The sequence below is a fragment of the Cervus canadensis genome, chromosome 21 (genome assembly GCF_019320065.1).
Source record: "Cervus canadensis isolate Bull #8, Minnesota chromosome 21, ASM1932006v1, whole genome shotgun sequence".
NCBI classification, from domain to species: Eukaryota; Metazoa; Chordata; class Mammalia; order Artiodactyla; family Cervidae; genus Cervus; species Cervus canadensis.
In genome coordinates, this window is record NC_057406.1 from 10,782,088 (window position 1) to 11,279,190 (window position 497,103).

The 497,103-nt window shown below is 52.2% G+C and overlaps 2 protein-coding genes, 1 non-coding gene and 1 pseudogene across 22 annotated transcripts; 1 reads left to right on the top strand and 3 right to left on the bottom strand.

The window, feature by feature from the left end:
• Positions 1-12,606: 12,606 nt before the first annotated feature.
• Positions 12,607-462,329, bottom strand: CACNA1C (calcium voltage-gated channel subunit alpha1 C). Of its 17 annotated transcripts, none has more exons than XM_043441741.1 (48): positions 461,980-462,329; positions 349,393-349,714; positions 345,585-345,690; positions 157,272-157,411; positions 153,605-153,744; positions 137,564-137,722; positions 130,107-130,303; positions 124,096-124,199; positions 117,252-117,424; positions 100,811-100,901; positions 95,118-95,144; positions 86,640-86,800; positions 85,597-85,822; positions 77,588-77,795; positions 76,589-76,709; positions 75,203-75,317; positions 74,385-74,505; positions 73,985-74,054; positions 71,571-71,703; positions 69,083-69,212; positions 68,020-68,079; positions 64,150-64,256; positions 63,220-63,307; positions 62,599-62,706; positions 60,566-60,618; positions 60,138-60,284; positions 58,559-58,760; positions 57,308-57,466; positions 56,735-56,845; positions 49,216-49,299; positions 48,688-48,771; positions 38,203-38,235; positions 35,596-35,724; positions 34,178-34,243; positions 33,492-33,583; positions 29,513-29,678; positions 28,899-29,026; positions 28,174-28,270; positions 27,745-27,847; positions 24,625-24,726; positions 23,292-23,419; positions 22,823-22,957; positions 21,056-21,408; positions 19,183-19,311; positions 17,138-17,244; positions 16,788-16,891; positions 15,166-15,495; positions 12,607-14,342 (listed from the first exon to the last, which is right to left on the bottom strand). In XM_043441741.1, exons 1-48 carry the CDS (start codon positions 462,113-462,115, stop codon positions 14,040-14,042), a joined length of 6,588 nt encoding a protein of 2,195 aa, XP_043297676.1. In that variant the 5' UTR covers positions 462,116-462,329; the 3' UTR covers positions 12,607-14,039. The 17 variants fall into 17 exon arrangements, with proteins under 17 accessions (XP_043297676.1, XP_043297678.1, XP_043297677.1 ...); XM_043441743.1 differs by lacking the exon at positions 124,096-124,199 and adding an exon at positions 123,767-123,870 and having other exon boundaries at positions 130,107-130,291; positions 461,980-462,328; XM_043441742.1 differs by lacking the exon at positions 124,096-124,199 and adding an exon at positions 123,767-123,870 and having other exon boundaries at positions 48,694-48,771; positions 461,980-462,328.
• Positions 18,693-18,764, bottom strand: TRNAC-GCA. Its single transcript has one exon. It is a non-coding gene; the product is annotated as a tRNA-Cys (tRNA).
• On the bottom strand, positions 23,365-23,570 carry LOC122424141 (annotated as a pseudogene).
• DCP1B (decapping mRNA 1B) lies at positions 439,704-481,647 on the top strand. 4 transcript variants are annotated; one of them, XM_043441759.1, is made up of 10 exons: positions 439,704-439,889; positions 443,422-443,462; positions 445,423-445,550; positions 465,630-465,696; positions 467,925-468,060; positions 474,736-474,864; positions 476,422-477,189; positions 479,083-479,334; positions 481,102-481,312; positions 481,418-481,647. In XM_043441759.1, exons 1-10 carry the CDS (start codon positions 439,746-439,748, stop codon positions 481,420-481,422), a joined length of 1,881 nt encoding a protein of 626 aa, XP_043297694.1. In that variant the 5' UTR covers positions 439,704-439,745; the 3' UTR covers positions 481,423-481,647. The 4 variants fall into 4 exon arrangements, with proteins under 4 accessions (XP_043297694.1, XP_043297695.1, XP_043297696.1 ...); XM_043441760.1 differs by having other exon boundaries at positions 479,086-479,334; XM_043441761.1 differs by lacking the exon at positions 481,102-481,312 and having other exon boundaries at positions 439,705-439,889.
• The last annotated feature ends 15,456 nt before the right edge of the window (positions 481,648-497,103 follow it).

Sequence of the window (497,103 nt, forward strand, 5' to 3'; positions counted from 1 at the left end):
CTGGTCAACAGCCAGGAGGCCATCGTTTCACGGTGACAATGATCAGGAGTAAGTGGTGAAAATAATGCAAGGACAGCACTTTTAAAAAATTACTTTTAATTGGAGGATTTACAATGTTGTGTTGGTGTCTGCCATATAGCAGTGTGGATTAGCCATAGATATACATCTGAGCCTCCCTCCCACCCCTCTTGGTGGTCACAGACACCAGACCGAGCTTCCGTGTCATGCAGCAACTTCCCACTAGCTGGCTATTTTGCATACGGTAGTGTATATGATACAGTGATACTTCTCACCTTCCCCCCGACCCCGCTGTGTCCACAGGCCTGTTCTCTACCTATGTCTCCATCGTGTGCTGTGTGCTTTGCTAAGTCACTCCAGTCGTGTCCTCCAGGTCACTTACAGGAAAGAATTATCTATCACAGCCCACACCAGAGAAAATGTGCGTTGCATCCCCTACAAGAAATCACCTGGGGCTTCCCTGGAGGCTCAGTGGTAAAGAATCCACCTGCCAGTACAGGGAACACGGGTTCCGGTCCTTGATCCAGGGAGATCCTACATGCCTCGGAGCAGCTGAGCCTGTGTGCTATAACTACTGAGCTTGTGTTCTAGAGCCTGGGAGCTGCAATTGCTGAGCCCGCATGCCACAACTACCCAAGCCTGCCTGTCCCAGAGCCCATGCTCCACAAGACAAGCCACCGAAATGAGAAGCCTGCACACTGCAGTGAAGAGTAGCCCCCCGCTCACCCCAACCAAAGAAAAGCCCATGCAGCAACAAAGACCCAGCACAGTCAAAAATAAATAAATACACATTTTATTTAAAGAAACCACCCTGGCAGCTCGTCAACAGAACCCAGCCAGGGAGACCTGAACTCTCACTTTTCTCCAAAAGACTTCCATTCAAGACAACCCGTCCCAACTTCCTCCCTTTTCTTTGTAAATGTTTCATTTCTCTCCGGATTTGCCCATGGCTTTTTGCTATATAGCTTGCTTCTTCTGAATTCCATTTCCTTTGCTATTCCTGAATAAATCCACCTTTGCAGGAAAAATGATTCTTTTATTGCTTAGGTCTGTGTTACCGAATTGTTCCCTGAGTCTAAATGAGTGATTTTCCTGTGGGTCGGTTTCAGTGATACAGCTAGAAAAAGTTGTACTTTCTAAAGAGTTTACGATGATGTTTCCATACACTTCCCACTTGACCCAATTTAATTGTTCTGATAGAAAAAGATATAAAAATGATTTTGTTTACAACATAGCTGTTTAAATTCAGCACAACAACTCCAACTAAATTTGAAGTGAAAGTGAAAGTATTACTTGCTCAGTCATGTCTGACTCTTTGAGACCCCATGGACTGTAGCCCACCAGGCTCCTCTGTCCATGGAATTCTCCAGGCAAGAATACTGGAGCGGATTGCTGTTTCCTTCTCCAGGGGATCTTCCTGATCCAGGGATTGAACCCAGGTCTCCTGCATTGCAGGCAGATTCTTTACCACCTGAGCCACACAAGACAGAAGCTAAATTTAGCAAATTGCTAAATATATTGTTCACATTTTATGAAACAAATTGAAAGATGGAGAAAGATTACATGAGAGGAGAGGCCTGTCAAATTCTACAGATAATTAGCTTTCAGTTCTGAGAGGCGAATGAAGAGATGCATGGGGCTTCCTAGCCTAAATCACTCATCTTCTTAGCGCAGGGATTTTCTAGAATCCTGCTCATCAGAATGTGGCAAGGAATGTCAGAACCGTTCTTGGTTGTTGTTCAGTCGCTCAGTTGTGTCTGACTCTCTGTGACCCCATGGACTTCGTCACTCCAGGCTCCCTTGTCCTCCACTATTTTTTTCTTGGAGGTATGTTTTTAGCAGGGATGAAAATTGCTACTTTCCTGTTTGTATTTTTAAGAGGAATTAGAATTAGAGCCAGAGAGAGCTGTTGAAAAGAAATAAAAGGCAGTTAGCCACAGGGATTATTAAGCTGAAGTCTGTGGGTCAGTCAGTTCAGTTGCTCAATTGTGTCTGACTCTTTGTGACCCCATAGACTGCAACACGCCAGGCTTCCCTGTCCATCACCAACTCCTAGAGTTTGCTCAAACTAATGTCCATCAAGTTGGTGATGCCATCCAACCATCTCATCCTCTGTCATCCCCTTCTCCTCCTGCCTTCAATCTTTCCCAGCATCAGGGTCTTTTCCAATGAGTTTGTTCTTCGCACCAGGTGGCCAAAGTATTGGAGTTTCAGCTTCAGCATCAGTCCTTCCAATGAATATTCAGTACTGATTTCCTTTAGGATGGACTGGTTTGATCTCCTTGCAGTCCAAGGGACTCTCAAGAGTCTTTTCCAACACCACAGTTCAAAAACGTCCATTCTTCAGCACTCAGCTTTCTTTATAGTCCAACTCTCACATCCATATATGACTGCTGGAAAAGCCATAGCTTTGACTAGATGGACCTTTCTTGGCAGAGTAATGTCTCTGCTTTTTAATATGCTGTCTAGGTTGGTCATAGCTTTTCTTCCAAGGAGCAAGCATCTTTTAATTTCTTGGCTGCAGTCACCATCTGCAGTCATTTTGGAGCCCAAGAAAATAAAGTCTCTTACTGTTTCCATTGTTTCTCCATCTATTTGCCATGAAGTGATGGAACTGGATGCCATGATCTTTGTTTTCTGAATGATGAGTTTTAAGCCAGCTTTTTCACTCTCCTCTTTAACTTTCATCAGGAGGCTCTTTAGTTCTTCGCTTTCTGCCGTAAGGGTGGTGTCATCTGCATATCTGAGGTTATTGATATTTCTCCCAGCAATCTTGATTCCAGCTTGTGCTTCATCCAGCCCAGCGTTTCTCATGATGTACTCTGAATATAAGTTAAATAATCAGGGTGACAATATACAGCCTTGACGTACTCCTTTCCCTATTTGGAACCAGTCCTTTGTTCCATGTCTGATTCTAACTGTTACTTCTTGTCCTGCATACAGGTTTCTCAGGAGGCAGGTAAGGTGGTCTGGTATTCCCATCTCTTGAAGAATTTTTCACAGTTTGTTGTGATCCACACAGTCAAAGGCTTTAGCATAGTCAATGAAGCAGAAGTAGATGTTTTTCTGGAATTTTCTTGCTTTTTCTATGATCCAACGAATGTTGGCAGTTTGATCTCTGGTTTCTCTGTCTTTTCTAAATCTAGCTTGAACATCTGAAAGTTCTTGGTTCATGTACTGTTGAAGCCTACGTAGCTTGGAGAATTTTGAGCATTACTTTGCTAGCGTGAAGACTGTGGGTAGGCTCTGCAAAGTCTGTAAACTCTTGGAGATGATTTGCAAAATGTTTATTTATGAGTGTACTTTTCCCTGGATAGATTTCATCAGAACCTTGAAGGAGTTTTGGTGATTACAAAACCAAATCAAACCATTGCCCAGTGAAACCACAGCACAGATTTAGTTTAATCTTTCCACTTAATGTTAAGTAAACTGAGGCTCTCAGAGAGTCCATCCCTGCCTGAGGTCAGAGAGAGTCAGGGCAGAGCCCAGGGAGCGAGGGTGGGGCATGTGGTGAGCTCGGGAAAAGAATTAAATGCTCTGTCCTCTTGGATTGGGGTTCCCTGTGCAGGGAATCCCCACCTCCAGGAATAATGATTAAATTTATGGCTTTAAAAGGGAACCTTGAAATTTGAAGGAAGAGAGGAGAGGGATGTAGATGGTGGAACAGAAGTCATGTTGGGCAAGATGAATCAGAAGAATCAGAAGGGATTCCCATGAAGCTGAGGTGTGGTGAGGTTGTAGAACTCTGTGAAAGTGATTGTCAGCAATGAGCAGCAGTGTGCTCAACGAGAGGGAAGTAGTGTAAATTCATTTGCAGAGTACTTCTGAATCAAAATCTTACTGCGATGAGGACTTCCCTGGTGGTCCAGTGGTTAAGATCATGTGCTTCCCCTGCAGAGAGAGCGGGTTCGATCCCTGGAACTAACATCCTGCATCTAGCATGGCTAGATAAGTGAATAAATAATAACCTTAAAAAAAATCCTACCGGCTTTTTCATGGAAATTGACAAGCTGATTCTAAACTTTGGGTGGAAACTCAAAGGACCGAGACTCCCCAACGCCATTTTGGAAAAGAATAAAGCTCAGTCTTTGCTAACCCCTTGTCATGTTTGCATTTCTGGTGTCAGTGCACATGGCTGTGTGTCTTGGAAACATTGAAAAATTGTAGATATGATGTTTGCCCCCAGATATTTCAACAAGCATCTCCTAAGAAGAAGGGCGGCTTACCTAAACATTATGCATTTGTTAATTTATTTTTTCATAATGGCTTTATTACACAGAAGAAAATGAACAAGAACCCCCTAACGTTCAGTTCCTGTTCAAATTCCCCAAATTGTGCCCCAAGTGTTTTCACAGTTGCTTTTCTCAAACTAGGGCTCAATGAAGTTTGACAACGCATGAGGTGATGTCACCTCTTTCAATTGAGAACATTTCCCTGGCTGGTTTTGTTTTAAAATGATATTGAATATTCCACACTTTCTATTTGTCTGGCAGTTTCTTGGTGGTGTCTATGCATGACTTTTTTTATTCCCCGCACTTCCTGTAGACAGGGAGTGAGGTCTGAAGGCTCAGTTTGATTTAGGTGAAACGTTTCGGCAAGAGCACCTTCCAGGTGATGCTGTGTATTTCACAGGCCATCACACCAGGAGGCTACGAGGTCAGCTGCCCTATTACTTGATTTCCTTTGGATAACTCTGTAGAGATCTACTGACATACTGTGTACGATGTACTTGTTTAAAGGATCCAGGCTATGAAACCATCACCGTGGTTTGTCTCCCTCCTGTCCCTGTGGAGTCCAGTCACCTGGTGACCAGCAGAGAAGCAAGACTTTTAATTTCATCAACCCTTGTCAGGTCCCCAGGCCCACCCCTGCCCAAGGCTCTAGACTCAGAAAGACCCAGGGTGGAGGACTTGAGAGGCTTCTGCTGAGCTGTGAAGGCACAGCCCCAGTGGGGTCGGGGGACAGAAGTCAGACCTCAAGGGGGAAATCTTTGTTGGGGAGTTGGGGTCCCTCGGAAAGCAAGTCCTGGGGTGCTGGCTGGAGGAGGCAGAGTGACCCTCAGGGCAAGGCTGAGTGGAGCTCAGCACCGCCCCGGCAACCTGTGTTCTGTACTCAGATCCAGGTGCTCATTCAGTTCCTTGGAGCCCATTTCTGGGTTTGCACAGAGCAGGTTGACGGATGAGCCCGGGGAGTCTGAGACCCAGGTGAGAGGGGAGGGGGGAACCCTGCTTGCTCAGTGAAGACACAAGGTCCAGCCTGGCCAGGTTCCACTGCCACAACCACCTGTGGGGTGGTGACGTGGGTTTTATAGACCTGCAAACAAGCCTGCAGAGATGATGTGATTTACCCCAGGCCATAGCTCTGTGTGCACAAGGATTATGTATAAATAATCAGGTGGTTTTTTTTTTTTAAACTGAGATGTAGTTGATTTACAATATTGTATCAGTTGCAGGTGTACAACATAGTGATTCAATACATTAATAGATTACACTCAGTTTAAAGTTATTACAGCAAAATGACTAATTCCTTGTGTGTAAAATATTCTTGTAGCTTATCTACTTTATACATAGTAGTTTGTTCCTCTTCCTCCCCAACACCTACTTTGCCCCTCTCCTCTTTCCTTTCCCCTGGTAACCACTGATTTGTTCTCTGTATCTGTGGATCTGTTTTTGTTTGTTCCTGAACCAGACTTGGGTCTACCTGCCCGGGCGCAGTAAAGCCAATCTTCCAGGCCCTCATGGGTCGTGGTAAAAGAACAGTGTTTAATGCAAGGTGTGCAATGTGGGGACAGGTGGGGAGAACGGGCCACTCAGGCTCAGAAGACTTGGCCTCGCCTTTGCTTCCAGGGAAGGGTTTAAAAAGGCAACATTAGAGGAGAGGGTTGCAGAGGCCTGAGAGTCCATGAAGCCCATCTACCTGGCAAGCTGCATGGAGATGGGGAGAGAGATGGAGGTGCATGGAATGAGGGCTTAGTTCTGTTCACGACGTGGAAGCAGGAAGCAGCAAGTGCAGGGGAGTGTCAGGTGTCCCTGTCCCCTCACAGGCCCAATTCAGTTCAGTCACTTAGTCGTGTCCGACTCTTTGCGACCCCATGGACCGCAGCATGACAGGCCTCCCTGTCCATCACCAGCTCCTGGAGTCCACCCAAACTCATGTCCTTTGAGCCGGTGATGCCATCCAACTATCTCATCCTCTGTCATCCCCTTCTCCTCCTGCCTTCAATCTTTCCCAGCATCAGTGTCTTTTCAAATGAGTCAGCTCTTCGCATCAGGTGGCCAAAGTATTGGAGTTACAGCTTCAACATCAGGCCTTCCAATGAACAAGGCCCAACTCATACCTAGTTCTTTGGGCAATCAGATCAATAACCACATCTGCCTTGTGGGGAGAAAGGAAGAAGTGGGCAGAAGCAGGCCTGATGAGGGGGAGAGGCCGGAGTCCAGCCAGACCTGCACACTGACCCTGGAAAGCAGAGCAGTGGGGAGGCCATCCACCCATGAGAGCCGCTCACAGGCTGACTACTCCCAGGGTGGGCCCTGGCTCCCTCACTCCACTCAAGGAGGCATTCATAACCCAAGCAGAACAGATTCATCACAGGCCAAGTCTCCAGCTCTCTCAGCTGATCGGAAGCATCATTTACAAGCTTTGGCACGCACTTTGTCATTGCTGGTTGCTTGACCTTGTTGCTGACCGTGACCGGAGGGGCAGCTCCGGGGGGGTGCCCGCCCAGCTCCTCCTCCAGGAGCTGGACAAGCAATGTCTATTCGAGTCCTTCTCCTTCCTTGAGCCTGGACTCCAGAGCTCGGGGTACGGGGTCGGGGGTGGGTGGGGGGCCTCGGGGGTGGGGCTCCAGCAGAGGAGTTGGGAGAGCAGTGATGACTGTCATTCCCGGAATGGACTCAATTGTCCATGAGGCTGATCTGTAACTTTTTCCAACTAAGATGTTGTTTCTGGGACTGATTAGTTTTACACAGGGAATTATGAGGGTTGGTCTGAATCAGTTTAATAATAAAAAAGAAGCTTGCATGTTTATAGGGCTTCCCTCAGAGCTCAGTTGGTAAAGAATCTGCCTGCAATGTAGGAGACCCTGGCTTGATTCCTGGGTCTTGGTGGGGAAGAACCACTGGAGAAGGGATGGGCTACCCACTCCAGTATTCTTGGGCTTCCCTTGTGGCCTTGCTAGTATAGAATCCACCTGCAATGTGAGAGACCTGGGTTTGATCCCTGGGTTGGGAAGATCCCCTGGAGTAGGGAAAGGCTACCCACTTCAGTATTTTGGTCTGGAGAATTCCATGGACTATATAGTCCATGGATTCGCAAAGAGTCGGACACAACTGTGCGGCTTTCACTTTCACTTTGCATCCTTATAACCTTCAAAGTAATTTAAAATAAAGGTTTTTTGGGCCGGCCTTGCAGCTTATGGGGCCTTAGTTTCCTGATAGGAAGTGAACCTGCACTGTCCATAGTGAGAGCACAGAGTCCTAACCACTGGACTGTTGGGGACCCAGAGGACTTGATATACAGGACCTCCTCCACCCACCACCCCGTCCCCTTCCCTCCACTCTCCCTGTCCTTTCTTCATTCAAAACCAATTCTGTGCCTTTTTCTATATGATGGTGGGTAGAGGAGAAGCATCTGGATTTTGTGGGTCAACCATTTAATTTCCCCTCTTCTGTCCCTTTTCAACCTTTGACCACTAACTGAAAGGAAGATATGGGGGATGCGATGAGTTACTGCAATGAGGTTGGAGACCATGCCCGGGGTCAGAGTCCCTGAGTTTCCCCTTTGGGGATTAGACGTCAGTGGAGGGTTAAGTACGGTTCTGCAAGTCCAGGAAACGGTCGAGGAGGCGAGAAGGGCAAGATGACCAAGCCAACGAGGACATTGTTAAGAAATTTATTTGCAATTCTTGTTTTTTGTGTTTTTTTTGTTTTGTTTTTTAAATAACATCATTCCTTAGGTAAAAATGCAATCTTACAGGAATATACACAGCGTCTCACAGAGATGGCCCTGAAGCTCTTCTCGACGCCCTGGCCTTTCTCGAGGTGAGAAAGGACACGGGCGAGGCCGCTGACTCGGGTGACGATGGTTACAAACTGTACAACAGTATTTACAACACGAGAGGGCCCGCAGGGAGGTGTGGGGGGCATGGGGGGGTACGCTGACTGTCTGACAGCCAGCATGATTCCGTGGGTGGGGGGTTGGGGGGGACTCCGAGCCGGGACGAGAGGAGCAGAGGGGCTGTGTCTGGACCCTCCCGGATGGAGGACCTTGGCTGGGAGGCTTGAGGGGCATCCAAATAAAACAGGAAAGTAGCATCTGGTGCTTCACCAGCGGGAGCCTGCCACCCTCACTCTCAGTGTATATGTTTTCCATGGGTGGTTCTCACCGCCACATCACAGACTGGTCCAGACCTGCTCACCTTGGACATCTCAGCCTCTGAGCAGAGCTTCCTTGCACAGGGCTCTGGAATAATGGGGATACGGAGGGGAAAAAGCAGGAAGCAGGTCATCAGGTGGGAGGTCAAGGCCGGATTCTGAGGGTGGGGGGATGCATTTGATACAGGCAGGCCCCCCAGGGCCTCATGCCTGGGGCTCAGGGCCACCTCGTGAGGGAGACCATGGCACTGGGCTGTTCGCTTACAAGCCATCTCCCTTGTCCCAGGTTCTGTTTCCCTTTCAAGCCTTGGCGTGGCTTCTCCACGGTGGAGGTGTTGGGTGGGGAGCTTGCACGCTGGGACCCATCTACGCACAGGAGCCTCCCCCACCCGGCCCCGCTCCTGGAATCGGGACCCGCAGGAGCTGGGAGTGGGTGACAGAGGCCAGACCCCGTCTTCCTCATCCTGGCCCACAGACCCAAGGGCACCGAGGACGGTGGCATGGGAGCCTCGGGGCCGCGTGTTGAACAGGCACCACTGCACCCAGACATGACCTGCAGACAACGACCCCCCAACACGACAGCGTCTACCCCACAGCTGCTCTGATGTGACCTCGGAGAAAACTGTTTCTCACGCACAAGCGATCCCAAGTGGCACACTGTTGTTAATTCACGCGGACTCAGTGTCCTGCTACCTTTCTGAGAGCCGAATCCGAGTTAGACCACTTGTTCTGAAAACTGGGGACCTGAACGCCCCACAAAGGGCTGCCCCCGCACTGCAGGAGGCTGCGGGCCCGCCTGAACTCTCCTGTCACCTGGTGAACCAAGCAGGGCCTGGGTGTCCCTGATTCCCTGCAGAAAGGGAGCCTCCGGGGACAATCCCACCTTGGGCTCTGCCCTGACGCTCCAGCCATTGGCCCACCTCAGCCTCACAGCACATCCTGCATGTCCGGGAGCAGCCGCCCAGGAGGGGGCTCTGCTGACACTCCAGGCGGCCCCCCGGGCACCTTCCACCCATCCCTTGGCCTATTGTGGACCAAGTCTCCTGAGTTCACGGCAGGAAAACTTCGATTTTAGGAGTGGTGGAATGTTCTTGATGAAAGGCAACGACATTTAGTTTATAGTCACTCCAAAGGGCACCTTTTCCCCGGGTTGGGGGGCACCCCCGCCTCTCTCCGTGGCCAGTGCTCAGCCTTCTGAGAGGAGGATCAGCTTGGGAGGGCCAGCGCTGCCCGTCAGGTGTGTGTGCATGTGAGTGTGCGTGCCCATGCGTGCACGTGCAGGTGAGTGCGTGTGTACATGAGCATGTGTAGATGTGTGCATGGGCATGCCTCAAGTATCTCCCTGACAACAGGAAACCTGGCAGAAACCCATTTACCTGATAGTTCGCTCTCTGGCCCCAAAAGGCAGCGCTTTGTTGCTTTGACATAAAAATAAATAAATAAATAAAGACACAAAGAAACTACGTCAGAATCGGCTCGTGGCGGGGAGGCCCCTCTCACCCAACCGGGGGAGGAAGGAAAACGGGGGTTGGGGTGGGGGGGCACCGGGAGAGGGAGGGAGGTCCCCCTGACGGTACAGCCGCTGGGAAAGCTGGACACTGGCTTCCCGGGGTGACCTCAGGTCGCCTCTCCCCGTGCCCCCCGCCTTCAGAGCCCATGGCCCACGTGTGGGAGGGGGTTCTGCAGAGGAGGGGGCCGGAGGGGCAGACACCACACATGTCTGGAGGGTGGTTCAGCTGGGAAATAAGCTGGAGCGGAATTTTATTTTTTCTTCTTCTGAAGCAGATCTTGGGGTCTTGGCCCCTCTACTGTCCCTGCCAAGGCGGGAGATCACCACAGATGTTTCCATGAAAAGAAGCCGCAGACACAGGGGTCAAACAGGCCCTGGGTCCCCATTTCCCTTCGGATCTGTGCTGGCGCTCGCCGCAGACCAGAGCTCTGGTCGGAGTGACAGGGGGGCCTGGAAGGTGGACACCAGGTCGCACTTCCCTGGCCGTTTCTGCCTCTCAGACATGACATGCCTGTCCCTGCAGGTTCCACGGGGAGTCGGGGAGAGGCCACCACTATCCTTAGCCACATCTGTGATGAGGTGTGACGAGGCTGCCGGCACTGACCCTCCCCCCCTCCTCCACCTCCTCCCTATGCTGCTCTAAGTCCCTTCTGTTTCCTGGCCTTTGGGGTGGGGGCACATGCTATCACCCACCCCCTGGAAAACAGCCTCACCCCATGACCTCCAAGCTTTCCCTTCCAGGGGCTCCTTTTCCTCAGAAAGACACTTCGTTGGCCTTGGAGGGCGAGGTGCTCTTAGCTGATCGCTGGGGAGATGGTCTGAGGGGAGGATGGTGGGGAGGACGTGATGGGCAGCTCCTGGTGACCCCCAGAGCTTGGAAGCCGGAGCGCAGAGGAAGATAAAGACGGTGTGCACAAGACTCTGGGGTCCAGCCAGACTGAGAAGATGAGGGAAGCGACTTGAACAAAGAGCCTCTGAACCAAAGCAGAGAAAAATGTATGAATTGAGCTGAAATCTGGGGGATAAAATCACCCTTTCTTCCCCAAGACCAAAAAGAACTTTCAAGGAGGGGGTGGGAAGGAGACAAGCTCCTGAGTAACTGTAAGAGCAAGGTGGAAACAAGAGGTTGCCTGTTGGGGGACAAACACAAGCCAGGTTCATGAACCCTGGACCCAAACTCTTCAGGCGTGTAGGGTCCTCAGCCACTATGGCTTTTCTCCGGCCACCCAAGGGTTTCAGAAGACCCGACGGCTCTGCTTCTGAGACGGCTCTAAGTCAGGTGCAGAGATGGAGACCACGCTGTGGACGAGGCTCAGGAGGACAGGTGTCACTTGTCCGTCCCGCGCTAGCCGGGCCTGCGCGCAGGCCCAGGGAGACCCTTCCCTGGACAGGTCTTCCCGACAGACGAGCAGGCAGTGAGGAGGCCTGTGGTGCGAGATGGGGTGAGGGTGCCCTTGGCAGAGCCCAGCACGAGCTGGCCAGTGGGACTTGGTGACACAGATGGCAAGTGCAAAAGAGAAACGAAAGGCAGTATGAGGCGGCCACGTGTGTGCAGGTGTGTGGGGGAGGTCCGCTGAGAGCCCATATTTCTAACCAGGGGCCAAACGGACAGCGGGAACCAGGCACCATGGCCGAAAGGCTCTGTTCTCCACTGAAGCTAACATCTTAGTGGCTGAGGCAGACAGAGGGAAAGCGGACAAAGGACTTGAACGAAATGTCTAGAAGACCACGGTGGCACCGAGAAGGAGCCGGAGATGGGAAGGGCTGGGCCTGGAGCAACAGGGTGCAGCCTGCTGTCCCCAGACTGTGTTCACTGGGGGCTGAGCATCAGTCCATCACAGGAAAATCAGTCCATCACAGCAAAGCTCATCTTTACGGAGGAATGGGCTGCTCACACGAGTCAGTGCCGAGAGGGGCTGAGTGAGCCTGGGATCGGAGGTGACTCAACAGGGAGGGTCTAGATGAATGCTTGGATCCTGTTTCCCCAAACTGGTCACGTTTCAACGATCACTGCTGGAATCTAATTGAGGATTCAGCACCCAACAGAGATGCCCCCACCCAGGGCCTCTGGTCCCACCCTCACCATCAGCTCCCCACGCACTACCCTCGATCCTGGTCCCTCCACGGTCCATGACGGCGGACCCTGGAGGAGACCCTGAAGGTGCAGAAGCGAGCCGGATGCACTTGGCTTTGGACAGACGAGATGTCAACCTGCTGCCTGGCTCCAGCCCCTGCTGTCTAGCTGAGGACGCCCTCTCCTCCACTCTCCTGGTCAGGGGACACATTCCTAAGGAACGCTTGTGCTGGGGCATGCCTAACAGTGAGGTGAGCCACCTCTCCTGGGGGAGGGGCCCCTATGCCTGCCTGTGATGGAAGAGGCTGGTCAGGGCACCCCACAACCCCTCACGGTGCGGGGCTGTCCCTGGAGAAATCCCAAATCCAAGAACCGGGGCAGAGCGGACAGATTGAGGGTGGAATAGACGAGTCCTGGTCTCTCAAAGCAAGATATGGATACACCTACACCCAGGCTGGGGAAAGTGGAGGCAAATGGAAGCGAACACAAGATATGCAAAACAGCGATGCCCAAGCCTGCGTGGGACCCACACGGGTGGTGCCAGCACTCGTCACACAACCGAGAGGAAGAACTGTCCCGTTTCCCAGCTACACGTAGAAAAGCACTTAAGAGCTCAAAGGTAAGGCTTGTCACACTCCAAATACAAAATGATTTACTTACATGCAGCAAATATACAAGAAGTGAATTCAAAAACAAACTTAATTCATTATATTCGCTTGGCACAATTGCAATTCAGTTTTAAAAAAATATTTGTAAAATACTGAGACTGACCTGAATTCAAGTATAACGGTCTCTTCAGCAGAAACACCATCAACGCAGTGAAACGTCACATAGAACAAATCGAAGCGAAAAGCCTTCTGAGTTTCTCCCTTAAATTTCTGTGTGGTTTTTTTAAATACAGTTTTAATGCCAACACAACTCACAATTGTATTTTTAAAATGAATATTATTGCATTGTTTTTGCATATCTTGTGGGACAGAAAATGCAGTTACTGATTCCCGTTTCAGAAGCGGAGACAGTGGTTTGTTTTTGCTTTCAAACGGCCCCAGATTCAGGCCTCCCCACAGCTGAGCCTGAAGGGGACCTGCGGGAGGCCTGGTGGCTGCAGACTAGCCCCCACCACACACACACTACCCGCCGCACACACGGCACACACACTCGCAGAGACCCCGGGCACCCACTACTATACACGCTTGTGCAAGACCCTACACCTTTAAATTAGGAAACCAAACCAAAAAAAATCTTGTCACTACCTGCGGAAATTATAACAAATTATTGGGTGTATATGATGGCTGACAAAACCCTCCTACGGCGGCTCAGCTGAATCCTCCGTAGAAAAAGAAACCGACCACTAAATAACACAACAAAACCAAATCCAATCTACATTTACAAAAGTGAAGACAGTAAGGTGCGTGGCTGCAAAACTTTGTAAACACTCATCTTTCTCCCCTCCCCCTGGGAAAACAAAATTATATATTAAAAAAAAAAAAAAAACCCAAATGAAAACTGCAACATGCTGTCAAGAAAAATGTCAAATCCCAAAACAAAAGCGCGCTGGACAGTCACCACCGGTCTTGTCCCGGCGGCACGCCCGCTCCCCTGGCCCCATGACTGTGGCCTGGCAGGAAGGGTCCAGACACAGGTGGTGTGGGTGGCCATGGCCGGCCTCCTCCTCCCCAGGGGCGGGCCGGGTCCTCTTTCCTTCTGTGGACGCACAGGGCCCTGGCTCTATGGGGACAGTGAGGCTCATACAGAATATGTGCAAAATGAGTTTTTTACAAGCAAAGTTGAAAGACACCCGTTTAGCATAGGGTCCTTTGGGTGAGGGCTGGGGAGCCAAGGCGGACCCCTCCCTGGTGCCCGCGCCCCCGCCCCCACCGCCCCCCGCCGGACACGGACTGCGGCTGCTTCTCTCCTGGCCACCGACTTGGTCTTGTCCCCACGAAATGAATGAAGACGCTGTTCCGGTTAACTCCAGGCCGCGAGAACAGTGAGGCACTTCTGAAACGAACCCATTAGGAACATTGAGACAAATAAAAAGCCGGCGTCTCCGGCCCGGCTGCTACAGGCCGCTGGCGAAGGCCCTGCTGTCCCGGGGCTCCTCTGTGCCCTGGCGGGGCTCGGCGCTGGGCGCCCAGGCTGCGTCCTCCACGCCCCCCGCTCGGTCCGGCCCCGGGTCCCTGCAGTTTGCACATGGGAGCAGGGTGCCGTTGGGGCTCTGCCCGGCACCCCCGCTGAGGATGTCGTCAGCCGCGCTCTCCATCTCCTCGATGGTCATGTCGCAGGCGTCGGCCAGCTCCTGCGTGGTGGCCTCGAGGAACCTGGGGTCCTGAGCAAACTGCCCCAATCCTTCCGAGATCAAGACCTGGGGGACAGGGACCAGGGACGTTACTCTGAGTCCAGCTCTTCCCTGTGGGGCTGGCGCAGGGGCTTCCGAGGGGTCACGTGGGGAAGAGAGAGTGTGTGTGTATGCGTATATGTGTGTGCACATGGGTGTATATGTATGCATGTGCCTCATGCCAGGAAGGAGTGTGACAGAGTGCCCCCAGGACACTTGGGTGTGCAGGCCTGAGGGGAGACCTCTGGCGGGGGGCACCATCGTCAAATGCAGGCAGGCTGCATGCGTGGAGGAAGCAGGGGCCCTGGTCCTCCCCCAGTATCCTCCCCTGGAGGTGCCCTGAGCCCCGAAGTGACTCTTCCCAGGAAACCTTCAGGCTCCTCTGGTGACACCTGGCCCAATACCCCTGGATGCATTTTGGGGCTGACGATCCTGGGACAGTGTGGTGTGTGGTGTGTGTGTATGGGTGTGTGTGGTGTATGTGCGTGTGTAGAACACATCTGGCACCTGCCCGTTTGTCCTGAAGCACCTGCCCCCTTCTTGGTAGCCTCAGGGATGCAGCAGGTGAGCCTAGGAGACCCCCTCCTGTCCAGTCTGCTCCCCACGTGCCTGGTCCCCTCCTCCCGCTCCGAGTTCCCTCACGGCCCCCTCCCCGCAGGGCTCCTCTGGTCTCCTGGCTGGTGTGACTGCTCTTCCTCAGCCGGCTGGGCACGCACATGGATTGGAGACCTGAGTGAGTGTCTTTCTGGCCAAGAGACTTGATGTTCCATGTGCTGGGGAGAACCAGAGTCCCCTCTGTTCTGCCTGAACCCCCCACCGCCCAGCCCTCGGGCAGTACCCAAGCACTCACCGCCTCCACCAGGCTGCTGGCACTGCCGTGGAACGGCCGGCCCTGGGGCCCTGCCGGGCTGGGCACAGTGAGTGACACGGGCCGGGCCCTCCGGGGGGTGCCGCTGACCCCGCAGGGGGTGGGCTCCCCGACGTGGGGGTCGCAGTGGATGGATGGGAAGCTGCTGGTGAGCTTGTCGCTGGACTCGGCCCCCTCCAGCCGCAGGGTAGGCACGGGCCGCGGAGGCCAGGCCGGGCCAGGTGTGGCAGGGGGCGTGAGGCGTGGTGGGGGGAGGGTCCCGGGGGGATGGCTTCTCTGCAGGAGGGGGCTCAGGCCCGCCACTGCCAGCGCCTGTGGACAGGATGGGAGAGTGTGAGCCCTGTCCCTGTCTCTGACCCTTCCCGGCGCTTGCACCCTCGAGGTCACACACCCAGACCCAGAGCTCGTCTCAGCTACCCTAACAGACCTTGTGACCATCAGTCAGCCGGGATCCTTCTCCCCTGAGCTAAGAAGGCCAAGGCCCGGTGGGCTTACGGTCATCTTCCCTCTAGTCCCAGCCCTGCCCCCGTTAGCTGTGTATTCTCTCCACCAGCTCTGACGTGATGGGCCATGGGGAGCGACCCTGCCTGGAGGGGAGGCCCAGCCCGAGGGCCAGAGAGGGGAGCGTGGCCCACGGGTCGGAGGGGAGCACGAAAGCAGAACAGGAGGATGCAAAGAGAGGGAGGGTCTTCCTTCGGGCACCATCAGCAGAGACGGAGGGACCAGCTCCTAGGAATCCCTCAGCAGTGCACGTGGTGTCTCCCAGCCTGCCGGCCTCCCCTCCCTGGGGCCCCCAGAGAGCTGGTGACATTCCAGAAAGCCCCATGGAGACCACGTGTCCTCCGGTGACAGCACTCAGGCTGAGCAAAACCTGAGCAGAAGTGCCCTCACCCAGGCAGAGCTGCTCTGCCTTTTGTGCTGGCTATAAGCCCTGATGGGCACCGAACACCTTTGGGATAAAAAAGCCATTTGAAGTAAAAGCCCATGATAAGGAAGTGTAATCAAGGAGATGAGAAGGTGGGGGAGAGTCCAGTTTAGACCCTGATTTGCCTGGAGGAGAGAGACCGGCCTCGGGGATTGTTCAGCTGCTGGAAACCTCTGTCGGACCTAAGGTCCTAAGAGGAACTTGAAGCTGGGGTCTTGGGTTTCACCCCCTCATTTGGCGTCACTCAGGCCAAGAGCCAGTTCAACTACTGAATCTGCCTGGACCTGCTCTCCTGACATATCTTTGCCCTGACCACGCTGCTGGAAGGTCCTTTGGTTATTTCCATATTTCACAGATGGAATTTTGTGCTGCTCAATGTCCAGGCTCTAGCTACGAACAACAGTTAGTTCTGGGAGGGGAACAGCTGGCCACTGGAGGGAGATGAGAGCTGCTGGTCCTTCCACCCTCCCAGGGGCTCTCCAGGACCGCTTGGGTGTCCTGCCTCGGGGTACACGGTCCTCGGGTGCACAGAGCCCTTCCCCAGGGGCTATTCGGGCAGGGTAGGGGACGCAGCAGCGGTGTGGGACAGGAAGGGGCGACTGGGGGTCCGGAGGTCTGCTCCTCTTCACAGGGAAGCCAGCCCGTGGGGGAAGGGTAGCCTGTCTCCAGGTGGGGCTACCTGATGGTGAACCAGGTGCAAAGGCAGGACTGTCTTCTGAGAGACGTCTCCCCCGGGATTCTTCTGTCGCTTCAGACATTCAAGGTGGAAGGAGGCCCTTCGACCTGCACACAAGTGATGACTCAGCATGGAAAGAGGACGTGGCTGCGACAGCTCACACCCAGGGACGGGCGAGGATGTGCCCCCGCCAGAAATGTAGCATTAGCACACATCCAGCCTCAGGCCAGCTCCACCCTGGGGCCCATGCGGGAGGCCATCGCAGCCAGGCCTTGACATTCCTTGGTCACCCCTGCGTGCCTTGTCATCACCGGGGAGGGGGTGACCGCCTCTAGAGAAGGGGGTGGGGTTACCTAGGGAGGCGGAGCGCAGGAAGCCCCTCTTTGGGGACAGACGGACGTCCCTCCTGTCCTCTTCGGGGGGAGTCAGCTGCCGATTCTCATCGTCCTGGTAGGAGAGCCTGGAACAGAGGACTTGAGACAGTCACCCCAGGACGTCTGCTTCTCTCAGTGAGGGGACCCCTGATGCTGCTTTCTGCAGGCCACGGGGCAGCAGAAGCTCCCGGCTCCTCTCGTCTGTTCCCTGTGTGCTCCCCACGCCTCTGACGCTGGCAGGTGTGGACAAGTTGGTCACTGTTGTTGAGAAAGCTGGAACACAGTTCTGGACTCCTCCATGGTCACAGATGGGTGCTGTCTATGCAGCCCCTCCCAGGATGAGCCTAAGCTTGTACCTCCCCACACTCTCCCGGCCTGCCCACCTTGGTCAGCGGGAGCACAAACGTGTGGTCATTGGTGACAGATGGCTGGGGGACCTTGGGGTGTCTAGTCAGTCAATGGCTCCTGGACTTTCTGATGGGGACTCAGTGGGAAACGGCTCCTCCTGGCCTGGGGTGCACAATGGCCACATGCGAGGGCCGGACTCAGACCCCCAGGCTCTGTGCCTGCATCTACTGCGCCCGCGAGATGCTGCTCTGCCTGGGCCGAGGCCATGCCCCTGAAAACAGCCGCTGTGGGCCCTAGGCTGACTGCACAGGCCCTAGTGGGGCTGCCTGGGCACTCAGCCTTCCTGTCGCCAACGAGGCCGCCACCTGTGCTCTCAGGGCAGAGGCTGTCCTCCTGGTGCGCTGACCACGAGCCAGGAAGGTGCTGGATAAAACCCACCAGATGTGCCTCTTACCGTCAGCGCGGTCACCCTCCTGTTACACTGTCTTACTGTTCAGGTTGTCCCCAGTCCTATAGACCCAGCTTCTGGGTGACCCTGAGCCTCTCTGAATGTCTCACCCACACCTGGCAGTGGCCTGTGAGCACCGAGCGTGCACGGAGGGCACAGATGATGGTGAGTGGCCACGTAGTAATCCCTTCTCAGAACGTCAGAAGCCAGGAGGGCTAGCAGTTCCCCGTGATGAAGCGTTTCTCTCAGGAAAGCGTCTAACACAGCTTCAGCTTGGTGAACGCAGCTCACAGTCACAGGTTATTAATCGAGTTATGAGACTTGGCAACAAAGCTTCACAAAACAGTGCTGCCTTTGTGACGCTGGCCACGCTACTTCATGCTGTCCTGTCCTGTCCTTTCTTTTTTTATTTTTTATTTTTTCTGTGCTTTCTTTTAGGAGTGCTGGTTGTAACTGACTAAGCAAATGTCACAGCCCCCTCACAGGTCCGGATCTGCAGTTTAAAAACCTTTCCCTTGAACTGGCTCTGGTGGAGTTCTCAGTTACGGCTGCCAACGGCGCCCTCTGCTGTCAGCTTTATTATATGCAGTTTCAGGAGTAGAAAGTGAAAGTGAAAGTGAAGTCGCTCAGCACCCTCTGACTCTGAGAACCCAAAGACTAGCCTACAGGCTTCTCCGTCCATAGGATTTTCCAGGCAAGCGTACCGGAGTGGGTTGCCATTTCCTTCTCCAGGGGATCTTCCCAAGCCAGGGATCGAACCCGGGTCTCCTGCATTGCAGGCAGACGCTTTACCCTCTGAGCCACCAGGGAAGTCACTTAAATGTATGAAGTGAAGTGTTAGTCGCTCAGTTGTGTCCAACTCTGCAACCCCATGGACTCCCCTGTCCATGGGAGTCTCCAGGCAAGAATATTAGAGTGGGCTGCCATTCCCTTCTCCAGGGGATCTTCCCAACCCAGGGATCAAACCTGGGTCTACTGCATGGCAGGCAGATTCTTTACCGTCTGAGTCAGTCAAGGTATGCATGTGTGTATCTATTGAGCTTCACTGTAAACTATATTTACGATGTCTGGTCGCAGTCAAAAAAGCTTAGGGAAACAACATTTAGATGTGTCCCTGGAAGCATCATTTCTCAAGCAAGCATCAGGCTAACCAGAGTGGGGGCTTCCCTCCTCTTTGCAGCTGCCGGAGGAGGAGTCGGGGCCCCTCCCCAGGGAGGGACAAGCTTACATCTCCGTGGAGACCAGGCTGGGCTCGCGGCTATGCTCTGCGTCCTCGTCCAGGCGCATGGCACAGGTCTCGTCTCCAGGGGCCTCTTCCTGACACAGCATGGCTATCGGGCTGTCCCGGGAGGGGCACCTGAAGTGTCCAGGGTGGAGACAAAGGTCAGCAGCTGCCAGCCCCTCCCCTCCCCCAGCAGGTAAGGGTCCACACAACCACTGACGGACCCAGAAGTGTTCCCATTAGGGTTCCACGTGGGGGAGGGGCCTCGGGATTAGGATCCAAGGAGATCTGAGTTCTGAGCTGGTCAGTTTCTCCCAGCACAAGTCACGTTGCCCACCCATGCCTCAGCATCCCCACCAGCACAACTGTCTGTCTGTGTGGCTTTGGTTGTGACAAGTGAAGCAGTCGATGACATGGTGCTTTGGAAGGTGAGGTGGTCAGATCTTACACAAGGGCTGGGGCAGGGGCAGGGAAGGGGCTGTCCCTCCTGCTGCTGTAGACAGTAGGGCCTGGGGGCACTTGCTGGGAGCTTCCTGGGGTCATAGCTGACATGCCTTGAGTTTGATGTTGACTCTTAGAGCCAACCATGGAGAAGAGGCCTCACAAAGGGGCTTGCTCCTCTGAGCAGAGGGGCGTGAGCCCGAGTACCCTGAGCAGGAGCCCCCCTGAGCTGAGACCCTTCACACCAGAATGTGCCCTGGGCTGAGCTCTCCCTGGGCCTTGGGCTTCTGTTCATTTGGTCATGTGGTCTCCAGCCCCCTTTCCCGTTGCATCCATCTTTCTCCCTACAGGTCCTGAGAGTTAGGGTCCCTTTATGCTCAGACTCACTGGGAATCTGGGAGTCATCTCTGCTCATCCTCTCAGAATTGAGCACGGGTCACTGTCCAGCTCTGACCTGGGGCCCATCAGTCACTCAGGGAGGGTCTGGGCGGTTCTCAGGGGAGGCCCTGACCTCCCCTGGAGGGGGTGCCCTCCCCCAGGTGAAGGACACATGAGATGGGAAGGCTCTCGCTGGCATGGAGGGTAGGGAGAGGGCATGGTGGGGCACACGGGGTGAGCTGGGGGTGGAGAGTCACAGCAGGCGGGCAGCACACCCTGGGGGCAGAGCTGGCCCGACACCCACTCAGCGCTGAGCTGCAAGGGGAGGGATGTGGCCCAGGGCTGGGGCCTTGGTTAACTCAGGCGTGGTGGTGAAGGGGGCACGGACACCAAGGCGGGGAGCCTGCTTCTGGAAGGGACGAAGGCTTCTCAGGACACTGGTTGGGGGTTAGAGGTCACTTCTGGGCCCGAGCTCCTGCTGGCACTGCTGTCCTGCTCGGGTGAAGCAGCCAGATCCCCCGGCAGTGGAACCCAGAGCTGCCAATGTAAATGCTGCCCGAGGCCCAGAGTGTGGGGTGGGCACCACCAGCCCAGCACATCCCAGCTGGGGGTCCTGGCTCACCGGGGAGCAGAGAGTGGAAGGAGAGAAAGGCGGGGGGCTGGAGATGCTGGCAGGATGGCCAGGAATCGCCCCAATCTGGAGCAGAGCCGGCGAGCACTCCAGCAAAGGGCCTCCTGCCTCCAGAAGAGGGGCCCGTCCCATCCCGGTTGGCCCCAAGGCCAGATTTGGGCAGAGACTTGAGGAGGGCCCGGGGGCCGGAGACTGCTGTGTCTGCAGGATGCGAACATCTCAGGGGTCGGGCCAGGGCTCCTCTGCCCCGTCTAGAGGCGGGCACCTCAGGACATGTGCTGGCCAGTGGGGCCGCGGTGCCTCCCTGAGCATCCACCTGCCCCCTGGCCAGGGTCCCGGCAGCAGCAGTGGTCCACCCCAGCTTGAGGGCTGAGAGGTGGGTCTCTGGCCAAACGCTGCTCCCCGAGTCCCTCTGTGCCCCCTGCTTACCTCTGGGAGCTGTGCCTCCACGCGGCCTCCTGCACCCGGATGGCAGGGGACAAGGGGGGCCCGCGGGCCTCCAAGGTGCTGACAGCACCGGAGTGGACAGCGGGGTGGGGGCGGCGGCCCAGGGCGGTGTTGTTGGCGTTGTTGATGTTGGCGTTGGAGCCCGTGGATGAGTAGCTGCTGGGGGTGAAGGTGGAATCCACCAGCTTCTCGTGGGAGGGGGACTCGGTGTCCCCCTGGCTGTTGCCTGCCTTACTGATGTGCAGGGGGCGCTGGGTGGTGAAGGTCTGGGGGAAGGCGCCCCGGCCGTCACTGGGGTAGTAGCCCACGTGGTTGCCGAACAGGCCGCCAGCCCTCTGCGGGGGAAGAGAGACAGAGAGAGGGCGCTCGGTGAAGGCGCTGGCCCGCGGGGGAGGGAGGGAGCTCAACCGTGCTGGGCAGCACCCAGCCGACCCAGTCTCTCGCCCACGGGCCTGGCGGCTTGGAAGGGCCCAGGCAGTCCCCTGAGACCCCTGGGGGAACCACAGATGGAGGGGTGACAGGACCTCGTTCCAGGACCAATGGGATGGGGGGCAGGCGCAGCGACTGTCTGGAATGGAGACCCTTCCCTGGGGCGGGCAGGCTCGTGGGAGCCGAGAGAGGGAGAAAGGGGCCAGAAGGTGCCAAGGGGATTGACAGACAAGGACCCGGCTGGCTCAGTGAGCTGGAAACTGCGCTGGCCAAGTGGTTCTGAGAATCACCACAGCAAGTACACCAACCAAGGCCTCCTTCCCTGGAGAGTCTTAGATTTCAAATTTGGAGTCCGTGTTTCTCCCAGCTTCCCTCCCTGTCCTGGGCAAGGAGCCTCTGCCAGGCTGGGGTCTCTCAGGTCACGCTGACATGCTAGCATGTCCCTGAGCCATTCAGTGAGGGACGCTTCACAGTGATGGGGAGGAGAATGGCAAGGACAGGACGGCCTCCGGGTCCGGGCCCCTCTCACCCCGTGTTCCTGCCACCTGGGAGCCTGGCGGGGCTGGGAGGGCAGGGTGAGCAGCTTTGGCTTAGATCTGGGCGGCAGTGTCTCATTCGCTGTAGGATTTTTAGCCGAGTGCCTCGGGGTTCGTGAAGAGGTCTGGGTACAAGGGCCTCAGAATCCCAGTGGGCTCTAGTTTTCATGGTTAGTACTGCTGGGAGCCTCAGTATCCAGCAAGGTGGGGGGCCGGAGGGGATGCTTGGGACTGGAGACCTCATGGTCCAAGTCCAGATCGCCACTGGCTTCCAGGTACCTGCTGCCTGATACTGCACGTCTTCTGATTTTTGCAAGAGAGGCTGGAAGTCTAGATTTTTTGAATGAGCCATGTGTTCAAAGGTTGGCAGACAAGATAGGCCTGTGGCTTAAATGTGGCCCCAAGGCCACCACTTTGCAATGTGTAACGAAGAAGCGTCTCCTCAGAACCACTTCCTAGGGAAAATGGCTTCTTGCTCCTCCAGGGGATGCTCTGTGAGCTTGAGAAGGACTAGGCTTTGATGGAGGCTGAGGGAGCGGGGTGGGGAGAGCTGAGGGGAGTGGCAGGGGTGGGGTGGGGAAAGTTGAGAGGAATGGCAGGGGTGGGGTGGGGAGAGCTGGGAGGAGAGGCGAGGGGAGGGGAGGGGAGAGGGATGGGAGAACTCGGGGGACAGGGCTGGTTCTACCAAAGACCCAGGGCTTTTTCCTCGGGTTCAGGACACTCACCCTCCTGCCCCAAACCCAGCTTATGGAGGCTGTAGACTGCGGCCAGAGTGCCCACCTACCCTGAAGATGTCATCTTCCGAGGCTGCGGACACCGCCTCCTTCATGGCCTTGTCCAGCTCCTCCTCGGCGGTCAGGTCCCCAGAGATGGCCCGGCGGATCTCGGGCCCCAGGTCGTGCAGGGTGCGCAGGCCAGCCTGGGCCAAGGGGACAGGGCGTGAGGGCCCAGGCGCCCACCCGCCCCGCCCCCACCTTTCCCTCTGCTTCTCCCCAAGGAGGCCAGCTCCGGGGGTCCACAGGGGGCGGAGGCACGTTGGGAGGCAGTCTCAGAGACGTCAGCAGACCCCCCAGCCCTTCCCCCCACTCCGCCAGCTCAGGGGGGCTGAGAGTCCAGGACAGCGGGTGCAGGAGGCAGGGAAGGAGGGAAGGGTCCCCCTGCAAGCTCAGAATTTCAGGAAGGGACCCGTGGGAGCTTGGGGCCTGGTGGAGGTGGGAGGAGGTGCCAGGCCTCCAGGGTCAAGGGCCCCTCACCTGCAGGGACAGGGCGTTCCTCTGGGAGGGCTTGCCCACCAGGCCTTGCTCTTTGCGCTTCTTGAACTTCCGGAAATACTCTTGGATCAGGAAAGTAGCGTAAAACTTGCCCACCGTGACCTCGTCATCTGAGAGCCAAGGGAGGACAGGGTTGGAGGTAAATGGGGGCTTGGACCCTGTCCGAGTGTCCTCAGCTTCTTAGGTTTTCTCAGTTTAACTTTTTTAAACTGATAAGAACAGATACAACACTTGATCTTAGTCAAAAGGTTGAGAAGCAATCAATTTAATTTTTTTGAGAAGACACTCTCCACGCACATGGTTGAAAAAGACAAAAATATACAAAAAGACCTGTGTACAGTGAAGGGTAGCCCTTCCACTCCCGTTTCCTTTCAGATAACCTTTCTCATTCATTTCCTGAGTATTTTCCCAGAGATTCTTTATGCAAATACTTTCTGCACGTAAGCAAATATATTCTTGCATGCATGCTCAGTTGCTTCAGTTGTGTCTAATTCTTTGTGGTCCTACGGACTGTAGCCCACCAGGCTCCTCTGTCTATGGGACTCTCCAGGCAAGAATACTGGAGTGGATAACCATTCCCTTCTCCAGGGGATCTTCCCAACCCAGAGATCATACCTGAGTCTCCTGCAGTTCTTACATTGCAAGGAGAGTCTTTACTGCTGAGCCACCAGGGAAGCCCCAAATATATTATTATCCTCTCCATTCTCACAGAAAAATTAGCATATCATCAAAATGATTTCCCACCTTGCTTTTAAAACCTAACTGAGCTTGTTAACTGACTATTCTGTGATCCCGAAGCTCCAGGTGCCCACAGCTTTGGGCACAATTGACCCTGAGCATTTATTCATTGAAAAAGTTTGATTATATTGAGTCAGCCAGGAAGTTTGCTTGGGCTTTTCTGAAGGAGCATCTTACAGAAAAATCTGGATGAACTTTTCAGCCAATCCCACAATATATTTTGTATTAAAGTGTTATATTTTAGTAATTGAATATGCAGGACAGCTAGACAGGGTCATCAAGGAGGAACAAACAGGGGTCCCGGGGGCTCATAACCTGCCTCAGGAGGAATAAAAGAGGGGATCCCGGGGTTCTTCCTCCAGGGCCCTGTCATTCCCACAGCACCCAGCCGGGTGGGTTATAGGAAAGCCTCTACCTTGCAGTTTGCTTGAAGTTCTCCCAAACCTGCAGGGATCCAGGGGCCTGCCTGGCTTCCCCAGTGACCTCAGGCTAGGACCAGGCTCCAGTCGGAAGAGGCAGGTCTCCCGCAGCCTGAATGTGGGACCTGCATGTGCCCAGGGCAGCGGGGGGTACTCACCTCCTGCGGGCGGCACCACTTGGTCCAGCAGCTTCATGCTGGTGCGTTTCCAGATCTTCTTGATGATGGCCCGCAGCTCCTCATTGGCCTGTTCCAGGTTCCCTGTGGGGGGGGACACAGGCTGACTGGCAGCTGTCCCCAGGGCGTCCGGTGGGCTGGGCTGGTCCCTGTGCGGGAGCCCACTTGGCTGCCCGAGGGCTCTGCCCAGCGGCCCTGAACGTGGGTTCTGTCTCTTCCTCTGCAGGTTCCCGCAGCCCACCTCCGTGCCCTCTTGGCCAGCTCTCCCCTGCTCCCTACCTACCGCTTGGCAGCCGGGGTGACCCTGCATCTCACTTGCGGCTTCTTCTCGTGGGGGCTGCCAGGGCCAGACTGAGCCCAATGGCGACCTGCCAGGAGGGCCATCGGGAGGAAGAGTGGTCCCCCTGCAGACCCGCGAGAGTGTCCATACCCGGGGGCCTCTGAGTCGAAGGCCTCTGTTGGGTCTCCTCCTGCGGAGGCAGCCAAACCTCGTGTGGAGCAGAAACCAGGAGACGGGGTCCTGAGATAGGGGGCCCCTAGGGGTCTACTTTCTCAGAGAGCTGAGGCCCGCAGCTGTCAGAGGGTACTGGGAAGCTGGCTGGGGCCAGCACACCCTGGCTCCCACCCACCACCACCAGTGCACATTCCCTGCATGGCCCCAGGACTGAACACGGGGTCTCACCCTGCGATCAGGTGATGTGATAAGGTACATGGGCCCTGAGGACAGGGGGGTTGTTCGGGGGGCCTGGGCTCACCCCAGGAGCCCTTCACAAGGGGGGCGCTCTCGGGTACAAACTCCTAGCTATAAAACACACACGCCCTGGGGATGTCAAGCACAGCATGGGAACTGCAGCAATATCGGGTTGTGTATCTGCAAGTTGCTTAGACAGGATCTTAAAAGTCCCCATCACAAGAAAAAGATTGTAACCTTGTGAGGTGATGAGTATTGTCTAGATGTGTGGTGGTTGTTTTGCAATATAAACAAATAACAGGATCGTTGTCTTGTTCACCTGAAACTAACGTAATGTTATATGTCACTTAGGCCTCAGCAAAAAACAGCACACAACAAAAAACAAACAAAACTCATGTGTGAAGTGGGCCAAAGACAAGGGAGGCCTCCTTGATTGCGTGGAGCTCGGGGCTGCAGCGGCCCAGCTGCAGCCGGTCTCAGTCTGTGGGGAGTGAGTCTTCTGACAGACAGCCTGAGTGGGCTGGAAGGGGAATCTCCCCTGAGCCCTGGGAAGAGGACGCGTCCTGGCCAACAGGTTGCTTTTGGCCTGGAGGCCCCTGAGCAGAGAAGCCGCTGCCTCGCGGCTGCACTCCAGACCTCCCGAGAGGGCGCCCACAGTGGCTGGGGTGACGTGACTCGGCAGCGGGAGAGCAGGATGGGATGAGACGCCAGCCCTTTGCTGGTGGCTGAATTTTCTTTAATTCCTGGCTTGACTAGCTCCCACGTGGCCAGCTTCTCTCTTGGTCTCAGAGTGCATTCCTTGGGATGGGCCGTGCGTGTCTGGCTCGTCGGCTGTGGACCTGCTTCAGTCTGACGAGTATCTTGATGATGCTGACTCTGGGCTTCAGGCATCGGTGTTTTGCATTCTTCCACAGGATTAAAATGTATGTGCTCACTTTACATCAAGCCTTCAGGACCACAGCATGCTCCTTTCAAGAGTCTTCATTTCTTCCCTCCTTGGAAAAACAAACCTTCCCTCTTGGACAGAATTGTAATCACAGTCATTGTGGAAAGTTTGGGAAAGGGAAGAAGGTAAAAGAAGTGAACAGAAGTCACGGCCGGGTCCAACACTTGTGGCAACCACAGCTAACGTGTCAGCAAGCTTCCTTTTGAGCTCCTCTGGTCACACACACATGTATATACCCAATATGCATCTGTTCCAGTCTTTTGTCAGCAGAAACAGGACTGTTCATGCTTATTCCAACTTGACTTGTGGCCTTGGCCACTCTTCAGCCTGAGTTTCTTTTTATTGAGCAGCCAAACTTGAACTACTAAGAGTTTTTCTTTTTTTTTAATATTAGCTCCTAATTTTGACATGGGTCTTGATGACCCTATTCTTGTTCTTCATCATGGGTATTTCTGTCATTTTGTGGGGGGATTTAGTTGAGGGAAGGCACCTCTTGGCTTGTCCACTGAACTGAATGCCACACATCACCGCCTGCTTGTTTCACAAAGAAACTGAGGTGGAGAGAGTGTCGTGTGTGATCACAGTCTAGCCCCCTTGTCCTCCCGTCCAGGGCTCCTCTGGGAGATGGGGTGGGCAGCCTGAGACTCAGATCCAAAGGTCTGAAGGGAAAAACGACACCTCCGGGTTTTCTCTAGTGACTGTGCTGCTGGGTTTCAGACTTTGCTCAGGTGACCCATGCATGCGGCTGGCACGGGATGCAGACTCAGCGTTCAGGGCAGGTGCTGGGACTCCGTCTCAAGCATGCCCCAGCTCCAAGAGTTGCTGCAGGAGGCTGGGAGCAGCTGCAGCTCCCTAGGTGCACCTCTGCCCTCCCAGAGCAGTTTTGACACCAATCAGCCACGGAGACGGCGGGTCAGCACAGCCTGGCTGCTCCTGGCCACGGGCTGCTGCGGTACAAACCAGAAGACGGTCCCTGCCTCCAAGTGACGTGGCCCCGAACAAGTGCAGGGGGCTCTGACCCCACCTGCCGGCTGGCTGGGCACCTGTATGTGGGCTGGCCCTTGCTGACCTGGACCACGGCCACGTCCACTGTGACCCCTTCCTGACGAGACAAGGGTTTACTCTGCAGGGAAAGCTGAACATCTGAGATCCACCTGCAGCCGGTAAAGCCCCACGGTGCAGAGGCTCGGCCCGCTTCAGGAAGCGCTCACCTCCTGCCGTCTGAGCTTCACCTGAAGGGTCACTGGGAGAGTCTCTAAAAGTTACAGGCAAGGAGGCCACTCAAGGAACAAAGGCCGCCTGAGCAGGCCTGGTCCTGCTGATGTCCCCGGGGCAGGGGGGTGGAGGAGGATCACGCTGGGCTGCAGCTCTGACACCCCAAGGGCGGGAGGCCCTGGGACACCGCAGGCGCCGAACTCTGCTCTGGCTGGTCCACTAGGGCTCCCGGACACCCCCATGACCTTACCTTCCGTCTTGATTCTCAGGGCCGTCCGGACCAGGGCAAACAGCGTGGCGTTGAACATGACGGTCCCGTCGCTGTTCAGGGGCATGTTCATGGAGACTAGGCGCTGGGGAGGGGGCGCAGCAGTCAGCACAGCCACCGGTTCTCGAAGGACCCGCCTGTGGAACCCCTGAGGTACCTCCAAGGCAGGAGGATGTGGGAGTGGGGTGGGGGGAGCCTCAAAACATGTGTGCACGTCAACCCACTGTTCCTTCACTGTCTGAGGCCGTATATGCAGCAGGAAGGAGCCCCAGCGCCTGCTTTGGCTCAGTCCTTTCTTTAGGCTCATGAAGACTACCCTCATCCCCGCAGAGGCTCACTGGCCTGCCAGGGGTACCCGGAGGTGTCTCGGCCCCCATGCTGTGTCTCCCATGAGCCCAGTCCATCTCTTACTTTGCAAGCCACGCGGTGAGGGCACAGCTTCCCAAAACCCAGCGGGGGCTGAATCCGTCGGAGCAGGGTCACCACATCCAGGTGTTTGATGCGTCCCCTGGAAGAGGCAGGAGAGGAGGAAAGGTCAGGGGGAAGGCCTAGGCCAGCAGCCCAGGATGCCTGTGACCAAGGGTGGGGTCTCCTGTGGGAGGAACTCTCCACAGCTGGACCCTAGTGATCAAACTGGTGCCGAGCTGTAGAATTGGGTGGTAAAACTCCAAAAACAATCTACACGTTTAGATTTCTAAGGAGCAATTTTCCATCAGTGCTATATTTCAATAGGCAATGAAAGGTGGAAGGGATTTTAGCAGGCAATGAAATTCTCAGTATTTACTGCTGCTTTTATCAACCAACCATCTGACCATCTCACACTTTCCTGAGAGTCAACCAAACATGATGGCTGGACTGATGGAGTGTGGCAGGGATACAGCCAGGCCCTGCCCGGCCCAGAAGTCCTGACTCAAGTACATACTGGTTGCTGCAACACCAGGACCGCCTGCCTGTTCAACGGAAAATAGCTGACATGGTCTTGACTCAGCCTAAGGCGTCCTATTGCTGGCCCTTGACCCTTGGCCCTGGTGTCCTGTGCAGGTCAGGATTTGCAGTGGGTCCGCCCAGTGCTAACCCATCTCGACCCTCTTTCCCACATGTGGGCTGGGGGCTCGGGTTTCCCCCTGGGCACTCACTTGGCTTCGGGGTCATACTCCGCCCAGATTCTCTTAAACTCGTCCAGGTGGTGGGGACCCAGGATGGACCAGTCCCTTGTCAGGTAGTCAAAGTTGTCCATGATGACTGCCACGAAGAGGTTGATGATCTGCAGAGGATGGGCACGGAGAGCTGCCTCAGTGGCCCTTCCTGCATGTGGGGCTGTCAGGGCCACGCGCTCGGAGGCCAGCTCTCCTGAAAGGCCAGCCACATGGCACCATGGAAACACTGGCTCCCGGGACATGGCTCTCTTGACTGAGGACCTGACCAGCTCCCCTCAGTGAGGCAGTGTGAACCCCACTGTGGACTGGCAGCTTCCCCTCACACCCAGCTGCCTGGCGGGGCTGCCAAGGACAGGGGACACTGTCCACCACCCTTCCCTCGCTCCTCATCAAAGTGCCAGAGATGCTGAGGTGGCCTCCTGTCCTCGGGGAGGAAGGCAGGAGCCAAGAATGGGCGAGAAGGGTATGGCTGAGCTCACCAGGCCCAGTTCCTGCCCCTTCCAGCGTGTTGGACTGTTCCGGAGACGCAGCCTTGCCAGCCCGGCCAGGACCGCACGCCCAGCACCCGAGGCCGCCGGCCCCACCCCGCTCACCAGGAAGGCGCAGAGCATGTAGAAGCTGATGAAGTAGAACACGGCAAAGCTGCTGCCGCAGGGCGTCTCCCCCTCCGTGCTGTTGCCCGGCTCTGACTCGGGGGCGCACTTCTTGCCGGGCATGCAGGCCAGCATGATGTCCTGCCAGGCCTCCCCGGTGGCGCACCTGCGAGAGACCACGCCCAGAGTGGCTCACACAGCCCTCCTCCTGGGGGAACCACTAAATTGGGTCTGGGGCTTCTCAGTCCCCCAGCGCTGGAGTATCCACAGAATATGAAGACATACAACACTGCACGCCTGAAAGTTTTCTGGGAAAGGGAACAGATCGCATCTCTTCTGAAAAGCCCCTCTTTCTGCAATCCCTGATAAGTGCTGAGATTTAGCCATCTGGATGCATTTTAGTTCTGGTTCAGTCACCCTGTGTAGCGGGTGCCCTGTATTCCATTTAAGCCCAAGTGATGAGGCTTTTCCTTCCTGCGCTGCCACCAGGGAGCCTGCAGCCGCCACGCAGGGCCTTTGTGGGAGCCGGCTTCCAGGTGGACTCGCCAGTGGACAGCAGGTGGGTCCTCCCGATGCTTGACCCTGCTTGTTATCCAAGCGTCCGTCCGATTCAGGCTCTGGCATTAGGCAGGAGAGACACCACGGCTCTACAAATGTGCCAGCTCTTTCCTCAGCTTCACTGGGGCGTGACAGACAAGCCAGACTGTGAGTTGGAGTGCAGATCACAACGATCTGATGTGCGTGCCCATCAGAAAGGGCTCCTCCCCCCTAATAACACACCCATCCCCTGGCAGGTTTATCTTTTATTGTTGGTGAGAACATTTAAGTTCTACTGTCTTAGCAAGTTTCAGTGATACGATCCGAGTCATCAACTACAGTCACCATTTTACAGGTTGGCCCTTAGACCTCACTCATCTGACAGCTGAGAGTTTGTGCTTTTTACTAGCCCCTCCCCCATCCCTCCCCCCAACCCCCCGCCCCCCACCCGCCCCCGGCCCCTCCATTCCTTCCTCTTCTTTTCTGAGTTTAGATGTGTCAACTCTTGGTATTAGTGAATTTTAAAAAATATCGTTTATGCGATGGGTGTGAAATAAAAATTTACTGCTGTTTTAATTTGGTTTTAAGATGATGAGAAATTTTATTTCATGTGCTGAAACAGCAGGTGTTTGCCATCTGCCTCCTGGGCTATCTGTCTTTCTGTTCATTTGTGGCATCTTCATACATTCTTTATACGAATCCTCTGTCAGTTACACACCTTGCAAGCAATGTCTTCCATTCTGTGGCTCGTTCCCAGCTCCACTAATGGTGTATTATAAAGAATAGAAGTTTTAAATTTCAGTGTGGTCAAATTGTTATTTTTCTTTAGTTTTTTGCTTTTTTGCATCATGTCTGAAAAATCCTGCTGTATTCTAGGTTGTAAAAATATTCTTCTATATGTTCTAAAAGGTCCAAAATTTTGCTTTTCATAATAATTTCATAATAACCCTTACTATGAAATTTATTTTGGGGTTCCATAGGAGATAGAAATATGCTTTATCTTCTTCTGTCCAGGTAACCAAATTAAAAAAAAAAATTACGTATTTATTATTGGTTGCGCTGGGAGAAAGTGAAAAGCAAGGGAATTCCAGGAAACATCTACTTCTGCTTCATTGACTATGCTAAAGCCTTTGACTGTGTGGATCACAACAAACTGGAAAATTCTGAAAGAGATGGGAATACCAGACCACCTTACCTGCCTCCCGAGAAACTTGTATGCAGGGCAAGAAGCACCAGTTGGAACCGGACATGGAACAAAGGACTGGTTCCAAATTGGGAAAGGAGTATGTCAAGTGTGTATACTGTCACCCTGCTTATTTAACTTATATACAGAGTACATCAAGTGAAATGCCAGGCTGGATGAATCACAAGCTAGAATCAAGATTTCCGGGAGAAACATCAACAACCTCAGATATGCAGGTGATACCACCTAATGACAGAAAGCCAAGAGGAACTAAAGAGCCTCTCAATGAGGGTGAAAGAGGAGCGAGAAAAAGCTGGTTTAAAACTCAACATTGAAAAAACTAAGATCATGGCATCTGGTCCCATCACTTCATGACAAACAGAAGGGGAAAAGTGGAAGCAGTGACAAGATTTTATTTTTTTCAGCTCCAAAATCACTGCAGATGGTGACTGCAGCCATGAAATTAAAAGATGCTTGCTCCTTGAAAGAAAAGCTATGACAAACCTAGACAGCATATTAAAAAGCAGAGACATTACTTTGCCAACAAAGGTCCATGTAGTCAAAGCTGTTATGCTTTTTCCAGTAGTCATGTACGGATGTCAGAGTTGGACCATAAAGAAGGCTTAGTGCTGAATAAGTGATGCTTTTGAACTTTGGTGTCAGAGAAGACTCTTGAGAGTCCCGTGGATAGCAGGGAGATCAAACCAGTCAATCCTAAAGGAAATCAGTCCTGAATGTTCATTGGAAGGACTGATGCTGAAGCTGAAACTCCAATACTTTGGCCACCTGATGTGAAGAACTGACTCATTGGAAAAGACCCTGATGCTGAGAAAGATTGAGGGCAAGAGGAGAGGGGGAGGGCAGAGGATGAGATGGTGGGATGCCATCACGGACTCAATGGATAGGAGTTTGAGCAAACTCTGGAAGATGGTGAAGGGCAGGGAAGCCTGACGTGCTGCAGTCCATGGGGTCGCAAAGAATCTGACATGACTGAGCGACTGAACGACAACAATGATTTTGACCAAGTACCTCCTGTAAGTGGAATCGTACAGGAAACCTGGCCTTTTATGACTTGTTTCACTGAGCATCATGGCCTCAAGGTTCGTCTGTGTCATAGCAGGAGTCAGAACTTCCTTCCTTTTTAAGGCTGAATCACGTTCCACTGTGTTGTAACCACATTGTGCTCATCCATTCTTCTCTCGAAAGACCTGCAGTTGCTGACAAGCTGTAGCTACTGTGAATGCTGCTGCCATGAAGATAAGAGTGCAGATATCTCTTTGATACCGTGCTTTCGATTCTTTTAGCTATTAGTATATACTCACATGTGGAACTGCTGGGTCATACGGAATTTTTAATCTATTTTTGATATTTTGAGGAACCATCATACTGTTCCTCCACAGTGGCTGTTGTCATTTTACATTCTCACTAGTATTGCACAGATGTTCCAATATCTCCACCCCCTCAGCAGGACTTGTCCTCTCATAGTAGCCATCCTGATGGTGTGGGATGGTGTCTCACTGTAGTTTTAATTTGCATATCTCTGATGATTCGTGATGTTGAACATTTTCCATGTGCTCATTGGTCATTCACATATCTTCTTTGGAGCAATACTCAACTTCTCTGCTCATTTTTAAGTTGGACTGTTTCTCGTTGTCTTCGGCAATCCACTTCTTTGGCATTTAATTCTGTTTCTTCTCGAATTCTTACCCTCTGGTTTACTGTTCTCGTCTTATTGCATGGGATAAAACTTGTAGTATCGTGTTGAGACAGTGATGGTGTATGAGCTCATCTGTTGTATTTATGGATTAGCTACTGCCCGATATGGATGGAATGTTTGTGTCCCCTCAGAATTCGCATGTAGCAGCCCCAAACATCAGTGTGACAGTGCTGGCAGGCACTTAGGTTAAGAACAGGTCGTTGGGCTGGGGGTGTGTGGTGAGAGCAGCATCTTTATAACAGGAAAGAGACGTGCTCGCCTCTCTCCCCACGGAGCGGGGACACAGGGATCAGGACATTGTCTGCAGCCCAGGAAGAGGCTCCCACCAGGATGGGAATCATTGGTAACCCTGACCTTGAACTTCCAGCCTCCAGAAATGTGAGGAAAAAACGCCTGATGTTTGTACCTCTCCAACCGTCCGTGGCATTTGTTATGGCAGGATGCCCAGACAAGAACATTATCTGTACATGAAAGAGGTTGTCTTCCTTTTTAAAATATTTATTTATTTGGCTGCATCAGGCCTTGGCTGTCAGAAAACCCACCTGAAGAGGAGCAGCACAGCCTGGGGGAAGGTCTGGAAGTTGTTGTTCCTGTTGATCTCTGTCGTGTCATTCAGGGCAATTTTCCCAAACACCTGGCAGGGGAGAGGATGGGGTCAGTGAGCCATGGACACAGTGGTCGTGGTTCCCACCGAGCATCCAATGGTCTTTTCAGGGGTCACAGCTGACCCTGGACAGACTGGCTCATAAGCTGAACAAAGTCCCCTTTGGGACCCAGAGGGCCTCATGGGGGCAGGCACCTGCTGCCTTGTCCAGCCCCCATCCCAACCCCCCACTTTGGGCAAACATTCAAGAATAGCACCCCCAGCCCTTGGGAGGGGCCCTGGGAGAGCAGGTAGAGGCGGAGACCACGACTCTGTGTCCGCACAGGGGCAAGGCTCACTGGCCTTCCTCTTTCTCTTTTGGCTGCAGATTCTTGACAACATTTTCTTTTCTCTTAAAATAAAACTTCATTGAGGAATAATTAACAATTCATTGTGTAACTTGGGGGAGTTTCTCTCTATAGAGAGTGGAATCCAGGCTGGGGGCCACGGGGAGAGAGGGTCTCTTAGCTGTGCACCCACAGGACACCATGTGGGTGGGAGGAGAAGTGACACTTCCGGTGACCTCTTTGACCCCAGAAGGGGGGCATCAGGGGAAGTGGGTTGGAGGCTAGAAGCCCGTCCTACCTGCATCCCGATCACGGCGTAGATGAAAAACAGCATCACGATCAGGAGGGCCACATAGGGTAGGGCCTGCGGGACGTGCATGTGTGAGGCCGGTGGCGGGACCCCTCTCTGCGGCAGCATTTCTGCAGCCACCAGCTGCTGCCAGGCTCAGGGGGCACTTCCAGAAGCCCCACGGATGTTTTGGGTACTGAGGGGAGCCTGAGTCTGGTTTTGACCCCACCCCTCCCCATGGTTTCAGGCACCTGAGAGCTGGGGCGAGGGACCCAAAAAACTGGGCGCTGAGCTTGAGACAGCATGATGCTCCCTCGGCAGAAAAAATCTAGAGTGAGCACAAAGCCCTCCCGCCACCCACCTGTCCTCATGCAGCTGGAGGGCCGGGGGCATACCCACCAGACCCCACCACAGCTGTAAGCTGTTCCCCAGGTGGAGCAAAGGCAGGAACAAGGGGCCCTAAACAAGACAAGACCCTAGCTCAAGCCTGCTTCCTGGGCGGGCTTAACCTCTCTGAGCCTCAGTGTCCTTACCTGAGAAATGGGAGGAGGAGTAGTGACCTCAGGGATTTGGGGGTCTGGCTGACTTAAGGCTCACAAAATGCTCAGGTAGCACTGGCCTGTGGCTGGTCCCTGCATCTTACTTGCTCAGTGTCCCTGCCTCCTCCTGGGGAGGCCTTGGGCTTTCAGAGCATGGACAGAGCCCACACACCTCCAGGTGGTGCCTCAGGCCCATGGAGTGTCCATCCACCTTCAGGCCTGCTCCTCAGCCCCCTTCCCAGCCCAGAAACTTGGGGGTGGGTGAGTTTGTGAGGCCTGCAGTCACCTGCGGCTCTTGGATGCTGGGGTAGGCCCAGGCCTGACCCCCACTGAGACCACTCAGATCCCTGGAGCAGATGGCTGGGAGGGGGTGGGGAGGCACCTGTCCTGGTGGGTGGGGTGGAGTGCCCCGACAGCCCAGCCTCTTCCTCTGGCTGCAACTTCAGTCCTACACGTTTGGGTCAGGACCCACCCTGATCTTGTCCCTGGGCCCCTCCACACTGGGGATCTCTGTCTCAGGAAACCTGCAGTCAGGAGTTTCAGGTACAGGGGTCACTACACCAGCGTCTTCAGGAAGTTCGGGGACCTAACAACTGTGCTTCTTCCAACCTCAGACATGTATGAGACTCGTTAGAGAGGACAGGGCCAGGGCCAGCTATCCCACTTTTACGAGGAAGTGACTCTTGGGAACAGAGATCAACCCTGCAGTTGGCAGCCCTGAGGCCCCTTGGGGACACCAGGTCCTAGGGGGTCTGGTGAAGTCTGTAAGTGGGTGTGATGAGCAGACCCTGCTGGACCGCCTCTGGGAGGGGGTGACTGCCCCATGCTGACGCTAAGCTGGGAGCACCGTCTGGGAGGATCTGGGGTGGGGTGGGCAGGGCTGGCTACCTGGAAGGACTTGATGAAGGTCCACAGCAGTGTCCGGATGCCCTCCCCGCGGCTCAGCAGCTTGACCAGACGCATGACCCGGAAGAGGCGGAAGAAGGTGATGGAGATGCGAGAATTCTCCTCCGCGTTCTGGGGCCGTTAACACAGCAGTTACCAGGCGGGTGGGCGGGCGAGGCTGCTCGGCACGGCCCGGGGTGGGGGTAGAGGCGAGCGGGGTGGTGGGCTGCACTAGACTCTCAGGCGCCCAGGGGTGGGCGGGTCAGCCCCTGGCCTTGGCAGCGCCCAGCAGTGCCCTGGCCCCGATCGTCTTCCCCAGCACCCCTAATCTTCCCCACCTCCTTGGGGGGGGGGTGATTCTGTAGGAATTCCATCTGCTTTGAGATCTAGGCTGAGAACCACCCCAGGGGCCCCAGCCTCCCTCCTGCCCAGCCCGGCTCAGGGTGCTTCATTCCCAGTGGGACCGGCTCTCTGCCAGGTGGCACTGGGGTCCTGGTGGGTGGGTGGGCTGTCCACAGAGGGGTCTTGCTCCCTGGCTGCCCAGACTCAGCACTCTAGGTGTCATCTCCCCCACTTTCCACGGCCCCCCCGCCCAGGCTGCAGGCCGCCCCAGGGTGTTGGTGCTGGGACCAGGCCTGGCTGCCCCCCTACTGCCCTCCACCCACCTCGGACCTGGGTTTTAGGCTGCAGACCTGAAGGGTGGGGGGCACGGGCTGGGTGGGCCAGGGCAGAAAGAGTGAGCCCTGGATGAGTCCGGCCTGGGTGTGAGGGGACCAAGGGGCCCTGTTCAGGGTGTCCTGGAGGGGGCGGGAGCCAGAGCCGGCAGGCACCTGGCCAGGTCTAGGGACAAGACTGGCTGCCCTGTCACCGTCTGCCTCCAGACCTCAGGGCACTCAGCACAGACAGACCCCTGACCCCCCACCGCCCCCCCCCCGCCCACATGGGACAGAGAGCTGGGGGTGCTGGCCCCGGGAGCTGGCTCGCTCCCAGCCCTAGTACAGCCCCCAGCCCTGTGGCACCGGGAGAGAAGGGACCTTTGGGCTTCCTGTTACTGCTCCTGCCGCAGGGCCCCTGCTTGGAGGCGTCTCTGGGTTGTCGCTGGGCCCTGTGTGGCCCCCGCTTCTCAACTCCCAGCTCCTTTGGCTTTACTTCTAACCGTCTCCAGATCAGATAGGGTCTGACAACAACCATGAAAATCCCACCAGCACGGGAGCCCTCACGTCCCCTGTGTCTAACCCTGCAGCTGCTCCAGGGGCATCTCCTTTCACCTCCAACACAACAGGACACCCCCAAGGGGCACGTTTTTGCACGTACCAGCACACCCTGCTCTGCCGAGGCACACCTGCTCTTCTCTTTCTGAACCAAAGCTGCTCTCCAGGCAGGGCCGGGCTGGGAGGAGCTGGCAGCAGGCCGCCCCCCACCCCCAACCAACACAGGAAACCACCTGCCTGTGTGGTTTGAAGTCTTTGATGCCCTTCCTCTTTGCATTTCTATCATCTGTGTACCGACTTGAAGTTCTACTTTCTCTCCTTAAAAGGAGATTGTGCCCACCAGAGGAAGGTGCAGAGGAGGCTCAGGGCTTTGTAACTCAGCCGTCGGCCCCCCGCGACGCTCGGGAGGAGAGGAAGAAGAAAGCACCAACTCACATGGAGCCTCAGCTGTGCGGCGAGTTTGGGAAGTGGGTGCCGCAGGGGCATCAACATCTGACTTGTTAAACAGCCAAACTCGAGCTTGCAGCCTGAGTGGTCCTGGGTGCCCAACGCTGCAGGTGCCCAATGCTCTACTGACCAGGCGAGGGGGCAGGACGCCCAGGGTCAGCTCTTCCAGCCATGGGCATGGGCTTTGTCAGGGTCTTTGTTAAGACCCACCCTGGGTCTTGCCTCATCTGCTCACTTCGGGGCCTGGGGAATCAACCTGCACTCCAGTCCTTCTACAAACTCACAATCGTTCCACGTACGAAGTCTCACTGCAGTCTCCTGGAGACAGCTGTTCCAAGGTGACTTCAAGGTCACTCAGAGTGGCTGCTCTCTCACTTTAGCCAAAGACTCCTGCCGCAGGAGTGGACCTGACCATACGGTCTGCCTCAGGGACGCAGGCGTGTGGCTCAGTTCTGATGCCTCTCATAGGTAAGGATCCCACCTTAACCTCTTGCTGGGGCCTTGATCAGAGATCCCAGGAGCTGGTGACCAGGAGGGACCCACTGCCTCTCCACCTCCACTACATCACCTCTCCTTCCTCTTTCCCAGGGGCCTCGCCATGGCACCGGCTGGTGTCCTGTGCAAGCCCCACATCAGATTAAGGTTGGAGATGCCAACGAGCAGGGTCCTCAGGATGTTTAACAGGAACTGGCCCTCTGGTCTGATTCTCTCCCAGTGGCTTTTCAGACGGTCAAGGTCGCAGTGAACTGCCACCCATAGGAAAGCTCACGGACGAAACATCACACCAACAGCACTGACAGCTCACAGACCAGGCAGGCAAGGCGCATGGCAGACACGGGTGGGTGACATGCACTGGGGCCCGGCTCCGAGACGCCGGGGGTTGGGGGGCAGTGGGGACGTTAGGGGTGGGGGTCACAGAAGCTGAGAGCGTGGTCTGGAGGCTCGGTCTTACCATAAAGGGAGAGCATTGGGTATGTTCAGCTGGCTTTAAAGAAAGGCAGACAGAGATAAGCTGTAATGAGTCTCCCACGAAGAGGCCCGCGTTCCAGGTCTCGGCGACACAGGAGCAACCCAGTGGCAGCAGAGGGCAGGAGGGCCAGGCGCGGGGCCCAGGCCTGGCAGGCGCGTGGCGTGACCGGCACCAGCTCCCACTCAGCCAGGCTCTCGGGTGTTCTGCCCGGAACCATCTCTGGTGGCAGACTAATTCACACTCGTTATCACTGAGGTCTTCTGGATTTTGAAGGTGGATTTTGTGTGTTTTTAATCAGCCCTGTGTCCTGAGACAGCCTCCAGGGGCTGGCACTGCACACACTTACCCAGCACTGCCAGCGGAAGCTGAAAGGCCTTGCCTGTGCCCCGGCCACTTTCGGCCCACAGGTATTTGAGCAATGGAGCCCCGGGGTGGTGACCCTCCAGGTTCCGGGGAGGACCGAGGTTTGGGTACCCCCTGTGCGGTAGGGCCAGCCTTCGAGCTGAGGTTCCTGGTCCCCGGGTGTGGACCGTGGTCACAGGCATGAGATAACGAGTGTGGACTTGGTTTTTAAATTTGAAAGCCCTGCACACAATTGAGGACATTAGTGTTAATGCCCTGGGAAGCTGTCCTCACAGGTCTGACCGGGGACTCGTTTGGGGGCTGGGGACTGGCCGCAGGCGAGCATTCCCGGCAGCCCAGAGCTGCACCCGGGGAGGCACCCTGCCCTTTGGCCCCTGGACAGTCCTGGCGCCCAGAGCCGCCGACTCCACCTTCACCCCACCTCCACAGCCGCCCTCCACTGTCAGAGGGTTGCTCCTGTGTTTAGTTCTCAAGGTACAAACAAGGACAACGTATAATAGGGCTTCTGAAGGACGGAATTGTGCACAACCAGACATTTGCTCGCAGGCTGAAAATTCTTCTTTGGTAATAGATTTCTCAGCAAATTCCTTTTTTCCCAAAGCAAGTTGGGAGGTGTCCTTTTTGCGGACTGGTGGGGACACAGGGTGAGGAACGGGAGGAGGAGGGAAGAGAGAGGACGCCTCTCTGGTCACTTATGGACCACAGTCGAGAGCCGTCCCTGCTCCCTGAGGGGCACTGGCTGCCAGGTCCACCCATGTGCCTGGAGGGGGCGCGTGTCTAGGACGTGGCCAGCAGGCCAGGACAGAACATGGAGACGACACAGACACACATGCACACACATGCACGCAGGAAGCTTCCGGTTGGTCAGGGGCCTGTGCCCTGCATGAACACCTAGGAGCTCCGTGTTTCAGGGGTTCTGTGGGCAAGGGCACAAGGCCTCCATACACACTTAGGGCTGGGGCTTTGGCTATTGCTTCCATCTGGGATGTGCCCTGAAAACGACCAGAGCTGCCCGTACTCCTAACATCCCTGGGTAGAAGCTTGAAGTCTTCTGGTCAACCCCATCCTGAATGGGACCAGAAGGGCTGACTCAGAGGGCCCACCTGGGTCACCTGGCCCAGCCCAATGAGCCTTGGCCAAGACAGAACTAAAACTACTTATTTTATTTCTTAAACACTCAGTATTCTTCCTTTGGGATTTTAATGTTTTTTCAAGCGCAACTTTTTTGTTCTTTATTTGCCTGTGCTGCCCAGAACGTGGGACCTTAGTTTCCTGACCAGGGATCAGATCCGTGTCCCCTGCAGGACGCCGGGGGCTGAACTGGGGAGCCCCGTTTGTGCTGGCAGTCATGCAGGGAGTGGCTGGAGCCTCAGGAGCCTCACTATTGTTCATCTGCAGCCCGACGGCCCGCCACGTGCTGCTACCTGCAGAACTCACACTACACGGGGCTGACTGCAAGATCATCAGGACTGTTTTATCTTCCTTGGGAGGAATAGTCATTCAAGCAGACAACCAACAAGAGGAGTTCATGGAAGATAAATGAACAGAGTCAGTTTGTCAGGAGCACTCACAACAACACAAAGTCCCGTATGTGGGCGGTGCGGGGTGGGGGAGACAGATACACAGAGACAGAGATGGACACAGAGAGCCTGAAAGGTGGAGAAGAAATAGACTCAAGGAAACGAATAAGCAGAAGCAAGAAGTGACAAGAGAGAGTGAGTGCTTTGGGGGCGTGGTCAGTGTTTTGGGGCCAGAAATCGGTCCCCTCACTTCCTCCATGAGCTCAGGGAATTGTCGAGGTCCCTCTGCTGTGGATGGTCTTTGGCTGAGCCGGCTGCTGGGGACTAGCATCACCCACTGACTGGAGGGCTGGCCATGTGGCCCAATAGGGCTGTGCCCTGCCTGCTTCCTTTTGTCCAGTCCTGATTTAGGGCAAAGGAGGGGAGTTGTGGGGCTTCCCTGGTGGCACTAGAGATAAAGCATCCACCTGCCAATGTAGGAGACCTAAGAGATGCCGGTTTGATCTCTAGGTCGGGAAGATCCCCTGGAGGAAGAAATGGCTACCCACTCCGGTATTCTTGCCTGGAGAACCCCATGGATAGCGGAGCCTGGTGGGCTACAGTCCACGGGGTCGCAGAGTCGGACACGACTGAAGCTACAGAGCACGCATGCATGGGGGTTGTACGTGGAGAGAAAAACTAAGAATGGGGCAGGAGAGGGAAGGACATGAGATGGGGAACACATGCACACCCATGGCTGATTCATGTCAACGTATGGCAAAACCCACTACAATGTTGTAAAGTAATTAGCTTCCAATTAAAATAATTAAAAAAGAAAAAAGGAAATGAGATGACAGAAAGGGGAAGGGTCTCGGTCAGAAGGCTCACTCGGTCAGAGCAAGCGGGTCCCCGCTGGGTCCTGGCTGTCGGGATGTGGGACAGCTAACATGGCCAGGCTGAGAACCCCCTCCAGGGGGCCTCTCGGCTCAGGCCTGAGGGAAGGATCTTCCTCCAGGTCTCGGCTTTGGGACACTCTCTGCCCCCACCCTGGAGGCCTCATCAACTTGCTGCCCAGCACGTGGATCTCGTCCCGCAGGTGGAGGCTGGGCTCAGGAAGCGGCTCCCTGTGTCCGACTGGACTGCGGCTTCCCGGGGCCCCGCTCACGGCTGGCGAGCAGGGCGCAACCTCTCGGGGCCAGCTTCACTTACAAGCGGAGGAGAAAGTGCCCTTCGGGACAGTGGGAGGCCAAGGTCCATCTTCTCACTAGGGGTCCTGCTCCTGAAGGCCTTACGTCCACGCTCAAAGCACTTCTGTAGGTCCAGCCTCACTTCCGTTCTTTTAAAGGCAGTGTTACTTCCCGGCAGGCAGCTTCCTGAGTCAATACCGCCCTCTGTGACCAGTGTTTTGGGAACAAGGCGCCTTGGTGGCTTGTTGGGGGTATTGGGTGGGGGTGGTGCTGAGGAGGGGAGGGGCTCGAAGGGGCTCCAGGAGCTGGGGTGGGGGGTGGGGGCGGCACAGGAAGGTGGCAAGGATCATGGTTCCCTCCTCGGCTTGGCCCGAGACCACCAGTCTGATTTAATTGACCTCAGAAGCAACCCAGGCCAGGCAGACCACTGCCATCTGGACACTGACGTCTGTTCTGGCCCCTCGGCCGTGGTGGGGGCAGGGAAGCTGGGCGGGGAGCCAGGCGTGGGCTGCGGGTTGGGTGGAGGGAGGGAGGCTCTGACTCAGCCCGAGGGGGTGGGCTTGCAGCAGATGTTTTGACTTAGGACGTGGCAAAGGGGGAGCCAGGGAGGGTAGTCGTTGGAAGCCAGGCCCATGGGTCTGTGGTTAAAAGACCGCTGGTTCCAGGAGCCAGGTGGGTAGCGCCCACCTGGGGTCCCAGCGTGCACCCTGGAAACTCCGAGCCGAGTCCTGTCCCATCCATGTCCCCTCCGCCCACTTTCTCCCCCGGTCCAGGAGGCAGTGTGTGTGTGTGGGGGAGCTCCATACTTGCTGTGCCCTTTGGCCTCCAAGCCCCACTGGCCCACAGTCCCGGCGTCCGAGCATCCCCACATGAGGGTTCTGACTCCATGGCCCCTGATCTCCACATGTGGACCTGCCAGGAGGTGTCCAGCCCCGAGGCGAGTTGTTGCTCTTGGTCAGGTGGCTTCCTTGTCCCTACAGGTGACTAAGGACACCTGTGTTCCTGACGAAGGACCTGGGCCTCCCAACACTTCCTGTCAGCAGGGGAGGGAGGTTGGGGGTGCTGGCTGAATCCCCGGAAGCTTCCACGGATTTCCTTCTGGAAAAAGAATTCCAGACTTGAGGGACAGAGGAGGAGGAGGTGCCGTGTTGGGAGGGGCCAGGCAGCTGGGCCACAGACATGGACAGCTGGGGCCCGGGGCCTCCTCTGGTCACATCGTGGGGTCCAAGGCATCTCCCAGAGCAAGGGGGTTGTCCTGAGCCAGAGTCCTCATGCCTGGATGGCTGTGTCCCCCTTCCAAATGGTGGAGTGGCTTCATCCTCGATTCCTGTGCACAGCAAATGGGTCCCTGGACCATGGACACCTCTTCCTAAAGGTGCCAAAATCTCCCCTTCGTGCTCAGGTGAAGCCCCAAATCTGGCGCTCTCCCTGACCCCCCGCCCTGCTCGTCCTGCCCAGGGACCCTCAGGGGCGTCGCCTCACTTCTCTCAGGCCTTCGTTGTTCCTGTTCAGTCACTCAGTCGTGTCTGACTCTTTGTGACCCCATGGACTGCAGCACGCCAGGCTTCTCTGTCCTTCACCATCTCCCAGAGCTTGCTCAAACTCGTGTCCATTGAGTTGGTGATGCCATCCAACCATCTCATCCCCTGTCGTCCCCTTTTCCTCCCGCCCTCAATCTTTCCTAGTATCAGTGTCTTTTCCAATGAGGTGGATCAGGTGGTCAAAGTATTGGAGCTTCAGCATCAGTCCTTCCAAAGAATATTCAGGGTTGACTTCCTTTAGGATTGACTAGTTTGATCTTGCTGTCCAAGAGGCTCTCAAGAGTTTTCTCCAGCACCACAATTTGAAAGCATTAATTCTTCAGCGTTCAGTCTTCTTTAGGTTCCAACTCTCACATCTATACATGACTACTGGAAAAACCATAGCTTCGACTATACGCACCTTTGTCCGTAAAGTGATGTCTCTACTTTTTAATACCCTGTCTAGGTTTGTCATAGCTTTTCTTCCAAGTAGCAGTGTATTTTAATTTCTTTCAATTTTTAGGTATTTGCTTTGTTTAGATTCACCTCTTCACTACAGCTCATCTTCAGAGAACAGCACCTGTCTTCTCCACTCCCCACCTTCTGATCCCCTCACTTGGTACTTCTCATCTTTCACATACCGTTGAGACTTCCTGGCTTTCTGCGCCTGATCAGCCCCTGGCCCTAGAATGCTGGCTCTTGAGGGTGGGCTTTTGTTTGGTCCACGATGGATCCCAAGTGCCCGGCACACAGAAGGCAATGATGGTTCCTAGGAAGCCCATCTCCCTAGGGGGCACCAGAGCCCAGCAGAGGCGGGAGGACGATACTGTTGAAGAGAAGGGGGTGAATCTGAACCTGGGGAGTATCTAGAGGGATGAAGACAGCATCTGGTGATTTCAGGAAAAAGAGTCAAAGATGAGGAGTTACAGGTGAAGAGCCTCCAGAAATCCTAAGGCTGGAATGGAACGTTCATCCGAAAAGGGAGGTCTGGTGAAGAAAGTAGGACTAGAAAACTCAAGGTGGGTGGGTGGAGCTAGAGCAGTACCCAGGAAAGTCCTGGCGCCGAGCTCTTTCCTCCCCCAGGGAGCACCAGGCCCCAAGCTGCTGGCGGCAGGAGGCAGAACCTGCAGTAGAGGGCCCTGCTCGGGAATGAAGTGCCGCTGCTCCTGTAACTGGACCCCATGATCCTGGCTGCCATCTGGGTGCAGGGTCATGTCCCTGCTTATGGGCCAGGCTCGTCTGGCTTGAGTTACAGGCAGTGGTCAGTGAGCTTGCCTTGATCTGGCCACACCCATTAACCAAGAGTCCAGTGTCTCTGGGAACAAGGGCTGTGAGTCTGTGATTGGCAGGTGTGTGGGCAGGAAGCTTGGAAAGAATGTCCTTGGCTTGGTGCCACAATCTCTCCCCTTCAACAGTGCTCTCCAGTGTAGGCCAGGCTCTACACGAATGCTCTTAGCTGCGCTTCAAACCCTGGCCAGTAATACCATGCTCCCCAAACCGTGGAGGAGCAGTGTTAGGACTCCAGCACTTGGTCTGACCTGCGTCCAGCCCTTTCCTCTGGCCCCTGCCTGGGGTGACAAGGTGCGTCTCCTAACTGCATGTGTGGGAGGGAAGGGAAACAGTGGGGGCTGCATGGAGGGTCTCCAGCTCCCGCTTTGCTCTCCATCACAGGCGCTGTCCCCGTTCTATCTCCGGACCACCCTCCCCATGACTTCTGACAGACTCCTCCATCTATGGAGTGAGAAGCATCTCCACGTGGGCGAAGGGAGCCTGGGAGGAGCTGAGGGGCTTCCAGCCGGAAGGGGCACTGGCCTGTAACTTCTTGTTTTGAAAATAAAAAACCTCCTATGGTTCTTTAGGATATAAACCATGGAACATATGGGCTGAGCCAATCCTGGCCAGCAGGAGGCCACGCACGAGAAGGGGATGTGAGATTCACATGTTAACAAAGGGCACTGTGGACTGGACAGAAAGCAGCACTAGCCCCAGGTGTGGGAAGCCAGCCACCCTGGGAGGGCTGGGCTCCAGTCGAGGGGTGGGAAAGGCACTGACAGGCTATACCTTCACCTGTGCTCAACCTCACCTGTGCCCCAGCCTCACCTGGTGCCCTCACCTGTGTCATACCTTTACCTATGCCCCGTCTTCACCTGTGCCCTGCCCTCAGCTATGCCATACCCTCGCCTGTGCCCTGGCCGGTGGGGGTGATCACCCTTGACTGTTAGGCTCATGGGGGATGGACTCCAGAGCTGGAGGCCATGGCAAATTGTAAATGGAAGCCGTTGTACAGATGGAGGTTCTGCATGTGATGCCAATCACCAGTCCTGGGGTTCTGCACCACCCCAACCGCCAATTTTTGGGGGAGAAATTTTATATTCTGGAAATGTTTCCTTTGTCTTTGCTTTTTGTTTAAAAAGAGCAGTCAGTTCAGTCACTCAGTCGTGTCTGACTCTGTGACCCCATGGACTGCAGCACATCAGGCTTCCCTGTCCTTCACTATTTCCCTGAGTTTGCTCAAACTCATGTCCATTGAGTCGGTGATGCCATCCAACCATCTCATCCACTGTTGTCCCCTTTTCCTCCTGTGTTCAATCTTACCCAGCACCACAGTCTTTTCCAATGAGTCAGTACTTCACATTAGGTGGCCAAAGTATTGGAGCTTCAGCTTTAGCATCAGTCCTTCAGGATGATGAATATTCAGGACTGATTTCCTTTAGGATTGACTGGTTTGATCTCCTTCCTGTCCAAGGACTCTCAAGATTCTTCTTCAGCACCACAGTTCAAAAGCATCAATTCTTCCACGCTCAGCTTTTTTTATGGTCCAACTTTCACCTCCATACACGACTACCAGAAAAACCATAGCTTTGACTAGACAGACCTTTGTCAGTAAAGTAGTCTCTGCTTTTTAATATGCTGTCTAGGTCTGTCATAGCTTTTCTTCCAAGGAGCAAGCATCTTTTAATTTCATGGCTGCAGTCACCATCTGCAGTGATTTTGGAGGAAATAAAGTCTCTCACTGCTTCCACTGTTTCCCCATCTATTTGCCATGAAGTGATGGGACCGGATGCCATGATCTTAAGTTTTTTGAATGTTGAATTTTAAGCCCGTTTTTTCACTCTCCTCTTTCACTTCGATCAAGAGGCTTTTTAGCTCTTCTTTGCTTTCTGCCATAAAGGTGGTATCATCTGTACATCTGAGGTTATTGATATTTCTCCGGGCAATCTTGATTCCAGCTTGTCCTTCATCCAGCCCAGCATTTCACATGATATAAGTTAAATAAGCAAGATGACAATATGCAGCCTTGACATACTCCTTTCCCAATTTGGAACCAGTCCATTGTTCCACATTCAGTTCTAACTGCTGCTTCTTGACCTGCATACAGATTTCTTAGGAGGCAGGTCAGGTGGTCTGGTATTCCCATCTCTTTAAGAATGTTCCACAGTTTGTTGTGATCCACACAGTCAAAGGCTTTGGTCTAGTCAGTGAGGCAGAAGTAGATGTTTTTCTGGAATTCTCTTTTCTATGATCCAACAGATGTCAGCAATTTGATCTCTGGTTTCCCTGCCTTTTCTAAATCCAGCTTGAACATTTGGAAATTCTCAGTTCATGTACTGTTGAAGCCTCACTTGGAGAATTTTGAGCATTACTTTGCTAGCGTGTGAGATGAGTGCAATTGTGTGGTAGTTTGAGCATTCTCTGGCATTGCCTTTCTTTGGGATTGGAATGAAAACTCACCTTTTCCAGTCTTGTGGCCACTGCTGAGTTTTCCAAGTTTGCTGGCATATCGAGTGCAGGACTTTCACAGCATCATATTTTAGGATTTGAAATAGTTCAGCTGGAATTCCATCACCTCCGCTAGCTTTGTTTGTAGTGACGCTTCCTAAGGACCACTGACTTCGTACGCCAGGCTGTCTGGCTCTAGGGGAGTGATCACACCATCATGGTTATCTGGGTCATGAAGATCTTTTTTGTATAGTTCTTCTGTGTATTCTTATCACCTCTTCTTAATATCTTCAGCTTCTGTTAGGTCCATACCGTTTCTGTCCTTTATTGTGCTCATCTTTGCGTGAAATGCTCCTTTGGTAGCTCTAATTTTCTTGAACAGATATCTAGTCTTTCCCATTCTATTGTTTTCCTCTAGTTCTTTGCATTGATCACTTGGGAAGGCTTTTTTTCTCTCCTTGCTAGTTTTTGGAATTCTGCATTCAGATGGATATATCTTTCCTGTTCTCTTTTGCCTTTCATTTTTGTGTGTGTAAATGCATGTGCACAGAAAAAAAACAGCAGGCTGAGTGATGACGTGGGCCTGGCCACAGTGGCCGTCTGGCCTAACCCCAGAAGACCCTGGGACTGGGTGTGTCTTGTGCACTCAGGGGTCTGTCTACTGTTACCTTCCTGCCCTTGGTTCCTGCACAGGCCCCCACAGAGATCCCTCCTCCAGAGGCAGGCCCACTCTGACCTCCCCTCATCTCCCCCAAGAGGGCCCCTTGGTCTGAGCACAGGGCCCTGGTCAGGGATATGAATGTGCAGGAATCCGAGAGCCCCTGGGGTACAACCTGGGGCCACACGGAGGTGCGGGGAGTGGTGCGAGGGAGAAGCAGCCTCGGTTGGGGGGAGCTCAGTTTCCTTGTGCTCCAATGATTTACTGGATAAGGTCAAGGGAGTGCGTGTGCATGGGAGTTTACACACACACACACACACACACACACACATCACAAGACAAAGACGACCCCAGGGGATCCCTGAGACAGAGGGGCAACCAAATCTGAGCAATGGGTCAAGCAGGAAGGGGTGAGGTTGACAGTAGGACGTAACGGCCTCCTCCCAGCATCCATCCCCTGGAAGGGGCAGACAGGCTTCTGATGCGGAATCAGGACAAGAAGTAATGTCAGTTCAATGACTGGCAGCCAGCTTTGGGGTGGAGGGGTGGGTAAGGACTGGGGTAGAGGGGCTGACGGTCATGGGGGGTTTCTGACACCTTAGATCAGAACCCTTCAGCATCTGCTCTGAGCTGTCACTCAATGGTTCAGTGCATCAACATTTGTGCAAACATTATCAAGTCTCTTAACCAATGAAAAACCATGACAAGGAACTAAACCACACATGTTAAAGACCAGCCACAAGAGGGCTTGCCTACAGATAGAGAGAGAAGGTTGGGCATGCTGGGGACAGACGAGCGTGTGCAGGGGTTGAAGACTGTCTAGGAGGGGCCGCTCCCAGGAGCAGGTGCAGGAGGCCCTAGAGCCAGGCTGGGGGGGGGTGGCGGTGTGGCCAGGCAGAGCCAGGCAGGGGCAAGGCTGGTCCTCAGGGCAGGTTCATGTGGGGCCAGGTGCTCCACAGTAAGCAGAAGGGGGTTGGTGGTGGGTAAGAGCCCTCTCCAGAGAAGAGGGATAACAAGCTGTTCTCCCAGTGAGGGGCCCTTCCAGCGTGAATACGGGGCGGGGTGGGCTGAGAGGGCTGGCCAAGTGGGAACCTCTGCCCGCCCGGGGTTCCTTGGGAGAGACCTTTCCTGGATGCTGGAGCAGGAAGGGGCTGGGTCCCTGCCCTGGCAGCTGCCCAGGGGTTGTAAACAGCCTTCCATCGTCTTACTCCGGGCTCTCGGGGCTGCGTCCTCCTAGACAGTGTGCATCATGCCAGGCTGATTATAAAGAGGAGAGGAAAGGATGCAGGAGTCAAAACTCAGAAGGAGAGGAGGGCCTAACTTGTTCCAAATGTTAAAAAAAGAGAATAAAGAAATTTCAAAATAAAGCAACAAGAAAAAAAATCCTTTAAACCAATTTAAACAAACAAATGAGAATAACGAAGTGGAAATGAGCTGGGAGGAGGAGAGGAGGCGAAGGAGAGCGATGGGGGTGAGCGTGAGGCAGGCACGGCGTCACAGGGCGGGACGCCGGTACTTACGTTTACCTCGGTGATGGCTATATCAACAATGCTACCCACAACAATCAAGGCGTCAAATGTGTTCCATGCATCACAGAAATAGTGCTGCATGGGCAGAGGAGCCGAGGGAGGGAGGGAGAGAAAAACCAGCGACAAAGGAAACAAAACAAAAGGAAGAGGAAAATGAAAACAAAACAAAACAAAGCATGAAAGAAAGGAGAGAAGAGAAAAAAATGAGAAAAGAAAGAGGTTATGTGGGCATACTGGACCCCTTACCACTCCACAGTTCTGGAGGTGCATGCCTGCACCTGTTGCTCACGGAGCCTGACAAAAGTGGGTTAGTCGGGGGCCGGGCGGGCGTCCGGGAGGAGCGGGAGCCTTTGCCCGGCCCGGCTGAGTGGGGACAGTGGGGGGCTCACGTCCCCCAGGACGGCGGCAGGTGCGAGAGAAAGCATGACTGGAGCGGGTAAAACAGGAAACCAAAAAATAAACCGAAGGAGGTGAAGAGAGAAGGGGGCACGGAGGCGTCCTGGGCAGAGTCATACTCACATTCGTCTCACTGAGAATGACGTCAATTACGCTGCCAATTACGATCAGGAAGTCAAAGACATTCCAGGGGTCACTAAAGTAGCCCTACACGGGGCGGCAGGACGGGAGTGAAAAGGAAGGTTAGACAGACAGGCACAGAGCCCGCGGGGCCGCCGGCACTGCTGGAGTCCGAGCCCAGGAGGGGCGGCCGGCCCACCCCACACCTGCCTTCCCGGGTGCCCCTCCTCAGACCCGGCCCCTGGCCACCCTTCCTGCATCCCCAGCACCCCCCAGGCCTCTGACTTGTCCGAGGGCTGCCTGCAGGGATGGAGGTGACACGGAACAGGGCCCTTGAGGCGTGATCTGGGAATCACAAGCAGCATCGGTGTGGTCCAGGTGGGTGGCCAGGCCCTTGGGCTCGGTGATGACTCAGGTGAAGCTCACGATGACGAGGGGACCACGTCATCAGAGCAGCATCTACAACCAGGTCACCCTCCTGCCAGCCCCAGACCGGCATTAGCCCTGGATTTGCCTCTGTCCAGAGGCTTTCCTCATTTCAAGGGGACGGAGGCTGGGTCAGGCCCAAAGTCTGGAAGTGTGTGTGGGGGGGGCCTGGACTGCATCTCCGAAGCCCCTTCCCCAGCATCATCACTGTGACCAGCATCCTGCTGAGACGCCCTGAGAGAACAGGGCTCTCACAGCCTTTCCTGCAGGCAGGGTGGGGGCCTGGGGCAGAGGCCTCTTGGGAGGAGCACACGGGCCATGATGCCTGGTGCCTGGCAGGGAGCAGGGTGCTGAACCCACCCCCTTGTCCTGCACATGTGGATTTTGCCTGTCTTACACTGTATTTGGGGAAGGGAACAGATGCATGTTTTTGAAACATTTCTGGAAGCATGTGGATGACTGTCTCCGTTTCCGTGAGAAGTCCTGGGTGGGCAGACTCTCTGCAAAGACAGGACGGGCCCTCTCAGAGTGGAGGGGTCAGGGAGTGATGCTCCGGGACACACGGATGCACACTCGCGGTTCAGGAGCCGGGGAGCTGGGCGGCTGCTCTCCCGGGGAGTGGAGTGGGGAGGTTCAGCACCAGGGGAACACGTCTACTTTAAGAGAGGACATCTGCCCCTTTGGTCCTTCCAGGGAAGCCCCCACCTCTAAGCGTCTCCCAGGCCCCTCTCCCCAGCCCTCCTGGGGTGGCCAACTCTCTGTGTTCCTGACTCTTAGGAGCCAGGTGTCTTCTGTTCTCCCATTTCTCCCGGCTCTATCCTGCTCCCCGACCCCTCACTTCCCAACCGTGCCCCCTTTCAGCTGGGTCACAAGACATGCTATACAGGCCGTGACTCTCAGTGTGGAGGTCAGGTCACAGGGCCTTCTCAGTTCCCAAGCATTTCTGCCCATGTAAGCAGAAATGCCACCTCTGGACAACCGGCAGGGAGCAGAGGTTGGCTTAGGGCATGGGGGAAGTGAGGGTCACTTGGAACCCTGGCCATCTTGTCAGCTTCCTCGAGTGTTTCTCTGAATATGACAGGGCCCCTGGGGCCGAGAGAGACTTGCTCTCCCATTTGAGCTGTGAGCATGAAAGAACCCTTCCAGGGTGCTCATAGGGCATTTCAGACACATGGGGAGCGCCAGTTTTGAGGGCAGGGGACAGAGTGAGGACCCCAAACGAATGACAAATGTGCATCTGTTCAACATCAGTTTTGGAAATCACTGGGGAGCTGTCTCCAGGGTGGGAAATGGTTTCAGGAGGGAAGGGGTAGGGGGTTCAGGCAGAGAGAGGATGGAAGCAGGAACCAGAGAAGAGTCCAGGACGTCCTGCATCCAGCCTAGAAAACCCAGCAACAGAGCGTTATTGGGGCCAAGGGGAGGAGGAGAGAGGGTGGCGGGTGTCTTGCTCGCAGGGAAGGCTGGAGTCTCCGGTTCACCAGAGGGACCTGGAACAGACAGGTGGGTCACCTGGGTCCGCGGTGCGGCTGAGGGGAGAGACAAGGGAGGAAGGCAGGCGGAAGCAGTGGACAGGAGGTTAACAGCAGGCGAGAACGGGGCAGGAGCCAGGCCCTGGGACCCTGCGACCCGCCCCCACTAAAGCATCGCCTGTCACCCCTGCTCTCTGGTTGCAGAGTGACCAGGCCGCCCCCCTCGGAGGCTCCTTCTGCTCACGCCCTCGCCCTCTGCAGGCTGTGCTGCTGGGGCCTTCGGTGGACCTCTCTGACCTGTGGGTCCAGGGCCTCCACTGGCTGCAGAGCCCACCAGTTCCCGCCCAGAGGAGGTTTACACATGGCCCGAGTGGGGTGGAGGTGACAGGGTTCCTTTAAGATGCCAGCTCCTTCTGACCCGTCCACCCCCCATTCTATCAATCTTCCAAGCTGGACCATGGACACGGCTTGATTCAGCGGTCAGCCCCTCCTCCCACCCGTTCCACACCCACCCCAGAAACAGCTGACACCCTCCAGGAGGTCAGTGGTTGCCAGGACACACCTGCCAATCCCCAGGTGGACAGGACCTGTTTGCTGGAAATCTCGGGTGACACAGGTTTGCGGGGTGATGCAGGAAGCAGACTGGGAAAATACTACAGACTTTCAGGAAGTCTGGCTGGCCGGAGCCAGGTCACACACCCGTTCTCTTCTTGGTGGAAGTCAGGGTCAGGAAAAGGGTTTCCGGGCTCTCCCTGACCTGGTGAACCAAACCTCTCAAGGTCCAGCTCCTCAGAGCCAGGAAGGGCTGGTCATCGGGGGGATAGAGCTTTGGGCTGGAAGCCTTCTCTAAGACTGCAGGGTGAGTGGACACCCAGCCTTGGGAGGCCTTGGGTGTGTCCCTGGGGTAGACGGGCCAGCATCTGCCAGGAACTCTCTCTTCTCCTGAGTGCACCAACCCTCTGCTTGCTGGCTTATGGACCAAACCAGCCCTGGCTTCAGCCCATCATTTCTGGGAAGGAGAGCCTGCCGCCCCAGCATCCCATGATGCACTGCACCCGCGTGAGAATTCAGACTTCTCCTCTCTCGGATCATCTGTGCCCCAATTCACTTCATGCGTGGAGCTGTTCCAAGCTGAAGGAGGCGGTGTAGTGTGTGAGCCCTGGAGGCAGGATGTCTGGGTTCGAGTCCTCTCTCTGCCACTTCCTGGCTGGATGACCCTGAGCAATGACCGCACCTCTCTGTGCTGAGGTTTCCCCACCTCTGACGACCTTCCAGTGATGGTGGGGGCAAGGTGGGACACAGGTGAGCCCTGCTCCTGCAGGAAGCCCAGTGCATCCAGCGACTATCAGGGTTGCTGCAGCTAGTCTGCCCCTCCCAGGGAGGCCTGATGCACAGGGTCAGTTTTGGGGGTGGGGCTGGGCATTGGGGAAGGCAGAGTCCAGGACTGTGGGAGGAGGAGAGGGAAGGTGAAGCAACAGAACCCCAAGCTCCTTCAGGGGATCTCATCTTGAATCCTAGTGAGGACTGAGGAGGCAGGATCTAAAATGCAGGGGGAGACGGTGTGTGCTTGACCAGGGAAGGGAGACCAGGTGAGTCAGAGCTCAGCTGGACTGAGCCTGGGAGGCGGTGCCCCTGGTCCTGGAAGCTCTGGTCTTTCCTGGGCTCCAGGTCGTGGGTCTGGGAGATGGGAACTGGGCGCAGCTGGGAACCGCCACCTCGCAGAGATAATGTCAACTGTACGCGGCGTCACGATGTCCTCAGACATCACGGTGATCGGGGGCTGCTGGTGTCGAGTGGGGTGGCCTGGCTGGCACACAGCTGCTCCCCATCCAGCTTCCCACCTCCCCGCCAGCTCTACCCTATGACCTGCCCTTTGAGAGGCTGGCGCCTCCCAGCACAGACAGCATGGGATAGAGGTGGGGCAGAGGGCAGCAGGAGGCAGGTGAGACCCACGGTGGGTGGTGGTGACCCTCCAAGTTGTTCGAGGAATGCACACTTTGGACATCTGCTCTGGTTTTTCTTTGGAGTTAAGCTTTTTCTCCCCAGCAAAGTTTCAAAGGCCTTCACTCTCTCATCTCACCGACATATGATGAGTGCTCCGGGGATCTGGAGGTGAGCTCGGTGTGGGCAGAGTACAAGCACCCGCAGCCTCCCCTGATGGTATGGGACGGGATGGGAAGCAGCTGGGCTCCTCTGGGGTCTCGGGAGAGTCTTCCCCTGCTCTGTTGGCACTTGGGTCCACAGCAGGACTCCACTGCAGAACCACCCAGGATGAGGGTTTGAGGGGACCTGCCCGAATCTGCGGCTTTCCACGTGGTGCTAGTGGTAAAGAATCCACCTGCCAATGCAGGAGTTGCAAGAGACTCAGATTTGATCCCTGGGCTTGGAAGATCCCCTGGAGGAGAGTATGGCAACCCACTTTAGTATTCAAGCTTGGAAAATTTCATGGACAAAGGAGCCTGGCAGGCTACAGTCCGTGGGGTCACAAAGACTCAGACACAACTGAAGCGAGTTGGCACACACACATTCCTAGCTATTGGATATTTTTCAGTGCTTATCATCAAGTGTATCTTAAAAGTTTTTTTCTGTCTTTGCTGATAAATTTCCATTCATAAGAGGACATTCCAGCTACTCAATGAACTTCAGATCTTTCTAACCAAAGCCTTTTCATGCTGACCAGTTCAGTCCTGCACAGTCTCAAAGGGCCCAGGGACCACTGGGAATGTCCAGGGCAGTTCTCCTGCTTGGGGGAGAAATCCCCTGGCCACTAGGTGTTCAGGACACGCCTGTCACCTGTCCCACTCTTCAGACAGACAGGGACGAGATCTACTTGAATTGACTTAATTTCTCAAAGTGGTGAGCAGAACAGATGAAAATGAAGACCAGAAACATCAGTTGCCACGAGGACACAGAATGAACAAGACCAGACTACAAATCGACCCACTGACCAACCAACCACAGAGACCAAGCGATGGGGAAGGAAGCCCAGCAGGCCAGCCTCAGACACCCCCGCATCCCTGTTTTCTGACCGCCCTTCCTCAGCTGACGCTCACAGGTACAGACACGCAACACAGACATGCGGTCACGTTAGGAGCCCTGGTTGTGGGGCGGAGCCAGCTCAGTATTTCCATCAGAGCGGCAGACACTTTCTGGTTTGGTTTTCTGCCTGGAAATGTTGGCGATGCTTCCGGAATCTGTTCCTTAATGAGAGATTCCCAGGTGGAGCAGTGGTAAAGAAACCACCTGCCAATGCAGGAGACGCAGATTTGATTCCTGGGTTAGGAAAATCCCCTGGAGAAGGAAATGGCAACCCACTCCAGTATTCCTGCCTGGGAAATCCTATGGATGGAGGAACCTGGCAGGCTATAGGCCATGAAGTTGCAAACAGTTGGGCATGACTGAGTGACTAACACTTTGACTTTTTCCCTTTCTCTTTAAGCACAGACAGACTCTTCTGCGTGTGAAATGCAGATGCCCAAGGTGGTTGTCTTACTTCTTTGGAAACGTTACTCTGATTTTACCCTATCTTCTCACGACAGAAAGGAAGATGTACAGGAGGGCGCTTTATGGTCTGAGCACCCTAACTGGCTACTTCCCAGGTAACTGGCTTGTTCCTCGGTCTGCAGGATTCAGGGACAGTGTTCTCTGGGCTTAGGCCCATGCAATGTCACTGCCACTCGCTCCTTAAGGCAGGTCTGTCTTGTGCATCCCCTGAGCCCTGAAGCCCGACTCAGGAAGACCCCACAGGACTGTGCAGCAGCACCTGACTTCGTCAGAAACACGTCTGACTCAACGCAGAGTGACTCAGGCCTTTGAACTATTTAACCCGCACATCTCATGAGACTGGAGAAGACCATGCCAGTTCCCTCCTGGAAACTGTCATCTGAGTTGGAGGCTCAGCCCAGCGATGGCCCGGCCCACCAGCCTCCCTGGGGTGTGCTGCTGTGGGCTCTGAGCCCGCCGGCCCCCTGGCCATGTGGCTTGGGACAGGGCCCCACAGAAGATGGCCAGGGACATTCTGTGGTCTTCTCTGCCCCTAAATGGGACTGGGCTTGGAAGGGAAAGTGAAAAGAGCCTATTTGCTGCCCTGGAGGAGGTGGGAAAGCACCATGATTATCACCAAAGGACATTCATTAGGGTCTCATTCTGTGCATTCAGCCTGGGTTCCAGACTCTGGACTCTCAGGTCCCTCTGGCGAGGGAGGCTTGGTGCAGTGAGAACACGGGCTGTCTTGTCTTTGAAGCCCTCAAGGGGTTCCCTCCTTCTGCAAAGTCCTCAGCAGAACATATGGTGGAGGAAGATGCTTGCTAATGGCTTGGTGTGGAGGGAATTACATCGACTACAAAGTCAAACACGCTGGATTCTATTCCCAGTCCTGCCACTTAATAATGGTGTAATTAACACAACACTTAATTGCTCTGAGTTCCACTCCCCTCTTCTCTAAGATGAGGAGATAATACCTATCTCAGAGAGGTGTCTTGAGGATTCCATGCAACGAGGTGTGTGCAGCACCGCAGGTTACTGACAAATGTTGGTGGAACATTAATTCAGAGAAGACAACGAGGATCCTGTCACTAAACAGGGATCCGACCGACAGCCCTGGGGCATGCCTCCTGGCCCCACAAGTTCTGCAGCAGGTGAGCATCTGAATGGAAGTGAAATACAGGGCCAGGGATGTGCAGTCCCCGCACCCCAGCCCCCGCACCGCCCCGGTTGACCTGTGTTATATCTAGAAAAACCAGTAAAAGTGGGGACAAGAAGGTTTGGAAACCTGTCCTGCATTACCCTCTTAGACCCCTTCTCACTGCGCCCCCTCTCCAAAGCTGTGTAGCAGCTGGAAGCCTCTGAGCCCCCAGGACACCCCATCTAGGGCAGCTGTGAAGTCCGGGCAGTGGACATGGTGATGCTGAGCTGTCTACAGAGAGAGAGATGGGAGCTGCTCAAACCCAGTCACCTTGCGTCCTCGAGGCCGTGTGTGTGTGTGGGGGGGGGGGAGGGTCCGGTCAGTGGCAAAGGACACAGATGATCCAAGAAGCAGGGGCCAACCCGCCCTGTCCTGCCTCACTCAGCTCTAATCTCTCCCAATGTTTTTTTTTTTTTTTTCCCTAAAAGCTGCTTATAGGTAGCTGCGCAGACATTTGTAAGTCTGTCCTGTGCTGGAGGGTATGGGCAGTGACTGCAGCCCTGAGGTGGGGAACCAGAGGCCCCCCGGATGCACTAACGCCCAGCCCTGAGCAAACGCGGCCCTGCCTGAGCCCCTGCAGCAAGGCTCTTAGTCTGTGCAGCGTGCAGTGCCCACGTGAGAACAGACCCCGGGTGGGTCTGGGGGGGCTGGGCCTGGTGAGGTTTGGTTTCCAGTCTCTTCTAGAGGATGTGCCAGGGCAAGGGCAACTCTGCCTCCCGCGGAAGCAGGCTGGCTCAGGCACGTCCCTGCTCCCCGTGTCCAGACCTCAGGTCACTCCAGGGACTGAGAGTTTGCTTCAAGGAGTTGGCCTGGCGCGAGCCCTGAAGGCTCCTGGGCTGCAGTGGTCATCGCCAGGAGGATCCAGTCCCTGGCCAACACTGCCCCCCACCGACCCAAGCCCGCCCCCGGCGCTGTGGACCAAGGTCCGTCCCAGAGGGCCTACCTTGGGCTTGAAGGCGATGAGCTTCAGGACCATCTCCACCGTGAAAAGGCCAGTGAAGAGCATATTGAGAATGTTCATGGCGATTTTGAACAGACAGCTCTGACCGTAGTGCTGGGGGTGGGGGGTGAGGGCGGAGGCGCTGTGAAATGAGGCGGGGGCTCCCTGCTCCCAGCCACACCCTCAAAAGAGACCTTCCTGAACGCAGCCCGGGGGCCGGCCACACCTGCGGGAGCCAGGTGGGCTCAAGAAGCCCTGCGGGTCCTTCCCCTCTTTGTCGTTGCCACAAATGCAGGCGGGCATAGCCTGGGCCCTGCTCTCACTGGGGTCAGCTCTGCGTGGCCTCCTGGCCTCAGGTGGGCTCCACACAGCTGGCATCACGGACGATCAACGCCATTGCAAGGTCACCTGTGCTCCACCGCCCTCTATCTCACAGCCCAGGGTCCTGGCATTCTGACCCCTCGGGAAGGTGCCCCTCCTGCCCGACTCGGCCGGTGAAATGGCAACACCTCCCATCCCCGTTCCGCCCCCCACCCCGCCCCGACCCAGGCACCCCGGCCGGCCCGCAGAACTGACCTGCATGGCCAGGCAGATGGTGTTGAGCAGAATGAGGACGAACATCAGGTACTCGAAGTAGGTGGAGTTGACCACGTACCACACCTTGTACTGGTGCTGGTTTTTTGGGATGTACCTCCGCAGGGGCCGGGCCTTGAGGGCGTACTCCACACACTGCCGCTAGGGTAGACGGGAGGGGTTAGTAACCCGGATGTTGGGGGTACTCCACACACTGTCGCTTGGGTAGACGGGAGGGTTAGTAACCCGGATGATAGGGGTACTCCACACACTGCCGCTAGGGTAGACGGGAGGGGTTAGTAACCCGGATGTTGGGGGTACTCCACACACTGCCGCTTAGGTAGACAGGAGGGGTTAGTAACCCGGATGTTGGGGGTACTCCACGCACTGCCGCTAGGGTAGACGGGAGGGTTAGTAACCCGGATGATAGGGGTACGCCACACACTGACGCTAGGGTAGACGGGAGGGGTTAGTAACCCGGATGTTGGGGGTACTCCACGCACTGCCGCTTGGGTAGACGGGAGGGGTTTCACAGTTTGAAGCAGCTATTACTTGGACGTTTTTTTGAGGTTCTATCATTCCCCTAAGGAGGGAGACTCCTCTCTGGTTGGTCCCCATCAGGATGTAGTTGAGGGGGCCCTGTCTCCTTCCTTCCCTTTCAGGGATGGTTGGTAAACGCTTGCTGACTGACTGACAGTCCGTCTTCTGGGATATTTCCAGCCATAGACTCTCTTGGAGGCCCGTGTCTCCGCGATTCTCCTTTCCCATCCTGAGTCAGTTGTCTTAGCTACCAGTGTCCACAGACCAGAAGTCATAGCTCGCGGCCAAGGGGTGGGATCCTGGGTTGACTAGACTCCGGTTACCTCTGCGCTGTGCCCGGACCCCAGCGGGTGTGCCGGGGCTCACCCAAGCCCTCCTCTCTCCTCCAGCCTCCACTTACAGCCTCTAAACCCGACCAGTCTATTTGCTCCATCTCTACTGTCATCAACCTGGTAATACACAAGTGTCTAAGTACCGCTCCTCTACACTAACTGGCTTCCCTCTTCCCTGGCTTCCTTACCATGCGACGTCCACACAGCAGCCAGAATGGTGAGTCTAGAGCCAAGGTGTGGACCAGGGGTCCAGAGAGCCTGCCAGGGGCTTGGGGGGAGTTCCTTTCCTAAGCAGAGCTCGGGTTCTCTGCAGAAGGGGTACTTTCACAGGCTTCAGCCTCCTGACCACCCGGCCTCTCACCCTCTGGGGGGTGGGGGCTACCTGGTTCTTGTCCAGCTCGCAGTTCTTGTACTCTTGCTCCCCCTGCTCCTGGAAGGTGACAATGACGAAACCCACGAAGATGTTCATCATGAAGAAGGCAATGATGATGATGTAGATGATGAAGAAGACGGAGATCTCCACGCGGTAGTTGTATATGGGACCCTTGTCCTCTGTGTGAGAGTCGATGGACCGGTACAGCAACCTGGAGGCGGGGAAACAGGCCCGCACAGGGCCAGGGAGCTGGTTCAGGCCCCAGCTCTGTCTCTTACTACTGTGTGGCTCGGGCAAATCACTCAACCTCTCTGAGCATCAGATTCCTTATCTGCAAAGTGTGAACAGTAGTTCCAGATTTTCCTACCTGGCAGGACAGTTGATATAATGAATATGAAGGTGTTTTGAAACTGGTAAGAACCGTCTAATGTAATGTGAGTCATGGGCATTGATTTAAAAAGCTGGAGATATTGGTAAATATTAATACTGCTTTGTTGTTTCTCAGCAGAGACTCGGAGAATGTTGCAGTGAACATGAGATCAATCTGAGGACAGATATTCATTTAGATAAAAGCACCCAATATAAACGCCCAGGCTCACTCAGATCATCAGCAGTGGTTTGGTTTACACTCAGGTAGCCTGTGTCTAGGCTTCCTAGGTGGTGCTAGTGGTAAAGAACCTGCCTGCCAATGCAGTAGATGTAAGAGACTTGGGTTCGATCCCTTGGTTGGGAAGGTCCCCTGGAGAAGAGAATACACCAGTATTCTTGCCGGGAGAATCCCATTGACAGAGGAGCTTGGTGGGTTATGGTCCATAGGGTCTCAAAGAGTTGGACACAACTGAAGTGACTTATCACGCGTGGCCTTCAGCTTGTTCTAGAAACACCCTCACCACCTAGGGAGGATGGAGATAAACATGGTTTCTTTTTTTTTTTTTTTTTATTTTTTTATTAGTTGGAGGCTAATTACTTCACAACATTTCAGTGGGTTTTGTCATACATTGATATGAATCAGCCATAGATTTACACTTATTCCCCATCCCGATCCCCCCTCCCATCTCCCTCTCCACCCGATTCCTCTGGGTCTTCCCAGTGCACCAGGCCGGAGCACTTGTCTCATGCATCCCACCTGGGCTGGTGATCTGTTTCACCATAGATAGTATACATGCTGTTCTTTTGAAACATCCCACCCTCACCTTCTCCCACAGAGTTCAAAAGTCTGTTCTGTATTTCTGTGTCTCTTTTTCTGTTTTGCATATAGGGTTATCATTACCATCTTTCTAAATTCCATATATATGTGTTAGTATGCTGTAATGTTCTTTATCTTTCTGGCTTACTTCACTCTGTATAAGGGGCTCCAGTTTCATCCATCTCATTAGGACTGGTTCAAATGAATTCTTTTTAATGGCTGAGTAAAATTCCATGGTGTATATGTACCACAGCTTCCTTATCCATTCATCTGCTGATGGGCATCTAGGTTGCTTCCATGTCCTGGCTATTATAAACAGTGCTGCGATGAACATTGGGGTTAAACATGGTTTCTGAAAGGAGTGTGGACACCAGTGAGACTGGCCAGGGTCTGCGTACTTACTCTGGCCACCCCTCGAAGGTGGAGACGGTGAACAGGGCCATCATGGCAGCCAGGACATTGTCGAAGTCGAACTTGCTGTTCTCCCAGCTGCGGGGCTGAATGATGGGGTGGTCCACCTCCCCATCCTTGTATGTGATGTAGTTCCCCCTGTGGAAGGGAGGCGGTTCATTCTGGGGTCTCCCATCTCCCCACCACCTGTGACTCCTGGCTTGGGGGCAGGATGGGATGGCTGAGCTTAAACCCACAGTTCTGGCCACTGAGCAGACCTCAGGGATAGATGATCTCATGTGCTATGTCAACTGGACCAGACAACCCATGGGTAAAATCCAGCTGCCACTGCTGTTGGAGGAAGAACGGGGCACCCCTTCTCTCAGGACAAGTCTCACCCACCCAGAGTCAGCCAGCCGGACTGTCCCCGCCACACTCACTTGCATTCAGCCTCTGTCTGTTTGGAACTGTCCGAACAGGTGTAGAGCTTGCCCTGGAAGGCGGAAGAGCACAGTGATGGAGAGGTTTCTGAATCGAGGAGTCGGTCAAAAACTGTCTAGTGATTATATCTGCAGCCGGCTCTGTGCTGGAGTCTTGGGACAGAAGAGTGAGGAGAGCAGAGCCCAGACAGAAAATGCGCCGTGCTGCGGGGACCCCATCACAGGGAACCCAGGGGTGAAGCAGAGCTCGGGAGGCAGGTCTGGTGAGGGAGGAGGATGGCTGGACTTAGGTTGAAAACTTGGTGGGGAAAGGGGGGCCCGTGTGCATGGTGGGGGCAGAGCTTCAGGTGGAGAAGAGCAGAGAGAGAAGGACTGGGGCCGGAAAGGGAGGACCAGGGACGCGGCCTCTCTGAGGGCCTGCCAGGCACAGGGTGAGAACCTGGCAAACCACGGTTCTGCAGCCACCTGGGTGGGGGACTCATGCTGCTGGTCACGGGAGCCCCGCAGGTCTAGGTGGGTGACCACACAGAGGGGTCAGGGATGACAGTCCCTCTGCCTTTCTCTAGCAGGGAGGGCAGGGCTGAGGGCCGCCATGCTCGGAGGGCCGGGTGGTGATGGAGCGGCACTACCTACACTCTGGCCTCCTCCGGGCTGGGAACTAGCCCTGCTCTGGACTGGGAACTAGTTAGGACCACTCTGGTCTGGGAACTAGTTAGTCCTGCTCTGGTCTGGGAACTAGTTAGTCCTCCCCTGGGTTGGGAACTAGCCCTGCTCTGGTCTGGAACTAGTAAGTCCTCCTCCAGGCTGGGAACTAGTCCTCCTCTGGGCTGGGAACTAGCCCTGCTCTGGTCTGGAACTAGTAAGTCCTCCTCCAGGCTGGGAACTAGTCCTCCTCCGGGCTGGGAACTAGCCCTGCTCTGGACTGGGAACTAGTTAGCCCTGCTCTGGGAACTAGTTAGTCCCACTCTGGTCTGGGAACTAGTTAGTCCTCCCCTGGGCTGGGAACTAGCCCTGCTCTGGTTTGGACCTAGTAAGTCATTCTCCAGGTTGGGAACTAGTCCTCCTCTGGGATGTGAACTAGCCCTGCTCTGGTCTGGGAACTAGTTGGTCCTCCTCTGGGCTGAGAATTAGTCCTCCTCTGGACTGGGAACTAGCCCTGCTCTGGTCTGGAACTAGTAAGTTCTCCTCCAGGTTGGGAACTAGTCCTCCTCCAGGCTGGGAACTAGCCCTACTCTGGCCTGGGAACTAGTTAGTCCTCCTCTGGGCTGGGAATTAGTCCTTCTCCAGGCTGGGATCTAGCCCTGCCCTTGTCTGGGAACTAGGCCTCCTCCAGGCTGGGAACTAGTTTTCCTCTGGGCTGGGAACTAGTTAGTCCTCCTCTGAGCTGGAAACTAGTCCTCCTCTGGGCTGGAAACTAGTCCTCCTCTGGGCTGGGAACTAGTTAGTCCTGCTCTGGTCTGGGAACCAGCCCTCTCCAGTCTGGCAACTAGTCTTCCTCCAGGCTGAGAACTAGTCCTTCTCTGGTCTGAGAACTAGTTAGTCCTTCTCTGGTTTGGGAAGTAGTCCTCTTCATGTCTGAGAACTAGTACTTCTCTGGTCTGGGAACTAGTCAGTCCTCCTTGAGTCTGGGAACTAGTTAATCTTCCTCGGGTTTGGGAACTAGTTCTTTTCTGGTCTGAAAACCTGTTAGTCCTCCTGGGATTTGGGAACTAGTCCCCCTTGTATCTGGGAACTAGTTAGTTCTCCTTGGGTTTGGGAACTAGTTAGCCTTTGGGTCTGGAAGCTAGTTAGTCCTCCTGGGATCTGGGGACTAGTTAGTCCTCCCCAGGTCTGGGAACTAGCTCTGCTCTGGTCTGGGAACTAGTTAGTCCTCCTTGGGTCTGAAAGACAGGAGGGGCGGTGGAGTAGCCGCGTCCCATCCCAGGGAGACCCAGCACTCTCCCCACCGTGTCCCCTGTGGCTACTCCCATCCGTGTCCCTGGGAGCTGACAGGTGGGAAGAACACGGGGCTGCAGATCTGGCTGAGACCCCACCTTGAAGAGCTGGACCCCAATGCAGGCGAACATGAACTGGAGCAGCGTGGTGACGATCACAATGTTCCCGATGGTGCGGATGGCCACGAACACACACTGCACGACGTGCTGTGGGGGGAGGCAGGGGGGTCAGGGCCTGGCCTTGGCTGAGTTCCCCCGTGTCACGGCCCTCTCTGAGGGGCAGGGGCAGCCCTTCACTATGGGCTGGGGGTGGTGGGGATCAGACTCAAAGGGGCAAAGCGTGCTCCCAGCTCACAGGGTGATGGAGCCTGGGGGGCCCATATCCCGCTGGGTGACCCGGGGACCAAAGCCCCACTAACACCCCATACTCTGGGGCAGCAATTCAGGGGCCTCATCACTGCATGGGGCCCAAGGTTGTATGTGGTCTCCTTCTGCAAAAGCTTTGCTGAGAAGCTGGGATTGTGAACGGCGGCCTCTACTGGGGCTCCATGCATCTCGGAACCAGGACATGAAGTGGTGCTGAGGTGCTGGTAGGAGGGTCCTGGTTCCAACCCAGAGGCCCTGCCATTGTCTCCGCCTTCTGCCCACCCATCACCTCACATGGACCCCTGGCTGAAGCTTGCTGGGCTGGGGCCCCCCGCTCAGGCCTGGTCGACTCACCTTCAGCCCCTTGGCCCTGTTGATGGCCCTCAGTGGCCGGAGCACCCTCAGGACTCGCAGGATCTTCACCACGTTGATGGCACTGGACCTGGGGGAATGGATGGTGGGGTGAACCACTCCTGTTCCTGGGCCCGCAGGAGAGGGGAGAGCATGGGAGTCCTGGAGAAAGTCTCCCACCGGCAGGGACCTGGAGCTATCCTGGGAGCCGGGGACTTGGTGAGCAAATCACGGGAAAAGAATTTACCACTTGTTAGCATTACAATGTGCTGCTCTGGGGCGTTTACCCAGCCAAGGGGATGTAGAGAGGCAGAGCTCCACCAGACTCTGGCCATGGAGGATACACTTCCTAACTGTTCAGAGCCCCAGTTTCTTTATCTGTAAAACGGGGCAGTGGTCACCTCATGAGCTTGTTGCAAGGATCAAAAGAGAAAATGCACATGAACCATTTGGCATCCCATGCAGCGCCTGTTGTAATCTGAACCTGTGGTGGTTTTTCATATCATGGACTTGAAGAAATACTGTATGAATGGCGGGGCTTCGGCGGGGGAGGCACCTGGTCCCCGGTGGCCGCCCACCACATCCCTTTGTGCACAGGACATTCAGGCCTGGAGGAACGGCTCTGACACCACAGACTCTGCACACCTGGGGCTCCAGGGCCAGGCCCCCTGGAGGACAGGCCACGGTCGTCCTCCAGGGGCACACAGGGCCTCGCCCTGGGGGATGGGGGTCACTCTGAAGTGTCCCCCACACTCGCCTGCTAGTTACCTTCCGAAGGTGTCTAACCTCCTTGGGCCCACAGCCGCCAGGGAGGCCCTGCCCTGGTCCCAGCGCCCTCACGCTGCTGCGGACACAGGCAGGCTTCTCCCTCACGGCCCTCTCCGACCCTCTCCCTTGCCCCGTGCCTCTCCCAGGCCCTCGGGCCCCACTCACTGGATGCCGAAGGAGATGAGGGACACGCTGACCACCAGCAGGTCCAGGATGTTGAAGTAGTTGCGGCAGAAGGAGCCCTTGTGCAGGAAGGCCCCGTAGGCTGTCATCTGGGGGCGCAGGGATCAGGGTGTGAGCAGTTCCCGGGCTCCAAAGACCCTTCACCCCACCCTTCCCCCCACAGCACTCCCAGAAGGGCCCAGATGAAGAACCAGGAGGTGATGGAGGGCTGAGGCAGGCAGCAAAGGAGGAGACGCTGTGCCTGGAGAGTCCACTGCCAGTGACGCAAAGCCCAGAGGCTCCGGCCCAGGACGTGCCTGCCACCTTCAGTCCTGTATCTGCAGCCCTTTCAAGGGCCCCCACCCCCATCACGTTTCTGTGACTGCAGCCCCGTGAGGCCCCTTGCTGATGCTCCCTGGGCTGAGCTCCGTGTTCTTGGGGTCCCATGCCGTTTCCAAACTCTCTCCACCTCAGGGCCCCCAGGAGATGGGCATCTGGGGAGGTGGGGGCTCGCCCAGTCGAGGACCAGCCCCTTGGCTTCCCAGAACTTCCCTGGTTTAGCGCCAGGTGACCCCTCAGGCTCGGGCAAGCTCTAGCGCCCAGTGAGAAATTCTATGAGAAATTCTACCAGGAATGCTGGCGACCAGCATCTATCCCTTCCCGGGCCTCACAAGTGCTGCTGGTCTGCACCCAGGATTTGAGCTCCACTCCACCATCCGGTTCTGGAGCTGTGTGTCCAGAGGGGCTGTGGGCACTGCCATGTGAGCACAGCTCTGGAGCCTGGCCGCCTGAGTTCAAAACCCACCCACCACGCTCTGAGTGCCTGGAGCTGGTTACTCAACTTCCCTGTGTTTTGTCAGAGAAACAAGGTGATGACAACCTCTTCCCTGGAGGGTTGTAAGTGCCCTTGGGAGTTATAGGTAAAGCCCTTTAGACATAATCCTGCAGATGGCAAGCTCTGCAGGGAAGCTTCACTGCAGAGGACTGGACTCAGCAGAGAGCTATGACTGGAACTCTGGGTTCGTCCTGTGATGGGGGTGCTCAGAGTCCCCCTCTGTAGAGGCAGCTACAGAACCACACAAAAACCCCTTGCAGACTAAGAAGGGACCACTTTGGGGATGATGACTGTCATGGGTTTGCTGTCTCCCACCTTCCTCAGAGCCCTGTCCTTGCTCTAGGAACTCCTGTCCAGTCTCGTTGACATGAACTAAGGGCCAGTGGATTTCCAGGTGAAGAGCTGAAAGGCCATGACCATGAACGACAGCCAGAGGGGAAAATCTGGAGCTGACGGCTTAGAGCCTGGGAGCAGCTCCCCGGTTGCCTGGAAGCCCAATTTATTTCTTTGGAATCAGAGCATGCCCAGGGCAGCTTGTTCACAGAGTGATTCAAGAGCAAACACAGGGGAAATGGGCAAAAATAGCTCTTGCAACCTAATTCTTCCCACTGATCTCCTGCAGGAGGGGGTCACAGGGGACTCAGACACCTGTGTCCTGCAACAGTTTGCAGAAGTGGGTAGATTATATAAAAGATTGCAGGGGAATTCAGCTGGAGATGTGTCCCAAAGGCCTGTAATCTTGGGGTGGGGGGGGCTTCCTTGTCTCTCAGTGTAGGTCTGGGCCCCCGAGAGCAGACCAGGGTGGCTCCATGGTTCATGTTAACTGAGAGGCTCTGAGCCCAGAAGGCTGGCTTGTGTGTGTGTGTGCAGGGCAGCTGCCCAGGCAGGGCCAGAGGAAGAGTGGCCACAGGAGAAAGGGCAAGTGGACACTGGAAAAATGGGGCATTTACTTGAGAGTTCACTGTGGGGTCCAGTACAGGGCCCCCTCTACCCTGTCTGCTGACTGCCACACACTCCTGCTCCCGAAGTCCTAACCTTTACCCAGGAAAAGCCTTGCTGGGGAGAGAAAAGGATCAAACTCTGAGCTGGGAGTGCAGGATGCCCCTCCGTCCAGCCAGCACCTCTCCAGTCAGCAATATTGCTCATTAAACACATCTTATCTTTTGTAATTTCTGCTTGTGGGTCCTGGGTCCATCTCCCTCCTCTAGGTGACAGATCTAGGCATCATTCAGTCCAACTGTCTTGGCCTCAGAAGCCTTTCTTTGGAAGGCTAAACATGCCCAGACCTTTCAGCTGTCTCTGACCCTGGACACCTCTCCTGCACGACAGTGGCCTCTGCCAGGCAGGATGCTGGGCCTGCAGGTGAGGCAGAGGGACCCTGGGGGAGGAGGTGCAGGCAGTGTTCTGGGGCCAGGCTCGACCTAGAGCACAGTCAGCGTAAAAGTGGGCAGAAGAAGGAGCAGGTGGGCGGGACGGAGGACCTCCCAGGAGCTGGCAACCTTGGAGGAAGAGGCGCTCTGGGCAGGGTCTGAGACTCAGGAGAGCCTGGTGTTTATGTGCCTCCCTGGGCCTGGAGTCCACGGAAGGGTCTCCATGTAGCCGGGCAGCCAGGTCCCTCTCCCTACCCCCGGGGGTCAGAGAGAAAACCCGAGGAACACTTCTGGTTTCCTCTTGTTAATGCCTGGTTAGCTGGAACCAGAGGGTCTGGACACAGAAGGCACAAGAAAGTGTCCGCTCAGGCTGAAGCTGGACGTGACAGGCTGTCCCCACCCATAGGAGCTCAGAAAGGAGGGCCTGGGGCTTCGTGTGCAGGGTGGGAGGAGCCTGGAGCCTGGGGGAGGGTGCCCGGGGTGGTCTCCTGGTGGGAGGCACCGTGCAGAAGCAACTTGCTGACTGCGGTCAGGGTGAGCCCCAGGCTCTGAGACCGAAGAGTGGGCATACACACTCCCCTGACTTGGAACTTGCCCCCGAGGCTCAGGTGGCCTGCGGAGCTTGGAAATCTTAACAGAGTGGATGTAAGTAATATATTGTGCTGTGCTAAGTCACTCAGTCATGTCTGACTCTTTGCGACCCCAAGGAGCCCGTAGCCAGGCTCCTCTGTCCATAGGATTCCCCAGCAAGAATCTTGGAGTGGGTGGCCATTCCCTTCTCCAGGTATCTTCCCAATCCAGGGATTGAACCTGTGTCTCTTACGTCTCTTGCATTATGGCAGGCGGGTTCTTTACCTCCAGTGCCACCTGGGGAGCCCCACTGATTGTATATTAATGGAAACAATAATAAAGCTTGGGGCAAACCCCTGTCATCCTGAGGCTGCTCGGAGGCGGGCTCTACTGTGTTGGGGTCAAAAGATGGGAGTGCGTGTAGACTCTCAGCCCCGCACTGAGCCTTGGAGGACATGGCCACCTCCTCCAGGCCTGGGCAGGGGCGAAGGGGCAAGCTTTGGCGGGGGTGTAATCCAGGGGTCAGAGGTGTGTGCAGGGGTCTGTCCAGAGACCTCGGTTGGAACATTGGCACTGGCCTGTGTTGACAAAGGGCATCCCGAGGGCACAGGCAGGGGGCCTCTTGACGCCCTGGGCTTTGCCATTTTCCAACTCTTGTTTTTCGTGTGGCGTTCCCTCTGGGCAGGATAGGGGGAGGGTTCCTGCCGGGGTCAGGCATGGCTCGCAGAGATGGTGGGGGGGCAGGCGGTGGTGGGGAGTGCCTGGTATCAGCCAGCATCAGTGCCCAAACTGCACAGGCACAAAGTCAGGGGCCCCAGTTCCTCCAGCTTCAGGCTTGAGAGTAAAACCAGAGTGAAGGAGACCAGAGAGAAGAGGCAATGCAGAGAGAGGAGGCAGAGGCCTTGCTGCGTGCATTACCTTGAGGATAATTTCTAAGGTAAAGATACTAGTGAAGACATAGTCTGCGTTGCCTAGGATCTGAAAGACAAGCACAGCGGATTAGTGGCTCCGAGTGATGGACAGCAGCAGAGTGTGCATTAGCGACAGAGCAGCAGAGCCAGTGGGGAAGGACAGGAGAGGAGCAGAGGGCAGGGTTACCTTCAGGGCAATCTCAATGGTGAAAATGGTAGTGAAAACAATGTCAAAATAAAACAGAATCTGCAAAACAAAGAGAAACAGGGTGGGGATGGGGGAATGGAGCAACAGGATGGGAGCAAGGTCGCCAGCAGGGAGTCGCACCCCAAATCATGCAGTCTTTCCAAGGGAGACCAGAGGCATTGACACAGCCCAGGGTCCTGAAGGCCCAGATCTGTGAGCCGGCTCCCAGAGCCGACTCAGCGGGTCCTGGGTCCGGTTGGGTGCTTTTCTCATTAATTCAATTTACTTACAAACCAAAATCAGACCATGGGATACGTGTCTCAAAGACAGAGTGGGGTTTGCTTTCTTTGCACAAACATGCATATTGCTTAATTCACATCAGGGGATGAGCCAGTCTCTCACGTTCTGGGACCCTACTCTGGCTGTCCCCCTCAGGGTGTGGCGGGCACACCCCAGGCTGGGGACAGGCTTGGGGTTCACGCTTCACTCTGTCTCAGATAATGGGTCAGAGTGAGGGCCTTCCCAGGAAGAAAGCTCTGGGCCACCTGGGCTGCAGGACCACCGACTGGCTCGCAGGGGTCTGGCTTTAAGGTGGTGGACTCCTCGCTTCACGCCCGCCTGGTTAGGATCTGACATTGTTTCAAGGCTTTGGGATATGGCAGGTCCTACTCTAGTCTTTGATTGTAATTCACCAGAGCCTGAGGCAAGCTCCAAATTCAACTTCAACTCTGCAGAGGGTCAGCGAGGTCCTCCTTAGGCGGGTGGTCTCATCAGAGTGCCATCTGCCACTGATCCCCAGGGACAGGATGGGCCAGTTCCCGGGAGGCGGAGCCCCTGGGGAGCATCTGTGGGCAGTAGGGTCTGACGTCGGGGTGACGTCGGGGTCAGGCCGACCTGAGCTAAGGGTCCTATGATGGGTTTGCACCAAAGCTGTCATCTCTTAGGGAGATGTCTGCTGTGCCTCTGACCGTGAGATTCGGGGCAGACTCTGGATTGAAGGACAGGGTCAGGCAGCCAGGGGGGTCACGTCGCGGGGGCAGGGTGCGAGGGACGGGGTGCGTACGTGGTTCCTGAAGGAGGTGTGCTGCACGGGGTCCTCAGCGGCCAGGGAGATGCTGCTGAGCAGGATGAAGAAGAGGATCAGGTTGGTGAAAATGGAGTCATTGACGATACGATGGCACTGGAGGCGGAACCTGCGGGGGCAGGGGGAGGGGGGCTGTCACACGGGGTGGGGTCTCTGCTCCTTCTTGGTGTGCAGACGGGCGGGGCGTGGGCCCTTCAGCCCGAGCCATCCCGCCGCAGGGGAGACACAGCCCTGCACTCAGCCCCACTGTGCCCCCCGCCACGGGGCCTCGGGGTTACGTCTGACCCTTCAGGAACCTCTGCATCTTCATGTACTGCTGTGACATCATTCACGAGCTTTCATCTGGGGACTCGGCTCCCCATCATTAAAAATACTGACTTCATAAGATCTACCTTACATGTGTCCGTACGGGGAGCAGCAGAGCCGCCCAGAGCGTGGATGATGCCAGGCTGGTTAAGCCCCGACTCCAAGGAGATTGTCTGCCGCAGCAGTAATTCAATCCTGAACCTCAGCGCAGTGACAGAGGCCAACAGCCCTGACCCTGGGGGCGCTCACAGTGGATCCTCGGATGCCAAGGGTGTCTTATGTGCTGTCTCCTCTTGACGGGGTACTATCTCATCTTACAGATGAAAACACGGAAGCCCGGAAGGATAGTCTTGCCCACTTTGGAGTGCGTGTTTGTGCGGGGTGGGGAGTGGGGTGGCTCAGGGCTTGAACCAGGCCTTCAGACCTCTGCTTCTGGCATTGGTTGACTAACCAACTCTGAGAGACCTTCCTGATGCAGAAGCACCAAATCCTGGAAAGGACGAGCTCTCCAAGACCATTCTGGTTTCATGAGAGCTAGGAAAGTCTGCAGTGATACCCTCCTCCCTCAAGCCAATCCGCTGAGCTGGGGTCTGCTGGACATGCCTGGGCTGGGCAGAGGTGCCTGAGGACAGAGGCCAGTGGCGGCCCCTCTGTGAGGAATCTTTAAGCCAGCTCGAGGTGGGCCAGAGGACCGGGGACCCCTAGGCTGAGCCACGCACACATCTGGAAGAAAGCTTCTCAGTCCTTCAGGTCCCCGGGAATCTTCCCAATTAAGATGGAGTATTGAGGTCACAAAGATCACTGAACACTCAAGAAAATAAGCCACTAAGTTGGCAACTCAGAAGAAACTCAAATAAATGATTTAGACCTCTCCCCAGAGACTCTGTATACTGGAAATATTAGATACCGATGATAGAACAACTGTATTTGAAATATTTAATGGGATAAAAGACTTGACCACAGAGATGATGAATTAACAAGAAACTCAGATGTAGATGGATCTGGAAAACAAAGCAATACGTGGAACTGTCTGACATGAAAAAAATATATAACCTGATATAAAAACTGGTTTACACAGTAACAGAATTGAAGAGAGAATTAAGAATTTGGAAGATATACCCAAAGAATGACCCAGAATTTGAACCGAGAGACTAGGAGATGAAAGTTATGAAGACATGCACGCGTGAGAGGGGAAGGACAGAATATGCAGGCCTATCAGGTGTCCACTTGGACCAGCCTGAGAGAAGGAAGACCAGGCAATGTGTAAACAGACTCTCCTGCAACTCTCCCAGAAGTAGCTGTTCTTATCCTAATCCTTAACATTATTCAAGAACTGACAAAAAAATATAAATCCATAGACTTAGGAGACATAATATATTCCAAGCAGGATAAATGGAGAGAAACATGTGGTAGTGAACATGTACAACCCCAGAGACCATGGATGATGTTAAAAGAGTGAGATAAGGGGCAGAACCCTACAGAGAAACAAGAGCGGGAATTCCGACTGAATGTGGAGTGACACGTCTAAGATGCCGAGGGCCACAACCTGTCCGCCTGAAAGTGTGCACACAGCACAGCTGTCTTTCAAGAACAAGAAATGAAAGCAATTACAGATAAACAGAGGTCAAATGAAGTTACCATTAAAGGACTTCTAAAGAATATACTTCAGGAGGAAAGAAAATGATTCCTGAAAGATGGACCAAGATACACGAAAATCAAACAAATAGAACGGTAAGTGGTATGTAAATCCAAACACAACCTGTCTACCAGGTAATCATATCTAATTTGTTAGGTTGGAAATAAAGGTCAGGATCAAATTACTTATCAACCACAACACCTAAGGTGGGTGAGCTGGGAGAAGTTAATGCAGTCTAGCTGTTTACTTCCTTCAATTTTTTCAGAAGGTTTAGGATCTTGTTTAACTTTAGGGGTTGTTAAGTTAAATGTAATCACCAACAGAGTAGAAACAGAGTTTACCTATTTCAAACAATGGAAAGAAAAACAAAACACAGGTCTTCTGATTCATAAGCCATGACTCTCTCCTCTAAACCCACGCCTGTTTATCCAAGTTGTGGGGCGCACTGGGGCGGGGGCTGGACGACGCTGATGCCTGCTGGGCTGGCATCACAGAGAGAGTGGAGCACCGCCCCTGTCCACACACCTGTTGCTGGGGCTGAAGATGAAGAAGGCGCTGGCTTCCGGCATGGGCACCGCCTTCTCCTTCAGGTGCAGCTCAGAGAGGGGGCGCGGGCGGGGGCCCACTGGCATCTCGGGCTCCTCCTCATCCTCTTCTCCTGCAGGGAAAAAGCACCGTCCTAAATAGCTCCACGGCTCCCACTTATTTTTACCACCATGCTGCCCACTTCCAGACACCTTCCTACGGACAGGAATCCGACATCATCGGTATCTCTGGAAACGCAGGGGACCAACTAGGACGGCCAGCTCTCTCCCGTGGGCACCTCTGGGGCTCATCTCTGCTGGAGGAAGCCTCCTGGCAGCACAGGAGACCGGGCTGTGAGTTGGGTGACCAGCTCAACTCCTGTCCTGCTTTTTAAACAGAAATCCCCACATCCTGGGAAACCCTCAGGGCCCTGCAGATTGGGGTGGCTGGTCGTCCTAGTGGTCAGACACCAGAAAGGCAACCAGGTGAGATGGGGGCATGGCCAGGTGTCCTCAGCTGGCTGGCCGCAGGCCAGGGGAAAGGGCGGGTGGCCTTTAGGGCTGCCCCACCTGCTTGTGTCCCACCCCCTCCATTTCTCTTGCTCTGGCCTCCCTGGGCTTCTCCGCAGACAGGTGTGTCCATAACTTGAAGGCAGGGCATGGTTTTATGATTTCCCTGACATCAGCTTTCTGGTTGGTTTGCTTTCTTGCTTCTTGTCTGCCTCCCGCTGAATGTGGGCCCCCCACAACAGCAGCTTATCTGCCCCCATGGCTGAGCCCCCAGTGCCTGTCCAGGGCAAGGAACACTGTAGGTGCTTTATAAGCAGCGATTAAATCAATGAGTGGATGTCTCCCTGGTTTCATCCAGCTCTGTATCCATGACAACCGAATGGTCCAGAAGTCACTTCTTTCCTCTCCAACTCCCGGAACTGCAGACCTAGTGCAGACCACCCTGCTCCATGAAGCCGCTACCTCACTGCTCACCCCCTAGAGTCCCCGCAACAGCCCAGGCCTCCCTCACAGCATCTGGACTGAGCTACATGTTCCCTGGGGTCATCACATTTCTTTCTCATGTGCAGTTATTAATTTTAAGTCCTGAGTGACTCTTCAAGAACATCTGTATGTTCACACGCATACATGAATCAAGCAGATAAAAGCCCATCTCAGCACAAAGCTTTCCTCCTGAGTGAGGCGATGTTTCTGAAATGTGCTGTGTACAGAGCTGGGGGCTCCGCCGACCTTGAACTCTGGAGATTAAACTTCGGGGGGGAGGCCTGACAGGCCCCTGCTGGGCAGTGTGGTCACTTCATGGGGACTAGGAACCGGCACCTCCTGCAGGGGGTCCCGTGATGAACAAAACCTTCTTAACATCAGTTAGCTCCCTGCCCATATTCAGTTTTTCCTGACTGCCTCAAAAATATCATTTTAAAGTTTATTTGCTCATTCAGGATCAAGAAAAGACCCGCCTACTGCATTCAGTGGCTATTTCTGGTGTGTCTTTGAAATTCTGTAATGGTTTCTGCCCCAGGGGCTTTAAAGGCTTCAAAAGGCTCGATGCCGGCTCAGGGACACCTTTCCGCCCTCCGTTCTGTCTGAGCCCCAGGAAGCCAAGTCCTCTTTCCCAGCGGACAGACTGTGGAGGGACAGGAGAAAAGAGGCTGGGCGCAGTCCAGCTTCTGAGGGAGCCATGCCCCCACACAGACCAGTCTGCGCAGGGATCCGGGTCGGCGAGACCTGTAGTGCCGTGATGGTCTGTTGTGACTTTGAGCTTGAAGCAGGTGATGATACCCACAATTTTCGGCAGAAGGAGGTCAGGCTAGGCTCACGCAGGGTGTGGTGTCCTGATGCAGGGGACTGGCTCCTGAGGGTGGATGGGCTCCTGACGAGAGACCCTCTCCAGGGGCCTGCCTGCCAGTTTGCGGATCAGACCGCAGACGGGACACTCTTGTTGCGGGAGACCCGACAGCGTCGTGCAGAGCCGTGAGCAGGCGTCTGCAGCGGAGCCCTGCTGTGTTCAGCACCCCCTCCCGGGAGTGGGCAGGACAGATTTGGGATTTACTATTATTATTAACCAAGCAAGATGCTGCGACATATGTTATCCTAATAAGTTATGTAACTTAATAGCGATTTTACAACATAGGCTATAATAAACCTTACATGTATATGGAATCCAGCTTCCAAAAGGCCCAAAGGCACTGTGCCAATACAATGTGTTCAGTCTTCTGTTATTATTATCACAGTGATAATTGAGCAAAGTTTTCCCCCAGAGGATAAACGGTGATGCTGCAGCTGAGTTGGGGGATCGAGTGAGGCCCCCGCTTGTGGGGAAACTGGGACCAACACACAGCTTTAGAGCCAGGTGTTCACCCCCATTCTCCTCCACCACCTCCCCCAGGCCAGGCAGCGGGCTGGTACCTGTGGTTTCCTGGTTGGGGTAGGAACTCTTGTCCTCATTCTCGTTGGGCTGGAGGTCATCCATGTTGATCTAGGCAGCCAAGGGAGAGAAGGAGGGTCCGGTTAGATAAGATCCATGGTTTAGAGGCCTCCAGGAGTCTTGAAATTGCCCCCAAGTCTAGGCTGAACTGTCCCTTTGTACATGACCCTTAGAACACCAGCAGAAGGCTGGCCTTCCTTCTCTGCACTCCCACCCAGCACTGCTGTCCACCCGCCCTGGCTCTGTCCCCCTCCTCTGGCCTCTATGTCCCCCTCCCCCTCGGTGTCTAGCTTCTGGGCAGAGCAGCCCACCCAGCACGGCTGTCTCCCTCCCTCTCCCTACCCTCTCCCCACCCCGGCTCCTGGGCAGAGCAGCCTGTACCTTGGTGGCGGGTGGGGACTCTCCATCTGCTGTGATGGATTTCAGCTCGATTTTCTCCTCCTTGGTCTCCTCCACGGCTGGCTTCTCTACCAACTCTTGCTTCTTCTCTGGGCTGGCGGTCCTGGCAGGTCAGCAGGAGAGAAGAGCAAGGGATGTTGACCAGAGTAATAGGGTGCTGCCCTTGTGGTCCCTTGGGGTCCAGACCGCCGGGGCCTGGGACCACCTGTCTTCTGGGGGCCCTGCTGTGTGGCTCAATCCTTGGGGCACTGGGCCTCCCCCTGGCTCTGTCCTCCCCGGGTCTCTGCCCCCGCTCGGCTCTGTCTAGCACTCAGCTGAATGCCCAGCTTCTCCCCGACTTAGCCTCTGTCTAATTCAAAGGTTCCTGAGAACCTGCTCAGTATCCGGCACAGGTGTGGCCCAGACCCACGGACGAGGACGGCGTGGGGTCCTGTCTTGTCTGTTCATCAGCAGAGATGAGCTACAGAACAGTGAGGAGGCATCATCTTTCCAGGTTCTCCTCCGACTGGCTGCCCTCCCATCCCATCCTCTGCTCCCATCATCTGTCATGACCCTCTTCTCAAAAGAGAGTCCCCCAACTCCTGGACCGTGGGGAAACACGACACCTCCCCAGGGATGTAATTCATGGTGCTCCTCACTTAGAGCGATGTCCAGGAGTAGGGGAGAGGCCCAGCTCACTGTAGGGGCCCCCACCTAACCCCGTCTAGAAGGACAGCCGGGCAGGCCCAGCCTCTCCTGAGCACTGACGGGAACAGCATCTGGGAGCCAGGCCGCGCTTGGCCCAGGAGCCTCGCAGTTACCTGGCCAGCTTCTTCCTCTCCTTCTCCTCTTCCTCCTCCTTCTGGGCAGATGTGAGGCTCTCAGCGTCAGCCAGGTTGTCCACGGCAATGGCCAAGAACACGTTCAGTAGGATATCTGTTTGTGTCCATTCTTAAAGAAAATGACCCTTGGACTTGGGGTGGTGGGTGGGCACAGGGGCCGGGCCAGGACAGGACATGCAGGGGCGGAGTTCCCCACGGGGAGGGGTTCCAAGCCCACTGAGCCCCCGTTCCCCTCTGCACCGCCCTCCTAGCTTCCTGGGGTTTCCTGGGGGATCCAGAGCAGTTGGGCTCGCAGGCCGGGTCTGGGGTTGGAAGGCAGGGAGCCCAGCCTTGCTCTAATTGCTGGGTTTCGATGCTGCTTCCCACAGAGACGACTGCCTGTAAGTGACACTGTAAACAGCGCTGCCTCCAGCGGGTCATGGCACTGGGCGGTCATTACCACCACCAGGAGGTGCCTGCTCGCCCTGCCCACTCCCACCATGACTTTGTTCAGACAGAGGCCCCAGGAGGGTCAGCCGGGCTTCTGACTGAGTGGAGTCTGCCGTTTCTTCTCCCCCGCCCCCGACACAGATGCATGTACCGTGGGTCAGAGAACCGGATCAGAGCCAGTCCAGTCTAGAGGTTAACGCCGGTCAGGCCCCCTCCACCCCAGGCCCCGGGTGGCTCTGGTTCACACGGGGAGCTGAGGGACCCCGCTCCCAAGGGCAGGCGCTGGGCGTGCAGTACCCAGTTCAACCTCACTCGGCCTGCTAGGTTGGAGGTGCTGCCATTTCCACCCTGTTTCCAGGACACTAGGTGGACAGCCCTGGGTGTGTCTGAGGCTGAGAGCTGACCTCTGAGTCCAGATCATCTATAATTCTACTTTACAAGCCTCTCTGCACAGAACCCCGGGGGACACGACACGGGGGAGCTGCCTGCAGTGGGGGACCTGGGAAGCTGCCCATGGCCTGTCTGATCTGCCTGTGGCTAACATCCCCCTGAGCAGTTTCAGAGGGAGGGCAACAGGTGAAGGTCACTTCCGGGGTGAGGCTTTTCCTCCTTCAGCAGGGCCCCTGGCCAGGGCAGCAGATGCCTCACGATGAGGTCCGAGTGGGCAGCTGCAAGGCCAACACCAGTGGGCATTGCCCACCTGGACCTCGGCAGCTCAGGGGGATGGACTCACATCTCCCCTGGCCCCGGCTCCAGGTTCCCATCCCGACTTGCCTGTACCACTAAGGTGGTCTGGGCTGGACACGTGCCTTTTCCTTCTCTGGGGAAGGGTGGCCCTGGGTCCCCCCTGGTCAGGACCCACTGGTCGCACCTACTGGCATTGAGCTACAAGTTAGGGGGGCAACAGGGGTCGGGGGAGGCAGGCGCAAAGGATACAATTTCCACAGATGAAGAGGATGATGAAGTAAATACAGACTAACATCCCTGGAAAAGAGGGGCCGCCATAAGCCATGATCCCATCATACATCACCGAATTCCAGTCCTCCCCGGTCAGGATCTGAATGACATAGTCCCACCAATGAGGGACACAGCGTTAGACCAACAGCAAGCCCGAAGCTCCCCTGCCCGGCCCCCTGCTATATAGAAACCTCTGACACCTCTCTCCTCTCCCCGCCTCCTGCCACCCGATCTCCTCCCGGGGCTCTGAGCTGTGATCCTGCAGGTCCAGCCCTCTTCTTTGAGTGCGTGGCCACTGGCACAAATGATTGATCGACTGTAAGCACTTCCTGGGATAAACACCTCCTACAGTCCAGGCCCAGTGCTCAGCGGCCACCGTTAGTCCACCCTAAGGCTAAGGCATCAAGGTGACCACGTTCACTGAGGACCCACGTGGTCCCCCAGGCTTCCCCAAACATGAGGACTTTGGGTACCATCTATAAGATTTTGGCAACATCCACGTTATCGTTCAATTTAATCTGTAAACTGATCTCCCTTTAAACTTCAGTGCTACTTGAACTTGGCCCCAAGCCAACAGATCTACAAAAGTCACAAATTTGATGGTGGTCGTATTTTCCTGGGGGCAACCTCCCCTCCTCTTTCCTCTCCAGCAAGAGCCGTCTGCCCTCTTTTGTGGATATTTTGGGCTTTCATGTAGAATATGTTTGAATAAAGGTTTCCACGGCTAAGAAACAGATTTTTAAGCCACTGAGTTGGATCTTCTTTTTTTCCCCCCAGGGGTCCATTGGACAGTGAAATTCCGTGGGGCTTGGGGGTGGGAGCTTAAGACTCTCCTGGGCTCCCGTGACCGACCTGGTCTGGCTTTGGCTGCCCCGTGGGAGTGGGAAGCCCCTTCCTCTCTGCTCCCCCCATCCCCAGGCACCTGCTTCCTGCGCCCCTCCCCACCCCGGCCATGATCCGGCAGAGAAGGGTCCATACCTGAAACACGGTGAGGAGGGACTGCGGGAAGTTGTCAAAGGTGCTCCTCCGGGTCTGCATCTCATCAAAGTTGAACTTCCCCCCAAAGAGCTGCATCCCCAGGAGGGAGAAGATGATGATGAAGAGGAACAGCAGCAGCAGCAATGAGGCGATGGAGCGAACTGAGTTCAGCAGGGACGCCACCAGGTTGCTCAGGGAGTTCCAGTATCTGCGGACGAGGGGGCATTAGCGTCCTCACCTCCCTCCACCTGCCACACCCGCCAGGGGCTTCGAGACCAACTGCAGCTCCCTGCTCTTTGCCCATCCCTTGGGGCAGCGTGGTGGTGGGACTGGGCCGGCCAGCTCTCAATTGGAGTGTGAGTGACTCAGTTCAGGGCCCAGGCTCAGCAGCCTGGCTCCGACCCAGCTCTGCACATGCCTTTGGGCAAGTTGCTCAACCTCCCTTCTTTCTTTCTTCTCCCCAGCTGAAGAAATAGGGGCAGTGACAGCTTGCACTTCATTGTGTTATTGGGAGGATTACAGGTGATAAGGATTTTTTAAAAGCTCAGCCCTCAGGCAACGAAATAAAAAAATAAACAAGTGAGACAACATCAAACTAAAAACTTCTGACAGTAAACTCTCAGCAAAGTGAAAAACCTACAAAATGGGAAAAAAATATTTGCAAACCATATATCTGATAAGAGATTAAGATACGAAGACATATTCTTCAACATATATGAAGAATGCATACAACTCAACAGCAAAAAACAAAGAACATCCCAAATAATCCAATGAAAAAATGAACAGAAGGCCTAAATAGACTTTTCTCCAAAGAAGACATCCAGATTGCTAACAGACATGTTAAAAGATGCTCACCATCACTAATCATTAGGAAAATGCAAATCAAAACCACAAGGTATCACCTCACCCCTTTAGAACGCCTATCATCAAAAAGACAAGAGACAAGTGTTGTCGAGAACATGGAGAAAAGGGAACGCTTGTGCACTGTTGGTGGGAATAATGTAAACTGGTGCAGCCACTGTGAAAAACAAAATGAAGCTTCCTCAAGAAAATTAAAAATAGAACTACCACACGACCCAGCAATTCTGCTTCTGGGAATATATCCAAACGATATGTCCATTGCAACATTATTCACAATAGCCAAGATGCGGAGACAACCTAAGTGTCCATGAACGGATAAATGGATAAAGAAAATGCGGTATACATTATCTACAATGGGATATTACTTAGCCATAAAGAAGAAGGAAATGTTGCTATTTGCAACAACGCGGATGAACCTTGAAGGTATTATGCTAAGTGAAGGAAGTCAGACAGAGAAACACAAATACCATACGATCTCATTTATATGTGGAATCTAGAAAATACAAAAACAAAACCAAACAAGACCCCTCACGAAACTTACAGAAAAAGAGATCAGATTTGTGGTTACCGGAGGCAAGGTGGTGGTGGGAGGTGGAATTGGATGAAGCTGGTCAAAAGGTACCAACTTCCAGTTTCAAATTCCTAGCATTTATTTAGTTATAGATAAATAAATGCTAGGCATGTAACATACAACACAATGACAGTAGCCAACACTGCTGTATATGAAAGCTGTCAGAGTAAATCCTAGGAGTTCTCAACATAAGGATTTTTTTTCTTTTTATTGAATACACTATATCTCTATGAGATGGTAGATGTTAACTAAACCTATCATTTTACAATATATGTAAGACAGATCATCATGCTGTACACCTTAAACCGAGATACTGACATATGTCAATTATTTCTCAATTAAACTAGAAAAAAAATAAATTCCAACTCAAAAAAAAAACAAAACCCTCAGTATAGTGCCTGGCACACAGGTGATAAAGGTTAGTAATTATTGTTATCACTATTGATCTTGAGACAAAAAGACACAATTAAAAATTTTCTTTTTCCAGAATGTAGCCTTCCATCCAGCCCAGGCACGAGTGGGGTCCCCATCAGGTGAGGGTGGGCAGGGTGGCTCGTGGATAAGAGAGGGTGCATGGCTCATTGCAGTTTCCCAGATTCACCCTATTCAAAGAGTTGGTTCTTTTAAAAACCTGTCTTCTAGAGGTTATGATTCAGAAGCTGTGGTTGGGGCCCAGAAACCTGTTTTTCATAAGGATCCCAGAGGATTCTGGTAAATAGCCAAGCTTAAAAAACCCTGAGTTGCGACCACCCTACCCCACCCCATCCCTCCTGCACCCCTCCAGCCTGTGGCTGGCTGTAAACACAGATGCCTTCATCGTGGGGACGGACGGGGAGGGGGAAAACCCTCTCCTGGAAAAGGGGGTGGGACACGAATGGTTGGAAGGGCTCAGAGACCTGGGACAGGGTTGGTTCAGGTGCAGCAAAAGGGACACAGCCTCCAGCTGGGCACATGCCAGGACACAGCCTCTTGTATCTCCCAGTGCTATCCCCGCCCGGCCACCTTTCAGGTCACAACCTCAATCTCCTCCACTTAAGATATTCCCAGGTTATCACTGAGACAGACAGGGAATTGTTTCTGTTGCTCAAGACAGTGACATGCAAGCCACCCCCACTGCAGCCTGGCAGCTGCACCCCGGCCGGACCCCTCTCTCCATGGAGCGGCTTCGTATTAAGTGACAAAAGCAGACGGGCCAGCAGTTTGCACGTAAACATGACCTTCTCCCCAACCTGGAATCTCTCCTGCTCCTTTCTCCTTCAGACAGCTTTTCTCCACTCTGCTCTGCCTGCCAGCCACATGCCCTCTGTTTGCAGAAGATTAAGATACATTTCTGGAGAAGGAAATGGCAACCTACCCCAGTATTCTTCCCTGGAGCATCCCATGGACAGAGGAGCCCGGTGGGCTACAGTCCATGGGGTCACAAAGAGTCGGATACAACTCGGCAACTAAACAACAACAACAATGTACAGTTATTTGCACTTGCTCTCTAAATGCTCACACGTCTTCCTCATCTGTCTCACCAAATAGGCTTGAGTCCGTGAGGGCAGAGGCTTTCCTTCCACCTGCTCTGTCTCTGTCCTCGGGTGATTTCTGGCCAGCCCTGCATGTGTGATGGCCTCCTAGTCAGCTAGAGGCTGTACTGACCGTTCTGCTTGAAGCGAGGGAGTCAGAGAATCTTTATGGGCTAGAACACCTGCCCTGCTTACATTTAAAGTTCCCAAAGCTGCCTGGAGGGACGTGCTGAGGAGGCACCACTTTCTAAATGCCGATTCCCAAGCATCACCTGGAACCATGAGACCATTGACGTGAGGGGACCAGTGCCTGACAGCAAGGCGGTGTTTAGGAACCAGAACTCTGGAGCATGTTTGTAACAAGAATACCCAGCTGTATCAGCCGGTGGTGGGGAGGGGAGGTTAAGGTCATGTGGGTTAAGGTCACAGAACCCCTAAACTGCACAGAATATTCTGTGCAGAAAGACAATAGCCATAAACATCAGCGCCTTAGTTTTCTGGAGGCCCATGGACATGAGGGGAATAGACTGAGGCTAGTCTATCTAGCCCCACTCCAGTACTCTTGCCTGGAAAATCCCATGGATGGAGGAGCCTGGTAGGCTGCGGTCCATGGGGTCGCACAGAGTCGGACACGACTGAAGTGACTTAGCAGCAGCAGCAGCAGCAGTCTATCTAGGCTAGCCTGATAGACTTAGGCTAGTCTATTCTAGCCTCTGAGCGCTGAGACTCAGAGCTGTAAGCTGGCCAGGGACCCAGGGGCGCCAGCCTAGCAGGCCCCAGACCCGAGAGAGAAAAGTCACTGAGTTGGGGAGGAGGGCTGGCTGGGGAGCCAGATCAGGGCCTTGGCTGTGGGGGGCGGAGGCTGTGAGGGAGAGCAGGTTGTATCACCTGTCATGGGCCAAGAGCTGATCTGGGAATGTGTGGTGGAGGAAGCCTGGAGGGGCTGAAAGGGTGGGCAGAGCCTCCGGCCAGAAGGGAGAACCCTCTTATCCTGCTCCTCGTGTCCCCAGGGGCGCCCAGTCGTCTCAATTGATGGGGGGGTGGTTCTCTGCACGACATGCTGGTGTGATGGGGCCCCCATGGCCCATCCCATCACAGTAAAGCACAGCTGTGTCTCTGGCCCAGGGTCGCCCTTCAGGCCTCCTCACCCCTTCAGCAGCTCCTGGCACCTGCCACCCAGGCCAGCGTCTCACCTGCCCTGCCCCCCCTGCCCCCTCCAGCTGCCACCCCGAGGCCCAGGTGAGGAAACATAAATGTATCACAGCCAGTGCTCCTAGGACAGCAATAAATCACAGCACACCGAAAACATCTGATCCACTGACGTTAAAGGAAGGAGAGAGGAAAACAGGAATGAATGAACGAATGAGTGAGCGAGCTCAGTGATTCAGGTAAGACCATCACCGAGGGAGCAGGTGTTCATGGCCCCGACGTCTCCCCATGGATTCCTCCATAACATAAGGTCTGAGGCTCCCGACCTTCCACAGCCAGACCGCGTGTCACACTGGTACATGTCGGGAGGACAGACTGTGGTTCCCAGACACGTGTGGGGGGAGGTGGGCGAATTGGGACAGGGGGTTAAAAGGGAGAAACCTCCAGTTATAAAATAGAGTCTTGGGGATGTGGTGCCCAAGGACCAACTCAGCAGGGGTCGAATCCTGGTTCCCTAAGACTCACCAGAGCCTGGAGGGACGCTGAGGCTGAACCCAGCATTTGCTGGGCCAGGAGGCGGCAAATAGGATTGCAGACCGTGGAAGTCAGGGTCTGGGATGGCCTGGGCCCAGGGTGGAAACTGCTGGTTTAGTTTCTCCTGTTCCCCATCCTGCACTTCATCTGGGGGCCGAGACTCTACAGTCAAACCCACCTGGATAACAAACTCAAAGGCCTGGTGTTCCCTGTTTGCTTTAGAGGCCTCGGTCATGCAGGGGCAGACCCGCATGGGCCCGTGGCCTGCTCACACTGGCAGGGCAGCCTGCCTTGACCGTGGGACTGGGGAGGTGCTCCCTGAGCCTCTCAGAGTCCCCTGGCCGGCCCTGTGGTCGTGTCGGGGTGAGGCAGGGAGCGCAGCGTCATCCTCACCTGTCTCCTTAATCCCAGAAAACCAGCACCTTCCTCACTGATGGCCGGCTCGTGGGCCCCCAGCCTGGGAAGTGGGTGGACATCAAAGTCACCTTTGTAACAGGGGCCCACAACAAGCGCAGAGCCTCCCTGGGTCCCTGGGAAGAGTCGGGGCTGGGAGATGGCAGAGGAGGGCGATCTGTGGCTCACGGCCAGACTGACAGGGACACGGAGAGCTCAGAGACTGGAGGGTTTGAGCTTCGGGCTGTGGGGCCCCTGTGGTCAGGATTCACCAGTGGGGCTGTCAGTGCTGTCAGCCTGGTCTCACCTCTCAGGGCCTGGGGAGGGAGTTTCAGGAGCAAGGGAAGGATTCAGGGCTTCAAAGGGAAAATGGCAATGGCTGGAGGGATGGTGGTGCACTTAAAGACCAAGTGTTTAAAAAATGGGATGCAATTAGTAAATGGGAATCACATCCAGATCTAATCAAACCAAAGCTCCTCTTCCTTCCCACAGAGCAAATGTCAGGCTGACAAACAGCAGACAAACTAGATATTAAAACCATGCAACACTTAGAACCCCACAGAGGCCCGAAGCAGGAGAAAGGACCTCAAACCTCCTGTGGCTGGAAGGCCCTGGTCATTCACTCAAAGATAAAGACAACCCTCAGAATGGGAGAAAATAACAGCAAATGAAACAACTGACAAAGGATTAATTTCCAAAATATATAAGCAGTTCATACAATTCATACCAGAAAAACAAGCAAACTAATCAAAAAGTGAGCAAAAGACCTAAATGGGCATTTCTTCAAAGAAGACATTCAGATGACTGATAAACACAAGAAAAGACACTCAACATCGCTCATTATTAGAGAAATGCAAATCGAACCTACAATGAGATATCACTTTATACTGGTCAGAATAGCCATCACCAAAAAAAATCTACAAACAATAATGCTGGAGAGGGTGTGGAAAAAAGGGAACCCTCTTGTACTGTCAGTGGGAATGTAAACTGATGTAGCCACTATGGAAGACAGTATGAGATTCCTTAAGAAAAACTATTCCTTAAGAGTAAAACTATCGTACAACCCAGCAATCCCACTGCTAGGTGTATACCCTGAGGAAATCAGAACTGAAAAAGACACATGCACTCCAATGTTCATTGCAGGTCTATTTACAATAGTTAGGACAAGGAAGCAACCTAGATGTCCATCAACAGATGAATGGATAAAGAAACTGTGGTACATATATACACAGTGCAAATATAAGCCGTAAAAAGGAACACTTTTGAGTTAGTTCTGATGAGATGGCTGAACCTAGAGCCTATTATACAGAGTGAAGTAAGTCAGAAAGACAAATATCGTGTATTAACACATATATATGGAATCTAGAAAACAGCAGTGAGGAACCCATGTGCAGGGCAGCAACAGGGACACAGACTAGAGAAGAGACTGTGGACACAGTGGGGGAAGGAGAGGGTGGGACGAATGGAGAGAGTAACATGGAAACGTCTACATTATGTACGTAAAATTAGAGAGCCAACGGGAATTTTCTGTATGACTCAGGGAACTCAAACCGGGGCTCTGCAACAACCTAGCCGGGTGGGATGGGGTGGGAGGTGGGAGGGAGGTTTAAGAGGCAGGGGACATATGTACACCTATGGCTGATTCATGGTGATGTATGGCAGAAACCAATATAATATTATAAAGTAATTATCTTTCAATTAAAAGATAAATTTTTAAAAAGGGAAGAAGAAGGGAAAAATCAATTTAAAAACTTGGCTGGATTCATGTTAGGTCTTCATCATTACGAGTTTTCTCAGTTGAGAGCCATCAGAAGTACCATCTTAATGGGGTCGGGGCTACAGTCTAGAGAAGTGAATGCCAAGAAAAGATCACGATTTCCAGTTATACACGAAGGTTCATAATTTTAGATGAGAAAGAGGACAGTGGATGGCTGCAGAAAATCAGGCCAGAGTGTCTCAAAGTGAGGTTATCAGAGCCATGGCTCAGAACACCCTGGGGGTTTCTGGTCAAAATCTCTAGGTTTGGGGAGATCCTTAATGAGCTCCTTTGAGGAGGACAACTTGGTTTGAGAATCACAATCACTGGTCCAGAAAACACTGTTAAAAATAGCATCTCCAAGAGATTTTCAAAGAAGAGGGAGAAACAGACTTGTTTGAGGGACAGCCAGGCTGACCTGTCTCAGGGGACCTCCAGGCACACTCCCAGACCCTATTTTAGGCACATTCTGGTCTCTGGAACATATTGGGGACGAGGTTCAGAAGCGGGCATGGGATCCCCCACAGCTAGTCTCTCTGGCGTCTCCCAGAAGCCCCCAGAGGGTTTGGAGACTGGAAAACAGGAAGACAATGACCTTTGCCAAAGGAACTTCTAATTAGATGATGAAATTGTTCTGTTCACAGACATTTTGGGGATCTGAAAATTCCTGTGGACCGGCTTTGGGAAGCTTGAGGATAAAGACAGATTTAAAATGGTTTCTTGGCAGTAGTTTCAGATTAGAAATAGATAAATTGTTGATAAAAATAGAATGAACACTAAGATGCTATGACAATACCTGGGAGCAAGAATTCTTTTCTATAGGAATTAAAAAAAAAAAAAAACAACCCAAAAAACAAAGACAAAACCCCAAGCAGGTGGGGTTTTGAGAACTACTTAAAAGGCACCTGAAATGCCACATTAAAAATAGCTTTGGGCAAACCCCAGGAGGAGCAAGCAGAATCACTCAAAAATCCTTTAAGTCCTGTCTCTGGAGATGGACAAGAGAGTTTAGAAAGTAGAGAAACTGGAATCCTTACGCATTGAAAAACTAAGATCATGGCATCCGGTCCCATTACTTCATGGCAAATAGATGGGGGAAAAGTGGAAACAGTGACAGACTTCATTTTCCTGGGCTCCAAAATCACTGTGGTGGGCGACGGCAGCCGCGAAATTAAAAGACGCTTGCTCCTTGGAAGAAAAGCTTCCAAGGAGGGGAGAGGAGGGCGGCACGCACCTTGTGATCTTAAATATCCGCAGGAGGCGCACGCAGCGCAGCACGGAGATGCCCAGGGGTGACATGATCTTGGTCTCCACCAGGATGGTCTCCAGGATGCCGCCGCACACAATGAAGCAGTCGAAGCGGTTGAAGAGCGACACGAAGTAGGCCTGCAGGCCCAGGCTGTACATCTTCAGCAGCATCTCCGCCGTGAACAGGGCCAGCAGCGCCTTGTTGGCTGTGTCTGCAGGGGCCGCACGGGGCGGGGCAGAGGAGGTGAGGGTGGGGGGGGTCCCTGCAGGGACACCCCATGCTGGGTCCCACACATGGCCCTCCCTCTGCGACTCATCTAGTTACAACCTCAGCACACATCCAGCGACAACCCCCTACCCCCCGAGTCCCCCACCCCACCACAGCGGCTCTCCAGGCAGCCCAGCTGCTGTCATGCCCATTTTCCAGACACAAGAAGTGAGGTTCGAGGGGCTGCCGCCTGTCTGCTCAGACCCACTAGCCAAGAGCGGGAGCCGGGGTCCTTGTCTGCCCTCGTCACTGGGAGGAGATGGGTCTGCCCAGGTTCCGGGAGACACCTCGGGGTCCAGGCTGGGTCTGCCTGGCCCTCAGGTTAGTACCCCAGCGAGGGGTGGTGGGACTGACAGCCGTGGAGGACAGGTCCCTGGGCCCAGGCCACCCTCGTCCTCTCCCTGGCTTTGTGCTCACTGCCCCTCGCAGGTGCGGGCCAGCACACCTGGAGGCCGGGCTGTGGCAATCCACTGGGGGCAACGGGTGGGCAGTTAAGGATCTGACAGAGCCCAACAAGCCACTGTTCCTGACGTGGTCTCCTGGACCCAGTGGTGACCGCCAGGACAGGTGGACAGCATCGCTGGCCTGGCGGGTCCCGTCTATGTACAGTGAGTTGGTGTGTTTTACTGGCTGGTGAGCTGCCAGGCTCTGGTGTGGCCAGGGTGACCCACTGCCCCCTCGTCCCTGGCCCTGCTCCCCTTGCCCACCCCCAGGAGAGAGCCCCATCAGCCTGAGTAACAGGAGGGCTGGCGGCCTCTCACCTTGGACTTCCGTGAGCCAGTGGGGCTGGTTGTAGTGCTCGGAGGCGATGGTGAGTGTGTTGAGGAAAACCAGGAAGATGACCAGCCAGTAGAAGATGCTGGACTTCACGGCCGCGCGGCACTTCCTTCTGCAGAACCGATTCCACCTGCGCCAGTAGCGGCTGGAAGGGGCAGAGGAGGGGGACGGGAGGGGGCAGCTGTGAGTTCAGGTCCCGCGCTGGACACCTCCCTCCCCTGAGCTGGCCCAGCCTCACCAAGGGCCGAGGGACCAGCATCCCACCGCAGTCACCGGCTCGTGGCTGACAGTGTGGCCTCAGCAGGGGGTGGGGGAAGGGTGTCCTGCTCCTCTGGGACCATGGCCCCCTTGTCTGTGACCCCAAGCAGGGTCAGCCTTGTGTGAGGGTCTCGCCTGATGCTGAAGGGAGGTATCCTATTTTCATAACAATGGCATCACTAGAAACAGAGCTGCAAATATAACTAGTAGTGATGATAGCACTAGGACTAGTAATGGCTATCACTAGTGAACCCCACGTCTGCCTGGTTCCATATCAGGCACTTCTCATGCCTTTTCTGAGTCTTTAAACAACTTTGCAGAGAAGGCATTGTCCTGATTTTCAGAAGAAAGCCAAGGGTCCTTGAGGTTGGGTGCCTGGACTGATATCGGCTGGGGACAGAGTCAGTGGTGTTACCCGCCCACCACCCCCTGCCCAGGTGCCCAGCACTTGCCTAGCCGCCTTGTCTATGGGGGTGGGAAGAGTCAGCAACAGAGCTTCTTGCCTTCACGGAGGGCTCTGTTGGACAATGGGCAGAACCCCCATATCTAACATGAGTTCACGGCACTCATGAAGTCCTGAAAACTCATCCATGGGCCATGGGACACTGGCCCCCGTGGCCTCTGGTTAGAGACTTTCATCAAACCTGGCTGTGCATTGAATCACATGGGGAAACTTAATAACAAAAACCCACCGGTATTCAGGCACCAACTCTAAACCAGTTAAATCTGATTGTCTGGGGGTATTTTTAAATACCCCCCAGACGCTGCTGGGCTTCCCAGGTGGTGTTAGTGGTAAAGAATCCGCCTACCAATGCAGAAGATGCAAGAGGCTTGGGTTTGATCTCTAGGTTCGGAAGATCCCCTGGAGGAGGAGATGGCAACTCACTCCAGTATTCTTGCCTGGGAAATCCCACGGACAGAAGAACCCGGTGGGCTACAGTTTGTGGGGCCGCAGAGCCAGACACGACTGAAGTGACACAGCACACCCAAATACCACTGCTGTTTGTTAAGATTCTGGATGGTTCTCTTATGTAACCACAGATGACAACCATGGAGCTGGAAGATCCCAAGGAAACACTCGCATTTTATAACTTTGGTGGATGGGTTTATAGCTTGTCCCCAATTTCATCCTCAATACTGAGAAAATATGCAGCTATATTTGGTAATTCTGTCGGCCAAACATTTAACAAATGCCCACACCGTGAGAGGAGGGAAGGGAAGGGAGTGCAGGGGAGACTGTGGGGCCCTGCCTCGAGAGGGGATCTGGGTCTAGAAACCAAACAGCCAACAAAACAGCCATGCGGTCAAGGGTCAGCTCAGGGTAGGGATGCTCAGCAGGCCGTTGGGATAGAGATGAGGAAGGCCACAGCTTCACTCATGCAAAGACGACAATGAGCTGACTGATTTTGGAGGCAAGTTAGCAGGCCTTTGACCCTGGCCTCGAATGCAGGGGAGAGAGCAAGGGTGGGGGGCATAGGCCCAGTCACCAGCGTGGGCCCCCTGCAGAGGAATGCCTGGAGATACTTGCAGGTCGTGTCTGCAGGAACACCCACTGGCGGCTGAGGACAGAGTCCCTACTTATGGACAGAAAGGGGGCACCGGACGCCTGCACTCATATCTACACAATGTCCTAGGTCTCCATTGTCCAGACTCTGCTGTTAGGACCCTCCACCCACCCCAGATGGCCTTCGGGAGAGCTTGACTTTGTCTGTATTTCTACTCTGTTATTTCTGTGGCTATGGTCTGTGGGAAATCCTACTGCCATGCCTTCTGGAATCTGTTCTGAGACTAGGAAGGGGGGCACATCTAAGGAGGCCTGGCTGCCCGGGAGCTGCAGGAGAACCTGGCCTGTGGCCTGCAGAGCAGGGAAGGGAAGGAAGGGTTCTGACCTGACCCCGCCCTCCATCACCTGGGGGGCAGGGACGCCACCTCCAGGGAGCACCAAGCCTTGGCAGGGACGATGGCTGCTACTGGGGGAGGGTCACCACATGGAGAAGAAATGCCCGGAGGTCAGAAAAATGATGGTTCCCAAGTGCGCTGTGGGCCTTCCGTTCCCCTGGACGGACAGTCAGGGAAGAGCAGGGGTGGGGTGGAGCGGGACAAGGCGATGGGGTGGCCTCTGGTCGGGGTGGGGGGCGGCCTCTGGGTGCTGGACTTCTCTGGCCAGGGTGAGACTCCACTTGTCTCCTGGGACTGAGGTGGGTAATACTATAGACAAAGTTGGGAGACATTTTTTCCCCCTGAAAAACAAATTTTCAAGACAAACTCATGTCTAATCTTAAGTAGCGTCAAGGTGGCTCAGTGGTAAAGAAACTGCATGCCAATGCAAGAGACACAGGAGATATGAGTTAAACCCCTGGGTCGGGAAGATCCCCTGAAGAAGGAAATGGTAGTATTTCCAGTATTCTTGCCTGGGAAATCCCATGGACGGAGGACCCTTGGCGGGCTGCAGTCCATGGGGTTGCAAAGAGTCAGACATGACTGACTGAGCACGCATACATGAACGACGCACAAACGGACCCTTACCACAGGCACTTGCCATCTACCTCTGCAAAGATTAAATCATGTGCTACTGCAGTTGCTGACCTTCAGCACCCCTGCAAAGAGTTCTCTGTGGAGAGCAGAAATGAGGCCCTCTGTGCTTTGGAAAAAGCTGGCAGGACTGGTCGTGAGAGAGTTGGATATTTTCAGGAGATGGTTTTATGAGCTCACGTCTTACATCTCCTTAAAGCTAGAAAAACACTAAAATCCTTCATGGTGATGCCTGCTCCTCGTGACTAGCAGTGACCTACAGATGACTAGCAGAAACCTGCAAAAAATGTGTGCTTGATTGTATGAACTCCACCCTCACCAAAATCACATATATACTGACCTTCCCCCTGCCTCTTTGGAGCAGTTCTCAGTGCTAGCTGAGATGCTGTCTCCCAGGCTATAGTCCTCACTTTGTCCCCAATACAACTTAACTCTCACTTTGTGTAATTTTTAAAGTGGGCAATAGTTTACATTGTAGTTGCAAAGAATGTGTTTTGAATAGAGGCAATCTCATTTACAGAAATCACCCATAACTGATTCAGAGGCTAATGGAATTGTGGCTGCTTTCTTCCGGGGTTTGGAGGAACTAACTCCACCTCTGTCTCATGCTGATGAAAGCTTGACTAAGTTCTGTTCCCAAGTCTGGGACTGGTGGATACAGGTGCCACGTGCTGGGGGCCTGTCCTGGGGGTCTGGAGATGTTCTGGTGGATCCCTGGTAGCCACTGTGACTGACGGTCAGGGTGGTACCCGTGGAATCGTGTGCTCGCGTGACAGCCACTCAGGAGAGCCACGTGGGCTTGGGCTGGGGTGGGGGTGGAGTAATTACTACCCAGAGAAAGTATTTAAAGATAATTACACACCTCCCACTCTTCAAAATATAGCTTTGCTTGACAACTGGTTTCCTGGCAACGCTTCCTACTGTATAATAAACGTAATAGTTTATTAGAACGTGTAAGTTTATTTGTGTGTTTACATGCGCACAGAGAATATAGAGATTAAATGATAAAGCAAGGAGGAGGAATTCACCTGCTATTCACGTTCCCTCAGTTCCCTGGCAAAGTCATTTCCTCTAGAAGTGGAACTTTCTGGACACAGACCCAGAGGGCATGGTGGGCTTGGTCGTATCCTCTCTCACATCTCACCCGTCCATTCGTGGTCCCACCAGACAACTCTGCTTGACATGGTTGTCCCCCCACCAAGCCTCCTTTTTGGGGTCCCGCCCTTGCTTCAGGGCTTGATGGGGGGCCCACCTTCCCCATGATGCACTTTTCTAGGTGTCTCAGCCTTGGAGCTCCAGACACACTGTCTATGTTACTCACTTGGCTACACACTCAAGAGGCATTTGTTAAGCATCTATCCCAGTTGGGTTCTACATATTCAGCAGTTAACACACAGACAGGAAGCTCACGTGGTTGACGGACCCCAAGGGAGCTGGGTGCCAGGTGGGCTTAGTAGGTGCCTCAGGGGAAGGCCTCCCAGCCTGCCGTGGGCAGCCAGCCAGGTTCCACAGAGGACACGATGCCCCTTTCCTGTAAGTCAGTATGTTTAACGTGAGGTTCCTGCCTCTCCACCGAGATCGAGATCGCAAGGTCCTGAGATTGAGGGGTGGAGTCCTGCCCTTTGTGATGGATCCGTAGCCCCCCTGCCCCCCACGCCCCCACAGCAGGAACACTGGGTGGGCAGGCAGGTAGGGCAGCAGAGACAAGCTGTGCACAGACTTGCTCACTGCCTGTGTGGACAACGCTTAAGACCCCAGGGCTGGGGTCAGGAGAAGAGGGGGTGGTGACCCTGGAAGAATCTGCCTGGCACAGAATTCTGGACAAGCATCTAGAACAGGAGACACAAAATGGTGGACACTTGGGGCTCTTTCCAGAGACAAGAGTGGAGAATAAGCAACCCAGAAAACCCCTACATTTAATTGTTTTATACAAAAGTAACCTAAAAATGGGCAATTAGGATGGGCAAATTTGGGCATGTGCCTTGTTGCTGAGGGGATAGCAGAGGTAAGGGGGAACTTGTGGACACATTTCTCTGAAAATGGGACAGGTTTCCAAACATCAGACTCCGAGGGGTTCCCCTCAGACTCCGAGGGGTTCCTCTCAGACCCCTGAGGGGTTCCCCTCAGACCCAGAGGGATTCCCCTCAGACCCCTGAGGGGTTCACCTCAGACCCTGAAGGGCTCACTTCAGACCCCCGTGTCTCCCAGATCCAACCCTAGCACATTGCCTGGTTAATCCCTTCAAACTGAGAAGACCTCAGAACATTTTGTTCCATAACTGCTGAAGTCCTATTCTGAGCCCCAAATGTCACAAAATTCCTTATTATAACTAATTCCTCAAAGTAGCGACTTGGCTTACCAAGAAAATACTCTAATATTGCCCAAATATTGTTAAGTCCATTAATTTGCCAGAATTTCCCTAAGACCTCTGCTCTAATATTTCTTTTAAAAATCCTGTGATTTTGTATCTTTGTCTTGCAAGTAGAATAGGCCATTTGTAGGTCAGATTCTACTATGTGTCATTGTTAAACTGAGAAAATGATCGAGAAATTTTTTTTTTAAACTCAAATTTTAGATTCTCTACTGGAGTAAAACAGGCTTTTCCCTGTTTAGGAGGTTACTTCTGAGTTGTGGAAATTCTCTCCCCTTCTTCCCCTTTGTTACTGTATTTCTCCTGCATCTCCTACTCCATTTCAGTTGCCACCGTCAGACAGACAGAGGCTGTGAGGAGGCAGTTTTCCCACGTCTGCTCCACAGAGGCTGCTCAGGGTTGACCTTGGTGATTCGGTGGCATTTTCAGTCCATTGCCAGCTTTGCTATTCCCTCAACAGACCCAGCATCAGCCTGTAAGATGTAGATGAGGTAGCTCCCATCTGACCCTGTAGGGTCACAATATCTGGTGTAGGAGCCACTGGCCATATGTGGCTACTGTGCACGGGGCCAGTCCAAATTGGATGTGCAGTCAGTGTAAAGGGCACACTGGACTTAGAAGATTTAGTAGAAAAATTAATATAAATTAATATATCATTAATTTAAAGTACTAATTACATTTTGAAATGATGTTTTAGATGCATTGGCTTAAATACAAATATATTATGATTAATTTCACCTGCTCCTTTTCACTTTCTAACATGGCTGCTAGAGAGTTTTAGAAAGGGTGGAAGTGGCTGGCATTGTGTTTCTGCTCAGTAGCTGTGCCGTGGACACCTCCCCTGACCCCAGACACAGTCAAGAAGAAACAGTTTTGGAACCCTAGGCAGGACCTCATCACAGGGTGCTGCCTGGGTCCCGGGCATGGGTCCAGACTCGGCCATGCATGAGCCACTTGGCCACACATGAGTCACATGGCCCCGTGCCCCTTGGGGCACAATACTCTTCTGAACATGGATTTCTTGATGGTGTCAACCGACTGTGAATAAGCCTTTGGGGATGAATATAGAGCCTTCTCTCTGTATTTCTGCTGCATCTTGAGTCGTAGCTTCTGGGGGAGGAGCCCTTCCTAGAGGGGCATCCAGGACAAGCAGGTGAGCTTTGTCTCAAAGCCAGGCAGAGCCTAGGGGTGTGGGGCCCCTGTGTCCCCTCTTCTCCAGGAGCATGGCCTACACCCTTGAGCACTGGACACAGAATGCCCTCTGTCTCCTGGGCCATCTCCCTGCGTGGAGGCTTTGGAACTGTCAGAACACAAAGTGCTTTCTGAGCTTTGACTGGGAAACAGAACTTCGCTTTGAGTTTGTGTCAAGCCTAATGCTGTTCTGGGGCAGGACAACCCATCCATCCCTCCCCAAGAGATACCTGCCGCCCCTCCAGGGCAGGACAGCCCATCTGTCCTTCCCCAAGAGGTACCCACTGCCCCTCAAGATGCCGGAGAAGCAGTGAGATCTGAGTATTATGGAGAGAAAGGATTTGTTACATTCTCAAGCTCTCTCCTGTGACAGGACCTGGGCCTGGGAGACTTGAAAGTGAAAGTGAAATTGCTCAGTTGTGTCCGACTCTTTGCGACCCCATGGACTGTAGCCCACCAGGCTCCTCCATCCATGGAATTTTCCAGGCAAGAGTACTGGGATGGGTTGCCATTTCCTTCCCCAGAGGATCTTCCTGGCCCGGGGATCGAACCCGGGTCTCCCACATTGCAGGCAGATGCTTTACCGTCTGAGCCACCAGGGATCTATTTTAGGGAGACTTGACTTCAGGCTTTTTATGTAAAGGAGGTCTCAGCTTGAGAGGAAGTGGAAGGAGACAAAGCCTGTGTTTTCCAGCCCCAGTGGAACAGGGAGCAGAAGGTGGGAGAGGAGAGGGTCCCTCACCAGCGACCCAGAGCCAAGTGTTAGAAACACCAGGATAGTCATAGGGAGACTGGGACACCGGGGCTGGAGATGCCTCTCCTGGCTGGGGCACGGGGTCTGTGGGTGCCTGGGGGGCACCAGCTTTCAACTAGAGCTCTACCCAGGCAAGTGCAGGTGGTGATGTGTGGCAGGAGCGTGGGCCAGCGCCTGGTTCCCGCGGCCCATCCATGGGTTCAAAGAGCCTGGGGCCAGAGAACAGAGTCCTCACTGAGCCCCTGTGTATTTCCGAGATCTTGAAGTCCTAACCCCGCTTGTCCACCCTGGAGAGGAGGTGGGCAGAGGGAAGAAGAGGGACTAAACATTCAGCCTCAGGGACTTGGGCTGCGCTGCTTGGCTGGACTGAAATCTAATGCTGTTTCTGCTCCTGTTGGGGTTTCCCAGGTGGCTCAGATGGTAAAGAACCTGCCTGCAATGCAGGAGACGTGGGTTCGATCCCTGGGTTGGGAAGGTCCCCTGGAGGAGTGCATGGCAACCCACTCCAGTATTCTTGCTTGGAGAATCCCACAGACAGAGGAGCCTGGCAGGCTACAGTCTATGGGGTCGCACAGATTCAGACACGACTGGAGCAACTTAACACACACGCACGCATGTGCCAGCTACGCAGCAGGTGAGACTGGGACAGCAAGATTAGATGGATTACAAAACATAGTCGATGTTTTCTGGCTTGTGCAAGCTTTGTGAGAGTAAATTTCCAGGCCCATCCTCACACCCGACATAATCAGGGGACGGCCTGCGCCAGTTGGGTGCTCAGCTTGGCTCCATGCAAACCACACTCTGGAAGCTCATGGAGCGTATTGGGGTTGCAGGAACGCACATGGTGAGGGTGGTGACAGAGGTCTGAACGGAGCGATGCGGGGAGGGAGGGGGGTCTACAGAAGGTGTCGAGATGCGGTGACAGCCGAGCTTCCTAACGGAGCCCAGGTTCTGCAGGGGGCCGGGACGCCATGATTCGGGTGGAAGAAGGGCTCCACGCAGAAGCCTCGAAGTGTAAGAGACAGGATGGGGGACACAGGCAGTGGGGCTGGAGGGGCGGACGGCCCTGCGGAAGGCTCTGAGGCAGCGCTGATGGAACCCGCATGCCCTCACCTCACCAAGTCCTGTAAACGTGGCCAAAAGCGGCAGAGAGCGGTGCGTGGCACTTATCTCAACTGGACTTCATCTTACAAGGGAGGGAGACACAGCGTCTCACAACCTCCCGGGCTGGTGCAGCCACAAACACTAACACAAACACTAAGTCACCAGACCCTGAGACCCCCTCGGCCGCCCCCTCACTCAGCCCCGACCCGGGGGGCCCCCCAGGGCCCATCAGGAGACGAGCGTCCCACTCACCTGAACTTCGACTTGGAGATCCGGTGGCTGAAAGGGAAAGAGGAGACGTTAGCAGATGACATACGTTTACCTCGATTCTCAGATGCTCCCGGGTGACCACGCGGGCGCTGGAAGAAGCAGCTTTGGGGAGAGAGCTCTGCGGTCAGCACCTCCTGGCGCTCGAGGGTTTGAAGCCGAGACACAGGGCCGGCCCAGCCCGCGAACCTATGAATCGAGCGTCTTCTAAGTGGAGACACGGTCCCCAGAGCTCAGCGCTCTGTCCTCAGACCATCAGCCGGGCTGACCACAGGTTGGGGCCTCTCTCTGAGGACTGTGGTGGAGGACAAGAGCCCCTGCTGCAGACACGGCCTTTGGCAGCTGGACATCAGGTGGAGACGGGCTGGCTGAGACCCAGCGCCCTGAGAACAGAAGGCTGAGGGCTGAGCCTGGGCCTGAGGAAACGGCTGGGCTCCTGAGCACAATCCCTCATGCTGACGGTGGTGTGCGGCCCTGAAGACCTGGGCCCTCGTGGGTAGGAGCACGGCGGCTGTGACTCGAGGGTCACTGTGGTGGGGGGTGGGTCAGGAACCTTCCAGGAGGCCCTGAGGCCCGTGGGAGGGTGGTGGGGGCAGAGAGTGTGCAGGCAGTTGAGATTGATCGGTCAAAGGCTGAGTTTCAGGATGGCCCAGGTATCTGGGGAGTGAGTGCTGGTCAGGCCATGGGTTGGGGGATGCAGACGGCCCGACCAGTTCAGCGCTAAGTGAGCTCTGCTGCGAAGCAAAAAAACAACCCCTCTTGTTATGTTTCATTAAAAAAAAAACTAAACCAGAAGATGTGACAGGTGGCAGAGCCATTGTGCATGAGATAATTATATCTCCTGGGCCGGAGAACCTGAGCCAAGAGCCTTTACTGCTCCAAACTGCCAGCTAATGACTGATCCCACTGAAGATGCTGGCCAGGGTGCAGGGTCTAGTCACACGGCCCGAGGGCAAGGCTGGGGTGCAGGGTGCAACCACACACCACATGGCCTGAGGGCGAGGCCGGAGCCCTGTTTAATGGGGAAGCAAAAGTCGTCCAGCTGTGCTGGGCGGTGGTCGGTCAGGGGTCCCTCCTCCAGTCCGGCCTGGCTCGCTGTGCAGCTGAACCCTCGCTGTGGACACCAGCCAGGGTGGGTGGCTGTCAGCCTGGCCACTCTGCCAAAGTGCCCAGAGATCCCAGGGGTCCTCTTGGGGGCTGTACAGTGCAGACCACACGCCCTCCCTGTAAGGCTCCCTTTCAGGCCAATGGATCATAAGCAAAAGAGAGTTCTTAAAGGGCCCTGTCGGGGGCAGCTGAGGTCAGAGTGTCCATGTCTCCCAAGGCAGTGACTCTGGGACTTGGGTGAGGGCGACCCAGGGCTCCTGTTGGAGACGAGTCCCCAGGTAAGCGAGGCCACTGGTTGTGGCTCCTTCCTGGGTGTTCTGGAACGTTCTAAGGAGGAGGACATGGACGGGACTTTCTCTCCCCCAGGGTCACACGTCCTGATGTGGGACCCTGAATGCCACACTGAAGCCTGACTGCTGCTCTTGGGTCATGAGCATCGTTCCACAGGCTCTCTGGATCCATAGCTTTCACCCCCTTTAAGCACCGAATACTTGAGCCCCTCAGGTAAGAGGGGGTCCTTGGGGGCAGGTGTCTGGAGACAAAGGAGACCCCAGATCTTGGGGAGCCAAGGACCTCAAGCTCCCCATGCAGGAGGGTCAGCGTGCTTCACGGAACCAGAGGGACCTGGTCTCCGCTGTCCTCGAGTCCTGGGCAGTGACCACTGGCTCTGGGTTTGGAGAACTGGTTATCTTGCTGGTGGGCAGGCGAGTGGGGCACCTGTGGGCACCGTGCCTGCCCCTCACCCTGTTCTCTGGCCATGTGTTGGGTGCTGCCTTCTCATGGGCTTCAAGCCCTCAGTCCCATCAAGTCTGCAGACACTGGAGGCCCCAGAGCTCCAGACCCCGCTGGGGACCACCTGTTCAGACGGCGTCGGGCTCCCCCGGTCCCTGCTCTGCGAGGATGATTCCCATCCCGTATTTTACGTGGACTCCTGAGGAGTGGCAGGTGGAGAACAGAGGAATCACACCTAAGATCACACGCAGCCCAGTGGGTTGGGCCTGAAGCCCAGCTGCCTCCTCTGTTCAGGCCTCCAAGACACACCTACCTCCCCAGGGGCCGAAAGCAAGAGACACGTTCAGAACTCCCTCTGCTTCCCTCAGTCACTCAGTTTGCATTTGTCATTCTTGGTCAAATATTTGAACTTCTTGGGAGCTCCTTCCACAGTTAACCTTTCACCGTAGTAGAGTCTGGAGCCCTGGACGCCTGCCCGCTGCTGTGTTTGGAACTGTCCTTGCCCCAATCCTCCCAATCTGCCTGAGCATCATTCGGAAGGGCTGCTGGCCTCTCCTGGGTGACGCTCGTCTCCTTGACTCCGCACACGGCTGGTGCAGCCAGAGGGGCCAGGCCCAGACCCCCTCTTCACAGAGCCTTGCCTCAAAGACTGCAGTTGGACTGGCTTCTCTGCATGTCTGGCCAGAGGCCCCTTCCCTCTGCTCTTCCCCGGAGCCTGATCAACCCCCGCTGGGTCCTCCCCATCACCTAGTCCCCACCCAGCCCCCTGGTGCTCTGGTGCTGGAGAATACTCTTGAGAGTCTCTTGGCCAGCAAGGAGATCCAACCAGTCAATGCTAAAGGAAATCAGTCCTGAATATTCACTGGAAGGACTGACGCCGAAGCTAAAGCTCCAATACTTTGGCCACCTGATGTGAAGAGATGACTCATTGGAAAAGACCCTATCGCAGGGAAAGATTGAAGGCAGGAGGAGAAGGGGGCAACAGAGGACAAGATGGTTGGATGGCATCACTGACTCAATGGAGATGAGTTAGAGCAAGCTCTGGGAGATGGTGAGGGACAGGGAAGCCTGGTGTGCTGCAGTCCATGGGGTCGAAAAGAGTCAGACACAACTGAGCGACTGAACAACAACCCCCCAGGCCAACGCCACAGCCGCCGGGCCCTGTGTCACGTCTATGTCGCCCTCAGCACGATGCAGACTCCGGGCATGCTCAGCCAACCTCATGCTGGCCGCTCTACTGTCTGCTCTCCGTGGGTCCCACTGCACAGACCCCACTCGAGGCTGATGCTTTTGGCATCAGTCTCCCTGTGGCGTCCACTGGGCCCCGAGGTCTCGGCCTCCTCTCGGGGCCTCTCCAGCTTTTACCTCCTGTGCCGTCCGGGACCCCTGAGCTCATGCCTGTGGCAAGGCGCACATCATTCGTGGTGTCAGAGCTGGAAGCCTGTTTCTGATTCTTCCTTCTTGCAGATCTGTGGGCTTTGAGACCAAAGGGACCTTGCACGCCACCTGGGCTGGGGCCTGCAGTTTAACACAGTGCAGCCTGCTTCTCTCACGGCCACTCTCCCGCAGAAATTGCCTTCCGAACGCTTATCCCAAATCACAGTGACACCCAGGGTCACTTCCACACCAGGCTGTGAGTTCCAGCGGGGTGGTGTCACCATGGTCTCAGGCTCCGTGTCCCCGTGGCCTGGCACCGAGTGGGCGTGCTGCCCAGATGGGGTACAAACAAAGAGCTCAGGCTGGACATCCCTCCTCCAGTGGCCTCCGGGCCCGTGCTGGCTGGTCTCCTGGCACCTCTCCATCTGTTTCATTTACTTGCTCTTTTACTTCTAAAAAAAGTGTCTAGACACTTCCCAGCCTTCAGCCCCGGCCTTCCACCCGGGTGAACAGCCTTGGTGTCAGTGCCATGTAACCACATCTTTCATTTCTAAACTGAGGCCTCTAGCAGCCCAGAGTAGAACCCTGGCTCCCACACCTTGCAGCCCCGCCGGTGACTTCAGTGTCCATATCTTTTCTGTCTTCAGACTCAATGGATGGCTCCCTCCTCTCATCCCCTCCCCTGCTTGCCTGCCCCCTCCCCACAAAACATCACCTTGCAGTCCCTTTCTGTCTGCCCCATCCCCTTGGAACCATCTTCAGCCAGGCCTCTCACGACACAGAAATCCCCATCCTGCTACTCAGGCTGTTTGTTCTCAGCTTCAGATGTGCTGGCATCTCCCTGCTCATCTCGCTTGGCCTCAGCCCCTGGCGTTAACGCTGCGTCCCCACCAGGAACGCTGATGGTCTTCTCCCATGGCTGTCTGAAGCTGCTGGGGAAAGATGGCAGTCTATGTAGGACACACTATAATCCTGGTGCTGAGGCCAGGCATTTTATCTGCACACAGTAGGGGCACAAACACGGGTGTTTGTGGGGACCGCCGTTCATTCCTGCCAAGTCCTGGCAGCTTGTATGGCATGTCCTGAAGATGTTAGCCCCCTCTGTGGGGACAGGCTTGTGGGTGCCAAGCGCCCTGGTCTCCCTCGGCCTGTCACCTGGGCCCAGAGCCAGAGGGTAACGTCCTCATCACCTTCCCTCCGTCCCTTTGGGGACCTGCCATTCACCTTCTCAACTGTGGCGGGCCAGGCCTATGTCCACAATCCTGAGAGATTGCTTGTGCTGTTCTAACAGGAGGGAAGAGGGGAGGGTTCACCCTGCTGCTTTGAACGTAATTAGCCCCGTATTTTAACAACAGTTTGACAATAACTGCTTCCTCACATCGCTGGGACTCAGCAGCATAGATTCCCTGGTGCTGCTGTGGGGAGGAGTGATGGCAAGGCCCGTGTACCCCGAAAATCGTCTGTTCCTGCTCCCCACTTGCTTGAAGGCTGGCCCGGCTCAGATGAGAGGCACCCACAAGGGGACTGCCTCGCGAGGGCAGGGGTCACCCAGATACAAAGGCATTTCAGGGGCACAGGTCAACGAGGACGCTGTTCCCACTATGGAGCAACTTAGACACTCAGCCGACGTGGGGCTGGTCCTCCTCCAAGCCCTTCGCCTGCTGTTCCTTTTTGTTTCCAGGGTGAGTCTTACATCCCTGGGAACAGGGGCAAGCAGCCCCCACTTCCCAACGTGCAGCCTGGCAGGTGCAGGAGGCCCCACCCTCAGGGTCAGCCGGACTCCCGATGGAACCCAGCTTACAGTATGTGGACTCTGCTTTTTGAGACTCTGAGAATGGAACCCAGCAGTGTGCTTATTTTTAGCAGTTAAGCCATTTTCCTTTCATTTCTTGCTGGGGGACATCTCCTAGGGCCTGCTGGTGCCCATTTTTAGGATGGAGCTTAGAGGTGATGGTGTCCCTCCACACACCTGGCCCAGCCCCGGAGCCAAGTCTGCTCAGGAAACCGGGGGCTGGGGCTCGTGTTAGGGGAGGTGGCCGCTTGCCCGGCTGGCACTGGTGAACTTTCATAGCTGAGTTTGCATGGCAGACAACTGTGCTCCCTTCCCCGGGTAGATAACTCAGAGCTGTAAGTAAGACCACCACTCCCAGAGTATTTTCTTGCCAGTTTGCCTATCCCCTGGGTCACATTTATCAGAAATGAAAGGGTGCTTAGCAGGACCCAGGGACCCTCACAAAGCTGATCTGAAGAAATGGGGTGAGGGGCTGGGAAGAAACAGACTTCAAGGCCCCCTCAACACATGTATGTCCCCATCCCCAAAGAGATACACACTCTGTTTCCCTGATGGGATGGAAAGGGGCTCAAAATCCAAAGTCCAACTCCTGGGACGTGAAGAGCAGCCCCCAGCCAGGGCCGTGCTCACCTCTCCCTGGACCACAGGCCCCACTCCCCAGACTACTTACGCCAGCCTGGCCCCGCAGCTCTCTCCCTCGATGTCCCCTCCAGCCACGTTTTCGGTGTTGACAGACTCGGTCTCACTGGTGGGCATGCTCACTGCAGGGTCATGGAGGGAAGGAGAGAGGGGTTAGTCTGCAGCCCAGCCAGGACGGGAGCCCTGGCAGTGCCTGGCAGTCTGCGGTCCTGACTCACACACCTGCTGCCTGTCTGCGGTGCCCCTCGCCACCCAGGACACTCTAAGGGGGACACTAACTCCCTCCCCCACTCAGTCCCTCCTCTACCATCAATCCCATGCGCTTGGAAAAGCCACTCCCACTTTCCCTTTTGCATCCATTCCTCCAGATAAAAAGATGAGCTGTCACGACAATATTTTATTTTTCTTATTTCTTTCCAGCCCCCTATGCTAAGGGGCTTCGTCCCCAGCTTAGGGTCCAGCCTGTCCATGGAAAGGGTGTCTTTGACAAGGGTGTGGGCTGCTCGATGGATCAGAGGAGGGTCTGCCCCTCGGCCTGAGTCCTGCTCACTGGGTTGATTCCATCCAGAACAGAGCCTGAAACAACTCATGGGGAGCAGCTGCGTCCAGCGCCACATTCAGGACTCAGCTCAGCCCTGCAGACGTGGGAATGAGAAGCCTCCATGCCAGACCCACCAAACGACAGTGAGACACAGCCTGAAGACACATGTAGGGATACCACCTCCCCACAGTATCTCGGCGGGCCGGCCTGGGACACAGTCCATTCGACTCCACGATGGCCGACCCACCCGGTCTGTCTCCAGTTTCCTCTGAGGTGGTGGGGCTGGATTTCCAGGGCGACTGGAATCTTCTAGCTTGGAGTCCAGGTCAGCGGCTTAGAAGAAGAGACTTCGTTTATTGTTCAGTCGCTCAGTGTCCGATTCTTTGCATCCTCGTGGACTGCAACACACCAGGCTTCCCTGTCCTTCACTGTCTCCAGGAGTTTGCTAACTCATGTCTATGGGGTCAGTGATGCCATCCAACCATCTCATCCTCTTTCTTCTATTACGATTTTTTATTCCAAATAAAAGTATATCCCCAAAGAATTCTTCTCCTTCTTTTCCAGCTTCTCTGACCCTTCTAACATGCCACACAATGTCCTTATCTTTCCCGTCCTTGTTCTCTAGCATGGCCTCCACATCCTTGGTCCTGGCTCAGCTCTGTTTGCAGCGTGGCACCCTCAACCGGGGCAGGTCAGGAGCCCCAGTGGCCACAGAACCTGCGCTGGTGGGGGTGGGACATCTGGGGACGTGGAACAGGGACCAGTACCCGGGGGTCTGCCACCAGAACAGAGCATGCCATCCGGATAAGTCTCCTGGTTGGGTGGGGGATGTTGCTGGATGTGGCTTTTCCTTAGTTTCTTTCCTTTTGAATGAAGTCAAGGGCAGGTGAGAGAGACTCATTCCCAGAACGTGAAGACACAGCCTGAAAGCCTGCGACTCCGTAAGCCTGACTGTCCTGTATCCACCCTTGAGTCCTTTTCCACAAACTCGGGTGTAAACAAATCCAGACGTCATTGCAAGGGAGTCGCCCAGTCTTCTGGTCACAGGACAGGGAGGTGAGGCCCAGGGCAGGGCCAGGTGCTAACTCACACAGTGGTTAGGGGCTTGGACTGGAGCACAGGGATCTCGGCCCCTGCGCTGTGCTCAGCTTGACGGCCCCCGGGCTACACACCAGATGAGATGGGATTCCGACAGCCGGGCAGGCTCTGGGGCATCACAGAGTGTGGGGTGCAGTCACCCGGTGATGCTGGATCTCACTGTCTACAGCTGCACTGAGAGTGACCTTAACCTTGGCCAGTGATCTTCAAAGGAAAGGCCCTCTCGGGGCTCAGCCGCTGCAGTTGTCATGTTCACTGACTTTACAGGCTGGAAGGGGCAGTGAGGTGGTGGATTTGGGTGGGACAGGCCACCCTCCCTTTGCACGCACATGCACACGCACACACACACACACACACACACACTCCCCAGGAGAAGCAGGCTCCCGCCCTGCCCTGTGGGCACCAGCACATGTTTACATGCATGTGGTGTGGGGGACGTCACCATGGGTTTCTGGGGGCGATTAGACCAAGCAACCAAGAAACTCTCCTTCCTTCTGATCAAGCAGACACACCAGATGCCTTCTTTCACAGATAAGACATCAGAGTCAAAAATCAGGAATAAGACATGGGCAGAGCTCAGGTCAGCTGTGGGGAAAGAAAGAAATGGGACTCGGAGCCCACACGGGACGCAGGGCTCACTTCCGAAAACAAAACTGAAGAAATGGTAAAAAGCAATAAACCAAAACATGTAAGAACACTTAACAAAACAGAACCCAAACCCCAGATCACATGAACTTATGACACAGGACCACAGATCCTGGGGAGAAGGAAGGACTCCCACAGAAGTGTCGTCTGCAGATGGGGGTGACTTTGAGGAGAGGGCTTCCCAGGCAGGACCACCTCATGTCTGCTTGTTAGTGGGAATTCTGAAGACTAGATCATGAGAAGAAATGGATCAGGATTCTTTTCAACATATGTAAAGGAGTCCACCCCAAATAGACTTATTTTCACAATATAAAGCTTAAAACAACTTTGATGGACCTGGAGGACATTATGCTTGGTGAAATAAGTCAGAGAAAGACAAATACTGTATGTTAGCACTTATACATGGGATTTAAAAAATAAATGAATGGATATAACAAGGAGATCAAACTAGTCAATCCTAAAGGAAATCAGTCCTGAATGTTCATTTGAAGGACTGATGCTGAAGCTGAAGCTCTAGTACTTTGGCCACCTGATGCGAAGAATTGACTCATTGGAAAAGACTCTGATACTGGGAAAGATTGAAGGCAGGAGGAGAAGGGGATGACAGAGGATGAGATGGTTAGATGGCATCACCGATCGATGGACACGAGTTTGAGCAAGCTCTGGGAGTTGGTGATGGACAGGGAAGCCTGGTGTGCTGCAGTCCATGGGGTCACAAAGAGTCAGACACGACTGAGTGAGTGAACTGAACTGAACAAGGGCAAGGGAGTAAGGGACTTCCCAGGTGATAGTTAGTGGTAAAGAACCTGCCTCCAATGTAGGAGATGTAAGAGATGCGGGTTTGATCCCTGGGTTGGGGAGATCCCCTGGAGGAAGGCAAGGCAACCCACTCCAGTATTCTTGTCTGGAGAATCCCATAGAGAGAGGAGTCTGGTGGGCTACAGTCCATAGGGTCACACAGAGTTGGACATGACTGAAGTGACTTAGCACGTATGCATGGATTCTTTTTCAGGTCCTAATGGTATTGGTTGTGTGATTACAGCAGGCATTTGGTATCTTTGGGGGTTTCAGGGCTGCTCCCCTGGGCTGGTGTCTTGGGGTTTGTCCTTCAGCTGCTCCTCCACCCGGGATCCGGGAGGCTGACCTTTGCAGATAGCCTGAAGGACAGTGCCAGCAGAGGCCGTTTGGGGCTGTCACCCCTGGTGCCTGCATCTTTGTGAGCCTCCTCTTAAACTGCCCAGTTGTCGGAATCCATTTGCTGTCAGGACCTGACCCACATGCCTCTGGGCGCGGGCCGGGTGAGCAGTGTGAACCCACTGATGGGGGAGATTTGCTGTCCAGGTGAGAGTGGGTGGAGCAGGGGACGCTGGCCTGAGTCCAGGGCCTTCCTGGCTCTGTCAGGCAGCATCCAGGGCAGCTGAACTCTGGTAACCCTGCAGGCTGACTTCCTGGGAGGCACCAGGGAGCCAGGGCATCACTGGGGGCATGGCTTGAGCCCCCGACAGAACGGGACAGGCATCCTGGGTGGGGTTACTGCCTCAGGACCCTCTTGGGGTGGGGGGAACCATATCACATTTCATTTGGTTTCCTTTTCTCCTGCAGGAAAAGTAACTCAAGAGTTAGTCCTCACTTCTTCTCTGTAGCTGGGGAGGTCCAACCTATGGCCACTCATGGTCAGAGGCTGTGGGGTATAGGAGCCTCCTCCCAGTCTCTGCCCAGCTCAGGCTCCTGGGAGCCTCCCTGGCATTGCACTGTGGGTCTAGAAATCGCCAGTGCTACCCTAGCCTTGGCCAGGCCATGGGACCATTCCAACTAGGTTACATGATAATCTGGGGCTCATGGTCTTCGTCTCTTACAGGAATAAATTGACCAGAGGCTGAGCTGACAGTCTCTTCCAAGACAAAGAAAGAGACGGGGCAGGAGAGGAAAAGCAGATTGCAGACAAAAGAGTGAAGAGTTGGGGAGAGAGAAGGTAACGGTGCCAGTTGCAGGGCCTGTCTGGGTGGAAGGTCACGCCGCCCCCAGAGCCTCCTCGGCAGCGTCCTGAGTGCCCGGGCCCCACAGGGCCGCCTCCCCAGAAGCAGTTAAGACCTGGCTGATTCTAAGCCATCGGAAAGTAAATATAAAACAGGATTAAATATTAAGAAGCCAAACAAAGTGGCCTTATTAAAAAGGCACAGTGTAAGCACGACATGCTGTCGCAATAATTATTATTACCGCCATAAACCGGAGGAGGCAGAAACGCCCTCCCTTGGTCTGCAGCCGCCATCCGGAGGAGAAAACCAGGTCGCTGTGCTCCCAGCAGGCCATAAACATCCGGCGCTCCCAAGCAGAAAATCTCTCCCCACGGTCACGGCGCCATTGCGGCGGCCACCTCAGTTAGGACGGGGCAGCGGGACCATGCAGCTGCACCAGACGGAGGGCTGCACTTGGGCACCCGGCTTCTCGTCCCACCTGCCCCACCATCCTGAGGGGTGAAGGGGCCAAGTTGGGCATCTCCAGGCCCTGGGGACACTGGGCAAATAGGAGGGGCTGGACACCTCCCCCCCGCCCCCGAGGGACACAGCTCACTGCCACCCTTGGGGGTGAGAGAGGTGGTGATGGGTACCCTTCTGTGCAGGACGCCTCTGGAAACCAGCTGTTTTAGGCACAAAACTATTTTTAGGCTGGAGACAACGTTCTAGATTCCAAGGCCAGGCTCAGCAGAGGGTCACCCGTGTGGAGTGACATATGAGGGACAGAGAATGGCCGTGTCCCTGGTCCCTCTCCAGTCTAGCCCCAGCCCAGCTGGACGGTGTCTACCATGTCATCCCTCTGTTTTAGGGTCTTGGATTTTCTCAGGACAGAGGGTAGTAAGGCCAGGATCATAACAGCTCTACTGCAGTGTCCTTATAACAGCTCGGGCTTCCATCACCTGCGACCTGCCAGCGACACACCAGACCTAACTCAAGCCTCAGAACAACTCTGTGAGAGAGTATATCAATTGCCCTATTACATGCTCCCATTTCATAGATCAGGAAACTGAGGCTGAGAGGATGAAGCGGCTTATCCAAAGTGAGCAGAGCAGCTCATGAGATCCGGGACTTGAACCCCAGCCTGTGTCAAGCCAAGTCTACCCTCATGCACATCAGACAAGTTCATGAAGCCCTTCCCGATCAGGAGAGAAGAGGCCTGTGGATGTGCTAGGGTCACTGGGAGGAGTAGAAGGTGGGCATAGGGTATGGGTGGGGGGTCCCGGGAGAAGTCAGGTACTGTGCAACCCTGCCCACGGTGCTGCTGGGTCTGAGCCTGGGCCCTGGAGCCAGTGGCTTGAGTTTGAACCCTGGCTCTGCACTTTGGGGGCTTCCCTTGTAACTCAGCTGGTAAAGAATCAGCCTGGAATGCAGGAGACCTGCGTTTGATCCCTGGGTTCGGAAGATCTCCTGGACAAGGGAACGGCTACCCACTCCAGTATTCTGGCCTGGAGAATTCCATGGACTGTATAGTCCATGGGGTCACAAAGAGTCGGACATGGCTGAGTGACTTTCACTCTCACTTTGCACTTTGGAGCTCTGAGACCTGGGGTTTGTTACGTCCCTCCTCTGTGGTTTGGTTTCCCTGCCGAAGCCTACATGTATTGCTAGAAGGGCAGAGCAGCCCTTCCTTTGACAGTGGAGACCAGTGAGGTACAGAGAGGATCAGTGACTCGCCCAAGGTCACACAGCTAATTAGAGCTGGAGGTCTGGTCCCTTTCCCACCAGCCAGCACTGCCTCCTTTTCTTCCCAGCCCTTTACTCACATCATAGAGGGGCCGAAAGCCCACCGTGGTCATCCTGGCCAAGCACAGGCTTGCCCTAGCTCCCTCCTGAAGGTCCGGGTCTCACACTTGTGCCCTGAGTGTGCTGTCCACAGGGGCCTGCAGAGCTCAGGGTGTGCTTTCTCTCTCTCTCTTTCTTCTTGGGCTCCATCTTCTTCCCTATTTTCTGCTGCTCATGATAACTTTGGCCTGAGTCAGATTCCCCAGGGAGGCCCTACGGGGGTCCAGCAAGATCCTGAAGGCTGTGGGCACCCACGGTGGGGCTGTCCTGATGAGAGAACGGCTTCTTTAAGAGGTTTCAGCCTTGACTTCCCCTCAGCAGGAGAGCAGATTCCAGTCTTAAACTGCAGGCGTTTATGGGAAGTGAGTCACTTAAGCTCCCAAACCTGCGGTGCCTCAAGCCCCATAACTCCCTGAATGAGTCTGCGGGCAGCGGTCAGCGCATCCATCAGCCACCCCCGCCCGCCACGTCCTCCACTTCAATTGATCGTGCAGCTCTCCCTGCTGGTGCTTGTCAGGTTCTTCTGCATCCTGGTTCTCCCGATGCTTTAATCGTCCACATCTTTCTCAGCAAGACCACTCCAGAACCTGCTCTAGACCGGAGGCCTTGCTCCCCTCCTTCACTGGCCAGGCCCTGTCAGGACCACATCCATAGGGGGCAGCCAGAGGTCGAGTTCAGAGACAGGGAAGGGCTGAGCCCACATTCTGTGCAGACCCTGGGATGGTTTAGTGTTGACAAGGTGGTTAGGGGATATAGTCTCTGTCTCCAAACCTGCGACATCCATTTCTGGGGCTGCCTGAAATGATCCTTTTGGGAAAATGACCTAAACCTCAGTTTTCTCATCTGAAAAACAACGGAGACAATATGGGGCTTTCCTGGTGGCTCAGTGGTAAAGAATCTGCCTGCCAATGCAGGAGACAAGGGTTTGAGCCCTGGTTTGGGAAGACCCCACACACTAAGAAGCAACGAAGCCCGCGCACCACACTATTGAGCCCACTGCTGAAGCCCACGTGCCCGAGAGCCCATGCTTTGCAACAAGGGAAGCCTCCCCACTGAGAAGCTGTAGCACTGCAATGAAGAGCAGCCCTTACTTGCTGCAACTAGAGAAAAGCCCGCAGAGCAACGAAGACCCAGCTCAGCCAAAAATTAATCAAACTGAAAAAAAAAAACCCCAAAAAACAGAGACCACAATATGGATCTTGGAGGGTTAAGTGAAGATTAAAGGTAACATGGGTTAGAGTAATACTTCTCTGTGTGCGCGTATTGCCCAGACACCAGATGGACTTATTGGGGATGAAAAAGCAAAAATGCAGGCCTAAGAGAAGGACTTCAGGACCAGCTGCTCTGATCTGAACGGTCACCTGGAGTCTGAGTGCTGGTTGGTGATGGTGGACGTGTTCTCAGCCACTCCCCTAGGAGGGCTGCAGACACCACGTTCCCTTGGGGCCCTGGTTGTCAAGGTGGTCAGACCTTCATGAATATTCATGATGTCCCTACTGGGCAAGAACAGTCACCTACCCTGACAGGGTCCCTGCCCTGGAAATGCTTAACAGCTTGTGAGAAGACACTTTGTAAAAACCTTGAACTGTTATTACACGCACGAAAAAAAAAAAAAAAAGATTCAAGCAGGACTCGAGAAAAGAGCTTTGCTCTTCTCCTTTGGTGCCCCCCCTTAATTCTCCTTTTTAACCTTCAACTGCAGGGTCTGCCAGAGACTGGGTTCTATTCTCCCCACCTGCTCTCTGCCATGCCAGAGAGGCTGTGAGCACACCTGACTGCCTGGTGGTCCACCAAGCCATACTCTGGACACTTCTGTTGGGTCAGGATGACATCACACTGGCCGTGGACCCTTCGGGATGGCCCTGCTACAGAGAGAGGTCTGCAGCTCATTGGAAAGAATTTCTGCATCTACGAAGCAGGGAGACTAGTAGCAGAGTGATACGGGGCCTCAGTTCCAGTTTGCTTTTAAATAGATTTGGGGCTAAACATATTTTTTAATAGGCAACAATTGAGTTAGTCTAATGAGAAATGTCATCTCCTACTGCTGCCAGGGAAGCAAGCCACTTCCATTAGAAGTAATGCTTCCTGGATAGATTAAGGCATGGAAAATCATCTTGGGTCGTCAACAATTCCCTCCAGTTTCACTGATCTGATTAGACTTAGCAACGGAAAGAGGAATTTACAAATTAGAAGCTGTTCTCTATTTATTACCAAAATGGCTGCTTTCCACTCCGCCCAGGAGACGCAGCTGAGATCTCATTAAGTCTCTGCTTGTGATAACATTTAGTCCATAAATCTCCATCTCTACCAGTGAATGAAATGAGCATTATGCCCAAGAACACACGATGGATGAAATCAAACCTCTGCCCCTTGGAAGGGAGTTGACCTTTTCAAGCATTAAATGTATTCAGCTTTCCGGCCCTAAAGAAACAGCTGGGAACTTACTCTGGGTCCTCTCTTAACCCTTTCTCAACTGCCTGTGCAGACAGCCAGCTGGCCTCACTGAGAGAGAAATAAAATAAAGATATTTCTGTCACTTCTCTGAATGTATTTGAAGAAGAAAGGGGAGAAGCGGTTGGTACATGAAGAAAAACATTGAGGAGGTCTGTTCTCTTGCAGAAGTCAGAGAGAAGTATTGACAGACAAGAAACGGAAGATGACAAATTAATTGGTGTGTCTGATTCATTCCGTGGCCTCTGCGGGGCCAGATATCTGGTCCTGTCTGGTTTTAGCCTGACACAGTGACAAGGCGGGTCCAGGTCACCTGTTCCCAATGGTGGACTTTCACAGATTTCCAGGCCTCCCACCCCTTTTCCATATTCACTGCTGGTTGATCCGCCAGGCTCTGTGACAGTTCTGGGGATGTGAACCTCCCCTCTCACTACAGGTGCGCAGTCCAGCAGGGGGGAAGATGGATAGACAGGTATAACAGGTCGTGTACATCAGTGTCACCAGGCAGGCATAGAGCAGGCACCTGGGGTCAAAAAGGGGGGTAAGGAGAGGAGGGGGAAGGGTGGAAGGGGAGGGGCGCCCGAGGAGGGCTCAGAGTGGGGCGTTCGTAAGGAAGATGGTGGAGCTGGGTTCTCCAGGTGAGGGGGGACAGAGGATGCCAGGCACCAGGAAGATCTTTGGAAGAATCAGCTTGCTTTCAGGGTTCAGGGGAATTCTATGGGAGATCCAGAGCAAATTTCAGGAATCTGAAATCAACTCATGTCCTCTGGGGTCTGATGGAGTGGAGGTTTGTCTAAACTCCCAGGGCTAAAGCTGACATGTGTCAGCCTCGAGCCACAGAAACCACACCTGATCCTGGAACGGGTCTGTGATCACTCACCTAGAGCTAGACATCCTGGAATGTGAAGTCAAGTGGGCCTTAGGAAGCATCACTACAAAGCTAGTGGAGGTGATGGAATTCCAGTTGAACTATTTCAAATCCTAAAAGATGATGCTGTGAAAGTGCTGCACTCAATATGCCAGAAAATTTGGAAAACTCAGCAGTGGCCACAGGACTGGAAAAGGTCAGTTTTCATTCCAATCCCAAAGAAAGGCAATGCCAAAGAATGCTCAAACTACCATACAAAGGCACTCACATCACACGCTAGTAAAGTAATGCTCAAAATTCTCCAAGCCAGGCTTCAGCAATACGTGAACCATGAACTTCCAGATGTTCAAGCTGGTTTTAGAAAAGGCAGAGGAACAAGAGATCAAATTGCCAACATCCATTGGATCATCGAAAAAACAAGAGAGTTCCAGAAAAACATCTATTTCTGCTTTATTGACTATGCCAAAGCCTTTGACTGTGTGGATCATAGTAAACTGTGGAAAATTCTGAAAGAGATGGGAATACCAGACCACCTGACTTGCCTCTTGAGAAACCTGTATGTAGGTCAGGAGGCAACAGAACTGGACATGGAACAGACTGGTTCCAAATAGGAAAAGGAGTATGTCAAAGCTGTATATTGTCACCCTGCTTATTTAACTTATATGCAGAGTACATCATGAGAAACGCTGGGCTGGGGGAAGCAGAAGCTGGAATCGAGATTGCCGGGAGAAATATCAATAACCTCAGATATGCAGATGACACCACCCTTATGGCAGAAAGTGAAGAAGAACTAAACAGCCTCTTGATGAAAGTGAAAGAGGAGAGTGAAAAAGTTGGCTTAAAGCTCAACATTCAGAAAACTAAGATTATGGCATCCAGTTCCATCACTTCATGGCAAATAGATGGGGAAACAGTGGAAACAGTGGCTGACTTTATTTTTCTGGGCTCCAAAATCACTGCAGATGGTAACTGCAGCCATGAACTTAAAAGACGCTTACTCCTTGGAAGGAAAGTTATGACCAATCTAGACAGCATATTAAAAAGCAGAGACATTACTTTGTCAACAAAGGTCCATCTAGTCAAGGCTATGGTTTTTCCAGGGGTCATGTATGGATGTGAGAGTTGGACTATAAAGTAAGCTGAGCACTGAAGAATTGATGTTTTTGAACTGTGGTGTTGGAGAAGACTCTTGAGAGTCCCTTGGACTGCAAGGAGATCCAACCAGTCCATCCTAAAGGAGATCAGTTCTGGGTGTTCATTGGTAAGATTGATGTTGAAGCTGAAACTCTAATACTGTGGCCACCTGATGTGAAGAGCTAACTCATTTGAAAAGACCCTGGTGCTGGGAAAGATTGAGGGCAGGAGGAGAAGGGGACAACAGAGGATGAGATGGTTGGATGGCATCACCGACTCAGTGGACATGGGTTTGGGTGGACTCTGGGAGTTGGTGATGGACAGGGAGGCCTGGTGTGCTGTGGTTCATGGGGTTGCAAGGAGTCGGACACGACTGAGTGACTGAACCGAATTGAACTGATCTGACTCCCCCCTTTTACAGACAAAGAAACCGAGATGGGCAAAGTGCCCATTGGCCACCGGGTAGGACCTGGGAGTCTGGTGACCTGTGGGTCTCAACTCCTGTTCAGTCTACAACACAACACACCACCACAACTGTGCAGACCGTAAGCTCCAGCCTCCAGTCAGGTGAGAGCTGGCTGTGTTCACATTTCTGATCTAATCAAGGGACAACTTAAACTGATAGAATCCATCCAGTAAGGGAGTAGTGGCAGCTACAACTAATGGAAATGATTTTATACCACCTAAGAGGCTCAAGAAGAAGCTCTACAAGTCTAACTGAAGCCTGGTGCCCTCTGGTGAAAACCTTGGATACCCCGCCTGACTATCAGCTGCCCAATCACTGCAGAACGGCGGAGGGAGCCGAGGGCAAGAGGGCCAGGACCCTCACTGCTGGCCTGACTTTCCACACCAAGAAGATGTGCCCCCTGCTCCCAGGTGGAAGCTCGATCTTTCTCTTCGTGTCTGCTGGGGCACAGCAAGCGACCCACCAAGCTTCTCGTCGTAGCTGGAGCAAGTGTTGAATATCAGCAAATACAATGAGACTGTAATTCTGAATGTCCCTGTCGAGAAAGGGTCCTCAGTTTCTTCTTGCCTGTGTATGTGGTGTGGGGACGTGTGTGTGTATCCATGCGCCTGATGTGTGTGTGTACCCCTGGTGTGTGTGTGAGTGTGTGTGTGTGTACATGCTTTTATTTTCAGAGAATTTTGTTGACACAGTGACTGACGTGATGCTGGATATCGTTATCCTATCTCATGAGTCACTGACATGAGATGTAAGAGTTGACTGGCTGATTTGAAGCTTGGAATTGAGAAGGTAAACAAAGGCTTTCCCCCTTAAAACTGGCCTGTCAAGCATATAATGAGGGCTTTTCACCTCATCAGCCAGCTGTTGAGAGCAGATCTATTATCTCACCCCCGAGTAGAGGCACAGACTAGTTTCGGTGCAGCCGGAACCATTGCTTACCAGCTTCTGGCCTGCGTTTTTGTTTCCTCTTGACCTCTAACCTTGGGGGGTTTGTGTGCCTGTACCTGGCACATTCTGAAGCCCCCTCAGCACGACTTCGGGTCTGTGTGTCAAAACTAACATTATGCTTAGCAAGTCAGTTTTAGAATACGAATTTAGTGACCATCAATGGCTCCTGTGACTAGATATTGAAAAATATCTTAATATCCTTATTTTTTGTTAAAAACCCCTAACACTGAAGAATCTTATGAAAACTGAAATGTATATCTTTTGAGAGGATAAACCTTTCATCAAAGCTCTGTCCAGTGGAAGTCCCCTGCAGACCTCTTTGCTGGGAGTGAGTTCGGTCAGTCGGATGGACTCACATGAATCACATCTAAATTACAAAGGATGTATACTTTTATGAATTTCAGGAAGCGGCTTTCTTTCTTGCCCTGCTACCACCTGGGATGTCGTTGGAAACAGGACAGTCCACTGTCCCCCACCTCCCTGGATGACCTTCACGGAACACTGTCTTCTTAGGGCCATACTCTGAGAACAGCGTGCTCTCACCGTACACTGGATGGGGCCCCCAGGGGCCCCTCCGCCGCTCCCAGACTGGGCCCGACAGCAGAGCAGCCAGACTGCTCCCTGGCTCATGGGCTGCCCTTGGAGACACCCCTGCCCATGTCCTTGTTCCTACCAGATTCCCGAGTGCGGTTCTGCACATGAGAAGATGGGCCCCCAGCACCCGCCCAGGGGAGTCGTTCCCAGCAGCTGGAAGGATCCGTGAATCAGCCTAACCGCGCGGCCCAGGGATCGGACGCTGGTGCTCACTGCGGGACTCAGCTTGTGCCTGACGCCTTGCCTCACCGGCCGAGTGAGCTGTTTCCCCACAGCCCTAAGGCAGAGTTAGAACTGGCTAAAGGTGCTGGGCCGGAGAGGCGTCTGCTCTCCCCGCGGGGTGTAGGGTTAGTATGGCCTCTAACATGGGCACTTAGGGGCCAGAGTAAGAAGGGAATCGAGGAGAAAAACACTTGCTAATGTCCCTCTGGCCGTCTGACCAGAACTCTTTCTCGTCATTCCAGGTGTGCAGCGGCTGTGAGAACAAGTACGTCCAAGGAACACACCATTTGTTTTCATCGAAATGTAAAAAAAGCTCAAATAATGATGCACGTGCTTTGGACATGTGTACAGTGTGGACCAGTGATGTTCAGCTCCCTGCTTTCGAGCCCCACTGGGCCCTTCTGAGGGCAGCCTCTGCTCCTGGAAGCCCTCCAATCTCTGTGTTTCAACAATACACAATCCAGACTTGGCAGGGCGGGTGGAAGCCACGCAGCTCTGCTGCTGCACGGGGACTGCAGAGGGGCTCCTGGGAGCAGTGCTGAATACACGGAATACATATTTAATCGGCTTGTCTGTGTGGAAACTCGGTCGTTCGATTCCACGGTCTGTCTGTCTTTTCCACGCTCATCGCACTAATGTCTGTCTTCGAGGGCTGGGGCTGCATTTAAATGGTCTGAACAGCGTGAAAGAGAGATTCCCACATGCACAAATAATTAATCCATGCATTTTTGATCTTGAGGAGGAGAAAGAAAGAAGAGAAGGATTCCGGTCCCATGAAGGCTGTGTCCCCAGGGTCTGAAGCAGCGTGTGGCGCAGAGCGGACCTTTAATCGGGAGATGGATGGATGGGTGTGAGGGAGGATGAATGAACTCAGAATATTGTAACGTATTTTTTATATAATTTACTGGCCACCTTATCGACTCTGATTACTTAGAGAAACACCTCAAACAATGCACTTTCTCTCTGTTGCCTTCCCTAACCCTACTCCTTCTACGACCTCAGTGGTGTCCGTAGCTTTTCCTCCACAAATGTATACCTGGGCTCCTCGTGGGTGTGCTCAGCCACCAGGCGATAACGTGTCACTGAGCAGTTTCCTGGCTGGAGTCACGGCTGTATCACCATTGTCAGACACCTGGCATCTCCTAAGTGCCGCTGGGGTTGCCGGCTGGGGCGAAGGCAGAAGTGGCCAGAGCCACTGGTCAAGACTGACAATATCTTTTATCTTTTTTCTGAATAGACTAGTTAGTCTTTGAGCTGAAGCGAACTGGCAGATACACTGTACTATAATCTTTTAGCAATTTCAAAGGCAAATTTCAGCTACTTTGATGGAAACATATAGTAGCATCTCTCCCCTTGTATTTGCTTCAAAGGGCAAACTATGAAGTTCTGAAGATCAGAATATAATTTCTGAGCACGGGCCTGCCTTTTCTTCAAATCCATTAGGTGGCCAGCTCCTTAACAACCCAGTCTTGTCCACTGTGCTCTTGATCGGACTTTCCTGAAGCCCCCACCTCCGGATGAACCTTCTGGCTCCAGCCCCAGGCATCGCACGTTCAGTTCCTCAAGTGTTTCTATTCCACCCTTTGTCTTGCTTTTTAAGATGCTCATTCCCTGGTGCCCCAACCCCCGGACTGCCCCACCACCACCTCCATGATGGAAGCAGGCAGGCCCTGCACTGTCCTCCTCCTGGGACAAGGCTGAAGACAGAAGCAGACCCAGGCCCCGAGGAAAGAGCCTGGGGGAGGGGCAGCAGCTTCCAGGCTGAGCTCATCCGTATTTGGGCTCATGAGGGTCCTGAGAGAGACTCTGTCCACCAGGGTGGGCGGTTCATCGTGTGCTCCCCAAAGCTGGGTCAGAAATGGGGGTGGGGGGCTTGTGCACTCGATCTGCTCCAGCAGCAGAGACTCCTCCATCTGGGCAGGACAGGCGGCAGCATACTCATCCTTGGAGGAGAGGGGATCACTGCGTCTCTGGACGGCCCGCAGTGTTGGGTGGGCTGCAGACACACATGTACCTATGAACATGCAAGAAATCCGCCCCCGCCATCCGTCATGAACTGAGCACCGTCCTGACCAGGGAGCAGACTGGGGCCCAGAGCCGACTCCTGTGCTTGGCGGCAGGGGTCCCCTCGGCTTCCAGGCCAGCTCACTCATTCACGCACCGCTCGGCACCATGGACCACCCCCTTGTCCACGATCCGTCAGCAAGACTGCTGGGCGTCTTCCCAGGAAGACCCTTGGCTGCGTTGCTGCTCCCTGTTCTAATCCATCCCAGGCCTTCAGCCTTCCAGCCTGCTGAACTCCCAGCAGAGCGTGAAGTCCTCCTTGGGTTGTTGAATCATGTTGTTACCAGCCCCTGGCAGGGCATGTTCTAATTCTGTGTTTGTACCTTGAGCAGAGTCACCAGAAAGGGCATCATTGGAGGATGTGTTCCACCTGCGTCTGAGATGAGGGAAGGCGGGCCGCTCCTTGCTCACAGCCGTGTCCTCTGCCCTCTCCCTCCACCCACCTCTCTTCCCGGATTGCCACCGAGAACTCAGGCACCAACAAGCAGGAACAGCCAGAAACCAGCCGGGAAGCGTGGACACAGCCAGCACAATGTACGCCCACACACACGGCCAGGGTATCCACACACTGTGTCAGGACACACGTGCACACACGCATCCTGTGCCTTCCTGGCCTCCAGAAGGATGCAGTGATGGACACCCTGCCTCCCCATCGGTCCCCAGAGCCCAGCGGGTCTCCCTTCTCCCTTTCGGCCCCCAAGCCTCTTTGGTTCCCCGCCCTTACCTGCCTGACCCACGCAGCAAGCTGTTTAACCTTATGGATTCCTTGGTCAGAAACGACCTTATTCAAATGTGTGAAACATGACGGAAGGACACCCACAGGAGGAAAGCATGGTCGGGGTCAGAGAGATGGGGGTCAGAGGAGACACAGGGCAGTTAGGGCCACGTTCACCCCACAACCCAGGTACTGGGGGCTGAACAGAGCACAGAGCCCCACCCTGGAGCCACCAGATCTGAGGAGGCGTCAGGAGCCTGCATTTCTAGCAAGTCCCCCAGTGACGCTGGTGCTGCTGGTCCCCGGCCCACATTTCAGAACCACTGGGTGTGTCCCATGAGCCTGAATTTCTGCGATTCATCATCTCCTCGACACTTGCGAGTCAATACCATCCATCACTCTCATTACCATCCCAGCAAAAGCCTGGCCAACAAGCTGCCATGGGAAACCCCAGAGAAAGGGATTGGGATCCATTTCTAAAACCTGATGCTGTTCTGCCAAATTCCTTGGGGTTTCCTCAGCCTTCCAGTTTAGCACCTCCCTGGAGCTTTGAATCGAACCTCCTCGAGGGAAACCTTTGGCTCTTTTCCCTGAGAGAGCACAGTGGTGCTTGGAAAGGGGCAGGGGCACCCTTTCCAGGTGGTGGAGGTGGAGCTGGTCCCTTTTGAACAAGCCCAGAGTAGGATGCCCGCCCCTCCGCCCAGGGAGCCCGGCTGGGAGAAGGACGTCAGATTAAAAACAAAGAACCCCACCAAGCAAAGTGTCTCCGGACCAGAGGCTCCAGCAGGACCGGGAGGCTCTGCTGCACCCGTGGGACTGACCTCTGAGCACCAAGAAGGATGCACCCGCGAGGCAGGGGTGGGCCACCTCTGCTCCCTGAGCACCCCCTCTTGGGCCCAGCCCCCAGTCCCTCACGGGAGGCTGCTCACTGTTTCGGGGCTTCTCCTCGTCCAGGCCCTCGTCCTCATTCTCGGGGTCGATGTCCTCGGCCTGCGTGATCCAGTCCAGGTAGCCCTTCAGGTCCTCCTCCAGCTGCTGCTTCTCTCGCAGCTTCTGGAAGTCGCCCCGGGCCTTGGCCTTCTCTCGCTCTTTGGAGAACTCTCTGGTGAGAGACGCCAAGTGGGCAGGGCAGGAGAGACGGGGCAAGAGGAACAAAGGGTTAGCTGCATCGCACAGGAAGCCCACCGCCGGCCCCCACTTGCATGGACCCCTGTCCCAGGTTTGATCTGCTCTCATAAAATGGCTGGGTGGGACGTCCTCACCTGGGACATGAGGAGCAGATAGACCAAACTCATGTCCCCTTTTTGTGGGCTGTGATTGCAAGCTGCCTCTCATGACAGACGTCCCCCAATGACCTGAAAGGCCTTCTAAACAGTAGCCAGTGGGGACCCCCACTACAGCCCCGGGAGACGAGGAGCTGGAGTCTAGCTGAAGCCCCCCCCAACCCACCCCACCGGCTCTGCCAACCCAGGTGCTTCCTCAGGGGCTCAAGGTTGGCCCTGGTGGGGTGTATATACTACAGAAATCGTCAAATGTTACAAATCAGGGCTCTGCCCCTCAAAGAGCCCATGTTATACGTGGCTGGTATAGTCACTGAGGTCAGGCCCAGGAGAGCTCACCTCTCTACCCCTTCTCATTTCTAGGGCATGTTCTGCTGGTTCAGCAAGCCTGGAGGGTTTCTAATCTAGAGAAAGTTCTTTCCCACATGAAGGAGACCAAAGAGGGCTCCAAACACAAGAAAATGTCCTGTGGCTGCCCTTTGGGTTAAAAAAGAAATCTAATCAGAATGGGAAAATGCATAAAGTCAAGACGATATAAAAGTTAAATGGGGCATTCAGTCTCAAGCAATAATGAGTAGAAGCTAAAATTGGGTTGGGATTTGCTGGAAGAAGGACCTATTGAAGAATTTTGGAGAGTGTCTACCTCTTTCCTGTTTTCTGTGACTCTGTCCTTATTTTCTCTGTGATTTTGAATTCACTTTCTGAGCCAGGAGGGGCTGGTGGCCAAGAAGGGGGTCAAGGAGGCTGGGTCTCACTATTGAAGCAAGTCTGTGCCTTTTCTAAATAAATAGCCATGCATGCCTCAGTCTGTGGTACTCGGGACCCCTGGGGTATGTGTGGACGCACTGGGCATTTCAGCTTCTTCCTAGAGACACGATTCCTCCTTCCCTTAGTGGGGGAGGCGCAGTTCAGGGTGGGAGGCTGTAGAGTCCACCTGAAGGGATTCTGCAGGAGCAGACACTCCACAGGCAGGCGTCATGGAAGGCAGGGCACACAGGTGAGCCAGGGGGCAGGACGACTCAGCTCCGGAGCCCCCACACCCACTGTCCAAGGTCTGCATTCACTGCCGGAGCTCAGCTTTCACTCTTTACCATCGGGGGTAGGGCCGGGACGGTCTGGGGACATTTCCGTTGGGAGATGTGGGCTCCGAGTTCTTGCCAACTGCCGCTTTGATGATGCTCTGATTGGGACAGGATGTTCTCCTTCACTCTGATTGAATCCAATTCCAGTCTGATTGAACTTGCTCTTCCTGGGCTTCCTGCCAGCTGCCCGGCACCTCCCCTACCTTCCAGGGGGGAAAAGGAGCTGGGCTGCCCACTGACCACGTGGAGGGAGGCCTCAGCTCCTGCTGATGGGGAGGGGACTGGAGAGAGGCCCCAGCCCTCCGCACCCACCACTCCTCTTGGGCTTGTGGGCTCGCTGCCTGGAGTCACTTCACAGAGCGCCCCTCCAAGACTCCAACTCCAGGCCCCCTTGATCATCCTCCCACCCCGCCCCCCACCTTTGGGAGCTGTGTTCCTTGTGCAGTGGGCTTGGGGTGCAGGGGACTGAGTAGCTAAGGTTCTCCTCCTGGAGCCGGGAGCTGACCCAGTCATGCATGGTGACATCTGCTCCGCAGATTGGAAGCTTGCCATCCACATCCGAGACCCCTGGGAACCACATAGACACCCCCAGGAGACGAGGAAATGAGGTTTACTGGGGGTGAGGGGGGTGAGGAGAAGCAGTATGGCCAGGTCCTCATGGGGTTTAGGGCACATGGAAGGGCGGGGGCTCCCCCTCCAGACCCCACGCTATAGGGGACCTGCAGGGCAGAAGCACCTGTCTCTTCATCTCCTTTCTGATGTCTCACGCTGCTGTGTCAGTCACGGGGTGTCTGTCTGAAGGCAGGGGCACGTCCTGTGCCGGCAGTGGCTGATGGCACAGATGTGGTGCAGAGCCCATTCTGGGTGTGCGGTTTGCACAGCTCCCAGTGGTGCATGTGGAAGGTCTCTTGGTGCCATGGCTGGGGCTCCAGGCCCCGTGATGACCGGTGTAGCCGCTCCTCATCACCCACAGACTCTGCGTCTGCAGACCTGTCTCCTCCCTAAGCCTTATTAGTCATGCCATCCATGGCGAGAGTTTGTGGTCACTGCAGACACGCAGAAAGACAGGATCCGGGGTCATGATCCCAGCCGAGGTGAGACAAGGGGCTGCCACCTTCTGGGTGCAGCTCATACTGCAAACGAGGGCCTTTTTACAGCCCATTTGATGCCATGTCTCCAGCATTTTGTACTTTTTGTTGGTGATTTTTCTGATTAAACGGCCTCCAAGCATGAAGCTGCTATGCGGTCTATGACCCTATGTGCTCGAGGGCTGGGAGGTGCCTCTGGGGAATGTTCAAGTGTCTGATGAGCTCCATCCAGGCCTGAGTTATAAGCTGTAGGCTGAGAATGCGGTGTGAACGAACCAATACTATGCCTTAAACAAGATGCCTTCACATAGATGCACATACACAATAACTTGTGTCCTGATGACAAGGCTGTGTCCAGAGGCTCACAGGAACCTAACCCGCTATTTCCCCCAAAGAACAGAGTTCAGTGTTCATGAATTCAGTGTTGGACCAACCCTGCCGGAAGTCGTGAGCATCGCCCCTACTCCAGTTGCGAGGCAGCTTGTCTGGCACTTCTGCTGCTTCTTGACGTGGGTCTTAACTGTGGCTGGTGGTCAGGGCTGTTTCCATGTCACAACATGCCCGTTGTACCCTCAGGCCCTCTGCCTCATCTCCAGGGGGAACGAGGGCTGGGTGCCCATTGTCTAAGAGATCCCATGCCCCTTATCACCTGAAGACATATGTCTTCTCTATTTGCAACAACTTAAAACCACAAAGTGACCAGAATCCAGGGTCCAGTGACTTTCACTCGATTGCAACTTCTAGCACAGTTTCCAGAATCTTGTGGTCGTGATCACTGTTCTAATGGGCAGGAGGTGAGATATCTGGAGGTTCCAAGACTTGTGAGGATCAACAGGCAACGAACGTGGAAGCATTTTGAAAAGATCCACAAGATGGATAGCTACATGGATCCATCTGGCCTCAGCAGGAATAGGTTTCCAGACAAAGGATGCCCAACCCTCCAGTGACCAAAATCTCTGACTTCCATGCTTAAAATGGAGGCTTTCCATAGTTGCTCTCCTGCCTTCCTGAGCAGGAGACCCCAAGCACCCTGAGCCCTTCCTCCATGACTGCAGGGAGGAATATATAAGGATGAGTTACCCTGCTGGGCTCTGAAAGGACAATACCCTTAATTGATGGACGCGGGGTCACAGCCACCAGCTCCAAACATTTTGAGATGACAGTGCTGCATGTGGGGAGCTCTGTTCTCCTTCAAGGGCTGTTACATTTACCAGCTGCTGGCCCCCAGCTCAGGACCGCCTGAGGCCCTCAGGGCAGGGATTCTCCAGCTTCCTCCAGGACCCCTGGTCCTCGGTCTGGTCCCCCCCATCTGCCCACAGGTGACCTCTCCCCCCTGCATCTTGGCCATAATTTGGAGTCATGGGATTAACGAGGCTGATGGGCTTGGAGACAGTGGAGTGTGGGGGATGGGAGCAAAGGTCGTGGGTCCACATGTGGGGGTTTAATCCTGATCCTCCAGGCCCCACCTGTGAGAACTGGGGAGGTTTCCACATATAAACCTCACTTTTCTTCTCTGTGGAGTGGACATGTGCTCTGCATCAGCTCTCGGGGCAGCGTGGGCAGCACGTGAGCGGATCCACCAAGGACGCCAAGCCCGAAGCCTGCTGACGAACTCCTCACAACAGACACCAACCCGAGAAGGGGCTTCGCGGCGAGCCCCTGGACATTTCCAAGTATTCCGGAAGGTTGGCCACAGGGCAAGCAGGCATAAGGTTGTGATCCTGGGGGAATGGTGGGGGAAATACCACAGCGCTGTCCTGACTGGTCAAGACGGGGTCACTGCCGCACGTGCTCAGTCAACAGCGGCCTGGTTCTGGGCTTCTCCTTGGGCAGCCAGCCCTCTGGCTGGGCCAGGAAGGGGAGCTGCTCGCCTGCAGACACTCTGCGTCCAGGCAAAGTGGGTGTCTGGGACCTAGGAAGCTTGGGAGGTGCAGCAGTGTTGGGCGGCTGGGGTGGGGAGGGGTCTGGGGAGACGGATCGAGGGCTGAGCTCCCAGGAGAGGAGCGGATCTGGGTTCTAGAATTCCGTGGACCCGCCCACTCACTCAGACTCAGCTGGGCTGAGACCCATCCTTTAAGACCACTCTGCCTGCCCGCAGCACTGCCACCATCTGACTCCGCTCTGACCTCTGGGGAGGAGTACCCCTCGGGGGGCCGAGCATGACCAGGCAGACCCCTGCTCGAGGGGGCTTCGTGGTCGACGCCTCAGCCTCCACTGCAGATTTCCAGGGGAACTTCACTGCTCAGACCTGCTCCTAATCTCTGGGGGAGGATGTGGAGCCACGTTTATCAAGGTTGAGACGCTGGCACGTCACAGGCCCAGCTCACTCAACATTTGTCTGTGGGCAGTGATGGGAAGATGGGAGCAGGGCAGGGCCTTGTGCAGACACTGACCAGTGAGGGGACCCCTACAAGCCCCACGGCTCCTCAGGGGCCCTTCCCTCGTCCCTGGAAGCAGAGGGCAGCACGTCTAACCTGGGATGAGCCGCTCAGTTGTCCAGCTCTGACAGCACCAAGCCAACAGCCAGCCCTGTGCGGACAGCACTGCCGTAGGGATGGCGCCGCTGCTGAGCGCCTGCTGCCCGCCGAGGCGCTGACGTAAACGACCACATGCCGCCATCACAGTGACCGAGGGGCTGGGGTTACGATCCCCGTTTTGTCAGCTGGGTGAGCAACATTTAAGAACCTCCTGCCTCCAGGAAGGCCAGTGCTGGAGCAGCTACATTTCTGCCCTGAGAGGTGATGAGTTTGACTTTTCCCACCCTCTCCCTGACGACCCCCTATAAACAGGCCATTTTCTTGTGTTGGACACAAAATGGAAACCCTTCCACCCTCCAGGCAGCTGACATGGGCACCCACTGTCCTGTGCATCACTGTCATACTGATGGAGGGTGCTGGTCCCCCCGCTATGTGGCCAGGGAGACGGGGCCTCTGATGGCCTTCCTGTTGGGGAGGGGAGAGGTCAGGGTGGACCCTGTCCCTTCCCCACTTCCAGGGCCGACCCTGACACTCCTATGGGGCCTTGGACTGTGGCAGGAGACGGGGGATGTCCTCCTCCTTGGCCGACTCTCCCCGACACACACATCCCCAGAGACGGAGGAAAGGCTGTGAAGCAGCGGCCCCTCCCCCACGTGTTGCAGGAGCAGAGAGTCACGGGAGCCTTCAGGGGTGGCCTTGGCGTGGCTGGCTTGGGCTTGGAAAGAAGAAAGGGGGCCGAGGAGATGTCCAGTGGGGCTGTGGGGCAGGGGTGGCTGCCCAGGGCTCCTTGGGCCCCGCCACCTGCTGCCTTGACCGCTTTTTAACTTTATCTGTACCAAGGCCGAAATTAGGAGGGCTTCCTACTTGGAGCTGAGCAGAAAAAGTTGAAGGAAAACATGCTCAGTCTCCTCTGTCCTCCTGTAATCGGGAGCTTTAAACAGCCGAGTGCTCTTCCTTCCCAAGGCGGACACAGACAGGGGCAGCCCAGGCTGCGATCAGAGCCAAGGAGAAGGGGAATCTTGGTCTATTTGGTTTATTTGCATTTTAGCTCAAACTCCTGGCCCAGTCAGCATGGGTAAAGAGGGCCTGAGTCTTCACTGCCAGTGATCCTGGACGGAGGCTGGACAGAGATAGCCCAGGTGCCCGTCTGCTAGGCTGCTACGAGGGCCAGAGCAGACGGCCCACAAATCTTCCTCCAATTCCTCTGCCAAACCAAGGGGCCCAGATGCTCCCGAGGTCCCCAGAGAAGTGTCCTGCCCACCTGGACAGTCCAGCCTGGTGTGGGCAGGGCTGGCAGGAGACAGGTGGGCCCGGGTACCTCTCACTGTAGCCCAAACCAGGGGGGCTCTTCCCTGTGCCTCTGACCTCTGTCCAGCCAGGCCAAGGACATTCACTTTAAGGCTCCCGGGCTGGCCCATGTCCCAGGTTCATCAGAGCCAGAATAGAGCCAGGAAGAGCAGAAAGAGTAAAACAAGGTAAATGGAAAAGTCGAGACCTTCTTGCTTGGTCCTGCTTACCCGCTAAGGACACCGAGAACCAAGTTAAGAACAAAGAATGAACCTATGATGATTAATGTGACAAAATAGATCCAGGGCCAGTCCCTTCCCACGGCATCATTGACCTGGAAGAATGGGGTCAGAGTTAGTGCAGCTCTGGGAGCAGCCGAGCATGGCCCGCCACCCTGGGCCTCCGGGTCACCAGAGGCCAAGTGGCCTGCCCAGCCAGCGGTCCGCACGTGCGGCTGAAGTGAGACAGTTTCTGTTCTCCTGGGCCTGGTGACGGGTACACGGGGCCTGGGGCCTTGCTCAGCTGCGTCATGACGAGGACACAGAAACACTCAGCTTACCCGCTCAACACACCAAGAACCAGATTTAGAACGAAGAAGGATCCGAAGATGACCAGACTGACAAAATACACCCAGGGTAACTCGTAGCCCATAGCGTCCTGCATCTGGAAAGACCAAGGACAGTGAGGAGAGAGAGAAGCAGGAGTGAGTTCACAGCGAGGAGGCAGGGAGGCCAAGACGGAGGAAAAGAGGCCGGGAGGGAGGAGCAGAGATTCGGGGGAAACCACTGTCGCCCAGCACCACCTTGACTCTAACACCCGGTGACCTTGACCTGAGCGGGAAGGACCTTGGTGGCTCTGCCTCCAGGCAGGTGGGGATCTCGCTTGGCTGTCTCTGCCCTTTTATTTTCAGGGGAACAGAATTTCCCTCCAATATTTTCTATTCACTCGTCTAAGAAGCTGGGTCACCTCCAAGGTGCTTTCTTCCCTAGGAGATGGTTTCCGCTCACTTGGGTTTATGTGGTCACTGTGGCTGGCACCCTGGCCTCAGCTCTCGCAGACAAGCAGGGTTGGCGGCTTTGGGGTCGCATGGGGAGACGCCTTCCTCAGGGAGTGACCCAGGGGCCTGGGTGGATGAGTGCTGACCACGCTGTGTCAATGGCTTCAGAGGCCATGGGCCGGGAGGACGGTGGTTCGGGGTTGGTGCTCAGGGAGCAGCTCTAGCAAACATGGGCCAGCGGAGATGCCATGGGAGGTTTACACCACTGGGGTTCCAAAATCCCGCAGGGCACAGGCTTCCCGAACGACCTGCATCTGTGGTTCTCCAGGGGAGGCCCCAGGGCCAGCAATATCACCCTCCCTGGGCACCTGGGGCCTAGTTTGGAACCCTCGGCCTTACACCCACACTGGGGGCGCCTGACGTCCCAGGTTCTCACAAGCCCTGGGTGCATCCGATGTGTCTTAGGCTTGAGACCCGCTGGTCCACAGCCCAGCCTTCAAAGCAAGGACAGGACAGAGGCTGTGACTCTCTGCATCCTCTTGCACCCCCACCTTAGCTCTGGGCCCCCTGCTCTGGGGCGGCCTGGGCGCCAACACACGTGCGGGCGGCCCTGAAGTAGGGCAGTGCGGGAGCAGGAGACGGATGGCTTCAGTCAGCCCGCGTGGAGCTATTCAGGAGAGAAGAATAAATACAGCCGATTTTAAAGAATGACCCAGATTGCTGACACCCTTACTTAGAGGTGAAAAGGGACAGGTCTGCTCAGACACTAAAGCCAGCCGTTCTCTGGGGCCCTATTGGGTGGGCATGCAGAGAGGCCCCCGGGGTCCACCACCTGCAGCCCCTCAGCCAGGACCTCACCAGTAAGCAGGCTTTGCTGAAACACATTCCTCCCCTCCCCCCACATCTAATTCTTGGAGGGAACCACACCTCCATCCTTCAAATCCAACATCACGTTTCCCCAGGAAGAAAACACAGGAGGACTGTTGACTCCAACCCCATCTTCTGGGGGCCTCTCTCCACCCCAGCTGACTCCAGGGACCTTTCAGGTCTGGTGCCCCCTCCAAGGCATTGCGGTCCCCAAGGGCTGGGCAGTTTGGGGGGCGTGGGAGGCTGTCACCTGTCATCACAGGTGGGAGGTGCAGCCTTTAAAATCATAGTGCATTACAGGGACTGTTATCGGTGGGCGGGGTCGGCTCTGCCCTGAAAGCCAGTGCCCAGGGCGGTGGCCGGATGAAACCCTGACCTGTGCCACCTTGTCTGTGGGACACGGGGTCCACCCGCAGGTCACTGGGGGAGCAGCAAGTCGGGGGACCATCTCACCTGACCCCTCCTGCCCCTCTGTGCCTGCTCGGGCACCAGGAATGCCCAGGTGGTGTGGGATCTGCCGTAGGCCCACCACTCCCAGAGGCCGACAAAACCAGCTTCTCCGGGACTCGGCCGGGACCCCGCACTGAGTGGGGCGTGGAGTGGAGGCCTGTGGACCTTGTTGTCCCAGGTGGGCCTCTGGTACTTGGTGAGGCCACAGGGGGCTGGGCTGGCTCTTGGACGTGTGCGGAGCCCAGAGCCCAGTTCTGTCCAGTCTCCAAACTGGTGTAAAGCTGGCTTTTCCTTCCCTCTTGCTCCCCACTCAGTGAAACTGACGGGCCAGCGAAACCCCACCTCCTCCAGGAAGCCCTCCCTGCTCTCGCGGGGTCCTGAGTGGGAGCCACATTTCTCTGTGTCCACGTCTCTCCAATTAGACCCAAACTCCTCGAGTGCAGGCCTGGGGGCCCTGTAAATGCTCACTAAATGTGTGTTCAATTGAATTACTGAGTAATAAGAACTTGCCTAATGCCAGCAAAATGAATAAAACAAAACCTAATAAGTAAACAAATTATAGCTTTGAGAGATGAGAATTCCCCTTCTTAATATGTTTATAAACCAGGAGTGTATTGTTTAGGTAATAGATTCTCTGTTTAAAGCTGCGTGGGTGCTGAGTAGTAATGCCCAACCTAGGGCAGACTCGGGGTTCAGGGCTGGGGGTACCGGGGACCCCGACACCTTCTCTACCTCATCCCTGTTAGAGCCAGGTGCTGTCTCTGGGTGACGAGGACTCTTCTCCACTTTTCACCCTGAGTGGCTCTCTGTCATTGGTAGAGCTCAACTCCCCAGCTCTGCTCGCTGGACACCTTTAAGGCAGGGAGAAGAGGTGGAGATGGAACGGGAGAGAATAGGGTCAAACACCCAATGTCACCTGCTTGGAGGCAAAAGACCTTCCTCATAAACCAGGGATATTTCAGCAGCGCCAAGGCCAGCGATCAGTGGCCATGGTGCGTACATGTATGTGTGTGCATGTGCACTCGCGTGTGTATGTATATATATGTGTGTGCATATGTGTATGCATGCATGAGTGTGTATCTATGGGTATATGTGTGTGCATGTGCGAGCATATAAGTGTGTGTATGCACATACATGCATGCATATGTGTGTATGTGTGTGCATTATGTGTGTGAGTGCATGTATGTGAGGAATGTCCTCCCAGTGTGTCCACACATGTGAGTGTGGAGCTGACAACTGACTTATGCAAAGTTAAAACCTTATGCTTTCGTTCCTGCTGGAGCCAAACTGAGGCAGAAGCTCCCAAAGACACATCTTCCCTTTTTGTGATTTCTCATGAGGGAGTCCTTTTAATTTTAGTTTTAAGCTGAATCTCTAATTCTTAAAAATCAGCAGAAGAACTGGTCAGGGAGAAACCAACTGGGGAAAACAGGAGGTGTCAGGAAGTGGGAGGGGATGAGAGCTGGTGGAGGAGGTGAGGCCAGGACACAGGCCAGATGGCTGTCCTGTGTCACACGGGAAGCAGAGTCTGGGGGCCCGGGCAGAGGGCCTCATGGGCAGAGGTCAACAGAGTCCCCATCATGGACAGTTGCTGAGGCACTGAGATTCCTGAAGTGCAGGGTGCCTGAAATCCTGCTCGGAGCCCTGCCTGGGGCTCAGGGGACACTCATGCCTCCCTGCAGGTGCCCTGTGCCCCCCACTCCATGGACACAGGGCGTGGGGACCTCTGGGAGCTCCTGCAAGGGCTGGGGCTGGGCCCTCAGTGTCTGTCCCTCAGGTGGACCCTCAGCGTCTGTCCCCTGGCCGACCCTCGGCGTCTGTCCCCCGGCTGGACCCTTGGCGTCTGTCCCCCGGCCGACCCTCGGCATCTGTCCCCCGGCTGGACCCTCGGCGTCTGTCCCCCGGCTGTACTGGGTGGGGGAGCGGGCCCTTCCCTGCTCAGAGAGCTCCATGTTTTATAGGAAAGCAAACAGGGTGTGAGAGCCTGTGGGTTTTTGGAGAAGGAGCCTGAGGAGAGGAAGGAGGAGCAACCAGAGAGGGTACAGAAGCAGAGGAGAGTGAGCAGGCAGGCGCTCTGGGCTAGGAGGGGCCTCCCTCAAAATACCCACCAGGAGGTTCTCTTTCGTCTTCAGGGGTGTGTGTGTGTGTGTGTGTGTAGGTGCACACACATGCACATGTGTGCCCGCACACAGACACACATGCACACACAGCTCGGTCACTTAGGAAGGTGCTGGAAGGGTCAGGGGAAGGCCAACAGGGCTGGGGTCTGTCCCCACCTCTGACACCGCCATGCCCTGCCCGAGCTCATCACCACCTCCCCCCACTGAAGGGGGGCGAGGGGGAAAGCACAACACAGCTGTTGAAAATTGCTGGTTGCCGGGCGAGCTCCTCTCAACCCCCACTCTGGCTGTCACTGTGACAGCACCTCCTTGGACCACATCTGGCTGGGGGGGTGGGAAGCGGGAGGGAGGGCTGAAGGAGGATCACAAAAACACATCAGGCCATCAGCAAAGTAAATTATACCTATTCCCCCACCCCCACCCACCCACCCACTGCCGTCCTGCCCTCAATTTGATGCCATGGGAGGTGTTTCCATGGCAACGTAGGGCCTGGGTTTGGAGCTCGTATGATGAGGCCCCAGAGCCCAGTCCCACACGACCACCTGTCCTGTGATGCCCGTTGGCAGAGGACATCTCTGTCTTTGGCTGGCCAGAGGGACCCACCCAAGGTAGAAGGACTCCTTAGGGCCACTTTTGAATTCTATCTGCTTTGCTAAAAGAAATTAAATTTGCGCGGATAGAGTAAGCTCATCTCCCTTTGTCTCACAAATTATTCAAAGCCAAGTTCTTACTGAGTATGAGCCTGGGAGAGGTGTGCCAATGTTTATCTCGGTTGGATGGAAAGGTGATTAGATCTGTGTCTTTCCTGAGAGTGTTGCTGCATGACCACTCTACCAGGCTCCACGGCAACACCATTGTTAAGTGCAGTCTAGCTGGTTTCCCTGCTCTGAGTTGGATGTAATTGTGTCTGAATCCTAAGGACCCCAGGAACCCCCTATCAAGCAGGGAACACTGAATATCATTGGTGGGGTTCAAGGCACGTGGGCAAGTTTAAACTGGTTCTATGAAGAGAGGTGCACGTTTCATGGCAGTGCAGGGTCTCAGTCTGCCCCCAGAAACTGGGAGAAGCGGGCTTCTGAATTGTTGAAAACAGTTTAGCAGCCACAATGCCCAGAATGTGCAGAGCATCTCTGAGAGGTTCCAGAACTCCTCCTCCTGGTCTGGGGCGGGGGTGGACACCTCTCCTGGCTCTGGTTCTTCCCAGCCTGGCAGCCTGGCATCCCTTCCTCCCCAAACAGCCTCTTAGACTGTTTTCAAGGCAGCCAAATCCACTTGATTATTTGCAAAACTCTGGGTGCGATGGTATTCTCAAGCCCGACAACAAGCATTTTCCGCCCAAACGCTGGAGTGCAGTGCTGGGCTCTGGCAAGTCAGTTCTCACGTGGAAGTAAGAGATCCTACAAAGAATGACATTTTCTGGGGTTTTTATAAATAATGGACTTGACTGCCAGGATGAAGACAGATCAAATATGGTATGTTTGCCTGTGGGGCAGGCTGCATGAAAACCTGCCCCTCGACAGCTCGGATGCTGGCAAAGTCGTGTTGGCTACTGGCTGATAAAAGGGCATCTTTAAGGTAAAAGGAGATTTACTGATGATTGGTTGGCACTTGAGAAGTGACATTTCTGAATATGCATCACATGACCAGCAGAGCATTCTGTCAGCAGTGAAGAGGCTGGTTATGCGTTTGTCTGATGGACTATCTGATATAATGAGGGAAGATCAAACACTAGAGGTAAAACACAATAGAATGCCGTGATGCTGCACAATTCAATAAAAATGCTTTCCTCTCTGAAGACCAGGCCTGAGTTTTCTCTTTAGCCCTAGAAATTGAACGTGTGCCCTCCCACTCCCTTGGGGACATGGGCAGGACATGTACGGGGCGGGAGAAGCCCTACAAGAGGACCCTTGTGTCGGGTCGGCCGTAGCCCCACTGGGCTGTGTGCCAGCGCTTCCCATTGTGGAGGACAAATGAGAGGTGACACTTTTCTTGGGCTGGTGAGCAGAGGGAGGCTCATGGGCTTTGTTTCTCAGGCAAGACCTGGAAGAAATCAAGGTCCTCACTCCTCCTGGCGTGCGTGTGACTGCGCGGCCCTGGAAGGCGGATGCTGTCCGCCCCGCCTGCCCCAGCACGTACCCAGTAGAGGACGTCGGTCCAGCCCTCCATGGTGATGCACTGGAACACAGTCAGCATGGCGAAGGCGAAGTTGTCGAAGTTGGTGATGCCGTGTTTGGGCCCATCCCAGCCTGGCTTGCACACCGTGCCGTTCTGGCACTGCCGCCCGTGGCCCGTCTCCAGGGCACAGGGCGAGGGGTCGTCTTCTGCTGGGACATCTCAAGTGGCCAGGGGAAGAGATAAGGAGGCGGGGGTAGGGGAGAGGGATGGGCAGAGAAAGAAGAGAGAAGTTAGAAAAACAGTGGGTGGGATGGCAAAGGACCCAGCGGCGACAGCGCAGAGCACAGTCACACCAACGCCCCAAACACAAGCGAACACACACGGCGCTAGGTGCTCATTCAGGCTGCCGTCAATTCAGAAGGTCAGTGCTTTCAGCTGAGTGTTGTAAAACTGTATTTAACCTGGATTGACTTCAAAGACAGAGGAGAGGCTGCCCGTCAAACGGCCAAGAAAAAATATGACTATGAGGCGACCACTCTGAGTAAAAACATCCTGGAACGCAGAGGGGGAGGCCTTGACTTCTGTTTTTGGTGCTCAAGTATCTGCAGACATTTCTGCGGGAATGCCGGAGTTTAGGGCAAGGGCATTGTGGGTTTTTTAAAAAAATTATTGGGTAGGCCAGAAAGTTCCCTCTGGTTTTTCCATAGGATATTATGGAACTTTTTGGCCAACCCAACAATTTTTATTAGGGTATAGTTGCTTTACACTGCTGTGTTAATTTCTGCGATACAGCAAAGAGAATCAGCCATATGTATACATATATCCCCTTTTGTGGATTCCTTCCCATATACGTCACCACAGAGCACTAAGTTCTCATTAGTTATCTACTATATACATAGTATTCATAGTGTGCATGTCAATCATTCTCAATCTCCCAATTCATCCCACCTGCCCAGTATGTTTTTTAAAAATTTTATTTATTTTTAACTGAAGGATAATTGATTTGTAATATTGCATGTTTTCTGCCATGTATCAACATGAATCAGCCATAGGCATACGTGTGTCCCCTCCCTCTTGAACCTCCCTCCCACCTCCCACCCCATATCACTACTCTGCGTTGTCATCGAGCCCCAGTTTGAGCTCCCGGTGTCACACAGAAAATTCCCACAGGCCATCTATTTTACACACGCTAGTGTCTATGTTTACCTGCTACTCTCTCCATTTGTCCTGCCCTCTGCTTCCTCTCCTGTATCCACAAGTCTGTCTCTATGTCGGCATTTCCACCACTGCCCTGCAAATAGGTTCATCAGTACCATCTTTCTAGATCCCATGTAGATATGTGTTAATATATGATATTTGTTTTCCTCTTTCTGACTTACTTCACTCTGTATAATAGGCTCTAGGTTCATCCACCTCATTAGAACTGACTCAAAATGCATTCTTTTTTATGGTTGAGTAATATTCCATTGTATATATGTACCACAGCGTCTTTATCTATTCATCTAGGTTTCTTCCATGATCTAGCTATTGTAAATAGTGTGGCAATGAACTTTGGGGTACATGTGTCTTTTTCAATTACAGTTTTCTCAGGATCCCTCAGTATTGTTGATGGGAAGGTTCTTTCATGTAATTGGCCAGAGATCCTGCTCAGTGGCACTTCCTGACTCCCCACAGGTCCATGTAGCATGTAACATGATGCTTCACTAGGGAGGCAGATCACTCTACAGCGGAGGATGCCTTCTTGATGAAGGACAGAGAACAAATTCTGATGGCGAAAAGTACCCCCTACAGAGCATTATCCCAGACCTAGGGAACAACGCCACTGCAGTATTTTGCGTGGTCGTGTCACGTGGAACCTTGCCTCCTGCCCTTTGCTCCAGCGTCTTCAGGAGAGAAAAAACGTCTGGACCTCTACTCAGGACAGAGTGGCCACGGGGGATGTGAAGAATGCTCTCCCATATGGAGCCCTCTTGGCTTTTCCAGGAAACAGCTTAACATCTCCCATGGCCGCAGGCTGTGCTCAGGCTAATTCCATGCTCCAGGAAGAGGTGCTGGGAAATCAGTGAGTTACGCTATTTTTCATGCAGAGGTCATTGGTGGATTGAACTAGACTTGGCTGAGCTGAGAATTTCCATTTTGGTAAAATACTGAGAGTCTTGGTCCCAGTTGCAAGAGGTAATGGCATGGAATTTGCAGAACTCTGAGAAATTAAGAGCATCATCTTGGGCTTGTAGAAAGAAACAGGGATAACAGAACGGACCTACGTTCTAGCAAACAACTCAAATGGCAGCGAGGATGTGCCCCCAGAGAGAAAGTTTGCTTGTCGTCCTTCATTCGGAGACTCCAGGCCAGCAGGGTCCTCTCTGGTTTCTGGCAGATCCAAATAATTGGGGGTGAGGACTTCGATGTCGAAGCTATTGGTTGCTGGGCTGCTTCTCAGTCTGTGGCTTCAGATTACAGCTTTTCACTCCCCAGAGGATGACAGCAGAGGCATACTAATCCTAAGTCTTCACTAAGGGTGACCCTTTGGGGCGTGAATTGAGCTGTGCGGTTGGAGACACACGCCGGCCTGTGTCGTCTTGGCTTTTTGCCTTTCTCTCTCTTTTCAAACAGCTTCATCAAAACATAATTTACATGCTGGACAAGTCATCAGTGAGCATGGACAGCTCAGTTATTTTTAGTAAATTTATAGAGCCGTCCAGCCGTTACTATAACCCATTTGGAAACGCTTCCACCACCCCAAATTTCTGAGCCCTATCTGCAGTCAGCCCCCGGCAGTCACACCTGCCGTCTCTCTACGGATCTGCCTGCCTTGCAATTTCATGTGGATGGAATCACACTAGGTGGCTTTGGGGGTCCATATTTTTTCACAAGGCACCATGTTTCATGGTCTGTTCCTTTCCATGGACGTACAGGTCACTGTGGGTTTATCCGCTCGCCTGGTGATGGACAGCTGGCTGGCCGGCTTCCACAGGCTGGGGCCTCTGTGAGCAGAGCAGCTTCCTGGCTTGTTCCAGGCCTGGTGCTCCAGGTCAGGTGTGTGTGCAATGACCCAAGGGATCCCTGGTCCCTGAATCATATGGGGGACGACAGTGTCTGCACCATTTCCTACCCTGGGGTCTGGCCCCCAGGAGACCCCCTTCATGGAAAGGAACTTCGGTCTGTTTTTGGTGACTTCTGAACTTTTGAAATCTTTGCAAATTTGGATGTGAGGTTAAGTAATGGGAGGCTGTAAGACGGTGGAACCTGAAAAGTGAGCCTCAGACCTAAGGAATACATAAGAAAGTGGATGACAAGCACCTAGAAATTGAGAGTAAGTGGACTGGAAACCCAGGAACCAAACAGATAGTAAATTTTATTGGGTTCACTGGTCTAGTGATGGCTTTCTGGGATGATGTGTTCAGTCATTGTGACAAAAGTGCTGGGAAGATGAAAGATAAGACAAAAGAGAAGGTGAACAACATAGACGGAAACTTGGGTTTCTTTTTCTTGGGTCTTGCTCTCAAGTGCAGTAAAGATGCTGCTAATCTTTGCACTGTGACCCCTGATCTGATAGCTTTCCTTGCATCCCAATTCCTCAGAACTGAAATGAGGAAAAGGTGAAGGCTGCTAGAGTGGGTTCCGAGTGTCCTCAAGGGAGGAGCATGGATCTCGGGGCTTTATAAATGGATGCTGGAAAGAAAACAGCACCCAGGGGATGCAATCTCATTAATAAATGAGATAGGACCAGATTCAGAAAGTCGGTCTGCAGGATCAAGTGCCTCTCTGCTATCCTGAATCGGTCTTGAACAACAATAAAAAAAGATTCGAGAACAATTAAGGAGCAATAACAATCTGGTAAAAATAGGTGCCTATAAAAAGCACTAAAGGGAACACTTGGAAAATGTGAACACACACAGATCAGCAGGTCCTGGCAACGTGCCCTTGAGGGTGAGGGGAAATTAGTCTAAACGTGAAGACATGTTGGGTTTTCTGCAGAGCTGTGGATTCCCAGAGAGGAAGGTGGGAGTGTGAAGTTGGAGAAAAAGCTGAAGCCATGAGGGCTCCCCATTTCAAAGCAGAAGTGAGAGAGGAGGGGTCATTCTGGAAAGTTCCAAATTAAGTCTGTGGCAGAAGAATAGAGGTGAAGATGAGAGAGATTTTGGAAGTGTGGTTAATACCAGCAGGAGCCGGGACTCTGGGAGAACGCCAGCAAGGGGCTCCAGGGGGAAATGACCAAAGACAAAACCAGTTACTTTCTGAGGCCCCAAATCTGAGCAGTGAATAGAAAGGAAGTGATTTCACGTCTGGGTTTCGGCCAACCAGCTCTCTTCCAGTCTCAGGGGTAATTATTGCGCTTGGGAGAGCGATTCAGAATGACCTGGCTCGAGCGCCACCAAACAGATGGGACAACCAGAGACAAAAAGGATGGACATATGGTGATGTGTCTGTTGAGGAACAAGGAAGGCGCCTTGCAGATGCCTCCAGAATCGGGGAACGTGTGTCTCCAAAGGCTGCGTCTTCAGGGACTGGAAGGGGCAGCCCACGGGTGGAACAACAGTCTACCGGCAGCCCAGAGCTTTCTGGTGTGGATTCGACACCCAAGGTTTCCCATGTCTACACGCTCACAAAGCTGTCTCAAGTATAAAAATCACCGGATGTAAAATCCCTTAAGAAAACCAAGACAAGGACATTCAGGCACTTTAGCATAATCTAAATTTGCAGAAAAATTCAGGAATTCAACCCAAAGTCTACAATGAAAAAAAGACACCCATTCCAAAGGTGATGCCAACGTCTCCAAAGCAAAGGGGGACTGGGGTCAAAGGTTGCAGGCTTGGGCCCTCCACCCTCTGGCTGTGCTCTGTGTGTCCAGGTTCCCGTATGTGTCCCTCCCTGTCAGCGCTGGTCACCGTGTGGGTGGAAGGAGCCCTCACCACTGTGGGATGAGGGTCCCTGGACCAGCCCAGGATTTGGTGCAGGACGCTGAGTGAATTGACTCTGCAGTCAGTGTCCTGGGCGCCCTCCCCATGGGGGGCTGGCTCCACTCACGGAGAGGCCCCCTTCCCGCGGGGCTGGCAGGGCTCCTCCCTCGGGGGCATGTCCCCGGAGTCCGTCCTTGGGCTCCCCAGCTGACTGTGTTTCTGCGGCGGGGGCTGATTCTTTTCCGAACCCGACGGCGGGGGAGATAAACCATCAGGTAAATAACCTGGGTGTTTTCTGGAAAGAAGCAGGCACATTTCCTGGTCTGTTTACCCTCAGGAATGGACAGCAGTGTGTTCCCAGACTGGCCATCCAACCGGCCAGGCCAGTCCTGCCGTCCCCTGAGAGCAGAGGGGCCACTGGAGGTCTCGGCAGGCCTACGGCTGTCTCGTCCAACACAGAGGAGCCACGGCCTGGGCTGTCACACCCAGCATTTACTGGCCATTTGAGACCACTGATGGCCTGACCACAAAGTCAGAGGCTTCCAGGCGGTGCTGGTGCAGCCCCACAGGATCCTGCTGCCCTCAGGAAACCCGCCTTGGCTGGTCCCCAAGCTTTGGGGCAGAAACCTCTGGGCGGGGGTGGGGGAGGGAGGTGTGTGAGCATCTCCCTCAGCTCAGGGAGCACAGTCGTGTGGGAGCAGGTTGCTTAGTGGGAATCTCACCATGCCCCCGCCCCCTCCTTGCTCAAGTGAGCCCAATCATTGCTCAGCTGATGGGGTCTTCTAGACCTGACATCCCCACGCCGGCCTGAGAAATCTGGGTCAGACGGGTCATGACCATTTCAATAGGACGGCATGAACTCTATATGTCCTACACTCGCTCTCAGGCAGGTCTTAGGATGAGCCCTAAGGAAGCTGCACAATCAACATTAAATGTATTGGTTCAGGGCAGCTACAGATGGAGCCCAACAAAAAGAAGGCTTTGAATTAAAGGGGGAGAACATTACTCACTGTGATGTTGGGTATTTCTTTAAGCAAGGCTGAAAATCTCAGAATTTTAGCTAAAGTCAAGACCCAATTCCTTCAATTTTAAAAGTTTTTTTTTTTTTTTAAAAAGAACATGACAGTTTATTTTATATAATCATGACCCAGGAAATGCTCTCTACAGTGAAAAAACAGTCTCCTCTTAGACTCACCATCAAGAAAGTTAAAACAATTGTGTGAATCTCTGACTGTAGGTTCACAGTTTGGGGGTTTCGTTTTGGCTGTGGCCACGTACAAAGACCCAGTCAATCTATTAAGTCTAACCAGACCACACAGATCAGGGGGTCTGCTTTGGTTTCTGAATGTGAGTAACTCATGTCACTCCCTCCACTGAATGTTCCTGCCACACCCCAGGGCAAGGGGCTCAGGTTTAATTTATTGCCTGGGTTGAGGGGAGTGAGACGCGATGGACATGGAGGGGACAGAGGTTTCCTTCAAGGCTTCAGAGGATGCTCCCCTTTCTTTCCCAAGATGCCAAAAAACTAAGGCGGAAGATCTTGTTTGAAAAAAGTCACACATATCAAACATGGCTCACTCCTTTGCAGAGTATATTGTTTTAAATAATCTTTTGTGCTAAACTACTTTGTCTGTTTAAAAGCCTTGTCAATTTCTATTTAAATGTTTTTTTAATTTTAAAGTCCAGCTGAGATGTTAGGAGCTAAAGACAGCAGTCTGTGGAGTGTCTGTGAAGCCCAAACTTCAGTCCTACCAGGGGTGAACTCAGTGAGCAGCATGGCTGGTTAAACACACTGGCTTATGGGAGGGATGTGGAGAGCCACACCTCCCGGAGGAAAGGAGTTTTGTCACAGGCCGTCCTCCTCACTTGGACCGGGGGCCCCCAGACGGGAGGTAGAAACACTGAGGCAGAGGAGCCAGGTCACCCCAGAGGTGAGAAGGACGCAAGGTTGTGAGCCTACCGGCTGAGGGCGGGGCTTCCTCCCATGGGCGGGGCTTCCTCCAGAGGGCGGGGCTTCCTCCCATGGGCGGGGCTTCCTCCCAAGGGCGGGGCTTTCTCCCGAAGGAACAGTTGATGATCAGCCACATGAGGGGCAAGGGCAGAGTCACCAACTAAGCTCTGATTCTTAAAAAATTCAGCGTTGGCTAAGCGCCTTGTTTAGAGAGTGCTTATCAGTGCCAGACAGGGCTTCCCTGGTGGCTCAGATGGTAAAGAATCTGCCTGCAGTGCAGGAGACATGGGTTCGATCCCTGGGTTGGGAAGATGCCTTGGAGAAGGAAATGGCTATTCACTCCAATATTCTTGCCTGGAGAAGTCCATGGACAGAGGAGCCTGGTGGGCTTCAGTCCATGGGTTCTCAAAGAGTAGGACATGACTGAAGTGACTAACACACACACATACACACAGGGCAGTGATGGACAAAGCTTATGTTTAGCTATTTTAACAGAGACTCATTTTAGTAAACACAGAAGTTAGACCCCAGAGAGAAAATAAAATCCCTGCCTCTCTTGGCAGAGGAAACGCGGATGCCAGAAGGCAGGGCTCCCCAGCGGCCAGGAGGGATGGCGCCTCCCTTACCTGCAATGCCCTCCTGGTTGTAGCAGGTCTTGTGCATCTTGCCCATGAAGAGCTCCAGGCCGATGATGGCGTAGATGATGATGACAAAGAGCACGAGCAGGGCGATGTGCAGCAGGGGCACCATGGCCTTGATGATGGAGTTCAGGACCACCTGGAGACCTGCAATGACAAAGGTCATGCTATCAACCCCGCTGCCTGAAGCTCATGCCATTTGCTCAGCCTTGCCTCCCATGAGCGTCTTGCCGCCCAGTTTCAGGTGAGGAAACCGAGGCTCCAGGTTGCGCAGTCAGAGTGACGCCTGGTGGGGTGCGGGAGTGGATCCAGGTGGGCCTGATTGCAAACCTCCCCAGGAGCCACATCCAAACGACAGGACAGGCAGACACTGTCCTTCTAAGGGCCTCTCAACTGGGGAGGAGAGTGATCCTAGCGATAGAGGTGGAGTTGTCTTAGCGTACTTCAGCATGGTTAGAGGGGGAGTTCTGGTTTGCATGTGTCACCTCAACGAATGGGTTCTGAAGTCCCCTGATCCTTTCAGAGAAAAAAGAGTAAGTAAAAGGCTTCTTTCACAATAGGTCTTGTCAGCACCCAGGGGTTTCAGGCCTATGCTGCTGTCTTACAGGGAGAAGGACCCCTTGCTTATAAGCTGAACCGTAAATATCATCCCCGAATGTTCCTCGTTCAAAGAAGAGGCTGCACATGTTCATTTGTAAATGGTGGTTGCCGGCAAGCCCCCGAGACCTCCCCCAGGTCCCAGGAGGCCTTCTGTCAACAGGGGGACACCATCTCCACATCCAGGACAGAAGTGGGGGAAGGGCTGGCTCCCTGCCTCTCGTCCAGGCTGGTTGTGTGGAGGGTCACACAGACGCCAGGACCCCCACCTCTGAGTCACCCCCACCTGTTAGTCTCAGACCCACCCACCAGCCGGGGACCACCTTCCTCCTCTCCTGCACTGAGGGTGTCACCCCTCTGCCCCCACTGCCCTTGGCACTGGTGCCCGAAGGCTGGGCACTCCCTCCCTGTGCCCTGAGGGGGTCCCTGAGGCTTCATGACCTGGAGGAGAGGGGTTCACAAGTCTAATTGGGAGGACTCACCCCAGCCATTAAGCGAGCTGGGGAGAGGAAGCAAAACAAGAGAAAAGCCGGAATAATTTCACCTGCGAATTAATGAGAGGGCTTCGCAGCCTCCCAGTAGAGCACGATGCTTTCCGATCCGCGTGACTCTGTTAATTAGCAGGTTGTACACACTGCACGCAGGTGTGCAGAGCCTCGGAGGAAGCTGACAGCCGAGCTGCACACTGGCTTTTGGGGTGACTGCTGGGGGCATCCCCGGAGGAGGCTGTTCAGGCCACGAGGAGAACGTGGCAGAGAATAGGGGGACACAGGATGGGGAGGGTCCTCCTGCCATACAAGGCCCCTCCCTCTCTGGACTCCTGATCCAACAGTGCTTCTTTCAGACTCAGACCTGCCATCCTTCCTCCCGCTCCAGGACCATTATCTGCACTGTTCCCTCGGCCTGGACACTTTCCAATAACTCCCTCAGCTTATCCTTCTGCTCTCGGCCCAAGGCCCACCCCACCCCTCCCGCCTGCCCCACCCCGGGAGACACCTCCTTTCATCTAGGTTTTGTTGGAAACTACTCCTTTCCTTTGGAGCTGAGTCTCCATTTGCAGTCACATGTTCATTAAGTGGCTTTTAAATGTTTATACCCGCCTCCCACGTTGGGCTGAGCTTTGTGAATATGGGGACTGTGGGCCCCTGGCCCTTTCATCGCTGAGACTTTGCTTGATGCTGAGCACATGTGGCCTAAGACAGCCAAGCACAGGCTGCTGCTGCCGTCACCAAGCTCTGGGGGCTTTGCTGTCACCAAGTCTGGCACTGGGAGCTCTGCAAATGGACAGGCGAGCCCCCAGGGCCTGCAGGACTGGCTGTGAAGGTGCCTAGAAGAAGTCACGCCCGTTCTGCCCACCGTCGGGGCCGTAGAATTCCTGACCGATGCTATGCTCCCACCCATCCCTGTCAGGGTGGTGGGTACTCCCCTCCCCAAGCACCAAGATCAGACCTGGGCCTCCAACCGTACCAAGTCCTGCCAGTTCGCTTTTGCAGGACTTTAGACAAGTGTAAGTAACTGTTACTACATAAATAATCCATGTTCATCATGAAGGAGATGGGCAATGCTTATGATAGAGAAATGAGAAAACAAAAGGAAGGGGGAAGAAAAAATAACTCGTTTGTGGTCCCACCCCCGGAGGGAGACACTCCCAGCCTCTTGGGGTGCATATTGGACACTGTGGCCACTGGATTGGTCACTCAGCTTGCTGTCTCCACATTACAACTGGGATGCTCGTTCCAAAGCACACACGCAAAGTGTCTTCTGACGCACTGTTACCCACGTTCTCCAGCTGATGGCCCCTGACTCCGGCCCACACCGCACTTTCCAGCCTCAGCCTCCCTATGTCAGCATGTGTTCTTCCCCCCGTGGACGCTGCTCCCTGCCTGACGCGCAGCCCCAGCCGCCCGTCCTCTCATCTGTGCTCCTCGGTGTGCGGCAGGCTCATTGCACAGGCTGCTTTCAGAAGTCATGCTGTTCATTCAAGTATCTCCTGGAGACACCGAGGGGTGTCATTGGGAAAAGACGAGACCCGTGGAGTGGGAAGCACACAGGCACAGAGGGGGCTGTCCATGACCTTCACAGGATTTAACCTGCTGTTCTGAAGAAGGAGAGTGGTGGAATTCAGCATGACCACAGGAATGGAGCCAGGGCCAACCAGGAAGTCAACACAAATAGACTGTCCAAGAAACAGACCTAAGGTGGAGCGGGATGCTCCGAGAGGCAGAGAGCCTCCCATCCCCAGAGGGATGCAAGCAGTGACTAGATGAGCTCATGGAGGAGGAGCCTTGGTGGGGATTCAGCCAGTGGATGAAGAGTGACTCCAGGGTACCGAAACTCCCAGCCCTCATCGACGTGGAATGAAGACTTGCTGGGGCAGGAAGATGACCCCAATCCCCCTGGCACAACCAGGGAAGTAGGTACTGTCAGTAACTATATCTTACAGAGGAGAAGAGTGAGTTCCAGAGAGGTTAAGCATCACAGCTGGTGGAGAGGCACAGGGCTCAGTGCTGGTGGCCTGACTCTAGGCCAGGGGCTGCACGACTGGGCCCAGTGCCTCCATGTGCCCTGGCCCATGCCCTTCAGCGTCAAAGACCCACATCTGTGAAGCAATAGCACACGCTCGTGACATCTTCTGGGAAGGCGGGGGCCTCGCGCTGCTTCCAGGGGGCCCCACTGCCTCTGAGGCCAGGCTAGCAAAGGCTTCAAGCCCCTGCCCTCCATCTCACCACCGGCAGCAGCCAGGATGGGGTGTACAGGTGCCACCAAGGCCCCTCTCTCAGTGCCCCTCTCTGCAGCGCCTCCGCACATAACTGGCTCTCAAGACCTGAGTCTGAACAGCTTCTCCTAGGAACCAGCTCATAGCTATCTTCACAACAGGCCCCTCCTGCTTCCAATCCAACCTGGAAAACTCAGCAACATCTCTGCACCCCAGTGCCTTCCTTGGATGGGCCAGTGAGCAGGGTCTCTGAGAAGGCATGGGTCCAGACGAGCCTGGAAAGCACCTCGAGGACACGAGACCATGAAGGGCCCCATGGACACGATTACATGACGTCACTACGGGCCACACGCATGGTGAATATGTGCTCTTGGCCCTAAATCAGGACGTGAGACCTGACAGACACACGTGGACTTATGGGGACAGCAGGAATGTGGAGCAGACAGCTCCATCTGGCACACAACATACAACCTGGGAGTCCAGTCCCCCATTTGCAGTTTGTGTGGGTGGCCTCCTCGTGAGGGATGAACCACCTACCCCCACCCCCACCCCAGGAAGCCCAGCCGCCAGCTTTCCAGGGAGATGGGACTCTAACGAGCAGCTTTGCTGGATGCTGGGCTCAGGTGAGGATGGAGAAGAAGCTGAGCTGCATGCACTGCCTTTCCTCTTCTCCTTCCATGCTGTCGTGAGGCCCAGACCACTGTCTTCATTCCTGCTGAGGACAACTTCAGACTTCCAGCTTAGGGAAGATGTAGAGGGTCTGAGTATGCAAAGCATGGTATTTTCCCTTAGAAGATTGAGAGGAGCCATTGATTATGGAAACCAGCCACAGCATCTTCCTTCAAGACCATGTTGACACTGGCCTGGAGGTGTTGGCTATAGGTGATGCTTGGCCCACGATGATGAGTGGCTGAGGCCAGAGCAGGCTCTTCTGATTCATCAGGTCAGGAGCCTCTTGTCCAGCCATGCTCCAGTGAGGAGATGTTTTGTGGGGGCCCTAGGGGTGATGGCAGGTTGGGGGGTGGCTATGACTCCATGAGTCAGATCCCAGAAAAGAGGACCATGAGACCTGGGGGCCGAACTGCATATGCAGGTGTGTCTGAAGCAGACCCAGGTCACCTGGCATAAAGGGGAGGGTTGGGGTGGGTGGAGAAACCATTGAAGACCCCAACTCAGAGGTCTCTGCTGATGTTGTTTGATTTCATCATTCAGAGTGGACCTAGAGCTTCTTGGCTGGCAGCTACAAAGGCACATTTACATCCCAACTATTCAGATTCAATGGTGCCTACCAAGCTGTGGGAAAGCAACAGAAATCACCAGGAGACCTGATTGAAGCTCCAAAGGGAGTGATGCTGAGGATCACTGAATAGGGGGAGGTCTGGGCTTAGCACTGGGTGGCAGGTACAGGCTTCTCATGGATGGACCAAAGTTGGCTGGAATGGGAGAACTCTGGGGTCACCACACTCAATGCCTTTGTTTTCACTCAAAGTCATTTGTTGAGCTATGTTCCATGAGTCACCTGCTGCCCCAGGGATGGGGGCAGGTGGTCAGTATGAGGCCTAGAGGCCTCGCCCTCAAAGAGCTTATAAAGAAGCCAAACATGGATCAAATAACCACTTAATCAACATGGACTCACAAGATACTTAAGTGTTTTCAAGGAAAAGACAGGGTGTCATGAAGGTCCCACCCACTCCCATGGCCAGAGGGCAGAGGAGATGTCTTCGGGCAGTGACACATGAGCTGGAGGTTGAGCTGGAGGTTGAGCATGAGGGGAAGAGGACCCAGCTGGGTGGGTCCAGCAGAGGGGTCTGCATGTCCCACATGGAAGATGGCCTGCCTGGGTATACAGAGACCCCAGCTCCCTCATCTGCCAGCCTCATGCTCTCCTGGGTTTTGTTTTGCTTCTTAGAAAAATTCCTGGAAGATTTGGGAATCCAGTTACTAATTCTGTTGGAATTGTGAGGAAGCAGAAGTCACTTTCAGAGAAAATTATTTGGGCTGCACCCAAGGAAGGCCTCCTGACGACAGACATCCGATGTCATATCTGCTTGTCCCTATTAGCATGTGTGGCTGTGACTATCATCTGTGTCATCAAAACCAACATCATCATCATCATTGATGATCACCATCATGATCAATATCAGCACCATCATCACTGTCATCATCACCTTTAATATCATCATCATCATCACCATCACCTTTAATATCACCATCATCACCAACATCATCACCTTCAATATTATCACCATGATCACCATTATCATCATCACCACCATCAGCATCAACATCACCATCATCACCACCACCATCATCATCACTGTCATCATCACCTTTAATATCATCATCATCACCATCATCACCATCATCACCTACAGTATCATCACCATCATCACCATCATCATCATGACTTTCAATATCATTATCATCACATCATCACTGTCATCATCACCTTCAATATCATCATCACCATCACCTTTAATATCACCATCATCACCAACATCATCACCTTCAATATTATCACCATGATCACCATTATCATCATCACCACCATCAGCATCAACATCACCATCATCACCACCACCATCATCATCACTGTCATCATCACCTTTAATATCATCATCATCACCATCATCACCATCATCACCTACAGTATCATCACCATCATCACCATCATCATCATGACTTTCAGTATCATTATCATCACATCATCACTGTCATCATCACCTTTAATATCGTCATCACCACCTTCAATATTATCACCATCATCACATCACCACCTTCAATATCATCATCATCACCTTCAATATCATCTTCATCACCATCACCTTTAATATCACCATCATCACCTTCAATATTATCACCATCATCACCATTATCATCATCACCACCATCACCATCATCACCACCACCACCATCATCACTGTCATCATCACCTTTAACATCACTGTCAGCACCATCATCATCATCATCACCATCGTCACCATCAACATCAACATCAAGCTGAGATCACTGCCCTTATTTCTGATCTACAGCAACAAGTTTGTACTAGCTAGAAACTGGAGCCATGATGAATCTCACAGATCATGTTTTGTGGCTTCACTTGGCTAATGAAGCAATGGACACTTTTTAATGGCCTAATATGGTTAGTGGCTTTCAAAAGCAAATAGATTTAAAACTAGAGAGGCAATAGTTCTCTCTTGGGTTAAGGGGTAAGCCTGTCACCCAGAGGTTCAAGGGTGCCTGATGAAGGAAGGAAGAGCTCTTGCATGGATGGCTCCCTTCAGTCTCTAGCTTCATTATTTTTTTGCATGTTCTTATTAAAATGTCTTTACTCATTAGAGATTTTCATTTACTTTTAATTTAACCTTTCCATCTTAATAAATTTCTGCATCCCACAAGTGCTTCAGTAAGCGTGAAAGGAGGGTTTTGACCTGGAAGAGGGATAGTGGGTCCTCTGCTGCCTAATAAATTACAAACTATAAGAGTAATTAAAATATCAACCTTCACGTTGAATTGTTTGTATTAGAAAAATGAGCTGGAAAGAGGAGCTCAAAGGAAAGCTATTTTAAAAATTCTGATATTAAGAGAAAGTAAATATGGCTAAATGGAGGCTACAGAAATAGCTCCAGTTTCCTGAGGACCCAGCTTGTGCTGAGCACCATGCTAAGTGCTCTACACACATCATTTCACTGAATCTCCGTCTTGAGCAAGATAAATGAGCTGAGGCTTGGGTAACAGTGATGAATCTTCCAAGACGACACACCTGGAGCTGGAGTTAAAAACCAAGCCAACGTGGGGACTTCCCTGGTTGTCCAGTGGTTAAGAACACACCTTGTAATGCAGCGGACGTGGGTTCAATCCCTGGTTGGGGAACTAAGATCCCACATGCCCCAGGGAAGAGCCCACACAACCAAAAATGAAATAAAATAGAATTAAAAGAAACAAGCCAACTGGACTGCAGACTCTCCACTATCAGCTGCTGTCTGTGCAAAATCAGCCAATGTTCCTTATGAAAGTCTGACCGCGTGCCGAGGCAGGTGGTGGCCCCACATGGGGCCTCAAAATCCTTCTCAAAAGTGAATCTCTCATGACAACACTGATCAATGGGAAGTGACTGGATCAAGATTTGCTGCCCTGTATACGCTGCCTTCCTGCAGGTGATGACTGTCTCTGCCACAGGAAACCTACAATGCAGGCTTCTCTTGGCACCTGCCAGTGACAGATGCCTGGGCCTGCACTTTTTCTTCTGTTTTAAACATTTTGGGGAAAAATTGTGAGATATACAAATAGAAAAGTATAAAACAGAAAGATGTTACCATGTACAATTTATCACAAAATGAAGCCATGTAACTGTCACTCCAATCAAGGAATGGAACATCGCCAGTTCTGTGAAGCCTCGATCATGCTCCTCCAGGTAGTAGCTCCTCCTCCATCAAGTTTAACCACTATATTATACTTCAATAACAAGTTAAAATGTACTTCACCATGTTAGTAAACAAAATCCTGAGTCTATCAGTAAATGTAGAAAAAAACCACTCTGGTGGTTAAGCAGTTAAGACTCCATGCTCCCAGTGCAGGTGGCATAGGTTCAAACCCTGGCTGGGGAACTAGGATCCTGCATGCTGCATGGCGAGTGACCAAAAAATAAAATAAAATTAAAAAAAAAAAACTCTTGAAACAGCCCATCCAAAATTATACAAAAAATTTAAAAAATCACAAAATTCAGCATTTATTCCCTAATCTTTCACATTCTCTGTATTTTCCATTCTTTTGATTCTCTGTGCTTTATTCTCCAGATTTCCCTCTGAGTTCACCACAATTCAATAATTCCTTTTTCCGTCTGCCAAATCTTTCAATCAATTAACTGCATTTTCATATTTGCTACCGTATTCTTCATTTCTAAATCTTACATTCAGTTCAATTCCATATTTTCTGATTCTCTGGAAAATCACTGACCTTGTCTTTGATCTCTTTGCATACAGTAAATGTGGTTATTTTCAAGTCAATATCTGATAATTCCAATATCCAGATCCCATGTGTGTCTGTTTCCATTGTTTATAGCTTCTTCTCCTTTTCATTCACATTGTCTTGTCTCATTGTGGACCTAGTTATTTTGTAGGTTGGGCTAGACTCTATTTTTGCAAAACTGATCTTTCAGAAAATTTGGAGAACTCTGATGATGTTATCTTTCTCCAGAGATGATTCCTATTTGTTTTTGTCAGACATCTTTTCCAAGTTTTAGAAAAGAGAAGATTTAGAGTATTTTGCCCAACAATTTCTAATTGTCCCCAGCAGGACAGTTAATCCAAATGACCCCGCCTGCCACTTCAGAAAGCAAAAGTGACCTGTGCTTCCTCAGGAAGAAACTCCCTGGGGAGGTCCCCTCATTATAGGTTTCCTTACTTCCTCCATCCCAGAACCAGGTCACTGGGGAAATCTTTGACTATATGGATGTATTCTTAAGGGTTGGGAAATCTCTGACAGTCAAATTCTCCTAGTGCTGGACCCTGGACAGGGCTTTTTGGAGTGAAGTTCCTAGAGACTGGCTGTGTGTGGAGTGACATGCTTGATAACAGGATTAAACAAGGGGGAAATCATGGTTGGGCTATGGTTGCTCCTTCTCTCAGAAAGGTGTAGAAGATGTGGGTTTCGGGAAAATTGAAGTGTCTCCAAGACTTTGGCGGCAAGTGAGATATATTGTTGAGTTATCAAGTTGGATGGATCCCTAGGGAGCCCTGAGAGCTCACTAACTCTTCTCCCATCAAACACCATTGCACCAGGCAACCCACAGCTTCTTCCTAGCTGTCCTTATGTGGAGTTTAATAAAGAACCAGGCCTGTTTATTGCTGACAGCTTATGGTTGTCATGAATTAACAGCACAAATTAACCTTTCTATGTATGTTCTTAGGATTCTAGACTGACTTATTTCCCATTTGGCTCAAATCACTAATGAATCAATAGAGATCTTGGCATGGATCAGACTTTCTATAGGGGGAAAATCTCCAAACATATGCTCAGTGGTTTTGTTTTAGAGATTTCAGACTTACTGGAAACCAAATGCTAGGCTATTTTCTCTCCTCCACTAATAGCTGTGTGACCTTGACAGTCATGTTAATTTCTTGGGTCTAGGTTTCAACATTGTTAACATGAGGATATTGGATGAGAAAGCTGTCTTTGGCTCTAAATTTTGATGGGTTGTTATTTTCCAAATATCTTAAGAAAGATTCTAATACCTTTTCCTTCCTTCAACCACTACTGTTGCTTATACACAGTAAGTCTTCAATAAATGTGTGAAAAATAAATTAACATATACCTTGTAAATATAATATAGTATTATATTATGTCAGAAATAATATATATATAGCTTATATAACATATATGATTTACATCTGATAACATTCTAGCTATTCATTTTATGATTTAAAAGTCAAGTGCACTTCCATTTCCAAAAGGAGGAACTGGTACCAGACGAGCCCTTTCACCATAATCATTAAAAAACTGGACAAAAATATAAGAGGCAACTGTTTCCCACAAGTGGACATGAAGTATCTCAGGCTTGTGATCCCCAAGAGAATGGAAACTCGGAGGTGAAAACAGTAATCACTCTGGTTCTCTGACTGGGAATAGTTTCCTGACTGCAGTGGAAAGAGCAGACAGACTACTGCAGTCCCACTGGTCTGAGAATCTGGGCAGCTCTGGTGGGACAGAAGAAAGGAGACACCAAGGCAGACAGGGGCCCCAGAAGTTTGTGTAGGGGTCCCCTGTGTGTCCATGCTCCTGCCAGAGTGGAAAAATCAAGTTAATATTTCATTAAGACCCTGAGCAATCAACTGAATCATCAGAAAGGGTACATCTTAGGAGCCAGGACCTTACCCTGGAGTAAGATGCCCTCTCGACACATCCTGACAAGATCACACTCAACTGTGACAAGACCTGAAGGGGAAATGAGTTGGGAAGTGAGGAGCCTGGGCTTTTGCCTGATATTGACCAACAAGTACAGAACTACAAGTTCATGGCAGGGCTGCCAGTAACTGAACTGTCTGCTGAAGGGTCAACACTCTTAGGAAGGTGGATGAATCCAGGTCTTTATGACATATGACTCACGATTCCAGTATTCAGAACAAAACCACCAGATACATAAAGAAATGGGAAAATGTGACATATAACCCAGAAAAAAACAGTCAGAGGGGATTGAAAATGAGATTGCTCAGATGTTGGATTTAGCAGACAAAGATTTTAGAACAAATTGAAGACTGTTTAAAGAGTTAAAGGACAACATATTAAGAGGATGAAAGGAGTATATGGTTCTAAAGAGAGAACAGAGAGGGAATTTCACAGATAAATGGAAACTATAAAAAGGAACCAAATGGAGATTCTCTGACTCATTAAATAGGCTTAATGAAGATGGAAGTAGAAGAGGGAAAAGTAATGAACTGGAAGAAAAATTGATAGAAAAATTTCAACCTGTGGACACAGAAAAAGACTGAAGAAAACCAAAGAAAGCCTCAGAGACCAATGAGATAACAGAAAATGGCCAAACATAAGTATAATTGGAGTTACAGACACAAACGAGTGAGATTGGAGTGAGGGAAAATATTTGAGGAAATAATGGTCAAAAACTTCCCAAACTTGTTGACATCCAATTTATGGATGAATCTGAGCTGCTCAGACAACTCTAAGCAGAGCAAATATACAGTGAAGCCCTTCACAGTCCAGTGGTGAAAACCAAAGATAGAGAGAAAATCTAGAAACAGTCAAGAAAGAAGAAACATATATACAGGGAACCATGGTGAGAATATCAGTGACTCAGAGAAAACTGAGACCAAGAGAAAGTGGAACAACATCTCTAACATGAAAGAAAAAGCTGTCAACCAAGAATTATATATCCAGTGGAAATATTCTTCAAGAAGAGGAAGGGCTGAAGACACCTTCAGATAATGAAAACTGAGATAATTCATCAGCAGCAGACCTCTTTCACAGAAATACCATAGACATGTCCTTCAGAGTGACGGGAAATGACACCAGAAGGAAATGTAGATCTACAGAAAGGATTAGACAGTCTCAGAAATGGTAAATAGGTGGGCAAATATAAAAGCTTTTACATTTTTACTTTTTCTCATAATTTACTTAAAAGACAACTTACTAAAGCAGGAAATATTAACACAGGGTGGGATTTATAATGCTCATGTAAGTAGAAGATGAGATGGTTGGGTGGCATCACTGATTAAATGGACACTAACTCGGGCAAACTTCAGGAGATAGTGAAGGACATGGAAGCCTGGTGTACTGCAGTCCATGGGGCTGTGAAGAGTCAGACATGACTTGGCAACTGAACAAGAAGTAGAAAATGTATAATGCTCACACAGGGGAGAGAGTTGTGTTAGTGAAAGTGTACTATGCTAAGGCTCTAACATTTGTGATTGTACATTTAACATGTGTGAGTTTTACTGAATATAAATAATGCTTCAATAAAGTGGATTTTAAAAAGTTAAGTATGGAAGTATCCCCTTCCTTCCATTGGTCCCATTTGGAGCCTGAGTTCAGCAGACAGGGAGTTGGACCCATAGAAATACCAGGAGCTAAAATTTGCTAATGCGTCTTACACACTGACCACAATTATAAATGCTCTGCAAGCCCTTGAGTATTTAATCCTCACAACCGCTCCTTGACATAAGTGCAATTTTAACCCCCATTATTGATCAATCAGGATGCAGAGGCACACAGCTTACAGGTGTGGCTCCGGGGACTTAAGCCTAAGGAGTGGGACCTCAATGCCGGCATCCATGGCCACTCATCGTCTGGAGCTAGCCAGAGGGAACAGACCCGGTGTCACAGGTGTTTGGGCTCATGTTCTTCAAATCGATCACTTCACGGGACACTGACTTCACTGTCTCTTCATCTCCGCTCCCCTCATTTTTCTTTCCAGCATTTATGGGTCACTTGTAAGTGTAAGTGGCCTTTACTATGACCATTATTTTAAATCAGGTGACAGTCACCTTACTGCTGGCTGTAATTTCAGGTTTGCGATTTCTACAGAAGGGCCAGGCATTAAAGAGAATCAATGACAGGGCTTCTGGACTTTAGGAAGCTCTGTCTCCAGTGTGACTGACACCATCCACCGCAGTCCTGGGCACAAGGCCAGGGTTTGGGGAACTGCCCTGTCTGGACTGATGGCCATCATGATGGGAGCCCCCGAGGGTCATTCCCTGCCTGGGACTCAGCCTAGAATTAGTGATTCCAGAGAAGTTCTCAGCTCACTGCTGTTCTCTGTCACTGAGGCACAGGACGATACTGCTCAGAATTTCAGGACTGAGACAATTTAAACCTCTTGTTTCCCAGGGCGAAAACTGCAGGTCAGAGATTAAAGGGCAGGTCACATCGCTGACCAGACTCAGCTCCCTGGTGTCCGCACTGCAGGCCCTTCGTGCTCCCACTCTCCTGAGGCCCTCACGGAGAAGAGGACCACTTCTCCTCAGCCCATGTGGCCAGGGCTCAGGGACCACTGAAAGGCAAATACACCAACACCTGAAATATCACTTGTGCCCATCTCAAGAGCCAGGTGGGCACCTGTGGCCAGTTGTGTCTCCCCCAGTGGCAGAGGCCGGTTTGCTGTAGGGGATGACCCTGCCGTTGAAAACGGCCTGAGTCCATCTCCATTCATGGCTCTGGGAGAAACACTTGGGCTGCATATGCCTGCCTGTAAATTAGGGCTAAAGCCCTGTCTTCCTGGACCACTGGGCCGACCAACCCACCAATGAAGCTCTTGGAGGCCAAGATCCTGACTCAGACACCCAACTCTGCATTTAGCAGGTGGTAACCCGGACATCTGTCACCACCTGCGTTTTGTGCTCAAATCGAAAAGGGACATTTTCCTCCTGGGGGAGTCTGTGCATCTCAGTAAACAGGTTAAGTTTCTTGGTCCCTATAAATTTTTAAGCTTCTTCAGGTAGAGCATAAATAGTCATGACTTCCCTGGTTTGGTCGCTTGTGTCACTGATAGTAACTTATCCATCAGACTCCACTGCAGCATGCCTGGAGCAGAGTGGACAAGCCTCAGCTACACAGCATGTCCTGAGAGTGTCCTGATGTCTACAACCACAGCAAGACCCACCCCTGATCCTCCGCCTCCTTGTGCATGTTTCCAGGGCCACAGTTATCCTATCTCTTCGTCCTGAGGTCCCAGATGCCCCTCCTTACCTACGCTTCAAGGCCTCTCCTCCTCCTCCAAGGAGTGACACCTCCTCCAGGAAGTCTCTCCTGATTACTATCTGCACTCCCCAGAGTATGGAGTCCCCCAGAGCACACTGGCCACAGAACTCATCTGCTTTTTTTTTTGCACATCTCTATTTTTGCTCTACACCATCATTTCTAAGAACATTTTTTCTTTGACACTTCAGTCTCTCTGAGAATACTCTTAGTGTCTGACTCACCTCTGTATCTGTTGTGAGGCTAGAAAAGTCCTCTATGAAGTAAGTACTCGGTGGGTTTTGTTGAACAAATTAATAAATGACTCATGGGCTTGTACCCTCACCACCATCTCTCACCCTCCGTATCTGTGATCCTGAGATTCCATGGCATTTAATACATGTATGGACACAGAGAGTAACGGTAACTTCGTGGGCGTGGGCTTTCAGGTCCCGCAAACCACCCAGTCAGCATATTTGCCATAGAAACAGCACCTGCATGTTCAGCTACACAGTGCACAGTTGCCATGAAGATCGAATAACACAGAAGAAAAAGCCCTTCAGAAACACTAAAGAAGGCGCCCGGGAAGGAAGGTCTTTAGCCCTGGTGTCGTTTGGGGGTGTTAGGGTTCTGCCCCCACCATGTGGAGCCTGTGCTCGGCCACGAGGGGCCAGTCCCCCCACAAAGACTGACCTGGCGTTTTGTAGACAATAGTGGGTGACAAGAATATAGTAGTGAATGATATAAAACCTGGTTGTTCTCATGAGGTGAGGGGTGTGAAGTAAATAAACCAGGGAAGAGGGTGGAGGGTGAAGCAGGGGAAGAAAGCAGAGATGGACGGAGGACACAGCAGTGGGACAGGCCCCTGAGAAGGTGCTGTTTCTGTGGACACCAAGGGGCTGAGGCCAGCTGGGGGGCATCCAGATGGAAGTCCTGCCACGAGAGTCCTGTGACAGACTCACTGTCACCCGCCTTCTCATTCCCTGAGCTAGGCCTATTGAGTGATGGCTGATCGATCATGAAAACCCCATAATTTCAGCTTTGCTAAAAGGTCTTGGGTCTCAGCCGTCAGGTACACTTTCCATTCCTAGTGCCAGTGGTTAAGGCCAGGCAGAGGAAATCTGCTTACCTGTGCTGTGTGACCACATCTACACTCCCTCTGAGTTAACACAGGCCACCACTGCCCAGGGTCCCCCACTCCTGCCATCGCCCATCTAGGGAGTGCCCCCGCCCTGAGTAGAGACGGGACAGGCGCCGTGCAGGCGTCAGAGAGTGTGGGGCATGTCTGGGCTTCCAGGGGCTTACAAGGTAACTGCAGAGGCAGGTACGAGGGTAAATTGTCGAAGACATTGGGGGTTACGTGCTTGGAACTCCTTACAGGAAGTCGTGCATGTGGCGGGGAGAGCTGGTCTGAGTCACGAACGTGGTCCCCCACTGTGGCCAGTTCAATTAATCTAGGGGATGTTCCCACCATTGTGTGCAGGTGCGGCAGGGACTGGACAGGTTAATACAAGGTCCCCGTGTCCCCACAATTTTGCATCCAGGCAGGTTTCACCTGCCAAGCAGGACAACGTCACCAGGTTGGTGGCAATGCAGGTGTAAAGGTGAGGGGTGCAGAGCGCCCCCTGCCTTCCTGGCCTGGCCCTATCTCCAAGCTAGTCTGGCTGCAGCCTGGTTTGGGGACCCCCTCTGCCTTGAGTTAGAGGCCAGAAGCTGAGTGGATTGTGACACATCCCAGCACCTACATCCTATCTTAGGTTCAGGGACCACCAGTGAACAAGGAGTGGAAGGACTTCTCAGAAAGTGGACTGAGCCTGCAGCAGGTTGGGCTGGGCTTTGCTGGAGTGGATGCTGGGAGCCCGACCTTCTGTGTGCAGGGCTGGGGGCTGCTCTGCAACGGGGTGGGGTGGGGGGTTCCTGCAGGATCGGGGATGGGGAGCCAACCCTGGCCCATCCCCTGATGGACAGTCTCTCCCACGCCCATCTGCCCAACTCAGGCCAGCACCCTCCATCCTCAGGGAAAACTAGCTCTCGCTTCAATAGGCGGCAGGTCCAAAAATAGGGCTTCTGAGGCTGGAGACACCCCACGTGACATGAAAGGAGGAGAGGTTGGGAGAGGTGGCAAAATGGGACTTTTTGAACATCCACTGATGCTTTTCTGATTGTTCTTTGAAAAAAAATACAGACGGTAGAGATAATCCTGTCAGCTCTGTGCCCTGAGAGCCTGGGGGATTAGCTCTCTGCTCTTCTGCTGCAAATGTGTTTGAATTCCCAGCCCAGGGGGCCTGGGGTGGGGGCCGGGCTGCGCAGATGGCCACAGGCTCTTCTCTGTGCAGCTGTCTCAGCCAGGGGGCACGTGAGCAGGAGCCATGGTGGGTTTTAATGGACTCACATCAGAGCTGGGGTCTTTACAGCAAAGGGACCCATTCAAGGAAACCCTCCATTTATAGGAAACCAGATTCCTTGGCAACTCAGGATGGGTGAGCAGGAACAGGGGAGAGGTCACATGGCTGAACGGATGAGCTACTTACTCGGGACCCCGGACACCAATCGCAGGGGCCGCAGCACACGGAACGCCCTCAGCGCCTTCACGTCGAATCCAGCACCCTTCCCTCCCAGGGCGTTGGCCCCATCGGCTTTGGTCGCTTGCTCTAAGATTGCGCTGAAAAGCCTGGAATAGAAGGAGAGAGGGAACATCAGGATGTCCTGCTTGCCTGGCGGGGCTCCAACTTCTCCAGGGATGCCAGGCAGTGGGATTTGCAGGTGGCTCCAGTCAGGAAAGTCTGGGTGTGCTGGAGGGTCTGACTCTCATCAGATGACAGTACCTCAAGGCAGGTCCCGCTTGCCTGGAGAGGTCTGACAGAGGCCCTGGCAGCCCGGTGCCGGCATCAAGCTGGGTTTTCTGGCATCAGCAGTGTGGGCAGAGCGTCAGGAAGGCGGGGGCTGCTGCCAGGGCCCGTCCCTCCTCGGTGCCCTCTGCCCCCCACGATGTCCAGGCTTGTGTGCCCGGGAACCACATTCCCGCCTGACAAGCCTCTGTCTTTGACCTGAACCTGGGCAGAAACAAAGGGTCCTACGGAAATTGACGCAGTGCCTCAGGTACAAGGATGGGAGACTGGCTTGGAAGCCGCAGGGCCCCCTGGGACCCTGGCAGCAGGTGTGTCTGGTGGACTGACGGGGACAAGGTTGACAGAGGGCGGTGAGACGGGGCATGAGCGGCTTCCCTTCGGTCTGTTTTGTGCTTGGGGGCCCTGAGTAGGCTGTCTGCACAGTGGGGGCTGCAGCCAGAAGTTCTGACGAGTTGCCCGGACCAAGTCTGACATCCTTCTTGCTCTAGGGTTCCTTCACCCCAGCTTGGCAGCTGGACGGTTCCCCGTGTTAACTGGCGACGCCTGTGATCCAGGCAGGGGTGGCCAGGGTTGGGGGGAGCCGGGTCCTTTCTCCACAGAGAAGTCTTCTTTCTACTGAAACTGAGGAAAACAGTCTGCATGTCTGTTGAACAACATCCCCAATCTAAACCAGATTTGGTGCTTAGAATTTCCTGGAAGAAAGGAACACGCTTATTGATGTACAAGATGTCCACAAATATTATTCACGGAGGGAATTGGAGACTGAACAGCCTTCCCCTTTGTCAACCCTGAAGGGGTAGAAAGTTTGGGACTGGGTCTGGAAGGTATCCGCTCACGGAGGCCGTGTGCTGCTCCTCATTCAGACACCGTGGAGGCGAAAACACTGCTTCGTGCTCCCCGCCATCCAGGGCTGGGAGCACATGAGGATGCTTGTGGGGGGCTATCTCCAGGCGTTCCCCCCCCCGGAGTGTGCCTGTCAGTTCCTTAGCCCAACATTCGAGACTGGACAACAGTCTCTGGAGGGCCCATGAGCTGAGAGGCAGGGCCCATACTGGAAGGGAGATGGAGACACAGTGAAGACCCTTGAGGCTGGAGTAGATGGTCAGAGTGGGTGCATCTACTGAGGGCTCTAGGATGCCCAGTAGGGGCAGGGAGGACTGCTGGGTGGGACGGGGTGGGGAAGGCTCCGCAGGCACCTGGTGGAGGTGGGGGGGTGTAGCTCACAGAGACTCTGAAGTTCAGCAGCTGTGTCCCCACTGTTTCTAGGAGATACTTCCACTTCCACTTCCAAAAGGAATGGGTCTCGTGGCGGGTGGGCACATCCAGGTAAAGGGTTGGGAAGGGGGGGAGTGGAGGGTGGGCATGGCAGAAGAGAGGTGATTGGTCCATGCCCTTCGTGGGGGGCGTGTGCCACATTTTGAGTTAGAAGGATGGGCCAAGATCGAGACTGGATGGAGAACCCTGAAGACTTAGCAACTCGGGGAGGAGAAACCAGGTCCCAAGTGTGCGATCAGTGGGAAAAAGACAGAGGGCCTTGGTGGACCACAGGTGGACCACAGGTGGGCCGGGGCTGGCTTCGTGGCCTCCGTGTTGTGAAGTCAGCTGGAGGCACTTCTGCAAGGGTGCCAAGTCTGGATGCCTCTCTCCCTTCCTCAGTCTGACAGCCTGGCCTGGGCAGATGGGATTGGGATCTGGGCTGACCTGTGAGCCGTCCACTCTGCAGGAGGAGCAGAGTCCACACAAGCAGAGACGCAGCAGGGACCCTGTCCAAGGTCTGCCCATGTCTCCTGCCCCCACCCCACGCACAGGTGAAGGCCGCGGATGGGACAGAACATGGCACAGACCAAGGCCAGTCCATCCTGCAGACAGGAGAAGACACAGCTCCTCTCCCTGCGAGGCCTCTCTCCTCTGCTGGCCCCAGAAGCACCGTGTCTCGGTCCTGGCTCTTCCTGCGAGTCTGTGAAAGGTTCCCAGGAGACTCAGGGCTCAAGGAAGACGCTGAATTGAAAAGGATGCAGACGTGTGAGGAACAACCGCCCTAAAGACCTTTGCCGTGGTTTGCTGAGTCAGTTCAAGGCACTCGTCGGTCACTCTGTTCACCCAGTGTGAACAGGACCTCTTGCAGAGCTGCTTCCTCACCCGACATCCACATGTGGCTAACAGTTCAGGAGCTTCCATGTCCCTCGTGTCTCCAGTGTCCCTTATGTTACTGCAAAGTGCGTCACGCATCAGCCAGGCAAAAAGCACAGCGGTGAAAACCCTAACACCGCTCAGACACTTGCAAGAAGCCATCCAGACTCCCGGAGACAGGGTCTCGCTCCCACGTGGCCCTGACTTGCTTCGTCGCTTCCTGCGGGAGAGGCCAGATGCCCATGGGCTCCGAGCAGGGTGTTCTCTGGGGAAGCCACCAAAGCAGCATCAGCCCCGGGTTGGCTGGAATGGTCCCCTAGATAAGAGCCCATTGGCACGCGGACCTGACCCCGGAGGCCGTGGGGCTGGAGAGGGCATGAGCGCCAGGTGGGTTTGACGTAGCGCCAGGTCAGCCCCGAGGCGTGGGGACCCTGCCCTGCATGGATGGATGAGTGGCAGGAGCTTGGTCAACAGTACCTGCGTCTCCAGCAGTGCGTGCGGGTTTGTTTGTACCAACATTTGACAAAGACCCTTCCCCAAAGTTACTGACGCCCCGACAAGGAGATCACAGCCCCAAGGCTTCCTGCAGATGCTGGTGCTGCTCTGCTTCTGAGCGTAGGTGGTGCCCGTCCTTCTCCTACACTTCTCCCCTACTCTTCTCCCGAGAAGTGCGTCTGGTCCCATCCCCTGGCCCTTCCTAGTCCTGTTTTCCTCTCGCCCATCAGTCCCGGGCAGCCACTGAATGAGGACCCTCAGTTGCAGGTAGGGGTCTTGGCCCCCGTGTGCCAGCCACCCCTCCCTCACAGTGGCTGCAGGGTCACGTCCAGCCCAAACACACCTGCTCTGCCTCACCTTGGGGGAGGCATCCAGGAACACAGGCCAGGTGAGGCTGGAGATGGAATAAAAGACCTAAAATTGAGGCTTCTCCTTGGCTGCAGAGAGGACCCTGGACTCCAGCAGAAACCCTCGATTCACCTGTGTGTGTGTGTGTGTGTGTGTGTGTGTGTGTGCAGGTATGGGCGTGCAGGTGGGAGTAGCACCGGACTATTCCAGGTAACAGCTCCCCTCCCTTTGCAGAGAGTCTGAATCCAGAGGGATTTTAAATAGATCCTCTGGTCTGGCCTGAAGCCCAGGGCCCTTGTGACCAAAGCAAAAAGACGCAGGTATGTGCGGAAGGGAAGGGGCCGAGGTGGCTGGCGGTGTGGGAGTTCGTACTCACCCGACAACCACGATGATAAAGTCTAGTAAGTTCCAGCCGTTGCGGAGGTAAGCATTGGGGTGAAAGAGGAGTCCGTAGGCTATGACTTTTAAAAATGCTTCCACAGTAAAAATGATGAGAAAGAGATACTCCACCCGCTCCTAGGAAACACAAGTAAAGAGAGAAGGTCATCAGACGGCGGGGGGGGGGGGGGTGTCTGGAAAGTTCTGACCCCACAGGTCAAAAGCCAGTAGAGAAGGGGCCCCTCTGTGGTTGGATCAGGGGGACGCTGGGAGGGACCCCTGTCACATCCCCAACCCCACAGTCTATTCCACAGGCACACTCAGATCCACTAGTCTTCTAGTCTTAAAATGCAGAAATTAGGGTGGTGGGAAAACTGCACACCTTTGAGAAATCTTAATCAATGAACACCTGCTTGAACTTCTCAGGAGAGAACTCAGGATGAGAGAGCTGAGGGTGGAGTTGGAAGTGCAGAGAAAGTGCCACAGTTCTGAGTCACAAACCCAGAAGCTATAGCCCAGTCTCCTGAAACCCAGAACTGGAGTCTGGGAACCTCCACTGGTCAGGAGACAGAGGCAGCTGCCCACGTGCTCTGACCTTTCCTTTAGAAAACAAAACTCTTTGTCCAAAGACCGAGACCAGGTCAGCAGGAGCCCCAGCATTCCCAGGATGGGGTGAGCACTGGATGGGGGTGGGGTGGGGTGCTCCTCCTCCCTCTCCACCCACTAAGAGAGCCCTGCTGTGGATGAGGCTCTGTTACAGGAGTCTACACTTGGTTTGGCTCCAGCCGACTCGGGGTTGATTCACCATCTCCCTCCACTCTCCGCCCCAGCAGCTGCTCTCCAGCGTGGAGCTGTCATGACCCCACCGGGCGGAGGCTGCCCATGGCCTTCACACATGGATGCTTGCTCTACAGGAGCCTTGGCCTCTAGGAGTCATCTGCTCAGACCTCAGACCCACTGCCCCTCCTTGTGGGTCAGGAGGAGCTCATTGAAGACCCTCAGGTCCCACCCACACTGTGGATGGGGCATCCCGGGAGGACACACCATCTGCAGCCCACCCAGCTGGTGAATTGCTGGCTCACCACAACCCCACCCCTTCAAGCACATCTTCCTCATCCCTGAGACACTGAGCCAGTGGTGGCCTTCTGAGCCCAGATCAGGGTTTGGGGATGCAAAGTTAAAAAGGGCAGAACCCTGGGCCCCATCCAGACAGACTGGAGGAGATCTGGCCGTGGGATCTGACCCAGCCTCCTCAGCACATGGGCCACTGGTCCTCAACTCCAGGTGCCCCAGAGGCTTCTGGGAAAGGTCTCAAATGTGCGCTTCCAGGTGCCAAGGCCAGGAGACCCCTTCTGGACTCAAGGCCGAGCTGCTGGTGTCAGATGCATGCGGGGCGGGCTCAGAGGGGAGCTGGGCTCACGGGGCAGCAGGACAAGTGGGTCCTGGAGAGTTTGTTGTCAGAGGAGAGCTGGGGCTTGGCTCCATCCACTGAAGACAGCCTCGGCCTGAGACAACGCGTCCATGTCACGGAAACTGTCTCCAGGCAGGAGTGACGGCATCCTGTGTACAACCACGGGGTCTGAGAGACAAAGGAACTCAGAGATGATCTGAGCTACCTCGCTGCTGGAGAGACTGGGACACTGAGAAGGTGAGGCCTGGGAGGCACACGCCTGGGACCCAGGACCTGCTGGACTTCCTGACCCAAGGCCCGAGGTCCATTCATCTCTCTGCCTCCCTGGTCTCGCTTATCCTCTAAGACACAAGAGGGACAAGACCGCTCAGGTTTAAGGGCCTGAGCCAGAGCTGAAAAGGGCCCAGAAATCAGGAAGATGGATCTGGAAAAGAACCCAGGGAAGAGGCAGGTGCCAGACGCCAAGAAGCTCAGGCACAGTGATCTGTGTGGTGGGTGAGAGTGTGTGAATGTGTGTGTGAGTGTGTCAGTGTGCATGTGGCACTGCTCTTGTGAGCAGCGCTGTGTTCCCCCGACGTTAGAGGTATGAGAGTCCTTACAGAATTCATTCCAACCCCCTCTTCAAAACCAAAAAACAAACAAGAAAGCGTAAGCAAGTGAAACAGCTTGGTCATCCTTTCAAAACACCATATGTTGCCATAGAAACATCCGGGGGTGGAGAACGGCATGGCTGAGGAAGCTGATGCCTTGGCGCCTCTGGGCCTGTGAGTTCACAACTCCTTGCGGCCTCCTCAGGCCTGAGTCCTGGGCATCACTGTGCCCTGAGGCTATGCTGAGGTTCAGCAGGGACCCTCTATTTCTTTGACCTCCAGAACTGGTTGAAATGTGTGCAGACCCACTAAAAACAAGCACAGAGCCCTGAGTATCCACCTGTGATGCTGAGAATGTGCCCCAGCCTATGCGGGGTGCACAGGGGCTTCCTGATCTGTGCCGAGGGAGTCCAGGTACCCAGGAAAGGCTGACATCCCAAGTGGGGGAAGCAGGAGGGCTTGGTCCCCTCCCACAGCTGTGGAGCCCACCAGGGCAGTGATGCCTAGGCCCAGCCATCCTGTCACTGCTTCCTCAGCTGTGAGGGTCTGGGCGGAGCCAGGGGATTAGTTCCCAGCTCCTGTTCTCCCCACCTGGATGGGGAAATAGCTCCCTAAACATTGTATTCACCGTCCCTGTATTATGCTGCTGCTCTGACTTGTGGATATAAACCCTATGGTAGATGGGACAATGAATGCTGGGGCCACAGAGACCCTGGATGCAAGCCGCCTCTACCTGCTGGCCTCCCTGCCCCCACCCCCCCACTGACTCCAGCAGACACCGCTCAGCCATCACTGTGAACTCACCTGCTGACCCACATCACGACCTCAGCATCCTTCTCAACACAACGACCATCTGTCTATTGGTGCCGACTTACAACCTGTCCCCTCCCTGCTGGATGCACAGAGTGGCCATACAGTTTACCATCCAAACAAGGGCAGTTTTGAGAGTGAAAGAGAGCCTGTGACTAATTCATGGGGACACAGTGTATGGGGGTTATCCCAGATGAGTTAGAGGCTGTGGTCACCCTAATTCTACCTCAGTGAGGCTCCTAAAGCACCCACCCACTCCTTGTAGGTAAACCCACCTGAGAAAGCTTGAGAGTGTCTTCCTACAGGACGGCCTGGGTGGGGGATGGGGGGGACTTGGGGAAGGAGAGGGAGTCTTGGTGAGGAAGGACAAAGCCTGCCTGGTCACAGACTTGTCTGCAGAGGTGCCATCACCACTGGGTTGTTCCCCTCCCCCGCCCCGTGGTCCCTGACACCACCCCCCTGCTCTGGTAGCACCAGCCCATCACCTTCCCACGAAAGCCCGTGTCTGCTCCCCAACCCACCTCTGCCTCACAGAGAATAATCGTTTCTACAGTAGTTTAATGAGTCAGTTACGAACACATTTGGGTGTCTTATGGAGGCAGAATCACCTTGTTTACTCCTTGGTAATTAAATCGGCTACATTTCATTTCTGTTTGGGGAGATTTATGGGCATTTTCTGTTTCTAGGTGGCAAAATTGAAAAATGAGTCTAATTACTGATGGATTTCCCCCAAGAAGAGAAGCAGAGAGCAGTATTTCACTCACTGCCAAGTTCACTGCGTCTTAGCACAAGGATGGAGGATGATGGGAAGGCTAGGGACCATCCAAGACAAGTGAGCAGAGAGGACGGCAGTGCAGACACTCAGGGAGGGGGGCCCTCTCTTCTAACGGCGGGGACTTGGCCACTAGCTGCTCTGGTTGGGCCGTAGAAACCTGACCGGTCCTCTCAGACAACCCCCTTTCCTAAGGGGAACCCCATTCGTCCCTCAATAAACCAGTTGCAACTATGGGCTTTTTAGAGGCTGTGACACTTCAGGTGAAAAGGTCTGACCGGGTATGTCCTCTCAGTTGCTTTGTGACTTTAGCCAAGTAAGTCTTTTATTCTTTGCCTTCACATGTTCTCATTTACAAAGCAGAGTTTTCAAGTTACTGAATTGCTGGGTTGATTGAAAATATTAAAAATATTACCATCACAATATGTTTTATAAACATGTATAAGTTCCCTGAAAAGGGTTTTGCTCAGCTTTACATTTTCTGGCCTTTGAGTTGGGAGGATGAGAAAAGTAATATGGGCATTTTATTTAAAGGCAATAGGGACTCTCTAGGGGTCCAGGGGCTAAGACTCGGTGCTCCCAGTGCAGGGGGTCCGGGTTCGATCCCTGGTCGGGAACTAGATTCCACATGCAGTGACTAAGACCTGGTGGGGTCAAATAAAAAACTAAATGTTAATATTTGATAAAGGCAATGAAAGTGTCTTCTAGGAATTTAAACTCCGTCACCAGATACAGTTTACGTTTTTGGCTATTGGGCCATTTTTAGTCTAATTCAGGATCTGGCTGAAATGAGAGTGTTTCCTACACTTTGGTAGCAGAGGGGACCGAGGTCTGAGGGCACACGCCTCGCTCTGGAGCTGCTCAGAGTCCCCTACCCTCACATTCCATCCTCACAATGACTGTCAGAAACGGTGTATTTTCTGCAGGTGAGAAGGCCCTGGGGCTCAGCGGATCCAGGCCGGGGGTCTCGCTCTGAGTTCCATGGAAGGCTGGCTCTGCTTGGCGCCCCCAGCAGAGGCTTGATGGGGAGCAGGCCATGTCCACCTGCCAGACCTTGTGCGTTCTCGAGAAGCAGTCACCTTGCTCTGCGTTTATGGGCCACACCAAGGGCCTTGGCTGTCAGGCCCCGCAGTGACCCTCTCCTCCATGTGGTCCAGCCCACACCCACCTCAGTGCTGAGACCCCAACTAGGTTGAGAGGCCTCTGTTCGGGGGGGCATGCTGCTTCTCTGGGCCTCAGTTTTCTAATCTGTGAAATGAACGCCTCTTCCTTCCTCTGCCGGGCTATGAGAATTCATAGAGAGTTCAGTGTCTCGTGCATACGTGTTTCCCAGGAGTCCATAGACCACAAGGGGTTCCAGGGCGGGGTCAGGGGTAACGTATCCCTCAGGTCGGTGACCTCAGAGCAGCTACCTCTGTAGCTGGTGGAGCCAGATGGTCACCCCAGCTTTCTGGGAAGCCTCCAAGCCCAAATAACTGCAGTGGGTGCCTGGAGCATCCATACCCCTCATTCCACAGGGCCTTTTCAAGGAGATGAGATTTTTAACTTAATCAGGACCCTCTGCTCCATGGGAGGGCGATCCACTAGCAGGGGTCAGCATCTCTGATTAGCAGCAGCAACTGCCTGAACTCCTTGATGCCGAATCACAGGTCACCAGAGGATGGGGGTGGGGGATGAGCCCGGGTCCTGGCTTTGAAGGCTGGGCTGAGGCCACCTGCGCTGACCTCTTGGGGAACCTGGGCCCTGTCCAGAGATGAGGTTAACTAGGGCTGGGACAGGCCCAGGGATGAGCACGTCAGTGTTTTATGGAAACGACTGGACCCCAGGTTCAGGCAGGTATAGACATGCTGGTGGAGCAGGAGTTCTCAAAAAGGGAGGTGCAGCTTCTGTGTGGACAGGATGACTGTCCTGGAAGATCAGGAGTGTGCAGAACCTGGGTTTGAGTCCAGTCTCTGTTCTCTCTGGCTGTGTGGGCTCCGGTCCATCCCTTAGTCTCTCTGATCCCCAGGGTCCTCATTCACAAAGAGTGAAGCCAGTGATGCTCTTCAGAGGGTTGTGATGAAGACGGGTGGAGTCTGGTGTGTGGCCCTGAATCTCACAGCAGGTGCCAGGTAAGCACGGCTGCCTTCCCCTGCTCCATGTGGACACCGGCCAGACTCCCACCTGTCCGCCCGCCTTGTTGTGTTAGGTGAGGCTCAGGGCATGGTGTTGGGAGCCCTGCCTCTGAAGGGAGACCACCTGGTTTTATATCCAAGTTCTGCCGTAGAGATCAGAGCAGAAATAAATGAAACAGGGAATTAAAAAATCATAGAAAAGATCAATGAAATTAAGAGCTGATTCTTTGAAGAGATAAAATTCATAAACCTTTAGCCAGACTCTTTGGGAAAAAAACAGAGAGGGCTCAAATGAATAAAGTCAGAAATGAAAGAGAAGTTACAACACACACCACAGAAATACAAAGGATCATTAAGACATGACTATGACTGAGTATGCACCAATAAAATGGAAAACCTAAAAGTGGAAAAATTCCTAGAAATATATAATGTCCCAAGACTGAACCAGGGAAAGATAGAAAATATGAACAGACCAATTACCAGAAATGAAATTGACCAATTACCAAAACAAAGGTCCAGGACCAGATGGCTTCACAGGTGAATTCTACTAAACATTTAGAGAACAGTTAACACCCATCCTTCTGAAACTGTTCCAAAAAATTGCAGAGGAAGGAATGCTTCCAAAATCATTCTGTGAGGCCACCATCACCCTGATACCAAAGCCAAAGACAGCACGAAAGATGGAAATTGCAGGCCAATATCACCGATGGACATAGATAAAAAATCATTAACAAACTATTAGCTAACTGAATCCAACAACACATTTAAAGAATCACAAACCATTGTCAGAGCTTCCCAGGTGGCGCTAGAGGTAAAGAATCTGCCTGCCCATGCAGGAGACGTAAGAGACACGGATTCTATCCCTGGATTGGGAAGATCCCCTGGAGGAGGGCATGTATTCTTGCCTCTGCCAACACTGGAATACTGCCATTCCAGTATTCTTGCCTGGGGAATCCCATGGATGGAGGAGCCTGGTGGGCTACTGTCCCTGGGGTCACAAAGAGTTGGATATGACTGAGCGACTAAACAACAACAAAAACAACATCCTACTGAACAGTGGAAAGCTAGAGACATTTCCTTAAGACAAGGATGCCCACTTGCCACATTTATTCAACATAGTATTGGAAGTCCTAGCTACAGCAATCAGAGACGATAAAGTAGTAAAAGGAATCCAAATTGGAAAAGGGAGAATTAAAACTGTCACTGTTTGCAGACGACATGATACTATACATAGAAAATCTTAAAGCCACCGCCAAAAAACGACTGGAACTCATCAATGAATTCAGAAAAGCTGGAGGATACAAAATTAATATACAGAAATATATTCGTAACTTGGAGTATAACCTTCAAAAATTATGAATCACTATGTTGTACTCCTGAAACTAACATAATATTGTAAATAAGCCATGTTCTGTGCTGTGCTAAGTCACTCAGTCAAGTCCAACTCTTTGTGACCCCATGGACTGCAGCCTGTCAGGCTTCCTCTGTCCATAGGATTCTTCAGGCAAGAATACTGGAGTGGGTTGCCATGCCTTCCTCCAGGGGATCTTCCCAACCCAGGGATTGAACCCAAGTCTCTCGTATTGCAGGCAGATTCTTTATTGTCTGAGCCACCAGGGAAGCCCAGACCTCAATTTAAAAAGTAAAATAAAAATTTTCAACAGTGCTAGAGAGGAAAACTGGAAGATGGAAAGGAGGAAAAAGGTAGAATAGCCAGGAAGAGAAGATGCACAAGAGCAGGAAAGAAGTGTGATGTCGTTGGAATCGGTTTACACCCAGAACGAGGTCTTGGGGTAAGGTTCCTGAAGTTATGCCCATGAAGCCCGGGGTCTGTCCTCAGAGACCCTGCATGTAGTGGGAGCCCCCGACGGTGCACAAAGGGGGAAGTGTCCAACAGGCCTGGCAGAAAGGGCCTGCAGGGCGTGAGGCTTGGATCCTCTGGGAAGAGCTGACCATTTCTCTACCTTCTGTGCAGAAAGCAAGCCAGTGACCTGGACCCTCTGTCTGACTGCAGCCAGGTTCCCACTGACCTCTGGCCCCTGTGGCTGGAAGTCCCCATGTGACTCCAGGGTGGCTGCACCCAGCCAGAGTTCAGAGCACCAGCAGCCTCTGGCCTGATGCCCTCCCCTGAGTCACTGCTCCCTGCTGCCACCCTCTCCCACCCCTACCCCACGGGCCAGGGTCTGGGGGGGACAGGATCTCTGGGCTGGGCCAGAATCAAACAGCCCGTGGATGGGTCAGACGTCTGGCCTCAGGGACCCGAGTTCTGATGCAGTCCACAGACATTCAGCACCTTGGGGCCTGCAACTGAAGAAGCAGCGCCCTGGTCAGAGTAGCCAAGTGGTGGGTAGGGTCAGAAGGGACAGAGGCCCTCACAGCACGACGAGGTCTGCATGAGGCCGTTATACCAGTGAGCTTGCGTGCCCCTTCCCAACACCAGCCAGAGGCAAAGGGCACCTTGGTCTCTCCCAGGATCCAGGCCAGACACTGCGCCCCCGGACCGTGTGGCGTCTGTGATCTGGGAAAAGTGATGAACGTCTGTCTAGAGGACCGGGCTTTCCTCTGAGACGGCGGGTCCAGGTGGAGCTCCCACTCAACACTCGCGCATCCTGGGTGGCATCTATACCCAGGGAACTCACCCGGCACAGGGGGCGGGCGCCTTCCCCAGCGTTCACATCTCAGGAAATATCTGCTCCCAGGTGCTGGCTCACCAGAGCCCTGGACGGTGAATCAGTCCTTTTACAGGAGACACTGAAGGGGTAAGGACAGTAGGAGGCGGCTGGAGCAGCCACCATATGTGGATGCCCTCAGTTAATATGCTCCCGTCCCAGGGGCCTGGTCTCAGATACCACCTTCACCACAGGTGAGGAGCCCGAGGATCAGAGAAGTCAAGCAGCCTGTCCAGGATCCACAGGCTGCCGACGCCCGGCCCAAGGCTTGAACTCTGACTGTCCAGTTTGGCTGCATGGCCTGAGGCAGGGAGCGCGGTCTTGTGTTCCTCACAGTCTCCACTGAAACTCCGATATTCAAATAATGGCCGAACCAGCAGGATGTGGGAGCATTGCAGATGGAGGGAGGGAGCCCTTCTCTAGCCCGGGGCAGGCGTGGCAGGATGGGACCATGTGGCGTGGGACCTGGGAGAGGCGACGGCACTGCCATCTCCAGCCCGAAGCAGTGGTCAAGGCGCAGACCCAGCAGTTGCGGTCCCGCCGTGAGTGGTTCCAGGACTGCGGGCTTCGGAGCAGCGGCAGAGCATCTGTCAGAGCTGAGCTGACACACGTCCATGCCAATAAATGAACATTTCCATCTCAGGTGGCTCCATTTGACAGGCGCCATCAATTCACACAGCAACTTATGTAGCCAAGGGGAAAGGTGTGGGGGGCATGGGCGGGGTTGGGGGAGGATGGGGGCCAGCCTCAGCCTGTCAGGTTGTATTCACTCATTTTATAATCACTCACTCATTCATTCAGTCATTTACGCAGTCACTCATTCCCTCCCTCACTCATTCGTTCATGCAGTCACTTACTCATTCCCTCACTCATTCATTCATGCAGCCACTCAGTCCTTCACGCATTCACTCACTCATTCATTCAGTCATTCATTCATTCACTCACTCACTCATTCTCCAGAAGAGCCTAGGTGGCTGCAGGAGCTGGCCTGTGTGACAGAATGTCTCTTTCCCCCAGCCTCTTAGCTTGTTTAATAAAGGTCACCTACATTTTGAGTTGTTAGATTTGGGCAAAACTGCACGTTTCTCAGTCTTTCCTCGGTGCCGTCCCATCTTACCCACCTCGTGACACCGTTGTGTAGAAGTGTGTGCTGGGTCACAGTTGGCAGATTAGAGACCCCTGGATCAAACACTCTCTTTTCCTTCAAAATAGTCCCTCCATCTGGCTTCAGCAGTTTGAAAACACAGGAAATCCGTTTGCTAGGCATCTGTTGTATCTACTTGTTTACACATTGATCAAGGTACTTATCCCGCGGTTCAAAGAGATGAGATGGTTTACCGAGCGCTCGCTGAGGGCTGGAGGTGACTGAACTGAGACGACCTGATCAGTAGGAGAGCTGGGGCCTGGAGCCCACAGCAGAGCATACCCAGCGCTCCCACCCAGGGGTTCCGGTCACTGCCGGTCTCCTCGATGCACCCTCGCCTTCCTCTGTCTCCCACCTGCTGGGCGTCTGCCCTCATTCCCCACCCCTCAGAAAACACAGGGAGACCCGAGAGGCACTGACATGGGGGGCAGCAAAGGACAGGGCATCCTCACAGGGTCATGTCTTGGGAGACACACCTGTGTCGAGTGTGCACACTCATGCACACACACACATGCATGCATGCATGCACGCACGTAGGCAGGGTCGAGGTGCTTTGTACTCCAGGCTGCTCTATTCCCTTTCCCTTTAATTGTTTGGTTTTGGCTTCTTCTGCACAAAGTGATTCATGGAAATCAGGGTCCTTGGAAGTGAAACATCACCATGAACCTCCCGGATCTATCGCCTTGAAATTCCTGGATCTCTTCCTTGAAAACTTCCTAAACCCATATACCTGGGTGGTGTGGGATGGAGGCTAGTTCTCCACCCTTTCCTGCGGGGGATGATGGGAGGCTGGGGTCTTGTTCCCAGAGCTGGGGTGGGGAGCAGGGGGCGGCTGACATGATGCCCTGCAGGGGCTGAGGTGATGCAGATCCAGCAAGACCACGGGCGCCATGACCAGCCAGGCCACCTGCTCCATGGAGGGACCAGTCCCTCTGGCTGACTCTAATAGGAGCAGGACACTGGGTCCTGCCATCCCAGGCTGGAAGCTACAAATGACCGGAGCCTAAGAGAGGCTGGTACTGCCAGCCTGCTGGGCCCTGGCGGCCGGCAGGTGACCATGATTCATCCCCACCTGACAGACGTTGCTCCTGTGTTTGCCTTTCCGTCTCCCCGAGCCGCCCAGCTCATCCATCTCTACTCCGCGTCCCCACTCCTGCCCTGTTTCCTCTCTCGCCTTATTTCTTCCCTCACCCTGATGGGGATTTGGGCACAGCCGTGGTTGGCTCTTTCTGCCCCGGCAATGCCTTAGCTCTTTTCTCCATATCAGGGGAGCACAGGTGACATGCTTTGCCCAGGTGAGCACTCAGGAAGGAAGGAAGGAAGGAAGGAAGGAGTAGAGGGGGTTGTGGGAGACGGAAAGGAAGAGGCCAAAGAGGACGTGTGATGAAGGCACCTGGCTTCAAGGGAGAAGGACAAAAGTCACTTAGAACTTGTGTATTGCTCCAAGCACAGCTGTCAACAGAGACAAAAAACTATAGGGACAAACTCCACACAGGTGTCTTGATTGAAATTCTGCACCTACTGTCCAATTACCTACTGTCCAGCAGGTAATTGTCAGGGACACGTTTGCCTCACCCCCCAGGTCGGACAACAACTTTAATTCAACAACAAGGAGTGGACTGAACATGGAGCTGGTCTCACAGGAAGGGCCTGTAGGGACGGATGGCCCAATTCTTCTTCTCTCACTTTAACGATGAGGAGTCTAAGGCTCTGGAGAATTGAATGACTAGCCAGGGAGTCGTGAAACTAGGACTAAACCCAGATACCCCAATCTAAAGGCCAGTGCCTCGGGTGCCACACCAGGGTGTTTGCTCCCAGGAGGGTTTTAAAAGCCAGCCATCATGATGAAGAAGAAAGGGCAAATGCAGCCCAAGCATATTTGATCATACGTGCTGATAAAGTGTGGATGGGACAGCAGGCATGAGCTGAGGAAAGCCATGATTAGGACAAGATGAGAAATGTCCGCACACAAAGAATAAACTAACTTTATGATCGTGAATGGGCACTCGTTAAATGCACCGGGGATTAGCGTTACTGAGCCTGGGGCAACGGAAACGATGGGCAGTGAAATGCTATGATGAATGACACTGGGCGGCTTCTCTGCTGCTCTGGAAATGTTTAGAAATGTTAACAGGCGATTGCAGAAGTATGAATCCTTGAACAGAAGACGCTGTCAGCCCTAGTTTTATACACTGTGTGGAAATGAGGGAGACTCACTGGCTGGCAGCAGAAATGAAACATGGGCAGAACTTGCTCCATAAAATAAAGTGACCTGGAGATTTCTGCTTCTGGAAAGATGGAGCAGACATATTTTCCCCATTCCTCCCACAAAGTGCAAATAAAATCCACAGACACTACAAACAAAGCAAACACAAGATGACTATAAGAGGAAGACAAGGAGGTGCATTGACAAGGAGCCTCAGCACTCAAGGAAAGGCACATAGGTGAGTTCCCTAGGTTTCTGGGCAAAAGAGAAATGCCAACGGGGTGCAGACAAACCAACGCATTCATGACTGAGGTCAGCTCTTTTAGCCAAGGGCCCAGGAAAGGGGCAGCCTAGCAAGACAAACTTCACTCCACATTGCAATAAAATACGCATAGCATAAAATTTACCATTTCAGCCATTTTAAAGGGCACCGTTATGTGGCAAGCCAGCAATAACACAAGATTCTAAATAACAACCAGGATGTCCAGTTTGCTCTCAAAATCACTCACCACACCAAGAACCAGGAAAATGTCAACTTGAACAAGAAAAAAAACAATCAACATATACCACCACTGAGATGACCCAGATGTTAGAATTATCTGGCAAGGATTTTACAGGAGCCATCATAAAACTGCTTCAACAAGCAATTTACAAACATGCTTGAAGCAATGAAATAATGAAAAAATAGAAAGTCTCAGGAAAGAAACAGAACACCTCAGCCAAAAAACAGGAAATTTTAGACTTGAAAACAGTAATGAATGAAATTTAAAAACTCACTGAATGGGCTCAATAGCAGAATGGAAACAACAGAGAAAAGACTCAGTGAATTTGAAGATAGAACAGAAATGACCCAATGTGAAAAACAGACAGACAATAGTCTTTTAAAGTGTAGAGTCTCAGAGTCCCGTTGGACCATAACAAGAGATCAAACATCCATGTCACAGCAGACCTCTCTGTCCTGCCGCTGAAAGCTTCTGTGAATCTATGGATATTTAAAGTAAATATATCTTAAAAGCATAAAGTGACTTGGCTCAGTTGAAACATGTCCTTCCCCCAGTTTTCCCAATATCCCACAGGGAGCAGAAGTCCTCCTCCAAGGAACACGGACCAGGCGGTCTGGCTGTCAGGTGGGCACACGGAGGCAGGGGTGCCCCAACAAGGCAGCTCCCCTGGGCAGTTGACTGTGTGATGCCGGATGCCTGTGGTCAGCTGAGCCCTGCACCAGCTGCAGGAGGCGCTAGGCACGTGGATGGCACGATGGATCCCTCGCCGCAGTCCTGGAGCTCAACTCCTCCCAGGCTCTCCTCAATCTTTCACACCCGGCTCTTTGCAGAGAACAGCCACCAAAGAACCAGCCGCAAACATGCGTTCTTTCACAGTAACCCCCCTGGCTTTGCTTCTTCACTCCACAAGCAGCCAGTCCCCAGAAGCTGACAAGGTGCCCGTTTATCTCAGTGTGGTTCGTCCACTTAATCTTCTGGAACTCAGGGACCCTTCTCCTTCCCTCCGACCACATAGGCAGAGGCCACGCCCGGCAGGCCGGACCCCCAGGTGAAGGGGAATCTTGGCTTCCGACTGAGCTGCTAATCATCAGGGCTGCACAGGGCTGACTGTCCCCCATTTAATCCTGCCTAGAAAATACTGGGCTTCCCAGGTAGCTCAGTGGTAAAGAAATCTGCCAACGCAGCAGATGTGGGTTCCATCCCTGGGTTGGGAAGATCCCCTGGAGTAGGAAGTGGCAGTATTCTTGCCTGGAGAAGTTCATGGACAGAAGAGCCTGATGGGGCCACAGTCCGCACTGGTTGCAAAGAGTTGGATGCTACTGAGTATGGCACAGTAAGCACAGAAAATACTAGGTGTAAATACACGGCACCCCTTGCATGAGAAACACCTGCCAAGTGGAACCTTTCTGACCCGGGGAGGGTGACCTTCACCTCGAGACAAGGAACACTTAGAAGGCTGGATTGAGGGCGTGGAACAAAGGACACATGCTCCACCCAGCAAGACGGGGAGGCTCACCCATGAGCACCTCTGCTTGACACGAGGAAGGGGTAACAAGGTGTGTTCTTGAGGTAACAAGGTGTGTTTAAGACAGGGGGTGCTGTGTATTTACAACTAGGATTTTCTATGCTGTGCAGTGCTCAGTCACTAAGTTGTGTCCGACTCTTTGCAACCCCATGGACTGTGGCCACCCAGGACAGTTATGAAGCGCCATGGATGGAGGATGGAGACTGTATTTCCTGGGTGATTTAATTACTGTCCTTGCTGGGGGCCTAGGAGTGACTCTCAGCCTTTCCATCGTGAGCCCCAGAAACAATGGTGGCATTTCCATGACGACCAGTGGGAGGAGGAGGGCATGCTCAAGGTCAACCAGAAGTGACCGGCCCAGGTTCCCCTGTGTCCCGGGTCCTGCCTGGACCAAGCCCCCAGGTATGCCCTGGTAACTGGCCAGGAAGTTCTGACCAGAGGACTTAAGGAGTTAAGTGTTTCCCCAGCAGAACCGGGCAGCTCTGAGAAAGCCCTGGGGCACTGGGGTGGGGCCGTGTTTACCTGTGGTCTTCACAGGGGTTGGGGGAGTACCCCAGGCTGACGCCGGGACATCTACCTGGGACTCGCCAGGCAGGTGGGGGAGGCACCGATGAGCTAGGGCCATCAGCTTGCTCAGCGTATCTCTGTATGTCTGTTATTTGCGGTACTTGTCCTAATCATATAGTGTCAGTGCATCTATAAATTATCTTGTCTCTCAGCAGCTGCCAGGAGTGATGAAAGCTGTCACTTAATCAAAAAAGCTTAAATTAATTAAAGGGGGAAAAAAAAGGGAAGAGAAAGGAGAGCAGCCTTGGAGCGGCTATTCTAGGCCCTGCGGAGCTTTGAGGCAATGCCAGCTTAGGAGCTGCTGCTCCGTCACCAAGGTCTCCATCCCTGCCTGCTGGGGCTCGGGGATGCCTCTGTCTGCAGCCCATCCTCGCCCCTGACAGAGCAGTCAACAAAACCCACCCAGCTGGGTAGCTGTGGGGCAAGACCAGAGGTTCATAACACCAGATGTCTATTTGGCCTGGACTTGTGTCTGCTTCAACTTGATTTTTTGGGGTGAAATGCTGATCAGAAAGGAGTCAAGGGTGTGGAAACCAGGCTGACCTCCAGAGAACTGGGGAAGACTGGCCTGTGCCCCGTCACTACATCCTGCCCCTGTGCGTCTGTGCTGTCGCCTGGGTACCCAAGTTCCCTCCCCTCTCCCCACAAGGCCACTCTAATCCCCCCAACTGTGAGACCCTCAGGATTTGCCTGTCCCTTTCATCTCTCATCCATTTTAGAAAACTAAGCAAAACACCACCAAACAACCTTGCTTCTAACTAGGGATCAAATGGGCAGGAAAAAAATCAAATGAACTTATTATTCACTGGGTACCATGATTGATAATGGCTTAAATCATGTCTCAAAGAGTAAGTCATTGAAGGGAGCAAAATCCTGGTGATGCGGTAGGTGCTGCAGAACCTGGCTGCTGCCCCTGACACCAGAACTCCGAGGGTTCCAGTGACCCTGGGACCACCGAAGCTGAGCGTCTGCAGTTCACGACAACAGCAGTGTGACGTTTTCAGATTTACAAAATGACTTTGCATGTGAAGCAGTCAGAGCCAACGTTAACATCCCCATTTCCCAGATGGGACCCTGAGGCTCAGAGAGGTTAGATGCCTTGCTGAAGGTCACACAGCAGTGCATGGCGGAGTGAGGTCTGGAGAGCCAAGGCCTTTGTTTTCTGTCTCCACACAGCCTGCCAGGCCACCGCCCACCTTCTCCTCCAGCGGATTGGCACCTGACTCTGGTCCGAGGAGCACATGGCAGAGTCCCTTCAACCCGGCTCTGGGACCTGCAGTCCCACCCAGCCGGCCATGCTCAGTACTCTCCCCTCCCCCATCCTCATCCTTAAAGGGCTTGGAGCCCTGCCAGCCGATAAGATGTGTGTGTGTGTGTGTGTGTGTGAGTCGTTCAGTCGTGTCCGACTCTTTGCAGCCTCATGGACCGTAACCTGCCAGGCTCTGCCCATGGAATTCTTCACTAAAGAATACTGGAGTGGGTAGCCTTTCCCTTCTCCAGGGGATCTTCCTGACCAGGGATTGAACCCAGGTCTCCCACACTGCAGGCAGATTCTTTACTATCTGAGCCACCAGGAAGCCCAAGCCGACAAGACAAATAGCCAGAAAGGTCTGGTGCCGTCGGGGTGATTATCCAGCTTTGGTGAAATCACGGGCCCAGGCGAGAAATGGAGCAGGAGGTGCTGGCACTTGGGGTCGACATGGCCCTCCTGTCATCCCGGTGCAGTGACAGCTCGAGTTCCTGCCCTGCTGGCGTCACAGAGGACAGGCTTGCGCTCAGCTCGGCCACGATGCTCCGGGCAGGGGCCTCAGACCACCCCCAGCAGGCTCACACCAAGTCTGGAGCCCGCTCTAATTAACGGGAAGCCAGGTGACACTCTGTTCCCTTCCTCGGCTTTATGGGGACACTCGGAATTTCCAGAAGGCGAGGACATGGTGTAAGGGCCCATCTGTGCTGCCAGGCTTGCAGCTTCATTAACAAACACTCAGTGCTCTCCGTGTGCCAGGCACATACTCAGTTAATACCTGCTCTGTGGGTGTTATCTCATGGAATCCTCATTACCAGCCTGCAAATGCTCCTGTGCCCTTTCTAAAGACAGGAAAACAGAGGCACAGGGAGGGTACCTAAGTTACCATGGAAACCAGGCTGGAGGCTCCTGAGTCTTTCCTGCCCGTCCTTCAGACACGCCACCCCCAGGCAGTGATCAGGGCAGAGACCCTGCTTGCTCCCTGACTGCTGGCCCCAGAACCTTCTACTCCTGCCTCATTCTCCCCAGGGGTCCAAGGGGGGTCATCCGTCCAGAGGCTGATCCGATGATCCAATGAGGCCATAGACGAAAACATGTCTGTTACCACAGGTGTGTCATGAACACAGGCACATTTTATGTCTGTTGCCTTCAAAGACATGGCTTCGGGCACTTGGCAGAGTGCGAGCCAGCTGGGGCTCTTGGTCTCAGGTAACTGGGGTGGGGGGAGGCAGGTCGACTTCAGGTGAGGGCAACAGGGCTGCAGGTGCACCCCCCACCCCCCAGACTCCCATGCTGACCTCTGAGGTTGTCTGTAACTCTGGCAGTTCAGGCCCCATTCTTGGGTGCCCAGGCTCCTGGTGTTTCAAAAACAAAGACCCGACGAGCCTGTTTATTCTTCTTCTGGGTAGGAAAACTCTCCACCAAGACGTCCAAATATGGAAGCAACTGCTATTTAGCCCCGGGGGGTTCTCATTCGGGTCCCTCCTTAGTGGGCGGCTGTGAACATCTTGGGATTCTAAGTAAAACGCTGTGTGCGTGTGCATGGGTGCGCTTTTCTGAAAGAAAGTGAGTATTTGTTAGTCATGTCCGACTCTTTGAGACCCCGTGGACTGTAGCCCGACGGCTCCTCTGTCCATGGAATTTCCCAGGCAAGAATATTGGAGTTGGTTGCCATGCCCTCCTCTAGGGGATTGAACCCGGTTCTCATGCACTGCAGGCAGAGCCTCTTTACCATCTGAGCCACCAGGGAAACACTTTTCTGGGGAGAGTCCAAAGCTTTCAGCAGATACGAAAAGAGGTTTGCGAACCCCAGAGAGCTAAGAACTGCTAACAGGCTGGATGACTGGAGAGGGAGACACACACAGGCATGGGAGTTTCCAGAAACACTGCAGCAGACTCCCCAGGCCACCAGCCGGACCTCTAAGGGACCGGATTCCTGGGTTTGGGAATCCTTCAACAGCCTGGTTTTATGAAGTGTTTGCGTACTTCCGAATGGCGTGGCCCCGCCAAGCCTGGCCCCGCGCCTTCGGAAAACCACTAATGAAACAGTGAAGAGAGGGAGAGGCCCAGCTTCCTGCCAGAGCTCTCGGCCAGGAGGAGGCTGCTGTGCAGCTGCAGGCGGGGGGCAGCTGGGTCCCCAGGAAATTTAGTAGGTGGTGACAGGGAAGGCCGGGTGACAACAACTCCGCCCCTTCGCAGGGGCCCGAGGTCTCCGGAGCCTCGGCTGGGCCGTGGAGGACCACAGGCTGGGCAGCCAGCCACTGCTTCGCGGATCAAAGCTCGGCACAGTCTGGGCCACAGACCCCAAAGGGCCAGCCCCACTCCACCGTCCTGCTGGGCAGCCTCTCGGCCCTCCAACCGCAGACGGAAAACAACCGATTCTGGACAGATTGTATCCTCGGGCCTGCAGCAGCATGAGCTTTGTTGATGAGATGCTCAGGAGGGCTACGCGGCCCTGGTTCCACATTCCGCCTCTTCTGGGTGTTTCCCTGTCAGAGGCTTGGAGTACACGCGTGTGTCACTGAAACGTGCATGACTGGGCACAGGCAGAACCACAGGGCAGAGCCAGCACCCTAGACCCGAGGCACCCGCTTCCTAGAAGCTCCATGCATTCGACTCAATGGCCGGAACGAGCCACTCATGCCCTTCCCATGTCAGCCGCACCCTCAACTGGCCCCAGCCATCACGCTCAGGCTTCCCTGGTGGCTCAGAGGGTAAAGAATCTGCCTACAACGCGGGAGACCCTGGTCCGATCCCTGGGCCTGGAAGATCCCCTGGAGAAGGGAAAGGCAACCCGCCCCAGTATTCTTGCCTGGAGAATCCCATGGACAGAGGAGCCTGGGGGGCTACAGTCCATGTGGTCGCATAGAGTCAGACAGGACTGAGTGGTTAACACAATTGTCGTGCTCAAGTCCAGAGTCAGGGAGCCAACCTTGGCTGGGCACCCAGGGAATTAGAAGAGAATCTACAGACCAGGTAATCTTGACAGATTGCTCTTGAGCCTCTGTCTGTTCATTTAAAAACTCAGGACACTAAAACCTGATCCTGGCTCCTAAGGATTAAATAAGACAAGGCACATCGGAGCCCAGCACACTCTAAACACCCGGTAAAAGGCATATCTGAATATAAACAGGGGCTGCAGCTCAGCTCTGGTGTCAGAGATCAGAAGCTCAGGGATGCAGACAGGTGTCCCGCCCTGTAGGGTACACAGGAAACCTCAGGGAGGGAGGGAGGAACCAGGTCAGCCCTGGAACTCTGAAGAACCTGCTCTCCAAGGGCTGGGGACCCAGTCACTCTCCCTGTAACTACCACATGCGGCCACCAGGGGCGCCTGGATTCCCTCCATCTTTCTTAGGGGTCCTGGAAAAACACGTTTCCCTTTTTTTCAGCTAAAATAAGGCTGGAGATTTTCATATGAAAATTTCCCTAGGAAACTAAGAAGAAAAGAAAACAAATACAGAATGCAAACATACAGAATTAGACGAGTTGACAGTGCGGAACTTGGATCCTGATTGAAGTAAAGTCTGATCACACCACTGTGTAGGTGCAGCCTGTGACCAGTTTCCCAGTTGCAGAAAAGACCAACCATGCAGGCTCCTGCTGCATTCCTCTGGGTGGGGGGGCCCTTCCCCTGCCCCAACTCTCTACTCTTGGAGCCTTTCCTGCCCACTCCTCCCATTTGCATTGCATCTCTCAATCCCAGGGGGTACCAGCCTGGTTTTACAGTATTGGAAACACTTCATATTCACATATGCAGTAGGGCAGTGACACTTCCTTGGTGGTTCAGAGGTAAAGAATCCACCTGCCAGTGCAGGAGACTTGAGTTTGATTCCTGGGTCAGGAAGATCTCCTGGAGAAAGAAATAGCAACCCATTCCAGCATTCTTGCCTGGGAAACCCCATGGACAGAGGAGTCTGGTGGGCTACAATCCATGGGATCGCAAAGAGTCAGACACAACTGAGCATGCACTCACAGGGCGATAATATCATTCCCACCAAGGAAGGAAGATTGCTGTTTTCTCCAAGCAAAATAAAATCTACTGACTTTATAGTTCAGTGAAATGTCCGATGTCTAAAGCTGTCCTGCGCAGTGGTGTTCCAGCTTATCACCTCTGCCCTTGAAAATCAGGCACAAGGAGTGAAGCCATGTTTTATTTTATTAATCCCACTTATTTTTTCCAAGCCTGAGATTCTTTTTTTAAAAAAATAATTTTATTTCTTTCTTTGTATATTTTTGGTTGTGCTGGGTCTTCACTGCTGCGTGGGCTTTTCTCTAGTTGTGGTGCCTGGGTGTCTCACCTCGGTGGCTTCTCCTGTTGCCGAGCACGAAGCCCAGAGACACTGAAGCCTGTGTTTCGACAGCCAAGCTCAGCCAGGCTCACCTTGCGGGTCAGGCAACAGCTCCTGGGCTCTCACCAGAGGAGCCCTGCGGAGTAGAAGGACAGCCTGGATCCTGTAGGACCTGCCATGCTCAGCTTCCTGAGCAGACCTGGGGGGGCCTCTTTTCCAGGGGAATTCAGAGAGGCAGCCCCTGCTCCGAAGAGCTGTCGGGATGACAGAGAGCCAGGACCCACTGAGATTTAACCCCGAGGAATGAGGGAAGCCGGCATCTCCTGCACTCAATGCTGGGCAGTTGAGACACAGCACCTCCCTGCACCCCAGCCCTGCAGAGTGAGTGCTCCCACCAGCCTCTAGACTGGACACGGCAGGTGGCCCCAACTGCACCTGGCAAGGCCCGAGGTGAGGCCCCACAGCTCCTTCCGCTCATGCCTGTCCAGGGTCACAGGCGGGTTGACACAGAGCTGGGAGATGAGGGTTCCAGCAGCTGGAAGCCCCACCCCTCGATGCCAGGGCCTTCCTGGAGGCACAGGCGCTGGGGCCCGGACAGCTGGGGAGGTGCCCGCCATCAAAGGTCAGAGCTGGGAGCCAGGGGCCCCTTACCTCCTGCTTGGCTGGCCCCCTGCCCAGGCTGCTGTGGGCCCAGTGGCCCCCACTGAGGGGCCCTGGTCTGGGGCCCCTGCTATTCCAGGGAGCTCGAGTTTCTGCGGAAGATGAAGCTGCAGCCTCTGCTTTCAGGCTTCAAGGACGGCCGCACCTGCATGGCTGCTAACTCTGAGGTGAGGCGGGGCTGAGGCCCTGCGTCGTCGGGGGCAGGGGGCGGCGATTAGCTCGAGTCAGGGGTCACCGAGGACCCTTTACTAGTGTGAGGCCTGTCCAGGAGTGAAATCAGACTAGTGGAGGAGGCCAGGTGGACACAAAGAAAAGCTCCCCATGAGTGCAAGCAGGCAGGGTGGGACCCGCCCTTGAGAACACCACCCGCCCTTGAGAACACCACCCGCCTTTGAGAACAATCCACAGTGTGTTCCCCTCTCCCGGTAAAGGGTGACGCGTCAGGCACAACCCAGAGCCACCTCCTACCTGGGCACCCCCCACAGGCGCCCCCCAGCTCCCCTGCAGCCTCAGCACAGCCAACAGCAGAAAGGACCTTTTAAAACACAAAGCATCTTGGAGACAAAATCACCCACAGGTGGGCTCCCGCAGCAGGACAGGGGAGAAAGGCTTAGAGAGAAACAGGCTGCGTGCTCTGCACCCAGACAACGGCAGTCTCTTGACAGAAACACCCAAGAAGCCCGCAGGTCAGCTGCTTTCTCGTCCCTGCAGCTGACAAGGTCTGCTTGGAGGTGACCAGACAGGCGGGCAGCCGGCAGGCCCCGGCGCTTTCTGAGTAGAATGGAAGCAGCTACGTTGCCCAATTTTTCTAATGAGCACATAACCAGAAAAGAATTAGAAGAATTAAGTTCCTGTGCATGAACAAAGGCTAATTATCAGATGAAAATAGCTTGACGGTAACAATAATCCACATATTTACATATTTTCTCTCTTTCTCATTTAACATCACGGAGCAATTTATTTTAGGTCTATGTTTGGGGATGATGTCGGCTTTACAATGAAAAGAATTCCTCAGCATTTGTGAGAAGACCATCCTCTGGTTTTCTTCACTTTAGAATTGACTTTTGGGAACCAGATAACACTGAGGCCACGTGAAATTCTAAACGCAAGACTGGGGAGGTGACTGGACAGGGGAGGCCCAGAGCTGCATTTTGTCTGTGTCATCCAACATGGAGGCCGTGAGCCATGTGGCTGCTCAGCACTTGATATACGCCTACTGAGACCGAAGAACTTGAGTTTTCATTTTATTTAATTTTAGTCAATTTTAATGCAAGTGGCCACTTCAGGCTAGTGACTAAGGCCCTGGCCAGCACAGGTCTGCAGGCAGAAGTAAGTCTGTGTGACACTGAAGAGCCCAGAGGGGGCGTTCTTTAAGAATTTACTGTGATACACAGCCACTATGGAAGATAGTATGGAGATTCCTTAAAAAACTAGGAATAAAACCACCCTATGACCCAGCAATCCCACTCCAAGGTATACACCCTGAGGAAACCAAAATTGAAAAAGACACATGTACCCCAGTGTTCACTGCAGCACTATTTACAATAGCTAGATCACGGAAGCAATCTAGACGTCCATCGACAGATAACTGGATAAATAAGTTGTGGTACATACATACAATGGAATACTGCTCAGTCATAAAAAGGAACACTTTTGAGTCAGTTCTAATGAGATGGATGAACCTAGAGCCTATTATTCATAGTGAAGCAAGTTACTCTTGCTTCAAAAGAGAAATATAAACATTGTATACTGACACATATATGTGGAATCTAGAAAGATGGTACTAGTGAATTAATTTTCAGGGCAGCAATGGAGAAACAGACATAGAGAACAGACCTATGGACATGGGGGGAGGGGAGGTGGGACGGGGTGAGATGTATGGAGAGAGTAACATGGAAATTTACAATACCACGTGCAAAATAGATAGCCAATGGGAATTTGCTATATGACTCAGGGAACTCAAACAGAGGCTCTGTGACAATCTAGAAGGGTAGGATGGGGAGGGAGATGGGAGGGAGGTTTGGGAGGGAGGAGACATGGGCATACCTATGACTGACTCTTGTTGATGGATGACAGAAAATCACAAAATTCTGTAAAGCAATTATCCTTCAGTTAAAAAAATAAAGTGGCAAAAAAAAAAAAAAAAAAAAAAGAATTCACTGTGAAAATGGACTTCCTCAAGACTCTGATAACCTGAAAAGAAAAGCTGTTCATTCATTCCTGGCTCAACCTCGAACTCCAAACCCCCTTTTTGCCTCCTGGTGTCTTCAAGGAGTAGATCATTTACTCACCTTCTCCTGACCACTCTGGCCTGGTATCTTCCCAGTCACTGTATTAAAACTGCTCTTTAAAGACCCCGGGGGCCCTCAATTTTGACACCTGGTGGTCTCACCTCAGTCACCCAGGAGTCATGGGGCGTCTTCTTTGGCAGCCCTCCTCTCTGTGGGGTGACACAGTCCCCAAATCCTCTCATTTCCACATTTGTCCCAACTAATCTACATATTAATCACTATGTACTAATCACTATGAACAAAGTTAGTGGATGTGATGGAATTCCAGTTGAGCTATTTCAAATCCTGAAAGATGATGCTCTGAAAGTCCTACACTCAATATATCAGCGCATCTGGAAAACTCAGCAGTGGCCACAGGACTGCAAAAGGTGTTTTCATTCCAATCCCCAAAAAAGGCAATGCCAAAGAATGCTCAAACTACTGCACAATTGCACTCATCTCACACACTAGCAAAATAATACTCAAAATTCTCCAAGCCAAGCTTCAACAGTACGTGAACTGTGAACTTCCAGATGTTCAAGCTGGATTTAGAAAAGGCAGAGGAACCAGAGATCAAATTGCCACCATCTGCTGGATCTTCAAAAAAGCAAGAGAGTTCCAGAAAAATATCTACTTCTGCCTTATTGACTATGCCAAAGCCTTTGACTGTGTGGATCACAACAAACTGTGGAAAATTCTGAAAGAGATGGAAATACCAGACCACCAGACTTGCCCCCTGAGAAATCTGTATGCAGGTCAAGAAGCAACAGTTAGAACTGGACATGGAACAACCGACTGGTTCCAAATCGGGAAAGGAGTATGTCAAGGCTGTATATTGTCACTATGCTTATTTAACTTACATGCAGAGTACATCATGAGAAATGATGGACGGGCTGAATCACAAGCTGGAATCAAGATTGCTGGGAGAAATATCAATAACCTCAGATATGTGGATGACACCACCCTTATGGCAGAAAGTGAAGAAGAACAAAAGAGCCTCTTGATGAAAGTGAAAGAAGATAGTGAAAAAATTGGCTTATAACTCAACATTCAGAAAACTAAGATTATGGCATCTGGTCCCATCACTTCATGGCAAACAGATGGGGAAACAATGGAAACAGTGACAGACTTTATTTTTTTGGGCTCCAAAATCACTGCAGATGGTGACTGCAGCCACGAAATTAAAAGATGCTTGCTCCCTGGAAGAAAAGTTATGACCAACTTAGATAGCATATTAAAAAGGAGAGACATTACTTTGCCAACAAAGTCCATTTAGTTAAAGCTATGGTTTTTCCAGTAGTCATGTATGGATGTGAGAGTTGGACTATAAAGAAAGCTGAGCGCTAAAGCATTGATGCTTTTGAACTGTGGTGTTGGACTCTTGAGAGTCCTTTGGACAGCAAGGAGATCCAACCAGTCCATCCTAAAGGAAATCAGTCCTGAATGTTCATTGGAAGGACTAATGTTGAAGCTGAAACTCCAAAATTTTGTCCACCTGATGTGAAGAGCTGATTCATTTGAAAAGACCCTGATGCTGGGAAAGATTGAAGGTGGGAGGAGAAGGGGATGACAGAGGATGAGATGGTTGGATGGCATCACTGACTCAGTGGACATGAGTTTGAGTAAACTCCAGGAGTTGAAGATGGACAGGGAGACCTGGCGTGCTGCAGTCCATGGGGTCACAAAGAGTCGGACATGACTGAGCGACTGAACTGAATTGAATCTCCTCTTCAACCCCATCATTTATCTGTGCATGAAGCATCAGTATTCTCAGCATCAGTCCTCCCCTCAGCCCCAGACACCTCCAGGAATGACAGCAAACGAATGGAACCCCTTTTTCCTGATCCCCCAGAGCACCTGCACGGCTCTCAGCTTCCACAGGATCTCCAAGGCTCATCCCTTCTCCTCCCATTCATGCTCTTGGCATGGCCTGAGTTCAGGTCAGGTGTGTGTGTGCAAAAGGTCTCCCCGTAGCCTCCCTGCCTCAGCCCCTTCCCACTTGGCCCTCTCCTGACCCTCAGGATACTACCCCACTCGAGATCTTACACCTGTCTGGGAGGAGGTCACAAAGGCACAGAATCAATGATGACCCCAAAGGCCAAGGCTCCCTAGCAGGCCTCCTGCCCCCTCCCCTGCTACATATTGTGCTCAGGTCACACATGCTCTGCTGACCTTGTGTTTCCCTGTGTCCACAACCCTCCCCAGAGTTATCCTGGCTGCTCTTCAAAGCCAACTCTGGAGCCGCCTCCTCTGATGCTCGAGCCCTCCAAGCCCATCCCTTCTGCTTCTCCCCAAAGCACTTTGTTCCCAAAGCCGTTCCTTATCAAAACTGAAACAGTCCTACCGAACGGAATCACAGCCAACTGTATTTGTGTCTCTCTTCCCCAACAGTCAGCCAAGCATGGCTCTCCTTCAGCTTTGGTTTCAGGACCCGGAGCAAAGGCTCTCCTGCAGAAAACGTTCAGTGAGCATCTCGTGATGCTAAACTTCAGCAGAAAAGACTCTCTTGGGTCCTGTCTGTCGTAGTTGTCACGTGTGGGGATGGCCAGCTCAGGACTGTCCCAGTTTGCTCCAGTTACCCGGGCGTCCTCTTTGGTTACATCCCCTTTCATTCCTGCAAGAACCCCTGTTTAAATAATGAATTCTATGCTCACCTTAATTATTAGACCTGAGCTGTGATCATTTACCTAGAAATCTTACAGAAGATCTGTTTATCAAGAGTCTAGACATTGGACTGCCTAGAAGTGAGGTGATGGGTAGGTGCCCTCCCGACTTCTATTCCTGTATGTAACAAGGTTCCAGGATTCTGTGGTTTCCAGAAGTATCCTTGAGAGGAGCCCTAATAAAAATGCAGCCACTTTAAATTTCCTCCGCCTAGGAACAGGAGGCAACACAGGCGGTTTTCTGTAAACTCTGATAAAGGAGAACTAAGAATGCCGGGATCTACGTGCTTCTGTGCTGACCACAGGGAACCTGCCTGGAAAAGAAAGGTCAGGGTAGGGGGGAATGGAGGGACTCGGGCGGGACAGGAGCGGTGCAAACACCCGGAACCAACGATGCCCCGGGAGGCAGGGGCGGGAGGCTTGCTGCTATAAACCTGTCAAGGAGAAGAAGGATGAAGGCCCAAGGTGTGGACAGTTGGGAGGCAACGGGGCACCTGCAGACACAGTCCTGGGTGAGAGGAGGCCCAAGGAGGAGGTGCCTGTGACGACTCTGAACGTCTATCGGGTTAGACACAGCGTCACAGGGACACACAGCATCGATCCTGTGAAAGGTCACCCTGCTCATGCATGGGCAGGCTCAAGACCTTTCTTGTTGCTCAAAGTTAAGCCAGCTTTCCTCTCCTACTAAGAAACAAACCAGCCTGGACCCCGCAGGGCCCTCTGCACTCATCCTTCTTTCCTCCTGTCTTCTAAGACAACATTCCCCCGACCACCTAGTGTGGCAAGTTCTGGGCCTGCTCACCACCCCACGGACACTCCTGCCAGGCTCGCCAGGGACCAGCATGTCCTGCGTCTGGGGGCCGCCTCAGTCCTCCCCCCGCTGGCCTCTCCTGCAAGCAAGGACGGGGCGCTCTGCTCACGGTCACCCTCCAAACATATGCCCTGGCTACCACCCTCCATGTCTCCCATTCTCTGTGTCCCCCTCTGGTCCCTAGGTCCCACCTCTGTCACCAGCTCTGCCCGCACTGGCCGCGTAGGAAATGCGGGTGTCCTGAGACATGTCTAACTGCACTCAGGCTCGCTGGACGACCTTTGCTCCCGCGTCTCAGTCACCACCGTCGAGCTGATGACCCCATTTATATCCCCCACCCATCACATTCCAGATCTGAAAATCTAGCTGCCTCCCTGGGGAACATGGGGCTTGCTGTGGACATGGCCCACGCCAGAGACCCAGAGACGAAGCCAAAGACGATCAGCGTCCCCGCCTCTCCAGCTGGACCCTTCACACCTCCCCCTCCCCAACCTGGTCATCGTGCCCCACAACTCTGCTCCCCGGACCTGTCCCCTCTGTCCACCCCAGAGAGTCCTTGATTCCTCATCAATAGGACAAGCAGACGGGCCCCCAGCAAGAGGAAGGAAGGGGCCAGAGTGATTGAAGAGACCAAGGGAGGCAGGACGGCTAGTTTGCAGTTGTCGAACTTGTGGAGGTCCTCAAGGGTGGGCTGAGGTCCCCATGCTGGGGGGACCTCTTGTGACCTCCCGGGACCCTGCACAGGGACCTGAGATTTCCTGCTCATCAGCATCGGTGGCAGAAGGGAGGCCGGGCACTGAGTTGCTCGTCAATTTAGGTTTCCTGCTCCTTAGGGGCTCTCCAAAGAGGTGGGACTTGAAGTGACAGAAGGACTTGACCGCGCCACCCCCTCCCCACCAGCCCCTCTTCCCGCTGCCCTCCAGCCACCCAGCAGTGGGCTGTCATGTCCCTGCTGCTCTGGGAAGCCACGGGGCAAAGGGCAGTTGGCTGTGTTTTTGGTTCCCTGGGTTCTGACGTGGTTTGAGTGCCGTGCTCTCCCTAGGAAGTCCTGGGAAAAAGGCAGTTTCCCTGCCCTGGCCGATCCTGAGTCCTTTCTTGGGATGACGGGTTGTTGCTATTAACACGGTCACCACAGACGAGGCGGCGACAACCCCCATTGCATTCTGTCTCACCCGCCGGCTTCCTGTCGTCTGGGAATGCAGGCCTCCTATTTATAATCGCATGGGTTCATTCCGGAGTCGAGGCTGAGCCCCCACCCCACCCGGGAGGGATGTGAGGACACCAGGACTTAGAAACTGGGACGTAAGGGTGCCTTCCTGCCACCTGGCGGGTCCCCTGTCCCCTGGGAACCCCCAGGATACACACGACACAGAGATCATGTGAAAGTTCCAGTGTGGCCTCCAGACCCCAGTTCACCCTTTTCCCCAAGCCCCCGTGGGCTGCAGGGAGCGTGTGCCCATGGTAATGGCCATGCTCATTGGAGGCTGATGAGCCAGGCACCACTTTTATGGGAAGAGACTGAGGGACAGGAGGTTAAACAACCTGCCAGGGTCACGGTTAGTCAGTGATGGGGCTGGGCTGTGAGTCCTCATCACAAACCCGCTTCAGCAGGCCCTGGGGTCCATCGGCGACACTGCCTCCTCCCTCTCCTGCTCTGAGCTCTGAGCCTGGTGATTAATACCAGAGAATCCGCCCCCCCAACCCCGGCCCTGGGGGCTTCCAAGGGGTGGCTAACACAGATCTCTAGATGTTTCACGAGTTCTGCTCTAAGTCACTGCCCACAGATGCAGGTTCCTCTTCAACACCTACGGGTGATTTCCTTATTTAATGAGGACGTAAAGATTGTCCAGGGCATAAGCCTGGGATCTGCTAAGTGAGGGCCCCTTATTATGGGGTACAAGGCTGGTTTTCGCTCGCCCTGCTCCTGCCCTGATGCTCACACCTGCTCAGGATTCCCCCAGAGCAGAAACCAGACAGCAGCCTTGGACTGAAGGGTGAGTTCTCCATGCAGGGCTTGTAACCTTTCTTGTGCTCCAGGTGCCTTTGGCACTTCTAAGGAAACCTGCAGACCCCTTCTCAAGATAACATTTTAAAGTGGAAATAAAGGATGGCAAAGAAAACTGATGATGTTGAAACATAGTTATCAAAAATAGTTAGAAGACACATGTGCAATGTAAAAGTATATGTGACTTTTTGTTTATGTATTAAATAACAAAACCAACTGGACCACCAGAATTTTGACTCAGTGATGAGGAAAGAAACCCACCCTTTTGTGGTATTGCAACTATCCTGATGGGAGAGGAACATGTCCACACTTTTAAACGGTGGACGAAGTCACAGACACTGCTGATCCTATTGTGGTTTGTTGCCTGTATTCACAAAGGAATAACATGATAACACTCGGGAAGAAGTCTGTGAAGACAAAGGTCTCCCATCCGAGTTCACGGACCCTCTGGAACTCCACCTGCAGACTTTTTGAGCCCCAGGTAAAGAGCTGGTGACGGGAGGAGGCAAGGGTTTGGGAAACTGCAGGGAGTGCCTATCTGCACTTGGAGGCAGACCTCACGTCCAGAGAGCCCTGTGGTCCTGGCGGTCCTGGGAATCAGCCTCACAGAATCTTCCCAGATGCTCTGATGCTCAAATAAAGCTGCTTCTATTTTCTCCCAGGACACCCTCAAGTGCTCTAGGAGATTTTCTCAAGCATTCCCAATAGCCAAACCCATTATTACTAATTTATTAGTGAAATTTCCGATGAGACAGGCTGCTGACAGCTTGACAGGATCTGCTGACCTGGGTGGATGCTGCAGGACACAGCCCCTGGAGATGGGTGGGAGTTAGAGGTGGCAGCCTGGTTGGTGGTGGGGGGCTCAGGTTCTAATTGCAAGGCTGACCTGAGTGGTCCCCAGAGCTGACCCAGGGCTGAGAGTAACCTCGGGGTCTTGCATCATGGACCACTGTGGTGAGGGGGAGCCAGCTTCTGAGAGCTGGGGCAGGTGAGGTGGGGATACCGGGCCCCCAAGGGGGACTGTTGCTGGAAGCAGGGGGTCAGTACTTTAAGGCAGTTAATTGGCAGGAAATTGAGCCAAGTGACCACCACCCACAACCTGTGCTCCAAGATCCTCCACCAGAGAAGCAAGTCGGATGCTGGCAGCCTCTGCTCAGGGGCCTCAGCCTCTGGTCCAGGGGCGTCTTTGAGAATCAGAGGCAAGAGTGGACTTTCACCTGGAAAGACCCAGAAACCATTCTCATTCTGCACACAGTTTCAGGAGCTTCCAGGGCCCTCTGACCTGAGCCCACCTGTCCCCAGTCTCAGACTGGAGACCTGCAGGGCCACCCCACAGCCGTGGGCTGCCAGGCTGAGGGCTGGTCATGTTCCCGCAGGACATAGAGGCAGACAGCCAAGCCACGGGAAACTGGTCAGGACTGTCCCAGGCCTGGCTCTGGAAAAGGAAACTCTTCCAGGTGTCCTTGGGGGAGGCAGACGGTCACAGACACCATCCATCTTCCTTGTTGTAATGGGGACACTGCCTTCCTGCCCCAAGTGGGGCTCCCCAAGAGCCAGCCCTGTTATTTCAGGCTTCGTCTCTACATGAGCAATAAATGCAGAGAGCCTGGGCCTGGGCAACTTAATTGGTACCATCATGGCTTTAATTCTAAGCTGCTTCGTGCCAGCGCCAGCCCAGAACTAGCCTTTGTGATTTCCACTTGGACGGAGCCCTCTGTAGGGAGGGCTGTCCTCGTGCAGAAAAGGGGCAGTGTGTGTCCTGGGCTGAAGGTCCGGCAGGTGAGGCTGCTGCTTGAAGGGGCTTCTCAGCGTGGTGCCCCCGCCCCAGGCATCCGGATCTCAGCTGGAAGGGTTGGGTGTGAACATGGGTGCTGCCAGCACCCCAGGGGAACAGGAGGCATGGGGGACCTGCCCGACAGTGCTGGTTGTGTTCTCCAGCGATGGATGGGCAAGGAGAACACTGGGAATCTAACCCACCAATTAGGGGATGCTTACTAACGAGGTTGGACTCCCCAGGTGGTGCTAGGGGTGAAGAACCTGACTGCCAATGCAGGAGACTTAAGAGACGCAGGTTCAATTCCTGGGTCGAGCGGATCCCCTGGAGGAGGGCATGGCAACCCACTCCAGTATTCTTGCCTGGGAAATCCCATGGACAGAGGAGCCTAGCGGGCTACAGTCCGTGGAGTTGCACAGACTCAGACACTGAAGCATCTTAGCATGCTGCACACATTAATGAGGTTGGTGGAAGGCTCTCGGGATGGGGGGGGATCAGTGAGGGTCAGCAGACGGAGCATCAGTTACTGGACAACCCTCATCTGTGCTCCCGTCTTCTGGAGACAAGATTTGAGTCACAAGACCATTGTCTGTGCAGTGCTGTTCCATAACCACTCTTCCCACTTTGTGCTGGTTAAGGGACGGGGGCTTGTGCGCTGGAGTCCAAGGGTGACAGCGAGTGACACTCTGCAGAGCTGACACAGCACACAGCTCACCTCCCCCCGGCTCAGGCTCTGATGGGGAAAGTGCCAGGGCCACCTGACCACTGACTGACCGGAGCATTGCCAGATGGGGGCGTCGGGGACAAGCCTCGTGGATGCTAGGGGCCACGCCCAGCCTCCCTTCCTGGTGGATCCGAGGTGTGACCCTGGCGAGCCGTCACCTTGCAGCCCTGCTTTTCTCACCCACCACGCGTAGGATGGCCTGGGCCACCTCTAGGACCCACGCATTCCCGCACTCGCAGGCTGAGGAGAAGCCCTGCCTCCCGCCTCCCTCAACACTGTGCATCCCTCACCCCAGCCCCTGGGAGAGTAAAATTCTCAAGGTCAAACGCTTTTCCCACTTGTGCGAACACGTGGGAGGGGTGGGGACAGTCGCTCCCGACTCCTCTAAAGGCTGCAGGAGCTAAATAAAGACTTCTGATCATCAGCCCAGGACAACCTATCATCACACTCCGCGGACAAATTGTACTGCGTGTCAGAGCACATGGGAGACGCACGCTAATTCACCAGTCAGGACCCAGAAAATTGTAGAGTACGGGCACCTCTGCCGCTCCTCGCGTCCTGCTAGGCTGGCCCGCCCTCCATCTGCTTAAAAGGACACGCCTGCCAAAGAGAAGCCCTGGATGGAGGCTGTGGTTTAAAAAAAGCACTTTGTGAAGACCCCAGTTGAATAGGCACAGCTCCGTGACATTTATACGTAAATAACCAAAAGAGGAAAACGATGTTTTCCTTGCCTGGTCTCGTGGGGTTCCCCAGCATTCTAGAGGCAACCACAAAACCCCTAAGTTCATGTAGTGAACACAGAACTGACCAAGAAGACATGAAACTGACCAGAGGCCTGAAGGCTGGAAAAGAAACTGACCCAACAGACAAATCCAAGAACAGCCCACTTGCAGGCTCCCTAGCTCTCCTAATGCTGGTGGTGGTGGCAGGGGGCATCCTGCCCATGGGAGGGGTTTTCATCATGTTATGTTATGGTTATTTAGAATCACCAGGGCAGGATGGCCACAAAAAGCAGACCGACTTTTCACCTGTGTACTATTACTGTTGAAATCTTGGTGCGCGATTATCACTCGCAGCCCGCTGCCTAGATTGTTCAGCCCTGTACACATTGGTCAGCCTAAGTGTGCCTGAGTTTAACAGCCTGAGGGGCCACAGGGGGTGTCCTCCAGCCTGGGATGTCCTGTGGGAAAGAGCTTGTAAAGGCCTGCAGGCGGGAGAGGCCGTGGGGGTTTCTGAACCTGTCCCCCCTACCAGGCTCATGGCACTGGGTCCCTTCCACCTGTGGGGCTGGCACCCTCAGGGCACCCAGAGCCCTTCTCGCAGGCTGGTTTCTACTTTCCCGACTGTGTTTCTCCCTCTAGGATCGTCCACCAGACCCGGTGCTTCACTCCTTCTGCAGAGTCACTAACCCACTGCGATGCTCAGCTGCACAGTTCCTAGTCTCATTGTTACAACTGGAAAGAACGCAAGTGCAGAGACTGGCAGATGCTATCAATGAATGTTGGCTGCCTGGAGGTCACAGCCCAGCTCAGCCAAGGACCGCCCCGCCCCACCTTCTTCTCGGCTCAGACCAGGACACCCAGCCAGTTAGGCGCCCCGGCCCCTGAGCTTAGACGCTTGTCTGGAGGCTCCCAGATGGTCTCTTGGCCAGGGTCCCCCAAGGAGGAGAGCTCCAGACCCTGTTCTGAGGGCGGTGTGGAGAGGCGGAAAGGCAGACACCTTGTTCTGCATCCTTCCTCCTGCACGGGGGCTGCGAGACCCTGGGTGCTCATGGCGTTACATGAACCTCACTTTGCTCAGCGGTGACGTGGGGGACACGGCCTCTCTCGTGGGTGTGAGCTCAGGACCACAGACAGTGCTCGGGGCACGGAGCCGGGATGTAATTTTCCAGTCATTCCTAGCTGTCTCCCCACAATCAGAAGGGCACTTAGAATGATACAGATGATAAATGACATAAAACCCTAATTCCCTTGAGTCGGAGCCTGGGGAGCGGGGTCAGAAGGTGCTGGGCAGGGTTATTCCTGGAGGCCGCCTGGAGGCTGCGTGCAGGTCGGGGCCCTGCGGTCAGCACCAGGCTCATCTGCCCCTGTCCCCCTGCTGTCCTCACCCTGCGTGGGGCTCCCTGAGCCTCGGGCACGGCCACAGCCACGTCCCATCTCAATGGCTCTGCTGAGAACGCCCCCAACTTGCCAGGGTGAACTGGACTCAGATAGAAGGGGGGCGCTGAAGGGCACCTGCGGGGTCCCCCAGGCCGCGTCATTCCTCCTCTTGTTGGCTGGGCCCCAGGCCCCTCCTCAAGCAGCACACCAGCTGGGGAGTGGCCCCCCTAATTGTTACCTGGGCTGCCAGGCACAGGCCCCACCAGCGCCCAGTGTGTGAGAGCCGGGGCAGCAGGGGGCCCCGCAGAAAAGGCCAGGTGAGTCCTGCGACTGCTGTCACCCATCTCCAGGGAGGCGGGCAGGCTGCAGGCAGGGGTACCTGGGGCACCCTCTCCTGGGGATGGCATAGCCCAGAGCACAGGATCCCAGTGGACCCTGGCTCTGCCCAGCGTTTGGTGGTCGGCCCAGCCCTCCTTGGGTCTCCCCACAAGTGGACGCATGCACTGCCTGAGTGGGGTGCTTGTGACCTGCAAACCACCCTCGAGCACAGGAAGGGGGCAAAGGCTCTCCTCCATCACACCCATGTCCTTGGGCAGAGGCAAGAGGAACATGGGCTGGGGAGTGACTTGGAGAAAGTGAGTCTGACTCTGTCACCTGCTGAACTACTACCCACGGCTCCCACAGTTGTCCCCCACAGTCCTCTCCCCAGGGTACACGGCCCACTGCCTGCCTTCCAGTGTACATGGCCCACCGCCTGCCTCCCACTGTACATGACCCATCACCATCCTCCCAGTGTACACAGCCCACCACGATCTTCCCAGTGTACACGGCCCACCACTTCCCTCCCAGTGTACACAGCCCACCGCCTGCCTCCCAGTGTACACGGCCCACCGCCTGCCTCCTACTCCCACCACCATCCTCCCAGTGTACACGGCCCACCACTTCCCTCCCAGTGTACACAGCCCACCACCTGCCTCCCAGTGTACACGGCCCACCGCCTGCCTCCTACTGTACATGACCCACCACCATCCTCCCAGTGTACACAGCCCACCACGATCTTCCCAGTGTACACGGCCCACCACTTCCCTCCCAGTGTACACAGCCCACCACGATCCTCCCAGTGTACACAGCCCACCACTTCCCTCCATGTACGCAGCCCACCACTGCCCCCAGTGTACACGGCCCACCGCCTGCTCCTACTGTACATGACCCACCAACATCCTCCAGGTACACAGCCCACCACGTCTTCCCAGTGTACACGGCCCACCACTTCCCTCCCAGTGTACAAGCCCAACCACGATCCTCCCAGTGTACACAGCCCACCACTTCCCGTCCCAATGTAACGCGCCACCACCTGCTCCCGTGTACACGGCCCACCGCCTGCTCCTATGTACATGACCCACCACCATCCTCCCAGTGTACACGGCCCAACCACTTCCCTCCCAGTGTACATGGCCAGCAACTGCCTCCCAGTGTACATGGCCACCGCCTGCCTCCCAGTGTACACGGCCCCACTGCCAGTCTCCAGGCTCTGCCCGGGTCACCCTTTCTGCAGCTCATCCCAGGACAGGCTCCTTCCTGCCACCAGGCTCATGGTCACTGAAGAAATCCCACCCCCATCACATCACGCTATTTTATTTACATTCCTGGTATTTCCGTCGCTCACTGTCTGTTATGATGAAGGTAGATGCCAGGAGAGAAGAAGCCCCTTTCTGTTACTCAGGATGAGCGCAGAGCTGGCCCGTGAGACTAATAGATAGACAGTGACAGGCTTGTCACTGAAGCGGGAAGCGCGATGCACTCAGGTGAACGGTGGGGTCATAGACCCGCCCCCGCTGAAAGCCTCTAGAAAACAGCGGGTGTCCTTCCCATGGGGCAGGGTCTGGGCTAACGTCCCACGTTGCCCTCCACGTGCCCCAGGCCAGGTCCCCATGCCCCGCAGGCCAGGTCCCCATGCCCCGCAGGCCAGGACCACATGTCATTTCTTCGAAGGACAAGCCAGGAGGGCCCTCAGATGACTCGCTGTCTCTTCCAGGCTATTTCTCCGTCAGGGGTTCACGCTGCTCACAGGCCTCTGGGGCCTGCTCAGCACTGTGAGCACATGTCCCACATGGGTCTCTGTGGCTAATGGGACTGTCCCCTGCAGCATGCAGGCCTGGTGGACACTGCGCCAAGGGCGGCTGGTCCTAGAAGGGGGATAGGAATGGAGCCTCCACGTACACCTTCATCTGATGAAACCATTAAAGTAATATAACAGTGCATTGTTTAGGTTAAAGAAAGTGCATGTCTAACTGTCATTATTTTGGTGACATGTTGGAAGGAGGGCAGGTGGGAAGGACTGGGTGGGTCGTGGGGAAATGGGATGTTTTTCAGTTCTGCTCGTGTCCCCTCCCAGATTAACGCCAGATCACAGAAGCTACCACTGGGGGAATCTGCCAGCCTCTTAAGGTAAGAAGTCAACCTTACGTTGCTATAGGAACCGGATTCCTCCCGGCGCCATGGCAACCGACTCCAGAGAGTGTTGGGCACACAGTTTGCACTCACTCCACCTCAGAGCTGGGAAGAGGGCAGCAGAGGCAGGAGAGGGAGGGGTGGGCGGGTCCTTCCTAAACCAGTAAGCGGCCAGCTCAGCTCAGTGAGGCTCCCTTCAAACTGAGAAGATCACGGAAGTTAGGCACCTCCATCTGAATGGTTCAGAGACACTGGGGCACCCTTAGACTTCTGGGACTCGTCTTTGGTTTTCCACGTTGTAAACTGTCTGTTGAAATCACAGTGAGGTGTCACTGAGGAAGGTATCCTCCTTGGGCAAAGAAGACAACCAACGAACCAACAAAACAAACCCAGAAACTCACCGCAGGCCATTCTGAGGCCAAAGACCATTTCCTTCTGAATTTCCATCATGAGATTCTAAGTGACAATTAACTGCCCCCACCCCATCCCCAAATATGAGCAGCTGAAAATGGATAGAAAGAAATTGCAGGCCCTGCTTCCTTAGTGACTTAACGACCTGGATCAAGTTACCTGGTCAGGTGATGGAGCTGTCTTGCCACCGGTCCTAACAGCTTGTAATTTAATTCCATGAACGTCAACAGTACAGCCCAAGGTTGTAGGTAAGAGAGTCGGCACCTGGCATGTGCCTTCCACATGCTATGGGTTCACGGTTGCTGGCCTTCTACGCCATCAAGTCACAGGCTCAGTAAAACCTCCTGATGCCTTGCTGTTGACCTAAAGCAGTGGCTCTCCCAGCATGACCTGGACCAGCACTTCAGCATCACCAGGAGCTTGTCAGGAATGCAGAATCCCAGGCCTCCCCCCCAGACTGTCCCCATCAGAAATGGGGTGAGGCCTGGTCTGTCCTGGCAAGCTCCTCACCACCTCCTGCTCAGCCCAGGTTGAGAACCTCTGACCTCACAGCTGCCTCACCTCGACGCAGCAGACCCAACCGGCACCCAAGGCTGCTTCTTACAGCGCAGCTCCTAGCCTATGGGCAACGGATGCTCTGGTTTCTTTTCTCTTTAAATGCAATCGTTAATCAGTCCCCCTCCATTTCTATTTTTTGAGTCTGAACACAGAAGTTTGCATTTCTAATAATAAATTTATCTCATTAGTTTTGGTCCAGAACATTTACTCAAGCTATTGAATGTATTTTTGTGTCATACAGAAAATGTGATATTATGCATTTATATTTTCCTTTTAAATTTTGTTATTATGCTGTCCATATGTTTTATATCCTACTATTAATGTAAAATGAGCATCTTGACTTGTAAGCTTTAAAAACATATTTTTATTAGCCCATCACATGAATTATAACACCATTTATTTAAACACTCCCCCTTTGATCTTAGGTTATTTTCAAATTTTTTGCTGTTATACATAATGCTGTAATGAACATTGCACATAAATATAAATCTTTCCATAATTATTTTCTAGCCTAGATTCCTAGGAGGAAAACAATTGGTAAAAGCCTAGGAACATTTCAAAGGCCTTAATATGTATTACCAAACTGTTTCTAGAAAGGCTATACATTTTCCTATTTCTACAATAGTATATAAGAGTTCATGTCACCAAAACTTTTGCTAATATCTTGTTTTTTAAATAAATCTTTGTTAACAAGTGAAAAATGGTATCTTGTTTTAACATGCAATTCTTTTTTTTACCAGTGAAGCTGATTTTTAAAATATATGTGTTGATGAGCATGCAGTTTATGTTTGTTTAAACATAAAGTTTATGCAGTTTAAACATAAAATAAATCGTTTATGCCCTCTGTCCAGTTTTCTAACGGAGGTGTGAATGTTTATGTTACTGATTTCTAAAGCTCTCCTTCTAAAACAGAAATATTAACTATGCTCTATCATTTTTTAAAAAAATAAATATTTTCTCAGTTTGTTTTTGTCTTCTTAAGTTTTCTGTCATTTTTCTGTGTGTAAAAGTTTTATATTTTTATGAGTTGAATCTTCTAATCTTTTACTTTGTGTTTTCTCCTATTACTTTGTGTTTTCTCCTATTACTTTGGTATTTTACAAGTCCTCTCTAACTGTGAGATCAGTTAATTATTCTCATTTTCCCCTAGTTTTGATGGATGATTATTATTTTATATGTATTAGTAACTCTTTAATTCATAGTAGTTTGTTTTGGCTAAATGCGTAAGGTAGGCATTTGTGTGTGTGCACTCAGTCACTTCAGTCGTGTCTGACTCTTTGCAACCCCATGGACTGTAGCCTACCAGGCTCCTCTGTCCATGGGATTTTCCAGACAAGAATACTGGAGTGGGTTGCCAGGCCTTCCTTCAGGGGATCTTCACAACCCAGGGATTGCAGGTCTGCATTGCAGGAAACTGCAATGCAGGCAGTTTCTTGACCACTAAGCCACCACACGTGAATTCTTTTCAAGCTAACTGAATAGAGGAGCAGGTCTCTTTTTCTGGCGCATGGTATCTGCCACACTGAAGATACAGCAGGATGGTGCAAACTTTCTTCTGTCTCTGAACCAATGCGCTGTTTTAGGGTTCTGGCCTTCTGACATTTAAATGCTGCTACTGCATACAAGGTTATTTTGGACACATTTCTTTCCAAAACTCTCCTTCTGTACACCAGCAAATATCATGACTAGACTTTGTTTCTAGATGTTTGGTTTCACTGCTGTGTCTACTGGTTCCTTTAGGCATAAGACTTGTCTAACTACAGGGATAGATACGTTGTCTCGTACAAGAAACAACCCTCTCCTCACTGGAATTCTCATGTTTTTCTGCCCATTTATCCTCCCAATCAGTACTTCTGCCAAGTATCCTTCTTCTTCCCAGTTCCCTCCCCTGCAAAAAAAAAAAAAGAAATTACCCTGGGCTGTTGATTGGATTTAAAGTTATGAATTAATTTGGAAAGAGTTGGCATCTGCACAGTATTCAGTCTTTCCTATAGAAATATGACTCATTTTTATTTATTCAAACTGTCCTTCTATGTCTTTCAGTTAACTTTAATTATGTCATGTATTCTGATGCATTTAATTTTGGGTACATAAAAAAGACACTGATTTTTGAAAATATTTATGTCATATCCAGCCACTTTTCTGAGTGCCTTTAAGTTCTTACCATTTCCAGTTAGATTTTCTAAGACTATAAGCACATTGTTTGCAAATTCTGACAATTTTCTCTCTTCTTTTCCACTTCCCACTCTGCCGCATCTCTAGGGTTTCCATGGGGATGATTGTCACTGGTTCCAGTCCCTGTCCTCCCTTGGTTCTTGATTTTAAGGAAAGGCCTCCTGGTCTTCACCATTTAAGTGTTTGTTGTTGGTTTGAGATTATTGTTGTTCAGTTGTGTCTGACTCTTTGCAAACCCATGGACTGCAGCACACCAGGCTCCCTTATCCTTTACTATCTCCCAGAGCTTGCTCAAACTCATGTCCATTGAGTTTGTGATACCATCCAGCCGTCCCATCCTGTAATCCCCTTCTCCTCCTGCCTTCAACTTTGTTCTTTATCACATTAGAAATCATTCTATTTTTAGCATGTGTTATGTTTTGAGAAACATATTGGATCTTATCACATGTGGCATTAGTTTTTAGTTGATTTACTGATATGACATACTATAGTAATAAATTTCCCAATATCATATAGTCCTTAGGCTCTTTGGTTATATCCCAGCTAATTGTGAATCCACTGGATTCAATTACTTTTCATCTGTGTCCATCTGTAAGACTCATAAATGTGTGTGTGTGAGACGTCTTTGTTAGAACAATGTTACTTTTACTAAATAAGATTTTAACTTTAATCTTTTTATGCTTTTTGGAACAACTTCTCTAAAATTGAAGTTTGTATTTTTCCAGAAAATTGCCATGGAGCAATTTCTGAGCATTCATTCTTTTAACCTTGACATCTCTTTGTATATGTTATGTTTCATTATTAATTTTATTTTCTCTTTTTCATTTCTAATCTTTCCAGAGGTCACCTAGTTTTTACTTCCTAGCCCTGACTCCCTGACATATTTATCAAGTCTGCTGTTAAGACTGTTTCCTAAATTAACTAACATTAATTTTATTCTAGCCTTTCTGCATCACTTTGCTTTTTACTGTGTGTCTTGTGCAGAATATGATTGAGTTTTGGTTTTTAACTTAAATCTGAGAATCTTAGACTTTTAATAATAAGCACTTAACCTACTTACATATTTTACCATAGTTGATAGGTCTGTCCCCCTACTTTTGCTGTTTTATGTTTCTGGATATTTTTGTGCATGTTTATTTTCTCATTTTTTATTTCATAGACTATATTTTAGCCTCAATATTTTGAAAGTAGAAAACCTGATTTTTAACTTTTGTTTTTATTATATGCCTATGCTACAGAAACTTCTATAATTTAAGAAGTCCAAAAGAAAACCAAAGCTCATGGTGCCCCTCTTTAAGACAAATATATTTAATGTATTTCAAATGCTTCTGGCACCCACTATTTCCTTGTCATTATTAATTTAATCTTGTATCATATATACAGTTTCTTATCATGTGATTATTTCTCAATATAGTATTTAAAAATAACTTCTAATTTCTATTTTGTAACCAGAGTTAGCATAGTTTTTTTTATTAATAATATTAACAGTATTGATAAAAGCTATAATGTATTGGGTACTTGCTATGTGTCAGGAACCACATAAGGCACTTAACCGACTTTTCCTACATAATTCTATAGAAATCCCATTTTCAGTGAAGTTCATAAATGTTAAATAACTGTTGACAGCCCCACAGTCAACACGAGGCAGAGCTGGGATTCATCTGCTGGTCTCCAATCCCGAGCTTATGCTCTTCATTATTGCTCACTGACTTGGCTTCATCAGATTCAGTTCACCACTGGTCCCTCTTATACCACCCCGAGTCCTTGATTCTGATTCATTCAGGAAACATTAAGGATTAATTGACTCACTATCCCAGGAAGACAGGAATGGTGTGTTTTCAGAGACCTTGTATCATCACATCTTTATAACATCTTTCTGTATTAATTACATCTTATTTAACAATCCAGTTCTTTGGGGCCTGTCAGGCAGCTCACATGTGGAACTCAGGCCAGGAATATGCCTCTCAATCCACCTGTTCTCGTGGTGAGAAGTCCACTTGTTCTTTGATGTGTGTTCTTTATTGATCTGTAATCTACAATGTGATTATTGCTGAGTCATGTCCAACTCTTTGTGACCCCATTGACTGCAGCACGCCAGGCTCCTATGTCCTTCACTGTCTCCCTGAGTTTGCTCAAATGCATGTCCATCGAGTCGGTGATGCCATCCAACCATCTCTTTCTCTACCGCCCCTTTTCCTCCTGCCTTCAATCTTTCCCAGCACTGGGGTCTTTTCCAATGAGTCGGCTCTTCGCATCAGGTGGCCAAAGTACTGGAGCTTCAGCTTCAGCATCAGTGCCTCCAATGAATATTCAAGGCTGATCTCTTTTAGGATTGACTGGTTTGATCTACAGTGTGATTGCCAATTTAAAACTCATTGGCATACTTATGGATGTTTTTTACTTGGAAGTTCTAAGGAAGCGCATCAAGCAGGTTTGGTCTGCTGTAATGTTAAGAAGCCAGTGGATCTTCTAAACACTTTTTTTCTATTCATGGCATCATTTATCTCTCCCAACTTTGCATCTTCCACAAATTGGACATATCCATTTTGCAGTATCAGTGTAGACTATTGATCAGGTACAAGCCCCTGGCATTGAATTACAGACTTCACTCCAGACTGACATCCATCTATTAACCCGCATTCTTTGATCAGAGTTTGCCAATTGATTATAAACCTATCTCTCTACATTTTTCACAAAGAAATCATGATAGATGTTACTAACTGCCTTATTGGAACCAATGCTATCTTAAGAATCCCTTTGAGCCAAGCCTAGTAACCCCACACAAAAAGAAAATCCTAAAATTACAGATTTCTTCCGAAAACACAGATGTGCCCTCTCCCAGGGAATCTGTTCCAAGTGTCTGCCAGGGAGTAGATTAAGCTCACTCTTGCTAAGCCTCTGGACCTCAGAAAATAAAAATGTCACCTCTCTGGTGCCTGCAGCTGTGCCATCGACTCACTGAGCTCACAGCAGAAGCTCTAAGGAAACAGGAAGAGATTCGTCCAATCTTTAGGGGAGGACCGGTTGAGACAGACGTGACCCCTTTAAAAGGGGCCAATCCTGAATGTGCGCCTGCCCAGCTCCTCCGTGTCATCCCTGCTGTGTTCTGGCCGGGGCATCCTCACTGTGGAAGGCTGAGCACCCCATCATCGCTGCAGGAGCCCCCACGGGTGTCTGCATTTCTCCAAGTCTCTGCTGGACTGGCTCCTCCCAAACCAGCATCCCTTCCAGAGACTCACGGTGTCACAAGACCGCTCTCTTCTCTGCACTCGTTGGAGCATCCCTTCCCGACATCCGTGGGCTGCGTTGTGCAGGCCCGTCTCTCCTGAGGGGAGCGGGAGCCAGAGACCACCGGCCATTCCCGCCGTGATGGTCTCACACCAGCCCTTCGTCCTTGCTCAGAGTCCACCACGGCCATCTGGCCCCACTCTCCTTTCTCTCTGAGGCTGAAACTCCAGGAATTCATGGTGGGAGGACATTAAACGCTCTGCTTTTGAACAGAATGATTCTTCTAGCAGAAGCAAGCCTATTCTCCTGTGCATCTATTTTATGAACTGTAGTAAAGAAATCATTATGCAGACCTTTGTGTACATGGGCAGACTGTGGAGCGTTCCCACCACATAACTCATGTTCTTTCCTCGCTGTTCCTCGCTAAGCTTGCATGGGGCCTCCATGCTCGGGTTCATGGGTTTACAAAACACTGCGGAACTCACTTCCATAGTCACTCCAACCGCTCCCACTGAGACGCACCTTGACCAACCCTCAATGCCCAGGCTTGAGGCACTGACCAGTCGTGCCTGTGAACGCTGCATCACCCCCCTTTGCATGAACATTTCTTACATGCGTTACTCTACCATAGATCTAACATCATTATTCTTAGGCATTCACCTAGAGACCTTCAGAATCACACCAATTATGGGAGGAAAAAGAGCTAAAAGGGGCCGTCTGCCTTCACTCTGATTTCACCTCTGACTGAGGTCTGAGGACTCACCCTGGAAGCACAGACTCTGGGGCGGGGGCTGGGACAGCTGGCTGACGAGTCAGGGTTGGCCTTAGAAGAGGCCAGGACTGGTCTGCACTCTCTGCTGACCCAGCTCTCAGTGCCCCGGGCCCTGTGTGGCCGGACTGCCAGCAGGCAGAGGGGCTGGCTGCTGTCAGCACCCTCTGCCCCTCTGCCCACCCCTTCAGTGGCCGCTCCCAGGAACACACAGACCCTATTTATCCGCATGACTCCCTAGCCTCGTCACCTGGAAACCCAGGAGGTTGATGAGTCCCCCAGGGTCGAGAGCCCTCAGAGTATTGTCTGCGACCTCCTACATACACATCACGGTCCTTCTTACTTAGAGGTCGCCTCCAGAAGGAAGGGACCCCAGAGGCCAGGAGAGTAGGGGTGGACCTGATGGATACTGGACGAGCGCAGTGGAAGGGAGAGGAGAGGGGGTCACATCTCCTCTGACAGCTCTCACGGGTCCTGTGAGCACCGGTTGGTGATTTGTGCAGAACGGGCCTCGGCACTAGAGAGCCGGCTCACAAGAACGTGGGTTTTAGAAAACCAGGGGTATAGGAGTGAGACAGAGGCACAGGGTCAGATCATTCCCATGTTTCCTGAGATCCTGCGAGCTCATCATCGGAGCAGCCAGGGGGACTTCCAGGAGAGCTGGAGGCCTTCCAAGGTGGCTTGTACCCTAGTCCCATAGGAAGTCCTGGGGACAGATGGGGCTGGGAGTCAGCCAGTGAAGGGGCACGACCTGGAGGTGAGAAGTTGGGTGGCTCCTGGACTGAGGGCTGCAGCCCCTGGGGAGCTGAGGTGTGAAAAGAAAGGGTTTTAAGAGCTCGGCTCCCCCTGGAAGGAGACAGATCATCTCAGCGCCTGACACCTGCTCCCCAGCCATGACCACATGTGACTAACAGCATCTTCCACCACTGGGAGTGTTTTCAGGAAGGAACCTCTTTTATGCAGAGGTTTCCTGAGGGTGAGAAATCATCTCTTACCAACCGGTTCACACCTGGGGAGGAGGGAGCACCCCCCCCCCATTCAAGTCTGCCTGGGCGGGTGACGTGCCCTGGCGAGCCGCCTGGCCCCAGTCACCCCTTCCGTCTGCCCATCACATCATCTGAGCCACAGGAGGGAGAGAAGGGCCAGAGGCTGGACACAGGTCACATGGAAACAAACACGCTTAACCTGTGACACGCCACCTTCTCAAGAACAGGTAGAGTGCCCAACACATACTCCTCACAAAGCACCGTAAGACCGGAGTTTACCTTCCAGAAGGCAGCAGTCCAGCTGGGGAGGACTCGGGAACACTCACACACACACACATGTTCTCTCACACACATACTCACACACTCTCTCACACACACACACCAGGAGGAGACTAAATTAAGCCCTGAATGGGGCCATCTTGGAATACACTCAGTGACGTGTCAAGGAACATCAGGAATAATGTGGATGTTTCCATGGAAGAGGAAGGATGTCAGTGGGCCATGAAGACAGAGGGATCCAGAGGACGAGGGAGGGGTGGGAACTCAGGCTCTGATCACCCAGACCCCGAGCCCGCACCACGACCAGAGACACGCACGTGCTCCATGCTCGGCCCAGATGTGACACTAAATGCCCCCAGCCAGCCTGCAGTGTCCTGTCCTCAGGTCCCCACCCCCAGAGCAAGTGCAGTGCCTGGCCGGATGCACACACACACACACACATACACACTCAGAGTCACCACTCTGAACACCCACACTGAGCAGACACTCAATAAGACACCTAGAATGTAGGACTTCTAGACCTATGAACAGTCTGTGAGAGAGATGACTATTCTAATTTACGAGTGAGGAAATGAAGACTGGGTCAAGGTAACGGTTAATCAGGCAGAGCTGGCTGTCACACCTTGTCCGTGTCCTTTTCTGTGCTGTCATGTCGAAGGTCTACTGCTCGAGAGTTCAGCCACAACATTGCTATCCAGACCGTCCGTTGTCCTGACCTTCACTCTGACCATATAATCCAGCTCACTTGCAACCCATGTGTGACCATCAGGGCTTGATTCAACTGCATAAATGAAATAATAATAATAGTAACTTTATTTTTCCTCCCAGTAAAGCCATTTTCTAAAGGGAGGTGGGCGGGGATGGCAGTTGCACAGCCATCAAGACCCAGGCTCTCACCGTTCTGCTTCACTGACCCCAAGGCTTGGCTTCCATCTTATGGTCTAATGTGGCTGCCAGATCTCCAGCCATTATGACTGCATTCCAGGAAGCAGGAAGGAGGAAGAAGGGAAGAAAAGGGGCTCACCTCTCCCCTGTAAAGAATGTTCATTAAATTATAGCATACAGTTTTTCTCTCTCATTGGCAAGAAATCGTCACCAAGCCTACAGGACATGGAAAAAGTCTAGTCCTTTTAGCTTATGTAGCAATGTGCCCAGATGGAAAGAAGGCTTCAGTTACTAAGGAGGAAGACTAGATCAAGTGCTGGGGCAGACAACTTGAAATTTTTTTATACTACAGTTCTATAAGTATCAGGGTGTGGTAAGTTTCCAACAGCTCAGAAGCAAAGTTAATAATTTCTCCTGGAGCCTTTCCTTCTGTTCTTCCCTCCCTCTCTCCCTCCCTCCTTCCTTCCCTCCCTCCCTGCCTCCCTTTCTAATACCTCTGTGGTCTGGAACTCAGCAGGGATAAAGCAAATAAGGCCACGAAACAAGGATCCCTCAACATTCCTAATTCTCCCCACAAACAGCAAGCTTTGAGTCCAGGCTCCACATCTAAAACACACCAAAAAACTGTTCCAAGGCCAAAGACCAGGCAAGCTATGTAGCTGGTACACAGCCGCCAAGCGCAGGAGAGCTTGCCAGTGGTCAGTGTGGCAAGTGGGAGGCTGCCAAGTGGCTAAGCCAAAGGACACTGGCCCGTGGTGTATCTTCCTACTCGTCCCAACTCCCAAGACGAGTGACACAAAGAGAAACATCACTGAATTTAAAATGCTCCTCTATGAACTTCCCAACAGTCTAAGTTCTCTCCAAGCATGGCAGTTCCTCAAACGGCCAGCAGGGGCAGAAAGGAGGGAGGAGGGGCTGGAGGCCCAGCTTGGTGGCTCTAGGAGCAGAGACTGGACTTCAGGCTCGTTCCCCTACTGCCCACCTCGAGCATCTTTCCTTGTCTGCTGGGCAAGGGGAGCCAGCTGACTGCCAGCCCCCAGACCCTAGCCCTCCACAGACGCCATGCCTATTACTGGGTCACCTGTCAGCCTGCTCTCTTCCCAGGACACCCCGACACCCGCTGTCCCTCCCCCAGCCCATCCCTCACATGCACGCTTTCTTTCAAATGCTGTCCAAGCCCCTCCCCCCGGCCCTCCCCACTTGTCTTTGTTCCCAGTTCTTCCCTTGAACAGTTTGTGTCTTGTGAGATTAGAAAAAAAAAAATCCATGCTCCAAAAGAATTCGAAGGCTATTTTGACAGGATTAATTTAAGAAACCTCCCTGCAGCTTCCCAGCGATCCAGAAAGAGGGCAGGTTGCTCAAGAAAGTCTAAGGGATGGGACTGCAAGGACAACTCCATCATCTCCATGGCAACACACCCCAAAAGTTTCTGGGCGCTTGCTAATAAACAAGAAGGCAGGTCTACGGGGCTAGCCCACCAGTGAGTCAGGAAGGACTGCCCAAGCAGCAGGTCCCAGGGGTGGGACCCAGGGCAGGTGGGGACGCAAGGACTCAGCCACGGAGCCAGAGGGAAGGAGAGATGCGAGAGGCAGGAGGGTCATCCGTAACCCTGGTGACCGCGACACCACTCGCCAGCAGCACCGAGCCCCTCTGGAGTGGACGTTTAGGGGTGCAGCACTTTCTCGAGGCTACGACAGGAAAAATCAACCGTTGGGTGGAAGGAGAAGAAGTGACGGCTTAGAAGTCAGGGAAGACCTATTTCTCCTGAGGATGGTGGGGCAGGACAGCTGCCCAGGGAGGAGAGGGCAGCAGATGAGGCTAGGAAACATGGAAGGGTTTACCTGGCAGCCTCCAGGGGCCAGAAGGATGGTCACCCTCCACCTGTCCCAGAGGGGGCTGGGCGCTTTGCTGAGGAAGCTGGGAGGTAGGCATCAGGCTCTAAACTATTCCCAAGAGGTGGCCTCACCAAGCCGCCAGGTGGGCGAGGGTGTCGCTCATTCCCCTACCTACCCGCCCACCCCCCGTGGTCGCCCCGAAGGTGCAGCTTCCAGAAACTTTCCCTTAATTTAGCTCTTCTCTCTTTCTGAACACTTTCCTACATGCTATTTTGGTCTTCCCGGCGAAACTGGCGTTTCTCAGTTTTACATTCCTAAGTCTTTGGGTGTTGAACGTGGAGACTGCACACGGCGTGTTCCTGGGACAGCTTCTCCCTCGTCAGATGTGGCTCTGAGAATCTGAGCCTTGATCTGTGGGTCCAGTAAATGGAAAGGGCTGTAATGAGATCTGAGACAGATGATGTAATTACGAGCCAAGAAATGTCAGCTGGATACGAGTGGCTCTCTCTCTGCACTGGCTGAAGATGAGGGAAAGACAGACAGACAGGGGCGGGGAGGAGGGAGCCCCCCCAGCCCCATCGACTGCAGAGGGTTAGGACGACCCCTGCCCCACTGCGCGTGGTGGCTCCTCCTTTTCACCCTCCCATGAAGCCGGGCAGCTTGTGGGAAAGCCCCAGGTGGCATCACCTGCCACCTTGGCTCATGGGCACGTGTTCATCCGTGCACACGCGGGTGTGGACATCTCAGGTGTGACTAGGGTAACGTCCGCGGGGGCCGTGCAGTGTTTAGTTGTGTTTCCTTCTTAAGGAGAAAAAAACACAGGCTGCCTCCTTCCTCCTCCCTTTGGCTCAGCCCCCAATCGCGGCCAGGCAGCTAACTTGGTTTGCTGGCCTCTCTGCTCCCTGGTGAGTCGCTAGAGCAGCTGGAGGGGCTGGCCCACCTTGAGAGGAGGAAAGAACCTCTCCAGACACAAACATGCCAAGCTGAACAGGCCCCAACTTAGGCACAGCCTTCACACGGCCAAGAAAAGAAGACGGCTTTATTTGCCTCCCGGGTGGGGACACGCCGCCCCTGCTTTCAGGGTAGTTCCACGCGCTGATGTATACTTTTATCAGAAATACCAGCTGCCTTGGAGCAGGTACTTCTTTGGTAATTTTAGGTCCTCTCAGCCCAGGGAAGGGAGCTGGGAACAGCAGGATCTTCCAGACAGAACGGAGAAGCTGATCTTACAGGAAGGAAAGCTCCTGTTCCAGTCTTGTCCATTTTGGGTTCTAGTCAGTGAGGAAAAGGGATCTTATCTCACAGATGCTTAAACACCCGGCCAGATGGCCTCGTGTTCTCCAGACCCCACAGACAGGACGGCAGGATGGGTAGAAGCTGAGGTGTTAAGAAGGAAGGTGGGGAAGGGGCAGGTCTCTCTGCGTTAGGTTCAGCACTGACTGGGTTCTCGGTCCCTCTAAGCACAGTTCTGTGCCCCCCACATCTGGTAAGGACCACCCCATGCGGCTGCATCCCTGGCTAGTGGCTGTGCTTGCTCTTCTGTAGTCATGCTGGGCTCATCCAAGTTCAGGCAGGGGGCCTGGAGACACCCCACCACCACTCCGAGATGCTGGAGGAGGCACAAGGGGTCTGCTCTGCTTTCCCTGCTTGGCCGGGTCAGGCAAGGGGGGCAGAGACGTGAGGGCTGCAGCCCTGGGGGGCCGCGCCCCTGCCCAGCTCTGCTCCAGCCCGGCGGGCCTCCTCACACCCACCATCCAGGCCTGCCATCCAGCCCTGCGTCTGCTTCATCTCTCTTCCCTTCAAATCCTGCTGTGGCGCTTCCTCCCGGAAGCCCTCCAGACCAGACCACTGGAGGCCGTCAGCATATCCAGGGGCAGATGGTCGGACTGCCTCCTCCTGGGGACCCAAGAGCTTTGCTGTGCTCAGAGCGGGCCCCCTGCACACCTGCCCTTCCCAGAGGTCCAGGCCCTGTGCTGAGCGAGGGGCCCACTTCCAGGAGAGTCATCAAGGTGGCAGTGCAGACATGTTCCAGCAAGGGACGGGGTGGGGGCGGGGCTCAGGGAGACCCAGGCCCCCTGCCCTGAGGCGCCCCCTGTTTCTGAATTTCCTGAAACCGGGGCCACTCCCCAGGCCGACTGAGGATAGAGGGCTCTGGGCTGGGTGTCGGTGCGGGGTTCTTGCCCTCTCCTTCTGAGATCCCGCTCACCTACCGGGGCTCAGCCCCTCCATCTCCTCCAGGACCACACCCACCCATCCTGGCCTTGGGAGCTGGTCCTCACTCTCCCTGCCTCCAGGGGACCTCCTGCAGCACCCAGCACCCCACCCCGCCGTCCCTTCCGTACATGGAAAAGGCACTTGTCTCACAGTCTCACTGGACCCTGGCCGCTGGTGGGAGACAGGCAGAGGGGCTGTGGTCACCCAGTTCTACCAACAGGCGACAGTGAGGGTCAGAGAGGCCCTCGGCCCTCAGGGCTCACAGGTCACCGGAGGCCAGGCCAACACCCGTGGGTGTCCACAGGCTCTGTCCCCCCAGCAAACAGTCTGGTGCCTGTGTGGTGGCTCTGGGGGTACCCAGCCCCTCCTAGGCTAGGGAGAGGGGCTCCTGATGGCCCTGGAGGTACCCAGCCCCTCCTAGGACAGGGAGAGGGGCTCTTGGTGGCCCTGGGGGTACCCAGCACCCCTCCCCAGGATGGGGAATGAGGCTCCTGGTGGCAGAGGTGGGGAACTGTCTGTAGGACAGGGAATCCCATGTCCTGCCGGTCCCCAGACCTTTTACAAAACTTCCCGCTGCCCACACACATCAAGTGCAGGCAGCTTGCTTTGTGTGATTGATGAAGACTTTTTTTAACCTAAGAATTTAATTACAGGGGAGCTGCGTTCCCAGAGGGCCTGTCAAATGAGTTCTCACCACGCAGACCTCTGACAGCCTCAGGGAGCCAGAATGAGGGGGGAGATAGGCCCGCACGGTGCTCAGGAGGGTCTCCCACAAAGGCCTGCCAGTGTCATGGGCATCAGGGGAGCGTCTGACTGGGGTGCCCACGCTGCCCCCAGTCAGATCACAGGGAGGGACTCATGTGGCTCTGGGGACATGGGCGGCCATGCTGCCCTGGGGTAAAGCCACACGTTTCAGCCAATGCATCTGTGAGTCAGGCCACACTGAACAGGCAGGTCACACGCTGGGCCAGGCACTCTCCCCTGGGGGAGCTGGCTAGAGCACTGCCAGGCATGTTGGCCCAGGTTCCGCAGCTCGGGCTGGAATGGGCAGGGGTTGGCCTGGCCCAGGTGGGCTTGGGGCTTGGGAGGAGCTGTGAGACCAGCCCTGGGCTCCTGGGCCCTTCCTCTGGATTGTCTTGTCCTAGGGGCAAGACCCTGATGCAGGGAAAAGACCCTGATGCTAGGAAAGATTGAAGGTGGGAGGAGAAGGCGACGACAGAGGATGAGATGGTTGAACGGCATCACCAACGTGATGGACGTGAGTTTGAATAGGCTCTGGGAGTTGGTGATGGTCAGGGAAACTTGGCATGCTGCAGTCCATGGGGTTGCAAAGAGTCGGACACAGCTGACCAACGGAACTGAACTGGGGGCACCTGACCTAGTCAGGGGGTGTCAGGCCAGAGCTCTGGCATTGGCGGCAGCAGGCCACAGATGGGTCTGTGGTTCTGCTCCCTCTCACCATCGACTCCCAGAGACAAGGCTCAGTGGCCCACAGAGAGGCCTTCAGGATGAAATAAAATGAATTCCGTGAGTGTGCCCAGCACCCACACATGGCCAAGGCAGAAGTGACAAGAAAGGACCTCGACGGTGGCGGCCACGGTGCCGGCCCCTCGCCGTGTCAGGGGAGGGCCACGGTCCTCCCGCGGCCCATCGCACACCCCACAGGGCCCCCCGCCAGAGAGGAGGCGGCCAGGCTGGGTCTCTGTCCTGAAGGACCCGGGGGCAACGAGCACGAGGGAGGAAGGCCAGGGTGGGGGATGCCCACATGGGGACCCCAATTGCTGGGAGGGGCCATGGTGCTGACCACAGGGAAGGGCCACTTGGGACCAGCACTCCAGAAACAGGCTGACCAGGGCAGAAATCCAGAGGTGAGATGACTTAAACCAGGGACCCTGAGTGAGCGAGAGATGAAGATGAGTATCGCACACAAGTTGTAGGAACCTGTGTGCCAGTGTGTGTGTACTTGTGTGTACCTGTGAGTACCTGTGTATCTGTGTGTGTACTTGTGTGTACCTGTGAGTACCTGTGTATCTGTGTGTGTACTTGTGTGTACCTGTGAGTACCTGTGTATCTGTGTGTGTACTTGTGTGCACCTGTGTGTTCCTGTGTATATTTCTGCGTGTATACTCGTGTGCACCTGTGTGTACCTGTGAATATCTCTGTGTGTACCTGTGAACATCTGTATGTGTATTTGTGTGCACCTGTGTGTGTATACTTCTGTGCACCTGTGTGTACTTGTATATATCTGTGTGTGTGCCTGTGTGTATTGGTGTGTGTACCTATGTGTGTGTATGCGTACATCTATGTGCATCTGTATACCTGTGCACCTGTGTGCATGTGTGTCCCTTGTGTACCTGTTGCACCTGTGTGTGTGTATGTGTGCATCTGTGTGTACCTGTGTATATTTGTGTGTGTACCTGTGTGTGTATGTATGTGTGCATGTATGTGCATCTGTGTATCTGTGCACCTGTACATATCTGTGTGTGTGTCTGTATCCATCTGTGTACATCTGTGTCCAAGGGTGCACACCTATACACCCTTGTCAGGGCGTGGTCAGGAAATCAAGGCTTATCAGAAATACACTGAATGCTTATTTCCAAGTGTTCCCTTGGGCAGCCCTCCCCCACCTCTGCTGAGACTGGCCAGCCTGTGTCATGTCCCGTTGAAGGTGACAGAGTTGTCCCCAGGCACCTTCAGCAGGCTGTGAAGGGAGCGGGCATTCGGGGAAGCCACGGTGCTGGGCTGCGCCCCAACCCTACATGCGCTGGTCTCTCCTCTTGGGGTCACAGATTTTAAACACAGCAAGCCCGTTGGTGGGAACATCTCCTTTAGGACCTGGAAATGGGAGCTGTCCCAGGACAGGGTCGGGTAGAAGCTCAGGCAAAAAGTATTTCTTTCTTTATAAGTATGTCCCAGGTATCACATGGGAAATATGCACCCTAAAAATCATTTTTTAAACTAAAATTAGAGGTGCCATATGATCCAGTCATCCCAATCCTGCGCATAAGTCTAAACAAAACCATAATTCAAAGAGATACACGCACACCTACATTCATACCACTGCTGTTTACAATAGGCGAGGCACAGAAGCAGCCTAAGTGTCCATCGACAGGTGAATGGATAAAGAAGATATGATATATATATTAATATATGTGATATATACAATGGAATATTACTCAGCCATAAAAAGAATGAAATAATGCCATTTGCAGCAAGATAGAGGGACCTAGGGACTAGGGACTGTCAAGCTTGCATGCACATTCAGTCGCTCAGTTGTGTCCAACTCTTGTGACCCCATGGACTGTAGCTTGCCAGGCTCCTCCGTCCATGGAATTTTCCAGGCAAGAATACTGGAGTGGGTTGCCATTTCCCACTCAAGGGGATCTTTCCAACCCAGGGCTCGAACCTGCGTCTCCTGAGTTGGCAGGCGGATTCTTTACCACTGAGTCACCAGAGACAAGAGAGATTGCCATACTAAGTGAAGTAAGTCAGACAGAGAAAGACAAATACCATATGATATCACTTATGTGTGGAACCTAAAATATGACACAAATGAACTCATCTACAAAAGAGAAACAGACTCACAGACAGAGAACAGGCTTGTGGCTGCCAAGGGGTAGGGGAGGTGGCGGAAGGATAGATTGGGAGTTTGGGGGTAGCAGATGCAAACTATTATATACACGATGGAGAAACAACAAGGTATGATGGTATAACAGGGAATTATACTCAGTATCCTACAATAAACCATAATAGAAAAGAATATGAAAAGGAATGCATCTATAAGTATAACCGAACCACGCAACACTATAGCAGAGATTAACACAGCATTGTTAACTCTATTTCAACAAAATTAAAAAAAATTCTTCTTTATCTGAAATTCTAATTTAAGTGGGCATATTATTATCATTACTTTGTTCTTTTTTGGCTTTTATTTTTTGCTAAACCTGGCAGCCCTACCTGCTACCCATCCTCTTTACTGATATAGCAGAAAAAAAGAAGAAAAAGCCTGTGAACAGCCACTAAGGAGAGGTCACACAGCCCACGTGTTACCTCTCAGCCATGTCCTCGCAGGGCCTCTGCCTGTCATTCTGCACCCCATGTCCACCAGCCCCAGGAGCAGGTGCAAGAGGCTGGTGCAGGAAGAGCCCAGGCCGGCGGCCAGAGGACCCCCCGTCTGAGTCCCGCTGCCCCCTCACTATCCATGTGGCCTTCGACTTAACTTTTAAAGCGTCCGGATTTTTCTTCTTCTCTTTAATCAACAAATTGGAGATGATCCTATCTAACCTGCAGAGTTGATGTAAGGACTAAATAAAACAGTGCATGTGAAATACGCTAAATGAATGTAAGACCCTTATCATCATAAAGAGACATGATGACAGAAAAGGAAAGAAGCACCCTGTCATTTCGCTGCCAGGAAGGAAATCTGCCAGGAAGGAAATTATGAAAGTCAAACACAGGAGCCACAAAGGCAGCTTCTGAAACTATTTCATGCAAAGACCCCCGTCCGTCCCAGTAAAATGGAGGTGACACTCATTCCACAGGCAGTGATGCTCAACATGACGGCTTTGAGATATTAGAAAAAGATTAAGTTATATTCCACATATTCTACTTAAGAAAGCAGCCAAGTACTTCATCCAGGCAAGCCTGTGTGGGTCCCAAGGTGTCAGAATGTGACCCAGCCCCACGGAGAACAGTGGGTGTCTTTTTTAAAAAACTGAGCACCTACTGTGTTCACACACACGAGCTCTGGGCGGGGGGATCTTTGTTCCAAGCAACTGGCTCTCATGCCCCTAGTAAATATATATGGAATGAATGAGGAAACGGGTGGGCGAATCACCGGGGTGACACATAAAGTGCTGGAAACCTAAAAGGACGCGGGATCCACCCGTGGCCGGATGAACTCTCATATACGACGGGTAAGGGTGCAGGGCAGGGAAAAGGCGACTGTAGGTGCATGAGGTGAGGCTCCAGAGGTTTGCTCCATCATGAGGACTTGGCGAGTGTGGAGGCTGGGATCACAGCTCATGATCACGCGTGTTTGGGGATCTGTTAGAGCCGGCTGCATGATGGACCAGAGAGAAGACATTTCTAAGATAATACCACAGTGGTTGACACTTCATGACTCATCCTTTGTTGCTTAGTTGCTTAGTCGTGTCCAGCTCTTCTGCGACCCCATGGACTGTAGCCCACCAGTCTCCTCTGTCCATGGAATTCTCCAGGCAAGAATACTGGAGTGGGTTACCATTCCCTTCTTCAGGGGATCTTCCCAACCCAGGGATCGAACCCAGGTCTCCTGCATTGTATGCAAATTCTTTACCGTCTGAGCCACCAGGAAAGCTCCCTGCTTCTCTGATATTCAGAAATAACCTGTGTTGTTCTCCTAACACATGCTGGGTCCTTATCACTCCCATTGTTCTAACCCAGGGCCAGGGCCACTGGGAGTCAAGTCCTGTGGGAAGTACATGCATCTAGGGGCTGCACAGGGGCCTTGGGGACGTGCACATGGGCTGAAATGGGCCAAAGTCAGTCCGCAAAGACTAGGACATCACAGCCAGGACCAGGGAGGCTGACCCACTGAAATAAATCCCCTGCCAGTTTAACTCCCCCTCAACCAACTCGTTAATAAGACCGAACGTGGTCCATCCTGCAGGTAGTGGTGGGGATGGGAGGGGTTGTCAAAGGAGGAGAGATCCCTCTTTTAAGCTGGAGAGCGAGACCCACGAAGGCAGGAAGACAGGTGCAGACATCTGCTAAAGCAACATGAGGGCGATGCCCTGCGAGGGTGCCTGGCAGGCTAGGGCGCAGACAACCCAGGCGGAACCAACATCAGTGAGAGCACCAGCACCTGAGTTGAGCCTCAGCTGCTTGAAATCTGGGCTCAAAGAGGCAGGACCTCACTCAGGCTGACTTGAAACCTTCAGGAAATCAGATCTAAGAAGGTTTGGGGATTGGGTGACCGAATCTCTCATTTGAACAGATGATAAAGCGGAAGGGCAGAGGAGAAATGATGGCTGTGCGCAGAGCTCAGTGCTCATTACTGAACTGGCACAGGGGTTCTATATGCAGGTCAAGAAGCAACAGTTGGAACTGGACATGGAAAAACAGACTGGTTCCGAATTGGGAAAGGAGTACATCAAGGCTGTATATTGTCACCCTGTTTATTTAACTTACATGCAGAGTACATCATGAGAAATGCTGGGCTGGATGAAGCACAAGCTGGAATCAAGATTGCTGGGAGAAATATCAATAACCTCAGATATGCAGATGACACCACCCTTATGGCAGAAAGTGAAGAAGAACTAAACAGCCTCTTGATGAAAGTGAAAGAGGAGAGTGAAAAAGTTGACTTAAAACTCAACATTCAAAAAAACTAAAATCATGGCATCCGGTCCCATCACTTCATGGCAAATAGATGGGGAAACAATGGAAACAGTGAAAGACTTTATTTTTTTGGGCTCCAAAATCACTGCAGATGGTGATTGCAGCCATGACATTAAAAGACGCTTGCTTCTTGGAAGGAAAGCTGTGACCAACCTAGACAGCATAATAAAAAGCAGAGACATTACTTTGCCAACAAAGGTTCGTCTAGTCAAAGCTATGGTTTTTCCAATAGTCATGTATGGATGTGAGAGTTGGACTATAAAGAAGGCTGAGCACCGAAGAATTGATGCTTTTGAACTGTGGTGTTGAAGAAGACTCTTGAGAGTCCCTTGGACTGCAAGGAGATCCAACCAGTCCATCCTAAGGGAAATCAGTCCTGAATATTCATTGGAAGGACTGATGCTGAAGCTGAAACTCCAATACTTTGGCCACCTGGTGCAAAGAACTGACTCATTGGAAAGACCCTGATGCTGCGAAAGATTGGAGGCAGGAGGAGAAGGGGATGACAGAGGATGAGATGGTTGGATGACATCACCGACTCTATGGACATGAGTTTGAGTAAGCTCTGGGACTTGGTGATGGACAGGGAAGCCTGGCATGCTGCAGTCCATGGGGTCACAAAGAGTCATACACGACTGAGTAACTGAACTGACTAACTGACTGACAGGGGTTCTGTTAGGTGGACGCACGGGCAGACCCCTCTCGGAGTCACATGGCCAGCACATGGGCGAGACCCCCAGTGGTGCTGAGCAGGGCCCAGGCTCTGGCCCCACAGGCGAGGGACGGGGGGCCAGTCCAGGCCCAGGTTCTGGGTGCACAGCAGCCCCCTCACTTCACACCTGCTCCTCCCGACCCACCCTCCGAGGCGTGGATGCTGGCACATCATCCTAAGTGCCTTGCAGGTGGGAAACAAAGGCCTGGGGCATAAATCAAACTCCACTATGATCGCTCTTCTCAAGGAAACTTCAGATATGATCAAATCGACCCCATCTCACCTCATTTCTAGGGACTATCCAGAGTCCTTTCTTTTTTTTTTTTTTGATCATTCTGTTGTTTTTTTTGTTTGTTTGTTTGTTTTTTTCCATTTATTTTTATTGGTTGGAGGCTAATTACTTTACAATATTGTAGTGGTTTTTGTCATACATTGACATGAATCAGCCATGAATTCAGAGTCCTTTCTTAATAGCAGTTGGGAATAAGAGACCCCTGGCTGGGGTCCGACCATATTTTGTTGGAGGTTTTACAGGTGCATCGTGGGCTGTGTTTTAAATGAATGAGGGTCGGTTCAGAGAACTTTTTCCAGGGCCACATCATGTTGATTTGTTATTTCCTTCCAGGTTAGTAAAGATAATGTTTGGCCAGTTGGTGTGGATCTGAGGAACCAGAAATGCTTACCACTGCTGTTGAGAAGCTAGAGTTGGACAAGCTTGTAAGTACCTCTTGCGTTTAGAGGCATTACCTTTATCCGTGGTTCCCACTGTTGGAATTCATCATCAGGGGAAAGCACATGCAGCAAGTGATGTATGTAGAATACGGATGTGTATTTATCTTATCCACTCTATATTGTATATGTGATAAAGGTGTACAGAGAAGAACAGTTGACAACAGTGAAGACAGCCTTGGTGATGTCCAAACAGGGACTTGACTAAATACATCATGGCGGGGTGGTGGTTCAGTCACTAAGTCATGTCTGACTCTTTGTGACCCCATGGACCCGCCAGGCTCCTCTGTCCATGGGATTTCCCAGGCAAGAACACTGGAAGGGGTTGCCATGCCCTCCTCCAGGGGATCGTCCCCACCCACTGGCAGGCGGGTTCTTTACCCTCTGAGCCACAAGGGAAGTCCAAAGACATCATGGTACCTTTCTGTATTTCTCCATTGAAGTGAAGCGAAAGTTGCTCAGTTGTGTCCGACTCTTTGTGACCTCATCGACTATACAGTCCATGGAATTCTCCAGGCCAGAATACTGGAGTGGGTAGCCTTTCCTTTCTCCAGGAGATCTTCCCAGCCCCAGGGTCAAACCCAGGTCTCCCGCATTGCAGGAGGATTCTTTACCAGCTGAACACCAGGGAAGCCCAGAAAGTCGCTCAATTGTGTCTGACTCTTTGCAACCCCATGGACTGTAGCCCACCAGTCTCCTCTGTCCGTGGGATTCTCCAAGCAAGGATACTGGAGTGGGTACCCATTTCCTTCTTGAGGGTATCTTCCCAACTTAGGGATCAAACCCAGGTCTCCTGCATTGCAGGCAGATTCTTTACTTTTTGAGCCACCAGAGAAGCTCTAATTCTCTACTAGGTAAACATTAAAGTGACGCTTTAGCGTCACACGCAACGCCATAGAAGCACAGTCACGGCGTATAATTAAAGACAGACCAGGTTACACAGTACTCTGTGTAGCAGGATTCTTCTTTGAAAATTACATATTTCTGCTCTTGTGTGGTTACCGCTGGAAGGATACACACATCAAAGACCGTGTGTCCCTGAGGTCTGAGATTCTGGAGGATTTTTTTTTTTCCTACTTTTTAAATCCGTCTTTTGTCTACGGTTATTTTGTGCTACTTGTGTCATTATAATTTTAAAATTATTCCTTGAATTAAAACAAAGACTGATTCTGAAATTTGAAAAACAGGGGGAAAGCATTTTTCCTATGAGACAATGCTATAACTCACAGTGGGGTGGGTTAAGCCAGTTATCAGTGCTCTCAGAGCCACTCTGTCTGCAGGTGTGCGGGAAGAGGATGCGTCTGGTGGAGGAGGGGATGCGGAGGAGAGGAGTCCTCTCAGTTCTGAGGCCTCACACGCCTCTATTCCATGTCCAGGGCCCCCACCCCCAGGCCTCACCCAGCCTTGGGGACCAACCAGTCTGCTGAGATGAGCCTCTGTGCTCACTGGCTGGAGGGTGGCCACGGCCTTGGTGGGGCAGAGCCTCTCTGGCTCAGAGTGGAAACGTCTTTCGTTTGCAGGCACTTTGGGCTCCAACACACCCTGAGCAACACACTGGGTCCGAGGACAGCTAGGGCCCACCGGCCTTGGACAGACACCCCTCTCCTCCTTGGCACCTACTGCAGGCAGCCCCTTGCCTACAAGGAGCCTGTCCTGCAGCCTCATCTGCTCTCAAACCCCCACCCCCACCGCAGAGATGCCCACTTCATTCAGATTCTCTGACTTACTGACTCAGAAGGGGTTGCTGCTGGTTAACCAGCCCCTTGCCAGACACCAAAGAGACTACTTCAGAAAAAAATCAAGTTACCGCTCTCTCACAAGGCCAAGCCTGGGCTCTAAAGCTGGCCACGGCCACGGTCCAGAGCCTGGGGAAGGTCGGGCTGTTTGCAGGTGACACAGCTAGTAGTGTTGGGCCAGGAGGACAGGGAGAGGGACCGGACTGTGTACAGAGTGGGGCCCAGTCCTGAGAGCTGGACCTGCTCCGGGTCGAGTTGTTCCAGGTGCTGAAGTAGGGGAATGGCTCAGTGAAGGGGAGTCAGGGTAGATGAACCAGCGGCAGCCTGGGTGCGTGGCCGGGGCTGAGGCCAGACCTGCATACTGGACCGGGGTCAGAGGAGGGTGTGGTCCTGAGGCTTTCAGAGGGACCAGAAAGCTGGCACCCACCCCTCCAGCATCTTCCCTGGGTTCCATGCACATGACAGCCCTGCCCTCGGGTGGTGCAGGGTGCTTTGTTAAGCAGCATGGCCCTATGCAAATGTTGGCTGTTGTGATTAAACGGCCGAGACAGTATTTTGTCAGCAGCTTAGTTCTGCTCAGCTGAACACTGCATGCAGACGTTTCACCAAACGGGACTTTGTTGTTTAGGGAAGAGATTCAGCAGCTTTCATGGAACACTGGAAAGTCTAAACAGTGGCTGAAAACCCTACCATCCCAGCTTTCAGGAGAAGCCTCCTCCCTCAGGTGGGGCAGGGGGCTTCTGATCACTGGGACCCTTGATTCTATACCCAGAGAGAGTCTGTGGGCACTGTCCCCTAGGTCTGGGGACAGCTAGAAGGAAGGATGCTCACATGACCAAAGCCAAGGTCCCTGCTTCCTCTGGGTTTGTTTATCCTGTGATGACCCCAGAACTCCATCTGCTCTACACGAGCAAAACCTCAGCAGAGCCCAGCCTGAGCGTCAGCGTGCCCAATGGCCAGGACTGATGAGACCGCTCGGTGGATGGGGTCCTGGGGCAGGAAGCCCTCTCCTGTCCCCCTCCACCTTCTCCAGGGGACCATTCCCCTGTCTCAGCAAAAGGTCCGGGATGCAGTCAGCTTCCAGTGCACTATGTATACTGGAAGCCTGCATGATCGGGTGGACGGACAGATGGACAGACGGACAGACGGTGATGGTAAGTGAGTCCTGTGGCATTTCTGGTCCAACAGGAAGAGACCAATCTACGCTGACCCTCTTTCACAGGGGCCAGGTTTTCCTTCCAGTTGTTTTCCTATTAAAAGAGGAAGCTTTCCAACCTAGATGCCCATCAGCAGACGAATGGATAAGGAAGCTGTGGTACATATACACCATGCAATATTACTCAGCCATTAAAAAGAATTCATTTGAATCAGTTCTAATGAGATGGATGAAACGAGCCCATCATACAGGGTGAAGTAAGCCAGAAAGATAAAGACCAATACAGTATGCTAACACATATATATGGAATTTAGAAAGATGGTAATGATAACCCTATATGCAAAACAGAAAAAGAGACACAGATGTGCAGAACAGACTTTTGGACTCTGTGGGAGAAGGCAAGGGTGGGATGTTTCGAGAGATCAGCATCGAAACATGTATATTATCTAGGGTGAAACAGATCACCAGCCCAGGTGGGATTCATGAGACAAGTGCTCGGGCCTGGTGCACTGGGAAGACCCAGAGGGATCGGGTAGGGAGGGAGGTGGGGGGGGGATTGGGATGGGGAATACATGTAAATCCATGGCTGATTCATGTCAATGTATGGCAAAAACCACTACAATATTGTAAAGTAATTAGCCTCCAACTAATAAAAATAAATGGAAAAAAAAATAAATAAAAAGTTAGAGGCATCAAAAAAAATAATAAAAAAGAAAGCTTTCCTCCTGGGGACCCTCACCTGCCTGACACCTGCTCTCCAACCCACCTCCCCCCTCCTCGTCTGCCGGCAGGAGGCTGCTCTGCTGACTCTGATGCAACCAGGAGCCTCCTCAAAGGGAGGACATGGCCCAGGAGTCAGCTGCTCTTCCCGCTCTTTCTCTTCCTGGGATGAGAGCCTGCTGGGAGGATGAGGGGAAGCACCTTCCGGAAGGGCACAGATTTCCATGTAAACATGATGTTTTCACCAAGCACCAGAGCCCCCTGCACTCCATCTCCTGGTGAACAGACTCTTCCTGCCCATCTGAGTCATGAATCTCAGGGCAGCCAGGCCCTCTGACTCACTGGTAGTTGAAATCCTAGATTCACAACATCACAGAGCTGCTAAAAATAGGAACTGTGTACCTGGGCCCCAAAATAGGAAAGAGACAAACGCGACTGCCCTGTCTAACGGAAAAGTCAACCAGGGCTATAATTGTGCTCTTTTGTGAGGCTTTAAATGTGTTAATGTCACCGAGAACTCTTTGGAGATCAGTGGGCTATGTGGACAGGGGCCACAGACAGGAAGACAGAGGGGGAGAGCTGGAATAATTATACCTAACACAGTCTGGTTGCTTTTATCAGAAGATTCTAGTTCTCTAAATTGGCACTGGGGTGTTTTCACAGCAGTGGCAGGGGAATGAAACTTCTCCATCCATGCTTTGATGGTGGATTCTCCCTTGAGAACCGATGTAGCTTAAAATAGTTTGGCAAATTGTCAGAGATGCAGAGAGGGTGGGAGGGCTTTCTGGAGGGTTTTATACTTCCTTTCAAGGCCTCTGAGATCTCCCCGTGTAAAAGTCTTACAGCTTTCCCCACTGCTTACAAACCATTTGAACTTGAAGGACCAGCCTTCATTTTATTTCAGCCGTACTCTTTTGGGGAAAGATACCTAACACCACGGTCAAGTATTCTTTCGGGCTAACGTTGTGATGCATTATTTCATTCTGAATCTCCACTCTAGAATTTACTCTGGGCTTTCACCTGCTCTGCCTCATTTGACCTCACAGCGACAGGTGACCCAGCTGCCGTGATGGAACTGGTCTCTGGGCCAGGAACCCACTGCTTCCTGTGATGCACGCGGAGAACGTCTAGGAGGCGAGGGGGCTGCAGGCCTGCCCTCCAGGGACCAGTGGAGGCCAACAAAGGGGCATCATGTTCCATCTGACGGGCTGCCACACAGAAAAATGCCACTCCCTCTCTGGATCTGCCCATCATTTCACATGCCAGGTCCTTTCTCAGCCGACACGTTCAACACAGAGGGGGTGACCTAAAGAGAATCACCTCTGGAGACTCTTCCAGCGGAAGGAAATGGCTCCTGACACACACATTGCAGCTGCTTGTTTTACGGATCTTTTAAATCCCCAACGATTTCTGGCGGGTGGGAGGCTGCAGGCCTGGGGGCCCTGCATGTGCTGGGTTACGGGGCCGCTTGTGGGGCCCAGTTCTGGGCTCTGACAAGTGAGATGAGGCTGCTGGGCACGTGGGGGGTGGGTGCAGTGATGGTGGTCATAGTCACACTGGCTCACAGGGGCTGAAATATGGTGACTGCCAGCCCACAGGTCACCCTGAGGGCTGCCACCAGCTCAGGAATGTGTTTCTGCATCTCCAAGTTGGGCCCCTGGAGGCCTCATCCTTGACTCGCTCACGGAGGTCATGCGGCACAGCATGGGGATAAGCTGGGGACATTGAAGAAGGAACGATGGCCTTGTCTTTCTGGAACACACAGTGGGAAGCCTGGAGCGAGACTTGGCCACTTTATTTAGGAGCGGAACAGCACTGCCAGAGTCACTGTGGAGGCCCGCGGGGTGCGCCATCACCCGAGTCCTTACAATCACACCTTTGCTTTACAACCGAGGAGACCAAGACTCAACGAGGTCCAAGAATTCACTGGGAGTCACAGAGGAAGGCGTGAAGGTAGCACAGAACCTGACTGGTCAGACGTCAAAGCCCAGGTCTGCCGCCCAACAGCACACGCGCCCTCTGGAAAAATGCTGCCCAGGCCACCAGATGAAGCAGAACTCCGAGCGAACCAGCACCGCTGTCCTCTGAGCCCCGAGTGGGTCCTCACGATTGGCCCTGCCAGCTCTCCTCTGTCTCCCACCTGCTTCCCACACTGGACGGCAGGCTGCCCGGATGCCTCAGGAACAGGAGGGGTTAAGAGTAGCCTTTCTATCGTGGATGAATCTTTTCTACAGGTTAGGGTGACCTGGAGGCCCGCCCAGTGGGGATAAGTTAAGCCGTCGAGGAGGGAGCGGCATTAGAGATGATGCAGCTCACCTCTCTGCCCCCCACTCCCTGGGGAGGAGCTAATAATGGGAATCCTAGAGGAAGACCAGGGTCCACCGACCAGGAGGCACGTCACCTCTCTGAGCCTTGGTTTCCCTCCTGAAGGTGACGGTCCTGCCCACCTTCTCCTGCTGAGGCGACGCATACCATCAAAGGAGTTGCAGCTGCTTCTCACAGCTCCCTGCCAGCGAGGCTCAGCGTCTCCCTGTGGTTCATTTCTGTGCCTTTCCTCTGACCGCTAGGAAGTCTTTTGGATGCCCGACTCCGCCTCCCCACAGGTCCCTGAAGTGACACCTGGTGAGGTGTGCACGTCACCTGGGGGCCTGGGCTGGAGGGGTTGGGACACTCCTGACACTTAAACAGTCCCCGTGCCCTTCAGGTTTAGACAAAGTAACAGATACCCCTTATATCTAAATACTTCAGTGTGTATTTTATACGAACAAAGTCATTTTCACATAGTATGATAAGCAAAATCAGAAAGCTTACTTTGGTAAATACTGTACCTAACCTGAAGACCTTAATTTTCACCCGATGTCTTCAAAAGAAAAGTCCAGGATTCCACTAAGATCATATGTTACACCTTGTTGTCACTTCTGTTTAGTCTCTTTAACATGGAACTGTCTTCTCCATTTTTGTCTTTCATCACCTGACAGTTTTTGAAAAGGACAAGCAACGATGTCTGGAAAGTGCGTCTCAATTCCTGGCATTTATTCCCAGTTAGGTTGAGGCTCTGCATTTGGGGCAGGAACACACAGAAGTGACTCTGTGTGCATCTCTGGTGGTTTGGGACGTAGGCTTGTCCCACCAATGGTGAGGTTAACTAGACCACTGGTTGAGGAGGTATCTGAGTTCTCCACGGTAAGGTTTCTATTGAACCAAAGAGTAATTTATGGGGAAGATATCTTGTCCCTCTTTAATAGATCACATACTGGTTTTGGCCTGATTCCTGCTAGAAGCAACAGGACCCTGGCTGAGTGGTAACTTTCTAACACTGTCATCTGCCCACATCCATTAGGAAGCATTTTGTTACAAGACAAAGTTGTCTCATTCTTGCCCATGTATTTGCTCATTAACTTTTATCAGTATACACTCCTCTGTGTGTGTGTGTGTGTGTGTGTGTGTGTGTGGGCTCAGCTGCTCAGTCATATCTGACTCTGCATTCCCATGGACTGTAACCCCCCAAGCTCCTCTGTCCATGAGGATTCTCCAGGCAAGAATACTGGAGTGAGTTGCCATGTCTTCCTGCAGGGGATCTTCCCAACCCAGGGATCGAACCTGCATCTCCTGAGTCTCCTTCATTAGCGGGTGGATTTTTTACCACTGAGTCACCTGGAAGCGCAACAGACTCGTGGCTTCTTACCTTCTGTTAACACCATTTATTTGGAAGTCACTTATTTCAGATTTAGCTAGAGGAAGTCCCCTCAAGTTGGCTCCTGTGTCCCCATCAACCCGTGAGCGCTACTTTCTGGCACCAGATGTTGCAGGATCCTTTTATGCTTCTCTGCCTTCGATTCCTTTATAGGAGGAGAGCTTTATAGAGACCAAGATCTGAATGCCACGTGTGCTCATCGCTGCTGGGTTTTCCTTCCTGAGTCCTTTCTGCAGCTATAGAGCCAGGAAGTATGTGTGTGTATAAAGATCATGTGTGATGTAAAAGAGAGAGCTAATGGGAAGCTGCTATATAACACGGGGAGCTCTGCAACAACCTAGAGGGGTGGGATGGGGTAAGGGATGGGAGGGCAGTTCAAGAAGGAGGGGATATATGTATACTTATGGTTGAATCATTATTAAACACAGATAGCAGGCAAAATGTTACACCTGCAGTAAATCTTTTCTCAGATTCATTGACTTTTTATTCCTGAAGGAGAGATTTCCGACTTCTTTGAAAATCAGAAGAACTACTATCTACTCTTATGATTTCTACCATTGTTTTGAGCTGTTACGCTCTTCCCCCTGTCAGAGAATTGATATGTACTTCTATTTTGTTCTTCTTTTTCCATTAATCTATTTAATCAACCTGGAACATATTGTGGCAAACTGTATGAGATGGGGATCTAAATTGCTTGGATATTTTTTTCCAAGTAGCTAAACAATTGTCCCAGCACCATTTATTATATAATCCTTCCTTTCATCACTGATTTATCATTGTTGTTTTTAGAAATTGCTTTTTGTAGCTCCATCTGGCCAAGTGGTTTTTTATAAAGGTTGCAGGGTAAACTGTTTTTCTCTCCTAATCTCACATAATTTAGGTCTTTCAAAAAGAAGCACAGTGGCTATGCATTTGGTGTCTGCACAGAAGCCAGGCTGCCGGACTTAAACCCAGGCCCCCAGCTTCCCCACCTGTGAGATGGAGAGAGTTGTACCTACCACGTGGGATATTGTGAGGCTAAATGAGTCAAAACACTTAAAACGCTGAAAACAGTACTTAACACGTGGGAGAGCCCAGTATATTACTCACTGTTATTTTTTATAAATTGTTTTTTTTTAAATGTTACTGTCTTAATTTTTCAGATGGGGACTGGGGCTCAGAGATGCGTGATGACCTTCCCAAGGTCACATCCTGGCCCGGGTACATCTCCCACAAGGAAAGCGGGTTCTCTCTGCATCACCTACCCAGGCGGAGTCCTATCACCTGCGGTTTTTAGCTGGAACAAATTCTACTCAAGTAGAGAGGGGAGAGGGAACTCAAACAGTGCTCGTGATCCGGCCACCCTGGCACTCAGCACGTGCGTCCCCTGGAAGTGTGGGGACACCCGGGAGCTAGCCACCTTGTCCTTCTCTGCTCTGGCGAGCCTTTCCAAGAGGCAGCATCTCCCCACACGGGGTGGGTGGCCTGTGTTTAAAGATACACATTTTTTCCAAATAGTTTGGCCCCTAAATGCAAACCAACTACTGTGTTCCCATCTGGGCTCAGCTGCCGGCACAGTCGTCTGATCTGTATAGAGCAAAACCAGCTGCTGCGTGGCCTCAAACCGAGAGTGGTCTGCCACGCTGCACTCTGCTGTGGGATTTGGAGGGGAATCTCCATACACCACAAAGCCTGAGACGGTCACGCCACTCCCACCTGCCTCCTCCCTCTCTGCCTTGGTCCCCCATCCCCACCGGTTCTCCAAAGTAAATGTCACAGACGCACATGGACCACAGCTTCCCCAGGCCTAAGACCTCTCACACAGCCCACCTTCACACACCACACAGCATCCAGATGGTAAACAAAATGGTTTCCTTTTGCCAAGATGCAGAAAACAAGACTATTTAAGATTCAAAGAGTCTAAGGTGACAAAGTCAGGGGAGATCACGGGGCACATGCAGAATGGGACCACTGATGATGCCCAGCCTGAAGGCACCATGTCTGTTCCCGAGGTGTCATGAGGGGGCCGTCAGTGACTCACTGTCTCTAGGGGTGCCCGGCACCAGCAGACGGACGAACCCTTGCTCGCGAGCAAGCCTCCCCACTTGGCGTGAGTGTGGCAAATGGCCAATGTGATACCAAGACAGTGCCTAATTCTGCCTAATATCTTACAGAGTTCTGTGGGTTTGATATAGTACAATAATTAAATAGTATAAAAAATGTTGGCGCTGTTACTGCGCTGATCAAGACCATTCTGCAACCTTGCACAGAAAAAGGACATGATTCCAGTGGAAAAAATAGGTGGAAACTCGATGCTGTCGTCAGAACAGCGCCTGTCAAAGGTTGTGGTGTCTGCACTGTCCCCGTGGCCAGGGGGGTGGCTGGGGGGTGGCCAGGGTCCCGGAAGCCACCAGGTGCTGCTGTAATTCTCCGTCACAAAGCCAGGGGGCGCTCACGGCAGATGCTGCTGACAGTCATACTGTTGCTCCTGAACAAACCAAAGGTGGGTAATGACAAGCCGCTGTCACTTCAGCTGGCAGATCTGCAGACAGGGTGCATGTGGTTCCCATGAGACCCTGCACTGCCCCTCAGCCATCCCATGGAGGCTGCCCTGAGGGCCCTGGCCCCCTGTCCTGCTGTGTGCAGCAGGCGGTCAGGGGCACAGGATTAGGAGATGCCTTTTCCATCGGGCTGACATGGGGAAAGCTTGTCTCATCCTCAGTGTCTCATCGCACCAAGATGGCAAATGCATGGCTGCGAGGTGGTGGTGTGGTTCACCCAGGCGCCTGCCCCTGCTCTCCACACTGAAGCTGTTCACACCGGCTGGAAGGGTCTCAGCCACTAGGGTCACTCGGGGCCCTACCGTATTTCCGGGGACACATGGATGGAGTAGATATTTGTGGGACAACCTGGCTTGCATCTGGACCTTGGTTTGACTGCCCCATCCACCTCCACCTTCGGTTCATTTCAACACCCATTCTGGACACAGAACGAAGGGACAAATTTGGACGAACTTTAAAAACTGGATAAAAATACTGGAATCACGGCGACTGTCCTGCTGAGACAACATCCAGAGAATGTGTGTTAGACCTCTATCCACGGTGGCAGCCGTCTGGAGAGACTCAGCCTCTTATGTGGACCCTCAGAACTCAGGGGTCTGAAGAACCGCTAGTAAACACGCACACACGTGTGCTGGCCTCGGTGCCCCCCACCCAGGTTGAACGGTCTCTCAGTCAAGCCCTGTCAATAGATGAGTTTTGGCTACTGAATAAAATGTGATCCTGTGGCCAAGTCAGGGCAACCTCCCCCCCATCCCCCTAGGGACGCAGCCAGTCATTGCAAGGGGACTCTGGTTTCAGGCCCAGGTGGCCTCAATATTCACCCCAAGCCAGGTCCACATTGGTTCCCAGAGCAGGAACTGGGTCCTGTCCTGACACAGTCTGCTCTGCATCAGGGGTCCCGCTGCCTAGAACGCCCCTCCTGTGTGACACCTGCTCCCTTCTCCTCCCCCAGCCCCCAGGATCCACTCTCTTCTCAGCACACTTCACTGTCTGAAATCACCTGGCTTGTTTACTGTCTGTTCCCTCCTCAGTCCCTGAATGCCACTTCATCCCCAGTACCCAGAGCAGTTCATACCTGACACCCACGGTGCTCACCGGAACTCTTTAATCTCAACATGAAGCCAAGCAGGACTGCACTCAGCCACTCCGTCAGTCCAGTGAGATGGGGATGGTCCCCACTTACAGGCTAGGACCTGGCTGAAATCCTGACCCAGGTCAGCGTGAGCTGCTGGATACAAGACCCCATGGCTTCAATTGGGGACAGAAGGCAGAACCCGCCCTGTGGGACCCAGGGGTCAAGGAGGTGCCTGCTCCTCCCCCAACATGCCCCTGGAAGCTAGAGTTCCCCAAAGGTGGGAGGCGGGAAGAGCCAGTGGCTGGTGTCCACTTGGGCCTGAACAGAGTCATCGGCGGGACGGTGAGGCTGTCTCACACACCTTGAACTTGTGGAAATGTGGCAGCTATAAATGTGATTCCGCCTGCAGCCTTGCCAACCCCCACCCCATAGCCTCGGGCAGCTGCATGGCCCAGTCTTGATGCCCCTCCCGCGGCCCAAGGCTTCTGGGGACCTGGTTCATGAGCGGTGGGGGGATGGTTTCCAAGCACGTTGTCCATCTTTTGCTCCTGCTCCAGGTGCTTTGACCCCAGAGTTGGGCCAATTTAATACCCTGCTGCTCTGGAGGGAAGCTGGGTCCTGACTGTGGGTAATGGCAAAAGGCAGCCTTAGCGGGGGGAAGGGGGCAACCCAGGGGTAAGGATCCAGGGGTCCAGCCCCCTCCTCCCCCTCTGCACCCCTCACAGCATCCTTAACGCCCAGGACGATAAATGGATGGGGCCCAAGGTCAATGAACCGCGGGTATGACCCGCCACTTGCAAGGACTGCATTTAATGCTTTGTGTACATTTCCTCAGACCCAGACAGCGGACGCAGCGCCTGGCCAAACAGGTCATGCTGGTATTTGGGTTCTTTTTCATTTTTTACTAAAAATACATATTCCATGGGCATGGGGAATGAATGGGAGCAAGGAGAGGGTGGAGGGACCAAGTGGGGGCGGGGAGGAGGGAGGAGGGAGCAGGGAGGAGGGGCAGGGAGGAGGGGCAGGGAGGAGGGGGCAGGGAGGAGGGAGCAGGGAGGAGGGGGAGGCAGGAGGGAGCAGGGGGAGGGACTGGAGCCCACAGGGCCAGAGTCCAGGCCTGGACTGCAGCCACCTGCCGACCACTGGAAGTCTGAGTTTTCTGCTCCGCTTGAGGTCAGCAGCGGGGTGGCTAGTCCTCCAGCAGGGAATGCACCCGTGGCCTGAGCCCCAGCCAGTTGGTAGAAGCCCCAGAGGGCAGGGGTGTAGGGCACCGGCAGTCTGAGAAGGAAAGGAAATGTGGACGCAGAGTGGAGACCGTCCTGCTGCAAAGCCCGAGGGACCGGGCTTTAGACAGCACATCGGTGCCAAGACCAGAACGGCCAGCCGTGGGCCTCCTCGGCTCTGGGAAGCTGCCTGCACTTTCTCTGAAGCGTTGGAGCGACTCGAGCATAAGGAGCTTGTGTCCAGCCGAAATTCCGCCAGCCCTCCGCCATAAGGGGTGTCAGGCACTCCCCGCCTTCCTCTCCCCCCGTGAGACCCATCTCCCTGATGTCAGGTCGACCAGACCCACAGCAAGAGCAAAGTGCAAAGTGAAAGAAAGGCCCACGCTTGGAGCATCCGACTGGTCGGGGGGAGGAGGACACACCTCGTCCACGCCTCAGGCTCACTTCAGGGCCCTGTATGGGGGCGGACCCTGGGGTCTGCTCCCATCAAGGCACTGCCAGGCCCTGTCCCCCATCAGAAGAGCGGGTGGGAAGCAAGCGTGTCAGGACCTGGGTTCCCCTGGATGGCTGGGGTAGGAGGGATGCCGGCCCTGGGGTGCCCAGGCCCCTGCTCCTCACCCAGGAGGGAGGCCTCAGCTGGAAGCGGTGCTGAGGGCCAGGGGCCAGCTGTGGCCATCCCCTTGGGCAGGGGCGTCCCCGCCGTCACCGCGTGGGCCTCACTGTCAGTGTCTGTGGAGTGAGACATCTCCCCACCAGTCAGGGCTGCAATCACAACTTGCAGCTCTAACAGAACCTTTCGCGGTGGTGCTGCTCCCGCTCCAGGAGCAGAAAGACGAGCCCCGGGGCTATACAGATCATTTATAAACACCTCATGAGTCTGACTTGGGGAAGGTCATTTAGGCTCTGACAACCGGGCACTTCCCTGACTGCAGGCCAGTGATAGCCAGGGCCCCTCCAGGCGGGGGCACCTCCCAGCCCCAAGTAGCCTTCTCGAGGGTCAGGACCGCGTGGCCACCGGCTTCCAGCCCAGCAGCTCCTGGAGACGGGCCGCTGCGTCAGGCCTCCCGCGCCTCCGCTAATTAAAACGGGATGTCAGATATCTCTTCCTTCAGTGCGTTCAGGTCTCTGCGTCACCACCTCTCCTGGGCTGCTTTCAGTTTGCTTATGAAACCAGAGGAGACTGTGCCTCTCCTGAGATCTCTCTGTCTAGACCCAGACAGCCCAAGGGCCCCCGCCTCCTCGGGAACCACCTCCAGCCTCTCTGAGTCCCCAAAGCAGGGCCCTCCTGGCCGCCCTCCACCACGTTTCTCTGGTTCAGCTGGACTCCAATGTTTCAAGTTTTTTAAAAATTTAAAAAAACACTTTAAAAACTTGTAGTAAAATACACATAAACATAGGAGGACATAGCTACCCACTCCGATATTCTTGCCTGGGAACTCCCATGGACAGAGGAGTCTGGGGGGCTGTAGTCCACGGGGCCCCAAAGAGTCGGACATGACTGAGCGATTGAGCACACACGCACACATAAACATAAAATTTACCGTCTTAACCATTTTTAAAGTGCACAGCTTGGTAGCATTAAGTACTTCCACAATCTCCTGAACTCACCATTGTGCAAAAGAAGAAACTCTGTCCCCACTAACCACTCACTCCCCAGTCCCCTGGTAACCACCACCCTAACTCGCTATGCATCTGACTCCTCTAGGGACCTCAGATAAGTGAACTTGAACAGTATCGGTTCTTTCGTGACGGCTCGTTTCACTGAGCACCGTGTGTCCTCAAAGTTCACCCACGGCACAGGAGTCAGAATCCCCTTCCCTTTCAGGTAGGTACAGACCACGTCCTGCACTCCTTCTTCCATCGGTGGACACCCAGGTTGCTTCTGCTCCTTCCCTATTGTGAGTCACGCTGCTACAAACATAGCGGTATAAATATCTTTTTGAGACCCTGCCTTCAGTTCTTCTGGATAAACACCCAGAAGTGGAACTGCTGGATCAATGGTGGTTCTGTTTTGAATTCTTGAGAAACTGCCGTCCTGTTTTGCACAGCGGCTGCTGTGCCCTCTAGCAGCGCCTGAGGGCTCCAGATCCTCTGCCCCATCGCCATCACGTGTGGTTTTCTGTCTGTCCCGGTCTGGTCTGGGTTTTGACAGCAGCCATCCTGTAGGCGTGAGGCAGGGATTTGCCCTCCTGTTTAGGCTCTGAATGGTCTCATTTAATTTGCTCATCGATGGTGGCCACTTTCTCCCCTCCTCACCAGTCATCTTTTCACATGTGTGTATTTCTCACCACAGGCACACCTACCCTCTACGTAGCCATGTGGGAGCCAGCTACTGGGCTTGCTGAACCAGGGTGGGCATGGGGCTCTGTCTCCAGGGACCTGAGCTTGTAGCCGCCTCTCCAGCTGAGCTCAGGCCGGTGCCCACCATTGCATCCAGGGCTTCCTGTCCAGCCAAGGTGGGAAGAACTGGCCCTGTTGGAGCACTGACTTGGCAGGCATGGGAATCAGATGCCCGCAGGCACGTTCTGGAGCAGGTGTCTCAAAACATCTCCTCGGACAACAGTGACAACAACTGGCACCCTGCACTGTTTACCACGTGCCCTATGTACACACATGGACCGATTTAAGCCTCCTAACAGCCCGACGAGAGTGCTAGGATCACCCCATTTTACAGAGGAGGACACTGAGGTCTCCGGGGAGCATAGGAACTTCCTCGAGGTCACACAGCTGAGAGGCTGAGAACCAGGCTTTGACCACAGAACTGTGCTCCTGACTTCTCTGGCCGGCTTGGGGGTCAGGCCCCCAGGTTAGTGGACAGTGAGCAGGCCCAGACCCTGTTCTCTCAGAGGAGCTGGTGACCTCCTGGGTCAGGGCGCCTGGTCCCCATCACTCGTTCTCTTGTCCACAGAAGTCTTTCCTCTGACGGCAGCCTGTGGTCAGAACCCACTCCCAGAGCCAAGGAGAGTCACGTGCAAAGAGCTGTGACACCACCCTCCTGTTGATGACAACAAGCTCCCAGGGTCAGCGGACACTGAGATTTTGGTCAAAAAGCCATGCATCTCTGACTTCTCGATCTAAATAAGTGCGCAAGATCTCTGTTCTGGGGAAGCAGAGAGAGCCCTTTTACTTGTTTTATAGCAAAAATTATGCATTCGTTCTCTCAGTCAGCTGTGTCCACGTGCCTAAATAATGCCCAGAATGTCCTCTTGGCTCGACAAATAGATTTTCTTCCCTCTCACACCCTTGCCAAGCCCTCCTCTGGACAGTGGATGATGACTTGGAGCACCTGCAGCTCTGATGGGCCTGGGAAGCACAGTAGTGCAGGCCTCTTTGAGTTTACACAACCCCAAAGAGCCTTTACCTGATCATCCTGCTTTAGCATTTGAGGTAAAGTACACAAACATGGGATTTCCTGGAGACTCAGTGGTAAAGAATCTGCCTGCTAATGCAGGTGATGTGGATTCGATCCCTGGGTCAGGAACACCCCCTGGAGAAGGAAACGGCAACCCACTCCAGTATTCTTGCCTGGGAAATCCCATGAATAGAGGGTCCATGGGGTCTCAAATCAGACATGTCTTAGCGACCAAGCGACAATAACAACTCATAAACATAAAATTGACCATTTTTGAGCAAAGTTCAGTAGCACTAAGTACATTCACACTAAGAAGTTCCCAGCTTCATCTTCAGAACTTTCATCCTACGTTTCAGTGTCATCATGAAATTAAAAAATGAGTCCCCAAAGCTGTTTCTCACTTTACCAGCCTTGGACAAGATCTGCGGATTTCTCTGCAGGCCCCCAAAGACATGGCTGTCGCCCCACGTACATTCCTGCTCTCTGAGTTAAACAAGCTCCTGCCTGTGGACATTTGGTGCCCAGGTCTGCTGCCTTCTGTTTGCTGGGGCAGAGGCAATGGCTGAAAAGGCCCCCTCTTATGTCAGGACTGATGACCGCCCCAGGGAAATGGGTCAGCCTGGGTCCAATTTCACTGTTTTCCCAAGGTAAAGGGGGAAAGTAGTCATCATGGGTCCACGTACACTGGTTGATTTGCTGGCTTGGTGTCTGTGTAAACAGTTAATTGCAGGCTTCAGGCCTTTGGAGAATACAGGGGAGCTGTAATTAATTCCAGTATATGCCTTGCAATGTTTACATTCCAAATTACCTTCAAGTCAGAAGTATGTGTCCCAGAACCACAGTTTGGGGGCAATAAAATTCCACTGGCCGCTGCTTCCAGCATCTGGAAGTCATTTGCTAGAAGAGACAGAGTTGGCCATTTGGGAAAGTCAGATGTGCTTCGGGAGAGAGATCTTCGAGGTGACACTGGCCTCTACCCAAGTCGCTGACATCAGGGAAGAACCAGGCACGCTCTGAGCAAGGGCCATGCCCGTGGGCCCAAAGTGGAGGCAGGGGGCAGGCACACCCTTGGCTGCCATTGGCCGGAAGGAAGCCTCGGATAAGAGCGTGGGGAAAGACATGACCCCAACAACTGGGATCAGATTTCTGGAGATTATTTCATGCCGTTACAGACGCCAGCCCTGGGTCTGCCAAAGCTGGGGGTGTCCTCCTTCTGCCGCTCCTTATCCCCTCACCCCAGGGGCCCCCTTCCAGGGTTCACAGGAAACTCCGTCTGCAGGAGGAAGGGTGATGCAGGAAGGAGTTGCTTTTCTGATGCTGGACTTGAGAACATTGTGGGCTGGATGTACGATCTCTGCACATGGGGAGCCGGGACCCACGGAGGAAGGCCCCACCACTGGCCAGCCCTGTAGGCCCCCTTGGCCCCCCTCCTGGGCCCTCCCCACTGCAGGCACAGCTCATTCTGCTTCCAGTACCGGTTCCTCTTCGGGTGGAAGGCTGGAGGACCGGGTCAGGAAGCATACTTTGAATTGGCTCCTTTGGAAGTCAAATGAGTCAACCCCGCCACCGCTTTCAGGATTTCTCTAAACAAATCAAAGCTACACATCAGTCCTCTTGTCTGTCACTGTCTCTGCCTCCCTCCCGTCCAGAACCAAGTCGGGTTCTCTGGAGACATGCTTCAGGAGTTCTCGTCTCGTCTTGGTCTCTCTCACCCGGGGGCGGGGGAAAGGGTGTGGCCCGTCTTCCCGGCTCTGGGGACAGAAGGGGAGGGAAGTGGGCCCTGTGGTCCAGCAGATGTGGACTAGGACTCCACCACTATGAGCTCCGTTTCCTGCGTATGACGTGGAGGTGGAAGCACGGCTTTACCCATGGATGTCCTGAATGGTCAGGTGAGCAGAGAGGCCCCTGCGTACTCTGGACGGGGTGGCCGGGGTGGCCAGAGTGGCCTGAGCGATGAGCTGAGTGTCTCCAGAGATGGAGCAGCAAGACGCACATGTGGATCTCAAGGACCCTGGCCACCCCATCTGCTACAGGGAGCGCTGGGCGTGCCCAGTAACTGGAGACCCAGCCACCTCCCACACACCATGCCCCTCCAATCCCGCTCCATGGCCCTGTCCCTTCCTCCCTGGATTGTAAGTTGCCAGAAGAAGGGACCGCCTCTGTGTGGATCGGGGGCAGTGGTGCCTGCAACGCCAACCTGCACATCTGTGCCTCACGAGTGCTTTTCAGAACGACCATTGGGATGGCATCGCTGGGGTACATGTTCTGCACGTTCAAAACTGAATGCCGGCCACTCCTGCTGACCCACTTGGACAGTGGTGCACCCAAGCTCCTCGCCCACGACCCGGCGTATGGGTGTTAGGAGGGTTCCTGTCATTAAGCAGTTTGGGTTCATTACCTTGTGCGTCAGCATCTCACCAAGTGGCGTCTGAGGATGAGCCGCATGGAAACCACATGGGGTGGGATGGGGGTGGGGGCAAGAGCAGATCCCTGGCTTCCACCCTGGACCTTCTGGACCGTCATCCCTGCAGACAGAGCCAGGGACCTTCCCCGAAACAACCCCCCTTCCCTGGCGGCACCTCTGGGTTCTGGAAGCTTCCGTTTCTGCCTGTGCTTTTCAGAGTTTGCAAAACCGCAGGCGTTTGTGTTGGTCTTTGGAGCAGGCGGGTGGAGGGGTGGTGAGGAGGGGTGGGCAGTGAGCTATACTTGTGGGCTCAAGCCGGATGGATGTAACCCCTGCCTGTCACGAGGTGGCACAGGAAGGCCCCTTGGTGCACCAGGGTCAGTGGTGCAGAGGGGACCTCTGTCCAGGGCTTTGTAGGTGAAACATCTTTCTGGGTGACATACCTGGGTCCGTCCCGTGCAGTCCTGGTGCTACAGGATGGACAGCTCTGCACATGCCCTGGGCAGATGTGCTTGCTGCCCTGGATGGCTCTGTATGTGCCCTGGACCGCTGTGCAGTCCAAGAAAACCAAGGGGCAGAGCTCCAGGCCCTGTACCCCTGCTTCAGTGGGCTCTGCGGGGAGGCACAGCCATGCAGTTGTGAGCCTGGGGCCGCGGGGCTCTGGGATATGTCACCCTGCATTGGTCCCCGAGCATCCTGGAGCCTCACTTTGTCTCAATATTAAACAAAGGGAGTCAAACTACATCGGCGGCTTTTAGATTTTGTTTTGGCAATGAAATCATTTTTACCAAAGACCAGAACCTGGATACAAGAAACAGGTTAAACCACAGTGGTGGTCACCACCTATGGCAGCCGAGCCTCTGTGTCAGGACCTGGGAGGCTTTCATCCGGCTGAGCCAGTGCCCAGGCCAGATCCCAGGAGTGGGAGCCTGAATCTGCAGAGAGCACTTGCCCCAGGGCTGGACCAGGGGCTCTGGGGCACCTCTGTGCCTCTCCTGTGTGGGGGACCGGACTTGGGGCTCTGGGGCACCTCTGTGCCTCTCCTGTGTGGGGGACTGGACTCAGGGCCCCAGGGCGCCTCTGTGCCTCTCCTGTGTGAGGGGCAGTGGTGGGGGCGGGACACAGGGCTTGCTCCTCTGGATGCTTGCTTACTCTTCCAGCTTCGAGGAGTCACTCTGGCCCTGCTCACAGGTGGGGTGGTGATAGTCTGGGGACGGGTATGTCACGGTGGGTGATTACTCACGTTGGAGACTTCCCATAGCATCCCTGCTCAGTGTAGCCAGACTCAGAGGGGGAAGTTCCCAATCCCCAAGGGTCTTCTGGGCTGGGTCATGCTCTGGGCTCCTTCTAGGGCCCTGTGCCTCCCCAGACGCCCCTCAGCCCCCTCAGACAGACACAAACATGCATGCATGCATATGCACGCACACACACATGCACATGCACACACTCAAGTCTGACTGCTGGTGACTCTCTTCCCCTCGGGAGCTCAGAGCCCTGCAGACACTCCGTCTGTCCTCATCTGAACCCTCAATGCTCTGACAGCACAGGTGACAAATGCTACCCACTTCCCACCCGCATCCAGCAGCCGAGGGGGCCGAGCTCCCGCCCAGGCCCGAGTTTCAGCTCTTGTACAAATGGAGGCCCCCGCTGGGGGTAGGGGGCAGGGATACCTTGAGGATGGCCACCACGGTCCAGTGTCATGCTCACAGGCATAGGCCACTATGGTACTTGGACCCAGGCTTGGCTTCTGCGTGGGCTCATGTGTTCGGGTCCATTCAGACAAACCCACCCACGATTCAGCCCCAAATTTACACAATGAAGACTGAAACCCCAGGAGCTCGCAGTCAGGTAGAAAGATGCAGTTTCCATAGAGTAATTGGGCTAGAATGAGGTCGGGAGGACCCTGGTCCAATCTGACTGGTGTCCTGATGAGAGGAAGTTTGGCCACAGGGAAGAGATAGTCGTATACCAGCCAAGGAGAGAGGCCTCAGGAGGACCAGCCCTGTCAACCACTGACCTCAGACCCTGGGCTCCAATAGGAGGGAACACACTCTGCTGTTTACGCTGCTAGGTCTGCCTTAGCAAACTCTTCAGTCTGTGGGACCCTGACAGGTGAGGAGCCACGGCCCAGGATCATTCCTGAAGCCCCTGCTGCCTGCCTCCGGCCCTTTCCTAGGGGAGAGGAGGCATGTGTCTCGGGGGCAGAAGAAGAGAGAGGGTTCTGGCCACATCCCCACGAGGCCAGCCCACGTCTCGCTCTGTGTCCCACGTTCTGCACCCACCAGGCCCCAAGGAGAGGGCAGTGGGCCTGGCCAGCGCTTGGGCCGAAGGCGGCGAGTCGGCCCGGAGCCAGGCAGTGCCCTCCTAAATTAGAACGCGAGGGCAGGGGAGCAACGCAGACCAGATACCGTCCTTCTCACGAGCGAACAGCCCCTGCAGAGTTTATAGACACCGACGAGTCTTATGTAAGAGGCAACATGCTCAGAGCACTAAGAATAGGCCTGCACACATTCTAGTGGACAGGCTATCGATGTGTTAGACCTTCCTGAAGAAGGGGTGCACGTGGAGATGGGGGCCACAGCTCGCTTGCACCCCCACCCTCCTGCAGACACGGGAGGGCAGTGCCCGCCCAGCAGAGCACCAAGTCCTCAGGCTCCCAGGAGGGCAGATATGAAGGGAGGACCTCCAGGGAAGGGCGGCTTCCTGCTCACCTTTGGGGGGCAGGGGGCATGGAGGAGACTCGAGGCAAGGTTTCTACAGCCCCCGCCCCACCTCAAGAAGACGTATGGTACATAGGAGCCTCTGCATCCAGCACTGGGCGGCCTGGCACCGATGGGGGCAGGGGAGGGAACCACGCACCAGCCCAGCCCCACACCTCCCTCCACTCCCCGCAAGATGCAGGCCTGGCCTCCACGTCTTAGCGTCCCAGTCATGGGAGAGGCCCCCAGCGAGGGCTGAGGACAGTGAGTGGATTAAACAGCTACAAGGGGCCTTGGGAAGGAATTCGCGGGGCTTCGTGAGGAGCAAAGGCAGCCAGATTTCAGTTCGTAAACACTTGTCATTCAAGAAAATCATCCAACCTCAAAAGCAGCACCCTTTTCAGAAACCCAAACACTTCTTCTTGTAAGAGAACCAAAGTTTACAATTCTTTCCCTAATAAATCAGCTGGATCATACTCTTTATATAAAATCACTGACCCAGAAACAAATCTAAAACAAATCTTCAAAATAGCCTCCAATCACACAGAGAGCTCCCAGTCCGCTCTCATCCTTGTTTCTGCCTGGTTTTAATGCCAGAGGAGCATTAGGGTGGGAGCATGGCCAGGGCTCCCACCTCTGCCACCGCCAGGGTGGGGACTCCTGGGAAACTACTCAGGACCCAGGGCCTCTGTGCGTCTCATGTGGAAAACGAAAGGGAGATGTATCTCTAAGGCCTCTTCAGTATCTGACTCACTGGACCTTCCTTTCCAGCTTTTCCAAAGGAGAAGAGCCAGGGACACTGGTATCTTAGAAGGTCATCAGAGCTTGTGGGAAGAAGCATCCTAGGATTGAGAGGTCCTTTACTATAAGATGTTTCTGAACCTCGACAAGGCTCATCTGTGTGATTCTACAGGAGGGATCAGGGCTGCAGCATTTCTAACCTGAGGTATAAAATCTATCTAATCTTTTATAGTCAAAGCTATGGGTTTTCCAGTAGTCATGTACGGATGTGAGAGTTGGACCATAGCCGAGTGCTGAAGAATTGATGCTTTTAAACTGTGGTGCTGGAGAAGACTCTTGAGAGTCCCTTGGATGGCAAGGGGATCCAACCAGTCAATCCTAAAGGAAAGCAACCCTGAATATTCACTGGAAGGACTGATGCTAAAGTTGAAGCTCCAATACTTTGGCCAACTCATTGGAAAAGACCGTGATTCTGGGAAATGAGAGATGAGATGGTTAGAAGGCATCACTGACTCAATGGATATGAATTTGAGCAAACTCGGGGAAATAGTGGCAGGCAGAGGAGCCTGGCATGCTCATGGGGTTGCAAGAGTTGGACACGACTTAGTGACTGAACAACAACAAGAAAACATTTCTGTAAGATTGGAAAGCTTTAAGACTCACAGGCAGGACAGCAGAGTGTAGAGCTGGCCTTCAGGGACACAGGGTTCTATCCTCTGCCCTGAGTCAGCCCAGCCCTGGGCCTGAGCACCTCCCCAGGCTGTGCCCACAGCTCCAGGCAGGCCCAGAAGGAAGAAGGTGGATGTCCCTGGACCCTTGGGAGCTATCTGAGGCAAAAGAGTGGAACAACCGTGAGTTGTAGGAAGCCCTGCCAGTGGCCCTGTGCCCCGCCTTGGCCCGTCACGCTTGTCCCAGGCGGCTTCCCCACGGCCTCTCCTTGGACTTTTCTTGCCTTTGGACTTTCCCTGGCTCCCTGGCTTGGGCTCTGCCAATGAATTCTGCCAATGTTCTTAAGTGACCCACACATTCAGTTTATTCTTCCGCCTATAGGAAGAACCACACGTCCGTTCACACGTCACAGTCAGAGGAGAGCCTCTTGTCGAAAGCTCACTGCTAACAAGCAAAGGGGCATTTACTCGTGTCAGGAAAGCTATTCTGTCTGCCCCTGTGCAGAGCCGGAGCCCATTTCTCTCACTTTTGGTCTTCAGGTGACACGTGAAAAGTAGTGCTGTTTCTATTTACAACAATCAAGACACTAAGACAACCTAATGTGCCCTGACAGAGGAACGGGTAAAGAAGATGTGATGCATTTAAACAATGGAATATTTTCAACCATAAAAATGAATGAAATAACGCCACTGCAGCAACATGGATGAAGCTAGGGATGATCATACTAAGTGAAGTAAGTCAGACAGAGAAAGACAAATACCATATGACATCACTTACATGTGGAATCTAAAATGAGATACAAATGAACTTATCTATGAAACAGAAAGAGACTCATGGACATACAGAACAGACTTGTGGCTACCAAGGGAAGGAAGGCAGGGAGAGGAAAGTTTTGGGAGTTTGGGGTTAGCAGATGCAAATTTTTATATACATGATGGATAAACAACAAAGTCCTACTGTACAGCACAGGGAACCATATACCCTATCCTGTGATAAACTATAATGTAAAGAAAATGAAAAATGATGTGTATATATATGTATATAACTGAGTCACCTTGCTGTACAGAAGAAATTAACACAACAGTGTAAATCAATTATACATCAATTAAAAAAAACAATAGTACTATCTCCTTGCAAGAGACCTTCCCAGGCAGGAAGCTGTCACATCACCTCTGACCCTCCACTGTTGGGACAGATGGGCCGATGAGTGGCCAAAGCGACCCTCGACCCTAACCCTAGCCTTCAGTGTCCAGGTGTCCCCTCTGCTCCCCTCCAGCTGCACTGTCCTCCCAGGGCCCCCAAGAAAAACCAAGTAACACAGACAGACAGGTATCTGTACCTGGCACAGCCCCAAAAGGTGCAAAGGAGCTGCTGTGGGAGGCGCCGAGGACTTTTCATACCAACAGATACGCCTGGAAACAAAAGACAGGAGGCAGGTACGGAAGCTCCTCGCAGGGCCCTGAGCCAGAGCAGCCCCCCAGCACTCAGCTCAGGTCCAGCACCACGGGGCACGGTGGACTGCAGTGGGGAGCCAGGCGGGAGGGGACCCTGAGACACGGGGAACCAGGGGCTGCTGCTTGGGGCGGGGACTTGTGAGGGGCTGAATCATGTTTCCGATGTCAGGGGCCTGTGTCTCCATCTCCAAGATTCCAGAGGAGGGTGGACCCGGCTCCCAGCCCCTCACTCACCTACACCTGCCGTCTCAACCCCAAACCACTGTCTTCCTGAGGATGAAGCCAGGCCTCTCCAGGAGCCAGCACCAGGCCTGGCACTTAGGATGCTTAGTGGGCCTCTATCCCCTTACTCCCACCCTGGTGATGCCCTCCTGGGGTCTCACTGACCCAGTCCCCAGTAGGTCATCAACCCAGCAGATCATCAACCCGGCTGAGCAGTAAGAAGTTGAAACAGTCATGTCCTGCCTTTTTGGTTGAAAGCTCTTCCCAACCAAAACATAAGACAAAACATAAAAAAACATTAAAAAAAAAAACAAGACAAAAGATAAGGCTTGGCTCCCTCATGCATCTCTCTTCCTCTGGCTCACCGAGTTTCCTGGAAAAAGCTCTTCCTTTTGCCTAGAAAACAGAGGTGACACTGCCAGCGAACGCATGCTCCAGTGCCTTGTAACCTCTTCCCCTCACTTCTCAGAAGGGATGGACAGTGGTCCGAGGTGCCCCGCACACCAGCCCCTCTCCCAGGCTGCCCCAGGTGGCGGCCTCCAGCTCAGTCACTGCCGAATTCTGCCCCCCACCCCTCAATCACAGGTTGTTGCCGTGACAAGTTCTAATAAAACTACAAATATGCTGAACTTAAGACCAGACAAAACCTCCAGCCTTTAACATCTTATTTGCAAACATCTCAAGCTGAAGTAATCAAAACAGTTGCAAAACCACTACCTTCCCTTCCTCCCCCTCCCTTGGGGTCCTGCTCACCCGGGACCCAGACTCTGGCAAAGGAGGGTTTCTGCAGTTTGTAGGAAGCCCCGGTAGGTGGTGCAGGGGTCCCTCCATCCTGGGCTCAGGGCTGGGCTGTGGGGCAGGCGCGCTAAGGCCTCAGGGAGGCACCCGCTTGGGTTCCATTTTGAGTGTTTCCGCTGGCGGTTCTGAATGTTGAGGCTCCCTCATTAAAAGACTGCTCCATTTCCAAATAACAATTATTCCCCCCCTGCTTCAAAGAAAGGAGCTTTTACTGTTCTGTTTTAATAAGGGCTACCATTTTTAGGGCTTCCCATGAGCCAGACCCACTGCTAGGTGGTTAGATAGGATTAGTCCTTGCCACAGGCCTAAGATGTATGAGTTATCATCTCATGTTACAAAGGATCCAGGACTCAGTGAGGCTAAGTGACCTGGCCACGTGGTTGGAGGTTGGGAGAACCGAGGATTTAAATCCAGGCAACAGAAACCTAATCCAAGCCTCCACTCATTCTCCGAAACACCAAGCTCAACAGCCCTGGTCCAGCGGGAGGGAGCCAGGCGGGGCGGCCTGAGCGTGTCCCCCTAACACAGCTCAGGCGAGTCCCTCTGGGCACTGGTCACGGACAGGACAGCCAGTCAGGTCCCACCCTACTGTCTGGTCACCTTATGGGTCTTCAAGGCTGGGGAAGGAAGCTCCTTGACACAGAGAATTCCTTTCCCCAGAGAGAACACTCCCCCCACCTCGGACAGCGCGTTCTTCTCATCTTACACTCTTCTAGCCCTTCATGGCTTCACTGGGGGCGGGCTGCACCCTGTGGGGCTTCCTGGGGCAGGAGGGAACTGGCACCACCCCCTCCAGAGACCTGCCCTGCCCTGCTGAGCTGGTGGGGGTGGGGGGCAGCAGTGTCCCGAACTCATCCGCCTCCTGGTGCTCCACCCCCGACCACCAGGACACCTGCCGAGGACCAGGTGCCGGCCAGAAGGCCCACTTCTGCTGCTGCTCCTCCACCTGCTCACGCTTACCCACCTGCAGACTTGGGCACTGCTGTGCCAACTGAAACATTCGCTCTTCAGAGTGAGCACAGCCAGCCCGTGGCGCCCGGGGACGTCGCCTGCACGGGCTTCATTTTTGCAGAGGTGACACGAGGCAGAGACTCAGAGCAGCACTGAGCTGGGAGTTGGGAAAGCATCTGGACCCCAAGCTTTATCGCTGACTAGGCGCCACTTTGGGGCAATTTCCTTAATGTCTCCGGCTCCAGCATCCTCAGGTTTCAAGTGGGAGGCGTGGCTAGGTGCCCCTCCAAGTGCAAATATTTGATGGATCCTTTGTGACACAAAGCTTCTCTTATCAGGAGAGTAACTCAGTGACATGAGCGTGAGCATGGACATGAGGGAGCGGGGGAGGGCGGTGAGGGGGGTGGGCCTTTTGTAAGCAAAAAAATAAAGAGGATATTCGGGTTTGATCCCCAAGGACCCCCAAAAGTCACTTCAGATCTGGTATCCCCGCTTTGCTCTGCACGCAAGCCCCTGACACGGGTACCATGATGGCCTGCTTGCGTCTGTGTCCTCCGACGGCACAGTGACCTCGGGGGCCCAGCCGCGTCTCTTCCCCTACGGCCCCTGAGCCAGCACATGGCAGATGCACAGTTCCTTGTGACCTGAAGGAACTTGCTCTGCACACAGCTGACCCCTGAACCCACCAGAACCAGGTGGCAGACATGAATGGGCTCTGCACCTCTTGTCTACCCCCTTTCTGGAGATTTCTACAGGAAAGAGTTCTTCCTCTGTTCTCTGGGGACAGGGTTCCCCTCACCTGGCCCACCCCTCTGGGTTCCAGCAAATGGGGTGCCTGTGGGCCCAGCACCCTGATAGCCACATCCAGGCCTCACGCTGTGAACCTCACCATACCTCCGTTCTCCACCCCCTGTGCCCCCAGCACATACCCAAGAGGGGGCCTTGGCTCCCCCAGCCCTGATCATCACCCACCCGTCTCCCATCTGGGCTACAGGTGGTGCTAACTGATCAAAGGCCCCTGGTGTCAGCGAGGCCCCAGTCCTTCCCTCCGTCCGCTCTGCACAAAGGGCCCTCTCTGCCCGCTGGGCAGCCTGAGTGGGGCATTCTACGGCCTCACAGGCAGGCTGAGCCAGGGGACAGACCCTTAATTAAAGTTCACCTCCCACACGTGCTGTCCCACCGTTCACCTTGTCATTCCCAGGTCCCACGTGCACACTGGCTGCTGGCAGTGGCCCCTGGCACACGAGGCTGCACCAGAGAATTGGCTGACCAGGGCTGCCGGACCACAGGGCCACTCACAGTGTGGACACCCGAGCCTGGGGCAGGGAGGGGCCCTGGGAGACCAGGCCAGGGAGGCTCAGGCCCGCCAAGGACACAACACACGGCACACGAGGCCAGGCTCTCTGCCTGGCACCCAAACTGGGCAGAAAACTGGTCAAGTATTACATACAGCCCATGGCCGAAGGGCTAGAGAGGAGGCTGCCACTGCAGACCCATTGGGTGGGGACCGCAGGGTGGGTGCAGTCTGGGAGCACACAGCCACCCTGGAGCAGCTGGCTGTGTTTCTGGGCCACGAGGGCCACTGGGTGACTGGTCTGTACACTGCCCAGGGGGGATCTGCACGGAAGCCTCTGAACTCCAGAGTGAGGTCAACGGCCCTGGTTTGGCAGGAAATGATCAGACCTCAGGGGGAAGCCGACTGGAGGAGAGAGAGGCTCAGGGCAGAGGTCACCGCCATTTGCCTCGTCCTGCACACCCCTGCTCACGGGACAAGGCGGGGGGACAGACCTTCACCTCCCTTCTCTGAAGGACACGGATGCCCACCATACGCGAGGCAGGGCTGTGCCCCCTGACGGCTCAGGAGTCAGAGGTCCCCAAAAGGACCCTCCACCTCCACATGGTGCCTGGCACAGGCCGAGCAGTGACACAGTCACCCCAGAGTTGGAGGCAGACTTTAGCTGCGGCTGCACATCAGAGTCACCCGGGGAGTCTGATAAAGTCCCACGGCCCGGTCACACCAGTAGAGAGCCCATGTCATCGCTGAGACCACAGCGTGATCCTCAACTGTGGTCCAGACCGGCCCGTCAGCAGCATCCAGAGCTTATTAGAAACTCAAAATATCATCTCGGTTCCAGAGTAACTGAAGCCCTGTGGGCGGAGCCCAGGGTGTGTGTTCTTGCCTGCCCTCCCTGTGAGCCAGATGCCCACTGCAGCTGGAGAACCAAGAGGCTAAATGAACATGCAGTGTCCAGTTTCTGCTGTTGTTCAGTCGCTCAGTCATGTCTGACTCTGCAACCCCGTGGGCTTCAGCACGCAAGGCTTCCCTGTCCATCAGCAACACCCAGAGCTTGCTCAAACTCATGACCATTAAGTCGGTGATGCCATCCAACCATCTCATCCTCTTGTCATCCCCTTCTCCTCCTGTGTTCAATCTTTCCCAGCATAAGGATCTTTTCCAATGAGTTGACTCTTTGCATCAGGTGGCCAAAGTATTGGAGCCTCACTTTCAGCATCAGTCCTTCCAAAGAACATTCAGGACTGATTTCCTCTAGGATTGACTGGTTGGATCTCCTTGCAGTCCAAGGGATTCTCAAGAGTCTTCTCCAACACCATAGCTTAAAAGCATCCATTCTTTGGTGCTCAGCCTTCTTTATGGTCCAACTCGCACATCCATACATGACTACTGTTGTTTTTGTTAATTGTAGGCAATTCTGACGTGTGGCCGCAGATGACAATTAACGATTACATGGTCATTCCCAATGGTGCATGAGTCCTTCACCCAGAATCACAGAATTAGAGGTGGGTTATCATGCACAAGGCCGTGTCCAGACCATGCAGGCTGGAGCCGCCCTTCAGGGTGCTGATCTCAACACCCACCTTCCTCTGTAACCCTCCCTGCCCACCCCATTCCTCTGGGATTGACAGCATTGCCTGGGGGACACTGGTCCAGGGGCATGGCAGGAGGGAGTGTGTGTGGGGACCACAGTCAGGAGGGGCAGGGGTGAGTCCATGCTGCCCCCATCCCCTCAGGAGACTTATTTATGAGGTTGATGTTTCATTGCTGTATCTCCTATTAAAACGTAAACCCACATGGGGGGGATACAGGATAATGAGAAATGTATATCCCCTGATACATCCCCTGTGCCTGGCTCACAAGGGGGAGCAAATATTTATGCTAAATAAATATCTGTTCAATAAACATATGAAGAGATACACAGAGGATCTACTTACAGCCCAGGATGGATCTCTGGGTTATCTCTAGGAACTGGTACATTTGGTCCAAATAAATGGACTCATAAAGAAAGGCACTTCTATCCTGACTGGGCCATGTGGGCACTGGCCCCATAAGCCAGGCAGAACTCTAAACTCCAATATATGGATTTATGCTAGCTTTTAGGACGCTTTTCACAAGACCTTTGTTTTGGAATTTGGAGAGGAATGGCTGAATTTCAAATACAGAAAGTCCCCATAACCCAGGCCAGCACCTGAGACACAATCTATTGGAAAAATGACGAATTCCGTGATCCTGTGATGAGATCCCTCAGTAAGAAAAACACCTAGACTGTGAGAAGGAGCCCCAACTCCATCTGCCTCTCCCCAGAGGAGAGCAGCCTGTAAGAGCTTGAACACTCAAGTCACCCCACTATTTCTTCTCCGTTTGCCCCCCACCATCCAGCGGGCCGTCCAGAGCAGGGACATCACCCATGTCCATCAGCACGGGCTGATGAAGGAACTCACAAGCCTGGTTTTTCACCGGCCAGAGGTGCCTTGAGGCAAGGGAACCTTTGGGGCCAGGCCGCCGTGTGGCTCCCAGGATGGTGGCAGGGAGGGGGCCAGGGGCATCAAGAAAAATGAAGCTTGTGGGTCACCAATGGACGTGAATCTTCCCTGCCCTGGTTGCGGGGGGGTGGGTGGGGTGACTGCAGCCTCATGCTGAGCGAGGCTGACAGAGAGCCTCATAGCTTGGGGCCAGGACGACTGTCTGGTCCAGCTGCCATCAGTCGGGACCGGAACAAAGCCAGGCCCCCCGGAGAGAGGCTGGGTTACGGTAAATCAGACGTGACAATCACGGTAATCGCTCACATGTGGACACGTCTCACAGTGGACACAGCACTTGCCCAGATCCCTCCTGCTTGCTTACTCTGATCCTGGGGGAAGGAATGTCCAGGTCATTCCTCTCCTAAAAGCTGACAGTACAGAGCTGGCAGTGAGCTCGTAGGGGAGGGTGGTTCTACAGCCCTGGCCCCTCATGCAGACCCCCACCCCAGCCTCTTCCAGCCCCCCACCCCAGTCTCTTCCCAGCCTCTCCCCTCAGCAGCTCTTATTCATTCTATCTTGGCAGCAGCCTCTTGTGTAACTGAAACCGCAAGAAAACTTTTTGTTTGGCTTCTAACTCAGAAGAAATTCCAGTAACTTGGTTCCCGCTACTTAAAAAAAAAAAAAAAAGCCTGGAGCCCAGTTCTGGAGAACTCAGCGTTCTCTCCCACCCCCCAAAATGGAGGGACTTCTCCCTCCCCTGCTCCCTCCTGAGTCCCGGAGTTTCAAGCATCTGAGTCCTGGTCTCCTGCAATTGCCCATGGTCCTTGCACCACCCGGAGGCCAGGCTGGGATGGAGCCAAGCAAGTTAAGAGCTGTTGAAAGATTAGCTTGGCTGGTCTCTCCTCTCACCCGGGTATGACGCTCACTTTTGTTTTCAGCACGCGGGGCCTGGGGGGCAGGAATGAGATCGGCAGGCATCCAGGCCTCCTGCCTTGGAGACACAAGGAGGCCGCTCCCCCGACTCCCCTCAACCCCTCTCCACACCCCAGGCTCTGTAACCAAGACCTGCCCACGTCTTCACACACAGCCACTCGCCCTGGTGAGTCAGGAAGAAGGCCCTGACTTTGCATGTTCTGGGCCCTTTCTATTCAAAGTGGGATCCCCTGGAAGTTTGTTTAAGCAGCAGCACCCTGGGTGGAGAAAAGGGAATGCTCTTCCACTGTTGAGAGGAATATACATTGGTGTAGCCACTATGGACAACAGTATGGAGGTCCCTTAAGAAACTAAACATAGAGCTGCCGTATGAGCCTGCAATCACACTCCTGGGCATACATACATCTGGAGAAAACTATACTTTGAAAAGACACATTCACCCTAGGGTTCATCGCAGCCCTAATTACCATAGCCAGGACATGGAAGCAACCTAAAATATCCATCAACAGAAGAATGGATAAAGAAGATGTGGTCCACATGTACAGCGGAGTATTACTCAACCCTAGAAAAGAATGAAATAATGCCATTTGCAGCAGCATGGACCTAGAGATGTCACAGTAGGTGAAGTAAGTCAGGCAAAGAGACAAATGTTATACGATATCACTTTTATGTGGAATCTAAAAAAACAATACAAGTCAACTTATTTACAAAACAAAAACAGACTCACAGACATAGAAAACAAACTTACAGTTCCCAAAGGGGAAAGGAGAGCTGTTTGGGGTTGGCAGACATACATTACTATATATAAAATAGATAAACAGCAAGGTCCTACTGCATAGCATGGGGAACTGTATTCCATATCTTATAATCATCTATAATGGAAAAAACTCTGAAGCTATACATCTGAAACTGATACAATATTGTAAATCAACTATATTTAAACTTACAAAAATAAAAGAAGGACGAGGATTTGAAAAAATTAAAAAAGCAGCACCCTGGATCCCCATCCTGATGCACTAGATCAGAATCTGCATTTTAACAAGAGTCCCGTGTTCAGCTGGGCATGCTGCACCCACAAGAAGCAGCGCTGTGATAAGAGGACTCGCCAGGGACATTCCAACTCATCAGACACCTCGGGGTGCCTACCGTGTACTGGTCACCAGGCTTGGTACAGAGCCCCTGGCACACAGGCTGAGCATTCTTGGAGGTGCCCATGGACCCAGCGAAGTAGGTCCATAGCTCCCTCATGGAGGCAAAAACTCCTCCTTGTCCCAAGTCCACCTGAATCCTCAGAGCTCCACATCTGCATTTTCAATAGAACCTGAGCTGGTGGTCTGCTACCAAGACTCTCTCCATCTGCCTTCTCTTCTGTCTCCTTCCCCAGGGAAGGCTGAAAACACAGCCACCTCTCAAGCCTCCCTTGCAGCTAGCTGTAACCAGCCCACTGATCCTGGTGAAAAGATAAAGGGAAAACAGCCTGGTCCCTGGCCCCCACCATGCAGTGGCCAGGAGCACCAATACTACCTGGGAGCTTGGGCCACGTGTAGAATCTCAGGCTCTACCCCAGATCTAAGTATCCAAATCTGTTTTAACAAGATCCCTGGCTGACATGCATATTTAATTCAAGATGTGTTGTCGTGGGGGGAGGGGACTGGGAAAACCTCTGTCTCCTGTTAAAAGACACGAATGTTGCCGGCACCACACCTCCCTCACCCCCCCTGCCTTGAATGCAGGTGTGAGGCCTGGGTCTGCAGAACCACCGGCAAGAACGAGAAAAGGAGCTGAGTATGAACAGACTGGAGCGACGCAGCAGGAAGTGGTAAAGCGTCTGGGTCCTTGTGGCACCTGAAACCGCTGGACCAACCCTGAGGCTGTTCCAGGCTTCCTGTATCCTGTCACTTGAAGCTGAAGACATTCCTAATTAACAGGAGCTCTAAGGTCTGAGCATGAGGAAGGTCTACAAGGACCTGGGCAACCCCGAGAGCTGAATCTCCCTGGAGGGGACCTGCTGGCCCTCTGCTTCACCCTTGTGTCTGGCAGGAAACGGGTGAGCACCCCTCTCCTGACAGCTCACTCAGTGGGCATGGTTGGCTCCGACACCACATGTGGGTAAGTGGTACACCTGCTCCTCGTCCTTCTGAACGCCTGCACAGCCATGGGGAAGACGTGGCCATGTGACCTCCTCCTGGAGTCACCGCCCTGCCACGGGACTTCAGGTGGTAACTCAACTCTTGGTTTCCATGGAGCATCCAGTCTCGTCTCACCCCTCATGAAGTTCTCTGGGCTCTCCTGGTGGAGAAGAAATCCAAGCACTAAGACCCACAAGCCAGGGATGCACTCGGGCCGGCCGGCACTTCTGAGCTCACAGGACTGTCCTTCCTGTGAAGGGACAGGACAGGAGGAGGGGGAGGAAGCAGGAGGAACTGGATGATCCCAAGGCAGCCTCCAAAGAGAGCTATCATGCCAAGTCCACGAACTTCAGAAATGTTACTCTGGATTTCCTTCTCCATCATCTCCACCAGGAGTCTGGCTCTAGGGACAGAGGGCGACATCTCAGCCTGCAGAGTATGGGCTGAAAGGCTCTGGGTTGGTTTTCAGATAACAATCATTATCACATGATTAGGCAAGTCATGGTTCTGCTAAAGGAAGGCAGGAGGGCGGTGGAAAGGAGGGTGGGTGGGCAAGAAAGTAGGAAGGGAGAAGGAAGGAGAGCAGAGACCTGGGCTTTGACCTCCTCCCCTGGTGTCTGTGGCTCACTAGACTAATGACTTCAGAGTCACTGAAAGGACTGTGATTCATCTATACAACAGGATGCTTCTTGGCAATAAGAAGGAATGAGTGGCAGGTACGGGTGGTAACATGGAAGACTTGTGAAAGCATCTTGTGCAAGCATCGTGTGCACTGAAAGAAGCCAGACCCCAAAGGCTGCGTATTGAATGACCCATTTATATGATGTCCTGGGGAAAGCAAAACTATAGGAATGGAAACCAGCTCAGTGGTTGCCATGTGTTAGCACGGGGAAGGGTAGCTCTAAGGATGCTTCGGGGGCCAAGAGAAACATTTTCTATCTTGATTGCAATAGTGATTTTACAATTACAGAATATGACAAGACTCACAGAGCTGAGGACTTCTGGCCAAGATGGATTAATAAGGACCAGATCTACCCTCTTGCCATGAACACCCAAAACCAAAATAACAAAAATGGTTGAAATGACAGTTTTCAAGATCCTGGACATCAACCAGCAAAGGAAGAGCCCTGAGAAATGGGAAACCAACCAGGTGGACCCAGGCACTGCCCATCTGCTGCCTTGTTAGTTTTCAGACCAGAACATACACAGGGGACCACCTGGGTGTGGTCTGGCAGATGACTCAAGAGACAGAGCTGAGAGTCCAAGGAGACCGAAGCTGCTGGATCTCAAAGATGGAGCAGACAAGAAAGCGCCGCCCTGCAAGAGGGTCGCTTTGGATGATGGACGTATGTGAGTAAGGGAGCCACCTGGGCCCGAGGGAAGAACTGTACTCACTTGCTATTACTAGGAAACAAATAACCACAACCTCAGTGGTTAAACAACCCACCCTTAATATCTCGCAGTGTCTGTGGGTCAGGAGCCCAGGCACAGTGTGGCCTGACCCTCTGTCCACTCCCACAGGCTGTACTCAAGAGGTTGACCTGGGTACAACATCATCTGGATAAGCATCTGTTCCTAACCTGAACTGATGGAGGGCAGGATCCATCTCCCATGGCTGCATGCAGCCTGGGTTCTAGAGGCCACCTAGCACCTAGGTCCTCTGGCATAGCCTCTAGCTTCTCCAGGCCCCTAGGGGGCCTTCCAGCTCCAAGTGGCTAAAGTCGGGTCTTGCACACTGTAACCTGGTCATGCCATCTGCATCTCATCATCTTTCATGTGACACAGCCTGCTCACGGAAGAGGCCTCCCATTACCCTGTCATAGTTCATCCGTTAGAAACAAGCCTCAGGTCCCTCTCACCCTCAAGGAGGGGGCTATACAAAGGTCCGAACAACAGAGGCAGGGGGTCACCCTAGGGTCCTTCTGCCGCAGACCCCCTCAAGAGGACTATTAAGAACAGCTCCCAGTACACACACAGAGCTGGGGGTAATGCCTGCAAGCCAGACTTTAAAATCTCATGACTCAGAGGGCAGAAGACCCAAGAGGTTCTCCCTCAGTCGTGGGCAGTATTCATCTTACAATAAATGCTGTACTGATTCTGTCTAAAATTTTTTAAAACAAGACAAAAAAGGATCAAACTGCTTCCAAATAGCTTAACTGAGTCCCAGTATAAACTTCAAGAATATTTATATAACTATTTTGAATTAATTGAATTCAAAAGAATTCAAAATTATCCAAGGTGAAATTTATAATGTCTTGTATCCAATGCAAGAGATCTGGTAAATACAACCTGTAGTGAGGAGAAAAATCATCTAAATGGACCCAGAACCACACAGATGTTAGAATTAGCAGACAAGGATATTAAAACTGTAGTCTTAACTGTATCCCATATGGTCAAAAATTTAAGCAGAGACATGAAAAACATTTCAAAGACCCAAAAAGTCCTTCTAGAGATGAAAACTACAATGCCTGAGATAAAAAATATGTTTGAGAGGATTAACATTAGATTATTCATGGCAAAAAAAAAAAATAGTAAACTTGAAGACATAATAACAGAAACCATCCAAAATGAAAGACACATTAAAAAAAATAAAAGAGCATTGGTGAGCTGTGTGAAAATGTCAAGTAATTTAATACATGTATAATTAGAATTCCCAAAGGAGTAGGGAAGTGGGAGATATAGCAATTTATAGAATTAACAGCCAAAACTTTACCGAATTTAATTTTGAAAGCACAAACTCACAGATTCAAGAAGCTCAATGAATACCAAGCATAAGAAATTTGAAAAAAAATGTACACACCAAGACACATCATAATCGAATTGCTCAAAGCCAGTGATAAAGAGGAAACACTAGAAGTTGCCAGAGCAGAAAGACATAGTTTATCTGGAGAAACAAAGGCAAGGTTGATGGCAGATTTCTTGTTGGAAACAATGTAAGCAAGAGGGCAGTGGAACAACAGCTTTAAAATTCCTGAAAGAAGGCAAGAGTACTGGAGTGGGTTGCCATTTCCTTCTCCAGAGGATCTTCCCAACCCAGGGATGGAACCTGGGTCTCCTGCATTGTAGGCAGACGCTTTACCATTTGATCCACCAGGGAAGTCCATAAAGTTCTATACTAAGTCAAAATAGCTCTCAAAAATTAAGGTGAAAAAGCGAGACTTACTTCAGAGATAGGAAAACCAAAAGATTTCATCTCCAGGATAGCTTCAGTACAAGAACTGTTAAAGGATGTCCTTAAAGCAGAAGGAAAATGATGCAAGATGGAAAGAAATGTGGATCTACATAAATAATTAGGAGCTCTAGAGATTGAGATACAGTTTTCCCTCAAAGGACTGCATAAAAAAGATAATAACAGTGTATTATGAACAAACATGATAAACAATGTAAATGTTTATAACAAATGACGGCAGGAACACAAAGGCCATGAAGGGAGACATGTAAGGAGACCATCCTAAGGTTCCTAAACTACATGTCAAGTCATATAATAACACTTGAAGGTAGGGTATGATGAATTAAGAACATATACAGTAAGCACTAAAGCAACTGCTAAAATGACAAGACAGTGAATTTTAACTAGTAAGTCAACAATAGAGATTAAATAGAATAAAATATATGAGTATTGTTTTTTCAAAAGAAAGCAGTTAAGAAAGACAAGAGAACAAAGAACACATGGGAAACAATAGCAAGATGATAAACTTAAATCTAACGTCACATGTCGATGATCACATTAAATAAAAATGATCTGAACACCCCAGTTAGAAGTCAGAGACCATCAGGATAGATAAAAAAGCAAGACCCAACTATTTGCTGTTTATACAAGAAATTCATTTCAAATACAAAGACATACATGGGTTAAACATAAAAGTATGGGAAAAGATACACAATGCTAACATGAATTTTAAAATAAGAAAAACTAGAGCAGCTATATTAATATCAGGAAATGCAGAGCTCAGAGCAAAAACTACACCACAGAGAAAGAAGGTTTTCTCATAACAACAAGGGGTCAGTTCTTCCAGGGCATGTAACAATCACACTGTTTACACACCTTTAACAGAGCCTCAAAATACACAAGGCAAAAAAATGCTTTTTCTAAAAAAGAAATTGGCAAACTGATTCTAAAATTCATATGGAAATGCAAAAGACCTAGAATAATCCAAACAACTTTGATAAAAGAAGAAATAAGTTACCCTTTGAGTAACTAACACACTTGACTTCAAGACTTATCATAAAGCTATAATAATCAAAACAGTGTTCTTGGTGTAAAGACAGACAAATGGGTCCATGGAACAGAGGAGCCAGAAATAAATCCACACATAGATGGAAACTGATTTCCAACAAATATGAGAGACGAAATATTTTTGTCAGATGAAAGAGAACATATTTGCACAGCACATATCTAATCAAGAACTAGTCTCTGGGACAGGGTGCTCAGGGCTGGTGCACTGGGATGACCCTGAGGGATGGGATGGGGAGGGCGGTGGGAGGGGGGTTCAGGATGGGGAACACATGTACACCCATAGCTGATTCATGTCAATGTATGGCAAAAACCACAACAATATTGTAAAGTAATTACCCTCCAATTAAAATAAATAATTTAAAAAAAAAACTATTCTTTGGAACATACAAAGATCTCTCAATGCAGTATTAGGAAAACAACTCAACTGCAAAATGGACAGAAGTCATGAATAGACTCTTCTCTGGTGAAGTGCTTGCAGGTAAGCACATGAAAAGTGCTCAACGTCATTAGCCGTTGCTGCTCAGTCATGTCCGAATCTTTGCGACCCTCTCCCCCAGTGGAATGCAGGACTGGTGGCTTCCCTGTCCTTCACTATCTCCCAGAGTTTGCTCAAACTCATGTCCATTGAGTTGATGACACTGTCCAACCATCTCAACCCCTGTTGCTCCCTTGTCCTCCTGCTCTCAATCTTTCCCAGCATCAGGGACTTTTCCAACGAGTATACTATGCTGGGGTGTAGAGGTGGGAATGTCTTCATCCCCTTAGCCTGGTTACAGGGACCTGAAATGTTTTCTCACTATAGTCCATGGGGCCCCTTCTCCTCCCAGCCTGACCTGGGAGAAAGGCCGCTACACAGCTGGACTGAGGCGGCCACCTTCCCACGGATAGTGTACAGAGAGCTGGCGGGTCTGTGAGCAGAAGGAGCTGGTTTTCTGGGTTCCTGGATATAAGCTCCATGAGTGGGTGCAGGGTCTGCAAGCAGACGGAGGCAGCGGGTCAAGGGTGGGTCTGGGACTGTGGGGGCTTTGGGTTGGTGTGGAACAGGTGCGGAGCCGTCTGTGGGCTGGAGGAGAGGGTGGGGTCCTGGAGGAAGCTGGGGCAGACGGGTCCAAGGACAGTCGTGTAGGTGTGAATCTTCTGGGAGGTCATAGCCTGCAAGGCATTCCCCTCTCAGGGTCATGGTGAGGAGCCAGGGATGGACGCAGACAGAGGCACAGCACTGTCCTGACGCAGAGACGGTGACACTGATAGGAAAAGGAGAGGAAAACTGTCTTTTCCGGGCGTCCGCTACTGCCACCTGCTAACTGGCAGGACCACGATTACACGCCAAAGGCACCGCAGCAACTAATTTCCAAGCAGATCAAAATAAATCAGAAAACAAAACCTTTCTGACAGCAGAGAAATGTGGCAACGTGTTAAGGGGTAATTACAGTCTTTCCCCTTGTTTCACTGTGTTTTTGCTGCCACGAGTGCAGGCGCTGAATTGCAGCCGTCACTCCAGGTCGAGTCGGCTGGCTGAAGGTACCGAGTGGGGCTGGATGCACCAGTGAGCTGGCGCCTGGGGACCCACCTTCTGATGGAGACCTCACGCCGGGGGGTCGCAGCCCAGCCCAGCCCAGAAGCCCCATGCTGGCCATCTATGGAGTCTTCCCCACCTGTTGCTCCTTTAGAGCGAATCGTGGCCTCTTGCTCCACCCATGGTCCGGGGCAGGGGAAGAACACAGCCTGGGAATCAGAGCCAGCTTGACCTCAGCTCCTAGTTCAGTGGCCGGGAAATGGACCAGAGCTCCCCGGCCTTTGTCTCCCTGCTTGAAAATGGGACACACAGGTGCCTACGTTATGCAGCCGTGGTGAGAACTGGAAATCATCACCACGCTGAGATATCACCTTGCACCTGTCAGAATGGCCACCACCAAAGGAACAAAAATAATGAATGTGGGGGAGGATGCTAAGAAATGGGAACCCTTTTACACGGATGGTGGGAATGTATATTGGCAGAGCCACTGTAGAGAATAATTTAGAGATTCTTTAAAAAACTAAAAATAGAACTAATGTATGAACCAGCAATCCCACTCCTGGGTATATATCAGAATAAAATGAAAACAATAATTTAAAAAGATACATGCACCCCAATGTTCATAGCAGTATTATTTACAATAACAAAATATGGAAATGACCTAAGTGTCCTTCAACAGATGAATGAATAAAGAAGTGGTACTTATATACACAATGGAATATTACTCAGCCATAAAAAGGAACGAAAATTTGTCATGGTTGGACCTGGGTGCATAATATTTAGTAAAGTAAGTCAGACTGAGAAAAACAAATACTGTATGATATCACTTCTATGTAGAATCTAAAAAAAACAAAGCAAATGAAGGAATATAACAAAACAGAAACAGACTCACAGATATAGAGAACAAACCTGTGGTTACCAAAAGGGAGAGGGAAGGGGGAGGGACAAAATAGGGGTACGGGATTAAGAGATATAAACTACTTGCATAAAATAGAGGGGACTTCCCTGGCAGTCCAGACGTTAGGACTCCTCACTTCCACTGTAGGGGTTGAGGGTTCGATCCCTGGTCGGGAAGTGAAGATCCCACATGCCACAGGTGTGGGAAAAAATAAAATATTATTTTATAATAACTTTAAATGGAGTACAATCTATAAAAATGTTGACTCCCTGTGTTACACACCTGAAGCTAAAATAATACTGTAAATCAGCTATACTTAAAAAAAGAAACAGAAATTGTGCATGTGAGACGCCCATCCCTGGCAAAGGTCGTTGTGTCCATCCTTATTGCTCTGACGGTTTTCTCAAGTCTGCACTGAGCCCTCTGACCCCACCCTGATGAGGACGCGGGAGGGGCTGGTGGCTGGCGGGAATGGGGTTCCTCTCAGGGAGGCAAAGGTGCCCCTGCCTTTTCCAGAGCCGCCGCCTCTGTCACCTGGCGGGAACGCCCACAGCTCGGGAGAATCGGCAGAGACTTCATAGCTGAGCGGATGAAGCAAATGGGCTGAGGGGTGCCACCTCTAGATGGCTGCCGGGTGTCCAGGTTAGAAACGGGCCAGATGGAGGACCTGCTTCTGCGGGGAGGAGGAGGAGCACATGGCCTTGGAGCATCCGCCTCTGCTCACTGGTTCAGCCCCGTCCAGGGCCAAGACACCTCCTGAGGCCGGAAGCCTCCATAAACCCACGTCCCCTGCGCTGGGAGTCCATCAGCACCTGCCCTCCCTGTGCTGACCGGGGTCAAGGACGGAGCCTGCACACTCGGGATGCCCAGGCCCTGGTGCCCAGGGAGCATCTCCTTGCCACCTGCCCACCCTGACCACCCAGATTCACCTTTAGTTTGGAAGCCCACCCCGCTTCAAGCTTGTTCAAAAGGAGAGTCTGGAGCACCCCCAGGGCAGAGCAGGGCTCATTCCAGCCAGTGTCCCCGTCCCCACCAGTTCTACCTCCTGTTCCGTTCCCAGCCACTCAGAACCCGCCCAGCTCCTGCAGGGACCCAGATGAACCACAGCGAGAGGGGCGTGGGGTTGTTCCATGAGCATTCCCACCACAGAACCCTGTCTGCTGCAGCCAAAGACGGCCCTGCATAGTGATCACCAGCTCCGCTCTCACCCAGGGCTAGGGAACAATGTTCTCGGGATCCTGGGGCCCCGGGACAAGGCCCAGTGCTGGGGCAGGAAATCAGTTGAGGCAGCAAAGTGAATGGAGAGGCTGGGCTCCCCTCGGTCACTGGAAGGTGGGATTTTCTTTGATTAACTCTGAACAACACTAATAACATGTAATGATGATTATGAGGATGGTTGTTATCAGAAATTCCTGGGCTCTTTGCAGGGGCCAGGTTCTGTCCTAAGCTCCTAACACGCCTCAGCTCACATGACCCTTCCATCAACCCCTGGAGGTGGAGCCATTGTCCCCAACCTGCCCAAGGACACATGACTAGAAGGTGACAGGGCCGGCTTCCTAGGCAGGCAGGCTGGCCACCCCCCAGGACACAGCCCCTCCCCGGGCCTTCCATCCGTGTCCACCTTTGCTATCGCCTCCAGAACTCAGCCCTCCCTCCCCTGCAGGTTTGCACCCTTGGTGCTGCCAGCGGTGTGTGTCTACCTGGCCCACGGGCACCCTGGGGAGCTCCACACACAGCCCTGCATGGTCTGAGCTTCCTCTGCTGAGTGACTCCGAGGAGTCTACCTTCTTCCTCTGGTTTTACTTCGATCTGACTCCCAGATAAAGAGCAAGGCCTCCCCCCAGAGAGAAAAAAATGCCAAAGAAATGCCCACATGCCCAGGGGTCCCAGCTGATCCTGCTTCAGCCCCTCAAGGAGCTGCCTGGCTGCAAACAGAGCCAGCCTTCAGAGCCACAGCTTTCCCTACCACTTCTATCTCTTCCCATAATGTCATTATGGGCTCCTGGGTCCCCACTTTGAGCTACTGACGTTTAGATTGAGATGATCAAAAAGTCATCTGGGTAAGTAACCCTCGACAGTTAAGCTCCGAGTTAACAGGACAAGGTGCCATGGAGACTTTCTCCTTCCAACAGGGACAGAATCAGTGTCTAAATAACACAAGCAAGTTCTTGCCCAGTGTCAGTCTGACTTCTCTGTGAATTGATTCCTCTTCACTGTGGACTTATTTGATTCAGGTCCTGGGCCCCGTAGAACAGATAAGTACTTTGTCACGATGGCTGTACCTCTGTTTCCGGGAAAGACAGAGGCCAAGACAGCAGCCATAGCCCCGGCCTTGCCATCTCTCAGGCGTTGGACATGCATTATAATAACCACGTATCTGGAGAAACGAGAGGTCGACAGCCTCGGGGTGGACACTCCCTGCAAATCCAGCTGCACACATTTCCGTATCGCCAGGCTCTAGGGAGAATACCTGCTAGCAGATCCTTCCTCCGCGTTCTTGCGTGTGTGTGTGTGCCAAATCGCTTCAGTCATGCCTGACTCTTTGCAACCCTATGGACCATAGCCTGCCAGGCTCCTCTGTCCATGGGATTTCCCAGGCAAGAATATTGGAGTGGGTTGCCATGTCCTCCTCCAGGGGATCTTCCTGACCCCAGGGATCAAACCCACATCTCTTACTTCTCCTGCATTGGCAGGTGGGTTCTTTACCACTAGCGCCATCTGGGAAGCCCCCTCTGTGTTCTAAAGAAAATGTTAAAGCACAGATGTGAGTCCAGAGGAAAAGGCAATTGTGGGGTGGGGTCTGACATCCCCGGGGAGGCCAAGGATCTGCAGCATAGAGCAGGTAAGGCTGGAGCCACACGTGGGGAGGCCCAGTCTGCACCCCAAGCAGGCAGACCCATTGAAGGCTTCCTGATGAAAGACACGCCTGGGGGATGCTGAAGGCCCTCGGTGGCCTTGTGGATGCCTCGGAGCCCCAGGAGGAGGCTCCGGAGCCTCAGGAGGAGGCTCTGCCCGGGGTCTGCCTGGGGAGAACTTTTCCTTGCTCCTCCAGGGCTGGGCAGTGCATGGCCCATGCTCTAACCCACCCCCCACCCCCAGCCCTCATATCAATGTCCCCAGGTGGACACAACGACTGTCCGCATTTGTAGATCAGGACACTGGGGAACTGGCCCCCAGCTACTGGGCAGCACCAGCAGCTCTGACCTCAGGGCTGGGCTCAAGGCCCAAAGCCTCACTGCCTCGAGGGGGAGCCTCTCCGGGGCCCCTCCCGAGGCCCGAGCTGTCTCCACGTCTGTTGTGTGCCAGAAGGAAAATACCAGCCCCAGGGCTGCGCCTTGGACTTAGACCCACAGACATTTTTCCATTCGGGACAGAACTGGGAATGAGGAGCAAGAGCAGAGGGAAACTTGCATTTCACCCAAACGGGCTCTGGAAGCACACACTGGATTCCACACACCACCTGCCTGGGCGCTTCCAGCCACTCAAGAGGTCAGACAGCGTCCAGTGAGATGCTGTGTCCTCGGGGGTCCTCGTCGTCATCCTGGAGAGCAGGCCCCAGGTCACCAGCCCTCAGGGCCTGGAGACCACTCTGTCCCTGTCATCCACACCCAGTCGGGGCCTGGCCAGGGAGGGGTGACTGCAGGAAGGTGCTAAAGACTCCACACGCCACCCGCTGACCAGGGCCACTTGGACCTCATGGCCTCAGGAGGGTGGACGTGGTTGGCCGTTAGCCGGAGGACATTGCTGATTCCCCGGCTTGTGCTGGGCTGTGGGGCTGGTCTTCCACCAGGGATACTGTGTCATCACCTGTGGAGAGCCTGTGGTCTCATGGAGCCAGGCTGGCCCCACTTTCTCTCGCTGGAGACCTAAGCCATCTGGTCAGCCTCGATGTGTCCACCCTGTTCTATAAAGTACAGGGCACACGGGGCTGTCCCATCCCCACCCCCAGAGAGCTGACATTTCAGAGAAAGGACATGTGGGGTGCTTGCAGAGTTCTGTTACGCTTTGTCTTACAAGCGTAAAATGTGCTCATCTTGGGGACAGAACAACCCAGAAGTGGGTACCCTCTGTGAGCACCCCCTTCTCAGGAAGAGCTTCCAGAGTCGGCTACATGGGCTGGGCTGACATCACAAGGAGGCTCTTGCTCCCTGCTGACCCCTCCCCTCCCTGGTCTGCTCCCGGACTGAGGCCTGTGGACCGAGTCTCCCCAACTGTAGGCTTCTGGTTGGTTTGGCCAATGAAGAAGGAAAGGGAAGTGGGGGCCCTTCTTTCCAGGCCCACCTGATCCTGGGGTAGTCACGCCCCTGCACGGCCAGTTTCTAGCCCACGGTGACCCCAGGGCTCCGGGAACAGGACGTCCCCTTAAACCCAGGAGGTAACAGCCCCCTCTGTTGCCAGTCCCTGTGTAAACAGCCCCTCAATGAGGCCTTTTCAGCAGAATCATTGGTGTGGTTCCATCTGCCATGGTGATGCATGACCCTTAGAGCCGAAGAAGGTTTACGGAGAAAGGAGTGCTTCGGGGGCTAGAGGTCGAGTCCGTGCCCCCAAGGGCAGTTGGGTCCACACCCGTCCAAACAGGCAACCTTTCTCCCTTTCCAAATTCCCACAAGTCAGCCGGTTTCCACTGTCCGCAGGACTGTGTGTGACCTTGGATCCAGAACCCAGGGCCCCCGATTCTCCACCCGCAACCTCAGTCGTGGGCTTTACTCTCTGTCAGCAGAGAGCAGACAGCGGATTCTGCAAGCCGACCAGGTCCGTCTCCTCCAGCACGCATACGGAGAGGATTCAGGTAGGCTTGGCCCAAGCATCCCCTTCGGGCAGATGATAGATCAAGCACTAAGCCTGTTCCTGCTCTGGGATCCGTACTCTCTCCTGGCCTCCATGGACCGACCGCCTTCTGCATATTCAAGTCCCCGCTCAGAGCTCACCCTCCCAAGTAGATGTGGAGGCTCCTTGTAACTGACAGTGTTTTGACCAAGTGTGAGTATTTAATCCTCTGCCCATTATGCCCCCTCCCCAGGAGGCTGGGGCGGGATGGGGTGCAGAGTGGGGAGCCCCAGGCCCCCGGCCCCATGTGGAGACAGCCTCGTCCCACTTGGACACTTAGCTCTCCCAGAGCTTCAGCGCCTCCTGGTCCACTCGCGGAAGGAACGCTGGCCCAGGCAATAGAACCAAGGTTAACTGGGACAGAGAGAACCTCTCGTTCTTCCGCCGCCTGTTCCGGGACTCAAGCATCCTCAGCAGATGGCGTTTCCAGCCCCGTCTCCCTGGGAAACCTACCCCAGCGCCTAGCAACCTCCAGCCCAACGCCCGCCCAGATGCTCCTGCTCTGGGCACCCAAGTCCCCCCTCCAGACGTGGCTCTTCCTGGAGGAGGCCTCGCAGGGACCCGCAGAGGCCTCAGCAGCCCCCCAAGGGCCCCCAGCCTCCCACTGACAGTACAGATCTGGGCCCCCGCTGACACGTCCACAGCCCCCAGCCTGCCAGGAGCATTTCCTCTCAGCCACCTCCAAACTTCCCTTTCTTAAAAAGAAACAATTGTCTGAAGCCCAGGGAATGAATCCATGAAATCTCCTAGAACAAAAGCAGCTGGCCTGACCCCGGGTAGTCGATCAACAAACGAGGCGGAGCGGCGCCTCCTCTGCCCCTGGCACTCTGATCCTGCCAGGGACCCTGGTCTCCGGGCTCCTTGCCCGCTCCTGCCAGACCCTGCAAGCCTGGGCTGTCCTCGGGGGGACCCAGTGGTCACCCCCACGGTCCTCTCTCTTTCAGGACCACCTGACGCAAAGTTTCCAAAGCAAGTCAGGCCTGACGTCAATTGAAAACGAAGTGACCTCTTGCAAAAGGCACGGCTGTTCAGTGTGATTCTGGGAGAGAATCAAAGCCCTAAAAATCTGTGTCTTGGATGACCACGGGGAAAAATCCCCGTTCCCCCTCTCTGCACTTTACGTGCAATCGATCCTGAGCGGAGTCAGATGTTTGGCGGGAGCCCCGGGAACAAAAGAACAGTCGGAGACACAGGCTGGAGGCCCGCCAGGCGGCAAGATTTCCCAAGAACCTCGGAGGGGCCCCTCCCGGCTTCGGGGAAGGGAGGAAGGAATTCAGCCTGGCCCCTCCCCTGCCACCCGGCTCAGCCCCTTCTTGGGAGCAGATCCCATCCGAGATGAAAGATGAATTTGCTCCGTCCTCAGGGGCCCCATCGAGTTGGGACTGAGAAGCCTTCGGGTCTTTTCTTGGAGCCTCAGTTTTCCGCTTGTGAAAAGGGCGTGAAACCGCCTCTCCCACCAGCTGTCCAGAGGGACCCAGGGCACAGCGGACAGTGTATCCAGCCAGGGCCCAGCTGCTTCCTCTTGGCCCAGCCCTGCCCACATCTGGTCCTGAAAAGGCACTGAGATCAGCTGGGCTCCTAGCTGTGTGACCCCAGGCAAGTCACTTAGCCTCTCTGGTCCTCATTCTGTTCACATTTAAAATGGGGACAAGGACTGTGTGTACCTGACAGGTGTGCTGGAGGAATTAAAGGAAGGTCTCCCCTCTTGGACGAGCATTTCTTGGGCACCTAGCGGGGGCCCAGGTGCCACAGTGGTTTAGACACCCCAGTGGAGCACAGAGTGGCTCCCACCCCACTCATCTTCTCAGGGGGATGTCACACTAGTCAGTAAAAACCCACACAGAGTTGTAGCAACGGAGCTTTGATGAGGAAAGGAAAGGAGGGTCCCGACACATGATAAAGTTCAATAAATAGCCGATGCTCTTCTTCTGTTGTCAGAAACTGGGTGGTGGAGTTCATTATCCTTTGGTTTACAGGGGAGTGAGAGAAACCAATCCAGAACAGCTGAGCATGGGTGCCTGGGTTGTGTGGGTTTCGAACTCAGGCCCGCCAGCCCCAGACACCTGCCCTTTCCCCTGAGCCCATAGCCCATGCATGTGGCACTGAGTGGGAACCCCGTCACCAGACCCTCATGGCCTCCAGAGACCCCTCTACCCCTCCTTCCCAAACACAGGGAGACGGAGGCCAAGGTCATCCCCTCCCACCAGGCTGGTCTGTGTGCACCATGCCAGGAAACCGCTGTGCCTTCCTGGCTCCTGGGGCCAGAAAGGGAGCAGCTGCTCAAACACATCACGGCAGCCAGCCCAGGCCTGCTGATCCGGTGGGTCCCACTGACCCGGTGGGTCCCACTGTCTACATTTCAGGTGAGCCCCGGGCATAGGAGGGGCCCGAGAAGGAGCAGGGCAGTCGGTGTTTGAGGCCTCCGGCCGCCCAGGATGCATGCACACGGCCTTGTTCCTTTCAGGGCACAGCCGGGCACTTGGAGCCCAATGTAGGTAAGGCGGCCACACGCCCCCGACGCCCATTCTCCCAGCAGAGCCTCCAAAGCCAGCAAGTCCTGGAGTACAGTCTGGAGGCAGAGGGAGGGAAAGAGTGAGGCAGCATGGGGAAACGAGGGCTCGGGGGCTGGGAGAATGCACTCTGCCTAATGACATGCACGTGGCTGTCTGCGTGCAGCCTGCGCTCCCCGGGCTCTTGGTAGTGGGAAGGAGGTGTTCCTCTGTGTCCACGGAGCCCGAGAACGAGGCGCGCATTTCATCAGACGGCGGAGCCTCAGTGTGGGTGTTCTGATGTCAGTACTGCGTGGAGGGGGCAGGGATGCGGAGATAAACAACACAGATCCTTCACAGATCCACCACGAACCACAGGACCACAGAGAAACGTACAATGCCCAAGCTGGATGCCCGTCTGCACCCCTTCCGTGGGAGATGAGGTCCAGGGTGCCTGGCGTCTCCTCTTCCCAGGCCCGTCCCCTGCCCCTCAGGGTGGTGCTCCTGAGTCTCTCACAGAGAAAGGGTGCTGGGGGAAGCACTGCCTTCCCTGTGGCAGCTGCAGGAATGGGCCCCGAGGTGCCCCCTGCAGCCACAGAAGACATAGGCTGAGTCCCTGCAGAGAAGGGACAGAATATATCCTCAGCTCTGCTGACCTCCGTCTCCCTGACAGGCAGCAAGCAAGGGAGCCGAGGGGGGAGACGGCACAAGACAGAGGGGCTCCTCCTGCCTTGGCTGGGATGGACATTAAGCACCTATGGGCTCAGAGAGGCCAGGCCTGGGTGTGCACAGGAAACAGGAGTGGAATGGCACCTACAAGTTCCGAACCGCCGGCCCAGGTGCGGGCCGGGGTGTCTCACCAGGAGAGGCAGGCATCCAGGGTCAGCGATCCCCAGGACTCAGGACCCTCTGCCTGCTTCCAGAGGGCCAAGGGCCTCTAGCACGTCTGCTGGGACCCTGATCCTCAAACTCACTGTCCCTGTTGCTTAGTTTACAGGTGATCTGAGGGTAGGAATGACCTCAGTTCATCAGTCAGGCAGGCTGGAGCTGATCTTGAAGCAGAAATCCAGGGGCTCAAGTCATGATCAAGAAAAAGGCCACTGGGACAGTCAGAGGACAGCGGTTTGCAAAGAACAAAAGGGATGAATGTGGGTTTGGGCAGAACAGAGGAAATGGCTCGGGGCAGGGCGGGGCGACTGGCAGACGGGGAACACTTCGGTCAGAGCAAAGCCAACAAGGCACCAGACTTTTAAGACACTTATTTCTTGAGGAAGCATCGGCTGCCAAGGAATCAATGTCCCATCCGCCCGGGATAGTCCAGTTGCCAAGAGGGCTGGGTGACCTCGGGCTGCCAGTCACCCTCCAGATGGCCCTGGCAACGAAAGCCCGTGTGGAGGAGGGGCAGGAACAGGAGGGACCGGGCGCACGCGGCCGTCTCTGGGCCAGCATTTGGGAAGAGGCGCTGCTTGGCGCGGCTGCAGGGTTAAGCGATTCGCCCCAGGCCGCTTCTGGCTCTGGTGGGTCATGTGACCCCCCCGGGCACTCGGCTCCCGTGTCTGTGAGCAGAGAGTGCTGGACAGGGTGCACTGTCAGTCCAGACGTTCCACAGTCCTAATCAGGGGCTCTGACCTGCCAACTCTGTCTCCCCGGATGACCGCTGTCACCTGAAGCCAGGCCCAGGGGAGCAGCAGGGCCAGAGGACGAGTCTGGGAAAATCGGAGCCTGGATCCTCTCCCGAAGGCTCCCTGGGGCCCCTGCAGAGGCAGCCTCCACTTCAGAGACACCGGATCCCTGGCTCTGACATCTAATCCTGGCAGACCCTCGCCCTCCTGCACTCTTTGCGTTGGGAGGGAGGCTTTGAGCACCATCCCCTGCTGCCCACGAGGGAGCCCCAGGGTAGAGTGGACACCTCGCTGCTCTCGGGTTTAAGCCCAGGGCTCGAGGCTGGTCTGAGCTCCCCTCTCTTTTGTCATCTGATCGGGGCAGGACTCCAGAGCTACAACTGGGTGTTTCTTCTCCTCCTCCGCCCTCCTAGGTCATATTAACTGCTCTCCCTGCTCCAGATTGACCCTCTTGCCATCTCCACATCTCTGTTTGGATGTCTTCACTGGCACCTGGTCCAAACCCCACCTAAACTCCCTGTGGCCTCCAGCCCTCTCCTGCCCACTCAGGTACCTGCCTCCCAGCTGCTCAGGCTACGCAGACCTAATGTCCACCTACGTCAGTAAGTGGCTTCTGCTGAGCTTCTGAACACTGACCCATCTGCACCCCGTCCTGGGATGCCCCTGGGTCTCTTCTACTACCCGATGGACATGCTCTGACTCTGACACCACAGACTCCGATCTGCTAGGATGGCATTGGAGCCACCCACCTGCCACCGACACCCCTGCCCCAGCCCTAGAGCTCAACCTATGTCCACAGACGCCCACCCCTCAGGACCAGAGATGCGGGTGTTGCTATGGTAACTGCAGGTACAAGTCTTTAGCCCAGCAGGTCACTGTCCTGAGCTCCCCCAGGGAGGAGCAGGCTGGAGGACTTGGAAGCACAGCAGGCGAAGTGGAAGGGTGTCAAGCTCTGTGCCAACACAGCAGCTGGCTGTGACATGTAGCCCATGCCCAAGTTATGGCTTCTGGACTCAAAGAAAGGCCGCAGGAAGTGACTGGGAGGCCCAGCTGCTGGTCACGTCCATGGAGCCTCAAGGCGGAGGGCAGGGTGGGGGACTCCACCCTCGTCTCAGAGTGGCTGACCACCCGCTTAAGCATTCACAATGGTGACTGCCATGCTGCACGGACTCCAGGACTGGCCTGTGGCCCCTGGACACAAGTAGGTCACCTCCCGTGCGGGGCTGGGCTGTCCACACCCCTGCTCCAGGCTGTGTCAGCCACACGCCGCCTCATCCGGCACAGGCACCCAGCACAGCGGGGTCAGCGCTTCCCTCTGGGCGGGGTGAGGTTGCTAGGCCAGTACCACTGAGGACCGAAGGATGCCATCTTTCCTGGACACAGTATGCGTCCTGGGGAAGGAGGACTCTCTGAGCCTGACTGTGAGAAAATCTGAGGAAGCTGGAATTAAACTTATAGTGCCATTACTTAGGATATTTCCACCAGTTTTTTAAAAAATCCATAAATTGAACAACTGTTAATGATACAAATTTTAATGAGAACAATTCTTGCTCTAATTATATAAAGTCACACACTTGGACCTGAGGCAACCCTTAACCCAACACTGCCAGGCCCCCAATCATCTCCTCCCGCCTGGAGACTCTGGAAAATTCCATATCCGGCTCTCAATCAGCTCTTCAGAGCAACTTCTGGCCCTTAGCCACGAAATCCTAAGGTTTGGGGGGATTCTTTTAGGACAAAGGTATTAATTTTCCTCGTTAGTGTTTTTAATTCGCTCAGAGCCATCTTAAGGACCCAGCTCATATCCGAATGAAGAAGTGGCTTCCGGCTGGTCTCAGAGGTCAATTTAAGGACAGTCCCAAGCTCTGTTACATGGAAATGGTCATGTTGACAGAAAGTTGCTCTCATGTCAATATTTACGGATTATCCTATTATCAATCAAAGTTGTTTCTTGCAGAATTCCGATCTAAGGATTATAAATATAGTACGAAAATAAACAGGGCTTCCTTGGTGGCTCAGTGGTAAAGAACTCGCCTGTAAATGCAGGAGATGCAGGTTTGATCCCTGGGTTGGGAAGGTTCCCTGGAGAAGGAAATGGCAACCCACTCCAGTATTCTTGCCTGGGAAGCCCCATCACAGAGAAGCCTGGTGGGTCTCAAAGAGTCAGATAGGACTCAGCAATTGAACAACAACACAAACTCTAGGGAGTGTGAGGAAAACCTGGTGGGCTCCTCAGAACAAATGATGGGGGGCCCCCCTGGGGGAGGGGTGTTAGTCTGCCATCAGGTAGGAGTCCCAGCACTTGCAGCTTTAAGAGATTCCCAGGTGATTTTCAACATTATTAGTTTAAAACCACATTTTGAAAACAGCTGCTTGAAAGATACCTTTTGGCATTTTTGTGGCCCCTAAAATTTTTTTTCCCTTCATATGGAAAAGAAAAAACAAGAAAGTAAAGGAGATACTGAGCTATCTGATTCCCCCAGGCCCACATAGAACAGTCCCAGGTAGAACCCATCATTAGCCGTTGGCAATCACACTCAGGCACTAGTGTAAAGCCATCTTCTCCACAGAGTTCTGGGACTTAAAAGCAGGCAGAAGCTAATTTATGTTGAATTCCTAACATTATTAATCCATCTCCCAAATCTACTTTCTAAAAAGGCTTTTGCCTCTATTCCTCTCCTCTGAAAACTTAAAATTTCATTTTAATGAAATAAATCTCGCCAGAATTTGATAAAAAATATACAGTGACTTCCTTTTAATTAGAGGGTGCTCATGCAGCTATAGGGCTTCCCTGTGGTGGCTCAGACAGTAAAGAGCCCGCCTGCAATGCAGAAGTCCTGGGTTCGATCCCTGGGTCAGGCAGAGCCCCTGGAGGAGGGCGTGGCAACCCACTCCAGTACTCTTGCCTGGAGAATCCCATGGACAGAGGAACCTGGCGTGCTGCAGTTCATGGGGTCACAAAGAGTTGGTCACGACATAGCGACTGAATAACAACCACATTGCTCATTCATGTGTGGGACAGGGTGGACCCCAAACCCGTCAGGGGATAGGATTTCATGCAGAGGAACTGGCTCTACCTTCTCTTTCCTCGGGTCTGATTCTCAGGGGAGTCTGTGTGCCATGAACCAGGAGTGCATTTTCATCCAGGGTTCTTGCAGGAGAAAGTTTGAGACTATAATGTTCCCTTGAGCCCCATGAAAATGCCAGGTTAGCAGGTCAAGTTTCAAATGGTTTCACCCGAAAGGAAGCCAGAATGAAGTGGAGGACAGGAAGAGACATGGGGCAGGTGTGGACACAAAAGTTCAAGGCTCTCTTTGCAGTTCTGACAAGTAGGAAAGTCTGAAGACCACAGAGCCCTAACTGTCTGTGACCCTCGCTGCTGCTGGAGGAGGGGGTGCCAGGGACGGTCACCACACCAGCCCTCCTCCTGGGGCCCAGAGCGCCCGCACTCCCAGCCGCCTGGTGGACAGTGTAGCCACAAGGTGACCCCTGGCCACTTCCAGGCCTGGCCCTGAAAAGCCACGACCAACCTCGCTGCACATCCTCTGTCAGGCTGGCCCTGAGTGCCAGCTCCTGGCCACATACAAGCAGAGCCTCGGCCCCTGAATAACACAGACCGGAGTCCCCCAGCCCCTGAGTGCACTTCCATGAGGGATCACACAGATCACTGTGATTTCAGGGCTCAGGTGATTGAGGAGCGGGCAGAGGAGCTGAGGTCCTAGGCTCAGCGGAGAGTTGGACTCAGGGAAAGAGTGCTGCCCATTACTGAAACAGGTGGCATTCTGGTCCACACACCGGGCAGCACCTCACACCCACAGCGGAGTTTCCCGGGCAGCACAGACCCCTACCTCCCACTTTGACCTCTGGGCTTCTCCAGCAGGTGACGACTGGTCATGAGATCAGAATCAAGGGATGGCGGGACAGGAGGGGGCTGGACTCTACCCGCACCAGCATCCTCACTGCTAGTAGCCCAGCGGGACCCTCACCAGGTCTGCATCTCAGTGCTAGTCCTGCAGCGTCTCCTCCTTGTCTCTAGCCGGTGAACTGGTGAGTCTTACCAACCCGAGAACCACGCACTCTCGTCAGGGGCCGAGACGTCAGCTTGCACGTCTCTTTTCTGAACAGCATGGAATGAGGCAGGTAATAAAAGCTCCATCAACGCTTCAGTCCATCTGATTTGAGTGGTTATTTTCCACATAACCAGACAAAGTAGATGAAACGGCTTGTCTGGACAACTAGACACAGGGGGCTGGACTTGGCAAAACTGTTCCAAGCGGACACGGAATTCATATTTAGGGCCAGTGGTGGAGGAAGCGGCTGGTCACTCTTCTCTTTGGTGGAGAAGTGGCTGGTTCTCAAACTTGAATGCACAGGAATCAACGATGCAGTTTATTAAAAATGTAGGTTCTGGGGCTTAACCTCCCCCCATATTCTGATCTAGTAGTTCTGGGTGGAACCCAAGAACCTGCATTTGTGATGTCCCTCCTGTACCCACCCCAATTCCCATGCAAGTGGCAGGAAACTGTGGGGGAGGTGGAGGCCCAGGTCCGTCCTGTCTAACGTCCCATCACAGGACTGCCCACATCTGCTGAAGGGGATGCTCACCTGTCAGATTTGCCCAGATGCTATCCTTCCTCCATGAGACGAGAGGGGCCAGGTGACCCCTCTGTCTTCTGAAGATCACCAGCTCGCCGTCACACCCGCACACACTGTGGCGGGGCCGGCTGCCTCAGACCCATCTGCTCCAAGCCCTGACCGAGCGGCCTGCCTCCTGTGATTGGCAGGTCTGCTGGCTCTGCCAGGACCATCTGCACCCAGAGCTCCCTTCTCTTCGCTGGCCGGCGGGAGTCTGCTGTGCCCTGGGCCAGCCCTGCACCTGGGGAAGCTGCCCTGAGAACGGGCACCTCTCTGAGCCTCCGGTCTGTGAGCTCATCCTCCTTCTCCGTGTCTGGGAAGAGTGGCGGGGGGCTGCCATCCTCATCCATGTTTGCAGATGGCAAACGGAGAGGAGACGTGACTTGCCCAAGGTCACACGGCAGGTTGGCCGTGACGCCAGGGAGGGCAGCCAGGCTGTGCAGCCAAGCTCCTCAGGTGGACACAGAGTCACAACCGCTCTGACTCAGGCTGTGGCCCCATCAGGACAGAAATGCCTCTGCAGGATCAGAGTGGAGGGGGAAGGAGGGGGATGGGGTATGAAGAGGGGATGAAGGGAGGGAGGGGGAGGGAATGAGAGGGAGGCAGGAGGCGGGGAAGGGGGATGAAAGGGGATGGAGAGGGGATGAAGGGAGGAAGGGGAGAGGGAGGGAGGGAAGAAGAGGGAGGGGGAGGGGATGAAAGGAGAGAGGGGCAGGGGGGCAGGGAGTAAAGAGGGGAGGGGGGTGAAGGAAGGAGGGGTGAAGGGAGGGGGGATGAAAGGAGGGAGGCAGAGGGAGGGGGTAGGGAGGGAGGGATGAAGGGGGAGGAGAGAGGAAGGGGGAGGGAGGGAGGGGGAGAGGGCAGAGGGAAGGGGACAGGGGAGAGGAAGGGAAGGGGAGGAAGGAAGACTCTACAAGAAAGTAAAGCGGTGGACAGCCTGCCCTGGATGCTGAGGCACAGAGACGAGGAGATTCAGGCCACGTGCTCCAGGCCCTGCCGCTGATCAGCGTCCCTGCTGCTCTCAGCCCCTGTCTGTGCTGACTTGGGGGCCCCGGGTACAGGGGTGCCTGCCCAGAGGTCCCACAGCTGAGCTTGTGCTGGACACGCACAGTGAAGCTCCAGGGGAATGAGCGGGTCCTGACTCCACGCTAGTGAGAGAAAGCTGTGTGTTAACCTTTTCTGGCCCGCTATGGTCTTTGCTCTCAACCAGGCACAGCCCAGGGCTGCCCAGGTGAGGCTGGCTGACGCCCCAGGGTACATCCTGGTATCAGCGACCCAACCCCTCACCCAGGCCGCCCTCTCGATCTCCTGCCCCTCAGCCCAGATCCCTGGCTTCTGCTGGGCTGTTTTCTCTCTCCGATGGTCTTATAAATCAGGGATATGGGATGTGAGGTTTTCCCATCAGGTTTTAGTTTATGAGCAGCTCTCAATGGGAAAAAAGAATGTCCTTTAATCGCGAGCAAGAGAGGCATGTGGTAGACATCAGAGTGAGCTTCGTGACAGAAGCACTGTTTAGCCAGGACATAGGAAATGGCAACTCCAGTATTCTTGGCTGGAGAATCCCGTGGAGAGAGGAGCATGTGGGGCTACAGTCCATGGGGTCGCGAAGAGTCAGACACGACTGAGAGACTAAAGCGCAGCAACCGTAACAGTAGGCAACTGCGTGGCGGTGAAGGGTCGTCAGGGTTTCCAAGCTGTGTGGGTGCACTGATGGGGCGGGGGTGGTGTGAGCCTCAGCCAGGATGCCCCTGGAGGCCTTGGAAGGACCCGGCAAGGCCTTGGGGAGCAAACAATAGACGAGCTGAGAAAGGAGAGAGTGGAGAGGGGCCACCCCACAGGCCTGTCACGCGGCACGCCGCTGCCCGAGCCCACACCTGGACCACATGCAGCCTCAGCTCCAGGAGGAGCCCAAATGACCTGCAGGACGGAGTGCGCTTGGCCAGCCACAGAGACAGCCTTGCCACCCAGGATCACCTCACTTGTCCCCACTGTCCACAGGCAGCGAGGTCACATGAGGACAGGCCACGGGCCACGCAGAAGCCCACCCCTGCCTGTGGCTCTCAGGCAGTTTCCTCCGCCACCCCCGCCCTGCCCACCCCCCTCACACCCACCATCCCCCTCACACCCACCATCTCTGTCAGCGCTAAAGACAGGAAGGGGCCCTTGATTGCGGCCAGATTGCTGAGGCCATCCCGACTAACCAACCCTTTTTTGGACTTTCTCTCGAAGGCGGCCAGAGTGTTTACACCCAGGACAGGCCTGCCTGGCTCCCAGCAGTGGAAGACAGCCATGAGAGCAGCCATCGCTGGTGGAAAACATCCCCACGAACGGGGTCATGGCAGCCGTTCTGACCGTGCAGGAGGCTCAGACCTTGCTGGATTCCAGCGGCTCCTCCACAGAACACAACGCAGATCCTGGGGTGGGGGGACAGCTGTGGGGTGGCCTCCATGGCCCCCTCCCAACGCCACCTCCACACAGCTCCCCGGGCTGGTCTGCAGCTCATGAGGGTGGGTTTCCACGGCATGGGGTCTCAGCGAGATGGCATCTTTAGTCTGTTTCACAGATGCACAAACCAGAGACCAGACAGAGGCCAGGCTGGGGGCCCAAGGGAGGGGGGCCCTGAGACCATCGCAGCCCCACATCTCACCCCAACCCTGAATTCATCTGAGGCCCAAGGTGTTTCCGCTCCACGGAGGCCGGGAAGATCCCAGCCTCTGGAGCACCACGGGGCAGCTGTTTCTGGTTATTTGTGTGAGAAAGACACAGACCAGAGGAGCTCTCTGCTGTAAAGCCATCTCTCATCCTACCCACCAGAAGTGGGGCGTGCTCGGTCCTGTGGCCGGGCCGGGGCTGGGGAATTGGGAAGGTCAGTGACAGGGTCGGGGTCACGGTGGTCCACCTGGGTCCACCTGGGTCGGGGCCTCGCCAGCTACCTCCCCTTCCTGATCCGGAGCCCCTGCTGGGAAGCCCCCAGGATGGAGAGCCCCCTTAGCACACATGCTTCTCATTACGAGGGGTTTTGCCTTGGTCTGGCTGTGTCCCCCCCGTTGCTGAAGCCGGGGTGGCTCTTCTAGCCTCCCTGCATTGGACAGTCAGAGGAACCACCACGTTCTCCCCTGAAAGTCGACTTCCCTTACCCTTTACCCATGACCTCGTGATGCTATAAACTGTTCTCTCCTCTGCTCGTTAGAAGTTCAGGGCTGACCCCGTCGCCCCGACACAGATGAGATGGAACCAAGTGATCACAGGGCATTCACGCTCACACACACACACACATACCCACACACCCGGCCAGACACACACACACCCCCAGACACTGGCCTTCACAGGGTGACATGACTGTGGACAGAGGTACATACTGGCCCAGCACAGAGCCCCGCCACACTCACATGGGCAGCGGCTCTGGGTGCAGGACATAGCAGGTGCCCCACAGTCCCTGAAGTGGTAGGAAACCCCAGAGGACAGAAACAGCCTGGACGGGTCAGGTGAGGCAGCTTCAAGGCTGGAGACTTTTTCAGACTTTACTCAGGGCCCAGCACCATCTCAACCTCCCAGGATCAGGGCAAATGTCTCCCGTAAGGGGGAGGGGTGATGTAGACCTCAGGATTGCAGACGAGACGGCATGTGTCACAACCATTCAGCTCTGCTGCAGACAAGCAGCCACAGACAGCATGCAATGCATGGGAGTGGCCGTGTGTCAATAAAGCTTTATTTACAACATGGTGGGGGGAGGGAGTGTTTTCGAACTCCTGCTTCACCTGTATTCTCCTGCCAGAGCCCAATGAGTATTCATCTCACAGATGAGAAGAGCAAGGTCCAGAGATGTCAGTGGACTTGCTCAAGTTTGCACAGCTAGTGAGTGTCAGAGCTGGGATTCAAACAGAGGCAAGCTGGATTTAGGCTTCCCTTGTGGCTCAGATACTACAGAATCTGCCTGCAATGCAGGAGACCCGAGTTGGATTCCTGGGTCAGGAAGACCCCATGGAGAAGGGAACAGCAACCCACTCCAGTATTCTTGCCTGAAGAATCCCAAGAACAGAAGAGACTGGCAGGCTGTGTCCTGGGGGCAAAGAGTCAGACACGACTGAGTGACTAACACTTTCACTTTTCAACTTGGGTCCAGTGTCTGTGTTCCTGGCCTCTCTGCTGATGCCCCCCAACCCTGGCACACTCGTGCGGGTGCATAATCACTACTAAATAAAGAAAGAGGCCGGTCAAATGTGACATTACAACAGCACACATTTACTGAGAGCTCGGCTCTGTGCCTGGGCTCCTGGGACCTCCTTTACAGACGGAGAAACTGAGGTCAGAGTTGCAGTAACTTGCTCAGGGCTGCAGAGTGGGTGACCCTCAGGCGTCACTGAGCTGGCCCATCCGCTCCACCCCCGAAGAGCCTGTGTCTCTCCCTTCCCTGGTCCACTTCTCCCCGAGCGCCTCTCCACAGTGGAGGTGGGCGTCACTGTCCTCAGGAGCTCACACCCACCAAGGCTGTGGTCTGTGAGCGCCCGTCAGCCCCCAGAGAGGAGGGACCGCTCCGTTCCAGTGGCAGCCGTCCCCTCTGCACATCTCCCCGGCGTCACTTAGCAACGCACACCACCTGTCAGTCTCCATGGCGCCACGGGCTTAGCGCCTCACTGCAGCCCCCTCACTAGAAACACTCAGCATGGGCCCCGCTCCCTCCCCAGGGAGAGAGGTTCCCCTGGGGCCTCAGCCCAGCTGCCGAGGGACATTTCTGGGAGGGGGCGGCTCGGAGACCCCAGCCTCCCTGCCATGGCCGAGGCTCCTGGGTCCTCCCCTTGGCTAGTGGGGGGCTGGGCAGGGGAAGACTCGGCTCACCCGCGTATCTGTAAGCAAGGTCCCTCCTCCAGGATGTGAGCATCAGGCATTGTGTCCCACCCCCTGTACGTCCCATGTCACGGTCCCAGGAAATGCGACTGTGGGAGGTGATCATGTTTACATGAGCTCACGGGGGCGGGAGCCCACTGGGGGGTTAGTGACCTTGGAGGTTGAGGATGCCACAGCACCAGAAGAGGCCCTGGGTGCACGGCGATGGGGGGGCGGTGGGGGTAAGCCAGGAAGTGGGTCCTTGCCAGGGGCTGAGACGGAGGGCACCTTGAGCTTGGACATCCTGCCTCCAGAGGTGGGGAGGTGGGAGAATGGAAGGTCTGCGGTCAAGTCCCGTCTGTGCATTTTGTCACAGTGGCCAAAGCAGGCAGAGACTCGGCGAAGGAGGCACAGGGTACATAGAACAGGGGTGGGGGCTGACGGCTCTACACAGGGTGTTTCGGCCAAGGTTCCCCCCGACCCGTGACCTACACTGTGTCATTTCCCCTTCAATTAAAGAAACACACACCCTGATACACACACGTGTAGAACTTAGCTTAAAAAGTCTCAGTGGACGAAGATACCCCATAAACCAGCTCAGTTTTAGAAATAACTATTTTTTTTGAGGATGGAGAGAATAGAAGCTTTTTCCCCCCTGGCTTACCAAGGTCCCCAACCATCTGCCCACTCTCTGCTGGGGTCACAGCGCTTCTTCCTCCCCAATGAGGTTTTTCACTTTGTTCCCAAAATCCAAGTTGCTTCTCCCTTGGGGGACCAAGAGGAACAGCCACAGGTGAGACAAGGGCGAGTGAAGGTGACAGAGAAATAAAGGAAGGTGGACAAAGAGGCTCAGAATTGAAGAAAAGAGAACGAGGGATTAAAGCCCTAAAAACATCTCAGCAAAGAGTTCCTTTGTCCCTTTGCACAGTCTTGCAGTCAGATCCCACAGGGAACCAAGGAACAGCTGGGGAGCCTGGAGCTGGGGCACGGGGGCTTCGGTCACGTCCTGTCACCGGGGATGGTCCATCAGACGGAGCATCATCATGCTCCCCCCACCCTGGAAATCCCGAAGAGTTTCCCTGAAGGTTCTAACTTGTCTGGCACATGCAGATTGAGCTAATTAACCCCACACCTAGGAAAATAGGGTCCAAGAACAAGGAACCTCAGACGGGGAGAAGGCTCCTTGGGACTGACGGGGGGCCACAGGGGTTGCATGCGTGACCTTCCAGGACGCCGCTAGGGGCTCCCATGGCCATGGCCATGGAATACAAACCAGGGCATGAAAGGCCACCCCACCAGCCACCCAGCACTGTTTCAAGAAAAGAATAACCACAGCTGGGGGTGCCCCGAGCCCAGGATGCAGCCGTTTCTGGGGTTTATGGGAGGCAGGGGTGAGACCAGGGCAGCAGGGAAAGCGTAGACACAGCTGTCACACCGCTGGGCTCTCGTCACAGCCCCTGCCCTCCCTACACAACCCACGGAACCACCCAAGGCCCTCCCCTCGGCTTCCTCATCTGTAAAGTGGGGATAAGATCAGCATCTCACAGAGCTGTCCTGGGCTCAACTGCTGAGCACCAGGGAGGGGTCGTCCTGCACAGACAGGGAGGAAGGAGCAGGGGATCCGACCGGCTGCTCCGAAGCCCGAGGAAGCGCCAGTGGCAGTGCTCAGGCCTCTGACACCAGGCGGGGCACCGCTCTGGGCTCGGCTGGGCCGTCTGCGCCTGGTCACTCCCTTTCAACAGTCCTGCTTCCAAAGACCTCAAACACATAAACACAGCCAGGCCGCCATCTCGGCGCTGAACCGTCTACAGCCACGAGAGGAGTCCAGCCCGATCATTGGGATGGGGACAAGATAAAGCCTCGGGTGTGATGAGTCTGGGTTTACAGTCCCCTCTGTTTGTTTTTGTTGATGGGAGTAGAGTTGTGCCCCACTGTCCATTTCGAGGAGATCTCCTTTTCACATAAATGAACCTAATCCCCCTGTTTATTAACATGAAACTTGACATTTATGGCCTGAGTGCTTTACTGGCTTTAACCCGTAATCCTCAGCGTGTTTCTGAAGGGGCACCACGTGGGGCCCCAGGCACAGCCCATGGTGGGCAGCCCCCATGGGCTCTCTGCACCCCTCTGCCAACCAGGACAGAGGGGGAGAGGGGGGCACAGGTGGTGGACAAGACAATCCTGACCCATGGCTGGCCTGGGTGGCACTGGGAGGGGACAGCTGCCGGGTCCAGAGTGATGGACAGACCCTAGAGGAGCAGACTTCCCTGCCTGTCAGTGTCCACACCACGTCCCAGGCGGGTGGTGATGGGCAAAGGGCACGCACCACTCCCCCACTTCTGCAAATCGGCCTGGGCAGTGAGGTTCCTTCACGACTCAATTGATGAGGACCACGCAAGAGGCATCTGGGAGCAAAGGCCCAGATGAAAGGGATGTGGCCCGGCTCCAAAACAGGAACAGGGACACCAGCAGAGAGCAGCCAGTGGTTCAGGGCTGGGCCGCCCCTACAGCTCTGCACTGACTACCCATCTCCTTGCTGGCGCTGCTCCGTGGTGCAGTGACTCTGGGGCTTCACTGGGACTCAGGGCCACAGCCCCGGACAGTTTCCGCCTTAAGTTCAAGTAAATGGAAAACTGCTCTCTCTCCCTTACATAGATCTTGTCGTTTTCTGCTTTCTTTTATTGTCTTCATAAAATCTCGAGCTGAAAGTCTCCTCCAGGGCCTGTGATAAAGGAATGCCTGCATGCAGTGACTCCCACTGACCACGGCCGTGAGGGACTCAGCATCTTGCCTGGCAAGACCGACACACGGCGCCCTTGTGAGCGCGGCTCGGGAGGACTCCAGACGTGGCGTCTGGGCCCCTGGTCTGTGTCTGGCACTGGGCGGACTCACATACGCCCGGTCCTGCATCCACACGAGGCTACTTTGTCACCCTCACACTGTGCCGAGGACACCGCCTGCAGCCAGGACGGGAGTGGGCTGCCATCGGCTGCCATAGTTTAAAAAAATTTTTAAAGCCACATTCAAGAAGCAGTAGGTTTCACCTAAAATCCAGATTTCCTGTCTTGAAAGACCCAAAGGGCTCGCAACGCTGGGTGGACCCCCCTCGCAGTGACAATCTACGGGTGCAGCACCTTCACGGGACACGTGCTCCTGAGTCTGCACTGACTCTGGCCCTGTTTCTTCTCCAGCTCGGAGGCCACACGTCCATAGCTGTGACCACTTTTCCTGCATCGCTGGGGCAATGTGAGCCCCCCTCCTGCTCTGGCCTCATCTGGGTACCTTCCTCACCCGCTCCCAAGGCACGTGAGTTTACAGTCTCCGACTTGAGGACAAAGAGATGCCCAGGAGGCTCTGTAGCAAGAACCAAATGGGGCTGGGGACATGCCTGGGGGGTGCAGAGCCACTGGAAGGAGAGGTGTGCCGCGAGGGTGGAGGGCAGCTGCAGGACTGGGAGAAGCTGGGCTCAAGGATGAGGCTGCGTCTGGAGCCAGGACCTCGAGTGAGAAACGGGATTCCAGGGACAGGAGACTGGGCTTGGTGACATCCCTTTGGGCAGAGAGGAGATGGAGGTGCTGACGGCTGAGAAGTAGGTGAAATACTTTGCAAACTCAGGTGTCCAGTAACACTTTATCTAGAACCACTGTGACCCAGGAGGGATAAAATAAGATGCAACATCCCTGCTCCTATGGCGTACACAGCAGGTAGGGAGGGACTGCGACGAAGCCTTGTAACGTGTCCACCTGTTAGCCCAGAGCCCGGATCCATGTTTCCGAGCAAGGGCAGACAGACAAATGGCCGAGTCGGTGGTTCCCCTGCAGGGCTGTTGAGCAGGGAGGGTGGAGGAAGGTGGGGTTAAAAACGATCCACCTGGCTCTGCTCTGCCCCTGAAAGCACAGAGCAGCTCAAAACCCCACTCATTAATCTCCTCAGACGTTGGACCAACTTCAGAATTACAGCACAGACGGCGGCCCTGCCGCTCCTCTGACCTGTTTTTCCAGGCTTCTCACATTGTGTGATTGATCACATACATATCCCCCCACTCCAGCTCTCTCCTGCCTGCCTGCTCACTGGCTTGTGTGTGCGTACACCTGCGTGCCACATGCAGGTGTGCACACACACACAGACGTGCATGCACAAGCATGCACATATACCCGGGTGCACACATGTACGGCACACACCTGCACACTCAGACATTCCCACTATCATTTAGCTTTTTCAAAGGGTCACCTTGACAACAAGACAACCCAGGTAGCAGGGACTCCGTGTTTGGAAAAAGAGGGAAACACACAGTACAGCTCAAGTCCCCTCGTGGTGATTCTCTCTGTCCCACTGATGGAGAAGACAGAAAAGAGATGGTTGGGCACGTAAGGCAGCAGGCCTGAGTGTTTCCATGTACGACGGAGGCATGATGACAGCCTTCTTCCCCTGGACAGGGGCCAAGGGGCCCGCAGAGAAGAGGGATGTCTGTGGGATTTCTGCCCGTAAGTACAACCCATCAGCAGTATACTCGCGGGTTCTTTTCTGGCCGAACATCCTGCACCTGCTCTGCTCACCAGCCCCCAGGCAATCACAGCCGAGTTGGAAGGGCCAGTGGGGCAAGGGCAGTAGGTGAGAGCTAGGGTGGGAAGAAGGGACACCCAGGGGCCAGGTGGGGCGGCGAGGGCATCACAGGTTAACCTTTGCCATAAATCTCCACTGGGTACCTGGCAGTGGGCTGGCCACCAGGGCCAAGGGGGTGACATGCAGAGGGGGGTCCAGGGCAGAACAGTGCAGGTGGCAGCCCACGGGAGAGGGGCCGGGGCAGCACACAGCTTGGAGAGGGGAGGTGGACGTGGAGTACAAGGAGGAGGTCCTGCAGACCGAGGAAATGACGTGGAGCAGAGGCTGGAGCTGGCAGAGAGCAGAGCTGTGGACCAAGTGGGAGGAGTCGTGTGCCTCTGTGTGTTCATGCATGGGTATGTGTGTGCACGCATGGGTGTGCATGCATGCGTGTGTGTGCACATGTGTGGCTAGGGCTTGACAGGCAAGGGAGACACAGGTGAACTGTGTGGTATACGGGAACCCCTCAGCCCTGCACCGGGTGGCCAGGCTGTTCGACTGGCTTGCAAGTATGAGATGAAGCCACTAGGAACTTACAAACACCATGCACCTGGGAGAGTCACCCAGCCAGCTGCGGCCAGACCTCGGTGTCCAGCCTGCAGCCCAGTCACAGGCCCTGCCTCGCATCCCCTGCTCAGACCAAGAGCTTCTGATGGGTGCTGCCTGTTTCGGTGAAGCTCCAGATACATCCTCACATAGGACGGAGCCCACCCGAAGATTTGCAAAACACAGTGCAAATTCTCATCTGACTTCTTGCTTGTCAAGGTTCTTCAGTAGCATGGATTTCAAAAAGTCTTATTTTTCAGTCGAAGGAAATTTCCACACCGCCTACCTGACTCCAGAGAGGTGCCCGTCAGGGGGCAGGCAGGCTCACTGCTCCTTTGAGGACCAGACCCAACAGGGCCAGGACGTAGCATCCTGGGCTGCTGGCCTCTTGGGTGATGATGCCCTAATGATTCAATTAGCATTGATTCTGCAGCAGCAGCAGCATTTCCCAGCCGACCCAGCAATTTAGCACTCACTGTGGATGGACACTATTCCTGGGAGTAATTGAGCCGTTTGAAAGAAGGGTGTCCAATTCTTCACAGATCACTTTTCAGAACATTTCAATTTTAACATGATCTCATTTTCCACTTTCCTGAGGCCCCTCTGGTGGGCGTCTCCTGCTAGGAGAGGTCAGCACGTGGCCGGGTCCTCCCTGCCCCCCATCTGGACACCATCAGGCTCCCCACCCCCACCCTCACACAGATGCTCAGTGGCTGCAGCCAAGGAACAGACGGGGCACAGGGCTGAGCTCGGCCAGCAGTGGACACAGCCCCTGAGAGAGAACCAGTCTTCCTGCAAACCTACCCAGGTGCCTCTGCTAAGATGGGAAACGAGGCAGGCATGTACGGGGCAGAGAGGGTGGCTGGCAGGAGAGGAGAGGGACGATCAAAAACAGATGGTGGGGTGAAGTCCCCCACCAGTTAGAAACAGGGTTGCCCAGGAAGGAGCTGAAACCCCAAGGAAGTGAGAGCAACCCTGGGATGAATGTGACCTCTGGGTCCTCCGGAATGTAGCAGCTGCCCCCAGAGGGCCATGCGGGACCTCTGCCCAACGGATCCCCCAACCCCACACCCAGCTGTGGCCTCTCCCCGCCACAGCCCTTCTGGGGTGAACGGGCGTGGGACAGATGTGTGCAGCATCTCCTGGGAGTCAGTTGCCCCCTGCAGTCAGTGGTCTCCAGCGTATGGACCCAAGCCGGGCACTCCAAAGGCAGCTCCCCTAGAAGGTTCTACACTGTCCTGTCCACACTGCAAGGTCTCCGTCCTACCCAGCTTGGCCGCCTGCTCTTGCCCTGCTGACCTCGCCCAGACGCTGCAACATGACTAGAAGCCCCAACCATGATTTGTAGACGTGATGAACGCTTGCGGGGGGCATGCCATTTCATGCTGGTCTCTTACCAACCTCGGGACAAGCATCTACACTGACAGGCAAGGAAACTGAGGTCCAGGGGTTCCCCAGTTGACCAGAGACACAGTAGAAGCCGAGGGGCCAAAAATGAGACACTCTGCCCCCAAAGCGGGTCAGGGCCCCAGAGCCGCTCTGGATCATCACTCCAGGAGCTACATCTTGGTTTCCATGCTCATCATGCTCACTGCACATGTCGGGGGTCCTGGGGGGTGGGCGTTGTAAATGCTCCTCTTACATCAGAGTTCCCCAGGGTCAGCCTTGCTCCCAAACCTGATTCTGTTGGCTTCAAGGCTGAGGACTGAACAAAGACTCTCTGGAGGCAGCAGCATCATCTGGCTTCTAAAAAAAAACCCCATAAAATAACTCGTGGACTGGAGCAGCCATCCAAACTGCATTTATTAACTTTGTGTTTCCGATATTAAAACCAGGGATGTCACTTTTATTCCCCTGAATGTCATCTGGGGCCAGTGTTTCACAGCAGAGAGTGGGAGGGCAGAGGGCAGGTCTTAACATAGGCTGACAGCAAACATGTTCACTAAAGTTCTGCTGGAGACGCTCTCCTGTAGCTTCGCTGAGTGTTAGAGCAATACCGCTGTGCACACTGGTTTCCTGAAGCTTAGACATAAATGAAGAGTGAGGTGAATGCAGCTGAAATCACCGTCTGCAGCCACCTCTTCCCCAGCTCACGTCGTGGCAAAGCAGCATCATTGAAAATGAGACTCCACAGGAGGCAGGGAGGCCTGCCTCTCCTTCCCAGTTGGAAATGTCTCTAAAGAGGTTACCCAGTGACTGCTGGGCACCACCCGTGAGGTGTGTCCGTACCTGACAGAAGCCTTCCAGGGAGTCCTGTGGACAATCTAGTGCTACTGAGTCCACTGCCTCCTCTCGACCCGATGGTGACCACTGGAACCAGCGTTCATGGTCCACGGGGCCATCTTGGTTTCTTTTGTCTCAGCCCCATCAGACATTAGGTCACCTCCTGGGTCTCAGCTGGGGGAAGTACAGAGTGCTTCTCCAACGACATCATCCAAACGAGAAGGACACAGTGGACCCACACCATTGTCCCCATCATTCGATGGAGGTGTGGGAACAGGCAGGAGCAGGGACACTGTTCCAAGTGACAGAAAGCAGCATTGGGCCTTAACTTACAAGCTAAACCCCTGATCCAGAAAGCCATGCTTTCACCAGCTCTACACACTGGGATCAAGATTCCTCTCACGGTCGCTATGTGGGGGGGGTCCCATCTGCCGGCCCCTCCCTACTGGATCTGCCATAGGCCCCACACCACCAGTAAGCAGATGAACCAAAATATTGACACATTAACACAGCAAGACTCAGAGATGGTGAGCCACCAAAACTCAAGCCAGAAGAACATGAGTATCGCCAAGCACTGCAGCATCCTCGTGGGACTGGACATTTTGGAAAAACCCGGAAGCCAACGGCAAGATTACAGGGAGTGGGGCAGGTTCCGAGTGTCTGGAATCTTCAGAGCTAAGGGAAGCCCCCTTGTGCAGGGGTGAATATCCCACGGCCCAGCGTGGGCAGGGTGCCATGTACCCCCATCTCCCCAGGGGAACAACCTGGGTCACCTCAAGGATCAGCTCTGCTCAGGCTTCTGGGTGCACTCGTGAAGCCCAGGATGTGGTTGCCATGGAGATCCTGCTTTTGTGATGGAGTCTGACTGAGTTTCTGATCCCTGGTACACTGCTGGGGTGTGGCTGGGAGACCCATGCATCAAGGTGACTCAGAAGAATGAGGGCTGAAACTAGCCTGGAAGTGCTGGGTTGAGCCTCAAAACAGGAGAAAGATCCCTGGCTGAGACATGAGAAGAGGACATACTCTCTATTTTCCATTAATGTCTAAGAGAATTAGCTTTTATTTAAAACTTGATTACTTCTGACACTGTGGCCCTTTTCTTTTCCAACAGATCACTCGTTAAGTTTGTGTTGGTGTTGCCCTGTTGCTGAAAATGTCTCTATTTAAATGCCAGGGGTTTCCACCACAGCTGCTTAAGTACAAGCTTTTTTTAAAAAAATTTTTTTTGATGTGGACTGTCTTTAAAATCATTATTGGATTTGTCACAATACTGCTTTTGTGTTATGCTTTGGTTTTTTGGCCACAAGGCATGTGAGATCTTAGCTCCCCAACCAGGGATTGAACCTGCAGCCCCTGCATTGGAAGGCAAAGTCTTAACCACTGGACCACCAGGGAAGTCCCATAAGTACAGTTTGGCAGCAAATGCCAGACAGGATGGTCCAGGGCTTCACTCCTCCACATGTGGACCACAGGTCAGCCACAGGGACGGGCATCACCCAGGAGCTTGTTGGGAATGAGAGACAGGCCCGCCCCCAAGCATTGGACCTGAATGGACATTTTACCAATGTCCCTGATGGGCCACATGCAAAGGCAGGTTTGAGAGGCACAGGCTGGAGGGACAGAGATTCTCCGTCTCTGAAAGCCCAGGGTGCTGGAGTAGGAGGGGACTCGGGCGGCCGACAAGCGCCTCTGCTCAGCAGACCAAATGCCTGGGTGTGAAGCTTCCCTGCAGAAGCAGATTTACGAACCTCTCACTGCCTCCGAGTTCTCCTCTGTAAGACGGGATGACAGCGATGCTGACCTCACTGGGTGCTAAGTGCCCTGAGTGAGTAAATCCATGTAAAGAGCTGAGGACAGTGCCCGTCCCGTGGTGAGCACTGCCCACAGCCAGTGAGAGGATAGACGGCAGAATGCGGCACAGAGCCGGACCTGCAGAGTGGAGCCCAGGGTAGCTTCTACATCCGCTGTGCACCCACCGCCTCCTTCCGAACTGATACAAACAGTCCTTTATTCGTCACTCCATCCCTGTCCCCTCCCCACCCCCACCTGACATGTCCCCGCTCTGTACCCAACACCAGAGGAGCCGTGGGGACTGAATCTGAAGAGTTTAATGCTTCAGCCAGTAGTAGCCCTACGTGAGCCCGGTCATTGCATAAGAGCATCGCACAGACAGCACGCGTGGACCTCAATGATTGCACCACCTCCCCTACTCCCACCAGAAAAAAACACAGCTCCAAAACAAGCCAGCAATTTAAAAAATATCTAACCCATGGTTTTCTGGGTGAAACCATCAGCCCTGAGTTGCTCCAGCCCCTGGCACCCCCTCCCCCTGTTCCCCCACCGAGTGTCAGGTTGGTGCGGCGCCTGGCCAAGGAGCTGGCACGAAGTGGAGAAAATTGGCCGGATGCAGGCAGAGCTGTTCTCTTGCCTCCATAGCTCCAGATGTGCGCTTGTCGTCCTGGTAGAGCAACTGAGCTAATTAGGAATTTCTGCAGAATCAGTAGGGAAAGTGGAAAGTAAGAATGCCAGAAAGGCTGCCCTGTGCCAGGAGCAGCATCTCTTCCCCACGTCTCCCCGACCCAGGACCGGGCTGGAGGGGGTGAGCACTGCCCGCCGTCAAGTGCAGAGATGCAGGAACGGTGCTACCTGACCCTCCCTCAGGACAGAGGGGGGCCAGCCCCAATCCCACAAAGATGAGGGGTCCACGGCCAGGGCCACCGAGAAGCCATGTGCACAGGGACCTCAGCCCCGCCAGGGTGTCGAGGAGTCCGGGCGTCCCATCCACAACCTCCCGTCCCCTCTGTCGCTCTGCCTTCCTCCTGGGACGGATCTTTTCCTCCCTGCCCCGCACCTCTTGCCAGGCTACGCTTTCCGTCACTTTTAATTGAAATAGGCTATGTAGGTCAGCTCATTTAAAATTCTCAAGGGCAGAGCACTGCATACATGCAGGATGGAGCACACAAAGCTATTCTCTAAACTGGATTTCCTGTATTCACACACACACACACACACACACACACACACGGAAAATGTCTGGGAAAAGCACCAAACAGAAATGGAGATGGGCACTACGATGCCTAGGCCCCAGTCACCTGCCAGGCTCGAGGCTGGGAGAGCGGCGGGGGGATGGCTTCATGGCTGGGGGGTGTCTGCCCAGTTGCCCATCTCAGGCGCCTCTGACAGATGCTCTTGGATGCCTGAGTCCCACGTTACTTCCTGAGGCAGACACTGAAAGCCTGCTGCCCTCAGGCTTCCAACCCGAATGCATGGCAACTGACCTGCCCACAGCCCGCGGGTCCCCTTCTCCTGAGAACAGGCAATGAGCCGGCCAACGTGTGTACACTTTGCATCAGTCCAGCGACACAGAAGACACGTGATTACCTGGTACCAGAGGGGACCAAAGGGAAGGGCAGCCAGGACTCAGCATGAGTCTTCAGCATCCTCACCTCTCCAAACTAAAGGGGACCAAAGATGCCTCCAGACACCCAACTTGTATGAAAGGACTGTGCCATCTGGCCAGCAGAATCCTCCTTGTGAGGACCTATTTCTGAGCTATGCTGGGGATTCTTGGTCCATCCGGGCTCACAAAGTTCAAGGAAATACTAAGAACCAGCCTGTGTGGGAAGCTCTGGAATAATGCCAGATTCTGTGAGGCCAGATGGGAAACAGAAGAAGTGGGAGTAGGGGAAGACAGGGCCCGGTGACCTAATCCACATTCCTGTCCATCAGTCTCCTTCAACCTGAACCCGGATCCAATTCCATGTGGCGGTGGGTTACAGTCAAGCCGCACAATCTCTGATAACGCACTTCTGCTGAAGGGGTGCTTTGACTGACAGTGTTATTGGAAGAGGCCGCCCACCCCTGAGGCCCAGCCCCACGGGAGGGCCCTGGAGGCGGAGCCCCACGCCGGCAGCAAGTTCCATCTCCTCAGCCGCAGACGTCCGCCCACCTGCAGACGCCGGTTCACACGACGCTCAGAGGGAGCAGTTAGGCTCCAGAGTTCTTCTCAGGTCAGAGAACACACCCCTGGCTTCCTCGCATGGGGCCTGAAGGAGTCAGAGCCTACACGTCAGAACCGAGTTGTGGGCAAAGGCCTTCACGGCGCCAGGAGGCCCTAGGCTGGGGAACAGCCTCTTCACAGTCTAACAGCCTCTGAATCTGAAATCAAAATGAACTGCCCCCGCAAGGCTGAATTTGCAAGGCTTTAGAATGCTGAATAATCTGAAATGAGTTCTAATTTTCAGTGACCGAAAAAGAAGTCCTGTCTCCTAGACTGAACAGAAGATATTATTATAAACTCCCTGGGAGCAGGACTTTCCCACCACTGTAGTGAAAGAGCCACACGGACTCGTGACTTGAACTCAGTAGAACTTAAATTGCCACCAGATGGGTCATATGAACACGGTGACAGATTCTTAAGATTCCACGTGGCGGGGTCGCTGGTGTCCCTGGTTCACAAGACAGGATGCTGGCTGATTCCCATTCACCGTGTGGACGGACACACTGCTTCCTTTAAGACGGAAGCACCGCCGTAAACAAGTCGCAGACAGCAATGAGCACAGCTCATTTAAAAGCCAGGTCTTGGCTTTTAAACACCCTTCTCCAGACAGAGGAACCAGGAAGAGGCATTTGACTCCAGGGCTCGGGCAGGGAAGATTCAAGATGCACCTGGAGCACTTTGTGGTCTGAAAGCAAGAAAATGCTGGAAAGAGGCGGGGAGCCATAGGAGGGTCAGAGTCAGTCCCGAAAGACCTTGGACGGGCTGAAGCTGGAACAACGTGGGCAACGAGATATGTAGAGCAAGATAAGCAGGATCATGATGCAAATTAGGGGTTGAACAAAGAAAGGATACAGAGGAAGGGGGCGACAGAGGATGAGATAGTTGGATGGTATCATCGACTCAATGGGCATGATGACCAGACATGTGGGAGCCCCATTAGACCCCAGGCCAGAAAAAGGATGCAAGTGGGAAAACTGGTGAAGTCAATGGAGCCAGAATTTAATTGTAAGTATTGTACCAATACTTACTGGGTGGGGAAGACCCCCTGGAGGAGGGCATGGCAACCCACTCCAGTACTCTTGCCTGGAGAATGCCCATGGACAGAGGAGCCTGGCGAGCTACAGTCCATGGGGTCACAAAGAGTCAGACATGACTGGGCAACTCAGCATATCTTACCAATGGTGGGCTTCCCTGATGGCTCAGCAGGTAAAGAATCTGCCTGCAATGCAGGAGACACAGGAGACGTGGGTTCAGTCCCTGGGTCGGGAAGAAGCCTTGGAGGAGGAAATGGCTACCCACTCCAGTATTCTTGCCTGGACTTTCTTGTCCCATGGACAGAGGAGCCTGGCAGGCTATGGTCCATGGTGTCCTAAAGAGTCGGACAGGACTGAAGGGATTGTGTATGTACACACACACATTGTACCGATGGTAATTTCTCTGTTTGAACTCTTATCTTATAATTATGTGAGAAGCTGACACTAGAGGAAGCTGCATGAAGGATCTGTGGGAAATCTCCCTGCCACTTTTCAACTCTGATGTAAGCCTAAGATTATTTCCAAATAACTGTAAAAAGGAAAAAAAAAAAAAAGCATCAGGGCAACTAGACCGCATTTACAGACAAAGTTGATGTGCATTCCGTCAGGAGCTCTCGTCTCGCCCTGGACTGGTCTGCTTGATGGGGACTGCATGGTGCAGAGCACTGTGCTAGACAATCTTATTGACCAAAAAGACAGGAACCGAAACACTTGCTGCTCAAGCCTAGGGCTCGTTATCGGGCCCTGCGGCCCAGCTCGGAACCCAGCAGATCTGTGGCCTGATTGCTCGTGAAACAGGAAACCAGGAGATGGTGGTTCTCAACTCTGCTCTGATTTTAAAAGCGAAATAAAAAATAATCCCCACCCCCACCCCAAAGAAACATTGTTTGTGACCTTGGGCAGATCTCCCATCTCTGACCTCGATTTTCTCATAATTAAATTGGGAAAACAACATGTCCTGCACCTCATAGGGCTGGCAGGGAGGCGAGATGAGACGGCTGCGTGGAAGGAATTTGAAAACCATCAAAGGCTGATTCAACTGTAACCCTGGCTTATGATTCACGTATTTAAATGTTCTCCTCTTCATTGTTTTTAGAAATGAATAGCTTCAGTGAGATCTGGTTACCAAATGCATCCATCAACTTTAGAAATGATTTCATGTTTTTGTGAAAATATGAAATTATGAGCACCTACTGTGTTTAAGGATCGGCTTAGAGACTACAGTGAATATAAAAATGAATTCCACACAGGTCCTGCCTGAATGCATGTGCAGGCTTGGGAGAGGGGTGACATTCATGCCAATGAATCACCCACATAGACATGAGAGAGAAAAACACGTAAGCCAGTTCCCTTCTCCCCTCATGAGCACACGGCTCTTGTGCGTGTATTTGCCCAAATGATTTCCAAAAACACCCTCGCAGAATTTCACACAATGATGAACAAATGATTATAATGCTGATCATGGGGAAGTAAGAGGCTTCTGGAGTCAGAAACTGGAGGCAGAATGACGGCCCAACACCTCTTTGCTATGGGTCTTTGGATGAGGTCCTTAACCTCAGTTTCTTCCTCTGCAAAATGGGGATATTCACGAACCTTCCTGGCAGGGTTGTTCTGAGGATTAAAGGTGTTATTACAAATCAAATACTCAGAAGAGGACTTAACTCCACACAGGAGTCACTCGTTACTTTCTTCTTGTCGTGGGGAACCATATTAGTGGCTTGGTGACTGACGATGGGGGGAAAAGAACCACACAAATCAAAATGGAACATTCTAGTTACAAAGTCCCCTCTGATTCAGAAAAGCACAGATGCCCCAAGTGATCAGGAGGGAAAGAGGACAGGTCAGGTGTGCTTGGACAAGCTGGGCTGGAGGCTGCCTGAGGTCAGGGTGGGTGTAACGTTCAAGCCACCCTTGCCACCATGGCGGCCTCCTGGATCCTCAAGTGGTCTCTCAGTCTCAGATCCACAGCTTCTTCTGCTCAGACGTGCCCCTGTCCTTTGTCTCGTCCCGGGTTTTCACTCCCACCCCTCCTCATCGTCACAGCCCAGGTGTAAAGCCACAATGGCCCACCTGCCCTTGGGGTGTGCCGTCTCCCACACTCCTGCTGCAGCCGCATCAGTGCAGGCCCTCCTGGCCTGGACCACTTGGGCCAACTCGGCCTGGAGGAGAGGCCAATAGCCTCTGTGCTGCCCAGGGGTCGCGCCAATAAAGGACAGAGGTGGAGAGACGGGATGGGGCAGCCAGATGAGAGGGATGAAGCCACCTGCAGAGGCTCAAAGTCTGGCCTGAGCATCCCTTTCCACCCCTGACCTCCAGGGTCCACAGCCTGCCACCCCCAGCACGTGGCTTCTTGTAAACTCAAGCCCTGGTGTCACTGCTGTGTCACCAACACACTGGCCAAAGTGGGGGAGCGGGCAAGGTCTACGCTGGTGGCTTAGGGTGGGAGAAAGGAGCCGGCAGGGGTCCACACCATGAGTGCCGAGTTGGACAGACCTGAGTTCAAGGCCTGGGAAGGGGAGCTCCCTCTTAAGCCTACTTTCTCACCTGTGAGAACAAGACAGAGCAGCGCTGACTTCCAGCAGATTTACATTTATTAACAGGTTGCTAACGATCCGTTCCAGCGCTTGACCCCATGCCTGGTACACAACCATGCTCACTAAGCCCAAGCAAGCCCCGCCTAACTGTGACACGGGATGGGGGAGGGGAGGACTCCCTTTGGAAGGTGTTAGAAAGACGTCTCAGAGGCCAAACAGACACAGAGTTGTTGCAGCCGCTTGGGCTTCGACACAGATGAATCCTGAGGGTCACTTACACCCTCGCCGCGTCCCCAACACCCGGAAACCCTTCCTCCGCTGCTCCCTCACCCAGACAGATCCTGTGCCGGGGGACACCGGACTGGTGCCCAGGCAGGAGCCCGGGAAGCGCCCTCATAGAGATTCCCAGACCCGAGCGACTGTTTGATATCTGAGTTGAAGGGATCTAAACTCAGATTTTAAAAAATCACTAGTGCATTTCACCAAATTCAGGAAGTTACAGATTGTAACACAAGCCCATCACCTTCAGGACCACTAAGAAAGAAAAGATGGTGCCGGCTGTTCTCAACACCCCCTCCGGTGTAAAATGCACCCTGATTTTCGAGACAGTCAACTTCAAGGGGAAAATGCCTGCCTCAGAATCAACCCATCAATACAACGTAGTGAATCAACTCCAAACAAACGAGAGGGGTCCCCTCTCAGGCGGCAGGGACACTGCTGGTGAAAGGACTCTGGCTTCTCCTGCCTGGCCAGCACTTCATCCAGTGGCCTGGGATGGAAGAGGCCTCGTGGGGCTGTCAGGAGGGGCAGATGGAGCTGGGATGTGGGGGGAGTCCAAGCTCAGGCGAGAGAATTCGTGTGAACCCAAGAGCAGGAGGGCAGCATCGAGCTCTCTGCTCTGCAGACTCAGAAAGGCAAAGCTGCCAAGCGTTGGTAAAAAGTGGACCCAGGACTCAGACTCAGGCCATCCGACCACAAATCGCAGGGGCTGAGTCACTGCGCGACACCGCCCATCTGGGAAATCCCTTTAGCCCCAGAGATTCCACATTTAGCAGTGTTCTTGGGAAAAACTGATACTGAAGGGTAGGAAGCTTCTCTCCAGGAAGTGGTCTTGGAGCAGGGGAGGGGAGCTAGAAGGACATCCTGGCTGGAGGGAGGGAGGGGGACAGGGCGAAGAGGAGGCGGCACGGTGGCTGGGCCAGGGTCTAGGAGGAACACGTGCTCAGCGCCTCCCTGTAGGCAGGCAGGGTGCGCAGTGAATACGGCAGCACGATCTGTCTCACCAATCACTGACTGTCAGTCTCGGGTACATTTTCAGATCTGGGGCAGGTTGAGCATCTTTCACCTGGACAGGGATCCAGGGGCAGCCCTCAGACCTCGCCTCACACACACACTCACTAGACAGAAGTCTGTGCTGTGCCGGCCATTTTTAAGAGCCCTTGAAATGGCAGAAGCACGCTTGAAACATGGGGAGGGAGTCAGGAACAGCATGGGGGTGGGGGGGTGGCGGGGGGTAGTCAAGCTCCATGCATTGAATTGCTGCTCAAGACCCAAGTCCAGCAAAGGGCCATCCGGGCTCCTGGCTTCCAGCCAGAGCCTCCTTGGGACAAACAATGACAATTGTGGAATTACTAGCAGCCATGAGTTAGGTTTTAACCACACTGTGTGTTACGGTGACTAATAATAATACTTTAAACCTGTGAGATAGTGACAGGAAATCCAGATTTCTAGATATAGCTTGAACTCTTCCTTGGAAAAGTCGTCCCCGGCAAGTATCCTTAGATACAGGAGCTCTGGAATGCTGATGCTCTCCCAGAGAGAAAGGCAAGTGCAGCTCAGAGAGCTGGTCCCTGTCTCCTAGAGTCCCAGCTTCTACATCTGTGTAAGGGCGACCCTCAGGCTCAACCACCCACCATCAACCTCACCAACCATCCATCATCAAATCACCTACATGAGAGCTACTTTGTGATGTTAGTCGAGATCAAACCGGGCACAGGATGCTGTAAACTATGAAGAGAATCACAAATAACAGCTAATTTAATTCCTTTCCTGGCAGCATTACTACTCCTCTGAAGAAACCTGTGTGTGTGTATGTATGTGTGTGTGTGTGTATATGTGTGAGATACCTTGAGGGTGCAGCTCCTCTAAGAAGAAGCTGAAACAATTTTGTCAGCAGCCTACAAAACATCACCACCTTCTCGAGCACTCGGGGAGCGAAGGGCATTCTCCTCCTTGGGGCCAACCTTTCAGAGCGTTTAATTGCCGGGGAGTCAGATGGACACACACTCACGAGTCCGCAGGATGACTCACACACAGATGGACTGGCGGCGGGCTTCTGTACGGTGGCCTCACTCCCTGGGGCTCCATCCACGCCCAGCTTGGCTTGGATCTTTCTCACAAAGGCCCACAATGCTCTGACCACTATGTTCAGGACGGGATGTCGGCTGCCTGCTCCTCGGAGCAGTCCCTGACTTCTTGCAGGGTTGGGGACTTGGGGTGTGTCTGAGTAGCAGTGGAAAGAAGAGACAGTGACGGGAACCCAAATACCAGGATCGTAAGCAACACCCCCCAGAGAATCATGCCCTGGGGTCTCCCTCCTGCGTGGGTCCCAGGGGGTCAGATGTGTGGCAATTTCATTTACAGAAAACAAGGTTCCTGTAGGACTTAGTTCCAGATAAGTGAGGAAGTTCCAATCATTTATCGGTATTTTTTAAAAGTTCTTTTTTTTATGTGGACTATTCTTAAAGTCTTTATTGAATCAGTTACAATATTGCTTCTGTTTTTATGGTGTGGTTTTTCGGCCTTGAGGCATATGGGATTTTAGCCCCTTAACCAGAGATCTAACCCGTATCCCTTGCATTGGAAGGCGAAGTCCTAACACTGGACCCCCAGGGAAGTCCCTGTTTATCTGTGTTTTTGACGTGCACTCCATTTTGATGACTGGACTTCCTGCCACATCAGTTCTTATTCATTACTTTTGCTGTTGTTCTGTGTGTCACTTAACAGAAGCTAACTTCTGAGTGGTGGCTTCCCTTAGCTGCCGAGTTTCTGCCTTTCTAAGAAAATGTTAGAATATAATCTCTCAGGCAGGGCCGGGTCTTTATAATTCTCTTTGTGCCACACTATGTAAGTGCTGAATAAATGCTTTTTTAATGACGAAGCAGCTGAAAGGACTCCACACATGACCGTATTCAGACTGAAGATATCTTGGCAAAGTGACGGCAGCTCCCAGATGGAGACAGAAAGGCAGAGGGGTGAGGGGACTCACAGGTGAACAAAAAGCAAACCAGAGACGGGGGCTCAACAGCCCTCCCGGTCCTCTGGAGACACTGCTCGTTCTAAAAGGCCACAGCCTTCAACACACATGTCCTCTGGGCCTGCACATCTTGGGTGCTGGAGGAAAGACAGCCCTCAGCTGGTTCAGGTACAGTTCTCTCCTTTGGCCAAACATCAGGAAGCCGGTTTGTAAGCACACACTACCTTATTATTCCCCGAGACAGCACGGCGACACGGCGGTGCTCATGGGAGACTCCTGTCTCGGGCCCCACGTCTTGATAACTGAATCATCTCCAGCAGCGATCAGCCCACTCACACAGAGGAAGACAAGGTGTCTTTCCTTCATCAGGAAATTGATGGCAAATCATGCCGCTGCCCACGGTCCCATAGGGAAACAACAAAAGAGACCCCTCCACAAAGCACCTATCACCTCAGACTCTGCACCCATCGGCCACCCTTTCTTTATTTTTTTTTTTCACCCTTTCTTTAATATGAGAATACTGAGTAGCTGACCAACCTTGCTCCCGCCAGGAGGCAGCTGGGGAGTCAGGGCTCCTGTGGACAGAAGGAGGGGAAGGCAGGATATCCTGCTTTAGCCTAAAGTCCAAGAAAGTTCAGACAACCATGCTTCCATGCCAACCAGGTGGGTCAGAGGTATGGAAGAAAGCTCTAGAATAAAGACAAAGTCTGTGACCCAAAAATAGAGCTACCATATGATCAAGCAATCCCACTCCTGGGCATATATCTGGAGAAAGCCACACTTGGAAAACACAGGCACCCGTATCCCGTATGATCATCACAGCACTGTTTACCATAGCCAGGACATGGAGGCAACATAAATGTCCACTAATAGAGGAACAGATAAAGATGTGGTACGTATATACCATAGAATATTACTCAGCCATAAAAAGAATGAAATCATGCCACTCGCAGAGACATGGACGGACCTAAAGATTGTCATAGTAAGTCAGAGAAGGAGAAGTAGCATACGATGTCATTTCTATGTGGAATCTTTAAAAAAAAAAATGGTACAAATGAACTTATTTACAAAATAGAAATAGAGTCACAGCCTGAGAGAACAAACCTGTGGTTACCGGGGGCAAAGGAGGAAGGGATAAACTGGGAGACTGGCATTGACACTCACACACTGTCATATACAGAATAGGTAACTAGGACGAACATACCGTATAGCACAGGTAACTCTACCCAGTACTCTGTAATGACCTACGTGGGAAAAGCATTTTAGGAAGAGTGCTGTGCTGTTCTAAGGCACTCCGGCTGCATCGTGACTCCTTGCCACCCTGTGGACTGTAGCCCTCCAGGTTCCTCTGTCCGTGGGAGTGCTCTAGGCAAGAACACTGGAGTGGGTTGCCATGTCCTCCTCCAGGGGATCTTCCCGACCGACCCGGGGATTGAACCCTCATCTCTTACATCTTCTGCTTTGGTAGGCAGGTTCTTTACCACAAGTGCCACCTGGGAAGCCCCTTAAAAAGGAATGGATAAATGTACACGTGCAAATGAATCACTCTGCTCTACAGCAGAGATGAATACAACATTGTACATCAACTATACTCCAATAAAATTTTTTTTAAAAATGTATCCCCCCAAACGCCATGACTGTAACCCATTCACAAACAGGTAATGAAGGGAAGACTAGGAATCACCCTTGTTCATGGGGATCTCCAGAGATCAGGCACATTCATTGTAATAAAACCTCCATCTCTGAGTTCTCAGCAATGAGCAGCTTTGAGAAGTGGAATTGGAAAAAGAAACAAGTCAGGGGCACAGTGTCCATGAGCAGAACCAGCCGCAGTGGAGGGTTTGGTTCACAAGCCCAAGGGCAACACAAGCTGGGAACCAACCTCCCCATCTGTGTGTCCCGTCCCCGCTTCTGTAAGCTCCACGTCGAATGTTCCCCTCAACTCGTTCTCTTTCTACTTTGTCCAGACAGACATCTTCTCTCCGTCTTTACACTCTGGAAGGGTCTGATGTGGGCACGCTTTCTGAAATGTATCAAATTTGGCTGGGGTTGTACTTATATGCGATTGTCTATTTGATAAGCAGGGCAGCATCTAGTAACAACACACTTAGGGCGACTGTGGAAACCAGACTCCACTGGGCTGGTTTTGAAAGCGGATGGTCAGACATGTCCTCATTGGACGGGCTGAACTTGGCACAGGCGCAGACTTGGGTCTTCCCCCGGCATGGCCAGCACACGGTGCAGGCCACTCCCCTCCGAGTCCCTTGTGTGAAACAGCTATAGGCAACCAATCACACGGCGATGCAGAGGCCCCTGGACATGGACTGGCCAGCCCAAGGTCAGCATCTGCCACGACAAAACCAAACTGAGACACCCACGAGCTGTAGCAGCCCTCCCCACCCCGCCCTCAGCCCCTGCTTTCCTATTATTTCAACTAAACAGATCTTCTTAAATCTATTCTGCAAATCACAGCAGTCCATACACCAAATGTTGCCCAGAGTGAAATTGAATACAGCGTTTTATTTGGAACAAGCCAGCCTAACTCAGTTTCCCCCAGTACGCCCGCAGAGACCTTCCCCTGGTGGTTCCGAGCTGGACTCAGCGCCTCTCCCAGACTCATGAGGACTGTCCGTTCCTCTGTGCTGGGGAGGTGTCGCCACTCTGCCGTCCCTGCCTGGAGGGAAACCCCCCCATGAGCGCAGCTGCGGTGACTGCCAAGCCTCAAGTCCTGATGTTCCGAGGCCCCCTCCTCGGCTCAGAGGAGGGAGTAAGGGGAGCTGGAATGCCTCTGACCTGGAGGTCCAGGCAGGCGGTGCCCGGGGCTCCTCAATATCAGCACCATGTCCCAGGGGCTCCAGTGGGACTGGGCATCATCGCGTTTCTAAGACAACCTGCAAAGAGGGAGCCGGTCCAGGTCACAAGGCTACAGGTGTGTCGAGGCTGTAACTCAGATTCCAAACTCGGCTGTTCTGTGTGGCTCAGTGAACAAGTGGTTAGATCCACCTCCCTGAAAGAGTTTCGCTGAGAGTCAGTGTGAAACTGTCCAAGCAAAACCCAGGGAGAGCAAGATCACTCTGTGTGTGTGTGTGTGTGAGTGTGTGTGTGTGCATGTGCATTCATGTTTACAGCCACATTGGGAAGAGAACATGTCTCAATACCACGTGGTAATTTTTAAACTTTCTTCTTTATAAATTTGTTTTTGTTTAAACTATTAAAACAAACAGATGATTCTTATTAATCTGAAATTAAATGTTTTTAAGTCTGGTAAAATACACAAGACATGGTCTTCCCTGGTGGAATCCACCCACCAAGCAGGAGATGAGGGTTCAATCTCTGGGTCGGGAAGATCCGCTGGAGGAGGAAATGGCAACCCACTCCAGTATTCTTACCTGGGAAATCCCATGGACAGAAGTGCCTGGTGGGATACAGTCTAGGGGGTGGTAAAAGAGTTGGACACGAGTGAGCAACTGAACAACAACAATAACAACACACGACATAACCTTGACCATCTCAGTCCTTCCTGAGTGCACAGTACAGGCACTAACTGCGCTCCCATCACCATGCAGCCATCACCAACACCATCCTCAAACTCTAAGCTTTTCCTCTTGCAAAACAGAAACTCTGTCCCATTAGACTGCTCCTCACTCCCCTCCCCCAGCCCCTGTAACCACCCTTCCACTTTGTGGATCTGGATCTGCCTCTTCGAAGGACCTCCTGTAAGTGGAGTCACACAGCGTTTGTCTGGTTTTGTGTGGCTTCTCTCACTGAACACGGCGTCTTCCAGGTTCATCCGGGTTGCAGCAGGTGTCAGAACCTCCTTCCTCTTTAAGGCTGAGTCACCTGCTATTGCAGGTCCAGATCGCATTGTGCTTGCCCACTGTCCTTTGGTGGACACTTGGCTTCCTTCTGTTCAGGGCTGTTGTGATTACTGCTGCTGTGAATGTGGGTGCACAGATAGTTTTTTTAAAAAAAGCACCTAAACTTCCTTAAGTCAGACAGAGAAAGAGAAATAGTGTATGACACCCCTTATAGGCAGAATCTAAAAAGAAATGATACAAATGAACTTATTTGTAAAACAGAAACAGACTCACAAACTCAGAAGACAAGTTTATGGTTGTTGGGGGGAAGGATGAAGTGAACGGATAGTTAGGGAGTTTGGGATGGACATGTAACACACTGCTATATTTAAAATGGATAACCAACAAGGACCTACTATAGAGCACATGGAACTCTGCTCAAAGTTATGTGGCAGCCTGGATGAGAGGGGAGTTTGGGAGGGAACGGACACATGTATATGAATGGCTGAGTCCCTTTGTTGTTCACCTGAAACTGTCCCAATATTGTTGATTGGCTATACTCTATATGAAATACAAAGTTGCTTTTTTGAAGGAAAAAAAAAAGCACCTAAACTTCTTAATTCCTGAAGCACATTTCAGAAGGTCTCACTGCAAATTGAAATCAGAACAAGTCTTCCCTAGGTCCCTGCCTGGAAAACTGCAAACTCTATGCTGGTATTTGCGAGCGAGCTTCTGTCTTTAAACCAGCGGTTCAGCCTGGCCATGCACGGCTGTCACACAGAGGTGCTTGTGAAAACACCGGGGGCCAAGGCCCCATGGGTGACCCTGAACTCCAGCTTCTAAAGCCCCTCCCAGACAGTTGTGCAGGCGTGCGCCTCGCTGCTCACCCTCTCCTTTTTCCGGGGCCCGTCTCTTTATGTACAACATCTCTGTCCTGCAAATAGCTTCTCCCCTGTTCTCCCATCGAAAGCAAAAAGAGTCTGATGACCAGTCAATTGCCCTGGCAGTTGGACTTATTACATTTCAACTGAGAAACACCCACTGGAGCATCACCTCCTTTGGGTTCAGCCTTTCATCTCTAATTGTGCATTAAGAGCCCGCTTCTTTCTTGGAAGGAGTGTGGCTATGAGTAAGCAGGTAGGAAAGCATTTCCAGGCCCGCTCCATCTTTAACGGAATAACAGTCCCGTCCTTCGAAGTGCAGAGACAGGGAGGAGGCACTGATGGTGTGGTCCAGCACCTTCAGGACTCACTGGGGAAGATGAGGATGGGTCCTCCCCACACTGCTCTGACCCCGAGCCTGGCCTCTGACCCCCACGCCTGGCCTCCCTTGCTCCTACCCACCACCTCCTGTGACCAGGACAGCAGTTCAGTGCCTCAGTTTACTTATTTGTAATTAGAGAAAAACAATGGTATTTATCTCACAAGATTCCTGTGAAAATTAATAATGACCAAACTGAAGGATTAATATGCATCCAACCATCATCCTTTTAAGCTAGACACTGCTCTAAGTTCTGACACACAGTCATATGACTATTATCCTTAATTTATAGGTGAAGAGACAGAAGCACATAGCCGGGGGGGGGGGGCTGGGGTGGGGTGCCAGGAAGCCACCCACACAACGGGCTTGGGGAGCGGAGCCCTGGGGCCTCACCTGCATCGCTCGGCCGGCTGGTGCAAGGACTTGGGGTGCTGGCCTCAAGCCACCTTCGGGATGGGAAGCACAAACCCCCAAGAGGCTGCAGCGACCCTGTCTGCCCCCTCCCACCCAGGACAGCAGCCTGTAGCACAGGTCGGTGGGGTCACTGCCTCCCACCTCTGACCGGACTCTCACCTCCCCCAGATCAGCAGCAAACGCCTCTCCCTTCAGGGCTCAGGGTTCAGGGCCCTACTGGCCAGCTGCAGGAAAGCTGCCCTAAACCCAGGCAGGCGCAAACCGAGAAGAAGTCAGACATGTGTGAGCAAAACCACCCCTCCCTCCAGCCCTCTCCTGATGCTCTGGGCCTGATGTCAGGCGCCCAGCCTCCAGGGGCTGGACAGATCCTGGCAGAGCTGCTGTCCTTGTCCTGGCCCGGGTGGAACAGACACACCGAGAACCTCACTAACATGGGGGTTGCCATGACAACGAGCTGTTGCCAGGGAGCCGCGAACCAGGAGGAGAGCGAGAATTAGCGAAGCCTAAAAATAAAGCCGTGATGTCTCCACGTCGGCGAGTAACAGGCAGAGATCTCGCCGCCGCCTCCTCAGGCAGCCCCGATGGCTGCCCACCGCCAGGAGAGCAAGGAGGGGTACCGGCCAGGGTGCTGGCTATAGCCCAAAGGCAGGGGGGACCAGCAGCACCTGGACACTGCCTTGCAGAGCCTGGGGGGTGCTTCCTCCACCCTGGGAGGGGCTGACCTCGAGGGTCAACCTCAGCACACACCTCCAGAGGCCGCCTTGGGCTGTTGGTGCTCGCCCAGACCCTCAGCTCTCAGAGGATGGGCAGCTGAGAGCACTCTCTCCTGAGGACCACTTTCCTCCCAGAAAACACATCAGGAGGCCCCCAGCCCTAAGGGGTCCCTGGGAGTCAGGAGCGTGGATCAGGCAGCACGGGTTCTCCACAGTTCCTTCCTTGATTCTGACACCAGCAGAGCCAGCATGATGCTAATTCCCCAAAGTAAGGTATCCTAACAATAAAAATCAAAGAGAGACTGTAAATGCCTCCAAGGGGCAGCCATGGGGTCATTGCCAGGGTCTCTCAAGGTCGTTCTGAGGCCAGAGCATCAGAGGGGACAATGCCTGGTGCCCAGCAGTTCTGTGAGTCCTCTGTACAGCTCCCCTGACAGCCTCTGGGCCCCACGAAGGCAGGAATCACGTCTAACTTTGCCCTCAGAACCTCGGCGTCCACACCACCCCAGACACGGCACACGACAAACTCAATGAAGGAAAGGGGGGCAACAACTGACAAGCACAGCAGAGACCGCACCCCGGTGAACAGCAGGATATAAACAGTGAGAATATCTGACCAGGACAAATACCCCTCCCTCTAAAATGCCAAGCTCTGTGTTCCAAGCACTAGGTCCTTCTCCCTAGCCAGGTCTCTACTCTTGACAAAATGACTTATCATCTGTACAGGTGCATCATGCTTTACGCAGATCAAGTTAATTAAAATCCAGAACTGTGTCGGGAATGATTTCCTCTATGAGCAGTCATAACAGGATTCCGTCAAATGTAGAGCTGCCTGATTTCTTTCAAGTATGATTTGTTTAGAGTTTATGGTCATTAGAACCAATGCTTCCAGTGAAGCCTTAGCAACACCTGAATTCCTAGCTTCCTCCTCGCTGTCACACTTACCCTTGAGATCTCGCCCCATCACCCACCATGGCCAATGTGCATTCAGCAAATGCAAACAGTAGCTGATGTTAATATCGGTGCAAGAAGTATGGACTTAAGAAATTATAAAGTCGTTATTTCTCTCACCATCACCCCATAAAAATAAATAATGCAGAACAAAACGTGTTTTATTTTCTGGTTCTTTGACTGTTCTGGACCATCCAGTCATTAATCTAAATGCCAGTTCCTGCCTCCAATCCCCTGAGCTGGTGCAAATAACCAGAAGAAACACAGAAAGGGGATGACAAGTGAAAAAGCTTCAGAAGGACTGGGAGTTTGAGTGCAAGTCTGGCTGATGGTACCTGGAATCTCACCCTCTTAAGCAAGACCAAAGCCCTGTAAATTGATTTACATTCTCAAGAGAAGGAGCATCAGGGGTGGGGTCCTCCTGAGTTGCAGAGAGGCACGCACTGGGGTTTTCCAACAAGACTCCACAGAGGTTCTTGTTTTTACAAAAACAAGCAACAATAGCCATCAAGTCTGCTTTTAGCATCATCTCTAGAGAAGTTCAGGGGCTTCCCTGGTGGCTCAGATGGTAAAGAATCTGCCTGCAATGCAGGAGACCTAGGCTCAACCCCTGGGTTGGGAAGATCCCCTGGAGAAGGGAATGGCTACCTGCTCCAGGGTTCTTGCCTGGAGAATCCCATGGACAGTGCATGGGGTCACAAAGAGCTGAACACGACTGAATGACCAACACTTCTCCTTTCACTTTCTAGAGAAGTTCAAGGTCGCAGATGCAAAGTCAGATCCTAGACCTACTGGAGGGCCCATGTATTGGTGACATGGGACATTCCTAGGGCCAGGACACTGGGACCAACCCAATGGTTGTTACTGGGCAGCGGTTACTATGAGCGTTAGGAATAGCGGTAGCACCCTGGAAATGACAGAACTCCAAGTTACGCGTGCGCCTGAGCAACGGCCGTAGGAGGACTCCTGATTCAGCTAGACCGCCTGATTACCGCTCTTGGAGCCGAGGCTGAGTGCCTACATCCAGGCTCCCCAGGAACCTGGGCTTGCAGCAGGGCCCTCAGTTGACCACAAAACAAATGGAACAGTCAGTCCTGGCATCGCCCACAACAGGGCTCTTCTGAAAGCACTGTGAGCCTTTCTCCTAAGATGCACTCTGAGAGAGGGCTCCGGGCATCAGCCCACAGCCCCTGGGAGACACAGAATCCCGGCCTGATCTCACTGCCCATCAGGAGACGCCCTTCCTTCTCTGTGCTGTGGACCTCAGGGTGGGGTTACTCCAGAGGAGGGGCTTCAACCCGTCCCAGGAATGTCTCCAGTGCCCAAGGGTGACCCAGACATGCACATGGATGACCAAATGAACTTCCTGTTTTTCCTTCTAAGACACCAGCACAGACGGCATGCTTCATCTTTAGGAACCTGGGCCATTGCCCCGGGATGCCACCGGCCTCAAGTGGGTCACGTCCGCCTTGTCGCAGACTCTGAGATCACCTACCAGCATGTGGGGACTGGGTTGAAATCCACCTCTACTCTGAAGTCAGCCAGCCTCCCAGACTTCAGAAGGGAGGCCCCCCCCACCAAATCCAGGCTTCCTTGAGGGTTAGGGAAGGGGGCTGCCTGGATCCCACACCTGCCATTAGCACCTTCATCGTGTCCCCCAGGACACCCCACTTCATGCCACCGCACCATCAGTTCCCAGCTCCACAGAGTTCACGTGTCCTGTCCCTCCTGGAAGATCAGTCTCTAACTGTGACCCCTGTGAAGTTGCTGACACCCAGCCCTGCACGAGCCCTTGGGTGTTCTGATGCAAAAGCGAAAGATAAAAATAAAATCACACCAAGCAAAGATCTGACTCGTCTCCCTCTGCCTGCCTTCTTGCAATGGATAAACTTGTTTTCTTACTTTGCATTTGCCATTTTTAGAAACCGGTTGAAAGTAAAATGCAAGTGTCTCCTGGAGAGAAGGACAGGTTATCAGTCCCCCAGCCCCGGCCCCTCTCGGGTGCTCGGTACCTGATTATACGCAGCCTGACTTGCTGTGTCTTTGACACCAGCTGCTTACGCACAGCACAGACAGACACACCCTGAAGGCCACGGGGCGCTCACAGCACTGGATTTTAAACCTGGTCTCAGTCGAGAATTTGACGGGGGATTGGATGGGCCCCAGCTCTTGAGAAACCAGGCATCACTGTCACAAAGAAACGCACGAGGAACCTTCCAGGAGGCCACTGCCTGAAACACAGACAATCTTCCCTGCTTTTTGCCCCTGAGACCCTCTCGGGATACAAATATCCTTCCATGGATGGTTTCCAGAGAAGAGCTCACTGGAGCTCAAGACAGTTATTTTAAACTCCAGCTCCTTAAACTGTATTTCTAACATATAATTAGGGATCCTTTATTCTTGGCCAAACGACTGCTAATAGGGCCCTGTGTACACAGTGGGGTGAGCCAGTCACACCCTACGAGGCAACAGCCACACCCTACACCCCACACGGCAGCTTCAACTCACTTCCCTGTCTCTCCCTCTCGATCTCTGTCTGTCTGTCTCCCTCTCTGTCTGTCTCCCTGTCTGTCTCTGTCTGTCTCCCCCTCTCTCTCACCGTCTCTTCTCTCTGTCTCTGTCTTCCTCTCTGTCTCACACAGATGGGACACCGTTTGTCTTGAGATCCATCACATCTCAGGCATGTGACAACCTACCTCCCAGTGAATTCCTTAGCATCACAACCACCAGACAGGCCACTTCTGACTATTTCATTCGTTTGTTTGTTCACGAGGATCGTCGTTGTCTGTTCCCCTTTGGTTTGCTTTTGAACCCTACCGATACTCAGAGTGACCCAAGTTTTTAAAGGCATTTGATTATTGTTTTATGAAAGCAAGTCCAATCACAACACACCTCCCTGAAAACCAAGACAGCAGGGAGGCCCGGGTGACATTCGGAATCACCCATCGTCAGGATGGACGCCACCGACCAGGAGGACCATCCTGGCTCTGAGCCCTCTGCCCTGCTCCGCCTGGGTCTGTGGACGGGATGGGGGAGGTCTGGGGGGCAGGGGCTAGGGGTACGTGGATTTGGGTAACTAGAGCACTTAAGTGGCTGCAGACACCAGGTTCCCCACTGTTTCTATGTGGGGTTCACAGGCCAGGAAGAATGACCCCAGAGAAAGACCAAACCTCTGTTACAGGGCAAAGCACCTTTTCCGGGCTGAGGCGATGGACGGCAGGTGACCTGTGCCCCTGGGTTCTCTGCTCACCCTCCTCCTAGTCTGTGCTGACCCCTCAACTGCTGGAAGGCAAGTAGAACCGATCGTTAGACATGAAGACAGATCTCTACTGGTTGGTAAACAGCCACTGCCCCTCGCTTCCCAAAAGCCCCTTCCTCAGGCCCCTGGACCCTCCCTGGAAGCAGCAGAGGGTCCCAGCCTGGACGGGCAGAGGCTCTTCTGGCAGTGAGGATGACATGGGCAGTCCTGGGCAAGGTCTCACTGAAAGCATCTCAGCTGACAGCACAGTCCCCGCCCAGCGCAGTCATCCCAGGGTCCCCACACCACCCTTTTCCGCTCTGTCTGCTGTCCTTCTCGGCACCTAGAGTCTGTTCTGCCCTAACTGTGTTGTGTGCTCAACGTTTCAATGCCTGAAATCTCTCTTAGATGGAAAGAGTCTGATGACCTTTCATGCTTCTTTGCTTATTTGTTGTTGTTGCTCACTCATGTCTGACTCTTTGCGACCCCGCGGACTGCAGCACACAAGGCCTCCCTGTCCCTCACTATTTCCCAGAGTTTGCTCAAACTCGTGTCCATTGAATCAGTGATGCCTTCCAACCGTCTTGCCCTCTGTGGCCCCTTTTCCCCTTCATTTACTGCTTTACACTTAACACGGCACCCAGGGACCGAGGCACTGAAGGGAAGTCCGTGGGAAGCAACTTCTAAAACCTGAGGTTCTGACAGCTGCAACCTCTGACCTGGCTGCCCCCAACCTCCTCGGGCCTTGAGGGATCCGGTCCGTCTGTGAAGGGACTCACCCCCGCCCAGAGACTCAGCTTTTCCTCATCCCCTGAGAACCTAGAGATGGACGGCTGCCCATCCACACCTCATCCACGTTCCTCAGGTGAAAGTTCGGTTCTCGTTGTGTGTCCCGTCACCCCCACGACTTCACATTCCCTCGAGACGGCAACCATGTGTGAAAAGCACATGTCCGAAACCCAGTCCTGAAAGTGGGGTGTCCAGTGACAGATGCTAACCTACTTCCCAGTATTTCAAGTGGGAAAAATTATCATTGTCCACCCCCTGCCTCCTGCCTCCCTAGACACCCTCAAATCAGGGTTAACCTCCAAGGAAGGTCCATGGACACTATTTCCCACTCAAACAGCAACCCAGGGGGTGGCGCCATCACCACCTGCCCGGCCCACAGCCGTTTCCTTCCTGCAGCTTCCAGCTGAACCCCAGGGGCTCCCCCTCAGAGACACATGAGGCCCTCAGCTTCACACACCTGACGGTCCGCCGGGGTGACAACCACACGGGCAGACGTGATGACAGAGGGTTTTGGGTTTGGAGTTTTGACCCTTAACTGGCGACATGTTTAATGATGATCCCATGGAGTAGACGTCCCTGCGGCTGGAGTGGAGCTGGTGGGGGAACTAAAGGGGGGTAGGCCAGGGGTCTAGACAGCCCCTCTGAGGGAGAACCAGCCCCAGAGAAGGACAGCCCCAGCCGGAATGCCAACAGCTCCCAAATGAGAGCCCCTGGGAGAGGGAGCCAGAACTGTGAGGCCGCATCCTGTGAGTGGTCCTGGGTGGGGGGGACAGAAGCGGGCAGCAGATGTGACACCTGGTTCTCTGCCCTAACGCTGCTCCTCCGTCTGAGCAGGTCAGAGGCTCGGCCCTTTGTGGGACAGCTATACACGCTTCACTGCAAACCACCCTCGGTGTGGACATCAAGTCACTTCCTGAGCACTCCAGGAGTCTGTAATGGGGTTTCCAAGATGCTATCTACACAGAAAAAGAGGAAACTTGTGGAGCACAAACAGCCACTCCCCAGGTCTCTGCATTCGCGCACTTTGATTTCAAGAAACAAAGCCCTTCTATGTGGAGCAGAGAAGACTGTCCCAGGTGGGGCACGTGGGGACTCATCACAGATGCGTCACAGGTGGGCTTGGCGCCTTTCCAAGGGGCTGAGGCCCTTCACCCACCAGCAGAGCTCCAGGCTCACTCACAAGACACCTCCAGAGAGGGGAGGGTCTGGGGGTATCGGCAGGACACTCTTGCCCTCTCTCCTCTGAGCGGCGGCTCTGGAGACAGTTAAGCGGGCCCTCCCCCAGGAGACAGCGCAGAAGGGACAGCTCCCCAGTGGCGAGTTCGGAAAGACCCACAAGAGAATTCAAGGCCTCCCACCCCCAAAGTAATCCCCATGCCTCTTAATAAAGCTTGAAACGTCTTTAAATGATTCCAGAGAAGACTTAAGAGATGAAACGGCTCATACTCATGCTGGGCTATGAATGACTGCTATTAGTGCTTCAGTTCTTGTGCAGGTTTGGACAGAGATAAAACTTTAAAGAGCACAATAGAATTGATTGCCTGGGTGAGGGTAGGAGGGGGGTCAGGCATCATGAGAGTGGGAAAAAAGCCATAAGACAAGGCTTCGGCTAAATGAGCTACTGCGTCCTGGCCGCCTCCCCTGACCCCTTCCTGGCAACTTGAGCCTCAATTTCTCTATTAGTCAAATGAAAGGATGGAAATTTAAGGCCTTCAAACTCTAAGACCCTGTGCGTGTGTGTGTACTCTCAGTCGTGTCCGACTCTTTGCAACCCCATGGATTGTAGCCCGCCAGGCTCCTCTGCCCATGGAATTTTCCAGGCAACCGTACTGGAGTGGGTTGCCATTTCCTCCTTCACTAAGACCCTGTAAGTCAACCCAGTTTATCAAACACTGTGCTTGTGCATTGTCCTGGTCCAGCTCAGAAGAGGGGAAACAGAGGCCCAAGGTCATCAATGATCATTTCCCTACTCATCATAACATAGAAAGAAAAATACACATATTTTTGCATGTGGCGAAGGATTAGAAAAGTACAGATGATCAGCGTTCTTTGAGCCCTTGCTAGGAAGACCAAGGACAGAATTGGGATCGTTGCCCCCTGCCCCCAGGAAACAATGGCTCCCTCCCCCAGTTGGCAGGGCCGGGTCCTGTTGGGCGTGCATCCCTCTCCCAGCAAGCAAGTTAAATTTTGATCCATCTAAACTGCTTGAGACAATCCATTCTCCTTGCTAAACAGACACTCGACTACCTCCTGGCCAAGCAGCCAGCATCAGCTGGATGCTTCTGGGAAAGGTCTTCTCGCTCTCAACAGACCCTCAGGACCTTCCCCAAACGCTGCTGCTGCCCCGTGATGCCCTGACCAGCTACAGCAGTCCAGTGATTTCCAGGGAGCTCTCTGAAGAATGGGCTTCCCAGGTGGTGCTAGTGGTAAAGAACCTGCCTGCCAATGCAGGAGACATAAGAGACACTGGTTCAATTGGTGGGGTCGGGAAGGTCCCCTAGAAGAGGTCATGGCAACCCACTCCAGTATTCTTGCCTGGAGAATCCCACGGACAGAGGAGCCTGGTGGGCTACAGTCCATGGGGTCGCACAGACTTGGACACGACTGAAGCTACTTAGCGGGCAGGCTCTAAAGAACAGTGAGACCACCCTGAATCTGGCAGAAAACAGAGACCAGGAGGACCATGCCTCAAGGTCCGCTAGGACATGAGGGGCATGACAAGAACAACTTGGAGCCACGTGAGAGGGACAAGGTGTGGCCACACGTGTAGGGAGGGAGGAGTTCACGCTGCTGGGACCTGACCTACAGACGCTGCAGGGAAAGTTAAGAGAGATTCTTGGATGGTAGACACATCACGTGATTAAACACAATTGATGCTGTTGTTTAGTCGCGCAGTCGTGTCTGACTCTTTGCAACCCCGTGGGCTATAGCACACCAGGCTTCCCTGTCCTTCACCATCTCCTGGAGTTCGTTCACACTCATATCCCCTCACTGAAAACTGAAAATCACAAAAAGTCAATATGCTGCTCTGGGCTTGGCCTCTGAGGGGCCTGAGCAGCTGTGCTCCCCATCCATCGGCTCCCCGTCCGGCACCGACACCAGGACCCCCATCCGATCCTTCCTCCACAACCTGCACAGGCTTCATCTGGTGTAGCCTGAGGACCGCAGGGGAGGAAATAAAAAGACTTTTTACCAAGGACACTGTAGGAATTTGCCTTTTCCTCAAATGTGGTTCCATTTCTGTTTTTTAAAACTGAAGTCCCCACAATCCGGTAACGTGGAGAAGCTCACGGCCCCCCACATATACATCTCAGGAGCTGCAGAGAATGGCTAAAGACCGTCATCCTTGCACCCAGGACCATCTCAGAGTCCCCAAGGAGAGGGGTCCCAGGCCACGCACTACGGGGCCTTGCAGGAGCCGGTCTGGGGGAGGCAGAGACAGAGGCCCCAACCCTGGCCTGGGCTCCAGTCCAAAGGCCACCTCGGCCGCTGGAGCAGGCAACCACAATGACAGAGGGTCATTTCCATGCACCAGCCTTCCGGTAGTGAAAACTCATTTAGGAGGAAATAAATTTGAATTGAATTTACTAAACCCAGAAAATGTAAATCAGGCCCATTCTCTGTGAACCTACACTGTGGTTTTCAAATGATCTGAATGTTGCATTTCAAGACAGGGTTCATTTCTGCAGCAAACCGATACCCTGGGAGGTTATTTACAGAAGCCCTGGCCCTTTTAAAGGGGTCTCAAAATGTCAGATTTTGAAATTAATAAAATTCACTTCAGGTTGGTGCTTCCTGTTCAAAAACCAGTTATCCTCCAGTGTAGTCCTATTCAATCACTGATTTAAATGAAGGAAAACCTCACTTATCTGAATGTTTTTGGATGAAAAGGAGGGAGGGAAGTCTGGTCTAAATTGATGAGAAAATTCTAAATGGATGATTTTTAAAGAAAAATGTTTGTAGTCCCTGTTGTACTGAACATACAATAAGCTAAGATTTAAATGAACACTAATAAATAAAATAAAGTTAGTCACTGCAGAATTACAATCCATAATAGGCCTTTATTGCATAATCATGAATTACACTACATCACTGAGTCTTAATTTTTTTTAATCAATGAGAAATACAGACTCGGGTTGATTTGTTGGGGTATAGTCTGAATTTAGGTCTCACAGCACTCAGGATTTAACTGGGCACTTTCAGTGGTCCAGGGAGCAGCTTTAGTGGAATTCTCCAGGCAAGAATACTGGAATGGGTTGCCTTTCCTCCTCCAGGGGATCCTACCGACCGAAAGGTCGAACCAGCATTGCAGGTGGATTCTTTACCATCTGAGCCACTGCGGAAGCCCCTAAGACACAGGGATGCAGGAGAGGGGTCCCCAGAGGAAGAGCAGACACACTCCTAAGTTTGGAATCTCAGTTTACAAGCAGCCAAAGGGGTGCTGGGATCTACCTGTCCACCTCTGTTCTGGCAGCTACGGCCCCCACCACAGAAGAATGGGACGGGGCACCCGGAGGAAGGCGCAGCTTGGGACCCACCGCTGGGCAGGGGCTGGTAGGAAGGGCCAGACTGAGTCCTGCTGGGCAGCTCCTGTCAGTCCATCCTCAGCCAGAAGGCAAGCTGCCAACAGGCTCAGAGCTCTAGCCGCCGGGGTCTTCCCTGCCCCCTATCCACCTGGCTCCCATTAGCTCTGGACGGGCTGGTCCACGTGGTATCTGAAACACCGAGGAAGAAACCTGTACAGGAACCATCAGGACTGCACCTAAACCGGGCCGCTCTCTGCTGCCTCCCCGGGGCTGCACTGCAGACCCCAAGAGTCTCAGAGTAACCTGACATCTTTCTCAGCCTTCAGTGTGGATGTGTCTACATCCTGGCTGGAGTGGCTGAAGGCCTGCCTTCCAAAGTGGTTCACAGCATGGGGAGCCCATAACAGCAGTTCTGGATTACTCACCCGCACGCATATTATTTTCCAGTATGATTCATAGCAACTGTACCGTGTTTCAGCTACGCTATGGGTTAAACAGGCCAGCCTGGAAATCTAAATGCCATTTCTGATGTCTAAGTCTGAAACACCAACCTGACAATGAATAAAAGAGCAGTTGAAACATTGGAGATTTTCTAGAAATCACTTTTTCATGAAAAGCTCAAAATACCTTAGCAATGGGACCTCATCCAGGTTCTCTCGACCCCTAGGAAGACTTGCCAGGAAATCGTGACTGTACTGTATCACAGCAAATCACCTGAGAAGTAACAGAGCCCTGGATTCATTAATGCCCACTATGAAGGGGATTACCTGGTAAATCCCAGGCGTTCAGGACGGATGGATGAGAGGGGCTTCCCAAACCAAGAGGAGGGTCCGCACTCCTCATCCAGGGAACCCTGCGTTAAACCAGCCAAGCATCGTCAGCACACAAACCCGTCAGTCTCAGGAGTTTCCATCAGTGAGTTCACAATCTCCAAAGCAGAAGCCACTGGAGGCTCCCCATTCCTGGAGAAAGCCCTGCTTTTCTCTACCAGGGTCCACTCTGGAAGATATACTTCAATAAGAGCACACTTGGGGATGGGCATGGCCTGGGAGCCCATAGCATCTCAGGGAACTTGGACCAACGGCCTCAGAGGTCTCTTTCCTACAAGGGCTGGGAGCTCCACTGACACCAAACACAGTGGTCTGAATGGTCACTGCAGTCCCTTCTGGGATCCAACCTAAAGGTCTGAGTTGGGGCTGAGAGGGAGATTACGGGTTGGACGGTCGCCAGCTCCAGCCGGCTCCAAGAAGCCGGGCAGTGTCAGGACGTGAGGTCCTATTCAGCCTTGGCCACTGGTCCATCTGCCCCCTCCTGCCCATCCCTACTTCCTTTAGAGACATCCCCTCCCTCTGGCACCTCTACCTCCCCTCCTCTACCCCACCCCGCCCCTCTGACCACGGGCCAGCGTGACTCTGAGGGCAGCAGGGAGAGACCTGGAGGGCTGCCTTTCCACCGAGGATCCTCGAGGTGCTGGGCCCCATCTACACACTTCCATAGATTATTTTACATAATCCTCACAGCAACCTGCAGTTCTGGCAGCAACACTCCCATCTGAACCTCAGTGAAATTAAACATGAGACAAACAAAAAGTTACTTAAAACAAAAGTTGAGCCTTCAAAATGACAGGACACAAACCTCTCCGTCTTCCCTGCCACAGGAGAGGGTCCCTCGTGGGGGGAAGCTCATGCGGGACACACAGAGCGGGGGTCTCAGCTGAGGCTGCAGGTGGGGGCCAGAAGGAGCTGAACTGCTCTGTGCAGGGACAGTGGGCAGGGGTGTTTGTTCAGGCCACAAAGGTGGAGAAAGTGAGAAAGCAAGAAAGCAAGAAATACATCAAAACACTGAAGCCCAGGCTGGAAAAATGCCTGAAGGACTCTTCAGGCCTAGAAATATCAAATGTTCAATACTCATTACCGTGGTGTGAACTCCCCTGATCTTCCCAAAACTTGGCGCAGATTGTTGCACCCACAAAATCCCGTGTGTGTGTGTGTGTGTGTGTGTGTGTCTGAGTCAGTACAAGGGTCCATGTCAGAGTGCATCCAGAGCAGAGGGCAGGGGCTGACCAGAGAAAGTGGTTCTTGGTGAGACTCGAGCTGGTGCTGACTGCAGAGGGCGGGTCCCCAGGTCACACCCACATCTCAGAGACGACCTGTGAGGAGGGCTGGAGGTGACACCAGGCCCAAGGTCATGCCACCGGCAGTTGTGAGCCAAGTCCTCAATCCACTTCTTCAAGTCACACCCAAGCTAATGTCCACTCCCTTTGTCCAGAATGTCTCCCATGCTCTGCTGACTTCCTACTGGCACCCAGCACCCCACATCATCACTGGCAAACTCTACCCTTACCAACACTCCCTCTGATGGAGCGGCTCCTGCCCTCCTTGCCCCGACCCCCCAGCAACCACCACCCGGCCCCCACCTCCATGGGAGACACCTGCTTGCCTCAGCCAGTCTGCATTTCCCAGTCTCACCTGCAGGAGGCAGCAATGTGCACAGTGTCCAGACGGTGGGACAGATATGAAAAGGGGCAGGGGTGGTACCACTTCTTGGCTGGGCCCTAAAACTCAGGGTGCACCCCTCAGGGTGCACCCCTCCATGCCCTCTTTCTCATCACTTATCTGTCAGTTAGAGTCAGGGGATCCAGAGGAAAAGCCCCAGGTCCACGGAGGTGGCATCACCTCTAAAGAAAAGAAGCCTGTGTTCCTGAGTAACCCCTGTGGCTGCCCTCCAATCCATACTGGGCTGTGATGGAAGCAATAAATAAGCTTTCATCCCATTAAACCACCAGGAATTGAGGTTATGTTTGTCACAGCAGACTGGCTGCTCTGACTACTACACTTTTTTTCAAGGAGGGCATGAAAATGTATTCCCCTCTCTACCACCCTCCTCGCCCACCAGGGTGGATCTTGATTTTCTCACAGAACGCCTGTTCCCCTCCCACCCCACCCTGGGCTGGCCTCCTGGGGGAAAGGAGTTGTGTTACACTCATTCTGTGCCCTCGGCTCCTAGAACACAGTTGACATCCATCTTGTCAGGTGTATAATGAATCAGTGAGAGAATGAATGAATCACAGGGCCCAGCTGAGCCCAACGTACGTCTCCAACACCCTAACAATTCATTAAAACCAATACCCCAGGACCAGCTCAGCCCTGGGCAAAGGTAACATAGGCCAGAAAATACAGCAGGATGGGGAACAACCTTCCTCCTCGGTGAGGTCCCCCCAAGAGCAGGCACCCCAGGAGGTGACAACACGTACCCTCAGAGATGTTACCTGACAGCAAGTGTTTGCTATGCTCCTTCCGACAGCATTTTGAAATCCTTTGTTTAAATCGATTGGCAATGTTTAAACACACCATTTCACACAGAAGTGAAATATTACTAATTAGGCAATAAGAGTGAGGCTGTGTCATTTTACGGTAATGCATCATGCTAGAAAAGGCCTCCCTTTTCCAAACATATTTTCAGGGGCTTCACGTCATCTCATTTTCAGGGTAGAAAGGGGATCCAGTTCCACAGACAAAGGACTGGTTCTGGGTGAATGCATTAGTCCCTTAAAGGAGAAACACCAGGCGGGACCCAAAAGATGCTCCTCTGGGGTTTCAGAAGTGCCAGTGCCCAACCCTGACCTTGATCCAGGCGGCCACTCCCAGACCCCTGTGTTCTCTGAGACCACGGATCTGAAAGGATCTGTACTTCATTTTCCTGAAGAAGACCTCCCTGAGTCTTTTTGTGTTTTCCTTCTCTTCTTTAATGACCACTAGTTATCAGAGCTCTTAATGGTCCCAGTTTCCCGCTTTGGGTGTTCTTACATGGGGTAAGTCTCCGTGGTCAAGGGGAGCTTTCCCCACGGGTTCCACTCAGCTTTCTAACACATGGTCAGCAGCCCTCTCCTTGAACCTGGCCCCTGGAAGCCAGAGCTAGCCCCCCGTCTTGGGCAGTACAGCTCAGTCCCCACAGCCTGAGCAGTACAAGGAGCACCCTGTTTCCATGGATGGGACCCTCCAGCCTTCCTCTCCTTGTACAGACCTAGTTCTCTCTCTGCTCAGTTAGACCCCGGGTGCTCAATATTTGCACACACAGCCCCGGAGCACCCATGTCAGGACTGCACCAACGCAAGGCTCCTTGTGGAGCCAGGTAGAAGTCCAGGGTCCACGTGAAACCAGAGTCACATGAAGGTGCCTGTCAGAGTCTTCAGAGGAGCTAGCCCTCTCGAGGCCCTTGCCCTAACCCTTCTGGTACTTGACCTTCATGTTCAGAATCCACACCCCTCCCTTGGCGTCAGAGTCTCAGGTAATTGATGACATGTCACCTGCTTAGGATGCTTAGAAAGATTCCATGTTTCCCAGAGAAGGCATCTTACATTTCATTGTCATAAAAGCAAGAGCCAAGAGGAGATGGGAAAACTAGAGGCTGAACATCAGCCCACTGCAGCCATCTCTGTCTTTCTTCCTGTCTCTGGGGGTGAGGGTGGGAGGGACAGAGGAGGTTTTATCCATCAGACCTAAGAGACACAATGTCTATACCCCATGAGCTTTCCGCTGACCCACAAAAACATTTGAAATGTAAAAGCAAAGCAAAACCAGACTGGGTCCAAAATATAAAAGAAAATTGCAAAATCAGAATGAAACTTTAACTCCATGCCTACAAAACTTAACAATGTGTCAGCTAGTAAAATGCAGCTCAATGCATACTTATCCATCAGAATAACAGAGTTTATGACGCAAGACCAAGATGAATAATTTATCCTTAATAAAAGTCGACAGCATACAAAATACAACTGCTCTCTCTAATTTTGTTACAGTAAAAACAGTCTATTCGGTGTGGTCCGTAGATACATTTTAAGATGGTTGAGATGCTAAAGGACAGAGGGACCAGATTTGGGGAGAGGGGCCCTTGGTACCACACTGATGATAACTTTCTCTGTTTTTGTCTTTAATTCTGAGTATGATGACACTTTTGCTATCTTAGCTATTCCTCTTTAAATGAGGGGAACCCACAGGACAGGGAGGCATTCTGCCCCTGGGGATGCTGCTCCCCATAGGGGCCTCTGATCCCGCTGCGCAGTCCTTGGGCCTGTTGGTCACCAGCACAAGCATTGAAGGGAGGCTCTCTCCCACCTGCCTGAAGAACCTTCGCTGGGCTCTGTTAGTGCGGAGCCTTCCCAGGAGCCCCGGGAATGAACTGGGCCACCATCCAGGCCTCGCCTTTCCAGCTACCCCCAGGAAGGCGCGCGTGCCCACTCTGTCCCTCATGGCCTCCCCGTCCCATCTCAGTCCCAATGCACATCGACTCCTGAGATGCAGCAGCTGCCATGGAAGGGACGGCTCCTCAGAGGGGCGGCCAGCCCCGGGGGGGAAGGTGCTGAGGCCCACCCCTCGCCGGGCCTCAGGGTCCCTCCTGCAGAATGCAGACCTCACCGTCCACTCACAGAGCGATGGCCAGGGGAGGCTCTGGACACGTGCAGATATGGGACACACTATCACAGGGAGTCTGTGACACAGGGGAGGGAGGGGAGGGGGCAGTCCCAGGAGGAGGGGGAGGTGGCACGCGTGTCCGAGTCCAGCTCTCCTCCTCGCTGCCTGCGTCCTAGACCAGTGGGGCCAGATACCTCCCACATGGATGGTCCCCAGGACTGAGGGGGTCATGTCCACAGGGCAGGTGTCATCACCCACGAAGCCCTCTCACTACCACGTGGATGTCCTTCCTCCCAAGGAGGCACTTGATCCCACCCAGTCAAGGCTTAATCATCATGGCAACGTCACCACTGCCCCTTCCAGACCCATCCCTCCGCCTCCGGCTCCTCTGTCCCCATCCCCCCGCCTCCCTCTTTCTTCGATGGTGTTTCTGCTCTGACTCTGTCTCCACCTCAGTCTCTCCCAGTCACTGAGCCCTAGGGCCCTTTGTCTCTCTTTTCTTTCCTTCCATCCTTAACTAAATAATTAAGAACAAATCTTGAGTGGGCAGAAGGAGCCCTGCTGCCTGCTGGCTGTCCAAGGGGAGGCAGGGACACTCCCCGTCCTGGTCCCTGGCCACCCTGGCAGGAGCCTGACCCCAGTCCCACGTGGGCCAAGGAAACCAGGCAGCCCCGCCTCGACCAGCACCATGGGTGCCAACTCCAGCTGCCCAAGGCCCCGGTGTGCACCGAGTATCTTAGGAGATGTACCAAGTTTCCAGGAAACGAAAAAAAAAAGTCCTGGTCTCCTAAGCTCAGAAGATGAAAAACAAGTCCCCCCCCCGCAGCTGCCAAACCCGGAGTTCCACATTGCCCTCCAGCCTGCGTTTCCCGTCACACACCTGAAATCTTGGGAAAGACCATGTTCATGCCAGGAAGCCAGGAGCTGTGGGCCCTGGGGGAGGGGACAGGGAACAGGGAGGACATTCGTTACAGAAAAGGAGCAGGCCAATTAGGAAAAATTGCAAAAGCTTTCAGACGGAGCAGGGACTGGCTCTCCTGCAAACACCAAATCTCTGTCTCTCTCTCTCAGATGCATGTAATTCATAACAGATTTTACGTTTACGGGAACCAGAGGGAAACATTTTCCACGTCAACTTCTCAGGCTGGTTACAACCGAGTATCTTAAGGACCTCCAGACACAACTGAGGCGATGCTCCACACACTTTGCTACCTGTCAGTTAGCCAGATGATCTGCCACTTGTCCTGGGCACCTGGGGCTGGGGAGTGAGGGGCTGGGTGGCGGGGGGTTGGGGGACCCTGGCACTGCCAGCCTCCGAAGGGCCCTGCACTCACATTCCTCAGACTCACTTGCCTTTTTCTTTTCTGGACTCCCGTACAGCATGTGGGATCTAGTTCTCTGATCAGGGATCGAATCTGCGCCCCTTGCATTTGGAAGTACATAGTCTTAGCCACTGGACCACACTGGGTACACAAGAGCGGTTCTTGATTTTTGTGGGAGGCTGAAGCACTTTGAGACTATGAGCAAAGCCAAGGAGCCTTTCTCTGGAAACACATACACATTTTTTTGCACATACTCTCAGCAGGTCTCCAAACCTGGCTGTGCCTCAGATTCGCTTGGGGTACTTTCCAGACCCTTGGGCAGCCCCACACCCACCGAGACAGATCCTCCAGGGAAGGCGCGAAAGTTTGTACTGAAGTTACAAGGACGGCTGGGCACCAGCCTGTGACCAGGATGTGGGCGCCACAGACCTCAGGTTCAGTGGAAATGGAAGTGTTAAATCGCTCAGTCTGTCCAGCTCTTTTCGACCCTGTGAACTGTAGCCCGCCAGGTTCCTCTATCCATGGGATTCTCCAGGCCAGGATATTGGAGTGGGTTGCCATTTCCTTCTCCAGGGAATCGTCCCAACCAGGGATCGAACCCAGGTCTCCTGCATTGCAGGGTCTCCCCCAAAGTCAAGAGAGAAAGGGAACACTCTTCTATTGAGCCAGGTGCTAGGCCAAGTGGTCTCCCCAAATGAACTCATGTATTTACCTTGATTTTCATAGAAATCCTGAAGGAAGTAATATCAGACCATTTAACAAGTGGAGCACCAGAGGCCCCAGAAGACTGAGGTCCCAGCCTGACAACAGAGCATGTGGCAGGCTGAGGACCTCTCTTCATGAGGACACTGCCAGCAAAACCTGCTGGTGACCGCCGGTGAGATCCCCCAACCAAACTGCAACCTGTTGCCCTCCCTACTCCCCCTGCACCAGGGACACAGGGGGGCTCACCCTAGTTGTAAGTCTCAGCCCAGCTCTGCTGTATTCACCGTTGGATGCTAGACAAACTGTTCCCAAATAAATGAGACCAAGGAAGGGAGAAAGTGTGTGGTGGGAAGAGGTGGGCTGATCAGCCTCCCTATAAACTGTGCATGGAGATGCCATTTCCCAGAATGCCGCCAGCCCCCGTACTAGCTACTGACCAAGCACTCAGCGAGGCGACGGGCTGGATGACCTCCAAAGTCCTCCTGACCTTCAGGAGTCTCTGGGTCTAAGGTGCTGAGCTCACCAATAGGTTTTAACGTTTTCATTCATCAGACAACTCGCACGATCAAGAGTCTGGCCTAAATCACCAATTCACTAGCTGACCCCCAGCAGGCCCAGCGGAGCTCTCTGAATCCTTGGTAACGCACCACCCCCTGAGTTCTGCACTGTACCCCAGCTCCAGCCGGCAGGATGCCTGGAACGGTCACGGGTGTTTGGAGAGACCAGAGAACATGAAAAGCATCAGAAAAGACCGGATTCCACGTCCTCAGACGTTCATTCTGATGCTTGTTTAATCTGTTAGACAAGCCTTAGGTTGTTCCAGCCATAGAAAAGACCCCCGTTGCATCCACATTTTTGTTTTCCTCTCGGAACCTGGGGAATTCATCTGAAAAAAGAGCACAGCCACAGGCTCTTCTAAGAATCTGGTACCAGCAGCCCCACAGGCTCCGTGGGGGGAAGCAGGTCATGAAGGAAGTGGCCGGGCCAACCCTGGGCCCAGAGTGGGGGGCGGGGGAGAAAAGGGCATTTCCAGGAGCTGAGAGATGTTTGTAGCCTTTTGTGACAACCCAGGGGGGCCAAAATTCCAGGTCTGAGCATCCAGCCCACCCAGGCACAGATACCCTGACACCACGAGTCAGGGGTGCAGAGTTGATTCCATCTCAGACCCACCACCAAGCCTCTGCGGACCTGCACCGTCTGCAGACGCAGCTCAGGGAGCACCACCCATTTGGCATCGTGCCTCCCACAGGTGTTTCTAAGAAAAACACTGAACTGCGCCCGACCCCTGGTGACACAGTAAAGGCGGCAGCTCGCTCTTCCCACCAGCCTCTGCCCCTCGCGATGTCTCCTGATGCGAGGGCTCTGCATGTCTGTCCCGTTACCTTGACAGTATTGGCCGCCACTGAGGACCGTCCACCTGACATGCCTGCTCCACCCGCAGCCAGCAGGGTTCTCCTAATGAGAGGCAGGGAGACTCTAAGTCATGAGGTCCCTTCTTGGGAAAACCTGCTTCCCCCATTATGTCCTTTTTTTCTCTGCAAACCCACAGCTGGAGAAGAACTGTGCCATGTGCAGTGACCTGGCCTCCTCCACCTCCTCACTTCTCTTGGCCTGTCCCCCGCTTCAAGTCAGATCTGTGGAAAAGATCTTAGAAGGTCACAGTGGAGCATCCAAGGTAACGACAGGGGAGGATGAGAAGGGAGGCTTGTGAGCTTTCTTTGTGGCAAGATCTGCTTGAACTAGATTCAGTTTAAATGTTTTTTTTATTTATTTAAAAAGTCACTATTTAAGTTGAGGTTGGGTTCCTCTCCGGCTGCTTTCGCTGCAGATACAAACCCAGAGGAGAAGATGAGAGAGGGGAGCAGCTACTTGACAGGCATGCCGGCTGCCTGCATCCTTGCCTCTCCTGGTTGCTAAGCACCCAGAAATTCATAAGCAGCCTATAACGGGCAGGAGTCACAGGCAGACAGATGCTCATCCACAAAAAGGCTCTCTGGATGGCTGAAAAGGTAGCACATATGAAAAGGTGTGCTCCACGCTGCCTGGGGAAATCTGGATGGAAGAAAAAAGGTGCCCAGCCTACATTGTTAAGTCAACCCTTACCATGATTGCAGTGGTGACCCTGGATGGATGGGTGATGGGTGGATGGATGGGTGATGAGTGGATGGATGGGTGGGTGGGTAAATGGATGGATGGATGGGTGGATGGATGGGTGGGTGGGTAGATGGATGGATGGATGGGTGTGTGGCAGGGTGGGTGGGTGTGTGTGTATATGGATAGATGGGTGGGTAGATGAATGGGTGGATGTGTGTATGGATGGATGGGTGGGTGGATGAATGGGTGGGTGTGTATGAATGTACGGACGGGTGAATAGGTGGATGGATGGGTGGGTAGGTGGATGGATGGATGGATGGATGGGTGGATGGATGGGTGGGTGATGGGTAGATGGACGGGTGGATGGATGGGTGGGTGGGTGGGTGTATGAATGTACAGCCCGTGGCACCTCAAATGCTGGCCTAGCCCTGGACTCATAGGAAAGTCTCACTGGATATCCCTGGCTGGTTAATACCAGCCCTTCAGCCATGGTGAGGATGTCCTGACAGACTCACCACCAAGCAAATGAGGAGATGGGTCAAGGGGAGGCACAGCCCCACGGATCCCACCTTTAGAGTGGATGGAATGCCATTTCTCTGAGATGATGGATGGATAGTTGTTCTGTTAGGAGTCCGGGGAGGAAGGTTTCTTTCCTGGGATTTGATGATACAAAGCAGTCAAACTGCCGAAGAGAATGCTACCCCTCGGGACATGTAAGGATGGATTGAGAAGCATTTCTTGTAGTCCAGTTGTCAGTGTGATGCTCAGAGCTTACCGGGAAGGAAGGACCCTCTCTGCTTTCAATCTGAACTCAGTTCTGCTCTTGCCTACTTCTGCTCCATAAGCCAGGTCATGCCTTACCTCTGCCCACATCCTCCACGGATGCCCAGCTCTTTCAGGGGGAAACCCATGCCCGTAAGTGGTCTGGAAAACCCCACATGATCTGCCCCTCCCCGCGCCCACCCCCGACCTCCTGTCCTGCCAACCCCCACTCCCATCTCTTCATGGCCACGCCAGCCACACCAGCCATGCTGGCTCTGTCATTCCCCTGTTATTCCTCCAGCCCCTCTGCCTGGAGGGCTCCTCTCCAGCATGCAGATGGCTCATTTGCCACCTTTATCAGGTTTTGGCTTAAATGTCACCTTCTCCTGGGCTTTCATGACCCTGTTTAAATGTGAACCCAGTTCCCACTCTCCAGCACTTCCATGCCCTGTCCTGTTTCCCTCTGTCATCACCTCTCACAGCATGTAAACAGGTTCCTTTAGTGTCTGTCTTCCCACTGGAAGGTGAGTTCCAATAAAGCAGCGACTTCTACCTTCTGTCACTGCTGAATCATCAGGATTTAGGGAAATGTTATCACACTGGAAGAACTCAATAATATATGCTTAATTAATTAATGACAGATCTAGCCTCCTTTGCGAGGGCACCAAGTTATGATTCTGAAAACAGGTCAATGAAAGATAAGCAGGTGTCCTGCTAAAAAGCATATCAAGGTAACCAAGAAGCTGATGAGGGACTGTTCTGTCCAGAAGACTTCCGGGTGCTAGATGCAAAGGGAACAATGGGATAAAATATGGATGTTTCACAAGCTCCAATGAAATAATGAAAAACGGTCATCGACAGATGCTGAAAATGTGAGATGAGAGGTTAAGGGAGATCTCTATGGCGGAGGGGCCAAGATGACACCCCCAAGTCTACTCCCCGGGCTCAGCATCGCTGAAAGCACTTTCTCATGTAGCCCCAGTGGATGTACTGGGCCCCAAAACCCTTGACCCTACAAAACAAATGAAGCCAGAATCTAAGTTCTAGGTTACAGACAATAAGGAGGATAACGGAATTTTAAAAAAGACAAAATGAGGAGGTAGTCAGCCAAATCGAAATATGAGACAGTCCACAGGACAACTGACCCAGTTTTCTTCAAAAAAAAAAAAAAATGACATTCAAAGTGGAAGAAGGAGTCAAAAAAAAAATAAATAAATAAATAAAAAAATAAAAATAAAAACAAACAAAAAAAAAAAAGTGGAAGAAGGAACATTTGTAGATAAAAAGAGATTCAGGAGACATACAAGCAAATCTAACATCTGGACCTTATGAGGCTCGATTCAAATCAACCAAGAATAAAAGGCATTTTGATAATAATGGGAAATAAGGGAAATTTAAATATAAACTGAATGTTAGGGGATATTAAGGATTTACTGGGGTTATTTTTGCTGTTGGTATTGTTGTCTGGGTAGTACACGCATTTGGTTACATTTTTTAAAAAGTCCTGTCTGTAAGGGATGTGTCCCAAAGTATTTACAGATAAATTGGAATTTGCTTTCAAACATCTCAGGAAAAAAAAGTCTTGAGGGAAAGAGATAAAACTGAATTGGCAAGCGTTGATCATGGCTGAAGCTGGAGCTGGGAGATACGTACGTGGGAACTCACTGCACAAGTAAGTCTAGCTACTTTGATTATGTTTCAAATTTTCCATTATAAAACCATTCTTTAAAAATATATAACGTCCTATTTTGTGGATGAACTTAATGAAGTTTTTTTTTTAAAAAAGAGAGCGAAAACAAAACCCAGTAAACTAGCTGGAATAGTTGAGTGCTCTTCTCGTTGTAGCCGTGGGTGGAGGTCAAACCCTGGGAGCTGAAGAGCTGGTCTTATCTGGCGGCAGAGGTACCCAGGTTTAGAGAAAGGCCTTCTGGTTTTCATCCTGAAATGAAGGCCAGGCCATCCCATGCCTCCTAGAGCCTTGGCCTGGCCCGGGAGTGTGGTGCAGCCTGGCCACCCATCCCTCTGGTCCCCGCTCACCTCTCTTCCATGTAAGGCCACGCATCCATGCTCCCTTCCCCATGGGCTCCTCCTCTGTCCCCTCCTGAGATGTTCTTGAACCACCTCTAAATATATTAGGTCATAAATCTGTGAACTGGTGTGGAAAGTATTAAGCTCACACTTTGATGTCAGCTGCAGGGGAGGGGGACTAACGTGCCCTGAATTCCAGACCCATAAAAGGCCGGTGTGCAGTCTCCGTTTCCCGGACGAGGAGCCCGACCGTAGTGCAGACACGCCAGGCTCCCCTGGTAACAGCGGCTTGTCTGCAGTGGCCGGCCCTGCTCTGGCCAACCTGCAGGGACCCACGTCATCCTCACCATGACCCTGCCAGGCAGGTACGGGCTCCGGGGTGCAGGAAGGTTAGGTAACCTCCAGAGGCCATAAACGCAGTCTGTGGCTACAGTGGCGGTGGGGTGGGTGGAGGGGCTCGAGCAGGGTTCTGACGGGAGGATGAACCCATGGATGCAGGCACCGTCTACACACTGTCCACATGGCCCGCATCTCCTGCACTGGTCTTGAGTGGGTGGGGCTCCACGGTGGGGTCACCACGCGTCCCAGTTTGCCCAGGCCAGTCTCCGTGTGTGTCTGTCACCCCCACGTAGACATTAGCAGTGACCCTCTTCTTTCTCAAATGTGTCCCAGTTTGGATGATAAATGATACAGTCACCTTAATTACAAGCTCCTCCAGAGTAAGAAAAGCATGTAATAGCCAATTGATTAATACCTGTTGAATAAAAGGTTAATGAACATTTTTATGGTGGTGGACCTTCCTGGAAGTGGACGAATGACCAGGTCATGGTCTCCATGGTTTCCTCGATACTTGTGACCCCTGTGACTCAGCCCTTTTTAACTCCTCCCCTCAGACATCAATGCCCCGCCCCGCAGATGGCCTGGGTTCTATGAAGCATCTCGGGGTTCTGGGAGGACTCCCACATTTAACCCTCCGATGAGGCTGGTCTCTGGTCCTCAACATCCCCGCCCCCTCAGAACTCAGTCCATCTGCTCCTCACCAGATGCAAAGTTACTGCTGTTCCCAGGCCAGTGGGGCCCCTTCCAGCTCCCGTGCCCAGCCCATCAGCCTGTCCCCACCCCACACCCTCTCTCCGTGAACAAGGTACGTTGGGCAAGTCTCTGTTAGATGTCCCAAACCAGGCATTCTATGGCGGCTGATTAACTCCAGTCCCTTCTTTGTGTTTCATTTCCTCACCGTGACATTAAAATAATCCCATTTCCCTAATTCTATCTCACTCTTCCCGTTTATTGCCAGGAAAGAAGATCGGTCCTTATGGGATAAAGACAGGGGGAAGATGTGAGCCTCGTCTTCAAGAACGCAGTTGTCCCCCCAACGTCCCATTCCTTCCTAAGACACAGCTGGTGGGCTGCGTGGACACATACGTTAATGCTTGCATTTTGAGCCCTTTAGGAGAAAAGCATGGCATAAAACTGGGAGCTTTCATTATCATCATTAATAATATTAATTTTTAAAGCTGAGAGAATGTGGTCTTGACTCATCACAGCCATATGGGGCTTATTGGACAAGCACATTACTGCTTAATTTGGGGACCTGGTGACGTGACGAGCTGGCTCTGAGTTGGCATTAGAGGCGGACAGAGCCTCCAGCACGACCACGCGGGGAGGGGGCACATGTATCGCCCCCACCCACCATGTGCCCTGGCCGCTCACGGGTGGTCCTTTCTGCACCCGGGTCCTTGTGCTGCGTCCCGCGTGGAGACACTGGTGCTAACCCTGCAACAAATAAACACCAACACGGAGGTGGCTTAACACAATCCAAGTTTACTGCTTGCTCGCTGTCCAAAGCATGAACAAGTCCGGGGAGCATTCCTCCACCCGGGGACGCAGACACCAGCCTCCAGGCTCCCTCAGGCATCGTGGCCGCCTGCCCCACCGGATATCCCCACCCAGAGCCAGGGGGCCAGCCGCCCTATTGCTTAGAATGATGCTTCCCCAGACCTGACAGGAAGGGGTCATAGCCCAGACCCACGGCCCCAGGGAGGCTTTCCCACCTCTGTGAACACAGTCACATCCCAGGCCTCTCCATCACGTCACTACGCTGCCCAGGGTTGCAAATAACCTGACTTACCTAGCTGTTCACCCATTTCTGTTGTTCCGCTCCCAAAATGTCAGCTTGTTGATTTTCCAATGGATTTTTAGCACTTAACAGCCCCTGAGAGGCACTAAAAGATAGCCGTGGAGGAAAGGAAAGGGGTGAGAGAAGGCCGAGCAGAAAGAAGGCCCAAAGGTGAGGTGATGCCCAGAAGCTCCTGTGCCAGGAAGCAGCAGGGTCCGCCCAATCTACTCCCCCATCTGGACTTTTCCACCCAGACTCCTCCCGAACCTCCTCCATCCCCCCTTGTCCCGGGAGGAAGGCTCCTGTCCTGCCTGCACCTCCGAGGCACTTAGGTTGGGCGGGCAGCCACACACTCTCTTCCCAGCCTCCCTTTAGTGAGTTGGTTGGAACAGGGGCCTTGTGAGGACGAAAACCAAGGGTCAGCTTCTGGGAATCGACCTTCTTGGTTCCAAGAGGAGCTGTGTCTGGTTACACACACCCCGACTGTCACCAGGTAACTACAGAACATCTGGCCTCAATGGCTGCGCTGCCATGGCCTGGCTTCTGGGAACCACATCCATTCACTTCCAGACCATGCATACCCTGCCCATAGGGGGATGCTCCAGGGCAAAGATGTGCTCAGAAACTTGCCCGACCCTAAGAAGCCTCTGCCACGAGCTGGCACAGGGCGGCCTGGGCCACATGGCAGAAGGTCACAGAGACTCCAGCCCCTTCCTGCTTCCCATGGAGGGATGGTCCCACTCCCACCAGGAAGCCAGGACCACCAGTCACCCCGGGGCAGATACAGCAGCCCTGGAATTCCATGGGTCCAGCCTGAATTCTGCCCACAATCCTCCCATTTCCACCCTGCTCAGCCTTGAACCTGGTGGATCCCACATCCCTTCCTGCTGAAGGCAGAAGGAGGGAGCAAAAGCAGGGGCAGTGGACGTGAACAGAGGCCCCTGGGCCCCACGTGGCTTCTGTGCATCCCCCGGGAACCGTGCCAGGCGTCTTCTGCCCCAGCTCCTAACTCTTAGGTTGGAACGCAGTGTCTCCAGGAGGGTGACTCACTGTAGCAGTGAGAACTGACTAATTATTCCAATCTTCCTGAAGTCACTGGCTCCTTAGTAGGCTCTCTCCCTCCGGGGCCAAGACCCAGCCCTGTGGTCAAGGTCGGCTGAGCCGATGGCACACCCAGGGCCAGGACAGCCTGACCCTCTGCTTTCCTGAGGCCATGCCCGATCCTCTGTCTGTCTCCTGCTGTAAAAGGGGACTTTTCCCTCTTAAAACAGTGTGTGACCGAAACCACCACAGGTCCATCAGAGCAGAGGGCTCACCTCCATACAGGAAGGACACCTCTTTCCTCAAGAGTCCCTGTTGTGTCAAAGCTGCATTAAAAAGAATGAGTCTGAGCAAAAATTCCTCTCTCTAAAGATGCAGAGAATCCTCTGGTGTCTCAGCCCTGGCCAGGCTGAAAGTCCCAGTTGTATCTGCCAGCCAAGGCTGGGCCTGAGGTCTCTTGCACATCCACCGTGTGCCCACACTGGGTGAATGCTGGGGACAAACCCCCAGCGGGATGCACCCGCCTCCTCCTGCCCTCTGCCTGTCCATAGCTCTCATTCGACCCCTGAAACTCACTCCAGCCCCCACGACTGCTGTCTGCGGTTCCTGTACAGAACACAGCAGATACGTCCCCAGTCAGCTCCTCCCCATACAAAAAGCCTCCCCAGGACATCCCGTGTGTCATCTGCGGTTCAACACAAAGGAGCTTTTTGCTTCCAGGAAGTCTGGGAAGGCGCAGCGCATCCTGAGGCTTGGGGAAGCCTCACTTTCCTGTTGGTCCAGAACCAGGAAATGATGAAGTCAACACACCCACACCATCTCCTGAGCCTTTCAGGGGACCAAAGCAAATATATCTTCTCATCCTTCCCAGTTTGAGTACCCTACTGCCAAGGGTCCCCTTCGTGGATCACAACCTTGTCATGGCAAAGGGACTTGTGTAACTCAATGAAGCTATGAGCCATGCTGTGCAAGGCCACCCAAGACAGACGGGTCAGAGTGAAGAGTTCTGAGACAACACGGCCCACTGGAGGAGAGAATGGCAACCCACTCCAGTATTCTTGCCCCAAGAACCCCATGAACAGTATGAAAAGGCAGAAAGATATGACGCGAGAAGAGGAGTCCCTTAGACAGCAAGGAGATCAAACCCATCAACCCTAAAGGAAATCAACCTTGAATATCCATTGGAAGGACTGATGCTGAAGCTGAAGACCCAATACTTCAGCCACCTGATGCGAAGAGTTGACTCATTGGAAAAAGACCCTGATGCTGGGAAAGATTGAGGGCAGGAGGAGAAGAGGGTAGCAGAGGATAAGACGGTTGGATGGCATCACCAACTCAGTGGACATGTGTCTGAGCAAACTCAGGGAGACGGTGAAGGAGAGGGAAGCCTGGCGTGCTGCAGTCCACGGGATCACAAAGAGTCAGACACGACTTAGCGACTGAACAACTGCAAAGGGTCCATATCACCGGGCCCATACCAAACCTATCTCCTTCTCTTGGAGGACTAAAAAACTCAGAGCCAGATTAGCCATAGGCCCTTTAAGATCACATGGAATTAACCATATACCTGTTGTGATACGGGAGGTCTGAAAGGAGAGCCAGGGACACCTTGGGAGGCTGTTTCTACCTGTGGTTCATCCACGTGCATTGCCTTGTCCCCTCTTTACCTTAAACTATTCATAGACCATGGAACACCATCAATGTATTTTCCTCTAATTGCGTGATCTACAGTCTGAACTCAAAAGCTGTGTGCAGTGCTCTGCAAAACACAGCCCTGCAGGAACTCGTGGCTCCAGGAGGCCAAGTGAGGGCATCAGTGGGAAGCACAGGCTGTTAAACCCACAGGAGATGCTAATAGTCAGCGAGTTCAACTCCTCGTCTCACGGAGGAGACAACTGAACTCTATTCTACCCACAAACTTCCTAACTATCTTCCTACCCCTTCTGGTTCATCCCTCACACAGATGCTAAGAAATGTTTCTGAGACACAAGTCTGATCATTTTACACTTCTGATTAAAGTTCTCCAACACAGCCTTTGGGATAAAGCTCAAATTCCTTAGTATAACACACGGCCTTTGCCTTTCTCTAAGCTGCATGTCCTTCTAGTTCTCTCCAACACACACACACACTGTCCTCTGAGCATATTAAACTGCTTGGAGTTCTTGAAATATCTACTGTGGACTTTAATCCCTGACTGCTGCGTGACATAGATTCCAAGCAACTCAGCTAAGATTAATAAAACTGATCATAGATTTCAGTTTCTGCCCCCAGGGGAGGTGGGTCTTGGTGTTTGAGTTCAATCAAAGTCAGTGCCTGCTAAAATAAAAAATTAGCACTCTTCTTAGGAACATAATAGAATTCATAGGCTCTACAAGAGATCACTGACAATATCCAGAATATAATCCAAGATAGCCAGACATGTGAAAATACGATCCATGCTTCAGAGAACAGGCAGACAGTGGAGACCAACTCTGAAATGAGTAGATGTGGGAATTAGCAGACAAGGATTGTCAGACATTCTGTCATCCGTTGTCATCCGTGACTTTCCCCATGCAGCAACCTCCACCTGAGAAGCCCTCTCCCCTCTCTAGGTGATTCTTACTCACCTAATCACAGGTGTAGCTCCTCCTAGAACCCTTCCCAGTGTACCTCATTCCTCCTGATCACTCACGAATTTATTGTCCAATTGTCTGGTGACTTCCCTGCCCCCTTCTTCATCTTCCTTAAGGGTGGGGAGTGAATAATTTTTGTCAATAACATCAGTGCACAGCACAGGTTGAATGATAAATGTGGGTTGAGTGAAAAAAGCAATGAACACAGTAACTGAGAATGGTAGTGAAGGTGTGAGCATCACTGAAACCTGGGTGGCCCCTCTGTACCACACTCACAGTCTTGACGCTGCTTGCGTCCTTCTTTTCTTGCTTTGTCTGATGCAGGTCACTTCTGTGCAAGGAGGTCACGGACACCACCCCGCCTATTCCCACTTCCAGAAGTCTGCCTGCCAGTCTTCCCCCTGAACCCCACTTTTCCCAATATGAGTCTTCTTCCTTCTTAGTATCAATTCCCAACATGTCTACTGACCTTTTCCCTTAGACTAGTTCATGTCATCTTAGCTAACGTTCACAGAGTGCCTTTTACAATGTCAGGCGGGCACATTCACCGAATACCAACCCATGCAACTGTCCTAACCTAGAAAGAAGGAGGGCATTATCATTACTATTGCCATTTGACATACGACAGCACAGACTGAGAAGGTTTTTGTAAGCTTAGAAACTGGCAGACTCTGTCCATTATGTATGCATGCATGCTCAGTGGCTTCAGTCATGTCCGACTCTTTCAAACCCCATGGACTGCCGCCCACCAGACTCTTCTGTCCATAGGATTTTCCAGGCAAGAATACTGGAGTAGGTTGCCATGCCCCAACCTGCCCTAGGGATCTTTCTGACCCAGGGACTGAACCTTCATCTCCTGCATCTCTTGCATTGGCAGGTGAATTCTTTACCTGCTGAGCCATCGGGGAAGCCCTTTTGCCCATCATACTAGACAAAGAAAGACTTCAAGAGAAGCAATTCTGCCTTTCATTTTTGACACACCTTAGGTATCTCACTTAGAATTTAATGAGGCATTTTGAATGGAAACAGTGTGTCTACCCACCATGAAAATCCTACGTAAATACCAAAGTCCGATGCAGAATTGGTCAGCTCACCTACATATAACCCGAGCACTTGTCACGTCCCATCCCACCTGGGTTCCTCTCACCTTCCAAAGGGGTGTGACAGAGAGTCAGTCCCATAGATGAGAGCAGAGGCATCCCTCTGCCCCCAGTGGGACTGCTGAGAGTGGGACAAGCCCGTAGATGTGGGTAAACATGGCTCCAAAGCCCATTAACCCAGCAATACAGAACGTTTGCTGGGCCTAATGGGGTTGGGACCATGGCTTGCGGGCTGATGTAACACAGCTCCTCACGATAATCCACCTCTGAGGAAGCAGAGCTGGAATGCTAAAGGGATTAATGGACAGAAGACACTTCGAAGCTGTTCCCCCATGAGCCACATGCCCTCTGCCAGGTACACCACTTCCATTATTTCTTTCTGCTCGCTGAGGCTTCACTGACATTTGGCATAATGGTTCTCCTTTATCTTCTGGAATTCTCTCTGTCTCTGGGAGCGAATGTCGAAACTCAGCCAAACATTAATCGTCGAGATAAAACATGAGCGATCTGGAAGTCCAAACCTAGCTCACCCGATGAAGAGACATTATTTTGATCAAACTCTTTCCTTTGTTTCTGAAAGTCATAGTGTGCTGGAAATCTTTGCAAATACTTGAACTTCAGGCTAACACACACACACACATATCAGATTGAAAGGTAATACTCAACATAGGTTTTTTTTTTTTCACTTAAACAGAAAGAAATCATTTAGCATTTAATTTCCCCACTAACACTCTCTAAATCCAGGTCATATTCATCATGCCGATGTTGCAGTTGGTAAGAGGAAATATCCAAGGTTATTAAGTAACTTTCCCAGCATCTTGGGGCAACACAGTTAGAAAATTTTGATTTATGCCCAAAGTCTTTTTCAGTCTCTATTGCTTGGATCACTGAGCTACCCTCCAATTTTAATATTTGAGAAGCTCCAGTTACTTAAACCCAAAACTGCTGGGGAAAGAAAAAAAGAGCATATACGATTGTGGTCTGTTGCTTTTGGTAGGTCAGTGACAAACTGGAGAATCTCCTGTTAGTAAATCCCCTCAAGAATGAATTGTCTCATTCGAATAGGTTTTCATCATTGAATTTGTTCCATTTTCCACAATTTGGTTGAAAAGCAAAGGTTTACACTTGATTTATTTGCGCTGGCAGGAAGAGTCATCTGTTTGAATCACTCACCAGAAATCTGAGACTCCAGAGAGTCAGCGCATGCTTTTGTAAGTCTCTCCAATTCCATAAATTACGGGACTCTATTCAAACACCATCGTGCATCATTAGTACTGCTAGTGTTCCTATTAGAACTGAAATGATTCTCTGCAAATCATTATACTGCTTATTAAAATGATAAAGGCATCGTCTTAAAGTACAACCAAGAGTGTACAGAGAGAATGTGCTCACGGAAGGATTAGAAGACACACCCTTTGCTTCCCAAATGCAAGAAGTATTAAGCACGCCTTTGTTTACTGAGCTGTGTGTGCCCCACACCTGCTTCATCTCCCTTAACCCCCTCTCCTGGAGAGGCTGGTCTCATGAACTCTGTTTCTGACGAGAAGGTGGTGTTTACAGAGGTAACCTGCTCAAGAACAACACCTATAAATGATGGAACTAGGATTTTTTTCAGGCTTGTCTGACTCCAAGTGCAAGTGTGCATTCTCAGTGGTATCCGGCTCTTTGCAACCCCGTGGACTGTAACCCAACAGACTCCTCTGTCCATGGAATTTTCCAGGCAGGAATACTCCAAGTCTCCACTTCTAAACACTCCTCAATGTTCCCCCGTTCTCACCGGGACCTCCCTGTGAGATAAAAAGAGGATCTTTTTTTAAAGTTCCATGCAACCAAGTCACAGATGCCAATGACAAGCCAAAGATATCCCAACAGGCTACAGTACGGGGTATGAGTGCGGCCATAGCCAGGAGGCTCTCGGCGGATCCATCACTGGTCCTAGAACTTCAGGTCTGGGCCTTTGAGATCATCTGTTCACCTCTTCCCTCTCACAGGGAAGGACAGAAACCCACGGAGGTGGGGAATTCTTCCAGGTAACAAAACCATGTCCCTGGGCTCCCAGAGCTGTACTTGGCCTGTAACCCCTGCCACATTTCATCAAGACCAATCTGTTATCACTCAGTGGTGCCCACCACCCAGGCATGGGGAGACAGAGGAAGGACAAGGCAGACTCCGCGTCTGGCCCCAAGAAATGCAGCTAGGATAACCGTGCGCAAAGACGTCCAAAAACAGCACAAGGGGGGATTGAACAAAGTAGCACCATGAGCGACCACAGCAGGGACCTGAGCACGTGGGCGTGGAAACTCCAGGGAGGAAGCAGGGAGACTCCAGGGAGGAAAGGACAGACAAAGAGATGGACCTTCCAGGTCCCGAGCAGGAAGGAGAAACCAGTGGGCCTGGCCGAACATCTCCTTCCAGCTGGTTCCAGCCCCAAAGCCTGAGAAGCCAGCCCTGCAAGCAGGTGGCTCCAGTTATGTTTTCCATCAGCCACAAATAGCCATGCTTTGTACCAGGGCCATGACCCCGACAAGCCGTCATCATCACTGGAATGCCTGCGAGGCCGAGGGAGACGCGCGGGGCTGCCAGAGTCATTGCAACATCCTCCCAAAGTCTGGGGCCAGGGGAACAGCCTGACTCAGCGTGGCAAATGCACTGGCCAGATTCTGCTGGCACCTGGGCCAGACTCGAAGACATTTCTGGATCCCACTTCTCTGTGGACCTTCACCAAAGCCGAAAGCCATTTTCCCTGCCCCGTTGGAAGACGGAAGAAGGTGCGCAGGACGCCTTCCATGTGGAAGCGATGAGAACATAGCCAGGCTTGTAACAGGCCTGGGACGGCGGGCAGAAGCAGCTTAGAGGTTACAGAAGGGAGTCCGGTTGCGGACGTGAGGACCGCGTCCTGTCCTGCCAAGCACTTGCTGGGTGAACATGTCTTCTCATCTCTAGTGAGGACACTCAGACCACCGCCAACAGGTCACAGGCTCTTAGGAGGCTCAAATGGTATATGAGGAAATCACTGTAAACTTAAAGCACTGCACAAACTTCAGTGGTCATATTTTTAAATGCGGAAGGCACACTCATGGGTTTTCCAGACCCACGTGAGGCAAGTGAGGGACAGAAATGTTTCTAGTTTTAATGACGCTGCTCAACAAGATTGTTTGCTTTGTACTGGTTCTGAGGAAAGTGGTCCCCAAAACCACAGACAGGGAAACCTCATGTCAGCATGGACGTGCACTCTGGGCATGGCAGAGCCCTGCTAAAGACAACAGCTCCCCTCTGAGAGGCCCCTCCCCCAGGCGGGTCAGTGAGCCAGGGGTTCTAGAGTCATCATTTCCAACTCTCCTCCTGGGAGAGTGATCCCTCCTCCACCCCAGTCCTCTCGTTTCCTCCTCTGCTATAATGCCAGGCACCCACATTGCATTTCTAGGGCTCCCCACAAACCTAGACAGCACATTAAAAAGCAGAGACATCACTTTGCCAACAAAGGTACATATAGTCAAAGCTGTGGTTTTTCCAGTAGTCATGTACAGATGTGAGAGTGGGACCATAAAGAAGGCTGAACATCGAAGAACTGATGCTTTCCAACTGTGGTGCTGGAGTAGACTCTAGAGGGTCCCTTGGACAGTAGGGAGATCAAATCAGTCAATCCTAAAGGAAACCAACCCTGAATATTCATTGGAAGGACTGACACCGAAATGGAAGCTCCAAGATTTTGGCCACCTGACGTAAAGAGCTGACTCATTGGAAAAGACCCTGATACTGGGAAAGATTGAAGGCAGGAGGAGAAGGGGATGACAGAGGATGAGATGGTTGGATGGCATCACCGACTCAATGGACATGAGTTTGAGCAAACTCTGGGAGATAATGAAGGACAGGGAAGTCTGGCATGCTGCAGTCCACGGGGTCACAAAGAGACAGACACGACTTAGCCACTGAACAACAACGACGGATGAGTGACGACGCTAGTTGGCCGCATTCGGGGACTAACTCCACAGGCAGGGTTAAAGGACCACAAAGGCAAGCCCTCTCCTCTCGTGTCTGGTTTTTGTTTCATTTCCTCCAGCCTTCTCTTGCGCTCCCAGCCTCCACGTGGCACACACTGAGTGGGGCTCAGGGCTCGTCTCTCCGTGGAGCTGGGCTGAGCATCGCCATCCTGCTGCACACGTGGGCTCTCACACTGCTCCTCGGAGCCTGGTTTGGACGTGGTGGGAGGAAACCAGAGTACCCAGTGAGGGGGTGCCTCTTGGGACCTTGCTGGGCTCTGGAAGGAGGTGGTCACCCCTCACCCAGATCTCGCTCCTTGGAAGTAATACCCTTCCTGTGAGAGCCTAGGAAGGAAGAAGGGTGGACAGGTTCGGTGAAACCGAACTTGAGCCCCGAAACCCCTAATATTCACAGCAGACCTGCAGGAAGTCATGAGTAGCCCTTTTTTATAGACGAGAAACTGATACACAGAGGTCAGCAGCCTCCCAATCTGGCTGGAGACACAAGATCAGAGGACATCAAAGGGCATGGTGGCGGAGGCCCCACAGCACCAGAGTCCAAGTGTGTTTATCCAGTGCCTGATTCCAAAGAAAACAAAACAAAAACAAAAATCCCCAAGCCATTTCCACCCCTGAGTCACCAGCCAGGAAACTGACCAGCAAAGATTCGCACAGTCTCCAGAGGGGCTTCCTCTGCTCTGGGCTCAGAAGCCAGAACCGCAGGGAGCCAGAGCACAGTCACTGCTGCCAGCAGCATCCTCGGCCAGCCCTGCCCCCACCCAGGGACTGGCTGTGTCTGGATGGAGCCAGGACTCGTGCAGGGCAAGAAGGAGGCCACCAGCTTCATCATTTTTCACATCACGAGGCTCCCATCCTCTCTGGCCCTGATCACGTTAGAGAATTTATCTCTGCTGCAACCAGGCCAAGTAACGGAGTCTGAGTTGTGAGGAGAGGGGACACTCAGACCCCTTGCGCTGCCCTTGGCCTGCAATGACTCAGATCTGCAGGTCTTCAGCCCCACGCCCCCTCCTCTGCCCTCGGCCCCACCAGCCACAAATCCTCTGAGGAGGAGCATGAGGTGACCCCCACTCTTCTCTCCCGAAGACCCCTTCCATATCCCACCACCCAGCAGTGCCTCTGCCAGGGTTTTGTCAACAAAACACACGGCACTGGTAACTCCAATCTCCCCTTCCGTTTCTCATCGGAGACAGACGGCCACGAATCCAGGCCCCTTGTCTGCATGGAGCGGCCACGCCAGGTCAGCTCAGGCTCTGTCCACTGAGACCACAGGACCCTGACGTTTTAGTGACTCTTTATAGCCTTATCTGGAATAATGGGCAGTTTCCATTAGGAGTGTTGAAATATTAACAAGAGCCATCATTATGCCCTTTATGAGCTGCTAGAGTGTGAGGACGCTGGGCTGGAAATGACCACAAGAGTGGCTCAGGGTACTTTTCCTCTTAGACTCACTTGCACTTTCCTTAAATTCCAAACTCAAAGAATTGGGTCTCAACTAATGAGATTTCAGGGAGCAAAAGTGTAAATATCAGGGGCCATGAGGGCTGCAGTGGGCTTTCCCTAACGGCCCTGATCTGCCTACACTATGCGGTGTTCTGGGGAAGCAGGAGGTGAAGAATTGGTCAACATGGAGGATGGAGACAGGGAGAGCACAGGTCAGAACATTGTGTCCATCACCTCTAAGGACCCCCCCCCCCGGAATGTGTGGGATTCTCCCCTGGCTGCTTCTCCCCTTCAGAAGAAAAAGCAAAATGCATCACCCTGATAACCTGTTGTTCAAGAGCAGGAAGAAGGCAAGCCTGACTCTCTGGACATGACATGAGAGCTGCAGCCTCACCCTGCAGAGATCCAGGGACAGAGCGGAGGGACAGGCCGCCAGCAGGGCTGTCCAGATGGCAGCAGTGAAAAGACTGACAAACTCTGAAGAAAGAAATTGCCACCATGCCTGGCACGTTACAGAGGATCAGGAAGAGAAGTGTTGAGTAAACGAATGAATTGTACAGGATTCCAGGGATCCCCGCGTCTCAGCAACAAGCTGGGGGGTTCTTCCAGTTTTCATTCTTATCTGTTGTACATCCACATAGGTTAAAGTCAAATAGCTCTCAAAGGCTCATTGCAAAGCAAACAGAGACAAACGAATCCACAGTTCTCTTTCTGACTGCCCTATTTCCTCCTCCCTAACAAACACCACTTTCAGTTACTTAGCTGTATCTTTGGGTAGTTAATTCCATATTTTTAAATCATGTGCTTCTATAACTTCTTACCAAGTTTTAACTTCTTTCCCAATATGAGAAGTGAGGCTTTCTCTCTCTGATCCTTCTCCAGCATCCTAAATAGCATGGCAATTTGTTGGGATCAGTGTCTGATCCTGCATCGTGATGACTAGGAAGGGATCCCCTTCACAGATGCTCTTTGCCTTTCTCTGAGCTGGATTCTATGTTCCGAATCCCATGTTTCCCTTGGTTTAATCCCACTTCATGATGGAGAACTTCCTCCAATGGCTTTGCTGCACTGGAGCTAACTTTGTTTTAGTTTGGGGTTTTTCTTTTAGCTGTTTTTGTTGTTGTTGAGGTTTTTATTCACCTGAAAATGTCTTTGTTCTACTTGTTGCTTGGGCAATAATTTGGTTGGGTATAAAATTCACAACTGGAAATCCTATTCATTCAGGATTTTGAGGGCACTGCCCCAGTCTTCTTGCTTCTCATGTTAAAACACCTGAAACCAGGCTAACTCCTGATCCTTTGTAATGCATTTTTTTTCTCTCTAGAAACTTGTAAGACTATCCAATTGTTCTCACTTTCCTGATATTTTCATAGTGATGTGCCCATCTGTGTGAGCACTCTGTGAGCCCTACTCACAGAGTAGACTGCTAATGCCCTTTAGTTGTAGGCAGTGTTCTGGACTGTATCCATGAGAGTCATCTCTCACTGCATATTCAGTTACCTCTTTCTGGAACTTCAAGCTCTCAGATGCTGTACTTCTTGGACTGGTCATCTCACTGTCATATTTTTTCCCTCCTAATTTCCAGCTCTGATTTTTTGCCCTGCGTCTCTGGAGATCCATTAATTTTGTTTGTCAATGATTCATAGCCCTCAGCTACAACATTTTGAATTTCCAAGAGTTCCTTTTTGTTTCGTGGATATTCCTTTTTCACAGAAATTAGTTTCTGTCTCAGGGAAGTAGCATCTTGTTGCTTCTCTCTAAAGACAGAAAAGGATGCTCTTGTTGGTGGTTTTTGTTTGTTTTTTTTTAAGGTTTCTCCTTTCATTTTCTGTTTTAAATATCCATCCTTTGCTTGTTTGTTTGGTTTCTATTTTCACTTTAAGGGAGTTCCAAATATTTAAGTGTCCTTAATTGACGGATTATATTTAAGAGTTAAACAACAGAAAACTGACAGGAGTGGTGAGTGGGCTTGTCAGCTGGAGGGGCTGTGGCTGAGTCGTCCTGCAGGGTGGTCTCTGATGTGTCCTCCGTGCTTTCTTCTCCAGGCTGGCTGCCTCTGCCAGCCTGAAAGATGCTGGGGGATGTTCAGATCTCCAGCCTAGAGAGGACTGGAGGCTGCACCGTGAAAGCAAGTGAGGGACAGCTGGGGAGTCTCAGCCGTCCTTCCCTGGGTTGTGCCAGCCACGCCCCCATCCAAAGAGTGTCTCCTTGGTCGTCAATAGAGGACAAACCTCCACCTGTCTCAGCCTGGGTGGCAGGGAGGCAGGCTGGGTTGCCTGGAGGTAGGGCCTCTCCAGCAAGCTCTGGATTCAGCTCCGACCTTCACCCAGCACCAGGGCCCAGGAAGGCATTGCTTCTGTGGTGCAGCAGACATTAACGCTGCTTTAAAAGAGGTGCTGAAGCCACCTGCGCCCATCAGAGCTGAGTTAAGCAGCACGTGTATGCTCACATCCAACTGAGATGTGTCTACAGAGAAAGACCTGGTCGGGGCTCTGTGTGCTGATCACCATCAACTTTCCTAGGGCTGGAAAACATAACAGAACCTAGAAGACCTGGGAAGGTGAAAGTGAAAATAACCGCTCAGTCGTGTCCAACTCTCTGCAGCCCCATGGACTGTAACCTGTCAGGCTCCTCTGTCCTTGGGAGTCTCCAGGCAAGAATATTGGAGTGGGTAGCCATTCCCTTCTCCAGGGGATTGTCTCAACCTGGGAGGCCTCCACGAAAGTGTTGGAAAGCCAAGCTCCATGATGTGGCTGGCTGCAGCTGTTTGGTCGTTAAGGACCATGGCATTAATAAGACATCAAAGAATATTTCAAACATAAAAATGAACAAATGAGAACAACCCTCAGATATACACATGTGTATACACACACACATATGGTTGCTGTTGTCTTCTTTTCCATTCATTTTATCTCTGCAGTTTATGCATTTTTTAAAGATTCTTTCATCATAATTTCAGCATGGTTTGGGAGGAGGGCATTCAGTCACAATTTCTAAACTGCTGTGCTTTTTCCCTCATTACCATATCACTTTATTCTATTTTTATAAAACATAACATCGATTCAGAAGAATGCATAAAACGTATTTTTACAGATTAATGAAAAATTGTAAAGCAAACTCTCCTGTGAGGAAACAGCACAGAGTGAGCTAGACTCTGGATGGACCTCCCAGGCCTCAGGGCCGGGAGGGCTGGGGCCCCAGGGAGTGGGATCTGCTGGTTTTGGTTTCTCCTGTGTGGGAACCTCGGGGACCTCTCTGACCCTGCCTGAGACCCCTCTGCCCAGTGGATCCAGGGCATCACAGCCACAATAGAAAATACCAACTCCAGAATCAAACCCGGGCTCCCAGCTGGAAAACAAGGTCCTTCCAGGAGTCTGTCATGCCCACGCTCGCCTCCCTGCTCTGACTCCTCGCTGCCCGGACATGGCCAGTGTAGCCCTGAGGTGTGTTCTGTATCCACCTGCCCCATCCACTCCCACCTCCAGCCCCCGATGGCAGCCTGGCCAGGAGGATGTTCAGTCCAGGCTGTCACTGGGGGAGGTGACTAAGCATCCAGTAGTCAGGAAGAACCAAGACTCTCAAATGGAGAACCTATGGGAAAACCCTCTGGGGAGGCCTGTTGTAGGGTTTTACGTGGAAAACATTCCTGGACGGAGAAGAGCCCTCAGGAGCATCCCTGGGGAAGGCAGAGTATTCCTTTTTTCTTGAATTTAGAAGAACTTCTGCCCAGCATCTTGGGAGGCAGGGACCATCTAAAGATGCAGAGAGGACAGCTGAAGTGGTGGACCTTGGAGGGGTCCAATGATTACTCAGCTCATCTGAGACAGTGAATATTCCCTGTTTGTTCCCAAACTGTCTTACTCATGGTCCATGCCTACCCACAAAGAAGATGGGCACCAGCCCCGCCCCGCCCTGTGGAAGGGAAATGGAAGGATAAGGCAGGACAGTCCAGCACGGGCTGCACCCCACTCCGGAGGGAGAAGCAGAACCACAGCCTGAAGCCTTCACATCCCCAGAGAACATAGTCCCTGGCCCTTCCTGGCAGAGCATCCATCCACCTCCTCCCACCGTAGTTGGGGGCCTCCAGACACAGCAGGAGAGGTGATTCCATTCTGAGGAACCAGAGACAGACAGTAGGAGGTGGGGGCCAGGCCTGGGGGAGGGGAAGGCCGTGCTTATGGGGATGGAGTGTCCATCTGGGAAGATGGCAGAGTCCTGGAGACCAGGGTGGTGATGGTCACATGACAGTGTGAGTGTCCTCACAGCTACCCAGGCAACACGGTACGTACGTACGCTCCAAAATGGGTAAAAGGGTGGATTTTTTTTTTTTTAATGTTTCACCACAGTTTTTTCAAAAGAAGCCTCCATCCTAAAGTGGAGAGTCACATGGGCAGAGTGCCCCTCCACAGCTGTGCTGGGGCTCGCCACGCCCTGGAATGAGGGCCTGTCAGACAAGCAGCCAGAGGGTGTTTCAGGGCCAACCAATGCAGATCGCGTGACGGGGGCCGAGTCCTCCATCGACTCACAAGACATGGAAATTTATGCCCAAATTTCAGATGAGTAGTGAGTCTTCCTTCCGCCCTCCACTCTGCTGGCCTGGGCCACGCCGACCAGGTGGGGCGGGTGGACCCCAACACTGTTTTCTTCGGAACTAACCTCCTGTGGCTTCATCTTCCTTCCAGGGTTGATCTGTCTCACTTCCCGACACTGAGAGGATGCAGGTGGACCACAGCCCTCCAGTCACCCAACACGGAGGGCTGTGGGACCCAGCGCTGGCTAAGGCACAGGCGACTTCCATGTTATTTAGACCCCAGCAAAATCTTACTTTTAGTTTTTTAGTTTTTTTAGTTTAGTTTTTCTTTTAGTTCCACTGATTCATAAACTTGATCCATAAACTTGATTCCTGCCATACAAACTGTAGAGTCTGCTCTGAACAGAGCATGCGAGCTCAGTGGAATCCAGTGGAATCTGAGTCGGTTCCTACCCCTCCAATCCCTTCATCATTCAAGACAGACCAACAGTGAACTCAGGCATGAGAGCCAAACCAAAACCAACATTGGGACACTGGGACAAGGCTGCCTCAGGCCCTTGGCACCTGCCCTGGGGGAACAGTTACCACTGTTCTCCCAAGCCATTCTCCCAAGAGTGAACTCAAAGTACATCATCAACGATGAAAGCCTTCATGACGAGACCAAGGAAACCTATCAGGCTCTGGATCTGGACCAGAGCCTGGACCCACCTGGACTTTCCACGCCCCAGCCTGGACCCGCCATGCCTTGGGGGCTCAGCCTTCCAAGTCCAGGCCCTACCTGCTGCTCTCAGCAGACACCAGTCTCTGCCCCTGCCCTTTGGGCCACTCCTGTTCCCCAAGAGCAGCCCTGATTCCAGAAGCTTTCTGGTGTGGTGGAAGGTGCATAAACAGTCAGGAAAAATTAAGATCTTTTTGGAAATCAGAAAAGGCAACAGTCTGCTCGCTGCTCCCAGGAGATTCCTACGCTGGGCTTTTCCTAGAGGCCAGCTTTCCAAATGCCATCAGCAGAGAGAAGTCTTACAATGGAAACGTTAAATGCACTTTGGGCTTTCTAAGCGAGTCCAGGAGAAAGGACTGTGATGTTCTGTGTGTTCATCAGGGCTGTCTCCTCTCTCCTGGCCCTCTAGAGCCTGGGATGGATGCTCCCCCAGCCCACAGGTGTCTGAACATGAGCATCCCTCTGAGTGCTTCTGTGGGGTCCGGAGAACAAAGCACACGGTCCCACCCAGCCCAGACCCACCCTTTCCTCCTCAGCCTCAGACGCTCGAACATCTAGCAAACCCATCAGTTTCTGAGTTTATTCCACACAAGCCCCAAACATCACTGGCAAGATTTCTGCCGCTGCTCAGGTGGATGCCAAGACCACACCCTTCCAGACTTGAATCACCACTGCCCAGAGGACCCCAGGAAAGCAAGTGTTCTGTGGCATCTTCCCTGGAGAGGCCAAGAACAACACCTTCAGTGTTGGTCCAGATGGGGGCCAAGTTCTGAGCCCCATGGACATAGCTGCCCCGCGACCAAGGGCGGGGAGAGTCACTGCTGGGCTCAGACACACACCCTCTCCCCTTTCAGGCCCCTTTGGGAACACATCCGGAGGGAGGTGGTCTCAAACCCTTCGCACACCGGAGAGAACAAGCACTCAGAGTCACTCGGAGCGTGCCTCACACCCTCACTTCACAGCATCCTCCCCCGGGTGGCCCTGGCTTGGTCACCTTGCCTCTGAACCCGCTTCACTGTTTGCACACAAGAGCTAGACACGGCAGAGCTGTAGAGTCGTGATCAAGATCTGGGTCCCTGGGACGGGACACCTGTTCCAGAATTGCAACAGTGGTGCCCATTGTTAGTCTGATTAAAGGGAGACGTGACTCAGAACACAGGGACTGGAATACATCCCTGAAAAGCAGAGCCCGGGCCTGGCCGTGGAGAGTCTGGGTAAACATGCCCACGGGAATGGCGGGGCTGATACAAAAACAGAGGCTAGATGACACTTGCGTCCCAATGCCCATAAGTGGGATCAGCGTCTCCATGGCAGGTCCTCTCAATGCAATATTTTAGGACGAAGGCAGAGCTGATGCTTCCCAGAGACTGTCAGGCAGCAGGCAGTTCATTTCATAAGAGATTTCCCCGAGATCTCTGGGGCTGCGCAGGTGATGGGTTTCCTTCAGAGTGATGTATGTGGGCTGCCTCCCGCCCCTCTCGGCTCCAAAGGCCCTTCGGAGATTTCTTTATGATTTTATGATGCTAATTCCTCCGGAAAGTTTTGAAAAATTTGACAGGCTTCATGTAAGTGCGTGTATGAGTGTACATAGGCATGTGAACATACAGACAACAAAAAGCCCTAGAAGCTGCACAAATGTACCCCTCCCCCAGCATCCTCCAAACTGTGCCCATGCGCTGTGGCACCTTCTTTCCAAGGGGACCCCACATGACTGACACGGTAATCTGAGGACTGGGAATTGAGAGCATGGAAACCCGGGTGTTTAGGGTGAATTTTTCACAATGACTTACCTGGGAGAAAGCCTGCTGCCTGTTTAATTACTCAAAGTGGAAAAAAAACGAAAGTGTTAGTCGCTCAGTCATGTTTGACTCTGTGACCCCATGGACCATAGCCCACCAGGCTTCTCTGTCCATGGGATTTCCCAGGCAAAAATACTGGAGTGCGTTGCCATTCCCTTCTCCAGGGGATCTTCCTGACCCAGGGATCAAACATTGAGGGTTTGATTCTTTGATTCTGCAAACCCCAACCCAGGGTTTCCACATTGAGGGCAGATTCTTTACCATCTGAGCCACCAGGGAAGCCCCACTGATGCCCCCAAAAAGCCTGGGAAGGCAGTCAATGTCTCCCTTCACTCTGTAATCTACGTCTCCTCTCTTGCTGGCCAGCCATGCTGCTTTCACAGCTTCGTCTAGATTCCTCTGTCCTGAGATGTGGTTTCTCTCCTCAACTCTGCTCCCTTCCCATTTCTTCTGGGAACCCTGAGCCCCCTTCCACTTTTCTCTCCACCATCTCATCTTCCTGTCTTCTCAGCAACAAACCAATGGCAATGACCTAACACTCACCACAAAGAGGCAACGTTCCCAGGAAGCATTCACAGCACAGAACCTCAGTGGAGGCCAGACACCAAGAAAGCCAAGTCTGCAGGGCCCAGATCTGGGTTTCCCACCCCAAGCTTGCCCGAAGATGCTGTCAGGAACCCTCACATCAGATGCACATCACACAAATGAACGTGCCATCTGCAAGGAGCCAGTGGACAACAGATTCACCTGCATGTTTGAGAGAAGCTGACTCGATTTACAGAATTACAGACATTTGAGATGAAACAGCTTTAACATAGGCCACCAGAGTAGACAAAAAGTTTTATTATTTTGCTCCAAAAGGCCCAACTCAAGATGCCTACCTTGGAGAAAAGGAAAAGAATACAATTATTCGGAGGGACTTCCCTGGTGGTGCAGTGGTTAAGACCCGCGGTCCCAATGCACGACGCCTGGGTTCCACGCCTGGTCAGGGAACTAGATCCCACATAGTGCATGTTGCGGCCAAAAAATAAAAAATAATGCATGTTGTTGTCGTTCAGCCATTCAGTCATGTCCAACTCTTTTTGACCCTATGGACTACAGCACACCAGGCTTCCCTCTCCTCCACTATCTCCCAGAGTTTGATAAAGCAATGCACACTCCCATTAAAAAAAATTCAGGCAGTAATCCTCCTGATTACAGGAGGATAAAAATGAAATTTTTTTGCTACAAAAATTAACATTTACTAAAAATGCCTGGCTACAGGGAGAGAAAGATGACTTTGACACCTGTGGATTTCAAGTTGTCCTGAGAGGTAAGAAATGACATCAGATAGCATCTTCCCAACAGTAAGGCACCCTGAAAATGCAGAAACGTTTTGCATACAATTGAGTTTCCTGCTGAACAGTTTCCACAAAGTGGCAGAGAGGTCTGCTCAGTTCTGCTCGGCTCCGACTTCCGGGAACTCCCCTCCTTGTACCTGAGGACAGGTGTGACCATCCTTCTAGCAGCCATACCTGTCCCTTCCTCCTCACCCCTCATCCGTCTGATGCTGCAAGCCTCAAGTTACATGATCTAGGGGTTAAATTTCAGCAGGATTAAAAATCCCACCATCAACCCTAGAACATTTTTTTTCAATCACGATTTAAGAGATTTTGTGATATAGTCCTTCCTTCCAGGCCAGTAAGCGATCATTAGTTTGGGCTTTGTTCTTTCAGTAGCATAAGTAAAATATTAACTTACAACAAACGTAGTCTCATACCCAAACGTCAATATTTTAGAGGTCAATTACAATTGAATAATTCATTTTTAAATTAGGTGCTGTTACCTCTCTCCCTTAAAACGATGCCTCTTGAGGGCATCTGCCTTAAGTGGGGCTGCGCCGTATACAGCAGGCGCCCAGTAAGGATTTTTGGTGAATGAATTCCCATCACCCCCAGAATGGTCCTAGACTGGGCTCTGGAACCCATGCTTACATGTCAAAGCGGTACCTTCTGTGTGGAGTCCCGCCTCCTCTTCTGACTCGGAATCTTCCTCCTCCCACCATCAGTCTAGCCGACTCCCCACAGGCTTCAGGCTTCACTCAAGAGCAGTTTCTCCAGGAAAACCTCTTCTATCGGTTTTCTACCCCAGTTCACACACATCACTGCTTTCAGGGCCTTTGCTAATCATCTTAGAATCTCAGATGCCTACGTTCAGCCCCTCACTGCCCCTGCCCCCCAGGGGCAACTAGGAGAAAGACTCCTAAGAAGCCAGGATCAAGGTCATCAGACCAACAAATCACAGGAAGGTACTTTATCACAATGAGCTCCTCCCACGCACACACCATGAGGACCTGCTGCCCCAGCACCAAGCCCACGCGGTGGGCAGCCCACATTGAGGGCCAGCGCCCAGCAGACAGGTGCCCGCAGCTGCCGGGGTCCCTAGGAATCCCATGGGGCCACTCAAGACCCCAGCTGCAGGGACCCAGAGTCCCCCACCCTCCGACGGCCTGACAGCAGGCTCAACCCTTGACACGTCCAAGGGCACCACAGTCCCAAGAAATGACGCAACCTGCTCAGAATTTCCTTTGAAGGATCCAGGGGTTTGGATTTTATATTCGAGAAAGGCTTTCCTCAAATATATTTAAATTAAAAGGAGTTTGGTGCAGGAAGGGCTTCCATCACACAGAGTGTGAGTGTACATAGGGAGAGTTTTCCCCCCAAATGAATGCTGCTGCTGCTGCTAAGCCAAATGAATGCAGGTGGATAAAAACGGGGCAAGGGGTGTCACACACTTAGACTTCAAAGCTTCGGCCGCTGGCAAGCAGGCAGTAGGCAGTGCCCGTCTCTGAAAACTGAAGGGAGGAGGAGTCTCTGCACTCAGGGCTCTGTCCGGGAGCACTCTCCACCACTGGAGATGCCTGGTCCCCAGGGCAGCCGCCTGGCCACCCTGGCCTCCCTGCATGGCCCAGCCTCTCTCCCAAGGGCATAGTCCTCAGGACAAGCTTTCTATGCTGCAGGTGTTTCTAAACCTGCACCATTTGTGATGGGGAGGTGGGGTGGCACCCTCTGCCTGGTCCAGGGAACCCCCGCCTGATGAGCACACGAGGTAGCTGTCTCCTGACGGTTGAGGACAGGCGCCCGCATCCACGCCATGATGCCTGCATTTCCAGGGCAGACCATGTCCCTTCTCTGAACGCCAGTGTCCTCATCTGTGAAATAGGACGACAGAAGGCCTCACAGGGTCACCGCGATGCCCAAATCACCCTGACCCACACAACACTTCGGTGTCTGCACATGGAACAAAGACATTACTATTGAGTTAGAGACACCACGTCCTACGACAGTCATCTGTGTAACCCTGCTTACCCCAGCATTTACCATTTTTATTTTGCAACAGAACCAAGTTGATTTTTTAAAACACCATTTAATGCTGCTACGGGCGGGGTGAGGTGCGGGGACGGGTGCTTTGTCTCGGAGGATTCTTCCCACCCCTTCCTACGCTCACAGTCATGCACGTTCAGGGGAACAGGGGCCACCACCCCCACACGTGAGTCCATGTGACACTTGGCCCCCTCTCACCAGTCACTTCGCTTCTCTGAACTAAAGGGACGCCATCTGGCAGGCTCCGTCCACTCCCCGTCCACTCACTCAACAAATATTTATCAAGAGCCTGGCGGGTGCTGGTCCCTGCCCAAGGCACTGGGGACAGAGCAGCTTCCTGGGATGAATTCTCCACCCTGAAGTAAACAAGTAAACAGACAAGACCATTTACTGTAGTGGGGATTAGAAGCAGTGTTTGCAGAGCACTGGCGCCTGCTGGTCGCTCGGAAAAGGGAATTGTTATGACTAAGCAGGTCTCCCGGCCCCACCTGCCGGAAGAGACACAAACAGAAAGGTTCAGTGACTGAGGGGAGAACCCCCACCCCACCCCTCACCCCGGTCCAGTCCCTCTCTCCCCCGGTCACTGCTGCAGGCCTGGCTCCAGAATGGCTCATAGGATGTAGCTGCACCGGGTCCCTCCCAGACCAACTCAGCAGACCCCAGGGCAGCGCTGGGGTGGGGGGCGGGGGTGGGCTGCCTCAGTGAAACGTTTCCCCAAGGCCCTGGTTAGGAGCCGGGCTGAGCTCTGAGCCACCCCATCCACACCCCCACCTTGAGTACCCACAGACAGGACCGGCGATGAGGGCCACCTGCCATCACCTGTCCGTGGGTTTCCCACGCCTGGGGACCACACACACCGGCCCCGACTCTGCTGCGATACACGCAGGCCCCATAGAAACATCTCACCCTTCAGCAGACCTGACGGTGCAAGAAGGCCCAGCTCACTGTGGGAGGACCAGGGTCTGAGCCCACGTCTCTGCTTGCTTTCCAAACACACACCTTGATGCATCCTAAATACAGGCCGTGGGGTGTCCTCAGCCCAGCGCAGTCTGGAAGTGGACCCCACAGGCTCAGGCAAGATCTGGCTCCTGAGCTGACCAGCAGGGACAAACATGGTCCAAACATGGGCCCTGCAGGGTGAGTTGTGGTGGGGGGCTGCCCCTCAGGGACCCTTCTTTAGCCATGAGGCCTCTCTGCCTCTCTCCCTGTGTGATGAGACCTGTGAGTGGGCAGCCCAGATATCCTCCGTGGGTGAGGGTTCCAGAAACCAACAGCCTGTGTGTCTCCTCGCCCACAAAAGCTCTCCCAAAGGGCCCTGTGGGACCTGCATCCAGGACCAGACAAAGGGGCTCCAGGCTCGGGCTGTGAGCTCTCCGACCAGCACACATGGCCTCTGCCGGCACCTTGATGGCCCCCAGGCCTGAACTCACCATCCTTACAACCAGCCGGGGCCGCCCCATCTCACAGCATAAATGGGAAACTGGAAAGTCCCGCCTTCTCCCTGACACTTGGCCCCTTCTGCTGAGCCCATCCCCCCTGCCCCAGCCCCCATGTCTCCTCCTCTGGCCTCTCCTCTGCCCCTCGCCCCTCTGGAACCACCTGGTTCTGGCTTCAGAAAACCCAACACAGCTCTGTTGTCTGCACAGGGTCAGATGCCAAATATATTCTCTTAATATTTCAACCCAATCCAAGTCTGAGCCGACTTCAGTGTCTGTTGGGAGCTGGGAGTTTTCCACACATGATGAGTCCACCCTGCCAGCAATAGAGCTCAGGAGACCTCGTCCAATTTACCTGCAGGGCAGCAGCCACCAGCAAGGGTGTGGGGGTGTTCACATACTATCTCTACAGGATGCTCTGCCTGGCAGGTCGCACTGCCAGCAACAAGGCCGTGAAAAATGCGGAAAGAAGTGCCGTGTTATGGGCCAGTTCACGTTTCCTTCTGCTTCACTAGCACCAGGAAAAGATAAAGATGACGGATTTGGGTGCAACGGCATATGTTAGATGGAGCATAAAACAAACAGACTTTTACTTAAATAATGAGAAAAAGACCATTAAAAAAAAATTCCATACTGAAACACTTTTCAACTCCTGGAAGGAGAAAAAAAGCAAAGTGCTAGGAAAATAAACAGGGGTTGTATCAAGCAGGTTGCAAGGAGAAGGAACCGGGCGGGAGGAAGGAAGGAAGTCGAGAGCAGGAGGGTGGCTATGGGCCCGCAGATGTCAGGGGGACCCCCTCCTTCTGGACAGTGAGGGTCTTTGCTAAGTGAGTTATTCTTGGACTCGACAGAGGACACACCTCTGGGCAGCTGATGTGTCTTCTCTTTCTGTCTGGACCCTAGAGAGAGCCATGGGGAGAGGGCAAGCTGACGGGGCCCCACTTGCAGGAGGGCGAACATTTGGGTCGCTTTTCCCAAAGAGCAGCCAGTGACTCCCAGCAGCAGGGGCGCCAGGGGGGCGAGTTAAACCCATGGACTTTGGGTCCCGTGGGCTCACACTGTAGCTGCTCCCCGCCGCACCCAAGGGGATCCACAGGCTCTGAGGTCCCAGGTCCTCTGCTGTGGGTGCAGTATTGCCTCCGTCTCTGAGCAGAACTCTGCGACTGCAGTTTCTTGTTCTAAAAAAGCCATGAGAGTCACAGGAGGTTGTCAAGCTTCCTTTCAGAGGCCCGTCAGTGATTTGGGGGCCACATTCTGGTGGGACAAGGGGACGGCTTTGGTCCTCAAAGCTCCATAAAGAGCCACATGCACTCCTGCTTCAGGGTTCCAGAGGCTATGGACCCAAAGCCCCCGCTCCGCGTGGCGCCCCAGCCCGCTCTCCGCACTGTCGGCCTGGAGCTGCCAGCCACGTAAGTGTGAACCACCCCCCACCGTCTCCTATGGGTTTAAGTCTCTGTTTCTCGAGCTTAGAAGACTCGGCGCTCGCCATCTCCCTCCGACTCTCAGGCGGAACCTCCCTGGTGGCCCCATCGCTCCTCCTGTCCACCTGCACCACCCTTCCCCTGCACCTGCCGCAGGTGCCCAGAGCCCGGCCTGGGGGTCCTTCCGCCCTCCCCCCCTCCCCCAGCAGGAAGTGTCTCTGGAGTCCTGCCTGACACCTGCCCACTGCATCTCCTCCTGCTCTGTCCACAGGCTCCTCAGTCACCGCCCCTCATCCCGTTAAAGCTCACCTTCTCCCGGCTGAAGGCATCTCTTGACCCCCCCCCACCCACTGAGAGGAATTTTCAAAATGTGTGTCTGTGTAGGTGTGTGTCTCTGAGTGTCTGTGTACATGTACGTGTGTCTGTGTATATGTGTGACTGTGTGTATATGTGTGACTGCCTGTGTCTGTGTACATGTATGTGTGTCTCTGTGTGTATGCGTGCATCTGTGTATGTGCCTATGTGTGTATATGTGTGACTGTGTGTACATGTATGTGTGTCTGTGTCTGTATATATGTGTGACTGTGAGTATCTGTGTATATGTGTGACTGTGTGTGTACATGTGTGTCTGTGTGTCTGTATGTGTGTCTCTGTGTATATGTTTCTGTGAGTATATCTGTGTATATAAGTGATGTGTGTGTCTGTGTACATGTATGTGTGTCTGTGTCTGATATATGTGTGACTGTGTGTATCTGTGTATATGTGTATCTGTGTGACTATGTGTCTCTGTACATGTCTGTGTGTGTCTGTGTATATGTGTGTGTGTGTCTCTGTATATGTATTTAGGCTGGAGGAAACTCTCCATCATCCGAGCACACTTCCCTACTTTACGGTCACTGCCCAATCCAGAGCTTTAGAGAGGCAGCAACTGCCTTAGCAACCAGAACCCCCTCTCAGCCCCCACAGTCTCTGGTGTACCCCGATTCCTAGTGTAAGGTTCCCCAGGTCCTGGCTGCCCCCCACCACCTCCCCTCCACCACGTGGGCTAGCCCTCATGGGGGAAGATGGAAGACGGACCGTTGGTGCAGCCTGGACTAGCATGACCTTGTGCAGGGTCACCCTTTACTCAGAGCAGCTTAACTGAGGTATAACTTACATACCAGGAAATCTGCCCATTGTGAGGGTCCAACTTACATACAGTTGTATGACCATCACCACTGCTTAGTTTCAGAGCTTGTCCATCACCCTGTGAAGTGATCTTAAAACCACGGTCCCTCCGCTCCAGCCCGGAGGACATCCTAGGACCCCTTGCTCTCTAGCCCAGCATGAGGAGGTGCCAGCAAGCACTCAGCCACCCAGAGCGCCCACCTGTACACCTCCCACCCTCATGGACTCTGGGTGAGGGGCCGTCTCTGGGACCTAAGATGAGAGCAACCCCCTCTGAGCCTTGGCCCAGAGTCGACCCAAAGCATCACTGGCTGGCAAACAGGCCTCGGAGTCTTTTTCTAAGTTGCAGATTAACTGAGAGGCTGTAGGGTTTCACGGAGGATGGGTCGGTTGGCGGTGGGGGCAGTTACATGAAATGATACTCAGAGAAGAAGTGGCACCAAGGAAGGCCCTGCTCTTTCCGGGGGCCTGTGGGACACCCCTGGTGTGTTTCTTCTGCCACAGCGAAGAGTTCCTGCCTGCTGACACAAGGTCACACCTCGGCAGGCCACGTGGACTTGGGCCGAGGCTCTGCTTGCCCTGTCATCGCTCAGCTCGCCAGCCAGCTCTGGAGCCTGACCCCACACACAGCCCAGGCTCCCTGAGACAACCAGGCAGAGGCCGTGAAGTCCAAACAGGCATCAGACACACTAGCTGCAGGGGCCTAAGAAAATGTCAGACCAAAAAGCACAAGAATTGATACCCCGTGATATCAAGAGAGGCTGGCGACAGGAGAAGGAGGCCCGGGTACTCTCCTGCTTCTTGCAGAAACAACCACCAACTGTCCCCTGTCGCTAACTACAGGAAGCTGCCAATGACCCAGGAGACACTTTGTGGGGTCATGTGAGAAGCTCTGGAGTCCTGGCAGGGGAGGGGAGAGGCAGGACTTACCCCCAGCCGGCGGGCGGCCCAGGATCGCGGGGTGCCTGGTCGGGCCAGCTGCATTCCACAGCCCCCTCTGTGCCCAGACGGCTTTGTGATGACTTCAGGCTCAGCACAGAGTAAACACCCTCCACGCTTTTTCCATGGACACGTTCTAACCCCAAACTGCCAGCACTGGCCTCCCGACCATCCAGAGGGAAAGCCGCCTTTCCCAAGAACATAAAACCTTCTTAACTAAATAGTCCATCTTGGCTGCAAAAGCAAACTTTCCTACAAGCTTCCTAGAAATTACTTCTCGAGCACCAAGCCTACGAATCACCTGAGCAAAGACCCCTCAGCGGAATGACGGCCCTGGGAGCAAACACGACAGAGGATCCAGAAGGCACACTCGCTCCAGCAGACACCTGCCCTTCCAGGATGCGGGTGGAAACAGCACCCACGGGCCACTGCTCAGAACTCACACTCGCACGCACCCTGCTCACAATCGCCTGACTGCAACAGTCTTTCTCACAACAGGCCGAGATAAGACAGCTGATGTGAAAAAAGAGACCTTGACATCCAAGCTCGGTCAACTTTTGTAACATCAAGCATGTTCTGGCTTGCATCCGCATGGTCCAAGCTTAGCCCCCACTGCCCTTGTGCAGAGGCGGGCACGCGGCGGTGCACTTACCAGGTTGGAATTCGTGGCGTTGGAGTCGTCCTCTGGGAAGGGAATATAGATCGCTAAGGCCACACAATTGGCAAAAATAGTCAGTAAAATAATGATTTCAAATGGCCTGGGGAGAGGGAGTTAAGGAATTAATGCCACGGGAAGCACCAGTGAAACACACACACACACACACACACATATATATATATATTTTTTTTTTAATGAAGATTCATAAGAATTTTGTTTAAACAATACATTCCAAGCCCCTTGTGTTCTGAAAAGAAACATATGCCTTTTTAAGTGCTTCTAATGGGGCCCCGCCAAAATTTTTCCTAATATGTCAAAAGCAGTGGAGGCCAGTCGCGTGCCAGAGTAAACACAGATTTCTAAAACTTTTTTCCCTTCTTTTATTTATTTAGATTGCACTGGACTTCATTTTCCCTCATGTGTGCACAGGGTTGCTTTTAAAGATTGGGGCCTGCTCCAGCCGGGACTCGCCCCCGCCCACCCTTTCCCGGGCCGCCCTGCCCGTGGGCTCGCCCGACTGCACTGGGGGCCCGACAAGGCTTGGCTTGAAACAGGAAGACCCTGTGGGGCTCAAGGCAGAGACTTGACTTCGACTCTTCAGCGAAATTTGGAAATAATACTTTCAATCTTTTAAGTTGAAGTTCAGAGTCTTTTTTTTTTCTTCCTCCTTATTCTCTGACAGCTTCCAGAGAGCCTGAAGGTGGCTAGGGGCTCTGGACCCCAGCAGCAGAGCAGCATGATCTGTGCGGGTGGGGGATGGCAGCTGGGTGCAGGGGTCTCTTCCATCTACTGAGGTCCTGCTTTCGGGGTGGGGGTGGGGCAGCCTGCATCCCAGGGTCTCCTGACTTGCTGCAGGTTGTGCTGGGGTTTGGAGGGTGGGGGGTGTGGGGATAAGCCAAGCCTCACTCCCCAACCCTTAAGGAGGTCCCTGTGCCCGGATCTCTGCATCAAAATATCAGGCAGATGCAAAAATGAGCAACTGTGATCATACACCTTCTGCCCTACACCCTCGATGGAAGGCCATGGGGTGGGGGGTGGGGGTGCTTCAGAGGAAGGGCCTGGCTCACGCTCTTCCAGCCCCATGTCCCCTCCTCCCCAACACAGCCACGTTTCCAGCCCAGACCATGGAACCTCACCAGAGGAGGATGAGAAAGAGGAGGGACATTCGTGGAGGGAGGGACCGCCTCCATCTCCAGGGAAGCCTGGGCTTGCAGAGCTCACAAGTCCTGAAGCAGACAAAGGCCTTGGAGACGGCCTGGTCCAAACCCCTGAGGCCCAGGGAGCCTGAGAAACTCCCAAGACCCACAGCAGGCATTGACCTGCCAGGCCAGAACCCAGACCCCTGCTTGCAGAGTCCACTGTCCACTCCCCTGCCATGGACGTCCCGGGATCTGAGTTCTCAGGGCAGCCTGGGGCCTGGAAGGAATTGGTGATCCTCCAGTTCAGGGCCCCCTGGACACTGTGCTGCCTACGGGTGGGTCCCCTCGGCCCTGAGGGTGGAGCTGGGCATCCGCTCACCCAGCATGCCCCCTCAACACTGTCAGTTTCTTGCTATTGAGAACACCTGCAGCAGGCACCCAGCCTCTCCACTGGACAGACCCAGAAAACAAAGCAGCGCCTCCCAGGGCCGAGCTGGCAAATAGCGGAGTCAGGTCTGAACCAGAGCTCCTGACTCATCTTTTCCAGCAGGCCGTGCTGCCTTTGAGCTTGTCAGGGATGCATGGGGAGTTGGGATGCTGGTGGGAGGAAGGCTGGATGCTGATGCTGACCAAAGGCTTGCCCGCCAGGCCCTGCTCTGACCGCCCTGCTCAAACCGCAGCGTGGTGGGCAGTTGTCACCCCATTCCTACATGAGGAAACAGAAGGTGATGGGATGCGTCAACTTGCCCAGAGTCACCCTCGCTGGGGTAGGATGGGGTTGGACCAGAAAGTCTGGCTCTGAAGTCTGAATTTGTCAGGAGTCTTCTACACTGATCCACTCTGAAATCATCCCAAGCAATTGTTGCTGTTAAAGTTTTGTGGGAACTTTTTTGGTGGACCATTTTTCAAGTCTTTATTGAATTTGTTGCATATTGCTTCTACTTTATGGTTCTGTTTTTTTTCGCTGGGAGGCATGTGGGATCTTAGTTCTCCGACCAAGGATTGAACCCGCACCACATGCGTTGGAAGGTGAGGTCTTAACCACTGGACCTCCAGGGAAGTCCCACCCTAAGTGTTTTTAGGAAATTGGCTCTTTCAGGCCCCCTCCCACGTGGCCTCTTCCCTCTCGCCCTGTCCCCACTTAGCCCAGGCTGGGCATCTTGGTCCCCCTCATCTGTCCTGGGGCTCCCCCAGGCAACCAGGACAAGAGCCAGGCCTCAAATGTCAACCTGTCCCCTCCCCGCAGGTGGGTGGCAGCTGAGTCCAGGTGTCTCCTGCTCTGACGGCCCCCAGCCTCCAAATTCAGACTATCCTTTCATCACCTTGTGTTAAAGCTCAGAAACCACTCAGGCCAGTAAGCAAGGCTGCATGGTGCAGAGAAGATGTCCACTGTAAGCTGGGAGTTCAGACCCAGGTCCAGTCCCCCTGGGGCCCCGCTGAGCTGCTGGCCTCCTCCTGGCCTCCCCCAACCACCCCCCCACCCCTCACCAGTGCCTTTCTCCTAAACTCAGGACTCATGGGGAGAGGGAGCGGGGATGTGAGTTCAGGGCACCTGGATCTGAATCTCTGGTGTGGTTAGAGCGAATTCAGCTCCTCCCGGCCCCCTGCCCCACCCTGGACACATGGCCCGGCTGCCCCTTCACAGCCCCGACCAAGCGGTGCTGACAGCAGCCTGATGGGGACCCACAGATCCAAGCTTCTGACCCAGGCAGCGGACGCCTCGGCCCCGGGACCCACTGCCCAGCTCTGCAGTTATGCCGGGCTTAGGCCACCTCCTCTCAAGTGATTTGGGACTTCAGGGGTTCAGGCTTTGACAGAACAAACATTTCTTGCTAAACAGAAATGTCCTTCTGTCTCGAGTCATCTCCTTATACCTTTCATCCACTCCCAAAACTTGTAAATCTTTCCATGGAAAGTCGTCAATGAAACCTAACACCCGCCCTAAACCCCAGGAGACGTGGTGGGCCTGCCCAGATGGCTTCTTCCTAGGAAAATGCCTGGCACTGAGTCCAGGGTCCTAGTCCTGTCTGTGCCAATCTGCAGGCTCCGTGTCCTCACTGGGAAAGTCGGAGGCACACGCACTCACCCTCAGGGGCCTTCCCATCTCCCCCACCCCATGATTCCTGGGTGGGATTGCTCCGTGAGAGCCCAGCCCTTCAAAGCCTCGTCCTCTGCAGCCTGCGCTCACCGGGTTCTATGCAGACACGGGGTCTGTGTCATCCCCCAGGCTGGTGGTCCCCAACCCAGCTGCATCTGGAGAGTTCAGCCAGGCCCAGGCAGAGCTCAGACACCTGCGCTTTGTCCCAACCCCCCAAGGAACGCTGATGGACTCCTCCAACCTCACGGGGAGGTCACACGGCTGTGCCAGCCCACAGATCAGGAGGAGGTGACATGTCAACCCTCACTGAGTGAGCCCTGAGCAAGCTCAGCCCGTCAAGCGAGGAGAAACAGCCCCTTAGTCTTGTTTCCTTAAACACTGCTTTTATGTACGGAGCAATCCCCGAGGAGCTGGCTCTACAGGCAGCTTCCCAGGCCCCGTCCACAGAGGCGCTGACTCAAGGCTGGGGAGGGCCTAGAACTCTGCATTCCAACCACGCCCGGTGACCGACCCAGGGGTCTGAGAACAACCCGCCGCAGGCCACACGGCCAAACCCAAAGGATACTTCCACTCGACGATGCTGATGCAGGCCCTCCGGATGGGGTTCTTTAGGGTCAGGCAGAGCAGGGCGCGGGGCGGGCGGGTGGCCGTCGTGCTGCCCTGCTTCTTGGGCTTCCCGTACTGCTGCCGCTTCCGCTGCGTGGAGCTGACGGTGGAGATGGTCGCGTTGCCAGCGCTGCCCATCAGCTTGGCCTGCCGGGCCGCATCTATGGCGGCCTGCCAGGACAGGGCGGCCCCCGGCGTGGGGATGTGCTCGGGCGCCAGCCCCGCGGCTGCATTGGCGTTCATGTTGGCGTGAGCCGGGCGCGGGCTCCCATAGCTGGGACCTGCAGGAGAAGACAGGGACAGTGGTCACTGCGGGGGGGACCCAGGAGCCCTGGCAATGCGATCTGGGCCCCAGACTCGCAAGTATCTTTTTAAAAATTTCATTTCAAACCACTGCAGGAGCCGGGGAGGCGACCTATGGAAACACCAGATTGTGACCCTGGGTCTGCTCTGGTCCGAGTTCAGCCCAGGTCATCTGTGTGACCCTGGACATGTCTCTCCCCTCATTTTAAGAGGAAAATATGCATTAAGCACTTGGGGATCTCAGAAACACAGCGAGGATGCAGAAAAGGAGAAATATGCTATGCAACACATGGCAGCTAAAATATATACTTATAAGCACACATACAAATAGAATAGAATTGAATGGTTGTCTACAGAAGGTGAGGCACGAAATGAGAACAGGATACGGGGACAGGAAAAAGAGAATGAATGAATGAGAGCCGCTGCATGAATCAATGCTGACAAATGTACAGCAAATTGGAGGGTATAATTCACTCAAATCTCTGACCTGAGCTCCAAAATAAAAGTAAGAATCTTAAATGAAGGGGTTGGACCAAAGCAAGGTGACATCCAGGTACCGCAAACCCATCTGGCGATGGGTGTTGTTGAAAAGGAGAGCCGGCAGCTGTGAGGGTTTTAAATCACGACAGCATGTCCCATGATGTCCCCCCAATTGAGCAATAGGATCTATGGGCCTTCCTGACATAAGTTGGCCTTCTGTGATTGTTTTCTCAGCAGAGGTGACACAGAGGCGACTTCTAAGGTAAGTGGAAAATCTGAAACACCAGCCCTGGGCCACCACGCTGTCAGGAAGCCCCACCAGCCTAGTGGGGGTGGGGAGTCCTGTCCAGCCCCCAGCGACTCCAGCTGTCATCTGACTGCAACCCCACGACAAGACCCCAAGCCAGAACGGCCCAGGGAGCCCTTCCTGAACTCCTGACCTGCAAAAACTGGAGCAGCCCAGTGTGCGCTGCAGAGAGCCACTTGTTCGGGGTGACTCACTGTGTAGCATTTGGCGTCTGGGAAATGGCGCTGTGTAGTGGGTGTGGCCAGGAGGGGACAGAGGGACAGAAAACCTGGGCAGGACCCAGAGGAATCCAGCATAGACACCTCTGCATGGCTCTGGCTTGAAGGCAACACAAAGCTCCAAGACTGTCCCCACAACACGGCCCAGGCCTGGTGGGTTCTCCCCTGTCTGCCCGCTGACACCTCCCCAGAGAAGCCTACAAGGTCCACCAAGAGACCAACCCAGTCCGGGCCCCTGGGATGACCTGTGACCTTGAGACTGGCCACTGGCCAGGCTCCGTGGGATGAGGAGGTGCTGCGAGAATGGGGTGACATTGTGGGCAAAGAGCCTGGCATCTGGAGGCCACGTCAGTCGCCCCGGAGAGAGTGGCCAGAGCCAGGCCAGGGGTGTGGACATCACTTGCAAGCCTCCTTCAATAACTCTCTTCTCTGCGTCATGTGCACGGGGTTCTTCCAGGGAAGCTGCTGGCCGCCTCCTGGGGCCCCGTCCCCCTCCTCAGAACAGGCTGGACCCAGATGACCACGTGGTGCCTCGCCCAGTGCCCCTCCTTCCCACAGTCAACTTGGGCTCACCCTTCTAGGTTTGCCCTTCAAAGTTACTTTTGCTCCCAGCTGGCCCTCTCACCTTCACCACCGACCTTGTCCCCGACAAGGGCCAGTTCAGAGATGAGCACGTGACCCAGCTTAGCCTCAGATCCCAGAGACACTCCGTCCTGGAGACAGACTCTGACAACCGCTGGGCTCCTGTGTCCAGCCACACGTGATGCCAGCTCCACCTCTGAGCTCTCCAGCCTTACGCCTTAGGTAACTTCACTTAAGGTGATCTCAATTGGCTTTCTGGCCCCTGCAGACCTAATGCGCTTGCTCAAGTGCCTCAAAGCCCCTACCTGTCTGGACTGCCACTCCTGCCAGTTTCCCAAGTCTACGTCCTCCCACCATCACACCAGTGACACATGGAAGTTTCCAGTTTCACGCCACCTGACTGATGGGACCACCACGCGCTGTGTTCCTTAAGGGCTCTGGGACTTTTCTGAGCACTACAGGAAGGCATATCGTGACAGGTCACTGATGGCTGTGCAGGCAGGAGGGGCGGGTGGGTGGCATTTTTTCACAGAGGTACAGGTGCCCGTGACCCACCCGCTGGGCCCGAGAGGAGCCCTCCAGGTCCGCGTAGGTGACAGCTGGTCTGCACCTTCCCATCCATGGCAGCTGCTCCCGCACCGGTGCCATCTGGTCCCTGTGGCATCAGAACCCTACCCCCACTCCCGGCCTGGAGAGCAGCCTCTGAGCTCTCCTCAACACACGGCCTGTGCCCTGCAGACACGGGCTCCGCGTCTCCGTCAAGGACCCAGAGGAGCCAACCCCTTCCAGACAGGGGTCCTGCCCCTCACACGCTCACCGCTATCATCACTGTGGGGGGTCCCAAGCTTACAGCGAGGGACAGCCTGCTCGGCCAGGCCTCTGCCTTTCTTAGGAGGCCCCAGAGGAAGAGACTGGAAGACAGGACGTGATGCATCAAGGCACCTGCTGCACAAGGGCGCTGTGACAACCATCAGGTGTGGGTTCCCGTCACCCACGAGAGCAGAGGATGTGGAGTGAGGCTGGAGATACTGTGTCCACTCGCTCCGTGTGTGTGTGCTCACAGGGGGCCATGAACCCCCTGCCCAGTTCGTGGCCTCGGGGTGAAGGGCCTGCAGTTCTGACCCCAAGGAGACCCTTTGTGTTTGATGTGACCCTCATTAGGCACCATCCAGCATGGCATCAGCCCCGGGGCCCCCAGGGTGGAGGAGGGTGGACATGCCACCCTGGACCAAGCAGGTCCGACGTGGCCAGGTTCCATGTGTTTACCAGATTCACCAGCAGGGGCTGTGACCCTGTTTGCCAATTTGATCTGTGAGAAGCCACCTTCCTTCCTCGACCCCTGGCTTGGCCAGCCTCTTCCGGAGCTCCTGGATCAGCCACTCCTCTTCCCACAGGGCCATGGAAGCAGCCGTGAACCCCTCTGACACAAGGACCCGCTAGGCCACACTCTGTCCTGATGCGAGGCCTCGATGGTACCTGCCTCCCTGCTGCCCTCAGGTGTCCCCCAGCCCCCCAAGCTCTCTCACAGCACCAGCCACGTGCCAACCTGACCATCCCAGAGTCCACGGATGATGTCGGAAAGGAAGGCAGCAAGGCAGAGAAGATACCCATCACCCAGGGAGGCCGGCGTGGGTGCATCCTGGGCCCCAAGCCGTCAAAACCAGGGCCCCACGGAGCCCAGAGGCAGTTGGAAAGGCTGGTCTGGGTGGGCTGGCTTCGGAGCCACTCGAGCCTCGGTGACCTTATTTACACTGTGAACCGTTCCCAGAGCACTGGGACCTCTCGGGAGAGCACCATCTGGAGAAGCACACACGAACAGGCCCGCGGGGAAAAGAGGAATGACAGCCTCCCCAGCCAGAGGGCAAGAAAACAACCTTCAGTGTCTCAGTCCTGGGGCCCGAGCACAGCTGCAGCCCTGCAACCAGGATGGGGGTGGGAGGTGTGTGGACACACACACAGGCACACAGACACACAAGACACAGACACACACAGATACACATACATACAGATTCATAAGACACAGACAAACACGGACACACACAGATACACACACAGACGCACACACGGACACACAAGACACAGACACATACAGGGACACAGACACATGCACACACAGACGCAGACAGACACACAAACACACACGCAGACGCATGCACACACACAAACACACACACAAGAGACATGTGTGGCCCTGCAGGCTGGCCCCTGCCGAGGCTATACCTCAAGGCCCAGCTCAGCCTCCCCCACCCCACATGACTGTTTCCCACCCTAAGTGACTGTCCCCCATGCCCTGGGATGACTCCCCAGTCAGGTCTGAGGCTCCATCAGAACCCACGGGGCCCACGAAAAGAGGACACGGCGATCTGAGAATGAAAAGCTCCATCTCGGACCCCACATGGATGGCTCCAGAGCAGAGCGTGGAGGGAGGGAAGCGCTCTGTGTCTCTGACGGCTTCTGTTAGCAGGAAATAACCACCCAATGCAAAGAGACCAATTTTCAAATTACAAAGCTGATTCAAAGCTCAGTCTCCTGGCTGCCAGCTGAAAAGATGCCACTGTCTAAGTAAGCTCCAGCTCCTGCCTTCCCGGACGATCTGCCCAAGCCCAGGGCGGCAGCCCAGCCGACCAAGCTGTGTACACAGGTGGGCATTCATAGTGGACACCTTCCTTGTATAGGAGAAAGTGTCTCCCACTTGAGAAGGAGCCCAGCTGCCCTGGGCAGCACCTCTCACTGCACCCACGGCTCTGCTCCAAGGGACCAGGACAAGGCATCAGTCAGCCTCAGGACTGTCTGCTCTGCTAGGGTTCAAACAGGAGATGAGCTCAGGACTTGGGCTCCCCTGGGGGCCCTCAAAGAGCTGGGACCTGGAGCCTGGAGACAAAAAACCAAGTGGTTTTCTTTAATCTGCCTGCCTGTATGCACCTGCCCCAGGGCCCCCATCCCAGAAGAGGCCCAGTCTCTGCTCACTGAGGCCCGTGATGACGACATCCTGGTGAGGACGACTTGGAAAACAGTGCTGGGACTGGCCATCCGCACCCGAGAGGACGAGCTTTCCCAGGCTCCCTGCTGTGACCACAGAGGAGCATTTCCAGGGAAGAGGCTGTGAGCAATGACTCCCCCCTCTGGTGCCCCAGCCTGGTCCAGGCCGCAACCCATTTCTTGCCTGAGATGCGGCGGCAGCTCTATTTCCCTCATCCTCCTGCCCGTCCCCAGTCCAATCTCCAGGCAGCAGGCAGAGTGACCTTTTAGAAATATCAATCATGAATCAGGCCCCATCATCCTCCCAGTTAAATCTCTTCAAAGTCAAGGCTCTGCCATGGGTTGTGAGCCCACAGCAGTGGCCCTGCCCACTTCTCTGCACTTCCTCCCTCAGCCTGGTCCACCCCTTTCCTGCCGTCACGGCCCCATTTCACTCAGACAAGCTCTGTCCTCACCTGCCCCAGGACCCTTGCATGTCCTCAGTATTCTGTTCCCTTTGCTCTCAGCTCAGGCAGTCCTTCTCAAATCCCCTCCCCGACCCCCCAGTGTAAACCCCAGTGGCCAGCATGCCTTCACATCAACCCTCAGAAGAGAAGCCCAAACCCCCGGTGCCAGAAGGGACCCCCAATTAGCCATGTGTGTGGAAGGAGTTCGGAGCCACTGACCAGCTTTGTGAACACGACCTCCCTCTCTGGCCTTGGCACCTTCAGCTGCACACAGAGGGGTCTCTCCCAATGGCCGGGCTTTGAACACACACAGTACAACCTCAGCTGATTTACAGAGATGGATGCATTCCTGTAACACAAAGGTGTGTGCTTTCTCTCTGGTCAGAAGCCACCCAAGGTCTTCGCAGAAGCCCGTGGTGACCCGGGGCCTCTGTTCCCTTTAAGAGCAGAGCAGCCGACCTGAAACAGAAACCGAGCTCTCTCTGCCCATTAAAGGCCAAATGAGCAGCAACCAGGAGGCCATTAATCTTCTCCATCGAGCGCGTTGCTGAGATAGCCGGGTGCTCGCACGGGGAGGACGGGACGCTGTCTGGGCTCAGCAGACAGTCCAGGCCGGCCTTCGCAGCTCGGGGTGCTCCCCATGGGGAGGCTGGGGTCCCTCTTGGCTCCGGATGGGCTGACTCAGCAGCCATCCACCCTCCTCCCCTGCGCCCTCCTGTCTCAAAGAGGCTGGACACACTTTCCGATCTCCCTGCAGCCAGATTGCTGTGGCCGTGGGGCTGACCAAGTCACGGCCTGAATTGAAACGAAGTTCAGTGGGGAGGGTGTTCATGTTACTACTCTTGCTCAGTAGAGACAGAAAGCTCTGGCGGTGGCTTCCTGGTCCCTGGACTGCAGATAACATGCTATGATCTGAAGCCAGCTCCAGGCAAGGCCATGTCCAAATCCCCCAGCTTCCCATCATCCCATGGCCCTAGTCCCCTTGGCAATCCAGCATGGTTCTGGGATCACTCCCAATGCATCCCCTGCCACCTGCTTCCCCAATCCTTCTAGCTGGTTTGTAAGCCCTTAAATTAAGTACCTTTCAGGGACTTCCCCAGTGGTCCAGTGGCTAAGACTCTGCCCTCCCAATGCAGGGGATCCGGGTTTGATCCTGGTCAGGGAACTAGATCCCACATGCTGCAACTAAGACCAGGCACAGCCAAATAAATAAAATTTTAAAAAAGGTATCTTTACTCTTAAAATGGCTATAGCAGTGTCTGTTGTAGGTCTGAACCTTGACCTCGACTGACCCAGCCAGGCTACAGTAGCATTGTCCTACAGAACTTCTACAATGATGGAGCTGCTCTGTAATTCTGGGTCGTCCAACGTGGTAGCCCCAGGCCCTGGCTTTAAGCACTTGACACAGCTAGTGCAACTGAGGAACTACATTTTGAATCATGTTTGATTGCAGTTCATTTGCATTTAAGTAGCCTCCCTTGGACAGCAAGGAGATCAAACCAGTCAGTCCTAAAGGAAATCAACCCTGCATGTTGACTGCAAGGACTGATGCTGAAGCTGAAGCTCCAATACTTTGGCCACAAAATGAAGAGCCGACTCACTGGAAAACACCCTGATGCTGAGAAAGACTGAGGGCAGGAGGAGAAGGGGGCAAAGAGGAGACGGTTGGACAGCATCACCGACTCAATGGACATGAGTTTGAGCAAACTCCAAAAGACAGCAAAGGACAGGGAAGCCTGGCGTGCTGCAGTCCATGGGGTCGAAAGAGTTGGACACGACTGAGCGACTGAACAACAACAAGCCTCCCATTCCTAGCAGCTACAGCGTGGACGGGGCCATCCATATCCAGAGAAAGTCGTGACGGGAAGAGCAGGATGAGGAGGGATAGGTGTGAGAAATGGGAGAGTCCTCCAGAGCACCGAATCCCAACTTGTGAAGGAACTTAAAAAAAGCAATCCAGCCCTGATCCAGACGCTGTTGGGTGGGTGGATTTTCTGATCAGGAAATAACCACCCTATGCAGGAAGATGCATCTTCAAAGCATACGAGATTCTAAGATCCAACAAAAAACTCAGAAACAAAAGGTCATTCTTCAGGGTTAACACACTAGACGAATGAGAAACTCGCTTTCCCAATGGGCAGACAGGGATGCTGATGTTTCCCCAACCCCAGCTGAGCCCACAGAACCCAGCCTAGGAGATCCTGGCCAGGATGGAAGCCCTCGTCCCAGTCGAGCCCCGAAGGTGTCTCCTGAGCCTGTCAACCATGAGCTGTGTGCCTGCTCCTTCTCTTACCTGAGCTGTCCCTGCACTATTTTCCAAGTCTCCTCGTGGTCCCTTTGCCCTCCTCTTCACTCGTCCTGGACCCCAATTTTATAAAAGCCACTAAATAATGAAAAACTTATAAAATAATTTATTATTTTTTAAAAACAGAAATGTTACTAGTGGTTATCTTCAGTGATGAGTGACATTCATTTGCGTGGGGCCGATCAGCCTGGCATTCAGGGCCCTGGACTCAGAACCAGGCTGGCCGGATTCCAGTCACATGACCTCCTGGTACCTGAGATTCCTCACCTGGGAAACGGAGATGATAACAGAAGCTAACACACACGAGTTAATAAATGTACAACCTTCAGAAGACTACTTTAGACGGAGACCCTTATAAGTACCAGCTATTTTTTCATTAGTTTGTTTTCCAAATTCTGTATAATAAATCATTCTTTGATAATGAAAGAGAAAAAAAAGTTACAGTTTTGTTTGACTGTGTTAAGTTAACCTTCCAGAAATTGCTGTGGCTGAACCAGCATCAGGTTCTTGTCCAATTTCATGTAATATCAGGTGGGTGCCATGAGGTCTGAACAGATATGGGCACAGGCCGGGAAAAGAGTCGGGTCAGGACACCTGGGGCCCTGTACACACGTACACGGCATGCACACACCACACATACAACACATGCAAATACATGCAAATACATGCAAACACACGCGCACACAGCTCCCTGTCCTCCCCCAGACATGGTTACTCCTCATCCAGGTGGGACACAAGCAGGATGGAGCCGACTCTATGCTCACGGGCCCCTCACAGATGTACTCTGCATGGAGCATGACGCTTCTTTCATTTAGAAAAGTCAATGCCGTTTATCTCATTTATCCCTGTGAAGCCTCTGCCAGACAGCAGGCAGACGAGATGTGGAAAAGCAACGAAAAATGAGCAAGTGGCCCTGAGGCCACTGCCCCTCTGTAAACACTAGGCTGCGAGTAGACATGAACCCACCGTGATGCTCTCCTGACTTTGGGGGGAAGAACCAAGCCAGAAGCCAACAGACATGAATCCCAGGCCCTGCTCTGTAGCCAATTTTTCGGGGTGCTCGGGAGGTTCGCTTTCCCTCTGTGGCTCTGAATTTCCCCTTCTTTAGAGTAAGGAGGCTCAGCGGCGACCATAAGAGTCCCTCCCAGCCCAGATATTCACATCTCAGAACCCTGTGGTCCAGCCCCTCACCCCTCCCAGGCTGGTGCAACTCCCACCAAGTTCCTCGCTGCCCAGGTCTCCTCCACACTGGCCTCAGGACAAGGGCCGAGAGGGTTCAGCCCACCACCCACACCCCTCTGCTCCCTGGCCTGGGAGGGGGTGCTCGACCTTGCTCAGTGGCTGCCCCCAGCCAGCCTGGGCAAGCCCCACCTCAGGCCCACATGGCCAAGAAGTCAGCAGAGAGGACAGCTTTCCAGCCCTCATTTCTTTTCTAGCTTATCATCCCACGGTCTCCCCAGGACTTCAGGGTCTCAACACAGTCTACCTGGAAGCCCTCAAAGACAAGAAGGGTGCTTCACACCCACTAGGATGGTGTCATCAGAACACCAGAAAGTAACGAGTGCCGACGAGGACATGGAGAAAGCAGAAGGCTTGGGTGAGGTTGGTAGGAAGGTAAAATGGTGCAAATGTGATGGAAAATAGCATGGTGGTTCCTCAAAAAATTAAACATAGAAATCACCATATGATCCAGCAATTCTGCTTCTGGATATTTATACAGAAGAAGAAAGTGGGGACACCCATGTTCACAGCAGCATTATACAGGACAGCCAAAAGCAGGGAACAGCCCCAGTGTCTGTCGACAGATGCACGGGACAGACGAAGGGATCAACACTCTGTCATACATACAATGGACTATCATTCAATCTTAAAAAGGAAAGAAATTCTGACGCAGTGTGTCAGACGCTTCAACACAAAACTTGAGGACAAAATGCACAGTGAGATAAGCCACAAAGACAAATATCACATGGTTCCACTTACAGGAGATACTCAGAGTAGTCAAATTCAGAGACACAGAAAGTACCATATAGGTTAGCAGGGGCTGGGGAGGGGGCGGGCAGAGCTCTGGAGACGACAGTGGTGCGGAGAGGACAACAGTGCAAATGTACTTGGTGCCACTGAATTACACACTTTATCAAAGTTACAATGGTAACTTGTGTTGTGTCCATTTTACATATTAATAATATTAAAAAATAAAAAGCTTTATTTAATTCAATTTTGTTTTAAAAGCCAAAGAGGGATGAGTGTTGGACTCAGAGACCTTGGAAGAACATCCCCAGACTCAGACACCTGTACAGACAGGTCCACCCTCTGTGGGAGAGAAAGCTCAGACCTGAGGGTCTGACCATCTCAGACTATCTCTGGCTCTGCCCAGGTTCTGGAGCATCCCTAGGTTCTGGAGCATCCCCAGATTCTGGAGCATCTCAAGGTGATGGAGCATTCCCAAGTGGAGAATCCCGGGACACTGGAACATCCCTAGGCACTGGAGCATCCATAGGTGATGGAGCATCCCCAGGTGATGGAGCATCCCCAGGTGGAGAATCTCTGGACACTGGAACATCCTTAGGCAAAGGAGCATCTACAGGCACTGGGACACCCCCAAGCAATGGAGTATCCCCAGGCACTGGAGCATCCCCAGATGATGGAGCATCCCCAGGTGATGAAGCATCCCCAGGCACTGGAGCATCCCCAGATGATGAAGAATCCCCAGGAGGAGCATCCCCAGGTGATGGAGCATCCCCAGGCACTGGAGGATCCCCAGGAGGAGCATCCGTAGGCAGCTGCAATGGCTTCTTTCCATAGCCCATACCCCACATAGCAGGTATAAAAAGATGTCTTTGCTGAGGGAATCTGCTTTCTCCTCCGCATCCTGAGAGTTCCCATTGCCAATGACAATGCTGCATGGGACCCCGGCTGGAGTCGACTGATCCAGCTTCTCTGGATCTCAAGTTCCTGCTCTTCCCTCAGAACCTCCTGTGTCTCTCCCTTGCATGTGTTGCTTCTTGTCCTTCTGGAGCCCCAAGCAGCCATTTCCCTTCTTCCTTCTCAGGTTTCCTGAACATCTTCAAGACCAGGAGCCTCTGGGCCCTCCCTGGCTCCTCAATCCATCCTTTTCTCCAAGGAGGACGGAGGGGACAGTGGGTCCTAGTGGGGTGCAGGGACTGGGGGTCATTCTTGGTGCTTCCCAGACCCTTCCCAGGCCTCCAGTGCACCCACAGTCTGGGCCAGGAGGAAAAGTGGTAGTGGGGGGAGGGGACATGAGAAAGTCCATGTACAAGAATGCAGGGGAAGGCAGAGGTCAAAGCACTTTCATTTTTCTTCCCAGGAGGGAGCGACATTCACAGAGCAGAAACCAGGGCTGTAGAGATGCTGTGGAACTCCGTAGGTCTGCCGCTCTGGCCCCGTCTACGTGACTGTCCTCCAACTGAGTCCCTCTGGCAATCAGGAGGGTGACAACCTTTTGACAACTCAGATCTGGAGCTGGTCCGTGGAGACCGAGGGAGAGCAAAGGGTGTGGAAACCCTGGACACTAGGGAGAAACCCCAAGGGAACTGAGGGACTAAGGGAGCCGAGGAGGAAGCCTGGTGGTGGAGGCACCCATCTGGAGCCATGTCCCTCGTGAGCCCCCAGAGCCCGGGCGGGGGAGCCACACGTCTGAGGCCTGGGCAGCTCTGAGCTGTTCCAAGGATTTCCAAAACTTTTACAAGCCCTTAGCAGGCGCAGCCATACACGAAGCTGCGGTTGTTCACTGGGGTTCTTTCACTGTTGACCTTGTCCATGTGAGTTGGCTCCGGGCCCACAGGAATGCAGGGGCCCACCAGGCAGGGTGCAGTCCTCAGCCCTCCCCCCTCCACCCCAGGTCAAGGAGACCAGGACGAGGTGTGCTGGTCCTGGGCGCATATCTGCTCCCCACTCCCAACTAGGGACTGTGTGACTCTGGACAAGTTCATCCCTGCTCTATGCTTCAGTCAAGTTGACCAAAGGACCTCTAAGGCCCTGTACACGGTTCTACATTCCCTGATTCCAGAATTTAGGTGTTAGTGGTGGAAGGATTTATCATTTGGAATGTGCTGGTGAACGTACCTTCTAGATGATGTCCCCCCTCACTCCTGAATTTCCCCTTTTACTGCTAATAAACTCTTAAATCTGAAAAGCACCACAGACCCAGTGGACGGATGGATGGATGAGTCTGCCGTGGCTCCAGAAGTGGGCTGTGTGGTGCCCGCTCCCCATAGCACCCAGCCTTGGGCACCTGCTGCCTCACCAGGCCGCTATTCCTGGCCCAACTGATGTGCTGGAGCTCGACAGTGCCCTCAAATGTCTGACTCGGTGGGAACCTCCCAACATTTGGCTTTTCCCATCTGTGAAATGGGGATATGACAGCTGGCTGACAGGGGCAGAGCGGACCTGGGTCCTGGATGGCGAGTACCTGTCTCCACACACATCCAGGAGGGGACGGGGTCCAGGGTCACCTGCTCGGCTCTGCTCTCCTCACTCAGCATCTCACCAAGAAGAGCATCCTTTCCTTAGAAAACAGGCTGCACCACACAAAGCTGTGTGATGGGTGGTACCCTGGCCGCTGGCACCTGACCTGAGACACTGTGCTGAGCACAGAGATGAAAGGCAGTTCTCCTGATAAAACTGTGGGCTTGGGGCTCCCAGTCAGGATGACCAGTGCCCTGTCCAACCTGCTGGTTGAGCCAAGGAACTATGAAGCCCCACCCACTGACCCCAAGTCATGGGGTATCAAGCAAGTATGGAAACAAGTCATGACCGGGAGAGGGAGGGATGCCTGCCTGGGATGTGGGGTTGGGACAGGAAGTTCCTCCCATGACTGGGCACATGCACACGCATACAAGCACATGCAAACATGTGTGTCCCGAGTGTGCACCATGGAGGTGTACAGTATCTACAGGAAGGGTGCATGCCAGCCCGGCAGATGGAGGATGGTACCTCTGACAGTTGGAAAAGGCAAAGAAACTGACTCTGGACTTCCCTGGTGGCAGAGTAGGTAAGAATCCACCTGCCAATGCAGGGGACATGGGATCGATCCCTGGTCTGAGAAGATCCCACATGGATTTGCAGGTGTGGTTGAGAATTCATTCATGTTTCTCACTTGCTTTAGGATACACTAAGACAAACATCCTGGACCATACGAACCGGACTGCCCTAGGGACCTCACTCAAGTAGAGTCAGACAGTAGTCGTCTTTTTGTGCCTGGAGTATTTCACTCAGTGTAACCCTCAAAGTTCATCCCTGTTGTAGCCTGTGACAAAACTTCCTTCCTTTCCAAGCTCAACCACACCTCCTGTGAATCCATCCCCACTTAATGGACAAGACCATCCAAGACCGAGTGGATGACAAAATAGGTCATGGAATTCAGGCATCTCAGCTCTTGAATCAAGAAGACAATAGCCCCTCCTGCTTATGAAATGGTTGGGAAATATCACCCACAGACAAATACTTTTCCTATGAGCATCTCTCAGAACAGGTATGAACTGGAAGCACAGCACCAGATTCTTTTGTTAAGAACCGCAGAGCAAGGGAAGACTCTGAGCTACCCATCTGCCTCAGGCACCAGCAGGTCACATCTAAGAGATGGGCTCTGCCTTCTCTGGCCCCCATCCCCAGATCCCAGCATTCTGGAATTCATTAATTCTTTCTTCGCCTCTTACCCAAACATCCCTCACTAAAATGTGAGACACTTTCTTCTTTTTCAGAGTAACAAAAGAACGTCTACTGTAACGCCATCCCCTTTAAAGCAATTTTTAAACCAATGTTGCACGTATATATAAAGACCGGCTCTACCCTTCAGGCTTGTCTCCTCCAAGACACACAGCCAGTTCCTTCGGTTTCCCAAAGCCATGTTTCCACTGTCTTCTTTTACGACTCTCATTGCTAGTCTTCACACTGTCTAATTGTCTCTAAAAATAGTCTCAATCCATAGCCAGCATCCCAGGAAGGACTTCAGAGCATGAGACATTTGAAAGGACTCTCTTCTGTCCTGTTGGGACTTGGACTCAGACAGGCTCCCATCCAGGCACACACATGGTGAGGGCCGGCAGCTGCCAAGGATCAGATGGTCCGGGCCCAGACACGTGAGCAGGGCAAGGAGGGTTGCTAGGAGACTGGAGAGATGGGGAGGCAAGTCCAGCCAAACCAGCCAGCAGAGAGGACTGGGGTTCGGAGAACGGGAAGGCAGAGAGCAAGGCGCAAAGCCCAGGCCCGGCGATGGGAGAGCCAGCGTGCTCTGAGCACAGAAAGAACCACCGGGGCCAGCAGGGCTCCAGGGTGCAGCCAGGGACACGCGGGGACGACAGCCGAGACTGAGTGAGGGTGTGGCAGGAAGTGTTAATGCCCCACTGTCTGTGTCCCTTTCCTCCTGGGCCACAGCGAGCCCACAGTGGCCAGCCTCCCTGGCAGCTGGACACGGTGGCCTGGAGACTAAGTTCTGGCCAATGAAGCGTGAACAGCAGCGATGGCGCTGCAGCCAGTCCCAGCTGGGAGAGCCTCCCACACACGAGCCCTGCTCCCCGTCTGCAACCCTCTCCACCCCCGTATCAGCTGGATGGAGAGCATTCTGACGGCCTGATCGCGGGCTGAGCACAGGATCAGAGGGGCCTGGGTGGTTGAAGCCCCTTGTGGGAAGCCACCTGGCAAGGAGTGCCTGCGTGGTGACATTGCCAAAAAGTATACCCTGTGTCCAACCAGGGACTTGTGGGGGGCAGGGGAAGAACCAGCTTCCAGACAGGAAAAATGGGGTTGAACTTGCCAAGAGGGGATGAGAAATCAGATGATTTGGAGCAAAACCTGATCGACGTCAAAGCACTTCTTTTGCTTTTTTAAATGAGATGACAAGGCCCGTGAACCAAGGAGAAGCCGCAGACACAGAATCTTGGAGGACTGACGGGCAGGGAAATTACCAGTCACTGGGTCATGATGCGCCAGGCCACCCACTCCCCCATGTGCTCAGCAAACTATGAGCACATGTCGCCAGGCCCTGCACTGGCTGCACCTATGACAGTCAAGAGAATTCAGTCACTGAGTTCTCTGCGTAAGGGTGGGGGAGGCAGACAACAGCTATTAAACCACACAACCCAGTATCTCATGAGTCTGCCCGAGTGTGACTGCCGCCCAGAAGAGGGACCCCTGACCCTGGCTGGAGCGGTCAGCAGGGGAGCCCCAAATGAGGGAAGCTTGACCTGAGTTCTGAAGGAGGAGAAGTCGGTGACTATAAACTGTGAAAGGAAGAACGTGTGCAAAGCCCAAATGAACATGCTGTATCCGGGAACCAGCAGCAGGTGGTACGTGTGATGGGTGGGGCTGCCCAAGGGAGCAAGAAGCGATCCAGCTGACGGGACGAGTGAAGGCCAACGGTGAAAGCCTAGCGCCTTCAACGCGGCTTGAAGCAGCATAAGGACATAAACAGTCTGCTTCTGCTTCCTGGCAACGCAGTAAAGCAGGGGTCCCCAGCCTCCAGGATGTAATGCCTGATGATCTGAGGTGAAGCTGATGTAATAATAATAGAAATAAAGTGCACCATAAATGTAATTCTCCTGAATCACCCCAAAATCATTCCCCTGCCTGGTCTACAGTAAAACTGTGTTCCATGAAATCAGTCCCTGGTGTCAGAATGTTTGGGGACTGCTGCTAAAGGATAAACCAGGAGGGGTAAGACAGGATACACCAGGAGGGGTAAGACAGGATAGACTAGCTCTTCCAGGATGGACAAGCTCTTACAGTCACCAAGGCAAGACAGACCAGAGACCAAGGGTGGACGACGAAACGCTGAGGGAGGAGAAGCTCCAGGACCAGGAGACGGAAATGGCTGTGGAGTGAGAAGAAAAACGAAGATGTGAAGAAGGGAACCCTGCAGCTGGCTTAACCACCATGGTGGCACCGTCCCCGAAGCAGTGACCATGGAAAGGAAGAAAGGCTTTTGGGGGCAGACAGACAATGATCTGATGTGGAGGAGCTTGAACTATTCTAGGCTTGAGCAGCAGCAAATTAAAAACATGAACTTAAGACAGACATGTGGGTTGAAAAGGTAAATGTGGGCGTTGTCATCTTGCCAATGCTGGGAACAGAGCTCGCACCCCCAGTGTGGACATGCACCCCAGCGCTGGGTCTGCAGTTGGCTGACACGCAGACACACTGCCCCTGTGCACAGCTGTCTGGAGCACAGATTCACAGATGGGTTTAAACTCGGAAGGTCTCTACTGATGGGGCCCAAAGCTCCGTCCTTGGCTCTTGCTTTTTAAATGCTGAATTAAAAATTTGGATGAAGACAGATTTGTCAGTTGCGCTGCTGACACAAATCTGGGAGGAACGGCTGGTAAGCTGGAAGGTTGAACCAAGAGTCGAGTGACCTGAATCCGCTGAAACCACGCAAACTTCTTTGCAGACCTGTCCAAACTGACAAGATGAAATATAATAGGCACGCACACAGAGTCCTGCACTTACATGAAAAGACGTCACTGCCCAAACAGAAGGCGAGCGGCACCCCAGCTTATCAGGGATTTAGACGGCAGAGACCCTCGGGGTCGAGCAGACTGTAACTCACTGTGAGTCAGCAGTCAGCGCAGCTGCCAAAAGCAAAAGCGACCTTTTCCTCCTTAATCTGCTCTCAGGGCCCAGCAGGCAGGAATCAGCCCAAATCAGCCCACAGCTGGGCCAATGTCCCTCTGGGAGACGGACCCTTGAGGGACCTCTGGCAGGTGACCCAGAGAAGGTGAAGGGTGAGAATGAAGCCCTGGAGAACTGGGTGAAGAAAGTGGGGTGAGAACCCTGGAAAACAAGTTAGAAAGAACACATCAGAAATCCAGAGGGTAAATGCATTTTGTTCACTCCAGATGGAAGGAGTCAGGATCATGGGCAAAAGTCACAGGAAGGCAGATTTCTTTTAATATCTATTTATTTATTTGGCTTCACCAAGTCCTAGCTGCAGAACACTAGATCCTCGATCTCCCTTGCATCATGCAGGAGTTTTGGTTGCAGCTTGTGAGATCTAGCTCCCTGACCAGGGACAGAACCCAGGCCCCTTGCATCCAGAGTGCAGTATCTTAGCCACTGGACCACCAGGAAGTCCCAGGATGGCATATTTCAACTTTATCTTATTTCAAAAAAAACAAGGGCTCTCCCGAACCAGAATGACTGTTTTGTGAGTCTATGAGGCACCCCTTCCACGGAATCATCAGAGCAGAAGTCAGATGACCACCTGTTAGGAAGGGAAAGACCATCCACGATGGGCGGGAGGCTGGGTTGGACCTGCGGGTCCTAAGCTTTTGGATTTCAAGGACTGGTAACACCTTTTAAAGTGTGCTATCTGAACAACTTTTCAAAATTCAACTACCATCTTCTATCACCATCATTTCATAAAAGAGAAGACATTTGTCAACCAAAGCACAGGAGAGAGATATTACCGGCATAAGGGACAATCTTTTATATTGAATACACTTCAGTTTCTGAAAAATGCACCTGATTTTTCTGAATTTGGGAAGCTGGAGGGAACATGGCTCACAACTCCACCGGCCCATTCCCTCGTGGCTGTAAACACTGGCGATTAGCAGGTGCTCAATAAATACCTGCTCCTGAGTGACTGCATGATCGCATGCATTTATGACTAAAGACCTGGCCTCCATACCTCATCACTAATCAATATATATATATAGATGGCTCTCATGGTTCCTGGCACTGAAATATGGAACACCAGGGGCCATTAACCTCCCCAATCTATTCTCCAAGCACCAAGAGGAACGATAGCGTATATGAGTGCTGTGTGTTAGGGTTTACACAGCATCTTCTCTTATTATCATCACACTCAATTTTCTTGACAACATGGAGATTGATCCCCTGAATTCACAGCTGGAGAAACTGAGGATTCGGGCTTTCCCAGGCTACACCTGAGAAGGGGTGAGGCAGACGGGAGACCAGGTCCCCACACTGCCAGGTGGACGCCGCCCCCCCCTCCAACCTCGAGCTGTCCCCTGAAGGAAGGGGTAATCCGACCCTCCAGGCCCTGGTACACTGTAATGCTGTCTCAGCTACAAGGGCACAGGACACAACTCGACATCACAGCTGCCCCAGGACCCACCGCCAGGGTCTCTCGTGGGGAAGCAGAGAGACGGGAGGAGACACAGTGCTCACTAGCAGGCATGAGCCTTCTTTGCCTCCGAGACACCACCTGTCCACCAGGCCTGCTAGCACAGGGAAGCCGCGTGGAGATGGACAGAACTCAGGTCCACCCAGACGCTGCACAGCCTCGAAACCTTCCTAGGATGACGGTGATGTGTGAGGAGCCAGAAACAAGCTACTAACATATGTTACATATCCGGGCACCTCCGGTGACTCACAGATCCCCTTCTTCTTACGTGCCAGCCAGGTGGGGCGGCCAGCTGAGGGCTGCGGCAGCCTGAGAGCAGCAGGTGACTCGGGAGCCACATAGCAAGTCCAGACTAAACAAACCCAAACACAAACCCACTACAGTGTATTCTCACAGGCTTCACCAGTTAATCTGGCATATTCTATACATACATACAGGCTTCCCAGGTGGCGCTAGTGGTAAAGAACCTGCCTGCCAATGCAGAAGATGTAAGCAACATGGGTTTGATCCCTAGGTCAGGGAGATCCTCTGGAGGAGAGCATGTCAACCCACTCCAGTACTCTTGCCTGGAGAATCCCCTGGACAGAGGAGCCTGGCCGGGCTACAGTCCATGGGGTCGCAAAGAGTCGGACACAACCAAAGTGACTCAGCACAGCACATACATACATATAAATATACAGAGAGACAGAGACTCTCGAGTAGACCTGAGAAGAAGGAGCCTTCTGTTGGATGCAGAGATGCTGACCAAGCCTCCACGAAGGAGGATATTTGGGCACTCACCCCCAGCGTGTAACTGAACAGGGTCCCAGGCAGCTTAGCAGCTCGTTTCCAGTTGGTGTCACCCAGATGCTAGTGTCCTTGCCGCTAATTCCTCATAAAGAAATCTGAGCTCTGAGACCACAGCGAGCCGGCCTGGGGGGGCAGGCCGGCGGGGCAGGTGGCCAGGCAGGTATGGAGGGGCGGGTGCTCAGATGCTCCGGTCTCACTGCACTCCTGGCAACACGGGGCCACAACGGCGTCCAGCACCTCGCAGGCACCTTGAGAAGCCACAACAAAGGCCTGGGAGGCTCTGCTGGATTGTGACCCACGGTGGAAGCACAGCCAGGGCATCAGGGCTGAGGGGCACCTGTCACCCAGGAGACTAGAGAGGTCATCTGCCCAGGGAGGTAAACGGTGGGGGCAGGGCCCTGTGGATGGCAGGGACTGAGGCTGGATAGTTCGGGTAGCACTTTCCTGATGCTGTGACCACACGCTGACTTCTGCTGGGTCACCAGGTCCCATTTCTGGAGCGCACTTATAGCCGTGCAGTCCTTGGAGGGCTGGGGATACAAAGGTAAACACACCGCCTGTTTTCTCCCCTTGCAAAATGGGAGCGATCATCTGTTTCATATGGTTGCTGTGAGATGAAATGAAATAACATAAACGAAAGAATCCAGGACACATAAACTGTGGTTCTAGTGATCGTAATGGGGGTCCCAAGGCAACATCTGAATATTTCTCTTCTTTGTTCTGAAATATGAAGGATTTTAGATGAGAGCTCACAGTTCCTCTGCAAAACATGAAGACCTAAGAACACATTAAATTCTGATCTCTGCACCACCCCATCCATCACTAATCTTACTATTGCTCAATGTTTACAACTCCTTTGTTTTCAAATCATCCTAAATCTTAGCCTTCTTTCAAAGAAAAGAAACAATGAATGCTTCTTTTTTTCACGTGTCTCCTGGTAGCTCTCTCAGCCACGACCACTTTAGAGGTAAACGCGCTCAGTCTTTGTTGATATGAAAAATGCCTTTTCATCCTAACTCTTGAAAGATACTCTGGCTTTGTGTAGAATTCTACTTTCTTATCCACTGAGCACTTGGAAGACAGTGTTGCATTGTCTTCTAACCTCTGTTGTGGTTTTGATGAAGTCTGCTATTTGCAGATAATCTGTCTTTTCTCCCTGCTTGCTTTTAATATTTTCTCACTCTCTTTGACTTTCCAGCAGTTTTCCACGCTGAGTGTCCAGATGCCGATGGGTGCCACATCCCCCTACCCAATCCTCAGTGCACTACTACAACCTACACAGCAGTATCTTCCTTCAGTTTTGGAAAGTCCTTGGCATTAGCTTCTGAAATAATGTCTTTTCAGCATTTTCTTTCTCTTATCTCCTGGAATACCATCTAGACATATATTGAATTTTTGGTTCCAACCCTGACTCTTCTATCTTCTCTTTCATAGAATCAGCACTTAATCTCTCGGCACTGAATTCTGGGCAGTTTCCTCAGGTCTAACCTCTAGTCCCAGACTTTATCTTCAGCTGTGTCTACTCTGATGTTTCATCCATTCCATTAACTTATTTACCTCAATGACCATTTTTCAGTTCCAAAAGTACTATCGGGCTCTTTGTTCAAACCTTCTCTTTTCTCATAAAGAGCTGTTCTTTTATTAGGCTTCTTATTTCTTCTTTTATCTCCTCACCTGTTCTAAGCAATTTGTTCTATGGGTCCTTCAAACCACCCTGTCACTTTAGTTCTCAGGGCACTAACTCTGCTGCTCATTATACCTGCTGGCTCTTGTACGTGGAGTTTTATTTTTCATGAAGTTTGTGTTTTATATTGTTAATTGTATATATTGTGTTTTATACTATATTGTTTTATATTGTTGTGTTTATATTGTTAGCACTATATATATATATTGTGTTATATATATTGTTTTATACTGTACAGTTATATTGTGACATATATTGTATATATGTCCTCAGCCAAGATCGCTTATCTTAGGAAAGCACTGAGGACGCTGAGATGTAGACGTTTCTTCAGAGTCATCTGTGTTTATTTTTATGGATTGGCTGTGCTGGGTATTTGCTGTGGTGCGAAGGGGCTACTCTCTAGCTGCAGTGTACGGGCTTCTCACTGTGGTAACTCCTCTCGTTGCAGAGCACATGCTCTGGGCACTCGGGCTTTCAGGAGTTCAGGCACATGGGCTTGAGAGTTGTGGTACACGGGCTTAGTTGCTCCGAGGCACGTGGGATCCCCCAGATCAGGAATCGAACCCATGTCCCCTACATTGGCATGCAGATTCTTTACCACCAAGCCACCAGGGAAGTCCCGTTTGTGTTTATTTTTGAAGGATCATTTGGGCATCAATTATCCTAAACCTAGTTTGTGTGTGTGGTAAAAAAACACAAAACACAGTGTTGGCAGAAACCAACACAACATCGTGAAGCAATTATTCTCCAATTAAAAACAAAATCACAAAACATAAAAAGTACCATTTTAACCATTTTTCAACCACCATTCTAGTTTCTGAGTGTTTGATTGCTTTATACACCTCTTACAAGTAGAGTCATATAGGATTTGTCTTTTTGTTGCTCAGTCACTAAGTCATGTCCAACAGTTTGCAACCCCATGGACTGCATCACACCAGGCTTCCCTGTCCTTCACCATCTCCCAGAATTTGTCTTTTTGTGTCTGGTTTATTTCACATAGTATAAAGCTCTCAAGCTTCATCCCTATTATAATATATGACAGGGTTCCCTTTTCTTTTAGAGCTGAGTCATATTCTATTGTGGCTTCCTGGTGGCTCAGTAGGAAAGAATCTGCCTTCAATGTAGGAGACACAGGTTTGATCTCTGGGTCAGGAAGATCCCCTAGGGGAGTGCATGGCAACCCACTCCAGTATTCCTGCCTGGAGAATCCCATGGACGGAGGAGTCTGGTGAGCTACAGTCATGGGGTTGCAATGATTCAGACACGACTGAGTGAGCATACACACACATCCTGTGAGGGTACAGGTCAGGGGGCAGAAGGAGCCCCAGACTCATCTCTCTTTCTTTACCAGGAATTTATTTTAGGTTTCCATCCTCACGAAAAAGCTTCATTCCTGCTCCCCTGAATCTCAGAGGCCTAAGACCAGAAGTCACTCTCTACCTCCAACCCTACGCTCGACATCCAGATCCCAACTTGTATGGAGCACCACAGCATTAGCCATGGGGAACCGATTCCTTTCTTGGTACAGTTAAAATATGCATATCTATGGCACACAACTGTTTTGAGACTTAAAATACACAATTCACATAGAGATCCTGATTTAAAGCTTAGCATACACTAGACACTCAATGGATCATGGCTATTAATATTTCTAAACTCGACTCAGTCCAGTCGAGCCCAAAGCACTAATTTTTCTCTTTAAAAAGATAATAAAAATTAAAAAGCTATAATCTATAACATGATGTACTTTGCATCACCCATACATAAATCTCTCCCCACTCTCTTGAAAAAGACAGGAGAAGAAAAAGTGAAATAAAAGAGACATCTATTAATACAATGAATTGCAAGTTGGAACCCCAATGTCAAATATGAGACATCCCCAACATGAAACATTGCTGAGAAGATTAGCTAAGGTTCAAATTCAAACAAAATGCATGAAACCCTCACCAAACTACCACGCAAACACAGACACACACACTCACACACACATAGCCAGCACGCATGCATGCAACATTGTGTCCAACTCTTTGCCACCCTATGGACTGTAGCCCTCCAGACTCCTCCAGTCAAGGGATTTTCCAGGCAAGAATACTGAAGTGGGTTGCCATTTCCTTCTCCAAGCTAGTGAAAGTGAACGTTGCTCAGTCGTGTCCAGCTCTTTGCAACCCCATGGACCATACAGTCCATGGAATTCTCTGGGCCAGAATACTGGAATGGGTACCCTTTCCCTTCTCCAGGCAATATTCCCATCCCAGGGATAGAACCCAGGTCTCCTGCATTGCAGGCGGATTCTTTACCAGCTGAGCCACAAGGGAAGCCCTCTCCAAGCCAGTAGGTGTACCTAGATCAAATTCCCCACTGACCATTACGGACACAAATGTCTGCTCACCCCTCAGCTGGGTGTGGGCAGTACGATGAAAACTGTTCAGCGTCATGGCTGCACAAGAAGCTTCACCTGGTTCCTGTAACACCCACACCTGGCTCGGAACCTGCTCCCCATCATGGTGCTGTTTCCACCCCATCCTGGCCTCCGTGGTGGACAGTCCATTTTCATTTCTCCATTTTCCTTTCAGCGAAAAGCACTGCAGAGCACAACCCTGGATCAGGAGGCTTCCCGGGCCTTTCCAACAGGCAGTCCACTTTAGAAGTCCCATTACATAAAGTAGGAGTTGGTCTGAACTGTGTCATCCTATAGAACTCAGCAGTGGCCCAAGACGGGTGTGTCTGACTCAAGAATAGATGGGGATCAAACTGGGAAGAAAAGCCAGAGGCAGATAATTTTATGGCTGCAAAATACCTGGTGCTAGAGATGCAATCGCGTGCCCTTTCTACCCCTGGAAGACTGTTTTGTCTAATGAATGAAAAGTATATTTGAAGGAAGGGAGGGGGAGGGGAAAAGAAGGGGAAAGAAATGTGGTTTATCCCCCAAAGCAGGCAGCTCCCCGTGAGGCTGGCTGCCTCCACAATGGATGTGTGCACAGCTTTATTTATTATATCCTCTTGGAGCCTATTCAAAGCAAGAACATTAAGCGTGTGTAAAATCCAGAAGTGAAAACAGCCCCTCTTGACACTGCTCTGCAAGTTTCTGCCCTAAATTAGACAGTGAATCAGGAGGCTATGTCTGCGGGCCAGCAGGGAGAGAATGCAGGGCCCAGACATGTGAGCCCGCTGGGGAAGAAGGCAAGCCTGTGTGATGGTGCTTTCTCAAGGCAGGGAAGGCAAATCCAGGCTAGTCTCATCTGACTGCAGTGCAGACAGTGACAATTCCAAACCGATAAAGGAAGTCCCTAAAATAGGCCCCTTGTATCCGGCCGCCCTAAGTCCCTGGGAAAATAGCCGCTGTGTCAAGTGGACGTCAACCCAAGCATTTCTTACTGACCCACCTCCCTGAGTTTTATCTCTGAGCCTGCAGATAAACACCCACAATAGTCCCTAGAGATTAGTTCAAAGCATACCAACTGTGCTTAGGCCAGGATGCACCCTCTGCCTGTGAGCGCTCCGTGGATGCCAACAGCATCCCAGCTCAGACTGGGTGTGCCCACTCCCCGGAGGAACCCAGGCAGAGCAGAAACTGGACCTGATACCCGGGACCCTGCCGTCTTGCATCTGAGGTCTGGACCCGACCACTGTACTGATGCTGCTGCCGTGACGACGCCTGTTCCTCACTCCACACCTCTCCCCGGAGGGAGGTCTGAGCAGATTCACAAGCTGGTGCTGCCTGCGTATGGGTTGCAGTTGAAACTACCAAGAAAAATCTCAAAAGTCCAACGACAGGCTATCCAGATTAGAAGAGAAACAACATAATCACGGCAGGGCTTTTCCAGAGTAAACGCTCGGAAAACAGCTGCTAGGTTCAAATTCCAGCTCCATCATTTATTAGCTGTGTGACCTTAGGCAAATTCCCTAAGCTCTTTGAGGCTTTTTCTCCTTTTCTGTGAAATGGAGATGAGATGAGTTCCTACCTCAATGAGACAGTGGGTGAGACGTACTTTGCAAAGTTGGGGAGGAAAGGAATACTCTGGAGGAAAGAGGGAACCCCTTGTGATCCTCAAAGCGCCTGGTTGTAGAAATAAATCCAGTGGTGGTCTGGGCTGGGGAGAGCAGGGGGAGAAGACATGGCTGTTATGAGGCTAAACTGTTCACAACCGAAGGAATGCAAGGCCCAGCCGAGAACTGATTTATGTTCAGTAAACGGCCCCATATCCCTGGACATCTCTACTGCCTGCCACTTAAACGCAAGGCTGGATCTGGGTCCCCACTCGGGTGTTGGCAGGTTGAAAGACATGTCCAAAGCCAACCAGCTCAAGAAAGCCAAATATGGCCAAGCTCAGACCACTGTAGGTGGACCAGGAGGCCGCGGGCGCCAGGAGACGGTGCGGGTGACTCAGACGCTCAGCTGACAACTCCGGGGCGCGGATGACTATGGGCTGTGCTCATTTCCAAACAGAATTTTCCATCCTACAAACCCCGAAGCATTCTATCAGGGCAGTGGGGTCTAACGCATCAGCTGCTGGGGAAACAGGCCTCTCGAGCCAGTGTGGATGCTACCCTGAGTCCCTGCACCAGGCTACAGGCCCTGACCCCCAGACAGCAGAGCAACAGTAACCAGCTGGATGAAAGTCTCCTCCAGACCCCAGAGGACACTCAGAAAGTTCACAGAACCACAGAAGGAGCCAAGATCAGGGCCAGCCCCTCGCCTACTCGTGCCAACTGGTCAGATCACCACTGAGCATCCCCGGGATCCAATGAGAACAAAATCACATACTCAGTGTGAAACGTTTTGAAAAATGTTTACAAAGACAGTGTAATAAAACCATAAAGTCTCATAGAGTGACTCCTCCAGCAAAGTCAGACCAGCAGTTAGAAGCTCTCGGATTTAATTCAACTCTTAAAGTATGTCCATGATTTACCAACCCGGCTGAATAAAAAGTGAGAAACAGAATTTATAAAATGGGTACTTTTTTTTCCTTTCTTTCCTATCTTATACTAAACACATTTCAGCTGATATTTTACCCCACTGAACTGGCTACTGGTTTGACAGAACCGAATGAATCAGCCCGCTGAATAAAGAGCCTGGGCGACTCTCCGACTTCCCCAGGCACAGCCAAAACAGTAGGTCGTGCTGGGCACCACCCTCTGCCTGCGACTGGGGCAGACATCACTAGTCAAGCCCTGCACTCGCTGCCCTGAGCTTTTGCCGCACCCAGAATCCTTTCCTGGGCAGCACTTCAGGCCCCTTGACCAGTCCCAGGTCCACAGGGGACCCAGAATCATTTGTCATCTTAGGCATGCCCTTCGTCTGATTTAAGCTGAAGCCACCAGCTCAGTGATTTCAGTCTTACTAATTCCTCCTGAACTTGCTTGCTGACTCCTGGAATTCCTGGAAAAAAAAAAGATGAAGTCTTTTATCTCACAATTAGACAAAAGGCTGAACACACAGATACATCAGAGAGGACACAAAATGACTTAAATCTGTACAAAAATGGGAATAGCTGACTCCAACCTCCGTCTGAGCAGGGCCCAGGTAGCCCTGCTCCTCCTGGAACAAGTCTTGACTGCACCTCCACACCCTCTGGAGGCTCTGGCCTCCAGGGACAGCAGCAGTCACTCGAGTCACCCCACGACTGCCAGGAAGCGTGTGGACCATGCTGCACGGCTCTGCGGGGTCCAAGCCCCTTCCTAGGCACAGAGGAGGAGAGCCCTGGGTCCCTGAGGGTGACATGGACAGTCCACAGCCTGGCAGGAGCTCAGGAAAGAGGGGGACAAGCAGAGATAAAGCCCAGTGACACAGAGAGAGCTACTGCGCCCCACAAAGTCATCATTCACACCAGTCCACCCTCATCCCCAGGGCTGCTCCTCTCCTGGCCTGGTCTGCATCTCACATGGTCCTTGATGGGTCAGCTCTGTGAAGGCCGAGAGAGACTTCCAGAGTCTGGAGGACCCACTTCCTCTTCATGCAAATGAGCTGCCACATCGCACCATGCGGCCACCACCGAGGAGGCTCCAGGCAATGCAGCCAGAGGCCCTGCTGAGAGCGCTGAGGGGGGCAGGCGCCCATCTGTTTCACTCATCACTGCGTCCTCACCGACTCTCTGGCATCCAGTGGACACTTAATGCACGGCTGTCAGAATTGGTTCTGCTCGCTTATGCCTGCTGCCAAGAGGCTGCTACAGAGCCAGTTCACGGGAAGCGCTCATAAACAGTGACTGATTGATCGATCAGTGACTGATAAGTCTGTCCTGACTCTAGTTCCCCAAGGGAAGACAGAACAGTGAGCCACCTGACACACCTGGTCTGGACCTAACGGAGTGCTAGTCCCGGGAAAGTCTTGGCCGGTGTCTTCTCGAGTCTGGGAACGCACACACTGAGGGATGGAGTGTGCTTCCTGCCTGGGATTCTCTGGGGGCAGCTCTGCAGACAGGGTGGCAAAAGAAAGCAGCCTGCAGCCCCAAATGCTGACCAAACACCTTCGTCCTGATGGGCTGAGTGGACGACGGGTAAGTGGTGGGATTCAAGCCCCAGCAGAAAGAGGCAGAGATTCCCAACAGGTCTGGCAGAGACCACATGGCCTGCACCAAGGACCCCACGGGGACCTTCCAAGAACTCACAGAGGTGTCCTAGGAAACAGTCGGCACTCAGGCAGCTGCCAGAGCAGAGAGTAAGACAGTGGCTGACAGCCGACAGCCCAGCATTAAGGAGAAAGTCGTGAGCCCTGCGTCCTCTGAGCCCCTCTCCTCTGCCCCAAGCCTAGAAGCCCAGCAGTGGGGGGAAGAGGGGACTGAAGAAGGGGAAAACTAGGTCATGACTCTCTTCCCCTGCACAATCTGAAAGCACAGGTAAGGCCTGAAGTAGGCCATGGGCTTCTGAACGATCAAACCAGTCCATCCTAAAGGAAATCAGTCCTGAACATTCATTGGAAGGACTGGTGCTGAAGCTGAAGCTCCAATACTCTGGCCACCTGATGTGAAGAGCCAACTCATCGGAAAAGACACTGATGTTAGGAAAGATTGAAAGCAGAAGGGGATGACAGAGGATGAGATGGTTGGAGGGCATCACCAACTCAACGGACATGAGTTTGAGCAAGCTCTGGGAGTTAGCGAAGGACAGAGGAGCCTGGCGTGCTGCAGTCCATGGGGTCGCAAAGAGTCGGACGCAAATGAGCACCTGAACAACAACAAAAATGAGGCCTAAGTATTGCAATGAGGCTGTTCTAACAACAAGGCTAAGAGGGGCTGTGATGATGGAGAGCAGGAAGCGGGGACAGCACAGCAGGGCTGACCACAGCCGTGATGGGCTGTAAAGCTTCCTGCTTATGCGAGTCAGTCCATCCTATAAGCAAGGCCCCTGCCTCTGACTGAGATTCTGGGTGTGAGAATAATTTCTCATGGCAAATCAAAGCACCAGGGTGCTCTGGGCCAAGTCAACGAGCAAATACTAAAAACTGTTTCTAGATCAGTGAAACCACCAAGATTACCCACTGGAGGCAAATGTAAAATGACACTGTAGCATCACTTCCACAATTCATGTGCTTAGAACCCACAAGAGAAAAAAATTCGCAACGGAGATGGGCTCCCACTCAAAATTTATATCACAGGAGGAAGTGATCCACTATCAGGGAAAGTCAGCAGATATAAGAAACAGGAGAGCCATTCCACAGGGTTGAAATCAATAAAACAATGTGAAAATGAACTATAAATATTACATATCTATTTAGAATTATTAAAAATACAAAATACATAAGAGAAATCATAAATTGACAAAATACATTATTAAAAAATAAAAGGTCTGAAAAAGAACAAAATAGAACTTTAATAAATAAAATAGTCATTAAAAATAAAAATATATTTAAAGGTAAAACAGTAGACTAGATACAAATGAAGAAAAAACTGGTGAATTGGAAAACAGAGCTAAAGAAATTCCCTAGAGTGTAGCAAAGGAAAATAATGATATATAAGATATGAAAGAGCATCTAGGAGAAACAGTAAAATGAGAAAAATCAGTACATGTTTTAATAGCAGAGTTCCAGAAGCATAAAATAGATAGTCTAGGGGAGAAACAATAGTTGAAAATGACTGAGAATTTTCCAGAACTGGGAATGATACAAATCCTTGGGTTGAAGTATCTCACCAAGTCACAAGTAAGATTTAAAAAAAAAATTAATGTAATAACACAATATCGTGAAACTGCCTAATACTAAAGACAAAGTGGGTATCTTTTAAAAATCAAAATTATGACATAGACCAACAGCAGACCTCTCATCAGCAACAATAGAGTCCAGAAGACAATGGAAGATCTTCCAATTGCTGAAGGAAGACAACAGCTTGCATAGAATTGTGTACCATGAAACCATCATTCTTGAATGAGGGAGGGAGGAAGAAAGAAAGAAAAAGAAAGAACTTCAAATAGAGACTGAGGAAGTTTACCACTATAGACCACCACCCAAAAAACTACAAAACATAAGCTTCACTGTTAAGGAAAGAATCCAGAAGGAAGGAAAAGAATGCAAGATGCAGTAAGGATTCTTTGCAAAGACTTTCTTGGAAGCAGGTGTGCCTCCTTAGTCACATCTACTGTGTGGGGTGTAAAGCACCCCAATTCTACCCCATCCAGTCACTTCATACACAGCGCTAAGAAGACTCAAGACACCCTCATGTCTTTAAAACCCAAAACCTCTTTTCTTTGCTACTATTTTTGAAATCGTGAGGCTGTTCCACACTCTTCTTGCCCCTCCCCCAAGACATTTTTTTCTTAGAAAAAAACTTAAGCTCAGAAGTACTCTTGCTGCATTTGAGCCTCCACTACTATCTCTCCATGCAGCTGACAGTATGCACAGGAGCACACTCACGTTTTCTCCTGCTGTACTTCACTTACTGCTTTTGCAATATTTAACTCACAGTCATTTATAAATGGGGTTAAAAGAATAAATGGATTCTGAGTCAAGGGGTTGGAGGTAGTGGATACAGATTCCCAGACATGAGGAAGTGAATCGAGTCCACCAAATACCAAAGCAAGAGGCAGAGGTACCTGTACACATAAGTCTCCTGGCACCTGGACACACCTGCAGCCCATGAAAGTCACTGTCTTCAAGCTGAGTCCACTGCTGTCTCTCTCCGGCTCCTTCTCTCCCTGACACACGTGCACACACCACATACCAAGGAACTTTTAGCATTTGGTCCCCGAGTGCTAGGGGAAACTTTCCCTAAAAGTCTATGGTCTAGAGTTTCTGTTCACTTACTTCTAGGTCTGAAAATACTACTAGATGACCTTTATTGCCATTTTCCCCCTCTGCCTTTCAAATGCACCATGACCTAATTAAACCACTGGGAGGTGCTGGCCTGTGGCCGTCCACAGCCAAATGGGTGTGAACAATACTTCACGCTGTGATGTCTGTGGGCATCCCCACCACCCGCCTCCAGAATGCCACCAGGCCCACCCAACTCCACAGCATTTCTGTTCTGGTCATGTTCTCTCGTGGATTTTCTTCTCTCCTCTTCCACTCTACCAGAGCCAAGCCAGACTCAACAGGTCCAGGCCTGGGATCCATTGTCTGGAAAGTGACACGGCTAGCACTGGGAAGACTCCTACATCAGACTCAGAGCTCCCTCTGCAGCCAAAACCCTGCCCGGGTCCCCTGGAGAGGGAAAGGGGAACCAGAGGATCCTGCAGCCCAGCCCAGCTGGGATCAGCAGTGACCTCGAGATTCACCAGAATAAGGCTGGACTCTGCAGGTGGCTTTCCAGATGGGACCACACAGGGTGACAGGGCACCAGGCCCCAGAGGGCCATCATGGCACACTGCTTCTGGGCAGGCAGACAGCAGCTGGGCCACTTCCCTAGCCTAGAAGGGCAGTGAAAATGGCATCCAGGTAAAGGCCTCTCCCCTCCCAAGGTATCCCTCCCTGTGGTCAGGCCCATCTCAAGTGGACCCACTCTCAAGGTCCCCTGAGAGCAGATTCAAATCCAGTGGACTGCCTCAGTTCCCATCTCCTCTCCTCTCTCCCACATCCCACCTGACGCTGACAGTGATGGCCTCCCCCTGCTCTCTGTGGCCCTGCAGGAGCAAGGCTCTCCTCCACCACCCTGGCCCCGCTGGCTGTTTTACCTGCTTCCTAACCTTTAAACACATGGGCTCCGTCCTCAGCCCTGCATCCTCCCCTTCTCTCTGTTCGCTTTCCCTAATAATTCCATCCACTTCCACAGCTTCAAATCTCACTTTTAAGTGAACTTTAATCCTGCATGTTTGCTGGGTATCTTCCACTAGCCCTCCAAATCCACCCTCTACCCTTCTCACCCAGAAAGTTCTCCACCTAGATAGAGTTTCCCATGGAGATAGCTCCGATGTAGCCCCACCCACCTAGATTCACACCCCCCCCCCCCCCCCCCCCGCCGTGGAGATAACCCCACCCACCCATTAGCCCCATCCTTCACTTCCTGGCAACCAGATAGGAAAACAATGGAAACAGTGACAGATTTTATTTTATTGGGCTCCAAAATCACTGCAGATGGTGACTACAGCCATGAAATTAAAAGACACTTGCTCCTTGGAGGAAAAGCTATGACAAACCCAGACCACATATTAAAAAGCAGAGACGTTACTTGGCAACAAAGATCTGTATAGTCAAAGCTATGATTTTTCCAGTAGATAGATATGAATGTGAGAGTTGGAACATAAAGAAAACTGAGCACCAAAGAAGTGATGCTTTTGAACTAAGTGTTGGAGAAGACTCTTGCGAGTACCTTGGACTGCAAGGTGATCAAACCAGTCAGTCCTAAAAGAAATCAAACCTGAATATTCATTGGAAGGACTGATGCTGAAGCTGAAGCTCTAATACTTTGGTCACCTGATGTGAAGGACTGACTCACTGGAAAAGACCCTGATGCTGGGAAAGATTGAAGGCAGGAGGAGAAGGGGATGACAGAGGATGAGATGGTTAGATGGCATCACTGACTCAATGGATATGAGTTTGAGTAAACTCCATGAGATGGTGAAGGACCAGTAAGCCTGGCATGCAGACATCAATGGGGTTGGAAAGAGTTGGAGACGACTGAGCGACTGGAAAGGGTCAGTTTTCATTCCAGTCCCAAAGAATGCTCAAACTACCACACAACTGCACTCATCTCACACGCTAGTAAAGTAATGCTCAAAATTCTCCAAGCCAGACTTCAACAGTACGTGAACCATGAACTTCCAGATGTTCAAGCTGGATTAGAAAAGGCAAAGGAACCAGAGATCAAATTGCCAACATCTGTTGAATCATCAAAAAAGCAAGAGTTACAGAAAAACATCTACTTCTGCTTTATTAACTATGCCAAAGCCTCTGACTGTGTGAATCACAACAAACTGTGGAAAATTCTTAAAGAGATGGGAATACCAGACCACCTGACCTGCTTCTTGAGAAATCTGTATGCAGGTCAGGAAGCAACAGTTAGATCTGAACATGGAACAACAGACTGGTTCCAAATCAGGAAAGGAGTATGTCAAGGCTGTATATTATCACCCTGCTTATTTAACTTATATGCAGCAGAGTACATCATGAGAAATGCTGGGCTGGATGAAGCACAAGCTGGAATCAAGACTGCAGGGAGAAATAACCTCAGATATGCAGATGACACCATCCTTATGGTAGAAAGCAAAAAAGAACTAAAGAGCCTCTTGATGAAAGTGAAAGAGGAGAGTGAAAAAGTTGGTTTAAAACTCAACATTCAGAAAACCAACATCATGGCATCTGGTCCCATCACTTCATGGCAAATAGATGGGGAAACAGTGACAGACTTTATTTTGTGGGGGGGCCAAAATCACTGCAGATGGTGACTGCAGCCATGAAATTAAAAGATGCTTGCTCCTTGGAAGAAAAGATATGACCAACCTATACAGCATATTAAAAGTAGAGACATTACTTTGCCAACAAAGGTCTAGTCAAAGCTCTGATTTTTCCAGTAGTTGTGTATAGATGTGAGAGTTGGACTATAAAGAAAGCTGAGCACCGAACAGTGGATGCTTTTGAACTGGAGAGTTGGAGAAGACTCTTCAGAGTCCCTTGAACTGGAAGGAGATCCAACCAGTCCATCCTAAAGGAAATCAGTCCTGAATATTCATTGGAAGGACTGATGCTCAAGCTGAAACGCCAATAATTTGGCCACCTGATGCGAAGAACTGACTCATTTGAAAAGACCCTGATGCTGGGAAAGATTGAGGGCAGGAGGAGGAGGGGATGACAGAGGATGAGATGGCTGGATGGCATCATTGACTCAATGGACATGAGTTTGAGTAAACTATGGGAGTTCGTGATGGACAGGGAGGCCTGGTGTGCTGCAGTCCATGGGATCACAAAGAGCTGGACACGACTGAGTGACTGAACTGCACTGAACTGGGTGACTGAACAACAACCACCTAGATAGCTGTTTCCAGGTAGACAGCCCCACCCACCCATATAGCCCCACCCACCTAGATAGCCCCACCCACTGGATAAAGGACTTTGTTGAGAAAACCCCTTCTTCCCTCTTCCCCTGGACTTGACAGCAGCCTCAGAACTGTCCCTCCACCTGTGCTCTTAGGCCCCAATTCACACTCTACCATGCCACCTAACTAGGCTCCTGGAAGGCTCTGGTCACCCCTTACCCTTGCTCAAACACTCCAGAGAGCCTTGCACAACTTCCAGAATGAGAGGCAGACTCCACCCCAAGGCAAGGGCTCTCCGTGTATGCCAGCCTTCCCTCCACTTCTCCCCGGACAGGGCTGTGCTCTAAGCAAACTCAACTCCCCACTCCTCTAAACTCCAGTGCCTGAGCCTGTCAACACTGCTCTTCCTGCTGGGACCCACCTACATCTGCCCGCCCTTCAAGGTCCAGCTCTGTCACCTATGCTTTCCCTGTTTACTCCATTTGACCGTACATCTCCTTCTTTAAGCCTGTGAGCCCTTCATCTTCATCTCTTTGGAACGCCAGGCACACTCTGCCCGTCGTGGGTGTCTGCATCTTCCCTCCCTCTGGACTACATGCCCACCACCTCCCCCCCCCCCACAGAGGAAGGGACAACCAAGGGGCTGTAACCAAAGGTCACAGGAGCAGACCACCTTACAGACAGCAGGTGCCCAACAACACAGTGAGAATGACGGACCACACCAAATCTGGGAGAGGAAAAGCAACTTTTAGGATTGTTTTCACCAAAATTGGAATGAGATTCTCCGTTTTCAGGGCATTTCACAGTCAATTTATCCTGAGAAAAGGCTCCTTGTCACTTGGTCGTTTAGACAGCCAGGCACAGGTCAAAAATTTTGCCTTTTAAATAATTGAAACACAGAGCCACAGGATCTTATCCACTGCAGACCAAATATGACATCTGAGTCACTATAATCCCCTCGGATGTGCAGCTCAGATCCCCAGGAGGTCTTGGGCAGCCAGACACGGTGACAGAGGCTCTGACCTTGGAGAAACGCTGTGCAACCTTTCAGCTCTGGATAGCAGCCAAGACACACCTGTGCACAGGACCAGAGAGGGGATGCAAAGGCAGAGCCCGTAAGATGGGGATTTACTAAGAGTCGGATTAAAGTAAGTATCAGACTGCCAAAGGTCTGACCTGCATTCTGACTTAGCATGCTCAACTCTGCTAATCTGAAAAAGAGCGCACACACTTATGCCCCAGCTGAACCTGCCAATCGGGGAGCTGGGCGTGGGGCTGGAGGTCAGCCTGCATCAGGACAAGAAGCCCTGATGGATGATCAATACGGTCAAGCTACAGGAGGAGCTGAGACCAAGAGTCAACAAGCCATTGTAGCACAGAAAGCTGTCTGGCTCTAATAGGGCTCCAGCAGGAATAAATGGGAGAACATATATGAGCCCACAAAGATAAAGATAAGATAAAGTCTACCATCTGATCTTCTCTCTCGCTCTCAAAAAAAACCCAAAACTGATTCTTTTTTTCCTTCCTTAATAAGTCAAGTTGTTCAGATTTTCTAAGCCCAGGTTTCCTTATCTGAAAAAATAGAAATCATAAAACTTGTCCCATTACTTCAAAACAATTTTTTTAAGGATAGTTGATAGTAGACAAGAGCAAGATTGAAAAGGTATTCTAGAGCAACCAAAAAGTAAAGTGATGTTATTACTTTTAGGCAAAACAATTATGGAAAAAAATAGCCATCCCAAGAATGAAAGGGTTTCCTGAGTCAGTAACTGGCCACTGGTCCCCGCATGGGGCCGCCATGTCTTACTGTCTCCTCCCCTCCTCCCTCTGTTCCTGACTCTTTTCCCTGAGTGCTCCTTTTTCCTTGAGTGTCTTTCCCTCCCTCGCCTAGACTGCAGTTGTGCAAGGTGCAGGCAAGAGCCCCGGGCACAGCAGCACCCCCAGGCAAGCCCCCAGGCTGGAGATAGAGCCCTCCACCAGTGCAGATGTGGGGCCACAGAGCATGGCTCAGCCTAGCCACACAAGACCCATCCTCTCCCAAGGTCCTCATGGTTCCCAGAGTGGATGCTCCTGGACAGATGCAGATGGGGACACACAAACTATCTCTGTCTTACCTAACACCCGCTTCCTGCCGTTCCGGAGCCCTGCTGGCAGGAAGGGGAGGGCTGAGCTGAGTCTGGAGACCTTCTTTGTTTTTTGGAAGGGAAGCAGCATCAGTCACTCCTCATTGCTGGATTGTTAAACACCTAGTTAAAGTAAAAATTCTGATACAAGCCCAGGGAGCCTCAGGAACACACTAACCCTCATGACCGTCACAGTGGAATTCCCTGATACAATATCCTTGTGTACACAGGATGGCGTGTTCTGACATGGTGGAGCCACATGAGGAAATGGGCTCTTCTAACAAAAAAGCCATAATTCAGACCCAGAAATTCCATTTCTAAGTCTGTACCCTAAAGAACTGAAAGCAAGAACTCAGATACTTGTACACTGATATTCACAGCAGCATTATTCACTGTAGCCTAAAGGCAGAAACAGTCCAAGTGTCCATCAGTTGACAAATGGATAAGCAGAATGTGGTTGGTTCATACAGTGGAATATTATTCAGCCATGAAAAGGAATGAAGTTCTGACACCCATGATATAACATGGATGAGCCTCGGAAACATCACATAAAATAAGCTAGACACAAACAGACAAATATAGTATGATTCTACGTAAATAAAATACCTAGAATAGAAAAATTCACAGACAAACAGATTAGATGCTACCAGAGGCTGGGAGAAGGAGGAATGGGGAGTTGTTACTTAGAGCTTACAGAGTTTCTGTTTAGAGTGAGGAAAGAGTTTTGGAAATAGTCTGGTGATGGTTGTACAATGCTGTGCATATACTTCACGCCACTGGACTGTATACTTAAGACTGGTTAAAGTGAAAAACTTTGTTATATATATTTTATAATAAAACATTTTTAAAGGTCATAATTCACATCTTCAGCTATCAGTAGATGTGCCTTACAGACTTAGCTTTGCTGAGTTAAAAGAAATAAACCTTAAAATCACTTTTTGTGTAACTGAAAGAAAGTGCTCGATCTCACCTCCAAGTGATACCTGGGTCCCCAACTGACCTCCTGTGCTTCCTTTTAACTGCATCATTTATCAGGTGGGTCGTTTATCAGATGGGTCGTCACAAGTGACCTAGATCTGAATTCAGGGGATGTGCCACCTGCAGTGGGATGGCACAGGTGAGCCCCAGTGACTGGATTAACATCACAGTCAATGATGCTTGAGAATCCACAGTCACATGGAGATGCAGGGGACAGAAGCAGGGATGGGGAGTGACTATCAGTGGGTGCGGGTTCTATCTCTGGGGTGATGAATATGTGCAGGCTTTGCACAACCCTGTAAACATACTAAAAAACACCAAACTGTACATTTTAAAGGTATATGAAATGTATCTTTTATGGTAAGTGACATATCTCCACCAACATGTTCTTTAAAAATAAATAAATGGATAACGCATGCGGTCTGGGAGCTCAGCCTGCAAGGATGGGCCCTAAACTCATCAGACCCGGGTTGGAGAATGGAGGGCCTATTTCCAGGGGGAGATTACTGGGGAGACGTTCCAAGAAGGCGGGGAAGCTAGGCCCTGCCACGAAGCAGTCATCTCAAAGCCAAAGCTGGACAGATGGAGTCCCCACTGGGATCTGAGGACCAAGCAGGGTCCAGGCAGGAAGCTCGGGAACAAATGCACAGCTCGGAGAGGGAATGGCAAGCGGAGGCGTGTGGAGTGACCATAGGGCAGCACAAGCACTCAGATGTCTGTCCACCGCCGTGACCGGCGGAAGACGCAGCTTCCACAGGGCACATCCAAGCCATGCGACACAAGGCTGGCCAAGGTCGTCTCTCCTCGGCCCCAGGTGGGGAGAGGAGAGAGACAGCACGTGCTTGGGAAGTCCAAGAGACCTGAACTTAATTCCTGGCTCCAACAGCATCAGGATGACCTTGACCCCGTTATCAAGACCACTGCTCCTGAGTTCCCTCATGTGAAAAATGTCATTAACACCCTCCCATAGGATGCACGGGGCTTCCCAGGTGGTGCTAGTGGTAAAGAACCCACCTGCCACTGAAGGAGACACAGGGGACTCAGGTTTGTTCCCTGGGTCAGGAAGATCCCCTGAAGGAGGGGCATGGCAACCCACTCCAGTATTGTTTCCTGGAGAATCCCATGGGGGGAGGAACCTGCTGGGCTACAGTCCATAGGGCCGCAAAGAGTCAGGCTCGACTGAAGCAACTTAGCATGCAACACCTAGGATGGACATAGGATGTAACGGTAGGAAGAGAGTACAAAGCATACTGCTCCTGCCCCATCTACAAACACAGAACAATGGATGCTACAACATATTATTTTAAAAATAAAAATGTAGACATGGATGCCCCAGAGATCACAGGCCCAGAGGCTGGGAGGCAGGTGGCGAGCGGTGCAAGGCACAAAGTTAAACGCACGTTTCCCAGCACACATTTTGACGATGAGATTATTTTTGCTTCAGTAAACTAAAGGCTAGTCTGTCACTTCCCATGTAAAATTAAAGCCCTTTCCTATTTGATGAGTGTCTCAAGATGCCGCATGGAATTGCTCCCGCCCCTTACCTATAAACCGCCAGCACGTTTGCTATATGTTTTTTTTTTTTTTTAATGCTTATTTTCCAAAGCCAAGGTTGACATTTGAAGCAAAGTTTTGTTTGCCAGACGGCCTGTCCTCTGGGGCTAAAGAGTGGTTGTTTAGCTTTGGGGAGTTCACATGGACAGTGAGGACAGGTTGATTGCCCAACCTCCTGCTCTCAAGGTCTGGACTAGCAGAGGACTTCCGTCCAGTTCAGAAGGCAGAACCTCAACCTCAGGCCACACACGGGGACCATGGTCATGAGGAAGCCTGGCCTCCCTGGGTCCCGACCCTCTAGCTCGTCCCACAGTCCTGAGAGCCCACAGGCTCAGGTTGGTTGCCACGTGCCAAGAAAACCAGAAGACCAGCCCTCTCCGAATGGTCTTTCCCTTCTCCTTTGATTATTCAGTATTGTCCAGGCCGCCTCAGATTCTATTTCTCTTTGTTTCACGTTTCCATCCTTGAAGTTTTAAATAATGTCAGCCACCCAACACCACCTTCAACGCTTCTTGAATGCTACGGAAGTTCCATGGCCCTGCTTCCTCACAGGCTGGTGTCCTGTGATTTGCTAAAGCCAGCTGCCACCACACAGCGATGTACACCCAGCCTCCATTCGGAGCCTCGGGGCTGCCCTGCAAAGCCGACTGGCTAAGGATTACTGTCTCCGTCCCACAGATCAAAAATGGGGACCTGATTCTTTCAAACATCTCAGAGAAAGACATCAAGTCAAAAAATGTGACCCAAGTCATTTTTCTAGGTGTAGGCTTATTTATTTTTCTTTCTTTCTCTTCTTTACTTTTGCTAACTAACATCTATGAAAGGTTTTAGCCCAACATGGATTATTTTGGAAGGAGAAAAGTATAAAAATGACTGAACATGACACAATGGTTACAAAGTAAATAGAGCTTAATTGAGTAATCAAATCAACATTTCTCAACATTTCTGCCCACAGGCAATACGGAGAAGAACATTCATTTACTGTCTGGGTTTTGGCTTGCTTCTCTAAAGGACAGGAGACAAGATTATTTTATTTTCTTTTCAGCTAGGTTCCAGCAGGCAGCACCATGAGTAGCCGAGTGTATTAAAAGAAAGCCCTGTTGGCAAATGGGCAGCTTGAATATTTCATGAAATGATGGCAACACTGTGTTCTGAAATGGTGGCTTCCTCCCGGGACCTCAGAGGCCACACCTCTGAGGGTGAGCAGGGCTTAGGCCTGGTCCTAAAGCTGAAGACCAGCTCAGCCTCCAAGGTCTTCCAGTCTCTGGGAGCATCAGGTCAGCCACCAAAGGCTCAGAGATTCTGGGGATCGTGGAGGCAGGCCCCAAATGACCCCCTTCCCATAGACCTCTCCTTCTTTAAATGTCTCCTGGGAAGAGGAGGGGTCCTGGGGGTTGAGCCCTGACAAGGGAGCAGGGGGGCCTTTGTTCGCCCAGCTCAGTAGACTCAGGAGCACCCTGGCCTCTGACAGCTGCAGCCTGACCGCCCCATGCTTTCTACCTGTTCTGCCTGTAGCTCACCTGCATGGCCACCCTGCCCTGTGGTTTGTACACACAACAAAGCTAGCCGGTCCATGAACAGCTGCCAACTCCTTGCCAAGGGAGCCTGGCAACACAGGCTCGTCGCTCCCTCAGGGGAGCCCCGATTGGGGCAGAAAGGTGGGGAGCACACAAAAAGGCTTGGAGGCATGTCCGTTCACAAAACAGTGATCTGAGTTTTGCAGGAGCTTCTTGTGGACACGCACAAACTTTTACTCTGTCGTCTAAGAAATGTTTAAACCTTTCCAATGAAAGATAGCCCCAAGTCTGTTTCTAAATCTACTATCTCAGAAAAGACTTGAGCCAGAACAAAAGCAGGGTCAGGAGAGGGATGGGGGAGGGCAAGAGGTTTATTAAGCCAAGTCTAACCAGAAACCTTGAGCGATGCTCTGAGAGCATCGGCGGGCACCGAGTAGGTCCAGAGATGGCAGGAGGATGGAGAATGGAGGTGGGTTCCAGGCCCAACTCTCCTGAGTGACCCTGCAGGGGCCTGTTTGCTCAGCTGGAAATGGCGTTGGTTCCTACCGTTTCTCTTGCCCCTAAAATCTTCTGATCCTGGAAAGTAAATTCCCGAAGAGACTTGAGTTTATTCTAGGTCTGCTTGATAACCCTTCAGAAAACACGAGTGTGGAACCGCCCCCTCCCTGTCCCTACACACTCTCACACACACACCAGAGGACAACCGGGAAGTGGCCCTGTGATGAAGAGCTGTCTGGGGCCTGTGGACGGGACTGTGGGGTTTCGGTTCCGGCTAGTTAGACCTCCTCTCCCTCACCTCCGTTCAGAGCGAGGTCACCCAGGGCTCCGGGGAGGTGAGGGCCTGTTTTCAACCTCTCTTTGTCTCCTGAGCTGCAGGCCCAAACCGCCCTCCTCTGTCCTGTAAATCCCCACCTAGGTGAATTCAGTCCCACAAGTAGCAGCTGTGTGCCCCACATGCTCCCAGACACCCCGGGAAGCTGGGCCTCTTCCTGCAGCCCCTGAGGCCAAGTCCCCTCCCAGCTCTACCCTCCAGGGCTCCCACCCCGTCTCACACGGCAAAGAAGTGGCGAGGCCCCAGGGGCCCCAGGTCAAGGCCTGGCCTCAAGTAACGGATACCCATCTGGGACCTGGGCCCCACAACACAGGAGTCCTGCCAGCCCCCACCCTGCTTCCTGCCCCCGTGGATTCCAGGGAGCCCCTGCACCCGACTTTGAAACAGCGCTGAAGGCCCTCCATTTCCCCAGAGGGATCCTGTCACTTCCACTTGTTTGGTACAGTATGTAACCTTGAGGTTCACCAAAACAGGTGTTTACTAAATTATTTTAATAATGACAGTCGTGGCTGGGAGTGTTGCTTCATTATCAGAACGCTTAGCACTTATGTCACTAAATATTTAGCACCTGATATTTTGCAAAAACAATTCCCCATGCCATTTAAAAATTTTTTTTCTAATCAGTCTTCGGCTCTCATCCTCAGAGCCCACGATAGACTCAGGCAACTGTGAGGACAGAACCTAGAAACAGACTCAATCAGGGCGATTATCTCACTAATTAGTCTTGTTGTTAAGTCTCCAGGTGTTTCCCAAACAATCCATCTGATTCCTTTTTTTTTTTAAGATTTTTTTTTTTTTGATGTGCACCATTCTTAAAGTCTTCTTTGAATCTGTTACAATATTGCTTCTGTTTTTCATTTTGGATTTTTGGCCCCAAGGCATGTAGCTCCTTAGCTCCCTGACCAGGGATTGAACCTGCACCCCCCCTGCACTGGAAGGTGACGTCTTAACCACAGGACTGCCAGGAAAGTCCCTCACGGGTATCCTTTAGTCCACACTGGAAAATAAAATTGTCTCCCGATTTTGAACGCAGAGCACGAACTCCAGAGTCTCCGTGAGGCGGTGTCGGCTGACAGGTCACCACCGAGTGACCTCCGACCCCAGCCGGAGGGTCTTGGGCCAGGAGGGGTGGGTGCTTCAGCTCCTCAGGCACTGTCAGAGCATCGCCTGGGGCTCCTGGGCCCTAGGAACTTGCCTCAACAGCCGAGGAAGTTCATTCATCCCCCAGGGTCAATGCTATGCTAGGAGGTGGAGCAAAGAAAGGGATGGGAATGAGAACACGGTGGGGAGGAGGGGAGGGGGGCAGGGACCCAGTGCTGAGAAGCAGAACAGACCTCAGTCACTTCCTACCCGAGGTCTCAGGAGCTTTGCTGCCATTCCAGACACCAGGACACCAGCCAGACTCATAAACGGAGATGAGCTGTGAAGTGTCTACCCAGTTGTTTCTAAGGGGAACATCTTCTTGCCTTTGAGCAACCCCACAGGCCAGCCCCTCCCGGCCCCACACTCAGCAGGGCCTCAGGCCAGGCCTGGGACCCACCAGCCCCTCTGGTCACCAAGCCCTGGGGAGATTAATCTGGGGAGGAAATACATACAGGGAGGATATTAATGCAGGGCCATGACAGGTTCAGCCTAGCGGATGCTGCCTGTGCTAGAGGTCATTGCAGGGCTGGGGCAGGAGGGATGATGGGGTGGGAGAAATCCAAAGTGGGTTCAGTACTGGAGAGGGAAGGGGGTCGTGAGGGCATGTCATGTGCACGGCGGGGCACCCCAGTCTTCGGGGCCTCTGCCCTGGGGCAGGTATGCCTACGAGGCATAGCAGCCAGGTTGCCCTCACCTGTGCCCCCCACCGCAGGTGCCCCTCCTGACGCCCAGGCCCTGGAGCGCCATCTCCTGGAGGAGGCAGGAAGCATAGCCCCTCTGGTCTGGGAGCTGCTTTCATCCCCCCAGGGTCAAGGCTGTGCTAGGAGGTGGGGGACACAAAGATCAGCAGGCCCTCAGACCCTGACCCGAGACACCCCTGGGTCTCCTTCTGCATCCAGCTTACACCCAGAAGAACCCATCTCGGGCAGTTCTAAGTCACAGAGAAAACTGAAGGAAGAGTCCCAAGTCATCTCCAAGACTCATGGGCCAATGGCTCACCATCTCCTGTACCTGTAGCATCAACTTGTGGAGAACCATTCACCCAAGGAGAGGCACAGGTGTGCAACAGTGCAAGGACTACATCACCAGTCTTCCTGTCTGCCATGTACCACGTCCCCAGAGGGCATTAGGCTCTTGTGTAATCTATTTAAAATAGCTCTTCTTTATTCAGTGTGTGTGTGTATGTGTGTGTGTGATTGCATGCGCGCATACACGCGCGCACATTTAAATACTGTTAGCATGTGCTCTGTGGAAATAATGAATAATTGATTCTTGTAATAGATTCGATTGTCTAGTACTCTGATACACTGGAAAGTGTCTGAACGGTACTAGGAACGGTATTTGGAACCTTAAAAGCCCTTTTCTCCAGGTTCCTCCACGCAGATTCTGAGAAAGAGAAGCTAATGTCACCCCTTCTTCAACCTGCACAAGCTGGGGTGAAGGTAACAATGCCCTCCGACCCCTCACTGTGATTGCTATCACTTTACTACGATGAGGACTGTCCTGCCGCATCACTAAGTCCCGCTTTGAAAAGAAAAGCACGGTGTGTCTTTCACTCCCAGAACACGCCTCCCCCTCTGCCTCATCTCCAGCAGATAAGGGACATTCTGATGTTTTATTTGTTAAATGGTTGACTATTAAGAAACTCATTTGCTAGCTGGAGCCTGCAATGGAAAATCAGCCCAGAAAAGTGGGAGGCTGGCAAGCGACCAGAGCAGATGGGAGATGGAGGTGAGGGGAGGCCCACAAGCCCCTTCCAGCCTGGACCTGGGGTCAGGGGCCAGCCCTCGGGGAACCTGTGGGCTGTACCAACGTGCTGACCCCCTTCTCCACACCCTGACCGCCCCCCTACACACACACAGCACTGCAAACCAGGGCGAAAGGACCCATGCACTAAGCGATGGGAAGAGGAGGGTGTAACCCCCAGCCCCGGCAACTTCTCCAGCCCTCCACTCTGCCTGTCACCACCCGCCCGACGTCATCATCCGCTCCTCAGGCCTCTCGGGTCCTGAAACCCTGACCCCGGGCATGTTCCATCGCCCCGTTAGTTCCGAAGCCACAGCCAGCCCTTCCTGGCAGACACTCCTGCTCCTCCAGGTCTGCCCCTCCTCCTCGCCTCCTGCCCCAGGAAGACCCCAACAATGCCAAGGATGGGGGGGAGGAGGGGGAAGGCAGCAGGGAGACAGGGGTCCTGGTGCTCTCACACCTGAGAACCACGTCCAGGAAAGGAGGCAAAACTGCTCCGAGAATTATATAATCACTGCGGCTTCAAGGGAGAGGACTGGGATCCAGGTTGCCATAGCGTTTGTGGCGTGTGGCTGGGAAGGCAGCGCGCCCGGCCACGCGCCCTGCTGCCTGCCGGCCCCTCCATCTTCCTCGCAGACCTCACAGGGCCTCGGCTCCTACTTTGAATGTCTGCTCTCCGCAGATGGGAGGGGAGGAGGCGCTGGGGGACGGGGCGGGGCGGGGGGCAAAAGGAAGGGGGAAAAGGGCCAAGAAGGATTTGTCCTGCACAGAAAGGGGACCCTAGGAACTGCTGAGGATTATCGCCATGTGAATAACAATCATGACTACAGGTCACTGCCATTGTGGGTGACAGCCAGGACGTGGCCACTGGGCGCTCCGCTTCAAGGCTGCCTGGACTGAGCCGGGATCCCCGAGGGCAGAAACCTACCCTCCTCCGCTCTTCACAGACATCACCCTTTCTTCTGTGTCTCTCCCGCCTCCCTCTGAATCCGTCCAGGACTCCATCAGGAGGGGCGCAGGGAAACAGGTGAGGGGTGGGACATGGGGACAGAGCTGCCCTCCTGACCCGAAAGCCATGGCTCATCCTAGAACCCATGGCCCTTGACACAATCCTTTCTACCAAAAGAGGCCACAGTCTCCCCATGGCCACCCAAGCTGGAGATCAGTTTCAGGTTGGACCGAGCCCAGGGAAGCTGCCCGGCGGCCTCTGGCTCCAAAAGGGTAGGGACTCTGCCTGCTAAGGGTGAGGCTGGGGGCAAAGGAGAGAGGAGGCTGGAAAGGAGAGACACGGAGACAATCCCTCCACCAGGCTGTCCTCACAGGAGCACCTGATGTGCCCAGGAAGTAGCAGGACCAACAGCGACAGGTACTGAGAAGGAAGAGGTTGGAAGGAAGCATGTAAACAGGGAGGCTTGGGAAACTGGGAGAGGCGAGGCAGAGCCTGCACCCAGAGGCAGAGGAAGCCATGGGGGAGGCCCAGCCGGAGCTGGAGGCGGCCACACTCCAGCAAGACCAGCCCTCTCCGCTCCATCTTGACCTTAATTGCTGAGCAGTGCCAAAAAATAATAACTTGTTAATATGGGCGGGGGTGGGGGGGTGTGAGGGAGAAAGTTTCCAGGAAGTGGGGAGTTGCCTGAAAGCCTTCCCCCCTCGCAGGGGGAGCGGCTGCCACTTGATGCCAAGGATGGAGACGCTGGAAAACACTGGGCGACAGTGTACAGCCGCGTGAGCTCGGCACACCCTTTATTATTGCCTTAAAACATGAGAAAGCAGAGCCCACACACCGCCCGATTTCTAACCCCCGCTGACATCCTCAGGTGCTAGCCCGCATGTGGGTGCGAATAAGAACACCCGGGGCGTGGGCGCGCGGGGTCAGTGGCTGCAGAGAGGTGGGAGGGTGTAGGTGAGCCGAGAAGAGGGACACAGGGAGAGGGAGAGATGGAGGGGGACACAGCGGGAGGGAAAGAGAGGGAGAAGGAAAGGGAGAGGCGCCGAGAGACTCACAACCGTCTTTCGGGCCCCACCCGCCCCCTGGAGCGCGCTGCCCGGGCGGGGGCGCAGGGCCGGGGCGCCGGGCAGCGGGCGGGGGCGCCGGCCGGCCTGGTGCGGGGCGCGCGCCCGCGCGCGCTCCCAGCCGCGCCCGGGCGAGGCGAGGACCCCGGCCCGCGGGGCCGGGGGCGTCGCCGGCCGGGCAGTCGGGCTCCCCTGGCGAGCGCGAGCCAGCGAGGCCGGAGCAGACACTTGGGAACTTTTCCCCTCGCCCGGAATTTCTCCGGACGCGCGGCTCGGGGGGCCCGCGGGCGCAGGCGGGGGAGGGGCGGGGATTTTCCGCTCGGTTCGGCCCGGGTCCCGCGGGCCCCCGGCCGCTCTGGGAGAAGGACGCGCGGGCGAGGCCGACGGGCGCGGCGGCGGGATCCAGCCTTACCTTGGTGGTTCTCCTCCGGAATGTACATCCTCGTGTTTTCATTGACCATGGACCAAGAATCGTGTGAGCAGGAGAAGAAGCCACGAAGAGGAGGAAATGTCAAACACCCCCGAGCGGGTCTGCCCTGATCCCTGCTCCGGGCCGGCGGTTCTCGTGCAGAATCGAGGAAGCCGTGGGTCTGCAGCAGCTCTTCTTTCCCTCTGACGATTACCTGATCCCCATCATTGCATCAAACACCAGAAAGCGTTCCTTTCCACTCCTGCCTCCTTCAGCGGGGCTGTAACGCATCCTCAGCACATCCGGGCCCCTTTCAAGAATTCAGCGCCGCACCTCTGGCGGCCACAGCATTTGAGAAAATAAATCAGGAGGCAGAGCTAGAGGAGGCGGAAGGGGAGAGGGGCGCGCGGACCCCAGGACGGGGGGAGGGCCCGCCGGCCGCTAGCCCGAACCGTCTCCGCCTGCTCTCGGCGCGTCCTGCCCGGCCCGGCTCCGCTTTCTCTGCCCGAAGGTCCGGCGAGTCCCGAGGGCTAGGAGGCAGGAAGGCGCCGCCGCTCCGGGCCGCGCCGCGCGCCGCTCTGGCAGGAGCTGTTTCTGCAGAGGCGGCGAGAGGGAGCCGCGGGCAGGAGCGCGGAGCGCGGCGCTCACCCCGCGGCCCGCCGCCCCGCCCGCCCGCCCGGCGCGCCCCAGGCGGACGCGCTGAACGCTTCCAGATGTGGCGGCGGCGCGCGGGGCTGGGCGCACGGCGCGGGGCGCACAGCGCGGGGCGCGCGGAGCCGACTCGAGTCCGGCTAGAGCCCCAGCTCGCCGGATCGCCCGCGCCTCGGCCCACATGCCGTCCAGACACACCCCTCGCGCCCCGCCCCGGCCCCCACGTCCTGCGCGGGCGCCAAGGCGGAGAGGCCTCGGGCGCGCAATTCCAGGAGGGGCTGCCATCAGCCCTCCTAGAGTCTCGGAGGGTCGGGCCACTGAGCAAAAGGAGTCGCGATGCCAAGGCTCTGTTTGATCCATTAGGACCAGGGCGGTTGCACGAGTGGCGTGGAGAGGCGAGGATGGGGAGAGACAGGGCAGGGAGAGAGGGCCCGAGGGGCGGAGCCTCCTGGCGAGGCAGCGGTGCCCAGATGTCTGAGCAGATTAATAGACCGAGGTTTCTTAATTCCTCCGAGGCACCGGAGCACGTGTGCTACTCGAGATCCTTACCTTCTCCTCTTAATTATTTCTGCCACTCCGGCGGGAATCCACGGAGCTCTTTCCTTCCGGAGCGGCGGACCTTTCTCCCCGTCCTCAGGCAGCCACGGAAGGTCCATGGCACCCCCTGCAGGCCCGGGCTCCTGACTTTGGGCTGCCTGGGCCCTGGCAGGGGCGCCTACAGCTCCCACTTGGGAAAACGCCCCGCTTCCTACTTTCAGACCCTACTCCCCAGCCGCCCTCCTCCCCGCGGGGGGAGCCCATCCATCTCCTGAGTCCGTGGTGTGACCAGATTTGTGTGTCCGGCCCAGACCCGTCTTCCTGAACGCCAGGCTACATGGCCAACTCAGTCTCCGCTCGGGCATCTCAAAACCCAACAGATTCAATGCGGAATTCCTTGTTTTCGGTGCAAAACCTGCTCCTCAGCAGGCTCCCCGTCTCTCGGTTGATGGGACCAAAGATCTGGAGTGGTTCTTGATTGCTTTCTCTGATCCGGTCCTTCGGGGAAATCCCGAAGACTCTTGAATGTGACCACTTCTTAGTTCCCCCGCTGCAACCCCAGCCCAAGCCCACATGCCCCTCACTCGAGCTCCTGCAGAGGGTCTGTCCCCTTTCGAACCCCTCCTGTCCTTGGGTATCTTCTCAATACACCACCTAAAGGGTCACATGTCAGCACCTCTCTGCAACCGCGCCTACCCACCCCCCACCCCCCGCAGGGCTCCCTGTTCACTTAGTAAAAGCCAGGCCCTCAGGGCAGCCTCCAGGGACCCGCGGCTGGTGAGTCCAGGTGCCCTCACGGCCTCTCCTCTGGTGTCCCTGATCCAGCCTCACCCGCCCAGCTCTGTGCCCCCAGGCTCTCCAGGACACCCCTCCTTCTCCTCACTCACACACCCCGGGAGCCCTTTGCTGTAGCTGCCCGCCCTGCCTGCAATCCCCGCCTCAGCTATCTACCTGATGAACCCCCTCATCTTCTTCAAGACTTTGCTCAAATCACACTTTCTCAGCGAGATTCAGCCTGACCACCCCACTTAGTATAGTGGATCCGCGGATGGATCTATGGTTCATTGAGTCCGCGCCTGTGGAACCGCGAATACGGAACGCCAATATGCAATCGCAGATACCGGGAACAGCCAAACACCTTTTTATAAAAGGAGTTTGAAAACTCGTGGATTTCAGCATATGCAGAGGTCCTGAGTCACTCTCCCACTGCACCTAGCAGCCCCTCCAGGGCCCTCAGTCTCCCCTTCCTCCACTTTGAATTTTTTTGTTTAATCCGTGTGTAACATACCATATAGTCTACTTATTCATCTATTGTATGGTTTATTGACTGTTTCCCCCACTAAACTGTAAACCCCTTGAGGGCAGGGATCTCTGTCCTTTTTGCACTCCACTTTATCTCAAGTGTGCAGACCGACGTCTGGCAGAGGGTCGTTAACTTAATAAAAGTGTGGAAGGAGTCCCTAAGATGCCACCACAGTATGCATCAAAATGCCTCCCTAGGCACCCGGATTCGTGTCTGAATCCTCACCGGTTCAGCCCCGTTCCTTGGGCCAAGGGTTTGGGCCCCAGCTTACAATGCCAAGGCCCCTGTGAGAGGTATTAAGCTTTATCCATCTTCTTCATTCTACCGTGAACAGTGGTCTAGATTTGGTTGGTTAGGAGAGAAATCTGGCTTCTTTACCATTCTGGTGTGTTCACACTCAATTTTCAAGCTAAGAGAAAAATCAGAAATGACACAAATCTGAAGATCCCTTCCATTTAGCTTTAGAGTGCACCATCATAGACTGTGTTTCAGAGGTCCGTGCACCTGTTTATTTGTTTAAACTAATACTAAAATTGTTTTGCACCCCTCTACACACTGCAGAGCACCGAAAAAATGATGCTTTTGAACTGTGGTGTTGGAGAAGACTCTTGAGAGTCCCTTGGACTGCAAGGAGAGCCACCCAATCCATCCTAAAGGAGATCAGTCCTGGGTGTTCATTGGAAGGACTGATGCTGAAGTTGAAACTCCAGTACTTTGGCCACCTGATGTGAAGAGTTGACTCATTGGAAAAGACCCTGATGCTGGGAGGGATTGGGGGCAGGAGGAGAAGGGGACGACAGAGGATGAGATGGCTGGATGGCATCACCGACTTGATGGGCATGAGTTTGAGTAAACTCCGGGAGTTTGTGGTGGACAGGGAGGCCTGGCGTGCTGCGATTCATGGGGTCGCAAAGAGTCGGACATGACTGAGCAACTGAACTGAACTGAACACACTGCAATAAAGGAATAATGACAATATCGGACAGTGCTCAGTGGGCTGGGCTGTGACAGGTGTTCCATCACGTTATTTCCTTTCATCCTCAGTGCAAGGATAATGCTGGTGCTACTGTTGTGATTGCCATCCCCATTTTACAGATACAGAAACTGAGACTTAGAGACTTTGTGTGTCCAGAATCATCCGGTTGGTAAGTTGTGGAGCCTGCTTCTTGAGAGAAAAGCTATGACAGACCTAGACAGCTCATTAAAAAGCAGAGACATTACTTTGCCTACAAAGGTCCATGTAGTCAAAGGTATGGTTTTTCCAGTAGCCATGTATGGATATGAGAGTTGGACCATAAAAAAGGCTGAACACAAAGAAGAATTGTTGCTTTCAAATTGTGGCACTGGAGAAGACTCTTGAGAGTCTCTTGAACAGCAGGGAGATCAAACCAGTCAACCCTAAAGGAAATCAACCCTGATATTCATTGGAAGGACTGATGCTGAAGCTGAAGCTCTAATACTTTGGCCGCCTGATGTGAAGAGCTGACTCATTGCAAAAGACCCTGATGCTGGGAAAGATTGAGGGCAGGAGGAGAAGGGGATGACAGAGGATGAGATGGTTGGATGGCATCATCAACAGAGTGGGCATGAGTTTGAGCAAACTTTGGGAGATAGTGAAGGACAGGGAAGCCTGGCTCGCTGCAGTCCATGGGGTCGCAAAGAGTCAGATACTACTGAGTGACTAAACAACAGCACAGTAGCTAGAAGTTGAGAATTAAAGATGAAAACCTATCTTTGGGTTTCGGAATAAATGATAGCCCACTCACTCTGTGAACTCTTTTTTTTCTTATTATTTGTCTCTTATTTATTTTTATTTATCTTTATTGTTGCCTGTGGGGTCACAAAGAATCAGACATGACTTAGCGACTGAACAACCACAACAAAATGATTGCAAAGTATGCCTTAGGGGGTTCACAGGGAGCTGGGTGACTGAGAGCTGGTGCCCCGTGTCAGGGGCACCGGCAGGATTTACAGCCAGGCTTTTCTCCAGGTAGGCGCCATGTAAATCTAGCAAGTAAATATTACCTTCATGCCTCTCCAGTTTCGTTTTTCACTTCTCTTTTCAGCTGTGAAACGTGTTCTTTGCCTTCCAGAAAAAGGTACTTTCTAAATATTTGGTCTTCCAACGAGCACCCATATCTCAGCTTCTCATTTTGGAACACATCCCTGGGTGCTCCCTTTCCAAGGAACAGATTCTCAATGTGTCAAACAGAAGCCATCCCGAATTCCTACTGAGGTTTGGGAGGTGGTGGGAGCCAAGGAGGGATCTTTCTGTCTTTCGTGACCTGACTGTACCCCCCGGTGAGGCTCTCGCCTCTGCTCTCCTGGGCGGGGTGCTACAGACAAGCACTCTTCCGGTGTTGTGTATGGTGTAATATCTGGATGCGAAGGTGCCTTTTCTCCAGCCCTCTTCCCACTACATCTTAAATGTCTTCAGAAAGAGAACTGTGTTCATTTTTCTTTGTGTGAGTCTAATGCTTGGTGTACAGGGACACTCACTGTATGTTGAGTGCATGATTCATTCTGGAAAATATTCCTTAAAGTGATCACAAAATTTTTTTTTGGAAGCAATTAAGAGTGCACTGAATTTGTTAATTACAATACATTTGTAAGAGTGAAAAACTTGGAAAAAAATCTAAATACCCAACATAAAAGGTTGGTTAGGTGAAAATAGTAAGACATTATTGTAGCAGCCACTATTGAAAACAGTATACTGAGTGCTCAGTGGTGTCCGACTCTTTGCAACCCCATGGACTGTAGCCCACCAGGCTCCTCCATCCATGGGATTCTCCAGGCAAGAATATGGGAGTGGGTTGCCATTTCCTGCTCCAGGGGAATCTTCCCAACCTAGGGATCAAACCTGCCCATCTTGCATCTCCTGCATTGGCAAGCAGATTCTTTACCACTGTGCCACCCGGGAAGCCCGGAAAACAGTATGGAGGTTCCCAAAAAACTAAAAACAGAGTTACCATATGATCCAGCAATCCGACTCCTAGGCATATATCCAGAAAAGATGAAAACTCTAATTCAAAAAGATACATGCACCCCAATGTTCAAAGCAGCACTGTTTGTAATAGCCAAGACATGGAAGAAAACTAAATGTCCATCAACAGAATGGATAAGGAAGATGTGGTGTATTTATACAGTTTACACAATGGAATATTACTCACCCATAAAAAAGAATGAGATAAAGGCATTTGCCGTGATGTGAATGGACCTAGAAACTATCCTCCTTAGTGAAGTAAGTCAGACAGAGAAGGAGAAATATCATATAATATCACTTATATGTGGAAGCTTAAAAAGGGTACAAATGAACTTATTTACAAAACAGAAATAGAGTCACAGCCTGAGAGAATAAGCTTATGGTTACCAGGGGCAAGGAGGGAAGAGGTAAATTGGGAGGTTAAGATTAACACATATACACTATCATACACAAAACAGGTAACTAATAAGAACCTGCTGTGTAGCACAGGTAGCTATAGGCAATATCCTGTAATAAACCATAAATGGAAAAGAGTATGAAAAAGAATAGATACATACATATATATGTATATAATGAAATCACTTTCTGTACCCCTGAAACTAACACAGTATTGTGAATTAACTATAGTTCAGTTTTTTAAAAAGGATTTTTGGTCATTTGCTCCTCAGAACAACCCTATGAGGGAAGCACCATTACTCCTGTTTTACAGACTATTGTGGACATGGAGAGCTGGCTATGCTGTGCTATATGAGGGTCACTTCACAGCTGATGAATGCTGGAAAACCTGTGATCTGAACCCAGCTGTCTGTCCTCAGAGTCTCTGCTGTCACCCGTCTCGTGGATAAACCAGGGAGCACCCATACAGAGATGTGAACCACAACAAGGAATTATACCAGTGATATGGACAAAGACTATTTACACTGTAAGAAAACAGGCTATAAAGTTTTATGTGTGTTATGATTCCATTTTTCTTTTAAAGGCAAGAGTGTATTTGAACTAGGAAAAAGGCTAAAAAGTGTTCATCCTGAAATGTTGACAGTAACTTTCTTTGGGAGGTGGGATGACGGGTACGTTTCTCTTCTCCTTTCTTCCTGTCTGGCCCACAGCTTCGGAAGCCAGACCGCTGGGCAGAACCACACCCCCACTAGCCCCCTGCAGCCAGGAATACCTCTGAGGAGTCAGCCTGGATTAACCCTTCCATCAAAGCCCCACGGGTCCCTTCCCATCCATCTCCCTCTGTCCACCCTGACCACCTCTCAACACTAAATGCTGCCGCCGCCTCCTGCAGAAATAACCTGTCCAGGATCTTTGCTCAAACGCTCACCGTCTGAGGTGATAACTTAGAGTGTCAGTCATTTTGTGCAGAGGAGAGAGGCCAGGAGCTCCAGGTAACAGTGACCTTCTGGGAATACATTTCAGTCTTTAATTTCTAATCCGCAGGATTGTCCATGTGAAAGTATTGATAAGGGTGGGCGTTTCAGACCAGGTAAAGGTGATAGGCAAATAATATGTGCCCTCCAAACCTCTTTACCTCCATGAAGGACCACATAGGACCATGTAGGGCCATTCTTCCTCAGAGGCTAGACTGGAACCTGATTTTACAGCCATGTTATCTATGCACATTGCATTGAACGAAAATGCTCCTGGCAACTCAGCCCCATCTCAGCCCCAAGGGGAGGCCAGAGTGTTTGGAGGCGAAGGGGCTCAGCCCTCATTCACAGCATCCTCACATCACAGGAGGAACACCAGGGAGGACAGGCCCACCCTTGTGATCTCCAGCAACTCAACTCTAAGACTTATAGCGGCAGGATGGTGGCCGGCCTGCCCCTGGCGACTGGCTCTCCACATCTGGGTCTCGTTCTGTATCAGCAGGACACCAGTCCAGGCCAAGGCACCCAGCCAGCTGGGACCCCTCCTGTGAAAAACCAAGTAATGGGGACCCATGGCCTACAGCTTTTTGCAAAGAGAAGCTGATGCATGAAAACCGATTAATGGTTGAAATGATTTTCTTAGCTTCTCGTCAAGGCCCCCGGGAAGTCAGTTTCCTGTGGGTGACCTGCTGACTCCAGAAGAAACCCCGCAGACCCCTTCATCCCCAGCTGCCCACTTCTGAGGGCCTTAAAGGCCACCATGGACACAGGTTCCCACATGTGTTACAGTCTTGTGTCTCGCTAAGTCACTTCAGTCGTGTCGGACTCTTTTCAACCCCATGGACTGTAGCCCACCAGGCTCCTCTGTCCATGGGATTCTCCAAGCAATAATACTGGAGTGGGTTGCCATTTCCTTCTCCAGGGAATCTCCCAGACCCAGGGATTGAACCTGCATTTCTAAAGTCTCCTGCGTTGGCAGCTGAGTTCTTTACCACTAGTACCACCTGGGAAGTTAATGTCTTAAGGCTGCCGAAAACTGACAGCTTGCTGGGTGGTTTAAGATGACAGATATGTTTCTGTCTCTCACTTTTGGAGGCTAAAAGTCTCAAATCCGGTAAGGTCACGAATATGAAAACAGGCCACACAGAATGGAATCTCTCCAAATATTTACATCCTCAGGAAGGAAACCCAAATGCCCTCAGACTGATCCCACGGAGTACTAGATCTGGCTTAGTCACTGTCTCTGGGAAGCTGTTGGAAGGCGATTCTCCAAGCCCCGGGGGCAGAAGCATTATCACTGATCACCACCACCCTCACAGAAGTTCAGTGCCCCATCACACATCTGAGGCAGGCAGAGCTGAGTCTGGGGGGCTTACAGGGCACACAGAAAGGATGCCTCCTGGGAGGCGAGCATTGTTAACTTGCCAAATCACTTCCATTCAACAGCCTGGTGGAGCCTGGTGCAACCAAGAACCTGGCGGCCTTCAGTCATGGCAGAGCACTCCCAACTGTCTCCTCACATGACCCTGTAGAATCATCACTGCCCTAGGGAGGTCTTGTGTCACCAGCATCCTTGACGACCAATGACATTCCTTCACAGTTTACCAGTTTTGCCATATTGCCGTATTTCATATCAGATTAAAATTTTCTGCCCTGCTCATGTTCAGTCCTATTTCTATAGTCATTGTTTGCATTGAATAGAACCTCATTATTTCATTATTAACCACCAAACCTTGGTGATCACTTTTTTCCCCAAATTGACTAATGCTGCTTATCAAGTGACACCTATATAAACTTCTACTGCAGTTTAGTCCCAAAGCTATTCTGTTTTCCTCCACTCTGGCCACATGGAAACATTCACTTCTCTCCTGTATCTGGACACACTATTCGGCTGGTTCTGACCAAAAGCACTTGAGTAGAGGGATGTGTCCCTTGCAGGTTGAGATCATGAGAGGCCCTTCGTGATGCCCCTTTGTCCTCTTCTGCCCTGAAATCCAGATGGACTAGCTGCGAGATAAAGAAGAATGAACTGGCCAGGATGTCCCAATGCCTTTGTGAAGGAGAGCCTTTGCACTGACCCCATCTGGACATGTAGCGTGAGAGAGAAGTAAGCTATTATTATATTAATCCCCCAAAATCTGGAAGTCTCTGCCGATGTATACCATTGCCTGTCCTGACTAACAGACTGACGGAAGTCAACAACTCTGAGCGTGACCTACGGGTGATCAGAGATGTGCCAAGTTCCAATCAGCTGAATCGGTTTCCATTCCAATCATCGTAAAATCAGTCAATGGTTCTAATTCATAAGAGGGAAGGTTGTAACCATAATGACCTTGTGATGGGAGAATATTGAGAGCATCTGTAATTTGTGTAGTATATTATTGTTTTTATTTGTTTCAGATATATCAATGACAGTATCCATTTTGACTGATTTTACAGACAAAATACCTCCAAACTCATTTCCTTCTTTAAGCCTGCTGAAGGTACAGGTATATTTATGCCTATATTTATATTGACGAACTGATGAAAACTATCCTTATGTGGGTGAATCAGTACACATTGACACTTCCCCAAGTGGGCTCCAAGTGTTTGCAGTGGTTTATGGCATCTTCAAATGTGTTCAAGGAACCCACATGGTATCTGGATGGGTTTTAATGGAAACAGTTTCCAGACCCTCAAATTTCCTATGTGCTCAACCTTAACACTGGACAAAGGACAACCTGGGGCAGAGGCTGTCCTTTCTTTTCTGACCCTTCTCAGCCATCCCTCCCCCCAACTACAGAGGAGAGACAGACCTGTCACCCCAACTCACCCCCCTCCATCCTTCTGGGTCCATCTGCCTGTGATGTGACTCCCTCCAGGCACCAAAGACAGAGGCATTTGAAACACTCATGTCTATCTAGAAAGGCTCCTTTAATCAGGTCCCATACCCCCCCAATCACACATCTCTTTAAGAGATACACTTCTGATACTATTTAAATTTTATATTGATAGCTACTTTTAAAGCTCATCATGTAATTATGTTGTTTATTGTTGTGGTTGTTTAGTCGCTAAGTCACATCTGACTCTGCAACCCCATGGACTGTAGCCCACCAGGCTCCGCTGTCCATGGGGAGTCTCCAGGCAAGAATACTGGAGTGAGTTGCCATTTCCTCCTCCAGAGGATCTTCCTGACTCAGAGATTGAACCTGTGTTTCCTGCATTGGCAGGCAGATTCTTTACCACTTGAGCCACTAGGGAAGCCCTTGCTCAATTGTACACTAATAATATTTGCAACGATAGTTCAACCTGGAAGAAATCTGTGGCACTGAGCTTTATAGTCACAGGAACTTTATTTTAAATATAATTTATATATCTCTTTTTCTGGCAAGGTAGTATGATCAATGAAAGACTTTCAAGCACAAAATTATCTTGCATCAGGGTAAAGCTTTATGGAGGAAATGGAATGGAACTATGTTTCCAAGGAGAAAAAGAAGTGATGTGAAATCTTTGTTTTCTGTTTTTTTTTTTTAAAAGAGCTTTCATGTATTTCTGAATGGATAATAGAAGGTTTCAAATAGCTCGGTGTTTATATTTCATTGGAAACTTTTTAAAGAGTGATGCAACGATTTTATTTTACTTTTAACTGTCAAGAGTTACAAAGCAGTAGAAATTGCATCATTTACAACCATTTAAACTTATCATGAAAATGTGGGGATGTCAACTTGAAATGTATGATGAGACACATAATTTTTCAAAACTCATTTTGGAAGCTATGCGAGCAAAATGGTGTGGAGACTCTGGAATTGGCACAGTTCGAGGTCCATGGAGGCCCGAGCTGGCCTGACCTCTGAGGCTGTATTTATATGGAATGACGGTGGGCTTCTGGCAGCAAACATGTGCCAGGTAAGTATACGCGTGGGCAATATGTAAAAAGCCCTGGTTCCCCTTCTCATTCTATCTTCCACCCCCAACATGATCTTGAAGGACCTACCTCTCTTCATGAGGTTTTTATACTGAACTTCTCGGAGAAAAGAAAGCAGTGTCACATGATCACAATATCCCAGAAACTATGGTGGCCCTAGTGGTAGAGAATCCGCCTGCCGGTATAGGAGACATAACAGATTCAGATTCGATCCCTGGGTGCGGAAGATCCCCTGAAGGAGGTCATGGCAACCCACTCCAGTATTCTTGCCTGGAGGATACCATGGAGAGAGGAGCCTGGCCGGCTAACATAGACGAGGTTGCAAAGCGTCAGACATAACTGAAGCGACTTAGCACACACTCATGTGGCCCTGGGGGCTTCCTTGGGGGCTCAGTGGTAAAGAACCCGCCTGCCAATGCTGGAGACTTGAGTTTGATCCCTGGGTTGGGAAGATCCCCTAGAGAAGGAAATGGAAACCCACTCCAGTATTCTTGCCTGGGAAATCCCATGGAAAGAGGAGCCTGGAGGGCTACAGTCCATGGGGTGGCAAAGAGTTAGACACAACTTAGAGACTGAACAACAATTACCTGACCCTGAAAATACTCCTGAGCGATCTTTCCGACCTCTGATTATTTGTACTTCACTCCAAGACATAATCGTTCCATTTGTCAGTGTGGTTTCCATCGGGAAAGTTAAACAGAACAGACTCTGGGGCTTCACTGCCTGTATTTGCTCTTTCAATGATTGGAGATTGAATTTTCTCATTCTCTCCATTCTGCAGTCCAGCTGGGCCTCGTCGGGAGAACCTGAACCTATCATGTTCTCGGTCACTGTCTTGGGGCCATGATGGTCAGGTATGGGAATGAACTCTGGGTTCAAAGCCTGCATCTGCTCATGCCCAGCTGTGTGACTTTGGCCAAGGCTCTCCTGGCCTTTGAATATCAGCCATGGTGTCAATCTCAGAAACCAACTGACAAACCCCCCAGGAGAGGAGTCTGAGCATAAGAGAAGCATTAATGTGAAAATGTGACATGAGGGACTTCCCTGTGGGGTCCAGTGGCTGAGACTCTGTGCTCCCAATGCAGGGGGCCCAGGTTCAATCCCTGTTTGGGGAACTGGATCCCACCTGCCGCAACTATCACCCAGTGCAGCCAAATAAATAAATATTTTAAAAAAAAGAAGAAAGAAAATGTGCAGAGAATAGACATATAGACACAGCAGGGTATTTACTACTGGGAAGGTGGGATTTTATATCATCTGTGACCCTCTGTAGCAGCACCAGGACCCTTGCTTGGTCCAACCTAAACATCATCAACTGCAATTTCAGCCCTCTTTTTGTCTTCTTTCCTGCTTTGGAAAAAGAGAGTGGTTGGCCTCCATCTTTTGCATAAGAGCCTATTATCTGTTTGAAGCAATTCTTCAGAAAGTCAAGAGCACTCAGTGTCTCCACGTCACCCAGCCCACACCAGACCCTGAGAACCATCCCTGCAATAAAATTTCAGTAATTTTATCTAAGTAACCACTTTCCGCTGGAAAATTTCCCTTGAAACCCTGAAAACAAATCCCAGAGGGGTAGGAGTTGGATTAGCTAAATTGTTTGCTGTCAAGTCTATATGCATTTAGCAAAGGTCCCAGTGAGATGGATTGTTCAGCAAAGCAAACTCCCTTTCCGGGGATTCATCACCGTTACTCCCATTTGGTGAGTGCGAGGCTAAAGCATTCCCATTGTACATTATCAATAAATGCCCACATTATAAATGATTTAAAAAAAAAACAGAGTTTTATGGTCCAACCTCAAAAATCTGCTGGCTAACCTTCTCATGGCTGAGGTCCTGGTGAGCCTCCACTGGCCAGGGCAGCTGCGTTTGGGGAGCAAAATGTTGAATGAAGAGGGGACGACTTGAAAGAAAAATCTAGTGTTGTCGTACTTTCAACAAAGTGACCAAGCAGACAAATGGGTCTCTACCTTCCTCTAGCTCTGTGCATAAACACTACCCCCCAGGCAGCATCTCTCAATACGCTCCGGAACTCATGGCCCACAAGATGCCCTGTGGGATGCAAGGCCGGTAATCCCCTGGCCCAGCACAGGAATGCTCCCTGCTACCCATGGGGCCCCGTGGTCTAAAATGACCCCGCATTTCTTCTCTCCTTCATCCTGGTTTCCAACCTCCACCTGTGGCACCTCTCTGGCATCCTTTGGCTCCTGCTCAGGTGGGTGAGGCCCCCACTCTGTCCCCCATAGAGCTTTATAGTCATCTGTCTTGAAGCACCAGTTATACTACTTATTTTTTAAATATTTTTATTTGTTTATTTATCTGATTGTGCCAGGTCTTAGCTGTGGCGTGTGGGATCTAGTTCCCTGACCAGGAATCAAACCCGGTTCCCCCGTACTGGAAACTTGGAGTCTTAGCCACTGGACTACCAGGGAAGCCCCTATACCACTTAGTACTATTTGTTTATTTGGTCATTTCTTTACCTCCCATCTCTTCGAGTGGACTTTGAGCATCTCAGGGGTGAGAACCATATTCTACTTGCCTTTAAATTTCCTGTTCCTAGAATAGTGTTTGTGTGTGTGTGTTAGTCACTCACTTGTGTCTGACTCTCTGCGACCCCATGGACTGTAGCCCACCAGACTCTTCTGTCCATAGAATTCTCTAGGCAAGAACACTGGAGTGGGTTGCCATGCCCTCCTCCAGGGAATCTTCCCAACACAGGGATCAAACCAGTGTCTCTTATGTTTCCTGTATTGGCAGGGACATCTTTACCTCTGGTGCCACCTGGGAAGCCCTATTTAGGGGCTACTTAACTAAAAAGACCCTCTTTGGGGGCTAGGTCTCTTTGTGAAAGATTTGGCTCTTATTTTTCTAGTCAGAGGCCCACGTTATGTGTGAGGGACTAATTCTGGCCCACAGACCATCACGCACAGTGTCTGCCTTTTGCAATTTCCTACCCACACACACTGTGTTTCTTTACATAATATGTGTAATCCTTGCCTTTGCCCATGTCCCATCTGTAATACCTGGATTTATCTGTTTGCCCTCCCTAGCATCTGTCTCTACAAGCTCTCATTGACAAAATTCACGTTTACGGATTTTGTCTACGAAAACACCTGGGCCTGGGACAATCAGGAATTGGACCTCCGGGAAGTGACTTGAACAGCAAGAAAAAGGAGACACTCCATGCAGGCCAGATCTGACCCTACGATGAGAGGAAAGGAAAATGATGGTTGAAGACCTATGAGTGTTCCTTACAAGTTAAACACTGCTGCTGCTAAGTCACTTCAGTCGTGTCCGACTCTGTGCGACCCCATAGACGGCAGCCCACCAGGCTCCTCCGTCCCTGGGATTCTCCAGGCAAGAATACTGGAGTGGGTTGCCATTTCCTTCTCCAAAGTCAAACGCTAGCCCCCCCCCTCCCCAAACACAGGTCCAGCTATCTCCTGCAATAGTTCCGGTATCACATCTCAACAATTCTCCTTTTTTATGTGCTTGGCTTATCACAAACCCTCCAAAATCCTCAGCTTATTTTTAAATCTGGACTCTGTGTCCTAAGTGGCCGAGAATTCCAAAATAACACAGATAAGAAAAAAGTGTCTGTGATGCAGAGCCGAGAACTGGGTGTCTGCGAGCAATGTTGAAGACTTCGGGGTCTGAGGAGTGTCAGGGGTCACCTTTCTGGGAGGGGCCAGCCTGCCATGGCATAAGATTAAAAGTCTGCCCACAGAGTTTGTGATGTGTATATAAGGAAACCAGCCTGTCCCCCAGACACCCAGGGCCCCACCTGTTGACCCAGGGACTCAGTCTCTAGGAGCAGAGTCATAATCTTCAGGTAAGGCCATGATTCAAGTGTCCTGTTTCTCAGCAGAGTATCCCCGCAGGAAAGAACTCTTCCAGCTTCGAGGTCACTAATACATTAACGGGGATGCTCTTCTCAGGTCTCTCTTCTCCTGCAAGGAAGTGAGACCCCATCGGGGAGGAGTGTTCTGCTTTTTCTCTCCCCTCTGGGGGGCCCTAGGCTATTTCTGGTGCACCAACAACTATTTTGTTGTTTTCCTTTGTTTTGTTTTGTTTTTTAGGGCAATTTTAGTTCAGTCACTCAGTCATGTCTGACCCTTTGCGACCCCATGGACTGCAGCATGCCAGGCTTCCCTGTCTATCACCAACTCCCAGAGCTTGTTCAAACCATCTCCATCAAGTCGGTGATGCCATCTAACCATCTCATCCTCTGTTGTCCCCTTTTCCTTCTGCCTGCAATCTTTCCCAGCATCAGGGTCTTTTCCAATGAGTCGGCTCTTCGAATCAGGTGGCCAAAGTATTGGAGCTTCAGTACCAGTCCTTCCAATGAATATTCAGGACTGATTTCCTTTAGGATTGACTGCTTTGATCTCCTTGCAGTCCAAGGGACTCTCAAGAGTCTTCTCCAACACCACAATTCAAAAGCATCCATTCTTCGGTGCTCAGCTTTCTTTATAGTCCAACTCTCACATCCATACATGACTGTTGGAAAAGCCGTAGCTTTGACTAGACAGGCCTTTGTCAGTGAAGTAATGTCTCTGCTTTTTAATACGCTGTCTAGGTTGGTGATAGCTTTTCTTCCAAGGAGCAAATGAAGCGAAGGGGAATTTTAAGTTTACAATAAAATCGAGAGGAAGGAGCAGAGATTTCCCACACACACCTCACCTATTATCAATATCCCCTGACAGAATGGTGCCTGTCTTAACAGGGATGAACCTATGCCAACCACCACAATCACCCAGACTCCATCATCTAAGAGCTCATTCTCAGTACTGTACATCCAGGGGTTTTGGACAAACATGTGATGACTTTAAGCATCAAAATAACAGCATGCAGAGAATTTTCACTGCCCTAAAAAATCCTCTGGACTTCATCCCCAACCCCCACCTTGCCCCCAGCCCACCATTGATCTTTGTACAGCCTCTGTAGTTTTGCCTTTTCTGGGATGTCATATCATTGCAATCATACAGTGTGTACCCTTCTCAGCACCCTGCAACTTCTAACAAACAATTTCAAGGGTAAGTTCGGTCTCCTACAACCCCACTCCTAGGCATAAATCTGGAGAAAAACATGATCTGAAAAGATACAACAGCATTGTTTACAACCACCAAGACTTGGAAGCAACCTAAATGTCCATCAGCAGAGGAATGGATAAAGAAGATGCAGTACATGTATATATATGATTGGAATATTTAGTTCAGTTCAGTTCCGTTGGTCAGCTGTGTCCGACTCTTTGCAATCCCATGGACTGCAGCATGCCAAGTTTCCCTGACCATCACCAACTCCCAGAGATTACTCAAACTCATGTCCATTCAGCTGGTGATGCCATCTAACCATCTCATTCTCTGTTGTCCCCTTCTCCTCCTGCCTTCAATCTTTCCCAGCCTCAGGGTCTTTTCAAATGAGTCAGTTCTTTGCATCAGGAGGCTAAACTATTAGAGCTTCAGCTTCAGAATCAGTCCTTCCAATGAATATTCAGGACTGATTTCCTTTAGGATGGACTGGTTGGATCTCCTTGCAGTTCAAGGGACTCTCAAGAGTCTTCTTCAACACCACAGTTCAAAAGCATCAATTCTTCGGTGGTCAGTTGTCTTTATAGTCCAACTCTCACATCCATACATGACTACTGGAAAAACCTCAGCTTTGACTAGATGGACTTTTGTTGGCAAAGTAATGTCTCTACTTTTTATTATGCTGTCTAGGTTGGTCATAACTTTTCTTCCAAGGAGCGAGCATCTTTTAATTTCATGGCTGTAGTCACCATCTGCAGTGATTTTGGAGCCCCAAAAAATAAAGTCTGACACTGTTTCCATTGTTTCCTCATCTATTTGCTGTGAAGTGATGGGACCAGATGCCATGATCTTAGTTTTTTGAATATTGAGTTTTAAGCCAACTTTTTCACTCTCCTCTTTCACTTTCATCAAGAGGCTGTTTAGTTCTTCTTCACTTTCTGCCATAAGGGTGGTGTCATCTGCATATCTGAGGTTATTGATATTTCTCCCGGCAATCTTGATTCCAGTTTGTGCTTAATCTAGTCCAGCATTTCTCATGATGTACTCTGCATATAAGTTAAATAATCAGGGTGACAATATACAGCCTTGACATACTCCTTTTCCTATTCGGAACTAGTCTGTTGTTCCATGTCCAGTTCTAATTGTTGCTTCTTGACCTGCATACAGATTTAGCAAGAGACAAGTCAGGTGGTCTGGTATTCCCATCTCTTTAAGAATTTTCCACAGTTTCTTGTGATCCACACAGTGAAAGGCTTTGGCATAGTCAATAAAGCAGAAGTAGATGTTTTTCTGGAACTCTCTCACTTTTTCAATGCTCCAATTGATGTTGGCAATTTGATCTCTGGTTCCTCTGCCTTTTCTAAATCCAGCTTGAACATCTGGAAGTTGTTGAAGCCTGGCTTGGAGAATTTTGAGCATTACTTTACTAGCGAGTGAGATGAGCAACTGTGTGGTAGTTTGACGGTTCTTTGGCATTCCCTTTCTTTGGGATTGGAATGAAAACTGACCTTTTCCAGTCCTGTGGCCACTGCTGAGTTTTCCGAATTTGCAGGCATATTAAGTGCAACACTTTCACAGCATCATCTTTTAGGATTTGAAATAGTTCAACTGGAATTCCATTACTTCCACTAGCTTTGTTCATAGTGATGCCTCCTAAGGCCCACTTGACTTTGCATTCCAGGATGTCTGGCTCTGAGTGATCACACCATCGTGATTATCTGGGTCATGAAGATCCTTTTTGTATAGTGCTTCTGTGTATTCTTGCCATCTCTTCTTAATATCTTCTGCTTCTATTAGATCTATACCATTTCTGTCCTTTATTGTGCCCATCTTTGCATGAAATGTTCCCTTGGTATCTCTAATTTTTCTTGAAGAGATCTCTGGTCTTTCCCATTCTATTGTTTTCCTCTATTTCTTTGCATTGATCACTGAGGAAGGCTTTCTTATCTCTCCTTGCTCTTCTTTGGAACTCTGCATTCAAATGGGTATATCTTTCCTTTTCTCCTTTGCTTCTCTTCTTTTCACAGCTATTTATAAAGCCTCTTCAGACAACCATTTTGCCTTTTAGCATTTTTTTTTCTTGGGGATGGTCTTGATCACTGCCTCCTATACAATGTCATGAACCTCCATCCATAGTTCTTCAGGCACTCTGTCTATCAGATCTAATCCCTTGAATCTATTTGTCACTTCCACTGTATAATCATAAGGGATTTGATTTAGGTCATACCTGAATGGTATAGTGGTTTTATCTACTTTCTTCAGTTTAAGTCTGAATTTGGCAATAAGGAATATTACTCAGTCATTAAAAAGAATGAAATAATGTCATTTGCAGCAACATGGATGGACCTAGAGAGTGGCATACTGAGAGAAGCAATATCATATGACATCCTTTATATGTGGAATCCAAGAAGAAATGGTACGATGAGCTTACTTACAAAACAGAAACAGACTCACAGACTTCAAGAATGAGCGTATGGTTTCCGGGGGGAAGGGGGAGGGGAAGGGGTCATAGGGAGTTTGTGATGAGCATGTACACACTGCTCTATTTAAAATGGATCACCAACAAGGACCTATTGTACCACACAGGGAACTCTACTTGGTGTCATTCGGTAGCCCAGATGGGAGGGGAGTTTGGGGGAGAATCAATCCACGTATATGATGGCTGAGTTCCTTTGCTGGTCACCTGAAACCATCACAGTATTGTTAATCAGCTATTGTTATGTATTTGCTAAGTCTTGTCTGACTCTTTAGGCATCCCAGGGACTGTAGCCCGCCAGACTGCTCTGTCCAAGGGATTTTCCAGGCAAAATACTAGAATGGATTGCCAATTCCTTCTCCAGGGGATCTTCTCAACCCAGGGATCAAATTCACGTCTCCTGCATTACTGGCATTACATCCTGCGTTACAGATTCTTTACCATTGAGCCACCAGGGAAGCCCTAATCAGCTACAAAATAATACAAAATAAAATCACAATACAAAATAAAAGGGCTTTAAAAAAAAGAGTAAGCTGGGTCCCACATACACTCTAACTCCCAGCTAACTAGGGCGTCATCATTCAAGAATGGCTGTGGGCAGACGGGAAGTCCAGGGTCATGTTGGATGATTCAGGTAATAAATGCAAGAGAAAGACTCCGATCCCACACTCACATGTGCAGAAGATTAACATTCCTTGCATGCCTGCCCAACAACGAATTCTTTATTTCTGTCTCCTTTAGGGGCTCGCGGAGGTAGAGCATCCCAGTGAAGGGCAGGTTAATCTGTCCCAGGACGCGATCCAGGTGAGGCGGATGCTGGCGAGCATGGCTGGGGAAACCCCGCCTGGCCTCCAGGGAGCCACGCTGCCAACTGCCTCTACAGCAAGGTGCCAAAGGCCGGCATGGAGCTGGCTCCTAGGGACACGCATACCAAAGGCAGCAGACGAGGATGAGTTTTAAAAACTGGGGAATAAATGCACTTTGTCTTCAGCATCTTCTTGCTTCTTCTGTGGAGCCTTTGTCTCTGGTCCTGGCAAACATCCCTCAGCAGGTCCCCGAATCTTCCCCCTGCCCTGATGTCTGCAGAGCAAGGGGCCACTGTGCCCCTTCTCGGGTCATTACTGACTTCTGTGAAAATGCCTCCCTGGGGCACTGGCTGTAAAGGTAGGGAAGGGTGGGGAGTCCCCCACAAGGACCTTCCTCTGGGTGTCACCTTCTCAGTTGTCAGGAGCTGGAGGCTGAGGCAGCGCCCACAGAATGGACTGTCCCTTCTCTGTGTGACTCTGAAAGGTCCAGCTCTGAGGGACTGCGGCCGCCCTGCCCTTCCTCCTCCCCAGGGTCCCCCAGGGTTATCACGAGGAAAGATGTCGTTATCACATTATCCCTCGTTATCATGAGGGAAAGACGGCTTTCCAGGCTGGGTCTCTGCAGCATCACTTCAAATTGCAGCTCCAAGCTCACCATGAGACAAAGCGTGATTATTTCCGTGGGCTACTGAATGGCCGGGACACCTAGGCAGCACTTTTAATGTGGGTAGTCACAGCTCTTAGAGCTGGAGAATCTTGGGAATCACCCCCAGTCAACCCCCACAATTACCAATAAAGGAAATAAACCCCAGAAAAGAAGGGTGTTCGGACAGAGAGGGTGATTCCCAAGGCAGCAAGATTAAGACCAGAACCTCCCTTCCCCGGAAGAAGGGGACCCACACCATCTACCCTCAGGAACGAGACTGAAGTCACCACCAAAGGGTTTTAGATGTGGCATCAAGGAGACCTCACTGGTAATGAAGATGATTAAATACTAGAACAGACAGCCACAGGGATTGTGAAATCGTCCTCCCTGGAGATCTTTTAAAATAGGACAGTTAACCATCTGTCTGAGATGGTTTAAGTACAGCCCTGCCTTGGAGGTAGGAACATGATGGATGACTCCGCCATCATGTTTGGGGTTCTGTGATCACACCTGGATGCATGTGCACCCTGGGGACCCAGGGGGGTCTGGGCTGCCCCCCAGGATTTGGATGCCCAGAAGATGGGAGGGGCAGTGCTCTCTATGGATGAGGGGAGATTGGGGCTGCTCAGAGGAAGTTTTGTGGGGGCTTCTGGGGAAGAAGAGGCTGCAGGAACCAGAGACATCTATATCCCAGGACTCCTCCTCAGCCTCTAGCCCCTTCTAATGCCCACCCCCAGCCAATCCCCGCCAGCCAAGTCCAGTGGTCTATAGCCCAGGCCAGTGGAGTCAAGGGACCCCAAGAAGCACACAAGCGATACAGCAGCCCTGCTCTGTTTCCAAGAGACAAAGCATAAAGCCCCAGGGATGAAAGAACAGTCTCCCTATTTCTTTTTAAACATCCAGTATGGTTCCAGACTCATGAGAATTCCAGGGGGAATGGCTCCTGTTCAGGACTCCAACGGGGAATTCTGGAGCAGCAGGAGCCTCCCGGCCAAGGTCAAACCTGCCCTGCTGGGCACTCAGTCCTTCTGTGCCACTGGGGGGGTTGGCACCTGAGCTGCACAACGGGGCTATGGAGCCTTGGGTCCGAGCACCCAGGGCTCCCCCGTGGGCTGTCTCTTTCACCCTTTCTGCTCACCAGCTCCTGAGTCTCCCCTTCTCTGAGAAGCTAGGTTGGGCATCTCCTAGCACCCTGTACCTCCCTAATTACTCCCACATGTGGAATTAAAACTGCATGTTCCCACATCTCGGGCCCTGCTGGTCTACAGACTCCTTGAGAATAGGAACTGTGTCCCCACCACTACCTCTCCAGGGCCTGGCACATAGCAGGCACTCAGAAAAATCCTTGTTTAATACATGAATGGATGGAAGGATGAAGGGATGGATGGATGAATGAAGGGATGGTGAAGGGGTGGGTGGATAGATGGAGGGAGGGATAGACAGATGGATGGGTGGATGGATGGGTGGGAGGATGGATGGAGGAATGGCTAGAGAGAAGGATTGAAGGGGTGGATGGATGGGTGGATGGATGAAGGGATGGGTGGATGAAGGGATGGATGGAAAACCATGAGATCTAACACACTGGAGGACACCATTTACCTTTGAATGTTTCCAAAGTGACCAGATGCCAGCCCCATGAGTTTTTTGACTTTCTTCCTGAACTTCTGTGCCGAAGTTACATTGGGAAGAGCAATAAAACAGGAAGCTTCACTAGATTCATCTGGTGGCTCCTTCCTATGACAGTAAACAGCCCCACTACACCCTCACCCTTAGCCCCGCAGCCTCTGCCAGAGACCTCAGGTTATAGGACATTCAGGTCCTGCTGGGTCATTCCTTCCATCTCTGGACAGCTCTGGCCAGGAGAAAGTTCCCCATTAGGCAGAGTTCAGTCTCTCCCTGTGCTGTCTTCCCTGTGGATCTCACTCAGCTCCCAGCTTCACATGGACACCGTGCACCCTCTTCCATACTCCAGGGAGACCCAGGAGATGGCACGTGGCCTTTGGACAAGAAGGACCACGGCAAAGGGAGGTGAGGCTCCCTTTGCCGCTTGCCAAGTGAAAGCTTGGGTGAGTCCAGGCCTCTCCAGGCCTTGGGCTTGTTGTCCTGTATAACAGGAATCACCGACGCCCATGCCCCATGGGGCTGTTGTGAGGGCTGCATGAATCCAGTGAACAAGTGAAGTTGCTCAGTCGTATCCAACTCTTAGTGACCTGTGGACTATATAGCCTACCAGGCTCTTCCATCCATGGAATTTTCCAGGCAAGAGTACTGGAGTGGGTTTCCATTTCCTTCTCTAGGGGATATTTCTGACCCAGGGATCAAACCCAGGGCTCCCATATTGCAGGCAGACACTTTACCATCTGAGCCACCAGGGAAGCCCAATTATTACAATGAATCAGTACATTCCAAATGTCAAAGACGTTTAGATGCTAGTATTACTATTAAATAAATGTTCTAATAGAGATACTAAAGATATATTAAATAACATATTGAAATTCTTCCTCCCTCTCCATGAATCTTCTCTTCTCCAGGCCAAAACATGAGTGACTGTCACCTCCTCCGGCACCCTCGTCTGTTTCTCTATCAGCGGTCCTCGTTAAAGGACTGCGCCGTCCGCCGGGCCGGTGTGACTAGCTCAGAGCAGCTGTTCCCACTTCGTTTTGGATGCCATGCTTCTGTTCATGGAGCCTATGGTACCCTTAGCCACATTGGCAGCTTCTTCTGTCCCTCTCGTCTCCATAATGACACGGATGCTGGAGATTTTACCCTGGGGGTGATTCAGTGAGAGGAGCTGGGATGTTGTTGTTTTTTTTTTCATGCATTTTCGTGTGAGATTGCTGGGGAATCTTTGCCCTTGGTATTACAGTAGGAGTCATTGTTCAAGGCCCTGAAGATCAGTCCCAAACCCCACAAGGTCAGTGTCAGGCCCCAGGAGACTTTTGGCCTGGAAGAATGGGGGCAATGCCGATTTTCTGGGAAAGAAGGTCGAGTTAAACTCTTTTGTTTCGATGGTGAGAGAGCAGCTTGGGGCGGGGATAAAAGGGAGTTCGGGATGGATGTACACACTGCTATATGTATAACAGATAAACGAGGACCTCTACTCAATACTCTGTAATGACCTCTATGGGAATAGAATCTAATAAAGAGTGGATAGACGCATACCTATAACTGATGCACTTTGCTATACAGCAGTAAATCGACTATACTCCAATGAGAAAATTAATCTAAAAATATAAATAAATAAAAGCACCTGGGTGTGGAGGGGAAAGGGGACCTGTGTTCTGGGTTCCTGAGCCCGTGCACCACCCAGGGTAGGTCTGCAGCGGGGCCACTGGGAGTGGGCATCACATAGCAGGTGCTGAGGTGCCAGGAGGAGGGGCAGCTGGACACAGCGATGAGCCCACATGTGGGGAGCGCCTGCCTACACCTTCCCCGGGTTCCCTGTGCTTTCAGGAGCCAGGAGCCCATACACCCGCCCCCCTCCAGGACAGCAGGACCCCAGGGATGCTTCAACTGCGTCTATGAGAGCATTTCCCTGCAGCCCACCCAACCTCAATTTAAAAACCTTTGGATAAGACTGGCCAACCCTCGGCTTTTCACAAAGCAGGCTGCCCAGGAGCCAGCACCGTGGGGGCGTTTCTGGAGGGGGAAGATTCTCTCTGTCTCCTGATTTGTGTTATTATTTCCAGCGCCAGGGCTTCAGCAATCGTGAAGTCAGAACCTAGTTCTATAAATACTTCTGACTTGAAAAGCCACGTTCCCTTTCTCTACTTCAGAATCTGAGCCCGAGATGGCAGCACCTCCCTCACGTCCCGCCCGCCGTCCAGAGGACGAGCAAGGTCGCTAATAAACACCACCAAACTGCATCTCCTTTCACGCGTCGTGCATGAAAACATCGCAGCCCCTTGAACAGCAGACAAGGGTAAGGGCTGGTCTGATGAACAACTAAACGCCTGCAAACCCCGCAGCCCTGAAACGTGGCGTCTCCAGCAGCTTTCCTCTGAAACATCGACTGTCCTGACTTTACTCCAGTTGAAGTGAAGGCACACTTGGAACGTTTCGTTAGTAAGGGAAGGGAAACCCAGAGGCTAACTCCATTCTTTAAAAAAAAAAAATCCTTTCAAGAGCAGCAGAGCCTAGGGGACTCCCCTGGTGGTCCAGTAGTGAAGATTTGGCCTTCCAATGCAGGGGACGTGAGTTTGATTCCTGGTTGGAGAGCTGAGATCTCACACGCCTCACAGCCAGAAAGCAAAACTTAAAACAGAAGCACTGTTGTAAGAAATTCAATAAAGACTTTAAAAAAAAATCCACATTAAAAAAAAATCTTAAAAAACAACAGAAAAAGAGCAACAGAACCTCTTCTCAGCATGTGCACTGAACCTCCCAGGTGGAGGAGGAGAGGTATTGGCAGGCATGAGCAGGTATGCCGGAATGAAGCAGTATTCTTGCTAGGAGCTCAGTGACTCTGAGGCCAACAGAAGTCACGATGATACAACCACTCAGACAAAACTTAACACTGGGAAAGACTTCCAGCAGAGATGGGCAGGGGGTGGGACCACAGGAAGGTCCATGCTGTGCCCAGGCGTGCTCTCCATCTCTGGGGCCCAGTCTCCAGTGGGGGAGCCCCCCACTCACATTCAGGTCAACCTGCACACTCTTTGTCACATGGAGGGGTTCAGGTAGCAGCGTAGGGCCACCCTCTTGCTACCCTCAACACACACACAAGCACAAGCGCACACACACAGAAGGAGCAAACGGCTGTCTCAGGATGGAGAAAGAACAGACAAACTTAAGGGTGACACGCTCATAGTCAGACTGATGGCAGGCTGTTGCCCTTGACCCCACCTCTGTCGTTTGGAGGTGACGCTCTCAGAACATCCGGAGAAGGGCCAAGTGGGACCAGAGAGCTCTTCATGGAAACAGAAATAAAGGCCTCACAGAAACCCCTTTGCTCTTCTTGGGCTCTGAGGACATTCCCCGCAACATGAGAGCTGGCGCCCCGCACAGATAGAATCTGCCTCCACCTCTCCCGGAGCCTGTGTGACCGGGAAAGGTGAAAGGTCAGTGGGCACTTTGATGGGGAAACAGATGCTAAGACAGAAGAGAAGCCAGTTAAATTTATTCCAGCAAAAAGGTTGCATGAGAACAAATTACTGTATTACAGGTAACAAGCCTCAGCCAACCCTTTGTGGGCAGTGCCTAACTTTACATCTTTCCCAAGGTAACTCAAGGATGAGGAAATGCGCGCTGGGAGGGGAAGCATCCTTTAGCCAGTTGGGGTCTCTCCACCCCTGTGCTGCCTCACTTACAGAGATGGATCTGTGCCTGTGACCCCAGACAGGAAAGGGAGGGCAGGCCCAGGTCTGCTCAGGCTGGTCCATTGCAGGTAAGTTTCAGCAGGGTGATCCCGAGGGGGCTGTCGCTGGGGGAGCTTGAACACACGCCTGGGTCCCAACCCAGAGGTGCTGACCCAGTCGACCAGGAATGCAGCCTGGCTTCAGGATTTTAAGTCAGACCTTTGATGTATTCTTGGGCTTCCCTGGTGGCTCAGATGGTAAAGAATCCGCCTGCAACACAGGAGACCCAGGTTTGATCCCTGGGTCAGGAAGATCCCCTGGAGAAGGGAATGGCAACCCACTCCAGTATTCCACTTTTTTTTCCCACTCCAGTATTCTTGCCTGGAGAATTCCATGATAGAGGAGGCTGGTGGGCTACAGTCCATGGAGTTGCAAAGAGTCAGACACTACTGAGCGACTAACACGTTCACTTTTCACTTTGCTGCAGAGCAAGGGGAAATGGGAGAGAAGAGAACTGAGCATTCTGACTTTCAAACTTCATTTCCAGAGAAAATAAGGGTGGAAATGAAAGCGGAACTTTCTTCAGGCCCTGGCATGGGGCCAGAAAGAGGGAATGAGACAGGTGGAAGACTCAGACCTGGTCCACAGGTAGCAGCCCAAACCCATCTGGATGGCAGGGGAGCAGGACAGGCCTTTGAGTTTCCTGTGCTGAGACCACACTGATGAGAAAGGAGACAGGCTGGACCCCTAGGAGACTGAGGGTGTCTGACCCTTTGGCTCGTCCGGTTTTGAGGATGAGGAGAGGGTCTGCCTGGTAAGGAGAGCCAAGGTCACCAGGGGCGGGTGAGCAGCGGACTCCATATGGATGTGGGACCACAGAATGACATTAGGTGACCTCTGAAGGTTCTCTGCAGATGGTGACTGCAGCCATGAAATTAAAAGATGCTTGCTCCTTAGAAGAAAAGCTATGACCAACCTAGACAGCATATTAAAAAGCAGAGACATTACTTTGTCAACAAAAGTCCATCTAGTCAAAGCTATGGTTTTTCCAGTAGTCATGTATGGATGTGAGAGTTGGACTATAAAGAAAGCTGAGCGCTGAAGCATTCATGGTTTTGAACTGTGGTGTTGAAGAAGACTCTTGAGAGTCCCTTGGACTGCAAGGAGATCCAACCAGTCCACCCTAAAGGAAATCAGTCCTGAGCATTCATTAGAAGGACTGATGCTGAAGCTGAAACTTCAATACTTTAGCCACCTGATGTGAAGAACTGACTCATTTGAAAAGACCCTGATGCTGGGAAAGATTGAAGGCAGGAGGAGAAGGGGACAACAGAGGATGAGATGGTTGGAGGGCATCACCAACTCAATGGATACGAGTTTGAGTAAACTCCGGAAGTTGGCGATGGACAGGGAGGCCTGGTATGCTGCAGTCCATGGGGTTGCAAAGAGTCGGACATGAAAGCCACTGAACTGAACTGAACTGAAGGTTCTCCATCCTCCATCAGGGCTGAGATGCAGCTGTGGGGACCTGGCTGGACTTCCAGCCTCTGACACACACCTGTGGGGCCTTGGCTGACACAGGAACCAAAGCAGAGGTGGAAGAGCTGAGCCTGGAGCTTGCCTCTGCCCTGGGATCTAGCATCACCTAGGGTCCCCAGCATGCCATCCTCCCACTGACCATCCACCTGCTACCGACCTCCTGTCTGGTACAAAAGTCCATGTCGGGTCTTTTCTGCCTTGGCTGCTCTCGTTCAAGCCCATGCTGCCTGGATACCCAGCCCTGCCTATCCACAGGGTCAGCCCTGTGGACCGTGGACTCCTGCCCACTGGAGCCCTGCTCCTGTCAGATCCCTGGCTGCCTTCCCTGACCTCACTGAGCCCGTGTGGGCAGCTCTGCCTTGCTGTGGCCCATGCCTGGGCCCCGAGTTCAGCACCAATAACCCCATCAACAAGGCAGACTCGGCTTCACCAGCACCCCAGGGACCAGGATGCAGGCCCCAGCATACAGACGAAATGCAGCTGCCAGGGCCACCTGACAACCATGGGGGACGTCCAGCCCCGTACAGCCGCCCAGCATGGGATCACAGCCCAGATAAAAACCCAACCTGTGAAACCTGGCTTGAAAAGTACATTTTTGGCAAAATAATCTATGAAATTCTTGGTTTGCGAGAGTCAGGAAATTTTTTTTAAAAATCAAAACTATGTTGGACAAGATTTTATCTTGACAGTGTTCCTTTAACTGACGTAAAATGTGAAGAAATGGACCTTAATTGACTCCAAGGGAGGGTGCAGAGATTCCTCAGCACTGGATCCAAGCTTAAAATAGGGATTAGTGGGCCTGATGAGAATGCCCATATGATTTTTTTTTAATCTCTCCTCTGCAGTTCAGACGTTCGTCTTTACAGACCAGGAACTCACCCATTAACAAACGGATCACCCCACCATCAGGACATGATGACAGCTCAGTGCTCTGTAACCTGCTTTGTGATGTAATGACTGAGGCCCAGTGACCCTGTGTGCCAGCAAGGGCTCCCCTTCCGGGCTGGGGATGTGACAACCAGCCGGCAGAGGTGGTCGATACAGCAAGATGCTCCATTTCCAGGTGAAAGTGAAAGTCACTCAGTCGTGTCTGACTCTTTGCAACCCCATGGACTATACAGTCCATGGAATTCTCCAGGCCAGAATCCTGGAGTGGGTAGCCTTTCCCTTCTCCAGGGGATCTTCCCAACCCAGGGATCGAACCGGGGTCTCCTACATTGCAGGCGAATTTTTTATCAGCTGAGCCACCAGGGAAGCCACTTCTAGGTGGGTCTGTGCAAACCCAGGAAACCCCCAGGGGCCGAACTGTCCCCTCCCTTCTTCCTGCCCCAGAGGTCAGCCCACAAATACCTGGGCACCCACACAGGCCTGAGCAGCAGGAAGGGACTCCCTCTATCCTTGGTCTCCTGCCCCGAGAGACGGGGAGCAGGTTTGTAGAAAGGAATGGAGCCACAGCAGGGCCCCTCTTCAAAGACCAGAGTGGATAGAGGGAGAAAGCATGAACAGAAAACCGAAGGACAGCCAGTTTGCCCCACTTCATGGAGTACATGGAGATGGGGGGAGGATAGAATCCTTTAACTAAGAGGCGACATAAAATGTATGAAAAGGAATAAGGTGCTAGCCTGAGCTGCAGTTGGACAAACCTGCAAACACCATGCTTAGTGGACAAGCCGGAAACAGAAGTCCACAGACTGTGATTCCATGACATGAAAAATCCAGAACAGGCAGAGAGACAGTACATCCAGTACAGGGACAGAGGGAGATCAGAGGTGGACAGGGGTTGGGCATCGGGGGACGGAGACTGTGGCCGCCAAAGGCACAGGGGTCCCTCCAGGAAGGATGAGAGCACCTGGGGTCTGGAGAGAAGGATGGTCCCACACCGCAAATGTCCTTAATGCCACTGAATTGGACACTGTAAGCTCTCTCATTTTATGTTAAGTGGATTTTGCCACAATAAAGTAATAAGATGTTTTAAGTGCAATACAAACACGTCAGTCCCAAGAACAAGCAGTGGTTTCCGGGTAGACTGGGTCCCCAGGGCTGTGTCTCCTTCCTGCCCTGTGTTTGGAAAACCCCTGGAGACAGAGCAAGTCATTTCCAATCTCGGGGCCTCAGCCTGGGCTCCTGTCCCTCCCGCCACACGATGACGGTGCTAAAAAGTGGGAAATCTCTACAAACATGCTCATCACAGCCCCAGACGTCAGAGGATCGACAGGCAGCAGCACGTCTAAGGGCAAGTTACAGGAAGCTGGGCTTCAAAAAGCCTGAAGGTACCAAGTTTTAAATAAGTGAATGCTTGTCAGGTATTTATCTCTGGCCACGCCACTGGCGGGCAGATTGCCTTGATGTATTTCACCGTCATAGGTGCTAACATGTGATCAGAAGCTGAAGAGGTGGATGACGGGCCGCAGCCCAGAGTGGCCATGTCCAGAGCCGGCTGGTCCCACCTCTCCATGGACAGGACCCACTTTCTCTTAGGTTCTGTTTTAATTCTCAGATTGTGCTAATATGTCTGTGCTGGTCCTGGCCAGACGGAGGGATCCAATGGTCACTGGGGAAATTTAAAAGCATTGAACTGATGGATAGGAGGTCAGTGTTCTAGACCCATCTTGATCATTCGTGTGTGACTTCAGGCAGATTATAAACCTCTCTGGCCAGCAATACCCGCTTCTGTAATAAAGGGAAGTTGAACTAAAGCAATGGTTTTCCAACTATTTAAGGTGGCTCAGATGATAAAGAATCTGCCTGCAATGCGGGTTCAATCCCTGGGTCAGGAAGATCTACCAGAGAAGGGAATGGCTACCCACTCTGGGATTCTTGCCTGGAGAATCCCCTGGACAGAGAAGCCCATGGGGTCCCAAGAGTCAGACACGACTGAGCAACTAACACTGCCTTTTCAAGTAGCAGAATTCATTCTTTTTAAAAAATTTATTTTATTATATATTTATTATATAGTTGTGCTATACAACTTACTGTATCATACCAATTTCTGCTAGTTAGCAGTGACTCAGTTATACACATATAGACATTCTTTTTTACACATTCTTTTCCATGGTGGTTTATCATGGGAAATTAAATATAGTTCCCTATGCTTTACAGTAGGACCTTGTTGCTTTCCCATCCTGTATATGATAGTCTGCATCAGCTAATCCCAAACTCCCAGTCCATCCGTCTTCTACTCCCCCTCCCTGCTGGCAACCGTACGTCTGTCTTCTAAGTCTGTGAGTCTATTTCTATTTCATAGCTATGTTCATTTGTATCATTTCTTTAGATTCCACATATAAGTATATATGGTATTCTTCTTTCTCTGTCTGACTTACTTCACTTGGTAGGATCACCTCTAGGTCTATCCATGTTGTTGCAAATGGCGTTATTTCACTCCTTTTTATGACCAAGTAATACTCCATTGTTCATGTGTACCACGTCTTCTTTATCCAGTCATCTGTCCATGGACATTTAGGTTGCTTCCATGTCTTGGCTTTTGTACCATTCTTAAAATGAAGCTTGACTCAGAAGCCCAATCTATAAAACAGATGAAATCAAGGAGCAGTTCCGGCTTCAGGTGGAGGAGGGAGGGAGCAGACCCCCTCCCCACAACCTGAGCAGTTTCTGGAACAGTTCCCTGGAACCCCGGGACTCCGTGGAACACAGTTTGAAAACCACTTGAACAGATATTCACAAAGTTCTTTTGCAACTGAAACCTGAAAGCCTTCATTCCAAGCACCACCCCTGAGACATCCTTTAACACCGAGGGGTGACTTAGAATCCTCTGTCCCTTTGCTCAAAGCTGCTCCTCTGTGTCGGTGGCCTTGTTCTGAGTCAGCAAAGGTTTCAGGGAAGAATTCCTCTAAACCAACTTCTGAGCGCCACCAGCCCAGCAGAGCCCTCTTAGGGGACAAGCTGTCCAATGCTGAACATGTGTGTTTTCTCTAAAGAGCCCTGACATGATGAGGCTGGATGATCTATTAGGATTTTCCATCAACCACGATAGCACCACTTCATTCTTCATAGACTTGATACTGTTGTCTTACTGGGTCCCTATAATTAAACTTGGTCAATAAATAACTGGGCAAGAAATGTCAGGGAGAATATGAGTCTCTCACTCTCGTTCTGGAAAGATCAACCAACAGAGACCTCCCCCAGGAAAGGAAACCTGTGTTTCGAACACCCAGGCTCAGGTCAACACCATTCTCCCTGCTCACTCTCCGGGCATTTAGAAATTCAAGTTTGCTGCAGTGTTGGGAAGAGGTTATACAACTGCTATGATGCAACATTCAAGGCAGCCGACAACCCGTAACTCAGAGGCCCAGACGAACAGGAATATATAAATAGCGGCCACAGCATAATTTATTTTCAGTATCTGGGAGTCAAGGGGATCCGCAAATCGGCTGTGAAGCATTTAGGCATTAAAGCCGAGGTGCTTAACAAACAGGAAAGACGCAGAAGAGAGGTGGAGGGGAGACAGATTGGTCTCCTTCAGAGAAGAAGGAGCATCTGAACCAATTAATTTACAATTATGTGGTATGGGCAACGCCATACAATAGGGAAAGAATATTTTCCCCAGCCCCTCGCTGTGCTGTTTGGATGGTGTGTACCCCCCGGGGGTGAGGCAGTCCTCTAGGGCTGGTCTCAAGCTGGAAGAGAGATTAAACGGGAGACACTGTCCCGAACTTCACCCCCAGCCCCTATCGTCATTTTGCAGATTGCTGGCCTGACATCAGTAAACAAACAGAAAAACTCAGTTTGAATTTAGTCAAGCATTACGGTACCTTTCTTTGGGGAATGGCAAGAACACATTAGAAAGCTCTTTCTCCACTTTTTTTAAACCCATAAAACCTGAAGGAAAAGAATCATTTTGCAGTTTCAGTTTTTCTTTTAAAATGTAGCAGCAAACACATTTTAATGGCGTTCTCCCAGAATGTATATTATATGGTACACACCCCCCAGATGTCACAAGTAGTTCTTTTTTTCCACTTTTGAGTGATTTGTTAGTCCAATTAGAAAAGTTAAAAACAGGAACCAAAAAAAAAACAAAAAATTACAGAAGAACCTCAGTTTGTAACAAAAATAAAATATATTGATATGTGTGCATGTTAAGCTTCTTCAGTTGTGTCAGACTCTTTGCAATCCCATGGACTGTAGCCCACCAGGATCCTCTGTCCATGGGATTCTCCAGGTGAGAATACTGAAGTGGGCTGCCATTTCCTACTCTTGGGGATCTTCCCAACCCAGGGATCGAATCCACGTTTCCTGCACTGGCAGGCGGGTTCTTAACACTGAGCAACCAGGGAAACCCCAGTTCCTATCTACAGAAAATTAAAAAAAACATGAGAAATAAGTAGACTTTAGAGATATGGTAGGTTCTGTCTGAGACCACTGCAATAAATTGAATATCACAATAAAGCAAGTCACATGAACATTTTGGTTTCTCAGCGCGTATAAATTATGTCTACACTTTCGTCTGTTGAGTGTGCAATCACACTGTATCTAAAAGAACATGTTCATACATTAATTAAAAATACTTTATTGCTGAAGCATGTTCACCATCATCTGAGCCTTCAGCAAGTCGTAATTTTTTGGCAGTAGTAACAGCAAAGATCACTGATCACAGGTCACCGTAATAAATAGAATAGTATTGAGAAAGTCTGAAATTTTGCAGGAATTACTGAAGTGACATGAGACACAAAGTGAGCAAATGCTGGTGGGAAAAAAGTCTTCTCGACACAGGGATGCTACAAACCTTCATTTGTAATGTCTGTGAAGTGCAGTAAAGTAACATCTACATGTAGGAACGGGCTTCCCAGATGGCTCAGTGGCTAAAGAATCCACCTGCAAGGCAGGAGACACAGGAGATAGGAGTTTGATCCCTGGGTCAGGAAGTTCCCCTGGAGGAGTAAATGGCAACCCACTCCACTATTATCACCTGAAAAATCCCATGGATAGAGGAGCCTGGCGGGCGACAGTCCATGAAGTCACAAAGAGTCGGACGTGAATGAGCAGCTAAGCAAGCCTGTAGAAACAGAAAACCATCTACCACTGAGATCTTACAGACAAATTAAGTGGGAACTATTAAAGATGTGTAGGTACATATTTCATTTTAAATATTATTTCACACATTAAGGGCACAGTCAAACCGAAAAAAACCTGTGAGCAGATCAATCATGCTCTGGCTAGTGGGTCCCCTTGCACAAAGAACATGCCCCCTAGAGGTCATCCCACTCCAGCCCGCTCCTCAACATTTCCACCTGAGGACTCCCATTCCGTCTTTCCCACAAGCCCTCCAGCTGCCCCATCCAGCCTCACACCATTAGCAGCCAAAGTGACAGCTCCATGAAGTCACCGTCTGGCCTGTCTTCTGTGCCAACAGTGCATTAGCACTTAGTCGTGTCTGTCTTGAGACCCCATGGACTGCAGCCCACCAGGGTCCTCTGTCCCTAGGATTCTCCAGCAAGAATAGTACAGTGGGTAGGTAGCCATTCCCTTCCGCAGGGGAATCTTCCCAACCCGGGGATCAAACCCACGTCTCCTGAGTCTCCTGCATTGCAGGCGGATTCTTTACCCACTGCACCACCTGGGAAGGCATGCCTTCAGTAGCATCCACAGACAACAGGTTCGTACCTCTCAGTGGAGGAGATGGAGCTCACTCCCTCCTTAGGCAACATTCAAGGGAGGGTTAAATTTTTTTTTTTTTAATGGACTTGGGACTGCAGCTTGCAGGTTGGTAAGAGAGCAGATTAGGACAGAAACCCCAGCCTGATGGTGAGCAGAAGGCTCTACTGCTGTTTCACTTGATGGTTCTGCTCAAATGGACATTCGAGCGCTGTCTGTTTAGAATCAGATTTGCCATATCTTAAGTCAAGTTCTCTGTCCCCTTTAAGGTAAGGGTCAAACTGAACTGAGTTTTTTAAATAATTTTATTCTATTTATATTTTACTTCTGTCTGTGCTGAGTCTTTGTTGCTGCACAGGCTTTTCTCTTGTTGCAGCAAGCAGGGGCCACTCTCTGGTTGCAGTGCATGGGCTTCTCACTGCAGGAGCTTCTCTTGTTGCAGAGCGCAGGCTCTAGGGCACAGGCTGAATAAATTTTGGCGCGCAGGCCTAGTTGCTCCGAGGCATGTGGGATCTTCCTGAACCAGAAACTGGACCTGTGTCTTCTGTGTTGGCAGGATTCTTCACCACTGAGCCTCCAGGGAAGCCCCTGAACTGAGTTTTCTTCCCAAGTTCTCTGAATCACGCTGGTTTAGACAGGGGCCCGAATTTACCCTGCAACAGCACCGCTGTCTGTTCAATGCCAGGCCTGGCTCATCCCAGCTGACGGCAAGGCTGTTTGTCCACAGCCTTGAACTTCACAGTTGGGGGCCCCTTCTCTTTAACCCCCAACACCTCTTGATACCCTGACTCCCCTTTTCCCAGCAGAGGCGTGTGGGGCCGGCTTGAACCAGCTCAGAGAAGAGAGTGCTCCATTTTCAGAAATTGTGTGAACCAATTGTCAGATAGAGCCAGCATTAAAACTGAGTTCTGTCCTCCTACAACTAAACAGATGATGACATTCAAAACAAAGGGAAGAAATACTCAGAAGCTCATCACTTCCCAACCGTTTTACTGCGTTTAGTGTCATGTCTGCTCTTGGAGTTCACGCCATCATGTCTGTGTGGCAGAAACACCTCCTGCAGTGGACCTCCACATCTCCCCCAGGCCCACGTCCAGCCAGGATAGTGCTGCTATGCAAAATCAAGTCCCGGCGAGGGTATTTACAGCAGGAGAACCAGCAAATGCCACCTGTCTGCCCTTGATGCGTTATTTTGGGGTCTGTAGACTGGCCAGTGGCTTGGTTTTCCAGCCCCTCGAGCTCAGAATGCTCTTTATACATGAAGGGCTGTGTAGAGTGCTCACGACCTCACTCTGATGGGACATGAGTCTTGTGTCCATTTGGAAAGCAGCTGATGCTTTGTCTAAGTCGGCTGAGCCTCCCAGCCAAGAGGGGCTCTCCTGCCGGGCTCGTCCTAAGAGGCTTCTTATCCCCGCACTGAGTCAGTGTCAGCACTCGACTGACAGCTGAACCTGATGCAGCTCGAGGGGAATGAATCCCGACGTCACCGGCAGAGACGTGTGAGCGCCACAGACCCAACAACAGCAAAATTGTGTTTTGATGACTGGAAGCAGTAGATAAAGAAGAAAACACAGAACAACAGCCATCTCCGAATCACAATGTTAAGTGGGTGCTTGGCCATCATCCAGGTAATTGAATCAGCCACCCCACCCCTTCTCTGCCCTCCCTCTGAAAGGTCTGTTTGGGAGCATAATGATTGCCAAGATTACCCAAGTAATTACAAAATCTATCTGTGTCCTTTTATTTTTATGAGAGTGGTAATTCATCTCCATGTCATTCTGAAACCCATACATGGCTGAGGGCTCTTGAAGGAGCCACCCTCATTTAAAAACCAACCTTCTAAATATCAGCAGAATTCCCTAGATGTTTAGCGAGAAGGTAGTGATTAAATCTCAAAGCTGAAAACCAACAGAAGCAAACATCTCAGTCACTCTGACTCCCTATACTCTGTTTCCGGCCCTGTCCCTTCCCACATTACAGCCAGATACATCTTTCTGAGACTTAGGTGTCACTTCTTCTTTAAAAACCTTCAAGTGCAACCCACTGTCAAGTCCCAAAGGCCCAGTCAGATGCTCTCTCTGCTCTGTGGTACCTAAGTTCTATTCTTTCTTACTTTCTTAACGAGCAGGAAGCTTCTAAATCAAAGGTTCCCACACTCTGATGCACATTTAAATCACCCTGGAGCTTGAAAAATTCCCCACGCTCAGGTCACATCCCATATCAATTAAATCAGAGTCTGCTCACCTTTGTTGATGTTCAGTTGTTCAGTCGTATCCGACTCTTTGCAACCCCATGGACTGCAGCTCACCAGGCTTTCCTGTCCTCCACCATCCCCCAGAGTTTGTTCAGACTCATGTCCATTGGGTTATCTGTCACCTTAGTTAATAGCAAAACTGGAATAATTTTTTGTTTCTCCAGATTGCCTGGAGAACTGGAAACTGTTCTTAGAACTATTTTTTTTTTTAACAAATCTACTGTCATAATAAACACATGGTACAATCATTTGTTTTAGTGGTTTTCCTCCATTAAACTTTAAACTCCTGGAAAGCAGGATCCATATTTAATGTATTTGTTATATTGACGATATTTAAATAGTACTTGGCACCTAAGAGACACCCAATAGATATTTGTCAAATCAGAGAACTGAATGAACAGATAAACAAATGAATTATATTAAGCGGGAGACACCGAAATACAGTGAAGCTTAAGAGGCCTTAAAAATAAGGGATAAGAAACAAGGCCATCGGCATCACTGTAAAGGACAAAGCGCCCCATTTTACACTAAATTGATCACCATAGGCCTTGATAAATGACCACATTGGAAAGAGCATTAACCTGGAAATCAGGAGGCCTGAGGTCTCACTGTGTTCTGCTATTAACAAATAACATCTCAGTCATTTATTTTTATTAAGGACTTGATATGTTTTGGCTCTTGCATTTTTTGCTTGGCTCTCAACAAAAATCCTACAAAGTCAGGACCATTAAAAACCTCATTTCACAGGGAAGGTAGCTGATGTCTACACGGAATAGTAAATCGCCCACGTCCCCTTCCAGCTGAGCCAGATTTGAACCTAGGGGGCTCATCTTTTGACACAGGGGCTACAGTGAGGACCACTCTGAGGACACTCCCAGTTTATGCTAAAGGTGGCTAACTCAAGCTAATTAAAGGTGTTTGCTTTTTCTGACGGTTTCTTACTTTCTTACCAAGCCCATGTCATCCTTTGTAAGAGCAAACAAAATCAAACAGTGACTTCAGTGTCTGAGGTTCTTAAGAAATTTACTTTAGGGACTTCCCAGGTGGGCCAATGGTTAGGACTCCATGCTCCCAGTGCTGGGGGCACCGGTTCCATCCCTGGTCAGGGAACTAGGATCCTGCTTGCTGCACAGTATGGCAAAAAAGAAAAAGGAAAAAGAAATATATTTTAAGATAGATAAACAATAAGGACCTACTGTATAGCACAGGAAACTATACTCAATATCTTGTAATAACTACAATGGAAAAGAATCTGAAAAAGAGTATACATGTGCATATAACTGAATCACTTTGCTTGTACATGTGAAACTAACATGACGTTGTAAGCCAACTATGCTTGCTAAGCTGCTTCAGTCCCATCCGACTCTTTGTGACCCCATAGACTGCAGCCTGCCAGGCTCCTCTGTCCATGGGATTCTCCAGGCAAGAATACTGGAATGGGTTGCCATTTCCTTCTCCAAAATCAACCATATTTCAATTTTTAAAAACTTAGTGTATTAGTCTGAAAGGACTCAGAGGCAGCCCCCCACTGCCTCGTCCCTCCTTGAGCAGGCCCCCCGAGTGTCCACAATCAGCAGTGAAGGTCAAGCACGGCAGAGGCCGTTTGTCACCAACAGAAAATGCAGTGATCACCCTGCCCTTTCATCTTCGAGTTACCTCCAGGGAGACAGGTAAGGCTGCTATCAGGCTTTGTCCACAGGGGAAGCAGAGCCGGCCCTGAACACTCAGACCCTGGTTTAAAGCCTCGTGTTCTGTGATGACATCAGAGTGTCTCAGAGGGCTCATTCAGCAAGGCTCACAACAGTCACAAAAGTAAGTGCTAGCATCTCATTATACATCAGGAAAACCCGTCTGCTTTCGATGTAATTCCGTCCACAACAGAAGACATGGGTGAAGATGCAGGAAAGCACCCGCCACCATCCACGAGACCATCACACTGCCAACCCTCCTGGCCTCTGAAGGGAGCGGGCACCCCGAGAACACCTGCCATGATTCCTGCAGGTCTAGACCCGAGTCCCGTCCCAGGATCCCCAGGACACCACAGAAGTGAGTTGGGGGCCTGGCAGTGGCCATCATGTGGAAAATTAAGACTCAAGCCCATCAGTAACCTAAACAGCGGGGAGAGGTCATTTGCACTTTGCACTAATGTACTTTGTTCTCTGCTCAAAGTGCCTTTATAAACAGTGCAGCACCCGTTTTTGTTCTGGAAGCAAGGATGGCTCTCTTGTCCAGGACAGACGTAAACCCTGCTGTCTCCCAGAGCAGTGGCCAGTGGCGGACCATCCACGGAGCCGTGCCTCATATAGTCAACTTCACGTGCCTTTGCTGTTCTCACGACCACGTGAAGAGGCAGACATTATCGTTGTCCCTACTCTGCAGATGCAGAAACTGAGGTCCAGAATGCTCGAGTCCTCAAGGCTCCACAGTGTAAAGGGGACCAGAACCTGGCCTCCGACCCCAAGCTCACAGCAGTGTACTGTCTCCAAAAAAGAACGACATCATGCCACTGTAATGAGATTAAATCCTCTGAAGTTTAGGAAGTCTGTGTGCCTGCTCAGTCGAGTCTGACTCTTTGTGACCCCATGGACTGTAGCCCACCAGGCTCCTCTGTCCATGAGATTCTCCAGGCAAGAATACTGGAGTAGGTTGCCATGCCCTTCTCCAGGGCATCTTCCCGACCCCAGGATAGAACCTGACTCTCCTGCATTAGCAGGTGGATTCTTTACCACTGAGCCACCTAGGAAGCCATTAGGGAGATTGAAGGAATCCCATATCCTAGAAAAATCAGTCAGTTCAAGGGACTCAGATATATTTCTGGTCATTAAAGTATCCCATAAACATGAGGCCAAAAGCCTCAGTGACTTAGATGACAGAGTGGGAATAGAGGCTGAGTCCAATCCCGGGGGATCCCAAGTGGCGTCCATTTTGCTTTTGTCCTAGAACTTCATTCCATTCAGTATCACCTTCTCCAGTCACTGGGGCTCTTGCCAACCCTCCCTTCTTTTCTGCAAACCCTAGTGCTTATCTGTGTGTCACAAGTTTACCCTTGATTATATGTTGTCTTTTACTACCCCCATCTTTCCACATATGCTAATCGTTGTCTACTTGACCAGATTATTATTCCTTGGGCAGAGTAACAAGGCTTCGTCCTGTCTCCTTTCCAATCCATCGTGTGTTTATAACAGACACCAAGGGTGCCTACTGACATGTAGAGGGTCCTTGATGCAAGCTACTCACTGATTTGTTAAATAACATAGACCAGGGGGTCAGCAGACTTTGTCAAGGACCAGAGAGCCACCGTTTCAGGCACTGAAGTTTGTCTGGTTTCATCACATCCACCGTTGCGGGCTGAAAGCGCCCCAGACAATACAGTGGGCATGGCCGTGTCCCAGTGAAACTGGGACCAGACTCAGCCTGCAGGCCCAGCAGAGACTATATTTGCCCGGACTGCGGGACACAGCCCTACAGCGGCAGGTTCTGTCCCCACCTTGGGCCTCCAGTCCCTTCCAGGGTCCCTGCTCCCCACCAAGGCATGTGTTTTTCCAAAGCCTCTCACCTTGAACTTTGGTGTAGCTCAGCCCAACATTGCACAGTTCATTTTCCTCTGGGGGTTCATACACTAGTTCAGAAAGAGAAAAATCAACCACAAAGTGATAAGCTGCTGTGGTCAGTTGTAACAATAACAAGTTATTAGAAAATTCTTTAAATGCATTCCACCCATCCCTGATACTTCTTCCTGACCGCTTCCTTCAAACCTCTGTGGAAGGCATCTCAAAGAGTTAAAAACCTGCCTTTCGCCTGAACTAAAAGTCCACAGCGAGCACTGATCACCCTGGCAGGAGACCATTGGAAAGATGGTGAGGATAAGCATTCCTTCCTCCTAACGCCCTCCCAACACCTCTGAGAACAAGAAACACAACCAAAAAAAGATGAAAAAAATCTTCCTTTTTTTTTTTTTTTCTTTTTGGCTAAAGTATTCCACCCTCACCCTTGATAGGGCATAACATTTCAGAGTCCGTAATGGGCTGCTCCCTTGAACTAATTTCAATGCATATTAAATAGATTGTTTATTATTGCTTCTGGGTTTTTCTCCGTGATGGCAAAGATTGCTGTACCTGACCTGGACGGTTCAACAACAGAGTCTGCAAGCACCGTCCAGACCCTTTACTCCACAAGTGTGAGGAGACTCGCCCAGAACTGTGGACTCCGCTCAAATCAGAAGGCCATCATGCCATCCCTAGATGACTCTGTGCCACTGCGATGAACCGGCCAGGACCACGCCGCCCACTTCATGTGACAGGCAGCTCAGAGTCCAGCAGACGAGCCACTAACAGCCCACACAAGCCACTCTGCCCTGAAGTCAGCCCCATTGAACAGCAGCTTCCTCTCTTACAGGACACAGAGCTGCCTGTGTTTCCACAGACCCAGCAGCTAATCTCTGCATGGCTTCCGCCATCCCCTCCTCGGGGCAGTCATGAAGCAGGCAGAGTGTCCACTGCCTCCGTCTGTCTCTTCCACACCCCACTGCCCTGAGTAACCGGGGACTGGGCCCATGCATGTCAGCCACCAGTCAGCTCTTAGAGTGTTAAGCCTGTTTTCTCTTCATGAGGACTCAAGGCCCTTCTTCTTCGCAGCCTGCTCTGGGCTCTGGGCAGCAACTGAAAAGATGCTATCATAGACGCCCTCCAGGCCCATGAAGCCATCACCTGACCCCTGACGATAGGTGTGGAAGGACTAGATTTTTTGAGAGTGGTAGAGAGAGGCAAAGAGGCACCGGAAGAGAACACGCAAGAATGGTCCTCACTCCAAAGAACCCCGGTTGCCCCAGGCCCTCTCTGGGTCGGGCAAGCAGAGGCTCAGTCCAAGCAGCTGCTGGGTCCAGACTGGAGATGTTCTGACTCTTTCTCCAGGCCACTCTCTCCTCCCCATCAGGCCTCTTCCCTCCCCACTTCTGCCCCTTCTTACTCTGTTTCAAGACCTGATGACTGTTGTCAGTCTTAACCCCTGGGACTTCCCTGGTGGTCCAATGTTTAAGAATCTGCCTGCCAATGCAGGAGACACAGGTTCGGTCCCTGGTTTGGGAAGATCCCACATGCTGCCGAGTAACCGTGTAACGAAGTCCATGAACCACAACTATTGAGGCTGCCTGCCACAATTCCTGAAGCCTGCATGTCCTAGGGCTTATGCTCTGCAACAAGAGGAGTCTGTGTACATCAGCTGTAGAGTAGCCCCTGTTGGCCACAACTAGAGAAAACCCGCATGCAGCTACAAAGACCCAGCGCATCCAAAAAAAAATCTTAACCCCTTTGCCATCTCATGGGACATTGAGCTACATCTCCTACATCATTTCTTCCTCTAATTGTGAACTTCCTGATAAATATGTCTCAGTTCACATCCTCTATCACATAAAAATATTGGGATGAACTGCCTTGGGATTTAATGTATCCATTGTCACTTATGGTGAACTTTGTTGAGATGATCTGAGCCCTGGCTGGGTAATTAGACAAGAAGAATCCCTTCCAGGCTTCTACTAGAAATAATGGTGAGGATAATTATAACAGTAATAGTGTTTTCATTTGCAGAACATTTTACACATTGCAAATCTTTTCCAGGGACATTTTCTTCTCATCTCATCTACCCTGTGAAGTTGTGATATGATCATCCCCAAGTTCCAGTACCCAAAGTACATGAACTGTGAACTTCCAGATGTTCAAGCTGGATTTAGAAAAGGCAGAGGAACCAGAGATCAAATTGCCAATATCCGTTGTATCATCAAAAAAGCAAGAGAGTTCCAGAAAAAACATCTACTTCTGCTTAATTGACTATGCCAAAGCCTTTATCTGTGTGGATCACAACAAACTGTGGAATATTCTTAAAGAGATGGGAATACCAGACCACCTGACCTGTCTCCTGAGAAATCTGTACGTAGGTCAAGAAGCAACAGTTAGAACAGGACATGGAACAACAGCTGCTGCTGCTAAATCACGTCAATCATGTCCGACTCTGTGCGACCCCATAGACGGCAGCCCACCAGGCTCCTGTCCCTGGGATTCTCCAGGCAAGAATACTGGGGTGGGGTGCCATTGCCTTCTCCAATGGAACAACAGACTGGTTCCAAATCGGGAAAGGAGTACATCAAGGCTGTATATTGTCACCCTGCTTATTTAACTTACATGCAGAGTACATCATGAGAAATGCTGGACTGGAGGAAGCACAAGCTGGAATCAAGATTGCCGGGAGAAAAAAAAAAAAAAGAAGATTGCCGGGAGAAATATCAATAACCTCAGATAAGCAGATGACACCACCCTTATGGCAGAAAACAAAGAACTTAAAGAGCTTCTTGATGAAAGTGAAAGAAGAGAGTGAAAAAGTTGACTTAAAACTCAACATTCAGAAAACTAACATCATGGCATCCCATCACTTCATGGCAAATAGACGGGGAGACATTGGAAATAGCGACAGACTTTATTTTGGGGGCTCCAAAATCACTGCAGATGGTGACTGCAGCCATGAAATTAAAAGATGCTCGCTCCTTGGAAGAAAAGCTATGACCAACCTAGACAGCATATTAAAAAGCAGAGACATTACTTTGCCAACAAAAGTCTATCTAGTCAAAGCTGTGGTTTTTCCAGTAGTTGTGTATGGATGTGAGAGTTGGACTATAAAGAAAGCTGAGCACAGAAGAATTGATGCTTTTGAAATGTGGTGTTGAAGAAGATTCTTGAGAGTTCCTTAGACTGCAAGGAGATCCAACCAGTCCCTTCTAAAGGAAATCAGTCCTGAATATTCATTGGAAGAACTGATGCTGAAGCTGAAACTCCAATACTTTGGCCACCTGATGCAAAGAACTGACTAATTGGAAAGTCCCTGATGCTGGGAAAGATTGAAGGTGGGAGGAGAAGGGAATGACAGAGGATGAAATGGTTGGATGGCATCACAGACTCAATGGACATGAGTTTGAGTAAACTCCAGGAGTTGGTGATGGACAGGGAGGACTGGAGTGAGTGTTGCAATCCATGGGGTTGCAAAGAGTCGGACACGACTAAATTGAACTGAAGTACCAGGTGAGGTTAAAAATAAGTAAAACTAGTTTCCCTTTCCAAGGGGGTACCTTTCTTGCTGTGCTCTGCTGCTTCAAAAAGAAACGGACCATGAATTGAGAACAACTGATAACACACACAGCTTCAGACCGTCTTCTTCCACTGGGAGAAAAGAGGGCATTCACTGCTCACTCGTGTCACCCTTTGGTATAAAATGTCCAGCATGAAGAGCTGGGAATCCATACAGGCAGCACCAGCAAGGTATCAGAGGGTATTTAAGTCATTTTAGGATCACAAACTCTTAGGGGTATCCTGGAAGCTCCTCTTTCCCCTCCAATACATTCTACAACCTGACAAATGCACAACTTAGAGGTTCTTTACACAGTTAGAGCTTCCCAGGTGGCACAGTGGTAAAGAATCTGCCTACCCTTGTAGGAGACATAGGAGACACAGGTTTGATCCCTGGGTGGGGAAGATCCCATGGGGTTGCAGAGAGTCAGACACGACTGAGCACACACACACACAAACACAAACAAAACACAGTAAGGAGTACTGATGGAGCAGACTGTGTATTTATGTTTCTAGACTAGCAAGCTGTAAAACATCAGTTTACATTTGTATACAAACATCAATACGTGGCTAGAAAACCAAACATTTTCCAGTTTCATATCTATTTCTAAATAATTTAAGCATACTGTGTTCTTACAATTACCTTAAGTGGTGAATTTTATGTTAGTCTTCGCAAAGGTATAAACAACCTAAACCCAGACATTATTTTTTTAATCATACTGTAACTTGTTTTAAGTTGTGGTTTACAACTTTGTAACACCAAATGTTAACACAGATCTTATCTCATAACAACAATTATAAAATAATCAAAGACTCCAATATTCGTCCAAGGTGCCATGATGAGGGACTTCCCCGGTGGCTCCGCAGTACAGAATCCGCCTGCCAATGTAGGAGCTGCAGGAGATGCAGATTCAATCCCTGGTTCGGGAAGATCCTCTGGAGGAGGGCGTGGCAACCCATTCCAGTATTCTTGCCTGTAGAATCCCATGGACAGAGGAGCTTTGGCGGGCTACAGTCCATGGGGTTGCAAAGAGTCAGACACGACTGAAACAACTCAGCACACACGGATGCACCATGATGAGGTTTCTGAAAACACAGGGTAAGTGTGACCACACTATGGAAGGCAGTGGAAGTTGAAGTTACATGAATTTTAAAAGAATTTGCCCATTTAAAATGGCCTTTTACTAACCTGGAGCCTGTAACTTAGTATATTTGGATAAATGATGGTGACCCAAATTTACAAACACAGATTATTCAAGTAGAAATTAGACAAAAGTCTGTGTTCTTCCTAGAAGCTTAGATATTTAAGCTTTGGTGGGGGTGGGGGGCCGCGGATAGAGAATAAAGCTCTCAGACTAGGAGATAAACAACACAGCAATGCTCAAGTCAGTGCAGCATTATATATCTTCTTTCTCTGAGTGTGATCTCTAATCTTCAAGGTCTTTCACCTTTTCTTTCTTGTTTTCTTTATAATATGGAAAATTAAATAAACCTTTCAAGTTTTTAATCTTCCTTAGGATGTAAACTCTGGAAGTTCAGGACTTGTTATTGTATTCTTTTTCATGCCAACTTAGATCTCAGTGTTCTGTAAATCATGGGCTCTTATAGAAAGCTGATATTTAATGAGTACATTCTACCCACTTACGACTGAGTAAAACAGAATCAGCATTTACAAATCTCTATTCAGCACAAAGCACTGGACCAAGAACTAGAGAGACAACTATACTACCTGAAATTATCAGAAGGTAGACCTTGCCCAAAGACCCCCAAGACTCAAAGGCAAATTTCTTTATAAAAGAAATGTTGAAACTTTATTGAAACATTTTAACAAAAAATGTACATCCAGTTACACATATACCACAGTGATCAACAGTTCACCTTTCTCTCAAGTTTTTAAAAGCAAATCCCTCATCACAGGCTTTCCAAGCACTCAGCCATCTTATCAGAAAACACTTAGTGTATTGAGAAGCTGTCAGGCTCATGGCAGTGGGTACACATGTTGTAAACTTCTCAATCTTGCTTGAAAGCTCAAAAATTATCACTGGCGACAATAATTATCCCCTTGTTTTCCTGGAAGTGACAGGTGCACGTTATTTATTTTCTAAAAGTGTCTGTCAAATGCCTTCCTGAATAACCATACTTTGTCCATCTTCCTTTCAAGTAAAAATAGCGCTTGGTGAAAATAAAAATAAAAAAAATAGCTCAGCTTGCAACTCAAGCATCCAAGTGTTTTCCTGGAAGTAAATATGGCAGCTTGGCGCACGTGCTTTACGCATTCTTCCTATTTTTTTCACACAGAATTTTAAAAGTGTACCGAAGAGTTGAAATGCAATAAAAGTAATGGTTTTTCTGCCTTATTGCGTATACTGTCTAGCGATACTGGCCTGTAAAGCGCGGTGCCTCCCAGGATTCCTGCTAAGACACCTGCACTTTCTCCCACCATTGTCTTTGCAGCATTCGTGCAAAGCAAGCACAGGGCATGAGTCACGTGAGTCTCAGGATTGTCGCGAAAATGGTTCTGACCCGCAGACCCCCTGAAAGGGCCTCAGAGCCCCCACCCCCACCCCACCCCCCACCCCCGGAGTCCAGGACCACATTTTGCGAACCACCTGGCGTCCGAACACAAGAAATCGCAGTATTCCCTCCCTGTTCAGTTACGCACGCTCGAGGCGTGTGTATCATTACAGGTTCTGACCGCGGAGCGCCAGGAACAGAAGTGCCAGGCGTCCAGCTAAGCTCGGGTACCCGGGATGTTCACAGCATCGCGCGGGGGCAGCCTGGCGGTTACCGTGGCAACGATCTTGGGCCCTCGCGGGGTGGCCATCTACCAGTGACGCCTGCGCGTTCAGCGCTCCGCCCAGAGGGCTGCGGCGCCCCGCGGGCCGACGGGAAGATGGCGGCGGCGGGTGGCCCGGCGGGGAAGGGGCGCGACATCAGCCTGGCGGCCCTGCGGCGCCACGACCCCTACATCAGCCGCATTGTGGACGTGGCCAGCCAGGTCGCCCTGTACACCTTCGGCCACCGGGCCAACGAGTGGGTACGTGCGGGCGGACGGGGCCGGGGAGAGGCTGGGGGCGGGGCGGGCGAGGAAGACCCTCCCGCAGTCCTTCGGTCCGGCGACCCTGACCGCCCGTCCCCGGGCCCCTCCCGTGGCGTTGACCAGACTCACGGAGCGGGTTGGACACCTCCCTCGGCATGTCCCAGCCGGCCGCTAGGAGAGCCCCGACGAGACACAGCCCAGCGCGTTCACGTCGCCTCGCCACCTCTCTCCCGCAGACGGTCATTGCAGCCCCCCCGAAAGCCACTCACAAAAGCGAAAACACTAAGTGGGTCCTGACGTGAGAGAGAAGAGAACTGCTTTGCTCCAAGTTCGTAACCGAGGAAATTCACCGAAAAGGGCAGGAATGGAGGGACGCGGGTCCCGCGTGGTCCCGGGGTAGGAAGCTGGCTGTGTGTCCCGTTTTCGGAGGAGAGTGTCGGCTGTGTTTGTGTAAAGGACTTTGACCGACATGGTGGACAGTTTCAAAGGCATCTTTTCAAACGCAGATATTCTACAAGTAGCTCTTTCCTGCTGTGTGGAAAAGTGCCAGAGGCATAGTGTCTTTCTTCTGCCGAGGAAATCCCAAAGTAGAGATGAGGGCCTTAGGTGTCGTTCCCTGGAGTGACTTGACAGCAGGGCGAGAGTCTGGGGATTCAGAGAAGTTAACGTGTACAGAAAGGGGTCCCCCTTGAATAGCGGTGGTTTCCTACAGGCTCTGGACAGGGTCAGTGAGTCAGGCACGTGTTACCATAGTTACCGAGTAACTAACAATACTGGGTACCTGGCAAGGCTTTTCTATAGCCTCATCGGAAAGCCCAGGTGTCACAATGCATTATTTACAGGAGTTATGTTTTCCTGCTTCCTGGACTTGTTGCCTTCAGACAGTGCATAATTCATCCCACAAAAGGTCTTTATTTCAGAGTACTCATCTTCAAGGCTGTGGTGGCAGGGGAAAAAAGACTGAGACCTGCTTTAGCTGCAGGGCAGTTGCTGGGGGCAAAAGAACTGTCACCCTGTCTCCATCTGCCTCCACAGTGGGGGCTTTTAGAAACCTGATGAAAGTGTGTGGGACGTTCTTGAGATAGAGGAGACAGTACTTGGAGGTGGACATAAAGGAGTATGGTTCTTACGACACTGGTTATGGATGAAGAATGACTTCAGGCATTCAACAGGAGGAATATGGAATGAAGAAGGGATGGAAAATGAGCTGCTGTAAGGAAAGTTAGGGCTTCCCTGGTGGCATGGTGGTGGAGAACCCGTCTGCCAATGAGGAGACCCAGATTCGATCTCTGGGTCAGGAAGATCCCCTGGAGAAAGAAATGGCAACCTACTCCGGTGTTCTTGCCCGGAGAATACTATGGACAGAGGAGCCTGGCACTAGAGAGGGGGCATCTAGAGAGCCCTTGCATCACAGCTGCTGAGCCCACTCCCCCTCAAGACCCCTCACCCTCAAGCCTGTGCTCCACAACTAATGAAGTGCCCAAATGCCACAGCGAAGACCCGGTGCTGCCGAAAAGGAAGTACAGCCCACCAGATCAGAGTCTCTGGGTATGAGGCCCAGGCGTTTGTTACTCGTTGAAAGCTGCTTAGGTGACTCAGATGCTGCATATGTGATTGAGAAAAGCAGATTTAGAGGGTAAATGGAGATTGACTTTTCATTATTTTAACAGAATAATCAGATATAGATTATGTTGTTTCAAAAGTGTCCACGAGTCTGACAAGCCCCAGTAGTTTGTGGACTAGCATTATTTTACATTCTACTTTATTATTTTAAATTTTGAACTGCTGAATTGTTTTAGCACTTCTTAGTTTTTATAATATAGTATCAAATCATTAGATTGTACTTTTAAAATTTAAGCTAAAATCCCTCAGAACTGTAAACTAATACTTTAACATAAAAGTCTTCTTTACTTGCAGGACGTAAGAAGGATCTAATAACATTTTGCTTTCACTGTCTCTCAAACCCCCAAACCTGGCTTTGCCTAGAAAGAAAAAAAAATCTGGCTACCCTGGATAACTGTGGAGGGAACAAGAAAATGCATGAATATGAGCTGTTTCAGCCATAATAAACCAGAAATTTACACCCAAAGGCCTTTTTCTAAGTGTTATAGAGCCTTTGATGAAAAATATGTTTTTAATAAAAAAAAATCTAGGTGATGTAAGCTGGTCATCCCTTTTCAGTGGAGAAACTGAGACAAAGAACATAAATCAATTCAGAATTGCATGTTTTGAGTCAGAATAATTTCAGGAGAAACATGCCTTTTATAATTCTCATTTTGAATTTCCAAAACTAAAATTGGACATTAAAGCCCTTTTTTTTCCCCTTAAGGAAAAGGTTATTTCTGTTACTGCTTCATTAAGGAAAAAACAAACAAGTCAAAGGCTATTAGCATTGTCTACACTGATCTGTATGAACAGCCTGCCTAGGATATGGGATGAAATAGTCCAGAGTCAAATACTGAAAGACAGAAAAGTGTTCTGTCTTCATAGCAAGTGGTCACTTTACTTAATCCATTTAAGGATGATGAAATTACTTGAGCATGGAGAAGCTTGTGCTTCCAATTTCTTGTGTGCCTCTTCAGAATTATCATTTTAATATTACACTTTTGTTTCCTAAAGAATGTATTTTTCACCAAAAAGACAAGAGTACTTAAATTTTGAATGACACTGCTAATGGACATAAAAAAATAACAAAATATTGAGAGGTTTAATAGAATGTTGAGATTAAGCCATGTAAATAGCAAAAGTATATTTAAAATTCTGAGTTACATAGTCTGATTACTAGTTAATCAGACAAATGCATACCTAAGTTTTTTTTTTTTAGTAAGAGCATTTTCATCAGGGCCTGGAGAGTTGGAAAAGAGCCCTTCCCAGGGAACTGAAATGATCACTTCTCATTTTCACTTTACAAGTTTCCCACTTCCTCTGAGGCAGATTTCTTGTGTCCTAGCTGGGTGATGTTTCCGTCTTACTTTATTTCAATATTCTGCACCAGATAGGTGATCAGTTTGTCTGAGAACCACAGCTGCGTTGCTGTCTTCTGTGTGGTAGATGAAGTAGAGTTACAGGCAGGTCCTCTGTTCTAGGTGACAGGACATGACGAGAGAAAAGGAAACCAGAAAACAGAGGAGGAGAGAGACGTGTGAAAATAGTGGTTTCTGCCGCTGGCTGTGCCCCCAGCCCAGAGACAGAGGGGTGGACAGCACATTTACTACCATCCCTTCTTTCTTAGGAGGCTGCGGAGCATGTTTGTTTCCTTTTGTCCAACCAGAGGTGTTGTGGCCCCTGTGCTCGGTAAAGAGAGGCATCAACGGTTTGTTTGTAAATGGCAATAGGAGGGCACTTCCTGCTGCTTAAGCAGCAAAGTCACCACTGGCAAAGTCTGCTTTTTGCCTTTCCCTAAGAATTACCCCCACTTGAAACAGGATCAAATTCCTGTTCTCTAAGATGTTTGTGTTCTCTGACCTCTGTGACTGTTTCCCATTAGTGAAGAGAATATGCTTATGTTACTGTTTGTTTTATTTCTTAGGAAAAGACTGATGTGGAGGGAACCTTATTTGTTTACACAAGGTAAGAGTCCTTCACTTTTATGAAGAAGCTGACAGCCTTTGAGTCATGTCTTTAGCTCTGTGTGTCTCCCTTCCTCAAGTGGAGTTTTATTATAGTTCAGAGAAGTACAGGCACTGAGTCTGAGTTTGAAGTAACTAGTTGACATACGGAAGGAAATACTGAATAATGTCATCTGTCTAGTGTGGTGAATACAAATTACAGAATATAATGTGAACTGCAGTATAGCTGAACTTAAATCTTTGTGTTCTTTTTAAAACAGAATTAAATATTTATTCTTTAGCTCAAGTGAGTGGTACAAAGTACTTGAATACAGTGAACTGATGAGGAACTAGGAATGCACTGTTGAGAATGTTAGATCATTTAATCAGTGTCTGGAAGAGAATGTTATTGGCCACCCTTGCCTCTGACTCTTTAAAGAAGCATGATCCAAGATTAAAGTTGTCTCTGAGTCCTCCGTCATATAACTAACAAAATAAGTTTTAGGAAAGATGTAATAAATTCATGTTTTAGGGTAATTTTTTATCAGATATTGTTAATATCTGTATAGTTAACACATATACACAGAGATATGTAGTGTGAATACTGTCTTAACAGCTAAACTTCTTGTTCACATAAACATTCACATAAAATGTCATAGCTGAGTCCCGTCACCATCAGCAGGTTTCAGAGATACAGGACAGAGGCCTGGTGCAGACTCTTCTCATACACGCATACACTCTCTCTGTCATCTGTGTTTATACGCCCATTCACCTTTGAAGATAAACCGTGGTGTGACTAGACCATCCCTGGGATCAGGTGACAGGCAGTGCCTCTACAGCCACAGAGGCTTTGCAGAGCTGCCAAAATACTGGAACAATCAAATTCTGATTCTGTAAAAACACCTAATCCATTTTAAAAACCATGTCTTTGCTTCCCCCCATGTCTGTCTGTCTGTAACAGAGTTATGCCCCATGGTGGTTTTCAGAGCACCCTCTGTTGAGAGCTTTGGGAGTCACTCTTCACACTGCCCCAGAATTTAACTTGAAATGATGGTCGTGATTACATCTGGTACTGCCTTTATGCCCAGCACCACTCTACCACTAAGTAAAATAAATTAGGCAAGGATGGCCTTCCATCAGTTTTAAAATAAATCTCAAAGGAGAACTGTGGTCAGTAGGTCAGATGGTTGGAGGTGAAGTAGAACTTGAGATGTAGACCCCGTCTCTCCCGGTTGCGCACAGCATCCCTCTGGGCGTGTCCCCGGCCCCAGGGTGAGTCTGCAGCCTGCACGTGTGCCTTGTTTTGTTACGGAAGTTGCACACTGGGCTGGTGTCTGGCTACCCTCCAAGGGTAGACAGATGCACTTGTAGTTGTTAGTTTCTTTGTGATCAGGGTTCTCCCTGCCTGACAGTAGGCACTGCAGGTTTATTGAACAAAATTAAAACTAAAAAGTCACTAAATGCACAGTTCTGTGGACAGAAAATGTTATAGTAGCTTATCTGTAAGACTGTTGGCTTTATCTTGAAGAAAAGTCGATATCTGCTCTTTGCTTTAAATTGTATAAAGTTTTAATTGTACTGTGTATCCTCACTAGTTCATTGACCAGAGTTGCATTGTTTCTGTAAGAAATTATGCAGCTTTCAATTTCAGACCAACACTAACATTTCCTGTAACTGTGATATACACTCTATATCAACAGTCAAGCTTCTTTAAAAGTATGTGCCAGTATTTTTTTTTAAAGTGGTTACCATGTCTGCCTTAAAGAAGCTTGCAGCCTTGGTAGGGAAACCAGCTATGTGTCTGTGCCCCCCCAACCCCTGCCCTTAGATTTGTAGGGCTGGACTTCACCGTACACGTCCGCATGTTGGTGCGGCCCACGGTGAAGGGGCAGGAAGGCTGAAGGTGTGATGGCTGCCCCTGTCCTGGAAGCGCTCTGCTCTGAACGCCCCCTCTCCATGTCCCCTGCCCTGGCGACCTCTAGGTCTGCGTCTCCAAAGCACGGCTTCACCATCATGAACAGGCTGAGCATGGAGAACAGGACGGAGCCCATCACCAAAGACCTGGACTTCCTGCTACAGGACCCCTTCCTTCTCTACAGAAATGCCAGATGTGAGTCTGCACGTGTGAGGGACCGTGGTGACTGTCGTGGTGTTTGGTGTCCGTGACTGGGGTCAGCACGGGTGGCCTGGGAGGTGCAAGGCTCGGCGGGGGATGGCATCTTCCTCGGGAGAGTTTAGACGGAGACAGTGTGACTGTGAAGCTGTGAGTGTTTAAAGCTCATCCTCCACAGCTGGGCTGCTTTGTGTGTGAGCCTGAGCAGGGCCGGGAGAGGTGAGTCCTGGGCTGGGAGTCCACAGAGGACCTCGACTAGCGATTCAGCTTGTGGGTCCCTATGGCTGAGCATCCGACGAGATGCTCGAGGGAGGGGCCTGTCTTCCAGAAGCACCATCTTTTGAGTGCACAGTAAATAGACATTAAAGTCCAATGAGTTTTGGTTGTTAAGAACTTCCTAACACTTGGTAAAGCTGAAGTCCTGTTAACTAAATGGTCCCTGTCAGGCTTGAAATGGGTAGCATAGCACCCACAGTCCTATGTCCATTTCACTCTTGTGTCTCATCTGACCACTTGCGCTGCACTGTGGGGCGGCCCACAAAAGTGATGAGAGTGATATGACTCAGGAGTTTCTCCACACAGGAAATGAGTGCAAACTCGGAGCTGCAGAAACACGGGTGCATGTGCTTTGCTCCGTGATGACTTTGCAGCTCAGAAATGGTTTCTGTTCATCTTCCACCCTATTCTTTGAGCTCAGGATACAAGAATTTGCCTACTGTGTACTACCCAGTGTTACCTTAGTAACAAATGTAACACAAGTCGTATTTTGTGCTTCATCCCCATTGACTTGTTCTGAAGTAAGTATAGCATCACTTTAATACTATATTTACTTAAAATTATATTCACATGTAACTGAGTTGTCATAATAGGTGGTCATCCTATTTAGAGAATGCAGTTAACCTTTTATAAGAAAAAAATTACAAGAAAGCTATTAAACATGACTTTCTAATGGTAGGTCCTGTGAAGTGAAAAGTTTAGTAAAATAGAGAAATATTTTGTTTCCTATTCCTGTTTCTTTGCCAGAAGGTGTAGTTTAATCAATTGTAACTTGTAGTTCAAATTTTTTGTGTACTTATTCTTATGTCAGGTTATATTCTTTTTTTGAGATTATTAGATTCTATGTGAGATTGGTATGTAATTCAAATCCTAATAAACAAAATTAACCACAAAAATAAATATAAAATGAATGACTATTAGTGGCTTATAATAATTTTGGGTTGCTCTTATTTTGGATAAATACTGAGTCTAGTCAGTATAGATGATACTGACCAATTCTTGCTGCAGTATTACCTATTAGGTATTATATACTATACCAAAGATAGGAAAATACAAGCTCTGTTTGATGTGGTTGATCTCCTTAGCCCCGCAGGGTTTGTCTGCTAGGGTCTGATAAACATGCTCAGCCCCTCCTGGGCTCCACACTGCGCCATCCCGTGCGTTCCTGTGGGCGGCTGGTCTGAATTGAGCTGATCCGTGAGTGTCAGAAACACGCTGATTTTCACAGACTTCAGTACCAAAAAAAAAAAATGTAAAAAAAAAATCTCAGTATGATATCAGTTTACCTGTTGAAATGGTAATCTTTTTTAGTATATTGAGTTAAATAAAAAGTATTATTAAACTTAATTTCACCTGCTTTTTATTTTTTTATTTAAAATTCCATTTGTGGCTCTCCTCCGTGGTTCACCCATGTTTCTATCGGATGCACCGTCCCAGGTGTTTTCCTTCGTTCTCCCACGTTTCCTCGTCCCAGCTCTGAGGGGCAGGCTGCTCCCCACTGCTTTGCAGCCGAGAGAACTGAGTGTCCTGGGGCCTCAGCCCTGCCAGACTCACACGTTCTGACGCCAGGCCCGCTGCTTTCCCTGCACCTGCTGGGCTGCCCTCGCCTCTGTCCCGCACGAGCGCAAATCGAAGGCAGCCTTCTCGGTGCACGTTCAAGTGTCTCTAATGAGCTTCCATAGGGAAGACATGAAGTCAGTTGAACATCAGGGAATGGAAGGCAGTGAATCTGTTTACCTTCCTGAATTTATTTTGCTTTTTGTCTTTATTATCTGGTGCATCTTGACTGTGCAGTCAGTCACTTGGTTTTAGTTTATTTACAAAAGCCCCTTCAGCCTCTGACGTCAAGAGTTTCCCAGAAGGGTTTGCTCCAGGTGCTCTCAGAGTGTCAGTACCTTGCTGATGTTTTTAAGTAACTCTGATACTCCATATGATAAATTGCCCCAGGTTTGTATATTCTCTGATGATGTATAGATTGATTCATCAGCCTTTGGAAAATGAACCCAGCTTCCCTCAGGACTATTTTTTAGACTGTACCTCTCGAGTTCTGTTGAGACAGGGTTCTCTGGTTAGTTCTAAGGTTTCACTTGGACCGATGTGTGTCACAGGCCAGGTTGGGACATGTCGAGAGGCAGCACTGAGAAAGGGTTCTGGTGAGTTTTTCAGACTCTAGGTTTTTAAACGCTAGGTTTAAAAAAATTAGTACCTGAGGAGGTAACTGTCCCTTTATAGAAGTGTATGGATTTAGAAGAGCAAAATAAAGAGGTAGAAATCTCAAACTTTCATTTAATTAAAAAAAAAAAAGTTTAATGAATAAGTAACTTTGGATTTTGGCCAAATACAACTTGTATGGTTTTATTACAGTAAAGCATTCATGATATTTAAGCCTGGCTGTCAAAAAGCTTGACCTCTGTAAGCTTTCAAGGTACATAGGGTAGCTGCTGTATTAGGACAGAAATTTTATTTTCTCAACACACTTTCACTGGGCATTTCCTGCCTCCCAGGCATGACGTCATGGCTTTCTATGGGTTATTTAATTCTCATCACTTTTCCTTAGAAATCCTCCTGTTTCTGTTTTGTAAATGAGGAAACTGAGATTCGAGGGATTACATAATTTATAGAGTCTGTAACTTTTTTAAGATGGAAAGAGCATCTGAACTGAGTAAGCCCAGCCTCAGACATGCAGGCCCACGCAGCTGAAGCGCCAGCAGAGGAGTGAGGGGTCTGAGCCAGGTTTACCTTTTGGTTTTGCAGTGTACACTCCAGAGATAAAAAAGCGAGTTTCTTTTTTTTAGGTTGAGAATCTACTATATCTCAGTTGTTAGAAAAGAGAATATCAAATAAAAATAATGTAACATAAAGCTGAATTTGACCATTTCTTGTGTATCACTATCCTCTAGTAACTTTTTACTGTCTTTGCCATTTCAAAACTAAAGATTCTGGTATAGGGAGATGTATTTTAGAACCATATTTTTCTGACTATATCATCTTATTTAAGATAAGTTACAGACAACAATGACAGGTAGATTTCAGAGCTTGGCCAGCATGTTCAATATAGTATTGTCTGTGGTGACAGAATCAGAATGAAATTCTTTTGAGCTGGTTGATTTTATTGCAAACATAAGCTTGGCGCTTACAGCAGATCAGAAAAGGCAGAAGTCAAGATACTTGGGATCAAAGCTGTTTTTGAAAACTGCTCAGTTTTAAAGAATTCACCATATTGGGTAGTTTTGTTCTCATAAAGCAGCACAATTTGAACGCTTCATTGACATTTTAAGATCTGAGAAAAGCTGCCTCAAATGGTGGAAAAGGGTGGAAGTGATAGTTCAGACAGTCCTCGTCTTTCAGTTAGACTACATCCTACAAGTTCCCTTTTAAAGTGATTGGTTGGTAGACTTTTGGCTCAACGTGGTAGATTGAACACATTCCTGAAACAACTGAAATGACAATAAAGGAGTAAAAAGGAGATACAAACCCATGAAGATGGAGGGTGGATTTCATGAACAAGATGGAATGAACAGGAAAGAGGAAGACTCAAAGTGACTGCTTTGTTCTTCATGACCACTAACCGTTGCCCTGTAGGGGGCGGTACCTCTGGTCTATTGACAGCAGACAGTGTGGTCTGGTTCCTCTCCACTCACCCCTCCGGGAGGCTCTTGTATAATTGTCTCTCTCCCCTCCCCCTGGCCCCCACCCCGCCTGCCCCAGGCCTCAAGTATGGTTGTGTGAGTCACTTTGGCCAGAGAGATGTGGGTAGAAGTGAGCAGATATGTGCGAACCAACTCCCGACTGACCACATCTCTCCCTTCTGCTGTGAGGACTCAGGTTGTTTAGGCAGAAGCTGCTCTGTCAGCCTGGGTCCTGGAATGATGGTGACACGGTACAGAGGTGGCCCATGACAGACGTGTGCTGTGTAAGCCATTGACATTCGAGTGTTGTTTGTTAGTGCAGCGTGACCTGGGCTATTGTGACAGATACACAAGCCACGCAGGAAAGTGGGGGAATCCAAGCACAAGTTGGAGGTAGAGGAATTCGGAGAACAGTGGTAAAGAGTCCATGGTGACCCCCTATGCATCTGAACTAAAGAAAAGTCTGTTTTAATTAGAGTAGGAAGATGAAAAGCTTTAGGAAGTGTGTCTAAGAAAAAGTTTACACCTAAGAGTTTGACTCTCTTGGGATATTTACAGTTCCTTTTTCAGTGACTTTGGTTAATGATGTAGGAACATTGAAAGCTAAGGGCATGGAAAACAACAAATGAAGCAATTCTTAATTCCTGGGAAAACAAAACATTGTACAGAAAAGGAAATAGAGTCATAGTACACCATTTGGCTCTCCTGATCATGAAGACAAACACCAAATGTGAGATAGTGTTATACTTACATTGAAAGTATGGGGAAAAAAGTGTGTGTGTTTCTAGATGAGAGTGTGCATGTATTGTCAGAAAACTAAATTCTCTTCAGTGGATTTTTTTTTTTTAAGAATCAAAAAGTAGTGTAGGGACCTCCCTGGCGGTCCAGTGGTTAAGACTTCACCTTCCAACACGGAGAGTATGGGTTCGACCCCTGGGAGCTAAGATCCCACGTGCTGCACAGCCAAAAAGCAAAAACATGAGACAGAAGCAATACTGGAACAAAGTCAGTAAAAGGCTTTAAAAATATTCCACATCAAGAAAAAAAATCTTAAAAAAAAAAAAAAAAGCGTATACATGATATATAGGAAAAGAGATCGACACACCAGAAAAATCGCTGGATGAGAAAAGAATTGGAGAGCAGAAGTAACTGTCATGGAGAAGGTTGCTTTTGGGCAACAGTAGTCAGGCCCATCATGGCTAGAGCAGAACTCTGCTATCGGTCATAAAACCTCACAGCATCTGATATTTAAAATTATATATATATATGTGTGTGTGTGTGTGTGTGTTATTTTTATGAGAATTTAAATTAAAAATACAACTGGAGAGGGCTTCCCTGGTGGCTCAGTGGGGCTGCATAGCAGCCAGCAGGGGACATCTCATGCCCCTGTCTGTAGAGCTCGGTCTCCACGGGAGGGGCTTTAGTTGTGGTGATGGCAAAGTGAGCTCGAGGCCTTCACGGCTCGTGGCCGGATCTCAGCCCTTTTCTCCTTCTAGTCCTGCATCCGTCCCCAGGCCAGGCTTCTGTTACCTGGGCTGGTTCATAAGTCCTTAGAGTGAGAGATAAGCTTCCAACACCAGCCAAAATAGAGCAGGTTCACACTGACACTCCTCTCACTGGCTACAGTGAAAGTTGTGGACAGAACAGAAAACCAGAGAGCCTGTGGATTATGAGAGTAAACAACAGCAGGCATATCAAAAGGGAAGTGAGAACTTGAAGAACAGCCAGTGTGGTGGCAAGTCTCCTGGTTTATTCGCTCCTGCTTTATCTCCTGAGTGTGACTCGAGAGCGAGCCATGTCCCAGGACTGTGGACAGAAGCAGCAGAAACCAGGGGGAGCCTCTCTGTGGAGGCCTGGAGAGTGGGCTGCTGTGAGCTCAGAGTGTGAAGAGTCTCCCCTCCCCTCCCAGCCTGGCCCAAAGCCGGCTGCCCTGCAAACCCAAGCTGCCACCTTGGCAGTGAGGGGTGACAGGCACATGACATCCCACAGGAAGCCTGTTTCTGCCTGAGGGGCTGGAGAAGGGGCCCCTGTGGCCTCAAGCGTGTAGGGAACTCCTAGGAGATATATATACATATAGGCTTCCCAGGTGGCACTAGCAGTAAAGAATCTGCCTGCCAATGCAGGAGACATTCAATCCCTGGGTTGGGAAGATCTCCTGGAGGAGAGCTTGGCAACACACTGCAGTGTTCTTGCCTGGAGCCTGGTGGACTACAGACCATAGAGTCACAGAGTCAGACACAACTGAAGCAACTTAGCATGTGTATATGTACACACATATATATACACATATGTCTTCTCTGGTGGCTCAGACAGTAAAGAGTCCACCTGTAATGCAGGAGACGCAGATTCAGTCCCTGGGTTGGGAAGATCTCTGAAGTAGGGAACAGCTACCCACTCCAGTATTCTGACCTGGAGAATCCCATGGACTGTATAGACATTGGGGTCTCAAAGAGTCAGACGTGGCTGAGCGACTTTCAGTTTTTCATATATATATATATGGGCTTTTTTATTGATATTTCTTTGCTTTACCCTGCAAGCTGCCCGGCTACGGGGACTACCTGACAGTGTGAGAAGTTAGACCTCTTGAGAGATACCCTGACTTTGGGGCCAGAAGACTGGGGAGAAGGCTGGACAGTGCTGGAGAGTGCGCTGGACAAAGAGACCCCCTGATTCTGTCCCGATCTCACCTGTGAGCATCACACACACACACACACACACACCAGAGCCACAGAACCACAGCCGATCTCACCTGTGAGCATCACACACACACACACACACACACCAGAGCCACAGAATCACAGCCGATCTCACCTGTGAGCATCACACACACACACACACACACACACACACACCAGAGCCACAGAACCACAGCCGATCTCACCTGTGAGCATCACACACACACACCCACACACACACACACCAGAGCCACAGAACCACAGCCGAGGCCCAGAGAACTAATCCACCACGTCCACCACCACCACGCACCAGGCCAGCCCCTGAGTGGCGTCTGCAAGGGGCAGACACACCTCTGAAAATAGAGCTGACATGGGAACCATCATCTACAGAAGGCAGGATGGGACTTCCTGTCTGTTGTTCAGTCACTCAGACATGTCCGACTCTTTGCGATCCCATGGACTGCCGCATGCCAGGCTTCCCTTGTCCTTCATCATCTCCCCGAGTTTACTCAGATTCATGTCCAGTGAGTCTGTGATGCTGTCTAACCATCTTCCTGTCTAAACTTGAACAAGTCGATCACCCTCTTGACACTCTTTGAAGAGTTTTCAGAAGACTCAGAGTCTCACAGTCTCAACAAGACGTCCAAATGCAACGCAGGATTATCCATCACACAGAGAGCCAGGAAAATCTGACAGCTCTCATGGGGAAGGTCGGTCGGCAGATGGCTGCCCCAAGATGACCCACATGCTGGCGTGGTAGGCCAGTGGCTGGCTGTAAGGCAGTTACTGTGCCCTGTGAGGTGGGACAGGTCCTCAGAGATGAGTGGAAAGATGGAAATTCTCAGCAGAGAAGCAGTGTGAGAACTCAGAAGGAACATTTGGGACAGAATAGGGTGTCCAGTGAATGGCCTTACTAGCAGTACAGAGATGGCAGAGGAAAGAAAAGTCAGTGAACATGAAACACATCAGTAGATACTATCCGACCTGAAAAATATACAGGAAAGAGGTTAAAAACCAAAAAAACAGGGCCTCGCAGCACCTGTTGGTCAATACCAAAAAGTCTGAATTTGTGTCGTTGGAGTCCCATGAAAGGAGAAAGGCTGCTGTAGAAAAAGTATTTGAAGAAAGCATGGCTGGAATTTTTCCAAATTTCGTGATGCACAAATGTATGGATTCAAGAAACTCAGGAAACCCCAAACAGGATAAACTCAGAGAAAATCATGCCCATAAACATCATCAAACTGGTGAAAAACAGACTTTAACAAACAAAAAGCCTTGAACCAGAAATGGTACATACAGAACAATGTTTTGAACGACAGTAAATTTCTCTTAAGAAACCATGGAGTCTGGAAGACAGTGCTGAAATAACAACTGTCAACCTAGAATTCTATCTCCAGTGAAAATGTTCCTCGGGAAGGAAAGTAAAACAAAAAGATACTCTCAGATAAAGGAAAACCTTCAATACTTTCCTGTCAGCAGACCTGCTGTGAAGTAGAGGCTGAAAGAAGTTGTTCAGACTGAAGGGAAGAGTTGCCGAGGGAAGGTCGGGGCCTCGGGGTAAAGGAGGAGCAACATAAATAGTAAAAAAAATGGTCAGTGGAACAGATGTTTTTCTGCCCTCGGATTCTTTAAAATGCAAATGACTACCAAAAGCAAAAGTTACAGCAGTATCAGGAGGGGGCTTCATTGTGTGTAGATGTAACTCACAGGACAGCTGTAAGGTTGAGGGTGGTGGGGGACAGGAGCTGTGTAGTTGTAAAGCCTTTACATTTTGCTTGAAGTGGTGAAATAGCTGGGTAAACTGAAAAGTTAGATATGTATAGTGTGATTCCTAGAGCAGCCACTTAAAAAGAGAACCAATAGATAGATGAAAACCGAATGCTAAAACATTTTAATAATCCAAAAGAAGGCAAGAAAGGAGGTACCAACAGAGCAGAAGAGAGGAGAGACAAACCATGGGAATGCTAATTAAAAGAAGGCCACTTGGGAGTAATATATATGCACTACTGTGCACAAGAAAAACAACAGGGACCAATGGTATACCACAGGGGACTCTACTCAATACTTTGTAATAACCTATATGGGAAATGAACCTGAAAAAAGAATATATATGTGGCTAAATCATTTGTATACCTGAAATGAGCACAAAATTGTAAGTCAACTGTACTTAATTTTTAAAAATAGATTTTTTAAAAACTTGAAGAAAGCCAGAGATGCTATATTAATATCAAAATAGACATCAGAACAAAGAAAATTACCAGGGGTAAAGAGATACATTACATAATCATAAAAGGATCAATTCACCCGAAATACTTAGCCTGACGACAGAACTTCAGGATACTCAAAGTGACAAATGATAGAACTGAAAGAAGTTAAAACCCGCAGTTGTGCTTGGAGACTTGAGCTCCGCTTTCCATGATTGGCAGAACAAATAGCAGCAGCACGTCTGTAGGAGACTTGAATAACACTATCAACTCACTTGAGGTAATCGACGTTTATCAGACATTGCACCAACCACAGCAGGAGACAGCCTCTTCTGAGGTGCTCATGGGCCAGCACCCAAGGTCAGCTTTATCATGGGGCATAAAGCAAGCCTAAAGATTTTTAAAGAAATAGGAACCATACCGAGTATGCTCTCTGACCACAGCGGAATTGAACTAGAAACCAGTAACTGATACCTGAAATACCCGCAGAAGTTTTCAGATTAGACAACACACATCTAAATAACTGATGTGTCAGAGAGGCAAGAAAATTAGAAAACAAGCTGAATAAAGATGAAGAGACGTGTCAGATGTGAGTGAATTGGGCTGGTAGGGAAATTTATAGCGTCAGATACTTCTATTAGGAAAGAAGAAAGGTCTCAAATGGGTAATTCAGGTTCCACCTTAAGAAACTAGAAAGAAGAGCAAATTAAGCCCAAAGCAAGCAGAAGGAAGGAAAAATAGCAGAAATCAATGAAATAAAACACCGAAAAACAGAAAATCAGCAAAACCCAGAACTGGTTCTTTGAAAAAAGTAAAACTGATAAACCTAAACTCCTTGCCAGACTGATCCAGTTTACCTGTCTGTACAGGTCAATCATGACTGCCATACACGTTCCCTTCTTCTGTTCTAACTAAATATGTACATTCCCAAAAGACTTCTCCACAAATCCTCGTAGTAACTTTATTCATAAGAGAATAATAGCAGTGAGACGGTCAGATTTGCACAGATAAGTCAGAATTTGGAAGCAGCCTCTTGTGAGACCTCTTGGTTCTCGGTGCCAGGTCACCATGAAAGAGCTAGCCGTTGACCACCTGCACTATGCTTAAAGCAGTGGCGTGAGTCATAAATTACAGGCCCCTTGTGGGCAGAGACCTAATCTTATATTTTATTTGCATTCTGTGGTACCAAATAAACACAGCAAATGACCAGATCTGGATAAGTAGATAGGTATAATGTACTTAAAGTAACTCCCAGATACTTGTATATTAACCCGAGTCATTACACACCTACATATGTCTGATGTTTCTGTCCAGTTTAATGATGTTCTGCTCGGGGTGATTGAGAAGGAGCCACAGAGTGGCCCCGCTTTCCCAAAATTCCTCCCTCTTTCCAACTTCATGATGGAGATTGACACAAAGATCCTGCCTTGAGCTCAGGTCACAGCGTGCCTGAACCTGGGCAGGTGGCCGAAGATGCCGGGGGTTCCCGTGGAGAGGTTCAACCTCTCTTTGGCCTCAGGCCGCCGGGAGGAGCATAGGCTCTCCCAATCCAGCAGATTCTAAGACCTTGAGGCTTTATCTTCTGTTGTCTTAACCTTGGAATCAGTTCAGGCAGTTACTACAAAAGCAATTTGAAAGGTTAAAAGTGAGCCCTGTGTAAATTTATTACTAGGGAAATGAAAGCCGCCTTATCTGCCTGCAGATAATGGCGAGTTTATTTTTCCATTCTGAGATCCTTACTGGTATGTCTGTAGCCTCGGATAGTACTTCCTAACCTTTTGGGGGTCACAGAGCCCTTTGAGAATCTGATGGGCTTCCTGCCTGCCTCCCTCCCCCATGCCCTCAGATGTCAGCTGTTTTCCTGCTGTGGGCCAGGCCTTGTTCTGGGGGACTGTGATTTGTGCCGCCCCACCTCCAAAAGCACCTATCTGCATATGTACACACCGTCTCCCATAGAAACTTCAGGGGTTGAGTATTGAACCGCTGACGTTGTCTAGAGTCCAGAAATCCCTTCAAAGTAATTGTACGGGACCTCCCTGGTGGCACGGTGGACAAGAATCCGCCCGCCAATGCAGGGGACATAGGTTCGATCCCTGGTCCAGGGAGATCCCACAGGCCACGGAGCAACTAAGCCCGCACAGCACCAGCACTACTCAGCCTGTGCCGTAGAGCCCGCGAGCCGCAACCCCTGAGCCGAGTGCTGCAAGTACTGAAGCCCCTGCACCCTGGAGCCTCCGCAGTGAGAAGCCCACACGCCCCACCTAGAGAGTAGTGCCTGCTTGCTGCAACTAGGGGAAAGCCCGCCCAGCAACGAAAGACTCAAATACAGAATCTTAGTGTTTGCAGGAATGACAACAGAATGTTGTTCTATTCAGGACCTGGGCAGAGAGACAAAGATCCTTAAACTCGTTCAGACCGTGTTGGCAGGGACGGGGTGGGGGGTGGGGACAGGAGTTTGACCTTTCATGCCGGTCAGAAGAGGTGCCCTGTCCCATCAGTGGGCTCATTGCTATGCATGAGTGCAGTGGCCAGGGCAGCCTTCAAGGACACTCTCCCCCACCCCCCACCCCCAGCCTGTGCTTCTTAAAAAGAAGCAATTTTAAATTTACACTGTGGTCAACTAATCTTACTCATTGTCTGTAGCCTCCTCTGCCATTCTAACTGAAAAATTGATCTCTTTCCTACAAACCACAGCTCCGGAGCTAATGTGTTTTCATACGTGATTAAGGGGCGCACATCTGTGGGGACCTGACTGATGACACTTGTCACTCCAACCTTAAACCCAGAGTTGCTTTTTTGTTCTCTTGCCGGTGTTCAGCACATGAACAGGTTATCTCAAGAACTGGCCCGTTCTGAAAAGCCTGACGGACAGCAGAGCCTCACCGTGGGCTCTCGTGTTTCCGCTGTTGCCTTGTGATACCCGCGGCTCCCTGGGTTACACACTCTGTGCGGGTCCTCAGTGCTCCTCTCGCCTGGCCAGCCAGTCCACGCGGACTTCACGCCTCATCCTTTGGGACCAGGGGACTCACTGCAGACAGGCCCTCACACAGAGTTCAGGGAAAAACTCTCCTCTCAGAACTTAACAGTCTGGCACGCGTAGACGAGGACGCCCGTGTGACAGCACTGTGTGAGTGACGCACAGACTCGACCTGAGAGGAGAGTCAGAGAGAGGTCACTTTGGGGAGATTTCCCTGGTGGCCCAGTGGCTAAGACCGCGCGCTCCCAATGCAGGGGGCCCTGGTCAGGGAGCTGGATCCCACATGCCGCAACTGCAAGATCCTGCATGCCACAACTAAGAACCCAGCGTGGCCAAATAAATAAATAAATATTTTTAAAAAGAGAGGTCACTTTTATTTTATCTGAACCACAGAGACTTAACATCCTCGACTTTACCGAGAAACATCTGTGTAGCAGTGCCGTCTGGATTTATGCGCTGCTCTTACGGCTCGGCAATGACTGTATTTTATCATTTGTTTTTGAAAGCCCAGTCTGACATGCTAGAATCCTGAATCTCGGCAGAGAGTAACTGGATTCTAAAATGTTTTCTGAAATTAACAAGCGAAGAGTCTTTTGATTTCCCCTAACACAGTGCTTTGCACATGGCAATCACTCAGGACGGCTGCATCGAGTGTTTGTGTCTATTCTTGTCCAAAAATCACTTAGAAAGGAGTCTCAGATAATCAATTTGAAGCTATTGGGATGTTATTTTTAACCCACAGAAGGAAAAAATTACAATTTTTTCATGTCCTGATGGGTTTTGGAGAAAGGAAATTTTAGGCAAGAACTGGTGTTAGAATTATCCTCTATGTCAACCATAGGACCCTAATTTAACAAGGGCACCAAACCATAATTTAACTGCTTATAACCGAAAGGGCTCTGGGTTAAGTGGGGTCTGCTATTTCCATAATTATAGATTAAGGTTGAAACGAAAGATGTACAGAAACTCCAGCTTATTTTCCCTCAGTCACAAACTGGCATGAGGCCCCATTACTAAACCACTGCTGTGTGAAATCTTAGAAATTTTTCATTGATTATATATTTTTATGGTTAGTGTATTTCAGCAAAGCTATTCCTATCACTGGTAAACACTTAATTCAGTAATCTGATTTCAACATGAGGAAGTCTGTTTTTCATCAAAGCAAGTTTCTGACCTGTAAAAAATACTGTTTTATGTTTGCCTTAAACATATATTTCCCACAAACTATAATTCTATGAGACAAGACTTATTTTGCTATATCGAGATTCACTCTGGATAACACAGTTTCAGTGTGTTTTGGGAAGAATTGACGGTTTTAAGATAATGTAGGTGCTTGTCTATGTAAGCTTCAGAATACTACCATCAGATTTGACCGGAATATGCTATCTGTGTTTTCTACGACACCAAAGCACTGTTGCTTGTACACCAAGAGAAACACTTGTAAACCTGCAGATTAATTGCATTATTTGAGCTCAGAGTTGCCGGTGCCTGACAGATAGTCCATCGGGGGACTGGTGTATGATAGCCTTGTTGTAATAATAAATACACAGGAGATGAGAACATTGGTGCCCACGCAGTGTTGGGCTGTGAGAATTCACAGCTGTAGGGAGCTGATGGCAAATGCCCAGCAGCATAAGTTATGCAGAAGATCAAAGATGACCAGGTGTTTGATGCAAAATAAACTGAGGGCAGGAGCATGAGAGGGTTGGTGGAGGAGAGGCCCATGCTCTGAGTCCTGGGGAAGGTGTGGTCGGCCATGGGGAGGACCTGCCATGTCCAGACTACTACGTATAAGCCGGGATGGAGGCACCTGTCGTGAAGATGATGGTTCAAGATCTAACGTCTTGGATTTCAGTTCAACTCAACAAACTGTTGGATACACCACACTGCTCGTGATTCGGTGGAAGCAGCAATAAACACTTATGACATGGGCTTTTTTTTGTTTAGTCCAAGGATCTGTGAGAAACTATAGGAGCAAAGAAGCAGGAGTCTCGAGGAGTCTTGAAGGACAAGGCCTCAGGAGGGAAGACACATCAGAGAGCCCATACCTGTCTTCTGGGAGATTTAGGGGTTAATCAGCCAGTTTATGGGCAGAATTAAACTATAAATTTAAATGGCCAACAAAACAGAAGAAGTTGTTCCTATTTATATTTATTATCACCCGTGACTATTTCTGCTTCTTATTTTTGTGTTTATTTACTCTGTTAAATCTCCCAGACTAAAGCAAATTTTTCCTGAAATAAATAAAATTAGGAAGTTAGTATATAATTGAGAAGATTCCATGTGACTGTTCATGAACCTGAGGGCAGAGACAAGACCTCAGATTCCCCATTAGGGGAGCATAAAGACCTCTGTAGAGATTTGGAAGGTCTAATGACATAACATGCATTTGTTAGAAATGAAACCTTTGGAAGATTAACGCGTCTTTTTCTCTGAAGACACTGAATTCTCATTTACAGTTGGGAAATCCATATAATTTGATCCAAATTAGTGTACCAGTTTAGTCGAGAGGCTGATTCTTTGTCATTTTTTATGGCCTTAACTTTGTAAGGAAGTTATTTAGAAAGAGGAAGATTGTTTTCACTTCACAGCATTTGTCTAGGCTTTCTCCTGTTTCTCCCAAAATGTGTGTGTGTCAGTCACTCATAAAATAGAAGCTGCTTCTCACCCACTGGAAACCTCCAGTGTTTGGAGATCATGGGACCCCTGATTTGTGAGGTGCAATAAAACCATGTCACGTGAAAAGAACCAGACCAGGGGCCAAAGATAACAGTGCTATGTGGACTCTTGGGGCCAGTGAAGGTTCTGTCCGGGTTTGGTCAGTGGAGCTGAAGCAGAGGGTGAATGAAAGAATGTGACTTTACAGGCATTAAAGAGCATGCAGATGGAATGCGTCTTTAGTGCAGAGTCCGAATGGGGTGGAAGGGCCGGTCAGCACAAAGCAGCCATGCAGCCCGTTACCCAGCCGTGAATACAGAGCCCCCGTCTCAACCCCTGCCCTCAGACACCCCGCTTCCTGCACCCCCTTCTCCTTCCTCCCTCCACCCTCCCTTGGGTCCTTGTGAGAGTTCACATGAACCTTAGTTTAAACAAGATGAATTCCCATCCCTTATAACCAAGTCTCCAAGTCATTCAAACATAAACATTGTTTTTATACTCTATGTATTTTGTTTGTAAAGCCGGAGGAGGGGCATATTTTACGCAAACATTGAACCGGAAACAGGACTGTGGCCGCGGGAGTCTACCCCGCCTCCAGTGTGTCAGGCGTGTGAACTGCCCACCTGCACCCACCTGCAGCTCTGGCGGTTCATGACCCTCACTTTCTGACTGTTTAACTATCCTCTGGTCTTTTGGAAGGACAGTAGCTGTGTATGTGTGCATGTGCACGCACACGCACACTTAGGAACAAATGCCAGTAATCAGTCACCATCTTTGGGGTCCAGCTACAAAAACTATAAAGGGAAAATCAGGACAAGAAATCAAGCAATTCTATATTCGAGCAAAGCCTCAACAACAAGTGTTTACACCAAGTATGTGATTAGATGTTCTTGGTCCTTCCACTGGGATTATTATTCCACTCATTTGAGAAAGACTTACTGAAGGGAATGGGGTTTGAAGGAATTTTAAGATTTTGGGCTTATCCTTAAGTGCCCAGAAGAGGTTTGTGTAATTCACACTCCCTGGTTTCCATGGCTTTTCCCAGTGCAAAGAGAGGACTTAAATGCCTTCTTTCCTGCCTACTGACCTATCCTTTTGAGAAAAATTTGTGAGATTACTTTGAAAGGGAATGAGAGGGGGTGGGAGGGGCGGGAGCAGTACCACATCCGACGTCCTATCCTGCCTTCCCAGACGTCACCGTCGCAGTTCCAGCTTACCTACTGAGTAACCATATGGAAATACGGCTTGTATTTTAAAGTTGCACACATTAGCATGAATATTGCTAAAAGATCACAAACCACCTTCATGATTTGGAGTTGAAAGATTTTTGAGGCCAACTATGAAACAAATGACAAATGTCTTCAAAGAAGCGATTTAGAGAAATATTTGTTAAAACATAAACTAGATGAGTTAATCCCCAGGGAGGTTGCAGAATAACCTCACGCACCATGCTAATGAGGATCGGAGGTCCCCTAATGCAGGTGCGCTCAAGGACATCTGCTTTTCCCTCTGTGACCCTTTCAACCAGCCTCTTCAAATATCAACTTTAGACTTTTCTGCTGGAGAAATTTAAAAAGAAGAAAACACCACCATCAGATCCCATCAGCTTGTTCTCTCTCCTGTCTGTTGTACCCTCAACATTCAGATGTGAAATCTAATACAGAAATTCTGCTTTGCTCATCTTTCTTGCAGAATTAGAAGGAAAGTAGAAGGCGTAAATAGATGGCATTTTAACAGACAGGTCCCAGTGGTGATACCTTGCCTGCTGCCTCAAACATTTCTCTTTTCAACCAAGAATCCCCAAAGCATGACATAAACCAGGCCAAGGCAGTTTTTAGGCAGAATTTCACAGCTGTGTTGTTAAAGGCCTGCATTCATCAACAGGAAGAAGACTGCACCCAAAATGTGTTCATGGCATGGGGGGGCCCATCCTGGGCATCATTAACTGGTTTAGAGTGAATATCAACAGGATCTTCCTAGTCCTCCCCCCACCTTGGAGTCTCTTACCTCCAGGAGAGACATAGGAGCAGCTGAGCTGAGCCTCATGCACCAGCGTACCCCTGGAGCCCGCCTGGGTGTCGGCGGGGCGGCGGGGCAGCGGCTGGTACCCGGGCGTGGAGTGGGGGAAGAAGGCTCGCAGCATGGTGGGTCTGGGGCCCCGGAGCGCTCAGAGCATCTCCTGCTGACCGCTTAGCACCCCGTGTCCCAGGCTCGAGCTAGGCTGCAGCGACCACTCCCAAGTCTGAGAATGCCAGGAGTACACCTTCTCCCTCGGTCCTGTTCAGCTTGTCTTCTTTCCTCCCTGTGGCGCCCACTGCCCACCCCAGGCTGGCCTCGTCCTGTGGCCGCCCGGGAAGAAGGGACGCGAGATGTGATGGATCTATCAGCCCATCAGCTCGGCACCTCCCGGCTGGTGACAGGCTCTGGTTTGCGTGGGTCACCACCAGCCGCTGGGACACAGGACAGCGATAGGCCTGCCCAGCTGGGAACGCGGGCCCGAGAGGCGGGGGCTCCCGTGGAATGTGGCCCAGGCTGGGAAACTATTTTAAGGAGAAGAAAGTTAGGCCCAGTTCTGTGTGTTATCTCATGCTCTCTCTCGGGAGCGAGGACTTGGTAAATCTGTTTTTCCTCCTCGACTGTTTTAAGCTGTACATTCAAATAGCACATTAACTGGGATGAAAAGAGTTGTTTCAATATGACCCCCTTATAATCTTAAAGCCATGCTGCTTTAGAGATAAGCGGTCAGTCGGGTCCTCAGGAAACCTCTACTGTGTCCCTCCATCGCTTCAGGCCTGGCCCCCTCTCCGTTCCCCCATCAGCATCTGAAACATGTTCCCACGGATATCTTCCCCTCCGTCTGCATTTCGGGTTTCTCATAGTAATAACATAGACCGCTTTTCCATTTATGTCAATGGTTTGCTTGGCATCCGATCCTTATGAGAACCTGGTTCCTTAAGTGTCACAAGTGTGTAACATCCCCCCCCAAAATGGCAACTGATATATTTCTACTTTCATGTTCTCCTGACGAGACATAAATGGCTGCTGTTTCCTGGCTACTGGGCTTCCACTTCCTTGGTGACGTGTTTTTCTCTGCTGCTACCACTTTCCTCCTTTGGTAGTTTTGGAAAATTCCATCTCCACGGAGAGGAAGTTTTCACTGTAACCAGAGAACAGAGCAGGATCCTGGGTTTGTAACGAGGACTGAAGCCTCGTTGCGTGTTTTACGCAACGCCTTCAGGTTTCTCAGTCGCTGTGATCGTAGTGTCGGTGGTCCAATCCACTCTCGCTCAGGGGAGCACACGGCGATGGGTTGGCCTGTGGGACTCTGTACGGACAGCTAGCACCGGGGATCAGTGTCCATGGGCCAGGAAGAGTCCAGAGTCAAGTCCTGAGAGACTCACTTAATGGTCTTGGGGCGAAAGACTTTCTTTTGGCTACCAAGGCTCTCAGCGCGTAGGCTTCAAAACTCAGACTCTTTTTCCAGAGTGTCCATGTATCAGAGAGCAGTATGTGTGTGTATTTCAAAGAACGCGCAGTGGTCCGATCAAGAGAAAGCTGGGTTTTTTCTTCCATTTGCCCCGCCCCTGCACTCACAGGTAAGATAAAGATTCCTGGTGCACGGACCACAAAAATTACCCCCATTTATAGGGGTCAGATTTATAGAGTCCTTTTAAAGACATCTGCTTAACACAGCACTAAAACAACACTTCCTGTACCTTTCGCTGAGTCTTTACCGACAAGAAAGAGAAAGACCCACAGGGCCACTGGTAGGTGAGTTGGGGTGGGACAGGGGCAGTGATTAAAATATCACAAATGTTTTAATGACCAAATAATACCCATGTAATTAAATACTTTGGAAATTTAAATTAAGAAAAGTATTTTTTTAAGTATATTTTGTTGACTCTCATTGCCCTGTTGTAACTTAGCAGCTGTTTTCAGTGAAGATTTTTTAAGTGTGTATGTAGTTAATGTGTTATTGGTGTGATTAATATTACCAGATCCTCGACTAGATCTTTATAAACTTATTTTAGACCTGTTTGTGTCGTTGTTGAGTTGCTAACTAGTGTCCAACTCTTTTGAGACCCCATGGACTGTAGCCTGCCAGGCTCCTCTGTCCATGGGATTCTCCAGGCAAGAATACTGGAGCGGGTTGCCATTTCCTCCTCCAGGAGATCTTCCTGATCCAGGGACTGAACCCGAGTCTCCCACATCTCCTGCACTGGCAAGTGGATTTTTTACTGCTGAGCCGCCTGGGGAGCCTTTGGACCTGTTTGGCCTTTGCTATAAAAATGACATAGATTGTACATACTAGTATATACGACTTACTTGAAAATTAACTGAATCAATAGCAACTGTATTATGCCACATTGTTCTTTGATCACTAAATCATTAAGTCATGGTTGTATCTAGTCTTTCAAAAGTTGTAAATATTCTGTGCAGACACTTAGGAGTTGCAGATTCATTACTGAATTTTATTTTCCCAGCACTGTATTCTCACTTAAGGCCTCCAAAACCAATCTTTCAGTTAATAATACCTTTCTGGGAAAAAGGAGAAGGGAGAGAAGCTTCCAGGCCTAATATGTGTGTCAGGTGTCCAACAGTTATAGAAGATGGAGCGTGTGTGTGTGTGTGTCTGTGTGTCTGTGTGAATGTGTTTGTATGTGTGAGAGCTCTGTGTGAGCGTGTGTATATGAGATTTGTGTGTGTGTGAACGTGTTTGTATGCGTGAGTGTTCTCTCTGTATGTGAGAATGTGTGTGTGTGGTGAGTGTGTGTGTGAACATGTTTGTGTGCGTGAGCGTTCTCTGTAAGCATGTGTATGTGAGGTGGTGTGTGTGTGAACGTGTTTGTGTTCATGAGCGTTCTCTCTGTGTGTATGTGAGAAGGTGTGTGTGTGGCAAGTGTGTGTGAACGTGTTTGTATGTGTGAGAGCTCTGTGTGAGCATGTGTATATGGGAATTGTGTGTGTGTGGTGAGTGAGTGTGTGTGAACATGTTTGTGTGCGTGAGCGTTCTCTATGAGCATGTGTATATGAGAATTGTGTGTGTGGTGTGTGTGTGTGTGAACGTGTTTGTGTGCATTAGCGTTCTCTGAGCGTGTGTATGTGAGAATGTATGTGTGTGGGGAGTATGTGTGAACGTGTTTGTGTACGTGAGCGTTCTCTGTGAGCGTGTGTATGTGAGAATGTGTGTGTGGTGAGTGTGTGTGAATGTGTTTGTATGTGTGAGTGAGAGCTCTGTGTGAGCATGTGTATGTGAGAATGTGTATGTGTGAACGTGTTGTTTGTGTGAGAGTTCTGTGTGATCGTGTGTGATCGTGTGTGAAGGCATGTGAGGCAGTGACGCTGCAGAGCCGAAGGGTAGAGAGTTGGGGCTCGTCTTCAGTCTGCTCATCCGTCTAAGCATTCGCCACGTGCCTGTCGTGTCCAGGTGCTGTATTTGTAAGTATAGACAGGACACTTCAGTGTGTGTCTCTGCATGCATGTGTGTGTGCATACCTTCTCTTTGGGCTTAAAAAGCCCCAGCTCAAGGTTTTCAAGCTTCGACTCCAGCGACTAGTTCATTTATTCTACGAGTATGTACTCCCCTCATGGTGGAAAGGGGATTTGTTTCCCCTTCTTGAAGACACTGATTCACTGGTCCTCTGTGTTTCTTGCAGTGTCCATCTATGGAATTTGGTTTTATGACAAGGAAGAGTGCCAAAGAATTGCAGAGCTTATGAAGAAGTAAGTGCTGTGGGATGTGTTCTATGTTTCTGAGTGTGTGGGACTGCACCACGGGGTAAACAGAGCCCGTCTCTGACAGCAGCCCCTTCACCGTGCTTAGGAACACCTTCACCATTACTCACCAGATGAAAAATAAGCGTAAATGACAATGTCTCACGCTTCCACATGGTAAGATTTATTGTGTAGGGTAGTCCTCTTCTTTTTTTTTCTGTGCATGTGATCTGTAATATCAGTTTTTCTGGATAACAGTTTTCCTTAATACCATCCTCGTTTATAAATTAGCAGCTTTTTCCTCTGAAAAGCTATTGGTATATCTCAGTGAGGAGAGCATTCAGAGTGTTTCTGAAAGGCTGCCCCACCTCCTCTGGGGTCCCCGTGCCCTCCTGCCCCAAGGACTCCCCTCCATCTGCCTGTGGGTCTTGAACCCCCCTCCCATGTAACTCTTCGAGGGCTTTGCTGAGTCTTTGTTTTCAATATCTTCAGAAATATCTGAGCTAATACTAGTTTAGTGATCAGCAGATGGACTCTCTCTCTCTCTTTTGTGTTCCTAGTCTTTTTTCTATTAATCTTGCGAGGCCTTGTTGACTGGTGCCGGTCGGCATGAGGCTGGGGGGTACTTACATGACTGTCTCCTGGTCCCGCTCTTGCTCCCCTGATGACCTGAGAGGACTCCCAGGTCAGCACGCTCTATCAGCACGCTCTATCTATAGACTCCCAGGTCTATCAACCCTCTGAGGTTCTCGAGCCGCAGGGCCACTCACGGGAAGGGAGTTATTTCCCTGCATTCCTGTGGCTGGTTCAGAGCTTGGGAGCGAGTGAGCTTCCTGCATGCCATGACCCTGGGCCGGGACTGGGCTCAGCCATACATGGAATCCAGCTGCCTCCCACACAGGCTCAAGCGAGCAGCTCCATCTGCAACAGAACCAACCGTTTGTCAGTTTTAAATCCTAGGTCAATGAAATGGCCAAAGTAGCAGGGAAGCATATATACTACCATCTGTAAAGTAGACGGCCAGTGGGCATTTGCTTGTATGGCTCAGGGACCTCAAGCCAGTGCCCTGTGAGAACTGGGGGTGGAAGGTGGGAGGGAGGCTCAAGAAGGGGGGCCACATGCAAACCTGTGGCTGGTTCCTGTTGATGTATGGCTCAAAAGTGGCCCTGAAATGTGGGCTGTGGGGAGCACTTTTTTATGGATAAGACTGATTTCTAAAAAGCCGAGCTGGTGAGAGCTAATTTTAGGTAAGCAGCTCAGGCTGCAGATGGTGATTAAGTGTGTTCAAACTGGTATTTACCACCGTAACAGCTAGTTCCTAGAACATTCCTGTGATTGTAAACTGTGCGGTGGATAATAATAGCAGGGCTTCATATAGATTAAAAGGTATCGTGTCCCCCAGCCGGGAGGCCATGTGAAGACACTCAGGTTCTGTGGCGATTCCTCAGCAGCTGGGGCAGGACCTGCTTGGTGACGAGCAATTAGCCAAGTGCAATGCATGTGGACTCCCCACCCATCCTCAGAGTTGAGCCTCAGCGAACACGCAGCTTTCTTTCCCCGCAAACTTCATGGCAGTGATGGGGAAGTGTGAGCTATGGTCAGAGCCCTCCTATAGGAGGGAGACGTGTCCCCATGCCAGCGGGGAAGCGGTCTGGCCTCCCCTCTGCAAGGTTTTCAGGAGAACAGAAGGTGCTTCCCAGTGCTGTGTTTTCACGCCCCCTCTTCTGGGGTGGGACCTTCGCTGTGCTTCTAAACCACCCGGGACACAGGGGCTGGGCTCAGCTGTGCTTCAACTCCCAGGCACTTTGGAAGAAGGGGGAGACTGGATCTGCCGTGTTGGGAACCCAGTCTCCAGGTTGAGAACCCTGAATTGGGTTCCCCAGCAGTTCAGGGGTCCCTCCAAACGCTCACAATAAGGAGTCACAGACTTTTTCTGAGAAGGACCCAATAGAGAATACTTTCAGCCTTGCAGGGCCACCTGGCCTCTGTCCCAGCCCCTCAACCCTGCCCTGGCTGGGTGACAGCTGCCACAGGACACTGGGCAGGGCGGAGGCCACCCCCCTCCAGATGCAGTCCTGTGGTCAGTGAGCTTGGGATCTCGACTCCCATGTCTCTCCCATCAGTTCCAGCAGTCTTTTTTCTAATATGACTGTAGCAAGATAAAAACAACTGGGTGAGAACTGGCTGGTTGTGTTGAGCTGTCTTTTCTGGTGTGGATCTCCCCTCTATTTTTCTAGCCTCACTCAGTACGAACAGCTGAAAGCCCACCACGGAGCGGGAGCCGGGGCCTCACCTGTGAGCCTTGGCTCAGGAGAGGGCAAGGAGGCCGACATCTTGCGGATGCTGACCAAGGCCAAAGACGAGTACACGAAGGTGAGTCCCATCCCCACGGTGACGCAGACTCCGATTCCAGCTGGGGACCTGCCCGCTGAGGCAGACTTGGTGCCATTCCTTCTGCCAAACAGAACTGTATGAGAAATGCCATCTTTGTTGACTTTTAGTAGACTGAAGACTGTTTGCTTTTAAGTGGATTAAAACGCAGCCCCAGGGGCTTCCCTGGTGGCTCTGTGGTAAAGAATCCACCTGCCAATGCAAGAGATGCAGGTTCGATTCCTGGGTCAGGAAGATCCCCTGGAGGAGGAAATGGAACCCACTCCAGTGTTCTTGCCTGGAGAATCCCATGGAGGGCTACGGTCTACAGGGTCGCAAAGAGTTGGATGTGACTTAGCAACTGAAAAACAGCAACAAAAACACATCATGTGCATAGTGTTCATCGCTCAGCTGAGAGATAAGTAACAGAAGACGCTCTTCCTCCTGCCGTCACCAGCCAGGTCGTGTCCAGAAGCACCTGCACAGTCACACTGTCCTTGCTCCGTATCCTTCTCGCCTTCTCACTGCCCAGGTGTGACACCTGGGCCGCTCCGGGGCACCCACCATGTGACCTGGGCAGTCCAGCCTCGCCGCCCCTGGGGGAGCCGCTTCTCCCTCTGCTCATCCATCAGCAGAGGACATCTTTGAAGGCTCTCTCCACGTGTTCTCTGTCCCTCATGTGGCTTCTGACCCACCCACCAGGGGTACCTGCGCTGAGAGCCCCCAAGTGGGGCAGGTCTGCTCACGTCTGTGTCACCCACTCTTCCGACACACAGAGTGTGGGCATCAGAAGCGGCCCGGGCCTGGGTATGGGAAGGTGGGCGTGGAAACACTGCCCTTTCTCAGGAGTCTTGCTGTGAGAGCGTGGATCTCCAGTGACCACAAGTCTTCAGGACGACAGAGTGCTGGATGTTGGGCACATCCCAGGAGCTCTGATTGAGTCTTACACTGACTGAGCGCTAAGGCCTCTGCAACTCCAAACCTCTGACACGTGTGATAATCCCGGAAAGTGAGAGAGGAAATGCTTTGAGCTGGAGGAAGGTGATATTGATAAAACAAAGCCTGGCAGCACTACAAATGACTTTTTACATGAAGTTAATAGAGTAATTTGAAAAACTTGTTTTGGACAGTATTTTATGTTTTCTCCCTGAAGAAGCAAATGCCTGTGAATCTGCTATGAAGTAGCCGCACCGTGACCTTGAGCTTCCTCCTCCATTAGACTTGGTTGGAGGGCAGGTGAGGTGCGGGGAGTGGCTGGACCACGGGGGCCAAGGGCTGTGGGGCTACATGCCGAGTCTTCAGAAGTGGCCTGTTTTGAAGAACATCTGTGCACACGTATAACTGAACCACTTTTCTGAACACCTAAAGCTAGTACAATTTTATAGGTCAACTATACTGCAATAAAAAAATTAAATAATCAGTGGACTATTCTGTATTTAAGACTGTTTTGTGGTTTAAGGCAAAAAGGAAGATTTGTCCTCTGGATATAGCTCTGACTTAGCTATGAAATTAAAGAAAGTATTGATGTTCAACTAGAAGATTTAGTGGAGAAAGGGAGATCAGTGGAGAAATAACTCCAGAAAGAATGAAGAGAGCCAAAGCAAAAACAGCACCCAGCTGTGGGTGTGACTGGTGATGGAAGCAAGGTCCAATGCTGTAAAGAGCAGTATTGCATAGGAACCTGGAATATTAGGTCCATGAATCAAGGCAATTTGGAAGTGGTCAAACAGGAGATGGCAAGAGTGAACATCGACATTTTAGGAATCAGCAAACTAAAATGGACTGGAATGGGTGAATTTAACTCAGATGACCATTATATCTACTACTGTGGGCAATAATCCCTTAGAAGAAATGGAGTAGCCATCGTAGTCAACAAAAAAGTCCGAAATGCAGTACTTGGATGCAATCTGAAAAACAACAGAATGATCTGTTTGTTTCCAAGGCAAACCATTCAAGATCACAGCAACTCAAGTCTATGCCTCAACCAATAACGCTGAAGAAGCTGAAGTTGAACGGTTCTATGAAGATCTACAAGACCTTCTAGAACTAACACCCAAAAAAGATGTCCTTTTCATTATAGGGGACTGGAATGCAAAAGCAGGAAGTCAAGAGATACCTGGAAAATTGTAGTCGCTCAGTCGTGTCCGACTCTTTTCGATCCCATGGACTGTAGCCCACCAGGCTTCTCTGTCCATGGGATTTTCCAGGCAAGAGTACTGGAGGGATTGCCATTTCCTTCTCCAGGGGGTCTTCCTGACCCAGGGATCAAACCCAGGTCTCCCACATTGCAGGCAGACGCTTTACCCTCTGAGCCTGGAGTAACAGGCAAATCTGGCCTTGGAGCACAAAACGAAGCAGGTCAAAGGCTAACAGAGTTTTGCCAAGAGAACGCATTGATCATAGCAAACACGCTCTTCCAACAACACAACAGAAGACTCTATATATGGCCATCACCAGATGGTCAGTACCGAAATCAAAGATTGATTATATTCTTTGCAACCTAAGATGGAGAAGGTCTATACAGTCAGCAAAAACAAGACCGGGAGCTGACTGTGGCTCAGATCATGGACTCCTTATTGCCAAATTCAGACTTAAATTGAACAAAGTAGGGAAAACCACTAGACCATTCAGGTATGACCTAAGTCAAATCCCTTACAATTATACAGTGGAAGAGACTAAAAGATTCAAGAGGTTAGATCTGATAGACAGTGTGCCTGAAGAACTATAGATGGAGGTTAGTGACATTGTACAAGAGGCAATGATCAAGACCCAAGAAAAAGAAATGCAAAAAGGCAAAATGGTTGTCTGAGGAGGTCTTACAAATAGCTGATCCATGGCTGATTCATGTCAATGTATGACAAAAACCACTACAATATTGTAAAGTAATTAGCCTCCAACTAATAAAAATAAATGGAAAAAAAAATAGCTGAGAAAAGAGAAGCTAAAGGCAAAGGAGAAAAGGAAAGATATACCCATTTGAATGCAGAGTTCCAAAGAATATCAAGGAGAGATAAGAAAGCCTTCCTCAGTGATCAATGCAAAGAAATAGAGGAAAATAATAGAATGGGAAAGACTAGAGATCTCTTCAAGAAAATTAGAGATACCAAGGGAACATTTCATGCAAAGATGGGCACAGTAAAGGACAGAAATGGTATAGACCTAACAGAAGCAGAAGATATTAAAAAGAGGTGGCAAGAATACACAGAACTATACAAAAAAGATCTTCATGACCCAGATAATCACAATGGTGTGATCACTCACCTAGAGCCAGACATCCTGGACTGCAAAGTGAAGTGGGCCTTAGGAAGCATTACTATGAACAAAGCTAGTGGAGGTGATGAAATTCCAGTTGAGCTATTTCAAATCCTAAAAGATGATGCTGTGAAAGTGCTGCACTCAATATGCCAGCAAATTTGGAAAACTCAGCAGTGGCCACAGGACTGGGAGAGGTCAGTTTTCATTCCAATCCCAAAGAAACAGAATGCCAAAGAATGTTCAAACCACCGCACAATTGCACTCATCTCACACGCTAGCAAAGTAATGCTCAAAATTCTCCAAGCCAGGCTTCAGCAATACGTGAACCGTGAACTTACAGATATTCAAGCTGGATTTAGAAAAGACAGAGGAACCAGAAATCAAGTTGCCAGCATCCGCTGGATCATCAAAAAAGCAGGAGAGTTCCAGAAAAACATCTACTTCTGCTTTATTGACTACGCCAAAGTCTTTGACTGTGTGGATCACAACCAAACTGTGGAAAATTCTTAAAGAGATGGGAACACCAGACCACCTGACCTGTGTCCTGAGAAATCTATATGCAGGTCAAGAAGCAACAGTTAGAACTGGACAAAGAATAACAGGCTGGTTCCAAATTGGGAAAGGAGTACATCAAGGCTATATATTGTCACCCTGCTTATTTAACTTATATGCAGAGTACATCATGTGAAATGCTGGGCTGGATGAAGCACAAGCTGGAATCAAAGATTGCCGGGAGAAATATCAATAACCTCAGATATGCAGAAAGTGAAGAAAAACTAAAGAGCCTCTTGATAAAAGTGAAAAAGTTGGCTTAAAACTCAACATTCAGAAAACTAAGATCTTGGCATCCAGTCCCATCACTTCATGGGAAATAGATGGGGAAACAATGCAAGTAGTGAGAGACTATTTTCTTGGGCTCCAAAATCACTGCAGATGGTGACTGCAGCCATGAAATTAAAAGACGCTTGCTCCTTGGAAGAAAAGCTATGACCAACCTAGACAGCATATTAAAAAGCAGAGACATTACTTTGCCAACAAAAGTCTATCTAGTCAAAGCTATGGTTTTTCCAGTAGTCATGTGTGGATATGATAGTTGGACTATAAAAAAAGCTGAGTGCCAAAGAATTGATGCTTTTGAACTGTGATGTTGGAGAAGACTCTTGAGAGTCTCTTGAACTGCAAAGAGATCCAACTAGTCCATCCTAAAGGAAATCAGTCCTGAATATTCATTGGAAGGACTGATGCTGAAGCTGAAACTCCAGTATTCTGGCCACCTGATGGGAAGAACTGACTCATTGGAAAAGTCCCTGATGCTTGGAAAGATGAAAGCCAGGAGGAGAAGGGGACAATGGAGGATGAGATGATTAGATGGCATCACCAACTCGATGGACATGAATTTGAGTAAGCTCCGGGAGTTGGTTATGGACAGGGAAGCCTGTCATGCTACAGACCATGGGGTCGCAGAGAGTTGGACATGACTGAGCAACTGAACTGAACTGAGAAGATTTAAAAGTAGAAGAAAGAAAATGAAATTACCCATAACCCTACCACCCAACAATGTCTGCCTTTAGCACTTCAGGTATATTTTCCCCCAGGTTTCTCCGCCTCGTGGATACTCATATCTGTGTGATAAACAGGCTCATGTGATGTAGCTGTTAAGGCCTTGGGTTCTCTGCAAAGAATCCTTTATACACTTTTGCCAACTCTGTGTGTTTTTCCAAGTAGGGAAAGGCATAGAAGCTTTGGGTAGGGAGAGACATAGAAGCTTCAACCACTGGATAATGAGCTGCAAGCCGTGGAAGTCAGTGGTGTCTTGTTCTGAGCACTTTTTACATGAAAATGAAGCTTCATTGGTAGATGGCCTGTGGTGGTGGCTCAGGAAGCAGCTGCTGGCGGCTTGCCCTGGGGGGTGCTGTCCACGGCCCACCCCGGTGTGTGCAGAGGAAAGCAGTTGGCAACCCAGGGGCCCTGAGTGCAGACGGGAGCACTCGCAGAAGTGAGCCGAGCTCCACTGTCTTCGGCCGGCCAGCAGGCTGTCAAGCCTTTTCACGCCAGCATTCTATCAGTGACTCTGTCAGGGACCACACTCTGGTCTCATGTTGCTGATCCATATCTCAGAAGCCAGGCCAGTGGTCCTGTGGCTATAACTCACCTGAGAATTAGAAATAACATTTTATGATTCAGAAAGTGATTCCATGTGCCCTTTAATACTAGTGCCAAATATGCAAATGGTGAACGGAATTCTTGGCTGGAAAAAGTCCTTTGTGCAGTGAACTTTCCAAACCGAAGCAAGCACAGTGGTGATCAGCCCCAGCCCCGACATCCTCGGATAGAAAGTGCAGCCAACAGCCATGAAGCTTATGGGAACGAATCAGGGTCCAGGGGGGTTGAGGCGGGGGGGAGATTGTATTCACGGCCACTCCATGCTGGGGACAGAGAAATGTGTCCTGGCCCAAGGGCACAACTGTGCCATTGAAACGAATGACGCCACAAAGCCCACCTTGCAGAAGACCACGCTTTACAGTTTTATTTGCTGTTTCAGCAAGGGAGACACAGACAACACTGCCCTACCCTCCCTGCTATGAATCCCAGTGTGTGAGCAATTGCATAGTTGATTAGATTAATGGGCGGTGATGACTCAGTATCCGAAATGACGAGGCTTGTCTCTCCTCTCTTTCTCTGTGAAATTCTAATTTGTAGTGAGCGGTTCAGAACACTCGGATTTGAATTATTCTGTTTATGCAAAAATCACTCATTAAATAAGGATGATGTTAGTAATTTTTAAATCAGTTGTTTGAGTCAGCTTTACCCTTTGATTTATAGACCAAAGAGGGTCAGTCACTCTAAGGATGCAGCTCTCCAGTCTTAAGTGAGCTGCCAGCTGGGCTCGGAGCCCTCCCCCGACCCAGACGAGGCGCCAGGGAAGCCTTTGTACTGCTGATTACCACAGGAGAGCCGGAGACTTTGTTAAAGCTGCTGCTTCTCAGGCAGACCCACAGACTGTCACACCTCCGGGTGTCTCTGGGCCTCTGGATCCTGCGGGCCGATGGAGTACCGCTGAATTGTGCCACTGAGACACACTCAATCTGAATTTGATTTAGACTCAAACATAGCTTGGGCTTCCCAGGTAGCACTAGTGGTAGAGAACCCACCTACCAATGTAGGAGATGTAAGAGACCTCGGGTTTGATCCCTGGGTCGGGAAGATCCCCTGGAATAGTAAATGGCTACCCACTCCATTATTCTTGCCTGGAAAATTCCATGAACAGAGGAGCCTGGCAGGCTACCATTCGTGGTGTTGCCAAGAGCCGGACACAACTTAGCAACTGAGCACACAGATACGGTAAAGAGCATGAAGGTGCGTTCTTTTTAAGAGATTAAAGTTTCTTTTACACCAAAAATGAGGTTCTTTTTTCCATTTCAGTGTAAAACCTGCTCTGAGCCCAAACAGATCAGCAGCTCGTCCGCCATCCACGACAACCCCAACCTCATCAAGCCGATTCCAGTGAAACCCAGTGGGAGCCGGCAGCAGCGGGGCCCTCGGCCCAGCCAGGTGCATGGTCCTTGCTCTCCACCTGGTCCCAGTGATTCCTGAGGGACTTTGGCCCTGAGGCTGGTCAGGGGCGAGGGGGTGGGGGGCTGTGCTCTGGAGGTGCCCTAGAGTTGATCCAGGAAAGAGAGATTTCAAAGTGGAGATTTTGTCATTATGTATGATTTGCTCTTCCTACAAAGGGTTGCTGTTTTTACATTTGGCATTTCCCTTACTCTGTGCTAATCCCTGTGAACTTGACTCCTTAGAGGTTAATGTGTTCCAAAAAGACAGCAACCTAATACCCCGTCGGAGCCGATAAGACTATTACCCATTGGGCCATATCCTTCTGAGGTTGGCCACTGACAAGAGGCAGCCCTCCCCTTGGCACCCAGTCCTGGGCCATGTGCCCTGTGTGGGTGGGACTCCTGGTCTAAGGACTGGTATCAAGTCCCCCTTTAGACCCCATGACCCGTCACTGTGTTTTCGTCTAAGATACAAACATGAAACATGACATCAGTTTTTGTATGAGTATATATATTTTTCAGAATACCCCAGCATTAGCAAAATAGCTAATCTGCAAATTCCATCACTTGAGTGTGGGTATAACCAGTACCTATGGTTATTCCTCATCAAAAAAATTTTTATAAGGGAATTGTTGGTTTAAATCCACTTTAAAGATGAACTTGGAGCCAAAAGACATAAAGACTGGCTCATGCAAGTCTTGCATTCAATTTTTTTTTAAATATCTTTTCTAATTAACTTTTAGCTTTTATTATAAGTTTGCTTTTCGTGGAAATTGTTTACAAGAGAAACTGGAATATGTAACTAAGATACGCTCGTGTTCTCCTAGCCCAACCGCAGGGAGCAGCAGCCTCGAGGCACCAGGGCACAGGCAGGAAGGAAGAAGGCCTGTCGCCAGCCACAGGGGCGTTTACGCCTCTGACGGGCTGTTAGACCGACTGCTGTGTATTTGGATCAAGTTAGAGAGAGTGATGACTTACAACTTGCCAGCCCTTAATTTCTGTCATTCTGTGGAAAACTATCAGGAATTCTGAAACCCTTGTGTTTCTGCAATTGCTCGGTGTCTCCCAGTACTTTGCAGGGGGAGGTGTACTTCCTGTTGAGGAGATGATCTTCCGTCTGTGTCTGTGATTTTGCACACAGTCGTCCCCAGGCCCAGCAAGCATCTCCTGATTGCTCATCAGTCAGCAGATAGTGAGGGACTTCCACGGTGGTCCAACCACTAGGGCTCCAGGCTTCTGCTTGCAAAGGGTCCGAGTTCTATCCCTGGTTAGGGATCTGGATTCCACATGTGGCTCGGCCCAAAGAAAAAAAAAAATTCAACAGATACTGAAATATGACAGCCATCTTGGGGTGGGAGGGAGAAGCCTATGACAAAATTTGACGTTAGAAAGGTGGTCCCAGATGTGTAAAGTTTATGATCATTAGGCTTTTCTATCCTCTAATCGACCCCTTGTAAATAGAAATCATTGGGTGGGTAAGTTAGGTTTCATTCCCCTCATCACACATAACCAGATCACACATGGACACGCTATCAGATGTGTGTGTTTGTTCCAGACCTCAGACCCGGAACCCCAGCACCTGTCCTTGACCGCACTCTTTGGGAAGCAGGACAAAGCCCCGTGTCAGGAGGCCACAGGGCCTCCCCAGACCCTCCCCCTGCAGCAGCAGCAGCCAGAGACGCTCCCAACGCGGCAGGGGGTCGTCCGATCCCTATCCTATGAGGAGCCCCGGAGACCCTCGCCCCCCGTCGACAAGCAGCTCTGCCCTGCCATTCAAAAGCTCATGATCAGGAGCGTGGACCTACAGCCGCTGGCGGAGCTGCCAGAGAACCGGCCCTGCACAGACGCCCTCAGGGCAGCCTGCGCTGGGCCTGCCCGGACAGGGTCTCCCTGCAGCCGCGCACTCGCAGCCCCCGGGACTCAGAACCCGCTCCCGCTGCAGAGCATCCCCGGGGCCGAGAACAGGTGTGAGCCGGGGGCGCCAGCACCTGCCAGCTCGACCACCACCCACGCGGCCCCGGCCCAGCCCACCTGTCTCAGCAGTGCCCTCCCGCCCCAGACTCCAGGGCCCCGGGCCCTCCCCAGACCGGCGCCCCCTGGCCCCAGCCCTGGCCATCAGCCAGTGGGGCCAGGCGAAGTCTCCCCACGGGAGCTGCTACGGAGGCTCCAGGCGGTACAGCAGGACCAGCAGCTGCCTGTGCCCGGCCGCCCGGCCCTGGCGGCCAAGTTCCCCGCGGCCACCCCGAGCACCCGAGCGCGGAACCCCCTGGAGCCCTGGAGGGACCCGCCCCCCAGCACAGAGCAGCCGGCTCCCCTCCTTCAGGTGAGTGTCCTCCTGCTGGGGAGCACCGGGCAGGGCCACGCGGGACACGGCGTCTGCATCCACCTCCTGCCAGGAAGGGGTCTGCTCTCTGCCCGGTGGTCTCACGGCGTCTGCCTCCACCTCCTGCCAGGAAGGGGTCTGCTCTCTGCCCAGCGGTCTCACGGCGTCTGCCTCCAACTCCTGCCAGGAAGGGGTCTGCTCTCTGCCGGGCGGTCTGGGAGCCCTCCTTTCAAACACACTTCATTCCCAGAGAGAAGTCTTCTTGTTTCCAGGTCTGACATGGATACAAGAAAACCCTAGGTCTCTGTGGTTGGAAACTTAGTGTCTGAAGTTGTTCAGGATGTCAGACCTCTGGCCCCCCGCTGGTTATGTCGCCCACAGTAAACTGTTGTGTGTTCATGATCCCGTGCATGCTTCTGGGCACTGGCTGCGGGCCAGGCCCCTCTGCACGTGCTGCGTGGAGGTGAGCCAGGAGCCCTGTCCCTGGGATGCCACAGCCCGTGGGCTCTTGAGGTCAGCTGAAAAGCGGGTCACCGACCCTGGAAGGCATAGCCTCCCTGCCCGTCTCTGCAGGTGTAGCTTAATGAGGGTCAGGGGAAGGCAGAAGCTGCTCCCTGCCCCCGCCCACGACGTGCACACTGACTGCCCGAGAGGAAACGTCATTCTTAGAAATGCTCCGTCCTCCAGGGAAGCTGATTCTCTGTGGTCACTAATAACTCAGGACAGTGAGAAAGCTGAAAGCTCCTCCATTTCTTCACTGCCCATGCACGGGCAGCATCTGGAGATCTGAGGGTCTTTTTCCATTTGGATTGGTACAGATTCATTGACAGTGCCTCAGCGTTCAAGTTTAGGAAATTCCTGCTGTGTATTATGTGTGTCCTCGTTGGTCCTTCCATCCTATTTCGGCAAGCGGCTTACAGCAGGACCCCAGAATCGTTCACTTTTAGGAACCAAGCCAGCAGGCGTGGAGCACAGTCTTCATGTTGTCAGACTGTGGGTCAAAGTGCTCTTGTTGGCCGTTGATGGAAATCTCACCTCTGAGCACCTGCCGTCCTGAGACAGTGGCTGCTCCCCACCCGCATCCTCGCCCCAGTGTGACCATGCCCCCCTTCTCTGCTTGTCCCCGAGGATCCAGACCAGACACTAGGAAGCTGGAGTTAATGGTTGGTGGTCACCCTGACGGGCACGTCCCCCCTCCGTGCTCACGGGCCCCAGAGCCTGTGCTCTACTAGCCGCCCGTGGAGTCACCTCTGCTTCAAATGACGACTGGCGACAGTTAAACAAACCACCCGCCCCCTCCGCCTGCTTTCTGCCCAGGACAGTGCCAAGAGAGTGACTGAGGTCACAGCAGCTCCTGAGGGGCCAGAAGACACTACCGGAAAACCTGGTTTTCGGTCTGGTAGCCAAGAGAGGCAGGCAGACAGGTCACTTGCAGGGCCTGCAGGAGTAGCCCCCTGGTTGCTGCACTCCCCCCGGCCCTGGACCCAAATGCAGAGAATCAGGAGGTGGAGGGTGAAGATGTGACCCTGTGACCCTTCCCTCACAGTGGGAAGATGGGCCCCAACAGGCAGGGGCATGGACAGCCAGCCCCAAGGGAAGGGCCAGGTCCTAGATGCCTTCAAGTGGTGACTGGAAGTGGGGAAGTGAGGTGCTACTCAGAGGACGAGCCTTCCTGCTGAGGGGACCGTGGTCACAACAGCAAATGCCAGGCCGATGGGTACCCGGGGTGGGGTGGCGGGGAGGTGGACATGCAGGTGGAGCCGGCCTCCTGTGGGCTGCCCTGGCGCTCGGAGCTGTGGACGGTTAACCTTGGAACCTGCTGTGTCCGCCTCGCTGTCCGCACCCTCGCGCGCCAGCCGCCCTCACCTGCCCGCCTGTCTCTGTATCCCCCGGCAGGTCCTCTCGCCCCAGCGCATCCCGGCCGCCGCAACCCCGTCTCCACTCATGTCGCCCCTGGTGTTTGCGCAGCCCAGCTGGGCCCCGCCGCAGGAGAGGAGCCGTGCGCCCTTACCCCCAGGAAACCAGGACCCTGCTGCCACCCCCGCCGGCCTCCTCCTGCCCCTGCGGACTCCTGAGCCCCCGGGGACCCCTGGCAGCGCCCTGAGCAAGCCGCAGCTCCAGGAGGCCCTGCTGCACCTCATCCAGGTAGGCGGGCACCGCCCCCTCCTCGGCCTCACCCGAGACCCTCAGGGAGCCTGGCCCACTTCCTGCTCCCCAAGAACCAGAGGGTGATGCAGCAGCTCAGCGCTTCTAGGTGGATGTGTCCACTCCTCCAGGTGCTGTCCTTGGAGGAGGGACTCAGTCCTCCAGTGCAGGAAAGGAGGAGGCAGGCGCCAGTGGATCCTGCAGCCACTGGGAGGGTCCTTGGTCTGGGGGTGTTGGGAACCAGCAGGAGTTGGAGAGAGGCTGCCCTGAGCCCCGGGGAGGGGGCAGCGAGGACAGCAGGAGCGGCTATGACAGCCCAGGCGTGTTTTACAGAGATCCTTGAAGCCTGCAGTGAGGATGGGGTGGGATGACTTCCTGTGCATGCTCATCCCTGTGCAATAACGAGAACAAGGACACTTGCGCAGAGCTGTGCCGGGCTGGGCCTCCGAGACCAGGAGATGGAGGCTGAGGGACAGGCCTGAGGGCACCTGCCAGCAAAGAGCAAGCTGGGGCCGCAGCCTCACTGTCCAGCACCTCTGCCCACCCCATGGACCAGCCACGAGGTGGCTGGGCGGCCCAGACAGAGCATACCTCAGGACTCGGGGCAGGCCCTGAAAAGAGCAGGCATTTGCCGGCAGACCCAGGCAGCTCAGCTCTCATGTTCAGGGGTCTTTTGGGTAAATAGTCTTTTAGGGTAAAAAGATTTTCGAGTTATTTTGCTTGAGTGTCAGGAGATCTTGAGAGAGTGGCCAGCACTTCTGTGCTGTCTAGTCTGGCTCAAAAAGGTGGAAGTCTCCTCTAGTCAGACTGTTTAGTTTGAAGGTAACGCATTTTAGAAAGGAGAGGAAGGGGCCAGGAGGCAGCTGAGCGTGAAAGTGGAGCAGACGGGAGATGCCTGCACCTCCCTGATTCACAGGAAGGGGATCCCCCTCCTTTTCCAGGAGCTGCTCGTGGTAAGTTCATGAAGACTTGGGGATGACATCTATACACTTCTGTGAGCAATAGACAAAAACCCCTTAAATGTGAATGTACAGGCACTTATTCCATCTAATAACACTGTCCAAAGTTCCCTGTGCAAGGGCAGAGACACTGCGGCCCCAGACACAGGGGCTGCAGCAGCCCTTCCCCCGGGCCTCGCTAGTTAGAGGTCACACATTTGTCCTCTGCACCAGCTGCTCCCCCGTGAGCCCCTGGGATTGAGCGGGCATGTGAGCTGTGGGTGGATCACCAGAGCACCACAGAGCCAGGTGGGAGGGAGTCTCCAGCATCAGAAACAGAGAAAACCTCCATGGGTCCCTCGGCCCCCGGAGCCCCTGGTCTCACCACTGCCCACCAGCCAAGGCCAGAGCCCTCAGCTAACCGGGCCAGGGCAGGAGTGCACTGGCTCTGGCTTCACCAAGCACATTGCCTTGAAGTCTTAACTTCGGCCCACAGCAAAGGCCGGCCTCCGTGGTGGTTCAGTGGAAAAGAATCCTCCTGCCAATACAGGAGACCCAAGTTTGATCCCTGGGCCAGGAAGATCCCAAGGAGAAGGAAGTGGCAACCCACTCCAGTATTCTTGCCTGGGAAATCCCATGGACAGAGGAGCCTGGTGGGCTCCTGCCCACAGGGTCGTAAAGAGTCGGACACAACTAAACAGCAACAGCCACCCCTTGTGGGCGACTTGGGGGACCTTTCGGAGCCACTAGTGACTTCGCAGCCAGGCGGGCAGAATCGAGTGGGTCTTGTCCTCCCCGCACAGTCTCCAGATGCCCCGTGTCTCTGCAGGCAGCGACTGACCAGGCCTCTCTGGAGCCAGCCTCACTCCGTGCTTCCCCAAGGCTGCTGCCCCGCACTGCAGGCCACGAGCAGCTGCTGCCCTCCCAGCTGACCACTGAGGACCCACAGCTGATTCACCCCCCCCCCCAACCTCCACAGCCTGGCCTGCAGCCCCCCTGTTCACACAGGCGCTTAGAAGCCAGGCACTGTGAGCACACAGGTGGGGAGGAGCAGCTGAGGATCCAGGTGCCAGCCCAGCCCCAAGACAGACAAAGCCTCTGGTTGCGAGTCTCACCCCCTTGGGGCTTCTGATTCTGTTTTCCAGAATGATGACAACTTCTTAAATATCATCTACGAGGCTTATCTCTTCAGCTTGACACAAGCGGCTGTAAAGAAGACTCTGTGAAAGCAAGACGTTTCAAAACCCATGTCCGAGGCCCTCCGGCTCAAGGCTCTTTCTTGTCAAATGTTGTTTCCCTAAATGTTTCTGCCTTTTTTTACCAAAAAAAAAAAAAAAGATGTATAATATGAAGTAAAATGTTTCAGACTTTTTCAGTCACGCGTCTTTTTACATCCCATCCTTCAAGGCACCTGGTGCCAAGGATTGTGTGTGTGGGAAAAGCCCTTTGCTCACGTCACGTCACAGCGAACGGTAAGCTTCAGCAGTGTTTGCTTATCCATCCTCAGCCATTTCTGGAGTATTCTCCCCGTGGAAAGGGCCCTTCTGGGAACGCGGTTTCTTTTTCATCAGCAGCTGCAGTTATTTCGGGACCTCAGAGAACATGCCAACCGCCAGGTGGCAGTGTAGGCCCGCAACCACCGATGTGCCCCACCAGCCTCGCCAGTAACAAGGGGAGCGATTTTCCAGACAAAGTCAACCTGTTTGTCAACATCCATTGGCACCGATCGCTGGGCCCTTGATGGGAAATGCTTGCTGAAAGTATTCACCGCTGGTTTCTATGGGGATCGTCCCAGGACTCCCACACACGTCCCAGGCTTCCAGCAACACAGCATCTGTCCAGCCCCTTCGGCAGAAGCCAGCCTCTGCTCCCAGGGGAGCACTGTGCAATCTTCAGCGAATAGAGCTGAGAGGAAGGCCACAGATCGTGAAGCCAGTTCTCGGCCTCTGCAGGGAGGCCGTGGCCCAGACGGGCTTGTGTTCACAGAGTCAAGGGGCCCGCCCTTGGAAGGAGGCAGGAGAGTGCTCTCCAGGTTGACCTAGTCCCTGCCTCGCATCGGAGATGAAGTGAGCTTTTCGTTTCTACAGCCCTGTTTGTTCTCGGCCGGTAAAAAGATCTCCAGACGCCCACACGGAAGCCAGGCCTCGCCCTCCTTTTAGGGTCAGAAAAGAGGTGGGGGAAGTAGGTTTCCTCACAGCTTCTGCCGCCTGGACATGGACCAGGAGCACAGGCCTGGGGCAGGCACGTGGCCAGACTGGATCTTAGGGCACCTCCCCGCCCGCCCCCCAGGAAAGGAGCTAAACTTGCCGGGCCCCTCAAGTACACCCTGAGTCCAGGGATCTGCTGTCACCCCCTGACTCAGGGAGGGACAGGTCCTTCTGCTTCTCCAACACTCACAACGGCTGACGCAACAACAGACCCTTAGGGCACTTGAAGCTCACCGCTTACCTGTGCAGGATCTGTGTTCTTACGGGGCAGGAGGGCAGGGGGAGACACGCGGACCTGCTGCCTCCACACCAGGAACTACTCCCCTCAGCCCCACACCCCCCATACTCAACCAGGAGCAAAATCAAGCTTCTCCCGAACTGCAGGCCGACCTCTAAAACAAGCCTGCATATCCTTGATCAGTGTTCAGGGTCGCTTCTCCAGCTGGGGGAAATGAATGCCACCGAAAAATTTCCCAATATATTTGTGGTAGCAAATGGCTGATTTCTGAAATAAGCATTTTTTAACTTGATTTGGATAAATAAAATAGAAAGCCCAGTCAGAGCACAGACTGTGCAAAGACAGCTGGAAGGACGCTCCCCCCCAGCACCCCACCCCCTCGCAGTGTGGTTGGAAGGACGCCCCCGCCCGACATGATCCGACCCTCACCACAGGCTTCACTGGTCCTTTCTAGGTCAGCACCGCGGTGATCGGGTTTGAAAACGAATTCTCCATTCTTTCCTGGAATGAATCGCTTTGGAAGTGACAGGTCCAGTTTGTTCAGAACAAACACAGAGCCCCCTTCAAAGGGCTCTTGGAGGCAGGGAGCCGAGTCCCTCTGTGTTTGGGGGGTGGGGGCTGCTTTGTCCAAAGGCCTTTCTCTGGAGGGTTCAGGAGGTGAACTGCAGGGCCACCTACACATAAACTCACTTTCCTTTTTCCTACCTCACCCCAATTCCGAGACCATTGCAGACAGCCCCCCTTTGCGTCATCGGCTCCCGACAGCCCCTTGAGGCTGACGGAATCCCACAGGAGGAAGGTGAGATGGGTCCCCGGGCTCTGGACTTTAACCCTGGAGATGGGACCCAAGTCAGTTCTGCCTGGTGTGGGGACAACAAAGGGCCTTGGTCAGACAGCCTTGCCCTCAAGTCCTGGATGAGGGACCCCGTCTCAGACGCTGCTTTTTGATTTATAAAGAGAAAGCTGTACGCACCTCTCAGGTCCTCACAGGGATTAAATAGTGACTCAGGGAACTGCTGCCTCAGGCCATGAAGGCTGGAGGCATGGACTCCATCCTGCCAGACGGAGGGCCCAGCTGGGACTCCCGTGACCTCGCCTACCGCCCCGAGGGGCACCACAGTGCCCTCTTCTCCCCTACTCCTCTATGGATGATGGGGGACAGTTCCCCTCACCCCTCTCTTCAGAGGAGAAGCCCTGACCTTCAAGGCACAGCACCCCCATCCCCATGACCCAGCTGCTGCTGCTGCCACCACCCTACCCTCATTGTGAGGCCAGAAGAAAAAGAAAGTGTCAGTTGCTCAGTCATGTCCGACTCTTTGTGACCCCACGGACTGTAGCCCTCCAGGCTCCTCTGTCCATGGGATTCTCCATTCAAGATTACTGGAGTGGGTTGCCATTCCCTTCTCCAGGGGATCTTCCCGAGCCAGGGATCGAACCTGGGTCTCCTGCATTGCAGGCAGATTCTTTACCGTCCGAGCCACCAGGGAAACCCTCATTGTGAGGCTGGAGGAGGAGACGCTGAAGGGATCTCCTTTCCTGAACCGTCTTTGCAGAGACCTCACTCTGCTCTCCCCGTTCATCAGCATCCTCAGGAACGTCCCGAGCCTGGCCCTGCGAGGACTGGAGAACGGGGCCACCTCTGCATGACCCCCCGGCGCCGGCAGGGGCTCCAGGCCAGGGGCCACATCCCTGGTACCAGGTGACCGCCTCTCCCTCAGACACTGGTCACAGCCTGCGGGTCCTGTCCCAGGACAGGCAGGAGGACGTGTGTCCTGCACAGGAAGATCCAGCCGCAGGCCAGCCCAGCCAGAGGACACATCGGCCCACACCATGAAGGCCAGTGTCCCTGGCGCGGAGTCCCCGGGGCAGGTGCTGTCACGTCAGGTTCAGGCCCCGATGCCAGTGTGCAGGTGGTCTGGCCGGATGTCACCCAGACACAGGCGGGAGGGGGAGCCTAGAACTGACTCGCGGATACTGTGTCGTCTCTACAACCCAGCTGCTCGCTCCCGCCAGCAGAGCAGCCGCCTGCCTTTCCACCTGCCTGCTCTGTTCAGAGGGCTTCCCAAGTGGCTCAGTGATTAAAAGATCCGATGCCTGCCAATGCAGGAGACCTGAGTTCAATCCCTGGTCTGGGAAGAGCCCCCGGGAAAGGAAATGGCAACCCACTCTAGTATTCTTGCCTGGAAAATCCCATGGACAGAGGAGCCTGGTGGGCTACAGCTCATGGGGTTGCAAAGAGTCAGACATACCTGCCCCCTGTGTCCTGAGTGAGTGAGTACGCGCACACACTCCATGCAGACCTATGCCACCACCTCCTCTTCAGAGAAGCCGGGCGCGTCCTCGGCTTTGGTGCACAGAGCCGTCTCCAAGGTCTTATGTTGTCAGCAGCCAGCAGGCTCAGCAGCTCTGCTTCGTGGAATCGCCTGGCTGCACAGGGCGGGTGGGTCCCCAGCATTTGCTGAGTGCCTGGTTTTCTGGTTTCCGATGCTCAGAAACTTTTTTTTGATTTCCAGTTACAATTGGGGGGGGGCGGGGCGGGGGTGAGAGAGGTGATTACAAACACTTGGTATATTTACCTCAAGCGTGAGTATCCAGATAGATTTTCACCAAACTGAGTTATGAGTAATGCCTCCCAACAGAGCCTTGAGAAAAGCACACAAATAAAAACTGTGCAGACTGTGGTCCTAAAACACCAGGGGTAGGCTGAAAGCCACACATGGCCGACCAGCCCCCTGGTGGCAGCTCTGATCACCATGCAACCAGCCCTCTGGGGAAGTTAACTGGAGCACTGTGGGAGGGAGGAGAGAATGTTCTGGATGGTGAGAGGGGTGGGAGCCAGCAGTTGTGAGCCAGAGGCTGCAGCAAATCAAGGTGGGCTTCCCCGAGATGGGCAGGCGCTGGATGGACATGCAAGGGGGCGGTGGGACCTCTCAGGTCTGGAAGACGAGGTCCCAGCTAGCTGAGCCCGCATGCGACCCTGGAAGACATAACCTGATGCCTGGGTGGGGATGATGTTCTGAGGACCAGGGTGCCGCCTGGCAGCCAGGTGGCCAGACTCTATGTGTCCTGTGATGGTAAGCCCGGGGGTTCCAGGAGATCTCTCCTCCCAGCCCTGTATCCTCCCTTAACCGGGAGCCCCTGATAAGCCGTCTCTGTGTGTCTGCCGCAGGGAGAGTGAAGTCGTCACTGGAGCAGGGCAATGTTTCCTGGGAGGGCCCCCGCCTCCTTGGGCAGAGGGGCTATATCCCCGTGTGTTTCCTGGACAGGCCCCTGGCAAGCACGCTGCCCACCCAGGGTCCCCAGGGTCCTCCTGAGGGACGAGCAACCACTTTGAAGTGGCCCCGCCAGTGGGCACCAGGTTTAATCGGTAGAAATGGGGCAGCAAGAGGCCTGGGACCACCCCCCACCACTCCCCACTGCCCAGGCCCAGACGCCATCGGGGCCCTGCCTGACGTGAGTGCCCAGAGATGGGCGGCAGAGGACGGAGCAGGGCCTGGGAGACCCACTTCTCGGGGGCACTGGGCTGTCAACTGTCTACAGACCTCACCCTGCTCTGGACATCAGCGTCCCCAGTGAGAAACTGCGGGGGTGGGCTTGGTAACAGAAGGTAATCAACGCCCTGGGGCGCGCTCTGCTGTTCCTGGCCCAGCGACCCAACATCCAGGCATCGTTGTGGCTACTTGGTACATGAGTGTCTGTTCAGAACTCACGGGTCCTGGGGAACTTCCCTCCCTGCTCGCCCAGGGAGCAGAGTCATCATGTCCACAGCATGACAGGTTTAGCCCCCAGACTTTGGGGAGTGGGAGTTTGCAGCGGACAGAGGTCCTTTCTGAGCTGAGGCCAAGGGTCCCAGACCTCAGTCCTCTCTGTTGTCCATCCGTGTCCATCAGCGGGGGGACCACATGAACCAGGCTGCTCTGAGCCTGAGCTGTCCAGTCACCATCCAGACAGGGGCCAGACATGGGCGTCCTAGGCTCATTGGACCGGTGACCTCTGCCCACATCGCCGTGAACACGCGCCGGTCACCCAGGAGGCTTGGGGCTGCGAGTGAGCAGCCCCTCAGGTCAGGAGGCTGAGCCCAGGCCTGGCTCTGTGGTTCATCTGCTCATCTCTGGGTGAAACTGACCCAGGCCCCCAGCCACAGCATCCCAGTCAGTGAGGGTTTGAAGCAAACGTGGCCTCGTCCACCCCACCCACCTGCCCCCTGTGTCCTCCGAGGGCCTTCCTTTCTGGTGAAGATGTAAGTTCAGGAAAGGTCAGGCCCAAGCTGACCAGGGTGCCGCTTGTGACACAGCCCCCACCACCTCTGCCTCTGCCCCGGGACAGGGCTCTTTGAAGGACACTCAAAGACCGGTGGCTTTGCTGCCCGTGTTACCTCTGAGGGGGTCACTGGGTGGGTCACAGGCCTTTTCCCGGCCTCCCTCAAGGAGCAGCCAGGTCGTGTGTGGACCAGGCCAGCCACATGGCCCTGCCTGCTTCTCCCAAAGGCCCTGGAGCTGAACTGGAGGCCGCTTTGCAACCCTGGCCAAAGGCTGGATAGGAAAGAAGAGAGAGGACCTTGTGAAGATAAAGATCCAGTCTTGATTTTACTGCTAGGGACACAGCCCCAGGAGGAGTCCCGACCTTGTCTGGGATGCCACTTCATGCTCTGGGGACCTCCTCTGCTGCCCCTCCCCCATCCCCAGGCTCTCCCCGCACCCAAGGGTGCGGGCATTAGTCAACCTTCAGAAGTCAGTGTTATTTATAAAGCTGCTACTGCTGCTTCTAACATCTGAGAGCATCTTACAGGCATTAATTAAGGAAGGTTCCCGAAAGCCTGGGAGGGAAGGGAAGAGGGGCCTGGGGTCGACAGGGACCAGTTCCCCAGCTGGGGGCCCTTCCTGTGTTTCCCTATAGCTTCTCAGTCTCCTCAGGACATACATATGTGCACACACATGCACACATGTGCGCGCACAAGTACATGTATGCACATGCACAAACATGCACGCACACATGCCACAAACATGCCCACCATGTTTGCGTGCATGCCCATCAGCCCACTGGCATCCTTCCTAACTGCCCATCCTACCCTTAGCTGAATCTCCTGTGCCTCCCTGAGCAGTGATCCCTGTAGTCTGACCCCACTGCCCAGGGGGACGCCCCACAGTCATCCCACACCCCTTCCAAAACCCACTCTGGAAGCCCCTTTCAGTTCCAGTCCCCTCCCTCGTGGTGGGGAGGTTTTCCTTGAGGCCAGAGGGTTGGGAGTGGAAGCCCAGGACTAGAAGGGGGTTCAGAACCCGGCAGCCACTGGACTGGCTCCTGGAGTGCACGGCAAAGTGCCCCAGGATTAACAGCAGGGATGGATTGTCTGGGGTCTGGAGGCCGGAAGTCAGGCTAAGATGCCAGCAGCTCTGGCTCCTTCTGAGGGACAACTGGTCCACACCTCTACTCACCCCCAGTGACTTCCGGCCATCGACGGGAGTTGGGGGAGGATGGGAGGGGGGCTTCTCAGGGCTCAGAGGCACCACCTGGGCTCTGCTTCCCCCTCACGTAGTGTTCCCCCTCCCCATGCCTCTGCCCCAGTGTCCCCTCCAGAAGGACATCTGTCGTGGAGGATGAGGGCCCATGCTGCTCCACGAACTCCGAGTGAGGTCATGTCCGCAGGTCCTGGGGGTTAGGACCTCGGCTTGCAGACCTGGGTGGGGGGCACCATTCAACCCTCACCGCTGTGTTTCTCTCCCAAATTTCACACAAATGGGTCACGTGGCCCATGGTCCTGGTGGCCTTCCCCAGCTCCCGTGCTCCACTCCACGCTCGCTTCTTGTCTGAGAGGTTGGTTTCGAGGGCCCCTGAACTGCTGGACCTGGGGCGGGCCTTCGAGGGCGTCCGGGCAGCGCTGCTGTGAGCACTTCTGTGCGTGGCTCCCGGTGCAGGTCTGGGCTTGTTCCTGAGAGCAGTGGGGTCACCGGGAAGCAGCCCCCGCCGCGACAGGCTGCCGATGGTGTCCCTGTGACCCCTGTCCTCAACAGCAGTCCCTCCAGTTCTAACCCGTCCCCTCTGACGTGGTGCATGGTGTCTGGTGGTCTAGCCTGTGCTTCCCAGGTAACTCCAGGTGTGGAGCACAGATTCTGCACATGTGGTCCTGGCCGTGCACACGTGGTCTTGGGGCCACGCTCCAGCACTTTCTTGCCCTCTTTTCAGTGTGGGTTTGTCCCCATCCTATTTGCGTCCCCGTGGAGTCTTTTGCTGGAGAGAGAGACTCCTTCTCAGTCCATTGCCTTTTGATCTTCTAATGGTGCATTTTGACACAATTATAAATGCTCTTAATCTTAAAGAACCCCAAGTTATTAAATTTTCTCTTACAACTTAGTGCTTTTTTATGTTTTAAGAAATCCTTGCCAAGCCCAGGGTGTGTATTTTTAATTTACGTCAGTATGATCATGTTACAAATCCTTTCTTCCCACAAGAACTGTTTACACTTTTCATCCTTCGCCGTCTGCACAGGGAATCTGCCGTTTCCAGTCAACTGTTTGTCCCCACAGCCCTTCAATCTGCACGCTCCCTATGGTCACTCCTATGTCGCCCTGGACGGTGCTGCTGGGGGTGGAAGTGCCCGGTCCAGGGAACCTCTGTCCTCACTCTGGGCGGCTGCTCAGAACTTGGTCCCCAGGCTGACCTGTCCTTTGCTCTGCGGAGGGCAGCACTGCCAAGGGGGTGCTCCAGGTGCGGGACTGCCAGGCAGAGACCTGGACCCGCAGGCCTGGGACACAGCCTAGGGACCTGCATATCCGGCAGGCTCCCTACAGGGCTCTGATCTGCAACCAGATTTCTTCTACTCCAGGAGCATTGATTGGGCACTTGCTGTATGCCTGTACTGATCCAGTGCCAGGAATAGTGAACAAAGTAAACAGGATTCCTCGGAGAGGCGAAGATGAGTAACTGATGAGAGAGATGAGAGTGATGTTCAGACAGCCACACTCCCCTCGGGTCAGAAGTTTCTTGTGTGTCCATCTCTTTGGCAGCCTGTGGGCTTCCCCCACCCCTAGGGAGCCCTTCTATCCTCGTGGCTCCAAGCTCCCAGCCCCCACAGAGCCGGTGTATGGCAGGAGGGTTTGCTGGGTCCTGACAAGAAGAGAAAATGAGAAATGGATGGGGACTGGGGACGCAGGGGTAACAGATGGGGAAAGTGAGAAGGGTCCCGGATGGCTCACAGACAAAGTTGCATGGGATGTGGCTTCTCCAGGGGACCAGGCGCGGTAAGTTGCTTAGTCATGTCCGGCTCTTTGCAACCCCATGGACTGCAGCCCACCAGGCTCCTCTGTCCATGGGATTCTCCAGGCAAGAATACTGGAGTGGGTTGCCATGCTCTCCTCCAGGGTATCTTCCCAACCCAGGGATCAAACCTGTGTCTCATGTCTCCTGCATTGGCAGGCAGGTTCTTTACCACTGTGCCATCTGGGAGGCCCCCAGGGGACCAGGAGGCCCCACGAAAGGAGAGATCAAGGCAGTGAGCCAGAAGGACAGAGAGCACAGGACCCAGAGGCCAGTGGTCACGGTCGAGTGAGCCTGCAAACACCTGGCTGCAGAGGCCCTGGGCGCCCCCCTCTCGCTGCCCTCTGCCTCCCGCCCCCGCATGCTCCCCCTCCCGCTCAGGGGAAATGAGGACACGGCTTAAGCTAAGAGGGATGAGCCTCTTGCTGTACTTCCCAAAATTGCCAAGAGGCTCCCCCGGCACCAATAGCTGCCTATGCTTGTTCACGTGTGGCTCCCACACAGCTGCTGATGCCTGGGGCGGGCAGAGGAGCTGCACGGCCACCCCCCCAGGCCTCCCCGCTACCCACCAGGGATGTGCCACGGCACCCTCCCCATCGAGGGCGACTGGCCTGCCGATCGGCCGTGGTGTGAGGACAGTGACAGGACAGGATGGGCCAGGGTGGCTGCAGGACCCCGTGATGAGGGGACTCTGCAGAGCTCGGGCAGTGAGCAGGGATGAGCCATACACAGACCTCCAGGCCTCGGGCCTCATCCTCTGTGGGGGGTGGAACTGAGAGCCAAAAAAACGAGGGGTGTTACTCGCCCTTCCCACTAGAACCTCTGCCACTCTTTCTCCAGGTAGAATCAGGAATCCCTTCCTCGGAGGCACTCAAGGGCATCGTGGACTGAAACTTCAGTCCCCTCACCCCCAGGCAAGACCTGGGACACCCCGCTGGAGGACAGTGGCCAGTGAAGGCGCCTCCTCCTGCCTTCCCGGAGCACAGGGTCTCCTCCTCAAGGAGCAGGCCCGCCAGCTCCCCTGAAGGCACCCTGGGCTGGAGGGCTGCCGGTCAGTCCCTGCACAGGAAGAGTACTTACGTGTGGACAGTAACAGGCCATTTCTCAGCGCCAGCTCCTGCACTGAGAGCTTGGGCAGAAACTTGTCCACACTCAGGAGTGAGGCAGGAACTCTGCTCGAGCAACACCTGGCCTCCTGGTCTTCCTTGGTACCAATGCCAGCCCTGGGTGAGACCCTGGGACTCATGAGACCCGGAGATGGTGTCTGTCCCCCTCCCATCTCTCCAGCCCATCTTATACCTCCCTGTGATGGTGTTGCTCACTTCTGGCCGGTATGTCAGAGCTAAAGTCTGCCAGCAGAGGGGGCCAGTGAGACTCTAGCGAGAATGAGTGCCTTCCTGCTAAGAAGAATAGAAACATGTAGCAAGGCCCTTCTCCTTTCTCCTGCCTTGAACTCACATGTGATGTCTGGAAGCACAGCAGCCATCTTGTGACAATGAGGTAACAAGCATGAGGATGAACACAACATACAAAGGAAGGGAGAGTGGAGAGATGGAGCACCCAGACCCTGGCCCTGTGCTGACAGGTCTCGTTTGTAAGCTGGGCTTCCTGTTACCTGCACTGAATACATACTTGCCCCGCACAGACAGGGAATGTCATCTCTGTTCCACAGACAAGAAAAATGGGGTGCCCTGCATGACAGAATGCTAAAGAAATGAGCTAAATTTCAGACCCAGAACCCAGACACCAGAGCCTGAGCTCTTATTGCCTGTGAAGTCTGTTAAACAAATGAGTCGTTTAAGTAAGATTGCAAGGAAAATGTTTGTTCTATTTAAAAGGATAATTACAGGTTAATTACCAATGAGTCCTGCCTTCCTATTAAATTCAGTGCTGGGGCCCCAGCTCTAAGGACCGATGCATCCTTTCCCAGCGGTGGTCACTGGGATCACTCCTCCCCAGAGGATCTGGGACTTACCAGGCTGAGCACATGCAAACCATGTTGTGATTCAGGCCATGTGCAGTGGGGCCAGAGCTCAGGGCAGCCTGGGCGGACACCATGCCCCAGCCCAGTCCAAGCCACCCAGTCCAAGAAGGAGCCGAGGCCACCAAGGGAGCCTCTGCTCTGAGTCCCACCTGCAGTTACAGGCAGAGACCATGCACCAGCCCCCCAGAACTTTCTGGAGCCCTCTCCTCTAGCTGCCACTCGAGCCCACTCAGTCAAGGTTGGCAGTGGCTGGGAGACAGAGGCTTTGGGTTCCCTCTGTGTCCCCTCAGTGAAGCGTGGTCCTGTCCGGCCCCCATGGTGCTGCTCAGCCTCTGCCCTGGACCACGTTACATCCCCATGTGTCACCCACAGCCCAGCTCTGAGCCAGCCCTCACTTATGGGTGCGGGAGGGACTCAACGGCTGGCAGCTGGTCTTGTTTCCCCTTGTGGTCTCCCTGTGCTGCTCCTGGGGCTGAGAGAGCATGGAAATTCACCAAGTTCTTTTCCACCAAGTCCCCCCAGCTTCTCAGGCCCCTCGGGGCCTCCCCTTCTCCTTTCCCTCCCCCCAAACACACTCACTTCCTCTAACAGGTATTTATAGACCCAGCAGGTCCCCAAGGGGCCTCTTTGGGCAACTGGCTGCCTGCCTGGCTAGGCTCTAATGAGCCCACACCTGCTGACCCAGGCTTTGAAGGGTCCAAGACTCTACAGGCAGAAGGCAGGGGTCTGGTGTCCCACAGCGCCAGCGCCAGCAAATCCAGCTTGACACCAGGGTGATGCTGGGCCTGTCACCTGCATCCCAGGCATGGTTCCTGTACCCGGAGGGTGGTATGTGGCTGGAGGAGGTTCATGGCAGTTAGACACACAGCACCCTGCTTGCTGGCCTTATTTCTCTGTCCCTCCTCCCGGGTTAAGAGTAGGATTGGCCACGTGTGATTAAAGGCACTGGGAATCTGAGCCCGAACTCTCTGCTCAAATCTCCAGGAGCCAGAACCAGTGCCTTGTAGCAGTGAATGTTTTAAGTGAGAAGCGGTCTTTGGGGGCCCGAGCAGGGGTCCAGACACATGGCCCTGCCCAGGGCAACTGCAGATTCCCCCTATCTTCAGCTTTTTAAAAACTGTGATTTAAAAATCCCACTCACCATCTTAATCGTTTCTAAGTATGCAGTTCAGTACCACTAAGTACCCTCCAGTATTCTTGCCTGGAGAACTCCATGGACAGAGGATCCTAGTGGGCTACAGTCTGTGGGGTTGCAGGAGTCAGCCACGACTGAGTGACTATCACACACACACACATACACATTCATACCACCACACGAGCATCTCCAGAACTCTGCATCTTACAAGACTGAAACACCGCCCTCACCAACATGAACCCCCCAGCCCCTGATATCACCCTTCTACTTCCTGTCTCTATGACTCTGACTCCTCCAGGGACCTCTTACAAGCAGAATCACACGATACACATCCTTCTGTGTCTGGCTTATTTCACTGAGCACAGTGTCCTCAAGTCCCCTCCATGGTGTAGCAGGTGTCAGAGCTTCCTTCCTTAAGGCTGAAGCACATCCCACTGTGTGCACAGACTGCTCTGTTTACCCTTCAGCTGTTGGTGGGCACCTGGGCCCCCCCAGCTCGTGGTGATTGTGACTGAAGCTGCTCTGAGTGACAGCTCTTCCTGTAGGACAGCTCAGTCCATCCAGGTTCTTAGGCCTGGGGATCAGCACCCACTGTGTCCTGCTGGCGAGACTGCAGTGCCCGAGGTTTCCCCAGTACCCTATTCACCCCTTTGTAAATGTTGTTGTTCAGTTGCTTAGTTGTGTCTGACTCTGTGACCCCATGGCCTGCAGCACGCCAGGCCTCCCTGTCCATCACCAACTCCCAGAGTTTGCTCAAACTCATGTCCATCGAGTCAGTGATGCCATCCAACCATCTCATCCTCTGTCGCCCTCTTCTCCTCCTGCCTTCAGTCTTTCCCAGCATCAGGGGCTTTTCCAATGAGTCAGCTCTTTACATCAAGTGGCCAAAGTACTGGAACTTCAGCTTCAGCACCAGTCCTTCCAATGAATATTCAGAGTTGATTTTCTTTAGGATGGACTGATATGATCTCTTAGCTGTCCAAGGGACTCTCAAGAGTCCTCCCCAGAACCACAATTCGAAAGCATCAATTCTTCGGTGCTCAGCCTTCTTTATGGTCCAGCTCTCACATCTATACATGACTACTGGAAAAACCATAGCTTTGACTATTTGGACTTTGTTGCCAAAGTGATGTCTCTGCTTTTTAATACACTCTCTAGGTTTGTCATAGCTTTTCTTCCAAGGAGCAAGCGTCTTTTAATTGTAAATAGTCCATTTAATAAATGCTTCCCAAGTCAATTCAATTGTCGTCCGTCCCTTCCAGGGCCTGTCTGATAGAAACAGGGGCAGAGGCCAGGCAGGGCCATGGAGGGGGCTCAGGCCCCTCGTGGAGCCGCTGTGGGCCTGCGGTGCAGCAGCTGGCAAGACACGGGCTTGGGAGGAAGCTGGGTCAGCTGGCAATGGGCCTGGGACTGTGGAATAAGCGTTGGCTTTTACTATCATTGAGGTGGGCGGCCGCTGGGGCCTCTGAGCAGACTGACATAGTCTGACTTACGTTTTTAAAGTGCTTCCAGGGATTTCTCTGGCAGTCCAGTGGTTAAGAGTCTGCGGTTCCACTGCAGGGGACACAGGTTCAATCCCTGGTTGTAGAACTAAGATCCTACATGCCAGAAGACATGGCCAAAAAAATGAATAAAAATTTAAAAGCAAAAAAGTAAAATGACTCAGTTTCTGGGTTAGAAACGGACTGAATGGGGCTGAAGGCAGAGTTTCACTGTCAGAGGCCATGCACTCACGATGGGGTAATTGGAGGAAAGTTTCTTTTCCAAAGAAACCCGGAGTCCAGCCACTGTGCTGTAGGAAAACCAAGCAACCTGTGAGGAGGGAAGCAGGTCTCCCAGCCTCAGCCCTTGCTGAGGTTCCAGCCGACAGCCAACACCGACCTGCGGGACGTGAGCAAACCCTCCCGTAGGTGGACCCTCCAGCCCCCACTGAGCTGCCTCAGCTGACAACATGTGGGATACCAATGAGCCTTTTCTGTGGAGCCTTGCCCAAAATACACACTCAGGAGCTAAACAGATAATTGCTTTTATTTTTAAGCCACTGAGTATAACTTTGCAGTAATAAATAATGAGAGTCTCACTACTTACCAAAAAGTGTTTACAGCCTTATATACCCATGGTTCCCTGGTTTTGCTCCTTCTGTTTCTCCTATCCCATCTGTTCTGTATAACAACCCCTTCAAGAGTCTCCAACTGGTGAACTCCTGTTCATCCTTTAAAGCCCAATTTAAACGTCCCTTTCACTATGGAGGCCTTCCCTAAAATTGCTCCCCACCTTCTCCCCACCACAAGGAGAGAATAAATGTCTCTTCTATCCATACTATGCTGCTAAATACTTCACTTAGACATGACAGCACTCACCCGAGTGGTGGCTTTGAGACCAAGGTCCCGGTATAGACTCTAAACATTTATCTCAAGCATCATGTCCACCCTTCCTTCCAATCTGTGCCTCACATCTCCAGGGCATGGTGAGGGGCTGACACCAGGAAGATTCCCTAGAAAAGAGGGTTAAATTTAGGGAAGTTGAGATGAAAGACTGGAATACTCTTCCCGTTGTGGGAATAAAAGCTGGATGTAAGAATAAAGCCAGATGTAAGTTCCTTCCTTCCTGGCTGACAGCTGAGGGCTGAGCCCTGAGGTCTGAAGGTCAGAGGTCTCTCTGAGTTTGGTGATGCCCTTAAGCTATTGCTCTGGTCATTTTATTCCTGCTAGGAAATGCCCCCTCTGAAGGACTCAACTCTGAAGTCCTCTGCCCTCCCCACCGAGCCCCTGCAGCCCTGGGGAGTCACAAGTGGTGCAGTAAGGGGACCCATAGCTGGAGCGGGCCAGAGTAGACAATGTGTGCACAGCGAGTTGTGTCTTAGAGATGCTGGAAAGGCGTGTTTCTTTGCACAGCTTGTGGCGGCAGCACCCAGTGCTTTTCCCACCACCCTACCATCAGCCTGTTTCTTCACAGGAAGTCTGCGGGCTTCCCAGCAGATCTGAGGGGCTGGGGAACCAAGTCACCCCCGTGTCTGTGATGTGGACAGAACTTCCTAGCAGCTCCAGGGCTTAGAGTGTCAGAGTCAGGCAGTGGCCGCAGCGAGCAGGTGCTAGAACGGGGCAGGGCAGGCCAGGGGATCATGGCTCCCGTCACGTGGGGGGGTCACCCACAGCAGACCCAGAACACGGGGTGCAGAGAGAGGCATAAAAGGGAGCATTTATTTAAAATAACAGAGTCTGGGGGAGGGAGTAATTAGGAGTTTGGGATTAACAGACAAACACTACTACATATAAAATAGATAAACCAGGCCCTAGATAAATAGATAAACCATTTCCCTGTGTAGCACAGGGAAATATATTCATGGAAATTATTATAATATTAATGGAAAAGAATCAAAAAAAGTGGTCTATGTGTATGCATAACTGAATCACTTTGCTATACACCTGAGACATTATAAATCAACTATAATTTTTTTAATTGAAAAAACAAAAAATTAAATTAAAAAATAAAATGAAAGAGTCACTCCAAATGACAAACTTTAAGAAGTAGATGAATACCACAAAACCTAGAAAAGTCACACATTCTTTTTATTTGCTAACTGACCAATACCCCTCTGTGGTACTTTTTCTAAATTTGTTATGATTTGTGATGAAAAGTATGCAGAATTGACCTGAAAACCAGCATTCCCAGGAACTGAATTCCAGCGTCTGTAGCAATCACGGCCCCTCCAGACACGCAGCACTGACCTCCCACCAGGGATGCACCGGAGTTTGTCTTGGGAACTCATGTTTCTCCAGGCATTTCTCCGCTTTTGTGGCAGCCCCACGCCCCGTTTTGCAGGAACCAGCGAGTTTGATCAGGACAAGATGCACCAAGAAGCACTCTGACCGGTGGCAGAGGTGGATGTGGCCTCACGTGGCATCATTGCCAGGTTGGACCCACAGACACCAGAATTTTAATCAAATCCTGCTGTGTGTGATTCCCGTCGGAAGAGAAGACAGTGTATGTCATGTTTATAATTATGGGCGATC

Coding starts and splice junctions, on each gene's coding strand:
- DCP1B (XM_043441759.1), top strand. CDS start 439,746: ATGGCGGCGGCGGGTGGCCCGGCGGGGAAGGGGCGCGACATCAGCCTG. Junction 443,463..445,422: donor ACCTTATTTGTTTACACAAG/GTAAGAGTCCTT, acceptor GGCGACCTCTAG/GTCTGCGTCTCCAAAGCACG. Junction 465,697..467,924: donor ATTGCAGAGCTTATGAAGAA/GTAAGTGCTGTG, acceptor CTATTTTTCTAG/CCTCACTCAGTACGAACAGC.
- CACNA1C (XM_043441741.1), bottom strand. CDS start 462,115: ATGCTGCGAGCCTTCTTCCCCCACTCCACGCCCGGGTACCAGCCGCTG. Junction 77,796..85,596: donor CGGATATTTAAGATCACAAG/GTGCGTGCCGCC, acceptor CCTCGTCCGCAG/ATACTGGAACTCCCTGAGCA. Junction 16,892..17,137: donor CCTGCGCTCCGCCTCCCTAG/GTAACCCCACCC, acceptor ACTTGTGTGCAG/GTCGAAGGGCCTCCTTCCAC.